Raw genomic sequence first — 495980 nt, forward strand, 5'->3', positions numbered from 1 at the left:
ATAAAATACAGATGCTGGGAAGCCAAGGTACAGGAGATAAAATACAGGCTGTGTCTGTGAGAGACCTTCTTAGAGGTACAGTACAGGAAAAAACCCTAACAATTAAGCATTCACTGCTTACTGCAGTAATCAGCACGATCAGCCTAATGACACATGAAAATTGCAGTACAAAGTAGCCTTGTGTCACAAAGAGCCATTACCTGTGCAAATCCAGATCTACATAAGGAAAAATCAGCTTTTCTTTAATCAGTTCCCAGATGACCCGTGTCATTTCATCTCCTTGCATCTCCACAACGGAGCCTCCATGGATTTTTTTAGACATCTTGAGCTGCAATAGACATAAAAAAGCCCAACCTAAGTCAAAAACTACCAATTCCTGCATTTTAACAACACAGCTAGGAGAGGCACCAACATAGCATACAAGTTCTCTCCCAAAGTCTTGAAGATAACCACAGTTTGTCCCTAGTTTCATGCTAACTGGTATTTTTCTTAGAGCCACAGATCCTAGAAGATCTATGAGGATAAAGAGGTTAATATCTGAGAATTAAGGGCATATGCTTTAATTATGGTTGTACAAAAGAATTCGAAAGCATGAACAAATTTCCCCCCCCAATTTCCACATAAATAAATGAGCTTTGTTTATTTTAGATTTCACAAGTTCTAGTCAAGTTCCCTGTTTCTCCACCTTTTTCTGAAAAACAGGGGTTAACAGATATGATTACAATGACACCTCATATTGCTGGCACTATGAGGATTAATATATTGTCAGCTTCTTTATTAGCTTCCCCCTCCCAGGAAGGAAGGAAACAGGTAGAAAAATCCCAAGGCTAAACATCAAGAGTACTTTCTAGTGGCAAGCTTTATTTCTACTGTTCAAATAAATACTGGACAGATTTGTTTGCTGTAGGGAACAGAGGTTTCCAAGATATTTGTGAACAAAGCCTCAAACAAATAAACTTGAACTCTGCTCTTCCATTTGCACTTTGTTCTTCGTCAAAAAACCCACCAGCCACTGAACTGCTCTAACACACTTCCCTGCTCTCCAACAGCCACAGTTTCCCTGTTCTCAGCTCTGATTATGCAAAAGCAATGACTTGGCAAGCTCCCCCTTCCAAGATAGTCCTGTTCTTGTGTGCAGCTGTTGCGATACTACAGTGAGATACCAAGCCCTCGTGCCTCAGGTTGCAGTTTAGAGATACAGAGGGCCATGAATGCCTTGATCCAGAATGAAGGACCCTACTGTCCACTGAATCTGTTCATCTTGACAAAGTTATTCAGAGGTGTGAAGTTTGCACACCTCTGCAAGTTATAAGCATATGGGGAGATTACTTCTAGGTTCAAATTTTCCTTTTCTTTTTTTTTTTTTTTTTTTAAATTAAACCAACTTGTGCTGTATTTCCAAAATCCAATCCATTATACATTTTCAGTCTGGCAAGAGAATAAACTTTCTAAGCTATGTTCAGAGGATCAAGCTTTTCCAAATCTCTTAAGGAGTAAAAATTAAAAAAAAAAAAAAAAAAAAAAAGTAAATGAGGTTGTGGTACTGAGACTCAATTTACTATAAGCTACATCAGGCATTTCTATCCCAAACAAAGACAGTATCTTGGCTTATATTAGGCCTCGTGGAAAACTTGAGTCTCATATGACCACACTCTGTCTGAACTCAATTTATTTATGCAAGTATTTTGGGCCCAATTTTGAATTGTTACTACTTAGATAAGGACTGTATCACACTCCATGGCCTAGGCACAGAATTATACTCAGGAGACTTCAATTTTACTTTTGGCATTTAGTCTGAGAAACAGTCTGATTCATTTAAGTAAAAATGTAGACAGGCACCAACCCACCATCACTTGTTTTGTGGTTTAGTTCTACTTAACTGAGGCAAATCAGAGTATGTCAGCCATAGCAATAGGTTTTGCAAAGCTGGCTTCAGAAGCATACGATGCTGCTGCCACACGGAGAGCACAAAGGCAGTTGACACACCTCCACTGAGATACACTGCACTGACACGTGGAAACAGCAGCTTCTTCAACATCTCTGGCAGCATCCAACACTTTTATCTGATCATGGCCATGGGACTTTTCCCCTCCTCAGACAGCAACGTCCCCAGTTTCTCCATGAACAGGGGCAGTACTGCAGTAGCATCCCTCTCCTGCACACCAGAGCCAACATGCCAAGAGGCGCTCTAGAGAGCACACATTCCCTGGAGTTCAGCTCTGCCACTCCTCCCCTTTGATTTTATACTGAACTGCCCAAAGCCAGCAAGTTCTTTCTCCTACAGCAACCCTCCTTTAAATATGCTTAACCCCGGCAAGCAGCCAAGGCAGCTTTAAGGAAACTGTATTTCCAAATACTCCTTGGTCCTCAAGAAGGGCTCAAGGCCTACAGTCAATAATTAATTATTGCAACAAGTCCTTGACTGCGGCTTACAGACGCTCCGCTCAGAGGAGGTTCGCTCGCTGTCACCAACAGAGATCTCGCCTGTTTCTCGGCCGCACCGCCCCTTCCCCGCCCGCAACCCGGTCCAGCTGTGCCAAGGCGATCTCCCGGCACAGCGGGATGTGCTCTCCGGGCCGAGGCTGCAATCCCGGCCCCGCCCGGGCACGGCCGTGAGGGGACACGCGAGGGGCTCCGTGCCCGGCCCGCGCTGGGAACACCACGGACTGCCCGGAGAGCCAGGGACAGCGGGAGGAGACACCCAGCCCAGCCCAGCCCGGGCGATCCCGGGGTGCAGCACCCGCAGCTCCCGGGGCACCTCCAGCGACACTCGGGGCGGGCGGGGCGCGGCCTCGGGGGTCCCGCCCGGACCGCCTGAAAGAAGCCCTTAAACACACATATAAGCCCGCCCCTCGAGGCCCCACTGCGAGGCGAGGGAAGGACAACGGGTGCGGTGCTGCCGCGGGGCCCTGCGGCGGTGCGGATCCCCGTTACCTGCGGCGGTGCCGTTCCCGATCCCGTTCGGTTCCCAGCGCGGGGCGGTCGCGATGCGGCTCCGAGCTGCGCGCGGGGCCCTTTATGCGGCCCCGCCCCGCCCCTGCCCCTCGGCGCCCCCTGGCGGCCACACCCGGCCCGGCCCCTCCCCTTGACGGGGCCCGCGCCCCCCAGGGGGCGCTATGTTGGCTCAGGCCCCGCCCGGGCCCCGCGCGCAGGTGCCCTCGCGCCAGGGGCCCGCGGCAGCACGGACCGCGCCGCCGCCGTTCCGGGCCGCGCCCGTTCCGTGCTCTCCCGCCCCCCGGGCAGTTCCGCAGCCCCGGGCCGCGCGTGCCCACAGCCGTGTCCACCCCGCGGCCCCGCAGCAGCCGCACCGCCCGCCCTGAGGGGCCGCGGCGGGGAGCGGGACCGAGCGGGAATCCCGGGGAGAGGGTGGAATGGAACGGAATATTAAAGATACATATAATATGTTATGACTTCCCGGGGGTCACGCGAGCTCCCCCCGCTTCCAGCGGCTCCCGAGGTGGGGCGGGGGGCGGAGCGGGGGGCCGGGCCGCGGGCGGAGCGCGCGAGGCTTCGATTGGCGATGCCTGCGCGGGTGCGGCGCGGTCGGCGGGCGATTGGTCGGGGCTGGCGGCGTTGCCGGGGCCGGGCGGGGCCGGGCGGTGAGGGAAGAGCGGCGGTGCCGCCCCAGCCCGTGCCCCGCTCCAGCACCAGGACTGACACCGACGCCGGGACCGGCACTGACACCGGCATCGGATCGACACCAGCACCACCACCGGACCCGCGGGCAGCAGGTGAGCGCAGCCCGCCGAGGGCCGCGCGGTGCCGCCCGGGCCAGCAGCGGTGGTTCCCCTGCTGGGTGAGCCCTTTCCGGGCTCCCGGCCCGGCCCCGGTGGCGGCTGCCGGCGGCGCTCCGGCGATCGCTTCCTGCCGCTCCCTCCCCGTCCCGTGGCAGGTGACCCCCGCGTGTGCCATCCCCGGCGGAGGGCAGGGGTGTGCCCCTCGCAGGGGGGAGCCGGGCGGAGGTTGGGAGGGAAGCGCGTGTGTCGCGCAGCTCCGTGAGAATTGCGGGAGTTTAGCTGGTGCACCCGGGGTGTATTATCTGGGTGCCCGGGAGTGGCGTCCGTGTCACAAGAAGGGGCCGGACCCTTCCGGCACCGGGCGGTTGTGGTCAGTTTTGTGGGACCCGGGATGTCGCGGATCTGCTCTGGATGTAGCAGCTGGAGGTGTGTGGAGGCTCACAGCCGTGCTTGCGCTCTGTGTTGTATCGGTGATGACCCGGTGATTGCTGAAGCTGCAGCCTCAGGCGAGTTTAGATGCATTCCCCGTAACTGTTGGTGAAGTGATGTACTCTAGTTTTCTGCCTGTTGACCAATATATGCACCTTGCTTTCTGGTTTCCCTTAATACACAAATAAGTGACTGTTTCCCTGTTTCTTGCAGTGGGGTGGATTGTTTTCCCTGTAGTGGGAGAACTAAAACACTTTAAGAAACGTTGATGCACTCTACAGCTAATGTGTTGTACAGCAAAGAAGATCCAGGTGTTTATGGAGCTAGTGCCAAGTACAGTGCTCTTCTTTTCAATGTGTTTTAATTAGGCTAATACTGTTGTCACAGAAGCAATTACTATGTGTTTTTTGCCCCTTGAAACTGGGGTTTGTTATTCTGTAATTACATATATATATATTGTATGCAAGTTCAGGGACTTCCTTTTTATTTTTGTCTTGCCAGGCTACAGTCAGTTGCTGAAATAAGAACATAGTTTGCTATAAAACTTCTGGCAGTAGTGGCACTTTTAATGTGGTAGTGTGTTTGAGAGCACAACCCTGTTGTGTGTTCAACATTTAAAAAGTAAACTATTAGTTGCCTTAAGATTGAAGAAGAGATTCCAAACTTACCTGCAGATGTGCTCTTGAAGGAAAATTTATCATCAGCCCCTGGTGTTTAAGCACGTTCAAATCAGCCGTTTGAATAATATTGCTGGGATGAACAACAAAACATACCCTACCTTACAGGGGACAGGAATGCAGAAGCATTCCAGACTAAGCCTTACATGAAGAACCTGACCAAAGTTTCTCTTGAAACTTAGTGAATGATGCCTCTCCATTTTCTTTCCTAAGGATATGTGAATAGCAGGAGAAACTCTGGGCTAAAGGTGCTTGCTATACAGAGTAACAAGCAGAAGTCCTCTGAGAAATCACGTGAATGACTTGCAGATACTATCTTTTGTGCATTCTTTGTAGGAGTGGTCAAACCTTGCCACATGAACCATATGCAACTTGTTAGCCCTTCCAGTGTCAGTTGCTAACCACGTGGATTTTCTCTGGACTGCATAGATTCTTTTTTTTTTCGGTGTGGCTTCTTAGAAGTTGGAAGAAACTATTCTAGTCAGTAAAATATGCCTGTTGGTTCCGGGGAACAGTTGTGGAAACTGGAAATTGGTCTTTCATGAAGGAGTATCAGCTGCTAAGTGGGAGGTTGTCTTGTACAGCGTTTTGGTCCTTGGCACAGGTAGAAGTTAACCAGTCACTCACAGATTCCATCAGCTCCCCGTGTTCTGTTATGTCAAACATTTCACTCAGTCTTGCTTAAACAAAATGAAGGTAGTCAGCACCTTAGCCTAGCAGGCTAAGTGAGGAGTTGTGAAAGAAACTGTGTGTCTGTTGAGGAAGAATATGGGCTGTGGGAAAATATGGCTCTTGGCTGTAACAAAGCTTTGGTACACAGTAAATAGGCTTTATAAGTACGGCTTCCCCTCATACAGAAAGTGGTTCGGATTTTTTGTTTGTTTTTCCTTTAATAGAACTCCTGAAAACAAGGAAGTTTGGAGGTGATAGATTTGACAACAAATAAACCACAGTCTGGGTTGCTTCCCTGGTAACCTGCACAACAGTCGGTATTGTAATGTGGAAGGGAAAGAAGCAGTTTACCACTGAGCTTAATCTTTCAGTCCTGCTTTTGTTTGTAGTTCATTCTGTTTCTCATTCTGAAGTTAAGCTGGCCAAACAACAGGTCTTTCTTGTGCTTGCTCAGGCATGCCTGTCTTCAATTTTCTTGTTACAAGGGCTGTAGAAGTCACAACATTAAGAGAAGAGCTGTCCAAGTTAAAACTTTGTTGTGATATGTGTGCAGAGTCTCCATTTGGAAACTTCAAGTTCCCATAAAACCGCAACTGGAGCGTGTTGGCAGTGTAGAGGCTGTTCACTGCTCTGAATGTTTAACTGGGTGCTCTGAATTGCTCTCCGCAGAGATGTTGATCTCTTGTCAGTGACTGGGCAGGGGACATGGGCTCCTAACTCTGGCACTCTTGACCTGTGCTAATAGCAGAAATCTGTGGTCAGTTGGGTGAATGTCTCCTCTCTAGGATCTAATAAGAGACCTCCTCTTCAGCTGACTGAAGAGGTTCTGTTTCACCACCCCTGTATAATGTGTGTTGCTGAACTCTTTCCAGGGCACGTGAAATGGCTGCAGATGACAAACGGTCTCCGACACTGGACTCTACCGGTGATCTACCTCATTCTCCCAGCAGTCCATCTCATCTCACTCACTTCAAACCCCTGACTCCTGACCAGGATGAGCCTCCTTTTAAATCAGCCTACAGTTCTTTTGTAAATCTCTTCCGTTTCAGCAAAGGTGAGGGCTGGGAGATTGTGTGTGTGTGAGCTGTGTGTGCCCTCTGCTGCCACATAAACTTGTAAAAACACCTCTGAATATGAGTATGATGTCAGATGGCTGATGGTGAATCATTTCTTTTTTGAGAAATGTTGGATCTTGATTTTAGGTGACATAGTAGACCTTTCCTATGGGAGAAGATAGCTGGCATCTTGCAGCTAGAAATCTGTGTCTGCCCGTGAAAGTCAAGACAAGCCAGTTAGCAGATAGCATTGTATAGATTCTTAGCTTGACATCAGAATTTCCTTTGCTTATGTGAGGTTTTCTTGGGCTGCAAGGAGGAGTAACTCTCTGCCAGCCTGTATGAGCAAAATGCTTGCTTGTCCTTCCAATGCAAGTTCTTGTCCCACTTACTCTGTCCCTCACCTTCCTGTGCATCTTCTCCCTTCAGTTGGGTGACATCTGAGCTGCAATAAAGCAATGTATTTACAGGAAGTCCACACTTAATTTCCATGGCTTAGGTGTTCCCCATTAAGAGGTCTGAAATATTGTGAAAGTTTTGTATATCAAAAAGTACTAATTGATTTTGGCCTCTGTGCTGTATGTATCACGAAATATGTTCTCAGTAGGCAAACTCTAAAAGAACTTCATGAGTTTCTTATTTGTTTCAAAGAAATATCCTGCAAAGGGTGGTGATTGAACGCACCTCGATTTTGTACAAAGTCTGCATACCTCTACTGGAGATGGCAGACTGGTCAGCTGCTTTTGTTTAGTCTGTTCGTTATCCAGCTCTGCTAAGCTGCAGTGTTTGGAAAAGGGGAAAAGGGCCAAGATAGCTTTTTGCATAAGCAGGCTGATCTGTTTAGACTCTTCTTGTGCAGAATGAAAAATAATTATCTGCTATGACTGCTATTAGTTTTCATAGTAGAGTAGCACTTGTCATTGCTAATTTACTGAAAGGAACATAAGATGTGGTCAATATTGGCTTCACTTGTTTGTTTCTGACAAATGTAGCTGGAGTCAGCAAAGTCTTGTGTTGACAGAATGGGAAAACAACCTTGAAACAGCACATGAAATGGACACATTACTAGAATCAATGAGAACCTGTCTATGCTTGATCTGCTGATGGAAATTAAAGGCTGTGGTAACTTTAGTGTCACCTCAGTACTGGCTACTAGCATAACTGAAAAACTCTTTTCAGGGCAGAAGCTGATAATCAAGTGTAGCTATTCCATAAAGCAAGAATAATTAATGTTTGCCAGTTTTGTTTTTTAGACACTTTTCACATTAGGGATATTTCTGAAATAGCCTGACAGACAAGTTCTACATACCTTCCTGTTTCCATGATTTCTATGGCACTTTTAAAATTAAAAATTTATGTGTTTTGTGATGCTTAATCATGATCCAGATCTCACTCTATTTGTGGGAGTTTTTTTACCTTTAGTTTTGCATGCACTATTGGTTTTCTTTATCATGTCTGAACAGTTGTTTTCTTGCTTTTTGTCAACTCTAGATGATGGCAGGCTTTCATCCCCAGCAGAGAGAGCAGAGGCAGGACAGAGTGATCCACAAGCATTGAGTGGTGGCTGGTCCAGTCCTCAGCATCCCACCAGGGCTCAGTCTCTGAGATCACCGATTCCTTACAAAAAACAACTGACTGGTGAACTGCAAAGAAGATCTTCTGCGACTCTGGGTAATTTCAGCTCTTTGTGCTGTAAGGCAGTGTTGTAGTAGCCAGTCTGGGATGCTTCAGGGTGAGGTGAAAGGAGGTGAGCAAAGGTTCATTGACTGTCCAGATTTATAACAGAATTTATTATGAGAGTATGCTGCTTCTGTTAGTGAGGTTGCACTTTAACCTCAGAAACATGTTCCCTCCACCCTTCTTGGTGTTCCAGCAAGACAACCTGTTGTTTGGGGCTCTGCTCTTTCAATTATAAAACAATCTGGAACAGAAGACTGCCAAAACACATCCAACATTTTAAAGTCACTGAACCTTGATCCTGAAAATTTCTGCTTTGTCTTGAGAGATTACAGTTTCTTAACATCCACATGCTACCTCTAACTTTAGTGCTCAGTCTGAATGGATTCGATGTTTGTGTCTTCAACGGAGTTATAAATGTAGGTTTTTGCTTGTAGCTGCTTTGAGGAGAATTGAATAGGAAGTTGTGCTTAAGTATTTTTTTTCAGTTCTACCTAACCTTGGAACTATTGCCAGATGCCCTACTGAATCTTTTAGCTGGAATGGGAATTGAATGTAATTTTAAAGGTGCAGCTGTGAATTGGCTTTATGAAGATCGGGAAGAGCTAGGAAGGAGATTTCAGGGGTCCCTTTTGAGATCTGCCTGGTTCCTGTCAGCTCTTTGTGATAGCCTTGAGGAAACTGCTGAGCTGGGTAACAGTCCTGTGGAAGACAGTATTTCTAAGAGTATGGTGCCTAGTGCAGACAAATCAGATCTTAAATGTTGTTAATGTGTATGGGATTTTTAGAAAGATGTCTAGTCTTGGTAACCAGGCAAAAGTCCAGTAGAGATAGCTAACATTTTCATCTAAGTCATTTGCATGCTTAGTTGAACACATTTATCATCTTCCTTTTTGCCTTCTAGTACTGTTTGTTCTATTTAGTTGTGCCTGTCCCAGCAAACCAATTAAGATTTGACCTTTTTTTAAAGATCTTTCCGGAATGTACCAAGTACAGCCACGTACTCTTGGCTGATATGCCAATCTACTTTATTCTTAATTACCTCATGTGGATCACTTGGAAACTGCCTGGGGATTAGAGGTTAGAAACCTTCAGGTGAGGGATGTTGTTTGATATTCAGAAGGCAGAGATAATCTTGCTGGTTGACTTCTGCTGGGATTAGGCAGCCAGGGAAATAAGACTTAGTTTAATGTATAGGGGAGGAACTGTTGCTGTATTGTTCCAAATCCTTTTCAGGACCTTCATTCATGTCCGTGGATTTGAATTGCAAGTATGCTTAGAAAAATGTCATGATGAATCAGCCTGGAAAGAAGTAAAGTTAGACCAAGCAGGAATTGCTGGTTTTTTGAAGAGATTTCTGTGAAGTTGTGTGCTGAGTGACCTGACTCCCTGTTGAATATTTTCCCCCAAATAACCTTGGTAGCAAACATGAACTCTGTGTAATGCAAGTAGAAGTATACTGGATTTTTGAGGAGGTTTTGGGGGAGTTTTTAGGCCATCTCACGTTATTTGAAGAGGGAAAGAATTCTTGCATTGCCTTTCTCCAAAAATCAGGCTTAGTTTTCTTTTTGAAGCAAACTTAAGATAATTTTTTTCCTTCATTTGCCTTAAAAGGCGCTGAATAATCAGGTCTTTGAGGATTTCTGAACACTGAGCAGAGGAGAATTTTACTTCTGCTACTGCAGCTGATGCTGGGCTGCACAAATAATCTTAGAAATTATTCTTATATCTAAATAATGAAAAGTAGGAAAATATGTGATGTGATTTACATAAACACCTAGATTGGTAGGTTGGTTCACCCACTCAGTTCAGTGACAGTGAGGTGTCTAATCTAGTTGAGTTTTCTTGTGGCCTTGTATCTGCAGGCCTGTAAATGTCTCTCAAGGCTTTGCCATTACCCAGATACTTTGTAACATCAGCAGGTGTAGGCAAAAAAAGGTGTAAGTACTTCACAAAGGTCTCTAACCTACTTGATCTTAAATAATATGTCAAGCAAACCAAAAGGAATAAATAAATAAAAGGCTGCTGCTGGTGCCTCTAAACAGTGATGGAATGAAACTGCTCCTGAAGATGCTGACTCTCACCCCTCATCTGTCCATTAGCTTGCCCTGTATGTGCAGCAGATACTCTCATTGCTCAGGGACCGTGCTGGCTGACAGCTGCAAGTGCAGAACAACATGGAGGGGTGGTTGCTTTTGTAGGAAACCGCCTAGCATCAAATATGTAGGGTTTCAACTGTCTGCTTCCCTTCAGGACTGCTTACACAAAAACATAATAGCACCTTGCTGGCTTTTGTGAAAATAGGAGAAGCTGTGGGTGCCTGGCTTGTGTCAGAGATGCTCTGAGGATTGTATGGCTGAAGAACCAGTGCTGGGACTCTGCAGTGGCTTCTGTGACCTCTCTCTTGGATAATCTCTTGCACCCTTGTGTACTGGAGTAGGGTGCTGCAGAGCAGATGTCACTTCTACAGTACCAGAGGGCTCAGCTGGTTGTGTTGGACTGCATGTGTCTGTGCTGTCAGGTGAGGGCTTTCAAGGTGCTGGATTGAACCAAAATAGTCTGAGAATGAGACTATTGTCACTGAGAAAATGTCACAGTAGTAGGGAACTGTAAGGGAGCTTAGTAGGAGTAAGGGATGGCCAGTGATCACATGGTGGGTGAAGAAGGCCTGAGGAAAGCATATGGTGGTTACTGGGAATCATGTAGAGCATTAATTATTACCAGAGCATCTTTTCTAATGAAAAAGGTTTTGGAACATGAAAATGCATGTTGTGAAATGAAGTTAAGGCCAGCTTCCATACTTTTCATATCAGTACTTTGTATGCAAGTGACTTGAGAAAGATGTGATATTTGAACTGTGGTAGTGAACTTGAATAGGAAATTATATGCTTTGGAAGCAAATGATTAAAAAAGCAATTCATGTTGATTTGTTTTAGCAGAACTGTGGCATCTCTGGCAGGGGTATTTTTTTATTGTTGAAACTATGAAGCTCTCTGTACCTCTTAGGTTAGTGTTAGGGCATGGTCATGTAGTTAAGTTGCAGCAAAGAAGTTCTTGTGGTGTTTTTGCCTTATCATTCACTGTAAAAATGAATGCTAAAATACTATATAGTCATGAAAGAAACTCTGTAAAAACATATTTCCGTGATTCAGAAGATGTATAGGTGTTACCAAGATCAGCAGCCATGAATACATAGGGGATGAATGAGGGCTCTGTTGATATAGGAGAACTTCTTTTTTAGTAGCTGTAGGAGTTAACTTTTAGCTTAAGAATGATAAATAGGTTAGAAATAAGTCAATTTGGAAATCTGTATGGAGTCCCTTTGGTATATTGAGATTATGTTCAGTGAACATGTAGATGGGAAGGGAATGGATAGAAGAAACACAGTTGCTGCATAAACTGGTATTCCTGAAAAGATGTGTTCCACAATCATGTTGGTGTGTTATACTTAAGGGCCGAGATGCAGCAATGACAAATAAAAGTTTGTGGAGCTGATCTGATTGTCATAACAGATTAAATAACACTTAATTCAAGTTTACTTTTATTTTAAAACCTAATTTGTTGTGTGTGACTTGAATTGTGGGTGATGGGATGTGGGGTTTTTAGGGGTTTTTTTGGGTGGTGTGGATTTTTGTGTGTGGGTTTGATTTTTTATTTCTTTTAGTAGCATATACTGAGTTTGCTGTCTCAGAAGCATCAAAAACGCTTACCACTACTTAGATGTATAAGTGTAGGCAACCCTCTTGGACCACATCAAAAGAAGATATGAAATCTCTTAAGATGTGCAATTGATGGCAGTTGGGATGATGATGTGGGCAAAGCAAGAAAAGTGCTCTTTCAGTTTGTGTCTGTGGAAGGGAACATGGGTTTTGCAGATCTAATGGTGAAATGAGGAAATATGTTTGCAATGCTGAGAATGTATACATCTGTAAATCATGTGTGCATTAGCTGAGAAAATGACTGTGGTATTTCTAATAGTGATGAGGAGTGAGAGTTAACCTAACATTGATACATCTACATTCTTTTGTAAGGATGTTGTTTTAGACACAGTGCATCCTGTATTGCAGGAATGATAACTTCTGTTCTTGCTATACGATGTGTTTTTCCCCAGAAAGGGAGAAATCCCATGATTGAGAAGGAAAAGAGCCAGTTGAACTTTAATCTGAGAATCAGTCAGGTTCTCTAGTATAAACAGGTTAGCCATGTGCTGCTACTGCTGATGGCATGTTTTTTTCTCATGTAGATGATAAATCCCTTTTGACGTTGTTTTATATAACAGAGAAAAGGGCATTTAACTAACTAGAACCAGTGTGGAGTTACCTGTGGCATTTCCTCATGGCTGTGTATGTTTGTATTTTGGGACTCATCTGCCTGATAAGATTTGTAGCTAGTTAGGCAGGAGATCTGATAATAATTCTTGAAATTGGAAGCAGCATTCCTGGAAAGGAGATACTCTTGAACTCAGAGGAAGATCCAGGAAGTAAATGCAACATAGATCTTGTGTTAGAAGTAAGGAGGAACCAGAGGTTTCTATGGTATTATCAATGTTTTCTTGAAACATAAAAGACCCTTTAATCACCCTAAAATACTCACCTTGGTATTGCCCCAAAGTCTATTTGTTTGATTTTTTTTTTTTTAAATAAATTCCAGGTGGCTGGCCACAGAAATGTGTTTAAGCATCCTAGAATCGCTTTTAAAAAAAAAATCTCTTGTTGTACATAGTAACTATACGTGGGCTGATTAGCTAAAAATATGTACTAAAAACCTGAAGAGGAGGCATGGACTCCCACGGTTTTAGTCACATTACAAGTGAGGGTTTTGGTCTCTTGCACACAGAGCAGTAGCCTGGTTGTTGCTGCACGGCAACAGTTAACAGGCTTGTGCCAGAGCTGTCAGCATTCCCGCTGACATCAGTGCTGTCTGAGGCAGTAAACAGAAAGCAGCCATGACTGTTCTTCCTGTGCTGGGGCAAGCTAAATAAAACGCTAGTCAGATGGAGGGCAACGAGGCTGGTAAGAAACTTTAAACTCTTCAGAAAGTTGTTGATGTAGAAAAGGGACTCTGAAAATGTTTAAATATTTAGGTAAATAGAGAACTGTGTTTTCAAATCTTTCAAATCCTGTCTGTAACTCATACAGCAACGCTTCAAAGTAGTCAAATGTTTTATAGGAAAGAAATTAGCTGTATTACCTTTTTATTCAGGAGTTACTTTGCTATAGTTAATCAAGAATGACTGTACAAGTTCTCAACAACTTGGCTTTTTTTCTTGGAAAAAACCAAACCAAAACAAAGAAAAAACCTTAAATATGTGAACTTCTGGGTGCATTTTATTCAGAGCTACTGTTTTTAATAAAAAATGAGCAGTTGAGTCCTGGCATTGACTGTAGTAATTTATAAATAAGTTTAGGTTAAGGCATTGACTTATACCACTTCTAGAATGAATGTGAATATTGTTGCAATTATTTTTTAAGTATTAATATCCTAGAGGGCATTTTTAAAATGAGACTTCAGTGTTTTGTAAAAGACTGCTACAAGCTTCCTATTGTAGGTTGAAAATCACTTCTTTAAAAGATGTTTTTGTTCTCAGAGAACTTGGGTGGCTTCTTGTAAACACAGAGGATGGTATTTTAAATGTCAGTCAAAGCAAACTATCTGGCATCAGAATCTTCTTTTGGGGGAAGAGAGTGCAAAGGCAAGAAGTGATACACACTGTAACTTTAGAAAATATAATATATGTAATGTAATACGTGTAATGTAATATATAAGTGAACATTTTTCCCTCTAGTGGGATTTTGTGTTGTGATGTAGATATTGGTGTATCATGAAAGAAATAAGTACTACTCTCCCTTCCCTTTCAGACAATCGAAGGAAAGTAGAACCACCTCTTGGAGGTCATGATCCTCGAACAGCAGTTCAGTTAAGAAGCCTCAGCACTGTTTTAAAACGCCTCAAAGAAATCATGGAGGGGAAGAGCCAGGTAATTCTTTTGAACAATTTGTAGGCCAAACAATCTAAAAAATTATCTGTTTTCTGGGCTTCTCTGACCTTTGTTTTTAGATACATCATGATAGGGGGTTTTTTTGGTGTTTTTTCTTTGTTTGTTTGTTTGTTTTTTGATATTTGAAGAATGAGTGAATAAACTCATAAAGCATTGTGTGAATGCAGGGGAAGCAATTTCAGTTTATGCTGACTCTTGACTTGTCAAACATCTGTCATATTGTGGGGGTGAATCATTGCAGTTACTGGGCTTCTCGTGCATGGACCAGATGCTGTCACTTTAGACTCCTTCCAGCTTAGGTTGGAAGTATTACCTGATGGTTTTCTCCCTAGAAGGCTAACCATGGGCAGGTGAAACACTTTGACTGCCACAAATAGTAATGAGAATTCTGGTAATTAATTAAATCTGCTACTTACTGTGGTAATGATTGGTCAGCAGTATTTGCTTGAAAGGCTTGTCTTGTTAATCAGTTTTGATTTAGCTAGAGAAGGAGCTGGCTACTGACTTGCTGATTTCACCTCCATCTGCTGAGCTGGACCGTACCTTTAACAGGAGGATCTAGTTGAGAAAAGAAGCCACAACTATTTATAAGTGATGGTATAAATAGCTGTGTCTGTGGGCAAGACATGAACAGGCAAAAGTACATTTAATTAAACTGACTCAGGAGAAAAAAAGGCTTTTGGCTTGTTTGCTTTTACAGTAGACTTTGAGTAAACTCATTTAGCTTCCAGTGCTATTCTGCTTGTAAGAGTAAGTTTGCTTTGTTAGAAAGGGCAATATTTTTGAGGGTGAAGCAGAAGCCTTTCATTGCACTAAGCAGGGCATTGAGTGTGACACCTGCTAATAATTCAGTCTGAAGGCCCTAAAGATTTTCAGACATTTTGAATGCATTGGAGAAGTGCTGAAACAGACAGGATGCAGCAGTAAATGAGTATGACCAGATGTTTATCTGGAAGTGGTATGTTAGTTGTCAGCATGCTGACTTCTGGACTAAAAGTAATGCATCAGTGCCTTTAGCTGCAGCCATGTCTTGCTTGAGTCACTCCATGCAAAAGTTTCCTGCTGCTGTGGACTTGGCCTGTCTCTACAGGAGACCACTCTACTGTTGTAGAAAGCTTTCTCAGATTCTGGAAGATGCTGTTCTAATGAGTATCTGCTGCTAATGGAGGTCAGAATCCTGTTCTGAACCCTTCCTTGTAGGCTCTTCTTGTCTTGAGCATTGGCTCTGACTTGGAAGGCAGGGAGCTGGAAGGTGTCACCAGCAGTGGCTGAGTTTTTAGTCATGTGCAAACAGGGCAGAGGCACTGCTGCTTGGAACAGTCAGTCTTTCTGTTGTAGAGTCAGACTTGGCTTATCATGCAGAGCTGCAGTAAAACCTGTTATTGGCATCCCCTGCAGCTTTGCAGCAAGTCCTTGGCAAAGCTCTTCACTGCAACTTTCCCCATTTTAAAAATTTCTAGATTCTTTGAAACACTAGACTGCCTCAAGCAGTCTTCCATCTCTTTCTATATGAGTTTTCTTGAGTGAGGACAGCATGGAAGTATTGTCTTGTTGATCATAACTGTTTTGGTCTCAAAATTGGTCTAGCAGCTATGTCAGACTTTACTTTGTGAACATCCAAAAATAAACCCCAATTCAGGGTATGGGTTTTTTTTTGATTATGTGAAAATCAGAGCACGGATCACTTTTCTTCTGTTTGGTTACTGTCTTCTCTGGTTGTTTTGAGAAAATACTTGCAGCAGTTTCTCTTCCTAAGAAAAAACCTGGAGTATTCAGTCCCTCTGAAAAGGCTTATTGCCAGAACTGAACTCTTGCAAAGAGTGTTTCACAGTCAGTGCTGTCATGTGACCATTAGCAGTTGTTTCCATCCATGGTAGTTGCAGCTGGTGTGCTCAGAATCATAATTGAGAGATTTGTCTTGCTCTATAGCTTCAACACCAAATTGAAGTTTTTTAAAAAGAAAACAAGAAAAAATTCCTGTGGCTGCACCAGTGCTGTAAATCAATATATGTTGTTGTCTGCTGAATGTGAGTTCTGTAGTTGTCTTCTCACAGGAGTTATCTGGAGTTTTGAAACAACATCAATTTGGGACACAGGCTTTTACAACAGTTTACTGGCGTGTTGAAGAATTTTTTATATGTATCTATAATACTTTCAAAATATTAGCTGTTGAAATTATCTTGTGCACTGATAATTCCTGATAACTTGATCTACCTGTATATAACAGCTTCAAGTAATGTATGGTGGGGTTTTTACTTTTTTCATCTTTTTTTTTTTTCTTTTATTTTTTAACTGTACTAGATGAGAGTCTTTCATGTGCTAGGGTCAAATGAGAGGGAAGAGCAATCAGTATTTGTTTGTTTTTTTGTTTCTTTTTGACCTTTATCTACAGCTCATGATAATTTTTATCTGCTTTGCTTCCATCTTGGATCAGGGAGACCAAGTCTTACTAAATTTACTCTCAGAGTTCAGAGCTCTCAGCCGTCTGGCTCCCTATAAAACCACATGAAAAATCCTTTCTGTGCATGTCTGTGCTTATATGCAAGAGTGTGTAAACACACACACACACATATATGAATATATGAGCACAGTACACTGCAGTCATGAAACTAAACATGCTTTTTTTATTTACAAAAAAAGGCTTTTATCTGCTGTTTTCTTTTGTAGGACAGTGACTTGAAGCAGTACTGGATGCCTGACAGCCAGTGCAAAGAATGTTATGACTGCAGTGAGAAATTCACCACCTTCCGGCGAAGGCACCACTGTCGACTTTGTGGGCAGATCTTCTGTAGTCGATGCTGCAATCAGGAAATCCCTGGAAAATTCATGGGCTACACAGGTAAGGTTTATCTGCTGAGGAGCAGAACAGTCTCTCTGTGCTGAGTTCTGTTTGGGCTACTGTATTTTAGATCCTGGCATCTGCTAGAAAATGCTGTACAGGTCTGTAGTGGGCTTAAAAATGAGCAAAAAGAACCACAGCACCTGATTCTACCAATTTCTTTATGGACAGTGGTGGATTATGCCATACCTGCTTATTTTTATCACACTACATGCATCATGACAAGACAAATATGATCACTATTTAACAAGGTTATGCACAACAAAAAGCGTGCTCAAGGAAAAGCTGCTCTTAGTATCAGTAGTTTTAAAATGTTAATGATCCACATGTTCTAATTGAGAGAGAGAGGGGCTCTTTCAAATGCCAATTACCAAATGCTAATGGAGGTGATGTTTTCCAGACACACCAGCTGCTATGTCATATCTGACTGGCTATTGTGGTACCATCATTTCAGTGTGCACATATGCTCTCTCTCTCTCTCCCTGCCCCCACAACCTGTCTCTCTCTTGCTGGTCCTCTGTTACACGTCACTGGCCTTGGAAAAATTCCCCGAGTTCGTAATTATCTGAGGTTTTGCCCTTTAAGGGAATACGAGAATTAGACTTAAACTTGCAAAGAGGTTTTGAAACAGAAAATCCTTCTGTTTTCAGCACTATACACCTCTGATCCTGTAGGAACAGAGTGCTGTTTGTTCCTGTTCACTTACACTGTCTGGTTCCCCTTTCCACAGGGGATCTCCGAGCCTGCACTTACTGCCGTAAAATAGCCTTAAGCTATGCACACTCCACAGACAGTAACTCCATCGGAGAAGACTTAAATGCTTTGTCAGATTCCGCCTGTTCTGTGTCAGTGCTGGATCCTGGGGAGCCGCGCACTCCAGTTGGGAGCCGCAAAGCCAGCCGCAACATCTTCCTGGAGGAGGATCTGACCTGGCAAAGGTAAAGTGAATGGCTGTATGTTGAGCTCCAGAATCTTAACTCTGTTTTCCGGCTGACAGCTACCTAGATAAAGCCTGGTGGTTTCCACTTAGGAAATTTAGAAGTGTATCTCCTTTAAAAAGAACCTAATCCTATGCCTTCTTCCAATATTCTTTTCAAGTCGAAATGTGGAAACTTTTGTAGTGGAGTTTTAAGTTATTTACAGTTCTTCCTTCTACCTACTGAATCAGTGATTCTATGCTAGTGTCAAAGCAGACTTTTATCTTCAGAGTTTAAAAAGATGGAGCCAGAATCATTCCTTCTAACCACCAATGTGTTGAGAGGCAAGTTGATGTAACATTGATGCTTTACCTGTTTAGGTTTTGAATTGGGCAGGAGAATATAAGGAATGCTATCTGTGTAAATAAGAGAAAAATGCTGGAAGGAACCACCTTTTTCAAATGAAGTGGGATCAAAAGGACAGCTATAAAGGTTCTCTGATCTCCTTTCAAAGTATTTTTATTCCTATTGTTCTCAAATGAGGGGATCTTTATATTGGGATGTGAGTAAAAGAACACTGTACTTCTCAAGCAGCATGCAAGTTTCTGAGGACCTTGATTTAATTTAATGTAAGGGGAGGAAGAAATAATTGGATGTGGTATTTGTGCTCATTTCTCTAAAAACAGAAGAAAAGGAAGATGTGAAACCACTGAGGAGGTCTCAAGTCAGAACCTTTAACTGAGAGGTAGTGTTAGTGACATGTGCCTCTAAACAGATCTCTTCTGATAGTATTAAAAGAAAAAACCTCAAACCCAACTGTCTTCAGAAAGTGCCCTGACTCTGGCTTTGCATGTTACTTTTCAGAGTATGGTGCTCCTCTGTGGAAGCACTTGAATAATCAGCTTTAGATCTACATACAGGAAAGTGCTTCTGATTTAATGTTACGGTCATTTAAAGCAGTAACGTAACAGCACTTGGGATAAATACTACCAGATTTTGAACTGGGGAATAAATGTATGTTCTCTTCAGGTGTACAAAATAACTAGGGTACTGTTAGTTTTGTCTTCTGATATGTTGTTAGTATCTTTATTATGGCAGTTCAGCAGCTTGTAGACATGAACATGTAAAGAAGGTATTTATATCTTTATTTTAGCACTTGAAAAATACTGCCTGTTGTTGAAAGGCTGATAACTTTCTATAATAGAGCACTTTGTTTTGTTGGGAGACGCTGAGTGAATGTGGGCTGCTTTTGTGTGTGACAGGAAAAGAGACTGAGATTATGTGGTTTATTGTTTCTTAGGAGGATTAACATTTTCTTCAATGCTTGTTGCTCTTAAAGTGTACAGCTTTGCAGTAAGCTACAGGGCTTTTCTTAAGTACTGTGTTTGGTAGTTCTTGATTGACCTTAAGAGGTTTAAACTCAAAATATTGAATCTAAATGGTACCAGAATTGAAACTGGTGACTTAAAACTTCACAACAGAGCAGTGGTTTTTGTTCTAATGTGGGGCTTCTTCGTGAGAAGTAGTTTGTTTCAGAAGAAAACTTAGGAGTTGAGTCTCTTCCCAAAATAATGTCTATTTGAGATAAGGCTCTTACTTCTCCTGCTGTCATGCTACAAAGCAGGGAGAAAAGCATTTAGGTAGGGTGAGGCTGCATTTACTTGTCAGATGTTGCTCTACTCTTTGAGCAATTGGAACATAGATTTCCTGCTTTAACTAACTTGAAGGGCCATATCCTTTAAAAGTGAAGGAGTGGTGTACACTGGGTAAGTACAGCTACTCAGGCAAAGTTGTATTGCTTACAGTTTCTAATGAAGAGCATTTATCACACTAGAGCACAGCCAGTATGGCTGTATCAGTTGGCCTGTAGTGGCTTATGTCTGGTGTGGTTTTGCCAACAGGATTGATGGTGTATGAACATCTACTGTCCTTCGTGGTGTGGAAGTAAACGGAGGGCAAAGGTGGTAGTGATCAGGTTAAACAATTACAGAAGGTTGTCAGGCTATCTTTGTCAAAGCTGTCTAGCAGTAGCTATATGTAGCATTGCATGGATTGCAAAGGTGATGTGCTGGGGAGGTGGGGGCAATATCTCTACCTCCAAAGCATGAATAGCAGCCTGTAAGGAAGGAGGATGTGTAAGAAAGGGATATAGGAGAAGCAAGTGGGAAGGCAGGATAATAACAGAAGTGGGAAGGGGCTTTATTGTCTAAGACTTGAATTTGAAAAGAGGAGACTTGAGCACTGTCTTCCAAATATCATAGGCCTACAGATAAGAAAGGTTTCCCTATTCCCTTATTGATTTAACAGTCATGAGTGTGAGGTAACACAACAATTAATTGTACTTTAATTATAGCTGTTCTGACACTTCTGTATGTCACAAATCTCTCAAACATCTCTGTCATGCTCCTTTCCATGCAGTTTGATTCACCCAGACTCTGCAAGTACTACGTTGTCTGCACGCCTTGGCTCTGTCCAGGAGGATGCAGGGAAGTCACCAGCTAGAAACAGGTAAACTAATAATTTCTGTTCTGGATGCACTCCTAGCACATTCTTTGCTGTAAGGCCTGTAGTGTTGGGCTTGTTTTTACTGAGTGTGCTGTTACACATCTAAAATGGGACATGCCACTACCCATGTGTAGTAGTGAGGAAAGACCATTTGTGTACGTATTCATATTAATAAATGTACTGCTTTTGAAGAATCTGTCATTTGCTGCTGAGTTGGTCAAACAGAAGTGGTGATGAAGAAAGGTACAATTCTGAGGAAGCTGAAGAAATGGGAGTAACACGTACTCGGTAAAGGCAGGTAAAGACTGAGGTCATGGAGGAGCAGAGGTGTAGGTATTTTTTATTTGTTTGTATTGTATGCATCTCCATCTGCTCTTCCATTAAGGATAATCTTATTTAAGTTACCAGGCTTCCTTGGGCTAAAATCCCTTTGTAGATCTTTATGAAAGAGTGCTGGAATGAACTTTAAATTGTTCATGAGAGCTTTAGTATAAGTTGAGTGCTTGAGCTTAATCCCATTAAATAGGCTGGTATTAGAAGAACAAGCTCCCACTTCACAGTGTTTCTGCTGTGGTACTGGTTGCATAGTTCTCTTATGGTTAAAGTGAGGAAATAAAGGTAAGGCAAGGATGCCTTACAGAGCAAAGATAACCCAGATTTCAAAATTGGAATCAGGAGACATTCAGAGATTTCTTTGCATTGGTGTAACAGGAGTGCAGAATGTTTAGCAATTTGGAGGGATCTGGCAGGACCAGCGAAGACTAGGGAACTCAGCTGAGAAGGATGCTGGGTTCTTTTTGGAGAAAGGCACAAAAGGATAAAAAGCTTGGAGCTTTATCTTCTGTGTGATGAGGATGGTTAGGAGGAGATGCCTGCACACTAACTGTACAGCTGAGACCCAAAGAGCTCACCTGGGGGAGTAAAGTACTGATGAATAAGCTAGTACCAAAAATCAATTCTGGGCAAACGTGGCAAGAGTTAAAAGTTAATAGTCCAGAGTTAAAAGTTCAATGATAAATATCTGCAGTGATGCCAAGAAATGTCTGAAACCTTGAGGATGGTCTCCTGCTTCCTCTTTGAATTGATGTTGTCTGTTTTAAAAGGCCTTTGTGGTTTTTCACACATGCAGTAGTAGGAGGGTTCTGAGCTCGAGGTAGCAAGCCAAAATTCCTCATTCTAGTTACATTTTAACTTTCTGGCTATTCAAGGCCTCACCATAGTACTCACCTGGCTGGACACATGTAATGATGAAGTTTAAGGTATCTGTCAAAAGTCTGAACGTGTGGAAACAAAGCTATTGGCTTTGGGCTAAGCAGTGTTAGCTTTTAGATCTTCTCAAAGCAGCTGTAGCCATTTCTTTGAGAAAAGCTTGATTATGCCTCTTTCTAGATGAGGTGAAGCAAAAAAGATGCAGGTTGAGTGCATTTATATGCAGGTAGCAGAAGTTACATATTTCTATTTGTTTTCCCTGTGAACGGAGGATGTGTTGTTTGTTCTCAGTTCTGTTATTTATAATGGGAAAAACCCCAGCAGAACAGTCAGATGTTGCAAGCAGAGGGATTCAAACTGCTCCTTTGCAGGTCCTTCTAAAGGATAGGTATTTTCATTGCAAGATCTCACCCTCTGTTTTAAAAAAAGGATACACGTGGGACTTTATTGTATATAATTGTTGATGATAAAGACACAGATACGAAATCTGGCTGTTCTAACTCTTGTGTAATGCCCAAATAAAAAATCCCTGCTACTTTTACAGGTAGGTGCCACAGCTAAACCAGCTCTTGCAAAACAACTGGGAGAAATGCTTAATGGTGGACTTCCATGTCAGTCTCATTTTCCACATAAGATTACTTTCTGTTAAGCTGCATAACTCTACCAGTTCTAACTTTGAGATCATTTGAACAGTACAGAGTTTTAGCCTGTCATGAATGCCTGACAATGACACAAAGCTTTTGCTTATCACCCGTAGGTATATATGGATGTAGGGCCAACATAGTTTGCTTTGATTCTGCATATAACTTAAAAGGACCTAACTAAACTCCTTTATCCTCAAGAAACAGAGGAGAAGAAATCAGTGGTTTTGAGACTATTGTACCTGCAGTGCTAGTTCCTTGAAGTACAAAAGCTGAAATAGGGTGGCATTGCGGTTTCATGTCTGGGGTCAGCCACATCATCCATTGAGAATTCTTGGGAATAACTGTAATGTCTGTTAGCCAGTTAGCAAGCTCTACGAAATTATCTGGGTTTTGTTCTGAAAACTAGAGACTGACAACAGCTCTCATCACTGAGGCTGCTGCAAGCCTCTTGAGTTAGTTCAGCATTGGCATTTTGAGCTTCCCTCTTGCTGTATGCAGAAGTGTTTTCCATCCTTGCTCCTTAGAGTGGTATTAGCACTAATAGCTTACACTGCATGCTTTTTTCTGCTGTGTGATGAGAAGTTGCACTCTGGTTTTTCAATCTCAGTCTAGTTGTGTGTTAATGGAGCAGAGGGTATCTGGAACTTGTATTTGCATTTGTAACTTCACAATGATTATTGCAAAATGGTGTGTTTGTACTGGAGTGCACAGCCAAGATTTCTTGACAGCTGAGCTGAGATAAGGGTGCACCATATCACAGTACAAGGAAAGCTGCCAGTGACCTCCAGCTTCAGAAGACGGTTTAGCCATTCTGGGGAACAGGTGCTCAAACTTTCAGACTCTGCAAGATTTTAGCCATATATTTGAGAGTGGAGGACAAGGAATTTTAAATGGATCAGGGAGAGAGGGAAATCTCAGTGCTCTGTTACAGAGATCCTGATGTTAGCTGCCCGTGCTGACATCTGGCTTGCCTCCAAACTGCTGGAGCTTCTAATTACACAGCATTGCATTCCTTCCTCAGTCTATTCAAATACAGACATATATAAATTGGTGTGCCTAGACTTAGTTCTAACTGCTTCATACAAAGAGCTTTACAGAAGTTTATGTTTATCTTAAAAGTTCCAGAGCAATACACTTGCTTCCTGGGGATCCTTTCTTCTGCTTTGACAAGGAAGGAAGCATTAAGCAGTGAGTCTGTACTGACCAGGGTAAATGATGTCACAGGCTTGAGTTTGTTTTTAGCATGCTATAAGATAAAGGCCTGCTCTGGTGAAGCCCCACACAATAACACATTTCAATTCTTCTGTCTCCCACTGCAGGTCAGCCAGCATCACTAACCTGTCGCTGGATCGGTCGGGCTCACCCATGGTGCCTGCCTACGAGACATCGGTCAGCCCCCAGGCCAGTCGCACTCATATGAAGGCAGAGACCAGCGAGGACGAGCGGAAAATCCTTCTGGTATCTTTCAGGCTTCTTTTTGCCTTGATTTGTGAAGGCAATGAAGTTTGCCTTCCTCGTGTCGTGCAGTAGGAGCGTTTTGCTGCCTTTGAGGACTCTCCTCTAAGCACTCTTATCTGAACCTCTCCTCCAGGTGGAGCAGGGATGGAGAATATTGATGTTGCTTTGGACGTTACTGAAACAAATCATAGTTTCATGTGGTGTTTGCATGAAGATCTGCACAGTTTTAGTCTTGATAAGTGTGTTACGCAGTGTGGAGTTAGTGTATGATGGCTCCTTGTGGATTAAACCTGTCATAGTTGCAGCTGTAATGCAATGATCTGATTTTGTGTTTCTCCAAGCTGAGATTATCCCTTTCATAGGCCATGTAATCAGAAACTTCAAATGCCTACTTGGAAATAGTTGCACCGTCATGAATGAATTAAAGCTGTTACAGCTTATTGGGCCAAAACATAACTTGGCCTCTCCCTTTGTTTCCAGAATAAGTAAAACATTTTGTAGAAGGTTGTAATGATGCACTTTTACAAAGAAAAATCAATGTGCAACAGTGTTCTGTGTAATTCTGTTATTCCTTCCCCACAGAGGCAGCGTTGTACGTTGCAGTTACAGTACAACTTCCAGTAAAAAATAGTGTTTCTTTTCTTTGAGGGAAGGGAAGTGTTTTCAGTAAAGGAGGCAAAGAAGTTGCAGAGAAGGGAAGGCAGTGTTTTTTTCACATATTAAAAGCTTAAAGATCGTTCCCCATTGCCAGTTTAAAATCAGGAAGGCTAGTTCTATGTCGTTAGGTTCTTCCTGCTGTCAGCAGAATGCATACAGGTATTCCTGAGGGTGCAGGAAGACTAACTCTTGTTCAGTTGCAAAACCCCTTTCCAAGTTGCTCTGTAAATGGATAACCACGTGAGGGAGAGACATGTTTAAGGCACATCTTTATACCACCCTGCTTCATGCATATATGTTGATGCAGGCACAAGGAAATTTAAACTGCTGTGAATGCAACTTGAACCAAGACGTTCAAATCCCAATGCACTTCAGCTTCACTTTATTTAATTTTTTGTGCGTTTTCTTCCTTGACAGAGAAGAGGACTGGTAGTATCACTTCTGTTCATGTAAGAGCAGAAGACACAGTGTCAGTTAATGTAGGATTTTTCTACGCATTCCCTCTGTTTGTTTAATGCCTTTAGCATGTGGAGTTGACCCTATATCAGCAGTTAATTTAAAGCTTAACCTAGTCCATTCAGAAGACTAATGAACTTTGTTCATGAAATAAAGGTGGGGGAAGTTTTCCATACAGTGGTGTAAGCACATACTTCTGTGAACTAGAGGTCAAAATCCTTGGGTTAAAAGGATTTGCTGTGTTCTGCCACGTTGTCCAGTTTACTATATTCACAAGTACAAGGCAGCTGAACTGTGAAGTCTCCAGTTGCATCAAATGGTGTTATCCTATCCTGTGTTCTGTTACTGATCCATTTGACTCCGTACCTGGTACGGAAGGGGAGCTACTGACATTGGTTTTAGGATAATACCCAGGACACTCCCTGCTGGAACTAAAAGCAGAAAGCCAGTCCAGTAACAAAAGTGGAGCAAAACACTTGGATCTCAGAGCACTCTTGGGGAAGTGCAATAATGTGGGTCTGGCAGTTAATTGTCAAGCTGCAACCAGTTAAAATTTAATTAAAGCTTTTTTTTCCGTTACACAAAAACAGAACAAATGAGGCATTTGAGAAAGTGAGTTGCAGTGTCTCTTCTCCACCCCTTGAGGTGCTGTGCTGCTTTCTCAAAATAATCCCAGATCCCGATTTTCCCTCTGCAACAACAGATTGTGCTGTGCCAAGCCAGGGCACATATGGGAAGGTAAAAGGGGCCAGGTGCAGAGAGACAGCTCAGTTTGGATGAAGCACAGTCTGCGCAAAAGTTGGTGCTCATGTTTAACAGGCCCAGAAATAAGTCTGAGGTACAGGCTGAAGTGTTCCAAGTGGTGAGGGGAAGAGATTCACGGATTCAAAAATGGTTAATTGAGTTGGGAGGAATACAAACCTCTTTTTCTTAGTGACCAAAGCTAACAGTGTCTGAAAAAGGCTTTATACTGGACAATACAAAAATGGATCCTCAGTAAGAAATGGTGTCCTAGAACTTGAACATAGCAGTATGCATTGCTGTGTCAAGTACTTGCTTTATATCTGAGCTTGATATTGGACTAGTATGCTTCACAATGGCTGGGTTGAGCACAGATAACATAGAAAAATCCCTCTTCCAAAGGATGAGTTTTCATTATCCTCTGTTTGCTCGTACCACCTGAGTTTAAGAATAGGGTGCAAGACAGCAGTAGTGAGGACATAAGTATCTTACGGGCAGTACAAAATGTTCCCACATCAAAAACCCCTTAACTCTGAAGTTGCCGGCTTTGTTTTTACATTATTCTCAACTGGATATAAATGGAAGGATATTAGGAGCTGATCTCATATCTGTTTGCTGTTTGTCCTTGCACCTTTGCATAGGTTGTGCAGAATGGCTTGGATTCTGTGCCTATTTGTGAAGGGCTTTTGATCTAGAAGCTGATCTGAAGGCCCAGATTGATGCCTTTGAAACCAATGCTAAGATTAGACTCATAAGTAACTTGCACATCTCCCTTTCCAGGACTCAGTCCAGCTGAAAGATCTGTGGAAGAAAATCTGCCATCATAACAGTGGGATGGAGTTTCAAGACCATCGCTACTGGTTGCGGACACATCCCAACTGCATTGTGGGAAAAGAGCTGGTCAACTGGCTCATCAGAAATGGGCATATAAGCACAAGGTAAACTTGATGCTTTAGTACAGCAGGTGTCTTCTGTCTGTGTGAGAGGAGGTTATGAGTTTGAGCTGGTACAGGGTACCTTAGACTGCAGAGACAGACTCCTTTGCAGGGAGATGAGAAAGAAAATTAAAATCTCTTCTTTACTGCCTACTGGAGTAGGCAGCATTCTGACTCCATAGGGTCCAAAACAACAGGGGACAGGGGGCTGTCTTGTTTGGAAACCAGTATGGGAGATAGCTTGTGGGACAACTATCACTCACCTGGAGAACAGTGAATATATTACAAAGATTGTCCAAAATGTTCACTGATACTCCAAAGAGCAAGTCTGCCTTTGGGATCAGAGATCACTAATAGTGTTTGATAGCTAAATTTTTGGTGAAGCTGGCAGACTCTTAACCGTATAAGTGAATATAAAGAATCTGGTGTATTTAACTGTGTGAGAACAGCATAAAAGTGGGATGGTTCTTAAGTGTAGAGCAACAGTCCTCCCTCAGAGATGCTCAGTATACATAACTCAAGGTAACAATACTGGAGGAGCACAAACAATGTGTCTTAATCATCTGTTGGACACCTCAGCTGAGTTCAGAGTAGTGGCAGTCTCTTTATCTGGCTCCATGTTTGAACTAGTACACTGTGCTGCCTCACCATAATATTTTAAATAATGTCTGTTTAAACATGGCAATGGGATACTGAAGAATCAAATACTGCGTAGCAAATGACTCTTTCTTTTAGTAGTGTGCTTGTACCATAAATCTTATGTGTTTAGAACTAGACTTAGAAAACCATTTCTATTCTTATACTTTCAGAGTCCAAGCCATTGCAATAGGACAGGCGTTGGTTGATGGCCGCTGGCTAGAATGTGTCAGTCATCATGATCAGCTCTTCAGAGATGAATATGCTCTCTACAGACCATTACAGGTAAAAGGAGTAGGAAAGCTGAAAGCTATGCTTCTTGCTGGGTTTGGCTGCTGACTAGAATCTTTTCCAATCCTGTTCTCAACAGCTGTGCTATGTTTTCTAAATCAGCTCTCCTGTACAGAAAAGGTCCAGGCCTTTTTCCTTAGTGGGTTAAAGCCTGAGGAAGTTTCATTTTCCCAGAAAGCTTTGGGGCTGTCCTCTGTAGAGGATGAGTTGTTACATGTAGTGCTACCTAAAGTGAAGGAAAGGGTCTTCAGTCTAGGTCAGTGCCTCTCATGGTGGACATCTTCCATAGAGGCTTTAAGATGGTACAGTCTGTGCTTGTGACAGTTGTGCTGTCATGTGCAGAATCTAGAATCTGTGTGTGTTGGATCTTCATATACAATGTGTTAGTAACCTTCATATGAACTCTAGTGATGGCAATAATAAGGAATTCAGTACCTTAGCCACATGATGCAAGTTTGGGATGGGGTGTTTGTTCATGCCTCCCAAACAGGACTAGTTACCTGAGGAGGAGGCAGGGAACTAGTGACCAGGGATGCTATCCTACTGTGTTTCATTGCAATCAAACTTGCTGAAGAGTAAGAGCAGTCACTGGTCTGAGTGATTGTACTGGGTTTTTTAGCTTGAACAAGATATCTCTGAAAGCGTTCAGTTGAGATTCTTTCATGTTCTGCAGCTTCTTGCAATGAAGAATGTCTCAGCTCTTGGATGCAGTTGTATGGTCTTCCATTGGGATTGCTCTGGCCTTCATCTGGCATCCCAGCTAGTCAGCCCAGCTAGTCAACTGTGCTGTCTCAGTTTGCTAGTAAAAGCTTGCCCCTAACTAGCAAGTGCTTCCCTGTCTGTAACTATTTGTAAGGGGCTAATGTTATTATATGTTTAAAGCCAGTTCTTGTTCTTGCCAGCTGAAAGCACTGTCTGATTTCCTTTCTCCTGGACAAGAGTTAGGAGAAATGGTGTTGTTGACTAAGCTGATGCTGCACTCACTGTAGCCAAAGGAATGATAGTGAGGACTTCCTCTTGAGGTGCCTGGAGGCATCAGGATGGCTGATGGAAATTACTTAGATACTCCCAGGTTCTCTGGCACTCTCACCAGGCTTGGCTTTGACACAGTAGCCCCAGCTGGAGCCTGACTTGTGATTGAAACTCTTAGGGATACTTTGGTATTGCTGGAATTGCTCCAGTAACTTAGAATTAGGCTCCCCTAAAAGCTGCATATGTTGGTTTCTGGGCAAAGGATGTTTCTGGGCAAAGCCTGGGTGAAGGCTATCCCTAGCCTTCACCCACCTTGGCTAGGGATAGCAGGCATTCAAAACTGCTTAGTGGTGACAGAAAATGTGCAGTAGAATGAACTTGTTATTTAGTGCTGCTTAGTCACAACTTCTGTAGAAGCAGAGACTAGGCAGAAGTGTAGGAAGTGTGGGAAGTGTAAAGAAATAGTTGTTTCCTGTCACAGAGCATTCCTACTTCATACCAAGGGGGATGACTCTGACTAACTTGGCTCAGCCCACTGATAGTATCCTCTGATTTTTAAAATGTCTGACCTGCATTTGTAGCAGGCTGCTTAATATTTCAGCAGAGCTACACTTTAACAGCTTTTTTCCCTTCCTTGTATTCTAGAGCACTGAGTTCTCGGAAACCCCATCTCCAGACAGTGACTCTGTGAACTCTGTAGAGGGTCACTCTGAGCCATCCTGGTTCAAAGACATCAAGTTTGATGACAGTGACACAGAGCAGATTGCTGATGAAGGAGAAGATAACTTAGCCAGTGAGTTTCACCTGAATCTTGTTCTCCCTCTACCTTCTCCCCTGTTGTCCCCAGTCCCTCAGGACTTAGTAGTTTAACTGTCTTGCTTTATGTGTTTGTGTTTCTGTGTCTGCGCATAGGGCTGTAAGGATCTCAGCAAACTACAACCTGGCTAGTCTTCCTGATTCTTACAATGGATACAGTATTTTGTGTTTAGTGGAACTGGTAAAGCTTCATACTTCTAATGAAGGAGAAGCATGTAAATTGCTGCCTTCTGTTTCTGAGGCAGACTTCTTGATTTGGGCCCTACAGTAGTGCAGTAAAGAATGTCCGAAATGCCAGCATGCCCACATGAAGATAAGATTAGAACTATGAAAATACTGTATTCCTGTAGTATTGCACACTGGTCTTTATGTATTAAAGGCAATTTCTCTCCTCTCTGGTACCCTCATAACACCCATTTGAACCCTTCTCCTCCCTGTATCTTCCCCCTTACCCAACACTAAAAGACTCCGCCAGCCCTAGCAAGCGCACTTCAGTCAGCAGCTTCCAGTCCACAATGGACAGTGATTCGGCCGCCTCCATCAGCCTGAACGTGGAGCTGGACAACGTGAACTTCCATATCAAGAAGCACTCCAAGTACCCACATGTGCCCCCTCACCCTGCCGACCAAAAAGGTACGAGGTAGTCACCAGCTGGAGTTGCACATGATGGAGAGCTGGGCCCTAGTATTACTGACCTGTTTGGACATTGCTTACGTAGCTGTCTTACAGAGGGGAAAATACAATATTTAACTGGCATTTGCTTGCAGTTTTGATATGTTCACCTCTGAGGACACTTAGTAGACCTGTTGAAACACCTTCTCTGCAGAGTGTGTAACTTCCCCTGTGACTTTCTCTCTGCAGTTGAAATAAAGTCTCTTGCCCATACATAATAGGGCAGATCACGTATATATTCTGGCTAACTGGGGTGGAAAAGTAATCCACACATAAAACAGTTTGATAGGTGTCTCTACAGTTTGAGATGGAACTGAAAAAAGCAAGCAAAGAATAAAGCTCCAAACAACAAAAGAACAAAATTAACTTGGAAGAGTTCTGTGCTGACTTATAATTGTACCTTAATAAGCTTACATTTTACAGAATTGTCTTACTGATGAGCACTAAGACCTAACTTAATCCATATACATAATATTTGTTTAAAAGAGATCATCCACTTAAACGAAGTAGGAAGAAATCAAATACTTGGTCTTGAAGACTTCTTTTGAAAGGCTTTTCCCCTAAATAAGTACTAAATTGAAAGACTCTGTAGGCAAAATCCTTATTGAAGAAATAATGTACCTACCTGTTGATAATTGCATTCTTTAAATAGGACAAGGGCTGTCTGAAACCAGGGCTTGCCACTGGCTTGGGCCTAGTATATTCTAGTTGCTTTACATGCTGGGTAGCAATTGATGTCTTTGTGCTGCTTCCTTACCTAAGGTTACATCAGCTTTGTAGACTTCTGTCTTTGGCTGCTTCTAAGGAGTTTCTTATTTTTAATAATTGTCTCTCCCCACCCCTTCAGTATTTCCAACTTTAAAAGATGATCCAGCGTTAAATAATTTGTACTCCTAATTAATTCATTCTTCTATAAAGTCTTAACAGATCTTTTGTGTTGTTCTGGATCAGAATGGAAGACCTGCCGTATGCTTGCATACAGGTTATGTATTCTGTAACTGAAATGGTCACTGAAGAGAGTGAGGGAGGAGAAGTGGTCACAGCTGACTTTCAAAGTATGTTAGACATGGGGGACAGAATGAGGCAAATTAGAGGGGGCATTTATTGGTGCCTATTGTGATCACCTTATGTTATTTGCTAAAAATATATCCAGAAGGAAGAAAATCTAACTGCTTTCCTCGCTCCCCCCCCCCAAAGAGAGAAGCAGAACAGGTTCAAAAGTTTGAGTAGATGTCAGATGACTTAGCGAGGATGGATTGTCAGCACTGCTGATGCCAGCTTGTTATTGGTTCCTTTCAACCTGTTTCCAGCTCATGCCCTATTCAAATGAAAAGCTAATGCATCTACAGGGAAGGAAACTGTGGAGAGGGTTAATATATCAGTGAATTCCTTTTAGGAAGAAGGGATGCTGGATTAAGTGAGCTTGAAACAGGCTCAGGTGTGCTGCAGTGTCTTATGAATTTACAGCTGTAGCAGGTTTATCTTTATCAGTGTGTGATGGAAGTAAAGTAGGCAGTACTCAGTATGGGTCTGGCAAGTGTTAGAGGACTTGTAGGGTGTTAATCCTGGTTTCAGACATATCTCAGTCTTTATCTCTGTATACAAAAAGCAGTACATGATGAAGGGGAAACGTAAGAGAGCCTTTCTCTCTCAGAAACTGTTGACCAAATCAAGGCTGCTCATAGCCAGAACTGAAGTTGTGAGAAAGATTTGGATGATGGAGAGCTCAGAGAAGATCAGCAGAAAAGGCAAGTGGTGAGGCAACTAAAAGGAGAAAGACTTCTTTTGAATTATGTGTGTTGGCAGCACTCTGCTAGATTTGGTGAATCTCTGCTGGTGTTTGTTATCTGTTCCTGAAACGTGGTCTCTTAACCAGGTTATTCTGTAGGAATATAATTTGTTAGTAGGAAACTGGTAACAATTGCTTCTGAGAGAATGGATTTCCCTGGAGGGGATAATATCAGTAATATTCCCAGAACTGGGATGGGGTGCAGTTTTCATGGAAATACACTGTGAAGAGGTAGATATTATCCTACAATTTTTTGAAAAATCTATATCCTCTGCAAATATAGAGGACTTAGTGTACTTTTTTTTGGTAATAATTCCTGGCATGGTAATCTCTAGAGAAAAGACTTAATGAGGGAGCAACAAGTTTAAATGAATGGCAATATATTGAACAGCAAGAAACACTTCCTGGCAATAGGCAGACTGAAACTTTGTAGGTACTTAAGTGGGACAAAACCTTACAGTGCATTCTGTAGTGCATACAGTAGTAAAATTCATGACTTCTAAAACTTTGTTCTAGAAATACTAAAGTGAGAGACTTTATATAAAAAAAATAATGTTAAGACTTTCACTTTTTTTTTTCTGATTATCCTGGCTATATTGAACGAAAGATGCCATCTAGGATATTAGAGTATCACAATGGTTAGACAGCCAAAACTGGATAGTTAAACATCTATGTAAATGGCCTGTGGTTATTTTAAGAAGAGTGCTGTAGTTACTCAGTGACATGGTGTGTTTGCTACTGTCAGGGCCAGTAACTACCCTATGGCTGTTATGGACACATATATTTGGCTTGATTGTGTTGGCATTGTCTCTTGTCCTTCGACTGGGTGACAGTGACTTGATTTTTTTTAAATAATGAAGTGAAACTGAAGATCACACCATCCTTTTGAGACTTGTAATTTTCTCACAAATGTGTAAATTACAGTCACTGGGGCGAGGACAGACAATAGAGAACATCAAGTGCTAGAAGTGCAGGTCAGCTTTGATGTAAGAGGTTAGTGGGTTTCTTCGAATGATTAAGGGATATGCAATGTCCAGCAGTCACAGAGTTCAGCTGCTTTGAAGCAAGGGCGGGTGATGTATCCACCAGCTGTGTTTTAAAACACAGTGGTTTGTGTATAGTCTAATGGCAGAACTTATTGTGGTGTTATAGGCTGACTAATGTCTGGTGTGTTTCCATGAAATTTGAGTGACTCTAAGTTAGCTGAGTATAGTGACTCATTTATAGTATCATCTGCCTAAAGACAAAAGTACTTTATTGTATGTATCAGAATGGAAAACAAAGTAAGATTGTTTTCTGCATTTAAACTGGGGTAAGAGATTAAGTGAGAAATTTTAAATGTGGGGATTAGGTGCTGTTCTTAAAGATACACACTTAACAATATGAGAAACTTCGTGTTCTAAATGTCTTTTTAGCCACATATCCTTGACCCTGGTAGCAGGTATTTTGGGTGGTTTGTTTTTGATGCCTGCATCTAGTTAGGAGGGGGAAAGAGAAGGGAACTTGAGTATCCATATACAGTTCCTTATCACCATTGCTTGCCAAGTTTTAGTATGCTGTTGCCAGGAGCCCTTTTAGTTCTTCTTTTGAGAACGTGCCTAAGTTTTCAGGCTACAAAATTTGCTACAGGAACATCCCCCATCCCCTTCCCCATTTTATGGAGCATGATGCAAGTAGGGATGATGTGAGGTAAGAAATGTGCATGTTAGCCGCTCTAACCATCTCAAACTCCCACCTACAAGTGTCTGGTCTAAGAAGAGGTATCTCACCTTGTCAGAACTTCCCTGGGGCCCAATCAGAAGTAGTTATAGGAGCTGAAGCTGTGTTGGAGAGAATAGTAGAATGGCTTGGGTTGGATGGGACCTTAAAGATCACCTAGTAATCTAAAATCTAAATTATTAGAAATCTGGAAGTGTTCCTGGTTTGGAGGTGCAACCTCTCTCTTTGTCCAGAGCATAACTAAGGTTAGGTTTCAGCTGGGGATAACTCCTGCTTTGGCTGTGCCAACCAGGGATATGTGCCAGACCTAACTGGAGCGTGTTTACAGAAAGAGCTGATGCCCTGAGGCTGTTGCAAGGAGGAGAGGACTGGAGGTACAACTATATATATATACTCTTGTATAGGTAGAGCATGGCGTGACTTTCTCTAGGTAGTCAGTGGGGCTGTGGGTGAATGAATGCTGAGAGTGAGCCAGCTTTTGTTAAGTGGTAGCTTATTGCAGTGCTGAACTCTTAAACTAAGCAAGAGATTGAAGGAATCTGTAAATGACCAGCAAGCTGCAAGGGAGGCTTGTAACTTCTCTTTGGTACATTGATCCTCTATCAAGTATCTATTTGCAAACAAGCTCAGACTTTTAAAATGGTGGCCTCCTGAGTGCTGCTCCTCAGAGCCTTGTGATTGCTTGTGTCTTGTCAGCTTTCTGTTGCTTTCTGTTGGTGGCTGAAAGCAGCCTGGCTTTGCATTCTGTTTGTGGCAGTAGGTCTGGACCTGACGGAAAGGTGATAAAGGGTTAACTTTGAACTCCAGGTGATCATGCTATATAAGCAATTGGGCTCCTGCTGTTTTTTTCCCCACTGTAGAATCCCTTTTAGTATAAGTGGTGAACCAACTAAAGGCACAGCAAGATAATGGCCTCTGGAGAAAAAAAGCATTTTGTAGCCAGTTGTCATGAAAAATCAAGATCTAGCAAGCTAAACAGGATTAATAGATGGAGCTTCATCCTATTTCCCATACATAAAGTGATATATCTCTTGCTCTGCTTTGTTGCTGGGAGTCCGCCTCTGTCAGCACAGATTCCTCAAAACGCTTTGAACTGTTCTAGATCTTAGACTTTTAGCTCTTGAAAGGCAGACTGTCTTTTGTTTCCTTTACTGTATAAGATGAATCTTGTGTCTGGTCTCTCCTTCAGTCTGAGATGGTTCAGTGGAGTGGGAGACCAAAATGGTTTCTGTATTTTTAGACCAGAGTGAGGAGGCTGTTCCCATGGTGTCTGCTCACATTTTAACACATTTGTGTTCAGGTCTAGAAAAGGACAGTCTAGGAAAAGCGGTCTCAACTCCTAGTTCAGTCTTTGCTCGTGTCTACTTTGTTTGTTTTGTTTCTTCACATTAATAAGTACTATTTTCTTGTCATTGTAGAATTTTTTGATAAAACAAGAATGAGAGGAAATTCTTGTCTTAACCACTCATCAAGCTGTTGCTAAGTTGGTGACTAAAGTCTTAGATGAGTAATGCTGCTGCTTCTGATGTGGGCGTGTACATTGCAATTATATGGACACACCAGTGTAACCTGTCTTTTTTCTTTGTCTCCGCCTATCTCCCTCTTCTCTCTTCTTTCAGAATACTTGAATCCCGAAAACGGAGGGCAGCAGATGTTCTCTATAAGTGATGCTTTTATAAAAGGTAAGGGAAAACTTCAAATCTTGCAAATGTGCATTTTTTAATGTAATGATGTAAACTCTTTAATACTCCTTTAATAGTACATTGACCCTTTCAAAATATATACTTGACAGTAAATCTGAACTTATCTGTGGCAAAACTCATGTATAAATTGTGTTCTGACTTTTGAATGCACTTTAAAACTTAAATTTCTTTTGCTTCTCTGATTTCTTCATTTAAAAGGACTCAAAGAAAAGCTCTTCGTTTTTTTAAGAATAAGTGTAAGTGGCAAGTCTGTTCACAATTTTTCCACCAAGAAACTTATATAACCAATTTTTAATTTTATGTGCAAGCAAATGAAAATGTGATATGATTAATTGCACTGCTTCTACAGTGGTTTAAAGCTTCATCTCTTAAATCTTTCTGGGTTTCCTGTCATCACCACCATCACCACTATTACTTCTGAAATGGAAGGCCATCACGTTCAGTTGTCAGTTTTGAAACCCTTGTGCCTTCCAATATCATGGCCAGATGGACCTGTGGCCTTTTTTTCTTCCAGTTAATGCTGTTGATTTTGGTGAGCTTGTAAGAGGAGGAAGTAAGGGGGAAATAAGGAGAAAACGCCATTTCAGTCTGTGCTGCCTGAAAAAGGAAGCCTTCGATTAAACTGATGCTTAGTTCTTAACTGAGCTTTTGCAGGAGAAAGGGGGAAATCAATGTTACTTCTGTTAATCTTCTACACAGCTAATTTTGTGTAGGGAGCATCTGGAATAAGTTAATCGTTGTTAAGAGTCTTTCTTTTTTTTTGATATCCCTTATTAGATTACTGTTGTCTAAGGATTTTGCTTAAAACTCTGAGGAGTTTTAAGCTTGAACTCTGAAGGCTTACATACTTGCTTGATGAAAATTCATACACTACTAGTGTAAAAGACTTAAAATATAGTCAGATGTTATAAGAATGCGGAAGTTTATAACTTCTCTTTGTAATATCATAATACCTGTGAGGGAAATAACCTGGTAACTCTTTCAAAGCACAGAAAACTGTGCTGAAATAACCTCTAATTTTGGTAATGCAAAACAGAGAGTAATTCCAAGGAGCTACTACACAATATAGTGATTGAAAGTGGCAGGCCTTCTCAGACTGAGGACTGTCTTATACTCTTGAAACATACTTTCTGTTTCCAAAATGGCTATAGTTTGTGCTGACATTTAGGATTTTAAAAGTTGTATTCAGTGGATACAGACTTCATTTGCATACTGTTAATTGTAGTGGATCATATACCTGTGTGTGTGATTGTTAGGTGGAGGCAGATGAGGTGTGCTGAAATGTTTCAAAAAGCTTGTGCCACTTTTTTGACAGAAGATCTTTGAGAATTCAGTAGAACAGTGCTGTTCCAGAAGAGAAAACTGTCTGCTGTTTGCTGGCAGTACAACAATTCTGGTAGCTCACTTTTCCATTGTACACTTACCACTCTTATACTGTTTGCAGCATCATGTTGCTACCTTAAACTCAGTGTTTCAAGAGGCTTAGACTTATGTCTTAGTAAATTCTTTCCTTTTCAACATAGCCTTTCAGAAAGACACTGGTATTCAGCTGTGACCTTCTGTTAACAGGATTTGTTTGTCTCTTGCAGAGTCATTATTCAACAGAAGGGTGGAGGAGAAATCCAAAGAACTCTTTTTCACGCCCCTAGGCTGGCACCACAGCAGTCTGGATCTGCTGAGAGAAGAAAATGGGGAGAAACAAGCCATGGAAAGACTGCTGTAAGAAACACATAGAAAAAGGAATTTACGTATCTTGAGTGAAAATTCCTGAAGCCCCTCTATTCCATCAGCATCTACAGTGGATGATACAAGGAACTAATTTGCATTAAGAAAACAGCTTTTTCACAGTATATTTTGAATGGGGTTTTTTCCTTGTGATTTTTATATACTGAAGTACCAGGCCAGAGTTGTCTGTAGAACATTCTAGGCAGCTATTCTTTCAGAGGACTTCCTGTATTGAAAATGTTAAGAAATTTGCTTCTGAAATATGACTTCAGCTAATCGCTGCACTGTATTTTTTTTCAGGAGAAATCATTTTATTTTGCCTTTTTTGCAGGTCTGCTAATCACAACCACATGATGGCACTGCTTCAGCAGCTGCTGTACAATGAGTCCCTGTCACTGTCCTGGAGGGATATCATTGTACCTGTGGTCTGCCAGGTAGTTCAAACAGTACGGCCTGATGTCAAGAACAGAGATGATGACATGGATATCCGCCAGTTTGTCCACATCAAAAAAGTAAGTTTCAGGCAGTGGATGGAGTGAAATAAAAGAGTGCAGCTGTTGGCAGCACCCCTTGTTTGAAGAGAATAGTCCCCTTCCCCTGCCCCCAGCATATTCACTGGTGTGTAATTGGCCGACATGGCCTTTTGATAAGGTGAGGTTCTAGAAAAAGTTGCACGGAGGGAACTTTGCATGCTGTGAAAGGGGCTTTAATGCCCCGGAGCTGACCTCTTCTTTCAGGCTGTATGCTCCAGAAGGTGGCAAAGAGTAGCACTTTTGTAGTGACTTGCTTCATTTTTTTGGTTCCTGCTTGTTTTGTGCTTGAATTTGGAGATGTACGTAATGCTGGATAAGTAGCTTGCAGAAGTCAGTGTAGCAGTCTGTTGCCCTATAGCTATCCATTATGGAGGATTCAACTCCTCCCATGCCAAGTACAATGACTTTCTTCAAGAGGAAAGCTTAATTGTTATGGAATGGTGCATCCAGTTCTGCCAGATGGCCCAGTGTTGACATTGTTGAACTGTAAGGCTGGAGTTCTGGCATGCAAAGTTTATTCTGAGAGTCTGATGTGAAACTAACATTGAAGGAGCTAGTGTGACTGATGATTGAAGATTTGGGCTTATTTTTCTTTGGCCAAATTCACCGCAGCAGGACTCTTTTGCTTGAAAGCTATATAAGATATGAGGAGAACCTTATAATTCTGGTGATGGCTCTGTGGTATCTCTTCAGGCAGCACCACTTGTTCCTGCTTCTCCTGAAACTCCCGTTCAAAGAGCAGTTGTTCAGAGCTGAAAGCTCTTCACAGCTGTCTGCTGTTTTCACATGCTTGTATTACAATGTCAAATGTTCTCTAAAACATATTATTCAGAAACCTGTTTCATGTTGTTTATGACTCCTGTGATTGCCTGTGACTGTAGGCACACCAGTCAACTGTTTGATGTATTCGAATAGTAGGTAGAGGTTTGTTTGGTTTTCTCTCTTTTCTTTTTTTTTTTTTTCTCCCCCTTTCCTTACAATTTATTTTTTGTTAATAGAAATGGCATCTGCAAAGATATATGCTCCCCATGGCCTATCAAAGTTAGATTCCCTTATCATGCTCCGGGGGATACCTGGTTTAACAAATAAACATCTCTTGGGAGGGGTGTAAAAATCCTAGACTTAGTACTTGTTTTCATGTTGTCCTTAGTTTGTTAGGCTTTAAAGGAAAAGGGTTGTGTGTCCAGCATGACTGTATCTGATCTTTCATCTGATAACTGAGGGTGTAGCTGAAGCCTGCACGTCACCTACAACACGTGTTTTCTATATTAGGTTTACTGCACTAGAAGATGTGGGAGTGTATGACAGTTCTGAAAATGTTCTTTGTTTTGTTAGATCCCTGGTGGAAAGAAATTTGACTCCATGGTGGTGAATGGGTTTGTTTGCACTAAGAATGTTGCACACAAAAAGGTAATGCAGCTTGATTAATCAAGTGCTTACAGTAATGCATGCTGTGGAAACAAGTGTGCTGAGGCTTGATTTTGTGTTGTGAAGCTTCTCTCACCACTCAGGAGGTTTGCAAGCTTTCTCTGGTTTGAGACCCCAGGCAAGACTGGCTCTTAAAGTATTTCTTTTCCAAGCTGTTTTTTTTTTTCTAGCCCAGAGATTCTGGGGGAGAAACTTTCCTCATATGTGCACAGGAAAACAGCCTTTCCATCCCTACCATCACATAAGGCATCTAATGACTACCTCAGCTCTTAACCAGAAAAAGGCATTTGTAGTTCTGACTTATAATAGTATAGTAAAATGAACCTTTAAGGCAAGTGGGCACGATGGAAGTGAACTGGATGGATCAATGTATCAAGACTTCAGGGTTCTTAGCAGTGGCTGAAAACGTCTAGCATTGCCTCCTTACTGGACAGTGGCTGTGAATTTCCAATGACTGGATGTAACAGCTTCATAAGGAGGAAGAATATATAGTTGGGTCTGCAGGGTGGGGATAGCTGAGACACTTTTAAGGGAGGGTGGGGACTAGTCGTAGGAAGTCTGTCTCTTGTGTGCTTCTTCCTCTCCTCTCCATGTGTTTGTATTTTTAACTATTTTTGTGTCTTTCTTAGATGAACTCTTGCTTAAAAAATCCCAAAATTCTTCTGCTGAAGTGCTCCATTGAGTATCTCTATCGAGAAGAAACAAAGTTTACCTGTATAGAGCCTATAGTACTTCAGGTGAGAATATGCTTTTGTTTTTGGTTAAAAAGCAAAAAAAATCGTGATCAGTGCATTTTTTTCAGCACGTAAGGTGGAGTAGAGTGAGTGAGATTGAACAGAAAATAGAAAACTTTCCTCTTTTAGTAAACTAGCTAACTGCTGCAGTAAATACCATACAAACTTGTAGTCTTGTATTGAGGGGTTTTGTCTTCAAATTATATGTGCTGAGAGCATATGTGTGTGTGCTTTTGATCCTCACAATGCAGCATTTTACAAGACTTGTTTTGTTTTTAATGATACCTTCTGAGCCTCCTTTTACAGTGTTAGAACTAGATAAGTTCTAGGTGTGCGAAGAAATATTTGAAAAGTTTGTGTAGGTTAGGGTTAGGTCACACCCATGTTATTTCTTGTCAGGCTTGAAAAAAATGGAACAAAAACCAACCTAATGAAGTGATGAACTAGAAAATGTCACTTTGGAACAGGTGCCCTGCCCCAGTGAGCAGGGACGTGCCTCAAATATGCAAACACTGAAATATATAGAGACCTTTTATTTAACACACTCCATTCTTGTCTGAAAATTGGTCCTCAGGTGTTTGCCAGGATACCTGTAACAAGAGTATTTAGTGTCCTATTGAGTTTTTGTTCTGAGGAGCTGCCAAACTGCTTTTGTGATATCTTTATATTGCACAGAACTTTTAAAACCTGACTGATGTGAGCTGCAGTAACACAATTGAAAATACCTGGCTTGGGAAGCTGTGTCCTCCCTCTAGCAGTGTAGACCTTTAGTTCTGATGCATTGCAACCTGATTTCTCCTTCTGTGTGTAGTAATATAAGTTTGTGTGGGAGTAGTGAGATGAAGCCACAAGATGGGCATGGATAGAAGAGCAATTTTGCAATGCATAGCATTTGGGATGGGACTCCAGGAGCACTATCCCTAAGTACAGATTTAGGGACTGAGGATGTGTCTACAGACTTGTAGAGGCATAGACCACTGTCATACTTTTCCTGAATGTAAGTATCTCTGAGTGCCAGCACTCAGCATTAGCATGTATCAGAAGGTGGAGAGCATAATACTGCAAAGTGCTTTGGTTTATGATGCTCTAGTTCTAGCACCTTTTGAACATGAAGCTTTTTTTATGTGTGAGGATATAAGGTACATATATATATGTTTGGATTCTGTTGCAAGTCCCTCACTTCACACTGTCATTGGACTTTATTCTCATGTGCAATTTGTGCTTATAACAAATTAGTGATAAACTGGGTGTTGTGCTGTGGGAGCATGGAACTGTGCACAACAGGCAACTCATGGTGGTTTCTGGATAGCCATTTTCCCTGTTGTATGGAAAAGGCCAGTATGTAAGTGAAGGGGAAAGTAATATTAAGCATTAAAGCGTTTTGTTTTTTTTTCTGATGGGTTTGCAGTAGTTAACTGCCATACTTTTGTCCTGTCTGCAGGAAAGGGAGTTCTTGAAGAACTACGTGCAGCGGATAGTTGACGTCAGGCCTAATTTGGTCCTTGTTGAGAAGACTGTGTCCCGAATTGCCCAGGACATGCTCTTGGAGCACGGTATCACTCTGGTCATCAATGTCAAGCCGGTGAGCATTCCCCGTCAGAGTTAGACTGGGCCTTGTGATAGATCTCTAATGTCTCTTTGTAGCAAACTCTCTGGAGAAAGCAAAGAGTTGTATTATTTTCTCCTCTAACCAAATCTGGGCACTTTACTAATAGTACTTCTCTTCCAAGAAGGCAAGACAGGCAAACCTAGAGAGTAACTTTTCCTCCGCTCTTCGTAGCTACTCTACTGTGTCCTTGTTTGATAGGACCTTATACCCTGGTTTATTTCTAGTTAACTTTGACACTTGTTTGTAGCAAATCATGCCTGGGTCCTTAGTGACTGTGAGAGAGCCTCTGTCCCTGTGAGGCAGGGTACAGACAACCATACAGAGAGTAGCTGTGGGAGTTGGCTGAGCTCCTGGCATAGTCAGCATTATGCTGACTGCACTGCACCTCCTGGAAGTACATGGATCTATTCAAACAGAAAAGTTTGAGGAAGGGCACAATCTTACCACTCACCAGAAATATTTATCCAACTGTCTTTCTAAGATTCTTGTATATTGTGTATGCATGTTTGTGAGATTGGGTTTAACTCAGAATTTGCATCTCTGTGAGAGATTTTCTGGATCACATTGGTGGTTTTTGGTTTATTTTTTAAGATTAAGAGTCCTCTTTGCATTGTAGATTCTTATTGTTCTTTCTGTTTTTATAGCAAGTGTTAGACCGGGTAAGTCGAATGACCCAGGGAGACTTAGTGATGTCAATGGATCAACTGTTGACCAAACCACGTTTGGGAACCTGTCATAAATTTTATATGCAAGTTTTTCAGTTGCCTAATGGTGAGTAAAACTTGATGTGTCTTAGCTTATGTGCGTGAAAGGATAAATACTTTGCTCCTTTTAAATAGCTCTAAACTATTGGGTTCCTTGTGTGACTGAGTATTATCCTACTTATTTTTCATCTGTTACCTCTTGGAACTACAGTGAACAGGCTGTGTACAGAATAGAATGATCTTACTAAGATGAAACAAGATTTTTGTATAGATTGTATAGATTATCCATATTGTATATAGATATAGATTTTAATCAGACTAATTTCTTTCTCCCTGTAGTGGTTTGAGCTCCCCGAAAATCCAATTTCCAAGCTTCCTCACAATTTGCTTGAGTGTGAGAGGGTTTTCAGACATAACAGAACTGCTAGCATGAGAAAATTATATCACAATTTATTACTAACACAATAAATACTCTAATACATTTATGTACAACAAGTCTAACTATCTCTCCTATGGTAAAGCAATATATTTACATAGATCAAATCCCTCCTTTCCCTCCAATAAAAGTTCAGAAGGAAAGAAGAAAAGATCTTTTCCACTTTCAGGGCAGCAGTGTCTCTCCTCTTCAAGGCAGCAGTCATAGCTAGATTTGTCGTAGCTGGAAGATATCTCTCTCTCCATTACAACACAGGATTTTTTCTCACCCCTCTTGGCCCTTCAGCTCCAACCGAAGGTCTCTCCCATGGGCTGCAAAGCAGGGACAAAACTCACCTTACCACAGTCATATCACAGGGTGCAAGGCATCCCATGAAAGTCCCTTCCTCGATGGGTGAAGTTCCCTCAAGTCAGAATGGTTTAGGGCTCTCAGTTCAGTTTTTTGCCCCAAGTGTTCTAACAGAGCTCCTTTGCTCCGTCTCAGCTGCCAACATGGCAGGGAGGAGGGGGCAGGCCACTTCTCCTGCATTCCATTGTGGTCCAGCTCACAGGACATCTCTGAGTTCTCAGCTCTTCTCTCTTTCTCTAGCTGCATTTTGGGACTCCCTAAAAGCTTGGAAGCCCACCCCTCCTTTTCAGGAGGTCTCTAGGTTTTGGGAAGGTAATCCAGTCTTACCCAAAACAGTCTCTGCTGAGTTTTCTCTGCTCTGTTGCCAGCTCTCCCTCCTTGCAGGACATCTCTGCGTCTCTCAGCCTGGCTGTGTACCATGTTGCTGGTTGCTGGCTATCTTCTTGGCTTTCAGCCACAGCTCTTCGCTCAACGCTGCCTCTGCTGCCATTTTTCTGTGTTCTGTTGCCCACTCACAGTGGAGAAACTCCCCCCAACCACAGCACCTGATCCAGTTTAACACTGTTCCGGGTTTCCGCAGCCCCAGCCGGGGGCTGGGGGCCTTGGCCCCCCAGTGGGGCTCACTGGCCCCCACTCAAACAGGTGACGTCTCAAACCATGGCTGCCTCTCTTCCAACTACGTCATCAGTCTCCTTTTCTGGTCTGTTGTAATATGTTAATTTCACAGGGGTGAATTGTAGCTTCTAATTGGCTCTACACCAAGAACACCACCCCCCGGGGTTAACCACTTTCCAACTCCAGGGGAAACCCCTTTTTAACCCTGGACACTCCCAAACTGTTTTTTCTCTTCCCATGATGCTGTAGTTTGTCTGTTCCAACCTCCTGTTCAAAACAGGAAGGAGTAATGCAGCATCAGATTTCTAAGGCTTTTGTAAGCCAACTGTTGAAAATATTGCAGAATGAAGATTTCATAGCCTGTCTGGGCAGTATCCTCACTGTAAAGAATTTTTCTGCACTGAAATAGAGAATCACAGAACAGCCTGTGTTGGAAGGGACTTCAAAAGATTATCTGGACCAACCTTAATGTATCCAATCAAAACTTGCCTTGGTACAATTTGTGCACCTTGCCCCTTGTCCAGTCATTGTGCATCTTTGAGAAATGAAGTTCCTTTTTCTCTGTAATCCCTCCAAGGCAGTGGAAGTCTGCCAAGGAAGAAGGAAGAAATGCTGCTTGACAGGTTACCAGTGGTACTGACACAAATAAATGCTGTAGATGCATATCTTTGTGGAGGTGCAGTCTTTGTATCTCTTCATAGAATCATAGAAAGGTTTGGGTTGAAAGGGACCTTAAAAATAATTTCATTTTAACCCCTCTGCCATGGACAGGTACAGCTTCCACTAGACCGAGTTGCTCCAAGCTTCATCCAATCTGTCCTTGAACACTTCCCTTTCCAATTCGCTGTTGCTCCTTCCAGCCTTTAAATTGCCCTCAAAATGTCATAGGCTTTTTGTCTTGTAAGGATGAGCAAATGTGCCTGGGATGATAGTGGTTCTTTTGCTTCACTGCTGCAGGGTCTCCAGTGATCTTAGAATATGCTGTTTAGGCCAGCGTGTTCCATATGACCTTCACTTAGACTTTATGGTAACTTTTTTACAAAACAGGAGAAGTTTCTATGGCAAATGCTTGTTTGCTTGCAAAAATAAGTTAGTACAGTAACCTCAATTTTTGTAGCTACCGATGTTACTTGCTCTTAGTCTCTGTTACAATCTCTTCAAGTGTGTGAGATACCTAAGAGCAGGTAAACTGTATCTTAACTCCTATGTCTTGCTTTTCTCCTAGATCAGACAAAACCCCTGATGTTCTTTGAAGGGTGTCCTCAGCACCTGGGTTGTACTATCAAGTTGTGTGGTGCTGCAGAGTACGAGCTGGCTCGTGTGAAGGAGATCCTGATCTTCATGGTCTGTGTGGCTTATCATTCCCAGCTGGAAATCTCATTTCTTATGGATGAGTTTGCCATGCCCCCTACTCTCACCAAAAACACCTCCTTTCACTCCCTTATTGAGGAGCCAGGAGATGAAAATGAACAACAGAACCTCTTCAATGGTGAGGATTTCAGCACAGCAGTCAAAGACATTGAACTGTCCTCTGAAAAATTGCCTGTAATCTCTGAGTCAGTGTCCTCTGATGAGGTCAACTTGCTTGAACCAAGAGGTTTATTTGAGAGAAGTGACCAAGAGAACAATCAGCTGGAAACAGTGTCCTCAAAACAGCAAGAGCATCACAAAGTGGAGTCACCATTTACAGTCTTCAACTCTGTACCTCTTGCAATACCTGAAACATCCCTGCTGCCCCTCCATGGCATGGACCAGCACTTGGTCACTCTGGATAGCCAGGCATTAGAACCTCTTCAACAGACAGATGATTTGCAGGAGTCCAAGAGTCAGATGAGAGTCTTCAGAGACCCTCTCCAGGATGATACTGGTTTATATGTCGCGGAAGAGGTAACTTCATCTGAGGATCGTCTCAAGACTTACTCTGCAGCATTTAAACAGGAGTTGAAAGATGTCATTCTCTGTATTTCTCCAGTACTGACATTTCGTGAACCTTTTCTTTTGACTGAAAAAGGCATGAGATGTCCTGCCCGGGAATACTTTCCTGAGCAAGTTTATTGGTCTCCTCTCCTCAATAAGGAATACAAGGAGTTGGAGAGCAGAAGGAAGAGGCAATTATTGCGAGATCTCTCTGGACTGCAAGGAAGGAATGGGAGTATCCAAGCCAAGGCTATCCAAATCTTACCTTCTCACGAGTTGGTTAATACTAGAATAGCAGAACATCTGCGTGACAGCCAGAGCTTAGCCAGAATGCTGGCTGACTATCGGGCCAGAGGAGGGAGGATACTGCAGAAAAGCACAGATCCCTTTGCCCAAACTAAGGATGTGTCTAGTGTCCCTACTGGAAAAACTGGATGCAGAATTGAAGAGGAGGAGAAGGGACTGGCTCAGAGTGAATCCTCATGGTCTCATAAGGTAAGATGGAGGTATGCTGCTGAAAACCCAAGTTACATTAGTTTCTCATGGGATACAGGTGTAGTGTCTCATATTAAACCAGAGGGTTGGTTTTTTGGATCTTTTTCTTTTTGTTTGGTTGTGGGGGTTTTTGTTTTGTGTTCTTGACTGGGACGTAACTGGATTTTAGATTGAAGTGCTTTGCAATCACTCAGAACAAGAGATTGCAAAATTTCTGAGAAATGCACAAAGTCAGCCCAGAATCAGTGTATTACACTGCCTGTTTGACTTGACTGTACCTAAATGATTTCTGAAAATGAGTCCATGAAGAGGGAGCAAATGTTAAGAAGTTTCTTAAACTGAGCTTTATTGCTCCTTGTCTTTGGTGATTTGTACAAATGTAAGATTTTCATTTTCAGAGGGCCTAATGTCATGGAAACATCAGTAGGTTGTAATTACATTAAAGTAATTGATTGATTGTAAAAGTTTGGGTGATCTGAAGAAAAGTGAGAATCTCATAATGGGGCGGAGAGGAATGTTCTTTGAAATTTCAAAGCATGGGAGTATGTGCTTGTAATCAATATTTAAAGTTTTGGTAAACTACCATGAAAGTAACTGACTTGTATCTGAGGAAAAGGACCTTGGTATTTTATTGAATTATAAAAAAATCTGTGAATAAGAGTGGCAGAACTGATCTGTTGTAGTAGCCAAACATTTTGGTCCTGGAGCCAATTGGCCCCCATATTCATGAGCAAAAGTCACTTTTTAATTGGTACTTAAATGTAGGTCTGTGTAACTTCACAGGCCATAAACTGTAAGACTAGCCCTTGCTCTAGATCAGACTGGTTGATGCTGTTTTAAATGTATTCAATGATCAAAGAAAAGTATTTGGTGACTTCATAGTTCTGTAGGGTGTGGAAGGGAAAACAGCTCCATCCCAGCAGCAACAGCACAGTAAATCTCTTGAGAGAGCACAGAAAACTGGAATTGTTCTATGGCCTGAATGAGTAATTGAGGTATAATGTATTGGCAGAGTTTGAATCCAGGGTATCGTAAACCATACAGTGATTTGGAGACTTTGGATGTTTGTCATGGAACTTTTGTTGTTTTCTGTTCCTCTTGGTTTCATTTCCACAGAAACACGTGCATGTGCTCTGGTTTCATTATGCATATTAGTTATGTTGTTCTAAAAATGACACTTAGCAATTATACATAGTACAAGTTTACCTGAAGTTTGGAAATAATGCCAAGTTGATCTGTACAAAAGGAGCAAGCAGAGTCTTTAAATAAAACTATTAGAATAGAATTTTGTCAACAGAAGTTGTGTGTGAATGGAGGTGTCTGTAACCAGTGAATGAGTTGATTTCTCTCTCTTAGGTGGATTGCCTGAGTCCGGTAAACCATCAGAGGCTCTGTGTTCTCTTCAGTAGCTCTTCTGCTCAGTCCAGCAATGCTCCAAGTGCCTGTGTTAGCCCCTGGTATGAAAACTACTCCTCTACAACTTATACTGTTGCTATCCCTTTTTTTCTGAAGTCAAGGTCAGTGCCTACCTCATAGCAGTATTTCTTTGAGGATTCCTTGGTAGGCTGTACCCATCCTGTAACAGGAACTTTTGCTGAAAGGATTTTGCTTTGCCTGGTCAGGTGACTCCTCAGCAGTATTGCATGGCCTCTCTAATCCCAAGGCATGAGTGAGAAAGCCCAGCCTGAAATCAAATGCTTTAGTTGGTCTTTCGCTGCAAGGTAATGCCTGTGTGTATAGGGCAGCACTGCATGCAGTCTTGTGGGGAACAGTCTTAGTGTAAATGAACACACAACAATGTCCAGGCCCAAAAATGAGCCTTGTGAGAATCTCTGAGTACTTATAGATTGTATTATCCAAGACTGGCATTTGAATATATTGCTGTCTGTCTCATATTATAGTCATCAGTATTAAGAACTTCATTTCCATCTTAGGGAACTGTGATTTGTTAATCGTATGCAACTTATGACACTTTTTTATCTCTACTAAACAGGACAGGTCTTGGTGTTTAATCATTTAGATCAGGGGAAAGTAAAGAGAAGGCCCTCTTACAGGGAAGGGTCTAGAGTTCCTTTAGAAGCTTAGAAATGAGCCAGAGAAGATGGTGATAAGTTCGCCAAACAGCAACAATAAGAGGATGTAAATTAGTGATGTTAGAGCTATCTGAATTGTGACACTTTAAGCTGATACACATTTTTAATGGCTTGGTCACCTCAGACTCTGAGGAAACAAAAGATGCTATTAAATATTCTAGAAGAATAAGGGTTTCTTATTTTTTTTTCGTATTCTGGATGTACCCTTTTTGTAGCTATTTAAGTGTTAGTGTTTGAAGCTTCATGCTGTCTAGACTTCTGTGCCTAGATGTTTTTGAACATGATCTTCGAAAGTGCAGTTGGCTTGTATTAGACTTTTAAATGTCAAGTTTAAAGTTGTTCTAGCAGGACTCTGATCTCATTATTAGCAAACCTGACAGCAGGGATCTAGGAAAAAAGTCTTATAAGGTATACAGAGCTGTAAACAAACCAGCAGTGCATTTAGATCTGTGCACCTAAAGGCCATTGCACACCTAACAGTGGCAATATTGAGTCTCTAAAGCTGTTTTTTTTTCTCTGCTTTAGGATTGTCACCATGGAGTTCTATGGGAAAAATGACCTAACTCTAGGGATTTTTCTGGAGCGCTACTGTTTCAGGTGAGGAGGAACTTATTCTAAATGTTGTTCTAAACAAAACAATAGCTTTTGATAGCTCTGTGAAGTTGACCTGCCACCCTCTATCACTTAGGAGAATAGCACGCAAGTCTGCAGAGCTGGTTGTGTCCTAGTAAAGCTTACCACTTAAATCTGTTGTTCCCTTTGCTTTACTATCATACTATGGTGAAACAGGAACTGGATTTAAGAATTCATTTAATCATGCTCACTCCTTACAAGCAAATACATCCATTGCTTTTCCACTTTGGCCCTGTCTTTCTTATTTCCTTTATGAGCAAGTGGAACAGATTATGAAACAAGATTTATAAGTTCATGAAGACAAATGTGTTCACTTAGCACTTTTTTGTAGCAATTAGGGCTCTAAGCACCTAGTTAAGAGTCTGACCATGCCACATCTTTGCCCTCAGTAGCATGTGCTTTGGTACACTGCCAAAGTGGTCTTTTAATTTAGTGCCAAGCACTTCCATAGATGCTTTGATCTTTATTTTGTGGATTATATATAATATGCCTTTAGAAAGTGATTCACTGCTTTTGGGACCCATACAGCCATTGCTGGCAATGGAACTTCCTTACATGCTTCATTTCTAAATGAGTACAGTTCACTTGGCAGAATTAACCTTCACTAAAAGTTTAGGAAACTTTTTTTACAGCGAAGGTAAATAATAGCATGATATTAAAAGGCTTGTTAGTTAGATCTGTTGAATCAGTTCTTCAGCAGTGCCTAGTTATGATCATTCATAAGTGTTTCTATTTCTCTATAAGGCCTTCCTACCAGTGCCCCAGCATGTTCTGTGAAACACCAATGGTGCACCACATCCGTCGCTTTGTTCACGGGCAGGGCTGTGTGCAAATTGTGTTAAAGGAGCTGGACTCCCCAGTCCCTGGGTACCAGCACACCATTCTTACTTACTCCTGGTGCAGACTGTGCAAACAGGTAAGGATGTGGGCTTAAGAATCATTGCTATTCCAGTTTAGTATTCTTGTAACTGGCTTCATATGAAAAGGCAGCATTTTTGAGAAGGTGCTCATCTCTGGAGCTATGGCTAAACCAACAGAAAACCTGTTGATGGTACAGATATTCTCATCTTACCTACAAATTCCTCTAGTAGAAATGGGGCTCTTGAGGGTGAAGCATCTTGTGTGAGGCAGTCTGGTTAGAAAGTGTCAAAACTGGCTCTGAGAGGATAGATTTAAATGGAAAAAATGGAGTTGCCCCCTAAGAGGTGAAGAATATGGTCCCTTCCTTGCAGTGAATCAGTATGAGCATCAAAAGAATGTATGTGTGGGGAAGGGCAGACTCCAAGAGCTACTGGGTTAGTAACTGGCTAAAGCCACCTGGCATTCTTTGATCTGCTATGGACTGAACAACCTGTATTGCATCACCATGACGTCTGGAATTCCTTTAGCCGTCATTAGAAAGTAACATTTTCATTAGAGGAATGCTAATTTGCTTTAAAGAAAGCCCGCAAGATGGTAAGATTGTGTATTATCTGAAACTTCTTCTGTAATTTAGCTAAGAAAACATTGCTAACTGCATCACTAGCTAAACATTAAGAACCTTCAAAGAGACGAGACTAAAAGTTAATGAAAAAGATTGACACAGTGCCTGAGACGTAAAACATCTCAATTACCCCTGTGGATGATTCAATTCACCTACTTATGCTGACTTAAACATGGGTGTTGGATTTAAAGATACCTGGAGGAAATTAATGTAATTGCTGACGGCAGGCCCCGCACTGCTGTGTATACGCCTGCTCTATAACCTTTTGTTTCTGTGTGTTCATGTAAACACTAATATGTTTGTGGCTGTGTGTCTACTCTAAGTTTGCAAGCACTGCTGAAGTTGAAATGCACTGCAAAACAATACCACTGCATTTGTAGCTGAAGAATCATCGGGGAAAAAGTATATCATGTAGCCATTGCTTCTGCCTGGGTTGCTGGAAATTGTCTCTATGCAGAGAAATAGCATCCCAATAAGCTTCCATCAGGGATATGTTTGGACTACCCCAACTTAGCACCTGTCATCATCAACTAGCAGTTTATCAGATTTGTTTTAACTGTGTTGGCCTTAGCTTTGTATAAATGCTGTCTTTGTTGTTTGGTATGTTTCAGGGTCATGGGCGTTTCTGGTACTAAAAATACTAGGTTACTGTCTAGATTAGCCTGTCCTTAATCTTGTTTGAAGGATGAAATCAAGACACTTGGCTTTCAATTTTTCAGGTGACACCGGTTGTTCCTCTTTCCAATGACTCCTGGTCCATGTCTTTTGCAAAATATCTTGAGCTGAGGTTCTATGGGTACCAATACACACGAAGGGCCAATGCAGAGCCTTGTGGTCATTCCATTCATCATGACTATCACCAGTATTTTTCCTATAATCAGATGGTGGCATCTTTCAGGTGAGTTCCACTGCTAAAAACTTCCTTCTCTCTCTAGTACTATATGAAACATATAGCCCTACTAAGGATTCATCAGTTCTGTTCTTCATTGTGAGTACAGCATGGGATAGCATAACTGCACTATAACCACAAGTGCAGGATTGTTTACTGGCTTGCAGAGGGCATTGTGGTGCCATCACTGTCCTACATGTGGTGAGGAATGTTCTAAGAGTGGATGGTTCCAGTTCATGACACATAAGAGAAACACTTTATGTAATTCCAAAAGCTTTCAGAATTTTGTTTTTCCGATACAATCTGTGGTTTTACCTTCTGCCTAGAAGATACATGGACAGGGTGTTATTGCTACTAGAAGTAGCAAAAGCCCTGGACACATTGACAATGCCCTTTTTCATATAAAGGCCTCAAACCTCAATATGGTGTAGAACTGGTACTATATGGTGTGAGTCTTGTTAATAGCTGTTGTATTGCCTTCTCAGCTACTCTCCAATCCGGCTGCTTGAAGTGTGTGTCCCACTCCCCAAGATATACATCAAACGGCAGGCTCCATTAAAAGTTAATATTTTGCAGGATCTCAAGGATTTCTTACAAAAGTAAGCTTTTTTTTTTAATATCTTCCTCATCTTATTTTGTATTTTGTACTTTTATTGGCAGAACACATAACTGTTTTTGCTAGTATGATGAGGTTTGCTAAATATTTATTAATTATATGATAGAAAATTAATGGTTTAAAACATGTGTATATATTTCTAAGAGAGCGTGGTATTGAAATTTTTTTTATTACTTTTACCTGCTCTGTCTGTACTAATCACTCACATTTTTGTCTAGTGGCAATTCAGCTTAAACATATCCAGTAGAAACTAAGACTCTTTTCTTCTCCATTCCTGAATGTTGCACTGACAGCTGAGTGATATAGCATTTTTCTAAATGATGCTGCCAGGTAGCCACCGAAAGGTTGACCATCAGCCAGTGTCTGAAATGTCACCTTTTCTTATGAAATGCCTTCTCAAGCACAGCTAAAGTATTTTTAATTCCTCCTTCTAATGCTAAAAATGAAACAGAGAAGGACGTGGTCCTAGAAGACTAATCTGAAAACTGGAGATAATACTTTGTACCCTTACCCTAACGTTGCTATATAGAGCATCTGACTGAGTTTAAATTATGTCTTCATTCCCAAAACCTGCAAATACATTGCTCAAATCTATTGTCCAAATAGAACTGTCTTCATTATATTGGTCATGGAACAACTAAACACTCTGATGTATAAAAGTAATTGCCTTTGTTAGCTATTGAATATGATGGTAGCAGGCAGACTGGTACCTTCTTGTAGTGTAAGGTAAACTACCATAAGCCTAGACATCTTCTATATGTAGGAACAAAAATGTGGAAGACAGGCCTGATAAAAACTATGTTAAATCTGGCCTGACTACTGTTCTGCCTGGTCGCAGCATTCCTGGGTGGCTGATGTCTCTGTGACCACCTGACTTCAAAACCTGTGGAGCTTTGTTTAGAGCTCAAATAGAGGTACTTATTTTTTCTGAGTCTGCTGGTGGAGGTGTAGCTTGCAGACCCAGATTCTTCCTAGTCACAGGTGACACAACAGTTCCCCTTTGTTAGTAATGCATTTGTGACATGCATTACATCTCTGACAACTTCCACTGTTAAGAATAAATTGTGAAGACAAATATCAGTTGTGTGTAAATTTTAGGTTTCTGTTGTTACTAATGAAGTTTTTCCAACTTCCTCTCTAAATTCAGTGGGACAACCTACTGTGCAGGAAGGGTGCCATGTGTTGTTTTTTGTATTCTCAAATGCTAACCTTAAACATGTTCAGACTTTATAATTAGAGAATGTTGAAGATGCTGCAAGTAGTCACAGCTTAACTCTTTGCATCCCTGTTGGCAGAGTGTCACAAGTGTATCTTGCTGTTGATGATCGCCTTGCTTCTCTGAAAACGGATACTTTCAGCAAAACGAGGGAAGAGAAGATGGAAGACCTCTTTGCCCAAAAGGAGGTAACAGACTATTTTCACATCAGCAGACTATAGACTGAAAAATGTGGGTGGGAGCCACTCAGGTTTTGTGTCATCTCAGGTGACAGAACACTGACAGTTTTTCTTCTGACAGATGGAAGAAGGGGAGTTCCGAAACTGGACTGAGAAAATGCAAGCAAGGCTGCTTTCATCATCATTAGACACACCTCAACAGCTGCAATCTGTTTTTGAGTCTCTGATAGCTAAAAAGCAAGGACTTTGTGAGATGCTACAAGCCTGGAATAATAGGTGAGAGGACACATGTTGGAATTGTGAGCAACACTGATACTGTGTTGCTTATAGGAGTGAAGAGGTTTTACTGTACTGTCTTTCCCTGTAGCACAGTTGCTCTTTATAGCTTGTGCTGAATGTCCTTTACTGATTAAGACCGCAGAGCTGGTTGATTGAAACAGAAATCATTTGAGACCATATAATAAAAGTATTGTGTTGTAGAGCCCAACTTGCATCTGGAGGAAAAAGTGTCATTTAAATAAAGGTGGAAAAGATGTGAAGAGGGGAGCATGGGAGACCAGTTGATTGGGTGAAATTATCTCAGAGGTGAAGAAAATGTGCTGTCTTTGGGCATTTGAAATGTTGCTTTGGCACGTGTTAACAGCAGTCTGAGTTTGCAGTAAAGACTTGTGAAATCATGCTCGCTGTATTCTAGTATGGAGAAACTTGATAACTTGTGTCAATTAGAAATAGTACCAGTAAACTATCTTTTGATTAATTTTTCTTTGGTGCAGTGTTTTATGTGGATTGTTGTGTTTGGTGGTTTTGTTATTGTTGTTGTTTGTTTGTTTCTGATTTATTTTTTTTTTTTATTTAAGATTGCAGGATCTCTTCCAGCAAGAGAAAGGGAGAAAACGTCCGTCAGTACCTCCCAGCCCTGGAAGACTGAGGCAGGGTGAAGAAAGCAAGGTATGAGTAGCAGGCTAGAAGCCTCTTAAACAGTTTTTTTCCTGTGGCAACGCAATAGTCTTAAGACTGGCTTCGGTTCACTTTAATAATTAATAGACTGGTTTTACTGCATCCTGTAGTTTTCAGCTGTAAAAGCTTCAATTGCATGTTAATATATGTATCTTTTCCTGAAGATGTGAACTAAGAACCATATTGTATAGAAGAAGACTTAAGTATGAATAGGAGTTGATGATTTTCTGTGATGTTTGTGTAGTGTTGATATGAACACTACCAGCAGAGAGCTGCAGTCACTGTCATGTGTATGCCTAGATAGGAATTGGGTCATATGAATAGACCCTACGTTACTGCCCATCAGGTGTATCCCTTGTGAAAAAGAAAAGGCAAAAAATATTGAGAGAGGCAGAGCAAATGATATATAGGAAGGACTGATAATCAAAGCGGGATCACCCCTGCTTTGTGATGTGTCATGTGGGAATTCACTGAGGTCCAAATGATTTTGGACTGCTGCCTCGAGAGCTCTGTCCAAGTGTACAGTTGCCAGCATGCTGAACATTGACCCTGTGGGAAGCTGATACTCTGAGGAAAATGTCTGGGCTGCAAGGCAGTCTGATATAAGCATCGTGCAGGGAGGCTGAGCTCTCAATAGTTCTATCATTAGCAAGGTACACTAAAAAACCCCATGAGACCCTGGATTTGCTCTGTTGCATGTTTACACGTCCTTTCCACTTAACACATATTTGTGTTAAGCTGCTAAGATAAACTAACCCTTGATCTAGCAGGAAGTAGGTTCATATAGAGGGACAGTGTAGTGTTTAAAGCAGCATACACAGATGATAGCCATCATAAGTATCTTGTGAACCTGGGTTGCTGTTGCTTTGTTTTTCTCCTGTGCTAACAGATACAGTGACAATTTCAGAGGCTGAGAAGTGGGTGGGAGCGCTCTCTTGTGGTTCATCTGTTTTTGCAAGTGTTCCACAGAAGAGCAGATACAGCTGTAAAGAGCTTGGCATCAACATTGGTATTTTGTTATTCTGCCTAGATCAGTAGCATGGATGCTTCCCCACGCAATGCTTCTCCAGCACTGCAAAATGGAGAGAAAGGTCTGTTACTTATTTTTCATAAGCTACCAAAAGAAGCTTGCTGTAACCCTTTCCCTGACATAACAAGGGAGCTTTCGTCAAATTTGATAATTGAGAGGAACAGCGAATCTCCATTGTGTCAGATTTGCTCTTTCTAATAGTAAGATAGAAATCCACTATCTGCTGGTAATATGAAGCTGAATTACTAATGATACTAAATTGACCAGCAAGGGTTTTCTTTTGAACTTGAGTTGAAAAATTTTCAGAGGCTTTCTATATAACTGAATAACTACAGGGAGTTTGGGAAATACCTCTCACCTGTTCTGTGTTATGGATGCTGAGACCTCTTACCTGTGAGGCATACTGAGAGTTTGTGGGAACTGAAGGTAGTAGTTATAAGAGTATGCATTTTTTGGAGGTTATGTACTACATGGATTAGCTTGCCCAGTCCTTTGCTCTGTGTGGCCATACCTGCTTTCTAAGTAAAAACTTTTTGTAAGTAGATACTGGTGATAGCTTGGGCTGGGAGCAAGCAATATTGCTTCTGACAGGTATGTAAAATGCTTTCTTATGTCCTTAACTCTCAGAGGATCGTTTCCTGACTACTTTATCAAGTCAGAGCTCCACAGGCTCCTCCCATCTGCAGCTACCCACTTCCCCAGAGGTCGTATCGGAGCATATGGGTGGTGCCAACACACTGTCTGAACAGGATACAACAAGCAGCTCAGAAGGTATAGTTCAGTTGTGGTCTTGTATTCTTTCTCTTGCTTCTCTGTGGCAAGTGTACAAGATCTGTTTAGGAAACAGCAAATCTGGTAACTCTCTGGTCTGTTGCCATCCTTCTCAAGTTTGATATTGTGATATAGATTTAACTTATGTCTGTTCCAGATGTGTTTGATGGACACTCATTGGGATCTACAGACAGCCAAGTGAAGGAGAAGTCTACTATGAAAGCTATTTTGGCTAACTTTTTGCCTGGAAACAACTATAACCCCATTCCATTTCCCTTGTAAGTACTGCATAATATATATAATGTACAAAATTAGCAGCCTGGTCAAATTGTGGACAGAGCTGTGCATGCTTTCTTTGCTCAGTATATAATTTAAGTAATTACTTGAGTTTGCCTCTGAATAAGCCACAGAACTTTGTCAAGCTAGGATGTTTTCTGTGTCCCTTCTAAGTCTTTATAGGTTACTCACCTTTCTTATTAATGATGTGCCCTCATGTAAATACATTATCAGTTTCTTCTTGACCTAGCAGGGATGTCTCCTCAGAACTCTAGTGAGAGACAAATGGGTGGGGGAAAAGGGGAGAAAGGTGCCTTCTAACTTCATTGCTGCGTTGAGGGAGTGGAAATGTCCTTCCTTAGCAAAGACTTACTAAAGCTACATGCCTGCCTCTTGTTTTCGCTTCCAGACCTCTTCCAAGGGTTGGACTCAAATTGGCATTTTCTGGGTGTAGGTCAGGTTCAATGGCTACTGCATGTGCCCTCAAGTCCCCCTCTCACATGAAGATGGGCAGGCTGGAAAGTCTTTCAGCTACTTGGTCTGCGTGCTTTGTAGTGTTTCTTGTTTGACATGAGCCTAACGTTTGGCAGCCTGGGTTTAACTTCTGAATCCTACCCCCAGAGTAGAAGCAGAGGCCTTGGGCTAATGAGGAAAAAGCTAAAGGACTGGACCCTACAGATAAGTAAAGAAAACCTTACAGGAACCCAGGAGGTCTTGGGCAATTTTCTGTGCTAAACCGCTTGTTCAGAAAAGAGTCCAGGTTTGTCCCCTTCTTTCACTCTGCAGGCTGTGCTGCAGGACAGTCAAACCAAACTCAGACAGGTTTCGGTGCCATTAGAAACAATGGCTGCTAAACAGACATAGACTCTTACTCTAACTTGGAGCTGGTCTTCTGATATAAGCAACTTGCTTGAAATGCTGACTGCTCTAATACTCTACCATTTAGAATTAACCACATAGTTATGAATGTGTCTCTTGGGAGAAGCTGATCTGGGAAGCTTTGTTCCCATGCTGAGACTTGCAGCTTTTGCCTGGGAGTGCAGTGATGAGATTTGGATTTTGACCAAAGGTTCTTTTCTTTCCACAAACTTCTGTGATCTACTAACAATCTGTCATTTTCGTTTAGTGACCCGGATAAGCACTACCTAATGTATGAGCATGAACGTGTACCTATCGCTGTCTGTGAGAAAGAACCAAGCTCCATCATAGCTTTTGCTCTCAGGTACTGGTGTGGTTTTGCTGTTCATCTGACACACTTTGTACTTTTGCAGCTTTTGTGTTCAAGGAGTATTTAAATCGTAATGGTAGGGAACATGACAATCTCTTCATTAAGCCATGTTGAGAGTTTCTACCAGAGCTGAAGTTCTCTCCTTTTACTACTATGATATGGAAACTAGGCTTTCCAACTTGCAACTAGATTTTGGACTGTTTTAGTTGAACTCTAGTACACAAAAATTAATTAGCTGTGTAGTGTTCCTTGTAATGAGATATTATTAGAGAAAGAAGTGCAACTAAAGTTTGCTCGGCCTCTCCAACCTGGAGGAAGTGCAGCTGAGTTAGGGAACAAGAGTTGGTACTGATACTGCAGTCTGTCCCTTGCTACCTTTGGTCATAGCAGCTCTTGCTACTACTCAGCTCTCCAAATCAGCTGCTTCAGTAAACCTTGGGGACTGTGTGTCACAAAGGAGTAGATTTTTGAAGAAGCACATTCTTAAATTGTGGGTAGAGGAGAAACAAGGGGAGATTTTTCCTGCAGTGTTATTTAGAAGAGCTTATGTTCTAAGGAAATTAAGTTCTAATTATAAGAAAAAATGAAGCAGGGATTTTTCTACTGTGATGTATTGTTTCCTGTGGTTGTCTCTGAACTGAATTTTTGGGTTGGTGTTAGAGTCTTGCAGAGAACACTTAACTCTTCATTTTTGTTGGGTTTTTTTCCCCCTTTCTTTCTTTTTTTAATTTATTTTCCTTTCCCCTTCAGTTGCAAGGAGTACAGAAATGCCCTGGATGAGTTGTCCAAAGCATCTCTGAAGAACAGTTCTGAAGAAGTACTACAGCCGAACAGGTTACATGCAGTAAATATAGTATATAGAGTGAAGAGACAGTGATTGTAGTAAATAAGCCAAAACTAGACAGGGAAGAACCTTCAAAATATGCCCCTGTTAGGATCTTTGCTTTCTGATGGAATCTGACACATTCCATGTAACTAACACATACTTGTAGTACGTGAGTTTCCATTTCATGTTAGGGGCCGTACTGGCTTCATGACCTAATCCCTGGACTGTGTGCATGGTAGCATTACTGGGCCTGCTTACCTTTCCTATGGTGATAGATGGAATTGTTACTATGGACCCTGAGTGTTTTTTGTTTTTTTTTTTAGGAAAGTGGAGGAGGACAACTTTGGAGAGTCCTACACCATTACAACTTTAAACTGTGTCTTCTTCCCTTAGCAGTACTTAGTGTTAGGCATGGGGGAGAAGTAAATGTCCAGGCATAAAGGAGTAGCATCTCAGGTGGCAGTATTTTTTTGGGTTCATGACTAATTTTTCTTTCTCCTTTCAGCATGTCAGACAGCAAACCAAAGAGCAGTAGCCCTGTCCGCCTGCCTGAGGCCAACATGGGTCCTTCGAATCGCGGTGCAGAACCAGAACAGCGTAAGACCATTTTGCCAAAATCATATCCGTGATGCTTAGCTCAGCTCAGACTTGAGTCCACTTAACCTGGATTCTAGATGTGAAAGTTAAGTTAGAAAAAAGAAGAAGCATTCTGAATTGAAATCATAACTAGTCTTAGAGTTGACTTCATGTAAAACATGAAAGGGGTGTGTGTGTGTGTGTTTGTTTTTTGAAGTCTGTGGCTTTCTCTGATTCTTATGAGATCAGACTCATTTTCTTGATTTAATATTTGGACCTAGAGTTGCCTATTTGGTACGATGCCCTCTTTTGGCATTGCCTTCTTTAAAAAGATGGCAATTAAAATATTTTGGAATGAAGATACGAAGTTCTTACTATGTTAAAGATGCTCATGCTTGGTCTGTTTTCAAGTGACTGCATTCTAGGGTGCTACTCAGAACACTATATCAGCTAACCTCATGGACCTTGGTTACCTGTAGAATAGTAAATGAGTTACAGTTGAATGACATCATTCCTCCAATTAGAACAATGAATGGGGAATGCTCATATGAATTATGCTTTTATTAAACTGCCCATGGAAATGCCAACACCATCTTTATTTCTTTTCACTGTAGCAAAGAAAACATCTGGTGTTCTGTCTTTCTTCCGTGGCACGGGAGGGAAGAGCCCAGACCTGTCTTCCCAGAAGAAAGAGACCTTACGTGGTGCTGACAGTGCTTACTACCAGGTTGGACAGATGGGCAAAGAGGGAGCAGAAAACCAAGGAGCAGAGGCTCAAGGTACAAAACTGCTAAGTCCGTCTTCTCTCTTGGACTGTTACTTCTCCCAAGCCTCATTCATATATGTAAGGCCTAGAATACACTGGTCCTCATGCTTTTTCAGCAGTCCGGGGTTACTCAACCTGCATTGAAAATGAGTTGTTTGAATGTCAAATGTGGGTTTCTCCTAAAGACATTGCTCTGCTTTGTGATAAGGGAAATAGGATCTTTCAAATCCAAACGATAGGTGCATTGAGTCTGGGTTTGAACGTCTTTGGATTGAGTTGACTGCAATTAAGCGGCCCAGTTGCTCTTTCTCACTTGCTGTTTAATTTTCATCATTTCAGTTCATGGAAAATGAGTGAAGAGAAAGAAAAAGGTTGGACTTATGTGTCCATGAACAGCAGTGCCCTTCTAGCATGTGTTATACAATTGTAGTTATATTTCTAATTCCCTCTCTATTCTTGAAAAAAAAAAAAGATTTTTCTTGTAATGTCAGTTTACAAGTAGAGTCTGATGTATTCTCAGTAATAATGATGAACAGCCCTGACAGAATGGTCCCTTTATGCCTTCAGATGATGGAGATGGAGGAGATGGACAGAAGAAACAGCTGGTGAATCCCCATGTGGAGCTCCGTGAGTAGTTGTAAATAATAACCTACTCTTAGCTGACAAACTCCTTTCTTCATGCAAACGTAATGCAAATCTTGAAGTTAATAATTATTTTTTCTTTGTATTTGGGCACAAAGGAAAAACAAATCAAGAAAAAAGCAGTGCAATTTTTACTTATTGTAATCAATTTCTATTGCAAAAGTACCCTATGAACTTTTCTTTTTCAACTGATCTTTTGTCTGATTGCTATCCTGTGGCATACACTGTAGGCTTACCTAAAGGGAGTTGACTGTCCTGTGAGTTTTCCATTTAAATCCTATTCGTTGAAACTTCCAAATTACAATAAGCGTGAGAGGGATGTTTAGCACAATAATATCCTTCTAGACATCAGTTAAATTTCAAAGTGTCATCTCAGTTAGTCAGTGAGTATCACATGTTGCTGTTGAAGAAAACTGTTTTTTGCAGAGTTTTCAGATGCGAATGCCAAGTTCTACTGCCGGATTTATTATGCTGGCGAGTTTCACAAGATGCGTGAGGTGATACTGGGAAGCAGTGAAGAGGACTTCATCCGGTCCCTCTCCCACTCTATGCCCTGGCAGGCACGAGGTGGCAAGTCTGGAGCTGCATTCTATGTGACTGAGGGTAAATGCAGCTTCTTCCCCCTTTGTAATTGGACGGCATTATTTGGGAATGATGGTGGTTAGTGTGTCATTTAAAGGCTGATTACCTCTATCCAGAGGGTTGCTGACTGAAGTGGCCACTTAAAAAGGGAAAGTTAAGTGGATTGTTCTGGCGTCTTCAATATCAAATTGTTTGTCTTTTTGCGTGTGCAGAAGAACAAAATGTAATTCTGTTTTTCAGCAGTAGCAATTAGGAAGACCTGTTGAGCAGAAGGGTTATACTCTCTTAGGCAGGCTTTAGAAAACAAAAACTTGGGTATAATTCAAGAAAAACTGGTTACTAAAAACACAGTGTTTCTTTTAATATCACGTGCTATGGTTAATTTAATTTTTTTTTTTTAAACTGTGACTGTTTCTAGGCCCCTACTTGAAACAAGTATTGAATGGAAAGGTCTGTAGGCTGCTTCTGTTGTCTGTATAGGAAGCCCATATAGATGAGGTAGATCGAATGTAGGCTGTCTCTTCTCCCTGGTTTACTAGAAGGCTGAAATCCAGAGAGCCTAAAATTCTGAAATTCAGAATATATGAAGCAAAAAGAATCTAAAAATGGGCTTCTTAAGGTAAGGATTTAAGAGAATGTAGTACTTTAATTTTTCAAACCTTTTCAGCTGTGTGACCATCTTAAAGAAATTGCAAATAATACATCACTTATTGTATGTAACCCAATTTCCTCTGTCTGATGTTAAAACAGATGATAGATTCATCTTGAAGCAAATGCCTCGTCTGGAAGTCCAGTCATTCCTTGATTTTGCTCCACACTACTTCACTTACATCACTAATGCAGTTCAGCAGAAGGTATTAAAAAAATTCCTTTTTTTTTAGGCAATGTTACGTATTTTGCAGACTAGTAACAGTTTCTATTAACCCTTTTCATTTAACTAAAAGAAAATGTCAGAGGGTATGAGATACACAAATAATTTGGTTTTGAAATATTCAGTGGAAATTTTGCTAGGGCTTCTAAGCTGAAATACACAGACAGAACAGTGGTGCTTCTAGTATTTGATTGCTGATTGCCTCTACATAGGGATTTTAACCTATGGCTTCTCTTCACCAGAAGCCCACAGCACTCGCCAAAATCCTTGGGGTATATCGAATTGGTTACAAGAACTCTCAAAACAACACTGAAAAGAAGCTGGATCTGCTTGTTATGGAAAACCTTTTCTATGGCAGGAAAATGGCTCAGGTAAGAATGAAGCGTTCTGTTCCCTTGCAGTGCAGTTGTGACTGGGAGCATGTGCTGTCTGTACCTAGCACTGCTCAAAGATGACAGTTCATGCCCATTTCCTTCTTTTGTGATCCTCATTAACTTGGTGCCTGTATTGGCTAGTTCAGGTAGCTGTAGTGCAGGGTTCAGTTTTTAGAAGTCTTTTTTGTCCCTGTATCTCTCGTATTTGAGAGAAAGCATTACCAACCTATTTAGGAAATTATGAAACCTTTTTACAAAGCTTTCAGAAAAACTGACTGGGATTACAGACTGATTTAGAATTAGAGCCTCACTCACAGAGATTGTGAGTTACTGTAGTGGGGGGAACTATTAATGTTTTCAACCCACTGTTCTTTCTTGCAACCACTTCAGGTGTGGAATAAGATTCTGAGTTTTCAGTCTTGCTCTTAGTCAAGGAAAAACAATCTTTGTCAGGCTGTAGAATGAAGACCTTAAAATGATTAGGGGGAAATTCTTTTCAAATAGAGATTTGGTGCTGAAAAAGAAATTCGAAAAAGCATCACTACTTAAGTAGATAGTATCAGTTCTTTCTACTTTACCTCCCAGTGCCTGATCTCAAACAGGGGATGTTTGTGGGAGGAAGTGAAATGAGGGAATTCTAGACAGATGTAAAGGATATTGTTGTGGGTTTTCTTTTTGCTTGTTTGTTGTTTAAATCATGAGGAGGGCTCAGACACTAGAAAATAGAAACCCAAACAGACTCTATTCCTGAAGTTAGTTAAATCTTGACTGAACAGAGCTTGAACAACCTTCTGTAACAGGGCCTGCTTCAAACAGGACTTTGGACTGGAGACCTCCAGAGATTCTTTCCAACCTAACGATGGTCTGTCTCTTGCTTTGCCAGTGTTAACTTTGCCAGATGTTAAACAGTGATTCGTGCATGACCCACCTCCCTCTTCATTTGCTTTATTTTTGCCAGCATGGACTCTGTAGAAGCTGGGTGGAAAACTGAGTTTACTTAACCAATATAAAAAAAATAGGGACACCTTTTTTCCCTTAAATTGGACTAAATATTAATGAAATTACTTGCCTAAAACTTGTGAATTGAGGTGGCAGAGCTTTCACCTAGGCTTACATGCTACTCTCCACTCAGGAAACTAATTCTTGTAGTATAAAAATACTGTTTGTTAACTGTCTTCCTCCTGCAGAGAAGGAAACAGTTACTCTGCTGTGTTGCCTTCTCAAACAGTTAGGTGTGTTGAAGTCTTTAACTCTACAGAAAAACGGAACAAAGTAGTGCTGTTCTCTGTTTGCAGGTGTTTGACCTGAAGGGCTCCCTCCGGAATAGAAATGTTAAAACTGAAACCGGCAAGGAAACTTGTGATGTAGTCCTGCTGGATGAAAACCTTCTGAAGATGGTTCGGGACAATCCTTTGTACATCCGTTCCCATTGCAAAGCTGTGCTGAGAGCTTCCATACACAGCGATTCCCAGTTCCTCTCCAGCCATCTCATCATCGACTATTCCCTGCTGGTGGGGCGTGATGATACCAACAATGAACTGGTTGTTGGGATCATTGGTAGGTTGTCTTTTGTATTTTCTTGCTTTCAGATGGTGAAACAGCTTTCTTCTGGCTTAGTACTCTAAGAATACTGTTTATAGTACTCTTAGAACTGTACCACCACAGAGATGTGTGTCTGGAAATCTTGTCTTCTCCCTGGTGGAATACCCGCTTATGGGTATTCAAAATGGGGACAGGAAATCCTCTTTCCAAGTCTTGTATAGACTTATTATTAGCATTTGCATTGCTAAGAGGATATACAGGAGGCCTCACAGGTAGTGAAAAAGCACTCAAGTTGGTGTTTAACCTACCTTTGACTCCAGTTGAAGCAGAGAAGGTTATTTGTATTCTTTTCATTAATCTTTGAACTTTAGTCATTATGGAGTCTTTTAAATTTTAACTCATGTGGAGGGGATCTAAGGAGAAACAGTACTGGTAGTATTGGAAGGGGGAAGTTAAACATCATGGGATCACTGGTGATCCATTAGTCTGACCTGGATAAATGGGTGGCAATGCAGTAATTACCTTGCTGCATCCTCTGACTCGTGAAGGAAAAGTAGAGCTTTGTCTTTAGAGAGGCAAACTTGTGTTGTATAAAGAACTTAGAGACTTGTATAAAGGATATGGAAATGATTCGTGGAAATGAATTGGTCGTGAAACCTAGCTCAGAAATGCTTCCAGATGAGATCTCAAGCCAGGAGATCTCGATTACTCTTATTCTGATAAAGCTTGAAGGCCACTTAATAACATTTCTAGTTGAGAATTAAAGTCCCAGCTACAAAGAACTGCAAGTTATTATTACTTTTGGGTTTCGTAGACTCTTGAATACTTAGGTAAATAGGATGAGACTGTGCTCCTTCTGTACGTGTGGCTTTTTGTTGTCCTGTGTGAAGTCTTATCTGATTAAAGAGTATATTTTATATGATGTTTAAAGCTAACAGTTCCTTCACTGTTTAACAATAACTATCTGAAGGAATTTGTTGAAAACAAATATGTTCAAGAAGAGAGAACGTCTCCTGTATCAGGCTATCACAATGTTCTCTGAATGATACCCCAAGAAGTTACAAAGTACTCAAGGTAAATTTGCATTGGACTGGAACTGAAACCCATTAACTTGGTCTGCATTTGAATCTGAGGTCAGTAGCTCTACCCATCTTAGATCCTAATGTGATACAGGAAAGAGGTCTGTATAAAGCTTTGAAGACTTTTTTTGTATCCACTGTTATGTGGGACTCTGGGTCTTGGGGCATGAATTGACAGTATTTAGTGCACAAACTGATAATATCAGTCCCAAAACACCAAGGAGTGTTTTCAAAGAGTATTCAGATAAAAGAATAAGTCTTAAGATTGCTAGGTCTGGATGAGTTCTTGTAAAGCACAGCTTAGATACTAATGGTGACCTTCTGTAAATATAGAAACAGTAGATTCAAAATCATATGATCACAGTTGTAGTCAAATATTAGGAGGTAATGATATCCAGTAATGAAAACCTGATAATTTTGCAGCTTCAGTTTTGCAGACTGTGGTGTTCATGTGCTTGTAATGACTGAGCGTGCTTTCTCTGAAAGGGTCTTGGAAACAATTTTGAAGTCATCTTCTTGCAGCCCCCTCTTCCAAACAGTGTCACTGGTGATGTTTCTGCTCTTCCCTAACATGAAGTGGAAAGCATTTGCTTTCTGTTACCAAAGCTGTAGGTGGCTGCAATGATGAGAAATACTGGCTTAAATGGAGAGGTGTCCAAGCCTTGATGCTCCTGGCTGTTGCAGTAAGGTGGTGGGAGCTGTTATGGCAAAGTGGGGTTTCTGGGATGAAGGGTGAGCTAAGTGATTCTTATAAATGAGCCCTTGATACTCTAACGTGGATAAGATAGACATACCTGGGCAGTCTGTTTTTGTAGAGATGGGAGGAGTTGATTGTGCTCTTACTGGGCTTTGGAAATACTGTATTCACCCTATGCAAATATAATCAATGCTACAGATAGTAAGGCAACTGGTAGGGAAAACACTGAAGCTCTGACTGCAAAAGGCTACTTCTTTCTTGCCCTTTTTGGGGGAAAATAGATACATTTTAGAACAATGTTACTTGAGTTATAGCAGATAAAACATGTTTGTGTGTGGATATTTTTTTTTTTTTTATTGAAACAGACTACATTCGCACTTTTACCTGGGACAAAAAGCTTGAAATGGTAGTAAAGTCAACTGGCATCTTGGGAGGACAAGGTAAGTCCAGAAGGAAAGTGAAACTTTTGATCATGCTTTCTTGTTACCTGGAAACTTTCTTTAATTGTGCTAATAAATCCACAGCTTCCTCACCATGAAAATTTGTGACAATAGATTAAATTGTCCAGAACAGGGGAAGGAATTGTAGAATACCAGGTTGGAAGAGACCTCAAGAATCATCTGGTTCAACCTTTCTTGGAAAAAGCGCAGTGTAGACAAGATGGCTAAGCACCTTATGCAGCTGAACCTTAGAAATGTCCAGTGTTGGGGAATCCATCACTTCCCTGGGGATATTATTCCAATGGCTAATGGTTCTCATTGTGAAAAATTTTACTCCTGTATCTAATTGGAATCTGCCCAGGAATAACTCATATCCATTACGCTCCATCTTCTCCGTGTGACTCCTTGTAAAAAGGAAGTCTCCATCTTCTTTGTAGCCACCCTATATGTACTGGAACATGGTGATAAGATCTTCTCTAAGCCTTCTTTTGCAAGGCTGAACAAACACAGCCCTTTCAGCATTTCCTCATATGGTGGGCTTCCCAGTCCTTGTATCTCTGTGGCCCTTGTCTGGACCCTCCAACCTGTCCACGTATTGTTTTGTGTATCAGGGACCAAAACTGACCACAGTACTCCGAGTGCAGCCTGGAAGTAGCACCTTCCAGGTGAAAGATAATGCTTTGATTATGTGAGATAACGACTTCACCTCTGCTGCTGAGGCCCTTGTTGATACAGCCAAACTGGCTTTCCCTGCAGCAATAGCAGTACTGTTCACTCATTTTGAGTTGCTGGTCCACCAGGACCCCCAGGTCCCTTTTACAGAGCTTCTCTCCAGGCAGGTAGATCCCAGCTATGCTCCTGGATTATGTTTTCCCAGGTGCAAGACTGTACACTTTTCCTTCTGTCTTGCTGCCTTCATGTTTATGCTGTCTGGTGATATAATCTCATGTGACATCTGTCTGTACTTCAGTATACTCTCTAGCCCATTTCTAACTGCTCTCGACTCTTACACCTTAGGTAAGATGCCCACTGTGGTCTCTCCAGAACTATACCGGACCAGGTTTTGTGAAGCTATGGACAAGTATTTCCTGATGGTGCCAGACCATTGGACAGGACTGGGCCTGAATTGCTAAGTTGAAGCCCATATTGGGAAACAACAAGAGGGCAGTGACATTATAGGCCACTCTCGTCCAGCGGTCTGTCCAGAGGATTGCAATTCCATGTTTACACGGACCGTGTGTGTCATGTTGGGAAGTGTGAAATCTGCTTGTTGCACTTTAATCCTCCCTTGGAGGATGATAAGCAAACCTGCCTCAGTAAGGATGTAAGATACCACGGAACAGCACTGATGAGACATCCCTTTTGTCAGCAGGGAAGGTGATACTCCTTGTAAGAGTACTGAAATGAGATACTATCCAGATCCTGATGGTGTAGAAGTACATGATCTCTGTAAGTCTTACACTGCCAAAATGGTGTTGAATATGTGCAGCTCATGTTTCTGTAGCAGATGCATGGTACTGCAAATGTGAAATAAACCCCCTGTGTGTGGATGGGTGAGAGAAGAACGAAGTTAATTCATGAATTCTACTATTGTTGCAGTGGTCTGTAGTTGACCTGTTTAGGATCCGTTGATACCTTGTCCTGCTTATGCACCGTAGTTTGAATTTTTCCTGGGTTCTGCGAGCAGTATTTTTTTAAGGCAGCTCCACATCCATGATGCCCTATGAATCCATCTTTTAAGTTGTATTACTACAGTACAACTCTGTCTTTATCTGTCATAATTTCTTTTTAGCCGAGTCCCATAAAAATGGGTTGTCAGTCATCAGCATACTGCAAACTCGAAAACATATCCTGTCAGTCCTAAACAGTACTTTGATCTGAACGTTGCCTAAATCCCTGGAAACAGGTAACCAAAAAAATAAACCCCTTAATTTAACAAGACTTGATCAATTATAGTTATGAAACAGAGTAACCCTTTCCTTAGTAGAAGGCTGTAAGTTGCTAGACGAAGCGAAGCATACTGCTTTAGAGCAACAACTTTCTCCTTAATACAACCATCATTCCTGGCAGATCACTTCAAAGCCATTTCAGCTCCTCTGGACTTACAAGCAATGCATTTACCTCATTGTGAAACTTTGCCAGGAGAATGTTTTTCTTGCATTCATGACATAAATATTTTTTTTCGTCACTGAGATGAATGTAGTTGTTTTCTGTAAAAAGAAAAACCTGTACTAACAGGTGTCTTGTATGATGGATAAGATGTACAGAGATCTGTGAATCTCTGTTATGACAATAAGCACTTCTTTCCATTTTTATTAATTTTTACCTGCTTTTGTAGGTGATGAGTTTACTTTTTAGTGTCATTATAATATAGGCCAGTAAACAATAGGCTTTTTTATGAGTTTGAAAGGCAAGAATACTGTCCTTTCATTTCCAGTTTCTAATGGAAGGACTTTAAATGAACATGGAATCTGGGACAGGATAGCTCTTTGTGATCACTTGCTTGTTCTAACCAGTTGTCTGATAATGCCTTCTTCACTGTACTACAGATTGAAATGTGCATTTTAGTCACTCCTCCTGTGTTTAGTATTTTCTTCTGCAGCAGATGTTGGTGGCTGTTCAGGAATGACAACTAGGCAACACTGAGAAAGAAAAAGGCCACAGTGAGAATTGAGCTGTTGGCTCCAAAACCGAACAGCTCATGTCTGAGCTGCCAGAGGCAACAGTCATTTGTGTTGGAAGAAGTCTTCCCCACCCTATTGCAAAACCGTACTAGAGGATGAGCAAAGATGCTTGAAGCAGCAGAAATTAAAGTATTCTCACTTCCTCAGTAAAATGTAATAGTTGTTTCTGGGGGTGCAGTGATGTGTGCTGTGGAAAGATGACACAGAACTCCTTGCCAGAATTCCTGAAGTCCAACATAGTGCATCAGGTACAGCTGATCACCTCTGGGATACATCTTGCCTCCTTTGTTGACATGTACTCCCAGGGGCCTTGTTTAATGAGGTCAACCAGTTCATCAGCTCAGTGCTACTCTCACTTCTATGGCCTCTACCTTCTGTCTTGGTTCATCAATGTGAAAGAACAGTTCCAGTCTCAGTTGAAGTTTACATGTTTCCTCCTCCTTCCCTTTCTAAAGTTTACAGGGAAAAAACTTTACTTTCAGCTAAGGTGACCCAACAGCAGCTAATTATGTTAGCTTCCACCTTTTTCAGTATGTGGATTGGTTTATGGAGCACATCATGGCATCTGCACTTGGCTTATGTAGAGCTGTGACATGCTAGCCTGGTCCTGTCACTGGTAGCCCTTACTCCTATGATGCGTGGCTCCTCTATACTCCTTGTCTTCCAGAGTCCCAAGCAGCTGGCTCTAAAGCAACTTGATCATCTGCTGGTAGCTAATACTCTCCTGTACATGACAGCATGAGGCTCTCAGCACTGTAGAGGTGAAAGAACCTTCCGCTGTTTTTCCACATGTTCACAAATGTGTGAATTGTGACCTTCTTGGGCTGAAGTTACAGCAGTTGGAGAGATTTGCAGGAGTGACCTTGAACTGGCATTAACAGCTGATGTTGGGCCAGGATGTGGCTGATATACTAGTCTTGACTAGACGGGAGTAAATAGCAAACTACTGATCAGGAGTAACACAGGAGCTGCAGTATCAACTGGAACTGGGACATCTTTGGGCGCTATGTGACATGTAAGCATTTCTCGTTCAAATCCCAGCAGCTGAATGGGTCTCCTCAAATGTTCCCTTTTCAGAATAAGAGTTGTCCTGGCATTTCAATTGCTACAAAGTTGACTTTCTCAGGAGAGCAATGCTTCATGCAGAAGAGATCTTGGAGAGAGCTCCTTGTGAGGCTGTGTTAGGTCTCTGTCCCTGTAGAACACCTAAGGATGAACAATTTGGTCAGAGTTTATTTTCTTTACAACACAGGTTTAGTATGTATGTGTGTAAGTAAATCTCAGTTTCAAACATGAAGATTGCATTTCTTCAGAGCTACACTGGCTCTTTCTCTTCTGTTGTTTTGATCTGAGGCCTTGTGACAAATGTCTAAATCTTGTCCCAGTCAGAAGCAATGACTTTGAGTCATCATGTAGACAGCAGAATGCCTTGTAGTGGCCCAGAGGTGCATTCTGTTCCCAAAAAGCACAGGGGACTCTTGCTGATAAAGGAGTTCAGCGGGGCTCAGGGGAGTAAGTTGCCTGTGGACTCTCCTCTGTGAGAATGACCAAAACCAAATTAATTGCTCGCTAGCTGGTGGCCAGACTAGTCAATATTCAAAGCACTTAATGTACCATAATGTATGTATTTCTATTCTACCTTGGTTCAGCTGTATTTTATAAAATTGATGTACTAAACTATTTGAGAATAACCGCCTTGACTACCTGGAGAATCAAAATGTAATGTATATAGATACAAATAAAGTGACTAAAATACATATACTTGAGTCTATTCCATGTGTGGAGCAGTTAGATCTCATAGCACCCCATTTTCTTGACCAGGCTGAAGCCTGCTGCTTGCTGTGCAGAAATGCTGTGCTGCAGAGTGCCAGCCTTGCGTGCAGTGCAGACATGCCTGTCTCTGTGCCTTGCAGCTCCTCCTCTAATGGAGCAGCACCTCTGGGCAGCTCCCCAGGGCAGTGGCAGTGGAATCTGCAAATAACCTTTCATGCAAATCTGTCTTCTTCCCAGCTGCTTTTCACCACAGTGCTGATCCAGTTTTGTCCAGCAGATGGTTGTGTGCCTTTGCCCAATTTTTCCAAGATGCAGAACACATTTCAGGTATTTCCATAATCTTGGGTGGACTAGATAAACAAAAAAATCCAAAAAGGTCTGAAAATAAATGTCGTATCTTGATTGCTTCGTATTAACTTGGTATATAGTAACCTCCTTGCTAAGGCTAGTTCTGGGAAGGGGATTTCTTGGTTCCTAGAATATAAAACTCAGTCTAAAACGTAAGGATTTACCTGTCTTATGTGCCATAACCAGTTTTTACCAGGTGAGTTTGAGTTGTTTTATCTGCTGCAGTATGAAACGGCATCAGAAGCTGTCCCACCATGGGGGTGTGAGCAAGGAAAAGGTGAGATACTCAATTCAGGGGCAGTGTTGCCTTATGCTGTGTAAGTTTGAGTGGTGGGACTTGAGGGACTTCTGGCACGAAGCCAGAAGCTGCGTTGAAAAGCACAAACGCAGGGTTATGAGAACAGCATTCCTGTAACCCAAGTGGGACTTCCAGCGCTTAGTAAAGGACTGCTGCCGCCTGCTGGCAATCCAGGTTTTCAACTCTTCTAGTGCAAGGGCTGGCTATGTGTTTGCTTAAATTGTCTCACAGGACATAAAAAGTGTAAGAGAAAATATGATCTTAATGACAGCTCTGTACTGTTTTCCCGATCTCTAAATGTGCTGTGAATCTACCTCTGAAGAGGTGGAGGACTGAAGTCCCATAATAGCTGAATATGTACTTCATAAAAAGTTGATTTCATAATCAAATCTGCATCTCTCACTTGTCCAAAATTTCGGAGGCATTTTGTTTAATACTTTTACGTACATTGCAATGTTTATTTATTTTTAGCCTGTTAGATTCCAGTGCTTTACTAAAGGTTCTGCAACAGAATAAATAACACAAAAACATACATTGCTACAGCTGTAATTCTCCCCATGAGCCTCTTTCTCGCAGCAGTGACTGGAACAGGGGTACTTTACAGCTGCAGCTGCACAAGTGTGCTCATGCTAAAGAAGAACAAAATGTAACAGGAGGTACTGCAAGAACATCAACTGGCACTTCTTTGCTCTATGGCTGGCCAGGTACACAGGCACTTCCTGCATGCTGTTCTAGCCTCAAGCCTGAACAGAAAAACTGAGCACTACAACCAAAGTTCCCTCGCTGTAGCATATAATTGAAATAAATAAGTTGCTTAAGACATAGTGATCCAGTGATCAAAGGTAGGATAATAAAGTAGGTGAACGTAATTACTGAAAAGAGCATTGAATTATGGTTGAAGAGACAGGATGAGAATATGGAGAACTTTTCTCTATTGTTTACACAGGATATTTTTCTAGTATAGCCTCAGCAAAAATGAAACACATAGTATCCTAGATATGGGCTCCTGTTACTGAACTAGCTGGGATCTTCTGACATAGCAAAAGTAAACTAGCTACTTGATAAAAAAGTTATATATCTTAATGTACACATATGCATGTAAAAACAAAATGTTTTTCTAATAGGATTATAAAGCCTATTTAAAAAATATGCTATAGGGAGAAAAGTATTTTCTGGAAACAGGGCCAGGTCAGCCATATAAATTTCTAATGGCTGATCTGTAATCAATTCTGATTAAAGTGTATTCTTGCTGATATGTGTGGCACTTGACAAGGTAGAAAAAAAGAGAATAACTTTATATGACTCCACAGTAGCCTATAATATGCAGAAATTATATTTCCTTCATGTTAGTTTGAGCTGCCTTATGGAAAAACAATATTCTACTTTCTGTCAATTAAGCCCTAGAAAGCAGAACATCTTTAAGGTCCTATTTCGCATTCCAGCTCAGTTGAATAGTAAGAATTCACCAGAACTAATGAGTTTTGACAATAACACAACCCAGCCCCTACTTAATTCAGCTCTTGAGTGTTTTTTGAAACTCTGACATTTAAATAAGGTAGCCATTTTCTTAGAGGATGTGTTGGCTCACTAACTCAGTGACATGGCTCTTGTAGTCTTAGTCAAGAAATAGTCTGCAGAATACAGAGGTCATATACCTTGATTTAGGAAACATTCTTCTTTATGCTCAACTAACTAATTAATATCTGTTGGCAGATAGAGAAGTCTATTAGAGCCTAGAAAGTTAGCAGTATAAGGAGCAGTCTGTTCAATGTTGGGGATAAGTACTTCAACTGTTCATTATTGAAAGTGTGGTGGCTTACAGATAGGTGGATTTAAAAATTAGTAACGAATTCTAGCATAGAGAGGTTGAAAGCATTTGAGCTTGATTTCAGATGCCAAGTTTCAGTAAATGAAATAAGTTCTTTTGGTGCATTCCTAGTGAAAAATTTAAATATTAAAACATTTTAAGTCTCTTTATAAATTGAAAAAATACATTGAAATTCCACAACTAATTAAATGTGAAGCATGCCCATGAATGGAAAAAAATCAAATTTGCCAAGTTTGATCAAAACATGATCTTTCCAACTGCCGACCATATAAAACCAGTATGTTGCTTGAAATTTCTGCTATGTTATCTCTATTTTTATACCTCTTAGCAGCAGTAGAAACTAAATGAGCCAAATGTCTTTTAGGAAATTTGTTGTTTTTAGGATAGAGCATGATAGCTGATCAATTCAGTGACACTTAAACAGCCATACAAATCCTCCTTTTAATTAAAATAGTATGCTAGAGATAAATTTAAAAGCCATTGGACTTCTGTATCTATTATTCCACCTATTGTACAGCATAAGTGTATTTTGTGTTTGGTTCTGTGTTGCCCTTTTTTTATGAGTGCGTAGTAACATCAGAAGGAAAAGGCAGCGATGAGCCTCATGGTCTGCTGTTTGTCATCTGAGAATATGCCAAGGCTGCCAGTTTACTTCATACCTCAGCAAGTCCTAAGCAATAGGGGCCCTGGGAGAGTGTTCTTGCCCTGCTTTGACTTGATTGAGCCACTTTGTGTCATTCAGTCAAAACCCACAGGTCCTCACACTTGTCCATTCAGTTGAACAAGTTACACTAGAGTGGAGTGAGGAAAGGAGTGAAGAATAAGGGGTGATACACACACCCTACAGGTAGCTACAGGGAGAAGTGAAGCAATCTTGGTTGTACAGTGAGAGTAAAATTGCTATTCACCCTTGGGATTTGAGAGGGGGATTAAGGAATGGTGGAGCATTATTTAAAATTGGAGCATTCACTCATGTACTGTTTCAGATTCATCTTCCACTTTGTCTATTGCTTGGATACATGAAGTTGAAGGTTTTTCTTTTAAAATATGAAATTAAATTTAAGTATCAGAACAGTTACTAACACGACTATAATTTGTTTTGAACTGTTTGGTTTTGGGGGTAGGGGAGTATATGTTAAAATATTTGTTGACCAGTACAGCTTGTCATTGCATTTAGAGAAGATTTGGATTATTCTATGTGGTTTGCTGGGGTTTTTTATTTGTTTTTTAATGTGTTTTTTTAGTTGGTTGTGTTTTTCTTTATTGTAATTTGATTTCTGACGAATGATGCAATACTGGCACCTCCATGATTCTACAGGAGAAAACTGAGGGACCTGTTTAATTCAAGATGTTCTTATTCTGTAATAGTGCTGCTCCACTGGTCTTGAATATCCAGTTTAAACCCTTGATTAGTAAAAATCAGATCATGCAAATATAAGGATTTGTCCTTAGAGAAGGCTGGAGATACAGCTATGTATAAAAGCTTTTATTTATCTATTTGTATGGCTAGGAATAAAGGCAAGATTTTATTACCCACTCCATCTTCCCCCCAGGCTGCTCATTGAAAACCCGGAAAGGGCAGCTGGCAAAAAAAAAACAACCATGAAAACTTGGAAAATCTTAGAAACTTACATCACCTACAGCTTTTTTCTGTTCTGAGGATCATTTTCCCCCATACACATCCATTTGGTCTCTAGCTTAGAAATTTAAAACTCTGGATGCAAAGAGAATATCATGATGCAGAATTAAATCTTAAAAATGAACTTTATTGATATTTAAACTAAATCCTTTTACCCACAGTCTGAATGAATTTTGAAACCAGTTGCCAAGACAAAGTAAGTCAGGGTAGAGAATATTTTGATGTGGGCAGTAGTGTTGTCTTCTCGTAGTATTTACCTATATTGCTTCAGATGACTTGACGGAGAAGGAAGTGATACTTAACTTTTTATGAAGAACTGAAGTATGATTAAAGCCATAGCAAAACCAGAAAGTTCTGAAGTTACCAGCATCTTATGGAGGAGACTGTTCTACTGGTCTGTTCCAGTAAGCAGTAATAAGAGAGAAACTGAGTATAAACAGGCATAAAGAAGAAACTGTACAAATGTCTGCACTAGGTTATTTTTAGAAGATTTTTAACAATAGAATCCTAGAGTATGTAACCATGACCTCGTTACAGTACAGCGTGGGAACTGCAATTACAGAGACATGCAAAAACTGACCAAAACAGAATTTGTATTAAAATTGTAATTTTTGACTGTGATTGAGTTTGAAGTTTGATTTGGATGGGGGACAGTGTACTTTAGTAAAAAATAGATGCAATATGTTCTCTTCCTTCTCAGAATAATGTGCTGCAAAACCACAAATCAGTAGAGGCAACTCTGACCATCGGGGAAGAAACATTTCAATGTCCCAAAGTTATCTGAACCTCTTCCTTTCTTGCTGCCTTATTTATGAAAAAAAATTACTTGTAGATAACAATGTATTTACAAATTTGTAATACTCATACTAAGCTGACTAGTCATGCCAGATCTAAATATATCGAGAGCAGGGAGAGAAGTTCATCTGACAAGTTCTCAGCAGCATTTTATTGAACATATGAAACAATTGTTTGCAGACATTTTGTTATCTTCTGTAATTTTTCTTGTCTATTGAGAAGCTATGAAAAATATTATTCTTTAGAGTGGGAATTCTATTAAAAACTAGGAGGAGATACTGCAATATACATTGTTCATTATTAAAGAAGGCACTTGCTTTCCTGCTTGCCTAAAGGTTATATAAAAAACAAACAAACCACCTAAAACGTATCTCCAGAGAAAGGGACAGTGGTAATGCCAAGAGGTTAACTATGTCCATAGAATACATTCATATTTAAATATCTAAAAAGACAATAATAAAAGTTATGACCTAATGACTTAACCAGATGCTTCTATGGCATAACTTAATCTTTGAAAGTCAATGAAACACAGAGTTTGAATTACTTTATTTTTTTTTTCTCACTTAGAAAAAACACAACCCCAAAATCAAACCAAACAACTAAAGAAGCTCTTCAAAGTTCTGTTCATCCAGGCAGCACCACCAGTGCTGCAGAGTAATCCACTCAAGGGCAAGAGCAATTTAATTCAATAAACATCCTGCTACCATTTCTTGATTTGATTTCTTAACAATTGACTAGACAATACTGCAACCCCAAAGCAGAATAATTATCAGGTACAATTGTTTGTCTTTCAAATAGACAATCCCTCATTATGTTTCTGCATTGCAGAGTGGTTTGAGTGCATATTCAGCCACAGGCTGAGTGCCACATTCAAAAAGCATTTGAAAAGAGACAGAAAAAAATATAAGGAACTAGTAAATGGGTAGGCAAAAGTAATAGAGTTCACATTGCTGGTCAACTCTGGTGTTTGGCCAGGAAGAAGGTAGCTGGTATATCAGAAGAGGGACATGCAGAAACGTTGAATGCCTCCACCAAAACCAAAATGCTTTAATCTCCCCACAGTTTAACAGAATTCATACAGTCACGTATGCCTGTGAACTCAAACTTGTTTTCGTCTCTCCTGTCCTGTCAGGAAAGTATCCATCCTTATATTTTCCTTGTGGTGTCTTCTATATTCACAGCTTCAGAATATCTTGAATCTTATCTAACTTCGGTACCACTCAGAGTTCATCCTAGTGACGAGAAAATAGACAGTGGAGTTTCTCTCAACGTACAAATAAAAATAATTTTCTCCTGTGATTTTAAACTTTTCTGTAGTACCAATTTTTCAACTGGACAAATGTTTCTTAAATAGAATTCAGGCTACTTAACAGCTGTGTGTTAATATCTTATGAGTTAAAATGTCAATCCCAATCTTGCAACGATCAGCCTCTGTAATTTGGTGTCTGCTTACTAAATGTAGTCCAAGGATTACACTTAAGGACACAGTGCAGCTCAGCCATCTGTCTCTAATGCAGCTGTGCCATGGACATGTCCATGTCCCATAAAGTCCTGCCACAACTCATGTTGCAACTGTAGTGTTCTTTGTTACATCTGTAGACATCAAGAACTGAGTTTGAATGAATAACAGTAACCAAAAACAAGACTGGAAGTAAAATGTACCCGGTACTATTTCAAGATACACCATTTAATACTACAGATAAAGAACCAATACTAACATCATTTTAAGCAGTTATTCTTTACAGCAAGTCTTTTGCAAGAGGCCCCACAGTAAGTGTTCTTACCTTATTTCTAGATTTTTTTCTTTTTCCTTTATTTTGCATTGCTTCTAATTTTTCATTCAAAATGTCAGCAATACCTTTTGCATCTCTGCTATCTATATATTCCCCGAGCACATTTTTCTTAAAAGAAAAAAAAATAGAGCATGGTTAATATATATCACAATTTTACACTGAATAGAAATCTGTGTACTTTCAGACAAAATTCAAGAGCAATGCAGGGCAGAATACAATTGCTTTGGTAGGCTGATTTATGATTCATGGATATATTTTTGTCTCTGTTTAAACAATGCTAATTGTCTTTACTGTAAGAACCACTCTTAGCTCCTAATTTTCAAAACTACACAAATTTTGTCTTGATCCTTAAAGAAACCTGAAATAGTTATAATTTGCTCATATATTCAGCTAAGTACTTAAGGTAGACAGCTATTACGAAGTCTGCCACTTTTTTGAGACCTAAAAAGCCTCTACTCTTCATCACAGAAAATCTTTGAATTTGGTGGGATTGTGTGAGGAGGGATTTCTAGAATTTCCCATAAAATATTCAGTGAAAAAACCAGTAAAGTATAATTAAGAGAATTGCCTTAACTATCAGAAATCATCAAATCATTGATGAAATCATTGAATACTTTCTCTTCACCATTAATAAGTTTAAAAAGATGGCTATGATATTCTTGAAATTGAATATATTTTTAATTAATTTTTTTTAGCTTAAAATACATTATTTAAGTCAGAGTTACTCTTTTAATATAATTTTAATATAATTATATTTCTCCTTAGCCAAAATGAAGTTGTCCACATTTCATTTAGAGAGAGACTGCCTGCTTTTGGGTAGCTGGTGATAGAATTGGTAAAGGTTGAAAAACATTTTGTCACCTAAGACCCTTGCAAAATCAAACCCTTGTCTGTTTAAGCCCACATTTTAGTTACTGTTTTACTAATTTGCAGTTTATTATTACTGTATCACTGTCCTACTATTTTAAGTATTACAAAACTGATTATTACTGTTTCTCCAAAATATATAAATAATGCACTTTAATATGTTACAGAAATATTCTCTTCAGTTTTAATGTGAAATGAAATACATCTACTAACAGTACCTGCTCAGCAACAGGTGACACTTTACCTTTGTTCCTTGGTAGGGGTAAAACTTAACAGTAGGATAGGCTCTGATATCAGCAGTTTGACAGGTCTGACCATATGCCTGACAGTCTACTTTCCCAGCTTTTACTTTTCCTTTAACGGCCTAAAAAGAAATGCTTATTAGAAACAAACTTCAAGTTTCCACCGGTGAGTGTAAGCAAATAACTGGAATAAGCCAGCAATAAAAGTAAACAACTAAACTGCAGCTAAAAGTAAACAAAAAACCTGTTGCTCAAATCTTTTAAATATTTCAGCGTAGTTGCTTGCTTGCTTCCCAGACTGTTAACCTCGTATCAGGAGTCTCTGTGTGTTCAGCAGAGCACTCCAGTTCAGGGCAAAGCACAAAAGCACATCACAGCTCCAAAGGTCACCCCATCATAAGTTGAAATCTATCTCAAGAGAGGGTCTGTGTGTCTGAGAAGGAGGCTCATTGCAGTGCTGTAGTTTTTGGATGACTGCTGAGAAATAAAGTGCTGATAAATAATGTTTTAACCATTACAAGTATAACGATCTGCTAATACAGTTAAAAACCTACCCTTGCAAGGATCTCAAATTCAGGAGCAAAATTTTGGCAAGGTCCACACCAAGGAGCATAAAAATCAATGACCCAGTGATCTTTCCCATTCAGAACTTTTTCTGTGAAACTCTGAGGAGTGAGGTCTACAGAGACTTGTGGTAAATATCTGTGGAAAGGAGGAATAACAGTCATAATACATTCAAAACTTTAAACAATATCCAAATTCCATTTAAGAAAAGATTCTGAAATTAAGAATATTAGGAGTCTGGAAACCCCGACTTCACACTTTGTACTATAAGAGAATCAATCACCTTTTTAAAAGTGGTAGACAAAATAATAATATGGTCTTCAGGAAATGGGTGGACAGCAAGGAGTATGCTATTTCTGCACATTTTAAAAAAGTAAGATAAAAGATGTAGGAACTTTAACATCTTAAATTAAGCAATACATATACCCAAGTGTTTCTAATTCTTGATTCACATAGTATTTCAATATTTATTTCTCCTAGCAAGTAAAGTATATAAGCAGCTCATGAACAAAGTTTAATGCAGTAACTTACCCCAATGCCCAGCCTCTCAGTGAATAGGAATCTCTGTGCCATCCACTGTAGCTACTGTATTAAAGAGAAAAAATCCAGTTGCACAGTAGTTTGAATTATACTGGAAAAAAACCCAACCTCACTCTGAAGAGTGAAGATAAACAAATAAAGAATGTAAATGCATATGTTTTAGGATATATTTCTACCTTGCTTTGAAATCTGAATGAATGAAAGTCTTGTAAATACAATTCAAAGCTACAGAATTAAGGACTAAATGACCAAGAGAAGAAAGAGAAGAAAATTCTATGTCAAGGAAGCACATAACCTTTGATAGCTACAAGGATTTTGGATTAATGATCCTTGGTAATACTCCAGATTAAACTGCAAGCTCTAAGAAACATGAGAACTAAATCAGAATATTGTAATATTTTCACGTTATGTTCATTCATCACAATAAAACAATTATTACAGATATACATTTCCCTTAATTTAACATTAGAAAAGCCAGACAAACTAGTTACTTGGACAAGGATTTAGTATTTGGACTTTCCAGGCATTGCTTAGTTTTGAAATTTCAGTCTCAGGTTAGAAAAAAAAGATTACTTCAGGATTCATATCCATTGATATCAGTGAAAGATATCGTATCCACTGCTATGATCCACAACTTCTTAGCAAAGTATTTGTCAACAGTTACCTAGTCAAAATTTGATTTGATAGTTTTTGGTGATCTCTGTTTCAAGACACAAATTTCCCTATCTTTGCAGGAAATAGCTGACTCATGATTAGAAATTTGGCACTTAACAGTTATATTCACCAACGTAATTGTTTTAAACAGGAAAAAAAATTTTTATTTCATGAGAAATTTTTTCTGGAAGAACTAAATAAAAGCAAGGAGTGCAATGCTGAAAGCTACTGAAGTCTGCTATTGCATACTATGATGAAGAGGCATTACAATTTACTATCTGCCAGCATTTAATAGAAGTTCCAATCTGTGAAATAATGAAGCAACACATCTGCTCTTTCAGATGGTTATCTGTCTTTAAAATATGTATGTGCTTCCTGAAATCCCTGGATCTTCAAACTGTACTTGTGAAATGGAGGGACAGGCTGTTTGTTTGTGGACAGATTTTATTTCCGTTAGAATTTTTTTTGTTAATTAATAATATTTCCACACTAATGACACAGATGAATGGATGACTACATGCAATGGACAATTTTTGCAACGGTGCTAACAGATTGTTGACAGGGACGATGAGCAGACAGCTACATTGCTCTGTTCTCTAAAGATAAAGCTGCAATCAATTATGCTTAGTGGTATTTTTATATTATATGATTTAAATCATCTACTTTAACAGGCAAATTAGGCAATTAATAAAGAACATGAAATATAAGATTCCGGTGTCAGTTCAAATTACTGAAATGGCAAAATAAAATGACAGTAGTTTAAAGTAACAAAACCAATGGCATCCAGTACAGTAATATCATAACAGCCTATTTTAATAGTTGTGATGATTTTAATACACAACAGTATTTGTCTTGTTCCACATCATGTAATGTTTCCCAAACTGAAGCAATGTACTTACTAATATTGTTGAGCTGTGTTTGATTTTTGAGGAAAGAGTCTTATTTCAGGATATCCCCGAACACTTTCTTGGTGACAGAAAGAATAATATTTTTGACAATCTACGCTGCCTACACTGATTAATCCATTTAACATCTGAAAAAGAAAGAAGAAAATCCACAATCAAATATGTTAATCAATACTACTACAATTTCAGTAGTTCTTCAGAATTTCAGTCTTAATCACTTAATTAGGGGAAAAAAAAAATCTCAACAAAACAGACCAAGATTATCACAAGGCTTTCTATTCCTTGTAAAAGGTTCACTAGTATCAGAGCCAGCCACCCAGCTGCACTCCCATCATGTATATATTTAATATAAGCTGCATGCACATGGCTCACAAGAAACCTACCTGACCTCAAAGGTACCTATGAGTGTGATTATTTAGTAGAAGGAATACCATGTTACTGTGTTTCCTGTCATAGCATCACTAAGTCTGACAGATCCTGGTACAGTGCAGATGTGCTATCAGTTGCACAGCTGGTCTGTGTCCTGAACACTGTATTTGTCACAAAGGCCCAAACTACTTGGCATGGGTAGGGAAGCTGATGATTACTGAATGTGTACTATAGAGCTACTCATGCTTTACAGACATTTCACCAGATATAAAATCCTGGCTAGAACTCTGAGTCAAATTGAGTATCTGGATTATGTATTGAAACTGGATTATGTATTGAATCTTTGAAAAAAAACAAATAAAAACATTGTATTTGAAACAATATAAAACTGTTTTGTCTGCAATATAAATCTCTAGATTTTCTCAGCTGACAGTTCTTAAGAAACCAGTTGCATCATCTCAGTAGTTCCCCAGAAGAGGAAACAAAAGCAGAAAAATATCTGAATGTCATTTACCCTGGCCATTTTTTTCCATTCTGGCATTAAAGCCTGACAAGGTCCACACCACGGAGCGTAGAAGTCCACCATCCAGATCTCCTCTCGTTTTCTTCTCTGAACTAATTCAACAAATGTCTCTGGTGTTAGGGAGACAACCGATGGATTCCTAAGATCCTAAATAAAGACAGCTTATGGACATACTCTGTGCAACAATAAGTTATCCCATATCTAGGACCACCATGTACAAACAGACTGCACCAAATTCTGAGAATGTTCTGTGAAATTTGCTTGCTACTGTGTTAGGGAAGTCTCCACACCACTGAAAAGCATGCAAGCGTTGAAAGTCATCCCTTCAGCCTACAAATCATATGCCTGATTTGTTAAGAAAAGCTATCAAAAAATACATCCAGGCTCCAAAAGGGAGGTTTTCTGCCTTTTCTCAATAAAAGGAGGTAAAAGGGAAGAAATTCAGTTTACGTGGCAAGAACAGGCATTATGAAACTCAGCCATGCTATTTAGGCTGGAATGCAGAAGAATACCTAGGGCACACTATGGGCCTCTGAATATCCACTGTAAAAGACTAATCTCCACCTGTTTCTGCATGTGTTTCTTGAACCTGCTTTTTCTGGAGAGAACAGTCTCTTCAAAGAGTGGAAAATAGCCTGTAGATACAGCAGTGAAGAAGAGAACCTGAGTGCTGGAGCAAAGCTGGGTGCCACAACTCCAACAGCAACAATGACCAGTACCAGTGATTTGCAGTTCTGTGGGTTAAGAAAGTTCAAGGACAGCTAAGAAATGTGTAGAGCAGCAAGCAAACTGACAGAAACGTGAACCTCATCCTATGTCAAGGTGTGTATGTGAAGCATTTTCACCTTAAAAATATGAAATGCTGTAATATTAATTCCTCTACCCTCCCTGTGAGATGGAAATCATTACTCTTACTTTGCAGATTGGAAGAGCATTTATTTGCTAATGATCTCAAAGAAATTACTTGACAGAGTAGGGAAATGAGTCCATTAGGTGTCAAGTCCCTGACTGACAGTTGCTGGCTCACTTTTCTTGCCCAAGGTTTTTTCACCCTTTATCTTTCTAGTCTAAGTAATTAAAAAAAAAAAAAAAAAAGAAATCTTAAAATCTTCCAACTAAAGAACATATTTTTTTGGATGAGCTGCGTACAGGACTGCAACAAGCATTATAATTCACATACCTCTATAAACTCCAAGATCTGCTCAGCAGAGTGATGTCCTTCATATTCGTGAACATCAGACTGGTTGAACACAACTGTTGTTGGATAAGCTCGAATGTTATGCTAACAAAACACACAATAAGAAATTGTACAGAATGATTAGCTTTCTGGTACTCACCTCTAACTGTCATTGGTATTGGTGGCTCATCCATTCAGCTCATCTATTCTGTTTGTACAGTGCAACTGCTCAGACTTACACGCAGGTGGGAATCTGACACCATTAAAATCAGTACAGAGAAGATGCCAATTGTATTCAGAGATGGTATAGTGTGTTCTCAATTTAAAAACCAGCCAGTTTTTGCTGTGCTCCACAAATACAAGAATTAATCCATGGGCCCTCTAAGCCTTAAGTTTAAAGCTATTCCCAGTCCTCAGGTGAAAATGTTTGTACTGTATGAATAATTATTGATTACTATTGAACACAGACACCCCCATGATTTGAATTCTGATGATTTAGATGTGTGTGAACACATCTAAATAAAACTTGAAAAAGCTTGTCCTTTTTTGCTCATTTTCCATGTGTTTTAAGACATTAAAAAAACCTCCACAGGAATTACTAAATTCTAACACTTCTAGAGTCTTCCAGTAACACTATGAAATCAGAACAAAATGTGACCTGTATTTTGTGTTAATATATTTTCTGTAGTGGTTACATAGTTTGCTCCTTTGAAAAGGATTATGATACAGAGTGCCTGTTCAGTTTACTACCCTTTAAGAAAGTGACATTAGAGGACAAGCACTTATCCCTCTACCCCCAGCTAGAAGAAAATAATATTCTTTAAAAGGATTATATTTCTTTACTTTTAGTTCCTGCAGCTTACCATATTGCAAAGCCCTTCATGGACAGTACAGTCTAGTGTTCCAAATTTAAGCTGACCATAAAGATGTTTTGATGCTTTTCTCAGCTCTGGTAACAAAGCTCGACAAGGAGGACACCACTAGAAAACAAAATGCAAGTAAGTTCAATTGCTTTCCCTGCAGCTGGCTCTCAGGAGAATGTTTAAGATTAGTAATATGCTGCTTTGACAACAGACTCCACTAAATACAAAGCTCAGTCTAGGAACTAGTGCTGCCAAGGAATGAGGAATTAGAATACTGTCTCATAATCCTGAAGGAGTATCCTTCTAAGATACTCCTTAGTACCTCTTTACATAGTTACAAAACAGATTTTAGAAGAAGAAAAATGTAGATATTAAATATTTACCGGTGCAAAGAAATCCACAAGCCATGGTTCCTTATCTTTTTCAGGAAAATTCTGAGGTCCCAGAGTGATGACATGGGAGTTCACACTTTCTTTGGCAAATGCAACAATGTCATATAAGATCTTCTTTCCTTCAAAGAACAATGTAGAAAGGAAATTTTATTTTTTCCTATGAGAAATATCATTAGAAAACTCTGTGAAAGCAACAGGAGTCTTTCAGTTCCCTTGTCTGATCTTTAAACATGGCTTGCTTAAATAAATTTAACAGGTACTGACTTGCTTTTTCTCAGGAAGACAAGGTTAAACTGTCCAAACCTACACAGGCAAGACATACTGTAGGTGATAGTTGATATTTGGCTAAATATTAAACTGGATAGTTACCCAATATTAGCCAAATAAATGTTTTATCCAAGACAAAGCATGTCTTGGATAAAACAAACTGACTGAATTTTGTGGTTGTGTTACTGTCTTACTATCGCTGGAATTAAAAAGTTACTATTCTAGATACACTTGACTTGGCAAAGGGATTGACACAGTAAAAACTTCAAGCAAAATAAGTAATATTGATAAATCACAGCTATTTAGGTGTAACTGAAGTTCCTGCTCACACAGCTCCAATGGGCAACGATCAAGTATCTTCATACCCTTTGTATACACAGTTGTCAGCAGAAAAGAGAGTTTGTCTTGAAATGAACTGAGAATAAGAACTTCAGGGTGATCAAATCTTAAGTCACTGCACAATGACTTTATAAGACTTATTACTCATAATAAGTAATTTTAAACTGTTGAAGCCCTTCAACATAGCTTATAAGAAAGCTTGCTCCTTTTGAGTATTACTTTGTCACAAATACTAGAGTGAGATGATTATTGGTAAATGTTCTACATGCCATCTATTTTGTAAACAATAAACAAAACCATTCAGAAAAAAAGTATGTACTATAGTCCAATGCACTTCTCTTACACTGTAATCTATAGAATTATAGAAATGCTGTATGGATATGACCCTTTCTTGGCTTCCCTGCAGGAGTGGAAATTGCAAAAAGTATATAAGGCTTTTCCTAGCAGCAATCATTAGATGTATGGAATCATCTCTTGCCCTTAGGTAAAACTTTTTTTCCTTTCTTGTTCATTACAGTATTGAGGTTCTGACTTAATTCTACCAAGCTGTTTCTGATACTTCAGAGGCTGAAAAATGAGAACTTCATCTTATGTAAGTGCCTTGTGCCACATTCTGGATGAAACTACACCTATTACTTCAAACTACAGTTTTGCTTCTGGCTCCCTTCTTCTTCAGCCAGCATTTTTGAATCCTTTCAGCATTAAACAGTAACATAGTCCCAACTTTTCCTGAAAGGAAACTGCTGTGTTGAAAATGAAAGTAAGTGGTAAAAGTCCCAGTTTTCTTTTGGACAGAAGTTAACAAAGCACAGAATTAGTTTTACTGCAGTAAAACATGAAAACAAATGCATGAAAACAAATCCAAGTTTCTCAAGTTGGCTGCACTGTGTAACTAGCATGTTAAGCCTCTATGAAGGGTGTGTCTTAGAGTATTCTTTGGTTATCCTACCCAAAGCTGGGGTCCTGATCAGCTTCTGAGATTTCATTTGTATGTAATTATGTAAATGATGTTGAAACAGACATCATAGTAAAGACTAAATACATCTCTTGGCATCTGATGACTGCTTACCCAGGAAAAATAGAAAAAAGAAAACCAAAGGAAATTGTAAGTTTGTGCAAGGCTACATTACAGTCAGAGGAAAACCAGCAAATATTAAAGCTACAAAACTGTTCTTTGGGAAAAAGAATGCAGTTTGCCAAAGACATTGTCATCTCAAAGGGATTATGTAATGATTTAAAATTGCAAAAGTTTTCCCTACCATGATGAATTTCATAATCTCCAGTTCCTTTTCCTTTGAAGACTGCTAAACAAGGCTGATAGACATATAGTTTGTTGCAGATGGTTGGTGAAGAAAGGCAGTCAAACTTGCCAACCTATTTAACAGACAGTGCCATTTTAATTAAAGTAGCCTAATTTATATACATTAACATATCTTGAAAGGCAGTAAGAGTTAGGAAAAAAGGTAAAAATATGGAAAAGTAGTAGCCTTTTTATAAACAACAGAGGTCTTAAGACAAACTAGGATGTTCAAGGAAAACTACTAGCACAACTATATTAGGTTGCTTGCTAACTTTTAATTTAAAGGCCAAAATGGGGGAAATAAAAACTTAAAGTTAACTCCCTTTACCCCCTCCAAATAAAATAGCAAGGAAGCAGAAAGACACCTAAAATAAATGTGACATTAGAATTCTTCTATTCAAAGAAGAATTGCAACAATTTTTTTAAAATACATATCTTCTAGAATGCTACAAGCCATAGTCCTTTATTTCAAAGTTTGAATTTGGTTTCTTTTTAAGAAAAGGTTCAACATGATCACAGGGTTTTCTGAATAATTAAAAAATATACATACATACATACATACATAAATTTGATGTTGAAGTGTTAACTTGGAATTGTTAATTGAGCGGGATCTGCAGCAACATTTCCCATTAGAGAGCAGATTTAAAGGACAATCTTTCCTAATTACTTTTAAATATTCAAGCTGCATGGGAAACTTAATTGTTTGCTTTAAATAAAAAACTTTATTACAGAGCTACCATATTATACTGCATCTCTTTCACTACCAGAGGTGGCAGGTGGTAGCAACTGCTAATAACAATAAAAACCAACTTGTTCTCAGGATGTAAATGGAATTTAACATTAAATGAGTGAGCAGTCTTACCTGAATATGTTCATCTTTAAGTAAAAATTTAAGTTTCTTAAATTCCTGTACATTTGATTTACCCTCCCCAAACTGGAAGAAAATCAGCCACCGGTGATGAGCCAGACGGTCCTTTAAACCAAGGGGAAAAAAACAAACAAGAAAAACACAAGACAAAAAAAATTAATCCCAATTATACCAACCTGTAAAATTCTTCTGTGTTTTATAAAGGCAAATGCCCAGTTATTCATCTAATCTCCGTGTGACCTCCTAAATAAATTCTTTCATGTAGTTCTTCAACTAAACTTCCTTTTACTGCATCACAATCAGGAAAGAGGAATAAATCTAAGAACAAGCTGGCTACAAGCTACCCTCTATACTTCTTGTTTTCACGTGCATTTCCTATTGTAAAGTCTGCTGCTGTGTGCAACTACAAGTGTGAAAAGAGATTTCCTTTTTCTTTCGTACAAGACATGAGTTACTTCTATGACACTTAATTTCAGTTCATACATAACTTCCCATGGATTAACAAGAATTTTTTTCTTTCGTACAATAGTGAACAAAATACATTTAAAACAAAATTCTCTACAGTGTAGTTAATTTAAAAAATAACCAGAAAGTTACAGTTGCAGAGTGAGTTGCAATAGCAATTTCTGTGCTTTTTATTTTCCTATGAAATTTCCCCCCTTACTTTCATTGTCTTGCTAAACAACAAAAATAAATCTAGACAAACAATGTTAAATAATTTTGGGTACAGAGAAAAAGAAGTAATTTTCAGTTAAATACTAGGGTTTTGTGTCAACAAATTTTGAAAACTGTAAAAAATAATAATAAAATATATAAGTTATATATATATGATATATTTTTATACTAATATCTAATTTTATACTATTTATAATATGAAATCTTAACATACTTTAAAAAAATTACCTCTAATGATGCTGCAGAAATAATTTCAAAGTCTGGTAGATGCTGCATTACCTCCTGATATATTTCTCTGGCATCCAAGGAGTTAAGAAACTAGGACAGAAAGTTAACTGTCTTTATTACAAGGAATTACAAGCAGCAACCTGATTGTTGATGATCAGTACTAAAAGTGTCAGGGAAATTATTCTAATTTTTTCCTTTCCATCAACTGGAGCATGCAGTTAATAATATGCTATTTGACCAATTTTTTTTCCATACAAATAACTTCACAAACATCACTCTCAGAATACTGCTTTTTAGCTCATTTGCCTACAATATTAAACTCAAAAAATTATATTTTGTCAAGACAAGGACTAAAAGTCTGAAATTCAAATTTCACGCCAAACCCAACAGTCAAGCTTATAAAATTTCCAGTCTAGTTTTACAGCCTTCCTTAACTGCAATGTACAGATATTTAAGTTTCTGTAAGTTCTAAAATTTCGGAAGTAATATGAATCAGTAAGTCAGAGTTGGTAAGTTACAAGGTTCAAAGCAGGTAGGTTACAATTTCCTCCTTTGAAAGAAATAGATAACAGTAGTGACAACAAAGGAACAACTGTGCCTCAAACAGAAATGTCTCCCATCAATTAAGAACGTTAAAACTACCATACAAATGTAGGAGGAGGTTGTAATATTAAAACAGAGCTGAGCAGTAAAATCTGTACTGACAGACACTGTAGGAGTACTTTTATCACACATGTCAGATAACAAATTTTTGCTAATATTCAATCTAAACCTCCACTGGCAGAACTTGAAGCCATTTCCTCTAGTCCTATGACTTTTTACTTGCAGAAGCTATCCTTTTTACCAGGATAGCTGGGTAACAGCTTTAGAAATAGCTCTTGGGCCTGTCCCACAGCACATCCTACCCCTGGATTCCCACAGCTGCTCAGGGAGGCTCCTGAGGAGGTGGTTTGGCAGAGCTACAGGCTGCTGCTACTGCAGTGTACTCCTGTGCCCTCTCCCAGCATGCCAGCAAACTGGAGACCACCTCCAGGATCACTGCCTGAGAAGACAGGAGGGATATAAACTCACAGCAGAGCAAACAAGCTTAGAAGAAATAAGAAAAAAATATCTTTTCAGTTGTATATAATCAGTCTGAAAATGATTTAGACGTTCCTTTACCACGGTTATCACTTTATCTAAATACAGAATGAAAAACAACTCGTACCAAAACACCTCCTTTCTCTTTGTTATTTATGGTGGCTCCAGGTGGAAAGTATGCAGTAGTACTAGATGAGACATCTAAATTATCACAAAGCTCACCCTGGGTGCCACAGTCCATCCAGCCTACATTAACAAGACCTTCCTGTAATTAAGAAAAAAAACAACACAAACCAAAAACAAGTGCAAAACCAAAGCACAGTATTTTTTAATTTCAGGTTCAGAAATGCTTTTGAAAATCCCAACACAGGCAATTATATACAACATTTAGAAAATGGAAGAAAACCACACTGTAATTCATTAGTTATACTCATTCATATTTTATAAAATTCTTAAAAAAATTTAATGTTATTTCAATAGCTACTAAGTCAAAGTATTTTACTTTTCTAAAAGTTAATGGGTGAAATCTTGGTTCCACTACACTCAGTGAGAGTTTTAGCTACAATTTGACACTTTCACTTCTGTTATTTTGTTTTAAATATAATGGGTAATGCTTTCAAAGTGAAACACTGCTTACCAACATGCCAGCTAGCTTAAGGCGTGTTTGGTAACTCAGGCAATCTGTAAAATAAAAACAATTTATTTACAAACATAAAACTTTGCCTTATTAATGTAATAAACCTACTCCTGCTTAGAATTACCCCTTTCCTCCCTACAAATGTGACCATTTGTAAAGGCATGCTTCCTAGCTGTTCATCCAGTATTTCAGTGACTTGGAGTTGTAACCCCTAGTAATGAGCACTATTTTATCTGCTATTTGAGACTGACCTTTAAAATTTGTTAATCAGTGTTTAAAAAAATTAAATCCAAGAGGTATCTACATACGGTCTTGGAATGATATTTCAATGGAAATATCCATTTTCTGTGATACAAATAATTGCCCACTATAATAAATACATCATGTGCTTTAATTACCCATTCAGACTTTGAACAGTTACCGTTGGATGCAGATTTTTTTTGAAATAAGGAGATGCATCTCCTTAACTGAACTAAGGCTGAAAAATTATTAACAAGAAGGCTGCAACTTGAAATCAAGCTATTTGCAAATGTAAATCCGAGACTGCAGCTCTGGTTATTCAGTTCACAGAACAAAGGTCTCTTCATAAGGCTGAGAAATCTTTGTTTGTGAAAGGTGTAGTGCATTTACTTAGCTCCACCAGCTAACCAAGGAAATATTCTCATATACTTTATACTGATCCCAAAAAGCCAGTGACAAACGGCTACAAAAAATAATGTGAATCTAAACCCTGACATGAAACCAACCAGTGGTAACTATGTCCAAACCCAACTTGAGTGAAGTTATTCAGCTAAATTTTGAATACTGGTGGTTTAAAGGGGAGATACCTCTTTTCTTCTACTCAGCTATCATGACAAGCTGGCATGTACCTATGCAATATCTGTCACTTGAGCTTCAGCTGGAAACTGAAGGTAGAAGTTTTTACTGCCACTTCCCTTCCTGATGGGTTACACTTGAGTGCTGCTTTAATGACTCACAGGACATCACAGAAGCACAGTAGCATAATTTTTCTATTAATGTCCCTTTTGTCAAAGTACCTCTAAAACGGAGCTTAAATGACCCACAGTCCAAACACTGTGATCACCTAAGATGTTTTACCTTTTTTTTTTGGAAGCAAAAGGTATTATGCCACTGTCAACAAAAGTACTTCTTTTTCTGGCACCTTATTTGGAAAGTATTTAATATACCTACCCCCACGTTCAGCACAGAAGGTGATCAGCCAACCAACGCCAGAAGCAAATGAAGTTTCGATAGCATTAACAAAATTTCCTAAGAGTGAAACAATTTGCATGAGTTTGTGACTAGTTAAATGTGACTAGGAAACAAGGTTTATATTAGCAAATTACATAAACAGTTTTTAAACTCAAAAATAAGACTTAGCAACAGTTAAAAGATTCAGTCGCATACATAAATTCTGCCATATTTGGTACTGTAAAAGTAATTTCAAGAACAGCCCCCCAAGCAAAATCCATGATCATTACCTGCCCATAACTCAGTGACTGTGCTTGTAACATACTGCATGGCAAAGTTCTTTAGGCTCTCTTTTGACCTATCTCCATAATATTTCACTGGTTGCTGCAGAAGACAAAGAGTACAGCTTATAAAATTAAGGAAAAAAGAAAATGAAAAAAAAATCCCCAAACCTACTGTGTTTTTATAACTGTATTTATGTAACTGCAGGACCACTCCCCCCCCATCCCCTCTAACCTCTAACTGTTCTCTCCCTCCCATATTGGAATGTTTGGAATTTAACCTTAATTTAAATTTTGTAATGTGATTTCTTTCCAAATGCAGCCACATAGGGATAATTTAGCCTTAGAAACACCAACTCCCAATGACTGTATTTCTATTTAAATAAAATTTGCTTGCATCACTCCACTTAGTGTTTAACCTCTCAAAACTTCTCGTTGTCAAAATGTACCCATCTATTCAAGTGCAATTTGTACACCAGCCCAGCACCACTACTTAACAAGCAGCTGTAAAGAGCAACATAGATAATGCAGGTAGCATGGAGGAAACCTCAGGGAAGGAATTCCCAAGTTTCTTTAGGCATATGGCCATATTCTTTAGACTCAAAACCACAGACTATGCTTCGTATTTGAAAAGTCCATTGCAACACTATAAGAGAAACTGTTCAAGGAGACTTGTTGCTTTGCTGTAGCACTGCTGCTGACACGAGCTTCCTGAATCAGAAGTGAGATGTTTCACACAAAAACGACTCAGAAAAACCATTCTAAAAATATACTATCACTTATTTTATTATATATATATATATTATATAAATTATATATATATTAATAAGTATATATTTTAAAGTTCACTTTAAAAGTTAAATTTATTAGAGGGAGTGACATATTAAAAGGAAGATCTTTATATAAATCTCTATGACTGAACAAGTATTAAAGAAATACTGTTCCAGATTTCATTCTAAAAACGCTTGAAATTTTATCACTCACCATTCCAGTTTTGAAAACATACAGACTGGGGTAACTGTTAATCCCTTTAATTCGACAAAGCATTCTGTTATCTCCACAGTTGACAGCTCCAATGCGTATTACTCCATCCATCTCCTTAGCAAATTCTCTCCACTGAAAAAAAAAAAATTAAAAGTAGAGGCTATTTTCCTATCAAGATATAATGAAAAATGAGCACATGTTTTACTTCTGGCATTCTGAACTGTTGTCTTTGGTTTCAGATTCAGTGTAAATATCCACTTCATTAAGTTTTATGCTACCAAAACCAATGAATTTTCAGAGTTAATTTACTTGTACATACCGTAGGTGCTAAATCATGGCAGTGGGAGCATCGAGGAGAATAAAAATTCACAAACCATAGTTCTCCTGAGTTAACAGCAGCATCTAGATGGAGAGAAGAAAATTATAGGTAAGTCATGCACATCCACAATATAGTTATATCTAGAATGTACATTTTTACTATATTGTATTCCCCAAAAGCTGTACTAAGTATTTAAATGTCAGGCACAGTAACAGTAACACAGATGAGAGAAAGATTGTATCTCACTTGCACATACTGTTGTAGGCAGGTGCACAAAGGTCACATTTGAGAAGCTACCAGCACCCTGACTTTCAGCATCTGTTCTATTAATTAAGAAAAGAAGTACTCTCTGCAGATTAATCTAGATGAAACGTGTGATAGTTCAAGTCTGGTTACAAAACACAAGTTGTAGAAGATTTTTACCCACTAAAACTTTCCATTTCCTTATATCACTTTATCTAGTGGGTTCCACCTGGCAATCTTTCTATGTAGAATTCGTGTCTAATACGCAAAAATCCAATTTAAAAATCCAAGTTAATATGATTACTAGAAAAGTCAAGGGAAACATAATTAAATACTCTTTCTTATGAAAGATAAGAACAGCAACAAAATATATACACAGAGCAGTTATCAGCTTGAATTACATAGCTTTCAACCTTTCCAATTTTGGACATAATTTTTATAGTGGATTTTCTAATTTGTATTTGCCTATATTAAAATAACCTCACAAAAAAGACAACGAAGCAATGTACAGGCTCTGCAAATTAACCAAAGCAAGACCAGGTTCCCAGGAAGAGCATCATGAGGGTCTGCTAACAGAAGAATTTACAAAACTAGTTCAACATGTAGATCCAGTCTGTACAAAGGAAACTGTATTCAAAATGCAGATGGAAAATCACACAAAAATCTAATATTTTTTCTCTCTAGTCTCTCTTATTTATAAACAACTTAGCTTTAATTTTAAAAGAAAAAAAAAGGACGATATGCTCACTGAAAGTGTTATCTTTCCACACTTTGTTTTACTTAGCTGTGTTTTTTGTATCTGGTATCCCCTTCTGGTTTTGAACCTCTTGTGCAAGGCACAAGTGACTGGATTTCACAGAAAAAAATGATAGAAAAGTTCTATCAAGTGCATTTTTATACAAGAGAAATAGCAATGGTAAATCAGGAGAAACGAAATTTTAATTAAAATTATTTCCTTTTACAGATCTCACACAGTATCTTGCAAACCTAATCTAAATTGTTTATCAATACTGATCTAGTTGCCAACTAGCATTTATCAGGAAGCACTGAGGGAGTTTTTTTGGGTTTTTTTCTCACGTGAAGATGATTTTCTGACAGGTTTTTGTATAGATATGTAATAGAAGCCTACAGATACACAGCTCAACATATAAAAATTGTTACTTTGGGTTGCCATGTTGTCAAGCAGACAGCCATTTATTTAAAACTTACCAAATTCTCCTCTATCCAATGTTATAATTTCGGGATCATCATCATAAATACCTGTTAAAAAACCCAACAACTGCTTTTTATTTTTCCATCTCTAAAACAAAGAAACAAATGATCATCTTATTCACAAGACAGAAAACAGAAGACACTAGATTTGAGTTGAAATACTAAGCTGGCAAAGATAGTTTTTACAAAAATGCTATATTTGTTTAGTAATATGTAACCTTAGTTTAACCTCTTGCTAACTCCTGCACTCTCATGCTACAAAAGCAACTATCAGAACAGAACAGAACAGTTCTTTTGGTATTTTAGCAGACCAACCACTGAGCAAGCAGAGAATTATAACTACTGCTGTTATGGCAAGAGTATTAGAAATAACATCAACCAGCTGTCAGATTAAAATTCAAGAAGCTTCAGCTCTCACTGGGAGGTTTATGCAATGTCCAGAAGCCTTCACATTTTCTCTCAGCCTCTGGTTCTTTACACGTTTAGATCACAAAGGTGTTTCAGCCACAAGCTTTTCCTCTGACAGAATGTATAAATGCAGTGGAATGAAGTGGACAAAATAAAAGCAAGGAAGGCAAAGCTAACCAGTCCCACCTAGGGCATCACTACAAAACACTACTACTTCAACTACACAAGAAAGGCAGCACAGAGTTACCAAAAATACTATTACACCATATTATATTATGCTACTATGGTGACAGATCTTTTACAGTACCTAACATGGTGAGATGTCATTTCACCTGAGGTGTATACAAAGATTAAATAGAAATAAATAATGAGAGAAATGAATTTCTAAAAGTGACAAGGTACTTTTTACTATCCATTTATATCTCCTGTAATATAATACATATACTCACCTATATATATATATATATATACATATATAAAGTATATATATAAATCTATATTTTAATATATACACAGACATTTAAAATATAAAAATAGGTGCTCTCCAAAAGACTGGTTAATAGACATTTAAGTATATTGTTTTTTAATCAAGCAGTGCAACTTAAAGCAGATAACATTTCTTAGTTCTGTTTATCTGAAGAACTTTCAGGATAACTTCCATATTTTTTTGTGATAGCTGCAACATTGGTTTATTCAATTTCAATTTTCACAGACATGAATTTCTTAGAGATTGGGACATACTAAATCAAACTACATCAGAAAAAATTATTGCCAAGGTGGAGTTTCCTTTCAGCTCTTTATTTGATCTCAATCAAACCATGTTCCTCAGCTCCCTATTTTAGCTTACTTGTGTAACAGAAGCTCTGAGAACTGTTTATTGCAGCCTTTCCCTATGATTACCTAAAATTTTTTGAGACAAACATTAAATAACTTGTCTCAAGGTCATTTTAGGTATGATTCTGGTTTGGTTTTTTTTTTCATTTTCTGCTATCTCTTTACTGATCTCTAATTGTGTAACTGCATATAAAATAGGCTGGACAGTGCAAAAATCTCCTCTCAAAGTCCACTTGAAGAATACTTTATCTAAACAAAAAAGGTCCTTCTGCATTAAAAAGTTAAAAAGAATCCTGATGAAATTTAAGTGAAAAAAAATCTTTGCACTTTAAAAAAAATAAACGAGAAGTTAGATAATCTATATAAAGGTAAGCAGCAGGAACAAAAGGCTAGGTAAATAGATTATTACATTTTTGAGTAGCCATTAACAGGGTAAATAAAATATTGGGTCAGCAGAGAGAAAATGACAGCTACAGAACAGACAGAAATCTGGAGAGGATACATCAGAAACACATAACAAGATCTGATATTACATTCACTTGTGACTGTTTTAAGGAAATCACAAACATACATCATAACTTACCAAAATCATAGCGATAAAAGTGCCAGCTTTCATAACGACCTCCTTGCTGCTGATCTTCAAGACCCTTCTCTCCATATTTATCATACTTCTTCCGTAGATCCTCATCCTTAAGTACTTCATATGCTCTGTTTATTTTCAAAAAATTTTCATGTGCATTTGGATCATTCTATGTAAAGAAAACTATAATTAGTAATTAATTAATAAACCATGTAATGCTGAGAAAATAAACTTTGGGAATCCGACTTATATCCCTACTAATGATGTCAGCTGTGATAGAAGCAAACATTGCACAGCGATCTCCAAATAAACTACAGTAAAGTTTTCTTTTCCTGAAGACAGATGTGTTCTCGCCTTATTTCTTCATCCTCACTAAACTACCAACTGAAATACAAAGTGAACTGGAAGGAGGCTGTAACATTCTCCAGTGATCCCTCTTCTTTCAACTCTCTCTCTACAACGGAAGAAAAAAGTACTCAAGAATGAAGACTTACCATTTGCTCTATAATCTTTCCCACTCCCCCAGAATCCCCACTCATCCAGCTCAAAATCTCTGCTATAAAGACAGATTCATCCCTTCTGGTCTTACAGTGTAGACAGACGCCCCCTTTTTTTATTTAAAAAACGTTCTAGCTCTAGGTAGCTTTGGAATTAGAATGGTGAAAAATCTGCAGACATATTTTGAACCCAAGTTTGGGTTCTGTGCTGGTGCAGTGTAAGAGTGGTGTGCAAAATCTGCCACACTGTCCCACTCTTCCAACTTCTGCTTACATGTTTCATTCACAAGACGCTTTTTCTGTTCTTTAAGATATATGGGAAATTAATTACCATTATGGAATTTGTCTAATAGCTTCATCTTCTATATATCATCTTTAATGTTGAAAATAACCTGTTGAAAAATCTTTAGGAGTATCTGCATACTTGGAAACTACAGAATCTGACCCAAAATGTCATTATTTTGAAGGTATCAAGGTAAGGAAAACCAAACTTGCAGTTAATAGGTCCAAGTTGGCATTTCTAACTTTGTTGACATTTGCCTTTCTCTTCAAGCTCTGTTAGAGGCTCCAACATAGTCTATGAAGGCAGGCCCTGAGCTTATATGGAATACTGCTGTCTTTTAGGGCTCCATGCAGGTACAGTTGTACATATAAAGATCTAAACCCTCATATTCCTGTGAATCTCTGCTTATTTCAAGTCATTTTGAGGAAAAAGTGATGTTGTTTAGGTTTAAAACTGATTTCTTTGCATTTCAGAAATATGGTAGCACAGACTGAGCCGCTTGAAGTCCTCTCTCTCTAGTCTAGAGCTCTTTATAACCTCCCAAAATTTCTGGTTTGTCCTATCTGATACTTGGAGACTGATGTCTCAGAACAGGCTGTTGTTATTTGCTATTTAGATGAGATTGGATGATAGGGAAACAGTAAGTTTTCCTAAGCTAAATGGAAAGAGAAACTCACTGTTACCAACAAGGTAATTAATACAGAACACATGTAAGTTTTCCTCTATTTACAAAAATATAATTGAGAATTAAAGAATCTTGACTCTCTTTACTACAGCAGTTTAATACAGCCGAAATTCAACACAATCGTGTATGACAAGTCTATCCCTTTTTGTAAATTTTCTCTGCAGAAAATCTGAGTTGAACGATGTCATCAAGTGGTTACAGTACTTCACAATAACAGAGAAACCTTTTAGATAACACTGCTTTTTGTTTAAACATTAAGATCACAGAATAAATCACAGCATAATCTGAGTTGGAAGGGACCCACAAGGATCATTGAGTCCAACTCTTAAGTGAATGGCCCATACAGAGATCAAACCCACAACCTTGGCATTATTAGCACCAGGCTCTAACCAACTGAGCTCCATTAACTCTACAACTTTGACTTGATAAAGATGTAACTTACCTGATTTTTATCAGGGTGCAACTTTAATGCCAGCTTTTTGAATGCTTGTCGTATTTCTCTACTACTTGCTTCTTTGGACACTCCAAGTAAACTATAGTAGTCCTGATCAGTGCACACAAGAACTATTACACATACTAAAACTAGCAATAAAGATCTTTTGAAATATCTAATATAATCTCCTTTGGATGCTAAGATCTCCATTATGAAGTCTTTGGAAATTTTACACGTTCTGATTCGAGCAGGCTTTGGGAAGAGGCTCCAGTGAATCTGCCAATGTTCAGAGATACAGGTGTATTTATGGCAGAGCTCTTTAAAATGCTGGTCGCTCTACTTCAAGTCATAACTTGCAAAAGTTACAACCTAGAAGAAGAGGAAAGAAAAAATAATCAAATAATACTTATTCAATAAATACAGGTCAGTAACGAGCCTCACTACCAGCTTGTGTAGACTGCACGTGAACATTGTTGACGGCTAATTACCTTCTTTCTGAGGACCACACAAGTGGCAAACCATCTCTTCATTGTGAATGAGGGAATCACGCAAAGCTTCACTCAATTACAATAATTGCCACTCACCTGTATCACATTAAAAAAGGCGGGTTTAAGAGGGCTCACTTTTCTTCCAACTCACCTTCAGTAACGCGGGGGGGTATTTCTTCTGCAGGGGCCGGGTGGCTCTGAGCCCGCCGCGGGGCGGGGGCTGCTCGCCAAGGAGAGAGCGGACGCCCCTCCAGAGAAAGCCGGGCGGGCGCCGGAGGTCGGAGCACCCGCGACGGGACCCGCCCACGCCAGAGGTACCGGGGGCGGCCGGGCCGTGCGGGAGGGAGGCACCGGAGCGGGAGGGAGGCACCGGACCCGGCCCGGGGCTGCCGCCGCGCTCTGCCCTCCCCGCGGGCGCGGTGCGATGCCGGGCCAGCCCTGGGGAGCGACGCGGCGCCGACGGGGCTGCGGGAGCCGCCGGTGGGAGCGGGCCGGGCGCGGAGCAGGATGGGATGGCAGCGCGGTCCCCCCGGCGCCGGCGGAAGGGCGGCGGGATCCGGCTCCGGGCCGGAGGCGGGCGGGGCGGCTCCGGGGGTGACGTGGCCGCCGCGCCCGCTTCGGGCCGGGGGCCCGGCCTCTCCCGGCCGCTCCCTGCGGGGCGCCCCGGGCCTGAGCCCGCCCCCGTCCCGCCCCTGCCGCAGCCGCGCCGCCCTCGGCGGCAGTGCCTGCTGTAGGCACGGCGTCCCCGGGGACCAGCTGCCCGGTGGATGGGGCCGGGAACGGAGAGGTGCCGGTGGTGGAGTTGAGGAGAACCCGTCCCAGGCTCTCGTCCAGACCGTGCCCTGAGCCCAGACCGCACCCGAGGGTGCCTTACGAGTCCGTACAGATAGAAGCCAGCGAAGGGGCCCGTGTCCCCAGGGGATTCCCCGCAGCTCGGGGAGCTGCCTCGGCCCCGGCAGGGCCGGGGTGGGGAAAGGCTCCCTCGGGCGGGCCAGGGCCTGGTGGTCTCCTCTGCAGGCCCACTTGCCTTGCCCTGCACAGGTCCACAGAGGCAGAAATGTCCGCAAACAAACAGGCCTAAGGCACTGCCAGAGTCTTCTCGGTGAGGGCAGAGGGCGGGGGACCAAGGACACAAAGAGTAACTGGGGATGCTGGATCTCTGCTGGAAGGCACTGTGTGCTTAACCTCTCTGGGGTCAGGCTGACAGCCCAGTCCAGACGAGGGTTATGAAGGGACTGAGCAGTGATTGGAGGTTGGGGAGGACTTCTTTTACAAGTTCAGATAGGGTTAAGAGCTATTAAGCTCTCAATAACCAGTTGTTGCTGTTTGTGGAGGCAAAACATACATGATTTTATAACCAGGGCCTGGAAAGGAGGTTCTCAAATACATATACATTGTAAGAAGTCTTTGCAAGAATTTTTTGTTTTGAAGATAATTCTGGATTATATTGCAATTCCTATAATCCAGAATCTCTTGCAGTTTGCCCCTCCGTGCACTTCCTTTGTTTGAAATTATGTCAAAAAGTCTTGTGGTTCACTCTCTGAATTTGCTCACATTTACGTAGGTGAAATCTATCGTGAGTTCTAATTGCTTCTGCTTCAGACAGTGTTAAACTGACATAGAATTACCTAAGGCTCGTTGTTGAAAGGGAATTGATTCCTTTCGCGTTTGCTTCTTGGTCTTGGCTACCTGAATAAACATTTCCATTGTGAAATATTTGGGGGGAAAAAACCTATTTAGTCAACAAACACAAAACTGTATTCAAGTATAGTGTACCAGAGAAACTAGTTTATAATTGTCATGTTTTTACAAACTTAGAGAAACCAAAACATCTGTCCAACTAATGGTGAAAAACATATGTGCTGAAACAGATTTCCTTCCTAATGATTATGTGACAAAGTAGGTTAGTGGATGGTACCTTTGTTTCTAATTTTCAGTTTTCAGAATTTAAATGAGACTGCATATAGAAGGACTGACTTCTTGTTGCAACATTTGTTTCTCTATGTGCATGTTCAGTGACTTGGAGTCTTTCAGATGGGGTGGAGATATTGTCTTGCAAGTGTTAAAAGTTCATTTAGCGCATGATGACACATCAAGTCTCTCAGGGATATTAAGAAAAGAATGCATGCTAAAACATATGAAATGTGTCAGTCTGAAGTTAGTTTAGTGTAACTAACTGCCAAATGTGTCTTCCTTTTTTCCTGTGCGTCACTTAGAGGAATATAAATAACTGGTAGGTAAGTGAAATCAGTTCTCTCTCTGAACTTGCAGTGAACTATATATCATGAAACGGGTAAAAGCTCTCCTGTTTAGCTAGAGGAATACAAGAATAGACATTTTACTCACAATTAAAACTTTAATAGTAAGTTTAACTTAATTTAAATTAATGTTATATTTTTGAAAACAGTGCATGCCTGAAAATATTCACTCAAATATTTGCTTTAATTCCTAGTGGTAGTGAATTCCATGAGTCATTCTGCTGTTCTTTTTGTCAGTGGCTTTGAATGCCTAATTAAAGGAGGTGGTGAACAGATACTTTTGTGTAGTCTTAAGGATTCTGATCATTTTAACAGCTACCTATCTTAGTTTTATCATATTACTGCAATTTTTTTTCAAGTTGATATTCTGATAATAATCAATAAAATGTTCAATGAAATGCTTCAGGGTTTTTTTTGTTTCTTTGTTGTTGTGGGGTTTTATTGGCAGCTACTGTTTTTTCTCAAATTACATGTGTGCATATCTAGATGGGAAAATAGGGTTACCTCTCTTTGTACACTGTATTGGTCATATATAAAGAATTGTACTGTGACATAGCTGCATTTCACCAATTAAAGAATATCTGTGAATGTTTTGGTTTTCTTCCCTGCTCATTGATGTGGGCTTGTGTCGGGTCAAGAGGAGCAGGTGAGAGGCTTCAAAGGTTTGTGGAAATTCTGAGCTGCAAAGTGCTGAGCAAAAGCCTAGAAAGAACCAGGAAAAGCTGCTGTAGTTTAAAATGTGCAATGTGCCCTAAACCTGCAACCTTTGGTTTATGTGACGGGTGAAATGACTCGTGTCCCTAATGACTTCAGGGGACTCACAAGTCACGTAATTCACACTTGACTTTATGATAGCCATTTGTCATCTGCTTACGTAAGGATTTCGGGTGGTAAGATTGACGGGGAGATAGACAACAGGTTGGCAAAGGCATACAGTGCTTTCAGAAAACTCCACAAAAGAGTATGGTGTAATAAACACTTGAAGAAAAGTACCAAGATCAGTGCTTACAGAGCCATAGTGCTGTCTACTCTCTTATACGGTTCCGAATTGTGGGTCATCTACCGCCACCACCTGCGTCTCCTAGAACGCTTCCATCAACGCTGCCTCCGTACAATCCTAAACATCCACTGGTCAGATTATGTGACCAATGCATCTGTTCTAGAGTAAGCAGCAGTCACAAGTGTAGAGACCATACTGATGAGAACACAGTTGTGATGGGCAGGACACGTCTCCAGGATGAAAGATCACTGCCTCCCTAAGATCTTGCTTTATGGTGAACTTGCCACTGGCTGCAGCAAGAGAGTAGCCCCGAAGAAAAGATTCAAGGACTCCCTGGAACAACATCTCAGCCTTGGCCATATTGATCACCATAACTAGTCTACTCTAGCCTCCAATCGGGAGGCCTGGAGATACAGCATCTATAACGCTGCAGATGCCTTTGAGAACACACACAGGATCACTCTCGAGGAGAAAAGGCAACGCAGGAAGAACCGTGTCTTGCGGAATACACCATCTAAGGAGTCTTTCTGTTGTGCCTTTTGCAATCGGACATGTCTGTCACGTACTGGCCTCATAAGTCACCAATGAACCTGTAACAATTGTGGATAAAGCCTTCCCAAATCTTCGTTTGCAAAGCCCAGCCATGATGATGATGTAAGGATTGTATTGAAGTGTCACTGAGCAGGGCCATTTGTGCACACAGTACGTTCCCTTTTCTCGCCAATTTGAACTATAAGTCCCAAGAACTAAATTAAGTTCTTTCTAATCTAAGGTAGTCTTTAGTAGTCACACAGTTAAACAAGGCCCTGGCTCAGTGATTGTATTGTTGGGCTATTTCTTCCTTCTACTATGTTTGTTTTGAATCAACTTTAGAAAAGTCATGACAGAAGCTTAAAATAATTGTGAAACCCTTCCTTTTGCTGGGATTACCACATGAAATTTATATTTGGTAAAGATTTTATGAAAACTTTCCTCACTGTGCTCAGTCTCTTCTTTTCATCCCTTTTTTTCTTCCAACTATGTGATTGTGGCTCTGTAGAACTATGTAACCTGGTTTTATTTTCCCCTCGGGAACTTGGGGTCATCATACCTTTTTTTAGTTGTCTTCCTTCTGTGAAATTTTTCCTAAGCAATTTTGTTAAACCTTCTTCATCATTATCTCAAATCTTTCACACTCATCAGTAGTTGTGTCTTACGGTTACGTGTCTTACTATCAGAGTAGCATCCATACCTGTATCTTGTTTGGAGGTTTTGTTAAGGTTTTCATAAAATAATTTTATTTTTCCTGTTTTGCTATTTTTGTTTTTGTGAAGGGAATGAGAAGGGAAAATCTAAAATACTGGCTTTTAAATTAGGGCTATTTAAAATAAAGGAATGCAGTAGAATTATGAAAAAAAGTTAGTATTATCATGAAGAAGAAATAGGAAAGAAGTGGACAACTAGATTTTTCACATGTGTTAGAAGCTAGGTTGGTAAGTTAGTATTGGATATGAATATATTAATTATCTGGTTAATGCAGTGCATACATAAAATTACTTTGTAATTTAAATTTAGAAAGCCAATCAGAAAGAATGTCATCAAATACCATTTTATAAAATATATAAAATATTTAATTAAGCAGTAAAGCTATGTAAACCATCTGCTTCTGTTTAAATAGTCAAGATGTTAGAGAGCCATTTCTTGTAATTTAAAACATCTATGCATTTTTGATTGCTTTAAAATTAGCAGTCAGCTTTCCTAAGGACTTGCTTATTTTTTTTCCTGCAGTGAAATATGCAATGATTGTTAATGAAGAGGGCTTGAACAGAAATTCTGTTCGTTTTAGCACATTTTGAACTTTAACATATCGATTTTTGTCGTTTAAGTTTTTTATTCTTGCTAGCAGTTTAAAGAAGATCAAAACCTAAAGTAGGCTGCTGCAGTTTGAAGCTTTATGTATGATGCATGGTGGGTAATTTAGGAGGAATTAGGTCTTTTTTTATTCCATTTGTCAGTGGGGCATTGTGCTGGCTTAAAAGTTAACCAGCAGGGGAAATGAACTCAACTCAAAAGAGAGATTGCAAGTCAGAATAACAATTTAATAAAATAATACAATAAGCACAACTACACAGACAAGCAATTGGTATCAACCCACAAAACCCAAATGTACAACCTGGCACCCCAGGGCACAAACAAAACAGTGCTCCCTGGGGCCCCCCTGAGTCCAAAGCAAAGGGAGAGGGGAAAAAGAAACCTGCTGGTGGGAGAGCTGCTGCAGTCCGGCCAAAGTGGTGATTGCAGTTCAGTTGAGGGTGGTGGTCTCAGTCTGGCTGAGAGTGGTGAGCTGCAGTCCTCCTCTGGATCCCACGAGAGGTGGTAAGGTTCTGAAACTCCAGGTTTATATATTCTCCAGCTCAGGCAGCAATGCTTAGCCCCTCCCCCAGAGCAGGGAATTCCATAAAAGGATACTCAATCCTTCCCTCAGAGTGGGGAATTCCATAAAAGGGTGTGAGGGTGCTCAGTCAGGAAATTGCACAAAAGGGCATGAGGACAGGAGCATGGGGGGGGGGGGGCACCTCGCAGGCCTCTACTGACAACAGTTTCTGGGAAATGGCATGGAGGGCTATAGAATACACAGTTTTGGGCTACACCCATCCAATGATGAATCGGTCACAGCTGTTCTAACTAGGACAGGCATTTTTCTGCAAACTATTTCATCGATGCTTAGTAGCTGAAGGTGTCATAGGATACAGCTGTTTCAGGCCATGGTGTCTGCAAACTAATTCCCGTTGCAGGCTGCTGAAGAATCCACATGAACTCATGAGAATCACATAACTCTTGTGGAGCTGTCAGGAGAAGGCATGTGAGCAGAAGAATACGTCTCTTCAGTCATTCCCAGTGGCAGAATTCCTGAGGAACCCTTTCACAAATGAAAGCCACCTGGCAAAGCCAAATTAAACCCTAAGCGTTCAAAGGAGCTCACCAGGAATTCCATAGCCTTGTGAACAGACTTTCAAAATCTCCTGTAAGTGGAGTGTGGTGTGTTGAACAGGCAGATCTGTATTTGTCTGGAACTTCCAGGTTTATTTAGAGATTCTCTGATGCAATTGAGAAGCTCTTTGCAAGGTGCTTGTCTTGCAGTTTCTGACAGTTTCAAAAAGCTGAGGAGATATAAAACGAGATATCGCTGTGGGGGCAGAAGTTTCCTGTAACGTATGCCTCCCAGTCTAGGGGTTTCTTTACAGATCTTGAACACAAAAATGTGCTTTCTCTCTGACTTGGTCTGCCACTCATTAATCTTTTGAATTTCCTGCTTATGGTGTTATAAAGTGTTTTCTCCCTTGTACATTCCAGGGACTTGTGCCTCACAGAAATCTTTATAACTGTTTTGATGCACAGTTTAATACATACAGACATTGTAATAAGAACTTTAAAGTGTTAACATCAGTGTGGTTGTAAGCCTAAGTAGGATAAATTGTTTTGTATGAATAAGCTTTGAGATCCAAAATTTTATAGGATTTTCAGAGGTGATTTTGCATGTATAGGATCTTATGTGAAGAGAAGTTCAGATATGGCTTGACTATACTCCACTAAAAGGTTAAAAATTAGGGTGGATTTGATTTCAAAACTACTGTCTTCCTTTATTCTGTCATGGCTTAACAGTTTTTCCTAATTCAATAATAATTTAAGGATGGGTGTGACTAATTTGTATACAAGGCATCTGTAAACTTGACTGGATATTAAAAAGCTCCATATCTCCTGCAGTGAGACTTCACATAGAGGGGCATGCAAACCACAGCAGTGTAGCAGCTGATGGAGATGTCTGAGTATCCTTGAAGGAGTTTTTATTAAAGAAAACAGAAAAATAACAAAAGCGCAGCTCTTCAGAAAGTCTAAAACTAAAGCACAAATTCTGAAAAATGATGATAGATGTGTCACTTGGGAGAGAAAAGCAGTGGCAGTCTTCTATCAATGTACCAAAAAAAAAGGCAAATAAATGGAAGCTGTTCTTAATATTCACTGTATTTAGTCAATATGATGTAAGATGAGCTTGCTTCTTCTCGTTTATCATTTAAAATTCCTTTGGGGCATTTCAGGTTTTTAGCAGCCTGCTCTAGGTCTGCTGACTTCCTGCCACTTTGCGTGCTGCACTGGCCCCTTTTCAGCAATTCTGAGCTGTCTAGCCCTGTTTGCAAGCAAAACAAAGCATTCTTAGTGCACTTCTGAGATTTCCTATATTCATAAGTGATATACTATGGCCTTTAAACAGCAAATTCAACAAATTTCTTCAATGAATCTCTGTGTATTCTGATGCAGATTAGGAGCGAACTGTGTAGCAGCTGGTTTGCAAACTAGAAACACAACTGTTCTGTTGTCACTGAGAATTAAAATCATCCTCCCTTTGGTCATTCACTTGGTTTTATTTAGTATTTTGCTATTGAAGAATGAAGAAATAGATGTTTGACTACTGTTGTTTATGGTCATGGTACTGCCCCTTCCACTCTGCAAGTAGATATTTATTCATTATGGACATGTTCTAGAACCAAGGAAACATTAAATTGCATACACTTATATTCTGTATTAACATGACTTCTACCTATGTTGTAGCTGTCTTAAAGTACAATTGCATTAGGTATCATGCTTAATTTGGTTTCTGAAGGCAACCTTGTGAGAAAAAACATTCATTTCCACTGGTATGACATATATCATTGTTCGTATATCTGACTGTACAGGATGCTGCAGTTTAAGCCTGTGAGATAGTACAGAGAATTTAAAACTGATTTATTTGCATTGTTCATTTATTTACATTGTATTTATAACTTCTGATGAAAAGAAAATGTTTAAAACCCCCAATGGATAAAGGAAATATATTATTTTAAATTTCTTGTGATTCACATTTAGATATCTTTAATGAGCTTGAGGAATGATCACCAACTAAACTGAACTCATTAATTTAAAACTGATGTTAATGACATTATTTTTATCTGTATTCCTTTTAAAATTGTTCCCTGTGCTCCTGTTAAATTCATGATCCATAAATAGATTCCTAATTCATACTCTGAATCATCATACAGTTATAACTTCAATGGTGAAATTGTAATGAAGTGAAGATTTCTAATAAACACTAGCTTTTTAAAGCATCGATCAATTCAGTCAGCACTTGAGATTCTTGCATAAATGTATATGCTAAAGACAAAAAACCAGTGTTCTAAATGCCCAGTCTGGTTGCTGGGCTGGATCCTGACCTGCTTTCCTTGTGGTGTGAACTGGTGTAGTTTTAGTGAACTCCCTGGGAACTGTCACTTCTTTAAGTGTTATTTGAATTAAGAAGAAAAAAATGCTTGTGTTTGATTTTAACTCTGTCCTTAATTTATGTTTAATGTGAAAGGTTGTAATAAAATGTGGTTTCATATAAGCAAATTGTAAGGATATTAGTAGCACTATTTTGAAAGAAATGCTATTCAAAGTAAGAGGAAACTGTTCAGCACACATGGTCTCAGTTCTGTAGGCATTTTGCATTTGTGTATGTTTATTTAAAAAAGCCCCAAACCTATGATTGCACTGAAGTGCTTTATACTTAAAAAAAAAAAAGATGTTTGTTTGTGTGAATGTTTGCAGAACTTAAGTCTGTACAATCAAGGTCATAGATTTAACGACTACAGAAATGCCATACAGCATTTACTTGATCCAAGAATTTATGAGAATGCTGTGGAAGCCAGTTACTGTGATTCATTTTTGTTATGTAAACTATCATTCACGCATTGCAAATCAATGTGCTTCAATCCTGACTGCCTTTGGTATTTATTGTAAATATGTAAGCAATTTTTAGCTGCTTGGCATTTGTTCAAAAGTGCCATATTTACTAAGAGCTTTGTAGCTGCCTTTAGAGTAAATAACTTTACAACCAGTGTTCAACCACTGCTGTAGTTCAAGCTGGCTGTACTGGGACATAGCAGGTGTGGGCTTGCACTCAAGCAGCAATGGGCTGCCCTGAAACAACAGCTGAGCTGAGATGTGTGCAGATCCCACTTTTGTTGGAGAAGGGCATTGCCAGTGTATGTGACCTTACAGTGAAACCTAGGCCCGTTGGTGTGTGGACTGGGTCTCACCATAGGCTCAGGTCCCATCTGGACCTGCTTCCCTACTCCAATTGGGGCTGCCACTGTGCCAAGGATGTGAGACTGCAGGCTTTGTCTGAAATGGACTGCAGCACAGAGAAGCTGCAATTCACTGCTCGGTGATGGGAGGGGGAAGCAGTAGTAGTGTTATGAGGAGTGATGGATCAGAAGGTATCAGGTTCAGTTGAAAGGGATGTTGCTTCCTAAGGAGGGAGAAAATGTGATGCTTATCTCAGATAGGATGCAGCAATTTAATGCTCAGATCCCTCTGATTTGACTCTCTCCCATGTACCTTATAAATCAGAGGTCCCAGAAGTGTGCTGCCTTGGTTTGGGTTAGGAATATTAGCTGTGGCTCAACCCCAAGCCAAACAGTCAGCTGGCCTAGCTGCAATAAGAGCTTGGAGCTGCAAAGTTACCCTGCTGGAGGTAGGGTAGGGAGATGGCTGTTTTGGCTGCTGATTTCCTAAGGAACTCAGTAGGCAAGTGCTTTAGAATCATAGAATTGTTTAGATTGAAAAAGTCTGCTAAGATCATCAAGTCCAACTGTAAATTTTTCCTAATATCTGATATAAATCTCTCATGGTGCAACTTGAGGCCATTTCCTCTTGTCCTCTCACTTGTTCTTGGGGAAAGAGACCAACCTCTGCCTCTCTACCACCTCCTTTCAGGTAGTTGTTGAGAGTGATAAGGCAGGTGCCCCCTGAGCCTCCTTTTCACCAGGCTGAACTATTCCAGTTGCCTCAGTCAGTCCTCAGACTCATGCTCTAGACCCTTCACCAGCTTCATTGCCATTCTCTGCACACATGCTTTGAAGTAACTACTTAATTTATTCATGTTTGAACTTATTTTTTTATAGGATGTTTGTATAAAATTATTTTAATCATAAGACTAAATTTTACTGTTCTTTTTGCTGGTATCTTGTGGGGTGCAGTGTTTTCCGATTTGGGGATGAACATTGACTGAAACCCTTTTACATAAAGTATGGAGCTACCAAAAGGTGTTCACCCTGAACAAACTTAAATTGATAGTGATTAATTCCTTTGATTATTCTTCAGAACTTTACCTTCCCAGCATTCTTAAAAAAAACCAAACCCGAACCCCAATTTCTACTCAGCTTATGGGAAGCGGTAGGACCTGTGAAAGACATAAGGAAGCAAATATGAATTCAGGGCAAAGTGAGCTTTGTAGAAGGTCCTGAATTAATTTTGTATTTGAAGACTTAGGTGATGTTGTATATTGTATTTGACAATCCTTTCCAACCCATAATAATGGATACTAGCTTGTTTTGTAATAGCTAAAACTAAAAGGAAGTCTTAACTGCATTAGTAACGAAAATCAATGTGATGTAATTACACATGTACTTTGTGCTGAAGAACCAAGAAAGGAAAATATGGCATAATACATTTATTTCTATTTGTCTTGGTTCTTACTCACTAATATAAGGTAATCTAAAAAAATGAGAAACTTTATTAGAATATGGTTAATCTCTAAGCCAGGAGTCCTGTCAGCTGACTGAGCTGTGGAATGTGCATACCAAAAGCCCAAGGGACTGCACGATCCATTCAACATATTCTTCTTTTAAGCACTGCTACTCTTTAAGAGATTGTACAGATAGTTTTCTGTGCTCAGCCAGTAAATTTAAGAAAGACTGAAATAGTTAAGGCATCAGACTCTACTCGTTGTACCTTTTCCCTGTATGGGCCATACACTTAAGAGCTGGAGTTGATGATCCTTGTGGGTTTCTTTCAACTCAAAATACTCTCTGATTATGTGTGATTCTGTGACTTTGCAGAGGATGACTATGATACAAGCCCTAGAGATGCAATGCACATTGCAAAGGAAAAATATAGGTTAACTAATAATCTGCAGAGGGGGGAAAAATATTCTTAATTGTTCTGAAGAAAACTAAATAGCCCTCTTAATCAAAAAATGTGCTAGATGATTGGTTTTGTATTAGTTTGGTTTTTTTTAAAGTACAGTGTGAGATAGATTGAGAACTGTAGAGCAAAACAAGGGTGTGAATCCTAGCATTAGGAAGTGAGGGAAGCATTTATGATTTTTTTGTATCTTTGTCAATGAGAGATTCTAATCCATGTGTTTATTTTGGTTGTAACATATGTGCAACTCTGTTAATTATGTGCATGTCAGGTTTATGAAGAAGTAAGGTTCTCTTTGTTCTAGAAGAGGCTGTCACAATATATTTTTCTGAAGGCAAAGTCTTGTATTTTCTTTCCCAATGAGTGGGAAACCAAAGTATATAAAAACGCAAGGCTGGGAAGGTGCTATATCTACACTGGGATTTTATACATTTAAAAGTTTTGGTGTTTGTTTTTTTCCCTCAGTTTTTCTTTTGTTTTTGCAGTTTATAGAAAATGTGATGAAGCAGTTAGCTAATTGTTGTAAAATTCTTGTATGCCTTATCCCTAGGATTCAACACTGCTGCTTGAATTAGGTAGAAGAAGAGGTACTAAATATTTGTGTGGAGCTGCTCATGACACTGTCAGGGACTGTATTCTGAGATTCACAATGTGGTTTCCCTTTGCTTAGGGAGGAAAAAGAAACCATGCCATTCTTTTTCTTTGTTCAGCCTACTCCCTCATCTCTGCTGCTTCAGCTCTGCTTCTCTGGTGTATTTGGTAGGAGAAAGGAGACAACTCAGTCTTCTGAGTGGGAGACAAGAATGTGTCTTCCATTAGTATGGGTTATAATACAATTTTCACTAGTTGATGGCAAAAGTTGTTCATCCACAATTTTGATGCCCTGCTCTAGTTACTGTGGAGCTAATAATCTGCTTGCACGTTCTCATGCTTGTATCAGTGGGAAAGCATCCACTAACCTGAATCAAATGAGGTCAAACTCCAGGTTGCTGTGAGTACTACTTGAATTACTGAAACAATTTAAAGAGATGTTCAAGGGGAAAGGAATATTTTTATGTATACATAAGGGGGTTTATTTAAAGATTTTTTTTTTAATATAGATAGAGGATTCTGCTTCTAAGCTTACCTTCAGGTTTTTGAAGCATCTCAAAATGAATATGATGTCTTTTTTTCTTTATGCTTCAGTGCAAAATTGCATGTGTAATTACATATTTACAACTTGTGATAGTTATGTGGAACAGCAAAATTTACTACACTTGTTAAGAATTTAGTTGATCTGTACCAATACATAAACCTATTTAACTGGGAATGTGTTTTTGGTGTGGTTTTTTTTTTTTGCACTTTTTTTTGAAAGTAACTAAGATGTTGACACATATAAATGACCTATGTAATCTCACAATTCTCACAATTCCGGGTTTATGTCAGAGATAAGACTCTAGAGGGAGCCCAGATCACAGTTTTCTGTATTGAGAGAAATGGCTTTACGAAGATAATAGAACTATTTCTACTAATGAGTAATTTAAAGTAAAATTTCTTCTGGCTTTGCTACAAAAGAAAATATCACAGGACTGTAGGACACTTATTTGCAAACATTTTTAGAAATTTCTCAATTCATAAAGTCAGTTCTACCTTACCATTATCTGTGTTTTTTGAATACTATGAAAAGGAGTACAATAGAGGAATCTTTGTTCTGGTGCTTACATAATAAAAAACAACTTATGGCAGTTCTCTTTTAAAGAACTCTCAAGACCCCGTGAGTGCAGTAACACAGAGGAAAGGTTTAAGTACGTTTGTGTTGTGGCATTCTACTTGTTCAGGAAATGTGGAGACGTGGGATTTTTCGAGAATCTGTTAGAATTTTACATTTGTTTGTGAATGTCTGTATATTGCATATAACTTCCTGCCACATGTCAGTGAGCACATAATATATAGTTCATGCAGAAATAACGTTTTTAGTCATGGTTTCTAAACAGCTGGCTGTGTGTCAGTAGACACTGGGTGAAAGACCTTGGGTAATGTTATAGCAGCTTAGGGGTCATGGCTGTAGTAACTATACAATTGCAGTCCTTGACCTGTTGCATTTTTTCCTCACTAAAGAGGCTTTAGAATTTAGCAAGGTTTTTGTCCAAGATGGATTGCTTAAGGCTGCACCTGCACTGCATGACAGTTTCCCTCCTGTGTGACTGTTCTTCCAGGTGATGGTGCCCACCCAGTCTCCTCCTCCTGTTATATAGTCAAAATGCACACTCAAGTCCACAGAATGGGAAGCATTCCCAGTTTAAGTCTGGATGCAGTTGAGCTTGCCCAAAGTGAGAGTGAAAGTCTGAATGAGAGTTAAAAGCAGTCTTTAATTTCAACTGCCCAACCTTATATTTGCTGTGCTGAATATCTTCATTTCAAGAAACCGGGAGATGTAATGTTTCCAAAATTTGTGTTAATAGAGAATAGTGGAGAAAAACCTGTTGTTTTTACAAAATACTAAAATACAATATTTATTAATTCTGAAGACAGCTTCCATATTTCATGTAGCAATCTGCAAGGGATTCAGTACTGAAGACATTCAATATCCTAATTGCACTTTATGTTTAGTCTCTAGGCTGATAAACATTGAAGCTAAATCCATCAAAATCTGTTTACAAAGGCAGTGTTCACTATTAACTGCTTTTTGCTTGCATTCAGATCCCTTTGTCATGCTTCTAGCTAACAGCAAGCATTTTTTCCAACACTTCATATTAGCAGAAGATTATGTAAGTGTGTACTGCAACTTATTCACAGGGTAGCTAGTATCAACATGGTATTTACAATTCAAATAGGAGCAGAGGTGTATGCAATTTATCAGGACACACTCTCTCTATCCATCTGTTACACTGTGCTCCTAAAAATGCTCTGTAACAGAAAATACTAACCCAAACACGTTTCCTCAGTGTATATACCATTTGTCACTGTGCATTATACTTGTGCTTTGCTCCAGACTGGTTTTCCCAGGCTATTGTGGTTTTGCCCTTATAATCACAAAGAACTTGACTGAAGTAGCTTTGCTAAGATTAGTAGGAAACTACTCCTAATAATTAAAAATCTGAGTTGCTTGTGCAATTTTTTAAAATTAGCAGCTGTTATGGATGTTTGTGTTTTAATATATCAAAATACATTAATTGAAAGGTTGTATACATGTAGTGCAAAGCTGTTATTAATATTGTTTTCATGGTTTGAGGAGTATTCAGTGTTTTTTCTAAAGCTCTCTGTCCATAGCACAGAGTGAACACAGATCTGGTTAATTTTATAGGTCTTTGTGGTGCTTAGCATGGATGTACAAAAAGGTTTGTAAATACCAACTGATTTTCACAACATGCCTCTGGAGCAAAGGGATATTTCTATTCCCATTTTAAAGCTGGCAAATATAATATTCAGATCAATACTGAAGTAACAAGTAACTTTATGCGCACCCCTAAGGAAAAGAAAAAGCAGAAACTTCATAGCCCTCCAAAACTGAACATTAAGTCTAGATCTTCTAGTTCCACCTGTACTGACAGAGCTTACTAGCACTGCTGTTTTCCTGAAGGTGACATAAACAGGTTCTTACCCATTAGAATAAAAATAAACTGAGTTAAACAGTAGGAATATAGTTCTTCTGATACAACTTCTCTTTCTTACTAAAAGAGGCCAAGGTATATTATCATGCAGCAAATAGTCATCAGATTTGGGAGATGTGACACCATATTTCAGGAAGCAGCTAGAGACAGAATGACTTGTTAAACATTTCAGCTAACACAGCAACACTAAGAAGAGAATATAGTCCCAAGTTTGCAGGCTACTTGCAGCTTAACAAATGTCCTGTTAGGAAATCTTTTATAACTACCCACTACTTTTCCATTAACAAAATAATTTGTATTTGCTACAAAAAGGCATGTGAATCCCAGTTTGACTTTTTCAGTTCCCTGCCGTCTCAATGTTTACTTACCTGTTGTCTTGAGGGATTTGGCTCTAAAAGGCACCTGGTAGGACTGTTCAAGTAGCTGCTTCTGTTAGATGTGCAGCATAACAAGCTTAAATGGGAGAAAGTCTGTCTCTAAAGGACTGGCTGGAGACAACCACCTATTTTTCAGACAGCAGTTGACCTGACTGGGATTGATGTATTAAACAGTCTTCAGGTGTTGGTGGAAGGCTGTACTTACCAGATTTCAGAAATTCAAGTTCAGATGGGCCTGGAGAAGTACACAAGCCCGTCGATCTCAGAAGTTTCCCAGTAGCTGGAGATGAAGATTTCTGGACAGGAGTGAGAGAAAGGACCTTTAACAGAAGTAACAACTCACAAATAGTGAGGGACTGAGGTTAAGTAGGTGTGAAAATCTTCTGAAAGCATAATTTGGAGGAAGAAAACTACTTGTTTGAACGATTGACAAGTCAATCAGTAGCAATTTACACATTTCCATTAGACTAAGCAAAGTTTATATGCTAGTCCTGCATCATACTGATGCATTTAGAAAATAACTAGTTTTCTGTAATCGCTTACATGAATAACAAGCTTGAAGGAAAATTATTGACTCTCCTACCAGTCAATTATATTTCAAGATAATTTTTTGATGTGCCATTCAAACAAAATTGTCTTACATTTTTGAATTAAAGGTTATTGCTAACCTGCAGAAGTAAACTTAGTGGGGTTTTTCCACTTGCTATAAAGGGGTGGTGGTGGTGATGTGTGTCAAGTCCCAAGCACTTGCCTACTTGTTCCATGTACTTTCCAGTCTATTCTTATGTAAAGAAGAAAACTCATAATATGGCATTTCTTTTGTATTTACAATAACTCTGAGGAATATTTTGTTTGCATTCCCTCTTTGCTTTGTGAAATATGTGAAAGCGTGGAGCTGCAGTGGAAGCAAGAGATCTCTTGGTAGAACGTTGTGTTATTTCAAATAGTTATCTTGACCTGATGGTGTGGAAAGAGAAATAATACACTGGTTGAAATCTGTATTTAACTGTAGCTATGGAAACATATGTGGTGGAAATAGCATGTCCTGTGGTCTGTACTGTCCCATGTAACTGGAAACTTTATGTGGGCTTGAATTTGTTTGGATGGACTCTGATGAATTTAAGTGCGTTCTTTTTTTTTTTTTTTTTTACTGCTGCGTGTAAACACAGCTTCTCAAGAATGGGCTGTGTTTAAAGAAGAACAGATACACAGATGATGAGCTTTGGTCCAGTGTCTGTCTTATTCTAGATGATTCACAAACTAGACACAAGATTTGGTAAAGGACTTCGTTTAATTCAAGTGATAGGGACGCATGTTTCTACAATAAAATATCCACGGCCTGCATTTCAGAGGCTGAGTGAATATAGACTGATGTTTTCACTGTCATCATGGCTGGGCTTCATGAATGAAGATTTGGGAAAGGCTCTATCCATGTTTGTTACAAGCACGCTGGTGGCTAATAAGGCCGATGTGAGATAGACATGTCCAGTTGCAAAAGGCACAGCAGAAAGACTTCTTAGGTGGTGTATTCTGCAAGGCACGATTCTTTCTGCGTTGTCTTTTCTCCTCAAGAGTGATCCTGCGTGCGTTCTCAAAGGCATCAGCAACGTTATAGATGGTGTGTCTTCAGACCTCCCAATCTGAGGCCAGAATAGGCCAGTTATGTTGATTAATACGGCCAAGGCTGAGATGTTGTTTCAGGGAGTCCTTGTATCTTCTCTTCGGGGCTCCTCTCTTGCAGCAGCCAGTGGCAAGTTCACCATAGAGCAAGATCTTAGGGAGGCGGTGATCTTTCATCCTGGAGACGTGCCCTGGCCAACGCAGCTGTGTTCTCAGCAACATGACCTCAATGCTTGTGATTGCTACTTGTTCTGTATGTCTATAATAAAAGATTAATTCCATAGTAATATGCTTGTTTTAACTAATTATTTACACTACAGCAATTGCTTGTTGTTCTTTTGGGGGCAATGTTTTTGAAAGACTCAACTGTTTTTGTTACTGATGTCAGTGTAATCGTGAAGACATATGATGAAGTACATATTATACTTGAGAGCTATGCAAAGTAAACTGCAATGAAATATGGCTCATATGAGGATTAATTCATATTTTGTGAGAAAGAAGAAAGCAAATACTTGTGATTTAGATCTGAGTTACATATTTGATCCATCCTAAGGAATTTACAAGGTAGTTGTGCTTTCCTTTTATCTCGATTCCTTAACCTGATATGGTCTCTTTTACCTTTATGCAGATGCTTTTTGTACGCTGTTACGCTTTACCAAACAGTACTTAATTTCTTACTGTACAAAGACAAAATTTTATGGTCTAAGCTGAATGAAAAGGGGTACCATCATGAAAACTGAAGTCACTTAAAGCTAGAGGGTGATGAATCTGTGGAAGAGATAGGGTAGGGGTTCCCTTGAAGTTAGGAACTTGCAAAAATAACATATTCTGTGACTGTCTTGACAATTAGATTATGTCTTGTTTACTTAAAATATTTACTTTCCTATTTAAGAAACAGAGGCCCAACCCTGCTAAACAATGATCAGCTTCTGTTTTTCTAATGACTTTTCATGCCTCATGTTGTGAGGAATACTTGGGTGAACTCTTTTGAAAGGTAGCTTCAGCTGTCTGTAAGCATGAGTTACTGTGTACTGCATAACAGTAACAGTAAGCTGAGGTAATATTATTAGCAAATACTCTGACTCTCTGGGAACATCAGTATGACTCATGGGGTCAAAAAGATTGTTGATTTTATTCCCTCATGTGGAATATTGATTCCACTAAAGCAAGTCTCCTATTTACGCAAAATTACCAAAAACTTTCAAACTTTAACGTTCTGTAATGTGTTGTGTTTTATATCCTTCATCACATGTCCCCAGTGCTAGTGCTGGCAGATGGATTCTCTGTTGTCACATGTAGGAAATATCCCATCCCTACTTATGCAATTAAAATTTATAATATTTTTTTCCAAATCTTTGTTTACTGTGTGCGTTTTAGGTAGTCATTTATTTTCTAGCATGTGCTTGTGGAGCACTGCAAAAATTCTGACTGATTGTCTTAGTCTTAGAAAAATAGATCTCTTTGCCTAGTTTGAGCATTAACTGATTAACTGTTCACTTCAGGAAAGGTCATGTTACATATGTCTTTTTGAAATTCTTTCAGAATCTGCGTGTACAAAGATGAGTAAGAGCTATGCCTAGCATTACTTTTGACGTAGTTTTTCCTTCATATAATTGTAATTCCATAAGCTAATTAATTATTTCTGCAAATTAAACAGGAAATGGGTACCGATAAATTATGTTCCAGTGCTGATTAACAGTGGTTACTTTATTAAATGTGTTATGTGTTTGTTTAGAAAAGGCAGATAGATTGTGTCACTTGCAGCATGAGCTATTGCTATTCACATCATCACAGCTAAATTGCTGTTCACATCATTGTTCTATTTTTCAAAAAGCAACCATTAAAGATAAAGCCTGACCTTTCAAATATGTTGCAAGTGAGATTAATGCACTTACAGAAGTGGAGAAAGTACTTTCTTTAGAGACTGCAGCATTGTCCAGCGAGTATAGATTGTGATGAACGTAAGTCCAGCCTCAAACTACGGATGACTTGACTTGATCTCTTTGCATTGTTGTCATTCTAAAAATAGAATCAATCTATTAAAAATGCTGAATGCAAGGAATCTATATCCTTTTGTTCATCTGTGGAATATGCTAGAGAATCCCAACTGAACTGGATATAAAAAATTGGAATATGAAGCAATGCATATACATACACATATGTGTAAATGTGTATATACGCATTTACATATATATGTATGTAACTTTATTTACGATGAACAGCAGAATTTTGTGTCCTCTGCTTTTTGTAGAATCACTGATACTTTTTTTCCAAAGGAGATCCTTTTTTTTTTTTTAGCTATAGTTTCAATTGTCATATGATTTTGAACAGGTATTTCTTCCTAAATATACTTGGTGTTAATAGGCACTACAACACCATTTACAGACCTATGAGTTGATGGTGTGCATCAAGGTTTGTTTAACAAGAGTAACCACAGTAACATGAGTGCGTCTCTGTAGATACAGAAATCACATGGAAGTTAATGTTCACAGAGTGGTGCAGCAGAGAACATTAAGAGTGCTTAAATTAGAAGAGAGGAGTGCTGCATTAGATACTACAGGTGACAGAAATCAGTGTTTAATTTTATTCTTTTAGGTAAGTGCTGCAATGGTAAAGGCTTTTTTATAATTTTAAAAATATTTTTGTATCTGTTGAAAACAGCTGTATTTCTATCATGGATTTGTGGGCATTAACATTTCACCATTTTGTTCTTAATAGGATAAGATCAATCTGCTTAATTTTCTTGTAGAAGTCTAATTTTGTATACTATACACAGTTCTGTAACTCAGAAGAAAAAAAGGGAATATGTATCGAAAAAACATTCCACAAAAATTGCTCTTTTCGGTTAATACACAGTTTATATATAGTTTTGCAAAGCATTTTTAGGTGTGCCTTTTTGCCCCTTGGGCCTGAGTGACTATAGTTATCTTTAGTGTCTTGTGTGTTGTGTAGTGAGACTACTAGAAACTGGTATTTTTGTAAGCGGGAACTTCCTACAGTTAAAAACGCCTTTGTACTGGGCTGGTGAGATTAAAATTATGGGAGAAACCAAGATCACTTTTTATTATGAACCCTTGAATCAGAGTGAGTGGGGCAAAGATGTGGAGAAAACCTGTGTGTAGACTGATGGGAGAAAACAGAAAACCATACCCTTTTGCACTAAAGAACAAAATGCCAATAGAGTTTTATAATCTGGAAAGAATATATAAATATAGTGCTCTAACTGCCAATTCTTTTGTCTGTTGAGTGCTGGGTGGATGCTGTAATGTTGGAGATGCCACTTTCTAAAAGGAGAAACTTCCAGTTGCAAGTAAATGTCATTGTCAGAGAATGGAAGGAAATAGGGATATAGCTATCCAATAGTTTCAAATGCATGCATTTCCTTCAAGGTGTTCCCTTTCATTGTACAGGCAGTGGCACTGCAGCAGTCCTGCACAAGTCAAGGTTGTAGAGCTCAGTAATGCCTGTATATGCCTTTTGCATTCTTTTCAAAGGCAGGATGTTCTATACCCAGACATTTATAATTGTAGTTCTTCCTGTTTTCTTTCATGTCGAATGCTGAATATGTAACTGAACTTACATTCAAGACATAGAGAGCTGAAATGTAAGAAGTTCTGGGATCAAAATTCAGTGTTATGAATATCTATAATGTCAAGTATTGGAAGGATTTAATTAAATCCTTATGCATAGTTGAATACCTCCTGAATTTCATTTCAGTTGCAATCAAGCATCTACAAATGGAGTTGGTGTAATCGCATGTTTTGTGACATTTGATGAAGGATTTTTTAGCAGTCTAAATCAGCTGCAAGATTTGAGAATACTTCATTGCAGCTTTGCAAGTTCAGTAGAACAAGAGGGTTTTATTTAATGAGAAGTCTAGTTGATAGGATGCTTTAGGAAAGGAAGTTATTTAGGAAAAGAAGTCATTCAAGGAGTAAAGATCCTAAAGTTTTCATTCAACAATAGTCAAAAAGTTAAGATATAATGCTTGAGGATTTTGTGCTTTTATGCAACTGCAAGGAATCAGACTTCCATTTCTTCAGGGAACTGTGGGCTCCAAAGTACTTGTATCTTTTAAACAAGACACACATCTCCAAAAAAGGCAAAAATGTCATAGGAATGACATTTTAACATAAACTGTGTTTTTCTGCATTAAAGTTTCTTGTTGAAAGGCACAAGTTCCCTCACCCGCACTCCCTTATGGTAGAAATAGACACAGTTTTGCATAACTACTTCTGCATGATAAATTATCATGTTGGTCTTGAATACACATAAAAATGCGACTGCGTAAGAAATAGAATTGAAGAAATTAGATTGTGTTTTTTGGTCGGTAATGAAATTGAAAAGCTTTGCTTGCAGATATATCCAAATGATGTGAAACTACTGCAGTTCAGATGTGGTTTCCCTGAGGAACCATGAGCAGTGGTGATGCCTCAGAGAGATAATATGAAAGAGTGGCTGTACCATGGAAATATATTGAAGAGACAATGAAATTAGGGGATCTGCATATTGAATTGTTACTTTCTCTACTTTATGCATTGAGGTTTTTACACTGATTAATTCACTCCCCACCTATGATTCATTTAATAGCATACCCAGCCATTGCTTTCATGTTTTGGAGCACTGACTGCAGAGCTACTATTTCGGTCTGCAAAGCCAGGCTCTCTGTTTTATGAAGTGTGCACCATTTATACAAAGTTTCACTTCCAGAAAGATAAGAACAGTGTTACTTCAGTAGACTGATGTACTTAAAGAAGATCATAAGCACTCCTCTGTAGTCAAAGATGTGTTACTGAACCAAACATCTCTGGTTTTAATTACTAAGGAAATGGTGATCTATTTTACAGTACGTCTTAATAGAAGATAGAAGATGTATAGTCCATGGCTACAATTTCCCTTCAGACTGTTTAATTTATACTATGTCTCTGAAGTCAGTGTTCTTAAGCCAGGCTTTTATTAAGAAAAGAGGTCCTGCCTTCCATTTCATCCCCTGCCATATGTTTTGCCCTGTCCTTTGGGCTGTTGCCAAGGGAGCACACAGTATACTGGAGCAAGGAGCCAAGCTGTTTGAAAGTGAACCAGATTTTATGGTTTTCTTTTTGCTTCTTAGTTCCATCCAAATCAGTTTTCTGATAAACTAACCATGCAGCTGCATGAATACTGGTTCTAACACAAGGGAAGCAGCAGTACAAAACTACCTAGGGGAAGGAGCTTGCCCCTTTAGGTATCCATTAAAGAATTAGACTAAAGTGGTTGCACTTATGTGATTTATCACTTATGTCTAGGGTCCTTCAAAGGGTTGGAAGTGTCTCTCACCTCTTCTAGTCTCACTGCCCTGCTTCTCTCAGCAGGTCCATTATGCCAGGACTGTATGGCTGATGCCCAGTTAAGCACAGCAATTGAAAACTTCTTCCTCCCTTAAAAATAAAAATCTGCTGCTGTTGCTGTGTGAGGGAAGGAGTGGTCTTGTGTGCACAGGCACGTATTACGTTATGTCTCCAGCAACAGTTAGCCACTAGCATAGTGATGCTGAGGAGCTTTAAACGAGAGAAAGAAAGCAAGCTGGCTTCCAGGAGAGAGAAGCTCTGCTGTTAACAGTGTTAGTGCTGTTGTAGATACTATTTTTTTATTTATATCAGTAGTTCAATTGTTGGTTGCTGATACACAGATTTCCTGTATTAGACATTTTTCCTGCCTGTTTAGTTATTACTCCTTGCCATCCTCATAAAGATTTTCTTCTAAAAGTACCTGGGTCTTAAAGGAAGTTATTTAATACCTGTGTTCTAGACATGCAAATTATCTTCCATGTTCTAAGATGCACATTCAAATCAGGGCTCTCAGTCCAACTGCCAGTAGAGATTGTTGCTGCTGCTGCTCCTGTTTCAGAAGCATTTTATCCCAACTTCATGATTTTCTTAGTGGGATTTAAATTCTGTGTTGACATAGCACTAGCTTTTAGGAGTGACAAAGATAGACCCAAGAAAGATGTAAAGCTGGAGCCTCTGAAATGCACTAATGGGCTATTCTTTCTTTGGCTGTTTGTTTGATCCTTATTTGCATAATCAATAAATGTACAAACTATTAATTATATTTTGAGATAGTTGAGAAATTAACTGAATAGGCAGAAGATTAACAGAAGCACTTAGTGTAGGACATAGACAGTTTTTCCCACCACACTGTTTCCATCAGCTGCATGCTCCCAGGAGGCATGGTTGCATTGGCATATTTCATTGCAAGCACATCAGCACAGGTTTCTTAGTAGAAATTCTGCATGGTAATACTTAAGCTATTGCTAATGGTTTCTATGAAGTACACATAATAAAGAACAAATGAAATTAATCAAATTATCCACTCATCACTATTTTTCTAGTTTTTAACATTAAAATAGTAAGTTTTTCAGGTAAACCTGCTTTTCAGAGCTAGCATCTGGAAACATTGCAGTCCCCAGTGAATGGTGTGGGTTGTTTTTGTTTGTTTGTTTGTTTTCGTTTGTTTTTTTTTTAAGTGGGGTTAGGAGAGTGTGTGTTTTGTGTTTTATTTGTTTGCTTGGGGTGTTTTGTTTATTTATTTCAAAACCTGTTTTGAGTTTTCCTACCTACTGATTTTTGTAAACTTTCAAATGCTACCTGATTTTTTCATACTGGGGCTATTCTAAGTTTTACAACTTTCTGGAGGATTTTTACTAAATGCTTTTTAACTTGTTACTGTCTCTGCTTACTTGATTCTCTCTAAATGTGAAATTGTTGTGATTAGTCTTCAGTAGGATATGGGTATATGTTAGGATTCCCAGATGTTATGCAATAGTTTTGTTTTATATCTCCAGAATAATCCTGCCAAAAGCAGAAGCACTTCTGGCCCTGGGCAGAACATCTCAGTCTCATTCCTACTTTCTACTTTGTGTTCCTATTGCACTGACTATGGTGTGGCCAAAAACATGATTTGGAAAAAGGTTGCTAAAGATATTATTCTGATTAACACCAGTGTGGCAGAAGAGTATCAGGTTAAGAGTCCCTTTGGGTCAGACTGCACATCTGTTTGCAGCAAGAAACCTTAAAGTCTGTGCCTTCAAATCAAAGCCATATGAATTACTTTTATTGCTGCAATAAAATTTCTTATTATGACAGAGGATGGAGTTCTCTAAAGCACAGAACTGGTATGTCCCACAGAGTCCAGCATTGTGTACAAATTAATTGGGATTCATTGTCCCATGTTTATATGCTGTAGCAATGATCCAGAAAGTTTCTTTGTAATTCAGAAGTGTCTTGAATCCTGAGTTGTCTGTTGACCTTGGTGTCATCATATTCCACGTGTTTTTTCCAGTTCGGCAGTAGATTGTAAATCAGCTCTACTCTTGTAATTTGCCAGTTTCTCTGCTGATATACATGAACCTCAGAGGAGTCATTTGCAAATTTAATTTTGAAAAAATTAAACTGCATAAAGCTCTGAGCAACCTAACCTCAGATCTGACCCTGCTTTGAGCAGGAACTGGGACTAGAGACCTCTTGAAGCTGCCCCTCCCTCCCACCCTCTTTTTTTTTTTTTTTTTTTTTTTTTTTTGCTCTATTGTTGATCTCTTTTTTCCCAGAATGGGACTGCAGGAATTCGGGCTTAGGAAATTCTTTCCTTTTGGATCATTCCAGGGTCAGGAATATTGAACTGGAGTGATCACATAGGTGGATGTGAGAACTGATTTCTACCCCCTTTGACAATGGAAGTATTTGTTTCACTGAATAGTGCAGTTGCCTTTTCCTCTGGTCTTTCATTGTCGCTTTTGACATGAATAATCTCAGCTTCAAATCACAGTCAGAAAAGAGGATCCTGGGTTACACATTGACATTTTCTGCATTGTCCTGTTTGCAGTATGTGTGTATATTTTTTTTTTTTTTTTTTTTTTTTAGATTAAAGCAATGCATGTGTTTTATGCTCATTGAGTAACCATCCCTTGGGAACCAAAGGCAGGTAGTGACATCTCCTGTCATTCATCTCCTGTCTTCATCCCTTCTAGGTATATATATTTTGATCAGAGGTTGTAATTATAGGTTGCAAATGCTTCCTTTATGTCTCCAAAAATCAGCATGTCAGAACTGACCTTCACTACTTTACAGTGAAGAATCAGAATTTCCCCTTTGAAACTGCATGGGCAAAAGTCTGACAGCAAAGGCATGTGTAGTTCCTCTTACTTGAAAAATACCTTTGTTTTTCTTTGGCATTACTGTAATGATCAATTCTTAATAAGAATAGACAGTTTTGTATGCACTTCCATCATGAAGTTGGTGGTCACACACTGGCACAGGTTGCCCAGGTAGATTATAGAGATAATACATACAGATATTCAAATCCCATCTAGAGATGATTTTGATCAACCTGCTGTGGGTGAGCTGGATGATGTTGACTGGTCCTTCCAACCTTGACTATTCTGTGATTCTTTGAAAGTTTCCTTTCAACAAGAGAACTATAGTTCCTGTTTTGCATTGTATCTATACTGTCAATAATACTGTCTTGAATGATCTCAATGTTTTTCTCACTGTATACATCATCCCTAAGGCATTTAATCACAACATAATATCCTGCTATTGATTCTTCATTCCAAATTCCTGCTGACTCCAAGGGGAGTAATGGCAGAATATGGCTCTGAAGAGATCAATCAGTATCATACTCAAGTCTCCTAACCCCCAATTTCCTACATGACTGATGCTCTGCACTTGTAAAATTTACTGCCTAGTGATATTTTTAAAGGACCAATTTGATTTTATAAACCATCCCTGAGCAATCAGGGACTACTTGGAAACAAATTACATTGTGCAACTGGGAGCTCTTGTTGTATGTATAGTGAAATATGAAGTGTTTAGCATCTGGGTACAATAAATTAGTCAAAAATTATAACAGAAAAAACAAGGCATCTATTAAAATTTATTCGACTTGCATAGGGAAAAGGCAGCACTTTTACCTAAAAACGTTGTTTAATCTTTATAATATACTGCTGAGTCAGTTCACAACTGAAATTTGACAGCAATAACTGTGGGTATTATTTTAAGTTTCTATAGTGTAGTAATTCCGTATTTGATCTCCTCCCATTGTATTAAATTATTATAGGAAATAACTACTAGGTAGAAACACCTGATGAAAGAACAAGGTATAAAAACATGTTACAAAATGTATAAAAACAATCTGAATTGGTCTGTAGGGTGAGAAGGAAGAAGTCATCAATGTAATGTCGCACTCCTTGAAAAAGAGAGGATTCTCCCCTTCCTCTCTGACATCAACATCATCTCACCACCACCATGCTCCTCTCAGTGAAGATTTGTGACACTGAGATCTCACTATTATATTCCTGTGGACTGAAATATCTGACCTTAGGACCAAAAGGGGCAGTGAAAGGCTGAGCATAACATCTGAGAAAAATGGGTGGATAGTAGAAAGCTTGCATATATCAATTTTGACCCAGTAAAATTTGAACTATGTTAGTAACATATTTTAACGGACAAATAAATCTTTGATTAGACTGTGAAGGCTTTAATTAAACAAATGTACATTGTAGCTTTGCACTGAAAGAGTATTCCCTCCCCTTTTTTCCTGCCAGATGTTGAGTACAATGTGAGTCAGCATCAGGCACATGCTCTGCTCCTTCCCCACTCAGTTCCACAATGGTGTGTGTTCACATCCTGCATTTTGGGACAGAGTGGAGGGAAGAGTTATATGTCCATCAGATACACAGCACAGAACTGAGTAGTCTGTAATAGTTCATACTATTTTTTTCCACCCTTCTTTTTTTCTTGGGTGATCTGTGTATGAACAAAATCTTCAGAGACCAAAGATTCTGCTTATGACTATGCATCTGCTACCTCAAAGGGCTCAAGAGGGAAAATTTGAGTCTTTGTGAGTACAGTATTCTTCTCTGATAATTTCTGTAACATGCTAGCTGGCCTCCTACATCAACTCCTGAATGGCAAGTGACAGCATTTTTTCTTCATGAAAAGAAATTTTTAATGGGTTGCACCATAAATAGCTGGAACTCGCAGTCTTATGTGAAAAATACAGGATATGAGTCATTGCAAACAGCAGGAGACCTTAGATCTCTGTAGCTTTACCCATCTTCTGTGGCCGTATCAAGGACTGCATTTAATCTGAGCAGCACATGTTTGCTCCAGATAGCTATAGGAGGCAACCTGGCTCCCACTGTATGGTTTTGTAGTACCTGCTCTCTAGTAAAACGTAGTCCAGGCTTTAAAGAAACTCCAGTTCATTTTAGAGTCACTCAGTTTCTGGTACCTTAAAGTAAAACTGAGGGAAATACAATAATGAGTGGATTGTCTTTGGTATAAGAGAGAGGAACAGACTTGGGAAGCCAGACTTCAGTTTTTTCAAGTTTCTGATGTCCCCTGTTCTGCCAGAAATGTCGCTTTTCTGAGGTGTAAATTATGTCTTACAATGAATCTTTGAAAATTTTAACTAGGTTTAGTGTTTTGAGCAAAAAGAAATTAATTATTATGACAGTTTCTCTAAATCTCTATTTCTAGTATTTTTAAAAATTCAGTTCAAACAGTGTTAACTCTTTTTCCTCATATTCCATTCCCAAGAGCTACATGGATTTGAAATTCTTGAATACAGTTTTGAATTGCTTTACAGTTCAGTCTCCCAGAGATAAAGAAGCCAAAGCACAAACACTATAACAACTTACTTTAATGTAAGGCTCAAAGAGAGAGTACAAAAGCAATACCTTTCAGATCTTTTGACCCCCGGGACTGTGCTTAAATCGAACACCATACTTCTGGTTAATTTAGCAGTAGTCTGCTAAGCAAACTCCAGTTGGGGGGAATTTATAGCTTGAATCTAAGGTTGAATAAAGAGCTTTAATGCTTCACACTTGATAGGTTGATTCCCAAGTCTTTTAAGGTAAAAAGTTTAAATGTTTGTTTAACACAAGGTGAGACAATAGTACTGACACAAATGGTAATGGCTGAAAAATCACATTTTAGGGGGTCAGAAACTATCAAGGTCCTTGAAGAGGAAGCAAGGTCTGCATGAAATCACTTCTCCACTTAATATTTCAGCATGTTCTGTTTTGTTATGTTATTGCAAAACACCAGAAACAAACATTGGAACACAGGTGATAACACAGTTGTCTGTGTACTAGGACACTAGCCAGCTACTTTGCAATAAAGTTTGGCTGTTCCTCTGTACACTGTGTTTATCCTTCTTTTATGCAAAGAAGGCACTTTAAGAAAAGCACTGAATGAGTGCTTGGGGCCACCTGTTCCTCTTAGCCTGATGGTGAAATATAATTTTGACATGCATGACCCATGAAGATCGTATTTCTATGTCCCTTCCTGGGTTTTAGGCCAGAAAGACTTGGAATGAGAGGCTGAAATGAGTCCATTTACTGTAAAATGAAAAATTACTTGGAATTTTCTCATTAAGGTTGATGTGTTTGAGTACCATTACTATAGATGTTTCTTCCCATCAGATCTTTCATATTTCATTTTTTAAATTAGCCTTCACAAGGAAATGCAGAACTAATTAATTGCAATTTAAACTTCAGATTTGCAACTGTAGCTACAGTGAAAATCCTGTCTTTTAAAGAAGTGGATGGAGAGAACTCTAGTACTAAAGCTCTTTTTTCAAGAATGAAAGTGAATAATTCAGTCAGGATTATGTTTTCTCAACAAATTGCTGTTCTGGGTGAAAATCTCTATTTTTCCCCCCTACACACATGATGAATAAATACATAAAAAAATGGAGAGTTCATTTGAATTGAACTTAACTATTTCAAATATTTGACATGGAAACCACTAGTTTGGATTTGTCTCCATGAAAGAAAGGAAAGAGAAGGCTCAGGAGTATGGTTGGATCTCTGATAATAATACTTATGTGTTTTTTGGACCTCGATCATTATTTACTTAATGTAAGGTAGAAGCAATACTTGTACTTCAAATGTTAATAAAGAGTTATCCCCCAAGCAGTATAATTTTATGGTTGGCAGTATTTAATCTCTTATATTGAATTCTCATACACAAATTGCCTGTTAGGTGGTGATGATAGTCTGGTACCGTGAGGGGTTTGTTTTCACATAATGAAGCCCATTACCTTGTTGCTGTGATATTATACCTTTAAAGGGACCAGTACATACTAACACCAGTTTTCTGCATATGTTCCAGTGGAAGAAGAGGAAAATGACATGTAACAATGCTGACATTCTATGGGAAGTAATTTGGATTGGTCAGAATATATAGCACTAAGTGCTACTTAGTGCCATGAATCAGCAAAAACTCTAATCTGGATTTTTTTAGGTACTGTGAAAACATCTTCTGTAGCTGAACTTATTTAATGCTAATACTTTTATCAGGAATTGCATAAGGCGTTCCTGCAAGTATTGTGAACTTTATGGTATATTAGGTCATACTGGAATACTGGTCAAACTAATTTCTTAATGTGGAGATTTTACCTGTGGAATTATGAAAATTGGTATCCCACTTATAGTAGAGTAACTGTACCATGACTGGAATGACATACCCATCTTCTGTAGGGTAACCACAGCTGAGGTTTAAATTCTGGTCTAGAGTGGCACCTAGCAAACCCTGATTTCCAAATGCTTTTCATCTTCAACTTCCAGTGCAAGTATATGAATACTGTTATGCTAAAGCTGCAGAATAACACAGTGCCAGGGAGGCTGCTGCAGTCACTCAGGTGGAAATCTGGAATGTTTGGACTGTAAGAGTAAAGACAAAAAGCTTACAGCTGTGTCTGACTAAGCTCCTTATGACATTAGTAAGTAAATAAGTAGGGTAGGGCTGATGGGCCCTTGACTAACCTTGAGCTGTCAGATGTCAGGCCAGAAAAACAATGGGCAACTATGAGCTTTGTATTTTTGGATGTCAGCTTGAAGCTGATTTATAGTAGCTTTCCAGTCTCAGAGCAAACTGCTTAGGGCTTCAAGGACTGGATTGGGTGTTATGGACTTTCCAGAATGTACCCAGGCAGCTCAGAGAGGCTTTCAGTATGGAAAATAGGAGGTCAAATTAAGGGATTTGAAATTCACTGTAAATCCACACTCTGAAGTTAGTCTTTCTGCTTTTCTGAGATTTCCAGTTCTGAAAGATGAAGTGTATAATCTTGAAAGCACCAGTGTATTCTAAACACCTTTCATTTGTGAGAGGCTCAGGGGAATAGCCAGGAGGTAAAGGTAAGTATTGCTTCTACATCCATTGCTATGTGTGCTCCCTGTTCTGTGGCAGACAGTGAAGCCAACTAAGCAGTAGTGGCTCGTGGTGTTCACTAAGTGGCTGTCCCAAATTTCATATATGCTTTCCTCCCATCTGGTAAGTGGATGAGTCATTTATGACTCAATTTTCTCCACTTGGCTTAAGAATAATTCCTAATGACTCACATAGAATGTTTTCAGGGACTCTTGCTGTTGGAGAGCACTTCACTTCTACTGCTCTTGTCTTCTCATCTCTCCCATACTGTGGACTGCAGTTTAACTTCCAGAGCAAAATACCTTTACCTGGAATTCAGTATTGGTGCAATTGCTGCTTTAGTGAGCTATTTCTGATTTAAGTATGACTTTTAGCTTTGTCTGCAGCACTGTCACTTTGTGAGGTGGAAATCAGCCTCATGGATTATATGAATTAGGCAGTGTAGGTAAAGTCCAGGTCCTGGACCTCCTAGAGGTGGTCCATGCTTGTGGGGCACACAATGCTCCTGCAGGGTGTGCTAATATAGGGACAGGACCTGCCCTTTCTGGTGGCCACGTCCACCAGTGTCAGTGGATGAGCATGCTTGGGGCTGTCTAATCCAGAGCCTCAGCAGCATGGGTACAGGCTGGAGGACATGCATAGGAACAATTAGGGTTACAAGTTTGTAATTCCTTCCCTTGTGCACAGTGAATTGGAAGAGGTGGCCTTGCCTTTTATACTAAATCTGTTTTAATTCTGGACACATCTTTGTACGTTGGGTACGTGTTTAAAGTGCAAGTTCATTATAAATCTGTGTTGTGGGTGCTCTAACCCAAGTATGCAACAACACTGCATTTGGTGCAGAGAGCTTAAGTAACTCAAGTTGCTAGTGAAGTCTATAGGTGATAAAAAGATGTTAAAGGGATGGCAGAGAATTTTTGATGGACTTATACTCTTATGTATATATGCGCATTCCTGACATTGCAGCTAAAAATGTATGTAAACGTACACTTCCCATAGAGGGAAATGCAGATAGTACGTCTAGGAGATGCAAATAGCAGCTCATGTCTCTTACAGTTTTCCCAACCATATGGCCAGTCCTGTAGATGTGCCCCTTATGTAAGAGAGGCCTAGTTCTAAACTTCAGCAGTGCGTGACTGTTCACTGGAAAGGGAGTTAAGAACCACTAATTGAAAGAAATGTCAAGTCTCTTCCATATATGAATTTTTAATTTTCAAATCATTCCATTAATAATCAAATTTTGTACACTTAAAACTGAATCTTTGTACTATAACTCCTTTTACTTATCTTTCCATTTAATTAGAACTAAATAACTGTTTCTTCTCAACTCTTTCTTTTATCCCTAAAGCAATTTCTTACATGTCCTCCCTAATTACTAAAATCACATCTCAATAGCATCCATTCCTGATGGTTCTGTGATTGTTTAAGGGTTCACTGCCAGAAATAACATTTGCTTCACCATCTATATCTGAAATTAAATACTTCATAAAAATGTAATTTTCTGTTTCACTTTATCCTCTGTCAGCAGATATTTTCTAATTGGAGTTTAAAGATGATGTAGATATTGCCCCCAAATTGAACTAATACTTGGCTTCTTCTTTTATTAAGAATGCAGAGGCAAAAAAAGGACGGTTAACAGAAATAACAGCATGAAAATGAGTATTTCTACATCTGGAGGGAAAACCAAAACATTTTAATATTATTCCTGATTAATTTTAATATTATTCCTAATTAATTTTATTCCTGAAAGGAATAAAATTATTTCCTCTTCAGATACTTTATAGCCATGGAATGTGGAAGGTTGTTTGTTTGGTTTTTTTTTGTCCAATTGATGTTTAAAATAACTGAACTTGAAGAAAGGGAGTGAAACAGACAGACTGCAGACCCCTTTGTTATCAAAATAATAATAAAAAATCCTCTTAAACACATTTTTGAAGGACACAATAATTAAGCAACCACATTTGGGGACAAACAGTTATGGAAAAGAGAGACAAAAATGGGCCAGGGCAAAGTAAAAACAGTCAGGGTGTAATAAGGTTACTAAGTAGTACTCCCAAACATCATCCTATAGCCTGGTCTTGGGCTTTGGTCTTGTTAATAGTCATTGCACAAAAAATAGGAAAGTACTGTTTTCAGTTTATTCATGCCACAAAGTCAGGAGGTAGAAAAGAGTGAGGGTGATCATAAACATGCTGCATAAAAAAATGCCATACTGCCATTTCATGGCCTTGTTAAAATAATAGCAATAGGAAATTTAATATTGGGAAAGGTAAGGCTAGGCTTCTATGGATTAACATTTCTATTAGAAACTGGAGCACATCAGTTGGAAGTGGTGGAGAAGATCAAGACTGTTAGTTGACTAAGAGGTACAAGAAGAAATAAAATCTTGAAAAAAACAAATGTTCCCAGAAGCATATTGGCTGAGGTCACTGCAGCAAAGATGGGTACCCAAAAATATGTTCAAAGCTGTTGAACAAGGGGCTGATTAATCCTTACAGGCTTCAGCACACTGAAGCCTTGCTTGTCAGAGAAAAAAAAAGTATGCAAACTGTAATTCTTAAATTCAGCATGCTAAACAATGTATATAGATTACATACTTCTGTGACTGTCACTCAATACCTTTAGTGAGTGCAGAGATGGTTTTTGCATCACTGGAGATAATGCTAGTCATTACAGATTTTATAGCTTGAAGAAGACTGTTCTCTAAAATGTGGTTTTCCAACTAAGTAGTTTGATTCATCTACCACTAAACAGATCTACATTTAATTATAGACTTTATTGGAATTGGGAAGGAACCCAAGAATATCCATATTGGTGTCTAGCATTTTGCAGATGCCTTTGGAAAATCTCGTTTGCAGAACTGATCGAGAATAACTACTTCCCTCATGAAGTGATAAGAGGAAAAGGTCTCTGAACTATGTAATTTTACTGCCATTTATTGTAATTCTACTTAAATTAGAAGGAAAGGTAGGAGAGAACAGTTAATATCACACATACTGCATATCATTCTATATTCTTCACTTATATTTTTTTATAGCACAAGCTGCCAAGTAAAAGTACATCTGCAAACTAAGTGTTTGGAGAGTGTCCAGTAACAGGCTATGCCAATGAATCCTCCTGGATTAATTTTTGTACTCCAAACAAAATGTAATAAATGTTTAGACTCAATGTTGATTTAGCTTGAAAAGATTTATTACATGAATTTCTTTTATTTGTTTTGCTGGAATAAATGATGCAATAAAGAAATGGGGCCAAAATTCTCATCACTTTTACGTTATTTTGTCAGCAATGAAACACGTATAGACTACATGACACATCATAACTAGGATCACTAATGAAATATGAACTAAAAAGTAGTTACTGAAATATTAACATCCTGGGTTTATCGGGTGAGATACTCCTGTTAAAGAGCTCCAACTGTTCAGGCAGGGACATCTGAGCTTCAAATGGATATTTTGGGTAAAATTAACACAAGTAGTGTTGCAAGAGTAACTAGGAACATTGGAGAGCTGGAGTTCTCAAGGTGTTGAGGACACACTCTAATATGTGAGAGTTACATCTAGTCTAGGAGAGAATTCTTAAAACTATTGTAAGTGATCTAATTTTTGCTTTAAAGAGTTAAGCAGGTGCATCTGCAGTTGTCTTCACTTGGTACTTGTGTGCTCACCTCTGCAAAAGGGTAGTGCTACGATCCTTCAGGATATAACCCACTCACTGTTTCCAACTGTATTAGGCTCAAAGAAATCCTTGCATGTTTAATGAGAAGTGTCAAAACAAGTTTTTGTATGATAGTTTGACCTGATATGTCTTACAGCAGTTTAAAATTGTTTATATGCCTCAAAACTAATAAAAAACCCCAACAAAACCCCAAACTGTCTTCATTCAGTTTAATTCAGTCTTTTGCAGGTGCATATTTGAAGTCATCTTTTTTCTCAGTCATCTTTGTGGCATTATCTGTTCTCTGTTTCCTTTGGCATTTAACAGTAAACTGGGTGTTGTCAGTAGGGATTTCCTTTTGGATGTACAGGAGCACTTCTCCAAGGTATTAATAGTGTCTCTGTCCTCCTTCCAAACATGTAAGTGTGTGCTCAACTCGCTATAGAGAAGACAGATAGAACAGGAAGCCTTTGGATAATAATTTGTAGTTCACTGATTAGTCCTTGCTTTAGAAGTTGTGTTTGAATTTATTGCTCCATCAAAGAAAGGATGAAGGTATTTTTTCTCCACAAAGCAAGCACGTGGCAGGCAGCTGCAGCAGCATTAAGTTGTCCACATTCCTCTTGCAAGGTACTTTGCTCTTCTGCAGGAGCCATCCCCTGTGTGAGATAAAGCACTTATTTCTGTAGCTGTCTTAGCACTCGTGATGGCCAAAGTGAAGTGCAGTTCTACTGAATATTTACACTCCTCAAACTATGTTAAGCATTTTCTTCATTGGGAAAGTTGCTAAGATTTGCTTTATATAGCCCACTGCAGGCCAAATTAAAAATTTTGGAGAGATATGAACTGAAAGTGTTCTAAAGTGAAAATAACTTTCAAAATTTTTGTTTTACAAATTTTTTTTAAAATTCTGCAATATATTTTTTCAACTAATTATGTAAATGTTATTAAGAATTACACACCCTACATTTAAAAACCTACTAAACCAATTTTCTGTTTTAGATTGAGTTTTGAAAAGGAGCAATGTAAGCCAGCTTTCTGTTTTATTCTTTTTTTTTTCACTCTGTATTGTAGTTTTTATTTTCTTTTAATCACAAAGATGGCTTGTTTCCACATCTCTCTCTGGAATGCTCTTTTTTTGGTGTACCTAAATAGATGATCCAGACAACATGAACTGTACTAAACTTAAGCAACATCAGGAGCTGATGGCATTGTGTTGCCTAACAGCTTCAGAACAGTTTCTCCACTTGTGCTGAGTTGCCATAGTGATATCTGCCCACTGGTGGTGGACTTGCTTGAGAAGTCGCAATAAAAACAACTGTCAGACTAACATAATGACAGATACATTAGCCACAGCAACAGCAAGAAACTGGAAATTATTTCTGTCACAAACATAAATGAAGCTTAATCTCACCTAGGATCATCTCTAGTTATGTGTCTGTTTTGGGAGGTCCATCATTCTGCTGCTTTCTTTGATAAATATAACTATATAAGTATATGAGATGGGCACAGAAGAGTCCACAGAGTTACTTTTTATCCATGACACCACTGTGTGCTCTTGGTTAGAGTCAACTCAATTTGCACCTTACATTTGTGCTTTATGCTGTGGAATATTTCAGTATTGGACATTTAATATGAGGATCAAATACTTGTTTCACGAACATTGTTCAGGGAGGACCAGTTTTAATACTGTGTTTCTGCAACACCCTTCCTTTTCCCTCTTTTTTTTATGGAGCCATGCTTTATTTTATTTCTTCAACTTGTTGCAAATATTCTTGATATAATCTCATTCTTCTTTTGAAGAAGTTCAAATATTTGGAGAAGATAAAGGAGAGAGAGAATGTTTGTGGATATGATTTTAAATTATCTTTTTTATTTTAAAATGTCTCTGAGTTCTGAATACTTCTGAGTTTTCCCACTTCTTCAGAGCCTTTCAGATACTTTAATGTATATACTTAAGTTGCAAGGTTGAAATTTTACAGCCCTGGAAAACTAATGTAGCAACTTTAGTCCAGCAATAATTATAGGCTCATCTGTTTTGCTTCATTGGCCTATTCAGACAGAAAGAAACCCAAATCACTGTCTGCAAAAGATGCTGGAGCCTTTCTTTGGATGCATGTTTCCAGATTTGTTTTGTTTAACTTAATAGATTGAGAACACTGTTTCCCCTCTGCTATTTGGTATATCTGTTTAGCTTTCCTGGATTAAAATTCAATTTAGTCAAATACTTCGATGAAATGATGCTTTAATTTGGTCTTCCTGACAGAGATTTTTCCTCCCTGAAGCAGCAACTGATTGCTTTTCTCAGTGTGCTCTGTAACTGTGGTATTAAGTGCTAACTGACCTGGGTCTTGAACCTCAGCGTTAAAATCTCCATTTGCAAGGTATCGTGGTGTCTCATCCCACTCTGCCTTAATTGCCCAAAATTAAATGTGATGGGAGTGGGACCCTGTTTGAACAGACACAGCATGGAATGTTAACTGCTTGCTGATGATGTGTTTGCTAAGCAATTTGCAGGCTATCGTTCTGATTAATAAAAAAGATTGCTGTATCTATGGAAACAAAGTGTGGAAAATAGCTTTTACGTCTATGAGAAATGTTCAAAGAAAATGATTAGGTGGCCATAAAAATTATAGCAGCTGTCTTCAGAGCAAAACTCAGGGCGTTGCTCACATAAAAAGGATTGTAGCAATATGAGGCATGTAGAATCCTAACATTTTAATTGTATTCCAATCAAACATTGTTTTAGCAAATTATATTTATGAAAATCACTGCATCTGCTTTTTTTTCTTGATGCTTTTGTGAATTGCCGTGTCTTAATTAAGGAGATGTCCCATAGAAGATTTAAATCATGGATATTATTAATGAATTGCTACTAGATTAGTTCTAAAAGAAATTAAAATTTCTACACTAGGATAATATACAGTAATTGCACCAAATTTGCCACTGGTTTTGCTCACTTGGAAACCTCTGCGTGGAATTTCTTTCCCATTTTATTTTTCCAGCTTAAAGTGCTGGCTAACAAATGACAATTTTGGGAATGGTCCTGGCATTAAAAATTCTAGTCTTTAAGATGTCTTTTTCCCTCAGTTTATTGACTCCTAGAATTTACTCTTTGACGTGCTCAAATCATGTTTTCATGTACCATTGTCACAGCAAACACAGGAAACTTCTGCATTCCTTTAATGGCAAATGAAAATGGGTGACTGAGTTTACTCACCTCTGATCCTTTAGGTGGATGCAGAAGGTCATATCTTCCTCAGTTATCACACTTCCATTCACATTACAAGTATGTCTTGGAGAACGTGAACTAGATCCCATTTGGGTGAAGGTAAAATAAGTTTTGCTCCAGGAACACACACTGCTTTCCAGCCACTGGGTGGTGGTTGATCCAAAGGACTAGATCAGAGCTTCTCCAGAGTAAATCCCCCTGAGGTGCATGGAGAGGAGACATCACACCCTCAGGTCTATAGACTTGCTCCTATTGCAATCTATTGAGGTAATTAACTGAGCTGTGAGTTGACTGGAGTAAAAATCCATGTCTCCCAGGAGAATAGCTTTGAACAGGGCATTTTTCCTTAGGAAAAAAAAAGGAGCTGAGGGAGCAAGTGAAGTTTACATTTTACTACCTTCACTGTTTTATTAAGAATATTCTTTAGCAAATTACTGTGAATGAAAAATCAGACTATTCAAATCTGTTAGTAATATATTAGTATAACATATTTTATAAGTCATGTCCTGTATTGTAAACTGTTTCTAATGTGCAGTTAGGCCAAAGGGCTTGGCTGTTGATTCGCTTAAAGAAAAGACTTAAATTTTAAGAAGAAACAAAAACTCATCTAGTGTATCTTACCTTGGTCTGCATTAAGCAGGACACAGATCTGATGTGTCCAAAGTAATTTCCAAAGATTTTGGGTAAAGGTAAAAAAATGGAGCTTTTCAGAATGTACACTCTATGGCCCAGCTGTAGCTGGCAGACTTGGGTAACATGAAATATTAAAAAGGGGGAAAAGTTTATTTGGGCTGAGGTGAGAGGGAGTCCAAAGTACAGTGGGTAATACTTGGTAACAAGAGCAGAAGGGAACAGGGTTTCTCCAATTTTTTTTTTTTTCAGTGAAATACTGTTCCTCAGGGATGAGTGAAAGCATTTGAGTATGATGCAAGTTGAAATGAGGGGCAAGAGCAGTGTGGTAGTAGAGCCCCTCGTCCTTCTTGTGAAACCAGCCTTTGCTGGCAGCAGGAGAGAGGCTGGAGAAGCTCTTCTGTGACCATATCCCTATTAGACCTATTGCAAAATTTGGTTTTCATTAAAAACTCATGTCTCTTGCATGTACTCTGTGCTTTAGGGGAAAAGAATCTTCTAGAAGTAAAATACTACTGGTAGTAGTCAACCTTGGGAGCTTTTACTTGGGTCCATCTTGTAAACAGAATCTGAATGTTTATTTAGAGTTTTGTGGTCCTTAATTTGACCTGGCCTAGACCTGCTTGTAACAGCTGTGGATCAGTTAGTGAGGAACAAAAGGAAGATAGAAAGTAGGAAGAAAAAGAAAATGTGATGTAACACAGAAAACCAAAATAAATGAACAGGCATACAAAAATAAACTTTTAATATATGTCTCAAGATATGTTTAAGATATGATTAAAACATTAATTGCCAAAATATAAATGCCTGAGCCCTTGAATGTTTTAGTGCTTTTTAAAGGCCCATGTAAGGCATAAAACTACAGATATTTCAAAACTGCTGTTGTTGCATTGATGGACTATGAATGTTTATTTACTTGAAAAGAAACTGAGCTTAATAAGGAATTCCAGTATATCTCAACAGTTCTAGCTGAATTTACACCTTTTCACTTATATCAAAATAATTGTTTACACAGATTAAAATATTTTTGCAGTTAAGTAGTATTTTATAATTTGTGGGCAGCTGAGCTTGGATGACATTCATGTAGGGGCAGTACAAAGTGATATAACATCATCTGCAAAAATCTTTGTGAAGGATACACTGTGTTTTATCTAACCATAAGGAGCAAAGTGGTCCTTAGTGGATGATATGGAAGAGTTTTTCTTGAGAAAGATTTTTTGTTTTGTTTCCATTCACTTTCAGATATGATGAAATTTTGCAGGAGTTTCCAGATCATCCTTGTGAGCTATACCATGCATGCAGTTTGGAAAGTCAAATGGCTACAAATGCATCTGGATGTTCCAGACAATGATAGATTAGTTTTGCAGTGGAATTCTCTTGGAGGGACACAGACTGGATTATAATGAATTTACAGAAATTTGGAAAAACTTGGTGAACAATCCTACCATAGAGAGTCTTTAGATTTCTAGCACTGTGAATTTAAAAAACCCAACACACAACTCCCCAAAGCAACCAAGAAACAAACCGCACACCCATCCCCCAAAAAATCCCCACCACCCAAGAAACCAAAAACCAGCAACAAAACCTCTTCCAGATAGCTGCAAAAATGCCTTTTTTGTTGTTGTTTTAGCATCCTGCTTTCCCCTCTCGCTCTTTAAGAAACATGCCAAGAACTGGATGAAAATGATAAATATTACACCAGCAAACCTATGACAGGGGATACGTGCTTCATCTTCACTTACTAAAGGGAATTTTGAGGTATTGGGAGACTAAGCAAGTTAAGCAAGGTCATGTCACGCAAGGCAGGTTGGTGTGCTTACAGCAACACTATTCCATTGTATCCATATAAAAAAAATTTCTTTGAGAAGATAGTATCACTGGTAGCATGCAAAAATTAAAATTATGAAGTATTTGAGAAGACTCTTGAAAACGGTCCTGGTAAGTTGATGGTGTTTCTGTAACAAATTTTGGTCAGAGATGAGAGTATTACTTAGGTTTTGGGAAAAGTTACATCATCACTATATAAACAAAACCAACTGCAAATGAAATAGAACTTTATTTTAAATCTAGCATATTTGACCAATTTACTGCAGTATAATTTAATATAACATCATAATAATTATATAATATATTCCTTTCAGAAAAATGAATCACAGCAATTCCAAGTTTAGGTCTCTGTATAAAAAAAACTAGTCAGAACATATTTTTGGGATATCACGTCTATTCAACAAATTGTTTCAAAATCTCTTAACTGTGTGTATGAATCTATATCTGAATTAGAATAGTATATAATTGTACAGTTAGTGTGATACTGGTAAATGGTACTGAATCTTCATCTGCCAAAGCCATACTTCAAGAAAGACACACCTTTTCTTTTCATAGTGTTGCTCTGAGGATAAACTTCCCTTTGTATTCACGTAATGCAGAACAAACTGTACTATGTGACGTTTTATTTAAATGTTAATTATAAGTCTGTGAAGTTAATAAGTCTTAGTTGTAATTTGGAAAGGAGAACACTGAAATTCTTTCAAAAAAGCATCTTTTTATAAAGGGAAGATAGATACAGGAATATAAGAATAGCTTAGCTTGGAATTTTATTTGAATACCTAGTGTCTGTAGAGACACAAACAGTAGGATTACAAAATCACAGTTTTCTTACAAAATCATTTGACTTGAATATTACAAAAAGTTATTAAAAATGAAGAGGGATACTCTTTCATGTTCTCTCAGGTATGAGTAGATACAGAAATTCTTTTACATTTTCCTTACAGGTTTAACATCTACATAGTTATCCTTACACCCAGTTTCTCTGTGCCAGAATGAATTCTTAGTGAAGTATAACAGCAGCTCAAGCTATATACTGTACATCACAACAAAAAATGTACTTAAAAAGAATAGACTTAAATAGAACATACCTTTCTGTACAGTATAACAAAAACCAGGAAAATCATATTTTTGCTAATTTCAAGTAGTCTTTGTTGGGATGATTGAATGCAAGCAATTTGTAACAGGTGCTTTGGGTTTGTATTTGCAGAAGCCAGGAGCTGGACTTGATGATCCTTGTGAGTCCCTTCCAACTCAGGATGTTCTAAGATTCTAAGGCTGCATCTTGCACCAATTTAAATAGGTGATCATACAGAAAACAATGCATAAGCAAACCTCAAAACACTAGTGTCCTGTTATGTGAATGTCCTTTAAAATACTACATGAGCCATTTTGGTCTTGGTTATACAGGGAGTTTTCTGCAGCTGAGAGAGAATATGAAATATATGAATTACTTTAATCTAGGACATATTTTATTATTTGTGCTACCTTGCTGAAGTAAAGTTTTGCTGTGTGCAGCTGTTTATGATTTTAGAATTTATTTCCCTTGTCAGACTGCCCTTCTTGCACAGTACTAAAATGTTGCCAAATTACTATTGCTAGTAGAAGAAATATTTAATGGGTTGTTTGGAAGAGAGGTTCATCTTACAGAATCACGGAATATGCTGAGTTGGAAGGGACCTGCAAGAGTCAGTTGAGTCCAACTCCTGGCCCTGCACAGGACCATCACCAAGAGTCACACCCTTTGCCTCAGAGCATTTTCTAAATGCTTCCTGAACTCAGACAGGTTTGGTGCTGTGTCAGCTTCCCTGGGGAGACTGTTCCAGTGCCCAGCCACCATCTGAGTGAAGAACCTTTTTCTAATATCCAACCTAACCCTCCCCTGACACACATTAGCTTTGCTTTGCAGTTTTGTTGTTATAGCAGGGAGAGGGTACGTGTTAATTCAGGTCACGTTTCCATATACTATGTATAAAAAAATAGCACATGGATGATTTTCTGTCCCTGTATATGGATCAGTTTATTCACTTTTCAATTGTCAAATGAGTATTAAATTTCTGCTGTCATTAAATCTCAACACTGTGTGTTAACTAGTCAGAAGAACATTAGAACTTTAGTGTACTCATAGCGATGAGTACATATATATTTAGTTGCAACTCCTGTGAAATCTTTTAGAATTTTTGCCTGTACATTCATTGTACTTCCATAGTGTGTTTAAAGGAAAAAGAAACTTTGAGTTTTATCCACTGGAACTTACTTCTTTTAAGAGCTACTTATTTTTAGGCAAAATGAACAGTGTTCCAACACGTAGATTATTAAATAGTCTGCTCTGCAGTAAAGTGTGAGCAAATGTTATTCCCATCTGTGGTCTTCACTGAAGACTAAATAGGGAGAACGTTCATCTAAGAACGTTTTGAATATAATGCATTTGCTGTTGAAAAGGCCAAGTTTATGGAACTTTTGTATTACAATATTAGTACTTGGAAAACATGGAGACTGTATTCAATCATGTAAATGAGACTGCAGATAAAGAAAGAGTGACAACTCTGCAGTTAAAATAAACTTGGATATCAGTGTCCCATTGCTAGAATGCATTTAATTTAATAACTTTGAATCCTAAAGGCTGTCTTTAAGATAAAGGTACATTGAATATATTCAATGCTTTACTGTAATTTCATTTTGAGGATTCTTCTCATCTGTGTTCCTTCCCAGTTTTAAATTCTATGTAACAAAAAGATGATCTATTTTTTATGTATATAAAACCCCAGAAGTATAGGGCCCAATTTTAATGATTTTCAGAAGCAAAAGCATCTTCAGTGATACCAAAAACCAGTGAGATTTAATCCCGCAATCAAAGGAATCAAAAGTAATTCCCACAATGAGAGGTTTAGCTAAGGACCCAGATTGCTATGGCTTGTACTAAGATTACATGTAGATTATTTTTTTAATAGGAATTTAAAAAACCAGTGTAGGTGCTGCATATTCCATGTAACAAAATTGTAAAAAATATTTTTCTGTTCTATATTAACTGGAAGAAACTCTCAAGTCAGCTTCAGGTTCACTTCCTTGTACAATGTCTGTCACAGAGCACCGAGCCTCAGACGAGTCCACTATATAAATATGCACCCATACTTCTGTGAAATCGTTGCATCTGTCATTAAATGCTTAATGATCAAGAAGAAACAGGTTCATAAATGGGCACAAGAAGGACCTGACTTGTCCCATTGAAAATATAGCTCCTTCAGATTTAAAGACAAGTCCAAAACCAACAACTGTGAAGAATTTCTACTTTCTAGTTTTACAGTATATTAATTAGATGAATAATAATAACACCAGTAATATTGTTACAATGACACTACAAAGAACAACCAGTAAAATCCATAACTAAGATCTGAAGAACTAAAAAGTTCTTTTACTTCTTTTTTTTTCCTTCTGTAGGGGTCAGCAGCTACACCCACCAACAAGTGGCTCTGATTGCACTGTAGGTTGAGGCAGAAAGTAAAGATAACTCAGAGCTTCAGAAAATCCCTCCGAAGTGCTGGCTGCCTTCAGCACGAAGCATCAGGGTGATGTGTCCAAGCCCCCTTAGTGGTCACTGTGCATGTCCAGGCAGTGGTAGGTAATGGCCATTGGTGCCACAGCACCTGCTTGTAGCTCAGTTAACAGCTACCCTGAAACGTCACTGCAGGCAAGGCTGTCTTGCTGGGTTCGCAGGTCTGCAATTCAAACAATAAGCAGATACTTGTCTATGTGGGCATCTTCAAATGGGCAATAATGGGTTTCAAAGCATGCTCTGTCTTAAATACTTTGAAGTAGGACCACAAATGACACTTTTTTTGTATTTGCTTTTCTAAAATTCAGCGTGTAATTCATGCAAATTTCTAGGATGTTTTATCAGTGAATTAAAAATCTAAAGTATATTTTTTCTAAATCTTTGGCTTGAGACCAAATAACTGTTTTCTGTATTATTAAGTCCTAAATGTACCTATATGAGAAGGATAAAAATGAAATTAGTAGGAGGATAAAATGCAAAGAATTAATTTCTTTAAAGTGACAATCTTCTCAGTTCATTATTATTATTAATGTTGTTCTGGCTTTTTAAAAAGAATGCCTCATGTGATTAGAAAGTCATTACTTAAAGAGCACAAATTCTTCATGGAAGAGTTACTTTTAGACTTAAACTGCATGGTTTTCTGGGGATTTTAAAGAGAGGTTGGGGGTTTTTTTTGCTTGGTTTTTAAGACAGTTTTTCGGCTAAAAAAAATCTTTGTTATTTTGAGTAGAGTGACGAGTGTTTTGGTTTTGTCTCCTGTTGTTTGTGTTCTTTGCCATTGTCAGTTTATTTTTGCTTTGTTTGTTTTCAATTAGAGCTTTCCAACATGTCTGTAAATATTTTGCAGCATCCTTTGGGATGGCAGAGGTTTACACGGATTTTGAATTAGGTCTACTTTTACTTATACGGAATTTGCAGCAAGAATGTTGAACATAAACCTTACAGAGTTTTTTCCCTATTGTTTTTAGTGCATTACAGAAGACCTTTCTAAGCTGCTGTCTTCACACAAGTGGCTGAAACCTTGTATACACAAAATGAAACAAAAAGCTGCTTTGGAAAATACATAGAGATTATGAGAAACTTGAGATACTGCATAGCTTTTAATTTTTTAGCAAAAATATTTTGTTTAATCAACTAGATACTTGCTATTAAAAGTATACAGAGAATAGGAAGACTCAAAATTCCGGACTGAAAGGATTCTGCAGAACAAAATATTTGTTTCTTATAAAAGACCACGTTTGTTTGGAACTTAGATTAGTGCCAAGCATAATTTTGTTTGTGCAGTCCTTGGTGCCTTGGCCTGGTGTTAGGTTACTCTGCAGGGCATACAGCTGGCCATCATCTCTTCTACATTATTTTGTGCCAGAAGCAACCCTTTTATCACATGCTGTAATCTATTACATTTTCCTGAGCTTTATGTAAACTATGGGATAACAAGTATTTCACAGTCATAAATATTCAGACTAGAATAATAAGCCTTCACCTACAATAGATGTTATGAAAAAGCATTAGAAAAGGGTTTTAAAGGGTGTACTTATACTATCTCCCTGTCCTGAACTGTGTCTTACAGATGCACAAACAAGTGGTGAATTACAGATTGGGTGCTTATCCATAATGCTCTTGGTTGACTTCTCCATTTATGGCCTACAAGTGTGTCCCCTGGGCAACTTCCCTGCCTTTTCTCATGTAAAAAAACCTGCTCTACATGCCTCCAGCTGCCAAGAAATCTGTATATGGCAAACTTTTAAAAAGTGGGTGCTATAATAATCTAAACTCCTTACAACTCTAAATCCAGAACTTTTAAAGGAAATTGGTTGTTCCATGCCCGACATGCCTGGGCGTTGATGTCTGGAAAAATAACTTGGAAGATGACTTTCTGGGGTTCATTTATATTCAGCAAAGACTATAACCCGCTTTAAAATAGTTCTGATCAAGTAGATCAGACTTGCTCTCGAAACTCAACCTCAACTATCATCTTCCTAACTTTCATGATTTCCCGAGGAAATCTAAACCCATGTGTCCATCTTCTTTTTCTTTCCCTTTTAAAAAACCACCCCCCAAAAAAAACAAACAACCAAACCCAAAACCTCAAACAAAAAGCATCCAACAAACTCACAGAAAACCAGGAGAACAAAAAAACCCACTCGCATTATTACTGCTGTTGGTAAGGTAACACAGAATAAAAAAAAGATATCAAAATAGAAGCCCCAGAGTGTTTAGAAATTCGATGTAATGTGGGAAAAATTGCTTTTATTTGCTAGTAGTTGTGGGGGGCAATGTTGAGAGATTACTGCATTAGCTCAGTTGGTTCTATCATGGTGCTAATAACACCACCGTTGTGGGTTCGATCCCTCTATGGGCCATTCAATTAAGAGCTGAACTCCATGATCCTTGTGGGTCCCTTCCAACTCAGAATATTCTGTGATTCCACACTGATTCTGTTAAAACAAGTTAAGAACTGTGTTTGCCTTCTCAGTGCTCATTTTAACTATGTTCAACAACTTTGTTAACACAGGACATATTCGTAGTCCACAAAGGGAATGTACTTATTATTGTATCTTTCAGATCTTTTTTTCTAAAATACCATTTTGTAGTATATAGTCAATATAGTAAATTCTTACAAACAGAAGTTTAATGTGGAGGTATTTATTGATTAGCAGTGTAAAACTAAGAAAACATGTAAATAGATTTTTCACTGATGAGCACTTTTTTTTCAGTGATCAGCTCGAAGGCCTGATGCTCTAAATGAAGTAGCAAAGTTGGGTTTTTTTGCCCATGTTCTCTAACCTTCTTGTCTAAGGATTAGGAAACCATTTCCAAAAAAGTTCCTGGATATGGATTTTATCTTTAAAGTTTTATTTTGGCCTGTACTTATTTCTTTAGCACTTACTCCTATGAGAGAAAGAGTTGAGGAACTGAAAAGGATATGGAGAAGGATTTTAATATTATGTGCTTGGCACCTTTATGGGTGAGTTTTTAAATACTGTAATTTTTTAAAAAAGAAAATAATAGAGCATGTGTATGTTTCATTGAGTATTTACCCTCTCAGATACTTACAAATAGATATTATAAGAACTATATAAATGCACATTAATGAGGATTAATGAGCTGTTATGTAAGTTGGAATTTAATTGATTTGGCTAAATATCAGTGTGTAGGAAGAAATGTAATTTTTTTTATGCAAGTCATGTTTTTTGCATATGCAAATGTATGTAATTGGAACTCTATCAATCCCCAGCAAATTCCAACGTGGTCTTTTGTGAGATTGTAGAAGCCTCTGCCAAGTGTACTTTCAGATAATTTTTCTGAGTGAATTTGGAATCTAAGATTTCCCAAGAAAGCTTCAACTCATGCAATTTCCTGCCAATTTTGCAAAGTCAGTAGCAGGGATAAACCAAGTACACTTTGATATCTACCATAAAAAGTAGTAGAATACTTTTTACATAGTAATAATTTTTTTGAAGACAGTTTTTTGTATAAGAAATCTCTATGTTAGAGGGATCAGAGTGATGAATCTTCCTTTTAAAATTGTCACAAATTTAAAATCTTGCTAAATGTCATGGAGGTAAACCTATGGCAGAGATTTTTCCCAGCTTGGATTTTCTTTTACCCTGTTTTGTGCTTTGCTTATCATGTCATACATTTTCAGTAGTAAGTACATTTTCACCTTACCAATATATGAACAGTCATCAAATTGTGATGTGAAGCATGTGTCTATCCAAACAAAAAAATGCATTCAAAAGAACTCTAAAGTCTATGCTGATACTTTGAAGGCATAAACCATGCTAATATTAAGCAACATCCAATAGAATGTTGTCCTAAGCCAATTTAACATATATTTTGTCTATCCTTAATTTTAAGAACGATTTACAGAAACCATATTTTGTTAAGTTACTTTTTATTGTCATCAGCACATAACTTCAGTCAGATGGGTCTGAATCTGCAGAAGACATTACTTTTACTAAAGCTTCAACTGAAATTAAATTTGGAATTTGAATTGATGCCCAGGAATGATGTCAGCTATAGCAGATTAAATTTGCTAACGTCTCTTCATTTTGAATGTGTTTTTAAAACAAAGCAGATAATTCTTCCAGGCTTTTGCCATTTAATGTTTTTAGCCTTTGTTTTGGCTGAATGAACCATTATATTTTGGGTTATTACATATTAAATTTTAAATCTATTTTGTAATACCTCTGCATACAAAAACATGGATTTAGTAGACACGTGTTTCAACAGTGATTTGTGAGTAGTAAAATGTTCACTATTTTTCAGTCTTTTGCATATTGTCACAATTGTTCTTTTATATTTTGAAGGTATGGGTAAAGGGAAAGGTGGAGAAATAATTACTCATGTGCAGTATAGTCTGTTACGTATCCTGAAAAATCAAACACACAAAATAGTTCTTCAAGTCAAGTCCTTTAATGTTAAAAACTGTATATAACATGCAGGAAAATAGTTAAGTAATTCAATTTTCTGTCTCTGGTAGTATTTTGTATTAGATATACCTACCCAGGATTTCGTATTGTTACAACAAGGTAATTTTGCTTTTGTTCCATCTGGTGATATGCTTATGGTCTGACTAAAGCCTGAAATTTGCTAGCCTTTTTATTTGTATCCTATGTCACGTTAATAACTGTTGTAATTATTTTTATACTTAATCTGCTAAAAATCTTAATAACATAATTAGATCAAGTGCATCCTGCAGCAATGAATTCTACTATATTATATTATATTATATTGTCTATATCCTGCTTCTGGAAACAACGTGAAGTGTTCAAATTTCAAGTACTTCTTTAAAAGAACTTTCAAGTAATTGGAAATGAAAAGTCCAAATTTACTGGAGTGCAAAGCACAGTTTTGTTCATACAGCTTTATCCATGGTGGCAGTATTGATGTATGTTGGAGTCCTAGAGCCCCAGTTTTAGCTGGAAGCAAACTTTGGAGCTCTTGTAGTCAAACATGACCAAGGTACTTGGGGATTTTCCAGCTGAGCTTTGGACACACCCTGGGATGGCAATTTCACAGCCCCTCTTTGCAACCTCTCCCAGTACTTATCTACTCATGACAAAAATTCTTCTCAAAATATTGGAACTTCTTGTGGTAATTTTCCCCCCATATGCTAGAATTTCTCATATTTCTATTTGCCTATGGCCTCTTGTCTTATAAACATGTGCCTTTGAGAAGTACCTACGTCTATCTCCTCTCTATCCTTTGACTAAGTAGTTGTAGCAGGGGAGCAATAAGGACTCCCCTGAGCCTTCTCTATTGTGAGCTCCTCAATTCCCTTGATATTTCACAGATGATAGAAAGTGGCCTCACAAGGACCTTGCCCAGCTCCTTCAGCACCTCTGGATGCCTCCAATCTGGTGTCATGGATTTGCCCATGTCCAAGTTGGTTAAGTGATTCCTTCCCTTTATCTCTCTACAGTGCACACTGCTTCACTCCCACAGTGTCTGCTAGAAGGCTCAGGGACTTGGAAAACCTCAGGACAAACCATTCCACAGAAAAATAAAATGCTTTTTTCTGTTATTTTGAAATGCCTTCCAAGGAAGATACTTGGGAATCCTTATCACCCATTTTTTTCCTCTTTTCCAGATCGTATCTTCACCTATGTGTGCACCTTTCTTTCACCAATGCTAGTAACTATCTCAGTACTGTGAGAATTTTTTTGCTGAGTCAGATAAGGCAGGGGGAATAGCTTTGTCATTCCTGCTGTAAAACAGGTTGGCTAGGTTACACACATGTAGCTTTAGTCTCTGTTGTTCTGTGGGATATTGATGCCTGAGATCCATAATGCTGAAATAAGGAGGAACAAAGGTAGTTTTTATCCCACTGTTGCATCTTTCTCTTTCCAGGCTTTTGCTTATACAAAGTTATTTTGCTGTCTTAGAAAAGCAGAAACAATGTTGGTCTGACTTCTGAAGACAAGTGTAAGGTGAAGTCTTTATGTCATGGTCCGTTGTTATTCTTGCGCTCCTACTTTTTTGTCTTGTATACTCATCATAGCACTTGGATAACTTATATTTCTGCTTGTTTGTCTATTTGTCTTCTGTTTGCCTCATAGTTTAGTATAACTTCCCATACCAGCACAAGTTATTTATGAAATTCAGAATGTGAGGTACAAATTTCTTGTATAACTTCCAGCTGCCTTTTTATACAAGGTGAGTATATATTAAAACTGTATTAGGAATTATATTATCCGCTACTGCTTAATTTCTCTGGCCTTCTTATCAAGTCTTTCGAAAGACAGAGAAAGTTATATTAAAAAGAATACACATCTTGTGATACATAAGAATTGTGTAAACCCGTGCTAATTTTAGCAACGCTCTTGAGCAACCAGCCTTTCTAGCCTGAAAAGCACTTTCCTGTTTAGAATCATTAGTCACATAATTTGGTCCAATTTTAACTGATTTCCAAATATGCCATAGCACAACTAAGTGAGGAAATTTTACTCTGACCACATAATTTGCACAACACTTGAGCAAGAGTTATATTACCACTTTTTCAAGCAAAAGCCCAAAGGAGAACACCTAAGCTTACAGATTTACTAAAATAAGTATGGACTCACCAAAGATTTGCTCTATACAAAAGGTAAATGAACTGCTTTTTGGTTGCTTTCAATTTTTGAGGAAATCCTGTTAATCCTCAGATGGTCTGTGTTGAGATATTTTGTAGTCTGAAATAAAAATATGTTATTTAACATCTTATACAAGGCAAACAAACGTTACATGTGAACTTCAAAAATTTTTGCAATTGACATTTTAGATGCTTCTATGTTTGAATTCACATATTTCTCTCTCCTGATTTCTGTTTGGAAAATGTCTGCATGGACATTGAGACCAAATCATTGGTTGATTTGAAAAACTTGACAGAGATATATTTTGCCAGCACAATTTTAAAACTTAATCTTTATCTTTATACTTTGGTTGAACTTGCATGTTCCAGTGATATCAAATATGCTTAAGTGATACTAAAATCTGACTGTCAGTAGAGTTTTGTTCTTGTTGTTAATCTTTTTGCATTCTAAAGTGCTGAACTAATTTTAAAACGTGCTGCCAGTTTTTACCATCAGTTTAATACTCCACTCGACTTTTAAGATACTTAAAAGCCAAAAAACTGGAATACGTCTTACTGAAATTAAGATTAAAATGCAGAATATGTTAAGAAAGGGCATTTTCAACTGCACTTAGATTTTGAGTTCCGTGGAAGTTCCCCGAACTGTGGAGGTTCTGAATAGACTAATTCTGAATCAGATATTATTGTGCATATTCCAACATTTCAAGGAGAACGGCACCAAATGCACAGAAGATACTTGGGGTTATGATGCAGAAGGTCTCATGTCTCAAAGACAGTGGCTTTGCCTTTCTCTCCTGAAAGCTCAGATTTGCAGCTGAGGTGTGGAGGGAATCCTATGTGGGGTGTGATGATTTGATTCCACTTGTTTGGATTCAGCAACTAGTTGAAAGCTTCTGTACAGTAAAAATAGCTATGGTCAGGGTAGATTCTCAAGTTTGCCTCTTTAGTTTGAGATGAAGAGACTTTTTTTCTCTGCTGGCATCTGTTCTGTTATAGTCTTTTATAAATATCAAGAAACATTTTCTTGTTGCTGTGGTCCTTGTGTAAGTAACGTTTATCAAAAAGGAATGATTTTTTTTGTTTTCTTTGTGGAGTTGCTCAAAATGAATGCTTGAAATAACCTCTTATAGACAATAATTAGCTGAAACAACTTTGTTCTGTGTTATCTTTGTCTATACATCTTGCCACCATGGACTAATTATTTTCTTTACAGATGATGTAGTTCAGTGGAATAAACTGGCAAATGCTTCGCCAAATCTAGATTTCCTATTTCTTATTGTTTCATATTCCTTGTTCTCTCTTTCTTTCTTTAGTTATATTCAAACACCAATAAATTGGGAGTTACAATTTTTCGCAGTTAACCACAGCTTTTGTGTTCAAATGACTTTTTACCACTACCTCTTCTGTGCATGATTATCAAAAGTATAATACCTCCTAAAAGAGGGATTGAATACATCCAAAATGTGATAAAATAGGCCGTGGACTCTGATAAAAGGAACACAACTTCTCTGGAAGATTTGTATTTTTGTTTATTCTTCACTGTGGGGGCAGTCTTGCCCTTTATGACATTGTAAAGTAGCCAATCTTGTGTTGTTATGAAGTACACCATTATCCTTGTGATTTTCTGTGGCAATTTCAATCCATCTTATTTCAATGCTGCTGCCAGTTTTAGAATGGTTTCCTCTCTTAGCAAAAAGTAGCATGTTAGTTTCATAGCCAAATTGTTTCCTAAGGAGTTCCTAAAAGTTAGTGTTTGTTTCATGAATGTTCCTCCTCAACTTCAACTGATGCTTTTCAAAACCAGTTTGCCAATTCATTCTAGATAAAGAACTTTAAAGTCACCAAACCTTAAAAATCTGCGATCCCTGTTTTCTTAGGTTGTGCTGATTGCCCCGTGACCCTGTATGAACCACTTGCAATTGCTGTTTTCAGAAAATTGAATTCAATTTTCAGTTGTTCTTTATGGTCCCATTTTTTCCTGAAGTACTACAATTAAAAACTGAAAAGTTATAAAAGAGTCACTTTTAAGAGGAAGTCAGACCAAAGAAAATCTCAGAACTATTCTGTACTTCCCATTCTTTTCTTCATTCTACATTATCTTTGTTCCCTGTGCATGAAACAGTTGTTGTTTAGCTTAAATTACCAGTGAATTTCTGCTGATCAATATAAACATACCTGGAGAAAGATGTAGCATGCAACTGCCAACTGAGCATCTACCTTACAAAGCATGTCAAGATGTTGCTTTAATCACCTGGCCGTGAACCACCCACCCTCTTGCTTCATTTCATTCACTGACATGCAGCACACTTTCTACTGAACATTTGATTTCTTTGTGATTGTCTGTTTTCAATGCTTTTCAAACTTTGATTCTAAGGCCTCTTTCCAGGTCCAGCTGCTCAAAAACTACTCTCTTTATCTTCTTCTGTTTTTCTACTTATGATGCAGTAGCAAGTCTTCCTCTGCAGTTCTTTTTGTTTGGATTATTCATAGCACAGTTTTCATGCATTACACATCTCTACATTTGCTCATTTTTTTTCTGTCTCTCTATCTCCTAGATTTTTTCAGATTGTTTGGTTCACTGAATTAAGTGAATGATTCTATGATCCTAAATTGAGTGAAAGATCACATTCAAAGTAAACTTGAAAATAGATGTGTCTAAGAAGACGCCTGGACATCTGAATTCTGTGGACTGCAGTGAGGTCCTAGACAACATGAGTGCAGATTTGAGACATCTGCTTTAATGAACCCGACTTGGCACAGAATTCGTCTGTGAACATTCACACACAGTCATGACAGATTTTTGGTGTTGGTGACCTCTAGTAAGGGGCAGTATTTGAACAATCAAATGTGACAAGGTCTCAATATATCATAAGTAGGTGTGCAAATATATATTTATTTGTGGCCTGAGGTTTATCAGCTAATTTGTATGCAAGCTTTCATGAATATTTGTTTTCACTTTTAGTTGCCTGAAAGCTTTGATGAATCTGACACCATGTTCATTACCAGTATGATATGCCATGTACATAGCAAAAATAGAAGATATTTTTTTCTCCCTGCTATACTTTAAATTGGTACTTGCAGGACACATAAATGAATATAAATTCCTTAGTGATTATATGAACAAGCCTCAAATGCAACAAATCAGATGTAGCAAAAACTACAAAAGTAGTTTACTCAAGTAAAAAAAAAAAAAAGAGAAAATGTTCCCTGTTGGGTCTCCTTATTTAGGTCATCTAAGCACTGTTAATATATCAATCAACTCTTTTACCTACTTAATTGAGTCAATGCCAATGCACTGTGTAGACCATATGCATAGCTCTTTAAAGTTGCTATTCCTCAATTATGTAACTGTACTAATTTTATTAATATATTCTGTGGAGAATCTGAAAATCCAAGATTACTGTAACATCAATATTTTGCCATCACCAGATTGCTGAAGATCTATATATTTAAATAAAGTCCATGAACTTTACTAAGACCAAGTATTTTTTCTTCCTCTGCTGCACTTTTTGATTGATAATTCAGACATTTAGGCATTGCAAGCAAGCTAAAAACTCTGCTTCTGCGAAAAGGGATTGCATGTCACTTCACAAATACGAATATAATACACAATGAGGAGGGCAGAAGGAAGCATGAGAACACTGTCCAGCAAACCATTCCTTTTCTGCAACAGCAGAATTTGAGTGATGGGATCTCTGTCCTATCTTAGGTTCCAAAGCATGGTGTAACTACCACTCGAGTGCACTGGCAGGCAGTTCTTCAGTGATTTAACTCTGTTATTTACAATGCTGTTGAACTCTGTCTTACCCAGCAAATAAGTGCAATGCTATACCTGCTTACAATTAAATGTATATTAGTGATTGGTAGATCAGGGCCAGGACATACAGCATACAAACCTAACACTTGCTGTCACTGTTTACAATAAATTTATCTTTTATTTGCTTTGGTTTTTTACTTATGTTTTCAAATTTTTTAATTGGTTCATGGGTCTCCTGCAGTTTCACTGCAGGGAGGTTTGTCTTGTCAGGTTTGGAAGGATGAGTATTACTTTGACAAGTCACCCTGCAGGTCTCTTGGTACTTCCTTATTTTCCATGTGTCGTGAGTTAGATGTTTTGAAGATTAATTTTAAACAAAGCAGCATATTTAATTTCCCTTCAGGAGCAGAGAATTTATTTTAAAAAAAGCCCTAATTCTCCTCATCAAAACCTGCGCAATCCCTTTCCTTTTTCTATAGCTAATTAACTGATCTAGCTGCAGGATTTTCCCAATTTCAAGGTAAGTTTTTTTCATTGCAACTGTGTGATTTTAGCGTAACTGTAAAGGTCTCTTAATATTGAAAAACCAACTTACTTTCTTTACTGGTATGTGTATTGTAAAATTATTCTTTTGCATTGCTATTACTACTGAAGTGAATTATTTTTAGATGAAAGAAGAGGAGCATAGTGTAAATTTTCCTATCTGAGGATTAAGTGGCACTGGGACAGTTTTATGATTGCCATAATTAAGGGTGAATTTAATGATTTCCATTTTAATGTATCTCCCTGTTGACTAACAGAGGTTTTCCTTTAGTGTTGACTTTAGTATGGGAATTTTAAGATGAAATCTAAAAAAATAGAAAAAGCTGTGGGCAAAGGGCAAAAAAGATTATTTTTTAGGTTTTTTTTAGGAGGAAAGGGGACTGTAACAATAACTTGCCAGGACTGTAACACAAGCAATGGGTTAGGTAAGGTAAGAATAGAAAACTGGAACAAGAACAGGAAGTGTAAAGATGAAAACTATTAAGGAGAATTTCTCATTTCAGGTGCTCTCTCTCTGATTGGCTTGGCTTCCTAAAGTAGCTGCTCATTGTTTGGTATTCTGGATCTTCTTTAAACCTGCTTGTACTGCAGGGGCACAGATCTGTATTTCTGAGCAAGTCAGGTTGTCTGTAATTCCTCCTCTGATTCCCTCATTGCTATGTACAGACTGTATGTATGGTTGTTCTATATTCCAGTGGCACAGTTCTGTGCTTTCTGCCCCGGATCACCGCTTGCAGCCAGAGGTGTGTAGGCATTGCTTTGGGTCTGTCATTCCCAGCCGCTGTGCCTGCCTTCTGCTGAGCCGGAGGAAGGGAGTAGGCTCAGCTGCTTCATTCTCCGAGTGTTATTCACAGAAGCTAAGGGGAAGAAAGGTCTCTCCTTTCCTAGTGTCTCCATAAGGATATTTTGTTCATGTTTTCAAGATAACAGCATACCTAAAAGTTGTTGTTTTATTTGTTTGAGGTGGTTTGTTTCTCTCTCCTTAGGGACATACAGGACAATTTCTCTGGCAACTTTCTTGACTTTCAAATGCCTTATCTGTCTGTTTTTAAGTGTTTCCCGCTCTTTCTTTCATTTTCAGAGATACATTTTCATCCTTCAGTGTCATCTCTGATGGCTTACTTTGTTCATTCTCAGGATAAACCTTTGGGGTGGAGGCAGCTTTCTTTGTCCTTTGCTTAAGCCATGCCAGGTGCTTTTGCTTGTAGGAATTTTTATTATTGCAGTGGCATGGTCCTTCAGGGAGTTTTTACAATTTTTTTTAGTGAAGTTCTGGTGACGTTAGCAGGTGTATCTTCACTTATAGTGATGTTGTTTGGGCAGTTTGCACTTTCCTTCCTTCCTGAAGGATATTGCCTTCTCATGCTTTTCTCTGGAAAATCAAAGCAATATATTTTCAACACTGATTTCCTTGTGAGAGAGAGGGAATAGGTTGCAAACACCACTTTTTTTTTTTTTTTTTCATTGTAGAATTGGACAACAAGAGCTGAAAATACTTCATGAAAAAAAAAAGAGGCCCTTAAAATTTCCCTCTGTCCCTGGAGGTTTATGTTGTTTCTATAAATACTTAATTTCTTTGCGTTGCTTCAGATATTTGACACTTAAAAGTCAGGGAAGAGCCCAGATTCGTGTGAGATGTTCTCATTAATTATTCCATGGAAGGATATTTATACCTTTTCTTACAAACTTTGTTTGTATTCCACGCATAACAGGAGTGGAAAGTTCGGAAGCTTTTAAGTGGTTCAAAGATACTGCTGCTGCCTTTGACCAAATAACTGCCTTACAGTTTTTGAAAAAGCATGTGTTTGTGTTTCTTCATTGTTGTCTTATGATGCTGTTTAAAAATTGTGATTTCGCTCTTCCGGTGACTGATTTTTGGATATTGTTAATGAATTTTATGACTCTTGTGTGTCAGAGTCAGGAATAATGCAGTGAAAGTCCATGAATTAATAGCATTTTAAAATTATGTATGTGTTAAACCCATAGAAGTAGTGAGCATGTTTAATTATCCACCTGAAATCATCATGCAAAAGATGCATCTCAAACTGGTTTGTAAATTTCATAGGGTGTATTTTATCTCTATAAAGTACATAAAAGGTGTCCCAGAGAAAGACAATTGATTAGGAAATTCTGGAGTGCTAGGATTATTTCAAAGTAGTGAGATTCTTTTTTATTTTTTCTGTAAGAACCTCAGTACTTAATAGTATTATCCATTTCTGCCAATTGCATCAGATGGGAACTTATCATCTCACATTGTTGTAAAATTTAACACAGATAAAGCAGTTTAGTTCAAGCCATATTGAGATATCCATCCCTTACCCTTAGGCTCATTCCAATCACCATCTGAGGATGCTCGTCCTCACTTTTCCATTGTGGACCCAAAGCTCCTTTTCCCAACTGGCAGTGGCACCAGTAGCTGACAAAGCTCAGACATATTTACTCCCACTTGGCACACTCCTCTTTGCCTGGCTTCTTGCACAGCTCTTAGTCTGATTGAAACAAACATGATCACTGAAATAAGTCTGGATATATTTGATTATTTGGCTGCTGCTTCAGAAATGAAGATTGTTACTGACTCACCGAACAAGACAGGTGCTATTTACAGAGTGGAGAAGCTGCTCTGCAAACCCAAGTCTGTGACTGAGCAAGCAGCAAGGAAATCCTCTCCTTTGCCCTCTCCAAACCCGGACTTTGGCTGTACAGCTAGCTTCTTAGGTTTGCATTTGAAAGGCAGAGCAGACAATCTGCTGCACGACTGATGTACTGATTAACCCTCAACCCTTTTGCTGCTTGCATGCACTGAATTGTTTTTCTGCTGGCAGACACACAGAGTTCAGCATCAGATTTTGACACACATGCTGCTGTCCTGACGGATTCACAGAGCGGGCTGTGTTGCAGCTGCTGCATTTTCCACCAGTTAAATTGACAGTTACCTACTGTGTGGAGTTGCTAGGAGAAGGTGAACAGTCATCATTACAGCATATTCCTTCAATAACCTGTAGCGCTCTCTGATTTCTCTTCTGCAGGGATTTATATATGTCTTTGCTGCAGACTTAGCATTTGTACAGTCATATTTTTTTTGAGAGGCTGCTAGATATTTATTCACTAAGAAACAATTCAGGATCAACTAAAGAGAGGAAAGCTCTGGCATTCGAACATATACTCTTTTTGTAGGGTGATGTGGCTGATACTGGCTTCTACCATCTGCTTTCCTATTGCAGCCTGTTTCTCCAACCTGCAGAGCAGAAACCAGCCTTTCTTTCCTTCTGGATTGTTAAAGCCATTCACATTTATCCTTCATGGCAATGAATCATAGTCCGTTTTAAGGAATCTTTTGTGCTGCTGTGTGTATTCCTACAGCAGGAAAAGTGCATGAGAAAGGAGCTTGAGCAGCCAGTAGTATAGTAGCTGGCTCACCCGTATGGATTAGACTCGTGAGGTCAGAGGAGCTGTGGGTACTTGCTCTGTGCTTGGGGGGGAAGAGTGGATTTGTCTGTCAGTGAATAGCAATTCAGGCAGGATCGTCCCTCAGCTGTTGTAATTCTGATGTGTTTTGATATGACAGCAGCTACTGTCTAACATGCGTGGATCTTCTGAAATTTGTAGTGGACTAAAGACTGCTTTTACTTGCTGCTGAGCCTGACTGTAACTGTATCGCTGTAGGACAATAACGATGGGGGCTCGAGCGACTGAAACAACTCGGGAACTGGAAAGCGCCTCTGCAAAGTATCAAATAGGAGGACATGCAGAGAAAATGTGGCAACGGCTCAAAGGAATGTGAGTAGCTTTTCTCCTTGGCTTTTGTTCTGTTCCTTGGGAAAGATAGTTATCTTCTGTTTGTTAAAATGACCAATTAGCAAATGGGAGAGTTATTTTTAAGCCGTGAAGAGTATTTACTCTCATAATACAGTACATCGTTCTCATTTACAATGGTACTTAGAATTAATGTCAGACTGTATAAGGTTCAGCCACCTCATTTAAAAGATGTATAACTAATGAGAGTTATTATCCAAATTAAAATGCAGGTAAGTCCTTTCAGGTTAACACTTCCATAGCTCTGATATGATTTTGTAAATGTTATCTTCAGAATCAGCATTTCTGGAGCTGTTTCATCATTTCTGTCAGTATGTATGGGTAAGTAAATTACTGCAATTCTATAGGAAGTATTGGTACGTTGTGTTTTGAGAGTACCAGTAAAGAAGTCCATATTAAAAGGTGCTTAGCTATTAGGAGGTTGCTGTGTCTCTGTTTTTTTGTCAATTATTTTGGTGTTCACTAATGCTAGAAACTGATTGAAGGACTATTTGAAGGGACCACTTATGCACCTGCTGTGTCTAATCCACTCCTCTCAAATGCAGTTTTCACTGTAGACTTTTGAATCAGTAAATAAATATCTGCAGGCTGTTGGAGAGAAACTCTGTCAAACTAGTGTATCCTAAATCCCTCAAACTTCGACACCTTCTTTTAGGTATTTGCCTGATTTTTGCTCTGAAAGCTGATGTTAGGATGTTACGAATAAATACATGTTACATTTGTTCCTTTGGAACCAAGGAAATGACGCTCCCATTTTTACTGGAAAGATTTGAAATACTGGGTTTCTAAGGGTATTCCACAGACACTATATAGTGCCTCTGCTGCTGAAGGTAAACAGGTTATTTACAGTGCCAAGTATTATGATGCATTGGCTATGGCACTGCTCATTTCCCCTGTGCATTGGGTAGAAATTCAAAGTGGCTGTGGGGAAGGGGGTTTCCACCATCTCCTTTCTTTCAAGAGGAATTGGTTTGCTTCATTGGAAAGTCACTTTTCAGTTATAGCCAGGAGTTTATCATGTCTTCTCTGTGATATTCTTTTGAATATTTTCTCAGACTTTGGGAACAATTTTTCCACTAGAAACCCCAAAATGCACAAAGCAGAGCAAATATTTTGATCATTTGCTGATGCCACATATTTTGCCTCTGAGTTTCCCCCGCTGGAGACCTCCATCAGTTTGTGCAGATTTCCATTTGTGTAGGGTCTAAGCTACTGCATTTTTTTGTTCTATAAGTTCTCTGTTATCACTGGACTCTTGAGTTGAAACATTTCCTTTCAGCTGCCTCTGGGATGGTAGCTTTAAACTAATGTAATAACTAAACTACACTAATGTAAATAACTAAACGTGAATGATACTCAGTACAAGAGCTTCAGGAAACAAGGTTCATGCATTAGGAGTACTTAAAACAATATATGCAGCCCTACAGCCAAGGTCTGTCTTCTGTATGGTAAGTAAAAATCCAACTCGATTTTCTTTACATTGCAATTGCAACAATGCTGCAATCAAAGACATTATCTGGCAGAGAAGATAGTAATTTGAATTTCATAACTTGATCCCTAGCATTGGTACTGATTTTATTGATACCTGAGTGGGTAAAACACAAGCACACTGAAACAAGACTTAGTTGTGAAAATGAGTCATTGTATGTTTCTGTCTTGACTGTAGCTTCTGGTCTTTGAATTAAATATTTTTGGTATGCAGACTGAAAGCTTCTAATGTTTTGTACTTCATGGAAAGAGAAAAAAACAAATAATGAGGGACTGCTAAATAATTTACATAATACTGTGGCTTTTATAATTCTTTGTTGTGCAGAGGAGTAAAAACAAAAACCATTCAAGCCACTGCAGGAATTCCAACTGCCTGACTGAAGGGGAGTGTTGTACACCTTCCACTTCAGAAGACACCTTGTCACAGCCCAGCCAAGGGAGATTCCTTCTGAGACCATTTAATGCCACTGATTACACCTTTTCTCCCTCAATCTTTTATTCACTATTGGATGGAATCTTACTATGGACAGTAACTAAATCTCCAGCTTAAATGTGTTTTGCTGTCAAGGGGACTAGAAGATCTGCTGCCTAGGAGAGTTTGTCTTCACATGCTGATAGAGCATAGTAGGGAGCTCAGAAAGAGAAGCAGTTCTTTAAAGAATTTTGGTTCAGAAAGCAGAAAACCAGATATGAAGCAGAGCTCTTTATGCTCTGCTTGTGGGGTTTGGTATTCTCCTTCTTCTACAGGTAGACTTGACTTAATTCTGTGTTGTTCCTCATTGTGTGAAACTGTCTGTGATATATGTTGTCTGTCTGACAGTTCACTCAATGTTAACACAGAACTGTCAGACATCTCCTGCCATCTTATTTTATTTTGCAAGTAGACATCATCTTTACGAGTAGCTTCTTATATCCTTCTCACTGTCAAACATAATATTAGGGGTGGGTTCCATTTCTGAGCTTTAAATTCATTAGTGAAAAAATGGTTTTCTTAGATAAGCATATTTGCTAGAATTGTCTCTAAGAAGCCAGAAAACCTCTGAAAGGAAAAATTTAAAATCCAAGGTTCCAAGAGTTTGGGAAATGGGAGTTCACATGTGGCTAGTATAGGCTAGTTTATGAAATTTTTACTAATTTAAAGAGGATATGTGTTATTGCTGTCACTGGTTAAAACTAATTTGTGCTAACTTGGATGGCAAAAGGGATCTGAAGAAAAGCATAAGCTTCTTTCTTTACCTTTTTCCCTTTCTTTTCCACCATATCCAACATAATAGACCCCAACTGCTGCAGAAAGGAGAGTCTAAACTTTTAGAGACTAAAAGGGATGTACTTGTGGACCCAGTTTGTTGATCCTGCAATGCTGCAGTGACAAACTGCACACATACACATTTTGTAGAGACAAAAGGGGCATTAGTCATTGATTTGAGGAAATTTGGCTTGATGTCAAGGAAAGTAGAGAAATGGCTTCCTCCTCAATGCTGAATTATCAGAAGAGAGGATTCTTTTAAAGGCATCAAATAGAATCCAGATTAGCACCCTCTTGGGTCAAAAGGTACCAGAACACCCAGTCATTTTTTCACTAGGTCTGTGGATACTAGTGTAAGAGCTATAGAACAGTTTCCAGAACCAGATATAACAAAGAGGTCTTTCCGTTCTTTTTCCAAGTTTCTTGTTCCAATTTTATTTTATACAGTATTCAATGTTTGTGTTTACTTATTGCCCTTTTTTCTATGCTCTATTTGCCTAAACTGTGATAGTTTAGTAAAGGTTAACTGACGAGATTATCATTGTCAAAAATTAACATATTATGATATAAAGATTTATAGATTTGTGAGTACTGAACAAATGAAAAGAGAAGAGGTAGAATTACAGGTGGATAACTATGATAAAAAATAGCAGGACAGATCATCACTTACTGCTAGCTACATCAGGACAAATGGATATATATATTTCAAGTAGTTCTTGTAATTTGGCCTATTTTTACTTTTTTTTTAATGTGAAAACTTTTCTTTAAAGAAAAATCATAAACTCTTAAAAGTCATCCAAATGCCAAATATGTCTAAGAGGACTTTAAGCAAAACTAAAGTTGATTTCAGAAATGCTCTGAACAGAAATTTGAGGAAATTATATAATGAGATATCTGTTGATTGATATGTGTTTCGTTAGTGCTATAATTACAGTAAGAATAGTTTAATTATAAATTGTGAACAGCTTTTTTTGATTCTAAAACCAAAGTCTGTTTCTGCATCTGAGTAGTCAGGTAAACAATTTATAATAAAATTTTGTAGCTTATAAATATGTATCTAATTAAATGTATAATATGAAAAATTTTAGAATTTTCAATAAGTCTAGATATTTTAGCTACTTAGTATTAGCAATTTAGAGTACTCTTTAACCAGTCATATTAGAATACTGATTTTTTTTTTTGCTTATTAGAAAGGTATTATCATGTACAGGAGGTATAGAATTAATTTTCAGGTTCATACTAATTTTTTTCTGCAATTTCTGGCATGTTACAGTGCTGTTGATGGATTAGAGAAAATGCTAATCCTCCAATTTACTGTGGGTAGGTGAATTGCTGTGCTCATAGAAAGCTCTACTAGGAATGACTGCAAATTTAAGAAGTGGTGCACAAACCATAATTTGCCTGTGATATCAGTAAGAACAGTAACAGCATGTCTTTACAGGTCTCATGGTCTGCAAAGAATACAATAAAATATTGAAATTCCCTATTAGAGCTTTAAATGAACGTGTACATACACCCCTGACATACGTATCCAATTGAGTTAAGTATTGTATCTTAGTGCAATGCGAAAGAGATTAAAGATAACATTTTATGAATCTGACTGCTAAACTGCAATTAAATGACTTCTCAAACTTCTATATACTGTATTTTTGTTTAGCTTAGACTTCTGACTCTACTTATGCTCCATCAAACACTTTTAAAATTTCCTGAGATATGCTTACTGTGACTATTTACCTTATAAGTGTTCTGTTCAGATCTCTACCTAGAAAGAGATTGTATATAGTTGACTGCACAAATAATTACTTTCCTCTTATTGTGAACTCCTGCCAGCTCCTTGTGCAGGGGCCCTTGTTTGCCCTGCAGACTGGTAAATTATTACAAACATTTCTTTCAAAAACATTCTCCAATTTAGCTGTTGCATGTTGAAGCTTGCCACAGTTCCTGAGAGCTAATGGTCAAAAATTTAGAATTCATACTGCCCTCCCCCATGTAATTCCTAGATTCTGCTCCACCTCCATAACAGAGTGAAGTCAAAATACCTGGATAGAAGAGAAAAAAAGCCTTTTCTCTTGCTAATTATACAGAGTTAGAAAAATGCAAATGCCTAAATACTGAAATTACATAGTTACCAGTGGAAGTTGTAATAAAAATAGGCATTCGTTTCATACTTCTGAAAGGCAAACATAACCTCAGGTTTATCAAAATTGCATCTGACAGTTTTCCTGTAAGGTGTCAAAATAATCATTTGGGAGTGAACTCATTTAGTACAGTTCCATTTTGTTTGTATTTGCCATCAGATCTGGTTTACTCTTGGTATCATCTCTGGAGGAGAGCTAGAACAAAACCACTGCAATTATTTCTGCTGCCATTTACTGGAGACTATTTCACAACTAGGACTGCAAAAAAGGTTTGAGATCTACTATGGAAGTGAGTCCTACACTGGTTTTGTATTGTTTTATCTAATTGTAAGTTTTACTTTTGTCAACGCCCCCGCCTCCCAAGACATCCAGAGCCTTCCAAAAGGAAGGAATATTAACCAACCCATCAACCCACCAAGGACCAAATGGGCTAAGCTTGATGCATGGGCTGCAGAGTGATGGAGTACTTTACTCATTCTCTGGTGACAGAAGGTATTTGGTAGCATTTTTGTTTTTCCTTTACTGCCTTCCCGTACAATTTCATGATGTACTTGAGGTCATCAATGCAATTTATGGAACTTTTAAAACAAGACCTTGTAAAGAGGAGCTATAGAGGCAATCAGAACTCACTACGAAGTCAATCCTTTAATTTTGCCAGGGAGGTGGGGAAAACTGAGCAGTTGTGACTAAAAGGAGAGATAACTGCACTCTGCTGTGGTTAAGGGAAACTAAACAGAAATTGAGTACATCAGTTATAAAGTTACAGCTGACAATGAAATGACTCAGTTTTCACAGTCCATAAAGCTTTGCAATTAGTCAGGCAGTGTTGCAGACTGAAGAAGCCAGACTTCTCCCCGATCTCTCTTTTAGAAAACTGCTTAGGCTTGTAAAGAACTACATTCAGTTTCTGCTAAAGGATGCTGCTGGTTACAGCACAGTCGTAGACACACATTTCCTGAACACATATATGCAAGGAATAGTGATCTTAAAGAACTATATGACTTGCTCCTTGAAGTTTGTGGGATTCTGACTGTTTGCCAGCATATGTAATTTCATAAGTGAAGTCAAATACTGTTAAAATGACGTTGCATTTATTCCTGTGGGTTCTGCTGGAAAAGGGATTTCTAGAGAGATTTTCTGTGAGCTGAGGGAGATTGTTGGATGCAGGGTCCCTAAAAGATGACCTTTTCCAGCAGCCATCATGGATTAAGTTGTTCCCCATGACTCATTCGTGCCTCCTAACTCTCATTGCTGCCTCCATGCTCGCTCTTAGCTGTTTCAGGATGACTGGTTTTGATGCCATTTCTTCTATGGAAAAAAACAGCAATAAGTTTTTTCTTCCCCTACTATAAATTTAAACTTCATCAGTTCCTAGGTTGGATTCCTTCTGTGTTTTCATAACTAGTTGCATCCTTAAAATAGAAGGAGTTGTCTGAGGATGGGACTACCTGAAGTGAAAAGACAGGGTCCTGGTTCAGCAGCTCTCTAACAAAACAATCGTAGTCTTGTATCTGTTATGTTTTAAGTCCTTGATTCTGTGATACTGTAAATCCATCATTAGGGTACCTAGTATTGTATCAAAACATGACAGAAAATGTTGATCCAATATGAACTTTTGAGGGTTCAATTTTGTTCCAGTATTTTTGAAATGTTAACTTCGCAATAGCAAGTTTTATGAAGATCATGTACTACCCATGTCACTCCAGCTTTATGGTGCTTCTGTAGCCTATGGAAAGCTGGCCTGAAAGAGGGCCAATCTAAACGCCTGTGTGGTGTACTTTGGCTAATTCAAGACCATTGTAATCATGTATTGGCACCCCAGCTGAATCAGTTAAGCACTGCTAGGTAATCTATAACTAGCAGTTATAGAATTGTAACCTAATCCCCCAGGCCTGTTGTTCGCCTTTGCTGTATAATGCTCTTTGTCACCACTGGCAATACTTCGGGTGTCTGCAAATCAGAAAAATGATGAAAAGTGCTTTATTAAAGCTGTTCTTCTTCTTGATGTGAATGCCCTGAGAATGAGTACTCATGAGCTGCCATTGTGCTGTTGTGGTCTGTACCCGAAGCTGGACCGTAATGAGATTTACTATGGGTTCTTTTGAATGAGTATGAGAAGTAATTCTCATCTGAGTCAGTGTTATAAAATGACAAAAGGTATTCCTAAGTTGCTTGTCTGTTTTATTATTTAGGCAAATACATTTGATTTTGGGCCTTCCAGAGAAACCATTATACCTTACTGGAGAACACTAAAATGAGACGTATGTTAAAGCTTTGCTTTTTCCAGAATTAGTAGTTCTGCAAATATCCCTCCGATGTTTAAAAAAAATTAAGAAAGAAAAGAGAAAAAGAAATGTGCTTTTTCTTGTCTTCCTCACTGAGTTTGTGGCTGATGCATGATGGCACAAGTAAATTTTTGTAATCATTATTATTTAGCATTTTTGTCTGATTTTGTTGCTATTTATTTAGTGAGTTTTTTTGAATTAGAGACTGTTGAATTCCAGCAGTTCAACCTTCCAAGCATAATGTAGATATTATTTGAAGCAGTGTTATTTAACAGGGAGTGATCTAAAGGAAGATGTTTGTCTATGCAAGTGCTTATGCTCCATTATCTATTGTTTGACATTGGCTGCAGTTTGTTTGACCCAACCATTCTCCAGACTTTTGGCGCCCCCAGGAAAACAAGTAGCCTCCATAAATATTATACAGACATTTAATTGTTGTGAATTTCTCTGATAAATAGTGTTTGGAGGCAGTTACATTTGAATCATTCACTGTTAGTGTAATTTGTGCTAGAAAGACACTAAGAAACCAAGTACTGGGTAGAATTTACTTCTTTCTTTAGTTCATCTACAATACTGAACTATTCTTCTGCCTGGAAAATTTGAAATTAAATTAATTTCTTTTCTTTTTCTTCTGTGTTGTCTGCAGAATTTATAGAAGAACTAATGTTAACATTATGCTTAACTGCAGTTAAATGTTTCATATTTTTATTTACTGTTTGTTTTGAATAGTTTATTTCTTCTTTTGTTTTTATTTTGTGATAGACTAAGTAGTGTTTGATATTTTTGTTTTATTTTAATTCAGTAGCTTTCTTTTCCCTTTTTACTGGAGGCTTGACAAAGGTTTGATTTTCTTTTCCTCTCAATGGAAGATTTTTATTAATATCACTGTGTTTCCTAACCTCAAATATATTCACTTAAGATAACTGAGGCACCTGTTTGGCAGAGATGGCAAACATACCAGACTCAGCTGGAGCTGCAAATTGTTGTCCCTTTTGGACAGTCCCTTTTTATCATCAGTGTGTTATTTTCTGATGCACAGACAACTGCACTGCAAAAAGCACTACATCATTGGCACTAATTTCCATTAGGGTGGGCTGAAATGCAGAATTCCTGCTCTGAAGAAAACTAAATACATTAAAAAAACCCTTGAAAAAGACCCCCAAGATTAAATACTCAGAAAAATGAATATTCTGAAATTTATTTTAAAAATTTTTAATAAATATCTCTTTCTGAATTTTTCTGCTTGCAATACCTTAAAGTGAGGTGCCAGCCACCTCATTATTTGAGAACCAGTTGTCCTAGTCCCTGTGCTGTTAAAGATGACCTGGGAGCACAGCTCTGAGCAACACAGAGGAATAGTTGCCTATAGTCAGGAAATCTCCAAGATCGATATAATTTTATAAGCAAAGTAAGCTGTGCATGAAATCTGAAATTTTCCATTGGAGAAGTTCAATTGGGAAATTACTGACCAACTCTGATTCACTTATTTTCAACTTAACAAAAAGACATTGGATTTCATAAGTAATTGAAAATTAGATGTTTCTCACAGAAAACTGCTGAAGTATCAGAGAAGGTTTTATGTTTCAGTAGCTACCAAGACACCTTCACCAACCATCATGTCAGTTAATTTACAAAGCAGGTTTATGAGATAGTCCTATAGCAGTTATGGCAGTAAGATGGAGGTAGCCTTCTTCCTCCATATACTGCTGTGACAAGGAAACTCTTAATATTATACCTCTCTTGAACAGACATTATAAGTCTTCAATCTAAATAATTAGAACAAAGATGAGACTTCAAATTAATTTATCTTGAGTATTTTAAATTTATGTCTCCCTCTCTCCATGTAATGAATTTCTTTTATGCTTTTAACAGTGGCCCATTATTATATTGCACTTCCAGTGCAATATAATAATGTTTTTTCCTGATGTCTCTATCACGGAGACTACTCAAACCTGTCTGTCTTGATTTATTGAGTGAAACAGTACACTTACCTCTGGAAGGAAAACTGCAATCATTAGATGATTGGAAGTATTACTTATAGTACTGGGAGTATATGTGAAAGAAGTGAAAAGAATTTTTACTCTTAAAAATAAGTCTATCTCTACTGGATATTTTTTGTTTGATGTAAATTTTGTTCCTAACTTAAAATGTGGTAAATAGAAAATTTGGCTTATTCGGGCCTTTTGACTTTGAAGTTCCTTTCTAAGCAGATTGATTTAATATTGCTTGTTTCTCTAGAAATATTAAAAAATATTTGTCAAAGACATGTCAAAATGAAGGATGGTAATAACATACACATGTAAATAGTTTAGTGATAACTGTGAGGAAGCTTTTCTTCCAAAAGAGGAATATTTAATTTTATTTCTGGTTATTATCTTGAGTAGTTCCATTAGCCATTTTCTACTTCATGTGAACCACACATCAAAAAGAGATTACTTCTCCACTTGATCACTAGAAAATCCTACTGTTCCAGAAATGTTTAAATATGTAATGTGTAGAAGTAACTAGGCATGAAAGTCTTAAAACATTTTGGTTCAATACACTTATGAACCTATATAATTATTCATATTCCTGGTTTTGTAATTAAAAAAAGTATGATGCATACTTAGAGGCTTTTTGATAAGAAATAAAAGATTGGTAATATATTTCTCTCCTGTGAAAGAGAAATTGCATTTCCAAGAATGCCAAATGGACAGCTCATGAACACTTATGGCTTAGGCTATATGATTCTTAATTCTGGTTTAATGTATCAAAACTTCTCCTTTTCCTTTGCCACTAATGTATTGAATGTGGTTCATATGCTGTATGAAACTGAACATTAGCTAGGAGACAAATGGTTTACCTACTTAGCAGACAGGGACAAAAAGTTTTAGATGTGAATGTAAACCAGCTGCAAGTCTGTTTTAGAGCTGTATACAAGGTAAACACAGGATATAGAGCATCCAGAAGATTATGAGCGCTTATGAGGGTTTATAGTTCAATCTAAACTTTGAGTTATTCCTGTCATTGTTAGAGCCAAACCCCAAATTTTTGTTCAAACACTTAAAGCCTTTTAGAAAACTAAATTGTGATAGATTTAATACAACTATGTCAATGTGTGTACTCATATAATATAAAAGGAAAAAGAAGCATGGTATTAGAATTCTTATAGAAAGTCTTACTTTGATCCTTTAATTGTAACAAACATGACATAAGATTTTAATATTATCAATTCCTGGAAAAAATATTTGGCTCAGGTGGACATAAGCCATATGGAGCCACCACTGTCATCTATTTTTCTCCCTTGACTTCCAGTCAGCTTTGACTAGATAAATTCTGGATACTTGAAAGAGTCAACCTTGTCTTAATATGAGGGCATGTTTAGCCTTCTAGTACTTTGCTCATCCTCTTTTCCGTAAGAGAAAGGGCTGTATCCAATATGGTGTTGTATGTAGTGTAAAAATGTCCATGTGTTCCCATAGAAGTATGGAAGCAAAATATAGAGTAGATAATGACTTAATGAAAGTACATAAGTTCCTATGAGTTTTACCTAAGACTTTTAGTTTGAAAGTTCAGAACATTTTCATCATCAGTTCAAGGCTAAAATCATCTTGTTGGTTTGGGAGAGAGGACACAGAAGCTGCAGAGTCCTTGAATCATGTTACTACTTAGGGAAACATGGTTATTAATAGAATTTGATTTTTAAATACTTTTCAACCTTTATATGTCAAATGTTATCTCAAATGCATTCTTAGTTTCAATGACCAAGGGAATAGAATGAAACTTTACTATAAGACATTAGCTTCAGCAGAGGAAGATTTCAAGGGGAATAATCTTGGGGAAAAGGTAGAATTCATAGAAGTTTTAGAGATTAACTATATTCTTTTCATTCCCAGTAATGAAAAACAGTATTGCAACTTTACATATGGTAACTCTGAATTGAAATAGACTCAAAAAATACTGTGTAAAGCTCTATAATGGCAATGTAAAGTGATAACAGATGTGATTTCTCACACTAAAATGCATTCTTATCATTTGACAATGATTCTCATTATGATGATCCTGTTGGCATGGAACTGAAATTTTTCTACATTGTACAAGCTATATTAAATCTGTCTTTAACTGGCACCCATGCCTTACTGAAGTTGGCAGAGTACCACATGCATGGGATCAATTCCAGCTTTCTACATGGGCACGAGTACAAAAATCTCCATATGATGCTTCACTTCTGAAAATTAGTTGATGATTTTCACAAAAGGGCTGCTGCATAATGCAGTTCTGTATCTCAGCAAGAAGTACCCAGCTATGGGTTCTACTTGCTCAGTCATCTGCTTTTATTCAGTCTATTAGGATCTAATAATATTGAAAGGTACTGCAGTTCCTGGCTGTACAGGGGCTTTGTGGTTCAACCTGAAAAATCTAAGAATCTTGTAGCTTTACAAGACTGCAGTTCAGAGATGTAAGAAAACTTTAGGATCCAAGAATCAGTTTGTTCCTTCAGGTACAACATGTGTTTTTCTACAGATTTTTCTGAAAATGAACAGCGTAAAAGAGGTTTGGGTTTTTTGAATGAAGAAAATATAAGATACGTATAGTTTTTGAGGAATAATTAGGATAATACAGTTGATGTTGTACCTATAGAGCATAAACATAGAACTTCAGCCTGTGATTTCTCAGTCAAGTCCATAATCTAATAAAATTAGCTTGGTTCTGGTCTCAGTTATACCAATATAATTGGACACTATTGAATTACAACATGATAAATGAGACCTCAAAACATAAATACATACAGTATTTCATGGAATCAGTGGAATTTGGCTAAGGTTTATTGGTCATTCCTTTTTATGAACACTGGGCTATGTCAAGTATGTTATAATTCTCAGAGTTAGTTGTTACTGAATATGATTCTTATATTCTTAATTGCTGAGTGAACAAAGCACCTGATAGGACAAGAATGATTCCCTGAGGCTTCTCTTCTCCCCCTCCTTTTTTTCCTTTTCCCAAAGGAAAGAAACATGTTTACCTCCCTTTGTCTATCACTTGGCTGCCGCTGTAGTAGTAACACAGAAACAGATTGCATCAAATTTGCTATTTATTTCTCTGATTTTGGATTTTTGCCACTCTCGCTAATGAGCTATGTTTTTGCAGATAGACAAATTAAGGATGGGCTCCTCAACTTACATGCATTTGATTGTATCCCAGTTTGCCATTAAATTTATTTTTAACAATAAAATCAGCAGATTGTAGTTTGTATTGTGATTATCTCAAACAGATCTCACCATGTTTAATGCAACTGTGAAGCTTTGACTGCAGATGAGGGAAGTTAGCACTTGAAAGAAAAAACAGTTGCACAACATCATCTAAAATTTTATTTTTGCAGGTTTTTTGTAGTAATTTGGGGATCGGGAACAGGGAAAAGGGAGAGATAGATGGGACAGGGCAATTTTATCTAATACCACTCCCCCTCAAAACAAATAATTACATTGCATTCCTTTCTAGTGCAGCATTCAGTTAGCATGACAGGCACAAGATTGTGTGGTATTTGATATAATAGTAGAAATATCCACCAAATTAAATGATGAAGTCTTAAATGTTGTATTTTATTTTTATGGGTAGCTGAAGGCTTTTCAATATACACTCAGCAGTTCTAAGTGTTTAGCAAAAGCTAGAAGTTTTGTTTTTTCTCTGTTGAGTTGCCTCAGAGGAAAGTGTCAGAAGCACAAAAGCCTTTGTTGCTTCACTTCGTGATTAAATCCAGCCTTCCCCATTGAAAGAACTCTTTTCTTTTGCATTATTACCCTGTTACAAAATGTCTCTTCCCATCACAAATATTTCAGTTTCCCTATGCTTCTCTTCATAATTAACACTGAAAGCCTAAAATTGTGAGTCTAGAAGCTACCATTTCTTCATATGTAAAGAATTAAGCTCAGCATTTACACATGTAAAAGAGATGTTTTACTCAGTAAACTATCACTTTACCAAAAGTAGAAGCAAATGTGGGCTACCATTTTTAATTTAATTATCCACCAAGCACCAATGCCTATTGCAGCTACCCAGATTGCCTTATCTTTGTAAATGAATTATGAAATTGAAAATGAGCAAAGGCATTGTCTGAGAAACAATATATTACCAATTGTAGTGATGTAATTATACAATTATAACACTTCTATTCAGACCTTTGTACTTCAATGGAAGGTAGCTTTTTTCTGTTCACTTAAACACTTTCCTAACAGATTTAGTAAGCTTAAAAAGGTCACATTTATACTGTGGGGAAAATTAACACTAGAAGTTATACCACTTATCTGTGTCAACTGCAGTTCACAGCTTTGGATTCAGTAACATGTGCTTGCTTCAGTAGTCAAGCTACTTTCTTCTCACTTCTCCAACCTTTTTTGGAAAGAAGAGTTACCTTTAATCCAGATTGCTTGTAGGAATCCAGATAATTTCAAGGATCTGGCTTCTTGACACAGTTAAATGGATAATGGATGTGACATGGAGTGGGACCGAACTGTCACAGCTGGGGTGCAAGTATTAATTCACTGCTGAAACTGGTGTATTGAGAAACAAAATCCCTAAATTGTATGAAAAAGATTTTCCCTCAGTGAAGCTGAAAAACGCAGGGAAATGTTACCCCAGTGCTGATCACAGCAATGCCAGTGCTGAAGCACTGTTAAAACCTTGAGATTGCTTCCCTCCCCCAGTGCAATTGGAACAATAGAAAACACCGAATCAAAGATGCAGTGTTTTACATTTGCTTTGGCACCATGCTAACTTAATCAAGAATGAACTTGCTTAAGGATTTTTTCCATAGAAATAGGACAACAAGCCGTTCTGGTACCACTCCCAGAGCATGACTCACAAAGAGAAAGCAGCAGAGAGTGGTTTTTTTTCCTTTCATGAAATCATTCACTTACTTACAAGGTTATGCACTTGTTTTTCTTTCTAAGTGTGTTATTTGATTCTTTTCCTATTAATGTTCGAAAAATTAATCTTAAAGGTAGATGACATCAATTTTTTAAAGGTAGATTGTGTCAATATTGATGAAATGGGTTGTCATCCCCATCTATTTTTGCTTAAAGATGCATGCTACATTCTTTCTGTGTTTAGTCACTTTAATACAATGTGAAATCCTGACATGATTGCAAGTTCTCTTGACTCCTTACGAAATGAGTTTGTTCTAGCAAAACAGACCTAATGATACCAATAAATTTTCTCTCAATATTCATTCATTAGCATTACAAAGTACTGTGATACACAAGACTTCTCTTGATGCTTCTTACTCAAGCTAAAGCCAAAGCCAAGCTTTTCACTTAATGTTTTTTAATAGTCACCTTCTAAAAAATATACTGAAATATATGCCCAGACTATTCTCCACTAAAAAACTGATCAGCATTTTTTGTCCTACTTGTTACAGAGTTATAAGGTTGCAAAGTCCTGAACTCACATTTAGTTGCAGTTACTTGGTAAAATTATTCCACGTTCATTGTTCCACCTTCTTGTTAATGTTGTGTTTTTTGTCTACTGTAGCTCATTTTCACAGTGTGGGTGAGATTGGAAGGGACCACAGTGGGTCATCTGGTGCAACCTCCCTGCTCAAGCCAGAGTACATGGCACAGGATTGCATCCAGGCAGTTCTTGAATATCTCCACCGAGGGAAACTCCACAACCTCTCTGGGCAATCTGTTCCAGTGCTCGGTCACCCACACAGTAAAGAAGTTCTTCCTCATACTCAAGGTGGAACTTCCTGTGCACCAGTTTCTGCCTGTTGCCTCTTGTGCTATTGCTTGACACCACTGGCTCAATCCTCTTGACCCCCTTCCTTCAGATGCTTATATACATTGACAGGGTCTCCTCTCAGTCATCTCTTCTCAAGGCTGAACAGGCCCAACTTTATCAGTGTTTCCTCTTAAAAGAGATGTTCCGATCCCTTAATAACCTTTGTAGCCCTCTGATGGACCTCTCCGGGAGCTCCACGTCTCTTTTGTACTGAGGAACCCAGAACTGTACACAGCATTCCAGCTGAGTAGGATCAACTTCCTCAACCTGCTGGCAATGGTCTTCCTCATGCACCTTGGGATACCATTGGCATTCTTGTCCACAAGGATTCACTGCTGGCTCATGGACAGCTTGTCCACCAGGACCCCCAATTCCTTCTCTACAGAGCTGATTTCCAGCAGGTTGGACCCCAGCCCGTACTGGTGCATGGGGTTGTTCTTCCCCAGGTGCAGGACCCTGCATTTGCCATTGTTGAATTTCCAAAGGTTCCTCTCTGCTCATCCCTCCAACCTATCAGTGTCCTGCTGAAGGGCTGCACAGCATTTGGGCCATCGATCCCACCTTTGTGTCCCCAGCAAACTTGCTGAGGAGGCATCTGTCCCCTTCATCCACCTCACTATGAATAAGTTAAACAATACTGTGCCCAGTATCAAACTGGAGGAACACCATTAGTGACAGGCCTACAGCTAGACCCTGTGTCAATGATTACAACCCTCTGGGATCTGCTGTTCAACCAGTTCTCAATCCACCTCACTGTCCACTTATCCAGTCCCCACTTTTTGAGTTTGCATATGAGAGCTTTGGCTGAAGGCTGCATACTCTAGATAATTCCTGTATCTGCAATGTCAAGATTGATTTCTGTGCTAGGTTTTCATCTTAAGGGGACTTACAATTATTTTTTTTTTTTCATCGCAAGTGTAGCAAAACCAAATCACTTGATGAGAAAGTTATATTGAATTCTCTTCATCTCTACTCCTGCTCATCTCTGCAGTTTTGGATTATTCAGTGTTTCCCTGATATATGCCTGCATGACAGCTCATTTTTCTGGACTAACTTCAGAGGCCTCTGAAATTGAGAGTCAACTGATTAAAAGCTAAAATTTCTATCCCAAAAGAAACGTTAAATTCTATAGACTTTTTACCAGATTGTAAACTGTTTCAAGGTGGGGAAATTCATGCATCTTTTTCTTATGTGTTATGCAATCAGGTAATCTGGGAACTCAGTAAGAACCCCAGACAAATGACTATTGATTTGTTCAGGTGATTTATTGTAATGGGACCTGCCCAAGTCCACCCTGCATGGGAGTGTTATCTTGTTAAAGATGACAATATGCAGGGAGAGCAAGTTCTGAAACCTCTCCTCATGCTCTGCCTTCCAACCTACAAAGAAAGATTCTGGATAGTGGCCAGACTTGGAAAGTAGCTCTACAGGGTTCACAAAAATAGTGTTTTCGTCTGAGATTTCCTGATCTGCTTATAAAGACAGTCTTGCAATAGGGAGTTTTTGTAGTGGGTATATGTGGGTGTACCACAACCTTCCACCCTCTGCATACTCACATATACTTACATCTCATTATTGTCTAGCTATTAATTGTATGTGTCTGTGAACAATGATGGCTTCAAGTACTAAGCTGTCAATATGACTTTCCCAGATGAACATCTGAGTAGGCGTAAATGTCATGATAAGCATGGTGCCTTCATGTATCACAGAAAGTTATGATCTCCTTTTTGCTGATTCTTATGTAACTATACTTTTGGCTGATAGAATAAATACTTAATATTTTTTGTAGTCAGCTGTATTGAACATATATATATATATATGTGAAAATTCCTCTTACTAATAGTGATATTTTTCCTTCAAAATACTTGTCAAATCTGACATAGTCTTTCACATATTCTTACTTAGGTGAACTGGAATGCTTTAGAGAATTTAGGTATGCAAGGGTTGGATGCACCAATATCAGTTCAAGTCACCAACACCAAATAGCTCTCAAAAACTGTGGAGAAAGGAATTAATTGGATACTTTCTTCTACCTAACAAAATGTAAGGATAATCTTTAGTGGTAGCATCACTGCATGGCATTGCTAAACATGTATCTGAGGGGCTGGACTCATCTAAACTTTTGGAAAGCTATAATTAATTTAAAATACACTATTTATATTTGTTTTGGATTTTTTCTTCGAGTTTTCCAAATTGAAATAGTGTTAGATCTATAATAAATAGTGCAAAAATAATAAAAAAAACATGGCATGAAATTGAAACTTTTGACAAAAATTGGAAACTAAAAAGGCATCAAAAGTAGAGCAGTGCAGTCTCCACATTTAAGATAGGTATTGTTAATACAAAATATCACAGAAAGACATTTTGTAGCAAAAAAAAAAGTACAATCATTAAGCTCCTGTAAAAGAGCGTATTATTATTATTTACAGTACAGTATGTAAAAAAATTTTAGAGTTTCGTGGACAGTATTGTCTGGGCTTTTTAGGTTCCAGGCTACTTGTGTGGCTCTTAGGCTGCACTGTTAGTGATGCTTCTTCCTGGGAATCAAAGTCTGACAAATGTGATGAAATGCAGAATACCGATAAACAGAAAAGGAAACCAAACCCAGAACTTAAATGCAAGATGTTTGGGCAATTCATATGTGAATGTACAGCCTACCAGTACTCAGTTTGTTTAGCATTTATTGCTATGGCAAGCAGACACTTTTAAAAGAAGTTCTTTATCGTAGTTTTGTGGCATTTTTGTGCCGGGGTCAGGAGCAGATGCTTGAACTTTCTAATCTCTCATTAGACTAGTGCATGGAAAAATCAAGCAATGCTACCTGCTACTTTCAAACCTTTCAGAGACCTTCTTTTCAGTGGCAGTTGCAGAACATGAGTGTTTAAAATTTTGGTTTAAAATTTTCAAACCAAATGTTCACCAGACATCTCTCAGTGTTCATGTGATCCTCAAGTGCTCAAAGGCTTTCAGAAAAAGCATGGAACGTAAAGTACATCTTATATCTTATTCCTCTTTAAAAGATACTGCTGATTTTACTTGTAAATTAATGCAGTAATTGTATAAAATAGAAAATGCTTCTTTGCTTCAGTTTACCTATTCTAAAACAAACTTTATAAACACTGTTCCTTGGTCTACCTCAGTGAAGGACATAAGAAACTACGCTCAGGAGTGACTGACAGTTGTTAATTAAATCCCAGATAAAATGGAGAAATGAAGGTTGAACTTTTAGCAAGTAATTAGGGTGTTTCAGTGCCTAGCCCTAAGCAGTGAACTTTAATGGGACTTTTAATAAGACTTTTGATAGTCCAAAAAAAAATGTGACTATTTGTCTTCTTACCCCATCTCCTCTTCTTCAGTCCATTTATATGTAACTGGGTCTCTGCAGATCTTTCATCATATCCCATAGCTTAACATTCCTCACAGTTCTTGTTCAGCATTTTTTTTCTCATGCTTTATTCCAAGTTTCTTCCCCGTACCAGTGTGGAAAGCTTAATATTCTGGCAGTTAAAACAAAGTCTCATTTTTCTGTGAGTCTGTTTTAACCCTTGTTCTGGAAAAAAATGCTGCAGCTTTTTGGGCATATGCCAAAATAAAAGAAAAAGGATAAGTGCCAAGTTCTTAGTTTTAAAATAAGACCAGCATAAGAGTATGAAATGATTCATCACTTCCTGGCAAGTGTAATTATCACTACAATCACCATTCCCTATCTATTTGCACCCTTTAAAAGGTGCTAAATATTACTGTAAGTTCTGAAAGTTATCATTTCAACTGAATCAACTGAAAAAAAATTAGAACATCACAGGTGTGTACTTTAAACAGGAAATGATACTAATCTCCAGGCCTCTAAGAGCTGCCTTCCTTACAATAGCCTATAAGAAATGTGTTGCGTCTCTGTGAAAATGGTATATGCTAAGGTGAGGGTAGTGCCTATACAAAGGAAAATATTTCAACTGGTTTAGCTATTGTATTTGTCATTGTTGGAAGCTGACTGCTCAAATTTGAAACCAGTTTCACCTCTTATCACAGAATCATAGAATATACTGAGTTGGAAGGGACCCACAAGGATCAGAGTCAACCCTTAACACTGCACAGGACCATCCCCAAGAGTCACACCATGTACCTGAGAGTATCATCCAAGCCTTTCTTGAATTCTGTCAGGCTTGGTGCTGTGACCACTTCCCTGGGGAGCCTGTTCCAGCACCCAACCACCCTCTGGGTGAAGAACCTTTTTCTAATATCCAACCTAAACCTCCCCTGACACAACTTTAGGCCATTCCATCAGGTCCTGTCACTGGTCACCACAGAAAAGAGATCAGTGCCTGCCCCTCCTCTTCCCCTCACGAGGAAGTTGTAACTGCAATGAGGTCTCCCCTCAGTCTCCTCTTCTCCAGGCTGAACAGTCCAAGTGCCCTCAGCCTCTCCTCATATGGCTTCTCCTCAAGGCCCTTCACCATCTCTGTTGCCCTCCTTTGGACGGTCTCTAAGAGCTTAATATTTTTTCTTATATTGCAGTGCCCAAAACTGCCCCAGTATTAATGGTGAGGCCACACCAATGCTGAGCAGGACAATCCTCTCTCTCGCCTGGCTGGTGATGCTTTGCCTGAAGCCTCCCAGGACACGGTTGGCCCTCTTGGCTGCCAGGGCACTGCTGGCTCACACTCAACTTGCCATCAATGAGGACTCCCAGCATTTATTCCTTGTCTAGACTGGGACATTGGAGATACAGTGGTTGTGTTTAGTATTCCATTTGCATATATTTTTATCCATTTTTAAGCAAATCACTTGTAGCTTCACTCCTTTAGGTGCTCTCCGGCAATTATCTATAACCAAAGAATGTTATTTTAACAAGGTATAGTTGTAATTTCTCTGTATTTTGAACCTTATAAAAATGATTGAAAGCATAATTAATTCTGCCTATAAGTAAACTACTGTGGGATGCATTCTCACCAGTCATTGCTGGAAGTTTAAAACAAAATTCAGACTTGGTAACATATCAATGTACTCATTTCTCACATAACATATGTTGTGAGATCTTTGGGGTAGCAGTGAGATTTTTGTTCTGTTTGTATGGCAACTACACACTGCTGTCTTTATCTACCACTGCAAAATTTGGTAGTATCACAGCAAACAAATGTTTAAAATAAATTGTTTAAAAATTTTACAGTACATGAAAATTTTTTCCAAGTTGTCATGAATGATTGCTATGTTAGTGAAAAGTCTTTACCTAACAACTAAATGCTATTATTTAGTATTTCAGCATTTATTTTTGCATGTCATCTGAACTCTGTTCATACTCAGGGAGGTTAGGCACAAAGAGCTGCCTTTATTTCCCTTATTTTCAGGCATGCAACTCTAGCTGAAGGTAACCTTGTATTGTTGTGTGTTAGGATCAAAGCCTTCCCAAAACATATCTCATCCTGGAATACTACTAAAAGTGGAGGAATCAAATGTTATGTAACAAAAGAAGTTTTAAGAGTGGCAGAAGGGGAGGAGGAAATTGCTTCCATGGAAGTAGTAAGGAATAGAAAAGACCTAAAACTCCATAGAACTGATTGCTGTGGGAATGGCCCCAACTCACATTATTCTCTAGATTTCTGCTGATTAATTATATTAGGACAAAACAGCATTTCAAAGTAAGTTTCAGCCTTAGAATGAGTGAATATATTCAGTCTGTCTGGGAGGACTGTGTCAAACTGTAGATATTTCAGTACTTTTACAACAGGAAAATAAATGGATATTTTGTGTATTGTGATATTCAGTTTAAAATCTCAGATTTACCTTTTAAAATTTCATAGTATCAAAAAGTGCTGGAGATTGAAGTAGATTTAATTTCATTCTCTGTTAGGGTGATTAGGTAGCTGGGAAGGGTGCTAAACACTTCCTATGTTTCAGCATATTCTTTAGAGTCCATAATAGTCATTGACTTCTTCTTCAGGAAACCTATATGAGATTGACTTGTGAAATTTCAATACTGTTTCTCCTTACTCTTCCCTGAGTCAAAGGTGTCAGTGAAGAGTCTTCTAAAAAGCTGAAACAGGATAACCTGCCTTGGTTTAGTATCTGTAACTTAAGGGAAGTTGTTCACAAATGCTGTTCTCACATTATAATGTTGCTTAACTTGGAAGATTGCATTGTGCTGATAGGAGAGGGTAGGTAGGTTTGCTGAACTTCAGACTGGACTAAAGATGTTTTTTAGTAAAAACTAAGATTATGTATATGCAACAAATTACGTGTGACCCTGGCGTTTAGTGAGTCAGCCTGGTCAAGTGCAGTGGTCTTCTTCAAGGTTCTTTAGTATTTTCCACTGTGACTTGAAGGTTTATTTGCATTACTGACTGAGCAAACGTCTGATATCATAGATTGAGTTTGTCAGCAAGCTGGCAGAACATAAGTTTTCCTTTCCTGGCACAGATAACATTATAAATTTTATCAGGGAATATTATGCAGACTCAAAATCTGTCAAAAATATGAATGACAGTGTGACAGAAACCACCTGCATAGCTCATGATGTTCTTGGATCAAAGTACCAGCAGGAAATTGCTGCAGTATTCCAAATAGTAAGTATGGTTTTGTAACATAGCAGAAACCTTGAGAACAAGTAGATATTTGCTTTCTGTCACTTTAAAGCAGTTCTTTAAAGCTTATACCAGAGGACATACTGAATTTGTGGCAAGTGCTAGTAAGAAATATTGAGTTACATATCCAGAAATTAACAAGATCTATATGAGGCTGGGGCACCTGATATATGAGGGACAAAAAAGATACTGTTAGATATGGCTGCATAGGAAAGGGGTTTCAGAAGAAGATGTTGCTATCAAATCACTAAAATGAAAATTTACTTGATACTGGAAAAGAAAAAGGGTAGAAAAAATACCTGGTTCTTGCAAAGACTTTTATTCCATAAAAATGAAAACACCTTTTGAAGGGAAGAAATTTTATCAGCACTCAATGTTGAACTTAGACAGTCTGAGTTAAAAGTGACCTGTTGTCATAGTTTGAGATTGCACCCCCCCCTGCCCCGGAGTCAGAGGCTCAGAGGTGATTGGGTGCCAGGGCAGTCAGTGGCTAAGTCAATGGACTCATGAAAGGTTCAGTGCTCTTAGGTCCCAGCCTGGAGTCTTATCAATCAATCCACACTGTTTACGTTCGTACAAGAAGGAAGAATAACTAAGTTATTTTTGCCATTAATCTATTTTAAATGCCACTCACTTCACTTAACTAAGGACGTTCTGTGCAGTGATCAGCTTCTACATGCAATATGGCATAAGCGTACAAGACTTTGCACAGTATTAGCAATAACAAGCTAAATCTCTGTAGGTTAGAATCAAAGCTGTCTCCTATGCATTCAAACCACTTCAACGTCATAACTTTAGATTAAGGTAAGAAAAACTGTGAGGACAATGTACTTACCACTGACGATGAATGTAGGTTCTGTAGGTGGTTTTGTAGTTGATTAAATTGTTTTTTATCCAATTTATATTTAAATTATAGTTGTCAACATCACTTTAGATGGAGTCCAAGGAAGGATCATTCCTTAAAACAGTTACTAGGAGAAGGATATTTTCCTGCAAATTTGAAGGTATGCTTTTGATACTACTTGGTTGAAATTAGAGTGCAAGTGTGATCTATTTGCTCTGTGGCAGCTTTGTCTTTTAGACATAGTTTTTCCACTGCTGTGGTCACTGTGAATGAATACAGTGACTTGCTTCATCACTTCTTTTGTTCTCTGGTTCCTTGAGAAACATATCAATATAATTGCTTTTAGGGCTTGGAGCAGCTATCTAAGAATCATAAGGTGACTGGAAAGTATATCTGGCAAAGTTATCAAAGGTCTTTTCCTAGAATAGAAAGGTGTTTCCACTGGCTCTGAAGGGATGGCATGTACCTCTGAAACAGGTACATTTTTGTTCTTTAATTTGTAGTATTGTTACTTTACAGCAGGATCTGCAGATACAATGAGAGCAAAATTAGAATTCAATATGATACCTGTCCAAAAATGCATTAAAGTTGCCAGACTTTTGCCACGTTTAGGTGACAGTAATCAGCTGTACAAACACAGTATGGGGAAAAACTAGCTGCATTGCAATACCACAGAAAAGGATCCAGGAGGTAATCACAAAGTTGAAGAAAAGTCAACAGGATCCTGCTGTTATGAAAACAGGTAAAGTATCATGCTGGGAATATAATCTCTGCTAGCACTTGTGAACACTGTCACAGGGATCTGACTTCTACAGTTCATGCATCTCTTTCAAAAAAACACTGATCGTTTTCTTGGCTTGTAGTGTTTCTGTTGGTTGCTAAATACTACTTATGTACCTGATTTTGAGCTCCACATGTCCACGACAGTGTTATTCTTGATAGGTTTTGTACCCTTTTTAGTGTTCACAATGTCAACCTGAAGTGCAAAATGTTCTTTATTTGCAAATCCAACTTGTCAAGAGCTAATACAGTCTTTCAGCCATATCATTCTGAGATATTTGTCCCACACCACCATCATAATTTATTTCATTTGTTTTTGTTTTCAGAGAGTCAGAATGTATGTTTATGTTAATGAGTGATTAGGTCTCTCATTTTTTTACCCTTTTCAAGAATATGTGTTTGCAGTTTTGAAATTTTCAGTTTTAGATGGAATGCAATTTTTTTCAGAATCTGCAAATACAGTTTCATAGTTAGTGTCATTGCCTGATCTAACAGGAAAATGCTGAGATGTGAAGTGCATCAGAACTAGTAATTCTAAGAAATAAAGCTACCTTCTGTTTTATTTCCTCATGGCTGGCAGCCATTGCTGGAAGAGGCCAATGAAGCATTTTTCTAATCTGCAATTATTATTCCTGATGTTTCCAAGAAGCCTCAGCTCTCTGGGAGTTTTCAATGGCTCCCTTCTTGCAGTCATGTTTCTTGCTTTTGATACCTTGAGACACTCAGAAGTCTAATTCATAATTATTCCAGATCCTTATTCCTCCATGGATATGTAATATGAGCTTCAGCACAACACAGTCACTGTTTGAACTCCTGCTGAACCTCTCCCTGAAGATATGGTTCCCCAAACCAGAGAAATCCAAACCAATGTTTTCCATAGGGACAGGAAAGACAGACACTATCAGAAACAGAAAACAACTTGGTTTTGATAGAAATGTTCCTGGCATTTCTATGGTCTTCCCTGTGTTTCTTTTGTAAAAATGATCACACCAAAACAGCCTTAGCAGAATTGACCTCAGTGGCCCATTACATTTTCCTTAGGCTATATGCTTTATATATTTTATGATTAAGAAATGTTTTTCTTAATCATGGTTTTTAAAGATTTAAAAGAAGCATCTCCTGAAGGTCGAAGAGTATAATGGAAGAATTCATATAACTAATCTGGATAAATGATAATTAAGTAGCATTTCACTGATTCAAGTGAGAAAAATTTGTAGTCGTAATTGACATTTTACTGACATATAACATGTGGGCACAGATGCTTGGTTGTATAGAGTCAGGGTGAAAGCCAGGTTCATAAATGCCTCAAACACTCTTTAAGAAAGGCTGTTAAATGAACAATTATATTTTAGCACCTCTCATAGAGTCATTAATTATAACAAATTCATTTCATTTTACATGTGACTTAACTGCTCTTGATTATATATATCTTTAGGATGAAGTCATTTCACTGAACCAAACCAGAATCATTCTATGTCACTGAATTTAAAGTCTTTAATATACTATAGTGGCCTCACAATAAATATTGTGAGTTGCTTCAAATAAAACTGAAGAATAGGAGCAGTTGTCTCAAGCTGAACACAAGACTTAACACAAGAAGTTCAAGCAATGAGCCTTAAGAAACTGAACAGCAGTGTCAGAGTAAAGGGTGCAAGCTCAGTCTGTGTAGTTTGCAGTGAGTCACAGGGCACTGTCAGGTGAACATCAGCTACTAAAGGGTTGATTTGACCCATGCCTGGTTATCTCAGACTATGGCTTGGAAAATATACCATGCTAAGGGCTATGTGATAGTACAAGAGGCTGTTCTCTAACATTTGTGTTTCTGAGCTCTACTAGTGCTGCCATCAGGCTATATGGAGGGATGTTTAGTGTCTCCATGGCTAATATTGCTATTACTTAAAGGGGTGTAATTCCTCATTTGAAAAACTGCAGTGAGCTTTGCTAATATATCTGGAAGAATATAGGTCATATACAAGTTCAGGGCTCTTGGGGGTGAAAACATGATCTGTTTTTCAAACTGTACAAGATGAGACTTCTACAACTCATGGTGGAGAATACTGAATTAATCGAATTTTGTTTAGCTGTGCCAATTAGTTTTAATGAATTACAATTACAACCCAAGCAGTACTAGAGGCTGGGGCAGAGTGGTTGGAAAACTATCCAGTGGAAAAGGGCCCAGGGATGCTGGTTAACAGCCAGCTGAACATGAGCCAGCAAGTGTGCCCAGGTGACTGGGAAGGCCAGTGGCATCCTGACCTGTACTGGGAATAGTGTGACCAGCAGGACTAGTGAAGTGATTGTCCCTCTGTACTGAGCACTGCTGAGGCTGCACCTAAAATCCTGTGTTCAGTTTTGGACCCCTCACTACAAGAAAGACTTTGAGGTGTTGGACTGTGTCCAGAGAAGGGTAATGAAGATGGTGAAGAGTTTAGAAAATGAGTCTGATGAAGAAGGGCTGAGGGAGCTGCAGTCTTTTAGCCTGGAGAAAAGGAGGCTCGGGGGAGTTTAATAGTTTCATGAAAGACATCAGTACACAGACTTAAAAAATTTAAAAAAGTTTTAAAAATTCTGTTCTTTGTTTCTTTTAGTTCAGTTTTAAGATCTAGTATAAAAAGTAACTCATTCTTTGGTTGGGCTACACATAGACCATAGATAAGGAGTTTAAAAATGCCCTGGTGAGTGCTTTGTCTTTTTAGTGGATAAACAAAACAGTGCATTCTCTGGAACTGGGAGCCCATCCTGTTACATGTATGCTAAATTCATATATAAAATAACTACATGAATAATGAAGCCAAGTACATTGTACTCGCATTCAAACATGTTGGAGAATTTAACTAGCAAAATTAGTCTGCGTCAGCCTGGAGTTCAGACAGATAGTGGCATAAAATCAATGCATGTTCTATTTTTTCTAGCTTGTGTTTCTAGTGAAGTTTTGAAATTATGTTTTTCTGAAATGAGATTCTAAATGTATGAATGAAGAAAGATGTATTTCCAAGAAGAAAGGCAAGTAGAAAAAAATCTAAGCAGATACCTTGAAGGAAACCATGATTCCTTCCTTTTTTATAAACTGTAATGTTTGGTGTGTTTCACATTCTCTCGTCAGGTTCTTTTTATTTCATATTGCTGGAAAACTTTTGACCCTTGATAAAAAGTATAAGCACTGAATGGTTTTTGAACACCATTTTTATTTTTAAAACTTTTGACTAGATAAGTGATGTACTGATAAGATAACTGTAGATTAGCTGACTGTCAAAATTTATCCAAAGGACTCCTGAACGTGAACACGCTAGTGAACCCTTCTTCATTATCTTTAGGGTTATTATCAGTGTTTTCCGTGGGAAATATACAGTATTTCCCACACTTGTATAATTGTACCTACTTTCTCTTGCAAGAGGCTGAAGGATTCTTTTATGGTGTTGCACACATACTTTTAAAATCAAGTGAGCTGATACATTTGAAATAGTTTTGGAGTTCTCTCATATCTAGACTACAGTTACCAGGAGAGCATTGTTTTATATAGCTTAGTAATACTAAGAATTAACTTCATGTGGTTGGGAGAGAGAGAAATATTTGATATACAAAACATTTACATTTCTCCTTTGCTTGTTGCTTTACCTCTCTGGAAATGATCTTGCCAAATAACAGGATGAGCTTCCTTCTGAGTCTCTGTAAAGTTTTGCTAGAAGAGATAAACTTCCTGCTAGTCTTCTGTCATGAGTACACATATACTTGGCATGCTTGGAAGAGTGTCATCACAGTAAATAGAGACTTGGGAAGAAGTGTGTGGGGTGCTGGGGAAATGATGAGCTGGTATAAGAAGGAAAATAATGTAGATAATTTATATATAAAATAAAAAATGAATTCTGTGAGTCTTATTATCTTTTAAAGACAGTACTGTGTATTCCAAAGGCCATAATAGAATCTAGATAGAAAGAAAAAAAATTGAGATCATTGCTGTATGCATTACATTTTGTGAATATCTTTGTAATAGAAAGACGAGAATGATCAAAATGTTATTGTGTTAGAATAATAGATTTCTGACTCATGCACAAGACATTTTTTGTCTGTGGCCATGTTACATATCTGAGGATAGAGCTGAACTCAGAATTTAATTTATCACTATTTGTAAGACTTTAAAATGATGAATGTCAGATTTCAAGACATCTATGGGGAAACTGTTATTTAAAGGCAATACTTCACAATCAGAAAGCAAAGATCGGGTATTATTAGTGTTGCTATTTCAGAGAAATAGTTGTGTAAGATGATATGAAATGACCTGTAGAGTTTTTGCTGTTGCAGCTTTTTTTGTACCTACCCAATGGATAATGGCAATGTGACCAAAAAACAATTGATAGAAAAGGTATGTCAACGAGTCTCAGATACTGCTAATTCCCTAGGGAAATGCATGTGTTTATAATTCCAGATAGTTTTGTGTCAGTCAAACTATATCAGAAATCTAATCATGAAAACCAGAAAATCTCAATAACTGTGCATAGACCAGGGTATTTTAAGCAATGAAAATGAAGTAAGTATCAGAAAACTATGAAATATCTGATCTTGAAGACCATGATGAAAGACAGGGCAAAATATTTTCAAAATCTAAAATGAAAAAAAAAATTTTTTTCAAAAAAATGAAGTTTTAAAACTCTGCCACCTACACAGAAATTTAAAACCAGATGTGAACATGAGTTAAGAGTAAAAATCTGTGTAGTGAAGAGGTAGTTATGATAGATTCTTGCCTCTTTATTCCAGACTTCCAGATGAGAACTATTGTATACAGAGAAAATTAATGCAGCCTAGTATATCTCTTTTTATTCCTTATAGCATAACCTCTGTCCTATCAAGTGCCCATATATTTTCCATGAGGAACTGCAGTTTAGCAGAACAATTTTTTTTTTGCCATTATCCAATAACTTTGCTTAACATATGACACAGTTATTCCTGTTTTCTTTTCTAGACAATTTTGAATTTATAAACTTTTTTTTTTGCTATCTTTAGGTATTGTACCAAATAGTTACACTAAGACGCATTTTAATCATTACCTTTAAAGTGTTTAGTCATTATTTTTTTTTTCTTTATTTTCTGTAGCCCATCTGTACTAAGTCCTGAGGATTTTATTACCCTTTTCCACCTTAAAGAGCAACAATATGCTTAGTCGGTATTTTCTTTATTGTCCAGTATATAGTTGCCATTATATGTATACATTTAGAAAACACATGGCACATCAATTTCTGTGTTTTCCAATACAGATTGAAATTCCGTCAACTGTGGCCAATAATAATATTACACTGGCTCAAACCCAAAGAATTCCATGTTTTGACTTGTGTATCTCAGTGCTAGTTTAGCATCATATATCCCAAAGGAATTTCTGTCTTCTCATTTCCCCTCTCTTCCTTTCCTTCTCATCCCCTCTTCTCCTTCACTGAAGATGCAGGATATAAAATCCTAGTAATATTGTGTAGAATCCACTGAAATACAATTGTGATAGTGGTTGTTTTCTTCAGAGGAGTTTTATTAATCAGGAAAATTAACGTTCCATGAGACACTGGTATTTGTAATTTTTTTTATTTCCAAAATTTCCAATGTTGTTGTTTATTTTTCTTATTTGCTTGAGTTTTACTAGAACTTTTAAGATGTAGTAAAATATAAAAACACAAGTAAAGGACTGGGAAGTTTCTTAAGCCGAGTTCCTGTGTTCCAGTCTGAGCAGGAGAGTCTTACCAGGGAAATTAATCTCCTGCAAGACAGTGTTGACGTAAGTCTCTGCTCAGTTTATGTGTGCATGTAAACAGGGAAAGTAAGAGAGAATAAAATAATTTTATAAATATTCTTACTTAGGAGAGGTAAAACGGAAAGCCAGGACTTGAAGGCCTGCACAACTGTTTTCACAGAGCTTTACCACATGTACTACAATAATCTAGTGACATTTGCCAGCTTTTCTCTCTGCATTCTTAATGAGTCACAATTCTCTTCAGTATTGTCTGGTTTTTCAAGCCTGGAGAAGTCAGTGGGTTAAGTTTTAGAGTGGGTTTTGCTGACGTCAACACGAAGAACCAAATTGAGACTGTCCTACAGTGCAGTAAGCTTAATGCAAACCTGGTGTGGCAGCTGGGTAAAAAAGCATTCAACCTGATCCTTGACAGTATCTATATGAAGAATGTGGGCAACTATAATTTAGCTCTTAAACCATTACACAAACACGGGTCTAATAGGTAGTATTGTATATTAAGCATGACATGCTTGTGATAAAGACTACCTTTTGTATAGCAGGCAATCATAGCATCTCCTCTAGCATTTAACCTGTTTCTGGGGACATCAGACTCCTGGACAATTTTATTAACTTGATATAGACAGTTAGATTTGGAGACCCTGCACGGAGATTAGAAACTGGTAAAAGGCATGGTGAGAGACTTATCCCTCTCATTTTAATGAAAAGGCTATGGAAGCTATTCTGTCTTGCATAGAGCCTTGGAGGACACTATTGCTGGAGTGGTAGTGATGGTATAGATAGATTTCACATAATCCCCTCCAGTTTCTTATGCATCAAGTTTGAATCCTTGCACTGTATACAGCCTTTATGGATTAAATTTAATCCAGCATCCAGCAATCTTCAATATTTCAATAAAAATCTTGTTAGGAGTTGGACAACATACATTGACTTCCTACTGTAAAAGGTTTCCTCTTCATGCTTTAGTTAATGATTTAATTACTTTACAAATTTCCAAAACAGTGAGCTGGTACAAGATATTGTACTGAAAAGTAAAATAACATTCTTGTCATAAATCCTGCCTTAGATTTTTATATTTCAGACCTCTAAGAAGAGGAGGATGTAGAAGTATGAAGTCTTTTTTTTTTAATCTTTTTTTTTATTAGTACAGAAAATAAAGGGATGCATGAAACTTTATTACCACAACTTGCAGCCCTATAAGCTATTTTGCAGTTTATTGTTTCTTGCCCACAGGAGTAAGTAAAATAATCTGTTTCCATAAATTACACAGCTATATTTATAATCTGTAATATTTTTAATTAGGTTTCCTTTTCTTTAGGCTGGATTAAGTGTGACTTTCTGCCTTTACTCATATGAGATATTTTCTAGATTTCTGTTTCATCAAGGTTTAGTCCTGTATGTGTCAGCTGAATCGTGTTGCCTCAAAACAAGAAGCAGTGCCTCAGGTGAGCCCTAGGAATACAGAGAATGAGAGGTTGCTCTTCTGGACAATACTTCTTTTTGTATTTCCCAGGATCATGCTTGGTTTTTGTAAGACTATAGTTTGTTTAGTGTATGATTCACTGCTACTTTCCATGCATTTTCTGAAGAAATGCTGCCTACCCCGTGGGCCAGCAATTATTCCCATTCGTGTGTAGAAGTTGGTATTTTTTACATACTTTTTTTTCCCTGAACATTTCTGCAGTTTGTCAAAGACATTCAGAAAAGCTTACTGGCTTAATATTTTTCTAGAATAAGAATATTACCTATCTCCATCCAAACCATTGAAGAAAACATCGAATAGTGCTGGCCTTGAGACAGCAAGATGCTTAGATAAATTATCTGTATACTTTGACAGAACTACTACTCTTACAGTATGGTTTACCAGTTATTTCTCTCACCAATATTTCAGCATTTTCATAAAGGTAATTTCTTTTTCCCATATGTGGTTGATCATGCATTTGTAATTTCTTTATCTTCCCTTTCTTTTGGTCCTCCCACCTATCTATCTTTCTACAGAGGTAGAAGAGCTCTTAACCCCAGCCAACAACGCCTACACATATCTTTGTAGCCAGTAGATATTTTAGCTAGAAAGTAGAAAGTATCAACTGTCTGATACATACAGATTACTGGTTCTTAAATTTACCTCTTAATTGCCCACAGCTTTGAAATTAAAGTAGGAAAAATAATTACATTTCTAGACTTCTGGCAAAGAGCTACAGATCACTAAGAAATATATGGCACTAAAACAAGCAGAAAAAAATATTTTGAGTTCTACCTCATATGTAGTCTTTTGTCTTGAGACATACTATTAAATATCAAATTACTTAACTATCTTACTTAACTATTAGCTACAAACCTTGAAGTTTGGGAAACTCAGGTTCTGAGAGTGTTAAAGCACTACAGGCTTTTGGTTCAAAAAGTCTTCGTTCACACTAACATATGCATGGGAGATGAAATAAAATAGGTTGCATTACATAGAATGAGCAGTGGTCATTGGCTGCAGTGGGCAAACAATAACAACAATAATTGGAAAATAAATTGCGAAAAAACAAATTCAGGTGTTTTCTGCTTGAGTTTCATCCAATGTTGGCAAATTAAATAAGATATCTCTCGGGTATCGCTTAAATAGGCTTTTACCATTCTAATTATTCCTAAAAGGATTAGTCTGAAGTAAGAAATATGATGAAGCTTACCTATAGAGGACTTTTTAAAATTACTATAATGCTATCAAGCAAAAGACTTCCTCATTATAATTCAAATGCACCTCTTCAGTGCATTCTGTGTATAAGGTACAGGTATAACCTACAATTGAGTAATGGGCTCTAATACTGCAATCTGCAAAAAGTTACATGCTGGTGAATTTTATTCATGTGATTTTTCCACCGAACAATGCAGGAATAATCTCGGAACTCAGGCTTCAGGCCTGAGTCGAGTTGATCTATCATATCTTTCTGTAATGCTCTCTGTTGAAGGGTTTGTGTGAATACTTATTTAATATGTAGACTTGATTTCTGAATATTATAAAGAAGTCAGTGGGTAGTTGTTGTGTCGAATAGAACAAATGGTCAAAAATGGCTCTTTGGAAGATGAAAACTAATGCAATTTCACGTAAAGTTCTGAAGTTCTGTTACTATTTCCTATTGACATTTTCATTCCTTGTCCTTTTTTTTTTTTTTTGACAGCTCAAAAATTCCTTGTAGTCAAAGTAATTGCACTGCAGGAATTTCAGCTCCCCCAAATGGTACTTTTTACAGTACCATACTTGAATGGAAGTCCCATGAACAATAATGTGCATTGGACTAGACCCAGAAAAATATACTTTTAAGATGTGTTCTAGTTTCAAGACCAATAAAACTGCTAGATAAAAGGTTGGGGAGTTCAGCGGAAACACATATTTGGTATAGCTTTTGCTGAGAATTTGGAGATTTTTTTTTTTTCTTGTAACTTTCAGAATTTTACTCTGAGCTACAGATAATCCCTCTAAATAACAGCAGTATAACAATATATGCCCGTAATGTGAAACAGAAAGGAAAAGGGAAGTTTCTTTGTGATTTTCAGCTTTCTGTATTATCATTGAGTGAGCACACTTCAAAAAGCAGCAAATTATTTTGAAATGTTGAAACCCAGAGCAAGAAAACTACATGAAGGAAATTGTAAACCTTGGCAGGCAAGAACAAGTAAGATCATGACTACAGGAAGATCTTTAAAAATATGACAACACTTTGCATACTGTTGAAGAAAGATCTTCAGATCCTTCAAAGTCTTGGGTAAAACTAGTGGTAATCTGATAAAGCTAATTGTTTTCCTGATGCAGATGTATTTCTCTCTACTTCTCAAAGAAATAGAAATGAATACTGGGGGAATATGAAACTAAACTGACACAAAATAACTGGTGATGACAGTCTGATAATCTTTCCTTTAGATAGTTACTCCACTGCTGGAGTTTTATAAAGTGTGGGGATCACTTGCAGGATTCTTTTAGGCTAACCAAACTTGACACCATCACTTTGTTGTATAAGCAGTATATATTAGCTCTAGGAAGAGATTTTGCTTGTTCCAATAGAGACCACTAAACTGCTAGGTTTTCCTTTGTGAAAATACATATTAATGCAATATTTAACATCTCTCTGTTTGTTATATAGCATTATTTTGTGAAAATATTATTCATTTAATAATAATTTGTGCATAATATAATGGAAACTTTCATGGTCATATACAGCCTGACACATCCCAATGTTCTTTATCTGACCTTTTCTGTACCCTTACACTGTCCCTCAAACTTAATTTGATGATGCCAGTGTTATTCACTTAACTGTGTAAATCTACTCCTCTTCTCCTCTCCCTCCAACCACTAATGCAATTGGAGAAGAATCCCAACCATCCTGATCCTACTTGTCCCAAACCAGGAACTTCACACGCACAGTGCTTTGTAAGAAGCTGTAAAGGAGCTCCAGTGCTGGGACATAGGGAAGAAACTCGGCAGGACCTTTCCACCCTCAGCAGGAAGGGGGCACACGGTTCCAGAGTGTGCAGCTGCACACAGTGATGGCTTGCTGATAGTTTGCTGCTGCTCTGGCCGAGTTCCACGTTTCCCATCAAGACCTGTGCCAGCACAGCTTTGTAATGGACCCTTTGACGTGCCGGGAAACTGTGTCTCACCTGAACCCCTCATGACTCCCAGTTCACTGAGCCATGGTCAGCCGCTTCTGCTTTATTGCTTTGTTTACAGCCTGTGTTCGCTGCGGTTGAATTCTTCCTGATTTATGTCAGCGTGATGTCAGAGCAAGCTTTTGAGTTTGGATCTCTCTTGAAATCTTATCTTGCAAACAGTAACTGTTTGCTACTGTCACTATCTGAACTTGGTCATTTTTGTTTTCCTCACTGATGTAGCATTGGTTTGTTTCATGTAGTTGTGGTCCTACCAGCTGCAAACACCATATTCTGCTCCAACCAATTCTAGGTTATTAGGTTATGTATGCTAAAAATTATGAGCAGTGCTTTAATTTGCATAGTTATATCCACACATCATCCTGAGTGAATAAAAGCCAGATTGTAAAATAATTACAATCTCTTGAAGTAGAGCCAGCCTCACAGACCAGATCCATCCGTCTTCATTAATTTGTATACAGTTTTTTTACCAGAACAAATTTTCTGAAGGTACTCGCATGGGAATGCTGAAACAGCTGCACAACTTTTATTTTGAAGAAAAAAAGTTGAGCCTCGGAACAGTGTGTTTGAGAGAGAGAGAGAGAGAGAGAGAGAGAGAGAGTGACTCTGCATTTAAGACTTCGACCAGTATGTGTAAGAAGTACTGTCATGGCTGGAATAATCTAACATATTTTTACCTGGATAGCACTTGGCAAAGCTCCCCCTTTTTCTTGCACAGTTGAAAGGAATCCAGTACAATTCTCTGCTTCAATCAACTCCAGTTTTGCGCAGCCTGCTTGGTTTGGTAGTGCACGGCTGTGCCTTGCTTATGTGGCCTCTATGGCCCTTTTCTGCTCCACTGTCAGAAAGAGGGAGGGAGGCTTCCCCCAGGACCAAAATACCATTCTGTGTGCTCTCTGCAGCACAGTAGCTAAGAACAAGTTTCCTGATTACTCACTGGGTTTTTTTGGAGCTATTTGCTGGAAGAAGTCTTTTTCCCCACTTTAAATGGATGATTGTGTTACAATCAAGAAAAAGCATCTCCAAAGACCAATCTTTAGGTAAGTGATGCTATTATTACTTTGAACTGAAAATGTTATGAACTTTAGTCCCTACATCCTATTTGTTAACTTTAAGTTCGTATGCAAATGCACAAAAAATTTTTGAAGATGAAGAGTTTAATATTGCATAGTCTGGTAACATATTAGGTGATTTTGATTCTCAGAATTTATTTTTTTCCACTTGTACTGAGACTTTGTAGAAGTTATTTTTCTTCTCCTCTCTGTCATCTGCATTCTCTAAAGTTTTGTGTGGGATTGTCTTTATTATGAAAGAGAAGCAGAGTAGCTTTTGAAAACTTTTTTTGGTGTGTTCTATTTTCCTACAGCTCTAAAGTCTCTCAGTGTATTCTGGAATTGTAAAACTTTAAAAGTGGAACATGGTTCTTGGTTGGTTTATGTCTAGATGGTAGAGTTTTAATACTTGAAGCATGACATCTTTCAGAATAAAGTAGCTTGCTTACTGGGACGTGCAGACAAGTGCTTAAAGTATAATTGATCTGTAAGTCACTTCTGATAGGAGGGTTCAAGTTTAAAGAGTAATAAGTTGGAATTTTAGTGAGGTGGTTCTTCACAGCATCCTACATATATTAATTTGATCTATGAAACATATTTCTGATTATTTTATATTTTGAAGTAAATTGTAAAATTCATTTACAGATCAGGATTAGATCAAATTTACTCGTGCTTTCTACCTTGAGAGACCTCTTTCTTTCCTTTGTCAAGTCCTAGCTTCAGACCAAGCCACCTTAAGTGGGAAATAATGTTTCTCAAGCTACTATGAATCAGGATGCAGTGGCTGTAAGATTAAATAAACCCACAATAGTTCACACTTCTGTTTATGGCTGGTGACATCTTTGACAAAACCCCAACTCTTATTGGATGAGATTAGTAGGACATTGTAACCACAGTGTTGATATACAAATAAATATAAGATTATAAATGGTCCCAGAGCAAATACAAGATTGTTATTTATTGGATCACCACTACTGATGTCATATATTATGGAAGTGCAGTAAGAGTTGATATTGCAGCTCCAGAGTAAGTTCAGTCAGGTAGTTGTGCCGGGATTATGTCCTACTAATGTTACATGTGCAGAAATCTTTCAGTAGTGTTACAGTTACAGTGCAGAAAGAGAATCTGGACATTAGAAGGTTACTATGTAAGAGAAATGACTTAGCTCTTAACCTTAAATTTGAATGTCCTGTGTTTATTTGCTATGCAATTTATATAGTAAATTAAATTGAACATTTTGTACTTTAATAAAGGGGAGCTAAAAACTTTTTTCACAGAAAGCTTATGACTGGCAGTTAAGAGATATTGGATATTTTCCTCAAGGGATATATATTTTTTTTAATTTAATAATTTAATTGAATATATTTCTGTTTAAACATCAATAACTATTTTCAGGGATCTGTGATAATTATCCCATAAGCTGTAATTTAAAAAAAAAAATCTTTGAAATGCACGTTCTTCACAGTCTTTTGGGGCTATTAAAATTGCAGGTGAATAAATGCATATTTCCTGATGTGTTTGGTAATCTGCTGTAGAAATCTGCTGTAGCTGGTGTAGTACTGGATAGTCTGCAAGAGCTTTCTTAACAGATGTTTCCCTAAATTGTCTTGTGGGAGTGAACTTAACTCAATGAAATAAGTTTCAACATTTCTTACCATATCCATTCCTGCAAATCAGTTCTAAATACAGAACGGCAACTAAATACTGCTGGCATGCTTAATCCAGAGCAAGAAAACCCCTAATATGGAGAGCCCCCAAAGAGTCCATGACTCTACAGTGACTCTTCTGGCAAAAGTTCTCTCTAATACTACAGTAAACGCTTAAGAAACGCTTCCAAGGTCGAGACCAGCATAATATTTTAGGCAGCTCAAACAGAAAGACAATCTCCGTATGTCATAAAGATTGTATCGTACAGTAAATACAGATGCTATCCTTCTGAATTAAAGAACTGGATTTTTTTAATGTGTGTTCATTTTCCTTATGACTTCAGAAAATATTTTTCTAGTGAAAAAGTGTTCTTATGCAAGAATTATAAAGACTTAGCCTCAGTCCTTTTAATCCTGTTATTTTCTGTCCATGTAGGTGAAATGGTTTTACTGAGTACAAATCTTATGTTGAGGTAACTGAGTCAGCAGTCTATCAAACATTTTCCTTGGAAAGAAAAAAGAAAATATAAAATTACCAAAGTTTTTTATATATTTATATTTATCCATGTTTTGACTATAGCCAACACTAATTATAGTTACTCTTAAAACCCAGGTCTTGGGAACTATGTTAGAACTTAGTAAGTACCTATAAGTATCTTTCAACTTAACCAAGTTACATTTACAGTAGATCTGTACTTTTACTTGAGTTGCCCTACCAGTAATGTAAAAATTAGGTTAAGTATCTATCCTAAAGAATTCTTTCAATATTACTAATACTCTACAGAAGAGTAGGATAGGTATTATGTTTCAAGATGGAAAACTCAATAACAAGAAGATATTTCTGACTTATTTACAATTTTTTTTTTTTAAATTCTGAATTCATGAAAAAATAAAAATTTTAAAAAAAGTTGGGAACCAAGTGTAATTTTGGTACTTACTACCCAGTAGTGCTTGGAAATAACTAAAAAATTAATTCAGAAATATAACTGTGTAAAGAAAAAACCAAGCTTACGAATCACATTTTACTGATTACTAAAGCACATCAATTTGGATAAATTTTTTAATTGCATCAGAAATGACTGCCAAGTACTTAGAGATTCCTGCATTCATTAATATCAAAAGAAGAGTCTGCTATATGCAAAGATATAGCAGAACTTGTAGCTTGGATATTCACTGGCTGTTTTAAAGCTAACATAAATTGCTGAGGACATTCCATATTTTTATTAAGAACAGCATCTTGAGCGTGTTTGCTATGAGTGGAGATGGTGAAATTAATTCAAGCAATAAATAAATCAGCTTTCTCAAAGAAAGCAGTGGGAGCTACATAGCTCCTACATTTAAAATTGTACTGAATAAAACCATCCAAATTATACTTTAAAGAACAAGTCCTTCTCTGCCAACTGCTTAGATTAGATGACATAATAGGTGTTTTAGTTCTCAAATTTCTATGAATTCTGTTAACATAAGAATCTACACAGTGATTAATCAAAGGTTATAATGAAGCTAACATTTTTCTACACTCTACTTCAGTCTTTAGGGAATGGGTGGGGTTGTATTATTTTGGTCTTCCTGGTCTTGTCTGTGAATGGAAGCAAAAGGATCAAACTGTCAGAAGACAAGTTGTTCTTTGAGTATCTCTGCCTTGGTAGGATCCAGGAAAGCCTGGAATTAGTTCAAGAAACCCGTGGACTTTAAGATTTCCAGATCAATGACAGCTGGATAATAACAAAGAATTTGTCTTTGCTGTATAATGTCTTTGATTTAAGGCTCTTAGTGTGTTTAAAAAATATTAATGCATTACTTTCAAAATACCTCTCCTTTGTTCTGCCCATTTTCTATGGTTTCATGCAATTTTGGATCAAGGGTTTTCCCTTAGAGCAGTAGGAACAGGAAAATATGGGGTTATGGTGCTGAAAGCTGAAGAAAGAATAAGGGTGAAAAACATTAGTTTTCCTGCTCCTTCAGGAGCTCTGTTGTTATCTTCTCTATGGTGGCTGCATAAGAGAAGAGGTTATTGTACTGTTGCTGTTGTTCCAGTATCTTTGTTAAGAAATGTATATTAACGAATGTGTATCAATATAGTATTAACACAAGTAACTTGACTGGATCTCTCTGTAGCTTTGAATTCTCCTTTACTAAGAAAATGACCCAGTCCAGTCCTTTGGTCTCTTGCTTCTAGTCCTTTAATATATATATATATAGCTGATTAATTATTTTATTTGATACTAAGATCAGCTCTAAAACCTAAATGCTATTGCTTACTGTAGTCCACTGGCATGGCCTACTATTCCAGCATGATAACTTCACCACCACAGAGCTATTATATAGTGTACAGTATATTGTAAAAGTTTACAAAGACCTAATTTCCAGAAAATGTTTATACTACTGTAATTTGTGATAAAGAATAATCCATATCAATAACTTTTGAGTTTTAATAATAAATAGAGTAAATAATAATAAAATATAGAAACGGCATATTCTGCGCCTTCTAGATCTTATAAGTTTTTGACAGAGACTCTTTTCCTCTTGAAAAAATATACTGACAAGTATTTTCTAGCAAAAAATAACCATCAGTGTAATGCCCTTACATAGCTTTTCCTTTCTTCTCTTACTTTTTATTTTCCTCTCCTGAACGCTCGGTATATGCAGCAGTTTTAACAAGTACAAGAGATACATCCTTGTACTATGCTAATGCCTTATTTTTTTTCCCTATTTGTGAAATACCCTCTTTATCCTCTGGCTTCAATGTAACATATACTGAACAGGAATATTTGTTTTTTGCATGGGTATAGAATCTGTTGACACCTTTTCAATTTGTGTCTGTAGAAAAGGTAACAAATCATAATAACATATGAGTAGGAAGCAACTTACTCAGTAAACAAGAAAAAAATTATATGCCTGTGGGCAGTCTGGAAAGTAGCAGATTTTAGCTGCTTAGAAGTTTTTTCTTTTAAAAAAGGATGTTTTCTCCCTTTATTTGTAGAGGCCTTCAAGTGTCTCCAAATTATTATCATCTTTATAAATTATGTAGGGAATAAACAGATGTATAGAGAATTTTGAGGTGTTTATGTTGAATTGCACACTGCAATTACGCTGCATATACATTATATTTAATTTTTGCTAGTGATAACTTAATTGTAAATTAATGTAGCATATTAATTTAATGAATGACAATTTATTCCTGTGGTGTAGGAGGAAGGTGGGCAAGGAAGAGAAGATGCAGTTGTCCTTTGCTTCTTGCTCTATGAAGAGACTGGAGTATAAAAACACAGTGTCACAAGAAGACCCTGATATCAGTTTGTTTCTTGATTGCCCCTTGCCCTAATGCCAAAGTTTGCTGCAACTTCTGCAAAGCTACACATAGTTCACAGTCATGACCATCCTGTTAGTGAGGTTGCTAAGGAAATTTTCTGCCTATGTGCTTCCTTCTACTACTTCCTCTGTGGTTTTAATGGCTTACACTGGTGGGTCAATGGCCCAAAATATTACATAGTTTTGCTGATTTAAACAATCAATATTTTTTTTAAATGGCAGTACCTTAGAAGAGCTGACTTATAAATGCCATTGAGAAAGAGGTTGGTGTAAAAAAGCAATAATAAAAAATTGGACTTTAGGAGGAGAACTGAGAGGACAGGGCATGTGCTCCTACCCTGATGAGAAGCTATGAAAAGGGAATTTGATCAAAACAATAAGGGAAGACATTTTTGAGAAGCATCCAGAACATTATGAAGCATGTGAAAAGTTCTTAGAAATTCAGGCTAATAAAATACACTGGTTTTGACAGCTATGACACTTTAAGAAGATAGTGGAAAGATAAAATGTATAGCAATATATATAAAAAAATGGACAGCAGGTGGTATTTTGTTAATTAAGAAGGCAGGAGAGACAGTAGGGGGAAAAACAGGGAGAATCCAGTTTTCATGTAGATGATACACGTTTATTCAATAGATAGATTGAAAGGAGGCAGAACCAAGCATGTTAGAAATGCAAAAGAAAAGGAAGTGTCTTACAGTTGCTTTTGTAACTTAAAACTGTTCAGATATGTTTGAACAGCCTTGCATATGTTAGTATTCAATGCATTAATCATACCAGAAGAAAGTGAATAAGTACATTTTAGAAATTTTAGTGAGAACAACCTTAATTAAATGAATTAAATGAATTGGTACTGTGTTATAGCATAGCATGGTTTATGACAGAGGTAGCTTGGCCATAACCAGATTGAGATGGGAAATTAGAAGAATGTTTATGTCCATGGCAGTAATGCTAGATTACTACCCGTGATGGGGGAAATCCTTACTGGTTTTAAGAACAGACTTATGAAAAGGACCATTTGTTCTGCGGCTTTCGACAGCTGAAATCAAAAGGTTTTGATGGACAAGAATGATTACTTTTTTTTTTTTTTTTTGGTAGATTTTTGTCTATTAAACTTCCTGACTTAAGACAGTTCATTAGTGAGGGCATGTTTGTTTATTTAGGTGAAATGCATTTTGTTTTATATGGGAACAGGCTATAAGAAAAACAATATTGCCTACGTATCTTAAGCCTTTTCTAACAACTTTCCCTTTACTTTCTTCCTACTTAATCAAGAATTTCTTTAACACCAACTTGTTTAACACTGACTTTGATTGTAGCCATCTGAAGAGGAAACGTTAAAGTGAGAATTGATGTGCATTCAGAGATCAACAGTATCATCCACAAGGATTATTTTAGTTTAATTCCATGAGGAATAAAAGTGTCATTTGCATGGTTTGGAAGGACAATCTCAGGAAAGTCAGGTTATGCCTCAACTGGGAGCAGAAGGAGGCAGTTTTTCAGACAGAAGCAGATGAGCAGCAGCAGATGATGTGTAGCTGGTTGCTTTTCAGAAGAGTTAAGAAGGAAAGAGTGTAACTTCTCCTGTTGTCCCTGAAGAAGCAGGAGTGATGAGCAGTAACTGCACAGCTGTTACCTGGCTTTGTGGTAGTACTGCTTTAAAAGGAGAGAGCAATGAAGAAGGTACCGGAGAAATTTCAAAAGCAGACAGTGACTCTCTTGGACATCCTGGAAAACAAGAAGGTCAAGAGACAGCAAAGAAACTGAATTTGAGATCTGAACCTGAATGAATTTTTTCCCTGGTGAGGAAATTTTTTTTCTTCTACCTTTCTCTGAAAAGTCAAGAATGAAAGTATAGTTTATTCTGGAGTGTAGTTTAAATTATTCTGGAGGCAGATCGAAGAAGTAAATAGGAGAATGAGAACAGAGTATGTCAGGAAGATATGACATTTAAAAGATTTTTTTTTTTTTTTTTTCCTGTCGTAGACTTAGTATTTCAGTACATTCTGTGTTTATTATGTTTTGGCTCACCCTTAAGGACCTATTGGATAATGTAATTTCAAATAGTTTTCCAAACCAAGGGAGAACAGTAAAAAGCAATCCAAAAAAATATTCTGTTTATTACTGGATACTATGGGAATCTCAACTTCTGAAATGTTTAATTTTCCATTAAACAAGCTTGCACTTGCAAGCATTCATTTTAATTCTTCAAAATTTCTCCTTTTATGTACATTTGAATGCACATAATAGAAAAAAGTGATAGAAACTCTCTACTCACGTAAGAATAATAATTATATGATTTACTTTTCAAATTAACGTGAAGGTGAAAACGGGAATTGGCAAGACATTAAAAAGAATTTATATTTTAAATATTTCAAACTTTCTGACATGACTGTGCTTCCTTATGAGACAATTATGACAAAATCATGAAGAAACAGCAAAACCTAAATAAGGACTGAGAAATAGTTTCCATAAAATTTTGAAACTATTATACCAAATTATTTTCTGAGTTATCCACTCAAGATGGATTTTAAAGTTGTTTTAAAAATGTGAATTTGGGTCACCTTTATAGACAACTGCATAGGCTACATTGGCATAAACTTGTGATTTTCTGAACTCAGCTACTAGTGTGCAAAAACGAAGTTGTTGGTACGTTCTCTGATAAGGACTTAGTTGCCCATTGCAACACTACATTTAAATTGGTACTACTTGACTTTATGTTCTTTTTTGTCAATCTGTTTTTATTCAGACAATGGAAACCTGAAATTCAGCAAGAAAGAGGGGCGAATACAAAGGGCTTCATGAATAATACAGGATCATGTAGAAATAATTACTTGACTAATACAAGCAGTTCAGTTATGTTACCCTTAATTAACATCTTAACTAGTATACATAAATTTGTAGTTACATGTTAATAAAATCCTGGCTTTTCATTTATGTACTGTGGTCTCAGGGTAAAATTAGCCTATCCAATATAAAACTAACCAGACAAATGTAGATTTTCTTCTTGTATCAAACATAACTCACTTTCATCTTCCCTGATGTCTCTGCAAGGCATTATGTTGTGTTGTGGAGAGTTAAGAAAATTCTTATTTTTAACAAGATATGTGCATGGAAATTTAGAAAAAGAAATATTTTCCATTGCTTTATCCTTAAGCTTTGAAATTATGACTATAATACTAGGAGACATAAGCCAGGAATGTTGGATGAGCAAGCAAAGAAATTGAAAATCATGGAAATATGATTTATTGATGAAATATTTGTAAAAATTTTATCCATAGTAAATTACTATAAGAGGTGCACTCTGAGCATGGATATTTCTAAATCATTATGCTATTATAAAAAAGCATGCCCTCAATTTATTAATCTTGAATATTATGCTTTACCATAATAAGAGTAAATCCAACATTGTCTGTTACTAGTTTTTGTGCTGTTACTACTTAGTAAGGTCGGTCCAGACTGAGACCCTTTTATGCTAAGTGGTGTAGTGATAGAGACTGTTAGTGCACTTTGGTAATAGATTAATAAAAAGGGAAAAATATTAGTAATGTCATCAGAAGGTGAAGATAACTCCGGGGGATGGCTATGGATGGATGTTCAGTGAGTTAAGGAGAGGGAAAGTCAGGCATGTAGCTGATGCTGAAAGTGAAGATCAGTTTATAGTTACAAATTGAGGAGGAGTCAAGCCTTACTGGCTTTAAATTGAGGTGATAACTGCATACTGGTAGTGGGAGGGGAAGAGACCTAGGTTTTGGGAAAGTGAAGAAGTAGCTGGTGATTTTGAGTTGGAAGGGACATAGAAAAGGGGACAAGTCAGATGATGGGGCATGGAGTAAGCAAGTTAGGGTACGTTTACATTGTGAATTAAGTCTGAAAAATCTCATCCCCTTACCTCCACAAACCTTGCAATGGAGACATGGTTTCTCCAGTGCTGTGTGTGCCCATTGCTGCCTTGGGAGCCACTGAGGTGCCCCACAAGCTTGCACCAATGCAGGGCTTGGGATGACTGGATGGTAACTTCTGCGACTGTCAAAAAGGTTTTGAGCGTTGCTGCTTCCATTCCAAGGTCTCTCCCTGCTACCTCAAATTTCTGTACTTCATCTCTACCTTTTTTCCAAGTCAGAAGTCTCTTCATAATTCATAATCTTTAATGTGGCTGATGGTTATTTTCCTCTTTAATGTAAACAGTTTTGTGAAAGCACCCTTTCAGAGAGATTTGTGTATCCCATCCTCACACATTATTTACACTCATGCTGTTGTCTGGCCCTTTTGCTCTAGATGGATGCTCAGAGCTGCAGATGAAGAGTTAGATTTTTAAATTAGGGATATCAGTGTCAGAACTGAACTTGTTGATTGTGGTGAATATGTAAATATATACACCCATACAAAACTGAGTGACTTTAGTGGCAGAGGAACACACAGAAGCTGGATAGGAGTTTTTGGAATTGAGAAAGGGAGGATGATGAGAAACTTTACAGAAATAATGTGAAGCAAAAAAAAAAAAGAAGACAAAAAAGGAAAAGAGGAAAATAAATAAGTTAAAGCAAAATTAAAAGAGGAAGAGAATGGGTAACAGACTGAGTAATGTGGAAATGTAAAGATAAGCAGGTGGTGAGCTGACAAAGAAATTAATGAGAATATGGTCATTTGCAGTTTTACATGCTTACTTATCCCTTAATACACTAAAACATAAATTGTGGCAATTACTTCATGTTATCTGTAGGTAGACTACAGATAGTGACACCAGTGAAGTATATTAAATATTTAATGTTGGCCTGATGGTCTTCTTGGGACACTGCTAGTGTGCTGTTTTGTACTATTCCCAAGCAAACTTTTACAAGGTTAATGATGAATTCAATAAACATAACAAGATCAGTTGTTGAGTCATTTTCCAACTGGCATGAGTGAGCTTTGTTGTATTTCTCATTATTAGAAATGCCTGACTATTTAAGGTACTTTAAGGGATCTGAAAAATCCACTCATGAAGTACATTCTGCTGGGGTTGTGGGTTTTTTCAGTTTACAAAAATTAAGTAAAGCAATTTACTGATCATCAGAAATACAGCTTTCATCCAGACCCTTATCTGGTATTTGAAATGTTGCCCAACACAGAGAAATTAAGTCTAGTTCTGAACTTAGGTGGCAATTAGGGACATGAGTTAGTGGGACTTGGTAGTGTAAGGTTTACAGTTAGACTCGATGATCTTAAGGGTCTTTTCCGACCTAAATGATTATTTGATTCTATGATTCTATTCTTGTGTATGGCCATTCTGCATGTTGAAGCTCAAAGGTTTCCAGTCCAGGTTCAGACCTTAAAGAGTGTTGCTATTGCCATGTCATGGTGATTTTTATAGAATTTATGGGTAAATGTTTGTTTGATTAGTTTGATTTCCTGGTAGCATCAACAGTGAAGCAGTTTGTGCTGAGCTAATCTGCCTTAAATTATTAACTCCCTTAACTCTAGAAAATCTAGCTTTCACCACCAGCATAACAGGTCCTGTTAACATCTCGTCTGCAAACTAGTAATGTTTTCTTGCAGCTTTGGATAGACACAGACTAGAACTTTTGTGTTATGTAAAACAGGTAAAATGCATTGGTGTAGAACTAATGTATTGCACTAACCTTCTCTATTGATAATGGTCAATTACAGGTAATTGTTTAAACATTGTTGTGAACTGAATTAATAGCTTAATGCTGGAGAAAGGATTTCAGCATTATAACGTGTTTCATAGAAATTAAAATTAAATTAATATTGTAACTGAATAACCATGATGTTGTTTCTAAGTAATTAACAGTATTTTGCTGTTCTTTTGAATAGAAACAAATTACTGAGTTCCTATAAGAGTGCATATAGATTTTAAACAATTTTCAGCAAGACTGATCTAGCCAGAATGATTGCCCCTTCAGGGCCTAAATTAAAATGTACTGTTGTGTTACCAGGTCTCCCTTTTTACATTCCATCCTCTTGGAATGTGAAAAACAGCTTTAATGATTCTATTACCTGATGTAAAACCAGACTATGTAAGGGTTTTCTTAGGAATCCTGAGGTCTGTGCCTTGGCACAGTCTAAACTCCATTCTGGTCCCAACTGCTTCCACGTCCTGACTCAGCTTCTCTGCATATTCTCCCAAAATCTGTGCACTACAATGAGACATGCTGTAAAAACATGCCCTGTTTGAAAAGTTAATTTCCTAAATTTATGGAGGAATAGCTTCTCATCAACTTCTCAGCAAGAACTTTTTCAAAGTGTACCTCTCTGACTTTCAGTCATCTCTTTGCCTGAGAAAACTAATCTAGTTCTTTAATAATCTGCACTGGGTACAAGGCAGCCCTGGATGAATGAACAGATTGGGGGATGAGATGCTAGAGAGTAGCCCCATGAAAAGGGACCTGGGGGTCCTGGTCAATGGCAAGTTGAGCATTAGTCAGCAGTGCCCTGGCAGCCAGGAGGGCCAACCATGTCCCGAGTTGCATCAGGCAAAGCTTCACCAGTGGGCTCAGAGAGCGGATTGTCCCGCTCTGCTCTGGGGCTACCTCACCTTGAATATTGTGGCAGTTTTGGGCACCATAATATAGGAAAGATATTAAGCTGTTAGACAGTGTCCAAAGGAGGGCAACAAAGATGGTGAAGGGCCTTGAGGAGAAGCCATATGAGGAGAGGCTGAGGGCACTTGGTCTGTTCAGCCTGAAGAAGAGGAGACTGAGGGGAGACCTCATTGCAGTTACAACTTCCTCGTGAGGGGAAGAGGAGGGGCAGGCATTGATCTCTTCTCTGGGGTGACCAGTGACAGGACCTGATGGAATGGCCTAAAGTTGTGTCGGGGAGGTTTAGGTTGGATATTAGAAAGAGGTTCTTCACCCAGGGGGTAGTTGGGCACTGGAGCAGGTTCTCCAGGCATATGGAGTGATTTTTGGAGTTGTCCTGTGCAGAATCAGGAGTTAGACATGATGATCCCTGTGGGTCCCTTCCAACTCAGGTTATTCTATGATTCCATTCTATGAATTTTGCCCTCCAGGTGGTTGGTGTTTCTTAAATTTCTAGGGTTTATTATTGTTTTCCTTTTCAGTCTGTGGTATATCCACATCTTTGTTCAAACTGTGATTCCTCCAAATGGATGGATTATTCCAGCCACAAATTATTTAGGGCCTAGTTGTTGGAAAAATGTCTTATTGTATACAGAAATCTCTTTAAAATCACCTTACCAAGACTTGCATTTTTGTGTTATCATCCATCCTTACTCATGTTATCATTTTCGATATAGTTTCCACATTGTTTTCTGCATTGCTTCTGCTTTATCAATTGTCTCCATCTTCTTTCTATAATATTTTTCAATTATATATATTAGATGTTATATTGTGTAGTAAGGTGCATTACTCCAAATGAAATATTTACCTAACCTCCTAGGTGCTTGCAGCTTTATCCGTTCTGGTGACTTCCACAATATCTTACCACTGAGCTTTATTAGAATATGTGAGCTGGTGTCTTATGGTACATAGTTTGAAATGTGCTCCTTCTTTAGCAGTGAAACATTGTTAATTATTTATTCAACCAGACATATCCTCATCTTAGGTAATTCCATCAAAGTTGTATTTACTTTCTTTTTTTATGAGAGTGTCTCATTAGGACAACATGAAAGAATTTATTAAAGTCAATATATTCCATAAGCACTTCCTCCTTACACATTAGACCACTTAGTTAAGCAAAGAAAAAAAATAAAAGCATTTAGACATGATTTGCTTTGGACAAAATCATTTTGGCTGTATTTGATTATTTTTAAACATGTATGCTCTTATGAATGGATTTATTAACTATGAGATTTGTTTCTTTCAGTGAATCTCAAGTAAATGGACAGATATCTTTCCCAGGTTCTTATCTCCTCAAAGATAGGTACTATGTGCCTTTCCTCAGCCCTCTAACAAACCCTCTCTATTGGTTTGTGAAGCTCTAACTAATGATTGAGAGCAAGATTCAGTTAGTTCCTTAAGCATATAACAGTGAATTTCATCAGGCTTTACCTCTGTGAGTCCATGCTGGTTTCATTCATTTTATGCCTCAGCCTCTCTGATTTAATTCCCATTCGTACTGTATTTCTTCTGCTCCTTCCTTTTTCCTTCCTTTTCCTGTGCCTGTAACCTCCAAAGATTTCAACATTTTAAGTAGAATTTTTTTGCACTTCCCTGTCATGTTTTTATTATTGTGCATAAAACTGAAATATTGGCCCCTTATCCCTCTCCTTCTGTGAATATTTCTACTTCTTGAAACAATTGTCCTTCCTATATACTTTATGTGCTCTGCCTTATTATTTCACCAAAAAAACCCTCAGAGCTCTTGTCTCATTATCTGTCTGTGCTTTTGGCATTTTCTGTACTTCCTCATCTTGGTAATATTGTGTTAATTTGCTTCATTTGGTCTCTGTGGTAGTCATTTAATAAAGCTACATCTTCCCAAAGGCTCTGTATATTTCCAGTCATTTTGCCTGATGCCATTTGTCTGCATATTTATTTATCTCTTCTGGGACTTTAGTAGGACTTAGAACGCTTACTGTGCTGCTGATTGCTTCATGGCTCTGAGGATTGTGTCTGGCAGTGCCATCAGTGACCAAGGGTGAACAGCAGCAAACGAGAATTGATCACGTGCCTCAGGCAGAAGAACGTTTTTTGACATCTTGCACTGACTCCTCCTAGCAGAAGAGTGAGGTGTGAATTTTCTCACCCGCAGGAAACACCTCTCTTAATAGAAGATCTGGGATCTTGGTGGATAGAGAACTTGCAGTGAAACCAGAACACTGTCTGATGTGTGAGTAGGCAGTTGCTGGTCTTATGTGGCTACTGATCTAAGTGCAGTCTTCACTGGTTAGCTAATTTCCTCACTCCATGCTTCATATTCATCTTTATGAAGCCCATTGTTCCAGGAAATTTCATGTTCAAAACATGCTGTCCTGCTGCTCTCCTGAACTATGGAGGGACTTCCTTGGCAGACTTTTCCCAGATTGAGTGGTACATCCATGCAGCTTTCTTTGGCAGGAATGCAAAGTCTGGTTATCAACATCAGGGTGGATGTGCCCCGTGTCAAGATGATTTTATGGGCCAAGACTCACCAGATGCAGACTGAAGAGGAGATAGTGGTGTTGTCCTCATTTTACTTTCCACCCACTGTGATTTTTCTCCTCTGTAGCATCTGAAATAGCAATGGAAAGACCTGCTTCTGGTATTGTTATCAATAGATGAATTTAGCAGGCCAATTCAGCTTATCTCCCAGCTTCATTAGATTACTACTACACAGCCATATTTGTATGACCTGAAGACTGCAGCAGTGCCTAACCATACCTTATAGCACACGTTGCAAATTAGTATGTATTAAAGCTCACCTACTGGATGGAGAAAGTAGATCAGGGCTGCAGTACTGAGTGTAAGCAAAAGGGTAGAGCCAGGTCTCTAGTCAAAAGACTGGGAAGACTATGTGGGGGTTACTGTGTCTTTGCTGTTGAGAATCATCTCCCAGAGGAAGCCCAGTAGCAGTAACTTCTGCTTCATTATAGTGCAGTCAAATAAATTAGTTTAAATAATTGTCAAAGGAGGTTGAAATTAGTGTTTGACTTGGCACTGGAACAACTGCTCACATGGGCAATAAAGCCATGAGTTACCACCTCTCATTTAATGATGGAATGTGACTCCAGCTCAGCTTAGCATGGGCTAACACACCGGATGCAAATTTGTATCTATTGTGCTAGCAAAGAAGCTGTGCATAAATTCAAGAATGAAAGCAAAATTAATTAACCATGCTGAAGATTCTCTAGAGAGGTGTCTTATGAAATTAAGTGAAATACAAACCAGTAGACAGACAATGTGGATTACATACATTAAATTTCTTCATGTTTAGATGTTTAAAAGCACACCTGCTGTTATACAAGTGTTCATTTAAAATAAGAAGGGGAGAGGTGTTCATATATAAAACTCTCCTTATTTTATATAGTGAATATTCATAGAATATAGAGTGATTGGATTAATTGGATTGCTATCATCACTGTCCCAAGATGTTGTGTGGGTCCTGAACAGATCCATTAATGTGGTATTTTGTAGGCTGCAGCACAGATGTTTGAAACTTCCAAGTGAAGTGGCCTTCTGAGATTGTCAAGTATGCACTTATAGAAACTTGCAAACTGGTTTGGTAAAAGGGATTGATTTCATTATAGACATATTTTTTCCTGATTATCCTTTGATGGTGTTTCTCTAGTTAAGTAAAAATGTGGTCCTGCAAACAATTGTGTCCATTAGTAGTCATTGTAAGTCTAAGGAAATCAAGGAAACTGCAAATAAGAAAACACTGTACTTGACACTTAGGGTTTCACAGTATCAGTTAATACAAGGTAAATAAGCATTTTATCCAACTCCGATTTGGTTTCAACACAGAGTTATTTTTACTTCAATTCTCCTACTAATGGAAAGGCAAACACTAAGATACCTGGAGTATCTGTACCATTAAGTACATGGACTGATGATCACATAGCATTTACATAGAAAAGGATCATATTTGTGAGAAGTTAGAATGTAAAGGAAATGTCAGCAACCTGAACATATTCTTAATTTTTTCTCTTTAAAAGAGCATACAGCAAAAGTTTGAGTAAGCATGGTATATACAATGGTTGTTGATTCAGTTTGCAAGATAACATTCCTTTAATGCTAATAGTTTAATTTTAAAGCTCTGTCACATAGCTCTACAGAAGCTTTAGTTCAACTGCTGAGACAGATGCTACATATCTCTCAAGACTGATGCTGCTCTTTGTGAAGATCAGTTGAGAAATAGTACACTATTGTTAATGTTGCCTTATCATATATATGTTGCAGTGCTTCAATATAAGATGATATATTGCAGAAGGAATCTGAATATTACAGTTTCACAGTATGCAATAATTTAAAAAAATGAGAAATGGTTTTAGGAATTTTTCACTGCTCCAAGAGCAAAAATCAATTCTTTCAGATGTTCTTTTATGTAGAAATGTACAAGTGAACAAAACAAGCAAAAGACAGTTAGAAATGGTTAAATGATTGTATATTAATTTATTTATAAATAAGTACTGCTTTGGTTTAATTTATGCAATAATGAGTTTTACAAATAAAAAGGGATTACTCTATTTACCTATCTTAACATCATGCTAGTAGAGTACATATAGGTACTCAGAAAAAAATCTCTGCTTTGCATCCAGTAACATTTATTAGATAATTTTTTTTAGGGAGAAAAAAGGTAGAATGATCAGTGATAAAGATTCTACTATACTTTTTGTAAATTATATTAATGTGTGAATTATTTTAATGTGTAATTATTTTCATTGTACAGACAGCTCTGGTATTCTTTCCTCTGATTTAAGCTTGATTTATCCACTTCTGTAACCTTGCTAGATTGAAATACAAGTCTTTTTAAGTTTTTACCCCTTAGACATTGTAATCTCTGTACTAGGAACTCTTTAAACAGGCTCTATTTATATATATTTATACATATATAACTCCAGAAATTTTACTGTAAGGCCTTGGTTCCCTTATATTCATGGTTTTTCTCTCCAGTAGTATAGCCAGTTTCCAAAATCTTCCTTGAATTATGAACATCTGGTTGGACTGTGGTGTTCCAATGCTGATCTCACCAGGACCAAACACAGAGGTGTATCACTTCTACATCTACTTAAGATTCTCTAGTTATATGTCCAAAACCGTACTTTAAAGTACAATATTCAGATGACTCATGTTTGTCTGGTATCCCTCATGATACTTCTGCAAGATTACATGTGTATATGTATCTTTACCTGTTTATTTGAAAGCTTAACAACAACAAAAAAAGTTATTACATTTATTCACTCAAACAAAATGACTCAGTTCAAATGATTTGACCTAATTTAAATTACCTAATCACTGAATCAGAAGGTATTCTGGGCTTGGCCTCATAGTATCTTCTTTTTGTATTTTACCACTTAAATTCAGTATCTACTAGGGTAGAAACAAATTCCAGATTATGGCTCCCATGCTAATGTCTCAGTCACTGGGTTAAATAACTATTTTCGGACTTAGCTCAGTGGTTGTTTCACTACTCAGCAAAGGAGCGACTGAAGATTCACTTTGTGATTATATTATGGCATGACAATTAGGATACTTCCATGATAGAGACCCCTTCCATATATCAGACAGAGGGAGGATTTGAACAACTGCAGACTTTAATGATCAAGTGTGGTTTAAACTGCATTGATTGTTCTAAGTACTTTATGAAATCTTCTGTCATTTCAATTATGTGAATTTTCTATCAGATTTTAGTAATTAAAATTGCAATTAAAAATAATTTATTAATTAAAAGCAGATATTTATCAACAAATAATTCCTACTGAGCATGATTCTAATAACACCAAGGTAGTGGGTTTGATTTCCTTGTGGGCCATTCACTTAAGAGATGGACTTGATGATCCTTGTGGGGTCCCTTCCAACTCAGAATATTCTGTGATTCTGTGACTTTATTATCCAGCCTTCTAACACCATGTGACAATCAACACCAATTTGTAAAACACACACAGTGATTTTGGACTCCCTTATGTAGTTTCTTGGTGTCTACCTTGGTAGCCTCCAAAGGATCTAGGTTTTTTGCAATACTCATCAGATTTGGAAGGCAACAGAGAGATTTTACACTTCACACCACATGGATCCTGTCTCTCTGAAGTTCCCTGCAAGAGACATTCTTAATTTCCTGCTTACAGGGATCCTTCTATCTGGACTTCAGTTCTTGAAGTGGGATACCTCAAAACTCCATAAGGTTTCACCACAAAGACCGTGAAAGATATATTTATTTCTCCTATTGCTCAGTCTGTTACTGATCTGGTTTCCTCAGAAAAGAATTTTCAGGAGGAGGTATAGCAGATGTCAGTATATTTGTCAGCACCAGCTGAACCAGCCATCTTTTATCCTAGATGATTAAAAATCCTTCCAAAAATCTTATGGGAAAAGTTGCTTGACATCTACGTGGAAGCTCTCCAGGAAAATCCTTACAGTGTTGGATGTACTGCACACAGCTGTGCCTAGATGGATAGCTTTACCCACCAGTGAAGAATTCTTTCTTGGACATGGTAAAATTCCATTCACAAGCAAACAGATTCTTTACTACCAATCTCCAAGAGAGCAGCTTGTCATTAGTGTGGGCCTTCATGTGAGTAGCTCTTTATTTGTCCTCTGCTGGACTTTCTGGTAGAAGAAGCAGTGAGCAAAAATTCTAAACAAGAAGTAGTTTTAATTTCTTCCATATGTGAAAGTCCAAATGTAATTGTTCTGTAAACTCCAACACCAAATTCCCAGACACCCTTCACAGATTAATTTCATGAGGGTCTGAGGGAGTTTCAAGTCCTTTAATAATGGTGCTCAACTTGTGAACAGAACATCACTGAAGACACTTTGTGGGAATTCAGTAGATTGTCACATCCATTGCAACACGTGTCAGGCATTTTTCAGCATTTGAGAGAGTTCTTTGAGGACTGCAGTTTTACTGCAGAAAAAGTATGAACCTTTACAATTTAAAGTTTCCAGTGTAATGGTAAAGATATTAAAAGTCAGATCTTCATCATTTAGTGGCAGTTGGGAACACAATATCACAAATATTAAGTATGCTCTGCATTTGTCCTTGCTAGAGAAATACTTCAGTCCCTTAATCATCCTGTGGCCCTTCACTGGACTCGTGGAACAGTCTTACTCCATTGGTGTGGAAATTCCAAGCACCTACTCAGCTTAGTATCACAGGCACCAATTCCTGTGGACTATATTCCAGTATGTCAGCTATAGATATTAGCTATTCATATCAATGATATGAATCCATATGAAATGCTGACAAAGTAATAAAAAGCTCTTACAAGGACTACCACTCTACCAATTTCATAACAATTTTTTTGAAAATCCAGAATGTTCCAGTGTTGCCAAACCTGAAATCTGACCAGACAGACCCAAATTGCATCAAGAAATACCATGTGTGCAACATCATGTCCAAATAGCAACATGTTTTGTTTGACATATGTTTTTAAAAAGTATGCAAACAATGTTTCATGGTAAATAAAACTGTCTTTGATCCCAAATTTCTCTCTGACATTATGAAGCAGATTACTGCAGCTTCAAAAAATATAGATTTAATTTTTTTAGCTGTAGCTAGATAAACCTGCTGTCAACTGTAGGAAGAGGGATTTGTGGTTTTGTTTGTTTATTTGTTTTTAATTTGTTCAATATTCAAGATCTAAATTAAGGCTAGGCAAAATTGTGACAGTCTTTCTTTTCTCCAAAGTGGCCATTAAACTTGACTACTGACTTGCAGTTTTAGCAACAAGAGGTTTGCCTCCTTGAAATCTTATAACAGAGGTCTATTTTGTGTAATTTAAAATTTGTCAATGAAGTTTTGATATTTAAGACTTTAATTTAAAAGTGTTCCTAATTTGAGCAGAAACCAACAAAATCATAGATATTGGAAAGTAAAGTTACCTTTTAGGATAAGAAAAAGTTATAAATCTGCAAGATAAAAGTTAAAAGCCATTGTTAGGAATTCATAAATCAGGCTTAGAAATGTGCACTTCATTTTGTGTAAAATGCACTTACTAATTCTTAGGAGTTCTTTCCATTTTCTGCTTAGAGAATATTTGGCTTATTTCAGATATTTTGGTACTATGTTTCTACTGAGCTGTGTGAATATGAGATTTTCAAAGGTGCAAAGGAAAAGTGTTCCCTAAGGATTTTGAAAATGTTTCTTTGAAATTGTTTGTAGAACAATGAATTTCAAGAAAAATTGAAAAATGTTTCAGTATCTAATACTGGCATCAGATACAAGATGTGAAGAGGAAGATATGAGAGAGCCAATAAGCTTTCGGAATGAAAACCTGGAAGACATAGGAACTCTGAGGTTTTAAAATTTTTTCTTAATCTTGACAGATCCCCTGGAGGCAAGTAAAGAAATGTTCATAGGCATAGCACTCTTTGTAGATATCTGATTATAAACACGTGGATAGCCATAAGGTAGGACATTATCAAGGTATAGAAGTGGTACCCTGTTGACCATGAGTGAAAAGAATGAACCTACAGAAAATTAAACATAGATCAGTAACTATGTTCATATAAAGGAGTTACTTGCTGAGCCCTCATCTGATCCCGGAGACCTCTAGGATTATCTCTGTTAGAGTCATATACTCTAGGAACAGCAGAGGAAGCTGACAGGTGATTTCTGTGAGGACCTTCTGGCTATTGAATATATTTCACATTTCCTTTCAAAATAAACCTCTACTGCCTACCCCTCAGTAACTCCTACAGAAATTTGTGTCCCTGGCAGTAAATAAAAGTGGGAAAAGCAGCTTTACAAAGAAACTGTAAAGACATTGAGAACATGTTCAGAACTTGAGATTTATATACATATATATATTATGGAGAATCATAGATTATTTTTATAACTACATTTTAATTTAAAATGTGTCAACTCATAATTAAAATAAGTAATCTCTCTCTGGAGTTACATATAGAATTGGCTAGGAATGTCTGTAGTCTTTCTTTTCAGAGCTTTTGTTCTCTTTAACACCTCTCAACACAAATAAATAACCTCCCTTTTTATTGCCCTTTTGGAGATGGGCATCTCAAAACACTTTAGTTTTTTAAGCTGGAGTCCCAGTATGGAAATCTTTGACAGTATCTGACCTTGGGTAAAGTGATTTTTTGAAAGGGTAAGTGAAAATGTAAATGTATAAAAATAGTTTCTTCTATGCAAAGTAGTATAAATTTATCTTTTCCTGGAAAATTTTTTATCCATGAGTTTTAAGTGCTGCACAGATATAAGTAAGGTGCTTCTTTTTCAATACCTACGAAACATTATGCAAAGTACAGTAATTTTTGGTGTGATAAACTGATTGAAATGGACAGGGAAACTTAGTCTCATTTAAAGAGTATACAAGCTATTGTTTCTATTCTGCTTTAGAGATGAGATGCTCTGTCTCCTAATCAAAATATTCAGCAATAAAAATTTAGCAAGCTGGAGACCGTTTACAGAAACAAGCCACTAATGTGAATATGAGCTGGAATAGCACAGGAAAACAAGTTGTAATAAAATAGTGTTTCAAGGGAAATGAAAAATATCTTAAGTTTAAACAAATTTATATCCTTTGAATGCCATTTCTTGAATGGGAAGTCATAATCTGCTAACATAATGGTGCCCCATCTGCAGGCTTAATAGGAGCCAAATACTGTGGCTGTGCTGTGTTCAGTGCTAATGCAGCTCACTGCTAGGTGGGGGGGAGTGAGTATTTCAGAAGGAGAATAAACTTTTACATGCAGACAGGCCTCTGGGCAATAATACAATTCAAGTGGGAAATAAAGACAATAAAGATATAAATGTAGTAGAAGTAATAGAAATTGCAAAATGCAGTTGGGTGAAAGTTTCCTGAAACTTTGCACTTTGGTTATAAACCTGTTTCCTTCATTTGTAACCTGGGCAAACCAGGCTAGATGGTTTTCCCAGGCTAATACTTTTTTTTTTTTAAGTATTTTCACTTATTTTAGTCAGAAAAGTAGAGCTGTTTCTAAAGCTAGGCAAAATTATGTTTTCCATGTGAACCAAATCCTAGTGATTTTACTGTAAAGTGGTTCTCAGGTTCCCTGGTACTTCAAATGTGACAGAGAGATCATTTTGTCATCTGCATTGTATCTTTTACTGGCTTTATGAAGTTTTATCTCAAATTTATCTCAAATTTTTGTTCTAATAGACTGGGTTTTTAGCTTGCTAGCATTGTTAAGCACAGTCCCCAGGGGATTCTGTCCAGCACAGAGAGGGACTCTGTCTTCACAGCTCCTCTCTGCCAGCTGGGTTGGGTTTGAAATTCCAAAGCAGCTGTGCTAGGGGACTTTCCAAGATAGTCACATTGTTCTCCAGGGTGCTTTTGTTAGCGATTTGTCTATGAGATTCCTGGTTCCTGCAGACCTGAAGCTCAGGGCAAAAATTCAGTGTTGTCAACAGAATTAGAGCTACACCTGCTGTAAAAAGCTGAGTAAGAATCTGCTTGGTAAAGCACATCAAAAGTCCTCATATATTCTGGGCTTTATTTACATGCATATGAAAAAAAAAATAAAGAGAAAAACATCTTAATTTTGATGCCAGCACAATTTCAGCATGTATTCAGATTGCTTTCTTCCTGATAGCTCCATGTATAATATAGTGCAGTTAGTCCAGAAAGCAGAAAGTTGAAATGCTGGCCCATTTTTTGAGCCAAGTTTTTCTCTTTTGATACCTTACAACTGAAGTCCTGCCATGCACAGCTTTCAGAAAACAGTAGTTACCTATTTATTTTTGCTGCAGAAGCGAACATTCCCCCCTTTTTTTTTCCCCCCCTAAAACCTTTTGTAGAAATAGAACAAAGTGAAACATAAACCAGTGCTATTAAATATTTCCACAATCTGTTCTGGTCGTGCCAAAAAGGTATTAAAAATTTGCTGTTAAAGAGAAGCAAAAGAAAGAACATAAAATATACCCAGGGACTTCTGCTAAGCAATGAAAATATCATGCATTCTCAGGGTGTATATGAATCAGAAAAATGAGAAGAAATACTTGATTCTGCTTTTAGTATTAGTTTTAGTTATGCTTCTCTCTGTATGAGTTCATAAAGTTCTTTCTTCTTTTACAATAGTTACTGCAAGGAAAACCTTTAAAGTCTGTTTTACTATGCGAACCCAGTACTGTCTTCAGGGGAACAAGAGCGCACAAACAATGTGCTTGGCAAAGTCACTATCCTACCCCCACTTCACTTGGTGATTTTTGGTATGATGTGACCATCTGAGTTTTCTCAGATGAGAAGGTTTATAGCATGCAGGGAGCAAAAAGCTCATGGGAAAATTCCTTTTGTAACCTTTTCTCTGTTATTTTTCTTGACTGTTAGTCTTCCATTCTCATCTGTGTAAAATATGTCTGCCATAATATATAAACTCTTAATTATTTAGTTGCTGTGAAAGTAGAGTACAATTATTCATAAAATTGATTCAGTACAGTTTCTGTTTAATGAAAAAGGGGAACTTGGATTTCTTTAAAAAATCTGATAGAGAAGGAATATGTTCTTATGACATTTTAGCCTTGTAGTCTGGGAATTAATTTCTGTCTGACACAGAACTCCTGATCAGCCCGCTGTTTGTTTAGATCATATTACTTTTTGATATATATATAAAATATTTAATTTTCCTTCCTTCCAATGAAGTATTCTTAAACCACATTCTATAAAAAGGGTTTGATTGACTGATGTATCTAATTCTGTGAAACTGCATATTTTAGAGAAATCACAAAGCTTTTGAAGCCTCGGCTGTTCCTCAGCATCTTTATATTTTGTTTATTATTCAGATTTGAGTGTGCCCAGGGTCCCTTGGGATTCTGATATATTCTGAAAAAGGAGAGAAAAACAAAGTAGCACTTCAGTAGAATTATAATTTCATTTAAAGCTGCTGATTGCTCATTACTCAAAAAATAGTGAATGAACAGGTGTGGAGTGTGGGCTTTGCTGTCTCTAAGTCTTACCATGTCTGGACTAAGGTTGTGACCTAAGAATTGATTATCCTGAAAACATGCCTGAAACTCTCTTCTTTACTTCTTATTCTGCATTAAACATGGGTGTTTATGTTCAGTTGTTGATTTGTTATTGAGGTTTTCAAGTGTTGATTGTGTCTTCAGATATGCTTTTAGAAATAATATCATTCACAGCATTATGAACAACATTATGATAAATAATTTTAAAAGTAGATATTTTTGGACTTAATGTTTTCTGAAGATTTTAATTCCACTACCTTTCTTCTTTTTATGTTTAAGCTAATATTTGCTCCTGAAGGGAGCAAGATTGCAAATAACTCATATAACATTATCAAGTTGCCTCTAGTGATATGCAACCCTCTTCAAAGAAGTGTGGGCAAGAACTCTGTTTGATCATTAGTGCATGCACAGGTAAGAAAACAGCTGCATGGGAAACTGTACTAAGTAATGATTTTCCATGCTGGGCCTGTCAGCAGTTTTGAAATTTTCCCAGAATAGACGAGAAAGTTACAAAATGGATAAAGAAGCAGATTTACTTGTAGATTTGCCCGTACTTCAAAACACCCTCTCCTCCTGCCACTGGGTTCAGATGGTTCATATGCTAAAAAAGACTTCTTATAGGAAAATTTGTACGACAGCCTCCTTCTGCTGTTTCTTACATAATTTATATAAACTTTGCTGTAAGTTTCCCTTTGATCACATTGATTTTAATCAGCTTTCTGTCCATACTTTAAGTCTTGTTGCTCTGCTAAAAGTTTTCTACGTTCTGTTAATATTAGGGTTTTTTTCCTTACAGTTTATCTATTTATCAATTTCTCTTTTGCCACAACTTTGTCAATCTACTATATTTCTTAGTGTTACCTTTTATTTTCCTGGCAGAAATGGCTTAGTAGCTAGTCTAAGCTACAGCATACACAGAGACAGTCCTGCATGTGAGCACATCTCAGGACTCTAATGTTTAGTTAAATAATCTTTATACAAATATAGGTACGGAAAAGAAACATGTCAAGACTAACATTAAAAACATTCACTGGCAAGTTTTCCTCTACTGAGATCACAAAGATTACTCAGCTAATGCACTGTTTTCTCATTCTGACGTTAGGTATGACCTTGTGCAAAGACCTTTTCAAAGTGTTGTGTTTCCTTTCAAGATACAGTAACTGACTGTATCTAAACTTATTGGCATCTCCTCTCTGAGTCCTTGTATAAAGAAGAACTGAACAAAAAAACTACAGTAATTTGGACCTGTTGCTGGAAGTAAGCAGACTTCTGAGAGTATATGCAAGTTTGCTGTAATGGGTAAATGTGAAAATGATGAGGTATCAAACTGGGTGGCCCGTAAGCCAGAAACACCTCCCAGTTTCTTAGTGTATTGTTTTGTTGTCATACAAATTTGGAAGGTACATAATTCCCCAAAAGAAAACAACTGTTTGGTTGCAACATTCATGGGACCTTCATTGTACACATACACATGCACACACACACACACACGCTGAGGATGCCAAGTGAGCTTCTTACCTGTGAGTGAGCTTCTTCCCTGTGACGTAATTAGGGATCATGCTGTGCTTAGAAAAACACAGTCTGTCTGTGTGCTGTTATAGGCATAACTTTGGTAAGAAACAGCCTATTTTATTTATGGTATTCCATGGAGACTGGAATAACACCTTGCAGTACTATTAACAGTAAAGTCTCAGGCTACACCTACACTACACTGAGGTCTTCTTGGCTTTTGTTTCCTTCCCCTCCTGGTCACAACAGGATGCAGCAGTAGCCAAGAGGTGAGTCAGTCTAGGCAGGTGAGCTGGGAAAGCTCCGTTCCATTTTTTGTTTACCTGGGTTGTGAAGAGTGCTTTCATTTCCTTCAGGTTGCTGAAGTGACTCACCTTGTGTCCACCCTGTCGGGTCCCTTCTGAAGAAACTGAAGGGACCTATGTGGATGACAAGAGAATGGTCACTGCACTGGATATCACTCATTTTACCCTCATTTGGTGAAATCTGAAATTAAATCTGTTAGAAAGGATAGAGAGCAATTCTATGTAAAACAATTGTGCAAATGTTGGATCTGATATACCAGATTAATCATTGTAGTCAATAATTTACATAGATGCACTCTATTTTTAATAGTAAAGGCTAGGAAATTATCTCAAGGATTGGTCCCTGTAGATAAGCTTTATCAGTTCTGCATCACTAATTTAACTCCCCCTGTGTATTTACTCATGCCAAGAATTCTGAAATATCAATTTGCAGTGAAATTAGGGTCAGAAGTAGGCCTATTACCACTTAAATTCTACTTTCACCCCTAAATGACAGGCTAAGTTTATGTTGTCCTGTGCAGAGAGGTGTACAGAAAAAGAAATCTGGAAGATGACTGCACATTTCTTGGCCATTCAGGCCATACATGACCCTGTAGTGGCTGTATCATAGAACTGTTGTTCACAGTATAGCCTGTTCCCCCGGTTTCATTCCTGCATGTTTTTTTTAGCTGAAGCAAGTTTGCATAGTGTATTGGAAATATAAACAGAGCTCTAAAAGCCACAAGGCTTTCTTAACTACAGAGCCATCAAACCTTCTGCTTCACAAATAAGTATCATGTTTTCCTTGGATTTATTAGCACTTTCTCACTATTACTTTTTCCACCAGTAATACTATTTTAATATGTCAGAGTTAATTACAACAGTTTTAAAAGGTAGAAAATCACCGTATTGCAACAACACTCTACCTCCTCATTGTCCTCAGAATGTAAAGCTCTTTCTTATTAAATAACTTTTTTCCTTTTAAGGAATATATATTCCTGTTATGTGATTTGTTTTTTCTGTAATCCTGTTTCATGATAGTTGCTGAACACTGCTTTAAATATTTTGCCAGCTCAGATTTGTTTCTCAAACAAACAGGAGGTTTTTATAACTCACCCTGAATCAACCACCTAATTTTGGAAAGCAAAACGTTTCCATGTTACAAAGATTAGCCAGTAAATGAATATTAACTTTTGTTTCTTTGTGACATAAATAACAGGCAGCATGACTTTGCTCCAAGCATTTTTTTTCTCATTTAGGGCATACAAGATAAGCTTGTTTCTTGAAAATAAACTCAAAGACTTAAATTGGGAAAGTAAGTATCTGCAAAGGCATATCAATACATTGTGCAGCTTGTTAAAACATTCTGAATTGGGATAATCATGATATTTAATGGCCTATTAGTATGTAGCACACCCCAGCTCACTGCAGCTGACTTGGATTTGCTGGTCTATGCACAGTTACACCTGTGCATTCTCGCTGACATCAGTCAGGTTTACATGGAAGTTAAGCAAGATCAGTAATTGGCACTAAACATAAAATGTTCTGTTTGTAGAGAAAACAATGTGTGCAGAAAGGAATGAGTATCAAGAGGGTTTTAAAAGTTTTGGTGTATTATTAAGAGGAAATATTTAACAGGAGGGTTAAACTTTAAGCTAAAAACATTTTCCCATTGGCTTTATTAGAAATATCTCTTTAGATTTGAAATGAGAAAAAGACACCTATAGACCAACTGTAGTCACCATGACAACTAAAATTCACAAAACACATAATAGTATTATTTGGCAGCATAGTTAGCTTACAAGCTAATACATCAAATCAGCAGAACATAGGCTATCCCACTTCACCTAAAATAAATTTTTTTTCTATCTTAATACAGCAGCAAGCTGTAGAGCACAACAGACATGATCTCAGTCTCTGCCCGATGTATTGAATGATTTTTTTGAATTTAATTTGAATAACTAAAACCTTTTCATTTGAAGACAGGTCTTTTTTTTGGGATCTGTGATTGTCTGCGGAGGGGGGATTATATACTTCTTCACAGAATTATGGAAAACAGAGATGGCAATGACCTACCAGTGTCAAGTCATGCAAGCCTATCTTTTGCCAATACAAAAATATTCCCCTACACTGATTGTTATTGTCTAGTCTAGTTTTAAGAGTTTAAAGCTATGTAGATTCCATTGTTTCCCCTGGGAGCCCAGTATGTTTCACTGCCAGGAAGCTTTTCTGATACTCAGCCTCAATTTTTCCATGTTTAATTTCAGGCTATTAATATGAGAGTCTCATACTGAATAGCCATTCTACTTTTTGTTTATGATCTTAAAATATTTGCGGATGCTGTGAGTCTAGTCATATGTGAACCAATCTATATTTAATTATTTTTAACTTTCCTCTTCAACTGAGTATTTAAAGCTCCCAGTTAATGCTCTCTTTGAGCAATTTCTACTTTCCATGGCTTTGCTTTCTTATAGGAAAACTTTATTCCATTTTTTTTATACCAAAGTAGCATGAGAAGTAATGCTTCTCTTTTGTTTCCAAGATGTAGTTAAATATCTCCAAATTATAAGATTCTTTTTAATGACATGCTAGCATGAATATTTGGTCTCCCGAAGTCTATCTTAATAGTGCTCATTTTCATCTCTCTTTTTCCCCTTGAAATGCATATTGAAATATATTCTCTCACATTTTTCCTAGCCTCCAGTGCTATGAAATTATTTTCATAGTGGTGTTTTCTATGCATTTGCAATACTTTTTAAATCCTCTTTGTTCTCACCTGAGTTGAAATCTGAAAATCCCATTAATGTCATTCCCTTATTTTAAATAAAAAGTAAAAAAAAAAAATTCTAGTCCTGGATATTAGCAAAAACGCAACATCTCATCCTGATGTTTCTCTGTTTACGGTTTTCATGCCAATTTTCAATCCCAAAACTACCTCCTCTGTGAGCCAATTTGAATTACATTTCCAGGTATTCCAGTGTCTAAATCTTTCTGGAAATCTGGAGATATAATGTCTACTCTGCTTAATTAATCTACTTGTTTTAGTATTCCTTCAAGAAGGCACTTGAGATTACTTGGTTCAGTCCTTATAAAAACCAAAAGGTAAATTGTTCATGTTTCCATAATTCCCCAGGTAATCAGTATGTTATTCTCTTAATGCATTTTCTTCATTACTAGGGACATAAAACTTCAAATGACTTGTTGATAGCCACCAACATTACACCAGCATTTACTTCCTTCAGCAGTAACTTTTACTTTTCACAGGTTTCCAGTTGCTATTAGATATGTATATTGTCAGTATACTGGCAAGCTTTTGGAGTTTCTGGTTTTGGTGGGTTTTTTTCTATTTCCTACATAGGCATATTTGGAGCCCTCATTGGTACCTATGAAACTCTTTCCTATGTAAATCTGTTCATGATGATTATTGTGTTTAACAAGAGAGAAAATCTAGACACCTTGCTTTCTGGAAGTGCTTATATTGGAGTGACTTCAATCACCAGCCAAGCTTAGAAGTAGTTGTGAACTTAAGGGAATATTTGGATATATCTGTTTGTATCCTGGCATTTATAGTAATCAGCTAATTTAAGACCATGCCTTTCCCAGCTACATTTGAACCACCTCAATGCCTAGAAATGCTCTGTAAATATTACCTTCAGAGCACACAGAGAAGTTAATTATCTCAGTACTGGAGTAATTCAAGCAGCTGGGCAGTGGGATTTGTTGTCTGCATGGTTCTTGGACCTAGTGAGCTTTCACAATTGGAGTTAGGGTTTATGCAAATCTCTATCTGATGTATTTGATCACTTCTGATTAGGGACGGATACCTCAGTCAATACTTCCTTGGATGCAGAAGGGATACCCTCTGGCTAGATTCTTAATTCTTAACCTGATGGAAGTGTGTAGCATGGAGGGACTGCCTCGGTAGGGCACTGGATGTAGCAGTCACCAGAATGCCTGTATGGACAACAAAGTAGTTTCTTCAAGAAGATGGCATCTGAAAAAAGTACAAGGGAACTACTTTGGGACTAAAGGAAGTAGACAAATGAAAGGCAGACTTAAAAGAGCAAGTATATCTTTATGGAAGAGGTGTTCCTGACACACACAAGACAGACAAAGATAAAACCTTCATTTTTTTAAGGGTATCCTAGCTCATTTCTTATAATAGAAAGGAACATACAGTTTTCTGGTAGGAATACAGTTTGTAGGATAGTGTAGTGAGCTTTATACCCTTCTCTGAAAGCTAAGTGCTAAAAAATCAAAAAACAACCCTCTTAAATGTGTTACACACAGTTCTGTATTCTGTAGATAAAACCTTTTGGTAACTTGCATAGGTGACTGTGGGTTAAAAAGGACAAGTATTTTGCTGTTGTATATAGTGCCAAGAGGGTTTCAAAATGTGAATTATAAATCTGTTCAGAATAACTGGGAGCAAGAAACAAAATGAGCAAGAAAGAAAAAAGAGATCATCATGATATTTTATAAATAAATGATAAATGGTTCTTTACACAACATCATGGTATACTGAGGGTTTGCTTGCCAAAGGCCATTGTGGATGCCAGAAGTTTACATGGGTGCAGAAGGAGACTGAAAAACTGCATAAAAGAGTTACACATTTCTAGTCATTTAGAAACCGTCTCTGTGTCAGGGAGTCCTTGATCCCTACATGGCCAGAGGCTAGGAGAGTATCCAATATCACTGTATACTATTTATGCTCTTTTTCTCTTCCCTGGACATCTGCTTTTGGCCGTTTTCGAAACTGCATCCTGAGCTAGAGGGACTTTTATTGTGACCCAGTGTAGATGTGCTTATGTTACCAGGAACAGAAATGAAAGTATATGATGTCAGGTTTTGCTGCTGAGTTCATAAATGAATAGTATTTCATTAGAAAGGCTGAGGAAGAGAAAAGAGAAGGAAAGAGACCAATGTTGCTTGAGTTAAGAAAACATGTTTGATACAACATCTAAAACTCATGAAGACCCGAGGCATTTACCCAGCTGGATACTCATGTGAGTAAAATTCATACATCTTTCTTCAAAGTCTTCAGAAGCTAGTAAGAACCACATGGTGATTTAAGGAGTCCACTGTGATTGATAACTAAAAATTAACCCATACTCTTAGTTATCATTAGCTAAAACGTCTTTAACTTCATTCAATTAAGCGGATAAACAGGTGTTTTGTATTTTCTTTCTCAAAATTCCAAGCTTGTTCTAGTTATTGTAGCTTATTGTTATGATTTTCCCTCAGTAAAGGTAACTGCAGTGTGAGAAAGGAAAATCTAGCAACTGATCTGATAGTCATGAAGAAAAACTTTTTTTAATGGCCTTTATTGGCTTGTGGATCATAGAAGTGTAGAAAAATCCAGGTTGGAAAGAACCTCTGGAGGTCTTCTCTACCCTGGCCCCCAAAGCAGGGCCCACTTTGATGAGATTTTTGCAGGGTATTGTTCAGCTGAGTTTGGAAGAAATGGGTCCACTCTTGGAGTTCAAGGATGGAGATAATGTAATTCAGTGTTATTATTTTTAAAAAGTCTATCAATAGCTAAAACCTGGCTTTATCCCTGTTTTACAGGGATAATACACATACTTTAGCAGATATGGTGCCATGAAACATGTTTATAAAAGAGAATGCATCATGCTTACTGCACTGGGGGGCATGAACATCTGGAAGAAGTGCAGTGTTTCTCTTTCTGGAAAATAATGTAACATTGTGTTGAAAAAGCTTGGCTATTTCTTCTATGATAATGAAAAAAACACAACTGGGCAAAAGCCATTGCACCATAAAGTGTAAATCAATGAAGTTTAAACGCTGCAGTTTTTGAAATAAATCCTCTAGAAGTTCAAGTTGTACAAAAAAATTCTGAAAAAATTAAAAATATTCCAAAATCTGCATATAGTTCTCCTATCATATTCTGAATAATTCATTCGAATATTGTGCAGTTACATCATGGTATTTTTAAAGTTCAGAAAGGGGTGTAAAATAACAATCACCACTGATTTTTATTGGGTAACTCCCAAAATCAAGACATTTGTGTCATTCTACTCGATTCGGTGAATCCTTTTATGTGGGGATCTAGTGAGAGGGCACTGAGGTACAGTTCTGATATGCAAATGGGAAGCAGACAAGTTTTTCTGTTAGGTTCTTGTGCCATGCCACCAGGTCCATTTGTGTGCCAGCATGTGCATTGCAGTCTGTGGCCAGTAGCTGACAGGGTTCTGTACTCTGTCTCCCAGGGCTCTGCAGAACGTTACCAAGAAAATCCACATCATATCACTGCTTGAAAAAAATTAGTGGGGGAGGAAACAGGCTGGAAAGAGTAGGTGATTATTGTTTAGTTTACACAAGAGCAGCTGCAAAATTTTATGCAAGTCGTACGAGTAGATAAGCTCAGCTCTCTGTTCTAACACTCAGGGCTGTGAAGTTTAAATGTGGAAGTAGGCTGTTGTCTTAAATGGACTGGTCATGACTTTAAAATTACACACATGCTTAAATAGCCTGCTGATGGAAGGACTGATTCTGTCTTTTGCTTGCTGATAGCTACTCTGATTTACATGTCAGAAAGAAGTTATGAATTTAAGTTGAACATTTGGTAATGTTGAACTTCTCTGTCAAGCAATATGCACCTCTGACATAGCAGGAAAAATGTGTTTAGCATCTGGGCAGATGGAATTAGAGAAAAGAAGGCAAAAGGCATCTGCTTATGCTTTGAATGTTCATCCTAGGCATGTTGGAGACTTCTGATAGTTTCAGGAAACTACTTTTTCACTGGTGGCTTCATATGCCTTTACCATTGCTTGTGGGTGGAGTTTCCCCATCTGCACAGCAGATGAGGATTTTGTACAAGCAGTTCTTAACTGAGCAGTTCACAGTTCTTAATCGAGCTGAAAAATATCTATTTTAGGTACAAAAACTTTTCAAGATCATAGTTAAATAAGATAGATATTTCAGTTTGGTTCTGTGGAGTTTATTTATAGATGGGGACAAGATTTGAGAGAAATAAATTGTGGATACTTTTCAAAAGAAAAATGTAGCTAAATAATCTGAGTTTCTTCATGAGTACTTTTCAGTGGAGTTCCTATCGTTGGCATGTAAATACTACAAGGAAAGTAAATTTTTTTAAAATTATGTCTTGAGAATGCTCTTGAGGTTAGTAGTAAATAATTTTAAATACTGTAAATATTGCACATAGGAAACACCCTCCCTCCCTTCTGTAAAACTGTCCAGCAAACTGGCTCTTTCTTTCTCAGACATTTTGTGATATTGTATGTGGTCTCTCTCCCAGTGGCTTGCAAAGCAATTCTATTTCTACATAACAAAATTGCTTTCTACATTATGAAATCTTTGCATCAATACATCTCTGAACATCTACCCCAAAATATGGCAACCAGTTGAAGTACTTAATAAATCATAGACAGTAATGGTCCCCTAGTGTTGCTGTTTGCTAAGAAGCAGTAGAACTGGCAATGGGAATTCAATCATTGTGTAACAGAGACAAATTTAGAAAAGAAGATGAAACAAAATTAGAATATGTGTCATTTAGTGATACTGAAGTATGTATCTCATCCTGTGGAAGAACTTTTGAAACATCAGAAAATTATTCTCGTGTGGTTAGAGCAGAATGAAATGTTGAGTATTATTGTGTTTTTGAGCATAATACTTATAAAATGATTTGTAGATGAAAAGAATCCTGTTATCCTTGCTTATTTTACTAGCAAGAAAAGTCAGTTTGGTAACAAATGGCAACACTGAGTTGCACAGCTAAATGTCCCATGGAAATAAGGATATTATCTAAATGGTCTTCAAATGACCCCAGTTTTCATGAATGCAATTTGAATTTTACAATATTGGAGAGCTACATTAGTTACATGAATTTGTTGAGAACTGAAGCACCACCTCATGATCATTTTGAACATGATGCAGCTGAAAATCAATACTTTTTTCATCATACTGATTATGTATTTTGGCACTCTAGTATCATCTCACTCTAATTTAAGAATTAGGAAAGATGGTGAAGGTATTTTTCTTACAGTGAAAGACTGACTTAGTAGATTTATGGCAGATTATTCAATATTATGAATACATTGAATGAAAATATACCATTGTTTCCAATAAGATTATTGACATATACATTTGATATCCTTCAAATTTCTTTGCATTGAGTAACAAATTTTCTTACTTGGGCTACTTGTACTGCTGCATTTTATAGAAAAGCAAAAAGACATTAATGAGCAAAGTCAAAGCAAAAATGACAGTTTTTTTTTTTGCAAGTGGGTGCATTTTCTATGTTCATTGATCTTTGATTTCATTGGAAGAAAGCTGCATTAAGCAATACCCTTTTTGGGTGAATGATTGCTACAATCAAGTGCCTTACTCAAAATTTCAACCTTTTTTCTCATTTTTGTCATAACTAATATTAATATGGTGGTTTCTTCTTTCAGCAAATAAGTTAGTTCCCTGCAAATATGGATCCACTGCATTGTAACAGTTAAAAAATGACCTTTTTTTGTCATTTGCCTGAGCTATTGGGAAAGGAAAGAAAATACGTAAATGATGTAACTTCCTAAATAATGAAATGTTTGCATTTTGCAATGTCTTGTGGCATTTTAAATTAGCTCTTTATTCTCATTTAACCATCTCATAGATTTGGAGCAATCAACTCACCTGAAACTGTTATTTATGTTTTTTTTAAGTTAGAGAGTAGTACGACCATAGTAAACAAAATAGAGAGTACTGCAGAATGATGATTTAAAGGCTAAAATGCAAACATCAGGACTGGAACTTGTAGGAAACATTTTGAGCTTTGTTTAAAAGTTAGGTTTGACCAGGCTGGTGGTTTTCAGTGGTCAGTCACTGTGGTGTCTTGAGGCTCTGGTTTTGGACGATGTAACTACCTGCTGGTTTTTCAGCAGACAGGAGAAACACAAGGCACAGAGTGGCAAAAATAAGCCTGTGAGCCAAGAAAGTTGTGTCCTATTTCCCATGACCCCTGGTACCTCTCTTCTCATGTTCCTCAGTATCCCTATTTGTAGATCAGAGATAAAATTTGTTGTGAAAGTCTCAGCTTGTTTATAAAATGTCACAATATCCTTGGATAGAAAGTGTTACAAAAATATAATCTTTTCTACTAAATACAACCCCACATTACCAGGCTCTTCTGCATTGTGTCTTAACATTTTAGCACAGCTAATTTTTATGCCCATATTCCATGTTTACAAAGGTGAAGAAGTCAACTCACAAGAAATTAAGTACATTTTCATATATTGTCATAGTGATTCATGCATCTCTGACAAACAGGTTTATACTTAAGTTTACTCCTTGCTTTGATTGGATACCCTGGAATTCAACCACTTCTAGTGGATAAATTTTTATTTTTAAATGTCCAACAATTAAAAGGAAAAGAGATTAGGAAAGCTTAGATAAACTACTGATCATATATATTTAACAAAGAAACTCTTAATCATGTATTCATTATAAAATGTGATATGCATATAAATACTACATTTATATGCATTGATGCATTTTGCTCAAGACTGAATATATAAGGCAAGTAGGTACAGAGGCTTTTAATTGACCCTGAAATTAGATCAGTTGTTTAAAACTTGGTGCTAGTAAAGCCAAGGTCATGAGTTCTATCCCCAGTAAGGGTCATTCACTTAAGAGTTAGCCTCAATGGTCCTTTCCAACCCAGAATATTCTGTGAAATTGCAGGAAGTTAAAATAAATCTCATTTTTTACCCAGGGATATGAAATCAGTAGAATTCTGTAAAATTTTTAAAAGGTTTTTAATTGACTCAGCTTTTCCTATTATATTGACAATAAAATAACCCTTTCCAAGGTGACATTTTTAGGGTGATGACAGAGCAGAACATGCAGGTCATAAAAGGAGATCAAATAGCTTGTTGCTGATTCTGTTGAGCCTTTTACTTGTAACTCTAAATGATATGTGACAAATTACAGATTTCTTCTAAATGTATTTCTTTCAAACCATTCCATAGATTTCTATTTTTATGAAAGTTTTCAACAAAATGGTTTCTTTCATATAGCATATGTTTCCTATATGAACATGTGCTTGCTTTTTTTTTTTTTTAAACCATCTTTTAAGTCAAAACTTACTTTTGATTTTGGAAAATTCAGAAATCAGATTTGACATTCCCGTAAAAATATAGGCTATTTCTAAAAGTGCTAAGTAACCTAAAATCACCGTATTTTTATCTCTGTTTTTCACATTCACATAAATACTTTCTAAATTGAAACCAAGCACAAAACAGGTTTATGTCTTTCTATTTGAAAATCATCAGGTCAGATTCGTAGTTTTAATGTCACAACCTCTCCTTGTTCAAATTGATAAATATTGCATGATGTGAAGACAAGAAGGATAAAAATTTCCCTTGCACTGAATGTCCTTGCTTAGCAAATACAAGATATGGACATTAGGTTTTTTTCTCTTGTTCCCAACAGGTTTTTTTCTCTTGTTCCCAACATAATTTTTTGCATCTTACCTTCCTGTTGTGAAACTCTTCTGGCTGGGGAATGTACAGGATATGATTGTCCCTGACCTTAAGGGAATTCCTCTGTGAGGACTCATGAGACTTCAGCACTCTAAGGCCTTTGCAGCTGCCCTGTCCCAACTGAATTGAACAGTCTTCTAGACAATCCAACAGTCTCAGCCATAGTAAATGAATAAATGCATCTCTCAGCAGAAAGTATGTAGAAAGTGGTAGGACAGTTAACTATTAACTAAGCAGTGGCAGTTACTCCTGTCTCAGGAAACATCGGGATGAGGCTTTGATCTTTTCAGTTTTTTCTTAGAAAATAGGAAAAGTCATAGGAACTTTTGTACATTTTTACTACTATTATGCTCCTCTGCTGATGCACCTGTTTTTTTCCCCTGTCTTTTATTTCTATTTCTTTTTGTACCTGTTATAATAAAATTTCACTAATGCCAGTAGTGAAGTGCAGAATCAAGTACATAAACAAAACATATAAAATGAATATACTGGACTGGTAGATGAGCCCTGAATGAGCCCTTTGATCTTATCTGACTGACAACTGGCTTTTTAACCTCTCAGAGATATATTTCTGTGGAGGATCTTTTTCAGAGATCATTGACTGATAAGGATTTGTATAGTTATTGAGAGTTTTGTGCCAATGCAGAATCACAAGAGAAGAAAAGAATCTTTTTAACCTTTAGCTCTACCTTTTAGCTGACATACAGTGAGATACAGCTCATGTGATGCACAGAGAAAATAAATTATTCCATGTTGTTTCTTATGTTTACTGCAAACATACAGTCTTTTTCAAATTCAGTTTGACTATAGGGGTAATAGCCAAATTTAGATAAAACCATTTGCTTGGAATAACTTTGGAATCTCTTAAAATTAGTATTATGGGGCACTTGGGTTTCTGGGAAGGTTCTATTTTAGGCTTCAGTGACGTGTTATGGTATGCTGTGCAATTCTACAGCAAAATAGCTGGCATTATTTGAAAAGTACAGTTTAGTAGTATTTTCCATTGTTCACAAATGAGGCTTTCTGATTTAACAGCTAGGACTTCTTTCCTTTGGAAAATTGTAAATATTACATAGGTTTGCACCAGAGCCAATTCCAGTGTTCTCAGAAGTGCAGGCTGAACAATTTTTTCTGGGACAGCCATGTTCTGGTCTTTTCTGTGCAGCTACCTCAGATGCTGTGCTGTGTGGGGCCAATGGTACTTCTGTGATATTTCAGTGGGTAAGAAGTATCAGAAGGTCACTGGGATTTTAAAAGAGCTGAAACAAGTGTCTCATTGCCAGGCCATTTTTTGACCTGTCTTATTGTCTCTTTATATGTTTTGATTGTTTCCTAAAATACAAAGCGAGTAGTCTAATTTTAGTGGAATAGGTTGTATAAAGATAGCAGGAATTGTTTATTTATATTAATTTTATAATGACTTTTTAGGAGAAAACTTCTATATGGCAATAGTCATGCCATAGGCCAGAAACAAATCAAAGAACCTGTAGTAGCTGGATGCTCTCTAAAGCAGTGTAAGACGGTTGTATCTCACTTTTTACAGTGTTGAATGAAAAGAGGTAAAAGAACAGAACTACCATCTTCTTTGACGAGAATCTCAAAACCAGAATAATGGCTCTATGTGGACATATAGAGCAACTACATTAATTACTTGCATACATATGACAGATGTTTTCCACAGCCTGAACAGATTAGTTTTCTAGTTTGTAGTAGATGAAGTAAAATTGTGTTAACAAATAGTGTTTTCTTTAAAAAAGAAAAAGATACTAAGACTTACTGTATAAGGATGTTGTGTGCAATGGCCCTAAGTCCATTCATACCTGCATAATGGTGTTCATACATTTCTAATGATTTTCAGAACCTCTTTAAATGGAAAGGTCATAATTATTACTGATCCCTTTAAGGATGGTATTTGTACTATGATCATGGCAAATAGCGAGAGACTGTTGAGGTGGCTGTAAACTCTACATACAGAGTCTGCCTAGGAAAGTTACTGTGATTGGTTTAATAAGCTCCTCTTATTGCCCTGTGGTATATCATACCTTAATTATAGTCTGTAATTTTGTATAAATGAAACTGTAATTAAGGAAGCTAAGATGGATATCTCCTCTCAGAGAGACTTTTTGAACTCCATGTGGTCCTAGTTAGAGTGGGAATGCAGATGCAGATTCACTAAGTCAGAATTCTGATATTTAGCCATTTAAATGATAATTCAGTTGTTTGTTGTCAGGTGCTGATTCTTTTTCTCCAACTATAAGTGTTAGCTTGAAATAAAAATATATATGTCTCAAATGTCCAGTATCCATCTTACTTGTACAATTTGAACTGTCTAAATAGATTCTTGTTTTGTAAATTAAATGCTTTAGACCTCACGTTGAATTGTAGAGCCTAAAAATCGTGATTGATCAGGATAAACTATTTTTTCATTATTGTGTTTGGATTTTTTTATATGGGATACACTGATAAACTATCTTTTAAGATACCATAATTTTATCTAGCTTTTTATTATTAGCTCATTTCTGAAAATTGTCTTTAAGATAACCATCAGATTTAAACAAGTTTGTCCTTTAGCTCCTTTTCTGTCCTCACATAAAAATATTTGGATATAATCTGAAGGGACTTGAGGATCGAATGAGCTGGTACCATGAGAAAGAGATGTGAGAGACTGAATTCCAGCTTCATTTGTATAAGCAGCAATGTCAATCCTGTTTACTGGGGGCAGGTACCAGCTCATACAGCTGTATGAGAAAAAACATCTCAGCCAACCTCTCTCCAGGGAACCACAGTGTGTCCTTGGTTTGGAAGAACAAGGGAAGCAACTAGGAAGATTTAGTGCTGGGAGACAGGAAAGGGGAGGAGGAAGATTCTTACACTGGAGCACTCACATGTTCCCTGGGTAACCTGGTAGTCTGGTAGTCAGATCTAGTAACTAATAAATTGGATTAGAAGGATAGAGTCTAAGCTAGGACTGCAGAACATAGTTGATGTCAAAGGAGAACAACAAAAACATTACCATACATTGTACCTGAGTGATTTGGTTCCCATTCATGTTATGGCCAGTACATCATTTACCCAGCAGTGGAGGTGGATTTAATCTGCGCTCCTTTAATACCATTCTGATGGTGTAAAAAACTGTGGTGTTAAGGATGTCTGTTGCTTTCCTATGAATGTTACTTAGGCGTCACGCTTGACTGAGAAGTGAGGTAAAATCTGGGCACAGTAGTAAATGATGAGGCCTCCCTTGCTAAACCAGGTTATAATCAGTCACAAAAGGTGAAAAATCATACAAAACATCCTGACATCTCAGAAGACTGCAGTATATGTGTGCTTTCTCTGTCTCTCTGGCTTTCTCTCTTTTTTCTGTTCTCCCCACAACACACGTACGAGACCAGGCTTTTTATGTCATACTGCAGCAGTAGCACCATCCCACACACTCTCTGTCTCTGAAGAAATGTAACCCTTCTCCCGTTTATCTTCGAGTAGATTTCAGTGATTTCTGAACTGAATATCTTCTGTCTGAAGGAGCGTGTTTCTGCTTTACCTGTAAAGAATTGGCAGGCTAGGCTTACATCAGTCACTTGAATACAAATACCTAGTGCCATTTGAGACATCTAAGGGTGCCAGAGACATCCACCCAGGGCTGGCAGATATGACACAGGACCATCAGGACACCTGCGCTCTCCTGGAGCAGCAGCTGGCGATCAGGTGAGATACTCCAGGGCATCCAATGGCGCAGGATGCCTGCCTTAGATAACTGATTTGACCCTGCTGTTTCTGGGCATAATGTATATTTAATATATACGATGACCGATCAGAAACTAAGCTCCCGTTTTTGTTTTTGTTTTGTTCTGAGGCCAAGTTGTACAAATCTGTAATTACATCGTCTTCCTCTGGATGCTAATGGAACTGCTTGTACATGTAATTGCTTACTGTTGTGGGTAAAATGTACATAACTGAGCTCTCCAGCCTCCTGTTCTGGCTATGCAGATGCTGTTCTTGACAGGGATTTTAATAAATGGCATGCCATTCAGAATTTGTCTTGTTCACAGTACTAAAGAAGCAAAGCCACACAACTTTCAGAGCTGATAACTAAAAATGAGGATGTATATTTTTACACAGAAGGCGTTGCATTTTGGGGACTGTAAAATCTTCTGTCAATTCTGGCAGCATATAATTTGTGAAAGAAGCAAAGGACTAGAATATGTAGCATTTATTTCTGAGACCAGATTTATGTTTTGTGTGCCAGAACCACATTAAGCAAATCCTCTTCTTCCTTCTAAAGGAGCTAGCCAGTTTGTAGCTATCAAGAATTTTCTTTTTTCAGGGATAAACATTACTTTGAAAACTTTTCCATGCACCTGGGTAGTGACCAAAGACAACAAATAACGGAACAGGAAACCATAATTCAATTCTTTACAATATAGAAAGCTTCACAGATGACTTAAGCAGCTTTTTTAAGAAGTTGATTTGGTTTTTTGGCTGTTGGAAATGGAAAATCTATCTCTTTTATTGTATTCTCTGTACATTTAATCAACTTGTAATCCCCTCCATATTTCTGTGCCTATATTGCTTTTTCTTCTATTTCAGAGAACAAGACAGAAAAACAGACATAAAGCATTTCCAATGAGATGACTTTCAAACATACAAATGTTGCAGTTTGAACTGTTTGCATGGCTTTAAATGCTGAGAGTTTAGAGCAAAATCAGTATAAGAGGGACCTTTCTGTTATGGAAATGGATTATTTATCCATTTCCTTGCTTGAGATGGGCATTGGTAGCAGTTGTGGTACATGATAGCTTTATTATCAATGCCGCTCTTTTTCCCCCCCATTTCTATGGTTGATTACCCATTTTGTTAATACTTTTCCAAGTCTCGTTTAAGGTTTTCTTTTAACATAATATCAGAGCTGAAATGTATGCCAAACTTCCAACCTGAAGATAGACTGGATTGCTCTGTAGGCTGGCTCTTTTCCCGTGACCTCATTTGAGAAAGCACACGGGCAGCAGAGTGACATCTGGCACTGTTTGTTGGGTCAATGGGAGGAAACCAATTCCTCCAGTACAGCAGGTATATGCAATTCCTTGGAAGTGTGTCCTGTACAGTAATATGTAGAAATACATCTCAAACAAAAGGCGTGAAAATAAAATTATTCTTTTACTGTAGCAGTAGTTTTCTTCATGTTTTTCTCTTTTGGTTGAACAGGTCCCAGACATTTTCAGCTTTGTGAGCTCTCCAGCTGGTACCAATGGCCAGCTATCTGTATTGATAGACAGGTTAAAGTTCTAGGGACCTTTTGAGGTATGATTCTTCAAGCAGTTTAATACAGTGTTTCTTTCTGACATTTATAGATATTTTCAATTGATGTGTGCCTCCTGAAAGACAAAGAACTGAAGCTGAAATTTTCTGTCATTCTGTCAGAAAATGACTGAACAAAACAATAACAAAAATCTACATTCTGCCTTTAGGAACCTTTACATCTTCTATCTCGTTATACAATATGCTTCAGTTCTCCAGAAACTTTATCTTTTTTTAATCCATCCAGTCATCTGATCTAGAAAACTTGACTTCTAAACCTACATTGTTAGTATGGAAATAATACTTGCTAAATATTATAATTAATATTTATCGTAGTTCTGAGAAAGAGGTATAAAATGCAGAAATCCAAATCTATTGCAGTGAGCAAATCTTTAGATCAGGTATTTTTGTACAAGACAAAAGCATCCTGGACAAGACATCTCTCCTGTTCTGAGATGGCAATTTTCTATCTGGTCTAGCAGGCTCCATAGAGTCAACTGGATCACTAGATTAAATTTTGAATCTATTGATATAAGTGGGTAATTATTCTTTTCTCTTGAAAGTGGAGCTAGCTTAGATATTATAGCTATAATACATATATTTATGTGCAAATAGCTCTTACTAGGTGGTCTGATCATAAAAAATATGGAATTTGCCACCCTTTGTTGGAGCTGAAGACATGTTCACAGTGATTTAAAATAATGTTGATAATAATTTATTGATTAGAACATAATTAGGAACTTAATAGGTTCATTTACTTTTCTTGAGAATTTTTACATATATGATTTTTGTTCCTCCTTCTCTGTCAGTGCTTTACTACCTGCTCCTTTCTGAAAAAAATGAGTTAATTGCCTTAATTATGCACACAAAGAAAGTGCAGAATCATGAACTAAAATGCTTATTTTCATAGCTGAGTATCCTTGTTCCATTCTGGTGTCCTACTCTGAGAGTCCATGAGCGCAGCAGATTCAAAAATCATTAGGACTAGGATCAGAGTATGGTTTGTTGTTGGGCTGCTGAGAGTTGCCCTGATAAAACAGACATTCAGGAATTGGCTGATCTATAGTTACGTCAGCTAAGCAGAGGTCTAGTGTACTTGCTGATGCAGAGCAACAGAACAGTTCTTATCAGATGATCCTTATCAGATGATGCATGTGAGAATCAACTGCTGAAAACATAAAGCTGTTCTGTCATGTACCGCTCTGAACATTCAGAAAAAAGTAACATGACTGCATAATGCTTCCACTGTTCTGTGTTCTACTGATAAAAGCTTTTCGGCAAAATACAGGCTTGCTTTTCATAAGAAAATGCCCATTATTCATACCCAAAAGGTTTTCTGATACTGTACAATTTCCAGTGAAATTTTGCTTGAGAAAAGCATCCACACTTACAGCCTACTTAATAAAATCTACATCATTTGGAAATAGCTTTTTTGTTTTCTTCCTGGGATATATTGAAAGGTCTGCAAAGCTTTTGTGCTTTTGTTTTCTGTATGAAGTGATATGGATGCCTATGGCATTAATTGTAAACATAAATGTAAAATATTGAGATTATGTCAAATCTGAATATGGAATAGAATTTGGGACTTTAGGAGAACGTCTGCAACATTATTGTAAAATTATACATTCTTATGTTAAATTTTAGAAGGATAGCTAAATCTAAAAGCTAAATAAAAACAGTCCAGTTCTACAGGAGGATACTGTAATGAGTTTACAGATCACATAATTATACTGTCTAATCAAACAGTAGAGGAACTACTGGGACTTTATTTTTATTAATAGAGAGAATGCAATATCATTAATCCATTTTACAGAAGGGTTTATCTCTTTAATTATTGTGAGCAGCTAGTTAAATGCAATGACAGGACTAGTAAATAGAGAATCTGTAAGCATTGTGAACAGGATTATCATGACATATTTATCTTAGTTTCTTTTTAAAATTGAAAATCTCTAAAAGGTCTGAAAAACCTCCTAACTGACTTTCATGGAGTTCCTATAATACTATTTATATAATAAAAGTTTCCATGTTCATTCACTGCTGTAGGTCTGCAAAATACTGTTTAAAGATTTTTCTGTTTAATAAGATTTATGAGACAATATGTTTTGGAAAAGTGCCACACTTCTACAAATGTGGGACTGGGAAGTGCTGACAAGATTCAGGAAGGCAACTCAAACCCAACCTTATTTATCACAAGAAAACACTGGAGAAAATCTGAAGAAAAAGTAATTATAATTTTCAGAGCACATCAAGGCCTAGCATGTATTAAATTTACAAAGTTATAAGGGCTGCTACCAAAAAACACATTGAGGCTTAAGGTAGCATTTATTCCACTACCAATGAAAGGAAGATTTAGATTGCTTCATAAGACACCTAAAACTGGTAGTTTAAAATAATTTTTAAGCCTTCTGCTAGTAGAAATCTGTTGGAGTTTAATGAAGCATGCATAAAAAGCTTGCAAAATCAAATAATTATTTTTTTAGAAGTTACGTGTTTTCCTCTTAGAACACTTCATGTAATTTCAAAATCATTCTGGCATGTACCAAATTTGGAGCTTGGAAGAGTCTACCAAACATTTCAACAGAAACCTACTATCCTCATCCAGCTGATTCTTGGTACATAACAAGATGAAAGGATGAGGGAAGGAAAGGCTCTTCCCGATGAAGTTTAGGGCTAAGTCACAAGTTCCAGGATATGTAGCTATGGATATAGTAAGAGACAGCTTGGTAGTCATGTTGTTTGAGAAATACTTGTGTAATGAATCCTTCTGTGCGTGGGAGAGCTGTTGTGTCTTGCAAGTCCCAGAGTCCTACCTTGCTGACACTAGTTGCTTGGCTCAGCTGCCTTAGAATTTTTCAGGACTGAAATATTTCTGAAGAGCATTGCAAATGAACTAAGTGCATTTAAAGCATGAATTGTGCATCATTGGTGACAGCAGTAAAATATCCTTCATGAACTGTTAATCCATGCATTTTTATTACATGTATGAGGTATTCATGTATTTCCAAATTACTCTGTCTTCATAACTGAAGCTGTTCAATGGCTTTGTAATGAAATTTTGAATATATGGTGAACTAAAAATAAAAACCAAAAAACAATGCAGATACTCTTCACTTAGAAAACACTCGTTTTTTCATGCCATTATACCAAAACATTGGAAAACATGTATGCTCTTTAAACTAATGTAACTCCTCTGTGTTCTGTGAGATTCATGACACCTGAAATTCTAATGTGTGATGACTAACACTATAACTGACATCAGCATTATATTGTGGAGTGATTGGGATTAGGAAACAGTTGCCTTCAGTCTTACAGTACAAAGGGAGATTCATCTTTACTTATTTTGTATCAATTAAATGTTGAAAATGAATACCTGCATCATCATTAGAATAGGACTCATAAGACAAATCTGTAGGAAGCTGCCTAGCCTAGTGGCTTGACTGCTATATACTTGCAAATGTGTTTCTTTCCTAGCATTGCAGGTAAACATTTGAAAAAGTTTGATCAAATGGTGCATTCTAAACTTAAACTGCAGCTGTGCATTAATAAAATTCTTCACAATGGGAGCTATACAGCTATGGGTAGTATATTTTGTAGATGAAAGGCAAGGTGAGGGAGAGTTCCACCTCCTAATGATGGTACTCCTCAGTTCACCTTTTTGGCATGCCTGTTTGAGTGAAGGGAGTTGAATGGCAGGAAAAAACCCCTCAGCCAAACATCAAGAAATAAAACCAGAAAGGACCAGGCTCGGTTTAGAGCAAAAGTGTCAAGGGACCTGAGTGAAGGAAACCTATAGGGGCAAAGTTTGTATTTCACATGCCTGGCGCTAAGATTAGAGGGATTGCTAAAGAGGTTAAGGAGCACAACTAGAACATGAAAGTGGATGGTGGGCATCCATGAGCCATTACAGGAACAGGTGGAGAGAGCAGAGAAGTGCCTATGCTTGGTCAGAGCTGCAGGCAGCTGGAAAGATGAATGGTAAAGCAGATGAAAAGTTATAGGTTTTGTGGCTGTAGTCTTCACACTTGTATTTATGTATCCTTGAGATAAATGAAACACTGAGTACTGGTGTTTAAAAAAAATTGCATCTCTTAGCTCAGCAGCTTTCATAGGCTTCTGAAGAAAAGGGACTCTAGGAGCACAATGCAGCTAGACTTGTGAGGTTAAGGTAATTAATGAAAAAGAATCACAGCCTGGATTTTCAGCCTTAAAATGTTAGGACAGTCTGGTTTGTGATAAGAGGAGGTAAGTCACTGGAGTAAAAGACAGAAATTCTTCTCTCAAAGGAATTATTCCCATGATTAAATTGTATGTTGTCAGATTTGGGGGGCTCACATCAAGTATAATCAAATATGTATCTGCGTGTCAAGCTTTTCTGCCTCTGAATGAAATTAATTAATTCCTCCTACTGCAAAAATAATTTCAATCCATGTCAGACAACTAGATAGTATAAATGAAGTTGTGAAAGTTTAGTAAATTTTAATGTCATTTCTGTAATCATATTTGTGGTGGAGGTGCCAAGATCTCTGTTTCAATAGATCAGAATCTAGTAGAATACCTGTGATTGAGTAAGCAGTTCCAATTCTATTAACACAAAATAGGTCTTATTTTGATGAATCCTCTTTGAGAGTTATTGTTGTCATTTCGTGAGATTATTTTGGTAAGGTTTATTTCTTTGTTCTGTAAGAATATCTTACTCTGCTGTTTTGTGTTCATTTAATGATCCTCCCATTTGAACTTTAGTAAAGGTTTTCCAGAGAAGAGTCTGAGATTAACTATTCTGGATTAAAATTTAAACTAAGTACAGCTGATGTGACCTCACAATAATAATCACAGTGAATGAAAAGCCTAATCAAGTATTTAAATACTAGTGCATTTTGAAAACAAGAGTAAAAAACAGGTATTTTGTGGCAAAGCATACTTTAAATTACTCTCTGGATTAACTTCACATTAAATCCAATTCACCATAATACAAATGCCTTGCTTTAATACCTGATTTAGAATCTACAGGAGGAAAATTATTATGTTGCTTTTTACTTACATTTTTTCTTCATTTAAAATACATTAACGTGTATCCACCAGTAGAACATTAGCAGGTTTTTAAGATCTATTCTGATCTATGCAGAGTTAGAATCACATTTGTCAGGCAGCAAAATTCAAATATAATAAAAACTGAAGATTAATTATACAAACTACTTATACTGCTTTGTTCTCCGAACAGTTAAGCCATGGATCGTATCTTTTTATTTTGGGTGCACATATGCCTGCTTTTTTGTTACTGTTAGCTGTTCCTGCATATCTCACTTTAATTGAATGTTACTGAGCCTTGAGCAAGTTTCTTCATAAAAATATGAAGTACTAGTGTAGTTTACTGTATTAAATGTCAGTGTCTCTACTCTGTCTTGTTAACATTTCATTTATGTTCCTTGGCTTTTTGTTTTAGAGGAGATGTTTTACCTAACTTTCTTGCATGCTCTCAGTTAATCAATCAGGCATTTCATCAGAGGTTTTCTAAAAAGGAAGGAAATCCAAATTTTAACAACTTTTGCATTTGCCTTATATATTAAAAATATAGATTTAGATTTCTTCATTGCTTGGTCTTATTCCCCAACATCATGGGGAGTGCGCCTTTTTTACTTCAATGTGTATATATTTTTTTAATAGATGAAATTACTTTTAATAACTTCAGCACTACGAAGTTTTTAATAAGCTGGACCAAAGTTTTCAGCTATGTTTTCAGTTACCTTTCATTTGAGTTTTGCAATTGTTTTTCTTTCCTGTATTTTTTTAGGTGTATCCTCTCAGTGGTAAGAAATGTGTGTGTGTTTTTTTTTTTCTTTCTTTGTGTTACTACACAAAACGGAAATCTCTGGATAATGTTGATGCTGAAATCTCTCAAACGGTTTTCTGAATTATGTCCATGAATCTTTAAATAAATTCAAAAATCGTATAGAGTCCACAAGTGCTTACAATTGAACTTTTAGTCATCAATAATCATGAAATATGGCATTAAGAAAACCTCAAAACCCACAGAAATAATGAGCTGGGATATATATAAAATGGCTTAGAAGGCTCACTTCCTAGTATGGTCAAATGGAGTGTTATTGAACACTGCAGAGCAGATAGCCAGCCAGGGTCCTTACGCTGCTGTTCAAGCCATATAAGCACAGAGACAGTCTTCAGCAGTTGCTGTCATTTGCTGACCTAGGAAAGGGTGTTGGCTGCCCAAAAAGGTGATATCCATCTGATTCATTGTCATTTGCACATTATCTTTCCAGAGCGAAATTGCGCTCCGACATTATTCTCAATCTGCTACGGCAATAAAATCTTAGAGACCTTTTATGCCAATGATCACAATCAAAGAGGCTGTAAACACTCTCATTTAACTCTGAGCTCTTATTTTTGAGGTTTGCTTGATTAAGGCATATGTGAAAAACCACATTCTCCAGAACTAAACTGTTAATTAGCATTGCACTTAGTCTTCCTTTCTCCATTATCCATTCAAGAATATCCTGCATTGCATATTCAAGACATCATGTTGATATCTGCAGGTGAAAGCAATATATTGGTAGGAGACTACTGAACAAGGTACTTTCTCATTTGCATTAATTTTAGGAAATTTAACTGCTGTATACTTTGCTATAGAATTGCTCTGTGGTCTTTATTCAGGTAAACACTCCCTTGTGATCACTGCTGGGACTGTTCACTACTGTAATAAAGCTGGCTTGTTTTCTGTGGGCAAACTGCTGGCTTCCTTCTCTGAGGAATGTTACTTCAGATTAAAGTGAATAACTTGATTTCAAAACTGAGAATTCCAATTAAAAATATACTGCAGTAAAGGATATGAAAAGCAAGGGAAAACAAAACAATGTATTGTTTGAGAATATGACAAGCAAATCATAGTATGTAGTTACACTTGCTAACAAACTGGTTTACTGCCTATTTTGTTTTTTTATACACACAGAGTTCTTCCTCAGTAAGCGTGTCAACAAACATTATCTTGTAACATTGAATCAAGAACTTACTAGTTTTCTATTTTGAAATGAAAATGTAGCCAGGTTCTTGAAAGGAATGTCAAGGCTTTGCAGAGAAACTGAAGACTAGTGATTCATTCAGTAGACGTATGAAAAACGAAGCAAAATTTGGCAGTTGTGTTAGTCGTGACCATAAGAGAGCTGAACTTTTCAGGTTGGATTTCACATCCCTGCAGAAGTACATTTACGGATGTTGTACTGTCATCACTTTGAAGAAGTTAGATTTTAATTTCTGAGTCCTAGAAAGGGACAGACATCAAGGACAGAATTTTATGCTATTGAAGCTGGGTTTGAAGTTTTCTTATAAACAAATACTTTCTAGAAGCCCGGTAATTTCCCAGCTAAAATCTCCTTCTTCTATTGTGTATATAACAAACAGAACATTTTGAAGCATTTTCACAAGTAATTAAATATAACCCAATGAATTTAGTTATGTGATTAATTTTGAGATCAGTGTGGGCCTTTTTAGAAAGTAATGGGACAGTGTATCACTTAGCAACTAAGAAAGATGTCTACTGTGTTGGACAGAAATTCTGAAAATTATTTTAAGTTGGTTTTTTTTTTTTCCCCAAAAGTGTATGAGAGGTGCTTTATAAGGCACAATCCATGTACTTTGCCTTAGGATAGGATGCTGCATCTGATGCTCTAGTTAGCAGCACTACTTGTACAATGGTGTTGGTCCTTAGTACTGAGTGATAACTAATTAAAGAACATTCTTTCTACAAGAAAGTTTGCAGCCTTGTAGGAGAAACTCTTGTGTTTAGGGTGAGTTATGGCAAAGAAAACTGCAGCAACTAAGGAATGGCCTCTAATCCAGTTTATTTTCCCAGGCCTAAAAATCCTGAACCCTTTATTATTGACTTTGCAGGCTGAGGAAAATTGCAGCTACATACCAGCATTGACTACAAATGATTTTTTTATTTGTTTTGCTACAATTCCTGTCACAAGTGTTTCCAGAACACCAATATGCATATACACCATATATGCTAGATAATGGAATTAACATAATAGTGTTCAAGAATTACTTTTTTGGAAATATTCTTCACGAGGAGCTCTGGGGACTTTTTTTTCTGTTTACTTCTACTGATCCCAAAGTATTCAAAGATGGAGCTGTTCAAGGACAGAGAACTTCAGTTTCTTGTCTCACCTTTACTCAAATTTAATTTCACATGTAGACAAATCCTAAATCAAGATCTCATGTGTCAATAAGAATAGCTATGTTACATTTCATCCTGTTAATGACTATTCTTAAAGAATATAAGGAAAAAGTTCACCTGCTTTATTCTTTCTTCTTTTAAACATTTCTACAGTTCTCAAGTGTGTTTAAGCTATTCTAATGTTCTACTTCTTATTACCAAGACCTACTTTGAAGTACTTTATTTGGCAATTCTTCAGCAGAACATTTATTTTTAACAATTCCAAATGTCAGAAGTTAGTTTCACACATAGAGTGCTGAATTCTAGCATCTCCTAATTTTTTTATTTTTTTTTTTACATTTTAATTGCAGTATTGCGGTTTTAAATAAAAAACCTATTCATAGTTTTACAATGTCATATACATTACATGTACTATATCCTTTCTTCAGAACCACTGAAGAAAGCAAAATTGTACTGTAATTGCTACAGCTGTTGTGCTAAAGCATTTATGTCTTACTCTGTCTTTTGAATCAAAACTTCTTTTAGTGAAAATAGATTTGTCGAAGATGTTAATTATTCAGTAAAAGTACATCTGAATTAAGGTGATGGCATTTTTTCTACAATGTTTTAGGCAGACTAACATAACAAATTATTTTAATATTTTATGCAATAGTCTGCAGTAGTTCATAATGCAAATATTTGGGGTTTTTACATTTCACGGTTTTATCCCAAAAATACAAATTTGTACTTTGTTCCTCAGAACCCAGGATACACATTAGAAACAAAATTTAAGATAAATTGGCTCTGTCATCCCATCTAGAAGGCGTGATTATATATTAAAAGTAAAATTTTAATGCTCTAGTACTTCAAGAATTTAAGTTTAATTATAAGTAGAAAAAGTAGGACTTCTGAACCAAATGATAAGTTACAGCTTGGATCCAAGTATAGTTATCTTGGTTGTTATGTTGACCTGTTAGTCCAGCTGCACCAACTACCCTGATTCATCTGGTGGCCCCTAATTTGATTGCATGTAGAGAGTCCAGTTGAACTAATGTAAAGTATCTTGAAGGTAAATGAAATTGTTTTGACTGTACAGGTTGAAGACATATTGTTACCCATGCACATGTACTATCAGATACGAGGCCAGGGGGGCAATAATTTCTTAAAAAAAGAAAAAAAATCGTTTGTAAATAAGCACAGAGGATCCAGATTTCTTACCAGGATAAAGATTCTACAGCTTGATGCATCAAAAAAATCTGTAACTATTAATTAAACTAATTTAACAGTTAGCAGAAATGTTAAGGCTTGACCACATTTATATATGTTGAACTGTGGTGTGCAGCAAAGAAATTCTGTCTTAGATCTAATTTTATCTCGGGAAAACAAAAATGTTAATTATATACAGGTTATATAGTATTAACTGTAGTTTGATTCCACAGAGAAATCATGGAGCAAACTGGTGTTATTTTAATATTCCTGGTTTGTTTGCTCATGTGTGACTTTTACAAATAAAGGAAAGGACACTCATGTTGTCATAGTTGATTCTTTGATCACTGGGCAATGATATTATTTTTAGTGTTGAACACTTACCAATCTTCTACCCTTAACAACTGCAAAAATTGAACCAAAGAGACTTTCAAAAGCAATGACAGCAACATGTTTTCTTAGTGCTAGTTGAGAAAATATTTTCAGTACAAAGTTATCAGTTCTGGTTAATGCGGTTTTAAATGAAAGAACATCCGTTGACTTTTTTATGATAGCTTGTTCTTAAAGTTTCTAAAAGGACTTTGTACCTCTTCACATGCTGTTTTCAAAGGATGAGTATCAACATTTGTCAACCCACATTTTCTGGTCCCAAGGAGTGAAGGGACTATTCTACCTTTTACGAGCTTCTTTGATCACAGTGCTCAAAGCTGCTGTTTGCAGGAAAAATAAAGCTTTTTAAGGAACTATGGGAAATAAGGGCTTATGTGTCTTTTCTGTGTGCTTATCACATTAGCTGCAACAAGTTAAACATACTGAAGGTCTGCCATCTTCTTCAAACATGATTTTTGCTGCATGATTTACGGGTTTGCATTTTATTTCCCAGCTTGTTGTTGATAATGGATTCAGCTAGTTTATGATGAAGACTTAGACATCTTGAAGTATTTGGCAAATTCAAGATGAAATAGCTTTAGCTAGAACTCTAAATAATGTATATAGAAGTCATGGGAACCTATCAGATTAAATGCCAATTAAATATTCAGCAAAGGCCATTAGAATAATAATTTGCAATTTACAAATCAACCCCATAGATTTTTATTATTTGTCTCTACTTTCATGGATTGATTGTGAAATGGGAATGTCAGATAATGGAAATGGACATTGAGGCAATAGAAACAGTCATAGAGTTTAGGATAAGAAAAGACTAGTTGATTACTCATTAGATCTAACAGAAAACAGATAAAACATCTGAATGTATGTACATAGTAAGTAATTCAAAGTTTGAAGATTTTCATTAAACTTTGACCTGGAAAGAAGTTGAACAGAGACCCAAATTAGTATTGGTGGTGGTTCTTTAGTAGAAGTGAGGGAGAAGTTTGAAAGATACTCAAAGCTTGCCTGAGATGGGTTTCATTCTGTAGCTTGGGTGTGAAGAAAGGGAGGTGAGAGAAATTCACATGTGAGAATTCATGATGATGACATATATTAAATCTAATAGCGAAAGTTACTTTCAGGGAAGGATGAGTAACTTGGGGAGGCAAGAGGAACAGCAGGGAAGGGCAGCAGCAACAGGATCCCAGGCTAGCCTCCTTCTCTGAAGTGTCTCTCCAGAGCAGCAGATGGAGATGGTGGAGGATGGTGAAAAGTTACAGGCCTGCAAATAGATGACCTTTAGTATTAATGGGGTTAAGGCTTCTCAGGCATTTGCAATTTATTTGATTAGGTTTGTTGAGAATTATGCAAAAATTCAAAAATGCTCTGGAGAGCTTGGATGGATTTATGGTTTCACATGGAAACTGTGTAAAACTCCATGGCATTTTGTGATTCCAGCTAGATGCTAAAGAAAACTTAGGAATTTTTACTAAATTTTTTATACACACTTGAACCTTTTACTAAATGAGACACAAAGGATAATATTTATACAGTGTTAGATTGGTAAATAATAAATTTATGGGATGAGTAAGGTAAAATGAATTGACGCCTATCAGAGAATGCCTCCCTGAAGGAAAACCACTCCATCTTGCATAAAAATTATCAATATTTCAACAACCAAGGCAATTCTATCACCATGAAAATGCAGAGTTTTATCATTAAGAAAACGTAATTTCCAGTGTTATATAGCTGCACAACTTGTATTTTAATTCTTCAATATAAGATTGAAGTTTTGGTATATCAAAATGTTGGCTGAATTACCAGCACATTCAATATTTATTTTCTAATGACTGAATCATAATTGCAGATCAGCCTGTACCACTCATAGGCTTAAAATAATCATGAAATACATGTGATTCATGAAGCCCTCAGCAGCCATAAGGCTTCCTGTGCATATGCTCAGACACAGCAATGACTGAGAAGTAATTTTATAAAACACATTTCTAGCACTGAAAATGTGATATATCTTGCACTTCTCAGTATCAGAATTTATTGAGAGCACCTCTAATTAGAAGAAATATTAGGTAACTGCATTTTTTATGATTTCAGAGAAGCAAAACACACGTCAAGATCTGAGTCAAGAGCTGTCAGTTCTAACCCTTACTCCCCACTGATATGCTGGCCTTGTCTTGCTTGGCAAAATGTCCCTAAATGAGCTCGTTTTTCCCTACCATAATGTAAAAAACCTTGGAGTAAAGGTTAGCCATTTTAAAGCCATGACAGTCGGCCACTTTGTAACTGCTGGTAGGAGCAGGGAAACAGGAGTGGCAACCCAGTGAGAACAGTCCTGAATCTTTACTACCATATTATGTATGTTTTTCAAGTATCTCTCATCCATTTGTATGATCAAGTCTAGTGTTTTATAGCCATGTATTACAAATATTACAACTGTATTTGGAATTTTTCATAGTCAGTATTTTCTTCCCTCTTGCAGAAAACACAAGAACAAAAAAAGATTTTTTGTAATCTCTATATTTAATTTTTTACTTGAAAAAGTGAGAGCATGGACTTTGTGCATGGTTGATTTTTCTTACTACATTTTTTTTTATTCCTTATTTACATTGTTTTAAAGTATTTGTTGGAGGGAATGGTGTGTTTAGGTAAAGATTTATTTTATATATGCATGTTCTTAATAGAAAAGTGTAAAATACAAATTATACCAATTCACATTAAAAAAATAAATGGATTTTGGGCAGTTCATGTAGGGAATTCTAGAATTCAAGTGAATAGTGGTATGTTTAATTTACTGGGACTTTTCCAAGATTAGGATTTGCTGTTCCCATTTTGAATTTCTCCATATTCAAATCACAGAATATTCTAAGTTGTAAGGGACCCACAGGCATCACTGAGTTCAACTTTTAAGTGAATGGCCCATAGAGGGATGGAACCCATAACCTTGACGTTATCAGCACCAGGCTCTAACCAACTGAGCTAATACTTTCCTAAATCTCGAGTATGTAGGTATGCAAAACAATTGGTGGAATTGTCCTTTTTTTTGAGTGTTCGTGTTTAAATGAGGACGTAACATCTGCCTTTGAAAGCTGAGGAACTGCTGGGTGAGCAATGCTTTCTACAGGTGAGAATTATTCAACTGATTATTAAAAGAATCACTACTGGTAGCAAAACTGGTTTCTGGTTTTAATTCTAAATACTTTTAGAGGAAAATTCTCCTCTTCCCAAAGTTTTGAAAAACTAGTGGTGTTTAAATTAATTGATCATATTGTCAGAATATGGTTACTCTCCTCTTTAATTTTAATTTCACGCTACATATCATCCCATTTTTACCTTGTAATGTTCATTTAGAGGGCCAAATAACTTTTATAATAATGTTTACAATTATCCATTTTATTTTATTATTCAATATTAAATAGTCCAAACAGAACATGAAACACTTGTTTACAGAAAGTATTTTTTTTTTCTGCTCTTAAACTTCTTCACACATTGTCACGATTTTCACAGCTAGGCTTTTCTCAACTAGTTCATGGGAACATAAAGATTAATGATTTACAACTTGGAGTTGATTTAACCAACACAGATAATTTTTTTAGCTGGTATCGTGATTGCTGAATAGTAATATTAATAACTATTTCTCTCTAATTAGCATTAGCATGTGTTTATTACTTTCAAAGATTTACCTGTGTGTTCATTACCCATCTTCAACGGTGACTTTCACTAATTTCAAAGTATAGTAGGAAGCAGGGTTAGTTTACAATTTAGTTTTTACAGTTTATTTCACTTCCCCTTTAATAGGATCTGTGACAAAAGCCAGTTTTTTTTTTTGTACAAAGTTTCCAAAACAGTCTTAAGTGAAGTCCAGATGTGCAAGTTAGCAAGCTGTATCTTTGCAGTGCTTGGTGGTGAGGAGACTGACGTGGCAAATAAAGACAGTTTTGGGAAAACAGACAAATGGTCTCTTTCTCAGGTTCAGAAATTAACTTCAGGCTGAATTTTCCTCTGCTTATTCTTGAAGGCTCATAAGCTGAACCTTTGACTCTCATTTATAGCAGTGATCACTAGTAATTTATTTTTCCTTGGAAACAGAGGCGGCAACGTTTAAATTTAATCTGAAATTGAAATTGTCCAACTAGTCTGCCTCTCTACTTTAAGATCTCTCTTCTTAAGTAATCCTCTACCCTGCACCTTTCTTTGTTGTCATTTTAGCCTGTGTTTAAGACAGTTATTTAGTATTTCTAAACATTTCTCTCATTGAACTTTGCTTGATTCCATAGAAAAAAACAGTTTTTCATGAAGGCATTGCAAAAAGTGATTTTTGATCTCTGATTCCTTATGGTGGTTTTTTTTAACAGTTACAGAAACTGTCATAGGAATTTTTCTCAAATAACATAAAATCACCAAATCTATCCTTGGTAAATTTAGTACAATCCCAGAAAGTTACATTAGATTTAGAAAAACTTTAGTTCAAGCTTGGGAGAATTGTAATGAGGAAATTGGGAACAACTGAGTTGTGATTTTGATGTTGTTAATCAAGAACATACTACTTCATCTCCTAGCAAAAACCTAGTTACCTCTGATTTTCCTGTGTTGCTGGGTGGGCCTCAAAGCCTATTGCCCACAGTTGGACATTGGCATCAGCTGCACAGAGGTGAGGACCAGGGAAACAAAGGTCCTGGTAACCTCACAGATGACACTGTTAAAGAGAGGCAGGAGTAGAGGCATTTGGATTGTGTGTAAAAGCATGGACATCACAGTACTGTAAGTGGTGTTTACCCAAGATGACAGAAGAAGGTTCTCCACCCACTCCTTTTGTTAATTGCAGATGTCTCTTTCTCCCTTGAAAATTGGGGTTGCTAGTTGTAAGATGCAATTTTCAGGTATCCCGAGAGAAATAATGTTCCTTTTTACTATGCAAATTGCTTTTTTCAATGTTATATCACATTAATTCTGCATACAATTTTCTTTGTACCTTAAAGCAGTTCAAATAGTCCATTTTTCTCTTTAATAAAATAGCTCCTCCAGTTTTTTCTTGTTGCTATTATTTCTTTTTTTTTCTTTTTGTCTATTATTTCTCAGTAGCACAGTTCACAGGCAGAGTAATACAATTAGTTCCAATTTTAAGTAGCATTTCTAATGGTACCTCTAATATTTATTTTCAATGTATCGCACTTGAAAACAAACAGATAAACAAAGTCCCGCCCAATACAACTGGAGCAGTAATTCTTTTTTGTTACTTTTCCTTGTAGTTTTTACAAGTTTCTCTGTCCTGTGGAATACTAGGGTATGAGTATTTTAACACTTGTTGCTTTGTCTTATAAATTGACACATTTATTCTTTGCTAAAGTATTTGTTTCATTACTGAAATGTCAGCTCCTAAACTCTGTGGCTATTTCACTTTAACGTGTAAGATCTTGGGTATATTCAGACCATTCATATACTGTTATAATCCACTTAATTTTGCTGTGTTGGAAGTCCATTTTTCTAACTTCTGAAGTAGACCTCATTATTATCAATTGACAAGTGTCTGATCAGCGACACTCTGGAGGGATTCTATTGCTGCGTCCAGCTTCTCAGTGGGAAACTGTACTGGAGATAGAGACAGTTTTTTCTTGGAAGTACACAGAAAAGTTTGGTGGCACAAGTTGCCGTAAAGGACATTCCAGTCAGATATTGGGAAAATATCTGATGTGGCTGGTTCACCACTGAAACTGGTTGTCCAAAGTGTTTTTGAAATCTCTATGCCTTCAGAGCTTGAGCAGAAATACCTCTCAATAATTTTATGTAACTTTGAAGTTATAACTGTCTTTGAGGTTAACCTTGTTTTGATCAAGACCTTTTATCAGCTGGGGGTCCCTTCTAACCAAAATTATCCCTTGGTTCTATGGTAGATCTGCAGCAGGTCAGCTAAGAACTCTTGAGGACATCTCTACAAAGTGTGGATGCATGAGGTCATAAGCTCACTGGTGACACAGATTGTGTCCTTTTGTGATTCTGTAGTATCTTCAGAATCACTTTAACTTTGCTTGAGCAGCTTTTCCAGATCACTCAGTCTGTGACTGTGCTCTACACTTCTCCTAGAATTTGAGCTATACCTACAGGGCACATTACATCTGTTAGCTGTCACCTATGCAGTGAGCTACTGCAACGTCAGAGCAGCTTAAAGGCTCCCCCAGGGACTCCTTTCCTCCTGCAAGCACAAAAGTAATTTCAAATACTTACCATCTGGTCACTGCTCTGAGAAAATGTGGAACCACTGGAAATCATTGAACTTGAAGCTGTTTTGAACTAATATTTTTCTGCCAGAGCCTGACCCCCTGCTGTGAAGTGTTACAATTTTTTTTTTTTTGTATATTTGAAAACACATTTTCAAGTATGCTTGTGCTTCCACTTTGGAAAGTTTGATTCAGAGATGTGCTCAATCAAACATGGAGGGAACAGTGCAAGTGACAAAAAAACCCCCTATGGCTATTTGCAAGTAGTGGCAATGATGCTGCCAGACTCTCGTGAGCATTTTGGCGTTGGTGCTCAGGAGGGGCTGCATGTGTGTTTGTGTGCATGACTGAGGAGCAGACATCCCAGAACAGTAGCAGTGTGTGTGTTGGGTACTGAGAGGTGAGTGTCTATGAATAAGCTTCTTCAGTCTATAGGTACATCTGAAGTGGAAGAAGTTATGTACTGGAACTGTCTCCCATGCATGTGGTTATTTGTGTGTAGGAGATGCGTTCCCAGAGTATTTCATGCACCCACTTCCTTTCTCTGATAAAATGTTTTAACACTACATTTTCCATTCTGTGCACTGTGTAAAATACTGTAAAATAAGGTTGCTAAGAGCCTTGTTTGTTTCATTTTCTATGCTAATTTGAATTAAGTCTTTAGAGAACTGAAGAGGCTTGTCTTGAAACTCCATTTGCTAAAATTATCCTTACAGGCTTGAACATAATTGTACTGAGCCAACGAAATATGAAGAAAAACATGAAAGTGGTTTTATGACAGAACTGTACTTTCCAAGTTTATATTTGTTTTGAATATCACTGCATTTTTGTAAATTATGCATTTTAATTAGGTTCAATCAAATATTGGACTCAATAAAAATAGTGTATGGTTGTTTATATATACATATATATAAACAGGTAGCATATTGCAAATTTTCTATATGCTCATTCATAAATCATGACTGTGATCTTTTCTGAAAGTAGTCAGCTTAATGCTGACTCAATTTCAATAAACTTTTTAACTAAATGCTTGTTTCACAATTTTTTTCATCCACATAAAAAAGGTTATTTAATGAAAGTTATGTTAAAATAATGATGAATTCTTAATTGCAGAAATCTTTATCGTACATGATACAAAACTGTAGATTGTTTCTACTGAGAGATGCAGAACAGAAAGAAGGAAAATACCCATTAAGTCACAGCTCTGTACAGTTACGGATAAGGTTTTCATTTCACTCCAGTGCTTTGACCCCTCTGTATGGTTAAATTGAGAAGTGTCAAAAGTGTCTTCTTGTCAACAGAGAATTTAGGAAAGATCTGATATTCAAGGAGTTTATCTGCAAGTCTATTGCTATGGAGTCATGAGTTGACACATTACAAAATCCTGTTTGGGCGTATCCATGTTTGTACTGTAAAACAAAGTTCTCAAAACTAAAAGTAACAGCACACTCGGGAAAATCTGAGTTTTTTGGGTGACATAGGCACTGCCTAATGATGAGTTTTTTGTAAATACAGAAACAACAGACTTCCACATTATCTCACACTAATAGGAATACAAATTCTGCAGCAAAAACACACTGGATGCCTAAAAAAAAATTAAAGATATCTAAATGAAGCAAAATAAATATACAGTGAATATGAAAAAAATATAATTAACCAGCTAAGTGTAGAAAAATTATAGTAAGACAATATGCAAACTTTTATTTTTTATTTAAAACAAAATTAGAGACTCAGGCATAGTAATAATGTCAGAAATGAATAGGAAAGTGCTCGGATGGTGGTTAATGAGTCCCTTCTGACTTTCTGGAATGTATATGCCTTTTCTTAATAGATCTTACAAATATAGCAAGTTATAAAAACATACAACCAGTCATTGTTGTGTCCATTCTAAAACTAGAAAAACTAAACTAGCCTTAAGACGAGATGGAGTGATGGTCTCTTGCCTCTGCATTGGCTGTTGTGTTGGTTCCAATATTTCAAATAGAAACTGAAGTCAATCAAGTTTGATAAAAGTATCACACTGATTTTTTTTTCCCCACAGATTAAGATGCTTGGTAAAGCAGCTGGAGAAGGGTGACATTAATGTGGTGGATTTAAAAAAGAATATTGAATATGCAGCATCTGTTCTGGAGGCCGTTTATATTGATGAAACCAGGTAAGTGAAAGGGAAAAACCAAAAAGGAAAAGATGTTGTGAACTACATGCAATTGTAACTGACATGAGCTGAAGGTCTGTGCCCATCAGAAGAAGCTTATGTGGCTCTTAGATCTTTTAGTCACAAGTTTCAAAGGTCAGATGTAATTGTTGCCTGGGGAGAAATGCTCGAAGAAATGAGTCAGAATACTATAATATGGTCAGTAAATACATAAATTCTTGAAAAGCTGTGATTTATTTTATATTGTTTCATGCTTTGTTTATGATCATTTTTACTGCCAGTATGAATGGTAATCATCTATACCGTGGGTTGACCTCAATTAAATTAGAAATCCTAAATATCTGGCTTCTTGAAAGAATTTTAAGATATGTACTATATTGAAGTTAAATAGCTAACTTATAGCATTTCTTTCTACATGCTGATCTCTTTTTAAGTTTTTTTTCTAAGCAGAAAGGTCTTGTAAAGATGTCTGCCAAAACTGCAATACTGCTGAAGTGTGCAGTGTATGTCTCAGAGTTATATTGCATTTAAGACTTATTTCATGGACCTAACACTGTCTCTCTGTGTCATGTCCCCAGCCCCCCCTTCCCTTGCAAATCTACATAGTTGATATCATGCTTGAAGTACTGCTTCAATGTTTTTCTGATTCTTGTGATTTACACACTAAAACTTGCCAGTCCAGAGTTTGGAGCATTTGCTGTTGGGGCACTAGAAAGCCTACCCATTTGAAAACAGAAGAATGAAAACAATAGCAAATGAAGCTGGTGCTAGTGATCCATTTTCAGAGATTATATGGCAGACTAGGTTGGCAGGATCACTGATGCTGGTGTGCTGCTCTTGGAGTGCATGCATATCCAATTCTGTAAAAAGCTGACTAAACAGGGTAAGGTAACATGGAAAACTTCTCTGATCATCCTCCCAGCTGCGTGTTCTAGGGGACACTTTCAACTTGATCCTAAATTAAGTACACAACTTGAAAAGCAATAGGTACCTCAGTGACTTCCAAAGGCCTCACGTGTTATGAAGATGAACTGAATGAATTTAAGGTAAATATTTTAAAATATTGGTAATTAATATGCCACTATCAATATACTCATGTCAGTTTTTCTGATTAAGTTAATCCAGCTTCTTTTATATAAAATGAAGGGTTAATTTGTGAATTTACATTAGTTTGCAGTCATATTTCTAGTTCAATTGGTACAGGTCCTTAGGGTGCCAGATTTTTTATCTGTCTGTCTATCTATCTATCTGTCTATCTATCTGTCTATCTACCTACCTATCTATCTATCTATCTGTCTATCTATCTATCTTATGTATATTGAAATTATCAACAAACTTCTAATTTGGCTCATATTACCATAATAGAGGCCATAAAGGAACAAAAGCAGTGAATCATTGAGCCAAGTACCAGAGGAGGCTGAATTAGTTTGTGTGGTTGCATTTGTCCTTGTTCCCACCAAAGAATACAGGTTCTTTGTCCTGCACAGAGCTACCTCTGTGGGATTCTGGAACTGAGTTAACTGGTCTCACTAGTAGATTAGAAATAATAGTTTAGATCATAAGCAAAACTGCCTATTCCTGCTGAGCCTGAACATGTAATTTTATACACCACAAAGTTCAAATGACTTCAGTGAGTTTCTTACATATGATTTGCTGTTCAGTCAGTATCTGCAACTCACATGAAAATACCCATGCTTTCTATTTTAATCCCATTCTTGAGTAGTGGATTTTGTCCTGATGAATTTACTGACCCATTGCTTAGGTATCCAAGGAGAGGAAGACCACAGCTTCAACCAGCAGTCTAAAATTTAATCCTGTCTGTGGTGGTCTCTTCTTTCTCACCTTTCTAGGAGACAGACTTCAATATCAGCTGAGAGAGAGCACTCTTAAATATCTCTACAGACAGAAAAGGAATAGCAACAAACAGGGAGTTCATTATAAGCATCCTAACTCATCTTTCTGTTATGATGCATATCCTGTTACACAGGATAACAAAATGCTCCTGCCAATGGTCGCTCACCTATTGCAAAAGGACCTTCTGCAATTCTTCACAGCAACGGAGGTGAAAAAAAAGCAAAAAGACAAGTCAAAACTAAGGTCAATAAAGAGATCTAACTATTACATATCTCACAGAGGATGTTCAATAGTGTAGCCAAGGATCAAGGAAGAGCCCAGTCTGTTCCACAGCTCTGGGAAACCATGTGTACTACTTAAAAATTAAATCTCAGGCACTGTTCTGGAAAAAACACTTTTCTCTTTATAAGCCTGAGTCTTTTCCAGTGAGAAGTTCCAATTTCTTACAGTAGAAGACACCCATTTTTTCTCCTGTATACCATTACTTTGAGTTTCTTGAAATCCTGTATCATACTATAAAGTTGTGTATGCACATAGAAGTACATGCAAACCTGTAAGCTGATGGCATATTGAATCTTTATTTATAGTGCAACAATCAGCTGGAAGTAGCTGTAGAATTCACACCCTTTAGCAGAGGATGAAACATTTTTTTCAGGTCCTCTGACTCCCTTTGTCTGCTGCCATGTTTTTCTATGCTATAGTCATTTATCTGAGCATTTTTTATAACTATGTACATACACTTGTTTCCATACTTGAGCTTTCTAAAACTGTATACAGTTGGGTTGGGGAAAAGGCAGAGAAACAACACAACAGATTCTATTTATGAAGTCCAAAGAAGAAGAGAATAGTGTTCTTAGAAACAGGGTAGGCAGCCGGGATAACCTTCCAAAATGAGGAAAAATTGGTTTGGGCCAATGACTGTCAATATCCCATATAAAAGGTTCTGAGTTGACGGAAAGCTGGAAAGCACAGACATCAGGCACCTCATAAGTGCTGCTTTCCCATGAACTTCATTATCTGTGGCCCCATGTCACTTAATAAGCTTGTTTAACAGGTCCTTTTCAGGACTGCTGTATCTGTCAGTGCTGAATAATTGTAAGCTGCACTAAACGCTCCCATGAAAGAGATCTAACACTTTGGTAGATGAAGCAGAGGTTTATTGTCAGCTGAAAATAACCGGTGAAACTCTCACAGTTTCAGTCCCTCAGCGGATCTGCTCTATGGAAGAAGTTCAAACTTACTTAATAGGTGTTATAAATAATTCTGACAAATCTTGAAGAATTTTCTCCGTTAGTACCTTCCACTTGGCTCAAGGCAATGGAAGAAGGATATTTAGATTCAGACAGGAAATAAATACAGCCTAATAATTCAGTCACGACAGCTGTTCCGTTCCTTGTAAACACAGCTTTTCATTCATGCTAAGTAAGAAGAAAATAAATCTAATAAAATCTAGATGGAAATTACAAGATTTTAAAAACGTACGTATTCCAAAGATAAATTAAAAAAAAAAAATTCTTGTGGAGAATACTTTTAGGTTGTTCTGAGTAAAGTCAGAATATTTTATTCCAATTATGTCTTATTTTTTAATGCTTTAATGTTTTAGAAAATACACTTGATTTCAGGAGGATTTTTATCTGACCGGTTTAAGTTCCATATGGGGCTTTTAGTTTGTTTCAGGCTGTATAATGCCTTTCTAGAAAACCTTTAACCCCTTGGGAACTTTTGACTTCAAAGAGACTGTGTTTCAGTAGTGTATGAAGTAGCTCTGTTGTATATAGCTAGCAATTGCTTTGAGCACCTTTGATTCAACAAGATAAAATAACAAACATAGGTTAATGAAGTGAAAGGAAATGTCATTAAGGGTAAGTGGCATTATAACAATATATGTTTGCATGAGTGCTCTGGAAATAGTGCAGGTATTTCAATGATATTATCATGGCAAACACAGTTCTTCTTGATAAAAAGTTTTTATTTAGAAAAAAAAGTACCCACCGTGATATGTATAATGTTAGCTAAAAAGGAGGTCATTAAATCCAAACTTTGCTGTTGTAATGAACACCTTAGACTACACTGAATTTCCAGTGTACTACTCCAGTAATGCTCCAAATATTTCTGCAGTTTTGGGACTTAAATAGGGACAAACATCCTCAAACATCCAAAAAGGAAATAGTTTAAATTGCAAGACAAAGAGCTTTGTCATTTCATGCCACCAAATGTCTACGTGAGCCTTGAAGTGCACCACAGAAATATTTGTGACAAGAAAGATAGTGAGATAATAGAACTAAACAACTCGTAAAAATGTGGACTGACTATTTAGGCTATAAATCATGCACATGTGTATCTTTGTTGTGTGGAGTCCAAGGAAGAAGATTCTAAGGAGCAAATACTTGACTGGATACTGGTGCTCAGAGAGCTCTGTATTGTGGAGGTGTGAATGGAGCTTAGCAAGAGGCCAACAACTAAATGAAATTCTGCTGTTTCCAGGAGCTGCTGAGGTGAGGAACAGTCAGTATAGCCTGCTATTGGCCAGATCTCAGTTTTGGTTATGTTTGCAAGCTGGAGAAGGCTGTTCCCTGGTATTTTCAAATTTTTCAATACTGGCAACAGAACCTGAGTCCATGGCAGCTACTCCATATTAGGCTAGGAATTGATATCTCAAAAAATAATAAGCTGGGATACTTATTTGACAACCCTGTGCTTTCTTTCACTCTCTTCTAGGCATCAATATATGTTTAGCAGCTTGTTCCTATTTTAAATGAGAGCAAAAGTCAGTAAAGGCTCCTCCTTTCATGTTTCTTTTAATTTTCATAAGCTGTATTTTATTATCAGTGTTGCAAGGCTCTAAGCTACATAAGTTGCTGCTGAGCATCTCACAGCAGGAATCTGTTACTTGATTTTGCAGGGCCATTTGCATTCTATTCTCACCTGTATCATACAAGATGTAGCGGGTATTTTAATTCACATAGTTTCACTGACTGTAAGGCTCTGGTTATGGAAGAAATTGTGCCAATGCAGATACTGTTATCTGTTGAGATTAACCAGAGGAGATTATCACACTGCAAATCTCTTAGATGGTGCAAGGATTGAGAAAGTTAAATTCTTTTACATCCAAGAGACATAGATATTTTTTAAAGCTTTTAAAAAATATATTTTTAGTCTTTCTACCTGAACAGTGGGGCATTCAGTTAATGATCCAATTTATTTTGAAGGATCTAGAAAATATTTCTCCTCAAAATTACCATTTTGACAAAATCTATGAATATTAAAGAAAATATTCTGCCTAATGATACAAGGATAAAACAGCTGGAATGGGATACCCTATTTGGTAGTAATTTGCCAGATGTAAAATATGGTCTGTATGATTCCTCTCTGAGATGACTTAGTTGAGGAGAGATTTGAAGTGGCAATTATTTAAGCATGAAGTTAAATTATAATCCTGAATATTCAGTCAAGTTTGCTGTGAGAGTGTATTGCTGTCTCCCACAGTCAGCCCGTGGTTAAATGTACTTTGCCTGAAGTTGTCAGTAACAAATGTACCATTTGAAGTAAATCATTCAGTTTATCCATTAGGGGCACCTACAATTGATGCTTTTCTAAAAGCTGCTATTGAGAAAAAGCTCATTGTGTTGAGATTAGTACAGTGTATTTCACCCTTATAAAAGCTTAAAATAAACCTTTGAAATCTTTACTATTAAGCTAAAGGTTTGGGTTTTTTTTCTGAGGAAAGCTTACAACAGTATTAAAATTATACAAAAAAATACACTTAAAATCACTGAAAATCTATTAAATTCTGACTAAAACTCCTCAGTTCACTTAGGATATTTAATAAATGGCTGGCATGCCTTTTCTGTCTCAAAGTTACTGCTGTTGTTTTAGTTCTGAATCATGCCTCAAGTTAGTCCCAGCCTTATAGAACTCCAAGAGTACCACATTGAAGCAGCTGAATAAAAAAAAAAACAAAAAAAAACAGAAAAGAAGAGAAAGTAAATACATTGGCTCATAGCTGTACTCCTGAAAAGTGATAATTTTTTTAGGCATGAGTATCCTGACCTAAAACTAAAGATGTTGTTGCTGTTTGGTATATACCTCTGTATTTCCAAATAGGCAGTACATGTCAACAAGTGAACATTTTCAGTAACAATGGTCCTTCCTACATTACTTATCTTCTGTTGTAACACCTATGTTTCATCCAGACTATTTTCCATTTATTTAATTGATTGGTAATTCTTCATATGAGGACAATTCTTCTAAGAATGTGCTCATTTTATGGGTACAACATGTTGGTAAATTCATAATTTCCTTTAGAAAGACCTCTTTGTACTAAAAATGCACCTCATTCATTTTTGAAATTTGCTTATCCTCGGTGGGAGTCAAGAGAGTCTTTTAATGGATGTTAGTAGAAATTTTAATGAACTATAGAGGATGTAAATATTGATTAAATATATTGATTTATGCTCATTCAGGAAGGTAGTGAGATAATAGAACTAAACAATTTGTAAAAATGTGGACTGACTATTTAGGCTATAAATTCTTCTGCATTTAAACCTGGAAGAGGACTTTCCTCAATTCACTCTTAAGGGCTTGATTAATTCACTAATCAGCAAAGAGCTAATACCTCCTTCTCAATCTCTCCTCTGGAAATCTTTTACCACCTCTGTTAGGCAGCATGACTGATCAGCACTGATGGATTTTTTTTCCCCCATAGCTATTATCTAATTTTATTTTTTTAATTTTCTTTTCTTTCTTTTTCTCAGTAGTACATCTGATATATTCCTAAGGGGAAAGCAATATACTTCTGACTAGTCCATTACTATATTTAAAATTCTGATTAAATGAAAAGAGAGCAAGAAATTATCACCGCTTGAATTTTGAAAAATTATTCTTGGCAAAAACCACAGTACTGTGACAAGAAGATCAAGTTATTAGTTACTATGACTGCAATATTAATTGATTGCTAAGCTGAAATGCCATGGGCCATGTCTTACTTATTCCCACAACTGTCAATGGAAGTTCTACTCATGGAATGAATAGAACTAAATAACCCAGCCTCCCCCTCTCCTTCCCACGCGTATCTCTTCCTCACATTGCATCTACTTAACAGGCTAATGATATATGAGCAAAATAAATGTATGTAACCCTGAAATTCTGACTTCATGTTGAAAAAACGTACTTTCTGTGGCACATTTTGTTACAGCCTTTTTGTTTTGTTTCTTAGCATTTTTGGGTGTTCCTTAGCTTTTTGGAAGAAAAATTGGTGTGTGTGCCTTGGTATATATTAGTATATATTTTTGCCTAAAAGACTCAGGATGAAAAAAACTCCAGGGCAATTTAAGTAGGAGGTAAGATAAGGGAAGGTTTTAATGAAGCCTCTCAGGCTCTGGGAATACAAACCATGTGTGTGCTCCCTGACTCAGGTGTTACAATTTTTGTAATGGTGTCTATCCAATCTGTGTTTGTCCACCCCCCGGCCTTTACCCCATTCTGCCCCTCAGGAATTGAGTCTGGGGGAGTTTTGGAACCCCCTCTTTCTCATCTTTATCTTTGGAGCATGTACAGTCCTTGGAGGCTTTCCAAAGTTCTGGATTTGAAGGTTGCTTTGCCCTGGTGATATCTTGTTGTCCAGGCCAGGGTGCAGATGTTCTTAAACAGAATGAAGGCCTACCTTGAAAAAGAGACTAAATATGCGACTGGAATTTAGGGGGAATTGATATGGAATGGGGTAATAGGGTTGAGTAAGTGTAAGTACTGTGCTAAAGGGTGAGTGATGTATTAAATACAGTGACTTCTAAAATCTACAAGAATTAAAAAATCAAAAACCTCCAAGGCAACATGTATTTATTTAATACAACTAGGATATTTGAGTTCATGCCTCCCAGTAAAACGGAGTTTATCTCAGTAGAGTTTTACTTGAAGACTGATTTTTGTGGAACAACTGTGTGGCTTTTAAATGCCCACAATCTCTGATCTTCAGGGTGGTTGATCTGGAGATGAGACTTCGGGTCTTGTAATGACTCCATTCCAAATATTTTCTAAGCTAGAGATTCTAGCCTTGTGTTTGACAGCTATGGTCACTTGTCCACTAATTTACAGAGCGACGTTTTTGAACCTATGTAGGAGTTTACATATTGGAGAATGTCATAAAATTATATTGCAATTTACAAATTACATTTTGCTATTTACAATTATAAATTATATTCCAAAATCTTGCAAAAATCCTTGTGATATTTGATGGGAAGTTCAGTGGTTTAACTGTGTCTTTGTTTTGATCCTGTCTTCTGCTTTTCTGATTTTATTTCATCTCCATCCTTTTTTTTTTTTTTTTTAAAGGTATAGAATCATAAAATGTGTTGGGTTGGGTTGTAAGGAACCTTAAAGATCATCTGCTTCCAACCCTCCTCCCATTTGCAGGGGCACCTTCCATCAGACCAGGTTGCTCAGAGCTCCATCCAGACTGACCTTGGGCACGTCTAGGGTGGGGCATCCACATCTTCTCTGAGTAACCTGTTCCACTGCTACACCATCCTTGCAGTAAAGAATTTCTTCCTGACATCTAATCTAAATCTCTCCTCTTTTAGTTTAAAATGTTCCTTCTTGTTCTAGCACTATCTGACTGTGTAAAAAGATGCTCTCCCTCTTTTTTATAAGCCCCCTTTAAGTACTGGAAGGCTGCAGTGAGGTATCCCCAGGTTATTTTATAGAAATACTTTCACAATCAGTGAGTAAAAGGTGAACAATTAGATGTATTTCACAGTACTTATATATCTAGACCCATGGAAATAAAATGGAAAGACTGTATCTTATAATCAAAGTAAAAATAGATGAATAAAAGTTGACAAGAGCTGGAAGCTGTGAAATTAGTTGAAATTGGATTCTAAGAATTTTTTATAATTAAGCATAGTTTGTATGAAACAATACATAGTGTAATTTATTTTCCTTCCTACATAAAATTGGGGAATTTGATGGAACCATCAATTTTTCAGATGTGTAGACCGATATAGGAGCCCTGTCCCTGTAATTACAAAAGAATGGCAGTCATTAGTGAAATTGTTCAAAGGCCATTTCTAGCAATGCATATGCCATGAGTAATTTTCCCCAATATAATTCTTATTCTTCAAAAGGTCAGAAAAATCTAGAAAATAGACAGTTGTGAAATGAATGACTAGCCCTTATTTCCTCTCCTTGAATGTAGTTCCAGTTAGGCTTCTCAAAGAAACTAATTCGTTTTGAGAAGTTGTTAAGCTTATATGTTGAGGGAGCTGCAAGATTTTGTACTTGCAACGTAATTCTATATTGCAGTTGCTTTCCTACTATTTAAGTTGGAAGCAGAGACACTGAAACTCTCTCTCCCCGTTGGCATGTTGTTCAGTCATCTCTTGTCAGAGAGCAGTGGTCTCATGAAAATAACTGATTAAATAAACCCTTTTTACAGATACTGTATTCTCAGATCTGTCTTCATGAAGTAAGTTCTGTTACTGTCATTTACAGACTGAATAATACTCCTGCTTTACAGGTGAATGGTTAAAATGATTAGATAAACTTCAGTGTGCCTTGCTGGCCCTAATTTGTACTGCAGTGGCTCATGTCTGCAGAGCTCAGGACTTGGTCCCAAATTCAGGTCTGCATCAGGCTGCAGCAAACTGATGTAGAGTTCTGCTTCGTGCTGCACAGGTGATGTGGAATATCCCTGCTGCATGTTGTGAGGCAGCCTAAGGTTTATCCCTTATTATACTAAAAATATATCAAATGTAAAATATTCCTCAGAAATATAAATGTACTGATTTCTGCAGGGATATATAATAATGGTGTTAGACTGGTATGGATTTCAGTGGACTATAGCATAGTTTTTAATGTAGGGAATAAAGCCAATTTATATCCTTTGGCCTATGCCCAATCTCAGCCTTCATTCAGTTTTGCAAGATAATTTGCCCAAATCCTTTCCTCTACACAAGTCCTGTTCCTCCAATTTTAATTACTGATTTTTGGCCTGTGTCCCACTTTCAGAAAATTTCATAATTCTTGTCCATTCTGCTCTTCTTGCACTCCATGTTAAAGAACTTTCCTAGACTCATAAGTCTATGTCTCTGAAAAATAGGAAAGTTTCTGCTGTTCTTTCAGTAAACTGGGGGAGTATGAGGGGTGCATTTTATGGAATTTTTTTTAGATCCAGTTTTAAAACCTTACAAAATAGCCTGCTAGCCAAATGAACTGCTGAAACTGAGAACAGAGCAGATGTACACAACTACACTACGCTCATTGTTCACCAATAATTTACATGACTCTTCTGACATCATGCTTCCTACTAGGCATCATCCTATAATCTCTCAGATACTATTAGATTTATATAGGGATTCCTTTGAACTATACTGTACTCAGGCTTTTCTTAAACATCTGTGTTGCTGCTTAATCTCTGTATGTGCCAGAGAAGACCTCGATTTGGCCAGGTTTTGAAAACCTGTAAGAGAAATAGAGAAAGTGAAAGGTGTGAAAGAGACGTCAAACTAATATGAGGAGAGAGTGTACAAATAGGGAAAGGAGTTAACAGTTTTGCTAAGGGTAGAAAGAAAAGACAATCGCAGAGGTGTAAACATGAAAATGGATAGGAAAGTGATAACTTTCCTCTCCCAAATATCCATCAACAAATATGTTAGCTGAATTCCCACCAAATTTTTTTCCCAGTAATCCTGTTCACTCAGGAGAAGAGGCCCATGTTTTAACTTGACAAACGGATTGTTTCATAAAAAAATCACACTCAACAATATTTTGTCCATCATTGCTTTATGTCCAATTCACACAAACTCAAGGAGTTTCAGAATGGCAGCACTGGAGACATAGATTTATATAATCAGATAGTATCTGCAATTCAGTTGGTACCACTTTAAATAAAACATTTTAAAAGAATGGCATGCTTTGCATGTGTTCAGGTCATCCTAACTCTGGGATTTCTTTCATAATTGTGTGAAAGAAAACTTGACAGCTGACTAGATGAGGGATTAGGTTCTTGGAAAATCTCAGCAGTCTGAGTGATATGGGCAAATAACAGCAAGAAAAAGGTTTACAGAAGTGTGGATTGGAAGTGTTGAGTCTGTTTTAAGAGAATATTTAGTTACATGCTTCTTCTAAATAAACTGATGACCTTCAAGTCAGTTTTGTTTAAGTGAAGTTTCTTTTTAATACTTTTTCTATTTTGCAAGATCTATACCTAAGTTTTTCTAGCTTTTTGAACTGCTTAGAACTGTGAAAGCTGACTTGCAATCCAATCTTGTATATCTTTATTGCTATGATTTTGTTGCCATGCTTTTAATAGGAATACAGATTTCCACACAGAAGAGGTTCTCTTTATTAAAGGAATTAATTCTCTTTAATACTTTTATTGCACTGCAATAAAACGACAAGCATGTATACAAGGTCTTCATTGACATGCATTCACCATAGCATTGCTATGTAATATCATTTACTTTGCATCTAAGTATCAAAACAATTTTTGCACCATTTTAGGTGGACCACTGGTGTTCTTGGTTATAGCAGCAACCTTTCTTTCTCTAGACATTCCTGTAAGTCAATCTCTTAGATTTTATAGCTCATTGTTTACGCTTCAGTCCACCACAGCTTTGATAACTTTGTCGAAAAATCTTCTTTTGCCTTCAGTTGAATATCTTCCATTTTAATATCTTTTACCTTCTGGAACATGACCAGTGGGAGAGCGAAGAGATCTGCTGTGTGCAACTTCCCTTTGACCTCTACCAGAGAAGACATTTAGTAATGTGCTGAGTCGATTTACAGACAACCTCAGCTCCTCTGAAATCAAGTTTTGTTGGCTGTTCACCTCTCCGTACTCTTTGCTTCGGTCTGACATCTTGTTGGTTACTTTGTATTAATCTTTTTTAGGAAACTTTTGGACACTGAGGATGAACTCTCTGACATCCAGTCGGATTCGGTCCCGCTGGAAGTGCGGGACTGGTTAGCTTCTACATTCACAAGAGAAATGGGAATAGCGAAGAGGAGATCTGAAGAAAAGCCCAAATTCCGAAGCATTGTGCATGCTGTACAGGCTGGGATTTTTGTAGAAAGGTGAGAGTTTGGTTTTCTTATCGCAGCAAGTGCAGCATTTAACCACATTGTCTGCCATTGAAGATCCTTTAAGAGATCGTATGAACCTGAAGCAAATCTCTGAGCCAGGTATATTCTTGAGTTTCTGCAATCACTTTATTTTTGTATATAGAAATCCAGGTGAAACCTTTAAATTTGTAAAATCTCCTGAAGGGTGGAAAATTCTGGGGATGAACTCAAAGACTTTGCAACTTCTGCAGTAAATTGTACCAAAGACTGCTCTAACATAAAAGAGGGGCTTTTCTCATAAGTTCATAAAAAGATTTATGTAATCTTTGAGATCAGACCATTTAATAGCTTAGTGTTATTTCAAAAACTCTGAAAAATGAATTAAAAGAAGATAAACTGTTCTGGTACTTTTTATAGGAGTGCTATGTCTTGATATTTTATTTGTTTTCCTTAGGATGTATCGAAGAACTTCAAGCATGGTTGGTTTGGCTTACCCATCAGAAGTGATAGTCACATTTAAGGTGAAATAAGTCTAATCATTGTGGAATTTGAATGTATTTGTACTTATGTTTAGTGACTCTTAGGGTGAAATGAAGTTATTTTTCTACTGAGCATACCCTAGCCATAGTTAATACTATAGAACTTATAACACACAGAACAGAGAAATTAGTAGTTAAAAATTCAAAACCAGCATATGATTCTGTTTAATTGTGATTTCATTTAGAAATTATTAGAACAATAGGATGAAATTTCTATAGAAATTTTTATAGAAATGTGAGGTGTAGTTTTATCAGCTCTCAGTGGTATGGTAATCAGTGTCTCAGACAGGAGTATTTTTTTCCTTTTTAGGAAAGAAAAAGGAGATAGTATTGTGATAGAACTAACAAAAGAATCCAAAGCTTGTGGAAGAAGTACAGTATTTGCTCTGAATTTAAGGTATTGCTTCAGTTCACATAAAAGACAATCTTTTATGGAGAGCTGAGTTCCTATGTCTATGTGAGCAATTAAAAACTGGTATTTCTTGAGAATTGACTACCTCAGGTTTTCCCCTAAAAGTCAAACACTGTTACATTATTCTCAAATTTCTTTATGGTTAATGACATCAGTGTTAATGACCTATTTAAAGGGTGGTATTCACATTGCTCCATAAGGTTCTTTATACAATTTGTACACAGAAAGTTAAATTTGAAAGATTAAGACCTTTGACTCAAAGCATGCAAAGTTGCCTAGGTCATGTTACAAGTATTTTATTCATAACTGGCACAACTGTTTTCATCATTAATATTGAAATAGTCATTAATGTTTTAGCTACAGTAGGAGTTTGAAAGAATTGGACAATAAAAAAACCAAAAAAACCTCCAAAATATCTTTTCTAATAATCAACTGGAACCTATTTAAGCAGATGGAAATGTTATGGTTTTTGGTTTTTTGTTTTTTGTTTTTTCTTTTCCCCTCATCTGCAGGATGTTGATAAATGGTCTTTTGACGTATTTACCCTGAATGAAGCAAGTGGAGAGCACAGTCTGAAATTTATGATGTATGAGCTGTTTACCCGATATGACCTTTTGAGCCGTTTCAAGGTCAGGAACTAGCCACAAATAAAAATATGTATGCAAAAATATATATGTCAAATTTAAAATGCAAGGATGACAGCATAAGCTGGACTTTTTTTTTATTGTACAATGCAATGCAAAGAATATGGCATATCAAATATTGTAATATTCCAATTGTTCCACCAAATGAAACTTCTGCAAGCCAAAAAAAATGGAAACACCCATGTCATGTCATTTGTAAGCATTACATAAATAGATTATGTATACAGCCTATTTACTCAGCAGGACTGAATCAGTGACCCAGCTTCCTGGAACAAAGATTACTAATAATGCAGAAAACTGTAGTTAGTCTTAAGTACTTTTTTCATGGTCTAGATCACAGTATGTTGCTCACTACTGTGGAGGGGCTTCAGATGAACCTTCCTCTCCTACCCATCTTGAAGGGATATATAAAGAGAAAGCTGGTTTTCCATGGTGTTTGCAGGGGTCTACAATACAATATGGAGTACTTATAGCCAATTTTGAAAGGCTAAGATAAAAATATGGATCAAAATGCCAAATTTATCGTTATAATTGAACCAAATGAAAGTTTTCTTATACTTTCAAAATCTCTCCACTGCAAAACTCCATGTTCCTTTTGAAAAGACTGCTTCACCCTGAAGTTGTTCTGAATCTTTTAATTGTAACAACAAGCTTCATGTGCTTGAAGTCGGAACCACACCAGGGCTACCATTAACAACACAGACACAAAGTACACAATGTTACTGGCAGAGTGGGTTTAAGCCCATTCTCAGTTCCATTGTTTACCTTACAGGGCTTTTAAATAAAGAAAAAATTCTTAAGGCAAATGTAATTTCATTATATGGGTGATATGTTTTAACCCTGGCCACCAAAAAAGCTCACTTCTCTCCCCAGCAGGATGGAAGAAGAGAATTGGAGGTGTAAAAGTGAGAAAACTTGTGGGTTGTGATAAGTACAGTTTAATAATGATAATATGAGAATGACGTTCTCAATAATAATATAGAAAATTAATGAAAATAACAAAGAGAGATATAAACCCCAAGAAGAAATGATGCAAATGAAAACAATTGCTCGTCACAACTGACCGATGCCCAGCCAGTCCCCAAGCACCAGCCCCCCGGGCGACCTCCCCCTGCTTTGTGCTGCTGACCCTGACACCACATCCTTGGGGTATCCCTTGGGTCAGCTGGGCCAGCTGTCCTGGCTGTGTCCCTTCCCAGCTTCTTGTGCATCCCCAGCCTACTCAGTGGTGGTGTGGGATGGGGAGCAGAAAAGGCCTTGACTCTGAATAACCTCTGCTCAGCTGTAACTAAAACATATTATCAAGACTCTTTCCAGCACTAACCCAAAACATAGTCCGATAGTATCTACTATGAAGAAAATGAACTCTATCCCTGCCAAAACCAGCACAATGGGAAAATAAGTGGGACTAGATAGTACCCGTACTTCACACATTGCCTGGAGGAAGGAAGGTCATTCTATGAGATTAAAGGAAACCTTGCCTCAAGCAAGTAAAACCGGTGAAGAAAAGGAGATAATCCTATTTTTAGACTCCTATCTGTCATGCCTGTATTATATGAGCAATCTATCCTGGTACAGACAGACAGGCATGTCTTGAAAACCATTTGGTTGATAGCTCTGCAGTCTCTTGTGCATGGTGTATGTAGAGGGATATAACATCTACAAAAATTGGATGAAGACTCACTGATGCATGTATGATATTTGACCTTTACATTTTAATTTTTTCTTTTGTTGTTTACTAACTACATTCTGTAGTATATTACTCGTGGTTTATTTATTGCATGATTGACATTGCAGCTGTTGCAGGAAAAAACCAATTATTTTAATGTTTTCTTCTCCTTAGATCCCCGTTCCCAATCTTATTTCATTTGCTGAAGCTCTTGAAGTTGGTTACAGCAAATACAAAAATCCATATCACAATTTGGTCCATGCAGCTGACGTTACTCAAACTGTGCATTACATAATGATTCACACTGGTATCATGGTAAGAAATGTTGTGAAGTTCAATTTACTTTTTTTCTCAGACTCTGCTGTTTTGAATAAATGTGTGCATATGTCTTTTCTTAAGGAAAAATCTCCCTTGAAAATTGTGCAGATAGAGATTCCAAACTACCATTCAGGCTGTGAACTTTATGTAATTTTAACAGTTTTTCTGAGCTGAAGCTCTCCCTATGTGGAGGGAAAAGGGAGGGAAAAAATCCTTCTTAAATCTTGTTGCTTTTTGTCGCCTGGACTTGGGTATTATATATCATATTAGAATAGATAGATTTGCAGGAGTGGGCAGGTGAGAAATTTTTACTTTCACATCACAGCATGGGAGGTGTGATCAGGCAAGGAAGCTTTAGTATCTGCTGAGGTCCTGGCTGTTGAAAGATGTACTGAATCAGTGCAGGCTTAGAATTATAGCAGCATAGGATGTTTTGCGTTGGAAGGGACCCTAAAGACAATCTAGTTCCAACAGCCCTGCCATGGGCAGGGACACCCTCCACTCAACCAAGCTGCTCAAAGCCCCATCCGGCCCAGTCATGCACTCTGCAACTGCTTTTTCTTTTAGTTTATTACCTTTTTTAGGACTACTCTTGTGTACTGTATATGCCTATAGTAGGCAGGATATTGCATTTGTCTTACAATGTCACAGTATTTTTTATTATTTATTTGGGAACTGAAATGAGTCTGTGCAAGCATTTTTATTTCTAAATACTTATATTTAATACCAGCAGTTGGAGTCTCCTCCCTATCAGCTTGCTAGGCAGAAGTAAATACTGACTGAAAGAGAAGGGACACTGATGATTTGTCTTCACTGTGGATACACTTGTTTACAAAAAAAAAAAAAAAAAAAAGAAGACAAACCCAAAGCAACAAACAAAACTACTTGGAAGAGATAGTATCTGATTTCTGTTTGCAGAGCTATGAAACAATTCCGTAAGACTTTGGAAAGGAAAAATTTAGGGCTGATTCTAGATGTTTGTGCTCATATATATACAAAATAAATGTCAGTAAGTCGCTTATGTTAAGCCTTTTCTCGCTTAAAACTTTGCCTTTGGCTGTAGTGGGGACAAGGAAAAGTCCCTAGGCATTGCAGCTTTTTATTCTACTGTTTGAAGGAACTTGCTTCTAAGTATCAAGTTTTTAAAGCTACATTTTAACTCCAGTACTACTTCCTGAATTAAGCCCGGAGTATTCCCCAGCCAAGATTCCTATTCACATTGAGAGAGATTTTCTTGAAAAAAAATTACTTTCATATCAGACTGAAGCAGAGCCTAGACAGCTCTTGCCAAGATGAGTCCAAACCAAAGTTTTTGTATATAATATTGATCTATCAAAATAGTATTTTAATAAAAGAAAAATATTGAAGAGATTAAATCATGGTTCCTAACCTACCCTGGTCTTCTACTGCAAAGTTAACAGCAAAAGTGAAGTGATGTGAGACATGTCTTTGTTGCAGATATACACCTGGATCAGCAATTTAACAGGGAGGAAAATCCCTGTGTTTTGTTATAAACATCCCTTTGGCCCATTGTATCTGTGCCCCTCTGCCCTTCAAAAAACGATAGCATTCAGATTTTCTTTGCGATGCCAGAACAAGGTTCAAGCTTCCAAAGCTGTCCTAGCCAGTTTGGGATGTTTTGCCATTGATTAAACAACTTTGCAACACACTTTGCGTGTCTCTGAACACTGAATGAAGGAATATGTTTCATATTTGAATATCTGCTATTTCACTGAGTGCACACAAGTATGAGAAAGACCTCATCAACACTAGTTTTACATTTTTAGCATCTTAACCTTTTAACTGCACTTTGATGTGATTCGGACAACTATTTTCAAAAAAGTTTAGACTTTGCTGCTGTAAAACCTCATTAATGCTGCAAAACCGCTACAAGATATTTCTATAAAATTAGGCCAGTTTTAATTTACATTTTAATTGCCAAATTATGATACTGAATTGCAATTAAAATGCCAATCCCCATGGCAGGGGGGATTGGAATTTCCAACCCTAACCATTCTATGACTCTATGATTCTATGATAAAATTAGGACAACACTTAGTCAAGAGTGCCTTCTAACAGATGTAGCTTGCCAGGCAGAGGGAACATTTATGGAACTTGGTGTTTGAAAGAGGGCCTAGCGATTCTGCAACTTGCAAAGTATTTCTGTCCCAAATATCTCTTGCAATTTGAGAATGCATCAGTATCATGAGAATGTTCTATTTAAGTTTTTTTTTCCCTGTTGCCTGGTTTACTCTCCAGAACCCTACTCATTAACAATTTGAAATTTGCTTCTCAAGCTGATAATTTTCAGAGCATGTCCATTCTGCATCTCTTTTAACTCTGCTGTATTTCTGGCAAATACCTGGGCTGGAGTCAATTTGATGCAATTCTAGATCAAATTCCAATGGTGTTTGTCTTTTTGTTTGTTTGTTTGTTTGTTGGTTTGGTTTGGTTTTTTTAGGTTAGTGTGCAATTTGAAGTTAATTGGCTTTTATTGTATCAGGAACTCATACTGACTCCAAAAACTTGCAAAGATTTGCTGTCTTCTTTGTTCATTTCCAAAAGACATACTCAAGCAAATGTTTCAAAAAACTGGGTTTTAGAAAATCTGTTTCACAATTCATGTTGTTGAGGTCATGTGTTTTGTATTTTTATAGGCAACTGGAAAACAGCCGTATTTCAGCAACTGCCAAAAAATTTGGCTGGTCAGAGTTTATGCTTCTCCACGAGCCCTTAGAAAGATTCCGGTGAAGAATAACAGATATTCAGAGTCATAGTTAAAGAAATAAAATTATCATTATATTTTTCAAAAGTTGCTGTCTATCTTAAGAAATAAGATCCAACTACCTCAGATCAACGTGCTAGAAAGCTAGATATCACAGATGGCACAGAGTTTATTAACCTTCCCAAGGGATTAAATCCCAGATGATATGACTGAAATGTATAACTCAAGGTTGCATTTATGAAGTTTTCATCTTTATAAAGATTTAAGAATCCAAGTCCCAGGGAATACATCTCGTAAAGAACTTTTGAGTCATCGATCATCTTCCCACCATCCCTTTTCTCCTCCCACATACCTGTATTGCTCAAAGTAAAGAAGCTTACTGTCAATAAGTGAATTTTGAGACTCCATTTCTTACTCAGTTTTTAATCCATTGTTGTAAAAAAATTAGTTTCAAACAGAGCTGAGTTGAAATGTATCTATTTACTTATAAGGAATTTATGACACTGGAAAACAGTTCTCAATAGAAGAGATATTTTACATTAGGCATTACACCTGCATGTCATAGTATCTTTTGAGAGGGAACAGGTTTCAGCTCTTCACAGTCTTGCAGACTTCCAGATACCTGTTTTTGCCTCTCCGTTTGAGAAAAACACTTGTTAACTGTCTCTCTAAGAGCTTTTTCCTACTTCCTTAGAAATGCTTCAGCTAAAATACTCTGATTCTCTGATTTGAATACTGATCTCAATTTTGACTGTACATCTTGTGTCTCTAGTGTACTTGCTCTCATATGCTACTGTATGAAGTCTCTGTGTCGCCCATAGATATATTGTTTGTAAGGAATGTTCTTCTACTTGTAAATGCATTGTGTAGCAACTATTTTGGTTGCTGGAAAAGCTGACCTTAAAAAGACATCAAAAAGAAAAAGTTTGTGTTTAGTTACTAATAATTTCTGTGTTTCTATTCTATTTGGTATGTTGAAAATATTGTGAAAGCCAGGACTGGTCATGGCCTGGTTTCTTCTGACACACAATACTATGAAGGTCATCGTTTCCATTTTTAGAACTGCTTACAGTACATTCTCTTTACTGTGTTGTGACCTTTTAAAATCTGTACTGCTTCACCAACAGGCAGTACTTGTTCCTCAGCAGTCTTATTTTGTTGCTGAATGGCCTATTTTATTATTCTCAAATTACTTATGAATCTTGACGATTCCCTTTCTTCTTCTTCGAAAGAAGTGCTACTATTAGCAACTTTTACTACATCTGGCAGCTTATATATCTCATATCCATTCATACACACATATGTGCATGTTCGGGTGCATACACTTGAGATCATTCTTTGATCCTTTAGAACAGAAGCTTACTTTTATGCCAAAAACATCTGAAATATATTCTGGCATTTGACTTAATCAGTCCTGTGACTGTGGGGGTTAATTATCATATGAGTTTTCTGCCCCCATTTTTAGATGGAGTAAATTTTATCCTCAAGGATGATTTATCATTCAAGAAATAGAAATTGAAAGAAGATAATAGAGGTTATTTTACAAACTGAGTGATACAGAACAGCCTCAGTGAGCAAGTTATAAAAGGACACAAAACTCCAGCGTCTGCATTATTTTTTATACATGACCTGTATTACCTTTTGTTCTGTGTAATTGTATGCACCCTTTTTTTTAATCAGTACAAACTATGATAAAATTTAGAACAGAAAAGTCTCCCATGGGCCTAATTTTAGTACCATGTACACTGACAAAATATAGTTAATGCTGATGTTGTATGTTGAATTTTTATGAACTGTATATATAGTTTACTAAAAGATAAATTATAACCTTAACTTCATATCAAGCTTTTAGATTAATATAGCATAATTTGGCAAGTGTCATGTGTGGGATAACAGATTGGATACTGATAGCAGTTGCAAAGTACACCATATAATTCTCTTGATAACTTCTTATATTTTCAGCTGCCAATATTTACTTTGCTAGTGACCAAATGGATGTTAACTTGGTCTCAGAGAAATCATAACAAGTACAAGGACTTATTTTACTGTATAATACTGAAGTGTTATGGATATATAGTTGCCTGGAATAAGACAAGTGGAAAATTTATTTAAGTTAAAGGTAGTGCAAAACATTTTCAGTACTGTACTGTTTAATCTGAGTTAGACTGTTACAGTAAATGTGATTAGGATTTGTTTTTCACTTACCAGCACTGGCTCACAGAACTGGAAATTTTAGCAATGATCTTTGCAGCTGCCGTCCATGATTATGAACATACTGGGACCACAAACAATTTTCATATTCAGACAAGGTAAGCAAAGTGATCTCTTAAGAGTCATATCTGGAGTTCACTGTTCATTGGTCTGAACTGTTTCATATCTCTTACTAATAAGTAGCAGGAAGTAACCAGGTCATGCCTGATTTTACAAATTGCTTCCTCGACCTCTGTACAGTTAATGGGACCATTCACATGGACAGACAGTGTGGAAAAGTAAGGAGATAGCTCCATAACGTTTGAAATCATTCTATTTTGGAGCTGATATGTCAAGAGAAATTTCAAAAATATTCGGAACATGGACTTGAAAACTCCTCACCCCTCTATTTGTTCACTTAAATTCTGATATTTCTGAGTCAAAAATTTCTTCTACTGTTTCCCCATAAAAATACTACCTCTCTTTCAGCATGTGCCTAGATATACTTCAGGAGCTACATTTTGTTTCATTTTGTGTATTAAACTTTCAAGGTCCTGGTGCAGAGGGAGAAACCTTCAATTACAGCTTTAGAAATACCTACCATGAGCCCTCTTCTAGCATGTTTTGACAGCATCTGCAGTAGGCATGAAAAAGAAATCTAGAGAGGAATCCAGTTTGAAGGTTAGGCTAGCTGTGTTCTCATGTAGGTGCAGCATATCATTCTAGTTGCTGGTCCTGTACAACAGTATATATCTCTTCCCATTAAAATATTTTCAACTTACTGAAGGAAAATCCCTGACCAATATATTACTGAGTGATAAATGGTACACCTGATACTTAACCTAATTCAAAGCATCTTATTTTTCTCTTACACTAGGCTATAGTTTGATTTTAGTGTCCTCAGTTGAGGAGTTTGCTTTAGCTGGTCTTAAAAATATAAACTCAGCATCACACTGGCATATTCTAATAAAACAGCTCAGTGCTAGAAAAATAAATACTTTGAGAGGAAGCATCCTCACACTCACCAATATGGATAAAGTGCCCAAAGGTAACATTGAAATTAAATCTGTAACATACTTGTGCTCCAAGATGTGCCCTTCAATAATGAACAAATTCTAGATTTGCAGCTGAAATAAGGATGCAATTCTTTTCTCTCTCAGCACAATCTGGCTAAAAATAAACCACTTTGTAGTTCCAAGTTTATATTACTTTTCTATTTTTGTCCTTAATATTTTCCTCTGCAGTATTGCAAGAGTGGAAAATTAATTAAGCTGTTAGCCTTTGAATTTTACTTGCAAACAGGTATTCATTTTGTAATGTAACTCATTCTCTCTTAGTGTAAGTTGGCCCTGATGTGGCATCCCAGGGCTGTAACTCCAAGCTTCTGAGAAAAGTTGATGGAATTGCTGCCATAATCATAGCAAATCTTAGCACCTCTTAAACCTATCCATAAGTAGCTATGTCCATCAAAGTGTGCTTCTTAAACATATGTGATTGGCATAATACAGGTTTTCCCACAATTTCAGTTGGATTATGGATGTAAACATATTGAGTTTTAGCAGGTTATGGTTCATTCCCTCTAAATAAAGTTTCCAATCCTATTTTAATTCTTTAGATACCTTAGTACCATATATGACAATATATACTATTGCTCAACAGGACAAGAGGTTCAGTATAACTTATTTATGTCAGAGGGAGCTGCACTGCTAAATCATCACACCTTTCTTCTAGTACAGACTTTTCAGTTGACCAAGTTGAAATATTCAGTAATAGTTTTATCAGAAGGGAAGTGTAGCAAAGAGGAGAGACCTGAGGTTGCTTAGCAGGTCAGGTCAGGTTTGGGGGAAATAAATTCACCAAGAATTAAGTACGATAAATCCACACTGCATCAAAATTTGTGAAAATTTCAATGTAATTTTGGAATTGTATGTTAGTCTTTAGTTAAGAGGGAAAGGATACTGTCAAGTGTGCTGTCATTATGGTATGTGTCTTTCTTTAGGAAGCATTTGAATGCAATCAAATTTCAGCTCAAGGTTTGACTGTGTTTCTGACAAAAGACTGTGTATGTTTAAAACATATGAAATTGAAGCTTTTTAATATTTTTTTCTTTACAACTCCCTCTGATAATGAGCAACATGGGCCAAAGCGCATCTCTCAAAACAAGGGTAGTAACTTCTTAACACCCGTGCTGTTGGTGAAGACGTATTTTAAATGGTTGTATTGCCAAAGTTTACTCTTGGGTAGCCTAACTGGATCATTTCTGTTGTTCTGTGGTCCTATCTACAGTCAAGAAGCTCAAAGGTCTCACAAATTTTTGTCACACTTAGATCATATAAATAAAACATCACACATTTAAAACGATGACTTTCCCACAAATAGTATATACAATGGTATAATGACAATTTTTTATGCATCTAAGATGGAAAATTTATCAGTATTCGATACAGTAGGAACAAATAAACATAGTTTGATATATGTGTGTATACATATATAGTCAATAATTCTCATAGAGAATACATAGGCCTATCTTTCACAGTGCCATCCATCATTAGGACACTATTACCAAATTTACCTTTTTTTTTCAACACTAGGTCAGATGTTGCTATATTGTACAATGATCGTTCTGTTCTTGAAAATCATCATGTAAGTGCTGCTTATAGACTCATGCAAGAAGAAGAGATGAATATCCTGGGTAATTTAAACAAAGATGACTGGAGGTAAGACTTACAGTGACATTCAAACATAATTCCAGTATTTATAAATAATAAAAACCACCAAGCCTTCCCCGTGGAGTCTATTTTAAGAGTTCAAATTACAGGAAATGACATTGTCACTGAAAAGAGTAATGGATATTTAGAGCCTAGGGAAGGCTGCTGCAGTACTAAGAAATATTGTTTGGGAGACTCCAAACAAAATCAAGTTTTCCAAGTGAGATTGTGCATTTATGAGACACAGTGTTGGACTGTGTGGACAGTGTCTCAGGTGAGATAGATCTTCAGGAAAACCACAATGCTGCTCTGGAGCTGGGTTACCTTTGTCTAACAGTGGGTTAAAACCACAGTGCAGAGTCACACTACTGCCAGCTTGAGCACTATTGCCCCTGGGATTTCACCGTAGTCACATCTTGGTTAAGCAGTAAAAAATTAATTATGTGGGGAGTCCAGAAATAATAAGGTAAAGGCCCAGAAGTGCTACAGAAAGCTCTTCTTTTTATTCTTAATTTTAGTGTAATTCCTGAAGAAAATTTGCCCAGCTGAAAGAGTAAGGATCATAATTGATATGTCACAAATACTAAGACATGTAAGGCTAAAACGAACAAGTGTTAGACTAAGACTTTCCCATTATTCAGAAGGACATGTTATCTTTGTATATCATTGTTTGATACATATAACATTTAAAATATAAGTCTTCTGTGTGTTTCTGTAAACATAGCTATTATTCAGGGATCCTAAAAAAACCTTTCACAGGTGGACTGTGAAGCCAGAGAGATGTTCTGCTTCCAGGAAGTCTTCTGCTGTGAATGATGCTACCATGAATAACAAAGCTATACTCTACTTAATTTATATTTTCATGAAGCCATACATTTATGAGGGAATGTCAGATCAAATTTTGTTGTGCTGTATATTTACAGATGAAGGACTGTTTTACAGGGTAGATTTACATGATTTTACTTATCTAAAGTAAAATGTGATGAGAACACCCCTAAGTAAAGCATTTATTGAGTGTAAGTCTTCTGGCCCTTTTGGTTTTCAATTAATTCTTTTTCTGTACCTGTTTCTAAAACGCAATATTAAAAGTATTGTTAATTTTTTTATTTAATACAAAGTGAGAGAGGGAGCATACAGGTTTTTATTCTTTTAAAAAAATTATTCTCAGAGGATACTCATTTGGATTTAGTTATCAGAACTTTTGTGCTGTAAATTTACTTCTGGAGAAATACCTCCAGAAGTAAATTGTAAACTTCAGCAAAAACTGTCTATACACCTAGATTTTCATTGCCAACATGAGCCAGCCTTGTTCTTCTAAAACTATTTTGGGCCTGATAATTTTTGGGCTGATAGATCTATGTGACCACATTTTTACTTGTCCTAACTATTGAGTGTGGAGAAAGTCATTGTGCCAGTAGACAGCCATCAAAGGCTGGTATTCTGTCTTTTAAAACCATCATTTTAGAGAGAAAATTATTTTAAAATCTTCAGACTTGTTACCTTGAGTATTTTTTTTGAAGTGGTGTTGTTTCATATTGTGGCCTACCAGACAGGACACGATTCCTTCAGGTAGAAAGGACCAGGTCTTCTTCAGTTGAACTTCAGTTCAAGATTGTGCCAAGGATAGCTTAGAAACACTTATGTGCATCCCTAGTCCTGACTTCTTTGTCACTGGAGGCCACCATAAATTATTATAGTTTGGGAATCTGTGAAGTAACCTACACTGACTCCAGCCGACAGAAATCTGGCTGCCAGCTAGTAGAGTTTATCCCAGTCATTCCCATTTGTTATATCACTGAGAAAAAGAGTAATAGGCTGGAAACAAAATATTTGCCAATGGAAAGAGGAGCCTGCGGTTTCCAGGTGTGTGGTGTTTATACATACTGCTCAGGTGGACAGCAAACAGAATAAAGGGGAAATGTGATAGGCTCTCTCCACTTTGTGAAGCACACTCTTCTCTGCGTAGATTGTTTGGTCTGGGTTTCCCATAGTTGTTTTCCCAGTTCAGTTATGAACCATTTTGTCTAACTTTTGTTGCATTTCATTTCTCTGTGGTTTTTGAACCTGTGATAAACTGCCATGTTCTTTTAGATGTTACTTGATAGCACATTGGCTCTGTTTACAGCTGCTTTTCTCCCATAGTCTTCTCCCACTATAACCCAATTGTGTTTTTCTGGAGGATCTTATTTTAATTTTGCAAATTTTATTTTTATAGAGTGGCCACACAGATCCTATTATATGCAGCCAGTTTGAAGTTGGTGAGATATGGCGACCAGAGAAACTAGAATTTATCATCTCTTTTTGGGCCTATTCAGTACAACTTAGAAGAGACCTATTAATTGACTAATAAGCTCAAGCAACTAAATCAGAACGCTCAGTTCTGTGTTTTGTCACTTGGCTAAGCAATTACAGTCTGTGCTTTCAAGCAAATAGTAAATTCCAAAATGCCAGTCTGTGCCAACCTGCACAACCTGTTCACGTCTGAGACTTCAATTTAGAGCGGCAGTCATGGAAATTATAGTTTCATGGTATTCATTTCTAATATCCAGAAATTCCTGTAACCCTGTCATGAGATGCAGTTGTTCATTGATGCAGTGATGGATCTGTTAGCCACTTAACAGAAGCTCTTCAATTTTGTAATTACTACTGTAGTGAGCTTTTTGGATCTATACTGAAATTCGTGCTGTTAAACTAACAGTTTTGAAGTTTGCACTGCATCAAGTTGGCAGTAAATTGAAATGATAATTTGTTCAACTTTTTAATGTACTTCCTGGCACTGATTAATTTCTCTTCTACTGTCGTATCTATTTTCTTAGGTGCAAGGATTTAATTTTTAAAAAATTTAACACTGCTGACTATTTAAATGGAGATTCTGCTAATTATTTCAGCAAGATGAAGCAAAATGACAGAGAATGACTTTATAGTATTACATTTCTCTTCTGCATGTTAACTTTAAGAAGATAAATGTACTAATAAACTGACAACTTTAATTAAGTTTAAAACATAGGCTTTGGGTCTGAGCAGGGAAACACTGCCAGCATTCTGAGGATGATGTCCTTCGTGGATAATGCATGTGACGTTCATAGTAATTTCTCAGTCTTTTCTCAGCTCTGAAAATATGTCCTAATCATTGATATTGTCTTGTTTCTCTCACTTAGTGCCCCTAAAAAACTAAAGAGGGATACTTGTTTGTCTCCCTTTCTCCTTTGATTTACCAGACTTCTAGTGTCCTAGCACCACATGCGTTAATGTCAACAGTTATAGGTGGTGAGGCAGTATTAATGTCTCAAACCATTCCAGTCAGAAGGCATACAATGACACAAAAAAGACTAATAAAACAATATATATTATATGTAATGCACAAAGAATAGCATTTCTTTCACAAATTCCCTTGGGATTCTTCTGTGTGAGGATTCCTGTAACTTGAAGACGAACCTTATGTCTTCAGTTCCCAATTTGCTTTTGCTCATCTTAGTCTGTTTCTGTATTTTTTTTATTAGTTTCCAGCTGACTAAATGTCTTCATCATGGACATTTGTCCAGGTAAAGCTGGTTTCTGTTTATAGGTTAAGTATTTTTCCAAGAAATTCATGAGCCACTCCTAGTTTTTTCATTACAGCATTGTTCATGTAATTTTTTCACTTAGTCTTATATCTATGTCTTTTTACAGTATCCTATCCATAGGACTTATGGCTATAGGAAGGTTAAGATAGTGTGACAGCACAGGACATGACAATTTGCTTAAGTAAAGCAGAGATGGTATACTCAAAACCAGTAATCTTCAGATTTGAGGCACAAAAAAACTTTCTGTGCTATACATGAATACTATTACCACTTCCCTTCATAGTAAGACAATATCTGCATATCTTTTTGCCAAGATAGCAGGAGCAATGCTGACTATATTACTCTGATGCTTGTAGCTCTTGACTACCTGATGATCATGGGGAGAGATTTCTGTCCTATAAGACCAGCTCAGGTCTCCTTCAATATGGAAGTTGAGACAGTCTTTTTTACCCTGGGAAGCAATTTGGTAATGGTATGAATCCAAGAGTAATCTCCTGTGCAATGCTAGTAGATAAAGCATTTTCAGCTCTAGTAGAATTTTATTTAACATTTTCCAGTCAGGCCTCAATTTTCTGTCTCTCTAATTATGATGGATGTGGGTGCAGGCAGGAAAAAATTGCAAGTGGACAGTCTCTCCTTTGCTGTTAAGCAGCTTTTTAGTGGCCTAAAGTCTTCATAAGTGCGTGAGAGGGCAGTGCTACATTATTTGATCCTTATTCAGGTGATGGAGGTAAGAATTAGGGTTTTTCCACTGCCATGACTATATGAGTAAACTGAAAACAGTGTTTTACTTCTCTGTGTGTCTTGCGTAGTAGGAATGAGGTGTTTTGTGAGTAGGTGTGAACTTATTTCTGATCACTGTTTGAAAGTTCAGACATTTAAAGTTCCTAGGAAAATCTCCCATAGAAAGGAGAAGTGATAATTATTTCAGTCTTACAAACAACGGGGTTTAATAATGCAGAGCCATCAGTTTTCATGTAGTGTTAGCAGGGTTTTGTTTGTTTTGATTTTTTTTGTTTGGTTTTGTTTTTATGGGTGTTTTTTTGGGTTTTTTTTTGGTTTTTTAATGGGTTTGACTGTGTTTGAAAGGTACAGTTTCAAAGCAACGTGGAGGAGGAGCAGCTGAGATGCAAAATTATTATGAGGTCAGATAAGGTAGGGCATTTTCTAAACACGAGTTGCTATGGCTGCATATTGTTGAATAGAAGCGAGAGGATTGAGTCTTTATCCAGTTACATCAAAGCAAATCAGGGATAAATACATAATGAGGAATATCTGCTTAAATATGTAATTAATTTGGCTTGAAAGCAGTCTTGATAGTCTTTATAACAAAGTATTGTAACAACCCTAAAGAAAACTGCAAATTACCTCCTTGGAACATAGTCCTTTGAAAAAACTGCATGTTAAGTATATCAAAGATATGAATTCAATATAAAAAGTCAGTGAAAATTACTAAAATGGGATTTTACTGTTGTAATTGATACTTGGACATCCTTAAGATTGGGGGTGTATTCATGAAGGTATATGCTACATAATCAAAGTTTTAATGTGGTGAATTGTTCCCCACATATGTACAAGGAATACTTGCACGTGAGTCCTTCTAGGCCATTAAAAAGTATGCAAATATAGACCCAGTGGACTCCTGCATGGTCTATATATAATCCTTCTACATCAAGGAAACTGAATTTTCAAAGTCAGTAATTATTATTGACAAAATTAATTCATTTTAATTTAATATGCAATCAGAATTGATACACTTTCTTACATTATTCATGATTCATAGTTTACTGGTTTCATGGTCATTTAATAGACAGCTGATGGACAAGCCAACTCTGACCATAATACCAAGATAGAGACAAATTATAAATCCTGAACTTGTTCTGAACCATTAAATAGGCATTACAGTATTTTTGAGAGGAAAGGTAGTTTGTTGTAATGATCTTATAGTGATATAATATTGATAATGTTTCAAATGTAATACCTCTTGCTCTTCTGAGTGTTTCCACAGCCTTCTTCCTAGGTTTAGTGTGACACACACTCTTCATTAATATAAGGGCAGTAATAAAAGACACAAATGTATCCTCTTGTGTGGTGGTAAGCCAGAGACCAAGTGGTTTTTTGAATACTCTACTGCTGGACAAAATAAGGAAAGACTTATAATGGGTGAGAGAACTGCATGTAATATTAGGTTATGCACTAGCAAATAGGATTTACAAAACAGTGTGACTCTGAAATAATGATTGAGGAGTACATTTTCTGAGGTACATTGCTTTCACAGAATCCCTTTAGGATACAATGTTCAAGTTGTTAATAATTTATTTAAATGCTTTTTAAAACATAATAAACCCCGTGATGTTGTTTTGAAAGTTATAAATTAACAAGTGCCGCTTAAACAAATGTACCGTATGTAGAATAAATGAATTTTAATCAGTCATTTTGCTTTTAATTATTCTTAGGGAGTTGCGTAGCTTGGTCATTGAGATGGTCTTGTCTACAGATATGTCAGGTCACTTTCAACAAATTAAAACGATGCGACATACTCTACAGCAGACACAGGGGTAGGTTATTTTGCATTCTCTTCATTGTCTGTAGTCTTTCAATGAGCTCATATACAAGAAAAGAATTTAAACAGTTGCTTTTGTTTTGAGATAATTGGAACATGTCCTTGAATTGACAGGGTAGACAAAGCCAAAGCCATGTCTTTGATTCTACATGCAGCAGACATAAGCCATCCAGCAAAATCCTGGGAACTGCACTACCGGTGGACCATGGCCCTGATGGAAGAATTTTTTCGACAGGTGCCATTTTTAAAATTCTTTAATAAATCTAGTTCAAGAAGCAATGGTTATGCAACTAAATATTTCCATAAGTCTACCAGTAAGGTTGCTGTTGGTTGTGATTGACAAGCATAGACAGTAGCATATATTCTTTACTTTTCATACAAACCAGTGACATTAATTCAACTTTTGTGTGTGTGAATAAGATGAAATGGTTATAGCTTTATATCTATTTCAGCTGATATCAGAATTCTGAGTGTTGTAGTGGGTTTTTTTCTTTCAAGTATAATCTAACTTGTCAAGCTGTTTACATTCTGTAACAGAGATTTATATATGCTTTGTGTTAAAAAAAAGCACCAGCAGGGTAGGATAAGGGAAAATAGGAAGAATTGATGTTCAGAGAAGGCAAAAAGTTGTCTCCATTTCACATTTCTTTTCCTTGCTAGTATTTTTTTCCTTCCTAGTATTTGACATCCATATGCCACACAGATGTGAAGGTGCTGCTTTCATAATAACCTGGTCTAAAACCAGAGGTTAGACAGTACCATCCTGTTAACACTGTGGTCATACATCCTAAACCAAAAATGGAGACACAACTTTGTGAAAGTCTTTTCATTTCTGTGAGGTACTGGATTCAAAGAGAAAACCCAGTAGATGTTGGTGTCACTGCTGTAATTTTTTTACTCCCCTCAGCAGGTGAAAACAAACATATCTCCCTGTAACCAATATTTGCGACCATGCACATTGTCAACATAACAGTTACTGAAGTATAATTGATAGTAAAAATCCAGTTTAGGTGTTACACAGTTTCTGTAGTTATGCACAGGTTTTAAAAATGGTTAATACAGATAAGGGAACAGTGTGTATCTTGCTCAGCTTGATTGTCTTAATTGTGCTATATGATGACATTTTCAAATCAGGTAGGTCACACTAGAAAAAAGAACCAGAGAATAAAAAGACAGTGTGTTAAACCATGAGTTTATTAGGCCCATCTACCCTATAAGGTTCTTGCTCAGTTCATGGAGATTCTTTACACAAGTTCTCAACAGGGAGCATCAGGGCATCCTTGACTCTGGGCTTTGCACTGGGGAAGCAGACTGGAGAGCTGGTTCCTGACTCTAAATAATGAATGGACTGAGTTTTGTGGAAATAATGAGTAGAGTCATGAGTTTGTGTTTGCTTTTGTAAATGGAAATTATGAGGATTTCGAACTTGAGAGCAAAAAGGAGGAGCAGATTACCCCAGAAAAAAAGATCATAAAATGACCAACTGTAAAAACATTTTAGACATAGAGAGACAGACTAGACAGAGCCCATGGGGCAGTGAAGCAGTGTGTCCAGTTAAGTGGAGGTAGCATTAGCAGTAAACAGCAGTAAACACTGGTCATTGAATGCATAGGATCAGCTAATGTTTTAGTTAATCTTTTATCCATTCATTAGAAGTAACTGGTTCCCAAATAAGCTGCTAAAAGACTTGAGAAGGCATTTAACAATAGAACATGCAACCATGTATGTATGCCTGCAACTCAGCAGTAAAATATGAAAGTCTTCTAGGCTGCAGAGGAGCATACAAAAAACTGAATCACTCTTTATATGTACTGTTAAGAACAGTGTGTGAGGAGTAGGTCCAACACTTTTAAAGTGTCATGAAGCAACTGTACATATATAAATGCACTGAGCAGTGCAGGAGCAGTAGGTGCACGTTCCTAGATGCAGTGGCTTGTTGTGCAGCCTCTGGTCTGTTGATCTGAGCCTCTGTGACAGAAATCTCTGGAATTTCCAAATGTGTGTCAGCCAAGGTAAAGTAGTCCAAATGTATATAAAACCCACTGATTCCTTCATTTCTTTAAAACTAGTATTCAACTACTTCTACTGCCTTATAGGAAAAACAGGAGAGTCTGAAACAGCTGATACAAATCCAGTGCTTTCATAGACAGCTTTTAAAACACTGACCATCAGCAAAAAATGAACATTCGCATTGATAAAAACTTTGTTAAATACAGCTAATGGTTAAAATATGTGCCATTGTTAACTTCAGGAAAAAAGCTGAACAACACTTCAAGTTTAAGCAACAACTACAGAAACTGTGTTATAATGCCAAGGAAAGTCTGAGTTACTTGTTTAAAATAGAAATACAGCCACCCATCTCAGACCCTTAAAAGTAAAGAAATATATAGTTCAAGTAAAAAAAAAAAATCACAGCTCCTGTAGCATTCTTCTCTCAGTCTGATTAGATCCAAAACCACTAAAAGAGAGTTAAAAGTGAGTTCCGCACCTAGACAAAAAAATTTTTTTACTGTTTTGATCTATATCTTGATTTTAAATCTCTTTAAATTTTAACAATCAATTTAAGGATCAGTTCTGTGTTCATTATTACAATTTACAAGAGACTTGGACTTACATGACATTTAAGTATTAATTACTATTGAATTAATTGCAAAGTAAGTCATAATTGGTGTAAAGAGCTACTTGAAAACGAAAAAATTCAAACTCATTCATCACTAGTGTGAAAATTTCTCTTTTTTAATACCTAGTGAAGGAAAGATCACAAAATCAATATTACTTTAGAAATTCTGTATCCAACAATGACTGAAATTGTGAGACCTAACCCAGTTTGTATTATATTACAATCTGGCTCCTGTATTTACATAGCCGTGCCACTAGCACTTCTAGTAGCAAGGGTTCATGTGTTCTTCCATGCTCTGATATCAAATTATTAACACTTGTGTGTAAAATTTAATAGCCATAGTAATAAAACTCTCCACTTTCACATGAAATGCAATCTACAAGCTATATCTGTTCCTGTGGCTGAACTGGTTTTATTGGTAATATGGTTCTAAACCTTCCTCAAATATTGTTCAATGATACATGATAAAAAGACAAAGGAAGATCGATACTGCCCCCTTCATCCATCAGTTTCTGATGAGATCTTTGGGAAATGACCTGTTCTTATACTGCTCCCCACTGAATGATCATGAAACAACACTCTCCCTAACAAATGTAACTTGTAAGTTCGTTTTACTTGAAAGACCGTTTTCCTATATCTATAATGGCAGTGTTTCTGGAGACCGGGTTTGTTCAGAAACACAAATTACAACCTCCTTTGGAAGATGTCTCTTCAGGGCTTTTTTTGTGCCACTAGACTTTTTTATGAGCTTTTGTAAAATGGTTGGTCTACTGTGCTGAAAATGGAGACACACCCTCCCATCTGTTAAGATTGTTGCAACAAAAAATACTCTTCTAATGAGTTAAGTGTTGAAATGTTTTCAGAACTAGGTTGTGCAAATCATCTTTGTAGTGAAACTGAACTTATACTTTTTTTATGGCTTCCGCAGCAGAGAGACATGCCTGGTACTAAGTTCAAGTCAGTTCATACCCTTGACCTGAGTAAATCCATTGAAGGAATTTTACATGTTGGATGAACCAGTGTAATAGAAGGAAACATTTAGCATTTGGCACACTATTACAAACATGTTGAACTATGTCCAGGTCCATTACACCTGAGATAGCAGAACTGACCTGTGAATATTGAAGGACTTCATATATGTTAAATTTCATTGGCAGATGCCTTGGTATTGAGGAGAACTTGATTGCAGTAAGTTCCTTTATATGAAAATTGTCAAAAGTAAGTTAGAATTTAGACTACTACTTTTAATGAAAATTGGAAGATTTGTCTGTGACTTGTTTTTATTTAGGAATGTAAGTTAACAGAGTAACTGAATAAATAATAAGAATATTCAGGTTCCTTTGTCTCTCTGTCCCCCTATCAAATATATGCTTGTAATATTAAACACTGTTGTTTGCAGGGAGACAAGGAGGCTGCTTTAGGTCTTCAGTTTTCCCCACTCTGTGACCGCAAGTCCACTTTGGTTGCTCAGTCCCAAATAGGTAACAACAAGTTGTGTTTTTCTTTTTCTTGTGTGTTAGGAGCATCTAAATTCACACGAACGTTTCATATACTGTTCTATCTCTTTTTGAATTTTAATAGTTCAAAATTCCATTATACAGAAGGTATTTTTTCACCTATCTCTTCACGAAATTCCTATGCTCTTACAGCAGAAATCTCCTGATCTCAAAAGAACGTGACGTAATTTCATTATATGTGATGCCAAGGAGGGGTAAGAAAGGGATTAACCAAAGTACTGCACATAAACCTAGCTTCTACTGTACACACTTTAGAGTCTGGTAGATCATGTCCTCAAATTGATTATCAGGAACTTTCAGGTCTGTCTCTACTATAATCTGAAAGCCTGGTACCAGTTTGCAGATGCGTCTCAACTAAAAACTAATTCATATATCAGATCTCTGTACTGCAATTATGCCTGTCAGTGTGTCAGGGTCAAACTACACAGGGTCAAGCCTCCCTGAATTGACAAGGACCACTACATTCTGTCACTCAAGATGTCCTTTATTCCATTTTCCTGGGATTTTAAAGGCAAAATGCTTAAGCATCATACCTACTGCAGGAGAGAAACTGAATTCTAGACTGAATCACTGTTGCTAACCTTTGTGCTGTATTGCATGGTTAGAGTATGAAGACATCTGGAAATCTGTTGCTAGCTCATGTTTTAACATATTTTTTTTCTATTAAGTGCTCAGGAGAGAATAATGCTTCATTCTCTCACTGTGTCATTCCATATCGTGATGAGCACTTTAAAATGTAAAAGACATTGTTCAAAGCTGACATCTCAGAACTGTGGGATAAATGCTGTCTCCTAAGGATATTACTTGTTCTCTTCACTGATTTGACAGAACCCTCCTACACACTGTGAAATAACACTTTACCTCCACAGAATAATAAACAGCAATTTGAAATATTAACTCCTTGGCAAGAAACTCCGAATGGTAAAAGAGACAGCGTGACTTCTAGTGCTCTGGCTCAACAGTAGCTTCCCTTCTATTCAATAATTAATATTCATTTCAAATGGTAGGTGTGTTCTGCAGTGCATAAAATTTACAAGAAAAAGAATGAAAAGCTGTAGTTATTAATATCTAGATATATCTTTACAGCTTTAGGTGTTTTTTGTTTCAGTTGTGCTTTTTTGTTCAAGATTATACTAGTGGCATCTAGTATATTGAATTGGGACTACGGTAAGAAAATCAACCTGATAGCAAGTATTTATTTTTAGATTTGAGACTTGTGGAAATGTAAAATCTGATTTTCTCTCTTTTTCTTCTTTAGGTTTCATTGATTTCATTGTAGAACCAACATTTTCTCTTCTTACGGACTCAATGGAGAAAATTGTTATGCCTCTTATAGAGGAAGCATCAAAATCTGAAAGTCCTGCATTTGGGACCCCCAGGTATGAATACACTACTTAGTTATTGAACTAACTAACATAAGCTCACTTAATAATGTCATTCTCAGAGTTATCTCAATTATTTTAACAGTTGGGAAGGTAACATAAACAGCTGTACAGTATTGCCACCCTGTGGTGCTACACTGTATTTGCAATGTGCTATTACTCCATTCAGTGAATGATTGTGTGCCTAAAAACGCAGAACCACAATAGCGATCAGAATAAACACATATAAAATAAGAAATCGATTTTCTACTTTTTTAATATAATCTTTGCAGTAGATTATTGAAATTCCTGGGTCTCTTGTCTTAAACCATTTTCAGTATCATTTTAATTGACAATACCAAAAGTCATTCTTGTGTTTGGGAGAGACAATAGGAAGTGGAGGTGATGATGAAGGTGGTTTCAGGTTTTTTCTGCTCTTTATTATGTGGCAAGTTACTTTCCCACTTCACCTCTCCATGTTAGTATTATTTCATGTATACACTTGAGACAGAACTGGTGGCACTTATATTCCACTTGAAAGAACTAAATAAGTGAGATGGGAAGGGGGGGTGTTACACATCAAGCTCATGATTTTTCATCATGATAGAAGTTGTATATAAAACAAACTAGCTGTGACAGACAGTGTAATCTGAGTGACTCTGTGCTGAAAGCATTGTTGGATAGTCAGATACTGCCCTTACAAATACTTGCTCTGTTAGCACATTTTTTTTCACTTAAAAACTGTAACTTGAGCTTTCACCCAGGTTATTAATATGATGAATCTGCTGGGCAATTTTTCATTTGCTGGGCATTAGTTAACTTTTAGTAACAAAATGGTGAACCTACCTCTTTATTTTGACTACTAGAAGTAAGTAGAAATTACTAGAAGTAAGTATCTATGACAGTGTTTTTAGTGTTTTGGGAAGCAGTGTTAAACAAAGGTATTATTGATAATAAATTTGCTTACATACTCACTTCTTCACAAATGAGGCATTAGCAGCTGCAAATGATTAGCAGCTCCGTACTTCACTTCTGGTTGATGTTCATGACTGAATCGTAGATCAACAAACACTTATCATCCAGCAAAACTTCCTTGTGTGAAGTGGAGGTTAAAGGGACTTTTAATTAGTATGGAATCAAGAGCCACACTTACGAAGAGAATGGAGAGACTACAGCATGATACAGAAAAGTTTGAGTCAGGACAGTTGCACAAACACTACTGAGTGGACGCCATGAGTGGTGCAGTGGTGCCTGGAAAACGTTAGGATTATAGTCTACTCTTTCCATTCTATCCCATTCAACATCTCTGGAGCACATGGAAATTACAGTTAACTCTTCTTGGGAAGTTCTCACTGAAACTATTTCCTGCTTAATGGAAAACTATTTGTATGCTTATTAACATTTGTCTGTGGCACCAATGAGATAAACTACACAGCATAGTTGAGTAAAAAAAACCTATTATGACATGGTCACCTGTACAAAGGTAGAAATAGGTCTGATTTTTTTAATCCTAAGAAAATAAAGAGCGTTCATTATTTTTTCTCACCTTGACATGTATATGCATATACACACATGAATAATCAATTTGACTTCTACCTTACCTTATGTGTAAAGTAGCTGCAGTTGCTATTGAGTGAATTTTAAAACCACTATACTAAGTCCTGCTTGAAGGAATGTAGCTTGAAGAGGATTTTCAATTCAAGCGAAACTTACCTGTCATGTAGTCTCGTCTCCTCCTTTTTTTAACTGGGTCAAAAATAACAGTCAGATATCTTTCCTATGAACCCCAAAGATACCATTCACTATTCACACAGCTAAGAAGCTGCTCCAAAGTGGCTGCATAAACATTCTTTCAAGAATCGGCTCACAAGTAACGTATTTTCAGCTGTCACATTTTTTTCAACAATTTTCTGGAAAAATGTTGGTAAGACATCTTGTGTTTTAGGCACTCTTTAGTGAAAACTATTATTTCAAGTTAGTTCCTAAGCAACTTGATTCAGATTATCTGTTTGTATATTATTAAAATTGCCTGACTGTGTTCATAATTTGGTTTTTTTTCCCTTGTGCAGTCAAAATAGTTTGGGAGCAGTAAGCAATACTGAAGCACAAAGACGACCTGGTTTTAAAAGCACAGGTGATGGAGGAACTCACGCAGAAAATTCTCTAGCAACTGTAGACCTAAGGAGCTTTAAGGACAACTTGATGAAGATCATTCAAGCAAACAAAGAAAGATGGAAAGAATTAGCAGCAGAAGGTATGATATATTAAGGTGAAATGTTTTTATAGGTTACTCCCTAAGATCTCACCTACTTCCATTTTTTAATTTCATTTAACCCGTAAAAATACATAGTTGTCTTGTATTCATATATTTTATGTCTTAATGTTTGTTTAGATGGTCTTGTTTTGCTCTCTCAGGAGATGTAGGTGGTTAGAGTATGAGAGTAAATCCTATAGCCTGTACAATAAGGCTTTGTGCTGCTCAGCTTATCTGTAGAGATTTGGTTTATAAATGTGCATTCTTGCACATTTAATTGTAACTGATACTGACATCTGCTTTAAATGCCAAAATCAACAATTCAAAGTAGTGTGTGCCACCACATTTCTTTAGAAACGTGAAAGTTGTACTTTGCTATTAGAAATGCTATTTGTTCCCCAATGTATGGAACAAAATTTAGTATTGCAGGCTTCTTTGGACTATGCTGTAGGCAATTATTTAAATGACCCAGTGGATCTAAAGATTTGAGCAATCACTGCATGTATTATGCCCAAACAAGGCAAAAAGGGGTTCTTCATTTGCCAGTAGACAGTTAATAAAGCCAAACCTGCATCAAGCATCTTAGTTCATAAGCCACACCTGAAAGTTTTCTGGAGTTACAGTTATCTAAGTGAAATGTTTTGTGATAATTGTTGAACAGAATTTATAGCTCTGATCCAGGTTAAGTGAATGCCATTTGGGAATATGTTGTCCACAGTCTATGTTGTTTCTGAGTAAGTACCTGGAATATTTCAGCATAACATTTCACTGCTGAGACTGGTCTTGCTGTACATGACCTTATACTGACGGGTGGGAATGATATCCTGGAACCCAGTGCCAGCCTTGTTTTTCATCCCATCATCCCAATCAACATGTTTTTTTTCTCAAAGAGGTGCCAGACAAGACAGAAAAACAGTGCTGAACAGTGATAAAATCTGATTTAGTGCTAAATTGCAAATGAATATTCTCATTAGGAGAATATTAAGAACAAGCTTCCATATATCTATTGTGACAAAGACTTGAGAGTTAGAAGAGGCAACTGAGGAGAAGACTTGACCAATATTGCCCCTTCTTCATGAGTAGCTTCATAAAACCAATTGTCTCCTTTGGTCTTGCCCAACGAATACTGACTGGTCAAAAGGAGAAAACTGCTAATTTACAGTGATCAGTAATGACAGCAGACCATCAGAGTGTCCAAGGCCACGTAACTATAGCCTGCAGAAATCAAAGAGCCCTGAGCTAGTGACAAGCAAGGTCCTTCAGTATGGAAGAGTGGAGAACTTGTTATCTGGAAGTTTGCCATTTCCAGTTACACATAACTAACCAGATTGATTCTGGTACATCAGCTTTTTGGTGTATTGTTTTGGAGGTGTACAGTGGTATCAGAGAGCACTGTTGTTTCTCCTTCATTCTTAGTGCCTTGTAGTGCTCTAAAAATTACTAATATATTTAGCCCAGTTTTACTGGGCTTTTGACAGCCATAGAAAACACAAAGCTTCTCACAGCAAGAGACTTAAGAATTCTTCTGGGTAAGGTTGTTTCTCTATGCAGTCAATATTAATGTGAGGCCAAGCAAAATCCTGAAACTCTGGGCATGATTTCTGCTGTGAAAAACAAGGATGTTAACGTTCAAGACTCCATGGACTTTGTTGAGATTGTGGTTGTCCTAAACTTCTTTCCTTCCATCAAATTGACTAATGAAGTATGTCTAAGTATTTCCTGAAAAGAATTATGGAATTACAGTAAAATGTACATTAGGAAAGCTAATGGGTAAATGAAAATAGCTGGTGTTGAGGTCAGATCCTGATGAACAGTATTGTCTCTGTGTGATTGTGGCTGAATCTGATCTTTTAAACCTCTGTATAAGGAAAAGATTAATAGAAATCTTCTCCCATAAAGAGATTACTTACAGCAACATCTGCAGTTGACTGAAGCGCGACATAGAGACCTTCAGGGTGCCTGGTTAGACTATAAGAGGAACCTTGCAAATAATGCAAATGCTTTTGAGTACACATTTATATTTTGTTAGTAAACAGATAGTGTTTGTTTTTCATAAAAGCTGGGGGGGGGGGGGAATATATATGTTTTGTGAAAGTTATATTTTTCATTCATTTGGAATGGAACATCTGGGTCTATAGTCCATATGTGGGCCCTAAGGACTGCTGGAAAGGAGTTTTTCTCTAAGTGAATGCAGCCATCTATAGAGCATTATCTGAGGTAGCACACGAGTTCTTGTCACATAATGGGAGAGGGAATCTTCCCTAGCTCATCCAGTATATCTGCCCTGAAGCTGTACCCTGCAAAGGCTGAAAATCCTTAATCAGACTGGGAAAAATGCACATCTAGCAAAGAATAAAAAAATATGGCAATATATCGCTTTGCCACTTGAAATTCTTTTCAGATTACAGTCAAGTTTGACTAAGCTTGTAAGTGAATAACCTGAGACCTTGAACTTCAGATAATTAGACTCATCCTTTCTGGATCTCATATTACTGATGCCTTAAGCCCCTAATGGTTTTTTTATTTTTCTAATATTTGTAAGACTTGTAAGTTTTATAAGTAGTGGAAGTAGGTTTTAAAAGCAGAAACCCTTCCCTTCTTTGTCCCTTGTCCCTTTCCCTGTAGCACCCTTGTTTACACATTCCTTAACCCTCTTACCCCATTCTATCCTCCCTATATCACTCATAGCCCCAAATCTAATAGAAATGTTTAGTCTTTTGTCAAGGCAAGGCCTAGACAGTTGACAGAACAGCATATCTGGGCCTAAACCACAGAATACGGTCAAAAATTAGGTAACTATGTACCCTTTGTGCTCTGATGATGATGAAGGTGATGAAGTAGGTGGTCCCGAAATGCACCCCAGACCCATTTTAAGGGGGTGGACCCCGGGGCGGTCCAGAGTAAAGGGTGGACACATCTGGGATTGGATGGATGGTATTATAAAATGTAACCTCTCGGGCACAGGGGCGCGTGTCTTGTAACATCTTAGCCTTGGCAAATAAACCCTCTCTTATCTCACCCCTAATTAACTGCTCCGGGAGGTTTTTTCAGCACCTAAATCCCATGGCAACATTACCTTCTCTGACGCTATTGCTTGATGAAAAGTCTTTAGGTTGCTCTGGGCATATGTATGGAGTTGTGCTTTATTCATAGGTTAGTAGGAGCACATACCGAGAGAAGAGATGTCAGGGATAAGTCACTGCCAGAGTGAAAAGAGTATTATTATTGCTGTAGTTGTTCCTAGCTAGATAATCTATGACAAGTCACAAATTGATGAGCACACTGAGGATGTCACATGTACTAGAATAGTGTGCTGTGATAGTAAACAGGATGGCTGTTAGTGTAGATCTTCAAACACACTTCCTGAACTGACTGAGACAAACAGAAGTTGTGCTGTTAGAAGAACCATCTGCATTCTTGTCGGTGGGCTCTGCAAACACTAGATATTGTTCCCAGATTAGCTCAGAGGCTCAGGAAAAGTTGGCTCTATAAGATGTGGTACTACAGATGCACAAGGAATATAGAAAGGAAACTAGCAACAATCCATATAATTTCCTGAGGATGACCTGAACTCATTCCAGCTTCTCCACATTTTCGGGATAAGGCTACTCATGTAGCACTGTTTGGGAGGTGGTTCAACTGGAGCAAAGGCTCCTTTTGCAAGGGCTGGAGAAGATGATCTGACTCTTATGCCCAGACAGTCCAGAGCAGAAGACCAATCCCCACTAACAGTGTTGTTGACAGGGCAGCTTTCCAGGAGATGGTGGTGCTACCTCTCCCTGAAAAGACAGTTGCTGTTGAGTCTTGATTCAGAGTAAGCAGCTTGTGCAAGGAACAGAGTGCTTTGTTTTTGGGAAGTCCTGTTTTAGTAAGGAAAGCATTTATCTACCTAGGCAGCTGTTTGAAAGCTTCCTTAACAGAAGGCTCAATAAATAGGATGGCTCCACTTTGCTAAAAGGGCCATGTCTTCTATAATTGATGCAGAGGAGCTCAGTGCTCTATAGCCTAAGGGTCTTCAACCTTTCACCACTGGAGAATTAGAGGAATGTTTCTCAGGCCTTTCAGGGAATGCTGTTAACAGGGAATTACCATAATGATCAAACATTTGGGATTCTAATTTGAAAGCCTTGATGTTTAATTAATATTCCAAGCCCCAATGACCAGATAATCTGTCTTTGTTCAACTCAGCACAGTGATAAAGATATTGTTCCATCTTGCACTTTTTTCAACACATACTGTTGATGGGTGCTGCTGTTTGCAATTATGGTAGTTGTAGCAAATAGACAGTAAATTTGCTCAGATGCATCTGAGACGTTCTTTCATTAGAGAAGATTTTTGATAAGTAGATTTTAAGGTCTGCAAGTTATAGACCTACTGAGAAAGCTATAAGAAACGCAAAACTCGTGGGGAAAGATTTAACTATCATGTAAGATCCTTTGTGGTGCAGTTCTTAGAACACAGAGAGATTGTAACACAATTATTTAACATTTTAAAAATACAATGTTTATTCTCTATGCTCACAATTTTTATTTCTTCATGCTTAGATTGTGCTATAAATGTGTTCCAAAGGTTTACTAATAAAGCAAACTCAGGTACTCTTAACAGAGTGTAAGTGTATGGACTAGTAATCATGCTTACCATCTCTTCAGTAGATATCATTGTAAATAAAATTACAGGGATTAAATAAGTATAATTATTTTCACTTTACAGTGAACAGAAAGAGGCACAGGCAGCTTAGGACACTCACCTGAGATCATATAATAACACGAGGGAATGCAGCATGCACACCAAGAGTTCAGCTGCCGGTCAAATGGGCCCATCATTGAAGTGTGCTAACATTCATCTTCAGGATAATACAACAACAGTGTTACTTGTTCTCATTTTATGCTTATGTAACTCTTCTAAAGAATTAAGTATTACAGGACCTGATCAAAGGTTGCATTATTTGTGTGGAAAGTAATCAGTGACAAAAGTCCTCAACACCCTTTGGCAGTGCACTGGGCTGCACAACTTGAAAATGTGTGCCTGGGATGACTGACCTCATCCAGGTGGGATGAAAAATATGAGGTTGAACGAGTCTCTCACACTATCCTCTGCCTCATTTTGATAGTAAAAATATGAAAAAATGACAACTATTGCATCTTTGGAGTAGAGATCAGCTTTTTTTTCCCCCACAGGCAGCAATTTTGAATAACAAATGTCTCCTCTGAAAGACCTCTGCACAGTACCTGCAGGCCCCCCTCGGGCACTTTCAGTCCTGCATACTTCCAGTCACAATAACCACGGGGTTCAGTTCCATTTTGTCTGAAAGATTTTCTCTGCAGACTCACTAATAAGAAGAGAGCAGCAGCTGCTGAAATGTGAAAATCCGAGAGTGATGATCTGATAGCATGTTAATGTGATTTAGCAGTCGCTAGGAAGGGTGGGCAATGGGAGGATGTGTGTGACAGTCACAGAAACTGACTGACAGTTTGGCACATGAAATCTACCCTAATGGACTGTTTTAATCTGTTGGAGAAAAATCAATTCAGGAGGCTAAAGGAGTTCCATCTACTATCAATGGCTTTGATTTTAATTGCAGCGCTAAAATGCTTAGGTCATAAGTAGTTTTTGAGCTAATTCAGAAACGTGTTAAGATCAGTGAGAAAGGGAGCATTGTTTGAGTACGTGCAATGAACGGGTTGAGCTAAGAGTAGGAAGAAACATTCAGGATTGACAATATCTGGTAAACTGCAGACCAAAGAATGATAACTGACCAAAGAATGATAACTGACCAAATAATGGAACCTGTTTTATATCTCCCTGGAGTACACAATGGAGAGCTGGCCCACCTCTGCACATGACGATCTACATGATTTAAAGCACCTTTTCCATCTAGTAGGCTCAGAGCAGAGCAGCATGTCCCTTCCATTCCCTGTACTGAAAGTTCCAGCATTCAAGCCCCTCTGCTTACAGCTAAACTGCAAAAGAGAAGTATAAAGCAGAGGTAGCAACCTTAGGAAACCATAAACTCACAAATTATTTTTAATCAAATCCTTTAGTGAAAAGTTTTGATAGCTAATTAAGACTTTACTACTTTTTCTATGTGACATAATGCTGTAACATTAAGTGCCACTGGATTACATGGTTTGCACTGGTTTTATATACTCCTATATCTGTGATGAAATTTGTGGGGGGAGTTGAAAGGAGAAGGAATCAGTATCTAAATAAAACTGTAGGTTACTGCAATATTTTATTGAGTTTGAAAATGGCAGATTAGTTGGGAAAAATCACAGTTGTTGGGGAACTCTTGGATATGTCTTTAAACTTACTTGGAAATTCCAGAGGTAACAGGATAAGTCCTCTCATTTTCTGCAAAATTTTTATACTTTGTACTAGTGTCTTCTCCTTCTCTTTAAAATGGCTGATGGGTGAACATATCTTTTAGAATGTTGCAGTTCCTTCCCATGTTGTCCTGGTTTTGGTTGTTTGTCACTGCTTCCTGGAATTTTTTTTTACAGTAAAAAAGAAGGCAGACAAAACTAGAAATCAAAGTTTGGGGTAATATACACAGAGAGTCTGTAATATCCAGCAGCATTCTTCTTTTACAGAGTCCTCAAATAATTTAATTCTTAGTGAAGATGAACAGCTTTCCTCATTAATTCAGTAGTTTTCTAATTGTTAAAACTTCCATATCATCATGTCTTTCTGTAAGGGTAAGTTATGGTAGCTTATTTTTAAACACAGACAATGAAAATAACAATGTGATTCAGCAGATACTTGTTTTACTGGAGTTTAGTGCTGCAGCAGTCACTGCTGGTTCGAGATGTCCTAATTACACGTGGCTTTTGTTCTTCCTCTCCACTCTTAAGTCAGTACATGCTCAAGTGATGCAGTTGCTGTAAATAGAAAGGTGATTTATAAACCCTGTACTGTGCAGGTGATAGTAGTTGAATGCTCTATTTCCTCACAGAAAGGTGAGGAAAAGAAAGATGATGGACAGAAGAGAAAGTTCAAAAATGTAGAAAAGCTTCCTCACCCCTTAGACCATGTCCTGAAAGTGTTGCTGCAGACACAGGCAGTAACAGAGCAGAGCTGGTGGCAAGCAACCCTACAGCACAGCGCTAGAATACCAGCATTTTTCAGCTATTCTGAAGTTTGGCTGTTGCCTTATGAGTGCTGCCAGTTTTCCAAACAAAGCAATGCATAACAATTATTTTGCCAACAGCCCAGCCTAAACACAAGGGAAGAAATGCACCACTTCTATCATGTTTATGTGTCAAATGCCATTGTTCCTTCTCATAAAAGACTGTGATTTAAGGCTTGAGTTCAGAAATGGCACAGAAATACAGAAGAGAGGAATAAGATGAGTCACCCCTAACAGATAAGTTAGGAGAAGCCATTTGTTTTATAGATGGATTCACACAAATTTTTCTGAATTTGCTTGGATTCTTGTAAAGAAAACATTACCAAAGAGTTGAATATATGTAAACAGTCCTGGCTTCTGGCACTTAGTTACTGAGTTAAAACAGAGAAAACAACAGTAATACATACCCTAAGTTCACTGCACTGAACAATACACTTCTGTCTGCCTTTATCTGAATGGATGTGATAATCCCTAAGCTGTTTAGTGCCTAACTGACCCAGACCCCCCTCCCCTTTGCCCCCCACCAAAAAAATTAAAAAAGAGAGGAATTTTTCTGAAGACCAAGACGGATGGTTTTTAATCTTATGTACCATATTCATATATTTACTCTTACTAAATATTGGCAATGTTGTAAATGCCAGGTTACCTTGTTCACTTAATATACCCTATTTCCATTTCTGGCTGGCCATGACCACATGTGCCCATAGGGAAAGGGGAGCTTGCTCTTCCCAGCAGCCCAGTGCCTGGTGAGGGGCAGCAGCCTTGCCATTGCTCTCGGAGGGTCCTGGCCATTGGTGGCTGTCTGGAAGTAGAAGCTACCACGGTATTTATTACAATTCTTACTGTGCAGCAGTGGGGATCAAACATTATACCAGCTCCATTTCTCTTACACTACTAGCATAACTTACTAGTGCATATTTCTTAGTGGGTTTACCCCAACCTCTTCTTTGTAAGAACTGCATTGAAATCTGTAGAAAAAAAGTGTACCTGTCCAAGTTTTAGAGGATTTGAAATCCAAAACAAGCAGGTCTCTAAAGTTGGGGGAAAATGGCTTAACAATTTAGAAATTGTTCAAATTTTAAAGTTCTTGATTTTTTAAAAAAATATACTAGAAAGTATAACTGACAAAAGAAAGAAATTATTTAGCTATTCTGTGCTTCTGTGCATCAGTTCAGGTTTGGAGGTGTTCCCTTCCATCCTGTTTCACAGAACTTTTCTCTGAATTCAGGGGGAACTTTTCTCTGGATTCAGAAAAGTGAGGTGGTGCCAAATACTGATGTGGTAAAAATATGCTTACAGTTTGGACTATCTTTGAGTTGTCATGTGCAATCACTTCTGGTCTGGATTTGGACTGGTCACTCAAAATCAGAGTTTCTGGGAGCTGCCAGTTGAACTCAATAAGTATCCCAATGCTTGATTTCCTTTCTTAATACAGTGTGCACATCCAAGTTAGAAATTTTATGCAATATCATGCAGCTGCTTTGTGCAAGTGTTGTTCAAACTGCAATTGCTTTCATTTTTTAAATTGATAGTGTTTGGTATATTCTATAGGAGTATACAGATTTTAAAATCTAAATTTATGAAATACAGGTTATAATAGCAAGAGAAATAGACCCTCCATGAAGATGGTACATTTTTTTTTTGTTGGACTCTTCACCTGCTATCACAAGTTTTCCATTCTCTGGGGTTTTTTCATCTTCTAGTTACTCCTTGTACCTCTCTGTTCTGTTCTGTTCTGTTCTGTCTCCTTTTACTCTGGGCCATTTCATTTTTTTGTTCTCTAAATCTCTGCAATACAGCAAGGAGTAGAGCCTTCCACAAACATTATTTTTTTGGGTTGCTGCTGTCCCCTGCAGTGCAATTTCCCCCATTAGGCGTAATGGTAGCAGTACTGGATAGCACGTGTAACCCCCTATAACTTGTTCCAGCTGAAGCTCTGTATGAGCTGATGCTTTGGACTTTTTCAGGCTGACAGGCCCATTTCCTTCAGGGCTTCCCTTCAATTCTGATGCATGCTGCATTCTGAGCAAGGTGCTCCCCTCCATGCCCTCTCTCTCTTGCAGAACTGATGAGCTCTACACTTCCTAGTCCTGTAGTGGTAAACACTCCTGCAGGGGGACATGCCTGCAGCATGGGGTCCTCCTGCTTCCATCCTTCAGGTTACCGTGTGTCTGATGATGCTCCTTGCTCTGTATTATAGCCAAAAAAAGAAGTACATCAAACCAGAAAGAGGACAACTATGGTTCAGTTGCAGTAGTGCAAGCGGAAGCAGAATCTGAGCCGTATTAAACACAGCAGTGGGCATGCCCTCATGTTCACAGTGTTCCCATGTGCAGCTCTATCTGTCACTACTCTGAAATCAAAAAACTGTGGCATATCCTTCTTATCTAATTCACCTATTTTGTTCCCTCTTTGTAGAAGAACTTGTGAAAAATGTTGATGAACAGGAAAAAGACCAAAGCAGAAATTCCACAGATGCACAGTTACAGGAAGAGACAACAAGGATACAAAATGAGAGTAGTCAGGGAAGTGATGGTACAACCTGTCCTCCCAGACCCATCGTCCTACAAGTAGTCTCTTTCGACACTCCTCTGAGTGATGAATCCAACTCAGAAAAATGCACTAACTCTGATCCGAACCAGAAAGATCTCACCGATGCCCAGCAAGAAACACAGAATACAGACCCACTGAATGGTAATGCTTCCTCACACAGCACCAGCCAGTCTAATGAAGTTGCCCAGGGCGAAGCTGCAGCAGTGTCTGGTATCTCCCTGTCAAACATCAACAGTAATGTAAAATATTGAAATAAGGTGTTGTACAAACCACCAGCATAAGACAGTTTCTTTGGGCATGTGTAAAAGTATGAGCGTCCTAAAACCATCAAGAAACTGTTTCTTATAAACAAATATCAACTTCTTGATATCAGCTGTTTAGTATCCACTGGAAAAGTTTTTACATAATGTACTTTAGTTGAATCGGAAGAATGATTTTGGAGTAATTTAAAGATGCATATTTGCAATTAAATAGCCCTTTGCTACTGGAGAATAAGGTAAACTTTCAAAATAGAGCTATCCAAACATTTTCTCTTTGAATAGGTAATTATGTTATTAAAATATACTCCCCTTAGTTTAGGCACCTAATATGATTGCTATGTTGCAAACCACATCCTTTGTACTAAACGTGAATCTCAGAGTTAAGGTAGATGGAATTTGCTAACTGTAGTAGTCATGGGACTGTGTCATTCTCTTAATCAGGAGGATCAGTCTCCTGACTGTAGCTGCAGGACAAGCAGAGCAGCCAGAAAATCCCTAAAATGTCAGAATATGTTTTTAGTGTGTAAGTATATTATCGTAAGATGACTCTGTTTAGTATCTGGTGATTGCAATACAGTATCAAGAAAAAGATGCCCAAGCAATAGGAATAGATGTTATTAAAGGAAGAGAAAGACACTGTGCATCTTCATTTTATTTTCTGAGTTTGCTTATAGTTGTAATAAGCTCTGAGATATCAGGTTTATAAGACAAGACATATAATGACACTTCTATTCCTGACTTTTCATTAAAATGCTAATCTCATTAATGCTTTTATGACAGTAAGACTTGCAATATTGTGCCAGAAGTATGGCATTGTCTGAGCAGCAACACTGAAGTGCTTGTAAGGCTTAGCTTAGACATGAGTATATGACTTGGTATGTTTCTCCTAAACGCTTTTTATGGATAACACCCACTTATTCTAGAGTTCCGTATTCCAGGGCTCCATGATTTTATTGTTGGCAGTTCTTTTCCATCAGAAATAACAGATGGTTAATTTAGGGTCCTATATCAAAATATTTACACTAAAATTATTTTCACAGCATTTGAAGCTGTCTAATAACTGACATTTTTATCTTTTGACATGTATTTTTTACACTAGTTTTTGTATTAAAGCCCAAATTGAAATTAAAGTGCCTTAGGAAAGTTCTTCACATCCTGGATGAGGAAGACAGTCGGGAAAACTGCAGACTCTGCAGAAGGCAGTGGTAGTATAGCTGTCCTTGTGGGTCTTTAGATGGCTGACCAACAAAAATGCTATTTGAGAGATCAGATACAACTCAGCATGCAATTAGTTCACCCTGTTACCTTGTCAATCTTTACATTCCACCCCTCCAATGAGAACAGAAATTTCTTATCTTAGAACATGCTAATTTCATTTGTTTTCTAATGCAGGGAATTTTCTACACAATGCCTTGTATTTTAAAACTTCAAACTGCAAAATTTATGAAAAGGATAAGAAGAATTAAATTTTAATAGTATATTTCCAAATGCAACTATAATTTGGAATTTTTTTTTGCTTGAAGATAGTGAAAAAGATTTATTAACATAAATAACACCAATCCAAGGATGTTCATTCACTGGAGAGGGCAATATTCAAAAAGAGTTCAGATTAATAATGAAACAGAAATAAGAGTTTAATTTAACTATTTTGTGAAGAAAAATAGTATTGGTAAGGTCCTGAACTAAAAGTCAGGGCACATACACAGAGGACATTGCTCAGCAGGAAACAGGGACTTATAGCAGGAGACATAACTGCATCAAGATTAATCACATCGTAAGAGAAGTATTCTTTGTTATTCTTTAGGCAACTGCAGAGGCTGAGCAATGAGCCAATGCTCCCTTACTGGGATCCCCCAACTTACATCTGCACATCTTGTAGGTTTGGCAGCACACATTGCTGCTGATTGCCACCCAAAGTTTTAGTACAGAAATGCAGGTTTCTTCAATGAAACTAACCATCTATGTCAAGTCCTTTACAAGCTGTGCTTGTAAAGCTTTCCTGCTGGTGAAAATGTGTAAAAAGTAGAGGCTACTGCTCATGCCATTGATTGAACACACGTCCAGCAGTTGTAAAATCCTTTTCTGAAGAGGTCTTCAAATTAGTTTGAAAACTGTTCATCTGATACAGTTTGTGAACAGATGTAATCATTCATTCTTGGTGTTATCATGAGAGATTATATTGGCAAAATGCTGTTGTCATGGTAAATTCAGAGAATTTATGCATTCCAAAGTATTTGGATCGTGTGTTCTAGAACAGAGACTTTTCCCATATTTAGACCTGTGAATCATTAAAGTGTTTCCAGTAGAAATGTGCATCCCTGGTTAGACAGCCTAAGCCTACAGAAAGCAAGTTTCCATTTCTTTTAGTCTCATGAACCTTTCAGGTATCCCCTCATATGTAATTCATAGTCCCTCAAGTCAGAAAACCACTAGATGAAACTGGATTTCTGATTTACATTACCACAAATTTTTAGTAGAATTACATAGAATTACACAGAATCAGGGTATTGATTAGGTGTTGTTTTTAACCTGATATTTGAAGGCATTTTTAGTTGTCATTTTATGCAGAACATCTGGTCACTGTGGCATGCTGAATTTGCTCTCATCTGTCTCCTTCAATGATTATTTGTGTTCCTTTTCCAGCATAGATAAATATCTAGGTAAATGGAGAGCTTGATGAATGTTTTGCCTTGTTTCTGTAGCATATTAATGTCAGAATTCAATACTCTCTGACCTTTTCGATATTCCACCATGAAGTACATAATATTTAAGATCAAATTTACCTATTTGAAGATAGTTTATGCTACACGGGATTTCTGTTTTATCAGAGTGATGCAAAATATACTGAAAGAACACTACAAATATAGGTTACACAGCAAAATAGAACAGCTGTAATGTGTCACAATGCTGATGTGAGTCACATTACTGACACTGGCCTGAAGCAGCCAGACTTTCTACAAACTCATGGTGAGATCCAGGTCCTAGCTCTTTGAGATAGTATTAAATTAATATTGGCTTTCAGCAGCTGCAGAAACTGTGCCATCATGTAAGAGACAACAGAAAAGAAAGTCTATGCAGGCATTTAGTATTGGAATAGTTGACAATATTCCATACCAAAGGGAAAAGTCAGGCTAAAACGTTTCAATTTCTCTTTCACAGTGGTAAAATGCTTCAGTATCATTCTAAGTGGAGGGAAGCCATTAAGCCGTCAGTGTGGTTGTCTAAATGTAGGTACTTAGTGTTATTGAAGAGGTTTTGTTACTGCAGTGTATGTAGAAGTCTCATAGCCTCAAACAGCAGAGCAGCCTTTGTTTTCTCACTCACCCCTCCTTTTTTCAGTATAAACTATGTTTGAGATGGTCAAGGGTGAGTGTGTTGTGCATGATGCAGTAGCACTCAGCGCAGAGGGGACATATAGCATGGGTAGCACCCCCACTTTTCACTCTTGCTGGTGGCCAGTGGATCTAGACAGGACTCTTTTAACCAAGGTCAGACATTTTCAATGGAATGTCACTTCAAACAAGCAGAAGGTAGCATACATGTGACCTTACATTTTTAGTCTGTTTCACAAATTAGAGTTATTTGAGTATTCTAAGAGACGCTGTACATCTATCAGGACATTATTGGCACTCTCCATGCTAGACTCTTCTACCTGTGTACTTTCTGTACTGAGGATGGGGGGGGGGGGGGGTAAAATGTTAAAGTGATGTCCAGAGCACTTACTGACTCCTGGGGTGGAGAAGTGAGCACCTGTGAGTGCTGGGACTGGGAGAACGAGATAGGAAGGAAGAGAAAAAGAAACATGGTTATTCATGTCAAAATTTCATATTTTATCTGTCATTGCTCTGTCTTTTATAAGACACAGAAAATTCAGTTAAGTTTTTTGTGAATAAGTGATTCAATTATAACAGAGCTGGGGAACATGGGAAAATGATGTGTCTGCGTTCTTGGGCACTGTCAATGAATGTTTGGATATATATAATTAGGGCATTCCCCATTTAAAAAAATTAAAAAGGGACTGTTTTACTCACCTTGTATCACATCTCTTTTAAGGTGTAGTCTTGTAGATTAGTAGTAATTAGGAATAGCTCTGCCCTGGGTTCTGGTCAGTGCAAAGGGAGAACCAGAGGGTCACTGTAAGAAGCACTGCAGTTGTGACTGAATGTTGTTTTTCTCCACAATACCTTTGTCCTTTCCATCATCCCATTTTCATTTAATTGAATGGTACAAGATTAAGTGAAACTATTATAAGGTGGGGTTTAAGAGATAATTTTCTTTTTCTCTTGAGTGATTTATTAATTAGAACATTAATTTTAAAAACTGCTTATGTTTAATTAAATGACTCCACATTTCAATGATTTATAAATGCTAATTGGCACAATTTTAACTTCTCACTTGTAGTGATAGCCACACTAATCCTTAATATCAAAATGCAAGGGAGAAAATAAATCTGTGAGAAAACAGATTACCAGTAATTTCACTCTATATGACAGCAGAGGACTGCCCGGTCACATCAAGCGTGTGAAACATTCGACGTCACCAGCAGGCAGTAACTGAGAGCCTCTGGAGAGTAACCAGGTTAAATAGCAGTGGACAGATCCACACCAACAACATGCCAGTTTGATTTATGGGAATGCAGGTGGCATCAGCTCATCATCCGTGCCATGCAAATACTTACTGACCGTTCAGTGCCGCGGTGGCTCCGTGGGGCTCAGCCGAGGGTGGAACCCTTTGCAGCTGTGCAGAGCGGGCACAGGTTGCTGTGCTGCCTTGATAAGTGAGCATTCCTTGGGCACAGTGCATGGCTCAACAGGACAACAGGATCCTGGTACTGAGGGAAGGTATCTGTGTTCATGCATGGGATAAGGATGGAGGGAAGGTTAGATTAAAAAAGCAAATGTGTTTATAAAAAGAATGGGGTTTATAAGAAAACAGCCATTAGCAACCATTTAAAGGGCAGATTTTATCACACAAAAAATCTGATGAACTAACAGGAAGAAAGCTATATATCTTAAAAGTTAATGTTAAGTTTTATGAAATTTAAATGTACAAAGATTTTGTTTTAAGGCCTCCCCAAACCACTTCTATCCCACTCCAAAAACTACTCTACAATAAGTATAAAATTTAAATATTTAGATCAATAGATTTTACTTTCATACTTCTTCCCCCCTTTTTTTGTTTTTATGGATAATGATAATAAAATTTTAGTAAATCCCTTCAAAAACAACCATAGGCTGAAAGATATGGTTCTAATTCATGTTAGTCTAATTTTGAGACTTCTAAAAGTCTTTGGAATATTGGTTGTCTGTATTTCACCTACACTAGATTTATGTAAAATAAGGGGGATGGTGTAGGATGCTGCTTGGGGGGATATGGCCCATCTGCTGGTGGCTGCATTACAGTGTAGACAGCACCAACTCTACCACCATTCAAGGCAATGAAACAAGGGTAAAATCAGTAGCAATTCTTACTTGTTTACAGTGAAGCCATGGTAGATTCATAGGTATTAATTTTCTTCTTTTCTCATTCTTGTTCTCTGGAGTTTCCTCTCTTATTCTCTCCTAAACTCTCAGCCTCTTCTTCAACTTCAACTCACCATCAGCTTTCAATTTCCCTTTCAGATCACGCATCATCTACTTTCTCTTTGGCTACTTGTACCTTTGTTTTCTGGCTTTCAAAAATATTCCCCTCTCTATTTTTATTTTTATAAATTTTATGCTTCTCCCAGTTCATCTTTTCAAGTTTTGAGACTTCTATGCTCTTCCTTTTTTACATTTTCAGTTCAATGTTCCTACTGTCTTGTGGGATCACTTGGATTAACTGGATAAAATTGAGAAATTACTGCATATAATTAGTAAATAACACTGTAAGTTTGCTACACTGTCCCCATGCCTATCATCTCAGTGTGTAATTTCCTCAGTTGTGTTCATTCAAAGTTACTGAAGGAATAGTCTAAGCAACAGTTTAATATTATGATTGTTGGTTCGAAATTTGTGTTGTATCACTTAGTTTGAAAGCTGCTTGTGTTGCTCTGTGTCATTCCTCCAATTTCATTGAATGAATTGATTTCTTAGAACTTGACACTGCATCTTCCATTATCTCAGCTTACTCTGATTTGAAAGTCTATGTTAAAAGAGGAATTAAACAGCACTTCTCTACAGAGGGTGAATTTTGACTTTCAGTAAGGCAGAAGAAAAAAATAAACCAAAACCAAACCCACTTTATTAACACTCATGTTTTTTTCATGATGTGATCTATTGATTTCGTTCTGTCTTTTGCCTCATAGAAAAACCATGATTAGTTGGTTCACTCTGATGCTTACTGTACTGAGAAAACAATTAAAGAAAGCAGTGATAGAAACCTCATTTTAACCTTAAAAACATCTTAAAGAACAAGATTCTGTCTGTCTGCAGCTGTGCAGATTCTCTTGGTTAACTTCCTCACTCAGGTTTCAAGTCACATTTGTTTATCTTCCAGGTGAGCCTAAACACTGTAAGAAGCCAGAAGATATGGTAAAAGCCACGGAGCAGAAAGAAGCACTGATACAAAACTAGATTTTCTATTTCTTAAAAGCTTCTGACATTTCAGGCAGGACAGGTAACTTGGTCATTTCTTGCTTATAATGGGGGGAGTTTTACACCATAAAGGCTTGTTTAGCGCTATTATTAACCTCTTTGTTCCATCTCAGTTGTGGTTTTATTAGAAAATTTTGAAATGGGGACACAATATACCCCACTTTCTATGAGGTATAAACCCACTCAATATAAAGAAGAGAAAAACCGTACTTTTACATTTCTCAATCCTTAATGTCAGACAGAATGATCATGCAATAAACCATCCTATGAAATACTGAAATTGTAGTATCAAAAATTTATTGTTTATGAACTTTCATTTAACCTCTCTTGCAGGAGAAAAGAAGCACTCTAGCTGTTCCTACCTCGTGCTCTCAGTGGCTGTTATCTGTCAACTTGTTCTTGGATCATCCTGTTTCTGTGGAAAGTGAATGGACAAAATGTTCAAAAGTGTAAAATGTAAAACTGAGCTGGTAACTCAAGGCACTTAACAACTTGCAAGATTTCAGTTGTATTTGTTGTTGCTATTTCCTCTTCTATTCTGCTTTCTTAAAGTAGCCAAAATAATTTTTTCAGCCAAAGTTGGACCTTGCTTTGTTGCATCACTGGCATCAAACATTTCCAGTTAACCATGAGATATGTGAAAACACGACATTTATCATCTGCCTGGGATTGCTGTTACATGTCACTGCTGCTGGCATCCAGTGAAAATGGAAAGTCAAAATGAAATGTGTTTCTAAATACTTGTTCATGCAATCATGCTGCATGCAACACAAAGTCTTACTTGTTAGTTTCCTTAAAATATCTGGAAATAAATGTATGTAGACTGTACAGAGAAGTTGTAGAGTTACACTGACCAGCCTGCATAGATGATGATTTTTCTCCACTGTGGTGGCTGCCATATGGGCAGAACTGGTGTTGAGCAAAGAAGTATTTGAAATATCTGAGTATTTTGGAAGACATCAACAATGTTGTCAACCCTACCATGAAGCTGGTGCTTATTGTTTTATAGGGTAGAAGAGACAGCAACAGGAATACATGAAAATTGCTTCACTTCAGCAAAATAGTGTGTTGCCTCTCAGACAGAATTGGAAGGTGACACTGAGGCCTTATATTATGATTTATCTTGCATGCAAAGTCAACAACATGCATCCTGCAAAATCTTTGCCAGTGTTTGTTTCTTTCTGAGGGGTGGCAAAAACAGAGCACATGGGCAGTCACCTTTGCAAGAAGCCTCAGAAGGAGCCCAGAAAGAAACTCCATTTTCATCTCCACTTCCCTCAAGCTGCACATGACTCCTCCAGATTTGTCTGGGTGTCCTGTGTGACTGCAGCCAACCTCATTTCCCTGTGCTGGAACCTGCCAGGAAACTTCTAGGCTCCCCTTCAAGTTGTAGGCTCTTGGGTGGCTCAGGTTGCCGCTCTCCCAGCTCTCATTTTTGGACCCTGTGGTTATTATCTCACTGACCAAAAAGTCTTTATAATCAGCCATGGTCTGCTCTGAAGAGGACTCATGGGGCAGTGGCACTCCTCTCTGTGCAGAGGGTGACTGAGATCCACGTGTCATTCATCTGCTGTTTCAGGGGTCTGAGAAGAGCTCAACAGGCATCAGGTTCAACTTCAAAAAGGGCACGCTTTGTCCCAATTGAAGAAGGAGTTGTAAAACAATCACCCTGGACAGAGGGACCCTTGCATGTTCATACCTATTGACTGTCTCTTTTCTGACAGCGGAGCAATCAAAATTGAGCTGGGAACAGTGTAAACTCTGAGCCGTGGGATAAGAGCATGCCAAAAGGTGGGATTCCTGTCATTGAATATGTAAGCCATATGCCTGCTATGCATAAGTAGTATGCATAGTCTTAACTTAAGAAATGTTTGTGCATATAGGATGTAAAAAATGCATTTAAATTGTTTTGTGTATCTGGTCCAGGGCTTGTATTTAGCATGGACAAATTTCTGTACAGTGAAGTTAATGAATGAAATGTTAACAAATGAAATTGTATCATATATGTTATAATGCAATCAATATTTTTTGCTAAGAGTTAAGAATTTATATATTCTCTGCTAGTGTTTGAGCAAATTATTAGTAGCCTGGACCACTCTGTGCACCTTTGCATCCTTTTTCGGAATGTTGGACTCTTTTTTTTTCCTTTGTAATAAAATGTAAACCATCTTATGGCTTCTTATTGTCCTTATGACAAGAGAAGAAGCATAATGGTCATATCAGACATTTCTAATTGTAAGTTGCCATATGCTGTGGCAGTGGAAAATCTTTTTCATTAAGATTGAAGAACTTGGGACCTTATTTCAGAGAAGTTGAGTATCTGCAGTTCCCATCAAATTTGAAAAGAACAAGAGAAAACTGCTATCTTTAAAAACTAGGTTAGTTAGGTATTTGTTTGTTACTGACTGGTTTTCAACATTGTAATTTATGATTCACTGAGACCGAAAGTCTGGAACAATCTTTATATTGTATTTTCAATTCCAGACTTTTATCATAGTTGAACTTGACTTTTTTCCTGTGTCTCTATCCCATTGTGATTTATTACTCTGCAAAAATTTTCACCTAGAAATACAAGCAGAAAATATAACAGATTCTGCAGAGAGCTTGAAACATCCTGTGGGGCTCTCAGTGTCCTGTTGTCACAACTGGCCCCAAGATCTCCCACTGCAGAAGCTGGAAGGAGCTCCTACTCTCACAGGAGCCAGACATTGCCTGCAGAATTCATTCATTAATTTGGAAGTGTGATTTTTGTATAAATAATCCTATTTGCTCATTTGCATTCAGTTTTAATCACTGTGGTAGATGCTACTGAAATACAAAAAGAGTGCTTAGTTTTTCGTTAATACCAGCTGATTCTCTTTCTTTCTTCCTTCCTTCCTTTATTCTTAGCAAGTTTTTACCTGACCATGACCCAAAGCTTGGTGTGTTGTTTGGATGAGGAGAAATTTTCTTTGGTGGAGAAGACTGATACAGCCAACATGTGTTACTTAAGGCTTTGACGTGGGGTAAAATTTGTGTTTGGATGGCAGAAAGGTTTCTTGAGAGAGCCTCTCCCTGAGCGGTTGTTTATCTCTGAAACCTGTAAGGCTGCTTTACCAAAACACTGCATGGGGCCATAAGAAATGGTGTTTGTATATGCATCTCTCCCACAACATTATGGGCATGTACCCTGCACTGAGCACACTGAGGAGCTGTAGCTATAGATGAGTCCTCAAGAGTTTTATTTTGCATTTTTATCTTGAGATATCTGAGAGATATATTATGTAATATTGTTATAGGTTATGATCTAGCCAGTATTTTTTTAATTTAATTTTCAACACGGCAATCTACAACTGTGTGTTTTATTCTGCTATATATGTCCATATTTCCTATGATGATATTCCCAAATAAATTTGATTTGAGGGCAAGGATTGTGAAGCTCCTGAGTGTTAGTGACAAATTTGCTTTCCTGAAGCATGTTTGCTCATTTGTGTAAGATTGTCTTTGAGAAGTGTCAGAGCACATATAGCTGTTTCCAACCCTTTTACCCGCTTGGGACTCCACACTTTTTCTGTAACTGTATCAGTTTGCCATACAAAATCATTTGCATCCTCATAGCACACTTGAAAACAGTACCTTTAAGCAAGTCTTGAATTCTTAGCCTTTATGGCTAAAACAGCCCTCGCATAAAGAAAAACATAACCAATAGTACATTTTTTGCACACAAAAAAAAATCTTACTGTAGGTTGAAATTGAAGGAACCACTGAGACTGTTCTTGTTAGCAACAGGTCATCAGGAAGAGTATGACTTTCAGTGGCACCTCCATGACCTGGTGTAAATTTTATAATCCAAGTTCAGTGTTGTGAGTATAAAATGCCCTTTTTTTTCTAGAAGATTTTGTTACTAGGAGATAGAGTTTTTGCTTAGGAAGGCTTTCTGCCTGAAAGGTAGCTCTCTCTCAAAGGCATTTTCAATGCTTTCTCCCCACCCTTCATACCAAGAGAAGTTCTCTCTCTGATATGTGAGAGGAGAGAGATAACATTTACAGAAATGCTACAGGGCTGCTGTCGTCCAGGGAGAGTCGGGGGGGCCAACAATGATAAAGCCTGTGAGCGAATGGGAGGTTTGCCTTTTCCTCTGAGGCCTGGAGCTGTCTTGCAGTGCCAAGAAGTTTGTAAGTTTTAATGTGTTTGCCTCCGAAATAAACCCTTTGAATCCCTTCCACTGCCTTGGCATTTCTGGGGAAGATACCTGCCTATATTTTACCTTACAAGTGTAACTGGGATTAAACAGAGTCCCTTCCTACTCTGACTGGAAATAAATAGAAAGAATTCCATCAATTCAAACATGTATCAAATCCTGACTAGGTACATGATGGGAATAAATCAAGACAACTACTTTATATCTCATTCTTTGCAGTTCCTTTTTTCCAGCACATGCACAAAGGACTTTCTTCTGTTGCAGAGATGCCAGAAGTCAAACAAGCCACTACCGTGACCCAAATGATTTGAAATTAACAAATCAAGATCACTAGTAGTAAGCATCTAAAATGGATATCTTTAACAGAGTTATTATATGAGAAAGATGAAAATGTAAGTATGACTAACATTCTTCAACAGCAGCTTAAAGAGATTTGTGTGTACAGTAGTTTAGCAAACACAGGTTTGTCTGAGAGGGGAGTGCATCATGTTTTGAAAAATCACATCCTTGAAAAATGGTATGGAAAAATTAGTGGAAATGGCATTTAACACTATGACTAAAGAGAGCATTCTCTGTCAAACACTATGCAAACATTTAGGCTACTTCCGTGGAATAATTTTCCTTTCCTGGTCATTTAAGTATTTAATGGGTCTCCAGAGACTCCTTTTCCATGTCCCAGGGCAAACATTCAGAAGTTTTATCAAACTGTGAATGTCTAAGTATTCCCTGGAGAATAAAGAAGCAAGTCATAACCATGGAGTTATAAATGGGAAAAATCTCTTATTAAAAAATGGGATTTTAACTATTTTGGGCTTAACTTTGCTGCAAAGTTGAATTGTTACAGAACTTTACATTAGATGAGTTTATAGATAATATCTTAACCAAATAAGATTTTCTGACACATTACATAGTATATGAACTTTAAAGCAGATGAGTTTTATGCATTTGCAACATCCCGTATAGGTCATTATTACAAACCTGAAGTAGTATAAAATTATACCTAAATAAGGTGTTCTAAATCAAAATGGTAGATACAATCTTGACTTTAAGATGGACCAGTTAAGCAGAATAGATGTTGTTTCATTTTTATTTGGGCTGTAGTTATAAAGCTGTCTCATAACCATATAGGACTTACAATCAACACTCCTGAACCTGCAAGAAGGACTTTGGAACTTGTATAATAATACCATGAACAAACATCAAGTAATACGAAAGTATTTGCTATTATTTATATAAAGCCTGATGTGATTATCTCAATCCAAATTCAGTGAGCCAAAGGGTTGAATTCACCTATGGTGCATTTCCGTGAAATCCAGGAGAGATAGTGTCATACCAGAAGTTATTTGGTCGTTGAATAGTATTTGGTTGTCTCTTGCTTTGTATTCAACTGGTTTACTGATTGTTTTCTGCAGTGGAGGGTACTCTGGGGTTCTAATATCTCTGCACAAAACACTACTCAACTTTAGGCCATATTAAATTCATTCATTGAAATTATTCTTCCTGGTTTTTTGAAACTGCTCAGCTTTGAGAGAGAATTGTATTTTTCTTACCAGTCAGAAATGAACACTCACCTATATCGCTTGGGGTATTTCAGTAGTTCACAACTGAAATTAATGGCAACATATTTGTGTCAAGTGTTTAATATGATGCATAATGCATCTTTATTTTAGCATTCCCGTCTGGGAAAGACCCCTATTTTGCTAAGCACAAGGTGGTTTGGGGTAGATAAAATTGTGACTGCAGCCAGAATAGTTCTGAAGGACATGTGTGTTCTCAAGTAAATTGTAGGTACAGGAGCATGGCTACAGAGTTGATATTTCCAGCAAAATTAGAGAATAAAAATGTCATGAGCAATTTAAATATTATTTATAATTGACCTTCATGTCTGTTTTTAATATTCAATCTGCTGAGTGTTTAAAAAAGCAATTAAAAGTCCCATATAATGTTAAAACCCTTGATAAATGTAATAAACAAATGACATATTCAAAAGAGAGAATCTATGTCCCATTAGGAGAGAAAAAGAAAGATGAGAGCAACATATGGCAGTATAATTAGCATGATTAGGGAAGCACATCAACAGAATTTATGCTGCAGGGAAAATGTAATAAGAAACCAACACACTTTCCTCACTGCCTTGAAAACTGCAAATATCACTCTCTGAAAAGGAGAAGATGCAGAAAGGCTCCCTGGCATTTAAAGCTGTAACTTGTGTTCTTCTGTCATTATTAAAGATGCACACAGCCATCTGCAAACCATTTATTTTTTGCAGGGTTCACATTGTCCCATTGCTTTGATTAATAAGGAGCAATATTACACCTCAGCTGCTTTTCAGAAAGATGCTATTTTGGAAACCTAATTAATACCCATTCCACAGTTAGCTTGAGGTGTTCGTTAGTGCCAGATACTGAGTTCTTATTTGTTTCTCATTATGTGGAGAGTATTGCTTCTCAATGACAAGGTTTTTGTTTTGCATTTTGGAATAACCTTTCGACACTCCTGCTTCCCACAGCCCTCCCTTCAGAAGAGCTAATAACACCTGTCATCATTATTTTCACATGCCTGTTAATGTCTGTTGAAGACATTGTGGGCTATTTACATAGATAGACTATCCTGATGCACAGCAAATATTCCTGCCATTTTCTGAACAGTTGGGCCAAAGAGAGAAGCAAAATTAAGGAACTTGGCAATGCAATTAAAATCTCAGCTTACCACTAAGGGTCAGTATATACTAGGCAAATGAGTTATTACAAAATTGAAAGAGTTTGTCTTGACAGTAATACAAAATAATTTTTCTGCCCTAAAAACCCAAGATTATTTAAGAAATAAAACAAAACAAAAAATATGTAGCAGAATATAGGCACTGAAATTGTATAAACTCCATCAGCCCACCTTGATGTAACTGGAGATTAGTAGCATCTTACCAAGTGGCCTGAGGTTTAGTAGAGGGTGCAAAATGTTTTGCTGGAGATTTGCTCAAAGTGCTGCTTTCCTCACTGGAGGAGAAAGGAGAGAATATTCCAAAGCATAGGAAGCATTTAGCATCCACTTTGTTACCAAGTATAATGCTGTGCATGAAAAGGTTAGATGTAATCAATAGAACAACTGAGGTTCTTTCTGGAGCTCGATATTGCACTGAGCTGAAGAGAAAACAAAGAAAGAAAAGAAAGAACATCTGTGGGCCTAAGCAGCAACATGGATGCAATAGGATTGGGAGAAAGAGGGTCTTGAGGGACAGCATGTCCCTCACATTGTCTCCCCAGGGTTAGAGGAGAGACAATGCCTTATGTACTACAGGAATAAGGTCCCTCATAAACCAAACATGTCTCAAGGGAAAAAATATGGTGAGGGGAACCCTGCACTGAGCAAGGGCCATTTTGTTGTACAGTGCCAGCTGCTAGGCTTAAACAAAAGCAGACCTGCAGAAGCCCTGCTAAGGTCCCTCCGCAGCTACCCACAGCACTGCAGCATACCCAGGTCAGCTCTGGAGAGAGCTGTGACAGCCACCCAATAATTTACCTTCTGGAATAAAATAAACGCCTTTTTTTTTTTTTTTTTTTTTTTTAAAGAGCAAAAGCCACCACTTGCCTGGTCCCCAGCATCATATTCTGTTAGAGGAAGTGCAGATGAACTGGAAGTCCCTTCCTTACTGATTGCCTGGATCCTGGGCACTGTGGTAGTCCCTGGCCCAAGCACAGGCAACAGAACCTCTGCTTGCAACACCACCTCGGAGTAAGAACAGTAGTGTTGGCTGTAACAGTTTTGGTTAAATAACACCAACAGTACAAGAACTAATGGTGATTTTTCAGTTTACATTACTGAGGAGAACTGATGACTTTATGAGAAGAAACTGCGTTAGTCCTTGAAGATTTTAGCAGAATTCACAGCAATATTAAAAAAAAAAAGGAAAGAAATTCAGTAATTAAACTGATAGCAGGATAATAAAAATTTTCCTGTACACTAAACATTGTATTTCACCAAAGGAAGGTATGTTGTTGGCCCAAACCTGAGGTCTTTCTCAAGAAAAATTCCTTTGAGTTCAGTGGAAATTATGCTTCAGAAAGGAGTTTTAAATCTTGAATCTTAATATCTATTTAAGTATTATCTGTTTTTGCACCTGGAGGATAAACAACATATACCATCCTGAAAGTCGAATCGTAATTTTTCCAGATAACTTATTAGCACAATGTCTTGGTAAATCTCTCTGGAGTGAAGAACCTGTAATGGAATAATGAGTGTAGCATAAGAAATAAGGCTGTAAAACATAATAATGAAACACCTCTAAACCACTCTGCATTAGTGAGTTAAGGGATACCAGGAACAGACTGAGATCAGTCTGAGGCAACAGCTTTCTTTCAATTCTGCAAGTAACATTTCCTGCAATATCTTGAAAGCCAGAACAACAGCAAACATACCATAGGAGAGAAAAGTGGTAAATGTAAGAACATGGACGGGGAAAAGATACAAATCGGAGTTGCTCTTTAAGAAAGAACTATGTTCATTACTTGCCTGGAAAGCCTTTTTCTGCTCTCTTTTTCCATCAGCCTGTTTATGGGAAACAAATTAATACAACTCCTCAGTAAAAATCTTGCTTCCACCAAACCTGTAGAACTCCCCAGAAGAAGCAGGTGTTGTGAGAGGAGACAGCTCAAATAGGGAACATATCAACGCAGTTTTTCTTTAGGATGTTTTCATATTGGCATTTTCTTTGAGACACTTGGTGTTTACTAACTTTTTTGTCATTCCCCTGTTGATTTGTTTACACTAAAAGAAAAGACGACATTAATGGATTTTTGTGTTTGTTTTAGTCTGTGCTTGGTGACATAAACACATTGGACAATGATTGACCATAGACTCCCACAAAGAAATCTACATCGTGGAGTGCACCTATGAGGAGTTCACTATGCTGTGAGACAACCAGAGCTTTCAGTTACATGCCAAAGCATATGGGAGGCTCTCTACCTAAGGCTGCTGTTCTTAAATGTCAGTGGCTGCACAAAAATGCAGCAAAGACTTGGTTTAGTAAACAGACTGCTTTTCCTGACCTTCCTCTCTGATATCCACACACCCAAACATTTCTGCCGCAGGGCTCAATGTCAATACACTGCAGTATTTCAACTCTGCTTCATGACAAGCACTTTTTTTCTGGGCTCTGTTATTTTACAGATTCTTTTCCTATAACTCCACTTTCTGTATGCCTCACACGTGGAAGATTAGACAAACAGAATTTCTGTTTTGAGCTACAAATGGCGGATGTATAAAAAATATGAGCATCTTGACTTTGTTGTTAGATGAGGTCCTACCAGCAAATGATGTCAGGGTGGATCCATAATAAAATCTCTGCAACAAGTCCTGCCCTTTGCCAGAAATGAGTTCCTATACTCAGATATGCATCTTGCATAAACTTGTGTAAATAAAGAGAGAAAGAAATGGGCTTTTAATATGATAAAACAAAGGTGGAATTATTAGACATGGGGAGATGATAAGATTTGGATTTAGAGATGTATCTAAATATTGGCATGGCTATCTGACACTCTTATTGGACTGTGATGATTCATCCAGATCACAAATTCTGCAAAACAGAATTGTTGTCCTCGCATTGTTGCAGTTATAATTCTGGAAACACTCAGATCCAGTTCAAACTAAATCTGGTTGGATTTTTTTCCCTATTATTTTTAAAGTGTAATCATACTCAGGTCCAACACTCATCCTGAAACAGGGTGTTCAGTGATGAATTCTCCAAGCTTTTATCAGGTTTTTTGTGTGTTGCCTTTGAAATGCTGAGATTCCAAAGTGTTCAGTACCTTTTCCTGGTATCAACTGTTATAAATCATGTATATGTTTTCATTTGCCCATAGGTCCTAGAGAGTTCTCATCTGGAGCCTGTGGGTACTAATAACCAGTAAAAAGCCATTAATATCCAAAGTGCTTTATTAGCTAGCAACATAGAGAGAGGGTGTGAGGTTAAACACCAATGACTGATTCACAACTTGGGAGTACTGTGGCAATGAGCAATTATGTGAAAAGCCTGGTGCTGAACAAAAGCAAAGCCATGGCAAAGCTGGGACTGGAGCCCAGCTCTTCTTGCTGCTGTTACAGTCCTAACTTGGGACCATTCAAACAGTTTCTGAAGGGTCATTTCCATCTTTTTGTTGTTCGTGACATAAAAAGCTCCCAGTCCTCTAAGTCCCATAGCTGCTTCTGTATAACTGAAGAGTCCTTCTTTTAGTCTTTCTTGCATACCCTTGCTGAGCTGGAGTCATGGATCCTGCTTGCAATGTTTCTACTGAAAATGGAACCAAAGATGATAGATACAGAGATACAGATGGAGAGAAAAAGATGACTCTCAAATATAAAGGAACACTTGTTGACAGATCCTGTTCTCAGCAGGTCTTTGTGGAAGACCTCAAATTAAAAGTGAAATCACCATGCAAGACATAGACAAAAGGCTCTGTGTTTTCATATAAGTCATCTTTTTTTTTTTTTTTTTGCTAGCTCAACCCTTTAAAAGAGACTTAAAGCAGGGGAAAGTTAAACTGAGGGTAAAACTTTGTATCAAAGGCAAACAGTTAATACAAAACGACAGTGAATTCATTAAAAAATTTGCCATTGATAAAAAATGGAAATAATCTGTTAGGTGACACTTTGACAAAACATGTTTTTCCTTCTCCACCTTATTTCATTTTATATCATAGAGTTTGCACAGTCTAACAAATGAAAAGGTTGGTATGAACCATGACAGACTTCAACCATAAACCTAGGGCTCAGACACAAGTTAAATTTCTGCTGCTTGATATGCTGTCACTTACTGAATGAAATTGTGACAAACTCAGGCAGAGAAGGCTGTAACTGTACTTGGTGCAGGTGATGAAGTTGGATATCGGCATTTCCCATGGCTCAGCTGGTGCATGGAACCCTGCTCACAGCTCCCACATGCCTGTGTTACCTCTGACTCCCAAAGTGAAACCTTTTCTAATGCCTCCAGACAACAATGATCTCTTGTAAAGGGAAATCATTTTGGCTCCTGTGACTAGGCAGCCTTGGACCAAAAGCAAGAAAACACTTTAAGCGTCCAGGGAACACAGAGAAGAGTGTCTTTGCATCCTTCTACAGATAAAGAGTCACCTCTGCTTACTTTGTTACCTTCTTTCTATCCACATTACTGCAAGTAACTCTACCAACATTGGTAAAAACTGCCCTTAACTGAAAGGATCATTTTATATGAACATTTCTCTGCACGCTAGACAAACCCTCTGTACAATAGACAGTCTTGTCGAAATTAACGTATTATTTATTTTGCACCTTTTAAATCAGTTTTATTTACAACAAGCCTTAGAGTACAGCTCACACACAGTAGTTAAGCTCTGGCAGTACTGATGTCAGGTAGCTAACACATTTGCAGATTACGTTTCTAAGTCATAGAAAATGAAAGAAAAATTACTTCAAAATAACTGTTTTATCTTCAGGTATAGGGGTCACAGGACACATCTGCAGGTGTCCGTGAAGCCCATTTGAGGGCACTTCCCAGGGAGCCCCAGAGGCACATGGAGCAGGCGGTGGAGGGTCTGGCACACGCACGGCCCCACAGTTCAGTTACTCTCTGTGATGGGGCTCGAGACAGCTCTGCCCTGGTTAATGGCCCCACTCCTCTTCCCTTTCACCAACTCCTTCTTCTTCTTCTGGAAACACTGAATCACTCTGGCTCTTCAGATGCTTAATCCCTGAAAATATAAAAGTCACAATTAAAGTTGTGTTTTCTGGTTTTTGGGGGTTTTTTTTGTTTTGTTTTGTCAAGGAAGAAAGAAACAGAAAACCAAAATAATGGCAAGTTAAATGCCCATACTGACTCCCCTTTACACAAATTTCTTAGTTCAAATAATGCTATGGTGTATTTATAACAGAAATGTTCCCTTCCTTGAATATAGGTTCAAAACAGTATTTGCTTCTCTTTTTTCCTTTGTAACCTTTGTTCAGATTAGTGTTGCCCACCTCAAGCAAGTGCTTGGAAATTATTCTACCAGATTTTATCTGGAGCCTCTTTCTGAGAGTGATCTGAGGAAGGTCATTGCTCGCATATGATACCATGCATGATCCCAACTTCCCGTGTGCACCAGAGGTGTTCTCCAGTGTGCCTTCCCACAGCCTGCCCACCACCTGCAGAGCTGTCCTGATGCAAAGAGAGCATTGCACCTGACAGAGAGGACACTGCTGGCACCAAAGCCATGACAGGATTGGATCATTTCTTACATAGGGAATGTGTTTTTCTGACCTCCAAGTACCACATAGGGCTGGGTGAAAGGGTTTGAGGAAAGTTATGAATTACCTACTGACTGGTTTCAGCCAACAAGTGAAGTAAACTCTATGAAAATTAATCAAACTACAAAGTAATTTTCCATGTCTCATGTTCAGTACAAGCAATCAGGTCTCAATGAATGGGCCAAATCCCATCTTCTCAGCCCTGCCTTGTTGTGATAGAAGAATTCGAGCAGGAAAAAGGGGTAACATCAAGCTAAAACAATGACAGAGATGACAGACTGGAGATGAAGGGTTGTTAGATTCAAAAGATTTAAAGAACAAATGCACAAGATTAACTTCTGAGCCCCTAGTTTTTGAAAAACAAAGTAGCAACACAACTGTTAATCAAATACATGATTTCAACAAAACATAAGCCTGAATTAGGTTTTTTTGGTGTCATTACTGTTGTAACATAAAAAAAGTTTGGTTTCATTGAAGATCATACATTGTTCTTTTCACTATTTCTAATTGTCAGAAAAAAGTCTTCCCTTTTGTATCACTTTCTCTCTGTGACGAGGAGAATTACATCCTAGCTGCTTTAGACAGCAACTGGTAGACAGTCAAACACCCCACTGTGCACCCTATGAATTATAGCACTTGTAGGGGCACAGTTTTTAAAAAGGTGTACATCCTTACTGGATACAGGGCAAGATCGAGATTGCCTCTAATTATGGGTAAGAGGAATTGATGATGGTGTATGTCTGAGAGTCAGGGAGCCAGTGCCATTTAACCTGAAGGTTCCTACGTTTCACTGTTTATGTCCACACCACTCTAAAGTATGGGATAGATTTTTTCCATTTCTATCACTTGAAAAAGACTTCAACATAAGTCATTCCAGTTCAACAAAGTTACAAGTAGCTGAATATGGTATCTTACAAGGGGTTATACAACAGCCAGCTCCACTTCTAACAGACTCTGGGTTCCTCTCACTTTTTTCTCCACACAAATGACAGTACATGGTTCCCTGGGAAACTGTTGTTCAGATGTAAAACAAGCAAATACATTAACACTCCCAAGCCAAAGTTCTTGTAAGTGTGCCCTGCAGTATTGAAACCATTTCCAATTAAGCACTTTGGTGCTCAGCTACCACCAAGCTCTTAGCACCCTCTCTTTAGCAACACCCTTTAGTAAGGCAAACACTTTAAATATGATTTCAGCTAACTATAGGTTAATGGTCATTTGTTTCCAAATTATATTTTGTTTGTAAGGCAAATTTGTCTCCTGTTGTTTACTCTGCACTAACAGAGCCATTTCTTGCACAATTCACAGCACCCTTGTGTCAGCTACTCTTCAGTATTTCAGACAGGAATTGCTAGGATCCAGAGTGCATAATTTTCAAAGATGAGAAAGGGAAAGTCAGGGACAGAAAAGAAGGCATGTGATATAAAGTTAGTATGACGAAGCTTCATGGAATGGTATTTTTTTGTAGAAGTGAAGACTTTTTGTTATGTGGTTTAATTGCAATATTAAATATGGAAATTGTAGTAAATGGAAGGAAATTACATCAGTGAGCATTGCCCATTGACTTTCTCATAGCAAGTAGCTATCAATCTTATTTTATGATTTTTCCTAACCTCCATTCTGCATCCTGCCTTCAGCTCTGCCAGTTATTTAACGCCACAGTGTCACTTGGAAGTAAAGACTCACAGGGTTTCCTGCTCTGACCAATAAGTGCATGGCTCAGTGTCTTTATATATATGCCTCAAGATGTTCTGACAACATCAGGTTGTCCGAATGAACTGATCCTAAGTGTGGCATTATGAAATAAGGTACTCAACTACACAATGAAACAAGTTAGCGTGAATCAACAGGTAAAGAATTTCCTGTCAGTAACATACGAACATGCATGACAGAAAGTGTTGGTGGCTCTCCTGAAAAGATACATTTCATGCACAAAGCATCAGACTTTTACAGTGCAAAAAATTGTTTGGGGAAATAAAAATACTTAGTTAAATTATAGCAATCATACTCTTGGATTTAAAGTGTATCTAGCCACATCACATTGCAGTCTGGTGGTCACTGATGAAGCACACTAATAAAGATGAGCATCAAATACAGATTTTAAGATTTGACTCATAGTAAAATAGCAAAACAAAGGCAGAATATTTGCTGGGGTATGCAGGGGATATTTAAAAGGTATTGTTTGTATGTAAAAGCACATCCAAGTTAGAAAAGTCAAGTTACTGGTTCCATGTAATTGCAAATAGGGAGGACTGCAAACGTTGATGCATGGACCTCGGTGTCCCTTATTCTAGGCAATGGGTAACTGAATTTGTGGGCATCCTCCCTTTCCTGAAGTGCTGTGCCTGAGCTGTCCTCATGCTCCTTTGTTTCTCTCACTGGATGCCCTGCCCTGCTCTCCCTTGCTTGTGGATGGGGCTCACAGGGTCCCAGCCATCTCACGGGGCTTTTCCCCACCTCCTCTGCACCTGACCCAGTCACTGCTCCACAGTGTCACAGCCCGGCTGGGGCTCTGTTCTTCACCTGAGAAGTCTGACAGCAAAAAGCCCTGTCCAGACCAAACGCTGCCCCTTCTAACCGCTCCCTGGCAACCATTTCATACACTCAGTGTGTTCAAACTCACCTTTATGCTGCTTTAAAACAAAGCCTGTCTGAACACTTCTAAAGCCAGCTGGAAAAGCGTTTTTTTGTTTTCCTCAAAGGTCTTATATTTCAGAGCAGGTAATTTAATCCAATTAATGCTGATAAGTAAACCCATAATTCCAAGCCATGTTCAGCAGCCATATGCTAATATGATTTGAACCGGTAATTCTTTTTAGATGAAGTCACTGCCTCAAATCATATTTCTATATTTCTAGATACTTACAAATTATGAGTGCAAATGGGACAACTTTCTGGCATTTTTGTAGTCACGTAATAACATCCATGCTGTTTCATCATCAGCTGTCTTTTTGCTTCTCTCCATCTAACCAAAGCACCAGATTAGAAGGCTAAGCAGTGTCACAGGATATGAAATAACCAAGTGTTCCTGAACTAAGTAAAAAGAATTTAAAAATATTCAAGTAATTAAGGCAGCTCCCCATCCTATTTAACACTTCTTCCTTCACCCCACTTCACTGCCCAAGGAAGAGTGTTGACATTTACTAATCTCAGGAATGAAGTCTGGTTGGCAGCTTGAATTCCCTGAAGTTTGAAGGGTATTTTGTTTTATGATTTGGAGCTGATCCTCTCTCTATCAAAAACACATTTCCAGATTTTCAGGAAGCAGAGAAAGGCAAAGCTGAGCCACATACAAAACAGGATGATTTTCAGCATTTCAGGACTCGAATCACTTTGAAATTATCATGCAAACAAACCTGGCCAAAGAGGATAACAGTCAAATAAAAATGTCTATTTTATGCCAATGCTAAATAGATTATGCTCTCATTCCTTCAGTAAAAATGAGAATATCAAAAGAAACATCATATATTCACACAACTAAACAAGAAAAAAGACTATTCGTTTTAGCAGTACATTTTGTTTTGCATTTATCAGTCAAATACATTTTGACTTCTCTGATATGTCTCATAATTTTTTCCCAACTGAAAAGAATTCTTGACTTAAAAAAACCAACAAACCAACCAAACAAAACCCTAAAAACCTTACAAAAAAACCCTAAACTAAACGACACCAAAAAAAAACAACAAGAAAAAAAAAAAAAAAAAAAACAAAACAGGAAAGAAAAAAAAAAAGAACAAAACCAAAACCCAAAGGAAACAAAAAAACAAAACCAGAGAAAAACTCTAAAAGTAATGTCATAAAAATCAGCCTCCACCACAGGTCTTTGGCTGAGTGCAGTGGAAGGCAGCTGTGAAGGTAACAGAGCCCAGAAGAGCTGATAGGTCTTCCAGGGCAGCCTCCTCCAGGCATAGGGATGGCCCATACTGATACAGGATAACAAATAGCTGTTTCAGATCATGGGCAAGTTTGGAGCACCTAACAGCAGCCTGCCTGTACCAAGGAAAGTTACCAATATGTCTGTTCATGAACTGGAGGACAGTATATTCTAACTGGATATAAGGAAGAAATTATTTCCATAAGTGTACTTAAGCACTGGTGTGGTTTCCCAGTGAAAATGTGAGGTTTGTCTCCAAGGAGCTTTTCAGTACTGAACTAGACAAAGCCTTGAACAACCTGGTTAAATTTGGTGCTGATTCTGCTTTATGCTACAGGTTGAACTTTGGGTTTTCCCAAGGTTTCTTGAGACCTAAATAACTATATGGTTTTATGAAATCAAAACTCTGTAAATCCGTTTCACAGTTTATAATAGTGTCTTAATATTAACTGTGTGATTGAAGGCTACATTTTGACCCACCTGGGAGTGTAAAATGTCTCCTTTCTCTGGAAAAGAGATGAAGTGTCTAATTACACCTGTCAGAGTGTTTTCAGGAACAATGTTTCTCTTCACTCCTTAAAACCGTGGGACAAGATTAAATCAGTATTTCTGTACTGCTTTTGGAAAACATATAAACTCATAATTAGGTTATGTAGTCCATTGTGATCTATATATACATATATAGGAGCAATACATTTTTCCCAAACACAAGGGATGAAAATAATGGCATTAAGGGGTTGCACCAGATTAAGTGCTACTGTATTTCCAAAATCAGTGAACACGGAACATCTCTTGCATGTGACAGATACACCTGTGAGACAAAATCTCACATGGAAGTCACACCCCAGTCATGACCCAGAGCATAGAAACGTAACAGAAAACATGTAATTTCCTGAGATGGAGGCATAGGAGCTGGCTGTCCTGTGGAGTGAGTCCTGGCACACTACTGCCTGCTGCTGAAATGGCTCATCTTCCCTCTGGGGCTTCAGGGGCAGATCAATGTCTCAGTCACTCACTACCTGTGTGTGGTGCCTGAGGATGCTGACTACCACTGTAGTTAAAAAAACATGCTCACTGCCTGCAGAAGTAACAGATTAAAGAAATATACTGTAGTAATAAAACCAAAGCCTATGCACTCTGTCTCTAAAGAAATCCCCTTCTTGCTCAGCTAGGCATCTGCACAATGGAAGCAACACAGACTCTCAACACTTCACAAGATGTTTTGCCAGATGCTTCCAGAAGCATCCAGTGTTCCATGCGAGGGAATATGCTTACTTCTACTGATCATTGCCAGCAGGACAGCCCCAAGACTGTCCCTGAAATGGGTGCTGCAGTGCAGTTCAGACGCACAGCTCAGCCTCAGATTTGGGAGCACCACACTGTGAAAAGCATGAAATCCTTCCTGCTCTTGCCACCTCTGGCAGAAGCTGAGGACCATCAGAGCCCACAGGAGCAGTTGCCTGGCAGAAACCTCCTTTGACAGAAGACGAGGAATTATTAAACAGTTTTCCACTCTGTGACTTTCTTTAATTTAACAGAATACAGCTTAATCAGCCTCCATTCTCAGTATTTTCTGTTTCATAAAAGTTTAGAAAAAGCAGGGTTAGTCATCTTCAAATGTTCATTGTCAGGCACATGCCAACTACACTGCCAAATTTACTTAAATGTAAGAAGTACATGTCTTGTCTTCCCTCTGCCCCATTTGGAGCAGGTAACAGAAACACAGCTGTCACCACTGGTCATGGAAAAACTCAAAACTTACCCCCTGCACACACACATCTTAGGCATTTTGACTTTCTTGATAAAAAAATCAGTTGTTTGGTTGGAAAAAAATTAAATCCTACTATATAATTTTTTTTGTTTTAAACAGCTGAAATACAGAAGGACATATATTCCACCCTAGAGCAGGACAGGAGACAAGTAAGAAAAATGCTGCAGTTTCCCAAAAACCTATTTTGAGCTTTCTCTTGTTTCCTCTTTGCATAAATGACCTGTTATCTATCTCCTTCATCTGTACAATCAGTTCCTGAAACCTTTAATCCATTTTTACTTAATTAAGTCATTTAGATAAGCTCTCCTTGCGTACAAGTTATAATTCAGTGCTTAAGCTTTTGTTAGTAATACTTAAAAACCATTAACCCTATCCTCAACCCTACTTGCCTCCCCAGATTCTGTACAACTCTTCTTCCTCCACTATTCAGCTCACCAAAACGATGCTCACTGCTTCCACCTTATCACCTCTCTCCTCCCCCATCATCCACTTCCTTTGATCAAGTTACCCTTGGAGCCACTCTGAAAGCTTTCTGGCAAAAATACCTAGTGGTCTCTGTCTTCATCCTTTCCAATTTGTTGATGTCTTTGCCTCTAATACTTCTTTGCCCTTCCACTGTTGTAATATTTTTCCCCTTGCCATCCTCTGACAGTCATTTTTCCCTCTCTCCAGCCTCTGAGGACAGATGGCAGAGGCTGCAGGTTCTTTTCTGCTCTTAAAAGTACTCCCAATTTTCAACCACGTACTTCTCAAATACAAAAATACTAAACACCTGCATAAAGATTCTGACAGATAGAGTTTGTTACTTCTGTCCAAATTATAACTCTAGAGTACAGCTTTGATGCAAGCTTGTGGAAGTCTAAGACGTTATCTCAAAGTGGTCAAAATCAAGCTCTCGATTTTCAGTCCTGTCCAAAATGTTCATTTACTATCAACAACACCATCATTTTTTCACAAGATTAAGGCTTACAAATTTCTGATTTCCAATATTCTCTAGGTCCCCATATCCAATTATCATCTAAGTCTTGTGCATTTTTCTTTTTTAACATGTCCAACATGGTCTTTACCATTTATCCAGTCATTGAAACTCACCTTATCCTGGGGTCTTCACTACTACCACATCTCCTTCTCTAAGCTTTATAAACATATCTTTGCTCCAAACACTCCTTTCCCCCTGGAGTTCCCTCCATTAATTCATTCCAAGATATTTCAGACTAACAGTGGCAATTTATGCTTTCAAGGAAAATTAAGTTTCTTCACATATTATGAGCATCATCCATACTCAAATCAGGAAATTATACAGTTTGGCTGCTCAAATTGCTAGACTTTTAAATTAGTATTTTCTTTCTTTCTCCTGCAGTTCTGAAGAAGTACAACTATCAGCCTCCATGACCACTTCCAAATCCTCCTTAAATTCCTCAGTTGTGGAATTTCAGAAACAACCTAAGAACATTTTTGTTGCCAGAATGCTAAGACAGACTGCTGCATTCCTCCCTAACACTCTCTATTCGTTCCTGGGTTTGATTGCTGTACCCTACTGGGATTTCCCTGGTGCAACAATCAGCTCCTGTTAAATGTTTGAATAAGGTTTATGTGGCACAGACCTAATCCCTGATGTGGGTTCCTGGATGCTTCATTAACATCAATATGATGTGAAAAGAATTGTGGCATACACTGATCAGTGGAGGATTACTGAGTATGAACTAAGAGCTGGATGATGGCTGATGTTTGTAAACAGAAGATGCATTTTACATACCTTTCCTAGTGTTTCTTCATTCCCACCTAGAAGAATGGCTTCAGTCTGACAACCTGGCAGCTATTATTTCATCTGCTGATGCTCGAGTTCAATAATCACACCACATGACCTGTGGCAGGAGGCCAGTCCTGCTTCCAAGCAGACCTGGCAACAATAGCAGCATCTCAGCCTCTCTAAAGGGAGCAGCCCTGGTGTGTCTCAAGGCAGCCCTCTCTTGGGTGGTCTCTGAGCTACCAAAGCACCAAGAAGTTTTCTGTGACATGACAGGAATAAAACACACAGATCCAGACCTTGACAATTTCTATATGTGTGAGTGAGAGAACAGAAAACACATGAGGGAGAGAAGACCAAATAAAAGTAAATAGATGTGGAAAATTTTGCTTTGCAGATGTTGGCAACTGTGAAAAGTCTGCTTGACACGGTCTTTGGAAGTTTTCTAAAATTTGGGTTGTTCTTTGCTGAGAAAAATTGAAAAATGTTGCAGTGTGGAACTGTCTCAAAGGACTCTAAATGGTAATAATGTCTATCAGCTTTTGTTAACCAAAGTATTATGGAGGAGTAAAACTAATCACTTGAAGTTTGATAACCAACATTCAAGGGTCACCCTTTCTCCTGTGGGCAAGAGGTCTGAACACAATCAGGTAATTTTTTATTAAACAGGGCTTGATCCTGCTCCTCCAGAAGTTAATGAGATTTTCTCTTACTGTTTTTAAAGGAAGAAAAGTTAGCTTTTCAACTGATTATAAGTTCCAGTTATAAAGAAAAAAAATGCAGCTACTGTTTATTTACAATGAATGTATGTAAAATACTATAAATTACAGTTGTATGTGGCTTTAAAGTTTGAGATATGAGATAAACAAAGTGATACAGACAATAGGTGTGCTAGATATTCTCAAACTCCTGCTCAGATTATCCAAGAAAAAGCGAAGTCTGGCTGTCACTGTCATTTACAGCTAATAGACTCTTCAAAGGCCAGCGGACAAAGTGGATCTCCAATGTTTACAATAAAAAGAATGTAGAGCACCAGTGTGGCAGTTTAAGCTATGTTGACATTTTAGCAATCTATAAATCAGAAAAAAACCCCGTGTGTGTTATATTATTTTATACCTAAGCTCAGGTTGAGAAGGAGAAAAAAATTCTCCTGTGTGTTATGATTATGAGACCAAGATATGATTCAGCCTTACAATTTCATCTACTTTTTTTTCTCTCTAATGTTCATGACTAAATTAAAACAAACGATCTGAAGCATTGGCAAATGTGATAGGTTTATGTAGGTCACATACCTGATCTGAGCAGATCAGATCATGAGCACATTCAGCAGGTCACCATGGCCCCACAGATGTTTGTGAATGTTCATTTGGAAACCCAGCAACAAGGACTGACTAATTTTCCAAATGTCTGCTTGTTGCTACTAACTCTTAGCTCCAGTCATACAAGACTCAGTTGTCATGGTGAACCTTTTAAATGACAAATGTTGAGGCTCATGCTACTTTCTCTCAGTCAAAAGACTCACTGTTAAACTATCACAATGAAGACTGTATCAGAGCAGCAAAACTCATGTTGCACATGTCTGGCTACTTTCCATTTTGTTCTCTCAGACAGCACTTTCCACTCCATTTTTCCCTCTTGGAAGTGGCTTGAAGCAGCACTGGCTCCATAAGAGTAGCGTGAAGGAGCTTCTTGAGCACAGAAAGGCTTTTGTTGGTCCTCCACAGGCTGGCCAGAATATGCACCAGCGAGAGGGGTCAGCTTTGCTGTTGCTGAAGGGACTGCATCTCCCACTTACAGTAGCCAAAAGAGTAAACAGAGAGGCTTTTGTTGCCCCAGGCAACTTCTGTTAGTATGTAAACATCTTGTTCTGCTTCCTTCCTTCCTTCCTTCCCATGCTAGCCCTCAGACTGCAGAAATCAGCCAGGCTGAATCAGGAGAGGTTTACAGTTTTTTAGCTGACACATTTTCATCCCAATTTTTCATAGCTCAGAGATAGGCTTAGAGCTGTTGATAAGTGTGCTTGAACTCAACCAGTGCAGAGACCTTCAAAGGTGCTGTGCTTTGGCAGATCCTGGGAAGCTTGTTGGACGGTCAGAATCTCCTCTGAGAAGGCAGCTGTCTGGAAGGCAAATTTTACTGAGTAATGTGTTTATTTGCTGGAATTGCTAAGCCCTCACTTTTAACAACAGCACCACTTTCAGTCAGGCAGCTATCTGCCTAAGAGTAGGTCAAAATCACAAGACTGGCAGAATTGTTCCCTTATGTCAAAGGATTACTGTAATTCCATAAATAAAAGGCCACATTTTCAAACCTGAATCATAATAAGAGAAGTCAAAAGCTCTGCTACTGTCACAAAGTATGTGTTAGAACTCACTGGTCTTAAAAGTTTATGAGTAGCATTTTCTAAGTGTAGCTTCTTTAAGTTAAATCATCTTACATTTTCCTAGACCACTTCTGTCATGATTCTCCACATGCTTCTACAGGATAGTTTATGTATCCAGTTGGAGACACTTTGTAGGCTGACTATCTTAAAATAAACCAGGAGGTTAAAAGCGGGAAAAGGTTTTACAGCTAAAAAATCACATCAGCAAAGACTTGGGAAAGCTGATGCCATATGAAATGATCCTCAGTATTTAGCTACAGCAGGTAAGTCTGTTTATAGGTAGGGAAAAGACGAATTTTAGTTATACAGACTGCTATGTACTAAATAAAACCACGTTATTTTTCTACCTGCTGTAAGTAAATATGGGAATAGTTAAGAATAATTAGAAAATTCTGAACTTTCATGGTAGGGGGAGATGAACCTGTTCAAAAACCTGCAATGAAGGCAGTGTGTGGTGCTGGCAGTGCCTCAGATGCTGAGAAGGGCTGTGACAGCTTGCCCAGAGCGAAGCAGGCCCACTGCACACTGCTGTTCTGACAGCACACCCACCAGAAGAGAAGTGAAAAATGAAAATGCTGCTCACCTGCAAAATTCTGAGCAGTAGGAACAAAACATAATGTTTTTACTTGTGATTTACTTACAGTGATTTGCTCCCAAATCAAAAGAAATATATGATATAAGCTCCAATTAGTAAAGCAGGGAATGAAACCTTATACAGCAAAATAACCTCTCAATGTATGGTAGAACCACTGATAACAATAATACCTGCCTTTTTACTCTCCAGCCCAGCCCCTCCACAACTCTTTTTTTTCCTGAGAAAATAATTTTGTAGGTTCCATTTAAAAAGAAAAACATGACAAAAACAAATGTACATAACTAAAGGAAAATAGACCCATTCCTTCTGTGAAAAAATGTGAAACACCCTAACTTTGTGTTTCGTTGGGTCTCTAGATGGCAAGAAATGGGTTTTTTAATGCCAGGGACATTTATAGATGTAGACTTCAATTGTGTGAATGGGACTCTGTACTGTTTGTACTGCTCAGCAAGCCCTTGCACTGCAATACCACTGCCAGTTGTGCCCCTTTGGGCAGGTAAAGTTTGCTTAGAAAGTTTCTCTGCAAAACTTAGCTAACCTGTGTAGGAAGTAATGTTTTTATGTCCTAAATATGTATGGAATTCTGTTAACTATAAAAGGTAAGCTTAAAAGTAGTATATAAAGAATAGGGGCAATATTAAATACCAGGGCAGTTTTAAGGAGATCTGAGACAGTTAAGATCCTGTCCAGATTGGAGAGCTGTCACTGGATTATCACGCAAGGACCAACAGTTACATTTAGATCCAGTCACAGGTCAGATGTAGACAGAGTCTGGGATCAAATTTCACCAAGATTTTATTTATGGCCCCTTAGAATACGTTATTGGAAATGCTCATCCTTACTTACATGGGGCCAGTGCCACCACAATCTCACCAGTTTTGGCCATGCTGCCTGGAAAAGGTTTTTGCTCAATACAGAATTATTTTATAAACATTGGAGAGGTTTCTTTTTGGTTTTAAGTACAAAAATATGTGATTCTTCTCCTTGCTGTAATAATGACAAATACTGTAAAAATGTAACAAGGTCAAAGCTATCCTTGTTTTACCTCTGTTTCCTAGGTCTTTTTCTCCCTTGTTTTCTGCTAAATGCTGTGACAACATAAGAACTGTCCCCATGGGATGTTCAAGGGCAGCCTGGGTTGGTAGCTAAGCACAGATGTCTACCCACCTTTAAGTGTTTTAATGTCAAATGTACTTGCCAGTGATTCCTTACCTGGTCAGCAGAGAGACTTTCAGGGCCTGATTTTTCACTAGGTGATATATAATAAACCCAGAGTAACTACATGCTTGACTTGGTTTAAGCAGGATGCATTCATGCCAGAGCACTTATAAAAATGACAGTAGCAGACTTTGATAGCTGAATATTTGCACTTCCTTGGAACTGTACAATTTTTGTTTGTTCACTATTAGAAAAAACCCCTGAAATTTCACAATTCCCTTTATGAAAAAAATAAAAGGAAAAAAATCCCACCAAAACAATTAGTATTAGCAATACCAAAACATGTAGTTTTGCCTGGTTTGTTAAACGTAAATATCTAGACATGCTATAGGAAAATGAATTTGATTTTTTTACACATTTGAAGCACAATTGAAATTAAGCTTTTTTTCATTCAAAACTTTACTGAAAAAAAATGCTTTATAAAACATTTTCATCTCCCCATGAGCCTTTTCCAAGAAGCTGTGTTTCAGTTTTCTTTAGGCATTCTTATCTGACTTCAGCATTAGTTGACAGCACTATCCAGCTGCTTGCTTTTTCCTGGATAACTGCACTGTGGCTCTACTTTTTTATATTTTGGCTGAAATGGGGATTTTTTGAGGTCAAGAACCCTAAACAGTTGAGAAAAAACTTACTGCCACATCCTTAGGAGAGGGAATACTTGATGGAGAAGGGGCCGCTGTAATACTGAGAAGCAGAAGCCTGAGTATGTGATGGGGTGAATGAAGTCCTGTGTGTAATGACTTAGAAGCTTTTGGTTTTTCATAGCTTCTTATATTTCATCTCCAGGCCTGGCATGGTATCCCCAGCATTCTTTTCAGTTTATATTCTGGATCTATATTTTCTATTTTTGTTATTCTTTTTGTGGCTATTATTTCTTTCTGTGGTCTGGGGCAGATACAGAGCAAAATTTGTTAATGGCCGATTTCAGTTTCTTCCTGAATACACTGTGCAGCCTGATATTTTTAGAGTGAGGATGAAAAGCTCTGCAGCGAGTTTTCAAAAAGAAGACAGGAGCAAAATCTTTGCTGGTCACCCAGCATTCCAAGGCAGTGTTTCTCTGCTATACTTCCATGTCCTGTGTGGCTCTCATTTTTAATTAATCCAATCTGTTTTGTTTTTGTCAGAAGTCTATATGCTTCTCTGTTAATTTGCTGATGAATCCCCTACTGAGTTTTAATTATAATCTTCATTGTGATCCTTCTTATGATGACAAAGATAGGATTTTTGCATCAGCATAACCTGACATCAGTAATATTGTAAACGTTGAAATGAGCTCTTCTTTTATTTCAAGTATTTTATAAACAGCTTCAAAATTACAAAAACATTGTGAAGATTAAACAAGTGATTGATAGATTGGTGTTTACATTAAATTATCCCCATTGCAGTTGCTTCATGGATGGCATATGAATAGCAGTCAAGTACTATTTTCTTCATGTTACAGGTACTGTAGCTGTAGTCCTTACATCCATGCAGGAATCTGTCAGAAAGAATGAGCCTCTTTAGTTTTCACCACCTCAGTGCCTGTGAGCTGCTGAGATCATCTCAAGCAGCTGGGATCTATTTCAGAACACTGAAGCTGGAGATGACTTTAATCCTTCCCCTCTCCCTCTGCAGCAGGCATTTCATGCTAACCAAAGCAGAGCCTATGGTATGAGCTATGAATCAAGCCAGCTTAACTCCCCAGTAGTATTTCTGGAAGATCAAATGCAGTCTGATTCTGTTTTCCCTTGGTGCTGGAGAGGTTTTTTCATTTTAAGAGCTAGCTTATTAGAGGCCTACAGCCTACTCTAGTCTTAATTCTTGCTTCTGAGACATTTTCCTAAGACACAGTATCACCCAGACAAACTGATATATAGAGAGCCCTCTTCCAGAAGCAGGGAATGTCCTTCCATAAAATATGTCACCCATTGGACTAAAAGGTGGAATTCAGATATAGGTAACTGTGGGATGATGTTTTCATTGTGTTGTCATATACTGTTTTGTGAAAGGTTTACAAGTAAAACTGCTATTGAGTCACAGAATTGCTGTGGCTGGAAGGTACTGCCAGGGGTTGTCTAGTCAACACAGGGTGGGCTGGAGCAGGTTGCCTAGGACTGTATTCAGTCAAATTTTGAGCATCTCCAAAGGTGGAGATTCCTTAAGTTTTCTAGGCAACTTGTTCCACTGTTTTACCACTGTCACGGTAAAAAGTCGCATAAAAAAAAAAAAGCCTATCATTACTGTTTCATAAGACATGACTGTATTTATATATAAAATTGCATCTCTGGCAGATAGGTTTCCTAATTTTCAGTACTGTTCCCAGTGTTCAACATAGGATTTTCCAAAGAATCCATACTCCCAACTACCAAATGCATGCTGGCCCCTGAGAACCGAAGTCTTGTAGGCTACAGCTAAAAACACACTAAAGAGCTCTGTGCATTGATCTCCTCTGGCTGCCCTGAGCAACCATTAGCCCAGGTCCCCAGATTTGTTTGTGCCAATTAGCTCTCACCCACAAAGCTCCCAGTCTGGTGTAGGAACCAGCTAGTGATCATTTTCACTGGGCCCTTTGGATGACTCCCATGACTTGGGAGCATAAAAGGGTTTGAGGTGTGGATGTGGGCTGTGTGGAGCCAGCTGGCCTCAAGAGAGAAGAAAACTCTTGGACAAGTGTAGCTGTGAGATCTTACACTGACGAGCACTTCACAACTCGACTGCTTACCTTGTTATTCTAAAAAATAAACTCTTAGGACAAGAAAAGCATGTCTAGTTCCTTTCTCTCATATAATAGGTTTGTAGGTTTTAGATATGCTCAGAAGCCTTGATTTTAACCTTTTGTCCAATTACAGTTCTTCAGACTGAGTAACCAATATATCCTGCGTGATCTCATAATTTTGACCTAGTCTGAGACTATGCAAATATTTTCATTTGCTGGAATCTTCTCAGATACACCAGCCTGCTCTGAAGGAGCAGGGTCAGCACATCTCCCAGTAGGTTTGTGCAGCTGCTTGTGGGGGCTGAGATTTGATGTCATAGCTGGAGAATAAACACCATGAGGTCCTACAGTACACAGCAACTTTCAGAAACTTAGGTGGAGTCGTCACCAACCTGAAACTGAGATGGGAGACCAGCCTGGACAACCAGGTGGCTTTGTCCACCAGCCAGGCAGGGTGCTGTTGGCACCAGGGGCATGGGGAGCTTGGCCCCATGGAGCTGGGCTGCCTCGTCAGCAAAACAGCAGTAAACAGCAGCAAAGCAGGAGCAAATGGGCAGGTGCTGTTTACTCACTCGCTGGGGATCCTGTTGGAGAGCCCACCCAAACGCAGGCTGATGCCTTTAACCCTTAAGAGAGAGTTGGTGATCTGTTAAGTCCCAATGCAGCTGTCAGCAGGAAGGGGAGGAAGCAGATATCCTGGTTAGTCCTAACCAGGGAATGAACTGTGATCAAACACACACTCTGGTCAGCGGGCAAGTGGGAAGGGGGATGGGAAAGCAGTGACTCTTTTCCACACAACATCGGATCAGAAACACCTTGTTGGTGGAGAACAATTCTCCAAACTGCCCAATCACAGAGACTTCAATGGGAGATAGAGATAGAGAACAGCATCATTTTGCTGCAAGGAACAATTTCCACAGAGGAAGGGTACAAATCCCTTGAGTCAAGGGAGCCAAACCACAGTGCAGCAATTTATGGTGTTTTGCACAGTCATATAGATAGATTTTCACACCCTTAAAACAATTGTGAAACAATTTAGTATGCAATGCTTATGCACAACCAGAGTGCTTCTCTGGTACACAAATTCAGTAAAATCGAAGTCCTAGCTTAGACAGTGTCTCTGATCTTTTGGGAGAGGAGAAAAGAAAAGAGAACAGTGAAAGGTTTAGTTTGACATCTTTAGTAATATTTTAAATTTGAAATATTTTAATTTTAAAATGTTCAGCTAATGGACAACTGAAACCCCACTAAATTCTTATGTTTAACTATTTTGATTGCTGGCAAATTAAAAACCAATGTTAAGAAACCCATAATTCAACATAAAATGCAGTCACCACAAGCTATTTACATTGCAATAGATACAACTGCTCTCACTTTGTAGTTGCTACGGGAAGCAAAACATTATGCCAAAATCTTTTGTGGCTCTTTATTGTGTGAGTGACTTGAGCTTGTAAGAAACCTACCTCTTCTGTTTTGCCTAAGGCATCAAAATACCCCAGAGACAGTATCCAGTACAACCAGAATGTAATTACACCATAGAAACACACTATCTGGCACTCAGAACTGTCACAGCCTGAAAACAATTATTCTGGAAAGCACAGCCAGAATATCAGTTTACTCAATTTCATTGTGGAAAATATAGACAAAGTATAAAAACAGTAGACTCTTCTCTAAAGGTTTAGACACATTCAGATCACAGTTACAGATTCTTGAAAAATGAGTTTTAACGCTTCTTACTTTCCATCTCGCTAAAAGTTAGTTGGAAGGAAAGTCAGGCTTTAACCACTCATGGGATTTGGGGAACACCGCTGGTATATTTTGCATCAAAATTACTCAGATTTAATATAATTCCACCTCTTATAACCGTTCTTGCCATCCAAGAGTGGAGCTGCACCGAGGAGTCACCAGGGGGAGCCTGTATGCCAAAAATGCCACTGACTTATTTTTAACAGCACCGTTTTCTTGTGGATTGCAAGGAGATCGAAAGCTGAATGTACACAAAATCTCCCCACTGCTGAAAGAAAAAGAAGAGCCTGGTGCCTCTCTTTGCCTTTGGAGGGGATGGCTGGCCCGTGGGTACTCATGCTGGGATAGATACGTGCAGCCATGTGCCCCGCCGCCCACCGCCACAGTCCCTCTCAGCGTGTTCCTCTCCTGCCAGCTTTCCCTGCTCTCGCTTGAACTGGCCTCTTCTTCCTTGAGACTAACGTCTCGAACTGGACACAGTCCCAGCTAGGCTGGGTAGATGCCTTCGGGTTTCCTATACACTACCAGCTGCTCTCCAGGGACAGGAGCAACCCTGCTGTGTCCTGTGTCCCTGTCACCTGGAGAGATGCCGTGGCAGGGAATAGCTCTGTACCGTTTCCAGGGTTTACCAGACATGTGTGTATATGTACTTCTTGCTGTGTGCCAATATACACAGTAATGGTGTACCCTGAGCTGGGAGAATCACTGCAAGTATTTTAGGTGTGTGTTTTCCTTTTGAGCGGTCACTAAATCCCTCAATTTCTTTAATTGTATTGCTAAAAATACTTTGTAGATTTCTCAGAGCCTGCTGATCATCTCTTCTGGCTATAAAAGACCCATGAAATAACACTGGTTCACAGGCTGGGGGAGCACTGAAAAGCCTGAAGTATCCTTTCTCTGTTTCAAGAAAAATTAGCAGCTACACCAGATGACAGCTTTTAAACAACATTCTCCTGGCCTGTGCAGCTCACAGGAAAATTAATCCCTTTTCAGATCCATATGCTAGCTGCAGTATTTCCTGTGTTTTTCTGGTCACAGTCACACACATAATTCATGAGAGTGTTCAGTCCTAGCTGTGAGTCTGAAAGGATGTGGTTGAAATCTTCAGGCTGCTCATGTTCTTGTCTCCATGCCAAAGCTCTGGTGGATGGTTTTGGGAACTCTGTGTTCTTGCTAAACTGGGCAATGTCACATCCCAAGGGGTGAAGAAAGGGAGAAATTATGGAGGGGAGCAGAACCACATGGCTTTCTGCAGAAAATTTTTGGTTTTCAATAAATTCAGACTAATAGGTCTCCACTTCAAAAGGAAAAATAATCAAATACTTAAAAAAACCAGACAACATCCCCACCACAAGAAACCCAACACAGTTGGTCCGTAAGAATCAGGAGCATGGTTTCTTATGGTTTCTCTTAGCCTAACCCCAGAAATAAGAACCGTGTTGTTCAGAGACAGAGATATCACAAAGCTAAGCTACTACTTGGACATTGACTTAGGTCAGAGTGATACCTGATGGTTGGAAGCAAAACAGCTGACAGTGAGCTACTGTACCTGGAAGAGCAGCTTGTGGCCAGGAGCCACTCTCATGGAAATCATTGCATTTTTCAAACCTCACAGCCCTTATCCCAGGAAGAGTGAGTGCAAGTGGTGGAAGGAAGCTCTGCTGACAGGCTGCGAGCCTGTGCCTACTTACACATGCTCACAAGGACCAGCACAGCTGATGAAATCTTAGATGGAAGGTCGTGGGATGATTTTGCTGTGTCAGGCTAATGCCACTGCTCAATGCATGGTGGGGCCATTCATGTTACACAAATTCACTATTAACCTTGAGCTTGCCTGTACCTTGTCATTCTGTCTTTTGACAGCACTGCCTTTAGGGGGTGGGGAATTTTTACAAGTGAAATCTGACTACATGGAGAGGAGACATTAATAGACAAAGAGGAACTGTAGAAATATGCAGTTAGATACAAGTGTAGGGAAGGACTTTCTTTTAAGGGTAAATTAAATGAGACAGCAACACACATACTATGGAGGCTTTTTAGAAATATACTACTTGGAGAGGTACCTCTGTATTTATACACTGCATCTATCTCCATCTCCAGAAGACCCCAATATAAATTGAGCAATCTCCTCCACTGTTTCCCCATCCGCAGAGACCCTGGCAATGTCGTAGGAGCAGTGTGCTCTCCCCAGAGGGCCTGATTTGTGGCACAGAGCCAAGGAGTGAGGACCTGACAAATGCACTTGCTCCCACCAAATGCGTGATCCTGCACCTCCTGTCCAGGAGCCCAGGAGATGTCAAACACTTAACAGGAGCAGCAGCATGTAATCTAGGTCTTCATTTTGCCATCATGCTTGGGATCAAATTCCAGATTTATAATGCTTTAGATGAAACAAAGGGGCAATTATTATTTATTACAATAGGACTCACTGGAGTCAGTGGCTGCCACGTGGCTTGGTTGTTAATGTCCAGTGTAGAACATACAGTTAAAGTCAAGAAATAAAATTTAATGCCTTCTCAAATGACTGGCTTCATAAGGACCTTACATCTTCTCCTACAAAAATATTCTCTTTTCTTCAAAAGCTGTTTCAATTGGGAACACAACACTGCCAAAATCTTTTTAATTTCGCTATAAATACATCTTATGATACAAAGTAACCAGAACAACACATGCTGCCCTTCCTGGGCTTTCTACTTTACATTTTAAAATATGTACTATGTCTCCCACATTCTTTTTCTATAATATTTTATGCTGTTATCTCTTAAAAGGTTTCCTTTTAAATGTTGTCTGTTATGTTACTTCTTAGAAACAGTATGATGTTTACACTGCTCTACATTTAATACAACAATGTTTAATAACACTATTTTCAAGTCATAAATGCTGTTTCACAGATATTTCTAAGATTAACTTGTATCGTAAAAATAAACCTGTACCCTTTGGAGGGGGTCAGTTTAGCATTCATTGCACAAAGCTCAGAAGGAACTATCAGATATGTGGACTTCACGGTGAGCCGAACAAAGTCAGTGGAAATACTCCCCTAGACTTTGGTCTGTGTTGGACCACATGTGGTAATTCAGGGACTGACATTAGTGCTTGGCACAGCCTTTTCTTTTTCACTCTAGGTAATAGTGGCAGATGACAAGTTATAACACAAACATCCCAGCTTTGCTGTAGAACAGATGTCAAGCTTAGTCTCTACTGAACACCTCAGTCTCTCTATAGGTACTGCAGTATTTATTGGAGCCAAGGCCAGAGCCGTTTTGAAGCAGGAGCCACCAGCTGTGTGAAGAGAAATGTATTCAAAGTTGCCAACAGTAAGAAATTAAATACAGACTACGGCAGTGTCTGCCAATGTTTTGGGCAGTAGCATAATGGTGGCAGCCAACTGAACTTGAGATGGCAGCAATCTAATGCATTCCCATCACCAACTCAGTGATTCACTAATTAATTTAGGGCTTTTTTTTTTTAATTGTATTTACTGTCATCATCCTACTGTACAATCTGAGGAAGTGGAGAAGAGGGTAGAGTGAATAGGAAAGAGACCAGGCACTGGAAGGTAGTATCTTTGTAAAGATAGTCAGGGAATTTGTTCAAGGCCATCCTGCTTCAAGTGGTGTGGTTGCAGCGAGATGCATCTGACTAGGATGGGGGTAAGAACAGTATATAAATGAAGAGAACAACTAGTTTTGAAATCAAAGCTGCACCTTTCTTTTTTTGACTTCATTAGGGAAAAAGGAAAAGACACAATGATACAGGACTGCAGCAGAAGTTTTCTATTCCCACTGCTACAGAAGGTCCAGGTAGTCATGGATCTTCCACTCAGGAAACTAAATGCATTGATGGCACTTTGTCACATTACAAAACATGAACAAACAAGAGTAGCATACACAAATAGTGTGTCAGAGCTTAGCCTTCTGTCACCCAAGAAACAACATATCGAGATAGATCTTCCACCTAAAAGAAATGTATTGAAGAATGGGTGCCACCAGGCTAAAAAACAGATGCTCCAGGAACATGGCAGCTCTGTTAAGGGGTTGGAGGAAGACTTTGTCCCAGCCATGTGGATTGCTTCAGCTACCAGACAGTGCCCGCCTTTGTGGAGTAGCCCCAGCCACCTGCCCAGTTATCACAGACCTTTAGCCTACTGGAAAAGGAAGGAGGTTTAAACTACACATTCAGGACTGAAAGGATAGTTGAAAACCATCTCCTTCTGTTCTGGTCTCATGGCTCATGTGTAGAACAGTGGTCTTTGAAAAAGGATCATCATTGGAGAGATTGGGAAAATATAATACTCTGAGACAAAGTGACTGACCCACACAAGAAAATTTTGACTGAGCACCAGCTTGGTCTTGATGTTCAGAAAACTGTGTAAGATGTCTTATATTGTGGCTAACATTAATTTCCTAAAAATAAAGCCTATGTATGAAGCAGAACCAAAAAAATCCCACATAGTATTTTTCTTTCTAGTATAATATCATGCTTCATGTTCTTACACTGATGTCTTTAGTTAATACCAGAAGCTCTTCTGGTGTTTGCCATGTAAGAAGGCAGCCCATAAAATGATACAAGTTTCTGTAGTCACCACTAAAGACTTAAACACTTCATTCCTCTGCCACTTGAAGTACATCTAGCCTGAGATTTTTGTTCCACAATGATTCTCATGGGCTCCAAACTCAGTGCTTACTATACTAACAATAATCCTTCATGTCTCCAGACTCTACCCATGTTTGTTGTCAATCTTCAGTCATAAAGTAATAAGATGCATCACACATCATCAAGCTGGCCTAAGGGGTTACAAATTTGGATGAGGGCCATATACTGTACTAATTGCTTCTAATAAATTACATATTTCAGGAGGGACATCATGATTTTAATCATTTATTCTGCATGTTGTTTCCTTTGGAGAGAAGAACAAGCAGGCACTAAACAAGCCAAGCATCTGAAATTCATGGCAGAAGCTAGAAAGAACTCATTTAATATCAACCATCATTGTAAATACTAGAATTATGCATGTATCAAATCCCTGGGTCTGAACACTTTGGGAACAGCCAGTGAGTTCTGGCTGCTTTAATGACTCAAACCAAAATGATGTCTTTGAATGTTCCTTAGATTCATAACAAATCAGATTTAATCCCATTTCAAATCTTGTAACTGGGGCCTAACTCAAGAAAAAGTCTTTGTTTCTATGCAAAGAAAAATACATTAAGAGGGGAATTTAAAACATGTATTTCCCAAAAGGTTGAGAGGGAAAACAGTCAAACATACATTTCACTTCTGTGGGGAAAGACTTTAATTATGATTTGATGGCTGTTCATCACAAAGGTGGCCCAGTGAACACAGGCAGTGAAAAGAACTTTCTTTAAAGCCTCTTGAAATTAGTAGGACCTCAATCTGATCTAAACAGCCTCTTGCAGGGTGAACTAAGATTAGTGAAGGTTTCTTATTTCCCTGACCTCTAGCACATCCACACCCGTAGACTTGCTGTTAATGAAATCCTCAAACCTCTTGGGAATGTGCACTTCCTTCACAGGGGGAGACCTTGATAGTACTTAAATAGCCACCAGTATTAATAGCAATAGCTGGTAGATAATGTGGAGACTTGGGAACTCTAGGGAGTAATGCAGGTTTGGGAACAGCTCAGACTGTCTTCCATTTGTCTTTGTAAACCTTTCTTCCTGTCACTGCTGTCTGCATTTCCTTCCAAGGATGAGCTGAGATACCAAACAAAACACGACTAGCTAGGTAAAAGGAAACCTGCCTCAGCACAATGTATGTCTTGGGGTGAAAAGCTGCAGTTGCAGCTTTGAGACTCAAATGTGCTCTTAACTTTCAAATGGTAATGAGACATCAAGGAAGCACCATTACCTGGGATAAGTGTAATCTGTTTCTGCCTTGGCAGTCTAAACTGCCTTCATTTGGTTCCTCTCTACCTGTGAGGTTTATCATCCCACCATAGACTTCTCTGGTAAGTGTGAGGAGAAAAGAGTGAGGTTCCAGCAAGACTTCCAGGGGCTACTCTAACCCACCATGCAGAATAATGAAAATATCCCTAAAGATGCTGTTTGTGCATGGATGGATGGATGGATATTTGTGCTAAAACAGTTGGGCATCTACTCTGGCACAGACGAAAAGGACCAAAGGGTTCTTGATTTTGTCATACAGAACAAGAAAGAGATTAATAAAGAGGAGAAAAAGGCCTTACACAATGAGAATTGACTGGGAAAGATTGTCCTAGGTAAAACTGGTGACTATTCAAATGGAGAAACATTTCTCTGATTGCTTTTATGGTATTTTTCATAGGGAGGTTCAATCATGAAGATTGAGAGCTTAAAGCATAAGAGAACTGGAAGTTCAGGCATAAAAGCCTGAGTAACAGAAGCAAAAAGTGACACAAACAAGGGAGATAGAACTGATGAATCCTCAGTTAAGAGTGCTGCTATACCTAGAAAAAACTGTCACAGTGCAAATCACAACATACAGAAAATATGATGGATTAGTTTGGTGCAGTCTTCAGATACTGACTTGTGCCAACATTGTGTACTACATAAGAACATGGAATTAACAACCACTAGTGTGGCACGTTAGAAGAAGGAATATCTATGAAAGCAAAATGGAAAACTCTTTGACATCCATTAGGTTTGGTAATATAATACTAAGAAGCACACCATACTGAGCTGTTATCTGGTTGGCTGGCTCAGTCCCTGTCCAGATTACCACTTAAATCAATAGCTCTCACATTGATTTTTCCAGCACACTGTATTCCAGTAAAAAGAACAATGCTCTGAGATGAGTCAGCTATTTATTCTTTCTGTAGGAACTCTGGTTCATTTTCATTTAGGAAAATAAAAGCAGGAGCCAAAGTACACACAGATATCTAGTAATAAGAACCTGCCTGTTGCACCATAACATGACACAGGCTCTGCAGACACGCAGGTTTGCTACAGCTTGCTGCAGCAGCCACAGCCCGGCCTTGAGCTAGAGCAAGCTGCTGTAACAATGGGACTGAAATATTTGGGGATTATCCTAAACAGACTATAATACTGAATTTTAGTTTAGTAACTGCTATGGCAGAGGAGAAAAATATGCCCATATATATATATATCATATACATATCTATACATATATATATATCTATACGTATCTACATATCGTAGAATCAGAGCATCATAGAATGGTTTGGGTTGTAAGGGACACTAAAGATCATCTCATTCCAACCCCCCTGCCATGGACAGGGATGCCACCCACCAGACCAGGTTGCTTAAAGCCCCAGCTAACCTGGCCTTTGATAATTCCAGGGATGGGGCATTCACAACTTCTCTGGACAATATGAACCCCTTCTCTGGGCAATTTAACTAAGAAGCTGATCTCCACATATTTACCATGACACGTAGAACCTCAGCAGTACTGTATTTCTATTTATTGCATACATTTTCATGTATTTGCATGTTCCATGCAACATGTACTATAGTTCTGGTATTGTAACTAGTCATCACTATTGTCTGATGTTGTTTCTGCTCTTTTCAACCATGTTTACAATTTCCCATTTTATATAGGTTACTATAACCACAACATGCAGGTTCATTTACTTTCTCTCTTCAGCTTAGCTGTCAGTTCAGAAACCAGTAACCTTTCTCTCACCCAGTTTTGTAACTGTTTAAAGAAACTTACAAAAACTGCAGCAAAAATATTTTCAGTTCAAAGAAGAAATTACAGTCTCAAGAGCTACCTGCGTATTTGGAGTCAGGCTGAAGCACAACTCTGCCCACAGTTTCTCTTGACCCCTCTCTGCTGCAGGCATAGAGAAGATCCTGCCATGGCCCCTCATCTCTCCCACAGCTCTCCACACACAGCTGCTGTCTCTGCTTCCAGGCTTGGCAACTGCCTGCGAGCTTGGCCTGTTTCTGGGAACTTGAGTTAACAGTAGCTAAAAAGTACTAAAATGCTGGAGAAGTTAATAAATGAAAATATTTGTCCCTCTTGTCCACTACCTTTATTATCTCCAGCTTTGACTGCAAGGTACCGGATTACAGTCTATCCCACTTTCCATTAATAACAGCCTCAGAGGCATTCTGTGCTCTGTTTTGTGCAGTTTACAAGATATTTCAGGTTAGCTGTGATCTATTTTGAATCACATACTCTCCTACTTTTGTACTGTTCCTTGAGAATTAAGTTGATGTAGAAGTAAACTATGCCAGGCACTTCCCCGGGGTCTCAGCAGTGTTACAGGTAACTCTACGTTGGCTGCAGTCCTTGAGTGAAGATACAAGGATCTATTTTACACAGCTCTTCATTTGCACAGTATTTAGTGTAGGCTTGCACAGGAAAATAATACAGCAGTGAGATCAATAGATGTTATTTCTATCCATGCAGAGCATTTTCCTTTCACAAAAATTATTGTAATTGACTCTAATAATATTATTTCTAATATTCAGTACACAAACTTTAGCCCATTTTGGCAAACTGATAGTAAGTCTTTTATGACAGCTGAGTGATGTTTTAACTGTGGCCAAGACAAGTACTAGAGAACTGAAGCTATAGAATGAGACACACAGAATTGTATGATAGGCTGATATGGTAAATTACCTAATGACAGTGGCAGTATTTCACACAACAAATCAGATATCCCTCTTTCTGTGCCAGGTAATAAATTGTGTTAAGTAGGCAAAGGCAAATTTATGTATTCATTATCTATCAAGAGACACTTGGCAGAATAACCTTTGGTCTGCAGTCTGAAAATAATTGTTCTCTGACAAGTGTCAGTCGGAAGTGCTAGTGAATCACTATAGATCTTGCTTTGCTGCAAGCACCATCAAGTCAAACTCTGTTCAGTTACTTGAGAAGCCAGGCCTAAATGTAGTTGCTCTGATCCCAGTTGATATTCCTGCTGCTTTTATATTTCTAAAAGCATGTTAGCCCTTGAAACATTTACCAAGATTTCTCATTTTATCTTATCTTCCCAAGAAAGGCTTCACACTTCCTATGATCAGATATTTAGTCCACAATTTTGGCTATTTGCCTTTTCACAGCTGCCTGGAAAGGGAGGCAGAAATTGGGGGAGCAGTTTAAAGAAGAAACAGAGAACTCTATGGGGCCAGCACGAATAGAATTTGCATATTCAAGAAGCTCTCTTCAAAGTTTGGCATTGAATTATCTGTTAGAGCAAACTAATAAAAGTATCAAAACTTTTTTTTTTTTTTTTAAACCAATAAATTCACCACTGCAGCAAGATTCTGTGCTGAGGATAAATAGATGGTCAGCATCAGGCAGATGGTCAATGCCAGACAGTGACTCCAAAGTGCAAAGGCAGCGGTGGCTCATGGGCAGAGCCATCGCTCACACCCCGGTGTTTCCTCTGCCAGAGAAGACACCGAGCCACAATGCAAGGGGCCGGGGCAGGACCTGCACAGTACCTTTGAGGGCAGGAGGGGTGAAGACGCTCTGCTTCCTCTGCTTGGGAGAGGCACTCTGGGACTGGGGAGGGACAAAAAACAGAGAGAGGCAGTAAGAGATGGGCAGAGGGAGAGTTTTCTGTTCATGGGAGCTCTGGGCCTTGCCCCACAGCTGCTTTCAGAAGGGCACATACCCCTCTGAGGAATTTCTAAGAAGAATATATTGTGTACAGCTGATGCCAGTTCCTGGGCTTTCATGTATACAGAGAAAACTAATATTAGATAGAAAAATACGTATTTAATGGACAATCTTTATGACTCCCAAGCAAGACAGACCCAATACTACTGAAAATTACCGTTCACCCTAAAAAAATATTGTTAAACATAAAATTTGGATAGCCTGTGCTTTTAACAGTCTGCGTAACTGATTCTCATAAGTAAATAAATGTTTACATACGTTAAAATAGTTGCAAGATTCACATTAATCAATATTCCAATTAAATACAGCATAATCAGTGATTATATGTATAGGTAAGGTAGAACTGAAATGATTAATATATACATTTTAATATAAAGAAGTGGAAAATTTCTCTCCTCCACTTTTTCAATGTGTTCTATTGCACTTAAGAAAATAATTTCAGCAGCCAACCATTTGGTCTTTAATTGAGACTGATTTGAGTGTTATATTTAGATACAGTTAAACTTTTTATGGCCCTGAAATTGCATCTATGCACAAAAGATAAAGTATTCCAAAGTAATGGTAGCAAAATTACACATAGAGTAATAGTATCATTATACCAATGTTTAGTTAGCAAAAACTGATGGGAATACATTCAGTGCTAAAGCAGAGCAGCTTTTGCAAAATGAAAGCAGCTAAATTGGTGTTCATATTATACCAATATGAAATATGTTGATATAGAAAGGGTAATAAAGCTACATAAGGTCACACTGATAGCTAGCTTTGGAAGACATAAGCACCGTAACACGCCTAACAGAAAGCTTAAGGAAAAGCTGTGTGTAGGCAAGCTTTTTTTTTTCTCATCTAATCAATTTCTATTTATATTCGTATTTATTTATATTTATTTATATTTATATTTGATCATAATAATGTTGTCTTTTCCCAAATATTTTCTAAAAATGCCTATTATATAGACCATGAATTTTAATCAGATCTATTTCTTCATGGAACATTTGAGGCAGCTCTTAACAGAACCACTTTCACAAAAGTATGACCAATCCTATTACCTTACCTTATCACAATGGATGGAATAATAACATTTATAAATAAAATATTGTCATCTTTGGAAAGAGAAAGTTATTTATACATGCTATGGGATGGAATAGGTTGTTGATCCTCACCCCAGTAAATCTTTACAAGTCTGTATTTGAGTCCAAATTTGAACCAATCAATACCTCCTGCTGCTATTTAAAATGCTGCCTGCTGCTCTGGGCAATGGGTGAAGGAGATCAGAGAACTATGCAAGGGGAGATTAGAAAACAAGATTGGAGTAGCCCACTTTTAACTCGTGCAAACAACATTGCTGCACTGCCTGCTCTAGGCTTGGCAAATGATGGGGAGAGTAGGGAGGAGTTTGTAATGCTTTTGTAGACCAGCAGCAACCTGTAGATCCAAAGCAATGCTTGGATGAGTTTAGCTGGCAGGGGCACCTTGGGCCAGGGTTGTTATGCTTTGCCAGGGCATGGCAGCAAGGCAGAGGGGAGCCTTGCCTCTCCGAGTTCCAAGCCACAGGTTAGAAGGAGAGCCAGCAGAACTGACACACCACAAAAACAAGGCTGTGTTACTGAGGATGGCATGGCAATGTAAACAAAAATATTAACCAGGATGAATCAGGATGAGTTTCAAAGGGGTCTTAACAATAGACCTATTTTAACAATGAATATGTTTAAAAAAATATAAAATTCACTTACCTCTGCCTGTGAGATGCTTGTTCTCTTCTCATCTTTTTCTACAGAAAAAGATATGGAAAAAGAAAAGTTAGTAGAGAAGTCTTTCTCAGTGCTAACACTTGCAACCCTACAGCACTGCTGTAAATAAGAAATTAACCTTCTGATTTACAGCTTTTCTTTCTCTTTTGTATGTCTCAGAAAACCAGAGGCTCTAATTAGCATTTAGACATAAGAACTTCATCTGAAACACTTAACTCCTATTTTTTGACTGTGAATAACAGCAAGCAATGGAGTGCCTTCAGCAGCAGGTCCTTTGTCCAGGCTGGCAGCAGGGCTCTGCGCTTGCAAGTGGGGCTGTCAGGATACAGGATTGCTTTGCCCAGGGACTGCACTTTCTTCTACAGTCAGAAAAGGCTTGGTTGCCAAATGGCATGCAGCAAACTCACAAAGGGCTCTATGCACTCAAATCATAATAACCTCACTCAGGTTATTAATATAGCACCTTGAAGTAATATACAAAATTAACAAAACAAAGTTTAACAAAGAGTAATGTTTCACCTTAGAAATTTCATGACGCTACCGGACTGAAATTTTTCCTGGAACTTCTTACTTTTATTGCCTTAATTTTCTTTGGACTATATGCATGGTAGAATTGGCAAAACTAGAGATTTCTAATAAAATAAGCATCTCTGAGAATCTGTATGAACAACTAAGCAAAATTGTATGAAGCGTGGGAGGCTCGAGGTTCTTACTAACCACGGTATATAACCAGTCTTTGCATGAGCTAAATTCTTTTGCTACTGCTGTTCTGATACGGTTGATGGCCCGACAGCGTCTGTCTTCTGCCAATGATTTTACAAATACTTGATGAATTACACATAGGATCTTTGATGCACTGTAGTTTGGAGCTCTAAAATAAAATTCCATTAAAAATAGAGACATCAATCTCTCACTGTACCTACGTCCCTTCTAAAATTTTCCACTTGAAGATATCAGTGTTTAATTTTCACTGAGGTGTGGCAAATCTGTAAATGTAGGTACGAGGGAAGAATAAGGTCTAGGTTGTATCACTTTATATGACTTATTCTCTAGATATTGGCTGCTTGTGGTGTGCTGTGCATGAGGGTACAAGCTAGTGCAGGCAGCTGGATCACATTTTCTGTTGGATTCTTTACCATCGTATCTGTGCATCTTGCAAACATTAATTGACTTACTGGATTTTTCAATGTATGTATTTCCCATTACCTCTATCTGAAAGGCATTCAAATCACTCATGCTCAAGGTTAAAAAGTGTAGTTGAAAACAGTGTTGATTACTAAAGCATGATCCCACAGATACAGAATTAGACAGGACAATCAGGAGGCCAGTTTCCTGTCATTGACATTTGTGTGAACTTTGGTAAGGTCACTAAACTCCTCCTTGACTTCCTTACCTGTAAATAAGTATAGCAGTGCCTATTTCAGTATAGCAGTGTCTATTCAACTCCATAAAACACTTTGAGGTATGAAGTTAGGTTGGCCAAATGGGTGATTATTTATGTGCTTGTAATCTTTCTTATTGGTTGTACAGCAAACAGACACAGACTTCAATGAGTCAACACTGGCCTTTTTTTTTTTTTTAGCTCAGGATCCTGGATTTACTTTGGAGGCTGAAATTTGAATAAATCCGGAACTTTCAGCAGAGAACAATGAAAAGTAAGTTACATCCCATTCCTTCCCAAAACTCTAAATTTGTCCAGATTAAAAATATATTTTGTAAACCCAGCTGATGCTTGCATAAGGAACAAAAACAATAATCAGCAGCTTTGTCAGGTTTCAGGTTTTGATCCTGAGAATGTGCACAATTGTAACCCTCTGGGCTTGCACATTTAGTGTTCTAAGTGATGTGACATTAAAACTACCAGAACTGGAAAATTTCCAGCCTTTCCTTTCACCCAGCAGCCCTTATATGACAGGCAACTTTGGAAAAAAGAACTGGTCCTATATGGAGTTAGAGAGATCATGCAGATCCATGGAGTAAATAGTGCCAGTGAAAAGCACCAGACAACGCAGACATTTAGGAGTGACTTACAAAAGCACATGAAAACCCCCCATTTTTCAAATCAGTAAAGAGAGATCAGAAATGAGCCTAAAGGAATGAAAGATACAAAGTTGAGGCAGCAGCCATGAAGTGTTTCAAGTAAGATGAAGAGAAATGTAGAGCTGGCTGGAGATGCAGTTTGGTCAGTGGTACATTTTGACATGTATTTATTTTTGAGGACAGAAAGAGCATGACATACTTATTTTTGACAGGCATTATAATGGTCAAGACCCAAAGGAGAGTATAGATTTTTAAGGAGAGGTGACAAGGAATGGGAACAAGGGAAGTCTAGGTCCCTGAATGACATAGACTGAGGCAGAGAGAAGAAAATAGACAAAAATTCTTTGTGTAGAGGAGGAGGAAAAGATGGAAGGCAAGGGGGACGTGTAAGGAAGATATACTAGCTGTGTGTAGCTGAGGTAGCAAGGAGAGACAGGAAGAGTGCGGTTGTAGCAGCAGTAAAAGGTGGAATTTAGTCATGACAGAGAACAGAGCCGGAGTGCAGTGCAGCCTGGAGCTCAGTCAGGAGTTCTCTGACTTAGAGTCATCTTGGTCTAACTGAAGGATTACCTTAATAATTGTGTGAACATTCTTCCTTACACAAATAATGGTTTTCCAGTGTAACTTATAATGCTTTGAAGGCAGTCTAAATAAACTAATGAAAGCATGTCTCACTAAAAAAGCATCCTTGTGAGAGTCAATGGAAGTAGGAATTAATGTTCTCACTGGCATCAAGAGATAATGTAGACAACCTCTGTGACAAGAGATTATATGAGAATGGAATGTACAAGGTAAGAAAGAACATCATCAGTTACCTACTGCAAATCAGACATTTCCACCCACAGAAACCAAACAAGCCATGCATCTCCCACCCTCAAATTCATCAACAGTTATAAGCTGAATTTCTTTACTGAACTCTTAGAGCATAAATTACTCTTAAGAAGGGTCAGGAAACAATCAGAAAATAAAACACAAATAGCAGACTATGATACCACTTGATTCCCAGGACAGGATGAAATCCCTCGTTTGTCAGCATCCTCTAGTTCCCACCGACTACTATGCAGGCAGGATTCTGTTCACAAAAATCATAGTTATACAGAATGAGAAATTCACTTATCATGTTTATAACTAGGCAATTATATCACAGAGAATGTGAATTCAAATGATCAGCTATTTCTCTTTTATATTAAACAAAACCCTAGTTCTCAGTAGATAACTTCTCCCTACAGGTTTGCTCTCTTTTGGGGCCAGAAGGGAAGAAGCCGTTCTAATGATGGTCCATTTTTCTCCCTCACAGAATGTAACATTGTTCACAGAACACAATACAGCTGTGTTGCATTCCAAATCTCAACATATGTTTTTTTCCAGTTAAATTTATTCTCATCTGCTCTAATTACCTAACAGGGATCTAATTACTCAAGTAATTTCTAGACAATTTTTTGTGGTTTTGTTCCAAAGAGGTGTAATAGAAATCATAGGAAGAGCTGAGAATGGATTTGTACATACCCAAGTACTGGAAAGTGGAGATATACAAAAACAAGATTGGAGCTTTGTTTAGAGGGTTTTTTTACACCTGTGCTGAGATAAAAGCAGATGAGGACTTTCCCTTATGCTGGGTGAATAATGTCTGAGCCTAGTCCAATCCTTACCTCATGCAGACTGGAGTAACACCTGGCAAAATAAACAGGGTTTTAGGCTTTAGTCAGTGTCCTCAGGAAAAAAAAAAAAAGTCAATGAAAGGTTCAGTCTAAAGGATATTTCCTTCAGTCCAGATATGTACACAGACTTTCTGAAACAAAGCTGTGTTTTTTTATGGAGAGACACTTCTGAAAGCCCATCTACCTGCACAAACCCCCTTTCAGCATTAGACCTGTAGGCTTTAGCCTTTACCCAAGGCAGAAATCTCACCCACTTGCAGGGAAACCTACAAGATTGGGCCAAACTATATTGCTGAAACAGGTGGAAGAAACACCAGGGAATTTGTATCCCAAACTCTCCTGTTAGCAGAGCTCTTTTGAATCTTTATTAGCACATCCCTCTAGCCAAGCTGATATAATAAGCTGAGTTCCCCAAAGGTGTCATTATACAAAGTCAGAAAAGAACCAAGTGGAAGGAGGCTGGTTATAGCTGGGATCACAGCTGCTGGGCAGTGCTGATCACTCTTCCCATGAATCCCCACTGTTGTGCAAAGGGAACATCCATGCTGGGGAAAGCTTTGTGGTCATTTTAGAATAAGATCAAAATTCATCTGCCTTTCTTCTCCCACTGGATAATGTTAATGCACTTGGAGCAGCTATACAGGGCAAGAGGTGACCTGTCTTAAAAGACTTGGTCTATGATATCACCCAGGGGCTCTGCAGTGGTCTCATCTCGCAAAGGCTTATCTCGTCCAACTAAGCACGCTGCTTGCTTTCCCCTTTTCTGTAGGGCATCAGTCAGGCACTGGAGAAATAGAACAGATCAGAGAGGTCGGCTTTTACACAAAAGCAACTCAGTAAGAGGCTGGTATAATTGTTGGAGAAAGCTTCTTGTAGAGTTTGGAATTTTCCTTGGGAAAACACAGTTGAGCAGTTTCAGATCAAAATCATAGAAGGCTGATAGATTTGGATTTGGTTAATTTTTGTCATAGTATCTAAATTTTCCTTATACCTAATAACCATAATAGTCTTTAATTGCTCAGATAGTGGGAATAGCCCATGAGCTGCATGCCCATAACAGGTGTTAGTTAAAGACTGATTTAAACAAGAATGGTTTCAATCTGAAAGAAATGAGCCTGGTGAGAGACTTCAGGGACACAATGTTTAGTCTGGAGTCACTTTATAATCCTGCCCTTGCCCCTGTATATACAGTGTCACTGGAGGGAGCAAAGTAGATGAACAGAAGCATGGATCTAGCCTTTCACATGCAAACTAGCACAGGGCACCCCAGGCTAGTGACAAATCAGATACTGCTGCTGCTATGAAATAGTTTAGCCAGTTTCATTTGACTGCATAACTTTTGATTAAATATCTGAAACAGTAGTGCCAAAACACAGCACTACTGTGTCCATGAGCAACATTTGCTGTCAGAAACTGTGAAAGAAATGAACCAATTGCTGACTTCTGATCAATGTGCTCAATGATGACACAGAGTTGAAAAAAAAAAAAATTTCCTGCCTGTGGGTCCACTTATCCATGTCCTATAAAGAAAAGGAGGGTGGCTCTCTCTTCCTGCTGTGGGGTTGGTGGATGCTTGTGTGCTTGGGTATTTGGGGCAGAATTCTGCTCCCAGCCTTGCTCAGTGCTAATTGTGCAACAAAACAGACCACTTGCTTTGAAAACTTACATTTAAATGGAATAGACTCATGAAATTTCAGGACTTAAGAAGAGAAATGTATAATTTTCAGAACAATCTTTCATTGCCCTGCCATTTAGCGGCAGGAAAATCTAAAATTTTCTCAAAATTTTGTTTCAGTCATTTCACATTTCAATTTCTCCATCAGTAAAATAAGAATATTTTCTTATCCAATAGCTTGCCTCACTGCTGTTTGACCACTACCACTTGTATAAGCCATTGGTATTTGTAAAACAAGCTCATTGAAATCTGATTTAGAAATTGACTGACATAATATTTTCTTTTTTCTACCATCACAACTTTTTCTTTCTTCTAGAGGACATAGCAAGATCAAAAATATTTAATGCTTTGCTTTTGCCAGAGTTCTAACTACACATTGCCACATCAGGTAGCATGTCATTGCTTTTTAATAAACCACTGAGGTAAGAAAAGGAAAAAAAATCAAAGCAGACAAACATAAAAAATGCTTATGCAGCTAATTTTTTGATTTTTTGCTTGCTGTTTTTTATTTGCCAGTATCTATCAATGAAAACTTGTCTACGGGTTTAAATGTCATTACATTTAATTACAATAAAATATCCTGGTAAGTATTTCTGGAGTGAGTATATGTTTCTGAAACCATTCACATTGCAAAAGCACCTCATTAAATTCCTGTATCCCAGCTGCTGTGGAAGCAAAGCTGGAAGGTCTGCTCCCCTCCTCAGTCAAGTGCTGACAAGAAAGAGCGTACATTGTGGTTCGGCTGCATCTCACACACTAATCAGCATCTAAATTACTGCCTGGCCCTTTAGGGAACACTAATAACAAGATTTGTATAGGAAATATTAATAAAAACATACGGGGGAGAGGCATTTGCATGCCTATCCTACCAGGTGTCTGCTGTTAAGGTGTGTAGTGTGGGAAAGGTCCCACACTGCACTGGCAGCACCATCACCAAGGGACCTGTTGTCACTCTGTCTCACAGATCATAGTGCAGCTTTGTCCATCTAGCTCCTAACTGTAACCAGCCCTTCGTATTTCACTAAAATGCTACAGGCCAGATGAATCTGACACTTAGAATTTTCTTTCCACATAAATCAGTTACTTACATAACTCTGTATTTCCTATCTTCAGTATTCAAGTAGCCATTAGTAGGACTGAGAAGAGTAGGGGCTGCAATCTCCTCTGTTAAACCAAAACCTTCCTAATGGTGCTCAAAGTCCGCCACCAAATGAAAAGAACAATCATCCTTTTACTCCCAATACAGAGAACAGCATCTGATCCAAACAGTATCTATATCTCTGATCATACAGACAATATCCAAGGACCCACTTTAAAGTGCACAGCCATAAGAATATGAAATAAAACCACCTTTCATAAATTACACAGATCAAAATTTCTTTAAAACATGCATGCTGGTACCATAATCTATTTTGGAAGAAACTGGAGACACTACAAACCTCAAATGTGAATCTAAATGTATTTGTTTACATCACATGAATCTCAGAAGGGAATTACAGTGCCTGGTTCAACCACCTTATTATTCCAGTTTCATACCAGACTCATGAAAACCAGTCTTATTTTACTAGCATTAAACTAGAATATAAGAGTGATGAATCAGGTCTCAGGCCTTACCACAGAGTAGTCATGAATTATTACAAGCAGCACAGAAATCATCCTTCGCTTAAGCATTTTGTTTCCAATTTTTCATTCTCCCTTCCTAAAATACATAGTAAATATTAATATAAAACAAATTCTAAATAAGTTCCATAAATCAAATATAGTTTCTCAAAATATACTTTGGAAGAGAATTAAAATTTAATTATTTTCCCCTTTCTTACTAATAAGGATTGAGTTGTACTGCTTGTTGTCTTGGAGTTACACTTCTACCTGACTTTGTGGTGTTCCAGCTGCTGCCAGCTCTGTAAGGCTTTTTCTGATATTGTCCTCGTTTTGACTGACAGGACAGAAAACAGGCTTTGTGGAAAAACCTGTTATGAGAAAAATACTTCTGTGCAGAAGTTTCTCTTCCTGATAGCACAAGAGGCCCTGTTCTGCAATCCTGCTCCATAAGAGAGAAGGTCAGGTGAGTGAGGCATGGGGAACAGACCTTCCTGATGTGAAGTCTTGGATCTATGATATGGGGACCTGGCAGGTCTTCCCAGAGAAAGTAATCAACCCAAGGAGAAATATGCTTGAAATAAATATTCTGTTTGGATAACTAATGTATAGATTGATTTTAATTCACAATATAAACAATGCTAGCCTTGAGATTCTTTCTTCTAGTTGCTTTTTAAGCAGCACAAAATCCTCTGAAGGAAATGGAGACAGCTTCCAAAGAACAATTGTCTAAATAAGAGGAACCAGGAGGATGTAAGAAAAAATATAGGGTTTTTTAAATTTTGATCTCTCAGATGAGACATTTTCTGGACCAAACAAAAATCTTTTACTAAATTACCATGAATGACTCCGAGCTAAACTTTTCATGTAATTTGCAGTTGACCAGTGTGGATTACTGGCATCAGAACAGTGAGGAACGTCCAGTAGGACCACAGGGTGTCACTGTGGGCAGAAGCTCTAGATCAGAGTTAGTCTCCACCTTGCTTCGAAGCTCCCTGAAGTTTACTCGTTCCCAGTTAACAGCAAAATACTTCTTTCTGTTTCCAGCACAACAAAGTTAAGCTCAACCAGAAATTTAGGGTGTCTGCTATGCTCTGACCCTTGGTAAAGAGGAATTCATCAGTGCCTGGCTTGGCTGGGTGATAAGGGGAGCAGAGTAGTGTTTCAGACAAAATGAGTCCCATAGGAGTTGAGAAAAAAGAGAAAAAAAAGCACACTACTTTCTCATTTAATAAACTAGTTCTAGACTTAGTGCAACTGGGAAAGAACTTAAGGCATACATAAACTGGCTCTTAGTCAAAACTCTTGCTCGTTATCTAAAGTAAGTAATGACAGTCATATCAATACCCATTACATCATTGAAAGTCCAGGTTAATTAATTCAATTAAGTAAAAATAAATGAGACAAACTGAAGAAAACTCCTGTGATTAGTGATTTGAAATTTAAAATCTTTGGTCTATTGGGAAGGTTGCTGGTAAACTCAGGTCTCAAAATGAGCAAAGTAAGACTTGAAAGATACATGATCTACATACGACTTTTATGCATAGCTATTCAGACTGATTAAAATGTCCCATTTAGATTGAAATACACATAAGAAAAAAATCCCTTATTCTTGCAGCAAATAGATGCAAACCAGGGTGACACTGATTTTCTGGTATGAGCCAGAAGGGAATCTGACAGTCATCATTTCTGGGTGCCCCAGGCAGTGCTGGAGGGTCAAACTGAACTAGAAGAAAACATAAGAAAATGTTCTCTCTTTCACAGAGATATGGAACAAGACTAAGGACAAGGACTGCAAAGTAGATGTAAATCACTATGTGGTGTCTCAAAGTTTGTCCTGCTGTGTAGAACAAGAACTCACCTAATTGTTAGGTTACATTGACATAGGGTCTACTCTGACACAACAGCTGACGTCAATAAAGATTGCATTTTTGCTGTATGGACTAAGGGCAGTTTCTACACTCATAGCGTAATCTCACCAGGCCTGAAACCTGACAGTGAAAGACAAGATTCACATGAAGGAAATAGGAGAGCAGTGAAGATAAAGAAGGGTTTTGAGAGGTTAGAGGAAGGCCAGAGCTGTCAAGTGACTGCCAGCAAATACTCAGAGAAATAGGTTCAGAGCAGAAACATGAGTTTGAAATGAATGTGCCCAAGCAAAACATACTGCTAGACTGCTAAATGTTTGCTCATAATTGCTACCATTTTACCAAATGTTCCCAAAGCTCATACACAAGAAACTTCCCAAACAGCTTGGAATTACTTTGTTCATTGACTAAGTCGTAACAATGTACTAGTTTGTGAAAAGGCTTAATATGTTCATTAAGTATTTTCAAATACAGAAGGAAGCCAGGTACCTTGAGAAGACAGTTACCCAAGGTTATGAACTCATCGGTAATATTGGGTAGTATTAGTAATGTGCTACTTTACAGCTGCTTGCTTGCTTTAGGTTCAGTGTGTGTTCAAATGACATAGTGAAGAGGCTCAAGATCTAAATACAACTGAGGCAAAGATCATGAAGTAAAATCCATGCTTACCAGGAATATAGTATTAGCCAATCCCTTGTTATACATTTAAACAATTTCCTAATAACTTCATGTGCAGGAATCAATTATGATGGAAAATTCTTAGTGTCGGTGTTACAGCTGCAATAGCTATCACTGTGAGCAGTTCCTTTCTCGGCTGCGATCTGTAGAAGTATTCTAAGCTCTAAAATAAAAAGCAGCAGCAGCAGCCAAAACCAAAAAAGCCCAAAAAAACCAACCCAAACCAGCCAAACGTTTCTTAGCAGGCTATAGCTCATAAAGTTGTTAAAAAAATATTGTATCTGAACGGTTATATTTGTACATTCTGGAAAGTGACATTTGCCAGGGGAGAAGAAAACATACAAAACAATAAAATTCTTCCTTAGCCAGTGATTATTAGTGCTGCCTTAGCAGTTTCCTTCCTTTTGGAATAATACCTCAAGTATTTCAGTAAGAATGTATTGTAAAGCTAGTCCTGGCCAACTGCTTATGGCCTTCTTGTGGTTAGAATGCACATGCAGAAAGCTCCTCACATACATGTATCACCTTACACATGAATCAAGTAAGCTACTAATAATAGTTCTTGGGGTTTAAGAGCCTTTTTACAAAAATAAGATCCAAATACCAGTTTTGTAAATTCATTGTTTGGTTTTCCAAGCTTTCCAAAAGTCAGCAAAACGAGGTTTCATTATCCCATTCTTGCCTTCAGCACAACTAAGTGAGGTGGAACAGACCAGAGTAATCACTGTTAGCTCAGAATAAGTCAGTTGTAATTTCCGAAGGCCTTTTTCAGAATTTCTACTACCCTCACTACACACCAGAGGCAGAGGGGACCCTGGGTTTTGTTTTATACATCTCAATTTGTACTGTCACAATCAGAAACACCTTGCTGGGATTCCTGTGGAATAAGCTGTTCCACACCCTCCTATGGGATATGCTGTACACATTAAAGCTGAAGTCACGCACCAGCACCAGCATTTTAAGAGGTTTGAAAGCACACATCTAAACAATTACAGCCCTGCTGACTACTTACTGTATTTCAAAAACAGACAGTAAAAACCTAATATTAGTCAGAATGAAAAATCTTCTGGGTTGCAATTCTTTAAAGAGAAAATTCTTTTTTCTCCCCTATACTCCCAATCACTTTTTGGTTCATCACTACAATTCCATTTCAAAGAGAAAAGGTTATGAAATAACCCTTAGTAATACAAACACGTTACTTTCAAAACAGCTGGTTTTTAGGTTAAATTGCTCCCTGATTCTGTAGCTGTCATGCAGATCCTAATATAATAGCAAAAAGGTGGGGCAAGTGCTTCAGTTGATCCTAGAGATGCTACTGTTTGGTGGTGGTCAAAGAAAGAGCAGGACAGATTCATTCAAATCTTTGCTTTCTACTGCTGCCTGAGAACAGATATGGCAGGGAACTTCATAAAGACTTGAAGGGAATACTATCACCACCTGCCATTGCGTGGTGGAGGCTCAGTGCAGAAATGTTTAGGCTATGGGATGTCTAGGTACCAGGATAAGCTGTACTGTAGCTATATGGTAAAACTCACTGCTTTATTGAACTTCCTATTTGTCTTTCTCAAGCTCATTTTCTGCCTGGTGTGACTTTCTCTGCTTATCTCATCAGAACAAAGGACAAGGCCTCAGGTGAAAAATACAACCTTTACAATGCACCTTCATCTATTTAACACTGCTAACTCTGTTAGCGCAGTTTGGTTCCACAAAATGAATAATGCCAAGACATCAATTCTCTGGGGTACATCTGCATGCCAGGTATCCCAGGGAAAACGTGAACAAAGAGTGAGCATGTCACTGTGCTCATTCTGCTGCTATGACAGATCCTCCAGTAAACCCACTGGAGAAAAATATTAGAAATTATTTTAGATACAGACACAGGAATAGCATTTTGAAGGGGAGAAGGAGAAAATAGAGCTCCTTTCAACAGACATATAGCTTAATTCTACCCTAGAACTGCTTTGATTACTGAAAAAAGAGACTTGACTGGTCCAACTGATCTTGTTTCCACCAGCTGATGACACAGGCAGCTCAGACTCACGGGAAAGCAAAGCTAAGCTCTACACCTCCCTGCACTATCACTGAGTTCCTGCACCCTTCTGTAGTAGGCAAAACCTTTCATGACTGATATGTTCAATTTGTTTAGAGTCTATGCTAGCTTTAGGTCCAGATTCATTAAATTCCCACTTCTGATGTATTTTGAAGTGAAGCTTTAACTTCAGTTAAGCCACATAAAGAGTTAAATTTTATCTCTAAAAGCTCAATAAATGGGCTACCTTGATTGATGCTTTAAGTGCAACCCCTTCCCAATATTCTGAACATAATGAGGTTACTGCTAAAAGCTGGATTCGTTCTCATCTGTCTGCATTATCTATTTATTTCACACACGTCACCATGGTAAATGAGTGCTGCATTAAGTACTAAATAGCAGAGGTCAGAAAAACCCTGTGTTGTATTTTTTCCCCCTTCAGCAAGGCTGAAACACCTATTAATGGATTTTAGTTTATTATCTGATGTAAAATAAAAAAAAAATATAACCCCCTCTAGTATTAGCACATTATTGAAGTATGATTTAAACATTATCTCAAAACAAACTAATTTGACATTCTTATTCAAAATATTTTGTCTTATAATGTCTAAATGGACTTAATTTGAAATAGTCGTAGAAATTTTTTACCATTTAAAAAAAAATTATAACCCCCAAAATACAAACAGAACGTTTACCACAGGCTAAACTGTACATATTTTCTCCAATTTTTTTTTAAGTGCCATCAACCTCCTAAATTGTATGCTCATATAATATATAATATATGAAATATAGCTAAGTATTTTGACTCTGGGAAGTAGTTATTACACCTAGGTATTTAATTTTTTAAATAGAAAACTCACCATCTATTCCTCACCAAAACAAACTATATGAGGTGTATAAGCATTTGGCACAGTGCAAATCTGTTAAGAGCTCCTCTAGCAAAATATTAAGCCTTATGAATGCAATAAAGTTAGAATCTGTCCCATTAACTTCCTCACCAGGCTAGGCAGCCATGCATGTTGCTATTCCCTGTACATGGCACAGCTCTGTCATGCTATATGCATGGAGGTGATAAGAAATGTAAACATTACAAAAGTTTATCAGTCCTCACACTGAATGATCAAGCAGCTGGAGATCTGTAACATGAAGCCATGTATATTAAAAATTATCTGCAAATAATCTCCTGGGGTGGAAGACTTGGTACATTTGGTATAAGGAACAAGGAAAATAGATGAAGAGTACAAGGTTCGGCTCTAAAAATACCTCATTTGCTTTCAGATAGTTCCATGGACATTGACCCTTCCAACACAAAATCAACAGGAAGCAGGGAACAGGAGGAACAAATAAAGTACATGGTACTTAGAGCAAAGTAAAGGGTACACATTAGGAGCTTAGCTGCACTGATAATTAAAATATATGTCAATTTTCGTCTCTTGGGTATTTAAGGCTGGAACAAGAAAAATGGATTAAATGCAATTCCACCCATACTAGCAGCAAGTAAACTGTTTAGATTTTGACTTCATGTCCTCTCAGCTGCACCACTTCTCTGATCTAGGCAGAAGTCTGAGTCCTGGTTGTATATATCCAGCCTCTATTTCAATCCACCAGAGCTTACTCAGGCAGTGTTTGCACACTGCACTGCCCTGTCTCACAGAGGGATGCTGGGCTCCTGTGAACAGGAGGGACTCATGCTTGTTTTCACTAGCCAGCTAGTAGAAGCAACCAAGCTCATACAGGTTATATGACATGTAAAATGTACATGTGCAGTCATCAATAAACACTGAAAATGAAGGAAGCATGGATAAAAATAAACATGAAAATTAAGTAAAATAAGCGAATTTTGACCAGAACACATACAGCACCTTTTTGTTTTTACTTTCTCTGTCAGACCCTCCTCCTCGTTAAAGCATTGCTTATTGACTAGACAGTCCAGACTTTGGCACTATATGAAATAGTAAGTTTCCTTTGTTTCACACTATGTGGTTAACACAATGACCGAAATAATCCCAGGGAATGTTTCTATTTGTGAATGAATGTGTTTATGCCCTTGAAAATGGTGAAAACATAGCTGGTTGCTTTGGTGATAATCTTTAGTTTAAGCCAAGCAGTGTCCAGTGCATCCCAACCAAGTCAAGCCTTGTCCTCCAGCCTGCTCTTCTGACTGTACTGAAGGAAGCCTGACAGCTCTTTTGACAGGTGGTGACAGTGACATATAAAATTCTCACTCTGTCATGAAAATGGAGCATATTCATGAAATGGAGCATTTTCATGAATGATGCTATGGAAAACTTTTTTTAAAATTCATTATTTCTTTTTGGAACCTGTGAGCCATTTCTTCTGGGCTGCATTAAGAACAGCTCAAGCACAGATTCCTGACTGTTTTCTTTTAGTCTTCGTACTTTTTTTTTCATGGAGTCTTTACTCCCACTGATACATGCAAGGAACTTTTGCTGTGGCTGTCTCAGGCACTTCTGTGAGCCTGAACTGCAGAGCAAACTCAGAGTAACCCAAATGAAAGGGCATCTGAGTACAGTGTATATAGGTAAGAAAAAGGGATGTAGTTTGCCACTGAACATTTGCAGTCACACATCAGCCTGCAAATAGCAGGATATTTTCAAGCACAGACATTTTCATATCTGTTCTGGAATCCCTATCACCTGTCACCAAGTATTATGCAATGTTTGTTTTGTATATTTCATTGTTTCATTATGTCAGATAGTCCTTTCTAGCACAGGCTGAAAGAACACTGCCCTGACAAGTACTGTCTGAACTCTGAACATCCTGGTGCCATTGGTAAGGTACTCTGAGCTATACCAGTCTTCTGGTATGAGGGGACACAAATGTTTTTCATTGCTTATTGCCATACCTCTACAAACTCCTAGACTGATATAAAAAGAGACAGCATACTTAAATGGTATACTTATTTAGCATATAGAAAGGCCAGCTATTTTGACCAAAAAAAAATACAGTTAATGACAGTTTTTATTAATGTACTGCTTTTCTGAATGCTTTATTACCACATTAGAAGCCTAAATTTGCAATTGAAAACAGCTGCTATTTGGCTCACTCACTTTCTAGTTCTTGAACGAAAGTAAGCAGTATGTCCTACCAGAATCTCAAGCTTTGGAAAAACATATCGGTTTTCATGAACTCTGAGACCAAGAGTTCTCTGCTGATTTAAGTTTCAGTGAGATTTTTCCCTGAGTAAATATAACAGAACTGCTTGACAATGCCCAGAAATAGCTGCCTCTTACATAGTTGGTCTTTTTTGACCACAGTTTACTTTTTCTTGGGAGAAAAAAACCCATGTGACCATTACATATAAAACAAACATATTTATTCACCTAGAAGCATTATCTAACTATATTAGTCACAAACATCACTGTTCTGCAAAGCATATCACATTTATCCCCTCAAGGATGTGGTTCTGGTACAGTTTGCATCACCAGGAAAGCACATCTGTATGTGGTAATGAGATTTATTGTGCAGGGAAAGTCCAGGAGTGCCTAAAACCAATTTAGCATATAAACCTTAACTACTTGGGTTATCATGGAATTGACACAGGTGTAAGGACAGTTTTTCTTTCTACCACCCACCTGGCTGTGTTGTTTGCTACTGCACTAAATACTCAGGCTGCTCATCAAGCACCTCAGCAGAGCTCTGGGGAAATGGCAGTAATCTGAAAGGCATGAATCTCTTTCTGGATAATGGAAAATCAGCTAGGAACAAGAAAGTAAGCCTGGTAATGCCAAAAGATAAGCTGCAAGCATGTTCCTTGTCTGAAGACAAGTACAGCTTCCTTTTCTTCAAGTTATGATTTCCAGTGTTCAGTAACCTCAGAGGTACTGAGTTGTTTTATATTGCTTTTGCACTGATAGTATACCATTTCTGTCTTGAAATGAGATTTGTAAAATGCAAAAAGGCAGCACTGGAGAAAAGGTATCAAAACATGTTACTATGTTTTTCTTATTTCCAAAAACTGAGTAACATTTACATTACAGGCAAGGAAGCCAAAAGAGGCAACAAAGTAGAAATGGAGATGGAAACAGCAAACATGTAGAAAATTTAGAAACACAGAAGTTTATCCTAATGTTTACCCATATTCTAATGCTTCAAGAAGACTGAACACTTTGACACAAGTTGAACAATCTTTGCCAGCCAGACTGTTTGATCTTGTGTTGGCCCTGTGACAAAGGCAGTCTGTACAGGAACACTGGCATTGTTTTCTGATCAAAGCAAGCCTTAATGGTATTAAACCTGAGTTGTGGTCTGACATGCTTTCACTTCTCCACTTTGCCACCAGCTTTTTCTTGAGTCATTGCAGTATGATATTCTGCTAGCTTAAAGCATGGTCAGACTTTTATTTCAGATAATAAGAATTGATTTTCATATATATCCTGCTATGTTTGGTAAGGAGACAGGAGGTTGTGCATGTACAGAAAAGGCTGCTTTTAGGGTATGGTGATATTCAGTTTCTGTTGGCTCCAGTGATATTGCAAGAGAAATATGAAGCAGGAGATCTTTAACAACTTTTGAATTAAACTCTCAAGCAGCATAATAGTTAAATATGTCTTTAAAACTAAACGTGTTTATGTTCCTTTTATAAAAGACAGACATGAAGCAACTCTGACTATAGCCGAATATGAGTGGGTTACCCCAGTAACATATGTAGCATCCTGCACAGGATGAGATGCTGCTCATTTTTATCATTCTATCACCTTATACTTGTCTTTGCTTTCACAGATAGTAAAACAGTGTTATAATGTCAAATAAAACTGATTAGATATTATGAAATCAAACATCAGATGCTCAGAAAACATAGCTCCATTGATAGCAACTGAAGCACAATAGATTTAAGCAACTTCATAATTTGAATCTCAGTTTGCTAGTGCTAGCTTCTCTGCTCAGATGTGGCACAGCCCATCAAAGAGCACTTTACAGAGCACTTACCGAAAGAGTTAAGAGTTTATTTACTGCTGTCACAGAATCACAGGATATGCTGAGTTGGAAGGGACCCACAAGGACCATCAAGTCCAACTCTTGGTGCTGCACAGGACCATCCCTAAAGAGTCTGTTGCTTCACAAACTCATATTGTCTACTGCAATCACTGTTACTGCTGCAATTCAAATTTCTCTTTTGTTGACTTTGATTGCAATTATATTCTACACCAATCAGAGTGAACATCAGAAAATGCAACAGTAATTGATGCTACAGGCTGGATATTAACTCCTGTAGTCACATATATCACCTGCCTTTAAATCATTTGGTGTGGTCTAACACTGTCTCCTTGGAAGCAAGGAAGTCAAGCAGACTCTTCTTATAATTTTTGAGTACATGTCATTAGTTTAAAATGATGTAGCCTTAGTAGATATTCCATCTTCACTTTATAGCACAATTGACCTGACCTAAGTCAGTGAAGACATATTCCTGTCAAAGCTGTAGCAGATATCAGGGATGGATGGGAAGACTTAGTAGAAAACAACTTTTAGATCTTTGTACAGAAGAACGCAAACTGAATTTATTATGAAATTCTGAAATGTCCAAAAACATTTTACTGCCTGCTGGTTTCCAGATGGGTCCACATCCAGATCAGAATACCACAAAAAATGCTGCTTTTTTTCCTGCTGCAATCAGAAGCAGCTGTAACAAAAAGCTACAGAAAAGTCTGATTCTTAGAAAATGCCTGTCTCTGTTTTTCAAAAAAAAAAAAAAAGTTTAGATAATTAGAGTAAACTCTTCTGGGGTATCCAAACATTTAGAATTGCATTAGGACACACATTTCAAACTCTTGGAAGCATATCCTTCACTAGCTGTTTGCTCCTAATGAAGGAAGCAGAGTACTCCAGTGCTTAAAATCCAAGAGACAGGATTATAGTTTAGCCCAGCTCTAATTAAAAAAGGTGAGTTTGACAGTATCACTGGAATTCTCTGCTGCTCAGTTTCGCCGTTGATCTAGGGAATGCTTCTAAAGCAATTTTTGGAGTGTCAAGTTAGCAGCCTTACTATTATTATTCTTTTATTACCTGCAAACATGTGCAGTGATGAATTTACTATTTTTGGAGACAAATTGCATTTAGCATCTCACTGAATTCTATTCAAAATCCAATCACTGATCAGCATTTTGGGGTTAAATCAGCAAGGTGTCAAGAACTCCTAGGACTAGCTGACTTGGAAATTTGAAGGTATACAATAATTTCAGAAGCTGTACAGCACCTTGCAAGATCGAGACTATAAGGATTTTTTTAGCATTTGCACTTCCATTGTAAATCTATTGTCTGTTTTTCCAACCTGGCTTTACAGTCCTTGTATTCAGCAGGTTTACACAACCACCTGCACACAACCTATTCAAAACACTCGCTCATATCAAGCACACCACATGGAAATACACATGTAGGTGCTCATGCATGAACCATGCGGTGAAGGACAGGAAAATGGAGCTGTTGTTAAAGTTTCATTTTTATCTGACTTTATATAAAATTTTAAAAATAGGACAAGATTATAATTTAACCAAAGAATAACTTCATTAAGATTAGTTCCCAGTGTCCTGAAAGAGTGGATAGTATCTAAATTAATAAATATAAATAAGTGAAGGTGAATACTAAGTTGGGCTTGTACAGAAGTTGACTGAGACTTACAGCAATCCTGACTCATAATAAAAATGATTTATTTAAAGATTATTTATGAACATTGCAGGAAAGGTGATAACAGACATGCACCACTTTGTTTAAAGTAAAATTTCCTGTAAATTAAAGAGTTCTTATTATCTGTTTGGTTTTGATTTGGTATTGTACCAAGTATCTGTTTATAAAAGGAAATGTGATGGTACAAAGTGTACAAGGTGAATTGCAAAAGAGATTAACAGTCAAGGTGAATTTGTTTTAAATTAAGTCCTAGCAACATAGACACTGTAGATCCCATTAGGGTATGGAAAGTCAGTCTAAGGCAGATTTTTCATGCACCATTACTGAGAGTTGAACTGCCTGAAATTCAGGCCAGAAAGCTACTCTCCAAACTGAGATTGGGGTTACATGGGTCACTCTCAGTGTCAGAAGATAACCTTAACAATACGACATGCTTCAACTTCCCTGATCTGTGTGCTGAACTGCAATGACCTCAACTCCAAGAGTCAGGCTCTCAGAATACTTCTATCCCTATGTTTCTGAGGAATTTCAGCTACTGGTGATGTTGATCAGACCTGAGGACCTGCAGTACAGTGAAACAAGTGGAGAACCTGAAAGACCTAAGATGGTTTTGTTTCACTGAGGTACCAGGGCACACAGTAATGGTCTTAGAGACACATTAGTGAGAAAAAGCCTGAACCGGTTTTAAAAAGAGAATCAGGTGACTGAGAGATAAGACAGGAAAAAATGTTGCAGAGCACTACAAAAGAAAAATTTGATATAAAGTAAGCACTATGTTTCAAAGGGATTATACGTTAAGGATTTTTTCATTTTTGCAGAGCTTTTTTGCTTATAATACTGCCTAGATACTTTATTAAAGAATTTTTCTGAAGTCACATTTATGTGACAAAGTATGTTGCAATCTCAAGTCATCCCATCGCACAGAAAGTTTTCTGGGGGGAGTCTTGGATGAAGATAATGTATTCGCAGTTAAACAGGAATAATGAAAACACACATTATATGTTTCATCAGAAAACTAGAAAAGAACCTGTTTCATAGAAGCAATTCCCTTGGCTGAATTAGCCCTGGAGCTACCCTGGCATCTCTAGAGATTGCACTTTGTAGGTCTCCAAATCCTCTGCCCAAGGAAAGAAAATGTTTGTGGTGGAAGTGCTGGATCTGGGTCATAGTAATTCTCTTTGTACACATAACAAAACATTTACATGGAGTATAAAATTGTGAAAATATTGACATTATCTGAAGGCCAGGAATTACACATGGGGTTTACTCCAAACAGTCCTAAGATCTTTAACTGATATTTAGTGCTCCGACATTAATGACAGATTTTTAAAATCATGTAGTTAATAAAACCAGTTTGCAGACAATCCTGTGCATACAAGTTCAGTGATCTAGAAGGTATGTTGGCACCTACCTGGGGGCACATGTTCATTCATGATGACGAGTGATGCTGGTGTAGGCCTTCTTTTCCTGATCTGTAACAGGTGTAAACCAAGGAGAGTCATTATGGTCCATCGACTGCCCCACACACAAAGTAGAGCAAAAAATCCATCTAGTGTTCTCCTGAGCATAGACCAGGTAAAGTTACAAAAGAAACTATTTAAAGAACAGCAGCACTTCACTGTCTTTCTGACAGTTCGTGTGGTCTGACAGTGATCCGGGTCATGCTCTTGCTTGTACGAGCAGAGCAAAGGCATGAGGAGAGCTTTCCAAAATACCTTTAGGATTTGTAATCATCTTAAGGTTTTGGACACGTATTGCTGACAAATATCAGTCATATCTTAAAATATTGACATTTAGCTTTGCGTCAGGAAGATGACTGCAGTAGTTTGTGAGTTGTGTGTGCAAATCCCTAGTGCTGTCATAGTTTTCACAAGTAATAATTAGTAATATTTTGCAAGTGCACTTCTGAGTTGATATTACAGGTATGCCTTGCAATGAATTTATATTTCTAAACTGTGACCAGAGGTGTTACTACCGTTCTTTAACTAAAAAACCTCCAGTATTTAAGACTTTCAAAAAAGTATTTCCAAAAAGCACTATACAGCAGATCTTTACACGCCGATATATAATCCTGAATTGTATGCAACTTTTCATATTCAGAGTTTATCTGGGTAACTACTTTTGTTCCATTAACAGTGGCTGAACTGCGTGGTATTGGACTACCCTCCTATAATGCACACATTTGCACTGAAAGCTTTTTGTTGTTTCATTAAAGCCTCCAGGCTTGACATTCTATTGAATTTAAGAGAGGGACCAAGAGTATTTAAGCTAGAAATCATTCTGACACAAAACCTCAATGTCAATGCATTTGTTCTTTTTTATTTGCTGATCCAACATCTGTATTTAGTTGGATTCAAATTTTGCTTTCGGAGGTGTAAGTGGAAAATTACATCAATCAGGGTTAAAAGGTTTATTCCAGATTAACATAACTGTAGCTGACAGCAGAATTTACCATTTTAATTTCATCATATGGCCACAGTGAAACTGTATCACACTTTGAATTAAAATCACAACACACACACAAAAAAAAGGACTGCTCATAAATACCAGGCAGAATTTGGGCCACTGCATTTCAAAAGCCAAGGGAATTCCAGGAAATCCTAATCCTATGGTTCTCATAGATTTCAGAAAAATACCAAAACACATTCTGCTTGAATTCATTGCAGAACTGTTCAATAAAGCATGAACATTTTGCATCTCAGAAGTACCTATGGGCAAAATGAAGACCTGCAGCAATTCTCTTCTGCACCCTTCTAATATTTCTGCATTCAGTGGTCACTCAAAACTCATTGTTTTCTGGCAAAGGTGTCTTCCTTTTAAGAGACATGATATCAGAATATTCAGGAAACCAGATACCTGTCCTAAAGGTATAAAGAATTTCATAGCTAATGGAATGGAACGGTCAAGGTTATAATATTCCCCTAGTATCATCTAAAACTAGATTTACCCAAATAGAAGCAAATGCTGAGAAGGAGTTGCACTGAGAGAAATGTACTGGGTCACCTAATTAGGATTTATCCCATTTTTCTCACAAGACTCCCTGTGACTCTTTTTATGCACATCTATGCATATCTGTACACAGTAATAGGTATCATTTTCTCCTCAGATGTCTGTATTGTTACACATATATATATTATGTGTATGTTTTGGGAGTGAGTCAAAACCTAAAATAGCACATGCATCATTCCAGTGGACAAAAGTCAGGTATATTTCTATACGTGTATATTTTTCAAACATGTAAAACACTGTAAGAATGACATAAAGAAGACTATATAAAAATCATGAGATATACGGGAAGTAACTGAAGTGATGACTATAGTGTAAAATATAACTAGTATTTTCTCACGTAAAATAAATGGGAAATAAGATGTCTTCTGCCCAATATTTCTGTTAGGTACCTACTATCAGCTTCATGTTTTGCTTTATGTACAAATAATATACTTGATTTGTTGAGAATGTGTATTCCTGTGAAGTGTATGTATTAGGGTACAAGTGCAGTTACAGAAAAGCACAATAAATATATACTGAATAAACCTACCCAAGTTACAGAAGCCATATTCTGGCTAGAGGACATATCCTTCTCCCTTTTTAGGTATACCTAGACATTGCTACAACCTCCAGAGCATTTAATCTACAGTTTCACCAATATAAGTTAGAAAACCATTTAGGCAACAAGTATTACCTGTTCTCACCCCACATCTTGCCCCCATTCCTACCCCATTCCCTCAAAACAGTGAAAGAAACTCGTCTTCCTTACCTGCTCAGCTGCCTCGGGATCTATTTGACTCTGAAACAAGGGCACAGCAAACTGTATTTTTTTGGGGCTGTTGGGCTCCATTGTGATGCTGAGGTGAGTCAGACGAGAGAAGAGCCTGGAGCTTGAGACTGGGTCTGCCCCTCTCCCCAGGCACCCTCCCCACAGCCAGGCTGAGTGCTCTGCAGTAACAGCTGTAACTCCCGACTTAGCTCGGGAGTCTGCGTGAGTCGAGCAACTCCCTTATTCCACATCCACAGAGATGCCACTAGCTTGGCTATTTTCTTTTTTTTTTCCCCTCTCCCCTCTCTTCAGCAGTCCTTCAGATCCTCTCAGCAGAAAGCTGAAAGGAACAATAAGCTAATTGTGTACCAGCTCACTTCTACATATGCCAAGCATTCACTCAGAAGCTAATTGAAAATGCAATACTAGCATTGCATGGCCTGGAGCCCTGGGATTTGAAAAAGAGGATCTCTCCACCATATATTACTAACTGGCTGCTCAGAAGTGCAATGCAAGCTCCCTCTGAGTATTGCTGATGGGTTCTTAATTATTGATGAACACAAATCAGGAAGTTTTCAGATTTTGGGGGTGGAGGTAGCAGGAGGGGTGGATGCAATAATTCGATCTCTGTTACAGTATGCCAGAACTGCTCTCCTCTTCTCACATATCAAACAATTGCCTTTGATCTTTCAAATCTTTTTTAAATCTTATAGGTTTAAAATCTTCTAAATCTTACAGGAAGATTTTTTGATGATGATGCTACGCAGATGCCCACACCTTCATGAAGCTTCTCTGGTGTGCTAAGAAGGTTTGCACCTCAGGTTGGGTTTGCAGATTTAGACTGTGATTTCTTTTGGTGGGCTTCATTTTGCATGACTCCAGATACTGAGAACATCCCCATTTAAGCCAGCTGTCTCAGTTCCCTCATGCTAAGCATATCAATGGGCATTTAATTCTATCCTAGTTAAGCAGGATATAGTGTTTACTCGAGATTACACTTTTTCTCCACTAACTTTAGCAAAAGGAAAAATGATTCTAGTTATCTCACTTTTAGGTGGTTAAAATTCAGAGGCCAAATACTACTTCAGGGTACAAAATCTGTGCCTTCTTCCAAGACCAGAAAAATAATTTGGTCAATCATATCAATAGTACTCTCTTGTGAATATAATTATTTTCACTTGTCATTTTGTGTTAATTCAAAAGAAGTGTGTGAAACGATACACAGCAACCACTGGCTTAACCTACCCCTTCGTAAAAGTCAGAGGAATTTGCAAATGTGTTCTTTCCTCAAGCCACTGAGAGCACTAAGGATTTTCACAGCTCACCACAAGCTTATTCAGTCACTGAGTATTTTTCCACCTATGCCAGCAAAGGAGGCAGGGAAAGAGCAAGAATCGTGGATAAGAATAATGCTCTGGCCATACACAGCAGAAAAAACCAGCAAGTCAGGGATGGAATACTTGCTTGGCTTTGATTTTTACAAATGAAAACTGTAACACATTACTGGAACACAAGGGCATTTCTGAGCAGAGGTAAGCACACTAGGTAGCTGCTTTATGAAGGACCTGATAAAGATCAGGAGGTGAGGATACACTGAAAATGAAGGATCCAGTTGGCTCAGGGATCAAAAATAATTCTCAGTGAGGGCTGAAATTTCCCTCTTCATTTAAACCAAAACTGCAGTGGTTTCCAGCTGACAGCAAGTAGCTAGCAACTTTCCTATTTGATTTCTTGTGATAGTTTTAGTTGGCATTAACTTAGAATTGTAGAATCAAAGAAGAGTCTTCTTGGTGGGGGCCTTCTGGATATACCTGGTCCCTCCTGCTGCTAGAAGCAGAGCCCAGGATCAGGTTATTCTGGGCCCTCTCAGTCTGAGTCCCGAATATTTCCGGTGCTAAGGTGAAATGCTCACTTTCCTTTACCAAAACAAAGGAAAGAGATGCACAGAATACTGATATGCAATGTTTTGTATGATCACTTTTAAGCCTTCACTACTCCCACAAAGACAAAACATAATTTGCTTTGTAGACTTCCACAGACAATTAGAGCCAAAGTGCAATTGCAGCAGTTCTGCTGGCACAACTAAGTCTAAGACACGGATGTTAGAGAGGCAGATGCTGCTTTCACTAAGGACAATTAGAGAGTTGTTTTCAGGACAGTCTAATTATCCAGTTTCACAAGTCCTTCATGAGCAGACATGCTGTTATCTTCAGTGACAGCTTCAGACATACCAGGGATATATACATACATACAGGGTTACAGGGAGGGGGGGGATGGGGAGGGTAGGGGTGGGAGGAAGGACATAAACAGGGATCTAAAGTTGTGGCTTTCCTCTTGAATTTTCATACTTATAAGAAAATTATTTTTGTTTTCTCAGTCCCAGATAATGTGAGAAAAATGTTTTCCAGCTGCTTTGCTACTATATATATTAATAAATGACATATTTTAAATGTCAAGTTTCTCTACAAAAAAACCTGTTTGCCATAAAATATCTATTCTAGCTATCTCTGAAATTTCATGTATTAAATTGTGCAATTACAATTATAGTACATGTTACTGATTACAGGAGCTATAATTATTTCAAAGGCTTAAAGTTTCTTACTTTAATGATAAAATAGTTTGAAAAAAACATTCAGAGAGAGAAAATTTACAAAAATTTTAAATGCTGAAAGGATTATGGTGGTGCATTTCAGCTCTAGATTGCTGGACTTTGCTATCTAAAGGAATTATGTCTCAAATGCATTGCCATCAATGGTATATGAGGAAAAAGTTAAACAATCTTATGAAGAAACAAACCAACAAAACCACTTCCTGGCAGGTTCCAAAGGGAGTCAGAAAACAGGACAGAACAAGACACAAGGACAAATCCTTAATGGGGCTGCTATGTCTGGGAGAGAGGCCCACCAGCAACGTGATGTGGAGGTATTTGCTTCCTGCACCTCTCCTCTCTGTGCCTATTTGAGGCTGGCTGCCCAACAATCTTCACATGCATTATAACAATAGAAGTATTTTTAAAATAGTATAAAAGGCACATTTCAGAGAGCACTCAGATACAGCATTACAGGATTACTGCCTCGGCTCACTCTTACACCTAATTTGCAGCACTAGAAGTCTCCGGGCAAAGCATGTTTGCATTTTCTATAGACTGCATCACAGTCTGGGGAAGAGCTGAAACACATTTAAGCGCTGCCAAGTCCTTTTAGCTCATCTTCTGTTTTTAGTGCACTCCCCACAATGTTTCAAATGCCTTCATGATTCAGCTAAAACTATAATGGAATTAAAAATAATAATAACTGTGCAAGATCTTTCCTTCCTATGTCATTCACTAAGTTCTAGCATGAGTCACTGCCTTTTAATATATCCTACTGTAGAGATGAGTTATCAGAGCACTCATAACATAGTTCCTACTTGAGGTATTTCCTCTGTTGTCCTAGGAGAGGTTTATATCTTGTTTCCAGTCAAAGACAAGGCTGCTGAGATGAGAATTCAAGGGTGTCTGTCCTGCACTCTCCTTACACAATTTCTGTTGTGGCTGTGTTACCTAACCTTCTCTGGTGTGGTCAGGGATCTACTGCAGCATCACTCTCGAGAGGAGAGGAGACCTGGAGTTCATTGTAAAGCCAACATATTTAAGAATTTGGCTCCTAATTTCACCAGGGTAGATACAGAGAAGCACTAAGTTACAGTACCCTGATCTACTAGGCTGCCTTTTCAGAGCAAGGATTCAGCTTGAAAGTGGCACTTCTTCCAGTGTGTCTCTTAGGATACAGCTTTAATCCCCATTGTAGCCACTGACATGTGAGGGCCCTAACAAAGATATGTTGATTTGGGCATTCCTTGGGCACTCCAGCTTTCCTGGGCAGCTCCAGCAGCACTGGGGGAGAAATGCTGCAGAGTACATTGGCTTTCTGTTGCAGCCAAAAGGACCTCAGTGTGCCCCTTCCATCTGCCTTTTTCTAATAAACTGAGTTTCTTCCCTGCCTTTGTCTGTACAGAAGCATTAGCTTTACAGCTCTTGGTGTTGGTCATAAGCAGAAGAGACATGTACATTGTCTTTGCTGTGCACACCATAACTCTTCATGGACAGGTGCTAAAATCAGATGCAAGCCTTTCAAGAACAAAAAATGAGATATTCAAAATGACCCTAAAATTTTCTGTTCAAACCAGCTAAATACAGACATTGCAAACAAGGTGACTCCCACTGAGCTGCTGGAAACACAGTCTGCTATTTATGTACAGAAAATGCAAAGAATTTAAAATCTGCAAGGGTGGGAGAACACAGAGCAGATCACATCTGCCTCATGAGTACTAACTGCTGCCATAGGCAAGACAAGAAGAATAACAGAAAGTTTTGCAAAGCAGTGACCAAATCAGTGGGACTGATAATAGCCTAACTCAAATTTCCATCACCAGTTCTCACCCACAGAACATCAGGCTTGGACTTGTTAAGGTACTAACTATATATGTGGATATGTAAAGTTTAGATAAGTAAAAAAATACAACTATTTTTATTTATACAATCTCTTTAGCTAAGATAATAATTTCTTAGCAGTAAGTTTTAATCAGAATCAGTTTAAAGTAACTTTATCCAAGCACATAAAAACTGATACTGTCTATTCCTGTCTTCCTCTGAAACTCACAGCTTTCCAGACTTTCAAGCAATGTACAAACATTTACTGTAAGGTCCTATCCACTACCATCAGTAGAATACGCACCTCCAAAACATAGGAAATGAATTGGATTAATGAAACATAATCTGATTAGATGGTCAAAAGATCCATGTGTAATATGGACTATAGTTCAATAGTGCAGAAACCAAAATTCTGGTACTGGTTTTAGGAAGGTATTTCAGCAGAAAGATATGCTAGAAATTCTTTCTTACCAAAAATAGGGTAAGTCTAATACATTTTTCAATAAACAAAAGTGCAGGCAGTGTATATAGGTTTTAGAATTAAATTATATTGTGTTATTTCCACATGAAATCTTTAATGCAAAAACTGACTACACAACTGAATTAAACAATTATATAAAATTGAGTTGTTACTGTAATTTTTTTTAAACAGAAGTTAAAATATAGAACACAGAGATGATGACAAAGGAATGAACTTTCACAGTTTCAGACTCTGAGTTATAAAAACTCCTGTGTGAGCACACACCAGCAGTCTGAAAATGAAAAGTCATCAACTGGCTATAAAAGCTCAATATGCCAAATTCAGAACATGTTTTTAAAATTCTCATTTTTGATTTTGAGACTCTTCAAATGTGCCTTATTTCTAGCCTTCTCCTCCCCCTCTGAGGACATGCTAAACCTAAAGAAGTCACAGCAAACCTCAAGATCCGGCCTGCAGCATCTGAAAGGGAGGGACTGAGCCCGCCGGACGTGTATCACTGGCACACCTGGAGGACAGTATCTAGGTTTTGGTGATCTGGAGAAGGTGGATGAGGCACAATTGTTTGTTATTTCCTATACAGGTGTTGTGTGCATCAGGAAAGGATTGCTCCATGAGTAGGACAAGCCAGGAGCCAAGGGCTACCACAATTCACAGACTTCATAGGAAGCAGAACAGTTACTCACTCATTGAGGCAATTCTGGCTTTTCATCGTGCTGCTCTCTCATTGCTACCTTTTCATTACTTAACAGTTGTCCAGGCTTTCTCCTTTTATCCTGATGATGAAAGAAAAAAATGTTTCTGTGTATATTCACCGATCACTCAGCAAGCATCTATGCAGAATCACCTATACAAGCTATATCAAACTATCAAGTGATTTTCATTTTTTTTAATTGTCTTGTCTTCTATTTTTACAACTTTTATAACAATATTGTGCATTTTTATTTTACATCATGAATATGAAGGATTACCATCACATCTAAAATCACATATGAAAAATCAAAGTAAATTTGCCTTATGTCAAATTACAGAGTTTTCTGAAAATCAAATCATGTAAATTTTTACATTATCATTTTAATTCAAAAGAAAGTGTTGCATTGGACTGAAACCATCTAATCAGCAATTATTCTTTTTTATGATGTCACCCAAGTTTCAGAATTCTAGGTTTCTTCCCTATTGAAAAAATCCTCCAAACCAAAATTTTTCCAGTAGTTTAGGTATGGTTTTGATTTATACTGCTAGTCATGACTTGAACTACTTCAGTTTCCAAACTGGGTTCTTGTCCCTTCTCCCTAATCAGGATCTTCCTGTGGCCAGTCTCACTGAAACAGATTTACCTGTGGTATAACAGAATGAAAATGTTCTGACCTATGCTGTATTTCCAGTGTAAGCCATTTGCTCAGCAGTACACAAAATCCAAAGGCAGTACACAAAATCCAGAGGCAGTACAAATGCTGCCCCTCAAGGCCAAGCAGAGCAGTACTTATGAACATCGGTGACTGGGCTGCATCAGCAAGGCTCTAAGTTGTCACCTTAAAAGAGAAGGCAATCAGAGCAAACTGGTGCTGAGAAAATGCTCAGCTTGGAGCATCTTGGGCATCACTTGCCTTCTAAATAAAGGCCATCAAGGGCTTGCACATCACAGTTTTAGAGAAAGCAGAAGATACAGGGCAGCTTTCCCTCTGTGAACGTCATGGTCAGCAGAAGTACCTGAAAGTGCTTCAAGATCATATCAATTCTTTTGGCAGAGGCAGAGCCACCTCCAGTCCTCTCCAAACAGTGTTGCAGAAACTACCAGCAGCAGGAGCCTCTCCTGCTTCATACTCACCCCTGGCCCTGCAGCTGGCTCTGTGGCCATCCTCAGTCCTTTCCTTTCCAGGTCTCAGACACACGGTGCTGTGGGCGAGTGGCAGCAGTACCTCACAGGCATTGCAGCACTAACCCAATTGGTGTGGGGGGCTGCTCCTGCCTTTCCAGCTATTGCCTCCATCTTCTGAATAATGAGACGCCTCCACATTTCAGCAGAGGTGATTTTTGTAGCTTTTCACTGCAACAGTGGGAGCTAGAAACATGCTTACTCACCTCAAAACCAACAGAAACAAACAAACAAATAAAAATCCTCCAAGAACTAGGCCAACAAACCTCTGCCTGATTTGAGCTGTGCCACAGACACAGCTCTGCAACAGGCTAAAGACCATTCTGTCTTGGTACTAACAGTGATGTAGCTGTAATCGACCCAGAGAAAACGGTTAGCTCTCAGGATTACAAAAATATGGCCCTTGGCTTTATATTAGAATCATAGAGTCACAGAATCAGCCAACTAGATGCAGCATCATTCACCACCACCCTCTGGGCCCAGCCATTCAGACAGTTTTCAACCCAGCAAAGAGTACACCTGTCCAAGCTGTGGGCTGCCGGCTTCTCCAGGAGAATGCTGTGGGAGACAGTATCAAAGGTTGACTACATCCACAGTCTTTCCCTCATCCATTAGGCAGGTCACCTGGTCCTAAAAAGAGATCATGTTGGTTAAGCAGAACCTACCTTTCCTAAATCCATGCGGGCTGGGCCTGATCCTCTGGTTGTCCTATATGCGATATCTGACTGCACTCGAGATGATCTGTTCCATAACCTTCTCCACCACTGAGGTCAGGCTTACAGGCCCACAGTTCCCAGGATCCCCCTTCAGACCCCTCTTGTAGATGGGTGACACACTGGTCAGTCTCCAGCTGTCTGGGACTTTTCTGCTTAACCAGAACTGATGATAAATGACAGAGAGTGGCGAGTGGCTTGGTAAGCTCCTCTGCCAGCTCCCTCAGCACCCTCGGATGAATCCCATCCAATCCCATAAACTTGAATGCCTACGTGGCTCAAGAGGTCACTAAGTACTTTCTCCTGGATTGCAGTGGGTCTATTTTGCTCCCCGTCCTTGTCTACCAGCTCAAGGGCTGGTTCTCTGAGGGTTACTGGTCTTTCTGTTAAAGACTGAGGGAAAGAAGCCATAAGTACCTTACCTTTTTCCACATCCTTGGTGAAAATGTTTCCCACTGAGTCCAAAAAGGATGGAGATTTTCCATTACTCTCCTTTTGTTGTTAATGCATTTATAAAAACTTTTAACTATCTTTCACAGCAGTGGCCAGATTGAGTTCTAGCTGAGACTTTGCCTTCTTATTTTCTCTCCACATGACCTAAGAGAGCCTTGTACTCTCCTTGAGTTGCCTGCTCCTTCTTCCAAAGGTTCTCTTTTTTCCCGAGTTCCAGCAAAAGTTCTCTGTTCAGCCAGATCTGTTTTCTTCCCTGCTGGCTTGTCTTTCTGCACATGAGGATGGCCTGCTCCTGCACCTTTAAGATTTCCTTTTTAAAGTATGTTCAGCCTTCCTGGACCCCTTTGTTATTAAAGACTGTTTCCCAAGGGACTATCTGAACCAGTGTCCTGGAGAGGCCAAAGTCCATCCCCTGGAAGTCCAAGGTAGAGGTTTTGTTAAATGCCCCCTGCCCCTCTTTACTTCACCAAGAATCAAAAACTCTATCATTTTGTGGTTGCTGTGCCCAAGACAGCGTTCGACCACCACATCTCTCATCAGCCCTTCTCTGTAAACAGCAGGTCTAGTGGGTCACCCCTCCTGGTAGGCTCACTTACCAGTTATCTTCCACACACTCCAGGAATCTCCTACACTGCCTCCTCTCCACTGTGTTGAGTTTCCAGCAGACATCCAGCAAGTTAAAGTCTCCCACAAGAACAAAGGCCACTAATCATGAAACATCAGCCGGCTGCTTACAGAATAATTCATCTGCCTCCTCATCCTGGTTGGGTGCTCTATAAGACTCCCACCATGATGTCTGCCTTGTTAGCCTTCTCTGATTCTTACCTGTAGGCACTTAACCTTATCATTACTAAGCTTGAGCTCTCTACAGTCTAAACACTCCCTGATGAACAGAGCCACTCTGCTGCCCCTCCTTCCTTGCCTGTCCCTTCTGAAGAGCTTTTATCTGTCCAATTCAGCACTCCAGTCGTCACCATGTTTTCGTGATGGTGATTAAGTCACAGCTCTCCTGCTGCACAGTGGCTTCCAGCTCCTGTTGTCTGTTACCAACACTGTGAGCATTAGTGTGGAGGCACTTCAGCTGGGTTATCGATTTGACCCCCAACACTGGCATCTCTAGGCTCATCTCTAGGGAGCCTGGTTTATCCCCCTCCCCTTTCAAACCTAGTTAAACCTCTCAAATCAACCCTGCCAAATCATGGGCAAATCATTCTCTCCTTACCCTATCTGTCTCCAGCAGGTCTGGTGCCATATAAGCCACTTTGCGATTATAAAAGCCATAATTCCATCAATGCCACCTATTTTTAAGCCACACATTGATTAGGTGGGTTCTCCTGTTATTCCTACAGCCAACTAGCAATAACAAAGATCACTATCATAGTGAGCTTTAGAAAAACATCCAAAATATCTCTGGAATTACTGTCGGCTTTATTCACAGCAAATTTGTTTGACCAATATTTATCAGCCACTAATAAAGGTGTTTTAATCTGCACAGAATTCACATCAAATTCCAGGCTGGCAGAAAAAAAGGACAAGATTAATTTGCAAGGAAGGTAGCAGTTTGAATCATTAAACAAAAGAAAAACTCTCCTTGCTCAGAAAACCATTACAGCTGGATTGATACTAAAGGATAAGCCACCCAGGTTAGATGTGTGTCCAATAGTAATGATGGCTGTTCCTAAGGCACAAGCTGAATTGTCAGTACAGGTTGATACCAGCTCAGCTTAACCTGTATGACAGAAATGCACTAAATTTATTTTTTTTTTAAACAGAACTTTATAGATATTCCTATATCTACATAAACGTTACTCAGAAAATATTAGTTGGAAGTGTCTTTAGGAATGGCAAAAATCTGTTACCCAGATTACGGAAAAATAGATGCTTTTATATTTATTAGCTTTATTACAGTTTTTAGAAATGTAATTTTGAAATGCCTTTATGTTAAATTATGCCCAAACCTCAGAAATCTGCCTGGATGAAAATCTCGCACTATTTTAAATTTCTCTGGATATGTTAAACACTAGGCTTTGCACAGCTGAGATCAAATGCTCTTACTTGCTATGAGCTGAAGTGCCCCAGATACTCTGGGATGTGATCTATAAGTGACTTTTCTTGGTAGAGCAGCAGGAAGTCAGGCTGCCACTTCGGTGGAGGATCATAGAATCAGCCAGGTTGGAAGGGACCTCTGAGATTATCAAGTCCAATCCTTGATCCACTACCACCGTGGTTACCAGACCATCTGCAAATTTGCTGATGGTGGACTCAACTCCCTCATCTGAATCATCGATAAAGATATTAAACAGAACTGGGCCCAACACTGATCCCTAGGGGACACCACCAGTGACCAGCCGCCAGCTGGATGCAGCCCCGTTCACCACCACTCTGGGCTCGGCCCTCCAGCCAGTTCCTAACCCAGCACAGAGTGCCCCTGTCCAAGCCATGGGCTGCCAGCTTTTTCAGGAGTATGCTGTGGGAGAAAGTGTCAAAGGATACTGCTGGCAACCTCTGCTCGACTGCTACAGGTCTTGAAATGCTTTCCCTCATCACTCCGTGAGCGCCACAGTTGCCACCTTTCTTGGAAAGCCACTCTGAGTAGCACATGGGCACAGGACCTACGTTAGTGGTTGAGTGTGCTAATTATCTAGCTAGGGGACAAGGGGAGCATCTGCTGATGCAAGTATTTGAGCAGGTTTCGGGTTTGTGCATTAGCAAAGGAAGGTTGCAGGCACTTGGGTCTGGCTGGCTGATCTCCTGTGGCATTCTGGAATGGAATTGTGTACTCATTCAAGCTGCCAAGCAAAGCAGGTATCTACTGCAGCTTACTACCTCATATACAGATTGCCATGTGTAAATGCTGTCAGGGTTTATATTTCAATTTTTAAGCATGCAGAATAAGGTATTCAAGACAGTTCCAGCTCTACTCACAGGGACAAACTCTGAGGAGAGGTCAAGACTAATCAAATTCTTGGTGCCACAACAGAGGCCAATGATTTTAAGAGTGTGGTTTTAAGGGCTAACATTGCTCTCAAATTTATATCTCACATTTCCTATTCATGAAGGGTCCCTTGAACATCTGAAAGCTTTTGGAAACCCACGTCCTGAGCTTTCCTGCTGTTCTCCAGTCTACTGTTTGATCAAATCTATGTTACTTATTTTGCCTAAGAGTAAACCATGCACAATGAAAAACACTGACACAGATTATAGGCAAAATAAATATTTTATTGGTTTAATATACACCTTTTTTTAAGAAATCAGCCCTTGTGTGTCTTCCTAACACAATTTAAAATTTTATAAACTTTTTCATATAATATTGTAATATTTGAAACTATTTTTGATTTAAGACCTTGACATAGTGTAAAGAGTTTTAGTGGATGGAAATGGCAAAGGAGTGAAGAGATTTCAAGCACAGCCAAAAGGGATATTACATATCCACTAAATGTCTATTTGACCACATAAAAACTCCAATGACTTCCAATTTGCTCCATTGGAACAAACGCATATTCACCAGGCTAACTGAAAATATAGTCAGTAAGGGATGGAGAAGGAAAAGAGATTTTTTCCATTTTCCCCATAATACAAGCAAGGTCATTCATCCATTCCAAGTTGCAAATCCTAATTGCTTTCAGAAGATCAGTACTTTTATTGCATTTTGGTTAATATGAAGCAGAAGAGAACTTCTCTTGGTATGACTGCAAGCAGTCAACACCAAAAAAAACAACACAGTGCTTAAATAAGGCACTTTCCTATAGAGGGATGAGTAAACAGTAAGGAAGCAAACAAAATTAGTTAAAAGTTATCTTCTACAGAGAGATAAGGCTTTCAGTGTCAGAACTTTAAGTAGTTTTAAGTAACCTCATGTCGTTCTACCACTCTGCTAATAGTAACCGCCCCAAGAATTAACAGCAATTTTTATGACAGGATTGTTTCCTTCCTCTGAAGTGGTACTAAGTAACAGCAGTGGAAACCATTATTGGTTATTTCAAGCTCTTAAAGTGGATCAGTTATTGCACAATAAATACCTCATAGAGGTCAGTGTTTGGGGAGGAGGCTTGTTGTGGGAGTTTTTTTCTATTTTTTTTTTTAAAAAGCTAGGCTGAATGCATACGTGTTATCCATAAATTGGTTATGTCTGGAAATCTTCAAGTTTCATGATGCATCATTAGACAAAGAAATTAGCTACATAAAAATTTACAACAGGGACATACAAATAAATAAAAAACCTTTCAGAGCGCCACAATTTTGTTGATGCTTTAAGGAAAGTAATGAACTAGTTAAAGTGTCTAAGTCTTTACAGATGAACTCAAGGAAAGGTACACACCACAGAACCAAACGTCGAACACAGTAGCCTATCTCAGCAGCTTTAACACCTCCTGAAGCAAAAACAACTTGACACTTTCACCAGTGTGTGCTGCCCAAAGCAGAATCCCACAGCATTTCCGACTATATCCAACCTTACAGAAAAAAAAAAGGCAAGATGAAGATCTAAATTAGATTTTTGGAAGTCTGCTTGTTATGTTTAAGTATGTATTTTTATAATATTAATATCTAAGGCAGGTAAACTACAGAAATCCTCTTGCATGATGCATTCACATTCAAAGTCATCACAGAGCATACTAAAACTAAAAATCAAGGACAGTAGAATGGGCCAACTATAAACCAGCTGATTTTCCAAAGCTATCCAGGATTATCAGTATTCTCTTTATTTAATGAACTTCAATTTTGATCACTTGTGTTTCAAGGGCAAAATTCAAACAAAGGAAGGTTTAAGTTAACAGTGATATTTTATACAATAAAAAAAAAATAAAATCTGGTTCTTGCAGATGCCCAAAGATTACCTGTAGTACCAGTTTCATGGTTGTGCATCTTGTTTTGCAGTTGCAGATCTGCCTTGGGGTGATACAGCTGCTAACAATCCACTTACTATTTCTCGTCTTATTTCACCAACAATAGATTCCTTGATCTGAAAGGGATTAGCCGAAGTTTTAAGGTCAGTAAGTTATATAACCAATGGATAAAACTAAATGATATTGCAGATGTGTTTGACACTATCAACATATGAAAGCATACGCCACCAAAAAGCCAACTTTCAAAAAATGCAAATGGAAAAACATTAGAAGAATGGAAAAACAACTAAGTAATTTTGAAGTTCTTGCCAATCATATAAATGAAAACCAAACTAGTTCTATTTTTCCATATGGTAAATATATTTATGTTTTACACTTAGGATAACTGGTTTTATGTTAAGAAAAAATACATTTCAACTATGCAAAGTTCTGAAAATAGCATTTCAGGATCAAAAGCACTCCAAATGCACTGCTTCTTGACAAGTTGTTATTCTCTTGAAAAGGAAGGTAGGACTGATCTACCTCACAAATGGAGTATAACATCAGCTGTTGTTTTCATGTAATTCAAAAGGAGATAAATCCTAATCACATACTTACAGCAGGAAAGACAAACGGAGAACTTCAAGAGTTGCTTACATTATCAGTTGACCACTGGGATGTGATCTATGCAAGCAAAGGCTATTTTTCATGGGATTGTGACAAAGCATTTTTCCATTAAGTTTTATATAAAACACACCTAGGTGTTTCTAGTAGCAGGCATCTGACTGTGGCTGAGGCTAGAACAAAGGAAGAGCAGAGCGCTGATGGCTACAGTAAAGGAAACAAAGGAGAAAAGGAAGCAAAACATAGTTCTACAAGAGCATATTATGCTGGAAAAGAGCAGGGTATAACAAAGAAAAATACTACGGGCTTCTTGCAAGTATAAGAAATCTGTGGCACAAACTATTTTTTTTGGATGGTCTTCAGGAGGGACAAATCAGATGCAGTTCCAAAGACTGGGGAGAACAACAACTGTGAGAGGGTGCAGTGGGGTAAGAGTCAAAGCCTGGCCCAGAGTCACACACAGAAGCACTCATCAGCTCAGTTAAGCAACACACTTTTCTTTTTCTTGTAAGTCTCCCCTTTTCCTAGTGCGTCAAAAGGATTAATCAAAACGTCAAAAGGGTGGCAGCAGCATTAGAAACAGGTTGTTTATCCCTTGTTCTCTTTGGCAGGCAGTTCAATTCCTAAACCATTAGTGGCAAAGTTCCTCATTTCATTACTACTTTGCATCAAGTAGAAATTCAGAGACTATAATATTACTGGGAAACAGGTTTGCAGTTGGGTTGTTTGCTGATGAACAGACAAAAGAGAAGCCAGTGTGTAATAGGACCTGTTTTACTGTCAGCTGAAAGTCCAGAGGATGTCTATGCTGATACATACACGTAGATGTAACAAAGCTTTAGAATCACTGTCAGCATAGTAAAGGCTTTGGGATTTAGAAATGCAGACACAGGAAAACCTGCACAGGGCACCCCAACTGTCCAGCAGGCCACAGTCATAAGTGAGCCCCTGTGTTCTCTCCATTTTTCTTCTTCAGTATCACATGGGGTGGTTCTGTGAGTGTGCTACAAAACAGTCATTCTGTGCCCTTCTCTCAACAGATAGACAAAAATAAACCTCACTTTCCAAAGAAAACTCATAAAAGCTTCCCAAATTAGCAAATAAATGGTCTAGTATGGCAGACAGTCTTATGACAAGAGACTGGAAGCAAAGCAGCTCCTGTTCTATTCTCAGCTCTTCCAACAACTTCTGGCTTGACCTTGGTGCCATTTGAGCCCTCTGCTTCTCACCTTCCTATCTGGATGGTAACTAGGCCACCCTCCACTGCTTTTTTTCACTGCCACTGCTTCCTCCTCCCTCTCCAGCCTCAGCAAGGTCACTCCTGTGTGATGAGCACAGCACTGATTCCTGCAGTGACTCAGTACCATGCGTGTCATGACCAATGGCCAATATTTGTCTTTTCCCTTAAAAATCATTTAGGGCAAGGTGCACATTCTATTTGCTCTGCAGACACAGCCTGTTGCCAAGGCTTCCTCTGCACGAAAGACAGAAAAGCAGTCAATGAATGCTCCATCAGTTATTTTTAGCTGCTGAATGAAAAATGATCATTTGAAAGAGGAGAGAACTGCTCATTTATGGTACATATACTACATTGGTACAACACTAATATTCAATATTGCAATGATGACATAGTACCACATTCATAGATAGTTTTACAACAGTAAACCAGTGATCTTTCTCCTAAGTAAAGAGTTACCATTACTGTAATATGTTACTGCTTAATAAAGAACTGATTGTGAGTGAAATGTGCCACTGTGTCAATTCTGGAGATTGGCGTTCTTCATCTACTAATGACAAACGGGAACAAGGCTTTTCACAGTCCTCCTGCTTCTGATCTTGAGGTACATTTCCCATAATTAAAAGTATTATTTTCTACTCTATTTTCTTCCTGTGCCACTTCTTCATGGTAGCAGCTAGAGAGTTTTTATGCTCAAGATAGTAAGATGAGGAAACCAACACTTGCACACAGGAAGTATGAACAACTGACATATATTTTTGATCAATGTTGAGCTAACACAGATTTGAATGGAAAATGGAAGGGAAGATTCTCTATCAGACCATCTCTCTCCCATAAAGACTCATTACAGCCTCTTAAAACAGATGTTGACAGGAAAATCATACATTTCTTTATAATGTAACTTCATTGTCATTTACAATGGAGAACCATTGGCAAAATCAAAACTTCCATTGCTCTTAAGCAGAAAGCTTTTTAAACTTCCACATTTTTTAAACTGGAGAAGAGGACAATGAGAGGGTCTGGTGGCACTCCTAGTGACACTGTGACCTACAAGTAAAGCAATAAGTACTTCATGTGAGACTCCAGTGGAGGTTAAGCTGTATTTTCATCAAAACAAGAGACCTACTATTTGGCATTTTAACATTTCATGTTGTTGGATGTTTTCCTGTGAGAGTTAGTCCATTAATGCTAGAAGTTAACACCATGGGATTTTTTAATGCCAGCAAATAGTTACAGGTCAAAGCTCACATGCATTACAGCCCACCCAGGCATATCACACCCACTGCCTCACTTTTCTTTCCCCAACACAAGGTCACGCAGCTACAGAGAATGGGAGGAACAAGCAAGGGTTTAATATTTGTGAGTGCATACATCAGGAATGCATCCTACCAGATTTCATTCTTTTGACAATGAAACTGGAATTCCTTTGCTAACAACAGGGCTACTTAAGCAAGGTATATTTCAATTTATGCTCTGTTTTAGCTCTTATGAGATACAAAAGGTTTTCCTGACCAATGTTTAGAAGTATGTTCTGGGTCTGCAAAATATACCAGGTGCTTTGAGCCAATGCATCTCCACTTTGACCTGCAAAACTTATCCTGAGGATCTTGAGCTGATATGAAAACCACTGCCAATGAAGTTAAACTGAAGGACAATCTCTCTGTGTGCTCAAACATTTACGAAGTGACTCAAGTTCAGTTATTTGCTGACTACTCATCTTTGAATAGTAGCCTCTCAGTTCAGTGTGGATTCTTTCAGCATTACAATGTCCTCAGTGCCACACAACCCAAATAACAATCTCTGTGCAAAGAGTACGCAACTTTATTTGCTATCAATTAATGAAGCTAAAGAGGAACTTTCACACAGGCTAACCTTAGAGAAAATATTGACTGAAATAACTCCGTCCTTTGGCTCCAGCTCTCTTTATTGTCTCTGCTGGCTTTTGCAGGATACTGGAATTCCAGTTCTCCTTCCTATCTCAGTTTCTCCTTTAGCAACCCTCCCCCATGACACCCTCCCCTGTTACACAGCCTGTATACGTATACATACAAATGCCCCATTCTGGCTTCACTGCAAAATCAGCAGCAAAGTGCAAGGTGTAACAAATATCTCATGTGAAAGTCCCTGAGCATTAGGCAAGGAATCTCTTCAAAAAGACATGAAAAAAATAATGAACCAGAAAGAGAGAGAATTTGGGATGTCTGGGATTATTTTATGATATCTCGAAAACAAGGCCTTTCTCAAGACTCCTTCCAACCCTAGCTACTTTAGAGAAGATGGTAGCAGGAGGATAACGGAGATCAAGACATCTGAATGTTTGCCACTGTCTCATTCTTCCCTTGACTTTCAAAGTAGAGGTGAACATTGCAGCATCACAAAGTCCACTGTAATCAGATCAGTGATGGTCAGTGTTCAGATCCTAATACCAAGTACAGGTCTGGTGGTACCTCACTGTGAGCTGACTTCCACAGGATAATGCCACCTTCCATAACTCATCTCACTGACTCTAATGGGGCTACTGATGGGATGAAGCACTCACTACTCAGCATGATAAGGCTACTTACTGAAAGTTGGTCTCCATTTCACCTCACTGCCAGTCTTCACCCTCTTAACCCCAGATGGTTAATGCTTGTGGCTATGCATTATTCTTTGCACTCCCAGCTCTGGTTATTTATGGAGTTGATCAAAGGTACACAAAGTAAATATCTTTGCATGCTTTGAGCTATCCAGAACACTCCTTGATAATGCTTTACTGTTTCACAATCTCACTGTAAAGTGCCTACACATAGCAAAGCCCACAGTTAGTCAGCCAAGAAAACATCTCTACTTTGCAGAGACAGACCCAGCAGACTCTTGTCATCAGATGATGAGTAAAAGGCTACCTTATGGTCTAGTACATTGCCTCTTTCTGCACTAAGAGAAGAGGGGTGAAAATGTGGAAAAAGATTCCCCTGGGACTACAGCTCTTGTTTTATCATGAGATGAGTGGCCTGCATCTCATCTGTTTTAAAGACAAAACTAAGGCAAAGCTGGTTCCAATTACAGCCTCAACAAAGGTAGATCTGGAAGGTACCACAGTGTTACAGCCTGGCCTGTTCTACATTTCTAGGTGTGACACCTTGCCTGTCTTTTAAGTGGTTTATGGCAGAGCCATGCAAAACCTTTAAGGGACAAGCTAAAGGCTAAGGGTCCAATGACCCTCAGCTAAAGGCTAAAACCCACAGGTTCTCAATTCCCATTTCTGTATTCACAGCAGAGTTCACTCCACTTTTTCACAGGCACTTCCTTTCAGAACAAGTAGTTTCTTTGGCTTCCTTTTCCCATTTATTTTACTTGCCAGAAAGCAGATCATGCCACTAACAAACAAAACACATAGTTTTAGTCCTGTTTTTTAACCTGGCCTACAGGAAAAATAACCAAGCACTCTCCACTTCCATTGACTGCCAATAAAAGTAGTCCAATAGGATTGGTCCAACATCAGTCTTAAAGTCTGAAATAACTTCTCATCTGCCTTCAGCTTGCTTTACTTATATTCTACAGTCCTTAGAGGCTGGGGTAGAGGGACTGGGAAAGTATGTCTACCATTTACTACAGCGTTGTTTCAGAAACATTATTTCAGCATTCAAATTAACTCCAACTTGGCATTTTAGTAAGCAAATATGACAGAAATTTTTTCTTGGCAATCTGAAATACTACTACTTGCTTACTTAACCAAGTAGTTGAGACAACAAGTTCTTTGCCACCCACACTTCTAGTAGCAACTAGCTATTAATTTATGTGCTAACCACTATCACTGAATAAAACATCTGCTGCTTTGCACATGAATATAACTGTGGCTTGAACACCTAGTGACAAATTCTGAGCCTTCAGACACGGTGCAGTAACAGTACAGAGGCGTGGCTTGAGAGGGAAGAGAATATGCCAGTGGACAGGAGTTACAGCCAGTCTGTCTTTAGGTTTCAGTGAACACTGCTCAAACATCCCATATCTCAGCCCCTCCTTCCTCACCTCCCGTATGACTTGTTGCAGCTCCTCCTGCTCCACAGTTTTGTGGATTTCATCAACTGAAGGCATGAGAGGGACTTTTTCAAGTTGGTGCTCCACCTCTGGCTTGGGGTCTGCAAGCTCCTCAGAGCTTTCCACCTGCTGTCCAGTGCCTGCTCTCACTGGGGGAGTTGGTGTTAAGGCAACAGAGGCTCGGTACAACTTCTTGCTTTGACTCTTAGACTTTCCTGTTAGTTCAGAGGATCCAACACCAGCTTTTCTACCTGCGTGGCCAGAGCACACTGAAGAGGAATCCGAGTTTCCATGGGAGAATACGGACTCTGTACCCTCTGCTGGGAGAGTTTCCAGTCCAAGATCTCCCAGTCCCAAACCCAGTTCAGACTTCAGAAATGACTGCTCTCGAATAAGTTCAGAGACCTAGGGATTCATAAAAGAAACAGTCGTGAATAAGCATACAAAGAAAGTCACATACAAACACAACTATGTTTTCTTGCTATTTATTTAATCACTTACTCATTCCTTCCATGTAACAAATACAGCTATAAAATAAATACATGCTTTGCCTTTATGACTGCAACAAAGAGGATAATAAAAAGGAATGTGCTTTTTTGAAAGCCAACATAAATAAAAATTGTGGCAGTTCCCCAAGCCACTGACTTTTGCAATACTTATACATCTTGCCAGAGCCATTGACAGAGACACACGTAAGTGTTTTAGTTTGTTTGTTCTTTTCTTTCTGCAGTTTTTGAACTACTTGTTTTCAGTAGCATAAAATGCACAGAAATCTAAAAGATAATTTTTCCCTAGAAAAATTCACCCTGTAGCCATTGTATCAACTAAATGCAAACAACATCTCACTTCTACATATTCCTCTTATAAGCAAACAAGACTTTACAGCTACTTATACCTATAGTTAAATTTGCTTAAGGAAAATTGCAGTTGTTCTCAACAAAGCTATTCAAGGTAGTAAAGTATTTCTCAAATTATGTCTCAAATTATTCTCCTGCAACCTTTTTTAAAGTAAACTCTTTGTGGTTCTTTTTCTCAGTAAAACATACAGTACACAACAATCACTTACTGGTTCAATGACATTCAATGGAGACGGACATGACAGATTATCAGCACTTCTGCTTCCATACATACCCTGAAAAATTAAGTCAAGTTAATGCACTGAGGATTTGTTTAGAGCTGTCAGAAGCTCACATATAAACATGCTGCATCTCAGACAACTTTCTGTAAAACCAGAAATCTGGAAACAGGAAGCAAAGCTGGTTGGAGAAAGTTTATTTCCGTAATTTTTAAAGCTGGCCCTCTTCTATGAAAGGATTTACAAATAAAAAGATATTTATATGGGTCAAAGAATGCAAGTTTGGCTTGAGATCACAGTAATACCATATTTTCCTGTTCTTGGGTTTCAATTTTTTTCCTATGACAAAATACTGAAGAGGAAGATGTGTCCTGTGCCTGTGCTGTTTCTACAGAAGAGGATTGGCTGAGAAAGAGGAATGAAACCCAGGAAGAACATATGATACTTTTTGTCTGTGCTTCTTTTGTTTGGCTGACGACAAACTTGCAGAAAAAATAGGAACAGTCTTCCGTTGAGTGAAAAATAGGAGAAAGTACATTGCCATGCCACCAATAAACATACACAAGCGTCTCTTTTATTCCCCCTTCTGCTTCTGGGCAGTGTTTGTGGGAGCAGAGCTTCTCCCACTGCTTTACAAGGAGTCATATGTGATGATGACATATCACTGAAGATGACAACTGGATTTTCCTGGGGGTTTTTTGTGCCATGGATTGACAGAAGTAGAGAGAAAGAACGCTCCATTTATTGGGAGAGAAATGTTGTGAATTTCTCAATCTCTCTGATGAGAAAATCAGTGTAGAGAAATGCCAGAAAGACTATCACCATCCCCCAATTATTGTACATGTGAGCACTACCTACCAAAACTGAGAATTCAGGGCCATGACAAGGAAAAAGAAGAAACCACTGACGGAAGAGGTTTGCCTCTTAGACCTAAAACCTCAGAAAGTATGTGTTGATACTTATCACCAAGAAAGTCACACACCTTTTTCCCAAGATTGAATGTAGACTGAAAATAAGAAAATATGACCCCTGATAATACACACAGCCTCATCAGATTCCCCAGATATCGTCCCACTGTCAGAGTTTTAATAGTTATGAGTTATTATTTGTCCCTGCTCATTGCAGGAGGGTTGGGCTAGATGACCTTTAAAGGTCCTTCCCAGCCCGAACTATTCCATGACTCTATGATGAACATTACACTGAGAAAACACATTATGTTATTGTAAAAATAATACTTACTATGTGTGTCTGAGGTCTGTAAGGTGAAGACATGTGCAGACTTCTCAGCTGGTCTTCCAAAGCAAGCAGGCGTTCTTCTAACTGCATCTCTAACTCCTGTAGCTCCATGCGGACAGACTTTCTCAGGCCCTGCAGCTGATCAGCTTCATACCTACACCAAGACCATCACAAAAAGAACAAAGTATTCACTGCACTCAGTTGTCCACAAAGGGACAACTGAGCAGGACAGTCCCATGAGTAAAGGACTTCATATAGGAGAACTCAAAGTGGAACACAGAAAACTCATGGAAAATTTTCATAGTGAAATTAGCTGAACGCCTAAATGGAACAGAAATCTTTCTCCACTTATAGAAAATATGTAAGTTTTCAAGGAGAAAACAAAACAACACAGTGTATCACAGAATATTCTCCAAAAATTTTAGCTTTAAATGTTTAAATATGTGCAAGCCAAAGAAATCAGCATTTATACATATATCTAAGCAAACTCAATTTAAAACTGATAAGAACAACAACCACAGAGCAATTCAGTAATCACGTCTTACTTCTCCTGTGTTGTTATAGATTCCCTAGCAGTTGCAGCTACATTTTGGTCAGGAAGCCATTGTCTAAGGACAACCTAACTGATTTCAAACATGTTTACTTTTAAAATGATATGTCAAGAGCTGATTCAACTAAACTAAATATATAAAAGTAGTTTTAAAAATTATTCCACCTCATACTGCAACTTATGGTGAGCACAAACACAGGGAGTTAGAATATGAATGCCATGTGTAGCCTGCCCAGTAGCCACTGAAAGTTGGAAAAGTATCTCTGCTACAATGTTCATTCTTATTTACAGCTACAAAGATGGGTGGGGGGACAGACCTAAGATAAAAATCTTTAAGACTTTTTCTGCTGCAATACCCTTTGTTCAAGTACCCTGTCATAAAAGTCCTTAAAATCTGCAGCTGTAGAATCACTTTGGAGAAAGGACGAAAAAAAAAAATCATCAATTAGCAGAAATAGAGGTTAGAAGAAACAAAGAGTAAAAAACTCTAGAACGAAGAAATAGAGTAAACAAGGTTTGGCAAAAACTCAGCTTTAATATTGTTCAAATTGAAACTAATAGATTTCTTGCCCTGATTTCAGGGGCAGCAACATATTTCCTGATACATCAGCATGTTTTCTCTTTTTTTTTTTTTTTTTAAAGATAATTTTACCTTTCCTCTTCTGTCATATGCTGATAAACTGTGGTCTGTTGACGCAACATAGTCAATTCCAAATCCATCATCTGGGTTCTGAATAAGTTTAGATTTCTCCTCACCACTTGTAGCTCCTGGAAAGTATTCTTGGGAGGGAGAGAAGGGGGGAAATACAAAAATTAATTACATGGGAAAAATTAAAATAAGTTTGTATCCTGTAACCATATTTTCCCAGATGAACCCTTTGAGTTAACAGCACCTCAGCAAACTTAAGCATACAATAGAAGCTGCCTGTTGTGTATTCACAACTTTTCAAGAAAACAGCATTTTCAGCTGTATCATACAAGCAAACACATGAAGGGGTTTCTATGTATTTAAATTAATTCCCTTTTAACATTATTTGCAGGATGAAGCCTTCTGTTATCTCTTGAGAGCAAATACAAGGAACTACCAAAGTTAGCACCATCTGTGATACATTTAGGATGTTTCTTCATATTCAATTTTTACTCAGTACCACTACATAGGCTCACTTACTTCATAGAGAGGTAGAATAGATGATCTCTGAGTAGTGTAACCAGTGGCAGCTGAAAGATCCTGACCCCTCATCACTGGGTACTAGGGAAGAAACAAACGATTTGAAGAAACGGGAAAGTCAGCCATCTCATTTATGAACTCATCCTCTCAAATGTGCAGACACTTCAAAAGCAGCCACTGTTAAAACACACCCCTTCTGGCATTGAAATTTCTGCTATGTAAATACTGTGGCAGGAATAGGAAACCTTAAAAAATGGCAGCACAACCTCTTAAGTAATGCATGTGCACCAAAGCTCTGCAATGCAACTGTGCTGTGGTTGAAAAACCAAATTAATCCTGTCTGACACAGTGAGCAGAAACAAAAACTAAGTTTTTCTGCACAAAGTATTTTATGCCTGAAAACTCAGTAGTCTAAACTGTCTTAGCTAATGATAAAAAGAACAACTTCAAAACCAGAACTGAGCAAATTAAACTGTGTCCTATTTTGAAATCATGATTACAGTCATATTTGTTGTGGGATTTTCCTCAGTTCTTAGTTTGGGGGGGTTTTGTTCATTTTGGTTGTTAGTCTCATTTCATTGCCTACATCCAAAGAGCCCTGCTTGCTAATGATCTCTCACTAAAACAAGATTGTTGAAGAATTTCTATTTGCATGTTGCAACAACATACGGAGTAAACAGATAAAACTCAGGAGTTATCGCATGTAGAGACATGGCACAACAAAGAACAGTGGAAATAGCAAGCACATCTACCTTTTCAAACATGAAAAAGACAGTTTGTTCAATATAATTTTGAAAGAATTCAAAGAACTATTGATATGCCATGGAAAATTTGAAGCACATCCATTCATCCAGAGAAGTTTTGCTCAAACATGATCACATCAAGGGGATGGGTTTGTTTTTCCTCTGCCAGCTTTCTCTTGTTCCCACTTCTATCAGGAATTTATCTACTTCTCTTTATTCCTTCATAAAATCATAATCATGTTTGAAACATCTCAACTTTTTACTTAGCCACCAAGTATGCTGTGTGCCAAACTTGACCTCTGCTGTAGGAAAAAACAGGGAATACATTTCCATACAAACCTCTGCAACAAGAAGGGCCGAGCCCCCAAAATGGAACTAGTCTAGACAAAATATGCTGGAGGAAGAAGAATAAGTGGTCTAGGAGATGTTACTGTCCCCTCTAGTGCCTTTTTTTTTTTTCTATTTTTAAGCTAAACTATCTTTAGCATGATTTCTGGTTTAATACAGAGGTTTCTTCTTCAGTACATTTAGTTACCATTGTATATGTCATAAAAGTACTGCAGCACACTGTAACCTTACACAAATCAAGGTTGCAATTGGTATACATGAGGAAATTCTACAAAGACGGTTAAATTCTGGAAACACTTCCTCCCAGGCACACCATCCACTACCTTGAGCAATGGTTGACTTAAAATGCAGTTGGTCACAGCTTCCTGCTGCAGAGCTGGTCACAGTACCAAATTTGCTCTGAGAAACAGGGCCAGATGGCATAATCAAAGGAAGAGTGGACTCACCTCTAACTTCTAACAAATGGCAAAATTAACAAAATCACAGGTCCAAAAAAAGCCCACTACAGCCTACCATCTGCAATATGGTGCAGCCAGGTACGTGTCTGTTCTTGGGCTAAACCCACAGAAATCGTACATCTACAACTGAATAGTCTTCATGTATTCATAGAGTCTGAACTGCCCTGCCCACAGAGCCTCCTGCAGGAGCTTGCAGGCTCCTAAACTGGATCACTACCTAAGAAAACAGCGGTACCAGGATGGCAGAGAAGGGACAGCCACAATTGGGAGGGGAGGAGCAGAAGGTGAGGCAGAAATTGGTAAAATACATGTGCTTATATTCTTCAGCATTTCTCTTCTGAGTGAGGAGATGGACAAAATTTCACATGCTCTGACAAAATCAATTCTTAATAAATGACTGATAATATCAGGAACATGTTGACTAGCTCCAGAGTTGAAAGTGCAAAAAATTGGCACGAAACAGCACAGAAACAGATAGAGATCAATCAGTGACATGACAAGTGAAGCTGTGCGACTTGCCAGGAAAAAATACATTTTTATTAGTTGGATAGGAAGTATGTCAAAGAGCAGAAAAAAAGTCAAAGGACTAACCAGACTACTCTATGATTCTATGAATATGTATTTTTAAATCTAAAGCCAATGACTCTCATCTTAAAATAATGGCTGAAACAGAGTACACTGTTCCTCCCTCCCACCCAAGGATATCTATAAAAGCTAAAAAACAAAAAATATTTTAAAAAAATCCAAATCAATCTGAGTCAACTTCAATAAGAAAGCATTAAATGCAAAAATAATGGCGCACTGGAGAGATGACCATGGAATCACAGAATATCCTGACTTGAAAAGGAGCCACAAGGGTCATTAAAGTCCAACTACTGGCCCTGCACAGGAAAACCAAGAGTCACAACATGTGTCTAAGAGCGTTGTCCAAACACTTCTTGAACTCTGCCAGGCTTGGTGCTGTGACCACTTCCCTGAGGAGCCTGTTTCAATGTCCAACCACTCTCTGGGTGAATAACCTTTTCCTAATATCTAACCTAAAACTCCCCACTTTAAATTTACCACTTTAAACGGAAGCTCCTAAAACAGCAGCAAAAAATAAGATGCCCATTTCTCCAGGGGCAAAATTTGGTTTCCTCTTACCTGTGAGAGGTTCTGCAGAGAGTTTCTGATGTCATGTAGGACCCTGCGTAGCTGCATCTCCACAGTGGAGGGTGGGTTGATGGCAAGAGGTCGATGAGGAACTCCAGCATGCCTTGGAAAGAAGGGACAGTTGAAGGGGGAAAGCATGGCACTGAAGGAAGAGCCAGAGATGCTTGGGACACTGTGGGTGCTGAGTGTCCTCATGTGCTCACACAGTGGTCTGTCCTGCCACTCGGTGGGGAGGGAGTGGAGGGAGCATGTTGACTGGGACATGTGTGCTGGCGTGTGTAGCGGGCAGCTGTGTACCCTGGTGGGACTGAGCTCCTCAGACAGCCTGTTGGGCCCAGTCTGGGGCACTTCTTTCTTGGAGGATGAAGGCGCAATAAACAGTGTGGATTTGCACACCGGCTGGCTGGCGGCTGCCTCATCCTCGCTTTTGTCATTCTCAGATGCTGCTTTCTCATCATGTGTGTACTTGTAGGTGAAAGAAGGAGGACTGCACAGCGTCTCTTTTCCTGGAGTTAACTGGACATTTACAGAGGACACCACTTTCACTGGATTCAGCAGTGCAGTTGGGAGAGACTGAGAGCGCCTTAGAGGATAGCCTGATTCAGCAAACAAAAGTCTCTGTTTCCTCAGATGATCTTTTGACTTAAGCAGAGTGCATCTGGCCCTGGAATCAGATGAGCTGATGATCCTCATCTCGGCTCTTTGCAAGGCGACTTGAACTCTGTCTACAGGTGATGTGGAGGAACCATCCCCTTCCAAAGACTCCATCGACCTGAGGATATGGTGTGTGTGGTACTGAGGAAACTCAAACACACTGCCTTCCTCCAGCAGGTCCAACTCTTTTTCCTTGTTGGAAATGTCTTCCTCTTTAGAGCCGACCTCCCCTTGGACTGTCTCTGATATATGGGATGACTTGCTTTCTTGTCCTTGATTTTTTTCCGTTTTATAGTCAATAGTTTTTCTATCTTCACTCCTGTTACCAGAAGGTGCCCCTACCTTTCGTCTCTCTACTTGAGAGATAATATCCTCTTCATCATCATCATCCTTGTCCTCCTCTTCATCATCTTCTTCCTCCTCCTCAAACTTATCAAAACAGGGCAGTTCCTTGGCTATTGGTGTCTTCTGTTCCTCACTATGTGACGTCACAGTTGTCTCACTGTCACAGCTGTCAGCACTGCTTCCCATGCCCTGCAAAGACTCCTGAACCTAGGACACATAACAGACAGCAAAGGAGTGAACATACTGGAGACTCAACTACTGTCTTCTCAACAGGCAGTCCTAGAATCCAATTCCATATTCATTGGGCATTGGGGTGGGGAGCAGAAAGAGTAATGCAGTTAGTGTGCAAGAGACACAGTGAAGGAGAACAAGGAAACCATGATATCAGATACATTAGAAGCACAGTCAAGTATGTCACCAAAAGATTTTTTTCTTTTTTAAAGAGAAAACACTTCACACATTCTTTTGATTTGACAATAACTTCTATATTGCCAGAAGAATAGAAGTGGCAGTAGAGTAAAAGAGTAAAATGCTAGTATTTTATGGAGTGATGACTAATGGATAGTTGGGTGATGGTACATAGCATCTCCCATATACAAAGGTTCACAGCGCTGAAATGAAGGGTGGTATTAGGAAATGTATCCAGAGAAGTGAGGAGAACTACAGACTGTAGTGAAACTACTGTTACAGGACAACACTAAGAATGAGAAAACCAGCCTGCCCTGTTTTAATTTACAGAATTGTTGAAGATTGATAATCTCACATTAGGATGCTAATCTCAACAGAAGACTGCATTCAGTACTATTAGCTCATCCTTCCTTCCTTTCTCCTGATACTTCTTCCCCTTTTCATTCTAAATCAGTTTAAACCAGAGCATGTATAAGGGAGTCAATTTAACAGGTAACAAATGGCAGGAAAAGCATTTTTATGAGAAAGGAAAAAAGAGGTCTATGCATATTCTTTAGGTTGGCCTGATTGACTGGTGTCAAGTGGACAAGACATTTTCCTAAGAGAACTATAAAGTACAGTCTTGAAAGTTTACCACAGTTGGTGCACAAACTAAAAATTCTCCCATCTCTGATTTTTACAGCTCTCGCTGCCGTTAGGATATTAATTCTTAGTTCCTTACAAAGACATTACGTATGGTGTATGCCAGGCTATATATAGTTCCTTCTCCAACCACCTAGAAGATTTCAGTCACGAAGGTCATCTTTGTAAGTAGATACTTAACATTGCATTTAACACCACAGCCACAAAATATTATGACTGTGCAGGTTCAGATACTTTTCAAATTAAAACTATTATAAGAATAAAAGATTATAATGTCTAGGTGAAATCACGTGGGCTATGTGTGCCTATATCTGCATCTCTAATCCTCCATCACATTGTTCAATTATGAGTAAGGCAAGTAAAACTTCATGAACTTGGATGGGGAATTCTTCTAGTTTCTTTGGTAACATGAAACTCCCTAGCAGAATATCCCATCTCAATATAAAAATCTCCCTCATAAATTTTTATTTTTGAAGTCAGAGATGAAAGGCAATGTAGTTCAAATTTTGAGTTTTCTTCTGAGTTTCAGAGAAAAGCTATGGCTGCTAGAGTCAGTTATTTAACAGTAGATGGCACTAACTTACCATACTTTTAAGAAACAATATAGACTCCTCTGTATCCCCTTCATCTTTTCACAGGTTCTCTTCACTAGCTGCCAAGTTCTCATTACCCCTAGCCTCATCATTCACCCGTTTTCTGAATTCAGCTCAGCACTTTGTCTCAATAAAGCAGTGAAGGTGGCAGAAGAGAGCCTAGCAACTCCATGACACAAACCTTGTGCAGTCTCAATACACCTTTTCAAAACAGCATAACAGAAAGCAGAAAAATCTCTTCACAGCCAACAAAGATAAACTCCACCAGTATTCCAATGAAGGGGCAACTTAGCTGCAACATGGTTTTAATGGACTCTTAATCAGGTTGCAACCAATACAAAGATCAGGAGTGACCAACTTTCAACATGCCTGACTCACCTTTCAACATGCCTGTCAACTTCAGTGCAGCCATGATTTAGTAGAGAGCAGAACAACTCAGACTATTATGCCCTTTGCAGAGACTCAGGCTTATAATTTCCTTTATTCACTTTCTTCTCTTGGAAAGCATAAGCTGATTTTTAAGGGACACACAAAGACTAGCACTGTCTTGGTTTTTATTTTGGTACTCAATTGAAAAACTACTAAATTGGAAAGCACAGAATACCAGTACCAAAAGGGAAAAGCAACACTGATGGATGGGGAGGGTGAAAAATCTCTTCCTAGTAACTGCCAAACAGCTTTTAAAATGCTTGGTGTGCCACATGGGAAAAAACATACAGCAGTATAAAAAAAAGTTCAGCAGATGCAAGCCACAGAAATGAAATTAGTGAAGGCACCCAGAATCCCATTTCTCTATTCCTTCAAGCTTCAGTTTAGGTCCCAGACAGCTAACTGATGGCCTAGGGGCCAGGGTGTAACTCAAGGCTTTTCTCTGTCTACTGGCAGGCCAACCACATCATGGCTACTATTACTGTGTGAACGTTTGAGGAGAAGCAAGAGAACAGTTCTCCAAAATATCAAGTACAATGCTGTGCAAACATGTGCATTGAGCAGACACCTAAACATCATGCTGGAACAAAAGCTTTCCCTAAGACATGCAGTCTCTGTTCAGTATCACAGCAAGGTCTGGGACAGAGATCAAAGGAACTGGAAGAAGAAAAAGTGTGGAAGCTCAGATTGACTAAAAGTAGTCTACCTTTGCAGTAAAGTTAGTATGAAATTGTTTTCACTTTCTATCAGTTGCTAACTTAAAAAAAAAAAAAGAAAAATACAGGGGTGGGGGAAGAGTAGGAAGGCAAAAATGATACAAAAATTGAAATGATCAGCAGAATAGTAATCATAACCTTAATCTCTACCCACTACAGTCATGAGAGAAAAGGACTACAATGCTGGAGCCTCAGATAGTGAGAAAAGATACTCCAGAAACAGCAAAGAGGACATACTGAACTTAGAGCTTATTCCAGACCCAAGTATACCCAGATTAACCTATCAGAAAGGCTTTCAAATTTGAACACAGTTCTGTACAGGACTTGGCAGGTCCAGCTCTGAAAACTGTAATTTTATAGGACCTAGACTGATGGTCACAATAGCAAACATCAACATCCCTCCTGTCCTCCCAGGTCCCTACTGTCCCACAATAATCATTCATATTTCAACCACATTATGAGAACCTTACCTGAAGTTGATTAAATGGAGAACAATCTGTGGAAGAGTCCTCAGCAAAGCCACTGCTGTCAGAGTGCTGACTCGCTGTCCGTAACAGCTGGTCTGTTTAAAGCAAGCAAAACACAACTGTAATTACTTTACAAATCGCAGCCTTTCAAGCCCAATCACATTCAGTATGTGCTTTCCTTTTACATCACAGTAACATTAAGTGGATAACAATTCCTTTTCAAGTTCCACTTTGAACAATACAGAGAAACAACTTGTTTGCTTCAAGCAAAACCTCTCTTACGCAAAGCCCTACTTCTGAAACTTCAACCAGCAGTGGAAGAGAAGCCACCTTCTACATTTTTCTTTCCTGCGCTGTGGAAAAAAACCACTCTGTAGATATTGTCACAGCTGGAGTTCCCCTTCAACAAAACTGCATCACTGGTTAATTCACATGCAGCCAGTGGAGGAGCTGCTTTTGTGTTGGCAAGTACAGATTTGACACCCCTCCTAATCACAGAGATAAAGGAGATCCCTCTTCTCCTACCAGCTTACACCACCCCATACGCCCAAAGGAACAACATCACATAAGCAGGGAGGGTAATGCAGGGGCCTCTGCCAACTGCTGGAGATGGTCCTCTGCTGGTTTAGAGAACAAATACAAAACATCCCTTTACACATCAATGGGCAATCTGCCAAAGCACATTCCCAGCGTTCATTTTATACATGCAAGATAAAATTCTCCTGCTTGTTCCTTTCTACTTACATTAGGTAAGTGTTAAAATAGCCTAAAGAGGCTCTAAAATCCTCAGTGTTTCCCAGGAGTGACTTTCTCTGGTGCAAGTAGTGGACTCATAAAGCTGCTTTAAGGAAATCTCAGCAAGCTCTGCAGTACACTATTGCATGCATATTGTTCCCAACGGGAAACAAGAAGCATCCACCAAGTGTGAGTTTACCTTACAGCACCATAAACATTTTGCTCAGCCTGACGGCAGCATGGGCAACAACCTTATCTCACCTCTAGGTCTCAGGAAAACTGTACAAGCTTAGAGACAGGAAGCAACCACAGTGGCCTCTAGACTTTAGACCCCTGCCACCTACTCCTCTTCACCCGTGGGCAAGAGCTTGCTGCTGTCTTCTCAGAGGCTTAATGCAGAATTTTGCCCCACATTCCTTCAACCACTTAAATGCCATCATATAATTAATCCCAGTTCACAGCTCAATGCATTGGAATGCATGATGAAAACTGTTTTGAAACTGTTGGATACTCAAAACTCATTTTATTTAGTATTAGTTTTGATGAACATTGCACTAACACAGAAATAAGAGCCTGCACAGTTTGTGAACACCAGGGGAGAGGTAAACTGCCTGCTGAGCTTCTGTATCAGTGATTTCACACAGCTTTTAGGGAGTGCCTTTCAAATTGTGCTGCTGTTCTGTTATCATGGTAGCCACAATATCCTGCAAGGATAAACAGCTTTTCTACCTAAAGACAGACATCCCCACCCAACTCCCAGTAAAGACAATGGAAATTACTTCCCTGAGAACTGGACTACATCTTATTAACTGCCCAATACAATTAATACGGCTGAAAGAGCATGACATGAACAGGTTGTCACTACAGCTGAAGCTGGTGGGAAGCTGTTACCTCCTTCAAGGTGAACAGTTACCTACTTTGGCCTCTTCTCTGTCTCTTTTCCTATGTGGTGAATTTTAATTTAAGAGAAAAAAGCACTACTGGTGAAAGCCTTAGCCTCTCTTAGGGGAGAGATTCCAACTAGGTCAGACAAAGTAACTCACCAGTGCAAGTACTGGCATCTGTTTTAATGCACACGAAGTTTATTGCTGCTAAAGAGAAATACTGACCTGCTGCACTATTTCCTCCTCAGTCAATATTTCCTTTTCAGCTATAAAAATGAAAATTACATCTATATGTTTCCTCAAATCAATGCTTGGTCTTCTCAGAGACACAGTAAAAAAGTTTAAATCAGTTTTTGGATAATTTTTTATAGCATTTGTTTTTTATGCACTGCTTTGACAGCCTTACACAACACACACTGCCAGTCAACAGGACAGCCTAAAGCTGAGGCATTCACAGCTGCCTCACTGTCTTTATGCACGGCAAGGGACTGGCACAATACTAACAGATTCATACTACCTTGGTTCCACCTAAGGAGACATCCCCTTAATACAGTCATCCCTTGCTTTCTGTGTTACAGAGCTGCTAGGGTTACTTTGAACATTTTAAAGCAAATCAGAGAAGACGTTTTCTAACTATGAGCAGTCATCTTCTACCACACCTTACCCTTGTCTTTTGCAAGTTCTCAGAGTTCTCCATTATACCACTATGATGTAAATGCAGTCAAAACTTATAAAGAACAGGAATCTCTACTACTACAGTAGCAAAATGACAAGGTTTGGTTCTGTAAAGACTGGAAATACCAACTACTATGCTGGGATATACTGATACAAAACGGTATCCACCCTCCCTGTCAACTACTGAACCAGCTATACAATCTGCTCTATGGCACCTGAATATCTTTCAGATTCAAGCAAAGAAGGGGAAAATTGAAAACATTTTTAAAAAGATACAGAGTTACATTCAGATCTTGATTAAAATGCTTCCTGGCATTGGAGTATCTTAAGAGACAGAGTTTTTGATGAGATATGGCTCTCCCTTCTTCACCTCAAATGCAGAAAACTCAGCACCAAAGGCTGGCTAGTAGGGGCCAACCTGGAATCATCCCTTGCCCTGCATAACCTCAAGGCAACTGTACCTTCTGAAGAAAGATCACTGCACCCAAAAGCTACTACACAGAGCAAAGTTTCTGAACTAGTGGGAGAAGGCCTGGGGAAGCATAATAAGGAAAGTGTGGGAGAAGGAACCAGCTAAGATGAACAAAACCAGAAGGAACAATCAAACTCTCATCCCAGTTAAACAGAGCACAAATGAAAATTCCCCTTAGATTGCTGTTTTAAGCTGCATAAAAAAATAAAATCAAAGTATATTTAGGTACTTCAGTGAAGAAGAAATGTGGGTATTCATAAATACATTAAATAAGCTGAAAAAGTTCTAAACGAACAGATGATGAAGAAAGAGATGATGAAGTCTGTGGTTTACAAAACATGAGAACACAGATTCATCAGAGAATCCCTATCAAAGAATAATTCATCTATTGTAACATAATAATCAGTTACCAATAGACTGTCAGTCTCACTCCTGTGTCACTCAACTGCTCACACAGAAGAGGAGAAAAAATACATGGAAACTGTTCATTAAGCTTTAACATTTACATTTCTCGTACCTGCACTATTGGGAAAGATCTAATGAACTTTGTATGTTCTGAGATAATTAATAAATTAAAATAACATTCCCAACTTTGTTATAAAGTATTTCATTATGGGACTAAATATCACCTGTCCCTTTTTCACATATTGATCACACCCTGCACCACAGCACTAACAAAACCAGCCCAGTAGGCAGCCCTGCTGCAAAAACTCTCAGAGTCTCTGGGTATTTCCTAGCATCTGGACAGATAAGCACAGACTCCCACAAATACTAAATCTATTCCAGATGTTTTCTTCTTACTCCCCCATCTCCAATCTCCTGTGGAGCTGCACCCATAGAGAGATATAAATACAACATTATATTAAGGACAGGAAGTGCTGATGATGTACTTTCTTCCCTTTCAAGAGCTAAATTTTCAAAATTAATCACTATCAATGTCAGATGCCTTAAAAAAAACCCCAGGTCTATGGCTACTCAAAATTTCACAGAGCCATTGACGTCAACAACCAGAGACTCACAAATTACAACGCCTCAAGAATACTTTGTCCTCTAGGCATTGTACCTATATTTGTCTTGTTTGTTGGGCATTTTTTGGAATGGAAGGTGCTGCTGTATAACTTTGTCAGGAAGAATTTTGTTTTCAAACTAACAAACCTTTCTACCACATAACTTTTCAATAAGCTTTTTTTTATAGTGGACATTTAGCAGTGCTGTATGTTTACAGTGCAAAGTACCTGAAGGTTTTCATTCTTCTCTACTGTGTTCCTGAAAAAACCTACATGTACAAAAATACATCTGCATTTGAGGTTTGCAACAACAAAACCAGAATGCCAGGTTTGGGCATAATGCATAAACTAGTACAGTATAATCTGGAAGACATAACCTGAAAACTACATAACACTAGTTACTACAATACAGAATTTCTTGTATACTTTATAAAGGCTTTAACATAAAAGACAGTACTATAGCAAAGTATTCATTTGCAAGTCATTTTGTAAAATCTAAGCTTACCACTTATATATAAAGCTAATCTGAAAATAAGAAACATGCTTTAATGAGTGAGCCAAAGCAGCAACAGACTGTGTTGTTCAAGAATATCTTAAGTCCCAGACTATTTCAGTAGGAAAGAGAATATTTTTGGTTTGTTGGTTTTTTTTTTAATTTGAATACTTTACAACTTACTAAAGGCCTTCTTAAAATGCCTTACAAACTGTTGTAAATGTCAGAGGAAGCATCCACAGCCCTCTGTTTAAATGTAAAATGACACAGTAAGGTTTATAACAGTCTGTTATAAACAAACAACGCTCAACCTGCTAATTGACACAGAAGTACCCTCACAAGGAAAAATAAAAAAGTACTGAAGTATTCCTTCAGGGGAAGCACTCAACTGGAACAATTTTTTGTTTATAAGTGCTTATGCACAGTAGAGCCAACGTCACTGAAAGAGGTGGTTTTGTATGAGGATCATAAACTGAAATCAACATTGCACCAGAAGACCTGTGCTTGAATTTCATGCTAATCCACCTCATGAGATTGCTAATGAGAGTGGTATTTCACATTCAGACACAATGCCCAGCATTTTTAATAAGAGGCCATTAACTTTGGATGCCTTTAAACTTGCTGAACATTCACTCTCCGAGAAAACAAGCCTCTATGTTGTCTCATGTTGCACAACTTGTAAAGGCTATAGTTTTTTAAATGTTTTGGATAAGTTCTCCACCAAATGGTCTTCCTCTTGGCAATTTTACTGAAACCTACACAGAACAAAGTCCCAAGATTTCCACATCCTCCAGGTGAAATAAAATGCTGGTCTCAGACTAACTTTCAGCAAATGTGCAGGCATCCATATTCTTAAGTCCCAGAAAACTCCACGCAATGCTGGCATCATAATAAAATGTCACCATTAATGTATGCCAAGTGTATTCAGAAACGGGTGGGACATACTGCCTGGGAAACGACACAGTATACTCTGCTTTTGTCTTACTGAAGTCCCATTGCTGGAACTGCTGGTACCTTTCAGCAGATAACACAGAACCATCTGACTTTTTTCCCTTGCATGGTGGAAGAAGAGGGCAAAATAATTACTGGGAACAGAACACAAAAGTAGCATTTCAGAAAATGAAAAAATTAATTTTTCTTCTCCCTGACTGCAGCTCCTGGTTCCTTAAGCTGCTCTTCTCTGAAAAGCTCTTCTTGCAACTGACAAGGCCAAACAAACAAGAGACCTGCCCTGTAAAAAGTGCATCTCTCTTTTCATGTAATCACTTAAAGCATGTAGTAATGAACTCCAAAATACAGCTAAGGGAACAGCTAGAGATGCAGTTTCTGGCAGTCCTTCCTAGGAGTCTATGTTCGTACTAGAGGAAGCCTAGTGAGTACAATGTTGGGTTGAGCAAAGCACTGATGAAATAGCAGCACAAGCTATCACCAATAACCAGGCATTAACCTCCAGCACTCAGTCCAGAGCATTCCATGTTAATGCAATTCAGCTGACAGCTCACAAGAGTGTTAGTTCATTTGTGAAAATACAAGTAAGATCATCTCTGTTTCTTAAGACAGGTTTTTCTGCCTCTCCTTAGTGTCTAGAGATGCTAGTCATGTTTCAGCAAGAAACTGCATTGCAGCTAAGCATCTACTAAGTGCAACAAGCTCTATTTCTTCTTTTATTACATGTATTAGCTAGAGAACAGACTTCACTTGCTAACATAGGGCAAAGTAACAATCACAAAATGAACTTAAAGATCAACTTTTTCCCCCTCCCAAGCCATAAAACACATAAATGAGACTTTGAGATGAAAGCGCAAAACATATAAATAAGAATTTGAGATGAAAGCACAACTAAGTGAGCCACAAGAGCCAGTGCACAGCGTTTCCCCTCTGAAGGACTAAAATTTCCACGTGGGTGTAGAGACACTAGTCTTCTGTGCAGCCAGCCTGCAGACAGAGCAGTAGTGCATAGGAAAAACCTACACGTATCATGCAATTTAGGCTTAAAACAACGTAATTTTAGTTTAAATGGGTATCTTAAATTACAGGATCAACTAGGGGAAAAAAAAAAATTCCACACAATCTGAATTAACATTTCAGGTCGTCTGAGCTATCATCAGTTGTACAGCAGTGAGAACAGCCAGTGAGGTTATAGGGCTGTTGTCTTGTCTATAATTTGGTTGCCACTTTGTAGTAATGTTCTGTGATTTAGCAAAAAACCAACCAAACAAAAAAAAACAAACCAAAAAATTCAGATCTTTTTTATTTCTAAAGAGAAAAGAAACTTTAGAAGTTTAAAATATATGAATCAGCCTTTCAGAGGTGGAAGAACAACCAGCAGTTGGCTGTCTCCCAGCAGTTGAAGTCCACTCACCTTTCCTTGATTTGGTCACCGCTAGCTGGTGCGTAGCTGGAACGTGTGGTAGATCCCCCTCTGTACTCTGAATCTGTTGGGAAGAGGAGATGAATATTAGTCAGCCAACTGGAATATGTTCCTGCGCTTAAAATGCCCAAGCTATATACACTGCACATGAAGGACGTGGTTTTGTTGTTTGGTTTTTTTCCTCCAGTCTAACAGCCTATACTGATTGAAAGAGTGAATCATACCTCCCCCTGAACCAACTTTCATCAGGTATTCAGCAATGCTCCTGCAGGAGAACAGTGATCCTTGGGTAGCACCTCCCACCCACAGTGCAGGACTCCCCTCTGGTTACACTCAGCATGCAAAAAGACCTGGAAATCACATCCTGTGACAACACAGTCTTCAGTTCCTCTTTGACAAAACACTAAAATTACTGTGTGAAAACACCTTTGACCACCTTTACACTACTATCTTTTTCCATTCAGAACTCTTGGGCCCTCACTTGAATATAAAGAACAAGCAAAACCCATTTAGAAAAATGTGTCACAAGATCAGCACACAAGGACTGTCATCTGCCACCCTACCATTTCCCACAAGCCATCAATCCTCCAGCAGAAGGACCCAGACCCTGCCAGAACCTACTCCAGACTTCACCATGCCACTACTCATGGAAGTACTTCTTGCGCCTTCCAATAGAAAAAAGGAAGGTAATGTATTCAGAGCCATGGAGATTTCAACTGAGAAACTTAAAACTACACAAAAATGAATCCTATTACTTAATAACTTTGTGAAACACAGCCTTATTAAGAAAGCAGTTCTCAGGCAACCATTTAAACAAGGAAAAAATATGCCTAAAATCTCAATAGGGAGGCCTTTGTTTTGTTCAAAACATATGTTTTCTCTTTTGTGCGATCCAGAAAAAATCATAATGGATCACATGCAAGTCTCCATACACAATTCACTAACGCAACTATCCTCAACCATTCCCTCTAATGGGCTGCCCACTCAATTTCAAAATTGCCAAGCAATGAATTAATTTCCATTTTTTATCAATTTAAAGACATAAAATTAGGATACTGATGTTTATAGGACAAAATTACTACTTGCTAAAGAAGAAGTCATATTTACATTGATATCATGTGTAGAGCAGCCACAAGGGTGCATTTTCTCAGTTACAAGGGTTTTGAGAAGTACTTGGCCTGAACTTTTCACCATCAATAAGTGAAGAGCATTAATCTTGCACAATAAACCTAAAGGTTTCTGTTCCTTTAGGAAATGAAGACTGTACCAAAGGGGGATATCCTTATTTTGTCCAAGTGCAGAGCAGCATAGAAGGGGCTCACCATTTAAGTTTACGAAAAATTTAATTTTTCTTTTAAACACAGAACAGCAAGTTTCACAGACACTTTGTTCAAACTGGCCTTCCAGGAAGGGATTCTGATGGCTAAATCTGCAGCCTTCCAACAGCTAAGCCTCTACTCATTTAAATACTGTCCTTGGCTGGGAGACAGCATTCCAGCTGCGTCTGCAGCACAGTGCAGCTCCTCAAGCACGCAGGAGCTCCTTCCCCGTCCCTTCAGCCAATATTCATACTGGTAAACGACCTTCAGGACTGTAATTGGCCACCTAAGGAGTGGGTGTTTGGGGGAAATCCTGCCCTGACTCACTCCCACACCAGTTATCTTCACAGCCACAGACTTCCGAAGGGCACTCAAACCTCCAAGGCATTTGTAAGCATGGAAAGAGCTTCCTTGATATATCTGTCATCTTTCTTATGCATATGAATGCACTCCAAACCAAGCTGGGAAAACAGGGGGAGGAGTTACTGTTACTGTTTCTAATACAGTTCATTGTTCATTATACCCTGCTTAGAGACGCACAAAAATAAAATCATGCTGCCAGGAATTGTTCTAAATTTTCTTCAACAAAATTGAATTCCTCACTCCCATGGATCTGTAGGCAGTTGATACGTATATGCTGTATTGCATAAACAAAAAATTCACCACAATCCCATCCCACATCACATGTCATCTTGCCAAAACAGCTGTGTTTATGCCCTGGTATCACTGCACAAAGTGTATCAACCAAAACTTCACAAATACATCACACTTGTGTAGAATTCAGCAAGTCTTTACAGTCCAACTTACACTGAAGGAAAATTCCACTCCTCTTTTTAATATATACATACACATATATACGAAATATAAACTTTGCCCTCGGGTATCAAAAAATGGATGTCTCCTCTGGGATATGCAGCAAAATGCATTGCTGCTCAGTCCCCTCCGATCATGCCAATGCAAACATTTATGTAACTACACAACAAACTGGATCAAGAAAATTATCTGGCTGAAGCCAGGAAAAATAAATCAAAATACACTGGTTCCTTTTTCCCCTCTCAACTGGACCAGTCCTTTGTTCTGGTTCAATAGATTGCCACACAACATGTGGGTGAGGACACAGTGGTATAAACAAGTGGCAGGAACCGCAAAAGCTGGATTACCTTCTCTGCTTCATGAGCGCCTTCAGCTACAACACTACTTGATCTAGAAGAGCTTGAAATGACAATGACACTACAGGATCTACTAAATCATCATGTCATCATTCACTGTAAAACTTTGGGGATTTTCTATTCCCTTGCTTTCTTCCCTCATTTCACCAATGACATCACAATCCTTAATTTTAAATATCTATTTCACACAGACAAAAATATTAACTGCTGAACTTTTAACAAGAGTCACATTGAAATTTGTCCACCAAAACATCTGCTAGTTTAAGAACTGTAATGCAATTCTCACAATTCAAGCTGCAAGCCTGTAAAAAATTTGCATTCTTAAATTTGTAGACCACATGTTTACTAGGTTAATAAACAAAGCACTTACATGAACCTGGAAATGAAACTCCCTTCTGGACAATTATCAATTACAAAATGGATATATGCATTTATGAAGATATTAAAAGGCAGCTAGCACAGAATTTGTAACTAAGCCAACCCCAAAGTCATGTCAAACAGTGACTTTCAATGTGCTAATTTCCAGGGAACAAATCAACTTATAGTAGATTGTTATCAAAACCAAAAGTTGCACAAGATGAGCACCTCACCCTGCATGATAGCCCCTTTTCTGTTTCATGCAGCAACATTCTTGCTTTATTCACAAATTTATCCTTAATCAATATCAATTAATAAACTGAATTTACTTTTAGGCAACAAAAGTAATGATTTCTAGCTGGAAATTTTAGTAAAGTAAAAATTTAAACCTAAAGGTTTTAATATATACACAGTGTAACCTAGATCTATTTACACATGAAAACTTCCTAAGAGTTATGCCAGTGATTGCAATTACCTGAGCTTCATTTAAAAAAAAAAAAAAAAAAAAAAAGAATGACAACTGTCTTGCTGACTCTCAGGAACAACAACAGCAGCAGCAAGTTACCTCATGAAGAGGATCAATTAGAGCAGCCTACAACTGTTGAGAAAGTGCAACAACTCAAAGAATTTAAAGTATTCCTGGAGAAAACACTGTCAACTACATAGGAGGGAACATTCTCTGCTGGCAGATAGCAAGGTATGTAAACTGTATGCACAAACAAAGTCATGTATCTTCACTCACCTCTTCCATCTCAAAGGAGTCCTTCTGCTGCAGCATAAGATTCATTATGGATGGGTTTGCGAGTGGAGCGCAGGGGTCTCTACCCGGCGGTGCCACGGACAGCTTTTGTGTCAGGACGCTGCTGTCAGATGTGCTAGAACTGCTGCTGAGGCCTGGAGAGTCCAAAAGACCAGATTCTTCGCATGGTCTGTCCTGGGCATTTGCCAACATGCTACTTTGCACGTCCTCTGGAGGCACAGTCCCCTCTCGTGTATCATCAGTCACAGCAGGAAGGTGTGTAGGTTTATGTGTGTTCTCAGCCTTTTTCTGACTACTAGCCATCTCCTCCTTTACAGTAGCCAAAAAAGAGGGAGAATCTTTCTTTTTAGAATATTTTGGTAATTTAGATTCATTTTTAACATCATTTTCCTCACTCCCTACTTCAGTTGGACTCTTCCCTTTTTCAACAGGTGAAGGACTTGAGCAGCTGCTACCATCGGCTTGCTGTGTGCCACACAGATTGAGTTTTGACAAAGTCTTCATTAACCGACTAGCTGTATTGCTGCGATTTAAAGGGGGAGGGCTGGATGCCTCTTTGCTGGAAGACACTGAATTCAAACTACCAATTTTCTGCAAAGGAGTCCCAGAGACTTGAGAATACAAAGAGGAAAAAGCATTGGCCACAGTAGTAAGCACTTCAATCTGACGAAAACGACCTGTACAAGAATGAAACATAAGGCAGAGATTACAAGGACGTTTGCTGTCATCACATCCAAGACCTGTTGATCTGTCTCTACATGATGCTTTGAATTCTCAAAGACAGCTCTTCATAACTGAAGAGGGAATTTTGATCACAACCTCTGCCCACCCCCACAAACCTTCTCCTACTTATATCAAAGGCCCCAAAGGCTGACTTAACACTGCCTAGTCCTGCAACATGAAAGTGATACCATACTATGAAAAAAAAAAGAAAAACCATTTCAAGAATCTTTACTAAACGCAAAAGAACAGCATGGAAAGCTGTTACAAAGTCAAAAAATAGCACATGCATATGAGTGCAAGTTACTTTAAAAAAGGGTAGGAGGAAAGTGTTACTTGCATTGCTCTCTCCATCTACAAGTACAAGAGCACATTTCAGCTATGCCCTCATTTCAGCAACACTCATTACTGACCTAACAAAGCTCCTGTCCAAGTCAATAGAAATACTGTCCCAGATTTCAACAATGACAGAAATAGGTCACTGCCACCCAGAAACTGAAGAACACAAGAAGCAGAGGGATATTGCTATTTGTTCCAGTGTTCTAAAGCTACAACAGAAGACAAGCTTAGGAGTGAGAGATGGAAATGATACAAACCAGAGGCAGCATATTTTACAGGATGCCTTTCATTTCCCTCCCCCACTATAAACCCCTTCCACTCACGCCAAGGAGTACAACCCTGATAGTCACCTCTTGCCATATTTAAGACCAAGTAAGAGTTTTATTATGAAATCTGAATGGAATTTGCCCTTTAGGCTGTAAAAGGGTTTTGTCAGAATATTAGACACACACCTTCTTTTGGAGTTGTTTACATAGTTAATAAACTCATAAATAAGCTGTGCTTCAAAAACATACTTACTTGTTAAAGCAAAACTTGGATTTTCCACTTCCATCCGCTGTATTTGGGCATTCAAAAACACTTTAATATCTATCCCTCTGGCAAATGATGATGAATTAAAAAATCTTGCTGGAATTTTTGAAGCAATATCTGGTTCATCTCTTCCAAACCCAAGGTTATAGAGCACTTCTTCAGGATCTTCCTCATACAGCTCCAGTAATTCAGAAACACTAGACAAATGAAAGATGTTTACCATCTACCTCTCTCCTTTCAAGATCCAGTTCCTTCTGTCTAGTTGCTAATTCACCCCAGAAGCCAGGTTGTTTTATTGAACTTTCAAATCCTACAGCTTAAACTACTTTTGGAAATAATTGTGGAGATCTCTGTATCTGAAGTTTTGGCTCCCATCACCAGAGCCACCGGCCTAGACACATCACAGATCAAATCCTGTAATTTATATCTGTAGAGCTCAGATTTCAAAATGCCATTAAAATTTCAGGCATTTCTAATGTTCAGGTCCATTTGTTAGCATTTACTGCTAACTACAAGTAAAAACAAATAGAATTTTTACAAGCAACCCCATGCAAACTCCCTACTAAATGCAACAATGCACATAAAACAAGCCAAACCCATTTAACTAAGGAACAGACCTTCAAAACATAATACTCTTTTACCTTGAAACAGTTGCACTGCTTTTTCCAGACCCGGTAGAGTTCATACTTCTCCCCTTCTGGTGGAACTGCAGCCTCCTGTCCTTTGCCAGTACACCATTGCTGTCAACACAAACAGAGAAGACCCCTGTGATAAACCTCTTTCGTTCAGGAACTCGATTCTCTGTCTCACTGGAGAGCTAATCCTCCAGCACTGCTGAATTTCTCTTTTCCTCTTCAGTGTTATCTGGTTTATATTAGCCATGTCATTTATTGAAATACAGTAACAAAAGCAAACCCTGGGACGCCTCAGTAAAAATGTACATAGACGGTAAGAACTTGAAGGCAAATGCAAGCTGAGAAAACAAATCCCCGATCTGCCCTTGCTGCCCCACCCTCCCTGATCCCACCCTCCTCTAGTAAGGAAGCCCAGCCTTGGGTGAACAGTCCTTGCCCTGCCATTCCTGACTTCCCTGCGATGCTGCCTGCTCCAGGACCACCTCTCCATAGCAAGGCCACTCTCTCCCTGCCATGGATACCCAGGTCCCCCTCAACCTAGCTGCCACCCACTAGCAGCACAAGACTGCAAACTGCCCTGGACCTGGCTGGGGAAGCTGAAGAGGCTCCAGAGTGGAGGAAATGAAGCAAGATGAGTGCCAACCCAGACTGCGGGCCAGTTTCTTTCCCATTCCCAAACTATTTCTTCCCAGCATCTGAAGAAGCGGTCTGAGCATTAGGTGGTACCCTGTGCTCAAACATGCCAATCTCTCTGGAGGACAAACTTTTCCAGGGTGAATTTTACCATATAAAGCCTAACATACACACACTCCCACCAGAACAGCTACCGAAAAACCAAAGAAGGCAGAGGATTCACCTAAAAGTGTATTTACAGAGCCCAGCTCCGAAGGATTAGAGAGGCTGCTGCCCACAGCAGCTCTGCAGTCTTTGCTGAAGTTTCAGTGAGGTTCTAGTTTCAGCACACTTTATTTAGACGCTCCAACTATAAAGCAGGAGTCTCTCCTCTCTGAAAGTCTTTTTTTTCCCCACTCCCCAAGGATATCTGCTGTGACAAGCAAAACTAATCTCCCCTTGAAATTTCTGAAATGGTGACTGATCAGTGAGGCAAAGAAAGTTAATCATGATACTAAGATTTGTCATTTCTCTGGTTTCCTCCTGCAACTCCAAAATATATGTCAGGTCTCCTGGAAGAATAAAAATCTGCATTTTTTTTCTGCATCTCTTAATGACTGTTTCTGTGTTATCTAGATCTTCTCCTTGCCTCTTATGTAAACAGACATGAGCACAAGAGCTTTACCTCTGTGGTAGCCCCCATGAGTTCCACTGCCCATCCTCCCTCCTGCCCTCCAGTATAAATATTCCTCTGAAGTGAACAAACACACAAAAAGATGTTTACCATGTTTCCATTTGGGTATCACTCCGTAGATGATTAGCTGTAGAGAAAGAAGAAGAAGTTACGTCCAGACCCCTTCATAATTACACTTCCACAATCAGTACAAAGAAGCAGACAGTGAGCACATTTACCAATACTCCTGCATAAACCAGATTTTTCTTTTTCCATATAAATGTGATTGTCAAGGGCTGATATAAAGATGATCTGGTTTATTCAAGCTTTCTTTAAAATAAAATCTCTCATGGACACATGTTTACATACTGTCATTAATCATATAAACCTGAAATTTAAATTGCGATAAGCTAGTAGTTGTTATATAAACCATTTATTGCTTTGCAACTGAAGACACGATTACCAGCTGCAGGGCTGTTCCTGGGTGGGAAGGGGAGGAGGACAGGGAGGCAGGCACGTGAAGATTGCTCCAGTAGAGAAAGTAAAGAACACAAGAAAGGCAGCTGGCTCCATGGCCAGGTGCTGAGAATTTATTTGTTCACCTCTTCATCAGCAAAGTGGGGCAGGGCCATGGCTGCCTGAGCTGTGCAATACACGGACAAGAGCTCAGTGAAGCCTGTGGTGCTGATGGGGCCAGAGGACATGCTTGGACTTGAGAGGGCTCTGGAGGGAGGTTGGCTGTCAGGTACCAAGCCACCTGGTCACCAGCCTCTGACAGGGAAGTCAGCACTTTCTGCAGACTGATCGGCCAAGCACCACATGGGAACATCTTAGGCAGCATTATTCTTTCAGAACTGAACCCCACGCTTAAATTATGGGTTCCCCAAAGAGGCAACTGAGCATTAACAAACATGCCCCAGGAGACCGGCAAGAAGCACACGTATGTTATAGGAGCCCTCAGAATCAGCTGTGAAAAGAGCAAAGGGATGTCACACGCACTGCCAGGAAAACCCTACATCTCAATTCACTGTGCCAGCAGGGTAAAGTCAGCAACCGAGAGTAAAACACAGTAAACTCCCAACTTCTCTCTTAGTTTCAGAGGCATCACAAAGAAACTGAAACATATACAAAACAAAGATCCCACATTTGTTTGGGTTTGTTTTAATATTCTTGCCCATATATGAAGGTAAGCCTATCTATAAGGATTATCCAGTGTCTAATTTGAACCATAGGTTCAAATAGCTCAGCAGTGGGCTGAGGTCCCTGCCCAATGCCCTCTGTACCATTCACACAGGGCTCTGGCTTGTATCTGGATTCAGGCAGTCACAGCTGCACAAGGGAAGGCCATTCATACCAGCCTCAAAGGGGCTGTCTGTCTGGCAGGGCACGCAGAACTGCTCCAAGCAGCTCTGTTGTCCTCTTGTTCTTGGATGGGAAGCAAAGCCCAGCAGAAACACCCACATCCTTACCCAGAAAAATCAACCATCAATTCTAGTACTGGGACCTTTTCATCTGAAAAAGAGGGAAATTACCTTCTGCTAAGTCATGCTAAAGACTCACAAAAAACCAGAAGTCCTTAGAAATTATAAGAGTAAAAATTAAAAAAAAAAGTTTCATGGTGTTCTAAAATGTATTGACTCTTGTATTCTTGGTCATATGCTCAGACCTTGGATTATCATTACAAAGAAACTTTTCCTATGAAATCTTTGTACTACAGGCAATCTAACAAGTGGAAAAGACTGTCAGTAAGAAAATTTAATCCTATTCAATCTATTGCAGCAATGGACTCATTTACTGCTTTTGTACCATTATCAGATCAAGATCATTACCAGCTAAACTTTTTTCCTTAAAAGTCTTAAATCTTTACAAATTAAAGATATTTCCTTCCTCCAGGCCTCGTCCCACTACTTTGACACCATTGGCAAGACTAATGTGGAAAAAAAGGGCTTTCTACCATACAAGTTCTGACACTTTGCAAAAGCTGTAATTCAAAAAAGATTAAAAGCTAAAGCAGGAGCATAGTTTTGTCTTTTTTTTTTTTAACACTGAAAACAGACAATGTCTTATATCCCCTGTCCTGCAGTTAACCACAGGACCCGGTTTGTAAAACCGCTTTTTGCTATTTTACTTCAAGATGCTGCTGTTAAAACAGAATCCACAGTGCTTTTGCTAGTTTGCTTATGGACACCTCTAACTCATGATCAAGAGAAAGGCCAGAAGTCTTTGTAAAAAGACGTAAACCAGGAACAGCCACATCTCCTTCCCCTTAAAAAAGGGAAGAGAAAAGAAAAGACAAGCAGCTAGCAAAGGCAAGTGTATATAGTGGCTAATACAAAATACTTACTCAGGTTTGGTGCTTTTCGTTTTTAAAGCACTTAGCCCTTAATGGGTTTGCGTCTTGGCTGACAGAATTTCATTCCTCCTTTTAAAAGCCTGCACATGCCACTCCCGAGGGATTCAGTGGAAGTGGGGCATGCACAGCTGCCAAGAGTAACCCACGGACAAGAAGAGCAAGTAGGAGAAATCATTTTCTCACAGCCTTGGTGAGTGCTTCAGGCTATGCTGTCACTGTGGGTATTAAAATGAGAAGGCAGAAGCAAATTCAGGGCTGCCTCTGACCTTTGTGTCAGAGACCCAGAATGTTTAACACTAGCAATAGTCTAAATAACTTCAAAAAGCAAATCTTCCTGCATTTTTCTATGTGCTTCATCCTGATTTTCTAGCCAATGCTGTCATTCAAAATAAAAATCAGATGACTGAACATAATTTTTTTTGCTAGAAAAAGAGTCATAATCCTGCCACACCCACCTTCAGCTCCCAGGGATAAGTCATCTTCAAAACTTCCTCCATTTCTCACCAGCATGCCTGAAAACATACAGTTAGCAGTTCAACAACTAAAATGCTCCAGTGTTTTCCTTCCAGCAGCTTATCTAAAGATATTACCAAGATACTTAATTTGATACAAGATATAACTGGACTATATTTACAATCTCTGCATTACTCATGCAGTAAAAATGCATTAAGAAGTGAGAAGTTACATTTCAGAACACAGAAAAATTACTTTGAAAGAGAACAACTACAAGAGTGTTTTAGTTTTGTGCTCAGAAACATCCCTGAGTCAATGTGCAAGCAAATTAACTGCAAGCAGGAACCTGGAGGTACCACTCAACACATCTGTGCCTTCCGTTGCTCGGTTATCTATCCTCCAGACATCTTACCAGGGGGATCCAGAGTCTGAGTCCAGCTTGGACATTCCCCTCTCACCTTCCCTGTACTGGATTAAGAGTTGAAGTGAAGACTCCAGGCACAGCAAGTAATTCCTCTGCACCCTGTCACCACCTTCACATTCCCACTGTACTTTGAACTTTAGTATTCAGACCTGCTCAGTAAAACTTTCAGGTGTGGCAACCAGAGTTATTAGAGGCAGAGACTGCCTAATGATTGCAAGCTTGGAGACAAAATTACCTCCCTGCACATTTTGGGGATTTTTTTAGAGCTTACTTATATCTCCAGAAAGTCTTATTCAGATTCTTTTCCCCCTTCTCCAATTTCTTGGGCACAGTTGCTCCAGTGTGAGAATAACTCTGCAACACGGACCACGCTGTGGTTTGTACTCCTACTAAACAGCCAAAGTCTCAGATGAATGTCCATGAAAGCACAGTTTCCAGCAAAAGAGGTTTCAGTAGATAAAGCCCTTCCTTACCCTTCAACAGAGGATTGCTTTGCTCATCCAGGGAGGCTCCCAGAGGCGTTCTGAAACCACAGAAGAGATTAATACTATTTAAAAAACTTGCTGCTTCATGTCCTTCCTTACAGCATGTAACAAGCTTGTGATAGCAGCAGTTGTCCCTCCCTCCGCCCCCAGAAAGCACAAACATCTGAGGACTGGCAATAACTTCCTAAACGATCCTCAGCCCACTACACAAATACACCTTGTAGAGAAACACAACAAAACTTAATAACTGCAAAGCTCAAACACCTTCAGGGGCAGCAGCCCCCCGTTGAGGAAAACCATGGGCTGCTCAGCAAAACACTGAGAAAAAACGAGCACGGGTTTTTGAATGGACTAATTCAATCTCATTGATGCAGCAAAAACTGCTGCCATTTTTCTACACATTTAAAACTTCTTGGAGAGAGAGGTGGAAAGCTGTATTTAGGTGATCAGGAAGAATCAAGATAAAAATCTTGACAGCTATGTTAGCTGTCACTTGCAGTTCTGATACTTTACACTAACTCTTATTTGGATGATGCCTCCTATTGCTAGTTCCCTGAAGGGTAAGAGATTTGCAGAACCTCATGGTGCTCAAAAGGAGCAGCAGAAACCACAAAAATGACAGGTCCAATTCCTCTCTGGGTTCATGCTACACTTGTTGACATTAGCTAGATGTTTCCACTTTTTGTCTCTGAGATATATTTAACCAAAGACTAGTAAGTACAGCAGCATTAACTTTCAAGGCTCAAAACAAAATCAGAAATATGTTACTCATAAAGAAGGGGAAAGCAGATGATTTATGTGCCTATATTATGTATGTTTCATTTGGATTTTTAATTAGACAAACACATAAACCTGCCCAAAGACCTAAAAGTAAACAGTGCTCTGATACAGTATTTATTTTGGTGCCATGGCCAAATTAAGCAAGGAAAATTTGCATCTGCTTTCTAACAGACCTTACATTTCACAACCTTATTTTTTTTTCCCTTCTGAAAAGAACTCACTCTTTCCACATGTGGCCTGCTGATATGGAGCAAGTTCACTTCGATGCACCTTTTGCAAAGCAAAGCAAAGCCCCACCACAGTGGGACACTAAGGCAACCAGCCAGAGCATCCAGGTGCATAACTGTGTTTCAGGTGACAGGACAGACTCTGCCAAGGCTCAGATCTCCTGTGTTTCTGCGTGTCTGTCCAGTCAGAGTCTAAAAAACATAGGGTATATTGTCTAAACCTGTCATGCTACAATGAGCCTTATGTTCTTGAGGTAATAACTATGCTGGTTGTTTACTCCCCGGCTTTGATGGGTGCGCTTCCAACCTTCTTCCTCTCCTTCCCTGGTGGCTATTCCCATGCCTCTTTTTGATGTAGAAACTTGCTGGTATTGACTTTGACAGCCCAGGTCAGTGCTACATGCACTGGCAGGCAGTAAACCATAAAAGCAACCACCAAAGCTGGCATTTCCCTTTAGAAATTAAGTCCATCACCTCTAAAGCATGTTAGCAGCTATCAGAAAAGCACCCCTGTCCAACACCCCTTGTTGTCCTGCCTGCACTGTTGCACACTATTGCCATATACCCCCTGCGCTTGAAAAACTTGCATTTAAGAACCAGACACAACATCAGTTTAAACAAGGAACAAGTACCACACAAAAATCTTTTTGGACAACAGCGTGGACAATTCTGCCTTTCTAGTCCAGGCTGGTTTTCACCAGCAAGGGCCATGGTTCTGCCTCAGAGTAGCCCTGTGCACTTGGGAACATTAGGGCTGGGGGACCCTTCCACTTACTGTGCCCTCAGGACGGGGCCTCCCTCCTGAAGGCACATCACAGCAGGTCCCCAGCACATCCCAGCAGCCTTGACACAGTGGCCAAGCAGGAACGGAGGAGGGAGGCCAACAGCAACAAGCAGGCAGTAAAGAGCAAGTAAGTGGGTATGTGCCTGAATCAAAGGATCCTAAGGTTTCTATTTGCTTTCGCTCATTTATTATTGTATTTTAATATATATAGCAATAACTTCTCTCAATATTGGCCTACAGAAGAAGTGAATGAACTCTTGATGCCCACACTGCCATGGGGGACAGGTATTGAGCAGGTAAGATGACAATACACAGCCTTGGGGCTTCCTCTCAGCCCATAGGTTTGTTTGCTCAGCTATCAGTTGTGGTCGGGTGGTCTTCCAGAACAGGACAAGGATTTTGCACTGTGCTGTGAAAGTGTTTAAACTTCAGCTTTTAAAGCCTTAATTGGGCAGAAGCCATGTTTATTTTAAACTTGAAGTAAAAAAATCTCTTCTTTGTGAAGCATTTCAAGAACTCACTTCCTGCATATCTACAGGAGATGGCTCCTAAATACCTCCCACATCCCCTGTATTACTGGCAGAGTTTAAATATATTCAACCAAAATAATACACGTCATAATAAGAGTTGACAAAAATTTCTTCTTTTCTATCTGTATAACACAAATACTTGTGTTTCAGCTTTTATAAGCTTTCTTAGTACTGCAAACAGCCTTTTCAAAGTATCAGGGAAAGAGCAAAGGAGGCCTTTCTCAAAGGCACAGGAATCCCAAAACATGAATGAACCACAGACTTTGGGTAACATCTGGCATTTCTTAAGCCTCCATAATTCTTATCACCATATGATAAATACTTGCTTTTTCTTTTGAGCTTTGCTTTTAGTTGTTTATTTAAAAAACAAAACACCAAAAACAACAACAACAATTAGAAAAAAAAAAAAAAGAAAAAGAAAAAAACAAAACAGCAAAATGTGTCTACTAAGGTAAATAACATGGAATATTAGGAACCCTCCTCTCCTCCAAAGCAGATGTGAAACAGAGATCCCAAGTAATAAGAGCCCCAAACCATTAACATGAATATCAAGGGACAGCCAGTAATTCTTCTTATCCATATTAGAACACTATTGAAGCTTTTAGAAGCAAAGAAAGGAATAAATCTTATAAGCAGATCTATTCATGCAGTGGGTTGATATGAAGTTTTTTGGTACTACTGCCAACTCAAAGCGGAAAATGAGATTTTAAAAGTGCCAATTTTCTTCTGATTTCACTAACAGAAACTCAGACAAAATGGGAAGGACTGCTTTTAGAAAATATGTAAGAGAGAAAATACTGTATTTTAGTGATTGAATCTTCACTTGAAGTAATGGCTATATGGTAGCTTGTTATAGAACTAACTTGTAAGAATGAGGTTGTGTGATGAACCAGAAATAGAAGCTCTGTCTGTGTATGACCACACTTCGTAGCAATCAAAGCTCCAAGCAAATAAACAAATAAACAAATAAAAATGTTGGAGTTAAACAAATAAACTTTCAGGAATGAAAACAATTGTAAATGTCACTGTTTTTTTAAAATAAAACACTAGAGTATCTGCAGGGCTATTCTGTCATCTGTTAATGCTGTCCTCTTTGCCCATGTACACTGCTATCAAGAGACAATCAGTTCAAGGTTTCTACACATACAGTCACTTATAACACTGCAAATTGAATTATCACTTGACTACACATACTAGCTACTGCTTGCATGTATATTAGACACAAAAAAATAAACTATTCTGCAGTTTCAAAACACAAGGGATATGTACCACTTCAGGCAGCTGGCACTGCACTTACCAGACACGAATTATACATTCTGGCATCCTGCATGTTAGAATCAGAGGCTAACTTCTGACTGAATAGCTTGGTTTAAGAAATATTTTTTAAAAATTAAGATTTTATCTTTCTGGGGTGAACACAAGATTTTTCTGAAAGGATTTACAACAGTAAATAGTTATACTTTAAAAGATTTCTGTGGAAGGGCCACAACAGGTTTCACAAACGTGAAATTTGCATTTCTGTATTAGCAAAAGACTAAACTTCTGCTTAATTTCCTTCTGTGTAAAATATGCAAATAGAGTGTAAAATAAGATACCCATATTTTAGGAATCAACTGCCAGAGATGCAAACACATTCCGCGGAAGTGCCTGGTGCCAGTTTTAACAATAGATAGTTACCAAAGTACAGGAATAAAACCGCAAACTTTGTGTTATTACTCAAGATTTTGACCATCTATTAGATGTTTATGTTGTCAGTTTGCAGCTTTGTGATATTCCTTAAAGTCTGTATGGAAACAGTAAGGACCACAGGACCAGGGAAGGTTCTAGACAGAAATCCTGCAGATACAGACAAAAGTAGCACTGCAGTATTATGAAGAATTTCTCCGTCAGGGGCCTCTTCTCCCTCCACTCCTCCATTTTTTGCCCTCCTCACTCAAAAAATACTTCTAATAAAGCACTGATTTTTAAGGATATACTTAAATTTTTAAGGATATACTTTGGAAGACCAACAGAACACCAAATTTGAGGTAAAGTCAGAAAAATCTTCTCCCATTCTAGTATTTTGGAGGAATGGTCTGCCAGGTCTTAACATTATATTTTAAGGATACAGTATGATATCAAGCCCATAGCTCCCAATACCCCCTCCAAGGCACAGCCTGTAAAGATCTGAAGAAAACTATACTGAGGACCCTGCAGCTATAAAGTAACCCACACTTCAGTTACAGAGTAAGCTCAGTCAGCTGCTTATTGGATCAAAAGATCACAAAGGCAGAGTTAATCTCGGTGGTAAATTTTCATCTTAACATAGCTGCTCTCAAAAGGAGAAGGAAACCAGATATAACAAGTAGGAGAGGTCTTGAAATGATTAGCTCCTAGAAAGCTAATTGCTAGCTTCTCCCCATCAACTCCGGCTCCAAGGGCTGTTAGGACTGAATGGAGAAAAAGACGGGACAAAACCAGCTGCTACATTTATGCTTTTATGTGACTGAGGATGAAGAAAAAGTAATGTCGTCAGTCTGTTCCAAACACCAAAGATTATTTTGTAACAGTAACAGGAACACGGACAACATATACCGTGCTTCAAGTTAATGATAGAGGACATTAAGAGACTCGGATAAATCAAGTTAGTCTAAACTGTGCCATCACTCCTGAAGGCCTAGACGCACAGAAACCACTGGTGGGGAAGTAACCGTTTCTTTGAATCTGCACCAAAAACCAGCCAAGGGAACACCGGAAGCTTTAAACTGGAGCCCCTCGGACAGAAACAGCGCAGCTTCCAAAATAATGTTGCCTTCCTTACCCTCAGCTGAGTTCCTCCCTCGGTGGCTGAAAGCCTTCAGGCTCATTAATGAGACACCAAGGGGAGAGCAGCTGCTGAAAGCCAGCTCCTCTCCGGCCATACGGACACACGCCGCTGCTCCGCTAGCAGCCTCGGCTGGAGACACCGCAGGGCGCTCGCAGCGCAGCGCGTTTCGTGCCACGCTCGGCTCCGCGGCGCTGCCCACGCGAACCCGCGGGGACCCGCCGGCGGGGGCGGCGGGAGCACCCACCTGCAGTCCTTCAGCCATATCGCGATCTTCTCGTTGGGAACGCTGTGACAACCTTAGGGACAGAGCAGGAAAGAGAAACCCACAGTCAGTACCAGCGAGGCCACCCCGCGGGTATCCCCGCGAGCTGCCGCCCCCCAGCACCGACCTGCTCCTGCGGCCAGCGGCAGCTCTCCGCCGGCCAGATCCTCCTCCTCCTCTTCCTCCTCTTCTTCCTCCTCTTCCTCCTCCTCGCCGCGGGCCAGCGCTGCTGCCGAGAAATCCTCCGCTTCCGATGCCTGCCAGGAGTCGCGGCTCTTGGCCCAGGCCTTCCTCTTCTGTGTCGCCCCTTGCCACTCCTCCGCCGCCGGGGGCTGCTCCATCGAGGCGGCGGCGCCGGCGGGGCTCTCACGCCGGGAGGCGAGTGCCGGGGAGAGCCAGCCTGCTGCGCAAGGGAAGATGTGTCTTCCGTTTGTCCGTCCGTCCGTCCGTGCGGGGGCCACCGGGGGGCGCGGGGCCGCCGTCCGCGCAGCCCCCGGGAGCGCCCCCGCCCCGCCCCGAGCCCGCACCCCGGCCCGCCCCCAGACCCGCTCTCCGCCGCCCCCGGCTGCCCCCGGACGGGCGCTGCCGGACCTGCCGGCACCCGGGAGGCAGCGGGCGGGCAGGGGCTCCGCCGGCCCGGCTGCCCGCGGGTACTCACTCACATGTCGCGCCGCGGGGAGGCGGCGGCGGAGGCTGCGCCCGCCCGGGCTGCGGGCGGCGGCGGCGGCGGCTCTGACTTCCTCATACCGCTGCGGGGACAAAACTCGGCGGCCACGTGACGGCAGCGGGGCCGGCGGCAGCGCGGGGCCTCCCGCCGGGGCCGGGCCACCGCGGGGCAGGGGTATGGGGCAGGGATGCGGGGTCGGACCGGCTGGTGCTGGGACAGCGCAGCCCCGCGGGCCTGGCCGGGCTCGGAGGTGCCGACCATGGCCTGGGCCCGCAAAGGATTTTTCCAAACGAAAAGAGCCGCAGAGCGGCGAAGAGAGACTTCGCGATGTTTTATCCAAGGCGAACAGGAGTGCCGAGGAGAGAGGAGGCACAAGGAGAGGAACAACCCCTGCAACTCGGTTGCAGGGGTGTGAAATCAGATCAGCCTCTGCTCGGACATAGACAGGGATATGCAGGGACACCAGCAGCACCAAACATGTCCTGCTAAAATCTTAGGTGCATTTGAAACTTTTCTAGTCTCCTTCAGGATTACTCAAACCTCCAGAACCAACTGAAAATCCAGCAAAAGGCAGACAAGTCTCCATGTCTGGGAAGGAGGTACCAGACAAAAGGCTGCTTTCACTGTCAGGGATGTAGAGCCGTTTCTCAAGCACTGTCTCCTGCTTGAAGTGTCAGCCAAGGTCCCTGCAGCAAGAGCCCTGTGCCAGGCGCCCTGCCCACAGCATGGCTGAGTCAGTCACTATGGGCATAATGGGCCAGCTGGTGCCACCCTGGGCAGCAGGACCCCACTGCCTTCCTGCATGGGGTCAGACTGTCACATCCCAGCCACTCCTGAATGAACCCTGAACACCCAGCGAGCTCACCTGCAGCCGTGGGCATGGGAAAAATAAGCTTTTGTAAAAGGTCTATTACAGCATCTTCAGGAAAAGATGCTGAATTAGTAAGCACAAACAGCAAAAAGGACCTGAGTCCTCTGGAGGTTTTAAACTAGTGTTGACAGGCAGGCACATGAGATACCTCCTGTTTAAAGGCAAATCTGCCTTTGGAAGAACCAGGTCAGCGGTGCCCAGTAAATATCCTTTCATATTCTACCTTTATAGTTAAAACCTTTCAAGGCATTTCTCTGAAATTTCCCCCTATAAAATGAAAAATTGACTTGATAAGAAAAAAAAAATTCTTTTTCCTAACCCCTCCAGGCCACCCACTACTTTACATATTTACAGCCTTACTAAGATAAATTTCCCCTCATCACAAGTCATTTTCCTAAACACACTCTTAATTTTCTGAATGCTTTGTATTGAAATTAAACTAGAAGAACAGTAGCACAAAGAAAGTCTATTTGTATTTAATTTGTCCCTGAAAATGTTCATTGCTATACGTGTTTTGGGATGGTCTTTTTAAATGCCAGAATTTCTTTTTAAAAGTGCAAACTACACTTGAATCTTTCTTGTTGATCTTCAAAATAATCAACATTTTCTCAGCAGAGCATGTTTCACACACTACATATTTTGCATAAGCTAATATGGAGTGTGTCCTGAGCCATGGGTGTCCCAATGGGCGAGTCAGAAGATCAACACAGGTCCTGTGCCCTTCAGCACAGCACACTGGGACTTGGACTTCAGCTGAAGTTCCTCAGAGGTGTATTTATAGTACTGGAATCTTAAAATCTAATTTTTCTGGCTTTGTTGGCAAGAGCCTAGCACAGCATTACTTTGACATAATGGTCAATATTTCCATTTTATGAGTATGCATAAATAGATATATCTATTTAAGATGGCTCTTTGAGGCTGAGGTGTCTGGATGAGAGCTGTGAGGGAGGCAGGGAGAGCCCAGAGAAGTTTAACCCCTGCCATGGTTTTGCTACCTCGGAGGGAGCACAATTGCTTCTGGGAAGTTACAGTTTCACTGGCACAGCTAAGTTGCAAGCTAAAACAGCTACTGTCTGGGCGTACCAATACATCCTTAAGGAGTTCTTAATCCACAAATTACTGACATTATTGTCTATAATTGCTTGTCTGTTGTGACAACACTTACTCAGAGAATGTCTGAAATGTAAACAGCAGCCAATAGCTTTTTGCAGTGAAGTCCTGCCAGTACAGCACTGGGCTCTTACTTAGTAGGATAATATCTGGTTTATTATTTCTTCTACTATTTGTAACCAAAAAGTGAGTTTGTTCTGTAATGAAAGTTTCTCTTGCTTCAGAATGTAATTTGCTAGTTGTACTTCAAAGAAATAACTGATTGGGAAAAAAGTCATGTCAAGTCTTCTGTCACTTAAATCAGGCCAACTTCTTTTTTCCCAAATTATTTTGAAAACATTCAAATAAAACATTTTATAGGCGGTAATTAGATAAGGGATAAATTGTGCTTTACATTATAAATTCCTACAGGAAGACTTATAGCCACAGGACCGTTAGCAGTACTACCAAGCATCACAGTAAAAAAACACACAGACATTTTAAGAATAATAATAACTCTCACATTTGTCATCTGGGTGTTGGCCCTGAACATATGAATGTGTGTATAAATACACACAGAGAAATACAATTTAGCCCAACAAATGTCACTGTCACTGTCTTTTGTTCTTAAAAGAGCAAAAACCTTTGAAGAGGACTTAATTCAATTTTTGTCTGCAAAGGATTCTTTCAGATGCAGCATTGTCTAAAAAAATACATTCCTACATAACTCAAAAATATAAATGAGATGCTTCCACCAGTTCCCATGGGAACTTGTTCCCATATCTGAGTCCATTGTAAGTAGCATTTTCCTGCTACAGTAGTCCTGGTCTTCCCCGTGCTTTTGAGCACATCATTTCCCTAATAGATCTGTACAATCCTTCAGTGTTCAGGAAGGATTACACAATTTATCTATGTTCCTCCATACAGTATAGAAGGATAAGCATAACTCTGGAAACCAAAGAAATATTTACAGGCTGCATAGCTGGGCTCTTGGTGGCATGGTCACAGCCTGCACTTCGTCCTCTGCTGCCTCCCCAGGAACTACAGACAACCATTGCTCCCAGGAAGGGAGCAAATGGGATCAAGAGGTGCTGGTAAGGTCTGGAATGGCCAGATTTGGAAGCTGTTTCCTCTGTTTTCCAGCTCAGCAGATGGTTAAGCCCACCCCATCAGGATGACCATCTGGAGGTGGACAACATGCCACCAAAGCCCCACTGGGCAGATCTCACCACAGAGGAGGGACCATGCAAGTGGGTAATGCACACAGAAACTACTAGACAGAGTAACTAGGAATAGGTTTATAGTTCAAAATAAAAATAAAATAAAAAAACAACACCAAGAACAAAAAACACAACCAGAAAACCCAAGCAAAACTGTCTGTGCCTAGTGTCTTCCTTTCACAGAAGAAATGGGAGTAATTTCACAGGTTGTAATATTTACAGAAGTAGTGCAATATGACAAAAACCTTCTGTTGAACTTTCACATGGCAGTAGAACTGGTTCTTGACAAGGAGAGAAACTCCATGCTGCTGCCTAATGTAGGTTTGATTCTGGGACTTGCAGCTCCAAGTCAGCAATGTTTCATGACCACAATTGGATTTCCATGTTACTGGCAGACAGAAGGGAGGAAGAGCTAACAAATAGTTCACCTTCACAAGCATTGTAACAAAAAAATATTCCTACATAGTAACAAAACTATGGTAAATACTGTGCAGTTATTTGCTTTGGCAGGGTCTGTGTTTAAGAGCTGGAGAATGCATGAAGAAACACACAACCCAGTGTCATGCACATCTTTAAAGTTTCCACAGCTCCATCTTAGTGAAAGCACTTTTTTAAATTAAGCAATTTCTTTCTAAGTCAAGATTATTTAAAAAGAAAAAAGTCTACTGAGGCCTCTCTTATGCTATAAAGAGAAAGACAATCTGGCCAGACATGGGTAGTATCCATTCCACGTTTAGAGAAAGGGCCCACCACTGCCTTTTGTGATATTCTATTCAAATGATTCAGATGGCCCACTACAGGCATGGGCAGTTTGGCTTCCTGGTTTTTCCATTACACATCCTGCATCTGCAAATGAAAGCAAAAGCTGGAAGTTGTTCTTTGCAGAGCTCCTCCAAGGTCCTGGTAGTTGGGGAGGTGCTGCTACCTTTCTTCAAGTTGCTTTAGCAACTTCCCAGCTTTTCCATTCTAGTGATGGTAGGAGACTGACCAGCCCCTCTTTCTCCTATGGAGCACCTGTAGTCTGATGCAGAAAATGCCTCTTTCTCTCCTTTTTTGTTTGCCTCATAGACCATTATCTATTGTTTTAGGTCTTTTGAGAATCTTGTCTCTCTCACTGTGCTGATATCAATCATACCCATAACATCTGCCATTTCAGACCTTTGGGATTTTCTTAACATACTTAGAAATGGAAACTCCACTTATTTCATATCAACACGTCTTGCCAGAACCAAATTGAGTAACTGGAATACTGTGTTGCTAAGGCAGAACAGAGTGTCCCTGGTATCCTATATATAAGGCATAAGATGATAAATAATGAAAATTATGCCATGAAAAAATGATATTATGTATTCTTTATTTTTCCTAAATTTTCATTTTCAAAATTACATATTTAAAGTGAAATGCTGAAAGATAAAGATAATTACATCTGGAGTCTCATTCAGATATCTTTTTCTGTAAAGAAAAAAAGTCATATACTTGACTTGGAACCATCACTGTTACAGATGTTCTTTCTCAAATATGTGGAGTAGTAACGATGAAAAGTAACCTGGTAGTTTTACTCAAATAAATTAAAGTGTTAGGACAGTGTCTATGGCTTTGCCAGTCATTTTGTTTAAACATGAGTGATATGCATGGTGTTTCTATAAGGTAAGAAACAAATGCATTGAAACTAATGCAAAACTGCATCTCTCCAGGCTTTTTTCAAACCAAATGTTGTCTGGTTTATTAAGTGACATGTACTTCTGGTACCTCTTGCAGCAGTAGGAAGGAGGAAAAAAGCCACTTCCGTCAGGGCGTTTACAAGAGCTATAGCATAGCAAGAGGAAGTTTCTAAAGGAAGAGCCGGATATCTGTACTGAAGTGGATTACAGCTGCACCACCGAATCAGATGGAGAGCACCGAGGCCAAATGTACATAAATGTATGAAAACAAACAGCATGGGGAAGAGGGAAAAGTGGCTTTAAATCTTTCAAGATGTAAATGCACTTCATGTCAGCGAATTATGTCAGTGGGTAGTTGTAATTTTTGATGTTCATATTTTTACCAAGAGAGCAGGCTAAGGAAATAAATCCACAGATGCAGGAAATTAAGGTTGTGGTTCATTTTAATTTTTAAGCCACTCCTGTGCGTTTTCTCATTCAATACTGTTTTTCTTTAAATTTAGAGACTGTGTTTATTCCCTTTCTGAGCATCACCCTTACAAGACTATGGCATTGTGGCCATGTCTGTTTATACATCTGTGTCCCATACTGTAGGATTCTGTTCTCTACTTTTACAGTTGAATAACTTTAAGATGGTATTTCATTTACAAATATTGTTTCTGCTCATATGTTTTAAATCTTGTGTGTTCTAAATGGCTGATAGAAGAACTATACATGAAAAATAAAGGAGAGAGATATTTACCTGCACTTAAAAGATCTTTCTTTATCTTATCTTTCACATTCAAAAGCACTCAGCTAATATTTTACCCTGTTTAGTCCTGTTTCTGCTCTCATTGGGATCCCTGATAAAACGGTGTATTTAGAATAATTAAGCTTTCTAACATGCATTGAGGTAGGGAGTAGCCATTACATTGTCCACACTCACAGTGATCTGCACGAAGACAAAACAAGGAGACTCAGCACATCCAGATCTGACCAACATACCATACGTTTCCTTCAAAATCCTCTTAGAAAATTAATTGAAAGATTTTTTTTTTTTGCAATGAATCAGTGAAATAAAGTTCCATCAGCTCTAGAATGAAGACAGTCAGTTTCCTCTGGATTTAGGTTGGGTATTTTTGCTTCCCCTAAGTCTTCAATCCTTAGAGCATTTGTAAGGTGTCTCTCTTCTGCATATTGCCTGTTGTCCAGTAATGAGCAACTTCATGGTACAGCCTTTGCAACTCAGATCTCCAGCTATCTATTTCATGAAACATAATGAATACTTAGCATCACTGAATCCTCCTCTCTAGATCTGGGCTGAAATTGGTCAGTGAGATCAGAAATTATGACCAGAGGAGGAGAAGAAAATAATCTATATAACAACTGGTTTTGTAGAAAGTAAGATTTAAAAAAAACCAAACACACAAAGTCGACACAAAAGCTGTGCATAAGTGAGCCCAGAGGACATGTTCCTTGCTTGTCATCTGAAACTGAACAGCTCAGGGCACGTGAGTAGTTACTTGTTAAAATATGCTCTCAGATATTTACCCAATGTGCTAATTCATTTCAGGAGTTGACTCAGCTTTGAAATTAATGCAGTTCCTTTCCCTGGGAAGTACAAGTTCCAAAGTGATAAGAGTGTTGCCATGAGGCATTGATCAAGTTATCCTATAGCTGTGACAAGTGGTAGGACAAAAGCATCAGGAGAAAATTCGAAACAGAAACCAAATAAGAGTTCCCAAGCAAAACCACAGCTAAGGTGGGCTAGACAGTCCTGAGAAATTCACATTATTTGCTATAAACCCCACTCACTCAGTGCTGAGACATTAGTTCAAACAATTCAGCTCTGAAAGGCATTTCTATTCACTTCATCCTTGGCAGTGGGAGCATGGGAGGGAGGTAGGTTGGTGAGAGGGAGGGAATTCAGGTGTTGCAGCTCCTTTGAGCAGACTTGGCCAACAATTTTGACTGTCAATTAAAAACTACTGTAGAAGGAAACAGAAGAAATTTTTTACTGTATTTAAAAAGCCAGTTTATAATCCCATTAAAATGAAGCTGGAATAAAAGGAAGAAAATAGTAATTTTCTCTTGCAGTATGCATAATGTAACTACTCTGAATTTAAGAGTAGTCAGAGAATTGTGTAAAGGCCAGATTTTCTGTGTGAAGCTTCATAAAGACAAAAAGGCATGTTTGACTTCGCAAGCTCATCCACACCAATGAATAAATTCTAAAGAAAGATTTATTTACACAATTCAATAACTTCTCAATGAGTCACTATGATATTTCAACTCTTTTCCATAGATATTTAATGGTCAGATGGTATCATGCTAAAGAGGATTTTCCAGTCTAACAACTCCATCTTGTTGTATGTATTTTTAAATGCTTTTAAATGGATACTCCACTGTTTGAAGTACAGGATATTTCTCTAGCTGACTGGTCAGAAGCTGGTCTGATCCAGTAACAACCAACAGCCATTCCTGGCCTGCAGTTCTTTGGTGACTTACATGAATTCATTTGATGTGCTCAACAGAAGTAGCTCCCACTGGGCAGAAGGCCAAGTGGCAAGAGCGTCACATTTCTTACTAATCAGGTACGTCATTGCTGTCTGCAGTTATGGCTGGCCAACCCTTTGTGCACAAAAATCCCATTAACTTTAAAATTAGCTCCTTAAAGAGCATAGAAAGTGCTGGTAGTGGTAAACGTGACACCAAAAATAAATGGGAGCAGAATTTGTCCTTCCCAGAGAAATTATTCTGTTACAAGGAAGTTCAAGCCTTCTAGTGTTAAATTATCAGAGGACTTTATCTGTTCGTCCCCCTTTAGATGCAAAAGTAGTACTGCCTTTGAGAGCATTAATTAGTTCCAACCCCTGAACTCTGCCATCAATTGCCACATCCATTTACTAGATTAAAATATTAACTGGAATTCCAAGTACAGTGTCCAAAAATATAAATTCATCTCTTTAAAATTAGCTGTCAGCCAGAGGAAACCTTTCCTTCCTTGCTGTGCACTTGGAAGAGTCAATGACTGCATGTTCCCTACAAAGCTGATTAAGCCCACAGAGGTCTCACTACACTGTTTTCCACTTCCCTGCAGTTATGTAGCACTCTGGTACCTGTGTGTCTCTCCAAGTACAGTCATTTAATATGGGAATGGTTCAATTATTACAGATAGAAAATTAGGGGCAGTAGATATCGAAGGGGTAGGAAAAAAAGTCCCACTAAAGAGAAGGACTCTGCCTTTTGTGTAAATAAGTTAGGAGTTAGTTTGATTAGGGGAGATACTACAGAACACAGCTAAAGGATAACATGACTTTTTTCTACCAAGACTTCTATCCCTACTGCTAGAGCAGGATGCACTGGACTGTGATGGTATATTTGATACATGTCCTTTTCAACAGACTTCTAACCTCATTCTAGGAAGGAATGGATCAGTGCATCTTGAATTGGGGTTTCCTGACAGCAACAAGAATTTGGTTCTAAAACACTTCTCATATATCAGTTAGGCTCCACTAGCATTGGAAAACATTAAATATAGGAAAAAATTCATTAGTAATGTTTAAGGACTATTTTGACCCTTCCATGTTTTGTGCTTAGAAACATGCCATTTGTGATCCTCCCTTCCTCTGTACCATACTCTTGTGGATGTAGGGATCAGAGGTGTTGTACATTAATCTCTAAAACGTATTGAGTGTCACTGCTGTCATGCAGTGTTTTCATATGTGCCTGTCCTGACACACACACACCTTTTCAGAGCTTTTGACTCATGCAAAGCTGGAGGAGGACTGTGTTCTCCTGTCTTCCCACAGAAAATGTGCTCTTCACTCCTCAAAACGTGCTAGGACACAGCAAAGTGCCACATGTGCAACAAGTGGGAGGAAGTGACTCTGCAGCTTCCATGAAAGGTTAAAGTTTTCAAAGGATAGGAGCTGCTCCCAAAGTGGTCAGAGGAAGGTAAGAAAGGCTGATGAGGGAGAACTCCTTCCTCTACCTTCCGTCCTCCAAAGGAAGTTCCCCAACACCATCCAGGTGATTTGGCAATGCCATGGTGCTAAGTAACATTGTGATAACTTTTTTTGTGGCAATACTGAGAAACGTTCGAATGGCATCACCAAAATATACCTAAAGTGATCAAAGATGCAGAGAAATGCCAGAGCAGCCTGACATTTGAAGCTGTATCAGTATCCTTTCAGGGGATAATGTACAAAGATCTGGACATTTTTCCCCTCAAGAAAATGTTCAAGAAAGCATGTTAACAGTGCATTGTCACAGCTGAACATACGTGTTAAAGCTGAGGTCTCCAAAACAGTATCTTGGGATCTCATGGATATAGAAACTTTAGTTTCTCAAGGTGGATTTGATCAGAGCGACAGGCTTACCATGTAGGATAACTCATCATTTTAATCACCATTACTGAGCATCTCAGAATCTACTCCTTACAGAAAGCAGTGGCATCTCTAACAAAAATGCTCCAGCACCTCAGTCTTACCACGAGCTTTATCATCCTTCCATTCTGATGCCTTTTTTTTTTTTTTAGTGGCTGTGTGCCCTCATGCGCACAGGAGAAGATCACATTCACACAGAAAGACTTATCTGGGAAACGCAGAGGTCATTAATCGCATGAAGCCAGCAGAACCCCACAGGAAACATGCCTCCTTGCTGAAATGTGGTCTTGCTTTTGTGCAGACAAATAAAAAAAAGACTGTCAAAGCATTTTCTGATATGGAGTTCTTTGTTTTAAAGATTACATGTGAAGGAATAAGTATGCTGGCACTGGTAAGCACACCATGGTCTAGAAGCTTTTTATTTGCTAGTTATTGTTTGTATTTTAAATGCTAAAGTGAAATGACGCAAGTGCCCTTTTTCTTGTCATATTGTTTGCTTTAGCTTTCATTGGATACAATCCAATGGTACCTTTACGTAGGCTCCTGTATAATTAAGATAATGTGCACATTCTCTGAAAGGAAATAATAAAGAGCCTCTCATGGAGAATGCACTGATTTTCATGTCCTTGCTTTTTAAGTGGGTATAGCTCACACTCCATTGATTAACTTCTTGATAGTCAAGGTATACTTCAAAAATTAATCCCATGTTAAGCTTCCAAAGCAGCTTTCAGCTGAAAACATTCAAGCTACTTTGTAGGCTATAATTCACTCATTGCAAACAAGAATGTCTTGTTATTCCTAGTTATAAGATGTTCCTTTCTCATTAAAAAAAAAAGCAAAGCAACAATGTTTTTTTCTTCAGAAACACCCCAGAGGTTTTGGATTTTACAGGTTTCTGTTTGTTTTCTAAAGTAAAACAAAACCAAAAAAGCAGCTTTATAAACTCTCAGAGTAATTGTCAGGTGCCTTGGTTATAGATGCTAAATCAAGAAATCCAGAGAAACAGGGATGATTCTTGGAGAAGAAACCTGGGAGTTTAACAACTGAATGAAGATGATAAAGGAATGTACAGTTTTGCTGTATATTTACAATTGCAAAGAAAAAGCATAAACTTTTCCATTGTCTATAAATAACAACCTCCTCTTGCTACAGAACTCTCTACAGCCTCTGCATGTGTTGCCAATAGGTGAGGTGTGTCCTGATAGCAAACTATCAGTGCTGTGAACCTTCAGGTTGCTGTGCAGTGTAACACCCACTGCTCCCTAACCCAGCAAGCTCACCTGCAAGTGCCTTGTGGGTGCCTCTGCATTCAAACAGCCTCAATACACCTCTCCCTGGAGGACATTCCTCCTCTAGATCTAATGGGGGAGTCAAGAAAACACTGTAAAACTAAACTAAATCCATGGTACGAGAGGGGGAAAATCTCTGCTACTGCTGTGCTCACCTCCCTTTATTGTGAGTTCAAGATGAGGATTGATTTTTTCATCTTTAAAACCTATCCAAAAATTTAGTAGACTTCAGGGGAGATTTGACATCTAAAGCCAGTTACTTAAGTAAAAACAGATAAAAGTACAACATGTATTTACTACAGGCATATTTGTAGATGATCAGTGTGCAACAATAAAAATTGGTTATTAAATAGGTATTTGGTAAATTCTGAAATTTGCAACTGAAGACTAAAGAGCAAGTGTATTAAACCAGGAACTGCTTGACTCAACATGCTTCAGCTAAAATTGTATCAAAGTAATTACAAAACCTGATTAAACAAGGCTTCATTCCCACATGCAACTCCACCTTACTGCCTTGGCAAAGTCTTAAACTGGTAACACCCTTTTACTGGTTTTCACAAAGCACATTTGCAATTAATAAAAGCAGAGCAGAGGAGTTCATGTTTATTCCCAACAAACTGATGGTATCTAGAGAATTGATGCTTTCTGACAAAGGGTGATGTGATGGTTCAAAAAACCTACTTTGCATCAGTTTGTATTTTCTGTTTGACTTCAAAGTCAGCAGAGTCAGTCCAGCACTGAGGATCTGTGCCAGACACTGCTCTAGATTCCAAACCACCCTCCTCACCCAGTTCTGCCAGATGAGAGTCGATTTACTTACAAAAAAGGTCCTAGTGCTCTCGGTAGTAAAGACTGATAAAGCATTCTCACTTCAGAAGTCCATCAGAAGAGGAAATCAATTGCTCTAAATACAGATTACTATTTTTTGCAACATGCAAACTGCAGCCACTTACAATTCTTTTGTGCATTAATGTGTATCTTAATATATCAGTTCTTGAAAGCCAGTGCTGTGATAGAACTTATGCTGTGAATCTGTCAACTGAGCTTACTGCTTGCTGGAAAATTAGATACTGAGATTTCAACAAGGCTTCCAGCTAAGCTCCTATGCACCTAAGTAAACCATAAAACATTTCAAAAGCTATGACTAAGAAAACTGAAATAAAGTAGTTAAAAACTCCATCCAAACAAGCTTCATCTGTACCATCAAGGGCATCCAAACCATCTAATTTCAATTGTATTTCAACCTCTTACCCAGTTTTGGAGAACAGAGAACATTTCTTCCACCCCCATCCTTTGCAAACTTTCCATGCTTCTTCTATTTAAATGAAAAAAAAGAAGAATGTGCAACATATTTTCAGACCAGTCACAATATTCCAGCCTCAGGAATTTGTTGTCATATAAGGTTACCTCAGTTGTAGTGCAGTATCTGAGTATTTTTTACCCTTTGCTAACACATAGATTAGAGAAGGAAGTGAAAGACAGCATGTCCCTCTGCTAAACATCAAAAAAATCAGATACTGCCAAATAATCCTTGCAAAAATATATTAAACAGCTAGATTATTGACTCTTCTACTCTTCCTTGACTGCACCAGTTTTGTGGATGAGTGGGATTTTAAGTAATTTAGCCTTTCCAAACGGTTTGCTCTGGAGAGAGCATTTTGCACCTACCCACACATTCTGAGGGCTGCATGGACTGTCCTCACCAGTTTCCAAGGGACATTATGCATCCTGTTGCTCTAGAAGGATTTGGGGAAGGAATTCTTGTCCTTGGGCACAAGAAAACTTTGTTCTTAAAACTAGCAGGGACAAAAAGACGCCTCAGAGTTTTGGGCACACTCCTCACAGGATGATAAGGCAGCTTCGTAGAAAAACCAATTAAATTGTTCAGATCAGCCCATTACCTAAAGCTTACAAAAAACTCCACTGTGGAGTTGGAGTGTTTTTAAGAAATGGATATATATGTACTATCTCCCAACAACAGATAGAAAACTTTATTACAAGTCCAAACATCATAAAAACAGTGATCTGCTACAGAAGCAGCAGTGCTGCTCCTGACTAGAAGTGGCAAGCTGCTGTTCCTGAGCAACACCCTGTTGGGGGTAGTTTTAGCTGATGTAAAATGTGCCAGGTAACTTGATTTCTGTTATTGTTTTTCTCTAATATGAAAACTAAAGCGATTAAAAATCAAATTAAGTCCTTTCTTCCAGATCTGCTAAATAAATGTAATGGGTTGAATTCCTGCAGATAGGTTTGCTCCCCAGAGAGAGCAGCATGTGTGCTTGCTTCTTCTGAATGTTAAGCTATTTGATGAGCACTACTAAACCTGTTAGTTATACAGATTCACAATGTATTTTCCCATAAAGCATTAATCCAAGGTAGAAGAGGAAATTCAGCAAGATCCCTGTAAGAATGTGCAGCAATCACCCACACAAACAGACACTGCCTATGGTCAGAAATCTGGTAAATCTCCCAGGCTTTACATAAATCTCACAAACCAGTGTCTCTCACGTAGATTTGCACACATTACAGATGAGGCAGATGTGCAGGCACTGGCAGTAGCTCTGGTCCCAGGTATCAGCACATCTGGTCTTCTGACTACAAACACTCAAGGCTTTGAAGAGAGAAAGCAAGTGTTTTCATATATCTGAAAAATTATACCAGGAGGATGATATTAAAAATTCAGCAATTTGTTTCCTTCTATCACAAGCCCAAACACTGCCATTGACCAGCATTATTTGAGAAAACCATTAACTTTATTTTCTCTGATTAGCTATTTCCATTATTAAATTGTCATCTTCAGTAATGAATTGCTAAAGTTGTGAATTCAGATGGACAGTCATTAGCAAAGGTGTTTAACTTAGCTCCTTATTCTCTCATGTTAGTAAAAAAAGTGAAAATACAGAAATAAAACCTTTTAATCCAAAAGTATTGCCCATTTAAGGCATTATGAGATAGTTCTAGTCACACAGTTTACCATATTGAGTAGAAATAAACTGATTAGCATCTCCCTATAACTTTGGAGAATTAACATACATAATCTTCTGACATAACAGTTTTCTTCCCAGGTGGAAGATGCTTTGTGATTCACAGACTGGCAGCACAGCTGCTTTTTGTCCTGTTCTGTGACCTGTCTGGGATATAAAGTAGCTGTTAGAGCAACAGGAACAGCTGCACTACGTCTGAATGCTCCCACCATGAACTCCAAAGCTATCTGACAGTTATGTAGTAGAAAAAACACAGAACATGAAAATGTTTGGCACAGAGCAAGTCAATCAGCCAGAGAGCAGGTTGGATGCCATTCCTTACAATTGTGAAATCATCTGCAAGCAGATATTCCAGCATCTCCAATTGCTCCTGCAACAGCTCTTTGGAATTTTTAAACTAAACTTGTTTTATTTGACATTTGGAGGCCAAAGGCAAACAGTTGATATTGCAGATATTGTGAAGATTAGCTGGTGGTCAAATCCAGGAGTCACTAAACTGCAGCTCTGTCATGAGCAAACCTCTACAGCTCTCCCTGCCCCTATGAGGAGAAGCTGAAGAGCTGCCCTGCCAAGTGGGAGAATTGCACTTATTTTCTTTCATATTTGATATAATGCAGTCCAAACCTTTTCCTTTGGTTTGGTGATAGGACACCAAAGACCTATTCTCATATACTGAGGGAGAACACTGGAATATTCTCTATTTTATGCATGACTTTGCCTAGCAGAACATTTTATGGGGGGAAAAAACCCAACAAACAAACCTGGAGTACATTAGTTTTTAAGGCTCAGATTTCTGAGTATTTACAGCTAATTCCTTTGTTTGTAATGGTGATGGTTCCTTTATGAGCCCAATGTAGGAGAGGTACCACCCAGCAGTTGTGAGATCATAGAATCCTGCCAGGCAAGCAGAAAAAAACCTCATATTTTATAACTGAAGAAGTGGTAAAATGTCCCAAGAGCATGAAACGAGGTTTTTGGGCTTAATCTCCCTTTCATGGCTACTCTTACACCTTCAACCTCTAAAAGTCCCTCCAACACAGAGAAATCCCAAAATATTGCCTGAGTGCAGCAGCGGCTGGGCACAAGGACAGCATGCTCTGTGGCTGCCCAAACCAAGATAAAATCTTCATCTAAATGTGCACTACTGCTCTGGAAACAGGGTCTTAAGGATGCCAGTGCTAGTTGTGCTCCATCAATCACTGATACCACTGTGGGCTTATTTGATAAAAATGTATCTTAAAGAACAAACCAACCCTTCTCCCCTTTGATTGTTTACCCAGATGAAATATTACTGACTACAATATTAAGTATGCTGTGGTAATGAGGACAGGATCACATACACAGGAAAAGATGATATGGTATTAAAAGAAACCCTAGGCCTTTCTTGCATCCTGAAGGAAAGAGGGATAGAAGAGGATTTTAATTATTAACTTGGATTAGCTATCACAGTACCTGAGAAACTGCCATACGGAACATATTCCAGTATAGTTCATATTCTTAATGGCCTCGAGCCTTCCAAGAAAAAAATTCTGTGTTACATAAACTGATATCAAAGTGGCCTTGCTTTTCCTTTCCCTAGAGCTACAAATATATGAGCTATGCAAGAGCTATTAATGTGCAGTTAATGTGTCCAGTAAAATTTGTGGTGAAACATACTGTGGTTACTTGCAGTAAGCATTTGGATGGAATAAAATTATAGTAGTGGGAGACTTGAAGAAACTCCTGCTATGTTACCCTTCCACTTTAATTTCTTCTCAACAAAGTTCCTTGCTATGATTACGGCTGTGCTTCAGACCAGAGTGTGAAGGATGTAAGGCATGAAGAACTATGTGCTATTCAGCCCTTTAATTATACAACTCAACCATCCCTAAAAAAATCAACTAGTAATATCCATGAAAAGATATTATAGACACTTCCTTTATATTTTGCACAGATAGAAGAAGAAATAAGAATCAGAACCAATGAAAGCAGCATGAACACCAGTGGTATTACCTTACAGTCTCTTTGAGCCTGTATCAAGTTTCCATCACTATTTTTCAGATTTGCATTTTGTACCGGAGACACAATTTTTGGTGCTTGTAGACATACTTTCCTTCTGCAGAGATGTTACAGGTAGTGGTACATATTTATGTGAAAGCACCAGGATTAAAATAACACAAACTGATTGGCTGTTTCTGCAAAAGCAGTGTGTATAGGCAAACCCAGGCAGGGTTTCCAGAAATGCTTGTAAAAGCTTGAAGATCAGTGTCCTCTGATTCTGAGAGATAGGTTTGAGGAGAAGAAAGAGAGAAATGAGAGCACAAGTGAAACGATTTTTCAGGCTGTGGCCTGGCTTTAGGAGATCTACTTTCAAATCTTCTTCCATATTACTCGGTAAAACAAGCAAGGACCTATCACAGGCACAGAAAGAGCGGGTATACAGTCATCCATGCAATTTTTGGTTAGTAGAAGTACATGGTGGATAAAATGGATCCAAACTCCAGCTGCTGTGCTCTGAGCTAGTGAATGTGCAGAGAGCCATAGGGAACAGTGTGGCTCTGTGTCTTTCAGTCAGTTATAATGCTAACAAATGCAAGAGCTCGTTGTTTCTTCAACCTCTTTTTGCTTACACAAGGACAACATTCCTCACTATTTTTCTCTGCAAAGCAAGTAAGGGCATTTCAGAAAAGAGCAGCTGAAAAGGGTGTTGCAGAATATGCAAATGTCACGATAAGACTGACTCTAAGAAAAGCATGTTGTATACCAAATGCATCCTGTATGAGGCCAATATTATCCTTTGAATGACGGGATACGTTAATTCATTGATAGGCTGAGTGTCCCACATTTCTTTCTGGATAATCACAATCTGAGGAAAAGTTAGGATGTGAAATAGTAGTAATCCTCAAAGGTTCACACACATATATATGTGCACAGGAAGACACAATTGCAAACAAATCCCAAATGGAATAGCACCAACCTGGCTTTTATCATTTTCAGAGAGCTCTTACCTCTCTATAAACCAGGTGCTTCTCGGGGCTCTCCACCCCCTCTTCCTAAGAAAGCATCTGAATCAGTTCCACCTACGCTGGAAGGAGTGAAAATAAGGGAAAAAATCAGATGTCATCTTGGAGTTTGAATAAATATAAACATAATTTCTGTCAGATTTGGCTTTTCTGTTACTTGGGTATTTTAAACAGCTGTTTATTTGAACACAGTTGTGCAAGTTTTTTTACAGCTTGTAAATTTAGACTTGAGACTATGGCATGCGGTTCCCTTCAGACATAACTAACTTAAAATAACAAAGCCCAAAAATTCCTTCTTAAGAAGCTCAAGGCCATTTGTTTAAAGTCTGAAAAGGATCAGGATCCTGTAATTCCAGGCATTGTTATGAAACGGGTGAAAAGTTTCCTTTCTATTACCTGGCTGGGTGCACTCTGCAGCTGTATCCCAGTACAGAACCACTACAAAAATCAGCTTGTTGTGTGAGTGCTGGTTGCAGAGAACATATTACAGCTGCGAACATATTACAGCTACATCTAGCATACCTTAGAGGAGGGGTGACTGAAGGAAAGGCAGTAACTGAAACATGATGGCTTTAAAAAAAAGAAAAAAGGCAAACCAACCACCAAACAAGTGAGCAACAGGATATCTTTCACAGTTTCATAGCCTGGTGCTCTCACAGTTTATGGATATGTCAAAACTGGAAAAAAAATGAAATTTTACTCATCTTTAGCACAGTAAAGAGAAAAACACCACAGACATGATAGTGACAAAACAAAACTTCTCTGAGAAGATCAAAATGTAGCCCCTGAAGGGCTTTACTGTAGTTGAAGTTTGAGAACAGCTGTATACATGGTGTATATCAGTCAGCAATGAACTAGATGGGCCAATTGCCAAGAGACACAGAAAGAAAACAACAGAAACAGAAGAGATACATTCAGGAATAGGAGATGCAAGTTTTCTGTTGTAACAAAGAGTAACTTCATACTATGTAGCTGGTAGAACAATGTCAGTCTTTGAGATGCTTTGATTGAGTAAACAGTTCTTTGCTAGGCAAGCTACATTTTTGGGTACAGAAGGCAAGTGTGGGCAGGCACTAAGAGAAAGAGGGATGGGGATGCATTAAGTATTGCTCCTTTGCCTGGGAGAATAACCACAGCTCGAAGATAGCGAGTGGCAGAGTAAAGAACGAGTACTTTGGAGAAGTCACATAAGCAAAGCATCAAAAGGCATTTGTTTCAACTTACTGTTTCCCTTTAATGGCTGTAGGCTGAATGTATGATTTCCATTCAGTCTCTCATGCTATTTTTACCCCCATGTATGGACATGACATCTCTCCTCTTCAACTCAGGACTTTGGAGTTTTTCCCAGCACTGTGAAGGAACAGAGAATATTACACTTTTTATATTTAGCTACTGTAGTTTCAAGTTAAACATGTCTGATTTTCAATAATGGATACTTTGAACCCACAGCAGGCTGCTTAAAAATTACTTTGGTTAAATGGAAAACTAGCAAACGCTATTACTAATACAAAGGGCATATTTGTCTCCACCTGTTATGACTAACAGATTGTCAGAGGAACAGAAAACATGAGAATTTAATGCTGTAGTTTACAGAGAATATTTAAAATATTTGCTTTTTGAAGAGTGAACCTGTGGTTTGATAATGCAAAGAAGGGAATTTCAGTTGAGTTGTCCAGTAGCTTCTAATTGAAAGAAGAGACACAGCTTATAGACACCTCCAATTACAATGAAGTATTGATAAAGGGGAGGTGTAATATTATTTGCAGGCACGAACTCATCACTCAGGAACGCCAAGTTGCAATGTTTATCTCTACAAAATGCCAAGAATGCTCTTCCATTGTATAGCCAGTAACTACATTATCTTGCAAATCACATCTCCAAGGCCTACTGTATTACCGCCTTCACCCATCTCACAATTTATGTGAGCATTATGTTAAAACCTCTGTTATATTCTGCTGAGGCTTGTAGGATGCCTGCTTCATTTGATGGTATAGGTGGTGTTCAGTCACAGGAATGGAATTTGCAAGCCTGAACTGAATGCTTACATCCTCTGTGCACTGAAAGCCTTCAATGCCTGTGGTTACCATGCACAACACCCACATGTAAAAATGCCTGAAAAGCTTCTCCAGATTTTAACACCATCCAAAATACCAAATCATAGACCAAATCTGCTTTGTAGTGAAATGTCTACGTCATTCTTCACAGAAGAACAAGTTTGCCTCTGATATCACAATAGCAACACAGGGCACAAGACAGGGACTCTTCAGTCTGCTTTGTACAGATACTGGGATGGCCCTCTGCTTTACCAGCATCCAGACAAAATGTAGAAGCAGCTTCTTCCTGAGCAACCAGAAACAAAACCTTTCTGTGCCCCCAGAAGAAATGTATCTTATGGTGAGACCACAGTGCCAGGCTCTCCTGGCGCTGTTCATATCTTCTTGGTACCCCACAGCTTCATGGTCTTCACAGAGAAGGGTGAAGGGGTCCCCTTAGCAGAAGAGCTGCAGAGTTCCAAGGTTTCCTGTCTGGAGAAAACATGACCTGCAGTTCCTTGTGTCTGCAAATGTGCTGAGCTCATTTCTCACATCCCGCTTTATCTCCAGGCTTTTCAATAATGATGTTCCCCTCTGCAACCTACTGTACTTTTCAATGGCAGTGGGTATGCGAGTTCTGTGCTTTTTGCTGACCTTCTTTTAATCACCGAATCTTACTCATGCTCACGTGACATTTCACAAATCAACCTCACAGGCAGGCTCTGCAAGAGGGATCCCAGGTGACAAAGAGGCTTATTTATAAATGCAGTGGCTCTGACTAGGCTGAGTGCAACTCTCAGAGCCTACATAGCTTGTCTGGCAAAAACATGGATACCCATGGATGTCCAGGTGTTTAAGTGCCAGAGCTCTTGCGATCTGATCTTAGATGCAGGTGAATAGGTTCTCCCTTAATTTGCAGTTTAGTTCTCTAGATCCCTTTTAGAATCTGGTGTGACATTCTGTAACACAAACTGTCATACTAATTCTGCAGATTGTTCAGGATAAAGTTTGCTGAAAGTCAAGTCATCTTGTTCTAAGGGTAATTGTTACAGATGACTGTACATCACAAAAAGACAGATACTGTTCAGTTAGGAATCCTAGCCTCTCCAAAAGGCATGAAGGGACATGGAGAGATAGAGGTTGGCATGTTTTCCACTAGGCCAAGCAAAAGAGATTGCTAAAACAGACTGTAAACCTTTTCAAACCAAATGCTTCCAATGGAAACTTCTCTTGCCATCAATGCTGAAAAATTCAGGTAGCAGCAGAACCCAGAGACATGCCACAAGCCAGCAGGCAAAGTGAGCCTCTCCTGCTCTCCAGGTAGGCAGCCCCAGGGACACAAGCACCCACAGGGGATGATGGCTCCCTCTGAAGCTGTCGCTGTATGGTCTGTGCCCCTGTACTGAGTGAAGGCAGCCCAGTGACAGCCCCACGTCCAGGGCATCAGGCATCTCGATGAGGATCAGGCAGGTCTGAGCTGAATAAGAGGGGAGGGGAAAAGGTTTCTTGCTCAGTACACAAAAGCAGACTTCTCATTCCTTAGTACCAGCTGACACCAAGACTGCTGGAGGAGCAGAAGGTCCACATTAAGCTGAGAAATAAGCACCTTAAGAAAGTTTGTTCCACTGTTCATCCTTGAGGCCATGGTAAAGACTCACAGAGCAGAAGTACCTTAAGCAGCAAGCTGATAGACTGAAAGCGGGAAGGTGAAAAGATTGAGATGGAAACAAGCAGGTGGGAATAAAAGGAGGTGTAAATGACTGACAGAAGTGATGACTGTGATTTAAGAGACACAAATACCTCAGTTACAAAGTGGAAAATAAAAAGCACACCACATCAGAAAAGGTTATCAAACATTCATCATTCATTCAATTAAATGTTCTTAACTCAAAGCTAATCATAATTCTTAGCTTGTTAGTCTTACGAGTTAAAAATTCCAGATTTCCTGGCCCACATTCTTATGTTAGAAATAGGTCAACAACAATACAGCAGGATCACTGGCATCAGGGAGCAAACTCACAAAGTGTAACCTCAGCACTCAGACAACATTAGCAGATAATTATTCACAGTACCTGGTAGCCAGCTTGGAATGGGTTTATTATTAGTCTATTAAGCCTTTCTTTTTTAACAGCAATCTTCACTTAAACATGTATCTTCCCTTCTTGTCATCATGAAAACCCAATTCCCTTTCCTGAAGGCATAAAGTCGTTGACAGAACAAAAGAGATTCTCTTTTAATGTTCAACATGTTTGAACATCAGCTGTTACCTACTGGTTCTCCATCCATTTGTGGAGCTGAGCTTGTTCCAGTGCTGTCAGGGGTAACTTAGTTACCAGAACATCGACTTCCTAAACCTTTCAGGAGAACAGGGGGATGCTGAGGCTGTAAGCACAACACTGCATTCTCAAAGAAAACTGTCTGTTTCTTGGCAACTGGATAAACAGTCTCTCTCAATTAACATAGTCTAGCCCATATCTGTTGTTAAAACATTAGCAGAAATATTTGAGCCCTTTCAGATTGTTGATAATGAAATTACACAGACAAGATATTAGATTGTTCATTTGGAAACTGGTTTAATTAATAGCCTGCCCATTTTATTTGTACCCTTTCTAAAGTCCATGATTCATGTTTTATTTCCTCTCTCTTCTGTAGCATCTCTTGCTGTGGAGTTATGAAAAAGAAAGAAGAAAAATACTTATTTTTTTCTCAATTAATTCAAGGCAGAGTATTAGAACATCTGTTGAAATATACCTACTTGCTTATGTGTTCAATAAAAGTCACATGCAGCAAAAGGATTAGGAAGGCCATTTGACAGTCTTGTGTTCATTCTGGCTCATTCTGACCAGAGCATTGTGTTTTGTCTTCAGTGCCTGTAATTTTATATATATATGGGTTTTGTTTTTCACAGAGAGGGAGTATTACTCTGTTCCTTGTGCTTTTTCCCCCTTGTGAAATGCTAACGTTTGCTGTCAGATTCCTGCCTTAGAGCTCACAGGCAACTCTCTCCATTTTATGGTTTAAATCTCAAAAGTGGTGGGAGTTTTGCCTTTCAGGCAAAGTTCAAAAGTTGGTAAATGTCCCTAATGAACTTGTAAACACATTTCGCCAACTAAAAGGAACTGTCAGAGATTTCTAGAAACAAGAGAGATGCACTGTCCTCAGTCTACTTGATGGCTCTTTTCTACTCTAAAGCTTCTTTTCCTGCTGTAATTTTCATATGCTAATTCCATTTTTAAATTCTTACTACACAGGGCAGTCACTTTGTTTGAGACAAAGTAAATATAAGACACAGTAAAGTCAGAAAATTGTTTTAAGTAAATAGCATTTAAAAAAATCATACCTTGGGTCCAGGAGCTCCAAATTTCCACTAGAAAAGAAACCTTCCCCAAGAGTCTATTCTGGGCTCCTCACAGAGCACCACAGACACTATTATTGACCTGGCCTATCCATGAACCTCTTGATATTTTTAGTATGCCATCAAGTAAAAAAGTATTTCCTATCTTAAGAATAACTATTACTTCCTACACTGCCTCTTTTTGGAGTGAAAGCTACAGAAAACTTTTATTACAAATGATAGCTTTTTCCAGGACTGTGTTTGATGAAGCCACTTTCTTTTCCTATTGATCAATATTACATACTTATATTTTGTTGAATGACAAACAAAAACCTAGGGGAAATTAAACACTGAAATCTGCAGACACTCTGGAACAATATTTGTTTAACAGCTGCCGAACTCTGGAAGTAACAGCAAAGAGTATTATGTAAGAAAATCCTGTAACCCAAACAGATAATATTCTGGTTAACATCACATTGAGGCTCTACTTGCTTAAAGCATCAGTTATTATAAGAAAACAATATTCAGCTGAGGATCCACAGTGCGGAACTATTTGTTCAGTCCAGAAACGTAACAACCCAGAAATGTTCAATCAATCAAATTCAGGTAAATATAATTGCCATTTCTTTAAAAGGAAACAAATATATAATACAACAGATTACTTGGTCTTGCTTCATCTTTGGAAAAAATATTACTGGAGTGATAGATTGTACATTAGACTGTTGCAGCCTTCAGAGTTAAAATGGAATCCATAAAAATAAATCTGGAACCATCCAAGGCTTTAAAAGCAGACCTGGACAAAGAGTTGACAGAAACAAATGAACTAATTGGACCTATATTTCTTAACAGAATGTACCAGATTTCGTGCCATGATTGTTTTATGATACTAAATGGAAACAAACTGTTATTGTTTAATCTTGGTAAATAAAAGATATTTTTATGAGCATTGATCCAGAAGAAAGCTGACAGTTTGCCAAATAGGTATGTTTTTCCAGTGCTACCAGACATTTTTAACTAAAATCTGAAGCTGGCCAGTAGATTAACATAGCTTTAAGTGATCTCATAAATTGCATATTTGTTTGGCTGTTACCAGAGATACTTTAAAAGTAACAGTGAAAAATTATTATTTCAAGAGAGGCCATACAACTTTTATCAAATTAGTAATGCTACTTATTCATTCCAGAGAGATGAGATTTTAAATAATTATCCAAATAATTCATTTAAGTCAGTGGTTATTAAGTTCTGCACAGATTGCTTCAGAGGACTTCTAGAGACAATCTTGTAGGCAATCGATTAGGAAGCAGTACACCTGGTAAAAGTAGGTAATTTTCTGAATAAAACAGTGTTATGTTCATTTGCAGCAGTTAAAATTTCCTGTAAAAAAAGTTGGGATAGCTCCCTCATCTAGTTTTATAGAGTTTCACTTATGTACAACCAACTGGAAAGTTTGAATTCAAGAGATCTGATCATAAATGTGCAACCTATGAAGAGAACTCCTTATCTTCTGCTTAAACAGACCACAAAATAGTACTAGTGAGGAAAACAGAGCTTATTCAATTGAACCAAGAGTCACTTTTCCATCAGCTTTGTCAGAGTTATTGCATATGACAATAACACCTTTTTATCTCATCCATTAGTTTATTTTACTGGGATTAAACACAGTTTTATGCTGCTGTAAAAAAAAAAAAAAAAAAAGAAAAAATCAAAGATATTTTTCTGGTACGTTTTTCTTTCCAGCAGAAACTTAGCTAAGGAGATCTGTTTATTTAAGAATTTCCTGACTGTCAATATTCATCTCACTCCAACTCCTTGAAACTTTCTGGCCATAGGAAATAAGACAGCTTTTCCCCTTTGTGGTGTTCTCAGTGGACATCTTCCCTCAGGATGAGTTCTACCTCTCCCACATCACGTCATCCGCATGTAGCCACAGATACATGCTGTGTAGCCAGACACGGGGCCAAACACAAGGTTTTGGCTTTGCCAGTGTTGGATCACAGGCACAAGTGAACATCCAGCCCAGGGGAGAGCAAGACGGGATAGAAAGGGGGGAAAAAAGAACATTTGGCAGTTTCTCCTCCTGTTACACCAGAGCACTCTTGTAGAAGCACCAATGCTTCACTCCAGACAAGATTTTTTTTTGATTTTTTTTTCCATTTAGCAACAGCTAAGTTGCCTTTAACTACAGACATCAGTGCATAGAATGAGGACAGGAATATAGAGCTGACCATTCATGGAAGGTAAGGCCAGTTAAAAAGATGATAAAATGCATACAGTGCTGGCTGCCAGTATTGAGGCTGAGCAAGTAGTAAAAAACCCTCTAAAGAGAAGGACAAAGAATGTCTGTTTTAATGACCTTAAAGGTCCCTTGGGTTGTCTCTGCATCACAGCACAGGAAATATGGTCAGGACTGGGACTGCTAATTTCCCATTTGCTTTTAAGCTTCAAGAATATGACAATAATTCTGATGCTCAAAACACCAAAGCAGCAAGAAACATGAGCAAACACTAGAGGAGAGACAGGCAAAGCAACTAACCAAAAGCATCTTCCCCCTCCTTTTTTTTTTTTAACCTGTTAGTACAGGTGGTTTTTTAACACATCCTCTGCCTCTGACACATTAGGTATTTCTATCCTTTCATGGATAGAAATTCCATTAATGTCTCAATAATGGAATTTGCCCAGCCATTGCTTAACTGTACTGCACCATCTTTTTTAATTTTTAGCTTCTGCCACATTCCCCTTTCAAAGGCTGTTCTTCCCATAGTACCAAATAGGGTCACCCGGAGGGACCCCTGTCTATCCAGAAGCTCAGCAGCACAGGATCCAGTTTTCTGCAACCTTTTAGGGAGCATTCACAAATTACATAGGAAGTCAAATGTCCTGATGCTGTGGCTCTGGCACAATTCCTCTCTCCCCAGACAGCACTGCCATCTTTGAAATGGATATCCACCGATCTAGTATTTTCAGATCTTTATTTCTCTGAGAGCCACAGTGCTCTCTGCTCACTCACCACAGCTGAGGACCAGCTACCACAAGTGGGCTACAGCACGTGGGATCCACTACTGTACCCCTGGCAGGCTGCTCAGTTTGGAAGAGCTCTTGCTCTCTGCTTACCTCCGTGGTTTTCCTCCTTTGTGATTCACTGTTTAGACACAGCTGCAAAGGGCATTAGTGGGAGAGATCCAGATGAAGAACTTAGCTTTGTTTTTGTGACACTGGAGTTTCCAGTTAAGTTTATTTAGGGTAATAACATGGCCTCTAACGAAGGTAATGCCTCAGTCACTGCCATATCAGTGCTACAGATGCAGTGAAAAGCTAATCCACTCAGTGTATTATGAAAGGTAATTTGAATTTCTGATATATTTTTGCACAACCACTGTGTGCAGCTAATGCTTTTACACGCAGACACCTCCAGAGAAGGGGCTAATTTTACACTGTCTTTGTTATTTCCGTGGGTGGCCTGCCATGATTCTTGGAATAAGTGGTGCAAACTGGCTCACAATTGCATTTCATGTGGGTCCTGGTTTCTGATGCACATTATCCTAACTGTCCACACTTGGAAGCAGAGCAGAAAAACCTGTTCCCTGCCTACAGAGAGGTCTGGTAATTTGCTCCAGAGCATATCATGGGTGTAAACCAATACATATGCAGTGGAAATAATTCAAAGGGACTTGAATCCCTGCATGAGAGGGACGTGCCAAAGAATTAAAGAAGTTAACCCCATTTTCTTTAGATTCTTCTGGTTAATGTAACAGCTTAGAGACAGTAGTTTCACAGGTAGTCTAATAGGAACAACTTGGTCTAACACCTGATTAAAATAAACTTTTTAACTCTGGATAATTTCTCAATGAAGACAGATTGCCCTTTTGAACAGTGAAAATCCTGCTAAGCTCATACTGTGATAAAAGAAACAGTAGCTCTGTGAGAAGATAGATATAGGTACAGTTTGTATGGCTGTTTGTAACATTCTCCAACTTAGTAAAATTGCCTTAGTGAATTTTGCGTGCTGTTATCCTACACCTCAATTAAATTTCTCACATCAGCCAAATTTCTCATATTCAGCTCCAATCTGTGATAGTAGATATCCCACCTATTTACAGAGGATGAATTTCCCCCAAATCTTCGTTTGCGAAGCCTAGCCGTGATGATGATAGCTTACCACACTGCACATGGCAAAGTCCATACACAGTTGCCCATGTTGCAAATGCAAATTCACCACACACCTCCCCCCTCTAGCCCATGCTGTGCAGCATTCCCATCCCTCCTAAGTATTTCTAGCAGCATGTCAATCTAACTTCAGGTACTGAAGTGTTTGCTTTTCGTATGTTCGTCTGTTTCTTCTACTTCTTAAGATACAAAAATGAAGTACTTAAAAGTTCTTAAATAAACATAAACTCCCATGTTATTACAGGTTATTCTCCACTACAGGCAAAACCCAATGTTCCCTAGAATCAGAGAATGGTTTGGGTTGGAAGGGACCCTTGAAGTTCCTTTAGTGCAACCCTCCTGTAATGAGCAGGGCCATCTTCAACTAAGTCAGGTTGCTCAGAACTCCATCCAGCCTGATCTTGAATGTTTCCAGGGTTTGGGGCATCTCCCATCTCTCTGGTCAGCCTGTGCCGTTGTTTCACCACTCTCATTGTAAAAATGCCTTCCTCGTGTCTAGTCTAATTCTACCCTCTTTTAATTTGAAACCATTGCCCCTAGTCCTATCTCAGTGTGGATCATAATTAAGGAGAGAAGAGAAATAATTTGTTTGTCTCACACTGTATGCCTAACACCTCAAGGTCACATCACATAGCAGTTCAAACTAGCTGTGCCAGCACAGCAGTGGCCCTACTGTTTCAGGCTCCTCTCCCAGAAACAGCACACGCAGCAGCTCCTTTTGCAACAGCTCTCAGCTAATGCAGCATTTCTATACAACATTAGTTTTTACTCTTGCATGCCCAAAAATTTCAGTAGCAACACAAAATGAATGCAGAACAGTAGTTAGTGCTTTAACATTTCAAACTAAAGGAGGGAGATTACCTCCCCTTTTAAGGGGAATGAATACGTGTTCTGAGAGACTTGTGCTGAGGAGGGGAGTGCACCCATTCAGCCCTTGCCCATCCTCCTACGCTGGCAGGGAAGAGTGGAGCTGAGGGTTTCAGTGTTACTTGGTTACTTGCATTGAAAGGAGCTGGGTTTTGCTCAATAACCATTGAGTACATTCCTCAGATGCCTTTCTTCTGTGCTTTGTGAATCAGGGCTGGAAGTCACTGCTGAAAGCACAGGAAGTTAAAAATCACCTTTTTCAACCTTCTGTCACCTCAGGGTACTTTTGTGATAAACTGACCCAGGCTTGAAGAATGAAGAACATCTTATAGCCCCAATCAAAAAACAATTTACAAAATAATGAATGACTGACCTTGCCATACTCTCAGCTGGCACTGTTAAGTCAGTAAGTAGCCATACCCATTACCATTATGAGTCCAGTTGTCAAAGGGGCCAAGAGCTCCTCTGGTGCCCACTGAAACCAGAGCTTTAAAAACCAGCACGGTACATCTTATTCACTGAAATTAAACGAAGGTTTTCCATGATTAAGAACGACATTTTCAGTGCTCACCTCCCTACTTAGAAGAACATTAATTAAAGGTCCCAGGGGAATTTAAAATTGAAATCTGGGCAGCCAGGACACACCTTTGTCCTGGGCCAATACAGTGTGAAAATTCAGATGATTAAGGTATTTCATGGTAAGTGTAATCCACATGGAAGTCATTGTAACATATTTACCCTGTATTAAATGTTCAACCATACCAGAAATGAAAAATAGCTAAAGTGTGTACTAGAATTTCTTCTCTTTCAGAATTTTCTGTTTAGGGTCAGTACCACAGACTGTGGGGTAACATGCTGGTCACTGCTTGTGATTCAATCCCTCCTCCAAGTATAACAGGTTGAGTTCAAACAGCACCTTAGTAACACCCAAAGTCACAGGAAAAAGCCACCCTCCAGGGCTTACTAAAAGTCAGGTCCTGTCTGTACAGCTGCAAACTTCACATGTACATGACAGAAGCCCCTGACAGAGGAAGGCAGCCCTAAGTGCCAACTGTGAAGAGCCAACTATCAAAGAACCATGCACCAACCTTCACATCAGAGGAGGGACCACAGGGCAGGACTGAGTTCCACAAGAAGCCAATGCTGATTCCAACCAGAAAGCAGAAGGCAGGATTCCTCCTTGAGTCAGATGTCATCCTCCCAGAGCTTTCCAAGGTGAGGTAACCATTTCATGTTATGTTTTGCAACATATATTTTTTTTCTTCAATTTTTCCTTCCAACTGTATATTTTTATAGAACTTCCCTTACTTATTTAAATACCAGCTTTAATTAGCTAAGGGAAAATTTGCCTTTGATTTTCTTGTACCTACTTAGAAAACTGAATCTATAAAGGAACAAGAACCCATAAAACTTTTTTTTTGCATTCATTTAAAGGTATTCAGTTCAAAATTGGAGTTAAAAAAGTGAGGGTTTTTTCCAAGTAAGTTTTTAACCAGAAAGCTACAATAAATTATGAGAGAACTGCTAAAGGTCAGCATGCTATAACCAAATTCCAACCTGTTAAATTACTGCTATACTACGCTTCCAAGAAAATCTGTATTCAACATCTGTTTTATTTACAGGAGACCATTAGGAATAGGCAGGCCAAGTCATAGTCTCATTCTGCACTTACCTCAGGTTTTGAAAGGATAAATCTGTCCCTCTCTAGACACAGGACAAGATTAAAACCTGGTCTTGTTGGACTTGTTCACTACTGTGATGTTTTCAAGTTGCTTTGGAGTCAGACATTACTCAAAAATCAGTATTAATGAGGAAAACAGGAAGGCAAGCTGGAGACAAGCCAGCTCTGCTTCTCATCATTTACACTTACTGCTGTTCAGACTAATTTTTTATCAAGTCAGAGCAGATTTCTCTTTATGACATAGCTGATGAAAAACTTCCTGAAAAAGAATGAGTGGCTGATAGTCAAATTAGGAATCAGTATGGATCTCAACATCCTGCTACTTCTGAAGAGGTCAGTACTCTAAAAAAATCCAAACCCGCACACATGCACATCTCAAAGAGCTCTCCAATTACTTAAAATTATGGAAAGCAACTGATTCTCCCTAGTGTGTGCTAAAAACAAGCATTTCCCAACACTGTCAATTTGTTTTTGCAAGACCAACACATGAAATATGGAGGTATCTGGATATTTCAAGGAAAGTATGGTTATGGATACAAATGCAACAGCAAAACCAAGTCCTGCTTTGCAGAAGGACTGGCCTCTCTGGGCACTGCCTGAAACAACCAGACCAGAAGCATTGCACATTTCTCCCACCACTGCTGTTGCTTCCACCCTCCTCCCATCCCTTCTTTCCCTCCATTTTAGTTCCTCTTCCTAATTCTGACACAAACACAAGGCAAAGACTAAAACAGACACTTCTGGATGTGGTGAAAATTTTGAACATGTTCAGCCTCTATCGAGGTTGTCATTATGCAAATATTTGATGAGACAAGCAGAGAAGAGTTTTCACAAGTAGAAACCCCAGGGTTACAGGGAAAAAAAAAAAGAGCATGAGTATGCCTGGAACAACAAAGTGCTCACAAGTCTGGGGCAGTGCCCTACCTGTGGCTTACTCCAGCAGCTTTTCCATTGCAGACCCAAGGAAGTAGCACCCATCACAAGAGCCTGGTCACAGAGGTGTGGGGACGTTGACTCAGATATACTCACTGTCTGTCAAGTTACACAATGCAATAAAGATAAAAACTGAGGAGAAACATCCAAAGAGATTATCATGACCATCCGAGGTGAAACATTGCTTTTTAACAGTTTTCAAAGGGTCACATTGCTTGTTTCCCTTATTCTTTCCACATTAACTGTGTTGCTACAGCACAGACAATTTCAAAATGAGAGCTGTACCTGGGGTTAGTATAGGGAGAAGTTTAGCTTACCATGGGATCTTTTTTATTGCTACTATTGCCTTTGAATTTTTTGTGACCTTTAAAAAGATTTCTATTCCTCATTTGACCCACATACGGGATATTTACTTACCCCCTTAAATGGCTATAGAATTCGTACCTAAGAATGTTTTTGTAATAAATCTTTAGCTGTGCAGAACTGTAGACATTTTGAACCCACATCATGTACCCTGAAGTGTTTTCAGGAAAAAAAACAGTAAAGAAGAATTCAGATGGAATAAATAAGGGGGAACAGATGGGCTGCGAAAAAATTAGTAGGGCTTCATTTGACAAATGATAGAGAGGATACAGAGCAGAACTCAGGAAAGAGCAGAAAGGAGGAGGGAAGAAAGGTTTTATGATATGGTGCTGCATAGACCAGTGATAAAATGGCTTACCCACAACTGCACGCGTGCACCAGAATGGGGCTTGGTTTATTTTTCAGTGACAAGGATTATCCAAAATTAGGAGAACAGAGACTCTGCTAGTCTGTTGTAGCACAACTACAACTTCCCTACTTCATTAAGTAGCTGCTGAATTAGAGATTGTTCTACCCAAGGGTGACCACGTATTCCTCACTGCACACACTACACTGGATGTAAAGCAGCCTTCCAAAGGGCCTCGCATTTCCTCTTAAATTTGCATTGTTTGGTATGATTCTTTGCTTTGTTTCTCTCTACAATGGAAAAGAGAGTTAAACCACCCCCTCCTTCATAAAACTAACATTTTTAATAAGATTAATGAAAAAAAAAAAAAAGACATTACGTACAAGTACCACTATGATTTCCCCACTAGAGCTGGTTTTTATCCAAACGATGGGGTTGTTTGAAGTAACTCATCTCAAACAGAGCATTAAGGCAAACTAAATACATTAGCTTTAGATTTAAAAAGGTGTGTACAAGACAGAGTAGCACAGCAGTATACAGAAACAAGGACTTTCAGAAGCAAACAAGCAGGAGGGCCTCAGGGACAGGACAGTTACACCTCTACGTTTGTTCTCTGGCAGGTCCCGTATTAGAATCCTGAGTCAGCATTAAGGGTTATTGACATTGCACTGACCATATAAACTCCTCCTAATAGGGGTATTGATGTTTTTAGGTAGTTTGCTAACAGAAGTGTTTGTGGTATCAATAACAAGCTTTGATGAGCAGAAAGCTTGACCCAGCCTTCACCCCTTTTAAGGCAGAGCTGGAGCAGGTTGCAAAGACAGGATGCAGAAGCACACTGCTAGACCTGTTGTTTGAAGAAAGGTAAGCATAATGCCACTGAAAGGACCTCACTTCTTTCATGTTATGGTAGAGAAGTTCAAATTCATGACCTTTGAAGAGAGATCCATCTGGAGACTTGTTATTTTCACACAGATGAAACAATTACAAGGAATAACCTTTTCCTTTATCCTTCAAGGAAGTTTCAAGCTTAGTTAGCAACATCAGTTATTTCTATGGCAACAGACAGATATAAACACAGGATTATAACCTTCAACAAAGGATCAAGAAAAGGAAGAAATTGGACTTGAAGAAACAAATGTCTGGAAGAGCTGTAAAAAAAGGTAGAAAGTTACTAATTTTCATAAAAGGCATATTTCTTCTTGCTTCCAACCGGACTCCTGTGAATATTATATCTTTTTGGTAAAAATTTTAATTCAAAGAGGGAGAGACACAGGTCTGTACATTGGTTTTTGCTGCAAGCATAATGGAGTCAAATAGTTGGGGTTGGTAATGGCAGAACATGATTGTCCCAAACATGAAGTGCCTTGCCAGGGGGGCCTTACAGCTCATAAAATTAACTTTATCCTAGAAGGTGCATACTTTTATTCTGCAAATTCTACTGTAGAGATAGAATCTCACATACAGATAAGTAAATTTAGAATTCTCACATATACTTATGCACGCTAAATGGGAATGAGTGGGCAATTCTAGTGTTGTCAAACCAAAACTGATGCTTGAGGGAAAGCACAGATGATAGCTTTTAAAGGTTACCTTGCTGTGAGCCAACTCACCATTTCCTTTCACCTGTGAAGCCATTTGCACCACTCCCGACTGTGATCACTACTAACACAAAAGCAGCAAATACTTTGCTTCTTATAAATGCATAAATAACTACACAAGGCATCATACAGTACTGAACTGAGTTCTGTATAAAAAGTAGGTATTTCTTCTCCTATTTTTCCTGTACATTTTCACCAGCAGAGTTAGCAAGACCGCTTGCAGGGGGAGCCAAGGGAGCAACTGCCCTAAAGGGTGCCCAAGGGCCCATTTCCATTGCAGCCTGGCTGGGGCTGTTTCAGAGCTGACCACCAACAACAGAGTCTGTGGGGCAGCCTGGGCCAAACGTACAGGTCCAGGGATCATTTGCTATGCAGGCAAATTAATTTTGAACTGGTTTGGGTGTGCCTGCACAAGATGCAGTTACTACTTTGGATTGCCCTACAGCAGACATTTCATAGGAACATCTGTCTCCTTGGGTCCTAGCCAAAGGAAGAAAGGTGTTTTGGTTTTTTTGGCTTTGGTGTTTTGGTCTCTTTTTAAACACCACCCTCACTTATCCCAGACACATACTTCTATGTGAGACAGAAAGAAAGGGAAAGCCCAGCCTGCACAGAGACTAGCAATGGATCTGAGGCACAGCCCAATTAGCAAAGGGATCTGGGAAGAGACAGGTGAATGGGAAGCTCTAAGCAAGCAGCACACAAGCCAGGCCATAAAGAAGGCTTTGTGCACTCATAGCTAATCCAGGGTATGCCAAGAGAGTAAGGGTCATTCATCCTGAGCTATAAGTAATGAGGTCAGAAAGCCTCTTCATTTGTAGAGGAAGGAGGGAGGAGATGTCCAGCCCACTAAAGAGAGATACAGAAACATCTAATGGAGGCAGAGGGCTGACCAGCCGCTGCACAGTTTGTCAGGAAGCCAATAACAATGATAGCAATGAAATAATTGGATAATGTTGCCTAACACTAGAAATGAAAGGAAAAACCATTAAGCACCTTCTGAAGCTTAAAGTAACTATTTATTCTCAAAGCCAGGGAGGATCAAAAAAAGCACATAGTGCAGACAGGCTTAAAGGCAGGAAGTTCTCTGTATCCTTCATCACCTTAGCCAAGAGAGATGCTGTGCCTCATTATTCACTGGTAATATCCCAGGCCCCGGAGCACCTTTTTGCTTTTAAAAAGCCCCAGTGAAAGTTCTCATTTTCCTATCCAGGCACAGTAGCCTTTTGGAATTCAGGTTCAAAAGCCCTGCAGTCTCACCCACAAATCAGCTCTGGGCTGGCAGGAAGATGCAGTGACAGCAAGTAGAGCCAGGCAGGGCAAACTGACAGAGCCCAGAGTCGTCATTAACTTAGCAACAATTCCTTGTGTGCCTAGAGTTACTCTCATCACTTCTAAAACTTTGAAAAGTAGTCTATTTTTTGCACAAAAATAATTCACCAAGGGACTGATTTACTGTACAACTGTTGGTGAATATACAGTGTTCACATGCTTTCCCTACCAAAACAAATCCAGTTGCTGCTAAGGAAGGACATAAGAAAGGATGACTGTTTTCAAATTTCTTTCCAAAGAAGGGTAAGCTGTCATAATATTTAACCTTTCCTCTACTCTCCCACCAACACACACCCCTCCCCACCCCACCTCACCATTGCTTCCCACACCCCAGATATGAAAGCAGATAAGGAGGTCTCCCGCTTGCTGCTTCCTGATGGTGAGTCATGGCTCTGAGTCAGCCTTTGTGTTCCAGGGAACCTGGAAGACTTTGATACCTGCTGTTGATTTTGGCAAAACCACCTCTTCTTGCTTTGAGGGTGAAATGATTTACACACATCATTTTTGGTCTGAAAATAGCTGCTGAGATACAAACAGCAAAAAAATGGCCAAATATTTTCTTGTCCTTGCACTGCAGTAGAACCTCCCTGTTCTGGGGCACAGCTGCACTAAAGCGAGCCACAAAATACTGGCTTAAACCCTGAGGATTTGAGGAGGATGCACTCACAGGTCCTATTTTATGCACAGAAGGTACCATTATTCATGACTTTGGATGCAGCCACCTCTAGAGCAGTTGGTCACCTTTCAGTGATGACAGAAAAGTGTTGTCAGCTGCTAGGTCACTGTCTACTTCCCATGGTCAGGTTAGCTGAAGTCAAATAGTACCAAATCCAGTCCTGACATTAGTGAGCCAAACTCCCTCCTCTGTTTTCCCTGATGCATTCCTTCTAGCAGAGTCAGGCCACTCTTTAGCAGCTCACATTAAGGAGCTTTGCACCAGGACATACAGACAGGAGAAGTGTCTTTTCATAAACAAGAATTTGCCCCATCTCAGTTGAGACACGCCAGTAATGAGGAAAACTCTGGCAAATACACCTCTCAAGAATCCCTGTGTGTCTCTGCCTAGCCCTTCTCTGTCTCCACAGATGAGCACTTTGTAGTTATATAGAAAAAAATCCCCTCGTTCTTGGCAGAGAACAGCTGCCATATTTTTATTAACATGTTGGAACATTACATCAGCTGCTCATCTCAAACATTCATCTGCATCATCCACTTCTGTGCCTACTTTTGTATCTGTTTTACAAAACCTTTAATTAAATTAATTACACTTTAACATATACATATTTTAATTTCCTTTTGCAATCATATTTCAGACATCTTTTGATCTCTTGTTGTGATTCCAAACTACATTCCTTCCCTTCATGTCTGTTTGGTAAACACCTTTGCTTAGGCCAGATTCATTAGCATTTTAATTATTTTCTCACTCCAGGACTTCTCTGCTATCCCTTCTTCCCACAGTATGGCAAATTAGGCCATTTCTAGATTAAACCCTAAATTCACTGAAAAGTTTTAAAGCATAAGTATGACAGCATAAAGAAAACAGAAAAAAGTTATCTGTAAAAAGTACAATTAGTTGCTACACTTCCTCTCAGAGTGTAGCTATTGTTAAAGAAATTATTTCAAGGAAATTAGATTTAATTTCTTTAATAAGGATTTTGCATGTTAAAGCAAAGAAACTTGAAACATGCCAAAGCACATGAAAGCAATTAAAGTATCAGTTGTAACAGTAATTTAAGTTTGCTTGAATGAGGGTTGAGAAAGGGAAATCCTGATGTGCTAAAACTTAGCAAAGGTTTTAACCTTAATTTCTAATTTGACTTTGAGAGAGGAAAACAGCTTCAGTACTCTTCCCTGCACATTCCTGTTAGGTAGTTTCTTCAAAAAAAAAACTACCAAAAAAAATTGTACTACAGAGCATTTTTAGCTACTTTTTCAATTCTGCATATGTTTATTATTTAAAAATTTGGCTACTTTTTTAAAATGGCTACAGACTTTAAAAACCGAAGTGAAGTGTTTCAGCTACCCAGAGATTTCCTTTCTTCCCCCATGTCTGGTCGGCCAATCCAAGTGAAAACAAGCAAACAAATAGTTTGCTCAGCTCTGCACATAAAGAACAATTTACCATGCGTCAGATCCTAAAAATTCAGATACATGTTTCTTAGTATGCTTTAGTCAAGAAAAATTTAACTTCCTTCTTTTATTCATGTTTAGACCTCACTGATATGTGACTGTGACATATTGAGAACACGCACACAGTCAGCTATGTGGGTCAGCTATTAAATGATCATCCTTTTCTTATATCACTACATACAAACATTGCTAAGCAATACTTTAGAAAAGAAGTCAACTAACACCAATCTTAATCCCATAAAAATCTCCAATCACAAGCATACTTAGCACAGTCAGTCTCATTCAATAATTTAGCACTCAGTGCTTATTCAGGGCAAAACCTTATGTTGGAGCATTCAGATAAAAGAACATTTGCAATACTTTTAGGTTTTATTTTCATTGACAAAGGGACGTGTTTGATCATGGGGAGAAAAAAAATGGGTGTTAAACTTCTAGCTCTTCTATGAGAGTGGTAAGTCCTTAGTTTTCACATCAGGTAAATTCAAGGCTACAGAAGGGATAAGGGTAGCAGTATAAAAGCTTCCAATGCTTTTACTTATCTTTGGATTTAATTAAGTCTGTATACAACATTCTTCCCATGGAAGGTAGAAGCAACAGCAGTTTATACCTTTAGCTGGTTAGAAATGGCTCCATTAAAACACTTCACTGCCTTTGCAGACAAATTCACTTAGAAAGTAAGTTGCTATTTTAGCTGAATCCACTTCCAAAGCAAAGATAGGCCACTTATATTTACATTAATCAAAATTAGCTTTCTATAGTCATCATATAAGCAACATTAAAACACACGTGTTGCACAACTGGCTTTCCCAGGCAGAAAGTTATCTTGCTAACTTGTTTCTTATTTAGGAGGACAATTTTCTTAGCACGAAGCCCTCTTATATGCCTTCAAGATGCACCTGCTTTCCTTACTGCCAGTATTGTGTGAGCGCTGTGAACACTGCACTGCCTTGTACCCTCTCGTGACGTCAGCAGGTATCTCAGACTGGTCTATCTGAACCCCTTGAGGATAAACAAACAGACCAGGATCTGTTCTTACAGATCTGGGGCAGCAATCACTCCCAAACATGATTGCAAGCAGAAATCTTGTTCTTCTGCAGGATTCTAAAATACTTCAATAAATCCCCATAGGAAACTGATGCAGAGCAGCAAACAGCACATAAGGCAATCCCTTGAGGTCCTCATAGCCATTCATAGACTGAAATAGGATGTAAAAGCAACACAGGAGCTACCAGAAGAAATACGATGCTCCTTCCCACAACTAACAAGATCTTTCCTGTTTGGCCTACTACATCCAATACTGCTTTCCTAATCCTCTATGCAAGTTGCAAAAGTCTTCTCAAGACCCAGCATATCTGATTTCACACAAGCACCTATAAATGTAGGGCACTGATATTGGGTATCTGTCCTACTTCAGGTTAGTTTTGACTAACTTCAAAAAGCTTATCTGGAGCCTAACCTTTCATTATACAAACAGGACAAAAACAAACAGGACAAAAAGTGTGCCAAGAGACTTCCCCAGTGCCAATGTGCAACACTTAATATCATTGCATACTACAGATTTGTAACAGGCACCCATAAAGTTCTCACATCTTTTGCATCAAAACATCAGAAAGCCTCTTTTGTGGCTGGAGTCCCTAAGCTATGGATGTCATTAAAGCATAGAAATTATCATCAATAGGATCTGGCATGGATTCTTAATTTTCTGTGGGAAGTCCTAACAAAAAGCATTCTTCTGCTTGATATGCAAGTTTCATATCTTAAAAAAAACCCTAAAGCTGAGCAGAAATAAGACCTACACCCTACACATTCGTTCCTAATTTTCCCTCCATTATTTGTTGTGTTCTATTGTTCACAAACAATAGAGATGCTTACAAATATATTTTTATTCAAGCTCTTTGTGATAAAAATAACTCCTTTCACAATTCACATTGAAGGGCAACAGGATTCTTGCTTCTCCTTCCAAACAAGCATGCATGTATTTGAGCAGGTCTTGCTCTCCCTCTGTTTTCCTCCCACTAGACGTTGACAGAGAGAGAGAGAACAGTGCTGAAGGAACGAACTTACTGATTTGTATGCACACAGCAAAAATGAAAAGTAGGTTGTTTGATGTTGAGGGTGAATTGAATTGATCCAGGCATTCCTTTCCAACACTATTATTTATGACAAGCAGTACATGTTACTGACCAGTGAACATACAATCATAACATAATTAGCTTTCACTTAAAAAATTACCTCCTTGTCATTTCCGATCCAAGTTCAGGAAGTGGCACAGACTCAGGAGGGCAAAGGGTTGCAGTTAACAGGCACCGCTCACTGCTAGAAGCACATTAACCCTCTGCAGGTACATTTTCAGATGCAGCAAGCAGTCAAATGCAGCCCACAGCAGTACCCAGAGGAAGACTACATTTCTATATTCATTAACATTTGTGAAGTTACTCATTAAATCCTGACTGAGTCCAGTGGTGTGAACCAGTCTCATGCTTCAGCAGACAGATGATCCATCATAACACCTCACTGAAAGCAAGCTACAGGTTTTATGTACAATAAAGAAGCTCCTTCCTCACCTTTCCTCCAACTTTGCCCTGGAGGAAGAGCCACCATTCAGACTCCTCTCATGAAAATACAGTACAATCTAGGACTTCTGTGCAACTACATCCACTGACTGGCACAGTGGAGGCCAGTTCAGTTCCAGGACTAATAAATCCTACTAAGTCTCCTATTAACAGTTTCACTGGCATCTTCTGAGTATGCATCTCAGGGAAATATTTCATCAGAAAGCTACTCTGCCTTGATATAGCTAGCGGGGAGAAGCCACACCCTTAATTGGTATAACCATATCCATCACATCTCAATTTATTCAGCCTAGATAGGATTATACTAGCTTTGTATAACCTCTTTTGAAAAGAGAACAGATTAAAATTGTTCTGAGAAAATAATTTCTTGGGACTGACCCAAGAGAATCATTAGTAACATCTGATAAATAAAAGAACCATCCTAGGCCATGGCATACAGGTATTGTGTCATGAGGCTGAGAGTACGGGGAACCAATGAGTTTGGCACAAAAGAGATTTTACACCTTAACTACAGATGAGAGAACAGAAAAAAGTCTTTGCAGGTCCTTGTTCAGCAGTGAGAGCACTAATTTACCACATGGGGAAATCCAGAGTCCAAAAAAATTCATTCCCATTCAGAAGGGAAAATACACTGCAAAAAGGTACCCTCAGTGCTCCCCCATGGATACTTTCATCCATCAGCCAGGCACCCAGGTTCCTGGGCAGGTTGCACACAAAGGTGTCTAATCCCACATGAATCAGATCACCACGATCTTGCCAATTCTTTTCATTTTTTGAAACAGCAACAAAAAAGTCCTCACAGACCTTTTCTAAATCCCTGTTTCCCCATCTATAATCACTTATTCAGAAGAGTACACTAGTGACAGCTCTTTGGAAACTCAGCAGATGAAATTGTGATTGAATTGAAGAATTACAGTTTCTAACTTCCCCCTTTTCTACTGTAGAGCCAAACTCCTCATTGTTTTAATTCAGAGGAAATATTAGTACCAACTGTGTTTTGCCTCTTATCTTTGCTCAACAAAAAAGTTATTTAATGTTTCAGGAAATGAGTTAAAGTGAAAACAACCACCTTTTTCACAGCACTAAATGCTTAAAAGATTCTGGTTTGCCCATTCTAGCAGCTTATTCAGGACAGACAGCACAGGCAGTAAAAAGCAAAAAAATCCCTGAGCTGTAATACTAAAAGACCAGGCTAGGATTAAAAATTATTTTCATGTCTGAAATTCCTACAGTTCCATAAAACTGCCAAAGCAGGTGCCACTTAAGATAGTAGCAATTTTTGTGCTGGTCTACCAGCATCCCTGTGAAGATGTTCACAAATTCATCTTTTAGGAACAGAAGTATTGTTTCACAGGCATATTAACTACGATGTTAAGAAAACAAGTAATCTAAAAAGAATAGTGATATACAGGACACAAATAGATCCTACCGCAGGGAAGATCTCTGGGTGTTTCAGGATGTATGACTAAGAGGCAAGATAGAAGAAAAGGCAGCAAAGGGAGCACAATGAGAGCGTTCCATGCCATTGTTTTTGAAATTAATGTTTATCAGTTTTCCATGAATCACCAACCACACTTTAAATACCAGTGCCTGTATTCTTTTGGAGACTATAAATACATCCAGTTTATTTTACTGTTCTGGAGAAAGCTGTGAAAAGGGTGACTTCTGTTCTTAATATATAGCAATGATGAAGAGTTGTCACAGGACTGCAACAACACATTTTTCTTTTTCAAGATGCATATGACAAAAGAGTGCTGCACACAATCACATCCCTTTCTGATGGATGAGAGCCTTATCAGTCTGTTTGATAATAACACTCCTGAAGTTTTTTTGACTAGACTTTTTTTCTTCTCATGACTCCAGCCTACAATACATCACTGGTTATATTGGTTTGTGTTTTATAACACTTGGTTACCTCCCAAGCTTAAGATGATCACCAGATGAGTATTATTGGAAGTTTAAATCTGCATAAATCAGTTTCAGTTATTGGAGCTATAAACCCTTTTTATTTGCTGGTTTTTAGCATATATTAGTTGTCTTATACTTGGAGCTACACTCAGATTTTTCCTCAAACGAGAAAAGTAAGAAAGAGTGTCAAGCAACTTGGGCACTATTATGCAGCATGACCAAGCAAGGGATCAACCCTTTCCTACACACTTTCTCACAAGGAGGAAGAATGTGGAGAGTCAAACTACTGAGCAGCACAAACACACAGAGGAGCTGCTGGAGAGCAGACTTCTGTCTCAATCACCAGGACCACTCACTTACTTCCAGATTTCAAAGAAAAAATTAAACTTCGATCTTTGCTAAGATGCCTTTCCCTGGCAGTGTGATGAACCTGAAATCTACACATCAACCTCATTTTATTCAAAATTGTCCAAGAACTAATTTGGACTGACATTTCTTTATCAAACATTTAAGCAGAAAACAAATTATTCTGTGCACAAAAGAGCACAGTTAAGGAACCTGTGTATTCCAGTCCTGATAACAGGAAAAATTAAGAGCAGGAAAAACAGTTATGAGGCTACATTTCTGGTGCTATCCAGGGTCTGCTGATACATTTGTCTATTTTCTAAGCACTATGAAGTGACCCTTAAAATGTTTCCCTAGTCCAACTAGCATATCACAGAGCAAATCAATAATACCACTGCACTACAATTGTTTGATTGAGGCCAGATCTTCAAAAACCTGGAGGATACTTTGAACAGTGATGAAAGAATGCTGTACTGCTCTGTCCTCAATGTGCTTTGTAGGAGACAGGTACTGGAATCTAGGTGGAAATGAATAAGCAATTACAAGAAAACCCTACTGAATTGTACATGTTTTTCTTCCATGGATCAATACAACTTCCAAGAAATCAAAGGTTTTGGAGAAAAAGCAACATACTGTATGCATACCTCTGACAAGGGTCAGGTGATAGTTGTATAATACATATACCTAAAAGGCTCAAAGGAAAAAAAAGCTTCAAAAGAAATATTTGTACATTTCCTTTTATATTACTTAATGGGAAAAAATAGATGATTAAATATTTTAGAGCTTTGTTCTGTACCAGGCTCTATCTATTTAGATTTATATTGTCTGAAGCTTTTTGAAGAGTGAATGTATTTGTAATAAGAATGGTAACTTGACAGTTCAACTACTTTTTGTGGGCAGTCTGTGTTGATTAAGGTGGACTTCCCTAGCACAGACCAAATGCCAACACTTTCAGGCTGCAGCTGTCGCAATTCTAAGAAGACAAAGCACATGGATATCTTTCCTTCCCGCTGTGACTGTTGGAAAGTTGTGGGGTTTCTGCATTAGTCAGCACAAGTGGAACTTGTTTTTCTCATTAATTGCACCAGCAGGGTATATAATAAACAGCTGCTTCAGAGGAAAGAGGAGTGAGAAGGGATAGCACAAAAGAAGAGTCCAGTGTAATGAATAACGTGCTTCTGTTTTAGCCTGTTCATTCTCTTGCTGGCATCTGTGAACAGAAATAACAGTCTTAGTACGCATACAGGTCACTGACAGTCTGGTGGGCTCCAATATTTGCAAGGCACATTATTTAGCTCCAAATCTGTGTTTCTGTTCAGAACTCTGCATTCTCGGTGTAAAATCTGAGGCTATTACTCAAGCACAGTCTTTGAGAGGGAGTTTCCAAGCCTAAGACAAGGATACAGATTCTGTTCAGAGTGCTGCTTGAGTAGGGGTGTGCAGTCATGGTCACTAAAGAGAAACATCCAAATATGGACCCAAAGAAAAGGGAAACATCTTTCAGAGTAACCTGATTTATCAAGAATATAGTTTTCCCATTTCAGAAAAGAGAAAATTTAGTGCCCGAAACAGCTTAGAGATTAAATGAACTGAAATGCCCTCCTACCTTTGTTATTTTCTTGCCCTTCCTTCAGCTGTCCTACTACAAGAGAAAGCTGCTGGAAATAGCAGGTTCTGCATATATAAACATACACTTTTATGAACAGTGATTAAAAAAAACAGGCCGGTCACCCTACATGCAAGGAATATTTCCTTTCTTTGAAATGAAAACTTTTAAGAGAAATCTGAATAGGAAATAAACACATAACTTTCTCCCGGGAACAACATAGACCACTTACACTTAAGAGCCAACGACCAAATGAATGTTGTTGATTGAATTGCAATGAAGGCTTCAAAGAGAGGTCTCCAGATTAATTCAAGAGTATTATATATCTAATACAATCCAAGTATGCTTTAGCTGTTTCAAAAACCACAGCATAAGTGTACAATTCAAGACCTAAAGTGCAAGCTTCATACCCATAATGGGGATTAACTTAGGAAACCAAACTGTGAAACTGTTTTCTACCTTACATTTTCTTTCAAAAGCATTGGAGAGGTTTAACTTTTCTTCTGCGGAAGGTCACGTTCAGGGCAAAAGCAGAAAACCATCAGAGCTGAAGAGCAGCACTCTGCAGCATCACCTAAGAAAGGAGTAGTGGTCCCCGGCTGTGCTTAAATAGGGCACCAAGCAGGGTGTGTGGGGTTGCAGGTGGGACTGATCAAGGTTGGTAAGGAGGAGCAAGGGCTCTGACAGATACACACTGTTTGACCTTAGAAAATTGCACTTCCAGGCTTCATCTTCCAGTTTTTCAAGGCATTTTCCTTGCTAATGTAGATGAGGGATGCTGCTTTCTGTACCATGGCAATAAAAGCCACCAGAGGAAAACTTTCAAACAGAATAGAATGTTTTAGAACCGTGAATCTCAGTACTTGTCAGTGAAATTCGTAGTCTGAAATATATCCCTTAGATACATCCATAAATCTCATCCAGAGTGGAAAAGATTTCTAGAAAGGGGAATGAGAGGAAGGATCCTTAAGGTTATTCTTTTTCCCGGCGAAATCCCTCTATCCTCTCTTGAGAACCCCCAAATCCTATGTCAGTTAGACGGCTTGAAGCAAGCTGAGTGCATACCAATGGGCACACATCAGTATGGCAGCCAGAAAGAATGACAATGAAACAGTAGAAGGATCAGGAGGGAGTAATTTAAAACATGGAGGAAGAAACCTTGTCCCACTGGAAGTGTTTGTACACTATAGAAAGCCTTGGCTTTTGTCCTGCAGTCAGGACATCGTGGCCACCGGCTTTTCTCCTCAGTGTGGAGCTTGTGTGACCAGTGTAGTCCTGGGCTGCCTTGTACAATGTGTGGCATTTCATGGCCATAGTGTCCTTTGTACTGCTAAAATAAGCTATATTGTCTCCTTTTAAAACCATCCCTCTGTCACTGTGCTATTAAAATAACATCAATGTCCCTTCAGTCTATGGGTCAGTGGTTAAATCTGCTGTCAATTACCAACCAAAATGTGAATGAAACAAAGAACAAATTGTCTAACTTCATCAGTATTGTTTTTCTCTTCTTCCCCCAGATAATAATACCTTAAAATAGAATGCCTTATTAACCACAGACCTGAAGGTTAATAAGTACATCAACAAAACAAATGTAGTAAATTAAAACAATGCATTAACATTCATTAGTATTTCACTGTTGATTCCCAAACATGCTGCTATTGCTATTGTGCTATTATCAGGCAATAATTGTTATGTCAAAAGATAGGACCCATATGGTTCAACGAGTTCCTCTGGGAGCTTCTGCTCTATGAAAGTCAATCAAAAATATGATTCTGTAAGGGAAGATGCAGACACGGGTGAGCTCCTGACAGTATACGCAACCCATGTGAGATGCTCAAGTGACTGTTTTAAATAAAAGTTTTTAAATCTAGGGAAAAAAAGGTGAAAGTTAGAAAACCAGCAGTAAAATCAGTAGGTTTGCTCACAGTATATAAAGCTGAAATGCCAGTCTTTGCCAGACTGAATCCTGTTATCCCAGCAATAGAAAATACCCTCTTAACACTTCAAACTTCAATCTAACAAATTCAAACATTGTATATTTTTCCTACCCATAATAACTTAGGATGCTGATCCAGGTGAGCTAAACCAGGTTGTTTTGAACAGCGTTTCACTTTTGAAATATTCACAACCTTTAGGTCAGATCTGAATAAATAGACAGTGGCTAATGTAATGTACTGAATATCCTAGCTGAAGTTGTCTGCCATCCAAGATTAAATCCTGTCTTACAAGTCAGGTCCTCGTAGTAGACATTTAATCCACATAATTAACTTCTAACATGTCATAACATACAAGATGAACAAATCTCTTAGCTGCCTCTACTCCTTCAGCTGCCCACATCTCCACTTCTCTCCTGACCATCCTGCTGGTGGGATGTGCAAGCACCTTGGGTTTCAGTGCCATCTGATGTCCACCTGGAATCAGCACGCTCCAAAAGTGTTTTTGAGGATTGTTCCATGCACAGCATTGCAAGCACCTGGCCCTGGGCAGCCCCATTTTCACAGTGGTCATTTGCCTCATGCTCTCTGCAGCCTCACTGTCTTCTTCTTCCCCATAGCTTTGCCTCCTCATCTTTTCTTTTACATCTTTTCCCTCCACCGAGGACCATAGCCAAGTTGTGGCAAGTTTGCTCTGACTTTCTGTGCCTCCAGCAGCACCACAGCCTATGCAGATTCCAGCAGCCACCCCACTGTTACCTCTGGCTGACTTATGCTTCTCCAGAGGGCTTTTTTGTATTGCTGTTGGTGATTTGTAGGGTATGGTGGGCCATACAAATGAATAGAAATCATACCTGCATGGTCTTGAAACAGTGTTCATATTAAATCACAATGTTTCTACTTTTACATATCCTTCACAAATTCATTTTGAATTACTGTGTGCACCTTGGTTCACTGTTTGAAGAGCATGAGCTGTTTTGCCCAGCTCTGTTTCACTGGCAGTTTGTATTTACCAGGCACACATGGGCTGGGAAGAGTTGCGTAAGCTGGTTTCTATGGCAGGTTTCTATTCACCATCTGTTTGACTGAAAAAATATCTTTTTCAGTTAGCACACTGGGTCTGGTGTTTGCATCTTTTGTTTCCTTCCAGATGTAATCTCAGAAACACAGGAGGGGCTGTGAGGCTTTGGAGGGGAGGAAAGGCCTTTTGAAATGGTCCTTTTACCCAGCTAAAAAACACATTGTCCCTGCTTGGACACTGCAGGAAACTTAATGTCCTGAAAAGCCACTTTCGCTGTACCCAGCTACTTTCCATGGCACTGCTTTATCATGAAGGAGATAAAACTGTAAGCCTCTTTCTATATATACCTTCACCCTGTTTCTGGGCTGGTTTCCTAAGGAAACTGGAGTCTGTGCTCACCATCATCTTGTTCCCCTCCTTCCCAAGCTACTCTTGAGCCTCTGACTTATTTCTGCTCCATTTAGAAGAGAAGGCAGAAAATTAAGGTCCCACACATTTCACAGGAAAGGGGAGAGGCTTATTAATGACCTCAACAAGATATGTGGTGGAGTGAGAGCCCACCCCTTGCTCCACTCAGAGGCCATTCTGGAGAGGGATGATATGAATTCCCTGATCATGGAAAATTGTTTTAAATGGAGCTTGCAGCTCAGCAGACACAAATGAATACAAGCAAGTCCATAGGAAAGTGCTCATGGAACTGCCCTTTTTCCAACAAGTCACTCCAGCTAAGAAGATCAAGCAGAAGAAGGGGTTGGGCAAGAAAAGTCTCTCTAGAAGGGCCAGGATGGGAATCAGAAACAGCGGCACAAGTGATATGTGGCAAGATGAGTATTTTTGGATGACAGAAGACCACAGTCCTCAGGAGGAAAGACTCTTTTCCACAGCTGCATGAGGCAGTGGAAAGGGCAGACAGACTAAGCTCACAGGTGAACAGCCACAGGAACTGAGGTCAGACACACAGCATATAAGCCCCCAAAGCAGTCCTGGACCTGGGATTCATTCAACACCCATTGCCATGGATATCACCATTCAAGGGGGATCAGCAAAAGCAAGGGCTGCCTATTCACTCCATTGAGAGTTGCTGAGAGCAGCCTCCTGATCATCGAGCTGCCTGAAACAGGGTGTGCTCATTACCACAGCCCCTCAGTGCTGGCAGCACTGGGTGTTACCCACACACCACCTCTTCCTTCCATTCAGCATAGGGGAGGCAATGCCATGCACTGGTGCCTGGCTGCCTGCCACTGTCACAGGGGATCTGGCAGCTTCATCAGCTCGGCTCCTGGAGGAGAAAGCTAAACTGTGCCCCAGGTGTGCTTTCTGGGAGAGAATCAGACAGCTGTGGTGAGGAGAAGTGTATGGGCCAGCACCAGTTGCAATTCCCCCATGGTGGCCCAGGTGTTGGCCCAATAGGCATCACCCAGAAGGTGACCCCAAGGTGGTGCACAAAGTGCTTCTGAGACTCAGGTAACCCCCTATATAGAATGGCCTGGGTGCCCCTACACCCTAAGGGCACTTTGATCAAAGTGTATTTTCTTCTCATATGCTGTTCCCTCAGCCATGGCTCACTATTGTCTCGTTTTACTTTGGGAAATATCATATGCTTCAAGCACAGCACTGATAAAAGGCTGAACCATTTATTTTTAAGCTGTAATAAACTAAATTTTTAGGGGAGAAAAAATCAACAAGCTAGCATCTATTCTAGCATGCAGTTTTAAGGCAGAGCAGGCATGCACCTCCTGCAGGAGAGGAGGCTGTTTCCAGGCTCTCTTCTCCTTGGAGAGCAACTTTTCACAAAGGCACTGTGGTGGGCGGTGGGCAGCCAGTACAAGCTGAGGGATGGGATTAGGTACCCCTACATCAGAGCAGCAGGTTTGGACCAGCCTGATCACCGGGCTGCTTAACTGGAGAGAAAGGTTCACACCCCAAAAGGTTTACTTTGAGGGTTATAGCTTGTTTACAAGGTTCAGCCAGAGCACAAAGCACAAAGAAAATATTTGGCCACAGTCCCTTTGTGCACTTCAGCAGCCTGGAAATGAGATCTAAAGCTAAAATAATCAAAACTTCTTTCAAATGAAAGTTTTCTGTTGAAAACTCCTGATTGCTCAGCAGCAGCACTCAAACTATGGTCTGTGAGTCCCAGGATGCCACTCACTGAAACTGTAGTGTCAGCTCCCTCAGGAAGTCAGGTTTTAGGTTATAGGTATACAGATAAGGCAATAGAAGAAGGTTTTTAAAAAAGGTGAAATGGGAAAAATAGTGGTGCTGCAGTTCATAGAATATCCACTACAGAGATTCCCATCTAGCTTGGCACAGTCTGGAGGTCAGCATCGTAATCTGAGCCATACATGCTTCAGTCAACTGCTTTATTTCCAGCCCTGGTTAGGAGCATTGTAGTCTGTATGGAGCAATAAGAGTGAAGTCTTGAGGACCAGAACATTTTAACACCAAATTTATATGTATTCATGTGGAATAATTTATTAAAATCAGTGTACTGATATGCACTGAGGTTGTTGAGCACCGTTTGTATGAGTCAGGGGGCTAGGACAGAAATTAACTTTAAGAAAAAATAAACCAAAACCCCCACCACCAGCGACACAAAAAAAATACCTTATATTCCACAGCTACTCCTTTAGCTGGAGTAAGGGGCTAGACCTTCAAACACAGCGAGGGTCAGTGTGGGAACGCCTGGCAGCTGCTCCGACTGCAGTGAGCAGCTGCCAGAGCTGCTCTGGCAACAGAAGATGTTTCATCTAGGCACAGTGCCTCCTACAGCATTGTTTTACATCTTTCACGGAAAGCTTGGAATGGAGCGGAATTGTAAATGCTGTGCTTGGGCAGGGGATCACAATCTAGAGAGATGTAGGTGCAAGTTTTGGGCCACAGTGCCCAGGCATGCTGGAGCTCTGGAAAAGATATAGCTGGATACAGCTGTTCTTCCTGGGAGGATCATACCACTATATCTATTGTCTGCCAGCCAGCAAAGCTTCCTCAAGGAGTGTTCATTTTGGCTCTAAATGGGATTATCCAATTCCCATTGTCTCCTATATACAGTCTATATATTAGATCATCTGTCCTGGAAGAAGATTTAGTTCTTCACTGTTGGTTTCTGCTTTGTGAGCTATCTAGTACTAATACCACTTTTCTTGTAATTCTGAAGAAAGACTTACACCATAATAATGCTGAAACTATTTGTATCTACAATATTTCAGTTAGGTTTAGTCTGAGGTCCTTCTCAGACTTTCTTGTTCATCTTTATTTAAATCTTGAGTGCATATATTTTATATTCAGCAATTACTAAATGGCAATTTAAGGCAAGTTTTTCTTCATTTAGGATGAATCATACCTTTTGATGTAGATTGAATGATTTTGGTTTTGCTATCTAAAATCTTTGTTTTCTAATAAAATTCAGTTCTCAATATAGTTTTCACCTTCTCAAGTTTAAAAGCACACAATCTTTACTTTTCCCCAAATATTTGTAATAATTAATTCAGTGATATGAGCAGTAATGTATACAAAACAAGATAAATGCACAATCTGTCTGCACCCAAACCCAGGTGGAAGTGCAAGCTCTCTCCAGAGTAACAGCACTAGGAAAATGCAGAAGCACCTTGGCCATCTCAGGGCTCTTGCTGAGCAAGATCCTGGCAACATCCGCTTTTATTGTCTGCTGAGTTGCTTGATTTGGGATAAGATAGGCATGCACAGGGTATGTGGTATACAAAGAACTATTGCTTGCTTTTCTTCATGAGATTTGTGGCTTCGGTTTCCTTTGCAAAGTTCAGCTTGCACCCATCTCTAGGAGATGAAAACCACCCTGAGAACAGAGAGTGTCTATGTCAAATCTTCTGTCAAGACTAAATGAGACGCTCCTGAAAACAAGAAAGAAATGCCTATGTACCTGTGCTTAAGAGGTATATATGTCTCTGTGAATAAAAGTAGAAAATACATTAACAAAAAAAAAAAAAGCGCTTCTTCCTGAGAAAAGTATTGGAATTAATTCTGGAAACACGTTCTTAGAGAATAGTGGTCGAATCCTCCTCGAGTTTTCCCATAACACAGTAAGGGAGTTTCAGCAGGAGTAACAGGATACACAAGTGCATCTGTAAATATGCATCTGTAAACTAATGACTTACAGCTTACTAGGTACATTGTGGACTGAAATAAAAGAGCTCAAGCAATGTTTGATGTTGGCTTTAAAGCTGATTTAAAATAAAACAGGACACAATTCTGAAAAAGAGTTTAGCAAAACCATTTCAATATGTCAGACAGACTAGGTTTTACCCTGTCACTTCCCAGAAGAGGCAGCATTGCTCTATAATTTCCAGGGGAAAATCACATGTAATATAATCCTTTGGTAAAAAGGACAGACCTCAGGGTGCAAAGGAAAACAAACTTCATTCCTCAGGCAAAGGTTAAAAAAAAAATTCTTCTCTTAGAAACCATATCCAATCTTTAAATATTAACAGAAAGAGGGAATTACAGGTGCAATAAAAAATAAATCAAGAATACAAACAAAGAAACAAACATTTTTCTTCGGGGGAAAAAAAAATTCTTCTGTTCAAATAATGAAGGGAAGTTTCAGCCTTTTATTATTTCTTTTTTGTTTTTTATTTTTTAAAAGCTTGAGTAAGTGGTATATGTTCTAATTTCTCCCCTTCACAGTTTGGCAATTGGTATCTCTTTTTTTCCTGCTGACACATAATTCCCTCCATCTGCCCCAACTCCAAAGTCCACACATATAAAATCAGCCTCTGTGAAGCAGCAGAATGTGACAAGCAGCTCACTTTTATCTATGAAATATGAAGCTTGTGTGTTAAAAAGCATTAAAACATGTGTCCAAAACCGAAATTGATCTTACCATATGTTTTGAGGCTTTCACCACACAGTACCACCAAGTAAGAACATATTTTCCTGCCTAAGGAGACAATTTTTCCACATCAGCTTAGTCACTGTTGTTCCTCCTCAGCAAGAGCACATTTATTGTATGTCTTAACCTTAACACATGCTTACATGTGTATGTTCACTGCATTTTGGTTTTTGGAGCCTGTAACATGACCACTTCCCAGAAAGCCTGTAATAGCAATGATGCTCTAGGTCGTGCATATCATGTGAACCACCATTTCTTTGAGTCTTTAATGGTAATTAACCAACCAAATAATAAATTAGATTTAAAGCGAAATCTTTAGGGAGGAAAGAACAGATTCAATTTAATTACAACAACATATCTTGATTATTTCCTGTATTAATACTAAGATTCTGCACTTAAACAAGTAATCCTTGTCCTAATAATTAAGATCACTTGTCCCTACAGGTTATTTCTTGCCTGAAACAGAGGCTGGTGCCATGTGAAGGTGGAGGGCTGAGCCAGCGGGAGTGGGAGCAGAGAGACAGCTTCTCATCACAGCGCTGCCCACCTCCCACACAGGAATGCACCTCCTTCCCACAGCAAAACCTTGCTGGGTGATGATCATTCCAGGATCACCTGCAATGTCTTCCTTAATGCCATGAATATCTGTAAGGACTCTTGGGGGGGAAAGCCCAAGAGTGAGCATGACAAGCTTCTGGGATGTCAGGAGGAAAACCCAGAGAGTCTCAGAGCAAAACAATGAAGCAGGGCATCCATGCAGCTCCTCTTGCTTCCTACAGTTCCTCTGGCACCTGTGAACTTACAGTTGAGCCCCACAGAAATGCTGGAACAAGCCAAAATCTCTGTTCCACTGTCCACACAGCTATTTCTGGCCTCTCAGATTGAAACGCCCAAACACTACATGCCTCGCCTGTCTTTACTTAGGCAAGGATCCATGTGGGAGAGGTGCATGTAAAACATATAAAAGCATTTGAGGTATTCCCATAAAATCTACACTAATATTCAAGAAAAGGTTGGGCAGACCTCCAGTTATCCTTGTTCCTGCATGAAGACAATGGACTCCATGATCTTTCAAGATCGTTTTTGGAGCTTCCCCTTTATGTTGACATTTATAATTACTGGACCTTGCCTGGTTTTGCACTGTTTCACTAGAACGATGCTTATGTGTTTTGAAAGGAAACTTCACCTTAAAGGCAGTTGTGTTGCTGATGTTGTTATTCCAGTTTTTATTATTAGGACGAAGGACCACCGCCTCCCTAAGATCCCACTTTATGGTGAACTTGCCACTGGCTGCCGCATGAGAGGAGCCCCGAAGAGAAGATACAAGGACTCCCTGAAACAACATCTCAGCCTTGGCCATATTGATCAGCATAACTGGTCTACCTACTCTGGCCTCCAACCGGGAGGTCTGGAGACACACCATCTATAACGCTGCTGATGCCTTTGAGAACGCATGCAGGATCACTCTCAAGGAGAAAAGACGATGCAGAAAGATTCATGTCTTGCAGAATATACCACCTAAGAAGTCTTTCTGCTGTGCCTTTTGCAATCGGACGTGCCTATATCGTATTGGCCTTTTTAGCCACCAGTGCGCTTGTAACAAACGTGGGTAGAGCCCTTCCCAAATCTTCATTCACGAAGCCCAGTCATGAAAAAAATTATTAACTTTAGAACTGCTGAAAGGTGGGTCATAGTTCCTCAGGAATGTGAATAATATTTTTCTCTCAGAGACTTCAACGGCCCAAGCAGTATCTGCAAATGAAGGATAGGAGCAAACCAGTCACAGCAGAGAAACAGTAGCAGAAAAATATGAACCTGTTACCTGCAGCACCACCAAGTGTCAGCATTGAAAACACCACATATCGGGAAAATGTCCGATTTCTGCAGGAGTTGCAAGAGCAAACATTAAAAAAAACCCCAACAAACAAAAAAACAAAAAAAAAACAAAACAAAACAAACAAAAAAAAATTTGTTGGCATCTAAATGAAAACAGTTTAATTTAAAAAATTTTTTAGTATCTGTGTCAATGACTGAAACCTGTAAGCCTTCTTCCAAGTGTCCAGATACATTGTGTTGTGTCAAGGTAATACTAGTATTTTCAGAAAACAAAATATATTTCAAATTAATAAGAAAATAATTCAAATAGGAATTTATATTTAAAACTTCTCAACATTTTGAATGGGTTCATATTCATTACCTACATATGCATAAGCACATACCCAACTACTCAGCTGCTGTCTTAGGCTGCGATGTGTGCAGGAGTCACTGCTTTCAGCATGGTTGAGGATTTGCTTCACATAACAGGGACAGGCATAGCACGCAGCAACCACCAATGGATCCTACTTCAGAGAAAACCTTTCTATTTTCTAAGTGTGTTATGTTATTGTAGGCGTGTCAGAGCCTTCTAAATAGAGGTCCTTTCTTGTACAAGAAAACTCAATGGCACCTGCATCTCGAGAATCACATCCTCTGGCCACGTGCTGACATGTTGGAATGTTCCCACAGGGCTCTGGATCAGAGGAGACAGCATGGCCAGTGGCTCTGACAGAGCTAGGTACGTGCTTCTGCCTTGTCAGCAACTGTCAGGGACTTCATATTTATGACACCAACACCTTTATTTTTCAGGGTATAGTAAGCAAAAAATATGATTGATGGCTTTTTTGGTTTCCAAGCAATGTGAGATTCTCAGTCTGTTACTGTTAGCATTTATCTAAGGTGCCTTTATATGCCACCTGAACAAACCAAAGAAGTATCCTTCTACTCCTTCGAGCTGGCTTTTCTGATTGATCTTCAGCAGGAATTGAGAGACAAGGTACTTCCAGGTAAAACAAAGAAACTCTCATAACCCATCTATTTTCATGGCTCATTTTGACAGTAAAACACTATATATTTTTCAGTGATTTTCATTTCCTAATTTGTCTTGCCTGGCTGCAGCCACACTCTGCTGTTCCTGTCAGTGCCAGCACTGTGCACTCCCCTGCAGAGCACCTCTTCCTTGGCAGAGCTAGGAGAAGGGGGAGTGCCATGTTACCATGGCTTTCCAGTCCGTGCTGGGCTGGGGATGCTCTGGCTGCCACAGGATCACATCCTTGTCCTTCTGATTAACTGTATCACCTTAGGAAATGGGATTTAGGCTCCCAAGTCACTTGTGCAAGTCTGAAAACAGTATCGTAGCAGAGCTCATGGCCATGGAAAGGAGAGCACTGAGGACAAAGCCCCATCTCAGAATGCTGTGGCCAGGCAAAACAAGCTGGAAACCACTGTACTCAGCACTTTCCTTGGGGTGTGCACCTAATGGATGTCCACAGAAGCCCAGAAATCACCGGCTCATCTTTGTGTGCTTTCTGGATATGGATTCCCCTTCCCATTTTTCTGAGGCAGGTTCAGGTATGGATGCGTCACCCAGCTTCCTGGCTGCATGAGGCTGGGGAAGGATCCTCTCTCCTTTTATTTCTGATATTCTTGATCATAATCACCCTGACTATGATTTGCTTAAAATGCAACCACACACACGTTCCCTGCTTCAATAAATCCCAGTTTTCCTGGTGATTTGCAGAAATTTTCATGCCATGGCAAACATCTATAATCACCCCACTTGTTCTGCTGGAAGCCCTCAGTGAAAAACAGGCAGTGAGTAACACTCACTACCAAGTGCTATGTCATAACAAGCCATTCAATGGCCAATGGCTACTAGATGATCATGTAGACCAAGCACCACCTGCTGCCAGAAAAATGAAGCTCTTTAAATCCAAGCTAGCTGCAACAGGCTTCATCTAATAACCTGCTGAAAGTCTGAAATAACCTGCAAATCTTAACCTGCTTTTGCAGGTTTTCAAACCTTAACACTAGCCCTTGCCAAACCCCAGAAATTCATTAAGGGATTCACACCTATCAATACTAGCCCAATGCGGACATTGAAATGCATAGCACTGCTTTCTACTCTGTAACCAAACTTGAGCCCTTAAACAGATAAGATAAACTGTTGTTTAAGCTAGACCAAAATTAAGAATATCACATTAGCTTCTCCTCTCTTCAGTGTGGTATTTACTTGACCTGAACTACCCTGTTGCTCGGGTACTTTGAATAAAACCACTAAATGTCTCCAGATCTACTTTCCCCTTACCTCAGGCAGTCTTACCTTACATATAGCTGGTAAGATGCCTCCAAAATATCTTTTCCAAACCCTCAACTGAGTGGTAACTGTCAGCCTACAACAGCCTAAACATCTATGGCTGCTCCAGGTTTAACAAGGCATTCACGTATGTCTGTACCAATCCCATGGCATTGTAAATCCAGTAGAAAACCTGCTTCTGCAACACTTCCTTCCCCAGATCCTAAACTTAACCTTAACCTCAACACCTCCTTTTGATTTATGAAACCTCAAATTTTACAAATAAAGTGGCTCTCAGGGTCAGTTTCCTGCTTAACTCCGAGAAAGTTGCTAAACGCAGGAGGAAAAGAAGCATCTGTCCCAAATCTAACTTTCCCAATGCTCTCCGTGCTCAGATTTCCAGGTTGAAAACCGTCCCAAATCCAGTTATTCGGATTTTCTGTAATTTTCTCCAGCCGCGACACAGGGAGCTGGCTGCCAGGGAAAGCTGAGATATCCGAAGGCAGACGGGAACGTTTCCCCCCGGGGCGGCGGGTCCCCCCCTGCCCAGGAGATGGAGCTGCGCGCCCGCCCATCCCCAGCTCCGCGCCCGCCGGCCAGGATCGCTCCCGGGGGCGGCAGCAACAGCCAGGAGCCCGGTTCTGAACACACCGCAATTATCTAAATCCTAATCTGACTGCTTTATGTCGGTTTACGACTTTATAGTAATTAGGTGCGGTGCGCGAAGAGCTACGGGCTGATAGCTATAGATCAGCAACCTGTCCCTGTCCCTGCCGCTTCAGCCAGTGGCAGCGCTGAGCTCCGACCAGAAGTAAAGCAGAGGATGAATAATACAGAAAATACCATTTTCAGTTTATAATTATCTGAAAAAGAAGCGGGAAATTTAGCAAGGAAAATGGAAACAAATACAGTTTGCATGTGATGTTAACAAAGACCAAACTGATATTCAAATGTGAGGAAAATAGCCCAAATTCATCCAAAAGTATATTGAGATTGATTGTTTTCAAGAGGGTCACTATATGAAATACAAGATGCTGAAGTTACTTATCAAGCTAAACATTCAGGAGCAACACCATAACTAAAACCACACAAACCCAACACTAAAACCACATGCAAAAATGATCTTTAAAAAATCTCTTGGAAACGAAAGCAAAATTAAAAATGTATAAAGGTGTTTCAATGAGGCATACATAAATTAACATCTTTTAAATAAAAACAGAAGAAAACTAGAAGATATCTTCCTGGAGTGCAGTGAAACCCCGAACAACAATAGGTTGCATATAAAAAATGAGTAACAGATGGACCAACTGGAGGATTTTACTTAATGTAATTAACATTAGCACTTACTGGTAACGGTTAATGGTCCTATACCATCACACCTCCCAAAACAAAGCCTGATCAGGGACGCATCAAAAGACATGAAGTGAACCCTGAGGCATAAGTGCCATTTAGATCATGTTGAAGACATTTTCATCAATCTTCATGAGAAGCTACAGCTATTGTAGAGAAAGAGATATGAACCAGTTTCCATCTTGTAATCTCTACGTTTTCTTAAGTAACTAGCCTTTTATACCAAAATATTGTAAATGGTTAATTTCTTCTCATATGTCTCTGATACTGAGTCTGAAGGACTTACATCCATTCAGCTGTCATTCAGTATTAGGAATATGTCTGAAATCACTGTTCTGCATTTTAGGTTGGGAATGTGTTTTTACTGAAATTCTTCAATAAGCCAAAGAAATCTTTAGTATTTACCAGATAAGTCTTTAAAAGGTGAAAATGTTTATGTCACTAGAAAATCCTTTGTATTTTTTAATAAAATTTAAAAATTATGTTTCCACGTGAAGTCACAGAATTGCCTTTTTTCAGTCAGAATTACAGCTCTATTCAAAATGACTTGATTGCCCAGTCAGAAAATAGCAATTATAAATAATAATTACATGAGCAAAACCCTTTTTGCTCTCAAGGTCTTGTATTTGAAAGCTCATCAGTGTTGTAGTTTGATAAAAGGACTTACTTGAGAAAACAGCAACATGCTTGACTAGGCAAACTTGGATGGCATTCACAAGTTTGGTTGACTTTTAGCCTCTTCTTCATCATACTTGAGAACAAAATGAAAAAAAAAAGTCTTAAATCCTTCTTAAAAGCAAATACTACCCAGAAGAGGTACCTTTTGAATCATTTTGTGTTCACAAACTCAGAGCCGGTTTTGAATCTGAGTTTTCTTCTTTCTAGTGTCTATCTGTAGGACAGATTCTTCAGTGCCATCTTCTGGTAGGCACGATCATCAGGAAGACTATGACTCTGAAGCTTATGTAGGGTTGAGATGAAATGTCAATATAAATATTTATTTCTGGCAACTTATAAAATGGCAGATATTTTTTTTCTGCATATGACTTGTATCATTTGTACTATGCCTTGTTATCCTTCAGTACATACACACATGTATATATATTAATTTACTTCTATACAAAAAAAAGTATAGAAGTATATTGTAACAAATGTGGATAGAGCCTTTCCCAAATCTTCATTCTCGAAGCCGAGCCATGATGACTTCTATACAAATAAATGGAGCTTAGAGAACATCGCTACTTCATGTCTTCTCTGTGAGAGAAAGCAGACAACTTTTGCAAAGGAGAAGGTCATTTATCATCACTTTATTGCTGACTTTACAGAAACCCGTCTGTGCCATCTTTGGTTATATATGTGCTGAGCTGAATAGAGAATGGAGGTGGAGAGAAAGAGAATCTTGTGCTCAGACATTATTGCAATTCCCGAGCAGAACTGAGCTTCCACAGACAAAATCCTGCTCCTGTCCATCCTGTCCTGGATTACAAACAGAGGAGACTATCAAGGAGGCACCAATGACTGCTGTGAGCTTCCAGGGCCACTGCAGGTTGTGGGGCACATTTTAATTGTGCAAGGAAACTGGCAGCTGGTATAAGTTGAAGACATTCTTCATTTTCTCTAATTTATTTCAAAAGTTGATTGGGAATGCAGGAGGCAAATGAGCACAGAAATGGCCTTAAGTTACTTTGTTTCATTGCCTCCCCCACTCCTCCCACTCATCTGCACAGCACTGCCCTCAGTTCCCATCCATCTCTCCACCAAGGCAGTAATACACCCAACTGAACTTCTGTGCAGGTGCTCCGTTTCTTTTCTACTGCTTGTATGAAGCAAAATATTTGATCAATTTTTTTTTTGCTTCCTTTTATATTCTAATGTTTATATTTCATGAAAGGTTTATTTTCAGTCTCTTGTAAACTATCTCACATAATGGTCAAGAATATTATCTCTAATTTGCATCATGCAAAGAAATGAAGATATTTGCAGTTAACTAGAAACAAAATAAAACAAAATAAAACAAAACCTTGCTTAAGTTCATTGTCTTTAACATAAGGTTTACTTAAAAATTCCAGGCATTTAAAAAAGTGGTTTTCTTCTGTTTGTAGGAAGGATTCATAGAAAATACTGCATTTTGTGATCAAATAAATGTTAGTATTAAGGCTGTTAGAAGCAAGCTTCTGATGATTGATGCATGAAGTTCTGTATCAGTACCAACGGATTCTGAATGCCATCTTCTCTGAGTCTGATATAGACTCTCGTATGTTTCTTTCCAAATATCATTGTGGATCCTTTTACAGAACCCCCTCCAACCTGATCTTAAAGAACATCAGTATCTTACTGGATATTTTTTTCCCATGGAACTTGCTAGTTTTGTTTCTGACTAAAACAATTATATTGGCCAGATAAATGAAAGTTGTCATCTCGTCAAGCTGAAAATGTACCTCTAAGTAGGCCTATGTGTCTACTTTTCAGACAGAACAAGCACAGGTGACACATGTGGGTGAATTTGGAGTGAGAAGGAAACGTTGGAGATGGGCAGTGCAGTGGGCTTAAGCCACCCAGGGAGACTTCAGCCTCACTGAACACATTTTCGGTGTTGTTCAGTGGTTCAGGGATCCAAACTAGGATAGGTAGGACTTCCCATCTGTGATTTCTACAAAGTTAAAAATGAGGAGAAAGACAAAGTAATGTAAACATAATAAAACAGTGATCCCATACTGGACCAGATCAAAGGTTCATCTAGCCTGCTAAGGATGTTTTCAGCAGGTCCATCCTGAATAGTTCAGCAAGGAGGTGAAAAAGGTGCAGTTCCACCAGTCATGATGTGTCAATGGAGAACCACACTGCAGCAAAAAAGCAAGGGTCTCCTCCCATTCCCTTTTCCCCTCTCTCCCTGTCTTTATTTTGCTCCTGGCTGCACATTTCCACCCCTTACCCTGCATGTGTGAAGGTGTTTGTCAGGTCTTCTCTGAGCCAATATAACCAGTTCAGTGACAAGGAATTTTCTAAATTGAGTCTCCCAGACACCAGATCTGGTTCAGGGGATGGAACAGATTATACAGACAAGAGCAAAGGGAAGAGAGAAATAGAAAACTAGGCAGAGGGAGTGAACCCTCCCACCTTGAACAGCAGCAAGCTGTTACATTTCTCTAACTGCACATGGTGAGATAATGCCTTGCTTCTAGCTCCATAGTCTTGTGACCTAGATGACGTGCAAGTAATCACACTAGTTTTACTGAGCCCTCAAGTGCTTGACCTACCAATGTAGCATGAGCCTACATTGTCCCACTCGGGCTTATTTTCTCAGAACAAAGTCCTTAATCAAAGGGTGAAAATACAACAGTGCTGCCAACTGGCGGCCAGACTGACTCTGCACCGCTGCTGCTTCCAGTTCACGGCTCTTACACACATTTGTTCACATCAGCTATTGAATGAGTTGCCCCAAAACTTCAACAGAAAATTTGAAATCGAGGTGATCCGAGAAACTTATAACTACTTGTGTAACTATAGTAGAAGAAAGGGACTATAAATTACCTTTACCAAGGGTTTGTAATTATGTCTCTATTTTGTCCTTTTCAATAATAAATTAATATAGAAATACAAATGTATAAGAGGTAGACACTCTTGCTATTGTGAATCTTGACCCTGTAGTTAAAAAATAAAAAAAAAAAATAAAAAAAAAAATTAATCAACCAGCTGACAGTTCCTTTTGAATTCTGGACAATTATAATCTTTAATTTTGGAAAGCATATGTATTCATTCTATTTATTGATAGTTTTACAGAGCATCAGTCTACCTAGAGATGACATGGATACCAAAGAACTACAGATGATAGTTTGAAATGGATCTTTAAAAAATACAGTGTAACATAATACTCCATCTTTCTGTTTCCACCAACACTTACATTCAATTTTAAGAGATGCTAGTTCTCATTCTCCATTGCCCTGTCATTGGTTTTAAAGTTTTCTGTGTTGCCAAAAAGATTCTGCCAAATACCACAGCATGAAGTGCCAGGATGATATACAGAAATGCAAGAATTGTAGATTTCTTCTCCATGGCTTCATATTCCATATTATCAAATACAGCTCTTCAAGACACCTGAAGAGTGATCAGGTGAGAATTCTCCACTCCCACCGAGAGGATAGGTTTAACACCTCCTTTCAACAATGCACTTACACTCTGCAAAGCAGGGGAGAGGAGGGTTATTTATGTGTTCTTGTACAAGTGAACGTAAACAAGTGGATGTTCTAGCAAACTGACAATGGACTACTAACAAAGGGCCAGATGCTCTTATCCTCTTATGAGGGTGAAGAGGAACAAAATGAGTAAATATTTACATTATTATGGTGGCATGTAACTGGAGCTCAGTAGTAGAGAAAACAGTGATTTACAAGCATGTTCCTCCTCTCTTGGGAATCTGCATAAACCAAGCAAAGGTTCAGCACTAAGAAAAAAAAATTCTGACAGAAGGACTAAACCAGATGAGAGAGCTACAGGTTTTCAAGACATACTTAGGGCTTGGACAATGACTAGCAAAGAGCAGTGTTTTCCTGGCAAGGGTCATCATAAATCAATATGAGAGGTCTACCTGGGCATGTGAGAGAAGCGTGTGCATCATGGCACATCAGCCCCAGCACCTCAGAATTCTCTCTAGCTTTGTGCTAAAGCTCAGCATTCAGGATGTCCACTTGCAAGATTACTCCAGCCAAAACATTCTCAGCTATTTCATCACTGGTTGCTCATGCCCTAACTCTACTAATGCTAGCCTTTCCCCAAAGGGCACCTGGCAGGCTACAGTGTGTAGATCATTCCTCGTCTACTGCTTTATTCCAGCTTGTCCCACCTTCTCCCACAATTACTGAGTGCTACGGACATCAGTTCTACGCTGAGCACCTCAACAAGGCTTGCAAACCTCAAGAGCTTGGACCTTGCATCTTCTCTACTGAAAAATCACAGAAAGTTAATTTTGCACAAGAGCTTACAATAAAATATTTTGGGTTTCAGACATATTTTTTGTTCTAATGAACACTTGTTTTTGAGAGTCCTTGGAATGTGATTGCAAGTTTTTATGTCTATATTGTGCCTGGTCAAGTCCTATGACCTTGATATGTCCATAACTCATTTAGCTGAATGTTAAGATTGCCCCAATTTGATGGAGGGCAATCAAATCACACTCTGCAGGAACTGATATAAGAACAAAGATATCATCTGTTTTGTGCATCTTTGCATTGAAAGAGAGCAAACAAGGTGTGTTACCTGATGCCCATTCTGTCTTTTGTGGATTAGAGGTTGAGACACCTCCTTGAGACACAGGGAAAGAGCACTGTGTGTCAGTAGAGTGTTGGGATAAGCACACTCATAGTTGGGATAGTTAATATCCCAGGAGCATCTCTGAAAAGCAGTCCCATGTGACAGCACACACTCTTGGGCATTTGACACAATATTGCGAACTACCAGCGGCAATGATGCAGGTAAACTGGGAGTGATGACAGGAATGGTAGAGGACGGCAATCACCTAAAATGTGGTGAAGTATATTATTAAGAATATCCCCATATACACTTAAAATGCTTAATAAGAGTTTCAGCTGACTGGTTCTGTTCTATAGCTGTAGAGGTTATGCTGTACTGTGATGGGAAAATGATTCTCCATCACGCCCAGCTCACTGTGGAGCAGTTAAAGCACAGACTCAGGTGTGAACTCACTCCAAGAGGTAAAAACAAAGCCGCATTATGTAATAAGATTTAATGATTATTTGAATCTGTTTTTCCATCCCTGTGGATCATTGATTTAACCTTTCTTGTTTTGTTCTAGGGATATTGCTAAAACAAGTAACCATGTTCTCAAATTAATCAGGATCATTTTTTCCATAACCCTGTTAAGAGCATTTTGACTTTATTTTCTCTCTTCAATAAAGGAACACTAACGGAAGCAGTACCTTTTCTAGGAACTGCAAAATGTTGGCAAAATGTTCAGACTGGATGACCACAGAGAACAAATGCATAAGCTGTTCTGTGCATAGCCTGGGGTTCAATCTTTTTTTTCTCTAAGAGGAAAACAAAAGCAGATCTTTTAAAGCCACCACTAAGGAGATTTCTATTTAGAGAATATGCAATAACTCATATTGAGACAAGATTTTAATCTCAGCAAAGCTTTGGATAATCTCCTGGCACCTGTGTTTGCTGCTCTTCCACCCCATTGCACTGCTTAGACTGAGGCCAAAGGCTAGATCCTGAAAGTGTGTTTGTGGCAATGGTCCTGCTTGTGTGAGGGAGAGTCTTAGCACAAGACAGGCAAAGGTTTTGTCAGGATCTGCCCTTGGAAGTGCCACCTATGAGGAAATGACACCAGTGTCATCATATTTTACATTCCTTTGGAGCCTATTATTTTCTTTTACAAGTACTGTGCTAGTTGACATTATTTGTTATGGCAGAAATCATACCCATGCATTATGCTGCCTTGCTTGAGGAAATGGTGCGAAGTATAGGCAACTGTCTCTGGGAAACCAGGAGAAAAGTAATATCTAGGATGATTTTGGAAAGACTTGGGAAAGGTTTATCAGATGTAGATATCAGCTACTGAAGGCTCTACATCAGCCTGTGTGTGCTCTGGAGAGATTTTTATTGTGGTTTCACAACACAAGCAAGCGGGGATGTTTTTGGTACTATGTAGATACCACTGCGGATGCAATGGAGTCTTATTGCTGCTGAGGCCTCTGTATTTGACTAAGATATGAACTCCAGTTAACAAGTGTCATGTTTGTAGGAATTCAGCATCTGCAGCTCAAGGAAAAAGAAAGAAATGTACAAAAAAAAAAAAAAGGGGTTGTGTGTGATAATTTGAGCATGTAGTGAACACTGTTGTAAAAGGAGATAATGTGGCTGGGCATGGGAAAGAAAAGAAAGAAGTCTACATTGATATATCTTACATCGATATATGTATCTTTCATCTCCTTAAAAATGAGCATTATTCATTTTAAAGGGTTAAAAACAACATCAGATTTCTTTCCTTCTTTGATTCTGTGATTCATGTGTCCCATTTTAAAGTCTACACCCTGTGAAGAGGAGTGCATTATCAAGGAAAGAGGCTTGCCAGGGACAGAAGGTAATTTCCCGTAGCAGGTGCGTACAGCAGGTGGTACACAGTGTACCTGCAACGAAAAGGTAGATTTAGGCTAAGATTTTATTTAATATGGAAAACTTATTGCATCCTGAGCCACTACTGGGGATGTGCCAAAAATCGTGTCTGCAGCATGATTTATTACGTGAAAATACCACCGAACTAATCAGTGGAGTTACTAATTAATACAAATCTGCATTTTTGCATAAGCAATTAGTGCAAAGAGAGTGCAATGAAAGAGGAAGTTTGACTCATTTAATCTCAGTGTCTATTCAAGCGGAAAGACCCACTAGGGCAAGGCACTAGGATCTACATTTGGAATTTTTTTCCTTTTGATTAGTTAAAGGAACTAAAAGGTCAAATTATCAATATTTAATTCAAATGGAAATGCATTTGTTCAAGAGGAAAGAAAACACTTTATTTAAACAAGGTAGGACTCTGGGGGTAAATGCCTGGATCAAAAATAATTAGATTTTGCAGTTATAACAGCATCTAAATCCCTTCTGATAAGAATCCTTTTTCCTAATAACAGAGGTGGTTTGACACCAATAGCGAAGACTGCTGACGCTGTTTAAACTGTAGCTCAGGCGGTAGCAGGCCTACCAATACAATTTAGACATTTGCTTTAATGGTACCTACTTCTCTGATTTGGTTTTTTTTAATCAATTTGAATTATATTTTAAATCTATTGTGATTTCATAATTGTGCGCACTTGACTAAAAGAGTAATTTTAAAGGCTGATAATTAAACCTTGGTGGTGATGTATTTTCCATTAACTAAATAGAAGTTTACATTTATAGAATTAAAACAACAGCATTTACCTAACGGGGAAGGCTCAATAAAATTAATACACTGAGTTTTAAGGGGGGAAAGAGCAGAAAAGGCACCTTAATCAGTCGTACCAATTTCGAGCCCAGCCGTACATTGTATCCTAGAGGGATGCTACTAAGTGCGCTGCAAATGCACCCGACACCGAACCGGTACCGGAGCGGCACTTCAAAGCTTTGTTTTCCCGGCGATTCCTGAGCCACGGCAGCTGGAGCAGGCTGGTCACAGCTTGGAGTGATCCTGGCAATGGGGCTGCCCTCTCCTCTCGTCCTATCCTCTCACCGCAGCGTTTGGAAATGGGCGAGCGGGGGAAAACCGCAGGCAAACCCAAGCCGGTCCTTCCCGAGTCCGAAGCCCGCGCAGAAGGGGCCTCCGGCCCCACAGTGCGATGCGGTGGGGTGGGACAGAGGGACAGGGACGGCAGGCAGGGACGTTTTCCCTTATCTTTTTTTTATTCAGGATAACCTTCGGAGTTTGTGTGGGTACCTCTCTGGAGAAGAGGGAGCGGGAAACATGATAGCGAAAGGAGAGAGCCCGAACAGCCCAGGCTACACGGGCAGTAAATCACTCGCTCAATTATAAGCGCGGCTTCCTCTCTCCAATAGCTCTAAGCTATTTGGGGAGGCATCCTTTCCCCGCACTCTCGCAGGTGCAATATGAATCAATTATCTTAATTAAGATAATGCCGCAAACCCAAGAGATTTCATCGTGAGTGGATTTCGCGCCCCGGACAACTGTAAGGCGTTTCCACCTTGCGCTGCTTCCCCCGCAAAAAAAACTCCCCCCCGCCCGGCCGGGACGGGGCTCAGCCCCGGCGGCGTCCCGCGGAGGGGCCGCGCTCGCTGCCACCTCCCGCCACACCGGACCCCAGCCGGGCCCGGGATCTCCTCCTGCCGGGGCCAGGAGGCAGCAGCTGAAGCAGGAGCGGGGGCGGCCGGGCCGGCCGGAGCTTTGTTGGGACGCGTGCGGTTCGCGTGCCGCGCCGCGGGAGGAGGGGGAAGGGGGAGAAGGAGAGGGGAGGGAGACAGGGAGGGAGGAAAGAAAGGAAAAAAAGAGAAGAAAAAGGAAAGAAAAAGAAAAGGAAAGGGGAAAAAATAAAGGGAAAAGAAAAAAGAAATGCAAAAGGAAAAATAAAAAAAAAAAAGGAAAGAAAACGGAAAAGAAAATCAAAGGATTCGGGAGGAAGAATAAGCAGAAGCCGAATTAGAGGCCAGATGGAGAAGGAGGAGTCTGTAGGTCAGGGAGAAAAAAAAAAAAAAAGACACGCTTGGAGCGATAAAATCAAGCGGCTGGGGGAAGAGGAGAGACAGGGAAGGTGGGAAACCGGAGCCATTGAGCCAGGCAAGGGACGGCCCAAGCAGAGAAGGCAGAGTTTGGGAGATCGGTAAGAAAAGCATTGCCGAAGCGGCGGAGCGGCAGAGAGCCCCGGTGCATCCGGAGAGCAGCGCCCGTCCTGTGCCCCGACGGGCCGCACAACAGTGCCTCGTTCCTCTCGGCCTGTCTCCTCCACGGCCACGCGTGTAACCGGCCGAAACGAGTCCCCCACGCCGGGCTTGGCGAATTTAAACCCCTCTATCCGACTGCCTGCCTTTTTATTTGTCTCTCTACTCATCTGTCTATCGACAACGTGTTGATTTTATTTTGCTCCCAGGGAAAATGACTCCGTTGGCCGTACTCAAAAGCACACGAGCATCCCAAAGCTCTCACCGCTCCCCGAGACCCAGCTTTCTACCAGTGCCATCCTCCCGGTACTTTTCTCTAGTGTTTCCCCAGCGTCCCACAATCCCGGGAGTATTCCCACTCAGTACCATTTAAAGACGGGTGACATTTTCCAGCAGCCGAGACAGGGATGGACCAGACCCATCCCTCTCCCGCGCCCTCCAAACCTGTTTGTACCTCACCGCTTCCAAAACGCGTCCCCACCCCAGCCGCTCCCCGTTAACGGGGTCGCGTTCTCGAGGGAGCAGCCGTCCCGGCGGGAGGCCCGGGCCAGCCGCCCCGGGCACAGGCATCCTCCCGGATCCCGACCCCGGGACCCCTCTATGGTCAGAGAAGGCTCGCCACGGGCAGGGGCTGCCCTTCGGTGGGACGGCTCTTCCCTCCCCGCCATGCCTCAGGGAAGGGCCGCAGCCGCCGATAACCCGAGGGCACCCCGCTCCAGCCCCGCTCTCCCGACCCGGCGATACACTCCACTCTGCTGGCCCTCGTTTCCCACGGAGAACCGGCCAGCTTGGAAATAACAAACCGCAGCCGGTTGCCCTCTGTATTTGATTACTTCCTCGGAGTCCCTTCCTGCCGCCCCGCCAGCCCTGGGCTATGTAGGTCACCAACAGGAGAAAAACATTTTAAAAATAACCCGACCTGGAAAAATATCTTCTGAAACCTTCTCCTTGGGGTGGAATTATTTGTTTCTCATTTAAAGCCTCAAGAGGTGAAAATTATTTTTATTGATTAAATATCCAGATAACGCGCGCCGGTAGCAAAGCTATCGTGCGAGGGGGTATCTCCCCCCTTAAAGTGCATCTCTGAGATTTGTTCAGCGTTTGCAAACTCCACCGAGGCGTTTAAAGACTTTAAAGCCACCACTCTTGGCGTCTTTCTTCCAAACTTCCCGTTGACCGGTGCATTCCCGTCGAAAAGCCGGGGAAAGCAAACCGGAGCTTGGTCCACGGGTGGGCACAGCAATCACGGGACGTCCGTTTTCCCCATCACCGGAGAAATCCGGGCACGGGGGTTAACTGGGGGTCTGTGGCTGCGAGGGAGCGGCAACGACTGGGACGGGGAGTCTCAGAGGCGCCCGTTAGGAGATGCTGAGGGCAGGCGTCGGGGACCCAGAACAATAGGAACAATGCGGCTCCGCGGGCCGGCGGCCCCTGGGTGGCGGGTGCGGTGCGGTGCGGAGCGGTGCGGTGCCACCCCGGTATCGCCGGCGGGTCCCGCGCGGTGACAGATGGCGCGGCCCGGCAGGTCACCGGGGGCGTGGCGGCTCCGCGGGCGGGCGCGGGCCCGCATACAAATCAGGGGCGTCACGTGGGGGGGGCGCCGCCGCCGCCGCCGCCGCCTGACGTGGGCGGCCATATGGCGCGTGCCACCGGGCGGGGCGGGGCGCGGGGCGGGGCGGTGGCGGCCGCCGCGGTACCCGGGTCCCGGTGCCGGCCCCCCGCCGCGCATCCTCGGCCCCGCTATATAACGGGGGGAGCCCGGCGCTGCGCAACCTCGGGGAAAAAAAAAAAACCCACCACACACACGAGCGGCGCCCTCGCACGGAGAGCTGTGCCGGGGTTATGAGACCGTCACCGCGAAGGAGAGGCTGAGCAACGGAGGTAACGGGAACCCGGGTTTTCGCCCCCCGCGGGAAAGGGGTTGGCGGCGACTGCCGGGGTGGGAGAGGGCCCTGCGAGGTCGAGGCGGACGGGATCTGCCTCTGCCGAAACGGCTTCGGTTTTTTATTGTCGCTTGCGATTGTTGCTGCCGGTGTGTGCGGGCACACCTGTATCCATCCCTACACGCACACATACATAAGTGTATACACATATATGGGTAAATGTGTATGTGCGCCCGTACACACATATAAATATATATGTGTGCGTGAATTTATACAGGAGCATATTACATGTGTTAATGTGCTTCCACCTATGCTGCTGCCTCCGAACTTCCAGCTCCCTTTCCTCCTCCGAGCGCGGTCGCCACGGTCCCACCGCAGGTTTGCGCCTCGGCGGGCGGGCGGCATTGTTTCTTCACGGTGTGCCCGATGCTACCGGTGAATGGTCGCAATTCCACACGAAATGTCCCCGTGGAAAGGGGGGGACGATGCCCGTCTGCAACGGAGGGGACGACGGAGACGGGAAACTGGGGCCAGTCTCGCACCTGTTACCACGGGTGGGGGCCGCGGGAACCCAGCGACAGTTCTGTGGCAGAAGGCGGGACCGGGGAGCAGGTGCTCGGCGCCCGCTGGGGCGGCACAAGCCCCGCGCAAGGAGGCGGCAAGGGGGAGCCGCGGAGAGCGGCGGGGACAAGCGTCACGGGTGGCCATCCGTCCCTGCGGGTGTGTGTGCGTGTGTCCGCCTTTCCCCCTGTCCTATTCCGTGAGAGTGTTTGACTTTTTTACCAAAACAAAACAAACCAACCCAATCTACGCTTGGTCCGCTCGCTTCGTGCCGCCCGAGCTACCTCCCTCACGCATAATCTGTTTATATTCCCCGCTAATATCGGCGAGTTACATAATAGCATTTGAACATATGTGAACTTAATTATAAGACAGGACCGCGGAGACAATTAAAAGTTTGCCCTGGCACGGTGGGGAATCTAAACTTCCCTCGGGAGGGGGCGGGGGGAGCGGAGCGGTGGGTCCGAGAGGATTCTCCCCGCGGGTGACCGGTCGGGGCCACGAGCGCTGCTCTGGGTGCTGACAAGTCTCTTTTCTGTCTCCTCCGCGATGCAGAGGCTCACCATGACCAAGTCGTACAGCGAGAGTGGGCTGATGGGTGAGCCCCAGCCGCAGGGCCCCCCGAGCTGGACGGACGAGTGCCTCAGCTCCCAGGACGAGGAGCACGAGGTGGACAAGAAGGAGGAGGATCTGGAGGGTCTACACGCCGAGGCTGAGGAGGACTCGCTGCGGAACGGTGAGGAGGAGGACGAGGAGGACGACTTGGATGAAGAGGAGGAGGAGGAAGAGGAGGAGGAAGACGACGACCAGAAGCCCAAGAGGCGGGGCCCCAAGAAGAAGAAGATGACCAAGGCACGCATGGAGCGATTCAAGCTGCGGCGCATGAAGGCCAATGCCCGGGAGCGCAACCGCATGCACGGGCTGAACGCGGCCCTGGACAACCTGCGCAAGGTGGTGCCCTGCTACTCCAAGACGCAGAAGCTCTCCAAGATCGAGACTCTGCGCCTGGCCAAGAACTACATCTGGGCACTCTCTGAGATCCTGCGCTCGGGCAAGAGCCCGGACCTGGTCTCCTTCGTGCAGACCCTCTGCAAGGGCCTGTCGCAGCCCACCACCAACCTGGTGGCCGGCTGCCTGCAGCTCAACCCGCGGACTTTCCTCCCCGAGCAGAGCCAGGAGGTGCCGCCGCACGTGGCGGCGGCGGCGGGCGCGCCCTTCCCGGCGCATCCCTACCCGTACCAGTCTCCGGGCCTGCCCAGCCCTCCCTACGGCACCATGGACAGCTCCCACCTCTTCCACCTCAAGCCGCCGCACGCCTACGGCGCCGCGCTGGAGCCCTTCTTCGAGAGCGGGCTGGCGGAGGGCGCCAGCCCCGCCTTCGACGGGCCGCTCAGCCCGCCCCTCAGCGTGAACGGCAACTTCTCCTTCAAGCACGAGCCGGCCGCCGACTTCGACAAGAGCTACGCCTTCTCCATGCACTACCCCGCCGCCGCCGCCGCGCTGGCCGCCGCGCCCGCCCACGCCGCCATCTTCCCGCCCGCCGCCTCCCGCTGCGAGATCCCGGTGGACGGGCTGGCGCCCTACGAGGGCCACCCGCACCACGAGCGCGTCCTCAGCGCCCAGCTCAACGCCATCTTCCACGACTGAGCCTCCCCGCGCCGAGCGAGGGCAGGGGGAGCGCCGAGCCCTGCCGCCCGACACCGCCTTGTTTACAGGGGGCAGCTCGGCGGGTCCCGCCGCCGCCTCCGGGGCCGCCGCGTTCCCCCCCCCCCCCCCCCCCCGCTCACCCGCTGTCTTTGCTTCCGCTCCTCCGAGCGACGCTGTAAATTGGGGTAGGGGCATTGGGATCGCGTCAATTACCTGATCGGAATAACAAAATCACAAGCAATAATTAGGATCTATGCAATTTTTAAACTAGCGATGGGCCAATTACAAAATATATATGAAATCTATATTTTTCAACCAACGTTTTACTACTTGTTACCTTTCCCATGCTGAATTATTTTGTTGTGATTTTGTACAGAATTTTTAATGACTTTTTATAACGTGAATTTCCTATTTTAAACCATGCAGCTTCATCAATTTTTATACATATTGGAAAGGTAGAATTATATCTAATTTATACAAAATGATTTAACTAATTTAAACCAGCAGAAAAGTGCTTAGAGAAGTTATGTTGCCTTAGCACTTCTTTCCTTTTCAAATAGATGAAGAAGAAAAAAAATGCACAATCCGGGCAATTTCTTTCCCATGCAAGTCTCTTCTTTTTTCTTTCTTTATTTCTTTTTCCTTTTCCCCATACAATAAGAACCAGATCCCCTAGGTCTTGAGAAGATATAAGAACGATAGACTTATTTTCTATCAGAACATATCAATTCAACACATTACTTGCACAAACTTGTATATAAAGATTATAAGCAAATGCCAACACCCTTTTTAAATCGAAAGCTGCTTGACTATCACATACAATTTGCACTGTTTCTTTTTAGTCTTTGAACCCCTTGGCATTCCGTGGTTTTGGTTGTTGTTTTTTTTTCTTTTCTTTTTTTTTTTTTTCTGTTGGGTTTTTTTTCAAGATAACTTGAAGATGTTAATGTTTCCAGGCGATATAAATGCATGATTTTATACATGTTCACACAATCCGTGGTTGTCATATGCTCATTTTATAAATCGGAACCGAAATCTAATCAGGTTGTTAAAGTCGGGCTATATACCTATTGTAGTCGATTAGTACGGTAGCTTGAAACAAATTCAAACCATTTAATCCGTAATTAGAACAATAGCTATTGCATGTACAATGCAGTCCAGAATAAGTGCTGTTTGAAATGTAACGCTGGTTCAACTGGAATCAATCTGTACTGTAATTTTGTTTGTAATCCTGTATATTATGGTGTAATGCACACTGGGATTTTAGAAAAACATCCATCCTTTGGAAACAACATAGTATTGAACATTTGGTCGAATGTTGCATTTCTCCTTAAATGTGATTTATTTTTTTTCTTAGTGTAAGTAATTCCTATGGGATTATTGTTTTATTCGGATAGCTCATGAAAGGTGCAACACTTATTATTTGTAGAATAAAATTGGACTAAAAAAAAGGACACGGATTCTTTACTTACCTTGAGGAGTACCAGGGGAAGGGGGCGGGTGGTGTTGGTTTGTTTACAGCGAACCCTGCTATTTGCAATGCTGATTTGTTGAATTAGGGAAACGAAGGCAGAGACGCGGTTCGCCAGAGAGTTGGAGCTGCGGCTGCCGGCGCGGGATGCGCCGAGCGCCCCGCACCCTCCCGGGCGGCCCCCGGCCAGCTCTGCCCGGCCACTGCCGCCTTCGGGGCTCCCCTCTCGGGCTCCCAACCCGCCCCGAACCGCGGGAGCTCCCGCGCCTGGCCAGGACCGGCACACCGGGAACGCGGCTGCGGCCCCGGCTCGGCGGCAGCAGGTGCGCCTTCCCCTGCAAGGCAGACCTGGATCCAGTGCCATCGATTCACCGTCCCCTCCTCTTCCCAAAAGGGAAACGTGTTTCTTTAATCTACGCTGATTATTCCGAGGCTTAAGAAACCCGGAGACACAATCTGCGGGAGAGCAATTCCTCTAATGATCACGAACAATTATCAACAGGTCTTTGCCTCGGACCATCAAATTTAAGACGTTACCTGAAATACTTTATGTGAAGCCTACCACAAAGCGGAGGTATTTCACAAATATTTCATTTAAATCCAGCAGAAAGTGAACAGGCATCCTGACGGGAACATCCTCGTCCCCTATGGACGAAGGATTTTTTTTGTCCCCTGGAGAAATCAAGCTATTGACGTCTATTTCGAAGGTGTTTATAGCTACGGAAATCCAACGCGTAAGCATAGCGAACCTGTCCTAGCGGTGCAACACACCCCTCTGCCAGGCTTCCCTGCTAAAAGCACACTAAAAACTAATTGCGATGCCGAGTGATGCATTTTGCAGCATCTCCCTGCATTTCGCCTGAGCCTGCAGCTCTAAAACTGTTGCTGAATCTGAAAAGAAAGCAAAAGGCAACTTTTCAAGCACCCGATTAACCTTTCTCAGTTAGTGGCAACAGAGCTAAATGTACCCTAGATAACCCGAGGGGGAGTAAATGAATGTCAATTTTTCAGATAAAATTGAAAAAGCTGACCCAGGCCTGCTCGCCTTTTGGTTATGCACCTTCTTCTTAAACATAAGGATTCTTCTAGTCAGTCAAGGGGCAACTCGCATGCCACCATCTTTTATTCAAAGGCAGGCACAGATGTTCCTTCTGCAGGGGAGGTTTTAATTTATGAAAATGATATTGTTTATGCATGAATGCACTCTGCATAACACACAGTACTTCCATCTGATGAGAGAAATACCACAGAACCAGTGCCAATGTCAGGAACATATTCTGCAAATTTAGTCGCTTAAATGTTTAATGAATATTTGGAAGGCATTTCCAAACCACAAGAAACCTTTTCAATTACCTTTTCTTTTTCCACTGTTAATAACAAAATTCAACTCCTCTAGCCAATGCAACTTACTTAAAAGATCTACCTAGGCTATCTGAATGTTTGCTACTGTGATATTTTAGAAAAAGCAATATTTTAATGTTATGAACAACCTAATAAAGAAAATTAATTAGGCATTTTGGTAACTAGAGGCTCCGTTTTACAAATCACTTGTGAGTCTTGTTATTTCAATTAGTTTTGGGTGCTTTTTTTCTCCCACTGCCCCTATAAAATATTGGAGATCTTTCCTCTTTCCCCGCTTTACTGATGCTTCTGATGTCTCCATGATATTTCTTTCATACTATTAACATCAAGCCAAGTCTTGAAATTTCTGCTCATGACTCCCACAGGAAGGTCTATCAAGGTCTCTTTTAATGGAAAGAATTACTCACACTGTTCCTCTCCTATAAACATATCACTAATTAACTAAGGCTATAGTGGGATTATCTGACTTCCGCATGCAGAGAAAACTCTGGGGTTGAGTTGTACCCACCCACACCCACACTCACACACTGGATCATCTGACACAGGCCTGAAACTGTATTTTTGTTGTGACCGATGGCCCTTCCCTTCTTTACAACATACCTCCTACAGCAGAAATTGCTCTGCCACCAGTGCATGCTTGAGGAGACCTCAGTGAAATCTCTGCAGGTACAGTACATAAGTAAGTCACGACTTGCAGCTTTTCCCTTGGTGTTCTGAAGCAACAGAAGAGGGTCTGGAGTTTGTGGACCCCTTGTTGCCTGTGATACAGCTGAGGCCTCAGCTATGGCAGCTGAAGTTCAAATGGTGGAATCCCAGGTTACATCCACAAGAACTCAGAGAGTGAAGTCTCAGGTTTCACATAGCCCAAATGAGAAATGTGCCTGAAAAACATCAGATTTGGTTCACTGGCTTCAGAAGTGAAGGAAAGTAGATTCAAGGAGAACCAAGATTCCTGAATTCAATAGAAGAAAACGGAGCGCTGCTTTCTCCAGAAGATACTGTTCTAGATTTTTAATAAACTGATAGTAGAAAGCAACATGCAATTCCAGAGCTAATAGGGATTAGTGGAAATAATTCTAAACTAAGTTTTGAGAGCAGGTGAAACAAATATTTTCTATCTACTGTAACAGTAAAAATTCTTGCAATTATTTCAATATTGTACCTGATCAATCCACCATGATCTTAACAATTGCTTTTGACATATCAAAAATGAGTCTCTTTTAAAATAGGATACAATACTTCTGTTCAAAGAACCATTTTGTCAAATAGTTTTAGAAATTGCAAAGTTAATTTCCATTCTATTTTTTTATATTTAAAGTATGCAAAGAGAAAAACAATCAAACAAAATCCATTCATTCCTATTGAGGAAGAACTCACAGAAATGAAACTTGGAGTTCTGCCTGGTGCTGTAGCAGGGAAAATATGTAGACATTTGTCTTTGTTTTTATTAACCAGAATGGGAAGTATGGTAATTTTAGAAATTACAAGTGGTCTACACTCTTTCCTTAACTGAAAATCCCATGATCCAAAAGTCCTGAAAAATATAGTACATAAATAAATGTTGAGACATCGAGTTGAAGATCTACAAATAGACTGTTATTTAAATATGTACATAAGTGTTTTTTTAAATAATTCATATATGTATTTAACAAACTGTCAGGAGCTATGCAATACAAAATTAAAACTGACAATGCTCTCAAAGCATTCTCTTAAGTATTTAGGTTGCCTACAGGGTATGTAAAACATAGAATATCAGTCCTAGTTTTCAGTTTCCTAGCTTGTAATAGTTTGCAGTATAGAGTTAACTGCATTCTGTACGAAATAGAAGCAACTAAGATTTACACATTTACACTCATTTTGGTGACAGAGCAACAGAAAAACGATTCAGAGAAAAAAATTATTGCCTCGAAGAGATAGCATATCGACCTTAATGCAAACAAAAGACAGTGTCCTCTGATCAAGACATTCTTATTTTATATTCTTCCCATTACCACATTTTTCTCCGATTAAGATCAATATCCATTCAAGGGGTCTCAGGAATTACTTCAATTTCAGACTGCATTTCTGCAGCTTCTTATGCCTGCATAATAATTTCCCTTGTTATTCTTGCAAATATTTGTCCATTTCCTTATCTGCTTTTATTTCTCTTGTTTTTAATGCTTTCCCTCTTTTGAGAATAGAGAAAGATGTACAGTAATAGTGATTCTCTCTTCTAGAGACCATTGATGCCATTTTCCTTCAGAATAATTTATGACTTTGCTTACTGTCCAGAAAGTTTGGTGTTCTGCTTAATGTCTTTTTTCAGTCACAGTAAACCAACACAACAGAGTTGAATTAATATTGATAGTTACAAAAGATTCTTTTCTAAAGTAGAGATGCAAGAAGGGAGCATACTTAGGAGAGCTAATATCTGGGAATGAACAGCTAAAGAAGAACTGACTATATACTAAACCTTCATTGTATAAACACACACTGTAGCCAGAAAAACATACAAGCCAAGGGTATGCTGCCAACTTTCTCCAGAAGCAAATCTCCATTAGCTACTGAAAACAAGCCAGCTACCAGAAATGTTCAGCTGAAATCTCCAGAATGGGCATAAGGTATTTTCCCCACAGCATCCCTTCATCTCTTCCTGTCTAAATTCCTGTTTCTTAACTTCGATATCACATTGTCCATGAACCAAAAACTGGCCTTCCCATTTCCTGACTATTTACCTCATTTCACTTTTATACACATTTTTCTTGAGGTGGGAGGAGCTATTTTCCAATAGCATGCCTTACCTTCTTGCTCTCCTTCAGTAAACGCTAACTGTACTTCCCTCACTCACTATTTCTGCCACAGGTTGTCCTACCTCTTTCTTCATTTCACAAGTTTCTTCTGGAAAACAGTTTTGAGACTCTTACTACTTAGCATTTAGACAGTAAGAGGTGATTTCCAGAGAGAAAGACTGTTAGTTAAGAAGAGGTTAACTCCTCTACTTGTTTCCTACTGCCTCTCGTCTGGGAACAGAGGATGCTTTCCTCTTCTAGGTCATCTCTCTGTGCTCAAGGCCATGACATGGAGCAAAATCTCCTCTGGGTCTAGATTGGTGACAAGCTCCCAGAAATCACAAGGGAGATCTCCCCTTCCTCAAGCAAGAACTGTGTTTTAGAAGAGGCTCTTATGCTTGGTGTCTGCCTTCATGATATTGCAGCCATGTTTGTGCCCGGCCATAGCCAGGTCCTGACCCACAAACTTGATATCCTTGCTTGACCTTGGACCTGCCTTGACAATACAGGCTTCCCTGGTGACTGCTGGGCTAGCACTGACATGGGTTATTGTTACCAGACCTGACCTTATAACTCTGCTTTTCAGCTTGATGTTGGGCCTACTTTGTTTCAAGGGGTTTGTCTAGCTAGCTAGACTCTAGGTTGACTCTACATAAGTAAACAGTTCTGTTTACCTTGGTCAGGTATATGGGGATCCTACCTGGTTTGTAATCATTCTCAGCTCCACTTTCTTTATAAAGCAGCCTGCTCCTGCTGTTCCTTAGAACTCCTCCACTTGACCTTCTAGCTGCTAAGGCTCTGAGACCACTATTAAGCCTTAAAAACCCTGAGCAACTCCATCTGCATCCCCCTCACTGACCTCACCCAAGGGCCTGGAGCTCTATTTAAGCTCATCCTGGTGATACAACATTTACAGATGCTGTGGGATGCTGATTTTCAACTTGGCTACAACCCTGATCTGGCTATAAATCCTGCTAATCCAAACCTGCCTCATCATTGTGGACTTGGCTGATGATCTGTATTCTTGATGGATTCTAGCACCCTCCCTAGATTTCCTTGATCAGGTACTACCAGATTGGTCCTGGCCAAGAAAGGTCCCTGCCTTGCAAGCCCTGACATCTTCCTTGGCTCCCTGGTTGTTAGGGAGCAGCTGGCCCTTGCTGTACTTGACAGTGGCTTTGCTTCCTTTTCTGGTGTGTCCCCTTCCCCCCGACCCCTACCCTGTGTTTTTTTTTGGTTTGGTTGGGTTTTTTTGTTCTGACTTTGCTTGAGATATTTGTCTAAAACAAAGTAACCAAACAAAAATGTTAAGACAATTTCTAGGGCAGCTTGAAACCTCTCTTATAACTATCCGAAGAGCTGCAAAATTTAATTTGAAGGGTTATTATGAAAATGTCATTCAACTTACTCTTTATTAAGAGTAGGGCTTCTTTATTTTCTCGTATCTATTGGTATTGAATCATAGAACGGCCTGGGTTGGAAGTGACCTGGAAGACCATTTGGTTCCAACCCACCTGCTATGGACAAGGACATGTTTCACTAGACCAGGTTGCTCAGAGCTCCATCCAATTTGGCCCTTAACACTTCCATGGATGGGGCATCCACAACTTGACTGGGCAGCCTGTTCCAGTGCCTCACCACCCTCACAGTAAAGATCTTTTTCCTCATACCTAATCTGAACCTACGCTTTTTCAGTTTGAAACCATTCCCCCTTGTCCTGTCACTACATGTTCTTGTAAAAAGTCTCTCTCCATCTTTCTTGTAGGCTCCTTTTAGGTACTGGAAACAAAATGCATATGAGACAACAGGAAAGTTGAACACACTTCTGCTACTTTGTCTGACTTGCAATGTCTTCTGTATCACCCCATTTCTTCATGCAGCATATTGTTTTTGTAGAAGTCCTTTGATCATTCTGCTGTCACAGGTACCAAGATGCTCCACTTACAAATTTGTCTGTGATCAAAGATGTAGAAGTAATCAAGGCTGTTACATGTAGGTTCAGTGCTCTATACTACTTGAGTGCCTACAATACAAATCCTGCTGTTTTGCATCCTTTTTTTCTTTCTCTAGTATGAAAATATTACATGGGATACTACATGAGATCATCAATACACACAACCCTTCTTACAGAAAAGGACAAGGAAGTTCTGTGTGTGAGTTCCAGACACAGTCTAGAAAAAATGGATAAAATTATGTTTCTGGGCTTTTCCAGTCTTTTCCAAATTCAATGTGCAAATCCAAAAGCTGTGATAATCAAAAAAAAATAAATCTGTTAAAGTAGGCTTGCTTAGAATTTTTTCCCCCAGGAAAAAATGTCTGTCTCAGATTTACAAAGAATTGTGGGGATTGAGAATTTGTGAACAGTAGCAAACCAGAGTGAACAGACTTGTATGTTCTTCCTATGTTTTTTATTACTATATACAGTTCTCTAACTATTTTATGTTTTTAACTAATACATTTTAGTATCTTAACTGTTACTGACTGAATACACCTTTCAAGTAATGTCAATGAAAGGGCATTAGAAGTTTTAATTACATCAGTTGAAGGATATTAAGTTGAAGGATATTACAAGTGTCTGAGGAACTGCGATAGTCTTCAACTGACAGTACTGAAAATATTATAATTTTATGGTTCTAAGCCAGTTATCAGTTTATCCTTTCCTGTACCTTATGAGAAATTATCTGGTGATAATATATCGCGTATGTAGGTGGTGTAGGCTCATAAACAATCTCAGAAAAAAAACCAAACAAATGACTGCAGGGGATTATAAAGGGCATACAGCCTCAAAAGTGATTTGACTGTATCTAGTTCCACGGTGTACTTTATATTCTGGTTAATGATTTAGCTTTCCTTTAGAGTGACATCACTGTAAACACATTTAAGATCACTGATATCAAATAACAGACACAAGTTTAATTGGTTCATCTACTGTTGTAGCAAAATGGTAGTTTGTTAAACCAAGCTTGTTTGTTTGGCTCACAGTTTTTCCTGCGTTGTCATGCAGTTATCTTTAAGCATAAAAAAAAAAAGAGGAAAATTTGCACAAAAATTCCACAGTTTATACACCATTTCACTTATTTATATATTATCTGATTATTCCGGAGTTGAAATATTTATATCCCAACAAAGAAGATCTAAGGGACAAAAAATATTGAGACAGAGTCAAAATAGAACTATTGATGCTAACAGCTTTAAGAAAGGAGAAACTTTGTGGTTATGTTGTAATTCAGAAAAGCAAATCAGTGTGGGCTGTATTTCCATGAAAGCTATATTGGTGGCTTGATGCAAATTGAAAAGCACTTAGAGGTTGCATATTTAACAATATTTGGAACTTACTTATTTCCCTCTGTTACTTTCCCATGTTTAAAGTGTCAGAAAGTTTACCATGAGACTTTTGAAATGTCTCTTAAACCTGTCTTCTCAGCTACATAATTAGTAGCTTTGTACTGGTTTTTATGGAACTATGAAAGAAGGCAGCTTAATAGTCTTGAGATCATGTATCATCTCATGAACTCTTGGCTGCTTTGATTGCAATAAGATTTCCTTACCTGTAACACCATTTCTCTTCTAGAGTGAAAAACATCACAGGAAGAGCCTTGGATATTCTGACATGTAGTTTGAACTGTAACTTGTTTGAACCATAACTTGTATCTCTCAGCAAAAGGCAGTATTTTCAATGTATTGCTTTGTTTCTCCGACACATATTTACATTTGTCGTTACGAACACTAAAGATAAAATTACTGAAGCTCTCGTTTAAAAATACGCTTTTTATGCATTAATAAGCCACCATAACATTATAAAACTTTATATATATACAAGTTTAGCCCTTACATGCTCAGGATCACCTTATAAATTGAGAGTTGATGCTGCAGCTCTAAGATGATTGTCATCAGTGAATCTTACAGGACCTGTGAGTAAAGCTGTCATACCTCCAATCAGTAAAGTCTATCACTTATAGAGCTGGAGCAAAGCCGTCTCCCTCCTCTGCATTTAAGCTTTCAGGGTGAGGAATGACTATGCAACCCTTCTGGGTACACTCTCTGCATTGGTCCACTTGATACAGGAGCTCTTGTACAAGTTGGTATCAGATTCCGAGTTACTGTGTTCCTCAGTCCTTGGGAATGAAGGGCATAATTGTGATACCTCCACCCAGGTTTACAGCAATACTCTGTTTTGCAGCACGAATGCCAATATGGTATTTACATTAAGCCTATGTCATAGTCACAACCTGTGAAAGATTTAGCCTTTTTAGTATGAAAGGGCTATTAGAACTTCACGCCGTAGTTTTCTGAAGCTAAATGACAGTAATATTGTTAATGATAACAGAAAAGTGGAAGACGGGGGACCCTGACAAGGGAAAGTAATTTCTGCAGCTGGAGCGTTCCTGCGTTGCTCTCCTGGGGGAAGTACCCGAAGGGAACAGAGCGCTGGGATGACAGGGTGCCTTCAGCCGCTCCCGCTGTTGCCGCGCGGGGCACCGCACCTGGCGCGGGGTCGGGGCCGTGCGCGGGGCGGAAGCGGCGGTGCCTCCCTGCGCCGGGACGGGCTCAGCGCGGCCCCGGCGGTCG

At 38.8% G+C, this 495980-nt stretch overlaps 8 protein-coding genes and 1 long non-coding RNA gene across 13 annotated transcripts in view; 5 read left to right on the top strand and 4 right to left on the bottom strand.

Annotated features, from left to right (window-relative positions):
* Positions 1-3059, bottom strand: part of IDH1 (isocitrate dehydrogenase (NADP(+)) 1, cytosolic) — a 15213-nt gene extending 12154 nt beyond the window's left edge. The window contains exons 1-2 of one of the 2 annotated variants that reach the window (XM_027636947.1): positions 2935-3059; positions 201-328 (exon numbers count right to left, since the gene is read on the bottom strand). In XM_027636947.1, the coding sequence (XP_027492748.1) occupies positions 201-322 (122 nt within the window). In that variant the 5' untranslated portion in view covers positions 323-328; positions 2935-3059. Of the gene's footprint in view, positions 1-200; positions 329-2909 lie in introns of both variants that reach the window. The other variant, XM_027636948.1, reaches the window with a different exon arrangement.
* Positions 1-3616, top strand: part of LOC113944169 (shugoshin 2-like) — a 55002-nt gene extending 51386 nt beyond the window's left edge. Inside the window, exon 10 of the transcript XR_003526603.1 lies at positions 3605-3616. The gene's annotated coding sequence lies outside the window, so the exon portion shown is untranslated. The remainder of the gene's footprint in view (positions 1-3604) is intronic.
* On the top strand, positions 3615-69955 carry PIKFYVE (phosphoinositide kinase, FYVE-type zinc finger containing). Of its 2 annotated transcripts, XM_027636936.1 has the most exons (43): positions 3615-3731; positions 6388-6569; positions 8062-8241; positions 14106-14224; positions 16913-17084; positions 17815-18022; positions 20420-20509; positions 23679-23817; positions 26452-26609; positions 27416-27527; positions 29151-29298; positions 29787-29954; positions 35121-35183; positions 36794-36923; positions 37261-37441; positions 38798-38872; positions 39520-39627; positions 41066-41206; positions 41878-42004; positions 44562-45748; positions 47105-47205; positions 48367-48438; positions 49219-49390; positions 50677-50855; positions 51332-51445; positions 52758-52866; positions 52979-53133; positions 53715-53805; positions 54845-54905; positions 55472-55615; positions 55773-55893; positions 56301-56345; positions 57018-57113; positions 57870-57953; positions 58451-58542; positions 59136-59300; positions 59855-59914; positions 60356-60532; positions 61262-61365; positions 61625-61753; positions 63052-63313; positions 65440-65514; positions 66532-69955. In XM_027636936.1, the coding sequence occupies exons 2-43, from the start codon at positions 6398-6400 to the stop codon at positions 66645-66647; spliced, it is 6402 nt and encodes a 2133-aa protein (XP_027492737.1). In that variant the 5' UTR covers positions 3615-3731; positions 6388-6397; the 3' UTR covers positions 66648-69955. The 2 variants fall into 2 exon arrangements, with proteins under 2 accessions (XP_027492737.1, XP_027492738.1); XM_027636937.1 differs by lacking the exon at positions 56301-56345 and having other exon boundaries at positions 3616-3731.
* A 4235-nt stretch (positions 69956-74190) lies between these two features.
* DNAJC10 (DnaJ heat shock protein family (Hsp40) member C10) lies at positions 74191-97900 on the bottom strand. The gene is made up of 23 exons (XM_027636942.1): positions 97752-97900; positions 97122-97481; positions 95218-95383; positions 93390-93440; positions 91938-92020; positions 91619-91750; positions 90644-90737; positions 90354-90431; positions 89163-89206; positions 88653-88790; positions 87446-87535; positions 86537-86647; positions 85634-85748; positions 83760-83887; positions 83377-83493; positions 82517-82618; positions 81328-81483; positions 80439-80572; positions 78877-78930; positions 78336-78483; positions 77784-77903; positions 76664-76780; positions 74191-76111 (listed from the first exon to the last, which is right to left on the bottom strand). The coding sequence occupies exons 2-23, from the start codon at positions 97320-97322 to the stop codon at positions 76100-76102; spliced, it is 2391 nt and encodes a 796-aa protein (XP_027492743.1). The 5' UTR covers positions 97323-97481; positions 97752-97900; the 3' UTR covers positions 74191-76099.
* A 56459-nt stretch (positions 97901-154359) lies between these two features.
* PDE1A (phosphodiesterase 1A) lies at positions 154360-305877 on the top strand. Its single transcript, XM_027636943.1, is given in 18 exon segments — positions 154360-154782; positions 154785-154827; positions 155052-155165; positions 248850-248963; positions 260703-260885; positions 261328-261394; positions 262337-262453; positions 264312-264452; positions 269389-269489; positions 271962-272087; positions 278098-278199; positions 278319-278439; positions 282224-282305; positions 283600-283720; positions 285772-285956; positions 295501-295845; positions 302373-302492; positions 302804-305877. Coding segments are annotated over 17 exon segments (2061 nt in total). The 5' UTR covers positions 154360-154760; the 3' UTR covers positions 302450-302492; positions 302804-305877.
* Positions 305878-313920: 8043 nt separating this feature from the next.
* PPP1R1C (protein phosphatase 1 regulatory inhibitor subunit 1C) lies at positions 313921-364610 on the bottom strand. The gene is given in 6 exon segments (XM_027637509.1): positions 313921-314368; positions 340343-340403; positions 342251-342288; positions 361869-361929; positions 364215-364355; positions 364358-364610. Coding segments are annotated over 6 exon segments (498 nt in total). The 5' UTR covers positions 364466-364610; the 3' UTR covers positions 313921-314279.
* A 10733-nt stretch (positions 364611-375343) lies between these two features.
* ITPRID2 (ITPR interacting domain containing 2) lies at positions 375344-417129 on the bottom strand. Its single transcript, XM_027637096.1, has 18 exons — positions 416814-417129; positions 416669-416720; positions 411286-411335; positions 410391-410447; positions 407694-407730; positions 406304-406402; positions 405651-405859; positions 404055-404749; positions 400459-400531; positions 393834-393925; positions 389568-390782; positions 386876-386956; positions 386360-386487; positions 385161-385311; positions 383913-383978; positions 382838-383251; positions 376981-377105; positions 375344-376596 (listed from the first exon to the last, which is right to left on the bottom strand). The coding sequence occupies exons 1-17, from the start codon at positions 417025-417027 to the stop codon at positions 376995-376997; spliced, it is 3744 nt and encodes a 1247-aa protein (XP_027492897.1). The 5' UTR covers positions 417028-417129; the 3' UTR covers positions 375344-376596; positions 376981-376994.
* Positions 390679-392442, top strand: LOC113944222. Of its 2 annotated transcripts, none has more exons than XR_003526612.1 (3): positions 390679-390984; positions 391666-391793; positions 392264-392442. It is a non-coding gene; the product is annotated as an uncharacterized LOC113944222 (long non-coding RNA). The 2 variants fall into 2 exon arrangements; XR_003526611.1 differs by having other exon boundaries at positions 391666-391789.
* Positions 417130-483471: 66342 nt separating the features above from the next.
* On the top strand, positions 483472-485899 carry NEUROD1 (neuronal differentiation 1). 2 transcript variants are annotated; one of them, XM_027637498.1, is made up of 2 exons: positions 483472-483600; positions 484719-485899. In XM_027637498.1, exon 2 carries the CDS (start codon positions 484728-484730, stop codon positions 485808-485810), a length of 1083 nt encoding a protein of 360 aa, XP_027493299.1. In that variant the 5' UTR covers positions 483472-483600; positions 484719-484727; the 3' UTR covers positions 485811-485899. The 2 variants fall into 2 exon arrangements, with proteins under 2 accessions (XP_027493299.1, XP_027493298.1); XM_027637497.1 differs by lacking the exon at positions 483472-483600 and having other exon boundaries at positions 484713-485899.
* Positions 485900-495980: the final 10081 nt, after the last annotated feature.

The sequence above is a fragment of the Corapipo altera genome, unplaced genomic scaffold (assembly GCF_003945725.1).
Source record: "Corapipo altera isolate COAL_440 unplaced genomic scaffold, ASM394572v1 45, whole genome shotgun sequence".
NCBI classification, from domain to species: Eukaryota; Metazoa; Chordata; class Aves; order Passeriformes; family Pipridae; genus Corapipo; species Corapipo altera.

What these genes read in the sequence shown, in the direction of transcription:
- NEUROD1 (XM_027637497.1), top strand. Translation starts at nt 484,713, where the DNA reads ATGCAGAGGCTCACCATGACCAAGTCGTACAGCGAGAGTGGGCTGATG.
- PIKFYVE (XM_027636936.1), top strand. Translation starts at nt 6,398, where the DNA reads ATGGCTGCAGATGACAAACGGTCTCCGACACTGGACTCTACCGGTGAT. An exon ending in AGTGCCTGTGTTAGCCCCTG is followed by an intron (nt 47,206 to 48,366) that starts GTATGAAAACTA and finishes TCTCTGCTTTAG; the next exon opens with GATTGTCACCATGGAGTTCT. An exon ending in CTGGAGCGCTACTGTTTCAG is followed by an intron (nt 48,439 to 49,218) that starts GTGAGGAGGAAC and finishes TTTCTCTATAAG; the next exon opens with GCCTTCCTACCAGTGCCCCA.
- DNAJC10 (XM_027636942.1), bottom strand. Translation starts at nt 97,322, where the DNA reads ATGGAGATCTTAGCATCCAAAGGAGATTATATTAGATATTTCAAAAGA. An exon ending in TGCACCCTGATAAAAATCAG is followed by an intron (nt 95,384 to 97,121) that starts GTAAGTTACATC and finishes TTCTTTACATAG; the next exon opens with AATGATCCAAATGCACATGA. An exon ending in GCCATGATTTAGCACCTACG is followed by an intron (nt 91,751 to 91,937) that starts GTATGTACAAGT and finishes TTTTTTTTTCAG; the next exon opens with TGGAGAGAATTTGCTAAGGA.
- ITPRID2 (XM_027637096.1), bottom strand. Translation starts at nt 417,027, where the DNA reads ATGGAGCAGCCCCCGGCGGCGGAGGAGTGGCAAGGGGCGACACAGAAG. An exon ending in GATACCCAAATGGAAACATG is followed by an intron (nt 406,403 to 407,693) that starts GTAAACATCTTT and finishes TTGTGTTGACAG; the next exon opens with CAATGGTGTACTGGCAAAGG. An exon ending in TGCAACAAGTCATACGGGAG is followed by an intron (nt 377,106 to 382,837) that starts GTGAGGAAGGAG and finishes AATCCCTTTCAG; the next exon opens with ATCAAGGAATCTATTGTTGG.